This window comes from Xyrauchen texanus, chromosome 36, assembly GCF_025860055.1.
Source record: "Xyrauchen texanus isolate HMW12.3.18 chromosome 36, RBS_HiC_50CHRs, whole genome shotgun sequence".
Classification (NCBI taxonomy): Eukaryota; Metazoa; Chordata; class Actinopteri; order Cypriniformes; family Catostomidae; genus Xyrauchen; species Xyrauchen texanus.
Window position 1 is genome coordinate 24,202,342 of NC_068311.1, and position 576,716 is coordinate 24,779,057.

Consider the following 576,716-nt stretch of genomic DNA (forward strand, 5'->3'; position numbering starts at 1 on the left):
TCTAATGTTTCCTTTTGTTGTCTTATTTGTTCCTTTTGCAGGTTTAGCATTTGCTCTTTCTCCTCTAGTGCAGCATATCGTGTCTTTAGTGCCACTTGCTCTGCCTCCGCCACCATCAGGGCTGATGAGTATGAACTTCGTGAGCTCTCTTTTGACCTGCGAGACACTGTCAGCAGGAGTTACGTCATCAGAAATAGTATCTTTCATACCTATGGTATGCAACAGCCAAGTAGTAACACATGACATAATATCTTGAATTGCATCCATTTTTGGCTGATACCACTTCTCGTGATTTTGTTATGCTCATCTTCACTCAATAAATGCTGGAAAGACTTGTGTGCATCCTTAAATTCATCTAACATTTTCCTATATATCACAAGATTTTGTCGTACTTCTCCAATGGTCATTCCATCTTTCAACAGTTCTATGTGTTAGCTGCACCAATTTAATTTTTCTCTTTGCTCGTGTTTTATAATCTGATTTATAATTTCTTCCATGTTTTGTGGAGTATCTTCACAAGCCCCCAATCCTGATGCTCCATAACTTCTTTATTAGTTGTATTCTCATACATATTTAAATCAAATCTACACTTTAAAGTAAAAAACTATTGGTTTGTTAAATCAAAAAGCTGATATTGGCCGGATGCATTCATTCCAAAAACTTGCACAGCACGTGTAAAAAAATATTGTGCACACTTAATCTGCCAAATCCATTCCATTTGTGCTCCTAAATTCAGTTTAAACACATCTCAAACAAATGCCTTAAAATCCTTTTAGTTTCACCAAGCAGTTTGCTTAAAATTTATTTTTAAACTTTACATACCACTCCATGCAGTATGCTTCGGCCTGGTCAAATTCCATACTCTTTATTGTGCTCTGTCCAAGCTATTCCAAATTGTTCCAAATCCAATAGTTCATTCCTGAGCGGGTTTTTAGACATGTGTAGTGACTATAAGTATATGATCTGTTTTTAGTTATCTGTATTGCGATCACATTCAAAAGGCTTAACTTCATCTTGGGATAGAGCGGAGTTTAATCCCTCAGGAGCATCTCACCATGGAGGGGAGCGCCTAATCTGAGCCACTAGACAGGTACTTCTCTCTGTTTAAAACAGCAAGATTTGACTAACACACTCTCACAGTGAAATTGCCAGAATTCGTACGACTTTTCTAAATTTGGCTAATTTGCATGATATCACGCAACTGCACTCGTTGGAATTCCTACGAATTTCACTACAGGCAATGACATTGCTGGACATTGTTTCCATCTGATACGCGGCAATTACTTGCTTCTGTCACACACAACAACTTCATGTTTACACACTCTACTGATTGGTTAAGTTTAGATAAGGGGTTTGGGTAAGGGCATACTATTAATAAGAATGTCCTTAACACCTCGTGCATGGAACTCACACTTACATCTGCATCACACATCCGTGAATTTGCACGTGATGAAGTTGTACGAGTTTATGCAAACATAATCATGGGATATCACACGAAATAGCCACCTCGTAAATTACGTACGACTTTTCATGAGATCGGGTTGGATTTGACTGAAGAAGGACTGTATACTCTGTTATGTGAAGTTGAAGCTATTTTAAACAATCGCCCAATAACTAGTCTCTAATGACCCAGAGCCTCTCACTCCAAACCTCATTCTACTTTTTACATTTCAACCCACCTTTTCAGATGGATTATTTGGTAAAACAGACTTGTACATAAGGCGGTGCTGGAAACAGGTCCAATACATAGTTGATATATTTTGGAAATGCTGGATTCATGAATTTTTGCCTCTAATACAAGAAAGACAAAAATGGAACAAGAAGACAAAGAACTTTGCAGTTGGTGAAGTGGTATTGATTGTAGATTACACTGCCCCATGTGGATCTTAGATCCTTGGAAGAATTCAGGAAGTCATGCCTGATTGTAAAGGGTTGATTCGAACTGTCAAGGTAAAAACACAGACCAACATCAGAGAGACCTGTTACCAAAATGTGTCTACTGCTAGAAAATCCTCATCCCTCCAACATCAATACAAAGAGCTGAGTATTGAATTAAAATGTATATTTTGATTTATACAGAGGATATACTGTAGACTCCTTTTTGAAAAACTTTTGTAATTGTTTTAGTTATAATCCAAATACAATTAGGGGCCGGTTGCATAGGAGCCACCCCCGAATCTATGCCCCTGCCCTCAGCAGACCCAAGAAGTGACTAAAAGCAGGCAATTTACTGAAGTATAGTCACTGCATAAATTACTGAATTAATGCGGAGTTCATCTTTTGGCTTTCATAATATTCTTTTGAGTGCTTAAATATGAGGTGGTAAAACAGACAATAAATATCGTCGTGTTAAACAGTTGGCAAATTAAACTGTTCTGCTCTGAAGACCACAGGGGCGTTAATCGCCAGTTTCATCACGATACGATCTTTTATCGATTGTCTAAGTCAATTCAGTGGCTTGCGATATTACGATACAATGTGCCTATTTTACACAATCAATTATATTTATCTCATAAATGCAACCAAAATATAATTAGAAAATGTTATTGAGTTCTCTGAAAACTGCAAATCCAGTATACAAATTGGGACATCCACAACAAAATAAGGAAGGCTGCTTCAGTTTTTGAATAATAATAATAATAATAATAATAATAGGCCCTAATAATAGCAGAAAAAAATGATACAAAAAAAACGTCACATACATGACCATTGCCTTGTGGAATGAGATAAACACAACATAGGCAGTTTGTCTTCTCTACAACAGTCAAGCAAGTTTTTAAATCCAACAGGAGAGTATGCGCTATCTGTGTTTTTTTTTTTTTTTGGCTACAACTTCCACAGTTGTAGCCTATTGAAAAATTATGTTACGGTTTACTGTGAAAAATGTTAGTGTTCATGTTTATATGAAGATGTGAAAAGTCTTGTAATTGATACTGGTGCAGGGCAGGTAATAGCAGCAATAATTTGGGGGAAAGACAAGAAACGCTGCGTTTTTGCCTCTAGGTGACAGTATTTTGTGGCTGCTGCGACTTTGGATACGTTGTATCTTCCTCAGACTCTTAAACATCAGCGGGAAGATACAATTTGCATAAACGCTTGTTCGCACCAATGGGTTCGCTGAGGGGGCGGGGCTAGCGGGTGGAGCACCGGGAGGAGCGCAGTCAATGCGCCAGTGACTGCTGCTCAGTGAATAACAAGCGCAGAGATTACACAAAATCCGTCCGTTTCTTACGATTGTTTTCACAATTTACCACCATCGCAAGTGCTTTACTCCACGTGCATCCTAACGAGAGTGATCTTGTGCGCGAGCTATGCTGATGTAGAATAATAAGAAATATTCCCCCCCCATCTTTTCTTTGGATTACACAAAAGGAGGCACGGGCACTCATCGTAGTATCCTTCTGTTCGGTAAGTCTCTGTTGCAATCTTCGCTCCCAAACTGCATTTAACGTGAATTATTGATAGTGTTAGGATATCACTGGAAAAAGATGAAGTGGCTGGAGATTGCTTATCCATAGATATCTGATATCTGGTTTTATCGTGTCCATTTCTTTAATGGAACATGCATATGTTGATCAACTAACAAATAATTGAGTTATTCTATTGAAAATCCTTGGCATTATGATATGAGACATGAAGAAAGCACTAACTGGTGCATCAAGACTTGCTTTATTAAAGCTGACTACACAACACAAGCTTGTCAGAATCGTTTTAAAAACGTAGTAGCCTAACACATCACTCTTTAGATGAATGTTATTGATCCATAATGTTTAGGCCTTACAGTATTAGGAGTTTGTTAGTGTCTTCACTGAAATATGGTATATACTAGAGTGAAACAGAACAAATGCTTTTTGTGTATCATTATCAGCATCGAATTAGTCGAATAGAGAAATAAGTCTGTTGTGTTAAAATCATTATATATATATGTATGTGTGTGTGTGTGTGTGTGTATATATAATCTGTAAACTTGAAGATTTAATATATACACTGCCTGGCCAAAAAAAAAAAAAAAAAATGTACATACTCTAATATTTAGTTGGACAGCCTTTAGATTTGATTACTTCGTGCATTTTTACGCAACGTCACAATATTTATTTCCATCCAGAGTTGCATTCATATTTGGCTGAGATCTTGTATTGATGATGGGAGAGTCGAACCACTCAGTAAAGTCTTCTCCAGCATATCCCAAAGACTTTCAATGAGGTAAAAGTCAGGACTCTGTGGTGGCCAATTCATGTGTGGAAATGATTCCTCCCTGAACCACTCTTTCACAATCTGAGCCAGATGAATCTTGGCATTGTCGTCCTGGAATATGCCCGTGCCATCAGGGAAGAAAAAAATCTATTGATGGGATAACATGGTCATTCAGTTCATTCAGGTAGTCAGCTGACTTCATTTGATTGCTGCATAACATTGCTGAGCCTTGACCTGACCAACTGAATCAATCCCAGATCATAACACTGCCTTCAGAGTCGTGTACAGTTGGCACTATTCATAACGGGTGCACCGCTTCATGCGCTACCCTTCTTACCCTGATGCGTCCATCACTTTGGTATAGGGTAAATCTGGACCGACATTACCCTGTTCCATTGCTCCACAGTCCAATCTTTATGCTCCCTGGCAAATTAAATGAGTTTTTTACGATTAGCCTCACTAACAGGTGTCTTTCTTGTGGCAAAACAGCTGTTTAGTCCTGATCCTGTAAGATCTGATCACATTGTGGGTGGGGAAATACCCATAACTTATAAATACTTGAACTATTAAACATATCTGTGAGTTCTACTGTCAATTTGTTATGATGTGACTTTACCAAGCGCTTTAGTGATCTCTGATCACGATCACTCAAGATTTTTTTCCGACCACATTTCTTCCACAAAGCTGACAGTTAATGTGTTGGACAGTTCTTAACCTGTTTCCAGTGATTTCAGCAATATCCTTAGTTATTTTCTTTGCTTGATGCAGACCAATAATTTTCCCTTTCTGAAACAAACACGACATCTTTGACGACATCTTTTCCACAATCACGGGATACGTATTCCGACATGGTTGTTTAAGAAATGAGGAGCTACACACTGCATCAGATAGGGTTAAAAGAATTTTTGCAGCTGAAACATATTAATCACTGCAATAATGATCCAATCATAGGCTCTTAAGTATCTGCTTATTTCAATCCGACTGGTGACTTTTTTTGACCAGGCAATGTATATGTATGTTTGTGTGTGTGTGTGTGTGTGTGTGTGTATATAATATATATATATATATATATATATATATATATATATATATATATATATATTATCATTGTTATGGTAGTAATATATTAATTGAAACTGATCACATAAAATTCTTATATTTTATCTTAATATTCACATCTAGTTAAGTCTAGGTACAGTTATTGGGCTGGTGTGAAATTAATTTACACTTAAATCTGTGTGCAACCTTTCTGTGATGCACCGTTTAATCACCTGCCACACTGACTGTTTGTGTTGGACTGGATTCTGGATGTCCATAACAACTGAATAGTATTTTTTGGACTGTCCAGACTGGTCATACCATCTGTTCTTGTATCTGTGGTGTGTCTGCATTGTTATCCAGATGGACACAGCAGCTGAAATGACAATAGTATAGGGGCAAAGGGCAGTCTGGCGGCTGCCAGCTAAGCTATGGCACTGAAGAAGGATGTAATTTCCTTTGTAATAGTCAGGGTGTGACTTCTAAACAATGGACTACAATGCTAATCCATACAAACACTGCTTGAAAAGCCCTTTCCAGTTTTTGCTGAGCCATTCTTTAATTGAAATGTGTAAACTTGTCTTTTTCGGAAACTATGCATGTAGTAATTCCAGTGTAGAGGGATTTGTGTCTTTCTGTTTCTGTTCATTTAAGAATTACAAATATAAAACATTCTTTATACCTTGAGGCCATTTCACAAATGTTCAGATGTTGATCATGGGTAATAAAAATGCTTCTTGTGTGACATTAGAGGATATATAGTGCGAACGATTATTTTTAAAGTTGTGACAAAGGCCTAGATATACACTCATGAAGCATTAAGGAAATTACCGGTAAGCCAGACATGGCCTTTCTATCAACACTCTATTAATGTGTTGACTTTAATAGAGGTGTCTAAAGAGCCATAAAAATAAGAAGGTGCATAAATCAAACCTGTTTTCCTTCATGCTACTTTCCAAATATAATCTTTGATGTGTGACTTTTGTATAACAAACATCTCTCTTCAGTTTCATTCTTGGAAATTTGTGAATCGAAGTTCAAATCACAGTTTTGCATCATTTTGTCATATATTTTGTCATTCATTTTTTAACTGAACCTCTCAACTCATACAGGATATTGTGACACTTACAAAAAGTACAATGCTATTACTGGTTTTTTTTTGGACATGATAACCTGGCAATAATATGCTTGACAACACACAAAAAAGTGCTCTTTGTCTGTACTTTATTCAGTCGTGAATGGTGGTTACACTTGCTTGAAATTAGTTTCTTAACTTAAACTTGCTATGTAATCTCAACACTTTGTGTAGAAAGAACCTAGTTGAATTGGGTAAACCCAACAAAATTAGATGCTGGGTTTCCATCCCCATATTTTTAAGCACATTTTAGGATATTGCATAAAATCTGCCGGACGGAAACACCAAGATGCGAATAAGATCTCTAAAATGTGCATAAAAGCTTCTCGCTTGAGGTGGATACATTTTTTATCCGATAAGAAGAAATGTGCATAAACTATGATGGAAACACATATACCAAATAAACTCAAATGGAATTTATTAGGAATAAAATATGCACATAAAAAAAGTAATGTAACTGAGTAATTCATTCATAACTGGACTAACAAAAGGGCCAATCATTTTATCTGAAATGTTGCTCTGGTCATCCTGAAATAACGGTGTCCCGAAAATCTGAAGCCTGCAAAGTGTTTGCAGAGCAAAAATGTCGAATGCAAACATAAACGGTGACAAAGAGCAGGTTTATTGACACTTTTTGAATGGTAACCCCCAAAACACCAACAAAACAGAAACTCTTCTAAATCTCAACATAACAAAACATTAAATACCAACAAGTATCCCCCTTTATATTCATCTAGCAAAAAAAAAACCACAAAATATCACTTTTTTTGGAGGGAAATTGAAATCCTCTGCCCAATTTCATCAATGCTATATTAACGCCACAAAAAGTATGCATGTTTTCCCAATTCAAATGGATTAAGTAAACTTCCATTTTACAAGTTTAAATGGCTAGAACACAGTGAAAACAAGTTTGGACTAAATGCTCTAGAATTGTGTTGCTTTTGTTCATTTTAACTAAGTAAATGTAATGGTAAAACCAGGGTATTCTCTGAAGTAACTTGGAGTACCATGTAATTACAATAATTCAGTACCACTGTATTACCATCTGACCACTTTGAAAATATTCAAAAGCACTTTTAACTGACAAAATACCTCTTTCAGTTTGCTGTGAAAATCAAAGTAGTTTCACTCAGTTTCTAAGGGTTAGCCTTACACACCATGCACACATTTGAGTGCTTGTTTGTTCACCTCACATTAGATTCTGCATGAAGAATATCTTATAAAGTGCACTTATACATGACAGTTTACATTATGCATAACCACACTTTAAATGGACTTTACAGTAAAATCCCAAGTGACAGATTGATACAGCACTTTCCTCTCTGTGGAAACGTATTGTAAAAGTATTATTTAAAAGTAATAAATGTATTGAGTAGTGGTCGGCCGATATTTCGCCGGCGCTGATAAATTGGCAGATATTCCGAATTTTTTAATTATCGTCATTAGCCGATACATTTTCCCCTTTGGCTGATTTGTTTTTTGAGGGCTGCTTGCATGTGAAGTGACTGAGACATGTTAAGTTCCATCGTTTTACTACAGTAATAGACAAACTTGTGTACATCACTGTGTCATTTAAACAGTCTGCATATCAGAGCGGCAGACGCATTTGAGCTCATTATGTTAAAGTGCTCAACTGTTTCTTCTCCCTCTCTATCCTCAACAGTTCCCTGCAACTTTTAACTATCTTGTCTAATGATTAAAAGGCAAATCTCAATAAAAATAATTTTCTATGTGGATTGTGGACTGGTTTTGCACCGATATGAGTATGACTATGCAAAAGTACTCAGAAGGCTGCTTTCTTTAACAAATATGTTTTTCAAAGAATATTTGACATTATTATACATTGTCAACAAATTCTAGAAATGAACACTCAGAAAATAAAGAATAAATGAAAATACAATAAATAGCTTAATAAACATCAGTACTGTATGTTCAGTATCAGTCAGATGCTGACCATTTAAATAAAGAATAAATTACAATTATAGATAAATAAAAATCAGTACTGTTTAGTATCAGTCAAATGCTGACTATTTTAATACTGTCAGTCAATTAGGGGCAGGTTTATAAAACAAGAAGCATTTACATCTGTCGAATGAAGAGATAAGCAGCGGCAGCTGTGTTACACCGTATTCTGCTATTCAAGTTCAAGGGAAACTTTCAACAGTGGAAAACCAGACTTTTAAATGTAAAATTTTGTAAATGCAACGACTAGAATTGTTCGGTCAATGTGAATCCTGAACAAAACAGTTTGGTGAATACATGTTTACACATTAGCTTCCACTCAATTTACAAGGTATAAAAGTAGCTACATGGTTAGCTAGTTAGCTATAAGCTCGTTTTCATGGAGAGTAAAAGATGGACTTTGTTTATTTACTTTCCAACATTGCATCTCACCAACTAGGTAACAACATAGCATGAAATCAACACTCAACAAACACAATCCACCACTGCACAGTTGTCTGCTGAGCAGCAAAAAACTCAATCTGCTAGGTTACTGACTGCACTAACAAACTATAGCTGGCTAACATAGCAAAAAGATGTGATAAACATGACATGAGTGACATGGTTGTCAGGGACAGGGTTGATGTTATATCAGTTATCTTGAAAAGGAAAAATGATGGGGTCATTGTTTAACTTTCCAGTATGTATTTCACAAACTAGTTGGCAACTTACTGTGAAGACACCACTTATCTCTGCACTCTCTGCAGAACCACCATCAGCTCAGCTCTGTAAATGTCTGAGCGCACTCTGCTGGACAAACTACATTATGACACCAATTTATAAATCACCCCAAGCATTGTTTTGTGCATTATATATTCTGAAAAAAAAAGTCTTAATATCTGCTCATACTGTGGAACACTCATAAATCTTCCTCTAAAGCACATACAGTCTCTCCTTAACAGTTCCCTGTAACATTTCTAATGATAAAAGTCCAATATCAATAAAACTTCTATTATATAATGTCTGCAAATATGTAGATATCTAATTTAAAAAGATGTAATTCATGAACCTCATGAAAATCCAGCATTTTCTTCCCGTCGAGCATTCATCTAAAATCTTCCTCTGAAGCGTGTATTCCATCAGTCAGAATCAAAAACTTCAGTATCAGGATAAAAATTTCCTCTCATTCACAAATCATGACGGTCACTCCGTGACAGCAGGTGATCCAGGCAGCTTAAACTGTCAGCAGAAGATTGCTGCTCTCGCTGGATCCGCACGATCGTGTGAGTGCAACTTCAAAATAAAAGCGCTTCACTTGTAAATGTCTTATTCTCTATGCACTGTATGTGCAATTAGTTTGATTCTGTATTTTTTTAGAAAAAGCGATTGCTAATGTGGCCATGCCATCTGTGGCTGCTGGACTACTGTTTGTACTGTTATTTTCATCTTCCTAATGTTGTAACAATTTATTTATGTACAAATATATTTCTAAAATTTGATGACTAAACGGAAATCAGAAGAAACTGCTATCTATCATTTAAAATACAATGTCATTTTTTTTATTCTTTTTTACAAAGTTAAAGTTTTGTGTGAAATTGAGTAAATATAATGCTAAAAAATACTTGATTAATTTTTTTAGCAATTTTATGTTTATGTTCTTTACTATATTAAATTGTGTGATATATCAACATATCGGCCACCCTGCTTTCTCTATCAGCATCGATCATTAAAAAACATATATGTGTCACGATTCCCTTGTTGTCTGCCCTGGGTTTCACTTGTCAATGTTAAATGTACTACACTTCCCAGAATCCACCTGCCATCACCACTGCCATTTTGTTCATTGTTCTCACCTGTGTCTAATTCAGTCATCACTCCCTGCTTATTTAAGCCCTGCTTTTTGTTCACTCCTTGTCGTTCGTTGAATGTTGATGTTCGCTCCCATGCCCGTGTTTCCAGTATTCCAGCGTTTTTGTGTTTGTTTAATAAATAAAGAAGCCTGCATTTAGATCCTCTCTCCTCGCTGCCTCATTCCTAACAGAACGAACAACCAACTATGGATCTAGCAGGGTTCCTCATGGAGCTGACACAGGCGGACTTGACTGTCCGGGAGTTCTCCTACTTTTTCACCAACGTGGCCAGTTGCACCGGCTGGGATGACCACACTCTGAAGGTGGCGTTCCGGTTCGGTGTTCCCAAACACCGGTGGTGGGAACTCCCGGAGACCGGAGACTGCACCTGGTGGGAGTACGTGGGACTCATCTTGGAGGAGTTCGCTGCCGGGGAACCACCTCTCCAGATCCCAGCTCCCGCCTCTGGGCTTTCCTCTCCAGCCACGGTGAGTGAGCCAACCCCCACGCCTGCCGTGGTCAACGAACCAGCGCTGCTAACTTCATCCGCCCGGAGGAGGAGGAGAAGAAAGGCCTCTGCTCTCCAGCCTCCGCTAACCACGGCCAACCAGCCAATGCCTGCAGCCTCCCGAGCTTTCCAGAGCTCCGCCTCCCAAGCTTTCCAGAGCTCCGCCTTCCGAGCCTCCCGAGCTTTCCAGAGCTCCGCCTCCCGAGCTTTCCAGAGCTCTGCCTTCCGAGCCTCCCGAGCTTTCCAGAGCTTTGCCTCCCGAGCTTTCTACGGCTCCTCTCCCAGAGACTCCCGACCCTCCTGCGGCTCCGCCCCCAGAGCCTCCTGCGGCTCCGCCTCTCGAGCCTCCCAGGGCTCCGCCTCTCAAGCCTCTCGAGCCTTCCAGGGCTCCGCCTCTCGAGCCTTCCAGGGCTTCGCTTCTGGAGCGTCCTACGGTGCCACCTCCGTCGGCTCCGCTTCCAGAGCCTTCCTGGTCTCCGCCTCTAGAGCCTCCTATGGCGCCTACTTCCACGCCTCCGCCTGCAATGGCTTCACCTCCCACGGTTCGACCTCCTGAACCTGTCCTTGCCCTGTGGCCGCCTTCCAGGCCTCCTGAACCTGTCCTTGACCTGTGGCCAGCTCCCAGGCCTCCTGACCCTGTTCTTGCCCGGTGGCCAGCTCCCAGACCACCTGACCCTGTTCCCGTCCTGTGGCCTCGTCCCAGGTTCCCCAAACCTGTCCTTGCCCTGTGGCCAGCTCCCAGGCCTCCTGAACCTATCCTTGCCCGGTGGCCAGCTCCCAGACCACCTGAACCTGTCCTTACCCTTTGTGCCTCCTTGGACTTCCTGTCTGCCCCCTGTGCCTCCTTGGACTGCCTGTCTGCTCCCTGTGCCTCCTTGGACTGCCTGTCTGCCCTTTGTGCCCCTTGTGCTCCTCTGGTCTGTCTGTTTGGGGGCACAGAGACAGCCAATGCAGTGGTGTCTGAGGGATATTCTATGAAAATATTACAATATTTTATAGAGTTTATCAACTGAGTGCAGTTGGATATGAATGTTATAAGATGATCTGTTCATTTTGAATCATAATGAAGGTGTAGCCTAATATATATATATATATATATATATATATATATATATATATATATATATATACATTACATTTGTTTTCATATTCCTGTACATACAGATATCCAATTATGGGGGCATAGAAGCCCTTGTGACTGAGGAATGATACTGTATGGGGGTTCAGGGGTATCTCCAGAGAGAAACTTTAGAAAATGTTAAAGTCTGAATGGACCATTTTTCTATTTTCATTAAAGTGAGAAAGACTAAGCTATGAACTTGTAATTTTTTTGTCATTCATCCTTTCAGAGATGATGAAATCTGAATAATTTCACAAAATTAGAACGGAAATCTATTTGTTTATTATTAAAGGCTTGGAACATGCTGATTAATAAAACTAAATAAGGCGCTCTGGAAACACGCACCTCTTGTTTACTCGCATGTGGGGGAAAAAGGATGTGGGTGCGGCCTGGGGCAGGGCATCAGTGAAGCGTGTTTCAGTTCTAGAGAAAAATATTCAAGAATACGCAGAAAGATCAGATATGATGCGCTTCACTGTTGTTTTGTCGCACTGCTCACTAGAGATGATGAGATGGTGTAACCATCGTCATGATATCTTGCAGTCAAGATGGAATCAATCTGGGTTCCGGATCTGTAATGCGGTGACCTGTGTAGCGGGAGTAATAGCAAATTCATACAGTCTGAGGTTGCGTTTCCACTGACAAGGAAGAAATCTGCACAAAGCCACCCCCAACGCTAGGGAACCGCTTGCCCTGCGCTGCTGTGAATTTTACAATCCACCTCGCGAGCTTGACACTCGGCTTCCATAGGAAGGAATTGAAAGCGCTCGCTCACATTCGTTCACTAGTGCCAGTGGAGACATACGATAAGAAAGCCAAACTGCTAGTGTTTTTAGCAACATGCATGTCTAGATGTAGAACACAGGCTAAATATAAAAAATTACTTAAAAGCTTATCATCAATATCATGGAGTTTTTTTATCGCAATTAATATTGATATCGTTTTATTGCCCAGCCCTAATTGAGGCAAAAAGGTCTAAATTTGTAGGGCTTCATTCTTGTATGGAATGCTCACTTTTCAAGATCCAATCAGTTCCTGTTGCATAATGTCAAGTCCTGCCTTACACACACACACACACACACACACACACACATATATATATATATATATTATTTTATTTTTTTGTGTGTATTTGTGCACTACAGTATATCCTCCTTCACTCTGAATTATGTAACATTATAGATGTAAAATAGGTGACGAATGTCATTTCATGTTCATCTTAACCACTATGGTTCTATCAGCACAGCTGTTTATGGAAAGTTATCAGTTGTGTAATAACTAGGTCAAGACAGAATGTGTGGACATTTTCTGTCTTTATTTTTGGGGAAATCTGTGGAATGGATGGATTCAATTTGGTAAAATTTGTTAAACGGAGAGCACTACACTCAATATTGATTGCTGAAATCATTATCCAATTAGCCAAAACACTTAGGCTAATTTAATTGAGCTTTTCCGTGGAGTTCTGTGTACACTGATTCCGTCTTTCTTTTATGCAGTTATCTAAAAAGCAAGAAAATGGTGCTGGAGTGTTTAGGCAGGGGTTACAGGATGGGTGAAGGAAGGGGGTGGAATTGAGTGGTAACATGGTAAGAATAGAACAGCTTTTTCAGTCATAAAAAGAGCTGCAGCAGATGCTTTACATAAGCTTATGATCTGTGTATGAGTATGTCTGTGTGTTTCTGTTAGAGAAACAGAATGAGAGGGTGAGGGAACCAGAGATAGAGAAAATGAAGATCATGCGTTAAATTAGAATTTGGAAGGTGAGGGAACACTTGACCTAAAATGCTTACGGAGGGTTGGCAGCTTACCTCAAAACAGCTCCCAGAGCGGTGCCTAGGAAGAGCTTTGGACAGAGTAACTCCTTTCTCTACTTGCCAAATAATCAGCAGACTGTCTTTTCAGGATATGTTTTCTTTAAGTAATAATATTGAGAAATGCTCCAACAACTGGGCAAATCATTCTCTGTGGCTTTGGAGCTTTGGCTACAGTTCTGGGCTGTGGCACTGTTTCTCTTACCTGTGGCACTGCTGCTGTTCTGGGCTGTGGCACTGCTGCTCTGACCTGTGGCACTGTTGATGTTCTGGGCTGTGGCACTGCTGCTCTGACCTGTGGCACTGTTGATGTTTTGGGCTGTGGCACTGCTGCTCTGACCTGTGGCACTGTTGATGTTCTGGGCTGTGGCACTGATGCTCTGACCTGTGGCACTGTTGACGTTCTGGGCTGTGGCACTGATGCTCTGACCTGTGGCACTGTTGACGTTCTGGGCTGTGGCACTGATGCTCTGACCTGTGGCACTGTTGATGTTCTGGGCTGTGGCACTGATGCTCTGACCTGTGGCACTGTTGATGTTCTGGGCTGTGGCACTGATGCTCTGACCTGTGGCACTGTTGATGTTCTGGGCTGTGGCACTGCTGCTCTGACCAGTGGCACTGTCCCGACTCTTGCTTATCTTTAAAAAAAAAATAAAAATACAAATGCAGTACTGGCCTTTACTGTATCTTTGGTATATCTCTTAAAAAATGTTTACATGATTTTTATAAATTTATTTAATAACTATATATTATTATAAATAAATTGCACTGTTATTGTATATTACAAATCATGACGAAATACCCTTAAAAATAATCAGTCAGCAAATTCCACTTGGCTCCTCTTATGTCCATATCTTTAAAATACAGTAAGTTCAAGATCAATTAGTTGTTCTAAATTAGCTAGTGTGGTATTATACTGTTTGCAAGTTAAAGACAGGATTATCATGTTTATTATTAAAAGGTTCTGTTCAACTGTCTGAATTAAATTCACTAGCTTATGTAGGCTACAGCAATGGGCTTAATCACCAAGACACAAGCTAATGTTATGCCATGCAAACAAACTAGCTAGCTAGCTCCATTTGAACATAATTTGATAAACAAACTTGGACATTATTAGGGGTTAAATTGTACACAAGATTATCACATGTATTATAAAATGTTTGGTTAGGTGGACAATAAACTTACCTCGCATGCTCTGTTAAAATAAACCGTGTAGTGAATTTGTGTGTTCGTGTATGCATGCTATGCCTCTCGCCTTCATTGATGCTCGTGTTTCACACTGACCTTTCTCAACTATTACTGGTGGGCAATGACTTGGACATCCTCTAACGAAGCTGAAACATGATTGGGTCTTAAATTGACAGCGACGCAAACATGGTTCAGGCTTCAAGTAAAACTTAGCAAAGATGGGCGGTCAAATCATGTTCTATTTACATTTACATTTATGCATTTGGCAGACGCTTTTATCCAAAGCGACTTACAGTGCAATTATTACAGGGACAATCCCCCTGGAACAACCTGGAGTTAATTGCCTTGCTCAAGGACACAATGGTGGTGGCTGTGGGGTTAGAACCAACGACCATCTGATTAACAGCCCTGCGTTTTAGCCACTACGACACCACCACTCCAGTTAGTTTTTCCCCTCCTCTGACCTAGAGAGTGCCGGAACGCCGTTCCGGTCCGTTCCACTCCAATTTAACCCCTGACGAAGATGTATAAAGTTCTAGTTATGGCTTGGAGAGCTCCCCTGTGTGGCACAACTTCAAAGTCAGGGAAACAGTAATCACAAAATAAAATGAAATTTCCCCACTGATTGCAGTTTCTCAGACACACTTCAGAAATAAAGTAGCATCTCCTGTCTTCTGGAGATGCTACTTTAATGTAGGGCTTCTTTGTTCTTCGTAGCATCCACATTCATCATCGACAGCCTGAAACCATAGGGTTTCTGCACAGCTTGATTTTTAGCAGATGCATTGCTGTTCAGCCTTTGATTCTGTTCAAAACACTGAAGATAGAATCAAAACACTTTTCACACACACAAACAGTTAAGTTCATATTCATGCTGTTACTCTGCAGTGTTCTTGGATAAAAATCTTAAGGGGCCATTCACACTGAACAAGTTTTCATGTCCGTCTGCAGTTTTATTTTAAAAGTTCTATGTTTTGTAGGCCCAGATTTTCTCGTCAACACATGTCCATGCCATTGACTGTTCTGATGAGTATCACAAAGATGCCCATGCATCGAAAAAAAGAGTATACTTTGAAACAGGCAACAGGGTCTACTGGGCATGATCCGAGTGCAGAAAAATGGAGTGTACATGAGACCTTAGGCTACTTATATGTGTCTCTATGCATTAAGCTGTGAGAGGAGAAAGTGTGTTAGCATCAAAAGCAGCTTTAAGAAATCAAGATCACAGCAAAATATTGCACACACCTTAGATTTCACTTCATGCTCGCCACAAATACATGTCTAAAAAGGTTTTAGCTATCACATGTCTGTGACTGGGTTAAAGATGGAAGTGGTTTGTGCTTCTACAACCCTCAATGACAAGACTCATGCCGAAAGCTAACATAGACAATTATTGGAGGGTGTGGAAGCATTTATCTCTTTGCCTATCCTGACATTCCCCAGTTTCCATTCCTCCCCTTTTTTAAACATCTGTCTGAAGCCTACAGCTGTTGAGCAGATGTTGCAGCTCCTTTCATCTGTGAAAGAGGATCCCACTGGAATGGGTTGAAGGAGGAAGAGTTGGAGGAAACAAGTTTGTAGGATGAATATTATTAAGACCGTAAGCCAATCTCCCAGTTGTAGCGAAGGCTGTAATGCTCTACTGTTTCAGTAAAAGCCTTCAGGTTTAGAGCATATTTACTCGAATAAAGTTACAGAATATGTTTTTCTTTAGCTTTAACCACTGCCACCAACTACTTTCAATTGCGCAAAGGATTGGATGTTTGCTCATTGGACTAAAAGAAACCTTGTTTTGCCTCTTTGTAAAAAGTGGCAACCTGCAATTGTTACTATTAATCTGAAGTGTGTAACATTTTTGATGTTAAAATAGTTTCTCCTATCCCAACATAAGAAGCAAAGACAACTGTAAGTAAGTCATGTTAAGGTTGATTTCCTCGAAAACTGTAAACACTGTGCCTCTGTGGTGTTATAAAAAATATTGCTCTGTTTATTTCGCCGTTCCAACATTCGACAGAGCAACATTGACTTGAGATTTTGGGGCAGGATTATAAGCTTGTTTGATCAATAACAGAAGGGGGGGAGAGTATTTGGACAGCTGTTTGAAAACAATGTTTATTTTTGCAGTTCCTAGCTGGTGATGCTAGTGGTGCAGAAGTTACACATTTTAGCGTTAGGTTTCTATTTTACTTGATCTAACCCTTAAAATTGTATTTAGTAGGTGTAGCCTATTGTAGTCAGGTTGACAGTAAATCATAAAGCTGAACTATTTAATAAAAAAAATCGAATTGCAATTATTTGGAAAAATATTGTGATTTGAACTACGATGTGATTATTAACATCAATAGAAATACTGTTCAAGAAAGGGTTTTCAGACTGAAGTCCTCTGAAAAAAGTCTTCTTGGGGCAGCTGTGGCTCTGGCGGTAGAATGGGTTGTCCACTAATTGAAGGGTTGGTGGTTCAATTCCTGGCCCATATGACTCCACATGCCGAAGTGTCCTTGGGCAAGACATTGAACCCCAATTTGCTCCCAATGGCAGGCTAGTGCCTTGCATGGCAGATCTGCTGTCATTGTTGTGTGAATATGTGTGTGAATGGGTGAATGAGACGCAGTGTAAAGCGCTTTGAATACCGCTAAGGTTAAAAAGGCGCTATATAAGTGCAGACTAGAGGTCGACCGATTAATCGGCCGATTTTTGGCATTTTTTACATAATCGGCATCGGCCAATATCCACGCATATCAAGCCGATTATTAGGCAGGCGCATCTGTGGGCAGCCTAGTGTTGTTGTGGAACACGTGTTAGACGCACGCTGCCCCTAGAGTCATTTTCCAGCAGAGTGAACAGACCTCATCCAGTGCCAAAGTAAGGAGCTAAGTTCCTTGGAGAAAACAGTAAGGGTTAAATTTGTATAACTTCTTTAGATTTAATTAAAAACTTTTGATATGTTACTGCCAACTTCAAGAAAAAACGTGACAAACGCGATAGTTGACATGACGTTCGGCTACTTTGGATATTGATAGCGTAGTTGAAGTTGCATTATCACAGCAGAAGGGTTGCTATCATGTCACAATAAGGAAGCAAGAATTTTGCAATTACAGACAGTGAATCTGAGACTTTTATTTGTTCTGTTTGTGTGTCTTATATTTGAGAGGGTTGTCACTCAATGCAGATAAATAAGTAATAAAAATATACCTAAAAAAAACACCTTTCTGCCTAAAAAAAACCAATAGATTCTTATTACTTTTGAATGGACAGTAATTCTCAAAGTCACAAAGTCTACACACATTTCCGTCAATTACTACTTTGTTTTCTGTACAAACATTTGTAGAGACTGCCGAGCCGTTATTTGATGTATAAGTTTCATGGTTATTTATTTGCGTTACCTTACTGTGTGGCCATTTCACCTCAACAACACTTCCAGCTGCATTCACTGGGACAGTGTTTTAAATTTCAGAAAGCACAGACTGATTTCAACAGCAAAACGTTTGACATGCTGACATCAAATTCACTGTAATAAGTCTAATCTGATAGTCCTGCTACAGGAGCACCTTAGTGTAACAACTGCACATTTGTACTTTTTACAGTATATTTGAGACCCTATATGAAACAAAATGTCACATTGGCAAGAAATTAGAATTGCGTGCCCTGGAACATGTATCCTTCCAGTAATACTAACCATTTGACATTTAGCTGGAACTCGCCATGGCTTACTGGTGCTTTAATGACCACTGATAGCTTTTAGAACTGGAATGACATTTATGCTTTCTGTGGGCTCTTTTGTGTAATCATTGCCAGGCTGGCTGCCTGTTTGCCTAGACAAAGATTTTGCATCGTCTGACTCTCTGATTAGACAGTGGACCCATCTATTGAAAGAGTCTGTCTTGCAGGCCTGGCTTCATCTTACCAGCCTAATGACAATGGATCAATGAGTCTTATTTGCTGCACTATGTATATAAACTATCAGCCTTTTGCTTACAGAGCATGGTAATAGAGGTTACAAAATACTCAGAAAACAATGTTTTACTTTCTAGATTTAATTTTGTCTTCAGTTTATTTGCATGCTATTTGAACTTGCTTTTTATGCAACTTTTGGATGGGCAATCAAGAACATTCACATTTTATTCAGTAAATGTAAAAGTCTAGTTACAGTAATAATAGCAATAATTCTGTGTAATTTATAGAAGCTACACAAAATAATTACTGTATTTATAAATTGTTTAATGCATGTCCAGTTGTGTTACTCAGTACTTCTGTAAGTAATTACACTAACACAAACACTATAATTTCAAGGATGTGCTATTTGCACTGTTGTTGAGTTGTGTTTATTGTTGCTGTTCTAAGTTCAGTTTTAATATCCCTTTTCTTGTCACCAATGGACATTCCCCACAAACCATTGTCCAATGTCGTTTCCAGAGGAAGGAGTTTGTTAGTTTGAGAGCGGTTTGTTTGAATTTATATAAACTCAGAACATGTAAACCTCTCAAGAAAGAATTTTGTATTCAGAATTGGACACTGGTGTGCAGAATTGGAGTGTTTTTCTGCACTTATAGAAATCTAGAACACAGAAATAAAAAAATTCTAACAAAAATGACAATTCTGTCATCTCACCCTCATGTTTCAAACACTTCAAACCTTCTTTTTCATCTTTGGAACACAAAAGATGTTGGTATTGACCTCAATCAATACATCTTGCGTGGAGCCCATCTCATCTATTATTGCACCGCTTGCTCGCTATCTTGTGATCTCACTCACTCTCACTTTTTCATCAGTTGAAGTGAGGCTGCAAAATGAAGATATTACATTCCAGGAAGAATTTTCTACTTAAGAAGACTTGTCTATAGACACACTGCACTTATTAGGGTGCTTAAAAGTAGAATATCTGTGAATACATCTTCATCTGCAATATCTGAATGGATTTGGACAAATAAATTACTAATATTTCACAAAATCAAATTCAATTGATTTGTAGAAAATAGAAGGTACATGAATATACAGTAGTTTGAACTTGAAGCATTGCATATATTAGGCTACTGCCTACAAGCTGTAGACCACAGTCCAAGCAACCCAAGTGCAAGAGAGGGTGAAGTCAGTGGTGAAGAGTTTTTTTTTTTTTCCATTTGTTTTTGTAGTGTTGAATTGGTGCTTATTTTCCAAGTTTGACCTTGTCCTCCCTGAATTTTCCCACTAGCCTTTTGAAAAATTTGGAAATCTTAGTTCCTGTTTCACATATAAAATACAATATACACTCACTGAGCACTTTATTAGCAGTACTATGGATCCCAGGAGATCAGCAGTTACAGAAATACTCAAACCAGGCTGTCTGGCACCAAAAGACATGCCACAGTCAAAATCACTGAGATCACATTTTCCCCCATTCTGATGGTTGATGAATCTTTTGACATGTGTCTGAATGATTTTATGCAGTGTACTGCTGCCACATGATTGGCTGATTAGATAATTGCATGAATAAGTAGGTGTACAGATGTTCCAAATAAAGTGAGTGTATATGAGTATTGTTATTTTCCTTTATGGGCTATTGAATATGCATCATAATATGTTGTGCTGACTGCTTTTAGCTGTACCTCTCCTGAAATGGTTATCAATTTTCTAAGCTTGTAAACAACAGTAACCATGATTTCCAAACATAACCATTGTGAAATGGTGCTACACACTTTTATTGTAGAACCCTAAAAATGTGATGTAGAAGAGCTCTGCTGGAAATGTCATTTACATGTCATTTATATTTTTGAATAATACAGTGCCAGTCCACGGTTCCCTGCTGTCTTAAAAGACCCATTTTAAAGATTTGTATTAGGGTGTCTATATGGGCATCTACAATCTCTTTGTCACTGTGATGACTGAACTTCCATTATGGAATTATTTTAGGCCATAGGAAGACTCGTATGGATGTTAAGAGGGAAGTGGCTTTCAATACAACAAAGTCTTTCCTGAAAATGCCCTGCCTTTACAAGCAATGAGTGTAGCCATGGGTTTACGAGCAGACTGCTGGGGCATACATACAGGGATCAATAGTTTATCTTTGTAAATAATTCAACAGCTTTTAATGCTGAAATAAAAAGAAACATGTTTCTGGCCAATGCAGTGCCATATATTATGGATTAAGGCAGATGCTGTTGGAGTGAGGAAATGCAATGAATGGACTCAATAGTAGTCTTTTACTAGTTTTCGTTTATTCCATGCTCTGAGTGCTTTAGACGCATCATATACCAAACTTGTTCTCTCTCCATATTGTAATGTATATAGATTTCTTCATTTCCATCCTTACATAGCATTTAGATTTTGGCAGACTCTTTGTGGTTGACCGATATAGTCTTCGTAGTGGTGAAACCAATATCTAGAGAGCATTGTTCATTGGCAAAGGCAACACGGTTAACGGTCATTGCTGATAATCACAAAATGCCACATTTTGGGCATTAATATTAATTAACTATTATTTTATTTTTCCTGGTCGATATATTGGTCTATTAACAGTCGACTGATATCATTATTTAATGGTCGATGCCGATATGATAACTGGACAGCAGAATGGCTGATATAATGCTGAATGAACATTTATTTTACACATTAGCTGCACCCCGAATTGCATACTTCTGCACTATTCTGTCATCTTGTAGTGTAGTTTACATTGCTACAAAAAATATTGTATCGATTGTTCAACCTATTGTTGAAATACGATATTCAAAATATGTTTTGTTTTTTCTTTTTTCGCCTTTTTCTCCCAATTTGAAATGCCCAATTCCTAATTTAAGTCCTTGTGACGGAGGACAAATCTCAGCTGCCTCCGCATCTGAGACCAGCAACCCGCACATCTTATCACGTGGCTCGTTGAGCGTGTTACCACGGAGACATAGCGTGTGTGGAGGCTTCGCGCCATCCTCTGTGGCATCCATCCACAACTCACCACGTGGCCCACCGAGAGCAAACCACATTATAGCAATCACGAGGAGGTTACCCTGCGTGACTCTACCCTCCCTAGCAACTGGGCCAATTTGGTTGCTTTGGAGACCTGGCTGGAGTCACTCAGCACGCCCTGGGATTTGAACTCTTGAACTCTAGGGATGGTATTCAGTATCTTTACCACTGAGCTACCCAGGGCTCAGCTGATATACTGTATATCTCGATGATTATGTATTAAAGGAAATGGCTCAAAAGTTAAAATAATAATAATAATTTAATCAGAGGAACCATAATTTCATCCAAACAGCCAGGGGCGAAAATGTCATCAAAATATTGGGCGGGACAATAAACATAACAATTCTCAAGAGCAATTTTTGAAGGGTACACCGAGGTTTTTTTTGTTGTTGTCCCGTTTGCATTTATATTATTTTATTTCTTAAACAATTATTTTAAGAATATATCATTATATTATTTACAATACACATATTTTAATGATATTTTAGGGGGGGACAACCCTCAGATAGGGGGAGTCCTGACCCCCCCGACCCCCCCCCGCGATTTCCGCCTATGCAAACAGCAATTGTATCCAAGTAGATTCAATATTTTAAAGGCATTGAATAAAAATCTATTTAAAAACAATAAAGGCGTGTCCCACAGTTTATCACTAAATGATCACAAGGCAGAATGAGATTTAATAATTTTCCTTGATATGCATGTTTATATGTTATCTTCAATGATACAAAGTAGCTTAATATAAAGCATTATTTACCTTCATATATTTTTTAACTGTTTGAACCCAGATGAATTTCACATTATACTAAATTATTACTGTGGGACACATAGTTTATTATAATAATATGATACTGAATTATTATTTTGATTTGTATTATATAAAATATATTTCTGTCCTATTTACTTCCCCTTCCTATGGAGCTTTTATTTTAATACATAAAGGAAGTGTGTATTTGACAGTTTACAATGTTCCACATCTTGTGAAAGGCTGTCATCTCCTCCTTTTATTGTGCCTCATTTATATATTTGTATAATGACTTCTTGCAGTAATGTTTGGAATTACATGAATGCTTAAACCTGCAGTACTTTCACAATGCATGTGAACTGCTCTTAAAGTGCTAAAAACATGAGCCCCACACGTGCACAGAACAGCACGTCACCCAATTAATATGAAGCTCACACAGACCATGTTTATCTGTCTTAAATTGCAGCCTTTTGCAGTTTAATAATCAATTATGACCATATCGCCATTTTGATGTTATTTTAAATCATTGTGCAGCCCTGAAGTATCGGGAAATGACTCTACTGATGTGCTCTTATGAAATATAATGGACAAAAAAAGCACATTAAAGTCATCACAATATTTACAATATTTGTATTTGTATTGTCAGCAAAATAATCGCTAAAATATCGCCCAGCCAAAATTCACTCTGGAAAATGCAACGAAAAAAGAGTACTACAAGTACTTTGATGATGTACTGCTTCATTCGAAATAACAGTGTGAATTGTTGGACACTTAATGCCCTCAGAGGGGCAGGGTTACCTGGCCGCAATGCTGGCCTGACAAAACAAGTGTAATTAATGATAAATATGGCAACTAGCAAAACTGTGTAGACAGCACCTAAGTTGTGAGTTGAATGCTTTAACATTAAATAGGTTTATTATTTGAGATATAGGTATTGGACTGAGGTTGGCTATCATGCTAAAGCTAGCATCAACACATCAGGAGCGTTTGAAACAACACCTCCATCAACTGAAATGTGGCCAATGCTTCCATGTAGTAAACATTTTTTACTGTTCCATTTGAGACGATAGTACACTTGAAGATTCATATACTAGATGGCCGAGTACATAGTGTATTTTTTAAGACCACAGTGTCACTTAGATGTGAGATATGTAAGAGTTCTAAGAGTGGGGCATTGTGTGGACCCCTTCCCCAAACTCACTGAACCCTCCCAACTCCTTCCTTATACAGCTGGCTGTGTTTGTTCAGGGAGTAGTGCGGGTGGGAATTATGAGGTCAGTGGAAGCACTGCTGGTCTGACCTCCCTGCAACCAGCTGCCGTAACAAAGTCCCCCTGTCAGGCTTCTAGAAAGGTGGCCCATCTACCCATCTTTTTTTGCTTGTCCCATTTCTTTTCTGCCACTCCACCTCCCCCACGCTGACTTCAATGTATCCCTATAGATCTGTCCCAGCTGTTATGATCTTTTTCTGTTACTTTCTTTTGGAGTGACCCCACTTCCATTGAAATAACCCCATCCCGAAAGACCTAATTCACTTTTATTGTATGGAAAATAATGCCCAGGTTATTCTTCAAAAGTTCACATTTTGTGCTCAACAGAAGAAAGTTATACAGGTTTCAAAAGACATGATGAGGTGAACTATTCCTTTAAGGCCACAGGGTGTGGCAGAATGTGGGTTCTGAAGCTTTTTGAATAGATACCTTGAGGTTTGGCCTTGTGTCGGCCTGATGCCATACAGAACCCTTCCCTATTGTTCCAGCCATGACAAGTTGTGCGTGTCTTGCAATTCACAGCAGTTGTGGTGGTGGGAGGGAGTCTATGCTTTGGGCCTTTGTAGTCCTGCCATTGTTCCTGACACACGCTTGTGTTTGACAGAAGCACGTGCTGACAAAGAGAGCACAGCATACCTCTGCTAATTATTTGCTGGGACCCACTGAAAGATGAGATGTGCTGGCCATCTGTGATTCCTGCTTTTAATGCCTTCAAACCCTCCAAAAATGTGCCCCATTGAATCCATTGTAAGTGCCTCACTGTAACCTCGATTTGTGCTTTTTTAAATTTATTTATTTTAAAGAAAATGAGGGATGAGTCAAAATAATTTTTTGTGCTAATTAACATTATGCCACAAATGTGGTCGCTTAACTTGTATTGAACCCAGAATATTCCTCTACAGAAACCTAAAAGAATCCCTTCCATCCCATAGGAGAGAAATCACAATTGAGATCTCCTAGGCACCAATGAGGATAAAAAATAGCAATTGGAGATATACCTGCAGAAAAAACTGCTTAAATGATCTCAAGTCTCCGCTCATCTAAGCTGGTTTAAGATGGTTTCTCAGGCAGACCCTCAAAACCAGCAAACAGTCCAGTCTGGCCAGCCTGAGAGACCAGCTAAAACCAGGTAACCAGCTTAGGCTGGTTTTATCTTAGGTTTTGTTCCTGCAGGATTTGCTTAAATATCCTGCTTAAATTTCTTCTGATGATAAAACCTTTTAATCTCACACATCTCAAAAATATCTCAAACCAGATTTGCTAAGAAACCAAAGTCTAGAATCAAAAGTCAGACATTTCAATATGATCTCAAACATGCATCATCAAATTATTTCAAATCTAAATAATCTGAACTATTCTACCAACTTTAATTTTATTGCTCTGTAATCTTACTGTAAGAATGACATTTTCTCAATTTCTCAACAAAACTGATGATAACTCCCTAAAGGCTTATTTTTACTTACTGGAGGAACAGGCTTCACTTAGTTCACCTACAAAGACGTTTTCAATTTGCCCCATGACCCCAAGCAGCTGTCCTCAACATTACCATAACAAAGTGGTCCACCTCTGCTCCCTGTGTTGGATGCCACTAGCTGTCAAGGAGCAGCCATTTGGCATGTCCCAGCCCTGCTGTGGGCCATCTGTGGGCCTGTCCTTTTCTTCACTCACTATTGCTGTCTCACTCTTACCAGTGTGGCAGAAACCCAGAAAGAACATGCTTTAGTCATCGCACCAAGATTGAATACATCTGCATTGATTGTGCAAGTCTAATAATAATAGTTGGTATTTAAGGAAAGGTTCAATACATGGTAAGTTCTATTGACATCATCTTTTTTATTTGGGTTAGTGCCTCATTCGCTAAAGGAATTATGCAGATCAGGCACCGGTGCAAACATGGTCACAAAATCTGTGCTGAAAGCAGTTTGCGTGGCACAATTCTCATCTTGCCGGTCGGTTCTAAGGGCTAAATGCCTATACGCTCACTGAGCACTTTATTAGAAATACCTGTACACCTACTTATTCAGGCAATTATCTAATCAGCCAATCATGTGGCATCAGTGCAATGCATAATATCATGCAGATACAGGACAGGAGCTTCCGTTAATGTTCACATCAACCATTAGAATGGTGGAAAATGTGATTGTAATGATTTAGACTCAACATATGAACTCTGTATATAATTGGCGTTCTTGTCACGCTGACATTTGTCAGTCATTGGCCTTTCTCTTCCTGTCCCACTGTTGCATATTTCTTTTCTAGTTTATGCATACAGTGATGAACTTTGTACTCTGAAGTATTTCATTAAAAATGTTTTCAAGGAAATGCCATCTTTGTGAGAGTTCAAATATAAATAAAGTGTTTTTGTTGTTTTTATGAATATTATCATTATGTTTGTTAATGTATGAATAATTAAAAAGGAAGTATTCACCATCAAATGCCTGGAATGGAGTTCTATGCTGAATAAAACAGTTTACAATAGCCTAAACTGGTTTGCTGGTTTTAGCTGGACACTCAGTCTGGTTTGGCTGTTCTGTTGGTTGGCTTTAGAAGGGTAGGGGGGAGAATGGAGTGTAATAGAGCTCTATTTTATTGCTGCTTGTCTCTTATAGTCTCCTCTTACCATCAGGCATCGGTACTCACCCCATACACCCCTTGTAGGATTTATTGCCATGGGAGATAGTTGCCATGCAACCGAAAGAAGTGCATGGCAAATATAGTATATTTGATGATATACTATAAGAGTTAAGAACTATAAAATGTGAATATCGTAGCTCAAACATTTTTGATCAAAATAAAATAAAATAAACCTCAAGGAGTCACAAGTCAAGGAGGTCTATAATAAGATTCCATATCTTTGTGCTGCATTCGGCTATTATCAAATGCAAATATTTTATCTTATGTAAACACCCCCTTAAAAAACATGCCCGATTAGCTCAAGTGAACCCGAAACCAGCCTAATTACACAGGGCTTTTTGACGATTAGTCAACTAGTCATTCAGGGAATCCACTGACTAGTTAAGTTTGAAAATACTGTATGTAGTTTTGCACATTCCTAATGTCTACTGGTCTCAGTACTAGGCTGTGCTATATCAGTTCTTGAGTGTCAGATGGGCAGCTTGATCTGCCTTCAGGCTCTGAACACAGGCAGGCAGGGCCAGCGTGTTCGTATGAGCCTGGGGCTCCCCTCCATGGTGATGGGACTGAATGCAGGACAGCAGAGGAAAGTTGCGGCCTGGCCCTCTGTTAGGATTACCGGAAGCACTGCTGTGGAGATGTGCTCATGACATGGAAAACAATAACTGGAGGTTTTATTTAGATAGTCTAAGAAGATGGCTTCATACAAACACCAGCACTAGTACACTCAGCATGGTTTGAGAATGCTAAAGAATAGGGTTGGGTATCACCAACTGTGACACACATTATACATGCTACATAATTCAATACATTAAGAAATTCTTTGCATGGGGAAATGCGATTTATACTGTAGATGGCAATGGTCCTTGCACTTGCATTTTTTTGCCACATTTGAAGCAGCAAATACAGTATACCATGAAAAGTTTAACTAGACAAAAAGTTAACAGACATTTTATTAGTTTAGTCAGTAATATTTGGATTATGTTGCACATGCCGATATAGTAGCATTTGCAGAATAGTGCTGAAGCAGTATTTTTCAGCCACCAAGGCCATTGTAAAATGCTATCTACAATTAGCCATCGTTAGTTTATTCAATTAGCAAATGTTTCAGATAATAGGGGGGTTACTGAGATAAAATGATTATTATTTGGCTAGTCATTTTAACATTTTGGACAGTAATGAGCAAGCCCAGCTTCATTGAAATTAAACCAGGCTACTGATATGACTAAATAATATGTATTATATGTTTTGATATGATGTTTTAATGCGGTAGAATGAGGGATACAGTTTATCAGATTTCAGGGTTTACCAACTATACGTCGTCATGAAATTTGCGGCTAGTTTACTAGATTATTAGATTTTGTAAAAGAGAAAAGGTTAGTAAGTCATTTTCATGTTAACATGTATTATGTTTTGTCTTGTGGCTATACTTTTGTGTTTTTTAATGTTTCAGGACTGGCTTCCTTTCACTTTCATAGTAAGTGCCTTACTGTAACCGCTCTTTGTGCTTTTTCTTTATCGAGGGATTCAAAATATTTTTTTTTTGGTAATTATAGCTGGGTATTGATACAGAGTTTTTGATTTGATTCCTATTTAAATTTTATTCTATTTGATTTTATATAAATGTATATGGGTATGTTTCAGTTATAATGTCTATTTTGCTTACATATGAAAGAAAGTGTCTCTCAGCTAATGCTGTTAATTTTACAGAGGCCTTTTTAACTAGGCACATCACGGAGATTACAATTTTACGAATTATTTTTTATTTGTTTGTCATCATTTTGGGTCACATTTTAGCTTTTTAAAAATGTACAAATCAATGTATTCCATCAGTAAATATGATATGATTTGTTACGTTTATTGTTTAATGCTAGGGATTTATAAGTACTGATACAGAGTCCGATACCTGTTTTTTCTGAACTCAATATCAGGAGTGTATTTCAATTTTATCATCACAATTGTGTTTAAATAAATAAATTAATTAAAAATGTAATCAAACGAAAGTATAACAATTCAATTTTAACATGAAATTGTATTTTTTTTTATCCTAAATACAATATTGGAGTTATTTTTGTCAAATAAATTGCTGCATAATAGTGCATCACAGATGTGAGATATTTCTTAAATATAATACAGTTACTATTTATTTATTATTATGATTATAAGTAGTAGTAGTAGTATAACAGTGAATATTACGTGACTATATAGTATTGATCTATTTCTGGCATACTTTTTTTCATTTAAATTGAGCTTTTACTATGGCAGAGCTTTTATTATGAAGTGTTTCTGTGTTGTTAGACCAAGGAGCTCTGACGTAATGACGGCAGATCCCAATCTGGAAAAGCAGATCACTACGTGATTCACAGTAATTATTAAAAGGCTGCTATCTAAATAAATATTTTGTCTGTATATGACTCGTGCTAAAAAGTAAATTACCGCTCTGCCTGCTGTCATCTGCTACAAATAGAGCATACGATGCTCATAATAGTGTTTTCCGTGTATGAGTCAAGGATCTCTTAAAGGTATGATCACTTTCAAGTCAACTGAAGTCAAGTGAGCTTTATTGTCATTCCGCTATATGTAGAGACATACAAGGTAACGAAATGTCGTGCCTCACAGGACCACGGTGCTACATATATAAACATATTACACATAGACCTATCTATCTTATATACTTCTATGTCAGCACAACACCAGCTCCATTCATTCACAAGCACTCACATTTAAAACGCTACACATGCAAATGATCTATTTATCTCATTAAATCACATATTTTTCTGTTAAATAATCTCACTAGGACATGATGTGAGTTTAATTTGTGCGCTGAATGTTTATGTAATGACATTCCTACATGATTCCGGTGGTATTGGTTTTTAGTATTGGAGCATTTTTACAAGTACGAGTAGAAGTAAATGAGTGCGGTATCGGACCGATACCAGTATCGTATCAGTGCATCCCTATTTAATGCATAATTTATAGTATTTACAAATATTTAGAGTACATTAATTTGTATAACATTTGCTACAATTTGGCACTGTCTCTTTAAGAAAACTGGCAGTTCTGTGAAGAGCTTCTGTAAATTTGTGCATATTAACACAAATTGCTTCTTAACCCCATCTGTGCTTTTCTTTATTAGAATAATTTTTTTTTTTTTTTTTTTTTATCAACAATTAACTGTGAAGAACAGAAAGGATATTAAAAGAGACATTAATCAGTCTTTGGACACACATAACACGGAACTAGTCAAATCAAACTTTACGTCTAATCTTTAAGTCTCAACACACAGTGAAAGGATGCTGAACTTCTTCGCCAATGCTTCGTGCTACTTCACTGTTGAGTTAAATCTGAATATTTACCCGCCAGTGGCTACCACAGACAAGTTTAGTCACATAGCGCGTGAAATGTTAGAGAGTTGCGCATATAGTAAAAGATCGATCTTGGGATTTAAAAATCTATATCGATATTGAGACATTCAAATGAAGATCACCATGCATCAGAAAATCAATATTTATACCCAGTCCTAGTGGTAAACAACAGTATGCCACAAAAGCTTTAAATTTATCTTAAAATGTATTGAACCTAGAACATTCCTTTTAATCTAACTGATTGTTTTCTATGAGAACACATAAATAAATAAAATCAATCTATTCAATATTGTGAGATCACAATTCATCAATTAATAATTGTATCAGCAAAGCCAGACTAAATTCTTTAGTTGTGCAAATTAAAAATGCACAACTAAAGAAAGTTCCACACAACATTCACTGTGATGATTGGTTAATATGGATTTTTCCTGTAGAGGTACACATAAAACTCCACTAAAAGATTACCTTGTGTTGCATGTCCTCAGAAGACGCAGTAAATATATGCAGGCCTTTGTCATTTTGCCTCTCAGTGCAGGTAGAGGGCAATGTGCCACTGAAACATTGTACTGAAGCTCTGGGTCGCTCTCCAGTCCCATAGAGTCGAACCACATAAATCTGACCCCACTTTTCAAACATTGACCGACTTTGATTTAACAGAGATTTAATAGAACAGGGCAGCTAAAGCTTGTTTATTTTTTGACTTAAACCTGAAACTTACCTCAAATAAACCCAGCAAATGATTACTGTATGAGTGAATGTTATTAGGTCCTAAGGTATTCATAATTTCATTTCAGAGATTAGGCCTTATTCAACCTGTACATCTAGTAAGAGCATAGCACTACCCTGACAAAAACGTACCAAAAAGTACCATGAAACTACCATGGCTTAAACATGGTACAGTGGTATAACAATGTTTTTGTTTTTGGACATGTACCATGGTGGCACCTAGGGCTGGGACAACGATGACGTCGACGCAAAAAATATGTCGACGCAAAATATGCGCGTCGATTCGTCGGACCCAAAACAAAGATGGCGGCACCGGCGAGTAGTAGCAACACGAGTGGCTCCTCAGACTATTAGAAGTGCAAGGCGGCATGCCCTCGTTCCTCTAAAGTATGGGAATTCTTTAATTTAAAAGGAAACAATTCCGTGATATGTCGTCTTTGCAAAATGGAGATCGCCTTCCATTCTAGCACCACGGCAATGCACCAGCATCTGAAGAGGCGCCACCCGGTTGCAGCTGCAGATGACAGAGCACCGTAAGTTTTTTTTCAACTCCCCACTTTGCACTCGATGTTGGAGTAGGCTATAATACGTTGTCGACACCTAAAGTTTTCACTTATAGCTATTAATAATGCGCTTATAGCTATGAATGTCGTGAAAAATACATAGAGGACACTGACAACGCGCTGACAGACAGGACCAAGCAGGTAACATTTAATAAAGTCTCAACTTTCAAATTTGGTCATTCAAAGAAAATTAAACCATAAATAGGCCTACTATTTTGTGGCTCTTAAATGTGTCGTGACAGATTGCCTCAGTTAAAGCTGCTCGTGAACCGATCATCTTTTCCTTGGTTAATTTATAGCATCAAATAGGCTAAACATGAATGTAGCCTACATCAGGAGGACTGTTGTTTTAACAGCAGAATGATGTCAGTACAGTAGCCTACAATCCATTATTCAAATTGAAATCCACCGACGTTAATCTTCTCTCTCCTGACTACTTTGTCCGACAAAAATGGCCTATTATGATTGATTGATCAGATTGCCAGTCAATCAAACTCCCGGCAAATGTTTATTTTTTTTTTTTTTACATTTTATACACCCCCACCCCCGATGAAACCGGTATTACCGGTGTTGTCACAAATCGATTAATCGAATCGAAATCGAATCAGACTGAAAAAAAAATGAATCGTTAGATTAATCGATGCATCGAAAAAAATAAATCGCTAGATCGTTTAAAAAATAATCGTTTATCCCAGCCCTAGTGGCACCATATACTTGGAAGTACCTCGGAGTACTTGGAGTAAATTCATGTAACCACCATGTTACATGAATTTCATTAATATGTTATAGGTCTAAATACAGTTAATAAGACATTAGCATCTGATAGCATCACTCTACCATAGTACCAACACAGTACACCTTTTTAAGGGTAGCAGTGACATGGTCATGGGTTTGATTCCCAGGGAATGCATTGACTGGTAAAAATGTGTTCCCCAAATGTTGCTTGGGGTAAAAGTGGATGCCAAATAAATTAATTCATATGTACTAACAAATATGTTTAGGGGAGCAAAATGTACTTAAGAGGTAATCCATAAATTGGAAAGTTCTTGTGTTTATTAAAGGTGGGGTATGTGATTTGCAAAACGGCCGGCAGATTTTGAAAATACACAACTCTAAGGTCCTACCTTCTCTCCTCCAACGCTGGCCCTGACTCCACCCATTCGAAAAACATGGACGCGCAATCATGCACTGAGCTGAAAACTCAGATGCGCAGTGTTCTAGCAGTGTTCTAGACTCACTAGTCAAACAGTGCATTCACCTGTCAGACAATTTTTCAGAGCAAATTGTTGACACAGCAGGAGGAGGGGGTCGCATACCACTCTTGAAAGGTGTAGAGCTGATTTTCTCATAACTGTAAAAAAAAAGAACATCGCCAGCCCTGGCGTCTGTACAGCGGTCTTCTATTCAAAACAGGATTCATAGAAATGTGGAACAACCCCACTAGCACTATAAAAGCTCTATTCTCCATACATAAATACAATCGCTTCCTGTTACTGGGTCACGAGCTTTGAGTATGCGCATCGAACGGGACACGCCAGCCAGGGTGGTGGGGGAGGGGGGCATGGTACGACTCGCTTGATTGACACATTTTCTGTCCAATGATTCTAGATGGTCTTGAAAATGATTGGCTGGAGTTTTTCGAGTCCTGCCCATTCCACAGATGATTAAATTGCTTAATTTTCATTTCAGTGCTTCTAATTTACAGCCAGTAAGTGGGTTAGGAATAGGATTTCAAGTTATTTTGAAAAAATGGTCAAAAAAGAAAATCACATACCCCACCTTTAAGTTCTTGTGTTGCTTCATTAGGTGTAAGTTGTGTTAAATTACTAATAACTAAAATGCAGTATTTGTAATTCATTAAATTGGGTACAATTTTAAGAGCCTAAACATGTTTGGCTTTTTATGTATGTGCTGCTTCTGTCAAGTTCAAGACCCCTCTGTTTATTAAATTTGTAACATAGCAATACAGAATGCAGGACATGGAGAGCTGGTTAAATGTTTATGTGAATACACTGATCCAGCTCTGCTGGTGGACTCATTTGGGTCATGAGAATTTAGGACAAGTTCAATCAACTGAGCATAATCGATTCAGCACCAGAGGGAAGCTCAAACAGTCAGCCCGGCCAAGAAACTCCCCTATTCCTGTCTAGAAAAAGCTGCAGCAGCATGATTTGAAAGATAAGTGATGTTATTATTCAGTCAGCAAAAGACCGCTGTAAAAGAGTTACAGTAGAAATAAGGAACAGGAGTTATGCTGCGTTCAAATCTCCTGTGAAATTTCCATTTGCGAGTTTAAAAATTGTAATTATCATTCAAGAGATTTTGGTTTGCTGGGCAATGTTATTTATTTTTCTCTTTTCGACAAAAAAAAAGAAGGCTTTTTTACGCAACGCATAAGTAAATTAATTTAAACCGACTGATCTCAGTTCAGATGTCTCTGGGCTGTCAGTAAAGTGTTAAACTTTTGACATACCGAGTCGTGACAAAACAGCATGTTGCCTATTATAGCAGAGTTTGTCTTTTGGGAGAAACGGTAACAAAGCTACATTTGGTAAGAAACCTAATTAAGTTTGAAAGAGTCTCTAGTTTCATCCGAAATTAAAAAAAAAAAATAATAAAATAAATATTTGAGCGATTTATCGAAAAATGCAACGCTGCTAAACACAGTGTACACTAATGTGTACTTCAGCACATTTTTCCCTAGAAATCCTATATTTACTGTGCATTATCACATTGAGATTCAGTGGGTTCATCCAAATGCTGAACATTTTGCTTTCAGAGTTAGGATTAAAATAAGGTTGATTTTGAACTGTTCTGAGGCCAGTGCAGACAGACAGCACACTGAAGGTTAAAACATTCACTAACTAGGGAGCAAGGGAGCATCTCTGTGCAGTTAAGTGCATTCACTTATAAAATCTGACCAAAAGTTCAGTTTCAGGCTGCAGATTATGTTTGGATGACTCAACATGTTTGGCAGACATGGGACAATGGTAATCAGGACATAGATTATTATAATTTTATTTTAACATGGTTGACTGAGATTGGATTATGCTTGCCATTACTTTACATCAGAAATTAGCATAAATATTTCTGATTCAGTGTCTTTATTGTAAAAAAAGAAGATGAATAACCAACACTCCTGGAAATAAACAATTTGATCAAAAAAAAATACACACACACTGATCAGCCACAACATTAAAACTACCTGCCTAATATTGTGTAGGTCCCCATCGTGCCGCCAAAACAGCGCCAACCTCAGAATAGCATTCTGAGATTATATTCTTCTCACTACAATTGTACAGAGTGGTTATCTGAGTTACTGTAGACTTTCAGTTTGAACCAGTCTGGCCATTCTCTGTTGACCTCTCATCAACAAGGTTTCCATCCACAGAACTGCTGCTCACTGGATGTGTTTTGTAAATTCTAGAGACTGTTGTGTGTGAAAATCCCAAGGGATCATCAGTTACAGAAATACTCAAACCAGCCCATCTGGCACTAACAATCATCCATGAGATTATCTAATCAGCCAATCGTGTGGCAGCTGTGCATAAACTCATGCAGATACGGGTCAGGAGCTTCAGTTAATGTTCACATCAATCATCAGAATGAGGAAAAAAGGCTGGTTTGAGTATTTCTGTAACTGATGACGTGATAGCTTGTGATGTATTGAATCATAATATACATCACTGTGCATTTCTTATTGTGAAGAAACTTGGCAATACGCAGCTTTATTAAAAAGAGAGAGTTTGTTTTTTGTGAGTTAAAGATGGATTGAAGTGAACAGAAAGGTGAGAGAGGAAGTCTTCGCCACATTATACACTGCAACAAAATATTTTTTTTATTTGTTTTTGTTTAGGCTTGTTTTCCAATATAAAGATCTAAAACTCCATTAAAACAACATACATTTTCTTTAGCAGCTATACTGCAGATATATAATATTAAAAATACAAATATTTAAATAAAATATATTAAAAAAAAAAGATGCATATAAGATATTTAGACTTGCTTTTAGAGAACAGATCTTGAATATAAGTATATTTTGTCTTTACTGCACTCGCAGAAGTATAACCAAGTGAAAAAATACACTTCTTTACAAAATGCACATATAGTAAAGATTCTCTTAAAGCAAGTCTAAATAACTTATCTGCAAGTAAATGTATCTTGTTTTAAGGATTTTTAGACTATTTTTAAATTACAATAATCACCGAATAGTTGAATAATCGTTCTAATAATTGTTAATTAATCGATTATCAAAATAACTGTTAGTTGCAGCCCTACTCCCCACACGACAATCATCCCATATTTCCCATTACACAGGATGTTTAGTGAAGCGGCCATACAACAGAGGCAAATATTCTGGCCGATTGTCCATTACAGTAGAAAACACATTATACAGAATACATTATTATAGATTTCTGTAATACAGATGACAGATAGAGGGCTAGAGACAGGATGGATAAAGGTTATTTAATACTATATTATTCTTTGTGCAAAAACCTTTACTAATATTATAAGTGAAACTATTAAGTTAAAAAAATGCATGACATGACCCCTTTAAACTCATGGTTGGGTTTAGGGTTTGGGTACAGTATTACATATAATGGTTATGGTTGGGTTTAGGTTTAGGGTTTGGATTAGGGGTTACGTCAAAACACAGCTATTTTTCTTTCTTCCATGATATACAACAGTACAAGTCTGACTTTTTGTACAATCAAACTCATATGAATTATTACGAATTTGCCAGAAATGAAGTGCCTTCATGACTAATTCCAGTTAGTCTCAACCATGAATCTTTAAATTGCACACCCCTACTCAGCGAGTTTCCCATTTTTAATTACAACATTGTGTTGGCATCTCATCTTGTAAGCATTCCGGCATGACTTGGTGGCAGCATGTAGATGTATGTCCAAGCATAAATAGATTATTTCAAATTTCATTACCTTATGTAATGACATTTGAAATTTAAATGACTGAAATGACGTGCAGATATATGCAAGTTGTCTCCATTTACTGCATCAACAATTGTACATTTTGGAAGGCATTCTGCTACAAAAGAAAAAATCATAACTAGAGCATTAATAGGTGTGTTTCTAATCGACTGTTTGTTTACTCTAAGTGAATGCGCATTAGTTAGATCAGTCTGAAAAATATTTTTTGTTTTGTAATAATGAACTAAAGAAGCACCATTTATGATACCGTTGTTGTCAGATTATGTTCCTGATTTGAAATTTGAAATGATATTGGAACATATTTTGCAACTATAATTTTTGAAATTTCTGTCTTTCATCATTCAAGTAGAGTGGTGCTATACTTGCAGGACTGGAAATAACATAACCAATATGGCCACAGAGTGAACTGACTTGCCTACAAAGGTACAGATAAAGACCAAAGCAAGAGCACAAACACAACAACGCAGACAACTGCAGATGGGCGATTGAAAGTGTGTCATCACCATCCTAAGTCTAATCACCACCTCCCACGCTCCTCCTCTGTTACTCCCTCCCTCTCTCTCTCACTCTCTCTCTCTCTCTCTCTCTCCCTCCCTTCCTTCATCCTCCCCTCACTGTCCATTTTATGGAAAGAAAAAAAGTTGATTTGTTCCTCAGAGGCTTTAGCTTTGTAAATCCAGCCAAATTTTTTGCGTCTCTGTGCGTCAGTGCGTTTTCGTGTGCGAGGACACTTGTGGTGATGAGACTAAGCACATGTGTTGTTGTCACCTCCTCCAAGTTAATCTCTGAAGAGGAGGTGTGGTTGTCTTCTCTTTTGGATTTCTGTATTGAATATTTAGTGCCGTTTTGTCCCAAGCTCTTCATCGAATGACAGATTTGACGGTGAAGCTTCATCTGGTGATTTGATTTCTGTTCTCTAGCTGGTCTTGGTCTTTGGACATCTGTCTAAAAATGAGTTTTAGCAGTGACATGGATGATGCAGAAGATGTGAGGTGAGTTTGTTTTGTTGTTGTTGTTATTAAGACAAAGCACAATCCTCACACACAGAGGTTTAGGAATGTTTTGTGTTTTGTCAAAGGCTTGTTTGCAGTAGACAAATGTGTATTTCTTTGAACCCTCATGTGCAGTTGAGATTGACTATACATTCTTTATATGAATGCTCTGTTTCATATAACCTTTATGTTTCTCTGGCTAAATAACATTCATTAGATATTAGATAATCCATCTGTTGTATCATTAAGTAGGTATGCATCTAAATATAACTGGTATAGCGTTAAAGTAACATTGTTTCCATTTGGGGACAGTCTGGCTCAGGCAAATACACATTATTGAAAAACTAAAAAGTAATACAAATTAATCAAAATATCACAGAATGTGAGTAAATTTTCATTGCATGTACTGTATGTTATATATTTGGGCACTCTAACAATATTATTTTTGAGCTATTAAAATGGCCTTGAAGTCCCAGTAAATATGCCCTTATACCAGTGCTTCTCTCAGATTAGGTACCAAGCTTATTCTGAAGGCTTATGTTTGGCTAATAGCCTTACAGGAAGCAGGTGCATGATCCTTCAAGCCCATATGCCTCAGATTAATAGCTGAATTGATTACTTTATATTTATCTGTCTGTTTAATATTAGATTTAGTTTTTGTTGGCACTTTCTGCTGTTTACAGATAGATTGTATGATATTATTTTGATGATATGAAAACAAATTAATAGCTGATTAAATTGGAATTTCCTCTTCCAGAAGGGCATCATTACAGAGACTCAGTGGACTGAGAAGATCGTTGCCTCTCGGCCTATCAGTTTCTCTTACTTGTGGTCTAAAGGGCCAGTCACACGCATGATTTGCAGAAATCAAAAGAGGTCACTCATTATTCACATCATATTCACTGAAAATTCCTTTCCGTTGACTGATTTTGCCAAGTCTTGAGCAACTTTTGGAAAACGCTTGAAAACTATGTTGACAGAGTGCGTTTAGAAAATGACGTTTTCAAATGTATCCAGATTAATGTGAACCATAGGCGGAAATTGCGGGGGGGTTGTCCCCCTAAAATATCATTAAAATATGTGTATTGTAAATAATATAATGATATATTCTTAAAAAAATTGTTTAAGATATAAAATAATACAAATGCAAACGGGGCAATAACAAAAAACCCTTGGTGTCCCCTTCAAAAATTGCTCTTGAGAATTGTTATGTTTATTGTCCACCCCCAACATTTTGATAAAATTTTCCCCCTGATGTGAACGTATCCTAAAATAAGCAATAGACTTATAAAATTGGTTTGTTCTGAGTTTATATTTTGGTTGATGAGAAATTATTGAGTTTGTTGACTAATGCTTCTGTACATTTTGTCTACTCACACACTTGTTATGATTGGTTGTGAATTTATTCCCCAGAAATATTCATGAGAAAATGTGACAAGGTTTTGATTGTTAGTGTTAAATAAAATATTGCAATGCTTTGATATGTTGAATTTTTTATTTGACGCAATTGGCCCGAAGCTGTTGGTGTATATTTACTTTTTACGAAGAAATCGTGCAACTCCAACATAGTCATACAGGCTCATTGAAACTATTCAGAAAAGAACCCACATACGTTCTTCACTCTAAACCATAGATATTCCTTTAAAATAACTTTTATTAACATTAAAATATTTTATTTTATTTGATTATGCTTAAAAGATTATTTCAACTGCAGCGCAGCCTATTTCCACCATTGAAATCTGCTGCTTGTAAGAACCCAGAAACGTGGTTTCCTGCGGTGTAACATCAGAGTCATTTTATCTATAGCCAATGTTAACATGAGTGCGAAACTAACCAGACAGGCCGGTCTGCAAGAATGTTTCCAAAATGAAACCGGTCCATGGGGCAAAAAAGGTTGAAGACCCCTGGTTTAAATGGCACTGTATTGCACATCGGTCTATTATTGTAATTACACGATGGCACGTAACAAAAAAAATTAACCGTGACTGGTAGTTTACATCCTTCAGTCACTTCACATGCAAGCATGCGATTTTGGGCACCCTCAAGAAACAAATCGTCCAAACTGAAAATGTATCAGCTGATGCCGATAATGAAAAATGTGAGGGGGTCAGGGCCGGGGTTGGGCCCGGTGTGCTTGTACATTTTAAATGGTTCAGTGTAATAAGTGAATGTTTAAATACATGTATCTATCTCAATTACTATGAGTTTAAAAAAGTCGCATGCAACGTAAATATAAGTGACCAACAAGATGGCTTTAATATGATCTTTTAATCATTATTACGTCTGTCAGTGTCTGCGCATTCCTTATTAAGTCTGCTTTGTGTGCGCCTCTTATTGGAGAATGCCGTTGCTAATATTAAGCTCAATTTTCCATTATTGAGCGCAAGTGTGCCTCTCCCTTGTGATTGGTGCGTGTTAAGTATTTGATTGATAAACGGTGTTCATAAAGAGGACGTTGTGTTCGTTGTCTTCCCTGTAGACTATTTAATGCTTCTCTTGCATTTAGTTGCAAGAGAAGCAGTAGGATCAGCTCTGCAGCTTTGTTCTCTCTTTCCCAGTGAGTTGTGCATTTTATTCTTGCGCCTCAACCCAACAGTACCTTTTATAATCTGTATATATTATTAGGTTGAAGTCCATTGATGTGGTGAGCTTAGGGTATAAGAGCCTTTCTCGCTGAAGGTAAGGCATTTATTTGGGCTTTAATGGGGTGGTTTATAAAGGGTTCCAGTTTTAAGTGTATTCTTAAGAAATTTGTCATTGCAGAGTGCCCCTGTATGATGCTAGCTGCTGTTTCTTTATTCCTGTTTCTATAGCTACATCATTTTCTGCGTGCGGTTTCATCAGTCTTGTTGCACTACATTTGTCTTGCTTCTGCATTGTACAGTGCAAAACATTAAATAAATGACGATGGGAAGAAAACCCTCAATAACATAAGTGTGTTCTGTATGTTGTCAAGAAATGAAAACCCAATGATGTAGGCTATACATACAAAAATATTTTATAATGAATGTTTGCTAAATAAGAGCGTCTCTAATGAGCTGGGCTCAGGTGCATTTAGTAAGGCAGAAAATCAGATCCAGAACAGTTTTGTGATAATAATGTGGGAAATTGCACTATAAAAGTTAATTTACTCTAACAGCAAGAATAATCCACATTAAGTAGAACTAAAACTGGAGCTGGTACGTCCAAAGATGCAAAAGTAATGCTGAAACTTCTACCTTATCTCCTGAAGTTTTTGGCTCATTATTTGTTTGACATTTGGATTCTCCTACTCGCGCTCTGTTGTGCCAACCATTTTATGATGATATCATTAACACAATTAGTTTAAAGAATATATGACTATAGCATTCAGGCATAAAATATTGAACAAAAATGGTCAATGCGTGTTGTAGCTGGAGAATTATGCCTAAAAATGCCCCGATGGACTATCATTGACTTTCGCTTGCAAGGGACCGTCTGAAAATTCCACCCACAGCACTAAAATGTCGGAGGTGTCCAAGTATTCACTAATTCATTCAACTAAAGTGTCAGTTATACATACAAATTACAGCCTTTAGAATATGTAAACTATTTTGTTTTTTAAATAACAGTGTTTAAGTCAGAACATGCAAGGCAGTTGCTCTGAACACTTGGACACTATTGATGTTTTAGCACACTGTGTGGATTTTTTCAGATGATCTCTTATGAACCATAAGCAAATATTTAATAAATATTGAACTTAAATTACATTTGAACCCTCTAAATATTAGTATGCATTCATAATGCAATGATGTTTTAAATATTATTTGTTTGGTCTATGTTTTATGACGTGGTTTTAAAAGAATAGCATTCTGAGATGATATTCTTATCACCACACTTCTCACCTTGTTGTGAGAAGAATAAAATCTCAGAATGCTATTCTGAGATGTGGGTTGCACTGTTTTGGCGACATGAGGAGGACCTAATTAGGGAGGTGGTTTTAATGTAATGACTGATCTGTGTATATATATGCTGTATATTCATGTATACATACGATAGATGGATAGTTTTTTCCGGTATTCTTAATCCTGTGTTGATGCAATGAAATGAGCGTGCATCCCATCAAGAGCATCGTGATTTCCCCTGAATGCCTCCTTTTTTAGATTATTCTGCAAATTAATGACCGAAATTCCCAATTCATCAGCACTAAATAGATTTATTTGAATATGGCCAGGGAGCGCAGAGTGCAGGTGTAATTGGGCTGTTTCAGTTTGTGGAAAAGTTAACTGCATCTACAAGTTTACAATAATTAAAGTACCCTCGAGTTTCAGGGGATACCTTTTTATAAAGCTCAGTGTCAACATTATAATATTTGTAATATAACAATATTATATTATTCAAATACATAAACTCAATTGTAATTCAGGCGATACCTTTTTAAACTGTCTAATATATTGTTTTTAATGTGGATTGACAGCAGCAGCTATGCTTTTTGATAATTTGTCACTCTTAAGGATTCAGATGTCCTCAGAAAGACTTCAAAGCTGACATGGGTTTAGGAGCTACTTTAAGCATTAAAATGCTTCATGAATTACACACAATTTTATGAGTCCTAATATTAGGAGTGACACAGCCCTCATTTTTAGAGTTGCTCCTAATTTCCGCATTAAGAGCTTATAGCCCTACGATTTTTGTTAATACACGCCTAGACTGCTATTTTACAATTAAGGGATAGATAAATATTTTGGACTCTAAGAGAAAAGAACCTGTTGGTGATTACATTTAATAAACCTTTAACAACATGCACTGCAGGGGTCAAAATTATTAACTTTATGGACTTAATTGTAAAATGGTTATTACATATTAAATATTTTTCACTGAAACTACCCACATAGAGTTTACATGGGAAATATCCTTATGTTTGACACAAGCAAATAACAATTATGTGTTCTAAGTTGAGCTTGGTTCAGTGAGGGCTATGATGGTTTGAGGGAGAAGTAGTGTTGGGAAGCAAAATGAATGTTAATAATTTTAATTTAATAATGTAATTGAAAATAGAATATTTAAAAGTATATGTCTTAATTAAAATGAATTCATACCTTGTTTTCAGAGAAATCCAACAAAATGTTGTTTTTATGATGCACGTACTTAGTTTATGCAATATATACTTAATGGGCATATTAAGAATAAACTTATAGGGAAAACCTTATTTTTACTGGGATATTTACTACTAATTAAAAAAATACTGAAAAAACAATACAAAAGTACTGATTAAAAATGTTTTTGCACTGTATGTTTAGTGTGAACAGGTTTACAGTAGCTTATATCCTTCATGCATGTTGTATTCTGATCAAAAACTCTCAGGTGATTGAATCGACAGTATGTACTGCACAACAAATGACCCAAATTCACTCGGTGTAAAACAGTCACTGTGTCAGTGTCTTTTGGAAATGATGATATGAGCACATGCAGCTTCCTCATAGAATAAACATTTTGAGTGAACCCATTTCCCCCATGTCATCTGCTGTCCAAACATTCATAAACCATGACTACTCAAGTGTATCTTTAGTGTGTGTGTAACCTAATTCTGAACAGGTATAGGGTGTAGGTTGTTTTGACGAGCAACGGCAAATGGCTAGAGCAACCAGTTGACTTTGCTCCCTGGGTCGGACGATATTTACAAAAGGGGTCTATAAACTGGGTCACAGTCAGTTCGCTGTGTTTATCTGAGACCTCAAATGTGTGTACACTCCTCACTGCTCAGGGGTCTTATTTGATTCATTTGAAAAATTACAAATGCAGAAATTGACATTTTGTAGCAAATGGCGACTTTCAATGGTTCCTTTTTATGACATACTTTGCAATGCCCTGTATCATGATAAAATCTCTTTGGGATCCAACTGTAGGACTTAAAGTTAACACAAAAATGTTGTTCCAAACGTGTTTGAGTTCCTTTTGTGTTTCCTCCGAGGAAACACAAAAGGAAGATATTTAGAAAAATCTCCAAGTTGCTGTTTTCCATACAATGAAAGCATATTGTGACCAGGGTCTTCAAACTCCAAAAAGGAAATGCGTAGCTGTGAAATCTCATTTGCACATGCACATTTTCAAACTTGAAAATATCAAAATGTGTCATACCAATTTTAACGTCAATGAAACCAAATCCCGTTGGTTCTAAACATGATGCACCAAGTTCACCAAGCATGATGAACCTTCAAATGAGATTTAGGAGTTGGCAGAGGGTGAGATTTTCAGTGAATGAATATCAACTCACATTTTTGTCAATTCCTTGCACAAAGCTTTCATTTGGCTTTAGAGGTGCATGAGTCATATAGACCACTTTTATGGTACTTCAAGGTATTTTTTTTGTAATTTTGTATCTTGACTGCCCCTTGTCACAATATGCTGAGCATCTTGGAGGTTCTTCAAAATATCTCATTTTGTGTTCCACAGAAGAAAGAACTTTGGAATGACATGAGGTATTACAAAACTTTTCTTTTAATACCTTCTGAAATAAATTGTGAGTGACTATTTCCCCACCTCTTCTCCGTAGTGCCAATTTAGAGGCCTGAGCAAAGGCTACTGTCAGTGACTGGAGTGCCATTGTACAATTACTCCCTCCCTGAATGCATCCAAAAAGCCTCCATTAAACTGTCCACCCACAGTGACTCTGTAATGAGTGCAGGCAGCTCGATTGCATGCACTGAAAGCATTGATTTCAACAATGAGACAAAAGCTATATCTGCTCCACTGCCTCTCTACTGTAGTTAGTACTGTAGTCTTTGCTTTACAAGTACCACTACAGAGTGTAATTTTGTGCCACTAGCATCACCAAATGAAATTGCAAAAATAACAACTATTTTTAAAACAGCTTTTTCGAAAACTACCAATGGCCTGCATTGGTTGGACAAACAACCTAAAAGGGGTCATGACATACTCTTTATTTATTTATTTTTTATAATTGTATTATCTTCCCTGTGGTCCACTAATAATGTTATTAAAGTTTTTTGCACCTAAACAGTCATTTTTTCATATATGAACATTTTATTCAACTTACATATCACATTAAATCTCTATGTACAGATGTATTTTTTTCCCTGGGTCACAGACCCAGATTTTAATCCTAAAAAAATGCATCATGTATAAATTATTACACTTTTGTAATAAACCATATTACTGATGGTTACCCCTAGATTTCTGACCATTTTGGAAGCAATTTTTGTAGTTGAACCCAGCTGAAAAGCGATGTGTTCAACAGCAGGGTTGGCTGGAAAGACGAGGAGCTTTGTCTTTGCTAGGTTAAGTTGCAGGTGGTATTCCTTCCATTAAGGATAATTGGTGTAACAGCATGCATGTGAATGTGCTAATTGTCATGCGTTATTTCCAGTCTTAATTTGGTCAAATTATGAAAAAAGTGTTAAAAAAAACCACATCACATAAAAACATTGTGCGTAATTAAGATATATAAAGTGCTAGCTATGAAATGATCCTAAGCAAGGCAGAAGAGTCGGATATTTTACTCCAAAAATGTACCCCAACATGTGTAAACACTAGCTCTGTGTTGCTATCAAAACTGTTTGAGCATCATGACCAGGCCAAGCCCAACACTGCAACATTGTCTCCACCAATATTATGGGTTTAAAGGGGTCTTGATATGAGGAATCACATTTTTCTTGATCTTTTGACATATAAGAGGCCATTGTACTATAAAAACATATTGTAAGATTCAGAACTGAAATCATCCCCCTTTTTTAATCCCTTTTTCTCCAAATTTAGAATGCCTAATTCCCACTTCTTAATAGATCCTCGTGGTGGCATGGTTACTTACCTCAATCCTGGTGGCAGAGGACAAGTCTCAGTTGCCTCCACTTCTGAGATAGTCAATCCACGCATCTTATCACGTAGCTCGTTGCACAAGGCACCGTGGAGACTCACAGCATGTGGAGGCTCACCACGATCCACACACAACTTACCACATGCCCCATTGAGAGCGAGACCCACTAATCACGAGGAGGTTATCCCATGTGTCTCTACCCTCCCTAGCAACCGGGCCAATTTGGTTGCTTAGGAGACCTGGCTTGAGTCGCAAGAATTCAAACTTGCGACTCCAGGGGTGGTAGTCAGCGTCAATACTTACTACCCAGGCCCCCCCTGAAAACATCCTCCTTAAAATAAAAATAGCATTTATTTAAACCAGGCTACAAAAATGTATGGAATGGTATGGAATTTATGGAACTTGTGACGTCACAAGGAACAAATACCTCTGCATATGCCTACCTCATCAGCAAGACATCAACGCCTATTTTTCATCATTGCACCTTTGCCCCGCCCACTGTTGCTCAGTCAGTCACACAGGTGAAGAAGAGAGAGATGGGACTGTCAATGGAGATTCATCTATACCAATGTGGACTTACACAGGAAGTGCCTATCTGGATTTAAATGTTTTTCTAAATAAAACATTTAGAAATGTTTTGACCATTGTCATGCCTCCCGCACCGCTTTTAAAATACACAATATGAAGTTATAACTCTAAAAAGGATACCCCCATTCTGTTTCACCTTTCTGTTTGCTGTCAAGAAATGTGTTGGGTGTACATTATGTGTTAACCCTGAAATGTTGCTTTATAATGTTGTGCGGAGTTCTTTGGATTGAGTTTGAAATGTGGCTGCACTGGAAGGGCTGCATGATGTTAGCCAATCAAAACAGAGGGCCAGAGACAGTGGGAAATTATCATATATGACAAAATGACTGTTTTGGTGCAAAAAACTTTAATAACATTATTAGTGGACCACAGGGAAGATGATACAATTATAAAAAATAAATAAATAAAGAGTATGTCATGACCCCTTTTAGGTTGTTTGTCCAACCAATGTAGGCCATTGGTAGTTTTCGAAAAAGCTGTTTTAAAAATAGTTGTTATTTTTGCAATTTCATTTGGTGATGCTAGTGGCACAAAATTACACTCTGTAATTGGCAAATTAAGACTTGACTGGAAATAACGCATGACAATTAGCACATTCACATGCATGCTGTTACACCAATTATCCTTAATGGAAGGAATACCACCTGCAACTTAACCTAGCAAAGACAAAGCTCCTCGTCTTTCCAGCCAACCCTGCTGTTGAACACATCGCTTTTCAGCTGGGTTCAACTACAAAAATTGCTTCCAAAATGGTCAGAAATCTAGGGGTAACCATCAGTAACCAACTCGGTTTCACAGACCACATCACAAAAATGACACAATCATGTAGATTTACACTCTACAACATAAAGAAATAAGACCCTTCCTCTCTGAACATGCCACATAACTGCTTGTTCAGTCATTTGTCATAACTAGACTGGACGACTGTAACGCTCTCATTGCAGGCCTCTCTGCATGCTCAATTAGGCCCCTGCAAATGATCCAGAATGCAGCAGCACGTCTGGTCTTTAATGAACCAAATAGAGCACATGTTACACCACTTAATGTCTCTCTTCACTGGCTGCCGGTTGATGCACATATCAAATTCAAGGCTCTGATTCTGGCATACAGAACAGTCACTGGGTCTGCTCCAGCATACCTAAAATCATTCCTGCAGAGCTACGTTCCCACCAGAAGCCTGAGGTTGGCTAATGAGCGGCACCTTGTTGTACCAACCTAAAGAGGCACCAAAACACTTTCCCGGACCTTCAGTTTCACTACCTCGTTGGTGGTTTGACCTTCCCAACTCCATCCATGAAGCAGACTAACTTTCTGTCTTCAAAACATGACTAAAGACACACCTTTTCCATGAACACTTAACCTTATATATATATATATTCTTGTTGCACTCAAATTGCACTCTAATCTGTCTTGGATACTACTATTCTGATGCAAGTGAGACTTTGTAATGAAGCATTATTCGTACTGCTGTCTACTTAAGATGAATCACTTATGATGTGTTATTCCTCTTTTGTTAGTCGCTTTGGATAAAAGCTTCTGCCAAATTAATAAATGTAAATGTAAAAAGCAGACAACGTGTGTGGTCAAGTAAACGCTTTAAACGGCTCACATTGTCAGGGTAAGGGCATAAATAGTATAAGCATAAACCAAGCGGCACATAACTGTTTATATTTTTGTGATTTCAAATGTCATGTCATCCCAGATTTCTTGTGTTGTTGGATTTTTATGGATAAGCATATTGGTGTGCATGTGAGCATGCTCATTGCTGTTTTCATGGGCCTGTACCAATTGTTGTTTTAGAAGAATTTTAGGGCCCCTAAACAATTTGGCTGTGTGCCAGTGTAAGATATATATATATATCTTTTTAAGATTATTAACATATTATTTGAATGTACAGCTATGTTAAGTAATTCTCAGCATTTTATGTTCAAAAATCAAGTGTCAAATGTTTGAATCAAGCAATACATTACTAAAAGAAAAACACAACTTACTAACAAAATAAATTGTACATTTATAAATGTAGGAGTTGGTACTTGTTGGCAAAGTCACCATAATGTCTAAAAATATTATTAGGGCCACAAATGTTTGTCATGGTAGAAATGAAGCCACTACTCTAGTAATATATTACTATAATATATATATATATTACTATATAGATAGTAGTAATATATTATATACATAATTTTCACACAATAAATATTGAAATCTTTTGTGTTTTTCACGCTTTCTTTAGATTTTCATAAAAGTGTAATAATTTGTACATGATGCATTTTTTTAGGATTAAAATCTGGGTCTGTGACCCAGGGAAAAACATACATCTGTACATAGAGATTTAATGTGATATGCAAGTTGAATAAAATGTTTTAATAAAAATCAATCCCAATCAAAGAGTCATAGTTGAAGAAATACCCAGATTTTGATACCCTCTTTTTCTTTTTTTTTTTCTTTTTTGCTCTATGGCCCCTTGATTTGCTATTTGCATGTAAAGCTTTAAGCCTCATGCTCATTTAAGCATCCTAAGTAAGTTTTCATCTCCTCCACTGCTCTCTCTTTCTATTTCTTTCTTTTTCTTTAAACCTATTACCTAACTTTTTCCTGTATGTGTCTGTCCACATATTGGAATGGATTTTTCCTCTCTGAATGTAAAACATACACAGCCAATGTCCTGCGTTTTTTCAGCTGGCCCTAAATTGTATGCCAGGGAAAAAAATGCCATCATAATCTAGAGTCTCAAGACAGATGTATCAGCTATTGGACCTGTGATGTGTGTGTGTGTGTGTGTGTGTGTGTGTGTGTGTGTGTGTGTGTTGCGGGCAGGTTTAAGTGGTTTACAAGGACTTTTTTTTAGGTTACTAAAAAACTAACTTAGGTTACAAACTGGTAATTACAAGGTTATTATGCTATAAATGTGGTTTATGAGGACATTTCTAGTGTCCCCATAATGTCAAATCTCTTAAAAAATACTAAATTATGTTTTATTGATAATGTAAAAATGTTTTTTGTGATTTAGGATTGGGGAAAGAATCTATAGTTCGTACAGTATAAAAATCATTATGTCTATGGAGAGTCCTCATAATGATAGCTGCATCAGTGTGTGTGTGTGTGTGTGTGTGTGTGTGTGCGTGATGCGTGTGTGTGTGTGTGTGTGTGTGTGTGCATGCATGCTCGTGTGTGTGTGCTCATGTGTGCGTGAGAGAGAGAGAGGTAGAGAATAGGCAGATGGAATAATAGGGCCTGAGCTAAGAAGTGATGTGGAAATTTAGCCTTATAGTTTACAGTAATAGTAAACATAGACAGTCCTCAAATATTCTAGGCATGATTTTAGATATGGTATAATAGTAAATCATGGGGAGAGAGACAGGGATAACAGGATGGTAACGTGACATGGGCCAGACTCGAACCAGTGACCTCCCACGTGAGTGTAAAGGCTCAATATGTTGAAGCACATGCACAAACTAGCACCACAGTTAAAAAGCATGGAGTAAATGTAAAGTTTAAAATATGGAAACATCTGATTTTGAGCAACATTCTACATTTTCCAATCCTTGCATCATAAAAACTTTGGTTTAATTTTGTCAGGGAAATGGGTAACATATGGTGTGACTCAATATTATATGTAATAGCCAGTTATTTATACACCTATGAATTTTGTGAAGCAATCTTTTGCTTAACCATGATGAATTAATAACAAATCTGAAGCACATTAGAAGGTCAAGACGAGTGTATGGTCAGATTTAGTTATTTTATGAAATTGCCATGAGAATGAGCAATACAAATGTATTAATGTCATGTCTTGTTTGCAAAGATATTTTTCCTTGGCAAACAACTTAATGTATGCTTAAATGTCAACCAACCCTAATGTACATAGGTTGTTGTTGCTTGAATATGTGTTTGAGTCATAAAAGGACAGATTGTAAAAAGGCATCGTAATTTTCACGATTTCAACATGAATCTGGATGAATTTGGATTTGACAGGGTTCATGGTTGATGTTGCAATATTGTATTTAAATGATTAAATCACCCAAACATTTTAATTGCTTTCATCATTTACTCATTATCCCAGATGTGCATGATTTTCTTTCTTTTGCAGAACACAAACACAGATTTTTAAAGGAGTCTCAGCTCTGTAGGTCCATACAGTGTAAGTGAATGGTGACTAAAATATTGAAGTTCCAAAAAGCACATAATGGCATCATAAAAGTTATACATATGTCTTCAGTGTTTTAATCAATGTCTTCTGATGCTTTCTAATTGGTTTTGGGTGAGAACAGACCATAATATAACTTTTTCACTATAAATCTTGAACCAATTGGATCACTTCAAAAGCAACACATTCTCACACCCCAACTCGTGACGAGTCGGGGTGAGACTGTGTTGTCAAAAGACATTGAATAAACCACTGAAACCTTATTGATTACTTTTATGCTGCTTTTATGTGCTTTTGGAGCTTCAAAGTTTCAGCCACCATTCATTTGCATTGTATGGGCCTATAAATATGAGATATACTTTTAAAAAATCTTTGGTTTCAGTAGAAGAAGTCACACATCAGGGATGGCATGGTGGTGAGTAAATGATGAGAACATTTAAATGTTTGGGTGAACAATTTCTTGTGCTGTTTTCACTTATTTCACTTGTGCTGTCTTATTCTACTCATTTCGGTCCAGATGGTTTTCATTTTGGTGATGAAATAATTTCTGTGGAATGACTTGGGTGGCTCTTATGGTCATTGTGTGACTTTCCCATGCATGTTTTGGAAATTTCCCGTGAGCAGTGTTCCCAAAGTCTCATAAGAACGTTTGGAGAACAAGTAGGGAGGTTTTGTTGGTCTCATGTTTTATTTGTGGTATTTGTTGGTGGTTTATGGTAATGTAGTGGGTCAGTGCATCAGTCTGGACTCCAGAATTTGTGACTGGCACCACAGTGAAAATGGCACACATATCAACTGTGACCTCAATTAGATTCAATGAGGGTGTTTAATACCCCCCTCCTTTCTTCATCTCTCTCAAGCTTCCTCTGTCTTCTCCTTATAAAGTCTCTTCTCTCTTTCTCTCTTGCTTTTGGCCTGTTCTTTCTCTATCTCTGAATGTATTCTCCTCCCTCTCTGCTGTTTGGTATCTTTGGCAGGAGTTCAGCCATTAGATCAGCCTTTAAAGTGGAGCAGAATCTTGGAAGCACCTCCCATTCCCCTTCCTGCAAAAGCATTGGTTTTGTGCGGGAATGGTTCTGAACTTTTAGGGATGTGTCACAGTGGCTGAGTAGTTGACTAGTTGTCCAACAACTAATTAGTCGATCATTTTGTTTTTGTTTTTATAATTTAAGCAGCTTTGCTTTACTTAGTGTGCTGGTAGCATGCTGTGCCTTAGCTGTTAGACAGTTAGACAGTCTTTGAATTCATCCCATTGAAAGCTGAATTTTCCACGCCACTAGCATCACCAAACGGAATTATTGCAAAATAATGTTTAAACAGATTCCAGAAAATACCCCCTATCTTCCGTTGGTTGTACAAACAGATAGTTCCACACCAAACTACTTTTTTGTCGGGCTTGATGGGTCAAACAAACAAACAGAGGGATGTTTTGATAACGCCACAGAGACACATTGTTGAACTTATCCGCAATGTCAAGTTTAAGTAAGGAAAAATTGACGATGGACCGGTGAATTATTACAAAATAATGCACACCCGAGGTGGTAATGCATTCACGATGCGCAGCGGTCCTCAGGTGCAATATTAAAAGTTATTTCGGATAATAGATACTGTTGTATTGATCAAGTCACGGGGTACAGCTCTATTTGTTGGCTCAATGTGTGTGTGAGCGTAAGTGTGTGGGAGAGGGATGTAGGATATTATATACATTGTTTGACGTTCTTAACTGATTTACTTTATATGATTACTTTGCTGTGGTAGCATGTACACTCCATATGTACGGAGTGTAATTTCAATTGAAATTGAAATTAATTTAGGATACTATAGACATTGTTTGTCATTCTTAACCAATGTACTTAACCAATGTCTATGTTTAATACGTTATTTTGTTGTGGTGGCCTGTAGGGCTCTTTGAAATAACTTAAATAATTTGGGGATGTGATATGGAACCATTATGCAGTCAAGACCTGGAACTACTTCATAGCCATGCGTTTACTTGAAATATAATTGCACACCTTAGAACATCCGTCAACCAATCAGAATCAAGCATTCAACAGCTCTGTGGTATAAAATACTTTAACTTTATAAAATGCTTTGTGAAACTCCTGCATTCTGTTTCCTCCTGTTGCTGTGCTATTTTTAAACACAAAAACATGTCTTATGTAAACTCCCCCCTAATAAATGGCCAAAGTCGAAGCCAGCCTAATTATATGGGACTTCCTTTAGACTTTTATTCAACTGGTCACTCAGGATACCCACCAACATATTGATTTAAAATATATATGGTTTTGCACATCCTTACTTGTAACCAATGGATTGCTGGTTTCGATGCCCACAAGAAACGATCCATGAACCATTAGAGTAAGGCACTTAACCTCAGGTTGCACCAGTTGGACTCTCCAGGTTATAAGTGCACTGCAAATGACTATTCTTGCAATGAATGGGGTATTATCTCCATCAGACCCTGTTTATGAGACATTACTGACATTACTGTTGCTTCATTATAAAATACCATGTGGTTTATTCAGCTGCTCTGCCTGCTCCTGCCCCACAATCTGGGGGGTTCCAGGCGCACGGCAGGTGCACATATGCAGTGAGTGATTGCAGTGTCTCCCTTCTGACCTCAGCAACAGCCACGTGTCAGAGTTGGGTATGGTCTCCAGAGAGACCCAGATGCCAGGGTTATTTATATTAAAACATACTCACATAAACTCAGCAACATGTGGTCATTTAAATGTGGGGGTGTGTTCGTGTTATGGGTGTATGTTCTTGGGCTGCTGGCCAGACATGCATAGTGGTACCTCCGCCACCCCATGTCTGGCACCTGTTATCCGTAAAGCTTCAGGGCTTTGCGAATCGTGCACTTTTGGCCACTGAGTTAAAGCTTAAAAAGCAAAAGCAAAGAGAGGGTGTTGGGCATGAGGTCTGCTCTGCATTGGGGTAATGGTACAAAAGATGTTGTATAAAATTTTATAAAATCATCTCAACACTTCAAGAGATGAAATGCCAAACTATGTGAAATAATAGTAACAATAAACTTGTAGCTTGCAAATCTTTTTTTATCAGCGACTTTCTTATAACTGTATGGCTGTACTTCAATGTCTGAAAGTTTTAAAGAAAAATTTACCCCAAAAAAGAATCATAATTTACTCACCCTCATGTTGTTCCAAACCTGTATGATTTCCTTTTCTCTATGGAATACAAAAGATAATTTGCTAATGTCAAATGTGGAATGAAGCGACTTCATAGGACATATTTGGATGTGCACAAGTGTGAATGAAAGTGGACTATGGTTGAGTGAAAATATTTAGGATGAAAATTATTGGGATTTAAAAATGTCATCAACCTGAATTTCAATCTATTACTCACATAAAGCTATCATATGAATTAAGGATATATACACACACACTGGTGGCCAACCGTTTTGAATAATGTTCAGATTTTTCTCTTATGGAAAGAAATTGTTACTTTTAGTCACCAAATTGGCATTCAACTAATCACAATTTATAGTCAGGACATTAATGATGTGAAAAATGACTATTACAATTTGAAAATAAAATTCAGAACTACTTAAAATACTTCAAAGATTTCTCATCAAAAAATCCTCCATTTGCAGCAATGACAGCTTTGCAGATCCTTGACATTCTAGCTGTCAGTTTGTCCAGATACTTCCTGTAGCACTTGCCATAGATGTGTCTGTCTTGTCGAGCACTTCTCACGCACCTTACGGTCTAGCTGATCACACAAAATCTCAATGGGGTTAAGATCCATAACACTCTTTTCCAATTATCTGTTGTCCAAAGTCTGCCCACTCTAACCTTTTCTTTTTGTTTTTCTGTTTCATAAGTGGCTTTTTCTTTGCAATTCTTCCCATAATTCCTGCACCCCTGAGTCTTCTCTTTACTGTTGTACATGAAACTGGTGTTGAGTGGGTAGAATTCAATGAAGCTGTCAGCTGAGGACATGTGAGGCGTCTGTTTCTCAAACTAGAGACTCTGATGTACTTATCCTCTCGTTTGGGTCTGGGCCTTCCACATCTCATTCTGTCCTTGTTAGTTGTTCTTGGTCTTTGAAGACTGTAGTGTACACCTAGTGTACCCTTCATTCATCAAAACAATGATTAACTGACAAGTTTTGAGAGGAATCTTGTTTTTTTTTTTTTTTTTGCCATTTTTGACTTAATATGGACATTAAGACATGTCAGTCTATTGCATACTGTGGCAACTCAGAAACAAACACAAGCACAAAGACAATGTTAAGCTTCATTTAACGAACCAAATAGCTTTCAACTGTGTTTCATATAACGGAAAGTGATTTAATAGAACCAAATGAGCAATTTAGCATGATTACTCAAGGATAAGGTGTTGGAGTGATGGCTGCTGGAAATTGGGCCCCTCTAGATTTGATCAAAAATAACTTTTTTCAAATAGTGATGGTGCTGTTTTTTTACATCAGTAATGTCCTGACTATATTTTGTAATCAGTTGAATGCCACTTTGGTGAATTAAAGTTCAAATTTCCTTCCGAAATAGCAAAATCTGTATATTATTCTTCTGTTTTTGGAGCTGTTTTTGGAGCTATTTTGCTGTGATTCAGCCGCAGGATGAGTGCCGTAGGTAATTACAGCAATGCTGATGTAGGGACATATTGCACGGTTGCGAGTGTGATATTGCTTAAATACAACAGTAATTTTAACAGTAATTTAAAAACAAATTGGGAAAAAACCGAGTAAGGTCATAAAAACGCATTTGTGCATGGAACTACTTTATTACACTACAGATCAGAAACTGCCATTGCTGGTTCAAAATAAATGATGCGTCCAAACCACCGTTAGTAATTCAAAAAGTTCACTTCAGAAATAGTTCCACGACTTTTGCTGTTTCTAACAAGTTATTGGATAAACAAGAATGGATTGATGGGAGTGTGCGTGTGTTTGTGTGTGATAGAGAGAGAGAGAGAGAGAGGGAGAGACGCAGCTTTTGTGATCACCTGTTGTCACTCCCAAGCAGATATGTTGTCAGCGTTCTGTAGGTAAGCTTTCTCAGTGGAAAAATAGCATCCAAACAGGGTATTTATCCCTATTTCATGGTAGCCGCGCAAGAGTCGATCACTATAGAAACAGCAATGTCCTCCACCATTGGAAGCGCCTCGAGTTCTGTAATCAAACAGTCCATTGTGTCTCTCAGCTGCGATGAGCCTTAATCCTGAAATTGTTCATTTTAAGCCGTTTAAAACAATGTCCTAGCTTAAGTAATGTAGTACTATTGTAATGTTGTAATACAAGCGATCACGGAGCACTGTTCTGACTAACGGATTCACTTCACGTCACCAACTGGCTCATATTACACACAAAAATGATCTTTTGCCATCACCTGCTGGCTAACATATGTAATTTCAAAAATAAAGACAGTAACTCCTAACAGATGCACTGCTCTTACACCTTAGTTTAGAATGACACGAACACAAGCGTAGTGATACACACACAGTGAAGCGTCCGAGTGCTGATCCTGTCAGACCATCAGTGCTCATGGAATGTCTCTCGTCCAATCAGATTTGAGGACCATAACTAACTGTTGTGTGTGTGTGTGTGTGTGTGTGTGTGTGTGTGTGTGTGTGTGTGTGTATATATATATATATTGGGGTCCACTGAAGATATGTCCATGGAATAGTCTTTGAGGTTGAGTTAATGATAGCGGGATGTTCATTTTTGATAAAATATTGCTTGGTATGTATACTACAGTATATAGTCCTCATTGGAATATTTATGATGTGTATATTAAACCATATACACTCATCTAAAGGATTATTAGGAACACATGTGCAATTTCTCATTAATGCAATTATCTAATCAACCAATCACATGGCAGTTGCTTCAATGCATTTAGGGGTGTGGTCCTGGTCAAGACAATCTCCTGAACTCCAAACTGAATGTCAGAATGGGAAAGAAAGGTGATTTAAGCCATTTTGAGCATGGCATGGTTGTTGGTGCCAGACGGGCCGGTCTGAGTATTTCACAATCTGCTCAGTTACTGGGATTTTCACGCACAACCATTTCTAGGGTTTACAAAGAATGGTGTGAAAAGGGAAAAACATCCAGTATGCGGCAGTCCTGTGGGCGAAAATGCCTTGTTGATGCTAGAGGTCAGAGGAGAATGGGCCGACTGATTCAAGCTGATAGAAGAGCAACTTTGCCTGAAATAACCACTCGTTACAACCGAGGTATGCAGCAAAGCATTTGTGAAGCCACAACACGCACAACCTTGAGGCGGATGGGCTACAACAGCAGAAGACCCCACCGGGTATTACTCATCTCCACTACAAATAGGAAAAAGAGGCTACAATTTGCAAGAGCTCACCAAAATTGGACAGTTGAAGACTGGAAAAATGTTGCCTGGTCTGATGAGTCTCGATTTCTGTTGAGACATTCAGATGGTAGAGTCAGAATTTGGCGTAAACAGAATGAGAACATGGATCCATCATGCCTTGTTACCACTGTGCAGGCTGGTGGTGGTGGTGTAATGGTGTGGGGGATGTTTTCTTGGCACACTTTAGGCCCCTTAGTGCCAATTGGGCATCATTTAAATGCCACGGCCTACCTGAGCATTGTTTCTGACCATGTCCATCCCTTTATGGCCACCATGTACCCATCCTCTGATGGCTACTTCCAGCAGGATAATGCACCATGTCACAAAGCTCGAATCATTTCAAATTGGTTTCTTGAACATGACAATGAGTTCACTGTACTAAAATGGCCCCACAGTCACCAGATCTCAACCCAATACAGCATCTTTGGGATGTGGTGGAATGGGAGCTTCGTGCCCTGGATGTGCATCCCACAAATCTCCATCAACTGCAAGATGCTATCCTATCAATATGGGCCAACATTTCTAAAGAATGCTTTCAGCACCTTGTTGAATCAATGCCACGTAGAATTAAGGCAGTTCTGAAGGCGAAAGGGGGTCAAACACAGTATTAGTATGGTGTTCCTAATAATCCTTTAGGTGAGTGTATATATATGAGCTAACTGGCTCAAATATTTGCATTCCTTAGAGTAGCCTGGTTTTTTGGTTTTGTGCATTGTCAATGCAAATGAAGGGTACAATGAATGGTCTAATTATGTTGCATAAATAGGGCTCTTGAGAGCAAAGCAGTTTTTTTAAAGACAGTGGCAAAGGCTTTCCCTGTAATCTGTTTAATCAATGTCCTTTTAAATTAGGAATACATTTAACACTCATTTTATTCAGTGAATATAGCAAAGAACATGTTGTAATAGTTTGGGTTTAATTACCGGTGGCATTTTGATATCTAAATATGTGATTACATTCTGCCTGTCCAGCAATGTCAACACTGACAAGTGCATGTTATTATAGATCTGACTACAAGTTCAGAAGCACTTTATCTCTGACCCTAGTTAGTTGACTACTAATGGTATATGCTCTCCTGCTAACATTTCTTTTTTTCTGGTATTCTCAGCAATAGAGAGTTTGAGAGTGTGGAGATGAATAAGCTGCGTCAGAGCCTGTGCAGAAACAAGCCCACCTATATGCCGGAAGCCAGCCGCCCACACCAGTGGCAGGCAGATGAGGAGGCTGTACGAAAGGGCAAATGCAACTTTCCCGTCCGGGTAAGTGACACACACAAATGGAGTCAAAGTTAGTAATAAGTAATTTTTCCTCATTTACAAAATGTACCACTAAAGAAATTAGGAGTAATTTTAAAAATATATATCTTATATAATGTACTGCACACTCACATAAGATGAAGACTCCAGTTATATCATTAATTTATTTTACATGGAGCTGGGCTGCCTCGTGAGGGCTGCCATGTTGTGATCACATGACCAGTTGAATACTGCTTATTTGTTTCCAGCATCCTCCCTGTTATCGTACTGTTTCGCTCATAGAATAAATAAATCACGGCTGACTCGATAGTAATGACTAGAATAGAATGTTAATCAGTAAGCGAATCTATTGCTTTGGCATGAAGCTGCATACATGAAGTAGGGATGTGCACGAGTAATCGACTAATTAGTTCTGCATCAGCTAGTCAGCTATTCATAACTTTACTCGAGATAGTGAATAGATTTTTCTTTGCTCTTTTGCCTTCCATGAGCAGCGCTGATTTATACTACTTTCCCTCTGAATCTCTCACCAAATGTTGCAGTTACAATTGAGTCTACTGTGGGTTGCTGTGGATGTGTTTTTTGAGGTGTTAGATGAGAGAAAAATAGATGAGAGAAAAATATATAATAGAATCTGTGCTTTTGAAAGCAAAGCTCAGTGTAGCACTAGCAATACTTGTAACATTTTGATTCTTATTGAACTCTGCTCTGTTGATATTCGATTCTTGTTGGAGGCATGCAAACAAATTCAGACGAGGATATGCTTTTATGTTGGAAAGATACTGTGAAGCGGTACGAGAAACTCTGAAGCTTATCAGATGTGTATATGCATGAAATTTCTTAACAAGGGCTGAGCACATTTTATAAAAAGACAACTTTCACCACTTTTTTTCTGAATAATAATGTGAAATGATAAAAATGTGATGGCCTTTATGTAGACTTAGAGTTCATATGTGTGCATTACCCAAATGCCGTCAGCATTGTTTTCTATGTTTCTAAGCTCCAGGTGAGTGCAATTTATCCTTTATTTTTGGGGTATTTTCACACCTGGTTTGTTTGGAGCGTTTGTTTCGGAACATGGCACGTTTTCTCCCTTGGTTTGGTTCGTTTAGGCATTTATAGGGCTAGGCGATGTGGCCAAAATTGTTATCACGATAATCTTTTTCATATTGTTCGATATCGGTTTTATTTCAAAGTTGACGGAAGAAAAGAAGAACAAATTTATTCTAAACAGTCAAAATAGTCTCTACAAAACGGCACAAGGGGGTCCAGAGACGGCCAAAGCAGTGGGGTCTGTGGGATATTTTACCAATTTTACCATCTTTTACCGTTTATCAATTGAAAATGAATGTTAAAAGATCATCTGTTTGTTCTGAATCATAGTGACAGCAGTCCAGTATTTGTTAGAATATTGTTATATTAAAATGTCTTTAGATTCAGATACCCAAGTATGGGGCTTAGAATCCCTTGTGGCTGTGGAATGATGCTGAATGTGGGTTCAGGGGTGTCCCGAGAGAACATTTTGAAAATGTTTTAAAAATGTTTTTAAAAACATTTGTATATTTTCATTAAAGTGAGAGACTAGTCTACCAACTAGTCATTTTAGTCTTTCCTTATCCATTCCAGACATCTAATTAATTTTCACAAAATTAGAACAGAAATCGATTTGTTTATTCGATTTGTTTATTATTAAAGGCTTGTGACATGCTGATTAATAAAGATACATTTAGAAGGGAAAAACTTTATGGTCTAAAAGGTGCTTTGAAACCACGTTAACTCATGCGGCGCTTCATGTCTACACACATGCAGGGAAAGAGGCAACGTGTGCTGAGCGGGACAGGGCAGAAATTATGCATGTTTGTTGCTAGAGAACATTATTCAAGATTACAGCGCAGAAAGATCAGAGCTGTTGTCCACATCACTGTTGTTCTGTCGCACTCTTCACTAGAGATGATGAGAGGGCGCAACCGCTATCATGAAGTCTTGCCGTGTGGATGGAATCAATCCGGTGTCCGACGTAACCTAATTGTTAGCAAGGCAGCTAGCATTAGCAAGTTCATCCAGTCTGACCCTACGTTACCACTGGCGTATTGTAAGCGAAGCTGAGAGTGTTTTCAATTAATTCCTATGAAAGTCGAGCATCATGCTTATGCTCGCAAGGTGGATCGTAGGATTGGCAGCGGTGCGGAGCAAGCTCTCCCCTAGCGCTGTGAGCGCCTTTGAGCGGATTTCGTCCGCCCCATTGGAAACGCAGTCTGAGAAAGCCAAACTGCTTGTGTTTTAGTGACACACCGTAAATATTGAAAATTCCTCAAAAGCTTATCGTGGATTTTCTTTATCGTGATATATATCGATATCTGAACGAGGTGGTCTTGGGCCGATTGCAAACGAACTCTGGAATGGTTCACGTGTGGTGAGAATGCAAACCGAACTAACGGACCTACGAACCAAACAATATCCCTATAAAAACCATGGAGAAGTAATGCAAAGGCAACAAATGACAGATAAAATAACCATGACGGACAACATATCTAGCAAAACTCTAAAATTCTCTAAACATTTCTTATGGTTGACTAATATTTTACAGGCATATAATTTTAACCAGTATGGATGAGCTTAATCCTGGAACAGTGAACAAACAGAGTGACCAATAAGGGGACAGCTTGCTCACGTGACTTTTATTGACACTGAGTTTTGGCCTGTTTTGAAATGTTACCTTGTGAAAGCGAACCGAACCTAGAAGAAAATGCAGTATTGTAATCATTTAGTCCCTGTAGCAAATGGTCTACAGGTCTGAAAATGCCCTTAAATCTTTTTTGTTTATTAATGCATATTTAATGCATACATTTAATAGTTTTCCCCAAAAGAAACACATCGTTTGTTGAATTCACCTTATTTTGAAACCATTCTTGTTAACGTTTGTGAACAAAACTAAATATACATTTCCCATACGTGTCATTCTTTTTATTTGTAACTTATATTTAAAACTACGAGTAACTGATCACTTGTTTTTTTGTGGGTTACAGTACTTGATGTACAACATTTAAAAAAAATGCCCATCTCTAGTATATTGCCACATCCACACCAATACATTTTCAGTTGAGAATGCACTGAGTGTCGAAAACACTCTCTAGTACCATATGCTTTGGAAATTGATGACGTTATAAAGCGGAAAACATTTCAACCGAAATGTTAGTGTGGACGTGGCCAAGTCAAAGACAACTGCCATATCAACCAGTGCATTGTATACAAAAAATGACAGTGTGTGCCTTTAAAACTATTCCAACTGAAATAAGCAGATGTTTTCTGAAATCTTGATGGAAGGGTTTCCACATTCTTTCAGGGATATTTACAAATATTATTGCACTATATTATCTTGCCTTGCTAATTTACACAAAGTTGAGGATTATTACAGCCTTGTGTACATATTGTATTCTTTTTTTTACTGCCAAGCACCTACATGTTAAGTTAAGAGGGTTAATAAATACCAGAGTGCATGTGCAAATGTACAGTATATACATTAAGAGAATTTACTGTATTTCATCTAATACAGTATATTCAGCACATTTTACAGTTTACTAAGCATATCAAGCTTTTGCAAAAATGTGCTACTGTCGATTTTCAATGAGGAACCCAAACAGTAGAGGATATATTTAGTGGGAGCTCTGATGTGGGACATTTTGTCCAGCCTAAACCAATCAAAATTACTTCTCGCTGACACAATTCATAGTGATCAGGTCAGGCTTGTGTTATGTGATTATGGTGGCCGTGAGGACAGAGGCCATTGCAGGATTACATCTCTTTCTCACAGAAACTCCTGATGCCTCGGGCTGGGGAGCAAAATTAGGTTAAATTTAATTATGCAGGCTCCACTGAGATAGGTCCTCCACTTTATTTAATAAGACATATAAGACCCTCTAAGACTTCTTTAGTCTTAGAGTCTCTTTTAAAATGTAAAATGTCAAAACCAATCAAATATATGCCGATGTTTGCTCAAAGCTTGGAGTCTGTAAACATTGGCCCTCTGCCAGACACAGTAAGGGTGTTGGTGACTTTCAAAGCTTTCAAAAGACAATCTACATCTGGGCTGTTTCAGTCCACAGCTACTTTTAGCACCATTATACATTTTCTCTTTTGCACTCTTGTCCTAGTATTCCTTTTAAGTAAGTTTACATATTAGTGTGACTTTTTACCCAGCAATTACATGAGTGCTTATGCTTAAACCAGCTTATGTCTCTTGGAAAATGTTGAAAAGTGTGGAACACCATTAAACTGCACTCTACTTGCATTATGTAGTTTATGAGTTTGGCTTATGTTTCACATTAGTTGAAGTCACATTGAATTTCCCTGACAAATGCATTTCAATTTGGTGTTTTGACGTATTTTCTACTGAAACAGGAAGTTGGGACGGGAGATGTCGAACAGCTCGTCCCTTAAAACATTTTTTAAATAGCCAATAGGCTTTAGTATACAGCCACAGCCACATACACACACACATACCCCTTTCCACCATGCTGCAGCTCATTGCCGGGGAAACTGAGAACCGATCTCAGTATGCTTTTCCATTGACTTGAGAACCAAAAAATAATCTTAGTGACAAAATAAATACATAACCTGCCCACAATCGCACACAACTGGAGCTGTTGTGCAAATCCAAAGCTGATGAATAAGAAAAATCAGTAAAAGATCAACATATTTCAACAATACACTAAATACACTTTTGATACTTAAACCATAATGTTTTTTTTGTGTGTGTGTGTGTGTGTTACACTATTTATAAGAGGGAGGAAATTGAGGAATACAAAAGATTTGTTGGCACAACTCCAAAAAATGGATGAGGTACAAGGGGTGGAATGAAGACCCGGGTCACTAAAGAACTGAGGTATGCGTTGAAGAGTTAAGAGTACAAAAAAAGTAATACAAACTAAATTGCACAGTCAAAATCCACAAGTAGAACTGAATTATTTCCGCCATGATTGTTTAATTGACACTTCCCCAATTCAGAAATTGGGGCTCAAAGAAAATCCCACTCGTAATTACGCCTATTTGGTGCCGTTCATGTGCGCTTGAGTTGTAAATACGATGAACACGACATACTTAAATACCACATGACTTGAATGCACCATCTGTCATGTCTGACATTTTGATTAAAGATTATGAGGTCAAAAAATATAAAAAAAAAATTACAAATACATGCATGGATGAATCATTTACAATAAGACCAGTAAGATGCATTAAGTAAAAATCGTGTCAATTTTTATTTTATGCCGACTTAAAAGTCATCAAAAATGTGAATGGCCCTATTTACTTTCTTAATACACATTAATGTTCTTATTGGGAAAATGTTATTTTGAGACAAGATTGTGTGTGTTTGACCAGTGTCAGACCGGGGAGTATTCAGGAAAGCTGAACAATAATTATTTTTTCAGTTCCGTTTGGTGAGGCTTTACAAACATGAGCTATTTTTATAATTATAATGCGTAAAACAAAAAAGAACCTAACATCATCAAAGACACCAGACATACATTTAAAGTGGTTTGTCTCTTTAAATGCATGGCAACTTTATGGTGTGTTCACACTTGGCAGGTTTGGCTCGTTAAAACGAACTCTGGTGCGATTTATTTGAACAAGTGTGAACACTGTCACACGAACCTTGGTGCACTCCAAACAACTGGACCAAGACCACCTGAATAGTGGGTCTTGGTCCATTTCCAAATTATTATATTTCCAAATATCCCAATTGATATATGAACGCAACATGGACCAAATACGTCTAAACGGACCAAAAATAGGAAGTAATTTGCCTAATACTGACATCAAGCATACCTGGTTCTTCTTATCATAGGAGCTATGTTGCACATTACAGTTTGGTTCAGGCTGTCATTGCAGCATATCTTCATTTGTGTGTGCAACAGAGGAATTCCTGGTGCTGTTTTGACTCCTTTACACATTTTATTCGCTCTTCATTTGTTCTCAGCAGGTAAAAAATACCACCATATATACATAAATTAATCCAACGAGTGCATTTCGGCCAGCAGCCAGCATCGTTTTGGATGTTCGGCAAGTTCTGTCGCAAAACATATATAATAAAAGCTGCTTTGTCCAATCAGGTTGTGACCTTATCCTGATGCCTTTTGTTTTGTATCTTGAGGTGTTAAAAATGCCAGTGTGAACGCTAAGTGAACAAGGACTAAATGTATCATTTTCTTTTTTGGTCCGAACCAAGAAAACCTAACTTCAAGTGTGAACACACCCTTAAAGAGTTGTAGCATTGTCAGCGTCATTATACTGTACAGAAAATGTAAGATCCATCAGTATTGACTAGGGATGCACCGAAATGAAAATTCTGGGCCGAAACCGAAAATCCAGGATGCACTTGGCCGAAAACCGAAACCGAAATTTTTACCTATTTATAAAAAAAAAAAAAAATGTTGTGTATAATTGTATTAATTTTATACTTTTTCATTAATTTCATTAATTTAATTAATCTGAATTGAAAAACTACAAACCAATAAAATAAATCACACTTTTATTGAAAGTAACACACCAAAATTGGACAAAAAATATATTAAAACTATATTAAATATTATTCTTCTTTCAGTTCTGTAAAAATCAAATTTTACAGATTTTATTAACAATTATCCAAATAATGTAAAGTTTTAGAAAACTATTATATGCAAAACAAGAGTCAAGAAATGAACTTAGCTAACATCTTTCAAAAAGTTTAAATATGCAACAGTAATTTTAATTGAAACAAAAGGCAGAACACAGAATGGCAGAGGGCCTCTATTCCACTGATCTATATAAAACTATAATATATAATTATATATATAGATCAGTGCTCTATTCTGTTTATGTAAACGTATGTACACTTTAAGTGAAAATGATTGTGCAAAACAACAGTGCAAAACAGCAGTAATTGAACTAAATCCAACCTCAACTGTAAACGACAGATGTATCCTCAAGTGAAGAACGAGTGTAATGTAACTGCTATTCACATCATATTGGGCCGCTTTTTATTTAAGTACAAGTGACAGGTTTCTCTTCAAGAACAAAAGTTGCTAAACGTTCTGACAGTCTCTCCTGTCAGAAAGCTCATCAAGAACATGAGATGCTGCACTGAACAGTCTCTCACTCTCTGTGCTGGTGCTTGGGCAGATAAATACCTGTGTGCAATCCGCGCAAGCAAAGGAAAGCGGTCTTTGTTTATGCGACCGTAGTCAAGGGGATTGTCGCTTCTGGCGTAGTTCAGCTATACGTCTCAAGTTGTGGTGTAGCTGCACTAGTTGTGACATTTTCCTGTAGAATCTCTTGCTGTATTCTGTATATATATATATCTGGAAAGTTCTGCTGAATAAACACTGCAGAGCGCAAATTTGATGTCCTTATCAGAAACTTTGAAGAATTTCCACACCGCTGACATGATCGCCTTTGTTTGGTAGCGCTGTGATAAGGGCTAGATCGATCCAGATTGAAATCTGAGCACTGAGGGGCGGGGCGAGGAGGTATATATTTTCGGCTCATATTTTCGGCCTTTTTTTCTCTTTCGGCCGAAAACCGAAAGTGCCGAAAGTGCCATTTTCGGCCGAAAATTTTCGGCGGCCGAAATTTCGGTGCATCCCTAGTATTGACCTCTCTCTTACCATCTGTCTCTTTTTCTCTTTTCTCTTTTTTTTTCTTCTTCCTTGCAGTATCTCGGCCTGGTGGAGGTAGAGGAGTCCAGAGGGATGCATGTGTGTGAGGATGCAGTGAAGAAACTAAAATTGGTGCGTATTTTATTGCTTTCCATCTATGCGATGAAACAGTACTCGTGCTAAGAAAAGAAAATAGGCAGAAACAATGGTTTAAAATTAGACCCTTTTAGAGTAAGTAAGGGATAATGTAGTCAGCCAGAAATTGTTGCTATCACCCTGATGGGCTTTATTTCTGACTGTACTTAAAATTATCCCACTTAATACACTGCTTTTTACAGAGAGTACTCCACATGTCCTGCTTTCCTCATTGAGTCCATAGCAGTGGGGATTTCTTTAAGACTGCAAGGGAAGCTCAGCTTCCCCTATAATGTCAAAAAAATAATGGTCAAATATGTACTATTGTGTAAACAATTTATTGACTAAAAATGCGTTAGAACACGTTCATCTCGAAGACGAGTTCCTTCAGAATCAGCTACATTACATATAGCAGGTCGGCTGACTCGATTTACTTCTCATACATTCCCAGAAGCGCCAGTGCATTTCCCTGTTGAAGCCGAAGCGCCCATTGACTTCAATGGGGCTGCTCTGAACAGTTTTGTTCAGTGCTCCGAAAATAGACGGTCATTGGATAAATGCTGCGATTATGTCCCGCCCACGGACGCTCAGCGTCTCTGGGGGTGAATGAGGAGTGGGCTGGCCCGACTCCGGGCTTCGCGTGATGATTGGAGGATCTGTCGAAAGACTGCATCTCCTTTTGATTGACAGCTAATCTGTACTATAAGAAGTCACTGAAGCTATTTCACGCTCAGTCCCATCACGGATTTCTCAAGTGTAGTCGAAAGACAAACTGCTGCAACCTATTTCTTTATATTTGTTTGGCTGAAATTGGTAGTCAATTTGCATAATACATTTCACACAATTATACACCACATTCCTTGTTTCAGTTTTACCAAGTTTAATATATTTTGTTTTAGAGCGTTCGTTCGTTCGTTCGTTCATTCATTCATTCATACAGTAGGCTAGGCTAGCGTTGTACGGGTGAAACTGCGCACGATGGCAGACGGTGCTAATATTGTCGACCTGATTTTGGCGAAGCCATTTGAAAGTCTTCCTTACGAGGAAAAAATTAGAATTAAACAGCAGGGTAGATCAACACCTAAGATTGATTTAGTGCAAAAAATAGGGTAAATAAGTTTATAATGTAGGCCGAAAATGAGCTTCCCCTCTTTGAAAGACCAGCAGCCGCCACTGGTCCATAGGAACTGACTAAAGATTTTGTTTACCGTAAGCCTATGTGTCTCATTTGTTTTAAAAATCTATCTTTATTGCGATGGCTGCTCTGTCAATGGTTATTGACTTTATTATGTCTGCTTAGTCGATAGTTATTGTCTTAAGAATGACTGCTCTGTCAGTAGTTATATCCTAACCCTTCAAATCAAAGTACTGAATATTATTGTCAGAACAGAAATGTAGTATATGTAAAGGATAACGAACAGTCAGTCAGCCATTATCGCTAAATAAACCCCAACAGGTTGATCTGGACCCCAACGCAATCCAGAGGGATCTTCCATCAAAAAGACATTTATTTTGCAGTAATGACCGGCTGACTGCATATTATATTATAACACTGCTACTTAAAGGGATAGTTCACCCAAAAATGGAAATTCTCTCATCATTTTCTCGCCCTTATGACATCCCAGATGTGCATGACTTTTTTTCTTCTGCTGAGTATAAATGAAGATTTCTAGAAGAATATGTCAGCTCTGTAGGTCCATAAAATGCAAGTGAATGGTGACCAAAAAAGTGGAGATTTACAATAAAAAAGGACTTAAATATTGATCTGTTTCTCATCCACACCTATCATATTGCATTTGAAGATACCAATTTAACCACTTGAGTCTTATGGATTACTTTTATGCAGCCTTTATGTGCTTTTTGGAGATTCAAAGTTTTGGCCACCATTCACTTGCATTGTATGTACCTATAGAGCTGAAATATTCTTCTAAAAGTCTTCGTTTTTGTTCAGCAAAAAAAATGTCATACACATCTGGGATGGCATCAGGGTGAGTAAATGATGAGAGAATTTTAATAACATTAGTAATAAAACATTTTATAATTTGGATATTTATATGGTGAAACTTTCATATAAGTAAGCTCTCTGTATATATTTGTTGGTAACCATTTTTGATTTCTAAGATATAAATAAATATCAAAATGGTTACCAACTGCAACAACAATAATAATATACAAATACTCTTTAATCTAATATAATTGCATATATAATATTTTTTATTAAGGCAAGGATCTGTAGCTCTGTGGGGCAACACTGACTCTATGTGTTGCCCTGGTCTTTGGTCCCTCAATCTCTTCATGTGCTCTCTGCTCTTTCATCCTCATGTTAGTCGTTTCCTGCTGTGTGTGTCTATACACTCCTCACTTACTCTCTCTTCTGCCAAACCCCTAAAGACTTTATCTCATTCTCCTCTGAGCTTGTACTTATTCCTCCAGTCATTTCTCCTCTCTATCTCCTGTCACTGTAATTTCCTCATTGTACCGCTGTCTTGGCAAAATTGGAAAGTGCCTTCTGGGCTACCTGTTACATCAGTTGAATTGCTTTAGCTCCTCTTGAGTTTGCTCTTAGCTCTTCTTCCATTGCTTCTGAGCGGGTCTGCAGAGATAGGATTACCAACCAGTGTCTGGGACAACTTTGTACACTTTGCTGATGCAGAGTTTGCCATGTACACCTGAGTATATTGCAAAAAAAAATTACATTAAAAATGAAAGGGTGCGACTTCATTTTGGACATAATCTGGACAAACGTGCTTTTGAGTTTTTTACGGTGGGTCGTAACAGCTCGCCAGCACAAACTTTTAGGAAAACTTCTTACTGGCTGCTCAACATCTTCGTACTGCCATTGGTCCACGTCTTCGGTAGGTGTGACCTGGAGCTATACCTACTTTGATGCTGACCGCTAATTCTATTTACATTGTTCAGTAAGTTAAGATCAATCAACAACGTTTTTGTGTGAAATATATATATATCAGTGGCGGCTGCTGGTCTTTCAAAGAGGGGAAGCTCATTTTCGGCCTACATTATAAACTTATTTACCCTATTTTTTGCACTAAATCAATCTTAGGTGTTGATCTGCCCTGCTGTTTAATTCTGATTTTTTCCTCGTAAGGAAGACTTTCAAATGGCTTCACCAAAATCAGGTAGACAATATTAGCACTGTCTGCCATCGTGCGCAGTTTCACCCGTACGACGCTAGCCTAGCCTACTGTATGAACGAATGAACGAACGAACGAACGCTCTAAAACAAAATATATTAAACTTGGTAAAACTGAAACAAGGAATGTGGTGTATAATTGTGTGAAATGTATTATGCAAATTGACTAGCAATTTCGCCAAATAAATATAAAGAAATAGGTTGCAGCAGTTTGTCTTTCGACTACACTTGAGAAATCAGCGATGGGACTGAGCGCGAAATCGCTTCAGTGACTTCTTATAGTACAGATTCGCTGTCAATCAAAAGGAGATGCAGTCTTTCGACAGATCCTCCAATCATCACGCTGAAGCCCGGAGTCCGGCCAGCCCACTCCTCATTCACCCCCAGAGACGCTGAGCGTCCGTGGGCGGGACATAATCGCAGCATTTATCCAATGACCGCCTATTTTCGAGCACTGAAAAAACTGTTCAGAGCAGCCCCATTGAAGTCAATGAACGCTCGGCTTCAACAGGGAAATGCACTGACGCTACGGGAATGTATGAGAAGTAAATCGAGTCAGCCGACCTGCTATATGTAATGTAGCTGATTCTGAACGAACTCGTCTTCGAGATGAACGTGTTCTAACGCATTTTTAGTCAATAAATTGTTTACACAATAGTACATATTTGACCATTATTTTTTTGACATTATAGGGGAAGCTGAGCTTCCCTTGCAGTCTGAAAGAAATCCCCACTGCTATATATATAAGTAATATCACACGAGCAAGAGTGCTATATGGCCCTACATCAGCACTGCTGTGATTTGGCCGCAGGACGAGTGCCATAGGTAATTACAGCAGTGCTGATGTAGGGCCTTATTGCACGATTGCGAGTGAAAAAAACAAAAACTATAATTTATTTATTTTTTCAAAAAAAAAAAAAAATGTGTTTGTGCAATACATAAATCACTAAATAAAATTGCTGTAATAAATATACACTAAATATAAATAAATAAAATATTATAAATAATAAATAGAAGGACATAACAGCTCAAATCATGCTGGTCCAGCTAGTGCGAATGCACATTTTCGAGTAAATAGACAGACAATGTCTCTATCAAACAGTTGATTGGCTCTTCAACTGTAAATTGGGACTTGAATTTAAACAGCCGCCATATTCAGTATTACAATTTCTACCATTGATAAATATACCACTCACCGGTCTCATCCTATAATGTCTCTGGTTTGGCATTAGGTAGCTCTCTAGAAGGAAGCCAATTAGCTTAAAACAGAAAAAAAGTGAGCTGACAAAAGCTTTAAAGGTCACAGAAATGTGTTACGGCAAGAATGATGGTGCTGGAGTGGAACAAATGAACCATTGTGCCAAAAGACAAAATTGAGACTAATGTTGTTTCAATGTTTATATGCAGAGTGGAAAAAAAACTGTCAAGGCTGTGCTATGGGTGTCTGCCGATGGCCTAAGAGTAGTGGATGACAAAACCAAGGTAAGTCTGTTTGTGTGAAACATTTTGTTATACTGGATATTGATTTAATTCCATTAAAATACACAAAACCAGAGGTTCAAATGGTAAGAGTCTTTGGTTTTTTCACACTGCTCATAAATCCAGTATGTTTTTCAAATCTGATCTTTAGGACTGACTGTGCATCATTTTGCTAGTAATATGATCTGATTGGTTGAGTCAGACAGTGTAGTCAATATCCAGTATATCTAGGGACCTAAGAGTGTACCCATCATTGTGGAAAATGTTTTGCCTTTGATCATGTCCATGATGGCATCTGGTGGGCATTTTCCCCCAAAAATATTCACATGAAAAATGTAACTAAAACAACTAAATAGATTTAAGTTGGATTCGCCAAATAAATCATATTTTTATTTCTGCCTGCCTGAACAAACCCTTTGAAGCCCTGAAAGTCTCCCAAGCCATCAATTAGCCTGCACCAAAGCAAGTCCATCAGCTAGAGAGTAGGTAGGAAACTACACAAAATATGCGGTACTAGGTTGGCAGGCCCCCCCGAAAGACCTGTCACATGACCATCCCACATCATGACACATCAATTGAACCACCATCAATTTAACTTTTAAGGCCAAGGGTTCCATAGACCATGTTTGCTTACAGATTTTCTTTTTGAAGTTAAAGAGAGTAACGTAACGTCCTTCACATACACGCACACAAAATCCGGCAACTTAAAAGGTCAGAGGCCTTATATAATGAGTTAAATTATCCACTGTTCCTTTTCAATTCACAAAATAGAAGGAAGGAAGGCCACAAAGCTTTCTTGTTTTGTTTCCTGAAAGGGGCTCACACTCAGCCAGCCATCCATTGCCTCAATATGCCCTTCTTGTAATCCTCATGCATATGAGTCAGCACAGCCACCTAATCCTTCCTGCTTCTGTCCCACAAATGTCTCCAAATGCCACCGGTGTTCTCTGCCCCTCCTCCTTTCCTAGCTATTTTACACCGCTTAAATTGAAAGTTCACCCAAAAATGAAAATTCTCTCATGATTTACTTGCTATTCCGTTCCATTTGCTGCAATGTGTCTATGTTTTTTAAGTCATTATACACTAATCCACAATCGTACTTTCCACCATAGCTCACAAATCTCATTTGATCTTCCACATATTAAAATTTTGCAATGCGATTGGTAAAGCCCAAAGAATACTTCGGTCAGACATGATCGCTGAATGGACGTGTGATGCAAATCATCATCGTTATCAGCAGTGTTCTGGAGCACTGAACGTGCACAGCTGGATTTTTCTAACCATGCGTCTTTGAATGCGCATGCACATGGAGTTATTTGCACTAATTAGTGGGTCCACAAGGTGGCAACACTCACATTTTAGCTGTTGCTGGCACCAAGAAACGCTAGAAGAAGATGTAATCAGAGTTAAACGTAAGAAGATGAAGGTAAAAACAACAACAGTGGATGTTCAAATCAAGAGCTCCTTAAGAAAAATAGTCCAGTGTCTCATAGCAGTTGTAGCGCACATGCATCAATCGCCTGTTTATGCGCAGTTACATGAAATGCCAGTGAAAACCACTTGTTTTCAGCATTATTAACATCAAACCTAGTGCAGTGCATTTTCATGTGGGACAACTTAAATTTTTGTTTTTCACAAAAAGCAACCATATGGCTTCATATGACTTTGAATATAGCACAAAAGCTGTACTGACTAATTTATGGTCATTTTTGGAGCTGGGCAGTAACAATAACAGTCCATTTTCATAGTATGATGTTCACCAAAATAAAGAAAATCATATTGATAGAGTGAGTAAATGATGACAGAATTGTTTGTGTAAATTAACCCTTTAAGATGTGTTTTTAAGCTTAGTTTGGCAATGCTCATTATCTAGTGAAAGGGTTATTGATTAAAAGACCAGACTGCCCATTCCTGACAAGTGTGAGATGAGTCAGCAGTCTTGGTTTCTGTTCTTCCCGTCTGCCATAAACCCCCCGTTTCCCGCCCGGAACACATTCATCCATGACAAATCTTTTACAGCTGTAACTGGGCCCATTTAGCCAGTAATCATCTGACAATGAGTGTGCCCCTCACCTCTTTCTGTTGCTCTTGCACTCTTACTCTTTTAGAGAGAGCTTCACTGCAGCGTGTGACCCCTCACCTACCACTTCTACATTCTTCAGCTCATTTATTATGTATAAACTGTGACCCCCTGACAGGGAAACCGTAGCCACTGTTACAGTGGGAGGCCAAGGCTACAGAGAAACTTAAGTCAATTTAGAAAATCAAGGAGATGGGTAGAATGACAGTAAGAAGTAAACTGATAACAGTACAATGTAGTTGGGTCAATTACAAATAAGGATGTCAAAATTGAAAAGGAGAAATCTTATATATATATATATATATATATATATATATATATATATATATAAAACGTTTGTCTCAACTGAAAGACTTTGTGGCGCTGCACACTTCACCTCACTAGGTTGCGGTAATGCGCAATTAGCTGGATTGCCAATAAACATCACAAGAAGAAGTATTTTGTTGGCTTGCTTTTGCGCTGTAGATCATGAAAAACCTTTTAACTAATAGTACATATTACAATATGTACAACAAATAAACAGCAATGGTGTTGATGTTGTGTTCAGTTGATATCTGTATTGCATAGCATTGTAATATCATATTAGCTGGATAACAAGCTAGCGGCTACTGAGCCTCATTACCGGTTCCCATGACAGCAGGTCTATGTAGCCGCTAGCCAGCTAATACAGGCTACATAGACCTGCTGTCATGGGAACCGGTAATGAGGCTCAGTAGGTCTATGTAGCCGCTAGCCAGCTAATACAGGCTGATTTAATGACTGTTATACAGTTAGCTAGTTGTGTGTATAACTTTGCCGAACTGCTTGCGTTTTTAGCAAGATGTACCTAATCAGATCATCAAGATGTAGAATATCGGCTAAATATAAAAAAATACTCAAACGTTTATCTACGCTATCAACGTATATAGCAGGCACAACAACAACACTATAACATATTTGACCTTCATCTTGGTTGTTTTGGGTGGAATTGAGTTTCGGCTTTTTAAAATGTATCCACTTGGGAGAGTGTCTTTTAAAAGCTCAGTTTTCGCTGTCAAAAATGCCGTCTGAATGTGGACGGAAGACCAAACTGAAGAGAAAAGATGCATTTTCAAACACAAACATATTAGTGTGGACGTGACATTAATGACAATTTATATTTGTCACAAACTCCGGATGGTTATACCACATACAGTATTTCATAAAGTATTTTAATTAAGGTTTAAAGGTTACAAGTTTAAAAATATTAATCTTAGAAGACGTGTATAATATAAGTCACTGAATATTCTAGTATAAATAGGACATACAAGTACAAAGCACGTTTCAAAATACTTTTGTTCACTTTATATTTTATGTTATTCTTTCATTTAAATGTATAATTTATATAATAACCAGTAGCCATTGTTTTACGTGTAGGACCTCATTGTTGACCAGACCATTGAGAAGGTGTCCTTCTGCGCGCCTGACCGCAATTACGATAAGGCGTTCTCCTACATCTGCCGTGATGGAACGACTCGCCGCTGGATGTGCCACTGCTTCATGGCCCTGAAGGACTCGGTGAGGAGAACCCGACAGGGATTAATTCTTCAGCTTGCAATGTGGGATTAAGATAAGGATTATGGCAGGGTTATCTCAACCGGTATAACTGCTTAGGGACTGTTATCTGCACTTGAGGCACAGGGAAAAACACATTATGTACTGGAATTGAATGTGATGTTAAGATTTGGAACCCAATACTAGACTAGACAAATTTTCCTTTCAAAAAAATTTGAAGGCCATATAATATTTTTTCCTTGCAAAAGTGTCATTAACAATTGGCTAATGACCTAACAATATATAAACACCAATTTTGGAGAGTACTAAAACTTAAACAGGAAAACTTCAAAAGTGTTACTTTTCCAGTAACTTTTTCCTACAACCAGCAGTGTAGTGTGAAAAAAAACATAATTTTTTGTTTTATTGGTTTAGCTTTACTGCTGATTGAGCTGACAAAATAATTTGGGCTGTCGATTTAACACGTTAATTCAGTGCTGTAATTCTATAAAAAATAACTTGTTAAAAAAATGTATGCAATACATCCCCAGGGGGCAGTAAGCGAAACTCGCTGTATAGGAAACGCGCAATTTATACAGACAGAGAACAAACCACACCGAGAGCAGACAACACAAGATGAGAACACGTTCTTGTATACAAACATAGCTTGATGTAGCGCAAATCCGAAGGCAGGGATCAAAACTTGTTTTTCTAAGTTTCAAACTTCGTTTAACTTTGACCTGAAACGTTATGTTTTTGACGTTATTAAACTTGTTTTTCTAAGTTTCAAACTTCGTTTAACTTTGACCTGAAACGTTATGTTTTTGACGTTATTAAACTTGTTTTTCTAAGTTTCAAACTTCGTTTAACTTTGACCTAAAACGTTATGTTTTTGACACAATGCTACCAAGACGCTCCAAAAGTGTCCGTCTCAAGCAGGTGTATATTGACGTCCTTAAACAAGCCCTTTTAATAAATCTTAGACTGATTGATGAATTAAATTGCAAAATGGTTTGCTGTGAACTGTAGTCTAATGATAGGCTTATGCTCAATAATAGTATGTATTGCATTCTAAAGCCACTTTTTGTATTGTCTCTTTTAGTGCTTCACTTGTGTGCGAAAATAATTTAATGCATTTTAATTATCTGCATTATTTTTGTGTGTGTGTGTGTGTGTGTGTGTGTGTGTGTGTGTGTGTGTGTGTATGTGTGAGCATGTATTTATCACTTTGTGGGGACCAAATGTCCCCATAAGGATAGTAAAACCCGAAATTTTTGACCTTGTGGGGACATTTTGTCGGTCCCCATGAGGAAAACGGCTTATAAATCATACTAAATTATGTTTTTTGAAAATGTAAAAATGCAGAAAGTTTTCTGTGAGGGTTAGGTTTAGGGGTAGGGTTAGGTTTAGGGGATAGAATATAAAGTTTGTACAGTATAAAAACCATTATGTCTATGGAAAGTCCTCATAAAACATGGAAACACAACATGAGTGTGTGTGTGTGTGTGTGTGTGTGTGTGTGTGTGTGTGTGTGTGTGTGTGTGTGTGTGTGTGTGTGTATGTGTGAGCATGTATTTATCACTTTGTGGGGACCAAATGTCCCCATAAGGATAGTAAAACCCGAAATTTTTGACCTTGTGGGGACATTTTGTCGGTCCCCATGAGGAAAACGGCTTATAAATCATACTAAATTATGTTTTTTGAAAATGTAAAAATGCAGAAAGTTTTCTGTGAGGGTTAGGTTTAGGGGTAGGGTTAGGTTTAGGGGATAGAATATAAAGTTTGTACAGTATAAAAACCATTATGTCTATGGAAAGTCCCCATAAAACATGGAAACCAAACTCTGTGTGTGTGTGTGTGTGTGTGTGTGTGTGTGTGTGTGTGTGTGTGTGTGTGTGTGTGTGTGTGTGTGTGTATGTATGTATGTATGTATGTGTATATATATATATATATATAATTATTTAATCATTATATATTGAATTATTGTTATTTGAGGGGCTTTCTCAGCAAATATTTATGCACAAGGTTAATTGTGATTGACATAAAAATATTTAATCGATTGACAGCCCTAAAACGAATTAAACACACTCTCGTAACATAGCATTGGAAAGTCTGATTAATTTTAGTGAATCAGTTCGTTCATACAGTTAATGAATCATTTCAAACTGAAATGGTCCACTGATTTGAGTCTCTTTGATTTTTTTCTTTGACACTCTCTAATTAGTCTTTTTTTAATAGCAAAACATGAAATGACACTGCTGTTCGTCACTATGTTTTTGACCTGCGATTCACAAACTCAAATTTATTTTTGCCATATAGGTACTGCTCTCACTAAATTCTAAATAATATCATTAAATTAATTTCTAAATTCTGTGTAGCTAACTACTTTTTTCAAGAGTAACAAGTCTGTAGTTTAACTACTTTAATTCTACTAAAAACTTAAAAACTACTAAAGTTGCTTGTAGCTTGGTAAATCAAATTTACAGTAGTTCCCCCCAACACTGCTAAACAAACAGTTGAACTATAGCCATGATGCTAACATTAGATCCTCCTCACCACTAGGGAGAACGTCTGAGTCACGCAGTCGGATGCGCGTTTGCTGCTTGCCTTGAGCGTAAGCAGCGCAGAGAAAAGGAGTGCGGGGTCACGGCTTCCTTCGATGCAAGCCGCACATCATTTGTGAGGGAAGGCTCCTTCCGCATCTCCTCCTCAGGACAGCAGAGTGACCGGGGGGACATCATGAAACAGCTACAGGACAAAAAGAAAGGTGAGTGCTGATGCCATCCCTCCAAGTGTACCTCATCAACAGTGTGCCTTAGAAAAGGTATTGGCACCGATCATTAATTATTTAATGGATCATGTGATCCAAATTCAATACTGTGTGTTAGTCACGGTCATTACTGTCATGCCCCAGAAAGGATAAAATTGTTAATAAACAATCTTAAAAGTAGTCCATACGACTTGTGCGCTATATTCCAATATTCCTTCTGATGCTAAACAATAGCTTTAAGTGAGAAACAGACCAAATTTGTTATTAGTCACAAAATGTAATGGATTGGAATATTATTTATCCAATAGTGTCTTGAAATGGCCTTATAATTCACTTTGGCTTTTTGTAGAAGCATGTGGCATTTCTGCTATGCCACCTGGAAATGCTTCTCCACCAGAAGGAGCCGCATCACCTGTGGAGAGAGGGGAGCCAGGTGTGCCTCATGCCATCCCGCGGCGTCACGCTCCGATTGAGCAGCTGGTGCGGCAGGGCTCTTTCCGAGGCTTCCCTCAACTTAGCCAGAAGAACTCGCCGTTCAAACGGCAGCTCTCTCTACGTCTGAACGATCTCCCTTCTACCCTTCAGCGCAAGACAGATTTCCAGACTAAGAATCCAGGTCAGTATTTTGTCATTTCCCAATTATCTTTATCGTTATTACTGTTTACCCAAGGAATGTAAGCTACATCAGTGTGCAGTGTGTAGTTTACAATCAAGACATGAGAGAGGCTGCATTTTTACCATCTTTCAGACTGTGCCTGTGTACATGGGGGCATCTCTCATCTGATTTTATTCAATGTGCCAACAATGGTGATTTTGTTCGCCAAAAGATTGTTTGCCAGTTGCAACGAGGTGAAGAAATTGCTCGTCGTTACATTTCTTCCCTTTCCCATGAAAGGCTGGACCAGACGCACGACAACATTGTCCGATAACCGCTGACCATCCGGCCTACTGTCGTCTTTCCCTAGATATGGATGTGTTCAGCATGTATTTTGTTTCAACATCTGTTTCAACATCTTTGTTTCAATAATTTTATGCCAAATTTGTCCAGTTTATTGGCCATGTACTGTGTGAAATGACAGCGCGGCTTGGTAGGGAACAGTTGTTCATCAACTGTTATGTTCTATCCGGGCGTGTATGAAGCAATGCTGTTTTTCACACATTTGCCAAATATCTCAGATATAATGGCAAATCTATCTGTCACAAGGTGGGCTGCTCTCGTGTTCTTGTCATCATAGCGCAGCGCATTTCTGCCGCAACATTGTGCGACAAAGAGTATCCTAATTCATTTGACCAAAAGTCATCCAATCTCATGCTTTTGCCTCCCTTAACACATCTCAAATAAATGAGAACTACACAGTGAGCTTCAGGCAATCCGTGGCTACTTTATAGCTCTCAATACATTATAGATCATAATAGCGCCGCCCACTTATCAGCTTACTTGTCAATATTCCCTCAAATAATTTTCGATGCATCATTATATGTTGAATGGGTGAAATTTGCATTCATATTTATCACCTTAGCGTGTTTGCAAATGTATCTCGATTCATGGTTCATTATTATGCATTAATATATATATATATATATATATATATATATATATATATATATATATATATATATATACACTATAGGCATTTATAGGCCAACTTTTTTCTAATAAACACTAAATCTGTTCATTAACAAACTGGAAATAATTGCGCGCCACAAACAAATTATCATCATCGTTCTTATATCATAATAATAATATTAATAATAATGGCTTCTTAAATATTCTGAAATGGTAATGCAAACAGAATGCATCTGGATGTAAAGAATGAAATTTATTCAATGAAAATATATTTTTAAAGACTGAAAATACATTTTATTTGCAATTGATATTGAATTAATTGATAACAAAAATGTATGAATATTTACACAATATATTCACGATACTTGCGTTATTTTAAATATATAGACTATATGGCATTATATACACATGCATTCAAAATTATTGTAGGACTAAAAGTGAGCCCTTGCGCCATCTGTTGGGAGAAAAGAGAATCACAGCTTTGAGCGGCACAAATAAATATGACGTCAACGCGAGGCGGCTGTCAAGTCATAGAATTAGAAGCAAAATACCTTCAAACTAGCTTTTCCTGGTGCGATTTTGACAATTTAAGCGCACTGGGCGATAAAACTCAAATATCTAGGAAAATTCAAGAAAGTAGGGCCCTGGAATTTGATCGATTGCAAAGATGTATTTTTTCTTAAAGCACAACGGGCAAATGACCGCATGCTCGGCGCTTCTAGTGATAATTATAGATACTAAATTACCATCAGTTTTCAGAATGTACCCAGTTCATTGTAAGATTGAAGTGGCATTTGCATCTGAAAATCACAATGATTTCAGAAATAAATCAGTTAAACATTAAAGGGATATCGTTTACTTACCCTCATGCCATCTCAGAAAACGAATTTCTTCTGCTGAACACAAATCAAGATTTTTAGAATAATTTTGCAGCTCTGTTGGTCCATACAATGCAAGTGAATGGTGGCTAGAACTTTGAAGGTCCAAAAATCACATAAAGGCAGCATAAAAGTAATCTATATAATTTTGGCGGTTTAATATATGTCTTATGAAGCGATGTAATCGCTTTGAGTGAGAAACAAATCGATATTTAAATCCTTTTTTACTATAAATCTCCACTTTCACTTTCAGAATGTGAAAGCGAAAGTGGAGATTTATGGTAAAAAAGGACTTTTATTATTGATCTGTTTCTCATCCACACCTATCATTTAGAAGATGTAGATTTAAGCACTGGAGTCTTATGGATTACTTTTATGGTACCTTTATGTGATTTTTGGACCTTCAAAATTCTGGCCACCATTAACTTGCATTGTGTTGATCTACAGAGCTGGGCTAATCTTCTAGAAATCATTTTTGTGTTCTGCAGAAGAAATTAAGTCATGCACATCTGGGATAGCATGAGGGTGAGTAACTGATGAGGGATTGTTTATTTTTTAGACAACTATCCCTTTAAACCCACCATTTTGGGAAGTTTGTTCTCTTGTCTTGTTTTATGATCACAATAATTAATTTGTGATTTTAAAAGAAAAATGTGCTCATATGTTCTTTTGTCATTGGATTACACCAAATAAAGGTAATATGAACCAGTAACACTATTGACAGTAACTTGTTTGTCTTCCTACAATTAAATAAGGAGATTTGTCAAAGTAAATGTCTTAATATTCTATCTACTTAAGATATCTTAATATCACTTAATTATCAGTATTTAAAAAAATAAGTTTATTAACTGCCTAATCATTACTACACTGATAATTTCAAAAGTGTTTTTCCTAAATGTTGTCTGTTTTTATATAATTCTAACACCAATGACATTCAAAATTGTTTTGTTTTTGTTTTTTGTGTAAAGTACTAAATTCGAATAAACTGTCTAGTAGAGGTTGTTTTCAATTAACACCGCAATTGTAGAATGTCCCATCAGTGTTAAGCACAAATATATCCAAATATGTTATGCTCACATATACTGTAAATATGTCCAAAACCACATGTCACAGATCTCTATTTCCATTGAAACTTCAAGGCTTTACCAGACCATGAATGACAACATTTATTCTGTGATTTATACAGGGAACCTTTCCAATCAGTGTTTGAATTGAGTCCGAGCTCTTGGGAGATTTCCTTACACTGACTCACCAGTTTGATATATTGATTAAAATCAGTCATTTTTATATTTGAATGAGTTGTAAGACAAGAGTAAGATGTTAGGCTCAATAATAGACTATAATTTCTAGATTTTAAATAGTGGTCCCCGTAGCTGAGATGCATAGTGTATGGTAGAGTACAGTGGCATGCAATATTTTAGGCACTCCTGCTTAAAATTTCTATTGCTGTGAATATTTAAGTGAGAAGAAGATTAATTGATCTCCAAAAGGCATAAAGTTAAAGATGAAACATTATTAGTGTATTATTTTTGTTTTGTACCATTTTAGATTGAAAAAAGTAAAGGAGCACTATGCAAAAGTTTGGGCACCCCAAGAGATTTGAGTTCTCTGGTAACTTTTACCAAGGTCTCAGACCTTAGTTAGCTTGTTAGGGCCTATGGCTTGTTCACAATCATCATTTGAAAAGGCCAGGAGATGCAAATTTCGAAGCTTTACAAATACTCTGACTCCTCAAATCATGTCCCAACAATCAGCAGACATGGGCTTCTCTAAGCAGCTGCCTAGCATGCTGAAAATGTAAATAATTGATGCCCACAAAGCAGGAGAGGTTTATAAGAAGATGGCAAAGTGTTTTCAGGTAACCATTTCCTCAGTTCATAATGTATTTAAGAAATAGCAGTTAACCGGAACGGTGGAGGTCAAGTTGAGGTCTGGAAGACCACAAAACTGTTTGACTGCAATAGACCTTAAGGAAGATTTAGCAGACTCTGGAGCAGTGTTGCACTCTTCTACTGTGCAGCGACACCTTCACAAATATCAGCTTCATGGAAGAGTCATGAGAAGAGAACATTTCCTACGTCCATAAATTTGCAAATGAACATCTAAACAAGCCTGATGCATTTTGTAAACAAGTTCTACGGACTGATTAAGTTAAAATATAACTTTTTGGCCACAATAAGCAACGGTATATTTGGAGAAAAAAGGGTGCAGAATTTCATGAAAAGAACACCTCTCCAACTGTTAAGCACGGGGTGGATCGATCATGCTTTGAGCTTGTGTTGCAGCCAGTGGCACAGGGAAATATTTCACAGTTTGAAGGAAGAATGGATTTAATTTTGGATTTCATTGGTTATTAAATGCCAGCAAAGTCTGGAAGCAAACAGCACACCATCTGTAATAAAAGCTGAAGATGAAAAGAGGATGGCTTCTACTACAGTGTAACGATCCTAAACACACCTCAAAATCTACAATCAAGATACGCAAGCTGAAGGTTTTGCCATGACCCTCACAGTCTCCCGACCTAAACATCATAGAAAATCTGTGGATAGACCTCAAAAGAGCAGTGCATGCAAGACAGCCCAAGAATCTCACAGAACTAGAAGCCGTTGGAAGGAAGAATGGGCGAAAATCCCCCAAACAAGAATTGAAAGACTCATAGCTGGCCACGAAAAGTGTTTACAAGCTTGTGATATTTGCCAAACGGGGTGTTTCTAAATACTGACCATGCAGGGTGCCCAAACTTTTGCTTCAGGCATTTTTTGTTATTTTGAAATGGTAAAAGATAGAATTAAAAAGTAATATTGCTTAAAATATTAAAGACATTTGTCATCTTTAACTTAATGCCTTTTGTAAATCAGGCCATCTTTTGCTCGCTTAGCTATTCTTAGCAACAGACATTTTTATCAGGGGTGCCCAAACTTTTGCATGCCACTGTATAAATAAGACGTCTTATCATACAGTGTGCCTTTATGATTTATTTTCATGTTATCGTAACATTATCGTTTATTATCATGGCTTGCATATTTAAAGATATTGAGAGAGGGCCGCTCTCCTCGGGCACAGCATAATAAATGGACAAGATATTTCTCTACATAGCATCCATGTAATAACTTTACAACTGTTTAATAGTGAGCTAAAATGTTAGAATAATACAGAGAAAATGACGTGCATATTAAACAACCTCTTTTGATGGTTTAGTTCTAAGATAAAAGATGATTTAATGTTAGTAGTTTGAGTATCAACAGTCATAAATCAATGAAGAATTATATTTTACCATAATCTCATTTGGATTATTTATGAAAACTGGGACAGATTCATGGACAATATTACATTGTCACTGCAGTCATTTGTAAAAACATATAGTTTTATGTTTCTAGTATTCTAGTTTTTATAAAAACAACAGGGGACCCGTCAAGTGGGGGGGTCCCTTAACTCTTAAAGGGTGACCGGGGCCCTCCTAGCCCCTCCTCAATTCAAACACTGCTTCTAATGATCCTTTGTAGCAGACTACTCTATAATAACATGCTTTGTACAGAATTGTGCTGCAGTCTCTGATCTGTAGCTTAATCCCCTACACTAGTTACTAAAATGAGACTTATGCAGTGTTTTTAATAATGCCATATGACAAAAATATTTTTCTTCTTTATAAATTGTTGTTTTGTAGTTGTGCAAGCTATTGGTAATGGAGAGGTTTGTAGTAGCAGATAACAGATCATGAAAATTCAGGTTTGGATTTTACAGTTTCTAAACATCAATTGTTGTGCTTTTAAGTTGTTTTTTCAAGCTAAATTCAGTCACCTTATAACTAAGATCCAGATTGTTCAAACAAACATACGTCTGTAAAATGCATGCATGGTCCCATTAAAATGAGCCTCACAGGTGTGATTGACCCTCTCTATTGATCTGTTTCAGTTCCAGAGATGGACCTGTCCGTGGCGGGAGAGGCAGACAGCATAAATGCTCTCTGCAGCCAAATCAACAGCTCTTTCACCAAACCCTCTGAAGACCTGTGTGCCAAAGCCACCAGCAATTGCTTACCAGTGTGCAGTGCACCACCTGCCATTCCGCCACCACCTGCTCCCCAGCAAGGTAGCACAGACTGCATGATCTAAGTAGACATAGGGCTGCACAATATTGACAATATATCATAATTGTTGAATATATCCCCTGATATTGTTATTGCGATTATTAATTTTGATTAATATAATTTACATTAAAATACCCTTTTTTTTTTTAGCTTTATAGATGTTAATTACACGGTCTTGTACCCTAGTTGGTGATTTTCAAATACTTATCTAAGTCAAAGTTTGTAACGTTGAGACCAATCTCTCAGTGCTGTTTGATTTGGTTCATGTCTTACAACTCTGAAGAATTTTTTTGAAATCCCTGTGGGAATAATGAATAGGAAAATACTTCATGAAAAAGTGGGTGGACTTTGTTGAACTGTATTGTGGCAACTGTGATCTCGATTCTTTTTCGATTATAGGAATAGTTTTCCCAAAAATACAAATTCTCTCATTTACTCATCCTCATGCCATCGCAGGTGTGTATGACTTTTTCTTCAGCAGAACACAAACAAAGATTTTTAGAAGAATATCTCAGCTCTGTAGGTCCATACAATGTAAGTGAATGGAGACCAAAACTTTGACGGTCCAAAAAGCACATAAAGGCAGCATAAAAGTAATCCATAAAACTCCAGTGGTTTTATCTTTTGAAGTGATCCAATCTGTTTTGGGAAGAAAAAAACAAAATGTAACTCCTTTTTCACTGTACATATTGCCATTGCAGTCTCTAGGCATGATCATGATTTCAAGCTCAAATGCTCTTCCTTGTGCTTGACGTATGTGCAGAGCGCTAACCCCATCCAAAATCAATTGGATTGCTTCAGAAGACATGGATTAAACCACTGGAGTCTTATTGATTATTTTTATGCTGCCCTTGTACTTTTTGGAGCATTACAATTTTGGTCACCATTCACTTGCTTTATATGGACCTACAGAGCTGAGATATTCTTCTAAAACTCTTTTTGTTCTGCAGAAAAAAAAAGTCATACACATCTGGGATGGCACGAGCGTGATGAGATAATTTTCATTTTTGGGTGAACTATTCCAGAACTTGTGCAGCCCTAATTAGACTTAACATTTACATAAGATGTAAATTGGGAATGTAGCGGGCATATTTTAATAGTGTTGCCAATTTCTTCAGCTACCAACTCGTGGGTTCAGACAGAGTCTGCAGTCCATTCTCCTCCACCCGTGTCTCAGGGCGGCCACAAACGAACTCCATCCGAGGCAGAACGCTGGCTAGAAGAAGTGGCTAAAGCGGTGAAAGCCCAGCAGCAGACTCCACCTAATCTGCCTAAGACTACTCTACCCCCGCCACCCACTCAGCCACCTCCATCAGTTTCCTCCATGCATATCGCACAGGGGTCCCTACCCACCTCTGTACAGCCATTCCCCATGGCCTTTGATGTCACTCCTGTGCCCGTTGGCATGTTCATTCAGCAACCTCTTCAGCCAGCATTTGTACCTATGCAACCATACATGCCTACCCTGACCAACAGCATGACTTATCCCAATGCCAGTGTGCCCGTGGTGGGCATCACACCATCACAGATGGTGGCTAACGTTTTCTGCACTGCTGCCGGTACAGTGGGTGGAGCAATGATGGGGGTGGGAATGGGGTCCAAGATGGGTACACTTGGAGGTAGTCAACACTCAGCATTCCCCACCCTTCCTGGAGGCTTCCCCAACACCACATTCGCATCACCCCCAACTGTCAATGGCCACCCGCACAACTCCTTTCCCTTGACTACTACAACCACCAGTGTCATGCAGAACGGCACTGGTAGCATCGTAAAAGAAGGTACCAGTTGGCCAATGGAGAGTCTAAAACAGGCCAATCCCACATCCAGCTTGCAAGAAGCGGAGCATTTTGAGGCTAAATGGGCTGCTTTGGAATCCAAAACGCAACCCAATGCAGCCAACCCTTTTTCCAATGACTTACAAAAGACTTTCGAGATTGAGCTATAATTGGAAACGTGGAACAAGCCTTGAAGACTCTGAGATGAGGAGGAACTATTTCGTACCCATCCCCTTCGCTTTGTCTTTTAGACGGTTTCCTTATGCTCCTGGTCTGTTTGAGGGCATTGGTAAGAGATCATCTGGTTGTGCTTTGTTATCTGGAGAACTGCCATTCAGTCTCCAGATTTGGAGAACAGAAATTTCACAGAACTGAAAAAGAAGACCGTCACATGTTAGGCACTTATTGGACCGCTCAAACAAGTAATGACCCTTGTTTGGAAAGTGAATGATTTGACCTGAAGCAAATGCCATGACGGTAGTAAATAACTAATTAGGGGATGTCAAAATATGTATTTATTGTTTTTATTTAACTATATTGGTTATTTTTAATCAGATTTTAATTGTTCTGAAGAATTATTCTTGGTTTGTTTCCCTTATTTATTTTCACTGAACATGATGAAAGATTACAGGTGGAATAAATTGGCTACTTGAAAAAATTAGTCACCAATTAAGAGGTGGAATCTAATTTGAGATATATCAATAGAAGAATGAGTTTATTCTGTGTTCAGTAAAGGATTGTAAATAGTATGCTTTTAGTTTACTTTTATTTATTGCCCTTTGTGAGGCTGTTAGTTTTCAGTAATTCCCAAAAAAGTCAGTGCTGAATCATTTAAATGTCCTGCACCAAGCGGATACCAAAAGTACCAACAACAGGCACATTCCAATCCTGATTATACTGTTGAAAACCATAATACAAAGAGAAACCGAGATATATAAATGCTACAGCTCTGACTCTGACCTCTGAGCATTGGAAACAAGTACTTTGAGGAATTGCAAAACATTCAAAGGGTTGTTTTATTTTTATAATGTATTTAGCCAGACAAGTTGAGATTTGTGAATTCGGTTGACTGTGTACTGTACATTTGAAAACATATTTGGCACCATAAGGAGGTATTTAAAATGCATTCCCAAAGCATTCGAAAAAGACTCAACCATACGAGACCCAGATCACTCAGGAAATCGGGCATGCCTGTGCCAGTTTGTCTAAAGTAACACTTTCTTCTAAAAGTCTCATGGGGCTTCTCAATTATTCAGAATGTATTTAAAAAAACTGAAATGTGACCATTGTAGTGCACACAAAAAGAAAGTTGGTGGACAATTAAGCTGCTGTAAGGTAAAAAGGAGGAAAAGAAGATGAGAAGTGTTAGTATGGAGTACAAGGGTTGTTAAGAAAGTGTATTAGCAAGTGTTGGCACAAGGTGTTTGTTTGACTACCTAGAAGCTTAAAGGGACAGATCATTTGAATTGTTCATGCATGTTCAAAAGATCCCATATTACAGTAACAGTATGTTGAAACATTGAATATGCATATTAGTTTTGGCTTTCATTTCTTATCACTGCTGTTTTCACTCACTCTGGTATAAATGGGAAACAAATAATAGGAATAATTGCCTTTAATTGCGGGCGAACCCTATTGCAATCTCTAAATGATAAAATCTCATCTACTTGTTCTAAAAAACTATTTGAATCCCAAGGGAAACTCATTCCAGTGGTCACGGTGTGTTGAGGCACATACACAATGTTTAATAATGCTCAATTGTTGTATATTTTTATGTTGTTTTGAAATTTGACAGGCTTGAGTTTTCTCAAGCAGCTCAGTCATTGCTTCCAAGAGTACATATATGATCATTTGAGGGATCTTACTAGAGTGTGTGGATCCCTGCAAGTGTCAAACGCTAGATGATCAAAGCCAGACTGCACATTGTGCTCAGTGAGGTGTACTCCTTCCACTGGACAAAAACACTCTTCCTACAGACTCTTCAATAGCAGGATATACAAGGCAGGTATAATGTTTCTAACTGCTGGTTAAGAAGACCATTTCGACCATAATGTGTTATAAATCGACTTGGCCAACCCAAGTTCTTATCAACAGGGTCTAATCAACAGGGTCAAGCAGGTCTTTTCCAAAAGACATTGTATTTGCAATTTGGCCTAGCTATATGTATGAGGTGGACCCTATTTTATGGATGAATTTATAATAATAGACTATTGCCCTGGTCTTTTGTCCACAGTCCCTAAACAAAATATAGGTTTTTTCGAAACCAGGGAACTAAATTACCTCATGAACTTGATTGTAAAATTTAGTGTAGTGATAACAAACCAGTGGAGTTTATTTTTAATCTTTATTTACAGAATTTTGTATTTAAACCTACATATTTCTATTGTAATTACATTGTATAAAAGATAAATAAATAATATAATGTAAACAAAGACACATTTGTTGGAGGGTTGATTATTGTGTATCGTATATGCATGCTGTTGAGCCCAAGGTCATGACGAATAAATGCCAAAGGAAAAGAAATGGGTAAAAGGGTGAGTCCCACAAAACCTTCAAAGAATATATTTTAACCCAAAAGAAAAATAAATAAATTATATTATGCTTAAAGAAATTTTAAGCCAATTTCAGGACTGTGACGGTTAATTTATTTTCATGACAAATAAGCACATTTTCCACCCAGTTATTATTTATGGAATGCAACAAAATAAATTCATATTCTTTCTCATTACTGTAATGTGAAATATATATATATATACACACACACCGATCAGCCACAACATTAAAACCACCTTGTTAATATCGTGTTGGTCCCGCTCGTGGCACCAAAACAGCTCTGACCCGTCGAGGCATGCACTCCACAAGACCTCTGAAGGTGTCCTGTTATATCTGGCACCAAGACGTCAGCAGCAGTTCCTTTAAGTCCTGTAAGTTGTGAGGTGGGGCCTCTATGGATCGGACTTGTTGGTCCTACACATCCCATAGATGCTCAATCGAATTGAGATTTGGGCAATTTGGAGGCCAAGTCAACACCTTAAATGCCATCAGGGAATACGTTGCCATGAAGTTGTCTACGTATGTTCCCAGCAGAACATTTGCCAGAGCATCACACTGCCTCCGCCGGCCTGCCGTCTTCCCATAGTGCATCCTGCTGCCATCTTTTCCCCAGGTAAATGATGCACACGCACCCGACTGCCAACATGATATAAAAGAAAATGTGATTCATCAGACCAGGCCATCTTCTTCCATTGCACCATGGTCCAGTTCTGACACTCATGTGCCCATTGTAGGTGCTTCTGGCAGTGGACAAAGGTCAGCACTGGCACTCTGACTGGTCTGCGGCTACACAGCCCCATATGCAACAAGCTGCGTTGCACTGTGTGTTCTGACACATTTCTATCATGTCCAGCATTACGTTTTTCAGCAATTTGTGCTACAGTAGCTCTTCTGCGGGTTTGGACCAGACGACCTAACTTTCGCTCCCCACATCAATGAGCTTTGGGCACCCATGACCCAGTTGCTGGTTTACCGGTTGTCCTTCCTTGGACTACTTTTGGTGGGTACTAACCACTGCATACTGGAAACACCCCACAAGACCTGTCATTTTGGAGATGCATCAACCCAGGCATCTAGCCATCACAATTTGGCGCTTGTTTAAGTCACTCAGATCCTTACACTTGCCCATTTTTCCTGCTTCCAACACATCAAATTCAAGAACTGACTGTTCACTTGTTGTCTAATATATCCCACCCCTTGACAGGTGCCATTGTAACATGTTCTATCAATGCACATTATAATATAATGCACTTCACCTGGCAATGGTTTTAATGTTATGGCTGATGTATAATTTAAATTGTAAATGATTTATATCATGGTAGTATTTGTTGTACTCTCTTTACTTAATGTTGATTTAAATAAAAAAAGTTATTATAACATTATTTAAAAATATTCTAATACAATAATAAGAATCTTATGGGAATGACAATAATAACAGAATAATGGGAATTTAAAAGTAAATGTCAAGATGCATTATGGTAATGACAATTTCAGTGGAAAATGTACTTAACTGCATATACAATGCTTGGACAAATAAAAAAAGTAAAAAAGAAAAGTTGTGGTTTGGATTTAAATAAGCAGATACTTAAGAGATTATGACTGGATTATTATTGCAGTGATTACTATGTTTCATAATACTTTTAACCCTAAATGATGCACTGTGTAGCTTCTCATTTCTTAAACAACCATGTCGGAATATGTATCCCGTGATTGTGGAAAAGATGTCGTCAATTTGTTTCAGAAGGGGCAAATTATTGGTCTGCATCAAACAAAGAAAACAACTAAGGAGATTGCTGAAATCACTGCAATTGGGTTAAGAACTGTCCAACACATTATTAAAACCTGGAAGGATAGTGGAAAACTGTCAGCTTTGTAGAAGAAAAGTGGTCGGAAAAAAATCTTGAGTGATCGTGATCAGAGATCACTAAAGCGCTTGGTAAAGTCACATCATAACAAATTGACAGTAGAACTCACAGATATGTTTAATAGTTCAAGTATTTATAAGTTATGGGTATTTCCCCACCCACAATGTGATCAGATCTTACAGGATCAGGACTAAACAGCTGTGTTGCCACAAGAAAGACACCTGTTAGTGAGGCTAATCGTAAAAAACTCATTTAATTTGCCAGGGAGCATAAAGATTGGACTGTGGAGCAATGGAACAGGGTAATGTCGGTCCAGATTTACCCTATACCAAAGTGATGGACGCATCAGGGTAAGAAGGGTAGCGCATGAAGCGGTGCACCCGTTATGAATAGTGCCAACTGTACACGACTCTGAAGGCAGTGCTATGATCTGGGATTGATTCAGTTGGTCAGGTCAAGGCTCAGCAATGTTATGCAGCAATCAAATGAAGTCAGCTGACTACCTGAATGAACTGAATGACCATGTTATCCCATCAATAGATTTTTATTCTTCCCTGATGGCACGGGCATATTCCAGGATGACAATGCCAAGATTCATCTGGCTCAGATTGTGAAAGAGTGGTTCAGGGAGGAATCATTTTCACACATGAATTGGCCACCACAGAGTCCTGACTTTTACCTCATTGAAAGTCTTTGGGATGTGCTGGAGAAGACTTCCCAACATCAATACAAGATCTCAGCCAAAAATGAATGCAACTGTGGATGGAAAAAAATATTGTGACTTTGTGTAAGGTTGTCAAAACAATGCCACGACGCATGGCAGTCCAACAAAATATCAGAGTATGCAACATGTTTTTTTTTTTTTTGCCAGGCAGCGTATGAAAATAATGCAAAATTCATAGCCTATTTAAGGGCCATTAAGAATGTATTTTCATGACAAAAAAAGTAAATTTCTCGTCCAATTATCATTATCGTAATGTAAAAAACTAGGGCTGTCAATTTAATGCGTTAATTCAGTGCGATTAATTTGACAAAAAAAACGCGTTAAAAGATTTACGCAATTAATCGCACCATAATAAGGAAGATTCCTGATAAATGCAAGCTTGTAGTACCACCTGTTTACTCCAGAGGGCAGTAAGTGAAATTTCAGCTGTATGAGCAACGCACAGTTTATACAGTGAAGAATACACTTCAGTAGGCAGAACAACACAGACATACGTTACGTTCTTGCGTTCAAAACACTTGATGGAGAGCAAATCTGAACTAAGGGATCTCAAGATGTGTTTAAAGGGTAACTAAACCCTAAACCAACTTTTTTTAGTTAATGATCTGTAAGCATGGGGCTTTATTAGTACTGGTCATTGATTCAAGTAATTTTTTTGACATTTGTGTATAAAGTGTTTTAATTCTACAATATATGGTGTAAAAACGTCTGAGTACTGCCCTCTTCAGGTTGAACGGTGGCTACTGCAGTTGAATTTTCCTATTGGCTGTTGCGGTACTTCGTGACGTAAGCGGTGACAGCTGACGTAAGCAGGTTCCAGCTCACCACGCCAGATTCATGTACATGTCGTCTTACAACCGTGTGAGGAATAATAATAACATAGAGTCTGACAGCAGCTGTCAATTAATCCGTCACTACGAGTCTCAGGTGCCCCCCCTCCCGTGTAAATTGACGGAACCTTAAACAAGCCCTCATAATAAATCTCCAAATGATTGACAAGTTCACTTGTGAAATGGATTGCTGTGAAATGTGTGCCAATGATTGACTTATGAGTGCATACCATTTACTATTCTCTTCTGCCACAAGAATGTAATGCATTTTGATTATCTGAATATTTTTATTTTATATATATATATATATATATATATATATATATATATATATATATATATATATATATATATATATATATATATATATATATATATTTATTTATTTAAATATTTAAAGATAACTATGTGTAATTATATATTGATATAAGTATGTATAATCGGGACACCATGTAATTAATTCGATTAAAAATTTTAATCGATTGACAGCCAAAAAAAACTAACAAATAACAACAATTTATATATATAAAAGAGTAAAGTGTTTATATTATGATAGAATTTGTTGTACTTTAATTAATGTTGATTTAAATTAAATAAGTTATTACAGTAGAGTTTTTTTATTCTAATACAGTAAAAAAATATATATATATTACAGTAACAGGAATCTAATGGGAATGACCATATTAATGGAATAATGGAAATTCAAAAGTAAAACGTCTAGATACATTATGGTATGAGGAGCTTTGTGGAGAATGAAATAATGTCATAATGCAAAATCTTAATGGTGTAAATATAAGTTTCATAAATATATATTTTTATTCTTCTTTTGTGAAAACTGGGTATGTTTTAGGGAGGTCCACCCAAAAACAAATTTCTAATAGAAATAAGTAGAATTGACAACCATGTCAACCTTAATGTATTTAATTTGGTCTGATACTATGAATGACTGATGATTTTGAAGTGCTGACTCCTTATTAAATGGTTCCTCTTGTTCACACCAAACTGATAAAACACCTTTAATAAAAATGTATGAATGGACTTTTTGATATTAAATTCAACCACAGATGGACAGAGCTCACTATTATTGCCTCTTTGTGTCCCATTAAAAGCTGAGGATTGGAATTGATAAATGGACCTAAGGCACCATGTCTTAACCTGGAAAGCCTGAAAAAATTGTTTCCGGGGTGGTGACTCGCCCCTTATTGCCCTACACCCACTGTGTGAATGAGGGAGAAACCGGGACAGTGCAGGATGAGTTGCCATAGAAACAGAAACAAAACAGCCATTAATAAACATCCTAAAAGAGCCACAGTAAGCAGAAAAGCACTGGGCCTTGGTTATAAATGAAATGTACAAAGGCTCACTTTATGGGAGAAGACACTGATGGATGAAAAATATTCTACATTGATGCATCTGCAAGAGATTTTTGTGGTACCAAACATGCTTTTTTTTGGGATATGTATATGCAGGCCATATGTGATTTATGATCGTATATGTATTGTTCTTTAAATAGAACAATGGCCCAGATTAAGTTAAAACCAAACTGACAGAGGCGTTTAAAACAAAGGCCTGCTTGTCAATGCCGTTTCAGTTTAAATCATGTGTGTGAAATGGGGATTAAGGAATTACAATAATGCTTTCGGCTGAAATGGCCCATGCTATTCATTTTATTGCATGCTGCAGTTCACGCTCCAGACAAGTGCATCTGCAAGAGGAGATAAACACAAATTGCATGACAGCGTCCTGCAGTGGACTAAGCTCTGCATGCAAATTGCGTTATGCATTTGAAGGGGAGACTGATCACCATGCTGTCTTACAGTGTGCAGTCTAAAAGTGGCCCCAAAAATGGTTTGAAAGTTTTAGACTTCAAAATTTCTTTGAAAAGACAGCAGAAGCACACTTTTCAAGCAAAGCATTGAACAAAAAACAGTTAGGGTACACAACGCTGTTCAGAAGATATACTGGTTTCAACTTATGTCCATGGTTCATTGAATTGACCTGTATTTACTCTGATAGGACACCTCTGTAAACTTGAGGAGAACTGACTTCTGACAATCTCTAAAAATGACTTTGGGACCTGAAGGTTAAAAGTACCTACAGAAATGGCAAAGAAAAGTGAATTTAGTTCTGAGAAAGCATAATTTGCATAGTTTAATAGTAATAACTTGCATAATAAACCAGCACAATTTGTTTGCAGATGCGTTTTGGTTTATATTTTGTATCTTGTATTTCAGTTGTGTATGAGTTTCTTCTTCTGAACACAAACGAAGCAAGTTTTGCTTACTTGCTAATCTTTAACAGTATGACAACATTTAAATATCCTTTATAAATGCACAGCAAATTGACAAATAGTTCTGATCCATAAAATCTACAAACATGCAATAAAAATACCTTTTGCTCTGTATTCAAACATAACTTGAATTTTGGATTAAACCATGGAGTCGAGTTTGAAGCAGGGCTATTTATCTGTCATTTTACTCTTAGGTGATCCATAGCCAGATGTTGCAGAATGCTCGTTCTGTTTTATTCTAAAGACTTTAAATACTCCTGATTCAGTATATGAACTATAGGACAACCTGACAAATACATAATAAATGAATAGAACAGAAGATGTAATATAAGATGCTTTTAATGACACAATCCTAAAATTAGTGAAATGCTGAATCATCTTGGCTGGGTGACCCGAGGGGTCTCTTGATAGGAGTGGTGTTGCCTCCCTCTGGTGGTTACATTGTAGAGGTAATAATGGATGGAAAACTTTTTAACTTGATAAAGCCTTACACTGACTTGTAATGTTTATTGTTATTTGTGTTTTTTTTAATTTATTATTAAATTACTGAAGGTAATGTGCAATGAAAACATTTTTTAAATCATAAAAAGAAACTATGAAAAACTAGTATTTGAAATTTGACTGTGATAATGAATGTGCCTGTGTGGTGTTTGGTTAATAGAAGGAATTAATCAAAGGCTGAACTATTGGCCTGACTGATTTTTGGCCATTTTATTTATCTGCTTTGACCGATTGACAAAATATATCGTTCCCCCTTGTGTCAGTTCCAAAATCTATCAACACTCTTGCCAAAATGTGTTTATACACCTTGTTATAGACTATCTAGGAATCAGTATCTGCCACAGTTGACTTAAAGGGATAGTTCACCCAAAAATGAAAATTTCCTCATCATTTACTCACCCTTATGCCATCCCAGATGTGTATGACATTGCTCAGCAGAACACAAAGAAGAAACATTTTTAGAAGAAAATCTCTCATATAGGTCCGTACAATGCAAGTGAATGGTGATTACAATTTTGAAGCTCCAAAAATCACATTAGGCATCACAAAAGTAATCCATAAAACTCCAGTGGTTTAATCCATGTCTTCAGAAGTGACCAGATCGGTTTCAGTAAAAACGGACCAAAATATAACACCAGCAGTCTCTTTGCTGATCAAGATTTTAAGCTCGCACTGGCAAGATTTATATTAAAAGATTTGTTATATTTTGGTTTATTCTCACAGAAAATCCATTTGATCACTTGTTGATCGCTTTTTTGAGCTTCAACATTTTTCTTCACTTGCATTACATGGACCTACAGAGCGGAGATATTTTTCTAAAAATCTTTGTGTTCTGCAGAAGATGAAAGTCATTCATCTGGGATGGCACGAGGGTGAGTAAATGATGAGACAATTTACATTTTTGGGTGAACTATACCTTTAAGAATACCAGCCATTAAATATAAAGAGGATATAAGCCAGTATTTCTGTTATACTGTGGTCACAATTACTTTTTCCATTTTTGTGTGGTAACTGGGATTCGTGCAGAAGGCCTGTGTAATGTGTAATCATGTAAGTGCTGACATTATTATACAATCAATATACTGAACAGGACAGTTTCCTGTAGATGTGATGAGCCAGGGCTGTTTGCCAGACAGTGATGTTATAAATGGGAGGAAATGTGAGCACAACCTACACGGTTTAAATCAGATTTGAGTCTGTTTCATCTATTTACGGCTCTTGAACAGGAAATCTGGTTCACCACCTCCAGATGACCTCTGGTTTATTCACTTAGATAGATGTAGACTTTTATTTGATTTGTTCTATGTCTATAATCTTGTAGTGGCAATAAGAATCAAGAAGCAACAAAAGGGTATGCTGTCTTAAATAGCTTTAATGTTCTGAAAAGCCTTAGAAACAGTCCTGGCCAATCAAAATAAAATTACAGGATTGTCAAATGCAGATAATTTTACTAGAACAATGAAATATTCTATTCCAGATAAAAAAAAAAAATAATGAAAAACGTTACAAAGTATAGAAGTGGAATTGTGAAAATAAACCTTGTAGTTAAGAAATTCCTAGTGATTCTCTTAATCCAAATATGAATAAAGTGCCTTATGCAAGCCATTTTGGTGGCTGTACATATCAATGATATAATCGTGTTGTAACCACTCAACATTTCGTTTCCTGTGTTAAATCAGCATTAATTATCATACACACCCATATAGTGAAATCATGCGTCACGATTTCTCAAGTTTACACCACATACGTGAAGTTGAGATCCTTTAGGCACTCTAAATGCTGTTTAATAATTCAAGTTTCATACACTTTATATACAGCTGCACTTAATGTATAGTTTGCATCTTTTTGGATGAGATTTTATAGCTTTAAACTAAATAACATTAAGACCATCAATAAAGTTGAGATAAAGTGCAGCCGTAATTTCAGAAAAGGCACTTAAGTTAAACCGAGATTTTAAAATGCGATGCGGTATATTAGCTCACAGGATTAACACAATAAAGTACATTAACTGGGATGTAAATTCTAGATACATTCTTCAAATTTAATACATGTCCAGACAAGATCATTTTCATTGCTACTTTACAGCAATGAGAATTACCTTGTTTTTGCATTACGGTAATGAAAATTTGTTTGGAAAATGTGCTTAATTGTAATGAAATCATAAAATAGGCTTACTTTTCTTAAGCAATTATATTTATATATTTCAAATGACTTTGTGAGACTCAGCCTAATGCTCTGAAGAGCTTGAGTGTTTATCTATACAACTGCATGTATAGGTTTCATCTTCCCACTAGCCTGTAACTACACTGTTTAAAGGGATAGTTCACCCAAAAATGAATCTCATCCTTTTCTCACCATCATGCCATCCCAGATGTGTGTGACTTTCTGTCTTCTGTTGAACACAAACAAAGATTTTTAGAAGAATATCTCAGCTCTGTAGGTCCATACAATGCAATGCAGACAGTGAGCAGGGTCCAAACTTTTAAAGCTCCTAAAAGCAGATAAAGACAGCATTAAAGTAATCCATTTGGACTCCAGTGGTTTAATCCATGTCCTCTGAAGCAATCCAGTAGGTTTTAGGTGAGAACTAAATTTTCACTATAAATATTGACATCAGCAGTCTCCTTGGCGATCATGATATCAAACTCGATTACACTTCCTAGTGCCATCTAGCGCTCTGCGTCAAGCACTAGGAAGCGTAATCAAGATTAAAATCACGATCGTACCTAGAGACTGCAATGACAGATGACACAAAAAAAAAAATCGGTTGGTTTTAATCAAAATCGATTGGATCGCTTCAGAAGACATGGATTAAACCACTGCAGTCATATAGATTACATTTATGCTGCCTAAATATTCTTTTTAAAGATTATACTTCTAGATATACTTCTAAAAATCTTTCTTCGTGTTCTGCAGAAGAATGTCATTCACATCTGGGATGGCATAAGGGTAAGTAAATGACGAGAGAGTTTTCATTTTTGGGTGAACAATCCATATAAGGCCTGGAAACAATCTACAAACATCAAGGTCTCCAGCATGTAAAAGAGTCAAAGAGAATCCCCTCGGCTGGCACAGCTGTCACACACTCGCACTGGATGTTCCCAGCCGCGGGAGGGCACAGGCCTGGTCTTAGTGGAGCAGTTCCCGCAGACTCCCTTCCCACAAGCCCGGCAGTGATGCTTGGACATGCTGGGGGTAAAGGGCTTATTACAACAGTGACACTGGGTGATCTCATGATCCGGGACCCAATAGTCTGGTCTCACAACTCTCTTCACAAAACCTGTATAGGAGGACAAAAAAAGTCGAAAATGAAATACCTAATTAAGTGACTAAAGCGGTGTCACATTGTAAGAGGAAGTTGGATGTCTGTCACCTCACATCCTGTCTGAATCAGTGAGTGTGACATCCCTCAGACTGAACTGCGCAATAATTAATCAAAACGGCGGCAGTTGCGACAGTTGTTTAGAGTTAGCTAGTGGGACGCTGGTAAATGAGCTGTATTCTACTCAGCAATTCTGTGTTTTTACAGTTTAGCAAAGTCACTGTGCATAAATGAGAATAATAAAATATGGGAGCAGTTTTCCTTGTGTAAATTTAGGCACTTTGTGTTCAGTGTTTGCTTCCACTGTTTGTTTTAGTTACACTCACAGAGGGGGTAGTCCACTGCAGTGGAGACCATATCAAGAGTGGACTGAGCAACTTCCGTCACTCTCCGGGCGACAAGTGTTCGAGGTTCCGTCTGGGCAACTGCAGGGGAGAGAATGTATTGTCTCAGCTCAGCAAGCCAGTCAACATCCCACATTGGGACCATTAAAAAACTGTTATGGAAAATACAATACTCAGCCAACTGAAGAGTGAACTCAACAACCCTGGGAGAATATTAAAAACTCTTCTGACATGGGAAATATTATTTGACAAATGCTGATCTATTGAAATGGCACAAACTGACAAACAGTTATATAATATAAATTGCACGCACGCACGCACACACACACTCACACTTGGAATAATGTACAGATTTTGCACTTATGGAAATATATAATATTTTATTCACCAAAATGGCATTCAACTGATCACTAAGTATAGTCAAGACATTAGTAACGTGAAAAACAGCACATTACTATTTGCAAAGAGTAATTTTTGATCAAATCTAGACGGGCCCCATTTCCAGCAGCCATCACTCCCAACACCTTATCCTTGAGTAATCATGCTAAATTGCTAATTTGGTTCAAGAAAATCACTTGCCATTATATCAAACACAGTTGAAAGCTATTTGGTTTGTTAAAATCAGAATCAGAAATCGGAATCAGAAAAAGCTTTATTGCAAAGTATGTTTTTTACGCATACAAGGAATTTGTTTTGGTGTTGTAGGCGCGTGTCACACATTTTCTAAATATAAAAAACAAGTATTAAAATATAAGCAATATAAATGTGTCCACACAGTATATATTAAAAGTAAGAATAAAAATAAAAGAGCAGCAGAGTAAGTACAGTGGCATGTAGAGCCAGAGGTGCAGTGTGGAGTGTGTCAGGGTGGGTACCGGGCCTTGTTGATAAGGCAAGTGGCAGATGGGAAGAAACTGTTCTTGTGTAAAAGTATTTATTACTCCACTGCATCGTCTACAGACCTGTTGGCTCTGTATGCAAACTGCAGGGGATCCAGGAGGGGGTCGGTGATGTTTTTGAGGTGTGAAAGCACAAGGCACTCAAAGGACTTCATAACCACAGAGGTCAGGGCGACGGGTCTGAATTCGTTAAGTCCTGTGGTCCTTGACTTCTTGGGAACAGGGATGATAGTTGAGGACTTGAAGCAGGCTGGCACATGACATGTCTCCAGTGAGGTGTTGAAAATGTCTGTGAACACTGGAGACAGCTGATCAGCGCAGTGCTTCAAGCATGGGGAGACAGCATCCGGTCCAGCAACTTTCCGGGGGTTCTGTCTCCTGACGAGTTTGTTGACGTCCCTCTCATGGATGGAAAGAGTGGTCACTGAGGTGGGTGAGGGGTGGAGGGGGGTACCTTTAAGGTGGGCATTGGTGGGGGTGCCAAGGCCCCTGCTGAGGTGGGGGAGGTGGAGGTAATGCACTGTAGCTGGAGCTGTTGGAAGGTGTCGTGGGGGATGGTTTCAGGACTGGCCCTTTGTTGGGAGGTGTCGTCGGGAATGGTTATAGGACTGTCCCTTTGTCTTTCAAAGCGGCAGTAGAACTCATTCAGGTCATTGGCTAGGTGTCGGTCGTTGATGGCCCGGGGGGCTTTAGGCTTGTAGTTGGTGATCTGCCGGAGCCCTTTCCAGACAGACGCAGAGTCACTGGCTGAGAGCTGGTGTTGGAGCTTCTCAGAGTACCGTCGTTTATCCTCTTTCACCGCCTTGCTAAACTTGTACTTCGCCTCTTTAAATCTGTCTTTGTCCCTACTCCTGAAGGCCTCTTCCTTATCAAACCTTAACCTTCTGAGTTTGGCTGTAAACCAGGGTTTATCATTGTTATAACTCACCCTGGTGCGTGATGGAACACAGCAGTCCACACAGAAGCTGATATATGATGTCACAGCCTCTGTGTACTCATCCAGACTGTTTGTAGCAGTCCTGAACACGTCCCAGTCAGTAGAGTCAAAACATGTCTGGAGATCCTCCACAGCCTCACTGGTCCACTTCCTTGATGTCCACACTGCAGGTTTGCAGAGCTTTAGTTTCTGCCTGTATGCAGTAATCAGGTGGACCATGACGTGTGTCATGCCGTCCCCAGTGCAGCACGGGGACGGCATGAGAAGCATTCCTGACTGTGGTGTAACAGTGATCCAGAATGTTCTCCTCTCTGGTCGGGCATTTAATAAACTGTCTGAATTTAGGGAGTTCATGAGTGAGGTTTCCTTTGTTAAAGTCACCGAGGACAATAACTAAAGAGTCTGGGTTGGTCCGTTCCACACACAGTATCTGGTCGGCGAGCATGCGCTGTGCGCCCTGCACGTTGGCCCGCGGCGGGATGTAAACACCGACCAGAATGAATGAAGCAAACTCACGGGGTGAATAAAAAGGCTTACAGTTTATGATGAAAGATTCCAGGTCAGGAGAACAGTGCGGATGGATCACTGTCACATCGTTGCACCAACCGCTGTTGATGTAAAAACAGATTCCTCCACCTTTAGTTTTGCCGGAAAGTTCTGTGTCTCTGTCCGCTCTGTACATTTGGAAGTCTGCCAGCTGCAGCGCAGAGTCCGGTATTAATCCACAAAGCCACGTCTCCATGAAGCACAAAACAGTAGATGAAGAAAAGTCCCTGTTTTTCCCCAACAGCAGTTGTAATTCCTCCAGTTTGTTGGTCAGTGAACGCACGTTAGAGAGAAATATTCCCGGTAACGGTGTGTGTAATCCTCGCTGGCGAAGATGCACAAGCGCACCAGCCTGTTTCCCTGTATGAGCAAAGGTGAGCGCACCTTTGACCAGAATGCCCAAAATTTCCAGTGTAGGGAGAAGAAAAGTAGGAAATAATTCCTCTGGTGTTGTTCCCCTGATGTTCACAAGCTCATCTCTGGTGAAAGAGCTCCTGGTACCATAACAAAACAACGCGCGCATACACACACACTGAGGCGGCCGTCTGTGGCGCCATCATGTAATGACATGAAGCTTAACATCGTCTTTGTGTTTGTTTTTGAGTTGCCACAGTATGCAATATGGCATGTCTTAAGGTCAATATTGGGTCAAAAGAAGGCAAAAAAAGAAACAGCTTTCTTTAGAAACTCATCAGTCAATCATTGTTTTGAGGAATGAAGGCTATACAATGCTTGAAGAAAGGTATAGGTGACAGTGCTTGGCCGGGTCGTGATTCTGCACACCTGGTCCCTTATCAGGCTAATCAAGCCTCCGAGATGGATAAAGGCCGACTGCGGAATGTGGTGCTGGGGAGAGAGAGAGAGATTGTTTATGGTCAGCTGACCTGCATATTGTGTGGGGGGTTACGTCATGCCGGGGGTCCCCGGCCTGAGAGAACGAGGGAGGAATGTGACAGGCGGAGGGCGGGGCCCGGTGGTGATTCTACACCTGGTCCCTTATCAGGCTAATCAAGCCTCCGAGAGGGATAAAGGCCGACTGAGAAAGGTGGTGCAGGGGAGAGATGAGGGAGGGCAGGTCAGCTGATCAGCATGTTTGTGTCTGTGTCTTTTGTTTAAGTTTATCAATAAAATATTATTTATATTGCCAAGCCGGTTCTCACCTCCTCCTTTCCATTGAACTGCGTTACAGTGTACATTACAGTCTTCAAAGACAAAGGACAACTGGGCCTAACAAGGACAGAAACAGATGTAGAAGGCCCAGATCCAATTAAACAAGAGGATAAGTACATCAGAGTCTCTAGTTTGAAAAAATAGATGCCTCACATGTCCTCAGCTGACAGCTTCATTTAATTCTACCCACTCGACATCAGTTGTATGTACAACAGAGAAGACTCAGGGGTGCAGGAATTATGGGAAGAGTTGCAAAGAAAAAGCCACTTTTGAGACCGAAAAACAAAAAGAAAAGGTTTGAGTGGGCAAAAAAACACAGACCAATGTCTGTGTTATGGATCTTAACTCCATCAAGCTTTTGTGGGATCAGTTAGACTGTGAGGTGTGTGAGAAGTGCCCGACAAGACAGCCACATCTATGGCAAGTGCTACAGGAAGTGTGGTGTGAAATGTCACCCGAGTATCTGGACTGACAGCTAGAATGTCAAGGATCTGCAAAGCTGTCATTGCTGCACATGGAGGATTTTTTGATGAGAAATCTTTGACATAGTTTAAGAAGTCCTGAACATTTTTTTCAAATTGTAATAGTCATTTTTTCACATTATTAATGTCCTGACTACTCATTGTGATCAGTTGAATGCCACTTTGGTGAATAAAAGTAACAATTTTAAAAAGTAAAAATTAGCAAAATCGAAACATTATTCCAAACTTTTGGATGCCTGTGTATGTTGAAGTCAGATGTTTACATACTTAGCCAAATAGATTTCAACTACGTTTTTCACAGTTCCTGACATTTAATCATTCCCTGTTTTAGGTCAGTTAGGATCACTACTTTATTTTAAGAATGTGAAATGTCAGAATAATAGTAGAGAGAATGATTTATTTCAGCTTTTATTTCTTTCATTACATTCCCAGTGGGTCAGAAATGTACATACACTTTGTTAGTATTTGGTAGCATTGCCTTTAAATTGTTTAACTTGGGTGAAAAATGTGGGTAGCCTTCCACAAGCTTCTCACAATAAGGGATCATTCTTCCAGACAGAACTGGTGTAACTGAGTCAGCTTTGTAGGCCTCCTGGCTCGCACATGCATTTTTAGTTCTGCCCACAAATTTTCTATTGGATTGAGGTCAGAACTTTGTGATAGCCACTCCAATACCTTGACTTTGTTGTCCTAAAGCCATTTTGCCACAACTTTGGTGGTATGCTTGGAGTCATTGTCCATTAGGAAGACCCATTTGCAACCGAGCTTTAACTTCCTGGCTTATGTCTTGAGATGTTGCTACAATATAGCAACATAATTTTCCTTCCTCATGATGCCATCTCTTTTGTGAAGTGCACCAGTCCCTCCTGCAACAAAGCACCCCCACATCATGATGCTGCCACCCCCATGCTTCACAGTTGGGATGGTGTTCTTCGGCTTGCAAGCCTCACCCTTTTTCCTCCAAACATAATGATGGTCATTATGTCCAAACAGTTCAATTTGTGTTTCATTAGACCAGTGGACATTTCTCCAAAAAGTTATTTGTCCCCATGTGCACTTGCAAACTGCAGTCTGGCTTTATTTATGGCGGTTTTGGAGCAGTGGCTTCTGCCTTGCTGAGCAGTCTTTCAGTTATGTCAATATAGGACTCGTTTTACTGTGGATAAATATACTTGACTACCAGTTTCCTCCAGCATCTTCACAAGGTCCTTTGCTGTTCTGGTATTGATTTTCACTTTTCGCACCAAACTACATTAATCTCTAGGAGACAGAATGCGTCTCCTTCCTGAGCGGTATGATGGCTGTGTGGTCCCATGGTGTTTATACTTATGTGCTATTGTTTGTACAGATGAACGCGGTACCTTCAAGTGTTTGTAAATTGCTCCCAAGGATGAATCAGACTTGTGGAGGTCCACAGTTTGTTTTCTGATGTCTTGGCTGATTTATTTTGAAGGTAGGCCTTTAAAAGCATCCACAGGTACGCCTCCAATTGACTCCAATTAGCCTATCAGATGCTAATTGTCTAAAGGCTTGACATAATTTTCTGGAATTGTTCAAGCTGCTTAAAGGCATCGTTATCTTAGTGAATATAAACTTCTGGCCCACTGGAATTGTGATAGTCAATTAAAAATGAAACAATCGGTCTGTAAACAATTGTTGGAAAAATTACTCATGTCATGCAAGTAGATGTGTTCTGACTTCAACTATGTGTGTGTGTATGTATATATATATATATATATATATATATATGAGAAAAACAGAATTCCAACTAAAATCTCTCAAAATTATAAGGCAGACCACTATGAATAATTGAGTAGAGTGCGTTTTCAATATTTAAACGTATACACGTCAAACACCCCCTCTAGAAGCAAATCAGCAATGACAAGGTATGCATCTGTGTTTACTACTACTACTACTACTATAGTAGTAAACACAGATGCATACCCTGTAATTGCTGAATTCTGTACTTTTTCCAACTACATGCCAAGGATAACAATCATATTTTTGCAACATATTTTTCAATCTTTGTGAATGTGTATCTACAGTAACCACAGTCAATTTAGTTATTATTATTTAATGAATTGGACTACACTAGTTGTGCTGTATTACAAAACTACCATCTTCTGTTTTCACGGACAAAGAAAAATCATACAGATGACATGAGGGTGAAGATCCCTTCAAAGCTTTTTGAACAGCACCATCTGCTCACCCTGTCCAGTGTGTTGTGTTTCTACTTGCCGGTAACAGGCATCACACACTCGTACAGGGGTGCCACCCCAGCCCCTCTCAGGTACGGGCATGCTGTGGGTGGAACAGGCCTGACAGAAACCCTCTCCACATGCCCGACAGTGGTGTTTCCTTTCTGCTTCCTCAAACGCTCGCTTACAGCCTTGACATTCCTGAACAGATCAAGTGTTAAAAATTAGGTTTCTCCCCACATTCAACCATTTGTAATTTATTCTTTAAATATAGATTACACATATGCATGTCATATTTATGGTGGCTCCACTAAATAAATTCTCTCATCATTTACTCAGCCCAATGCGGTCACAGATGAGTATGACTTTCTTTCTTTTGCTGAACACAAAGACTTTTTAGAAGAAACTTTCAGCTCTGAAGGTCCATACAATGCAAGTGAATGGTGGCCAGAACTTTGATGGTCTAAAAAGCACATTAAGGCAGCGTAAAAGTAATCCCCATGACTCCAGTGGTTAAATCCATGTCTTCATAAGCGTTATGATAAGTGTGGGTGAGAAACAGATCAATATTTAAGTCCTTTTTTTACTATAAATTTTGTTTTTGGCAGGGAGGAGAATTTAAAGTAAAATAGGACTTAAATATTTATCTGTTCCTCACCCACATGAATCATATTGCTTCTGAAGATATGGATTTAACCACTGGAGTCATTTGGATTACTTTTATGCTGTCTGTATGTGAGTTTTGGAGCTTCAAAGTTCTGGCTACCATTCACTTACATTGTGAGGACCTACAGACCTGAGATATTCAACAAAAATAATTAGCATGTGTTCAGCAGAAGAAAGAAAGTCATACACATCTGAGGGTAGCATGAGGGTGAGTAAATGTTGCGAGAATGTTCATTTTCAGGTTAACCATCCCTTTAAGACACATTTAAAAATGTAGCAATTCTATTCCATTAGATAACAACATATTAAAATAAAGTGGTATTTATTTGAAAACAAGCACATTTTCAAGCAAAACATTTAACAAAAATAAGTTTATAGGCTTTTAAATGATAAAACAAATGGAAATACTGTTCAAAGTGCAGACAAATATTATTAGACAAAAATATATTAGTGGAACATGTCTATAGTCAATGTAATGAACTACACCTGCGGTTACTCTGCAAGGACACCTGTGGAAACTTTAAGTAACTGACTTCATAACATCCACTAAAAATGGACATGTGCTCAGTCAGTTAAAAGTAATTTCATACATGGCTAAGAAATGTGAAGTTAGCTCTGAGAAAATGTCACTTTTTGATATTTTCTTTCAAATGCATTTAAATTCATACTTCTTTTATGTGGCTTATGGGGCACATTTTGGGGACCTTGTATGTGTTTTTTGACATTATTTAATACTTTCTATAAGCCATATCAACTCACAAGGATTTCAACGTTGGGTTTCCAGTAGGGTGGCGCCACCTGGTCTGTGAGCCAGGTAGTGACAGCTTTGGTAGGGCCTGAGCTGTATTCAGTCACTGATTGAATTATATAAGTCACACCATCCAAAACCCGCTGAGCGGCATTCTGATGGTCTGTCTGGAAAGTATCAGTCTAGGAGCATAAAAAGATCATCAGCATCAAAGGAACTAGCACATTTAAACCAGAAGGAGAGGACAAAAAACAGCTCACCCCCTGCCAGACATGCTTGACCTCAGGCCGTACCACACTGCACTCTGGATCCTGGTTCCCCGTCCAGTACTGTCTACTCCGGTAGATAATGCCACAGCTGGCACACTCTAAAACATAGCTGCATAGAAAGGCCAGGTTTGAGTGTATGGAGTACTGGCTTAAGAACACAAGTTTAAGAAAACAACTCGCTCACCCGGACCATGCAAACTTTGCTAGTCCAAGCCATGAATTATCTGCAGAGGCAGATGTTTTGGGGATTACAATCACTTCCCTTCCACTCTTATAGCACCTCTGCAAAAGAAACAGAAATGGTTAATAAGGGTTATTAACTTTTTAAAGACAAATTAACCTTTGTCTTTAGTTTTTAATTGAGAAATCAAATCTATATTGGGCAGCATTTGCAGACAGATTCATTTAAAACCTCAATTAACGAAGACAATCAGAGGTGATTCCCCTTAAAAAGAATTACATCTAGGGACTAGGCAAATCAATCTCAATTTATTTTTAAATTTAGTGTGATTTATTGGCAATGAAAAAAATGGCACATTTGTATTGCCAAAGCGTTTGCAGCATAGCTGAGAAATTGTGCAACTAATCCAAATGGAGTAAACAAGCACTAAAAATGAAATAATACCAATAGAACACAACAAAAGACAAAGCAAATTATAAACAGACAGGGCAAAAGCTAAAAGTTAAGAAACAAAACAAAAATCAAAACAAATGGTGTACACAAGTAGTACAAATGAAAGTTTGTAGACAAACTTTGAGGTTGGCTTGAAAAAACAGGTTAGGATGGACGGACAGTCAGTCAGTGTTATGGACAGGCTGCCGAGTGAAAAGAACCCACTTCCACATCTCTACGAAATTCTGCTGCTGATATATGACTGTTGATCTATGTTAGGGTCTTCCATCTGGTTGCTAGGCAGGCAGTTGTTGAGGGTGTTACGGAAAGAATGCCGACCTGAGTCAAATTAATCCACATCTCTACAATTTTCTGCAGCCGAGATATAACTGTTGCTGGATGGTTGCTAGGGTGTTCCATTTGGTTGCTAATGCATGGCTAGGTAGATGGTAGTTGGAGTCAAAAAGAACCCGCTTCTACATCTCTACACCATTCTGCTGCTGAGATGTAACAGGTTGCTATACGGTTGCCAGGGTGTTCCATCTGGTTGATAGGATGTGGCTAGGCAATTGGTAGTGTGTTACGGAAAGGCTGCCATACAGAGACAAAAGAACCCACTTTCACGTCTCTATGATATTCTGCTGCTGATATATGACTTTTGCTGCACAGTTGCTAGGGTATTTATCAAGCTGCTAACACGCATACTCATATTTCCCCACTTGAAAGTGATTAACACATCAAGGAGATTTCAAACTGGATTTCACTCTTCTTTTATTTCAATAAAAGGTGACACAGGTGAAAAACTTTGAAAAGGTATGCTCTTGTAAATAAAATGCTTTTCAAACAGAATTACTGTTTTCAATACAGCTCTTCACAGTAGATGTAGATCATATAGGCTTAGTACAATGCTGACACGGATGTATAAAATGTTTAACATTCAGGCTTTATGGGCTAGCCCCTAGTGCACTCATAAATTCAACAATTAACATTTTGCTATGTTGTTAACCAATAAACATTTTAAAAATGCAAATGCTATGAAAAGTCAGCGCTTGAAACTATAGGCTATTAAATAGTTAACATGTCAAACTTAAACAGTTACGCCATGTCTATGAAAAGTAAGTCACGCTCTGAAACTAACTCGGCAACAAGTTTAAGTCTAGCACACTTTGTTCGTGATGGATGTCAAAGTTTTAATGGAGAGGTTTGTGTCAGATCTGCCAGACACACTGCTCTGATGTTTTTATTTTATTTTCATTTTAACGACGTTGTTCCGCGGAGCACTCTAATTGGTCGAGAAACCAGCTTTGTTTTGTATTCGATTTTAATAGTTCCGCATTGCTTGACCATGGCTTTTTAATATTGATAAACGATTATACTTTATATTTTAATGAATTCATTGATCAGGACTGTTCAGTTTGACTTCACAGTATTCCATCTGGTTGCCAGGGTATGGCTAGGCACTTGGTAGTGTGTAACAGAAAGGCTGTCGGCCCGAGTCAAAGGAACCCACATTCACATCTCTACGATCTTTTACTGCTGAGATATAAGTGTAGCTATATGGTTGCTAGGGTGTTCCATCTGGTTGCTAGGGTGTGGCTAGGTGATTCATAGGGTGTTACAGAATGGCTGACAGCCGTCTGGAGTCAAAAAACCCACTTCCATGTCTCTACAATATTCTGATGCTAAGACATGAGTGTTTCTATATGGTTGCTATGCAGTTGCTAGGGGGTTAAAGTGATGGAGTGATAGATAGGAAAGTATGAGTGGTGGAGTGACATGATGTAGCTTTAATCCTCTAAAGGAGTTATTACAGGAAAAAGTTTCCACACCTTTCAATGGAATTAAATCGGAATTTGGGGCTGATCGGAAGTCCGCTAAGGGAATTCTGTAATTCCGATCATATAGAAAAGATACAGCTACCAGAGTCAGACCAGCCTGAAGGTACTTTCAGAGTTTGTAGGTTGAAAGTTCTAGGAGGAGTTAAGAGTTTCTTTTTTTGGTTTCAGAATAATAAGTTTAAATTGTAGAACAGTAGGTTGGCTTTTTCAAGCCAACCTAATAAAACCAATAGAACAAAACAAATAACAAACCAAACAAAAAAAAAAAAAAAAACACATGGCAAGGAGGAAAACAAAAACTATTTTGAAACTATGCCATGTCAGTGAGTAGTTGTTACCTGGCAGATGAGAACTTTATTGTTGTAATGGTGGGCATACTGGCATAGACCATCAGCCATGTGAGGGGCCCCGTCTTTCTGGTGGTTCATGCCGTTCTTACATCGAACACTAAAATCATAATTTTTGGGAGAAATTAGCTATGATTTTACCCTACTCAATTCCCTAAGCATTTTTTAACTGCATTATTTTAAGTCACAAAGAAGCAAACATAGAAACAACATGATATCTAATCATACTCAAGTGAATCAAGAACTTCTGTGTGACTCATTTCCACATTAGTTTTACATGCTGAATAGACATCTCAGTTATTTAAATGTGTGGATCATCAAATTATAAAATAGCTCATTGTTGATGAAATTAGAGCCTGATGTGATACTGCAGCAAATTCATTCCTGATTCAGCAAACACGCAGCATCAGTGTGGAGAGTTAAACACAACCAGCAAAAAAAACCCCGTTCAATTTCTCTGAGCATAATGGCGATGTGAACTTACTTGCAGCTGAGACAGACTGAAGGGCAAGTGAAATATTCATCAGGAAAGAAGGAGCATATGCTGATTTTGTCATCTGAAATCTCTCCACAGAACCTGTTGCTCAAGGCCTGAGAGAGGACAGAAAAGTCCAACCAGTGAAGCTGCTCAGTGGAAAATAGTGGAGACACACATGCACATACACTGGCGCCAAACATTATTTTTTGGACACTTAAGACACACCTAATTATAAATTCACTGCAATATATCAGTAAATTATATACAAAACATTAAACTAAGTGGCAACTGCAAACAAATGATGCAAGAGCTTGTTTTCAGAACTTAAAGGAACATTCCGTGTTCAATACAAGTTAAGCTCAATCAACAACATTTATGGAATAATATTGATTGACTTTCCCCTTTTCTTTAAAAAAAAAAAAAAAGCTAAAATTTGGGTTCCAGTGAGGCACTTAGTGGAAGTCAATGGGGCCAATCTGTAAACGTTAAAATACTCACTGTTTCAAAATTATAGCCACAAGACAAACAATATGTGTGTAAACATGACTTTAGTGTGATAAAATCACTTACTAACTTTTCCTGTGTAAAGTTAGCCAATTTTACAACTTTGTTGCAGGGGTGGGGAACGTCAGGCCCTAGAGCCGCATAAGGCCTGCAAGACTATTTTACCCGGCCCGCGAGGCCATTTGAGGAATAATTTGAAAATAAATAAATACAATTAAAATAATTCTTAAAAACTTATTTTAAAAGATAATGCTAAATATTTTACAATTGACAGATATTTTTGTGCTTTTTCTAGGTGTGAGTGCACGCAACGGAATACATATGTTATTTCAACCCACAATCAGAAATTGCAAGCAATTGTATGGCACGCAAAATATTTTGTAAATACTCAAATGGCCCTTAATGGGAACAAGGTTCCCCGCCCCTGATGTAATGTAAACAAACCCCAAAACTACTATAAAAATGACGATTTACGCAACTTTTCAGCTCAAACAATACATACGTTTTAACAGAATAATTAATGTAAGTACTTTTATAAAATTATAAGCTTCACATTTCAGCCTTTAAACCCTTCAAAAATTGTCCCCTTTCAATTCCATTGCAATGCGTCACAGTAACTTCGATTTTTGCTTTTTATTTTAAGAAAAGGAGGGACAGGGGCCTGGGTAGTTCAGCAAGTAAAGACACTGACTACCATATCTGAAGTCGCAAGTTTGAATCCAGGGCAGGCTGAGTGACTCCAGTCAGGCTTCCCAAGCAACCAATTGGCCGGTCGCTAGCTTGGGTAGAGTCACATGGGGTAATCTCCTCGTGGTTGCTATAATGTGGTTCTCGCTCTCGGCTGGGCGTGTGGAGAGTTGTGTGTGGATGCCGCGGAGAATAATGTGACACGTCTCACACGTGCTAGGTCTCCATGGTAACACGCTCAACAAGCCACTTTATAAGACGCACGGATTGATGGTCTCAGACGTGGAGGCAACTGAGATTCGTCCTCCACCACCCGGATTGAGGCGATTCACTACACCATCATGAAGACTTAGAGCACATTGGGAATTAGGCATTCCAAATTGGGGAGAAATCAACATTACGCCACAAATGCTGTTGATGGAACTTTTTTTTTTTTTTTTTCATTTTAAAGGGCACCTATTATGGAATTTTGAAAATTACCTTTCATGTAGTGTGTAACATAGATTTAAGTGAACAAAAACATCCTGCAAAGTTTTATATATGAAAGTTCACTGTAAAAAAAGTTATTGTCTCTCAAAAGTAGGAGTCGACTGAGTCAATTTAATGAATCGTTTTTCCAATGAGTCATTTTCCTTTTCGTTGTGACGTCAAGACAAAAAATTATCAAATTGGCCGCGCCCATTCATTGCGCGTGCAGACACCAGGGAAAACTTGAACACATCATGTCGACAACAAGACGCTGTGTTCTGAAGTGCATATCAAAAGCGAACTTTTTTCACTGCCCAGGGACGAGCATGTGAAGAATCAGTGGCTAGAGTTTATATTTACAACTATACCACACAAGTATAGCCCGAACCTTGTGCTGTGTTCGCGTCATTTTAATGACGATTGCTTTATGAACATGAATGCTTTCAAGTGTGGATTCGTGAAGGAAGGTTTAGTACCAAGTTTATTTGTATCAGCTTCGTCCTCCGAATCACAACCTGTAAGTATTATTAATAATTGTTGCTTTTATGTGTTTTTTAGCATGCTCAATAAGTATTTGTGTGTGTTGTGTAAGTTATGCTCAGCGCAGCTTCTAGGTCTCCAATGTCAATTGTTTTGAAATATGTGAAATGTTTGTCGATGTTATTGGAGTTGTCATAAAGAATAGAGCAATAACTTGTTGTAATGCAGTGCTTTATCAATATGTTTATGCGTTGGGCTAACGCAAACAATAACTGATTGGGTGTTTACCACCGAACTTTGGGCTATGATCGCTAACATAAATCAACTCAAATTCCTTCTCTGATTTTGATTTTTTTACTACAAAGCGGTGATGGGCGTTCCGTTTCCGACAATCTCTGCACAGAGTATACCAATCACCACTGACTGGGTCATCTGACCAATCACCGCAGATTAGCGTCACGCAAAGGAGGGGTTTGGAAAAATGTGTCGTTGAACGAATCATTTGGGAGTCGGTGAGCAAATCAGGTAAACATAAATGCATATTATAAGACAACAAAAGTGTTTTTTGTCATTGCATGCATGTAAAACTGTTGTTGGGGACTCCCAAAACAATATTAGGAACATTTTAAATGCCATAATAGGTGCCCTTTAAAGTGAAGAGTGTGGTGTCTGCAAAACTAATGTCAGAAAACAGAATTGCAAAAATAATCACTATTTTTGTACAGATTCCAGAAAACTCCCCCATCTATAAAACAGATAGTCCCGTCCTAAACTCACTCAATTGTTCAGCAAATATCTGCATTTTGCACTTACACTTTTACGTCAAATCAATCATCAAATGATTTACTTATAGTTGACTCTGAATTAAGGATATGCCCGAAGCGTATACCTTCTTCGGAAATGCACGAATAATGACAAAAATAACGGATTCATAAATAACAAATATTTTATGACTGATTGTCAAAAATTCGCAAGGATAAAGCGACATTTTAAATAAACATATCCAAAATTACAATGAAGCAGCCAATGTTGAATGAATTTGTGCAGCCAATATTTCTAAGGTGTAAAACTTATGAATGAAAATGTGCATGGTGCGATTTCAGATCGGATGGCTGCGGTCTCAACTCCGTTTGCGTTCTCTGTTAATGGAGTACGTCTGGAGCTATTCAAGTGTAATATTAATATATGAAATCATATATATTTTCCACTTCTTTTTTTTCTCTCCCCTATTCCTCCCCAATTCCCAATGCGCTCCAAGTCCTCGTGGTGGCATAGTGACTTGCCTCGATCCGGGTGGCGGAGGACGAATTTCAGTTGCCTCCGCGTCAGAGACAGTAATCCGCACATCTTATCACGTGGCTTGTTGAGCGTGGATACCTAGCTAATGTGGAGGCCTCAAGCCATCCACCGCGGCATCCACACACAACTCACCATGTGCCCCACCGTGAGAGAACCACATTAAAGCAATCACGAGGAGGTTACTCCATGTGACTCTACCCTCCCTAGCAACCGGGCCAATTAGGTTGCTTAGGAGACCTGGCTGGAGTCACTCAGCACACCAAGGATTCAAACTCGCAAACTCCAGGTGTGGTAGTCAGCTTCAATACTCACTGAGCTACCCAGGCCCCCTACAATTTCCACTTCTTGAAATATCTGTTAATGTATCACACGATTCACAAGTGATGTATTCATTTATAGCCTGAGAACGATGTTAAATACCTGACCTGAACTGATTTCACATCGGAGCCCATCTATCCATCTCTTAAAGTTTATATCCACATCAGCGATTAAGATTATTAACTGGTTAAGACTTATTCAGAAAAAAGTTAAAATGCTCCATAAAGAATAAATACTCCATAGAGTATTCCTAATATTCCTAAATATTTCTCCTTATATAAAACAAATATTTTTTTCTTCTTGAAACTGTGCTAAAATTGAGAATGTTAACTCTGGTAAGTCGCTATATAAATGTAACATTATTATTAACTAAATAATGGGGTCCTATCTTAAAATTTCCTGATAGACTTACAGGACTTTCACCTGTTCGTAGGCTATTTTGATTTGATTTTAATGTTTGAATTTTTATTTATTATTCACTGCAAAACGTGTGCTTGACATTTTAAATTTTGCTTGACACCTCCTGCTATCAGAATATTGTTGTTATACATGAACAGTTTCAAGCAGATATTAATATCTGAAATACCAGGAGAAACCACAACATATTCCACAAGTCAATGTAGCCTACAAATTCAGCTTTATCTGGCAAGAAAAAAATATAATATATAACTGTTAGGAATATATCTTAGATCTAGTCACGCTCTCCAATTCCCCGGTCCCGTCTGTCTATGTTCGTGCCCAGTGAGGTGCAGTCGGTGAGTCTGAGTCTCTGAAGACTTCCTGAAGGAAGCAGAAGGAACGACAACACACAGTGTCTGTATTCATTCTACTCAACGTTTATTACAGCAAGCATGTTATTTATATTCTTCATGAGAAAGAACAGCCAATAGTAAAGTGACAAGGCTCTTATGACAGAGGAGGTGAAACTCTGTACACCGGAGTGATAAAGGAACATGACCATATACAGATGTCCCAGATGGTTTACTACTTATAGAGCTGACCCATTCAACTCAAGAAAATAAGCTTGCTCATTGAAATACGGAACATCAAAAAGAGGAATTAAGAGAAGAGGAACAGACCACAATAATTACCGGCCATGCACACCCTGAGGCGTGTGGCAAGCCTCAGGGGTCAACTGCACACACATACACAGGGCTCTACGGTGTGAGTATTTCACTCGCATTTGCCCCTAAAAATAGATATGTGCGAACTGGAAAAATGATTTACGAGCACAGTGTGCGATTAAAGATTACAAACGTAACCCCCCCCTTTTAAGATATTTGTTTAAAAATTACAAAACCCACATTCCACAAGTGGAGTTTTCTGTGATGACGCGGTCCAGTCAGAGAGAGAAAGGTGAACAATGGAGAAAAGTATAGGCGACATCGCATTTTATTTTTAGCGAAAAAGAGACGAGGAGAAAGAGGAATTTGGCGAGGGGGATTCGCAAGGTTCAACTAACGAAGTCTCTTCACAAGGATTACCGGAGACGGCTAACGTTAGGGATGCTGAGAGCAAAGCTACCATGACCACAGCTGTCACTTCAACGTCCACTGTAGCTGGTGGAGGGAGAACATATAGATTCTGTCTCAAAATGTTCCCAAAATCTTACCCTAGGATGGCACCAGAAAGTCCACCGGCTGCCCTTACTCGTTCGCTATACGTTATTCAAGGACCCGAAAACAGTTGCGGAACACAGACAATCGCTTCACGCTCATATCATGTGTAGGGCATCAATTTGGCCAGTGGTGGCCCTGTCTATTATGCTGTTCAGACTGTATTCATTTTGAATAGTTAGATTTAAATGCACTTTGTTTATATACAATAAGTTATACTTTAAATGCAAATGTTTAATAGTATTATTTTTCTTAACAAATCAATGCATTTTTAAATAAATTGTGGTTAAGGTAGAGTGTAATTACATTTAATAATTTAATTAGAATTGTTTAACACCAACTATGAAAAGAGCCAGAAAGCCCATCGCTAATCTGAAAAGAGATAGTGTAGCGAAACATCTCACGGCGGCATATCCAGTGCTCTGGATGAGACCGGAGAAACCATCAGGCTCTGTGTAAGCAACCTTGAGGAGGCAAGTGCTGCAGTCTGAGGAGGAGAAGAGGAAGCAGCTGAAAATAAAGATAAACATTGCATACTTCATTGTGAAAGAAGAAGAACCTTTCGTCAAATTTGGGCCGCTTATCAGACTCCACCACAAAAACGGAGTTTACATGAATCCCACATATGACAATGTGAGGAGATGATCGGTCAAATTGCTGACATAATGAGAGATCGCTGGCTGACCTCCAAGTATGCCAGACGGTCAACATACAAAAGCAGCTGGACAACTGATATCCTTTGATTCTAGTAGGCATGGGTCAATGTGTGATTTGGGTGGTATGTGCTGTTCCACAGATGTGTGTCCCTTAGTACACGCACACACACTCATACACGCAGTATAAATATGTAGGTAATAAATTGTTTGTTAATAAACTCCGTATTTAATTTTAACTGTGCTCCTATATTTCTTTGTGTGCTCCTAAATTTTTTCGTTTAGGAGCGCATGTACTCCTTGGGAAAAAAGTTAGCGTAGAGCCCTGATACATATAGAGCAAAAACACAAAAGCAGAACATCATGTATAATTTCATATTTTCTCATTTCTCACAATAACACTTAAAAATGGCTGTTTGATTTAGAAACTCCTCCTTTTTAAGCCCAGCCCATGCCCGATTCTATCCAAATACAGAGACAGATACAGATAGTTTTGTCATATGAACTGATACAAATACAGATAATGGCTTCACTGCACACCCCTGTGTTAAAGAACCTATAAAGTAGAAAAGTGTGAATACCTGTGAAAAACAATAGTCAATTGACTATTTAGTATAGACAGTATAGCTATAAATTGAGATATCTTTAAAATAATAAAATAAAGGGTGCCACTTGGTTTGATATTTTGTCTCATAGAAATGTATATAAATAATTAAGTGTGGTTTGTACACACACACACACGCGCACACACACGAGGAGATACCTGCAATGCACTGAACACAATAGCAGGCTGGCGTGGGGCTCGTGTGGCGGTGTTGTTCACTTGCTGAGTGACTATCTGCAGTAGCTGGGAGTAGTTTGTAGGGTGAGTGATGGTCTGCGTGCCCACATAATGAACTGAGTTGAAGGCGTCTGTGCACTGACCCAAGTCATGAAAACGCTTCTGCAGCATGATGTCTGCATACCCCGGGACATCGCCATCTGTAAAAGAAAACTGAAACAATCATTTCAATTCAGCTATTTAAACAGAATTGTTCTCAATTCAAAAAAACATTTTTAAAAACAGACATACAGGAATGTGTGCAATTTGTCATTTAGTGGGCTCCTTATATCCATAATTATTTACAGTATTCAGGGTCAGATGAGCAACATGGGATTAAGATCTGCTCAAGGGCATAATAGAAATGGAGCAGGATTTTTAGTAACTCTCCATCTGCCTCATCCTGCCTTGGGATTAAACTAGCAATCTGTGTGTTAAGGTAAAAATCTTTAACCATTACCCTCATATACAGCAAATTACTGTAGATGTATATGTGTGTGAGGGGTGTAGATTTGTATATTTTTCCTGAGAGGTGTAGGTCTTTCTGTGTTCATACTTTTTTTTTTTTTTTTACAGGCAGACTCCGTTTGATCACAGAGCATTTCTAGAGGAAAAATGTGCAGTCAGCACCTTCAGCACCTGGTGTTACGCTCAGTTTATTTTCAGACACAACTGCATGCGAATAAAATATAATAACAAATTCTAAAGTTTGGTTTTGGTAGTAAGACAAACTGTATATTTGTAATGATAATGTAATGTAATCTTGGGTTTGTCTCTCTCTGCCTGCCTCCAACCCCAACGGGGTGACAAACTTTACCTCAGGCACGACCCCTGACGCCCCGTGCACCTGTCTGAGGGAATGCTGCATTTCAGCAGAATGGAAATGGAATGTACAAGAAGTAATAAGACGATAATTAAAAAAAAAAGTTTATAGAGAAATAAAACAACTTGAATGTTATTGAAAGGATACATTTTTTTTTTTAAGTTTAAAGGATAATCATTTTTAAGTGTTGCTGGCCTACATCTTTAGTTGTTGCGTTGCATCTTGCTGCTTTTTCTTGCGTCGTGAGAGTTGCATTTATAAAATAGTGTGTAACGTTGAACGTGGTTGTCTCAAGACCCACGTGTTCACTATAGCGTTGCGATCCCTCTGGCTGTTTTGGGCATAGAAACACATCTAATGTGAATGGCCACACTGTTAAAATATTTTTTGGGAAGTATTGGGTGTGATGACTTCATGATTTTAATATGAAACCTGAACATTTTTATTTTCTTTCAGTGTTCACTTGATCCACCTGGCTGCAACTTCTTCAATCTGTAAACATTTTTATCCTTGTTACCTGTCAGCCTATACATGTTGTGTAATCTTTTACTTTAAGGGATAGTTCACCCAAAAATGAAAATTCTTTAATCATTTACCCCCTCATGCCAACCCTGATGTGTATGACTTTCTTTCTTCTGCAGAACACCAAATTAAGGTTTTTATAAAGATCTCTCCAATCTGTAGGTTCACACAATGCAAGTGAATGGTAGCCAGAACTTTGAAGTTCCAAAAAGCACAAAGGCAGCATAAAAGTAATCCATAAAACTCCAGTGGTCAAATCCATATCTTCTGAAGCAATATGATCTGTGTGGGTGAGAAACAGATCAATATTTAAGTCCTTTTTTTTTTACTATAAAACTCCACATTCATTTCCGCATTCATCTTTTTTTTGTTTTTTTGGCGATCCGCATTCTTTGAGCATATCACCACCTAAAGGATGGGGCTGGTAAAAGTGCATATGTATGTATGCATACATATATATATATATATATATATATATATATATATATATATATATATATATAAATAAATAAATAAATAATAGGGCTGTCGATTTAACGTGTTAATTCAGTGCGATTAATTTTAAAAAAAATAACGCGTTAAAAACATTAACTCAATTAATCGCAATGCCCCCCCACCACACCATAATAAGGAAGATTCCTTGAGAAATGCAAGCTTGTAGTACCACCTGTTTACTCCAGAGGGCAGTAAGTGAAATTTCATCTGTATGAGCAACACACAGTTTATACAGTGAAGAAAACACTTCAGTAGGCAGAACAACACAAAAGGAGTGCAAATCCAAACTTGGGGATCTCAAGATGTGTTTAAAGATTTGAGTATTAAACTATATTTAACTTGACACAGTGACCTAAACATTTTATGTTTATGACGCAAATCACCCGAGACACTACACAAGCATGTCTGATGCAGGTGTAAATTGATGGGCTCTTAAACAAGCCCTCATAATAAATCTCCAACTGATTTACAAATTCACTTGTGAAATGGATTTTTGTGAACTGTGTACCTTATCTGTGTGACTTATGATCAATAATATAGTAGTAAACAATGCATTGTATTCTAAAGCCACTTTTCATTACAAAGAATGTAATGAATTTTAAATTATCTTAATATTTTTTATTGTATATCTTTATGTATAATTATATATTGATATAAATATGTTTAATCATTATATATTGAATTATTGTTATATGAGGGGCTTTCTCAGCAAATATTTGTATATAATTGTGATTAATTAATCGGGACACCATGTCAATTTATTCAATTAAAAATTGTAATCGATTGACAGCCCTAATATATACACATACATATAAATATATACACATGTGGCGAAAATGCAAATGTCGGTCTGTCTGGGTCCACAAAATCCCCGCGATCTCAGATACACCTTTCCATGCAATATTTTTCTTAAAAATGTCCTTGTACGTGGGAAGAGACCTATCATAGAGTACTGGAAAATTGCTAAAAGCAAGAATTAGCCTTTCATCCATCTTTCCGTTACTGCAGGAGCTGAGAGAGAGAGAGAGAGAGAGAGAGAAGGATCACGTGAGCTCTCCCGTCTTCTCTCCTATTGGCTGTCGCTTCCGTAAGTCGCTCTTCATTTGAATAAAGTTGAACTTGTCTCAACATGTCGCGTGCGATGTCGCTGGCAGTGTGTACGCACCTTTAGGTCTAACAGTGTAGCCGCATGAACCTCAGGAAATCAGATCACATCTCTCCATGTTTGACAGCGGCAGAACAAACACTCCAGTAAAGTTTACCAATATTCGAGACATTTTAGTATTGTCATATTTTATGAAAACATTGCTGTAGTTTCAAAGTTCTCTAAATGTGAATGCCCTTGTTTTCTCCTATTTAAAAATAACCTACATATCACAATTCAGATCGGCCAAATTTTATTACTCAATTTCCAAAGCCCTTTTTGCACATAAAGTCTGTTTAAATAGACACATTATATCTAACAATCACAAAGTACTGATATTTAGATTAATAGACCAGTATTTTATTAGGATAAATATGTATTTGTCATTCAAATGTGGATTGGGCTGTCGACCATCCCCCCCAACATCACTGTCTTTACAACCAATTATATTTCCTTGCTTACAGCATATTCAGTTATAATGCACTTTATTTGAATTTCTAATGTCATTTACACAAATTACACAAGAATACTATGGCTATTCAAAAGCAAAACACAAAAGCCACAAATAGCATCGCAATTAGGGCTGCAACTGATGATTATTTTAATGATTATTGACTGTTTGTTGATTATTGTAGCAATTAATCATTAGCTCTTAACCGATTATTCAGCTTGTGCCCCGATTTAAAAGGTTGTATTAAACGTGCTTACTAACAATAAAAAAGAAAAAAAAGCATCCTTTAAAAATCTCTCTAAATGACATTCACTGAATTAAAGGGAAAAATAATTTTATTAAAGTTTAATAATAATTTTTTCACTGCAAAAAATCCTATTGTTATCAAGTGTTCTCTCATGTTTTCTATTTAAAATTGTCTAAAAATTACAGATGCACCGATTGCAATTTTCTTGGCCGATTTCGATTTCTGATTTTTTGCAAGTGTGACCTGCCGATGCCGATTTTTTCCGATTCTCTTTCTAAGAACTATTATTGACCACATATACAAACAAAATCTACCTTTCTTCAATGCTAAATTGTATTTTCATAATAAAATAAATTATTAAACATTATAATTTCCCCCAAACTGCACTAAGTTACAGGATGTTCTCTCACGTAAACAACTCTCAAAATAAAGTGCTCTGTGACTGGAAAGAGGTAGAAATAACAATTAACTCCAAATAAGTTGCTTTATATAACAAATGTCATTTCCCACTATTTTTATAAATTTACCTTTTTCTCTTTATTACTCATCTGAAAAACTGAAGTGTCCAATACGCTCAGCTTACGTTAGATGTCCAAATATCAGTCATAAACGGAGTACTGCTTCGGGAACGGTCTGTCAACACTCCCGGTTTTCCCGGGAGTCTCCCGTTTTGTTATTTCTCCCAAAAAAACTCCCGTAATTTGTATGGCCCAAACCACGTTATATGAATAATCACATCAATATATTATTCCAAGGTGGTCCAGTTGCCAGATCTTGAATGAAACGCATCCTACTCACATAATCGACACATCATACAAATTACAAATCATTTATGACCTCAATTTGGCAACCAAAACCCATTTGCGCTGTTGATATCTGCGCAGGCAGTAGACGTGGGATGTTAAATCAAGCATCACTGGTAGAGGCGAGGAGAAGTCTCAGCTGGTGCTCCGGTGAAAAAAACAAAATATACATGTACATTTAACAACAGCTGGATGGAAGAATTTAATTTCATATCCCGAAGCCATATCGACAATGCCCATGCCTTTTGCAATGTGTGTCACACCGATTTTAATATCGGACACAGTGGGAAAAATTACGTTACTCAGCACATTAAATCACAACGGCACAATTTCTATAGTATTTAGCCTGCCTCTGCCATCCAGCACCCCACTTCCCCTCTCCTGGATTTGTGTACCCAAATGTTGACAGATAACAGGCTGCGTGACACGAGATTAAACAACTCTGGGAACGCGACGTCGGAAAGTACCTCCTACTCTGTATCGAGGAAATGTATCAGATTTCTGAACCCTCTGTCCTCAACTATGGAGAACAGCTGGTCATCCAGGGCCATGAATTCCATAATTTTCCTCGTAATTGCTTTGGTATTTTCGCTGCTCATACCAAGGAATGATAGGAGAGGCTGCTGACTTGTGGCTGGCACTGAGCTCTGGCTAGCTTTAGCCGCCTTCACTTTTTAGCTTCTTTTTTAAAATGGGCATTTTCAGCTGGGTGATGGTGTTTTAAATGTCTAATTAGGATTGTTGTTCTGAAAGTTATTGTGGTGGTTCCCCCACGGTTTACTTTGGCCTTACAATTATTACACATTTCGAACTTTATGTATTCTTCACTCACAGTGAAGATCTTCCACGCCAATGACATGTTTACGTGCGGCTGTGACGTTATTGCCTGCACCGCTGGCAACAAAACAGACCGGCTTGGAATCGGAAAGACGTGAGGCTGACCGGCCAGATGGAAAATCGGCTAATTCCGGTCCCTGGCCGGTCGATCGGTGAATCTCTAATTTTTTGATATTTTAAAATATTTTCATTTTAATATTATATTCAACATTCTCAGACATTTATTTTTATTCTGCAGTACAGCTGCTAAATGTTGTTTTAAAAGGAGTTTTAGATATTTATATTGGAAAACAAGCCAAAACAAAAAAAAAAAAAATGTATTTTGTTGCAGTGTATAATGGGGTGAAAACTTCCTCTCTCACCTTTCTGTTCACTTCAATCCATCTTTAACTCACAAAAAACAAACTCTCTCTTATTAATAAAGCTACATATTGCCAATTTTCTTCATGATAAGAAAATGACAGTGATGTATATTATGATTCAATAAGTTGCGAGTCATCACGTTATAATCTAGCTGCTGTGTGTGAGCTCGAGGGACGAGTGTCCCCACCCCAGAGTGCGGATCAACCGGGTTCAGTTTCAATCTCTCCCCCTTTGATCGGGACATTTGCGCAACTCATAGAAGAGGCGCTGACCACACAGAGAAATGCCAGTTTCAGAGTTTTTAGTTTTATACATGATCTGCTTCTGTATATATAACTGCATTAAAGATGTAACGTCGGGGTGTTTCATTTAAAGATGCTCGACGTGCAAGTTTTGCTTTAGCGGAGCGGCAGCTCCAGCTCCACTTATTCCACAACGAGAGTGCTTCTGTATTTACTTACTTTGTATTTTGGCATTATCCCCTCATACTTTGCGATCTACATCACCTGAAGCTGTTTGTAAAGGTTTGAATGCATCTGGACTGTGATCTATTTTCTTCCTCAGTCAGGCGTGAGCTGCAGTCATGATTGGAGTTTAATGTGATCTCATGTTACATTAAATGAGATCAAACGACTATTCAACAAATAACATTTTTGTTGACAATTTTGTTGATAACATCAACTAATAATTTCAGCCCTAATTGTAAATTTAGAGAAAAGCCGAATTACTGTACCTGGATATAATGCCACTAATGCAAACTATTATTGCTGAATGTTAAGTTCTGTTCGCTTGTATGTGGTGTTTGTAAAGTAAATATTTTTGGCTTGATTGATTTATGTTGCCATCAAATGGATCAATTCAATTAAGAATTCAAAGATCAGAAACAGCTTTATGTACATTACTTGGATCAACATATTTCTATTCCTTAATTAACCCTTGTGTTTTCCAAATTATGATTAAGAAGGCCTAAACTATACATCTACTTGATCACTCCATACTATGTTTTGTTTTTAACTCATCATTTGCCATGTTGAAATGGTTTCTGTTTTCTGTGTGCTATGTATATTGCTGACTCAAATAAACAAAAAACTAAAAGATTTGTTCCTTTGACTTCATATTGAAATTTGGGATGAATATGGAGTTGAATTTCAAAAATGTTAAGTGTAGAAAAATAAGAGCAAGAATGATAAACAGCTTGAAATGCTGCCTTTGGTTTCACTGACAACTTGCATGAGCAAGTTTCCCTGTGACACTCTTCACCAGCACTAAAACCCAAACATCTTTCAAAGTCTCCCTGGCTATATGTATGGGCCCCATGAGAGCCTGCAAAGCCATGTTTAAGAAATATGCATTTTGCATTAGGCCAGTCAAACAACAGTGCTGCCTTTATATTGCACTAAAAACAGTGTCAGTATCAACTGTGTTCACTCACCCTGGCCCAGCAGCTGAGTACGCAAGGTCTCCTGGAAAACTATAACAGCAGGTCCAAGGCTGGAGAGAGGCACGTCCAGACCACAGCGGCTGGAGAGGGCCCGTAGCTCAGGGGTGAAGTGCTTGAGGTAAGCAGCTGACGCACTGCCAAGGAATTGAAACATATTGTTGTGCAGCCTCTCTGCCCGCGTGTGGTACACAGCCACGTCTGATACGGCCAGAACTTTCAGCAGCAGACGCATGCGGCGGTTCTGCTGACTGGCAGCACCGAGCAGACCTTCCGTATCCAGCACTATCAGCTTCAATTGCGGGTCGTAAGCAGCCCATACGCCCACTGTGCAGGATGTCGGAGAAGGAGATGTGGCAAAAACCTCCTCGCCATCAAACAGCACGTGGTTGAGAGTGTGGGATTTGCCATCACCCGTATTGCCGAAAATTGAAAGAACTTTGACTCCTTGCGCGGCGCTGCATCCTAACTTTTGGCAAAAATGGGCCTCGTTCTTAACCTGGGAGAGAGAAAGAGTATGACAGAATAAGGTTCAACAATATGGTTAGCGACAGTAAAAGAGTTTCAGGCCTCATAGAACTGTCACTACATCTGAAAGGAATATTCCGGGTTCAACACAAGTGAAGCTCAATCGAGAGCATTTATGGCATAATTTTGATTATCACTAAACAAAATGTATTTGGAATTGCTCCTCCTTTTCTAAAAAAAACAAAAAAAGAGAAGAAAGCAAACATCCGGGTTCCAGTGAGGCACTTACAATGGAAGTGAATGGGCCAATCTGTAAACATTAAAATACTCACTTTTTAAAATTATAGCCACAAGACATAAACAATATGCCTGTTAACATGATTTTAGTGTGATAAAATCTCTGACTAACCTTTTCTGTGTAAAGTTATAGCAAATTTTACAACTTTGTTGCCATGATGATGTAGTCAACAAAACCTAAAATGGCAATAAACAACTTTACAGCTCAAATAAAACACAAGTTTTAACAGAAGTATTAATGTAAGTGCTTTTATCAAATTATAAGCTTCACATTTACCTCTTTAAACCCTCCAAAAATTAGCCCCATTCACTTCCATTCTAAGTGTAACCTTGATTTTTGCTTTTTAAGAAAAGGACAGACAAGTGTAAATGAATTTTAGTGGTAATCAACATGATGCCACAAATGCCATTTATTCAGCTGAATTTGTATTGAACCTGGAATATTCCTTTAAGATTGTTGATCATGAAGGCCCTACATAATTTTTTTATTGTAAGCAACATTGTTGTTTACTCGACTAATTTAAACATGTCGCTTAAGTTAGGAATCTCAAAAATACAGGTACTTAGGTACCAAGTCGATACTAAAATATAAAAAAAATGTCATGATACCAGTTTTTGAACCAACAGAATTCGATACCCGCACAATTAATCAAATTAAAATCTTCGTCCTAGTGTGATTATTTAACTGCAAACAACTGCAATATTACTCTGCATGAGATGCATGCTTTAAAGTATATATGCTTAAGAATTAATGAGAATACATATGGGAATAACATTTGTGAATCAGAATAGGACAGATAGTGTCACATGGCTGTACTGACACACACACACACACACACACACACACACACACACACACACACACACACACACACACACACACACACACACACACACAACAAACGCGTGTGAGGACATCTCATGGACTTTCATTGATTTTATAGCAGGCTAAATATATATTATATCCCCTATCCCTAAACATCATAGAAACCTGTGCCCTTCATTACATTTAAAGTTAAACATAATTTAGGTGATTGATGAGCCTTTATTTTTATTTTTTTTACAAGTGAGGACCAGCTAAAATGTACTCACAAATGGGTTCCCTAGCACCTTTACTAACTTGAGGACATTTTAAAATATTTGCCACTCACAAGTATTGCAAAACCCGTACACACACACACACACACACATTATGACAAGTGACAAAAAACCAGCTGAGATCAAGTGGATTACTAGACTAAAAATCGATCAGTAAAAGTCAGAGGAAGTCAGAGGTGATATGACATATTATTTATATTACGCATTTTACACATTTTATTAGCAGCCACGGGGATTAACAAGTACGCATTCTTACTAAACGAACACAACAAAGTGCACAAAACATGAACTGTTTACCTGATAACTTGATAGCTAACAAACAAACCTGCAAGCTTTCGTTTTCGTCCACCAGCAGAAGACTTTGTCCGTTTTCCTTCTCCTCGTCAACTTTAATCGGCCGGCGAGAAACTTTCTCCATCTCTTTCAGCTGCATATCAGAAACTGTGAAAGATTTAAAACCATCACAACTATCTGGATAGCTGGTTGGATGACTTTCTGTCCCATGTGTACTGCTGCTGCAGAAACTAGTGGAGTGTGTTCGGAATGAACACAAGATGGGGCTGTTGCTGCTCTATAAGCAGTCTGGGTTCCGGAAGTATTTTCCCAATTCATTTGTTCCATAGGCGTTTAATAAAATACTTCACAAAAGACTTCTAAGTCATAAAACAAACCAACCAGCTCCAATGTTATGTGAATCATAACATTACAAAATTTTATTTGTACCAAAAAGTATTTGAAAATCGGACAAAAAGACAAAGGTACAAGACTGTGTACTTATGTGTCTTTCATGAGGGCACAAACTACAATCCCATATAGAATTGCGAATGACGTAATTGACGAAAAAACAATGGAAATATATAAAACTATTGATTATAGTTTGATGATTTAGTGTATTGAAACAATGTAATTTAAGTTTACTTCAAAATATTCTGATATAAACAAATATATAAGTAGTTTAAGGGTGTAGGGAGACCGACGGGATTATTTGGTGGGCTTTGTTGGCTGCAGTTCTCTGATTGGTGGATCTGTCCTTGCTGGATCGTGGGTAGTGTAGTTATTCACCAGGAAATCTACTATTAGACACAATTTTTAAACAATGATGTTGAAACAACAGGGTCTGGTGTCTTCAAAAAAGGCATATACCATTGACGAACAACTTTGGAGTTCATGGTAGGTGTGTTTTTTAAGGTTTATACTTGTAGGTGTCATTTACGTGGGGGATGGGTGGGACATGTCCCTACCACTTTTTGCCTTTGCAATTTTTTTTAAAATAAACTTTCATCAAGTGTCTAATGCAGCATAAAAATATCCAGATCATGACCAGAAGTTTCCATTTCTATGTGTGTTTTATAATAAGTGCCAATCCAGTACTGGAGTTTGTTAGAATGAGTCGTTGCATTGAGTGACAGCAGGCGACGATGTTCTCTTGTGCACCTAGATGCGCACATATTCATTTGACCTTTTTTACAGACTTTTAATTTTGCGCTACATAGCGCATTGTTAAGGCACCGGGTTATTTCATAACACAAGTTACACATAGCGAGCAATTTGTTCAAGTTACATTTACATTTATGCATTTGGCAGATGCTTTTATCCAAAGCGACTTACAGTGAACTTACAGGGACAATCCCCCCGGAGCAACCTGGAGATAAGTGCCTTGCTCAAGGACACAATGGTGGTGGCTGTGGGGATCAAACCAATGACCTTCTGATTAACAGTTGTGTGCATTAGCCCACTACGCCACCACCAGTTCAGCTGTGCATTCACAACTCCCGATTATAAATTATCGTTGAAAATCAATTAATCTATGAAAAAAAACGAATGTGATTTTTACTTCCTGAATCAATTTGACGCCCTCTTATGGCCGTTCTGATTAACTCTCTTCAAGCGTTATAAGCAGAGTGCTTTCAAGTCAAGTCAGTCCACTTGGCAGCCATCTTGGGAACGCTCTCAGGTGTACAGCTCCTATCTACTTGAATGAGAAAAGACAGAAATCTCGAAAACGGTTGGTCAAGATGGAATTCAAAGAACATAATTTACACCATAAGTCAATTCTGACAACAGCGGTGTTATAATTTGTGCTTCTTTAGCTCAGTTAAAGGAAGAAAATTATATTTCCCCAGCTGATCCAGCTTAAGTGCATGAATGTTCTCAAGTTAACTGACAGACAATGTCTGTATCTTCGTATCTTATACCTGTAAGATGGGTCTTCCTTTTCTACCTCCACCATATAGGGTGTTTCAATTCCTCCCATTTAATTATTACAAGTGCTTTGTCTCGGGGCTAAACAGTCTCTGTTCTGAGAGTGCAAAATACAGAAGATAAGTTTGACAAAAATGTAAATTGTCATCATATGCTCACCCCTCAAGTTGTTATAAAACTGTACAATGATCTTTATTCTGTGGAGTACAAAAGATGATGTTAGGCAGAATGTTAGCCTCAGTCACTATTCACTTTCATTGTATGAAAAAAAATGATGAAAGTGAATGGTGACTGAGACTAACAGCTTGCCTAACATCTCCTTTTGTGTTCCACAGAAGAAAAAGCATCATATAGGTTTGGAACAACATGAGGGTGTGTACATGATGACAGAATGTATATTTTTGGGTGAACTATCCCTTTAAAACTCTAGCAATCAGGTCAATAAATAGCCAGTCTCCATAAAATCAGCTTTCACATGAGCTTATTTTTATTATTATTAATATAATTTATTTTATCCCCCCAATTTGGAATGCCCAATTCCCAATGCACTCGAAGTCCTCATGGTGGTGTAGTGATTTGCCTCAATCTGGGTGGCGGAGGACAAATCTCAGTTGCCTCCGCGTCTGAGAAGTCAATCCACGCATCTTATCACGTGGCTTGTTGAGCGCATTACCGCGGAGACATAGTACGTGTGGAAGCTTCACGCTTTTCTCGCGGCATCTATGCAGAACTCACCACACGCCCCGCCGAGAGCGAGAACCACACATTATAGCGACCACGAGGAGGTTACCCCATGTGACTCTACCCTCCCTAGCAATTTGGTCATGCTAAGATTGGGACATCTCGCCATTGGTTGTTGCAGCAGCATATTTGCATGTATTTGCATAGGTTACGTAGTGGGGTGGCGCTACGTGATCCACAGCAGAGCCTCATATCTCTCGCTGTTGATGACTGAGCAACATTGAACCACTGTATTTACCAGCCTTTGGTTGTTTGTCCCAGGTCCAATAAAAGAGGAAGCCTTGAGTGACCATCCACCTGCTCTCAGAGTGATTTCTTACACACAGGCCCAGTCACATTGGTGGCGTGACCCGGTTGGGAGTGAGGTTTAGGGGGGTGAGTGTAACAGGAGCCAGCTGATAGATAGCTGTGCAGTGTGTAAACCTCACTCTCCTGACCACAAGAGGTGCACTAGCGACTGACTGGCTGTAGCCTTTAGCCTCCTTGTTAGAGCACCCGCCTCCCATGCCGGAGATCTAGGTTCGAGTCCCGTACGTAGCGGGTAGAACAAGAATGTCACATATATATTATATATATAGATAGACAGCTGTGCAGTGTATAAACCTCACTCTACTGACCTCAAGAGGTGCACTAGCGACTGACGCTAGAGGCTGTTGCCTTTAGCCTCCTTGTTATATATATATATATATATATATATATATATATATATATATATATATATATACGTATCAGTTTTTGAAAAATGTACATATTTCCTCTACTGTAGAAATCCCAAATCAACTGGAAATTTACTCATCAGAGGCATTCCATAGAGCCTGCTAAGGTTCATTAAATATTTGTTAGCAGCGATCTATAAATATCACATGTCACTGAATGGCTTCAAAGTGGTGCCATTGCAGTTAACTGGACTGGAGAGCCCTTTAAAGTCACTTCCCTTTCTTTAGAGGTCAGTCTGGCCTCTTGTCACAGGATTTAAATTATCTCACTGTATAGAAGAATATCAACAAAAGAGAATTACTTTGATCTTATTGTCCATAAGTAGGCTACATCAGCTCCTATTATAATGGTCTTTGCCTCTGTACTATCATGTTTTAAGGGCAGATTGTATGTTTTTCACCTGTGAAAGCTCTATATTAAAGCTCAGCTGTCTTCTCAATCACATTCAGGTGATGCCACAGAATCCAGCTACTCATAAGGAAGCAGTATGTGTGGGAGTGTAAAGCTGCTTTGTATACTGAGCAATGCCTACATTTGTTAAGATTATCTGATCTCTAATTAAATATTAGAAGAATAACAGATATGACGGAGCATGTCTTATTAGAGAGCTTTTGCCCTCATATTTCCTTTTCTCTACGAGTCAAAGGAGCTACCAACATGAGAGCAAAAATACTGACTGACAGTCCAGCAATCCAACCTTGAATTTACAGTAGATGTTTTGGCTTATCCATACAAATTCAGGGCGGGACTAGTATACACTTAACACCAATGCATTGTGGTAGTTGTAGTACAAGCACTACCGTATCTTGAAGAAATCATCGCATTAAAAACTACATTTCCCAAAACTTACCACCCGAAAGTCTAGCTCCTATTGGCTGGCTTCTCCAGCCGCAGCCCCAGAGAATGAATGAAATTGAAATTGCTGGTATATTACATGTACAATACCGGGGATCTGCAGTCTTACATTGTATCAGTCTATATCAAAATGGCCACAGCGGTCCAAAATCCTCTGAAATCGTAAGTAATTTTTTTAAATATATATATATATTTGAATGCTTATCGGGATAAATGTCATGCAACAACGAGCGCTCGTTTCAATTCACAAATTTGCAAACATCTTTAAAAGTATAAATTACCGGCGAAGTTTAAAATACGAAAAGCATGTTGCATTTTAATAAATTATAATGCACGTGATGACATTTTGGCATCTGCAGAAATATGGCATGTTATAAAGTGTGGACTCCCAGGCATCATTTCTGCATATGCACAGTGATATGGAGGAATGTCGAAAGAGAATTGACGTGACCCGGAATCCCTGGTCAATATCGATAACTGGGAACTTAGAGTTGCTGGTATTGAAAACGGAAGATTCACTAGTTACTGAAATAAACTATGATACTTGAACACATTGGCTTATGATTGACGTGTGCATTAAATTATGTCAAAACATAATTACGCTTTCTGAAATACTGCCCGTACTGGAAAATAAAATGTTTCAATTTATCAAATTGAACATGTTTTCAATGTTTCCATTCCACGCGCCGACCGTAATTTGATTGCCTTAAGTATATATTAATCGTCAGTTGGAATTATTGTGCTTTTCTGTGCCAAATTCATATGTTTAAACATGGCATTTTCAGTGTCAAGAGAGTAGAAATGTAACATTTTGATATTTCCCATGTGCCGTTTCTATGAAGTTTCCATTTCCATTCCTTTGTGCAGACTGGCACAATTTTTCGGCGTGCGGCGCGCAGACGTCGCGCGGGCTCATTGCCAAACGAACTGCTTTACATTTGTCTGATTTGGAGACGCTAGACCTTCCGCAGGGCAGACGCATGTTTGTATTTCCCATGGATATGACTGTAGGTTTTATATCTGTTAAAATGTACAGCTTTTAACCTGAGAGGTTGTATCTCCCCCGTAACTGCTCCGAAAGCCTACCTGGTCAGCAATAGCAATGCTTGAATGTAGCCGCTGTTGTCAGCATGTAGGTTTTTCCTAGAGAACGGCGACATTTCATGAAATTCTCGGAATGAATAGCCTACGCACCTGTCCAAGTACGTGCTTAGCATGGTCCCTCCAAATGCACGATGGAAGCCATTTGTGCAACTAATACTGGGAGAGTTACTACTTTGCACAGGCATTAAATATCACTTTAGTGTCCTTAACTTATCTATTAAGCTACAGCTCATGAAGCAATGTGACAAGTTGAGTGTATACTCAGCTAAAGTGGTTTGTTTTTCATGTTTCAGAAAGAATAACAAAAAAGTACCCCAGTATTACCTTGTGTTTGGGCATGCAAAATGTGAACACCATTGTATTCTTCGTAGTAACTTAAGAGTTCAATTGTACATGAACATGGTAACTCTAGGACTATGGTGGTACATCACCCAGACATCTACACTCACTGAGCACTTCATTATTGGAACACTACAGTCCTAATAAAGTGTCCAACTTGGTCTTCTGCTTTTGTAGCCCATCCACCTCAAGGTTTGACATGTTGTGCATTCTGAGATGCTATTCTGCTCACCGCAATGGTACAGAGTGGTTAACTGAGTTAGCGTAACCTTTCTGTATGCTCGAAGCAGTCTCGCCATTCTCTGTTGACCTCTCTCATCAACAAGGTGAGAACCGCAGAACTGCTGCTCACTGGATGTTTTTTGTTTTTGGAGTAAATTCTAGATACTGTTGTGAGTGAAAATCTCAGGAGATCAGCAGTTACAGAAACACTCAAACCAGCCCGTTTGGCACCAACAATCATGCCACAGTCCAAATCACTGAGATCACATTTTCCCCCCATTCTGATGGTTGATGTAAACATTAACTGAAGCTCATGACCCGTATCTGCATGATTTTACATACCCGATTGGCTGAATAGACAATCGCATGAATAATTAGGTGTACATGGCTTCCTAATAAAGTGCTCAGTGAGTGTATTTGATGTGTGTGTTTGCATCTGGAAGATGTATTTTTAGGTTGTTTGCTCTTCTGCAATACATATGTAAGACGTTTCCTCTCGGATGTCAGCAGATGTCTTTGAGACATTTATGATTGAGAATGTATGCAATTCAGATCTTCTTAAGATGTTAACGAGATGTTAATTAGAATTTGATGCTTTCCAGATGAAACACTCTTAAACAAACATCTCAGAGATGTACATGTGCTATCTTGGATGGTGTTACCACCTGATACCTTCACACAGTACTTTTTGGTAAAGAAATGAAAGAAAATATTTTATGTCGGTGCATTAAGTTGTAGCACATAAAGAATGAGTCATCTACGTTAATAGGAAGCTAAGCCCACCACAAACGAGAGACCTGCACCTTGCTCACCAAAGCTGAAGGTAAACTTAGCTAAAGTGGTTCATTCTTAAGGAGCCAAAGAGACTTGTTTTGGCAATGGACAACAGTAACAAAAAGTACCAAAAGATGGTACTACCATGGTATTTTGAACATGGTACCATGGTAAAACCATGGTTTATGGTCATATATTGAGGTGGCATTTTTTTGAAGTACCATGGATTATCTAATTTAGTACTTACAGAGTAATCATTCAGTACCATATTACCATCTGATTAAATTATTGCACCATGAGACTAGCACATTACATTTTTGTAATGGATCAAAACTGATGGAATGTCAGTTACTCATTCTTAGACATGAAATTCCTGGAGTATCTCTACTTGGTTCTCTACTTAATCTTTGGTTCAATCAATGTCCTTGAGCTGTGGACTTGAAGATGTTTTAAGGCATATGTGAGGTCAGGTGTGCGTCTTAGTTCTTTTGAAATATTTGCATGAGAAACATGAATGAGCAGAAAGAGGAGCTGCAATCAGCATCTGAATTACTCTAATGTTACACTTTTCAATAAGCCTCTTCAAAGATCCTAGTTAAAATGCAGTACTTCAGGAGCCATGAGGAGATATCGGTTGAGGAGCCAATGTAATTTCCATTGCTGGCTTTTATAAATCACTCATTTTTGAGAGATGGTGATTAAATTATGCCTGCCTTGATTGCTGATTATCTGCTAAATGGCATGCCTTCTTCAAAATGATGGCATTTCATTGGAAATATTTGAGCCATTCAAGGGTATAGCATCGGCAAGGGACGTGGGGGACATGTCCCCCCCACTTTTAAAAAGGTGATTACTGTATGTCCCCTACAGTGTTTTTGGAACTCCCCCATCCCCAGTTGCAAACTACATCCATACCTGAAAGAGATTTTTACACGGATCGCAAGAAACGTTATAGTTGCCCCTCGCTGTGCATAAACTTGTCATTTGCATCGTTTTCATGGTAACCAACTCGCTCGCACCCAAGCTGGAACTGGTGATCATTACAGATCAAAGAGGCAATGATTTATCCTTTGTTACATCAAGTGATGTAAGTTGCCATGTATCTTAATTGGGTTTCTGTGATATTTAAATCATTATTAATAATTTAAAAGGCCTTCTTAATTTATTTTGAACTTTTATATCTTTGTATCATTTGGCGATTACATTAAGACAAGAACAAGCTTAGATTGTTTAACAGTTTTTTTCACTAATATGCTATACAAAACAAATGTTGATGATGTTAAGATTTTCAACAGCTGTCTGGAATATTCTACAATGTCTGTCTGTTAAAGTAGAGTAGCTTAAAGGCTTTTTCCCATTAAGATCTACATATTATTTTATCATAAATAGTTAAGAATATTTTTGTAAAACTGTAGTTATTTTGGAAATATGTGTCAGCTGATTCTCACCAAACCTGTCATGAAATTGTCAAGGCAGCCAAGACACAAAGTGTAAAATTTATACCTCGGGTGTGCATTGTTTTTCAATAATTCAGCAGACCAGAGCCAATTATTCCGCTTATACCACAGTTACCACACCTCAAAACATATTTCAGGGCTTTATCTCAAGACATTTCCAGGTTTTCTTCCCTAAAACAATCTTGTGAATAGAACAAATTTCTTATGCAATGGATTCGGCGTCTTGGTTTGATACAGATTTTGTTGCTAGTTCGAAAGTTAAACTAAAATGCGAAAGCTTGTATCATTTGCTTAATATCGTAAAGTTGTTAGTTTAACTACACTTCTCAGCAGCAAGGTGGTGGCATCGCCATTCTTGTATGGTGCTCTTCAGTTGCTAAACTGTTTTATTAAGTTGTGGGGGTGTGTTGACATCGAGGCTCGGTGTTCCCGCAAGTGTAAATGAAGTGATGAAGGTAAATCAGTAGCACAACTCAAGAGCTTATAGATTTAATTTTGAGAACTTGTAAAATAAATATTTGTATTCATAAGTTGAAATGTACTCTCGCAGTCCCCATGTGAAAACTGGTCAAATAAAAATCTGAAGGTGAATGTTGCAATCTGCACTCAATGACAATATACTAAAACCTGTTTTTTGTAAAGTTGCAGAGAAATAGTCACAAATGTGTAAAATGACAGACATAAACCATATTTACTTGTGTACTTTAATTCACTTTCGCAGTGCAACCACAATTTGCCACTTACAACCTCTCAAATCTGCCACTGCAACTTCAAATCTTCACTCCTTGACTTTTGCAACTACTTCAGTGGAAAAACAGAAGCAAAACTCACTTGTGCGCTTGTTCACTAGTGTTTCTCTTACAGTAATTACAATACACTTATCTAAGCAAATATGGCTTCTTTAGATTTAACCTTTGCTTTCCAAATTGCAACAATATCAGTTTCAGCATCAAAGTGCTTAACTTGTTTTGCTTAAAAAGAATGGCGCCGTTGCTTGAAGACGTTGCATTCTAAGCTGATCTGTTTTGATTGGTCCTGCATCAGTTGTTCCAGCTCTTGTGATTGGTCATGATTTCATTGGCCCCGCCCAACACTGACAGCCTGCTCTCTCACATCTAGATTTACAAGTGAGATTTGCTTCTGTTTTTCCACTAAAGTAGTTGCAAAAGTCAAGGAGTGAAGAGTTGAAGTTGCAGTGGCAGATTTGAGAGGTTGTAAGAGGTAATTTGTGGTTGCACTTCGAAAGGTAATTAAAGTACAAAAGTAAATATGGTTTGTGTCTGTCATTTGTCATTTTACACATTTGTGACTATTTGTCTGCAACGTTGAATTTAAAACACAGATTTTGCAATATTGTCTGTGAGTGCTGATTGCAACATTCAACAACAGATTTTTATTTTACAAGTTTTCACTTCGGGGCTGCGAGTGTAAATTTCAACTTACAAATACAAATATTTAATGTACAAGTTCTCAAAATCAACTCTACAAGCTTTGCTACTGATTTACCTTCAGTGTGTGTGTGTGTGTGTGTGTGAGTGAGTGGATGAGAGCGAAAGAGAGAGAGAGAGGGAGAGAACGAGGGAGCGCAGGGGTGCTTTTCACATATTTAAAATACATTTAGGATATTATAGAGATAGCTTGAACCAAACCCAAGTTTGTTTCCTCCTGTTCCCGCTGGTTCTGTTCACATTATGTTATTTGGTCCGAACCACGGTCTGATTTCGTCATTAATGTGAGTACAAACGGCAGTTGTTTACAACTGTAACCACGTTCAACTCAAGAAGAAATCAGCTTCATTATGTTATTTAAGTATTAATCCCTTTGGATTGTTTTATTTGTTTTCTTTTGCAGTGGTAGCCTGTACGACTCTTTGAAATGACTGTTATGCGGTCAAGACCTGGAACGACTTCATAGTCATGTGTTTACTAAAAAATTATTGCAAACATTTGGACGACCGTCAACCAGTTAGAATCCAGATATAATATGGTATAATATGTGGTATAATATGTTTTAATGTGTCCTTAACACTTTTCAAATCGTTCCTGGCCCCCTGACTAGATTGATTTCACACCGTACTCTTCCCTTATGACCATTTCTCTTGCTCCATTGGTCCTAGCCATTCCTTACATCTCTCTGGTAATTACTCAGGTTCACTTACTGTCTCCATTTTTCCACAATCTTCCAACATCTCCCTCTGTCTTCTAAAGTGATGGTGTCTTGCCTCTCCCTATCATTTCGCAGGATGCAAAATACAGACATCTTAGAGTTATTCTGCTTTGCCTCACTGATCTGAGAAATCGTGATGGGTTAGAGTCCACCTTAGTCGAGTCAGAGTCTTTAAACAATCAAGTACGAGTTGAGTCAGAGTCAAAAAAGGGTCCGAGTTGAGACCGAATTAATCTGTTCATGAATCTGAATTAAAATTGTATCCGTAAACTCAACATCAATATTTTAAGCTTATTTTAAACTTCACCATTAAGAAAAACAGTTAGTCAATATAAATGTTACAAAAACACCTCTGTTGCATTTCATATATATGTTTTATGATTAGTGTCCTGCTAAACAGACTTCAAAGTGGTTTCAGAATGAAAGCATATGCTTTAGGTGTACGAAGACAAAACTGTCCTTCAACACAATTCTTATTGTGTTCTGTTGACATTTATTTATTGATTTTTTTCCCCTCAACTCAAACATACACCAAAGAAAGTGAAAGCTGCGTTTGTCATTACAACCAGAATTATTATTATTTCAAATTTTTATTTACTTTTTATTTGTACTTCATTTTCAATTTGTCCTTTCAGTTTATTTGAATTTAAAATGATCCCTATCTAAAGAAACAATAGTCTATACTGACAAATCTTTCTGAATCTTTTTTTCTCTATCTGTCGATTGATTTTGGAAAATACAGTACATACAAATGAGTACCACAGTAGTAATTAGCACTCGCTGAGAAGTTACGCCTCACGATTTGACTGCAAATGCTACATCCAAAAACACTGGAAAAGCCCACTGCTAATATTAGGGCCATGATTTTCTAGTTAATTTGAGCTAAACCGCACAATGCAGGGCAGTTCTGTGTGCTGCTCGTGTACCTAAATCCCTGATGCATCCGTGAGCGTCTCGCAGCAGCTGCTGCAGAAGATAAAAAAATCATAATAAATTATATTTGCTTGTGCGGCAGCCGCGTTGGTCTGTATTCAGTCTAAAATCTTTAAATACCAACCGAAGAAAATTTCATTGAGATCTTCTTTAACCGAAAAACATGGAGAATAATAATTCTGAGTGATAAATTTAACAGAATTGTCCTTCAAAACTGTCAGAGATGTTGGCAAAAAAAAAAAAAGACTTAAAAACACACAAGTTACCTGGTGGTTTAAAATACATTTTTTAAATAAAAAAAATGTCATAACCAAATAATTCATCATTGAATAATACATTTATTTTATAGTCTATAATTAAATTATAAACAAAACATTTCACTGCCCAAAATATCCTAATATTTTATTGTGCATGGTTGAATGTTTTGAATGGTGGACAAATGCTGTAAAAGAATGTATTTTAAGCAGCTCACCCATGCTTTGAAAATAGGCAATCAATAATAAAAAGGTGCTGTTTATCTGTTTAGAGTTGCTGTCTGCTTTAGCAATAATGCTATTTTCCCCCCGACTATTTAAAAATCTATTATGGACCAGTTCAAGCTGACAACATTGCATGGACTACAGACTACATAATCCTACATGTATAGATACATTATGCCTAAAAATACTTAATATCCAATATTAATACTATTTTTATGGATTTTTATTTCAATATGCTGTTTTTAGTAAATTGTGAGAGACATGATGTGGGCGACTTGACTCAATGAAATTCTTGATTTTAAGTTTTTAACCATGGTGAAACCGCAATACGAGCACTATCTTGGCTGCACAAATGCCATACGCAATTATACCAGTTGTCAGGTCCCGTGTCATGTGAAAATGCCTTGTTTCTATTACATACCTGTCTTTATGTTTTTGTAGTGCCAGCCACCTCAGTAGTCAACGTTATACAGTAGTCTCTGTAGTAATATTCAAGCGTATTGGTTGACTGATGAGTGTGCCTGTGTGTGTGTGTGTGTGTGTGTGTGTGTGTGTGTGTGTGTGTGTGTGTGTGTGTGTGTGTGTGTGTGTGATTGCTTAAACACAGTGAAGCAACTCTGTTACATCTATGACTTCAGGGGCTAATATAGCTCTGTTCATTAACAGGGTTGGGAGTGTTAATTTTGAAATGTATTACACTGCAGATTACAGAATACTTGCTGTAAAAGGTAATTTGTAACGTATTTCGTTAGATTACTCAAGGTCTGTAACGTATTCTAAATACTTTGGATTACTTCTTCAGGACTGGTCTATTTTTTCACTTGTTTTGACTATAAAAACTCTGCCAGTACAGTAAGACGAAATACACATGTTAAAAATACATTCTCTGAAAAACCTAAATATCTTATATCTTATCTAAAACAAGATAAATTGATCTAAACAAATTGATCTTGTTTTAAGAATTTTTACAGGAAAACAATAAAAAAATTATTATCAAGAATATGATTTTTGCCCTAATATCAAAGCTCTTACTAGAAAAAAAGAAATTATAATCCAACATGGATTATTATCTTGATAACAAAATGTGAAATGTGTCATGTGCATGTAAAATGGCTAGAAATAGTATTTTAGCTTAGCATAAAGCTGACAATTTATACAAGGTTTATTTCTATTTCTTCTGCTCCAAACTGACTTCAGATGTACTTCTCTGTCTGCTCGTATGAATGTAACACATCATAAGAAAGTGTTTCACCGCTGTTCAAATGCACGTTGGATCGCATCATTTATATGTATAAATGTTTTCCATCTGAAAGGACTAAATATTAAATTAAACAATTGACAATAAAATGCAAAGTAATCTCTTCAGTGATCAAAATACTTTTTGAAAGTAACTGTATTCTATATTTAAATTGTAACTGTAGTGGAATACAGTTACTTATATTTTTTATTTTAAATATGTACTCCTGTTACATGTAATCCATTACTAACCAACCCTGTTCATTAATTTCTGTTTTGTTATTTATTTATTTATTTAATTGTATCAGAAATGTCATGGACATTTCCCAAAGGCTCGAGTCCGAGTAAAAATGCATCCGAGTCCTTGACAAGTCCAAGTCCATTCAAATTGGACTCGTGACTTGGACTCGAGTCCCAACTCGATTACCCCAAATCTACTGCGAAAAAATAATTTGCTATAATTCTTCACACTGTCGCTCTTTAAGCTGAAGACTGTCACTCTGTCCTAGATCATTCCTTCCCATCCTTATACTCTGTCTCTTTTAATGTTTGATTGCATATGTGGCTGCAATTCTATAAGGACATTTATCTTCCGAGACTGGTGGGCTGTTCTCCTCATTTCACTCACTCACTTTATTTTCCAGAGGGACTCTCTTTGTCTTCATGTGGAGAGAGAGACACACAGATAGGTATTTTTATCTCTATGACCTATTTCTCCAAAGCTACCTAACTCTGTGTCAGCCATCGCACTGTTGCTCAGGCATTGTAAAGTGTGCAACTGGCATCTATAGACTATATGTGGGTATGTATAAATGTTTTGTATAATGAGGAGTTGCACTTGAACTTAGTGATTGTCTAGATGGATGGAGAAGCATGGTGTGTAAACTTTCACTCTGCTTCAGGGAGGTGAGACACCTTGTGGGAAGATCATCAGATGGTGGACTGAGGAGAGAGCGAGAGCAACACAGAGGGAGGGTGTCACTTCCTGGTGATTCAGGCTTGTCAGTGTGAACATCTGAGTTAAGTAGTTTGAAATGAGTCCTGGCAATGCAAAACTAAAACTAAACGTAAAAAAAATATATATTTTATTTTTAAAACATGAGTGGTTCTTGACCATGTGAGACAAGTTGCAGTTGCTAAGGTGTTCTTTAGCACATTGCAATTGTGTTTCTAGAGCGATCTGGGTGGTTTCAAGTTCCTAGATGTGGCATGGTCTCCTTCGACATAATTCAATGGGATTTTTTTCTTCTTTTCTGTTTTATCGTCTGCCTGGTGAAAATTGTAGCCCAAGTCTGATCGTTTAAAAAGTAATATCACACCCCTCCTTAAACTGGATGACGTGAGGTATAATTTTGTTGCACAAATGATGTGAGATGCCTCATGCACAGAGGCTTAATGCTTAGGGTTGGGGTTTTGAGCTGGTGGCCTGATTGGTTTACTGCATAACACAATCAGATACTGGCCTGAACTGCAATTGCCCATAGGCCTTTAGAAAAAATAGTTGTGTCTCATACTGCCTCAAACAGATTACAATGTTATAGTACTATATAGCCTAACAAGAAATGTCCATTGCTCCCTTATATGTATATGTTGCAGTGACTATTCCCTGGGTGTGGGAATGTTTGCATGCTGTCGATCCATGCAATTATTATATATGTTGGAGAAAACGTTTAAAAGGGATACCGGTAGTTAAACAAAAAAATTTATTTCAGTCATTTTGTTACTCACGCTCATGTTGTTCCAAACCTGTATGACTTTCTTTCTTCCTTCCATGGAACACAAAAGGAGATGTTAGCCTCAGTCACCATTCACTTGCATTTTATGGAAAAAAAATCATTCTGCCTAAGATCTCCTTTTGGTTCCACAGAGGAACGAATGTCAGATACAGATTTAAAACCACATGAGGAGGGTGAGTAAATAATATCATTTTCATTTATGGTTTAACTATTCCTTTAAAACTTCATGGTCTACATCTTTTGCTTTTTTTGTGCATCTTTTGAGATTGTGTGCATGGTGTTCTGAGTAAATAAGGCCATACATTTTAGAGCAGAACTGCATGGCGTGGTCCATTGCTAAATGTGGGTCCATCAAATGAGATTTATAGCTCTCCCTCTTTCACTGTTATTAGGTGGATAGATCCTTTCCCAACATCTCAGATATTATTAAAGTGCAAAGGGGAAGAAAAATTCATCTCTCTCCCAGACAAACTGTCCCACTAGCCATTTTTATTGGAGATCCATAAGAATACTCGTTTTGAGGAATCCACTATGGTCCAAGAGGGAAACATAAAGGCTTAAATATGATGTGAAAGGCATCACACAAGAAAAGACAAGGTGTAGGGTAAGTTATGAAGTGAGTAGGTGCTCAAAAATCAGTGCATGAGTTCCAAATCAGACTGATTGCACTGTGACTTTGGCTAATCAGTCTGTTAACCAAATTTGAATTACTGCCTCCCAGTGGCCGAGGCTGGAAGTGTTGTTGAAAGTATGGGCACGTGCAAGCTCCTGCTTCCAGTGAAATGTCCACAGAGTGGCGCCGAAAGTGAGTTGTATTTTTAGTATCTGGACTTTTTTTCAATTTAGTTGTAAGATATCAGCTCACTTTTCATTTATACAATTAATTTTTGGAACCCATTCAACTTAAATATTATTATAATTTGTAAACAAATGGTAATAATAATAATATATTATAATAGTAATATATCTCAAACGTGTACCTTTAACTTTTAAACCCTCGCTCTTTTATTTTGACATTCTGATCTCTCCAGGAATTCCTGTATGTGTCTGTTTTTAGGCAAGTTCACAGTTTAATTCACTTCTTATTCAAGTTCTGGTAAAAAAATAAAAGCACCTCCAGTGCCATTCTAAATTTATATTGTAAGTGAACCGAACTATTGAGCATCTATATCTGAGATGTTGTTCGTGTGTAACACTCAAATATTGTGCACCACGTGAAGGCCAAAAATATTTGCGCGTGAGTGTGTGTGTGTGTGTGTGTGTGTAAACAGAGCAGCGCCATTCACTGACGCACTGGAGCTGTGCGTCCATTTGATATATTTACTTATTAAACAGCCTTTTGTGATTCATAGAGCTATCGCACGCCTTCAAGTGGCTTTGAATAAAATGTACGCGTCATATGAACTACTTTGTGTTTTTATGGTTCTTTTATATAAATTTTTGTGCTTGACAGTAACGAACATTACTAATACACAGTATCGGATTTGGACCGGGCTCACCGGACCGATACTCGATCTGTTTAAAAACTTCAATATAGGAACTGATACCAATCCAGGTATCGGATCAGTTCATCCTTAACCCCAACCCTAAACCTAACTGTCAGTGTAGTCAAAATAAAATTTTAGAGAGAAATGCAACCTCAGAATAACACTCACTATTGCTTATATGAACGTGATTACTTCCATGGGACCAGCACCTGTGATTGGAAGCAACATGTTGATTTCTTTTTTTGATGATCATGTTGCCCAAATATATATTTTATAGAAACGGTATTGAAGGAGGAGATAAGCCACTTACACAAAATTAACCCTAACTTCAATATGGTGTCCGCAGAAATGGAAGTACCCCCTATCAATCTTTTTTGATACATATGCATTAAATGGACCAGCCTGAAAAATACAGTTTTTAGTACTTATATGTTATTGAAAATTAAAATGCACTCAATCATTTTTTGCTAGTGGATAAACTTTTAAACTTAAAGACAGTAGTATATCTTGTATTTTTGAAAAATATGTTTAAAATGATTTACACTCGTATGAGATGACGACTCTAGTCACATCAAAAGCTGCTTTATTCTACATATGGTGCTGGGCGCACATTCATGAGTGCCGCCATGCTGAGATCATATGACCTGCATAATATTGCTAATTTTATCTAAAAAATCCCCTGAATTGGACGCTTTCATTAGCGGAATTAATCACGCCTGACTGCGAATTGCGCATATTTACATTGACATGAGTAACTTCTGTTTTTGCGGTATTCAAAACCACTAGGTGTCACCGCAACATAAACAACAATATAATTAAGTGCAAAATTAATTTTGACAAACAGTTTTGGAGATTTCAGTCGTTCCCCATTCAAGTAGGTAGAAGCTGTTCTTGAATTCGAAATTAGCTACATAGAAAATAGCTGCACGGGGGCTTTAACAAGATGTGAATTGCCTTACTGGGATTTTCTACATTGTAATGGTAATTAACAAAATACTGAGAATAAAGTCTTGGGACAATAAGTATTAAGATTTACCATAGTAAGAGAACAGTCCAAGTGCAGGTGAAAGCTTTTGTTTTGGACAAAGGCTAGATAGCGTCCCTGTCTGCCCTGCATTCATTTCAAGCCGTGGAACATGCGGCAGGACATCAGGTCCATGTTACACCACAGGCAACGATTTATGTGAACACACAGCCTGTGCCAGCAAACACAGCAGGGCAATTCAATATAGTCGACAAATGCCTCTGAGGATAGATGGTTCACTCCTACAGCTAGAGATCCTGTGTATTCCATACGAATGTGAATGTTTGTGATTGCGGTCCATGGTGAACGCAGGTTTTTTAAGAAGATAATCTCTAAAAATCCATCGTGCATCTTCAACATTAACACTTTTGGAGAATACGTTTCAAAAAGCTCATTTGACTCTGCATACAAATAAGATGTTTTGACACTTTTTGAAACCTAAACTCCTTTTCCAAGGTGATGCTGATGAATATGGAACTAATTTCACGCTGATTGACCTTGGCTTTGTGCTTGCTGAACCAGGGTAAAATTTTCTCTTATAGAGGTTGAGGGTAAAATCTAAGACTCTCAAGTTAACGGTTTTCATAGTCTAATTCAAATGAGCCAGTATCTCTAATCAACTAATCTAATAATCAAAATGTACAGCATTTTGTGAAATTTAAAGGAATAGTTCACCCGAAAATGAAAATACTCACCCGAATGCCGTCCCAGATGTGTTTGCCGTTCGTTCTTCAGCAAAACACAAACAAAGATTTTGTTTCGCAGCTCTGTAGGTCCATACAATGCAAGTGAATGGTGAACAAAACTTTGAAGCTCTGAAATGCACATAAAGGCAGCATAAAATTAATACATAAAAATCCAGTAGTTTAATCCAAGTCTTCAGAAGTGATCCAGTCGGTTCTGGGTGAGAACAGAGCAAAATATTTTATTTGTATTTTAATTTTTTTTATATATTTAAAACTTGACATCTGCAGTATCTTGGGCGATCATGATTTCAAGCTCGATTGCACTTCTTATAGCGCCATCTGTGCTCTGCCCATACGTCAAGCACAAGAAAGTGTAATCGAGCTTGAAATCATGATCATGCTTAGAGACTGCTATGGCAAGATGTACAGTGAAAAAATACGTTATATTTGGTCTGTCCTCAACCAAAAGTGATTGGATCGCTTTTGAAAATATGGATTAATCCACTGGAGTCTTATGGACTACTGTATGCTGACTTTATTTGCTTTCTGGATCTTCAAAGTTTTGATCACCGTTCACTTGCGTTGTATGGGCCTACAGAGCTGAAATATTCTTCTAAAAATCTTTGTTTGTGTTCTGCAGAAGAAAGAAAGACACATACATCTGGGATGACACAAGGGTGAGTAAATGATGAGAGAATTAAAATGTTTGGTTGAACTATCTCTTTAATGAGAAATATAAGAAGTTGAAATAGTCCTGTTTTGTTTTTTCACAAAAGTGTAACTTGTATAATAATGTCATATACTTTTCTTTCAAATCAAGCATCCCTTAATTTAGCATTCTTATTTTTAATGGGCACCTTATAAAATAAAAAAATAAATAAATTTCAATTTTCTGGTTACCCTTAAAGAAAAATATTGAGGTGTAAGGATGACACAGTGATAGTACTTTGATATACCACGGTAATATATTACCCCAAGGTTCTTCGAAGAATACTGTGGTTTTGCTATGGTACATGCCACTATACATGTCCAGAACAATATCACAATGCCTTGGCACCATGTCCAAAAAACATAGTAATAGCATGCATTTAGCATGCAGTAATGGTGCATTTATGTTAGTGAATATTTAAACAATTACCCTTATCCTTTCCCCTCAAATTACACAGCTCTTCTCTTATTGGTAGAATCATTGTTTATATTACTTCTCATTTCACGTTATATTGGTACTTTGTTGTTTACTTTAAGCTTTAGTCTTAATATTAATCTGCATACTTATAGCTACCCACTGAATAATCAGGCCGAACACATTAAATGCACTTTGTTTTAACTCGATAATATAACATCTGCCAAAAACATAAGTGTAACATTTGACCTCACTAATGCTGTTTTTACTCCATATATTCTGCAGTTCTTCCAGTCCTCAGTAAGCTAGCTGCCTTCAGTGGGCTGCACCAGCACATCTGTAGAGGGAGATACAGAAAGAAATGAGATAAATCATTTGACTGGGTAGTGTAGTGAAAAAGAGAGGGAGGGGTGGTTGCGCGGAGGATGACGAACAGTGCACAGTGTAATCAGTGTAATCTACAGTGATACTGATGGGGGATGGGCATGCCAATATTCTCTCTGAACAGACCAGAGCAGATGGAAACACTGTGGACCACTTTAACATAGTTGTCCAACAGTGGCACCAACTTCAGCATATCAGCATGGTTAAAAGTTATTTAAATCCAGGTGTGATGCTGACACCAGCAAAAAAGTACCATGATACTCCATATGTTTTTTGGACATGGTACATCATAGTAAAAATGTTTTTTTTGACATTTACCATGCTGATATTCTTTGAATATCTTAGAATACTATGACAATACCATGGTGTATGAATAAGGTTATCATTTAGTGCCATGGTATACTTCATAACACCATTGTATAACCATCTAATACAATTACTGTACAGTGGTATTGCCACAGTATTTTTTTTGTAAGGGAAAATCTACTAACATAAATATATTTTCTATTTTTTTCTTTCTTTTTTAACAAAATTCATGGCCAGTAACTTGGAGAATCATGCCCTCAAAAATAAATAAATATAAAATAATTAAATATAAAATAAATAAATAAATAATTACAATTATTTACAGCAACACAATTCTGGATCATTTTGTCACAACTTGATTTCATTGCATTATATCTAGATACTGCGCTCATGTACTTGTCCCCATGCTCCTAAAAATGCTTTGATTCCAAAAAAACGATATCATCTGACATATGAAATTCATAATGAAAACATTCAGCGCACTAATTCAAATCATGTCCTAGTGTGATTATTTAACTGCAAAAGCTAATATTTAATGAAATAAATATATTTTGCATGTGCTTCGTGCTTCTTGTGTGGATCCGGTGTTGTACTGACATAAAGTCACTAAGTGCTCATACCTTAAAAAGCTCCACCATGACACATACACTGAAAAAAACAAAACAATACCTCAATGGCAACACATGCTCTGTTTGTAGCAGATGACCGCGAGCAGAGAGCTAATTCACTTTGTAGCACGAAGCATATACAGACTACATATTGAATTAAATTGTAGGCTTTTGTGGTTTAATAGCGACCAGCTTTTCTGGATTGAGAAGCTAAATCTCATAGTAACACAGAAACACTTCAAAATAAAAGCTATGCCAAAATAAATGCTCAATTTAAATATATAAAATATATGACAGAAATAGATCACTACTGTATAGTGTATACTGTATGTTATACAATATTCACTTTAGTACTTCTGCTTATAATAATATTGAATAAATAGTCATTATATTTGAGAAATATCTCACATTTTTGATGATCTGTTATGCGGCACTTTATTTGACAAACATAACTCCAATGTTGTATTTTGAATTGTGCTGTGTTTCTCTATAAAATAATGTAATTTTAATGAAGAAAACAAAATACAATCTTATGTTGAAAATGAATTGTTATATTTTCTTTTGCTGAAAAAGTTTGAATGAATTCATTTATTTAAATACCACTGTTGATACAATTTTTATAAACTGTTGGTATTGAATTTCACAATAAATAAAACAAAAGAGTGGAGTGAAGCTTGAGCTAACGATGAGGACAGGTAGATGTCACACATGAAATTGATTGTTCGCTACTTTGAGCATTTGCTGTTCTTACCATAGCATTAATTAATAAACTACACTATGTAGTGCTTCCCAGGGCTGTCAATTGGGCAGAGAAACTATATTACATTTTTACCTTAAATTTGAATTAAATTTGAATTTTAAATTCAGAGGATTTCAACAAAAGTGACAACCATACAGCACCGTATTATATTATTGCAAAAAACATTCCTAGCTGTTAAAAAAATCTCAGCAAGTATTGACGCTGACTACCACCCCTGGAGTCGCAAGTTTGAATCCAGGGCGTGCTGAGTGACTCCAGCCAGGTCTCCTAAGCAACCAAATTGGCCCGGTTGCTAGGGAGGGTAGAGTCACATGGGGTAACCTCCTCGTGGTCGCTCTCAATGGGGCACGTGGTAAATTGTGCATGGATCGTGGAGAATAGCATGAGCCTCCACATGCGGAGTCTCCGCGGTCTCATGCACAACGTGCCACATGATAAAATGTGCAGTTTGGCGGTCTCAGAAGCGAAAGCAACTGAGACTTGTCCTCCACACCCGGATTGTGGTCAGTAACCGCACCACCATGAGGACCTAATAAGTATTGGGATTTAGGCATTCCGAATTGGGAGAAGAGGGGTAAAAAAGCATTCCTTTTTCAACTAATGTGCATAACATAAATAAATCGTTTCAGTATGTCCATATTCCCAAATGTTATGTCAAAAGTAAAACGAGGGGGGAAAACACTTCGATAGACAGTAAAGATGGTGTTACACTGGCAGTGATGCCACAGTATACTACCCCAGACTCAAGCTAAACATAATAACAGCCAAATACCACATTGTTTTTTTTTCATTACTGTTATATTTCCAGAGAGTGGTGGTATTCGGCTGAACTCGGTGGTGAAGTGGCTCAGAATATGAGCACAGACCAGGGGTTGTTCAAACAGATGGATCACAACGGATTTGAACCGAATGCGAGGCTCTCGAGACACACATATCCAAGTTGAACTTCCTTCCTGACAATGCGTTGTAAAAACTCATTGATTAATTTGAGAAAACACTTATGCGATCGATCTGAAGTCATTGTCAGTGCTTGGCACACATCCAAAATTCGAATGCACAGTTTAAGCATTCAAATGTAAATTGTTTTCTTAAATTCAACAAATATTCAAATTTCGAATTTTTATTTGACAGCCCTAGTGCTTCCAACCAGCATGTATTTAGCATGCTAACATTCACTTTTACCAGTTAGTGCATAATGAAATATAAGAGATGTATTTGAGTTACATAGACACATCTCATTTTTTTGGGTTTGCACAATTCAACTATGTACTTCTAAACAAAGCTTTTGTGTTGAGATTACACAGTTATTTTAAGTTAAGAAAACATGTGGAACCACTTCCTACAACTTTTTGTTTTGATTGTGTAAATAACATGGAATAGTGTATGAATATGGTAATAATCATACCTTATACATACTTCACCTTGTTTAAAGATGGCATATTCAGATCATTAGATACATTCTTTAAAATCCCAAAATACATTATCAGCTTATTTTTAGTATGATGTTGTTCAACTTTCTGCTGTGTGCTGAAAATTCCAAGAGATTATTATTATAATTTTTTATCCTATCTTTTTGTCAGTGAATGAAGGCTATATTGCAGAAGATCAAGGAATAGTTGGATGGTTAGTTCATTATGTTATTTTATCAATGGTACATTTTACATTATTCAAACTTGTGAGCTCTCTGTCTGTACATTGTTTTGAACTAACTGACACAGTGCAGCCTCTAGAGGGAGCTCTCTGTTTCTTTTAAAAAGGAAAACTGCTAATTGAGACTAATTGGCATCGAATGGGGAGCTGTTTGGTGGTGTAGTGTGCATAATAAGGAAACCACAAATGAGTTGTGAGACAGTTTCGACACCGTCTCCCTCTGCCACCTTGCTGCCTTAAATTAAATAGTCTAGAGAAGAAGAGCTAATTTTGGAGATTGCTCTATTTTTGAGAGTCACAGTCAAGCTTTGCACGGGAGTGACAGTGTGGATGCTCGAAGCTATTTGCTCCTCTCGAATCATTTCTTTTTCTCTCATTTTTTGGTTTGCGGATCAGGCACCATTAACTTGAGTTTTCTGCTTTTCCTTTGTTTAGCAAGAGTGTGCTTGTGTTGGTCTGGGTTTTCTTTGTGTGAATTGTGTGAGAGTGCTTAATACATGTACACGTTCATATTTTAACAAGCACAGAGTACATTATCAATGTTGAACACATTTTATTTTAGGATTTTACATGTTGACAATTCTCTTGAAAGGCTTTAGCAGCAAAGAAAGCACCCTTTAAGTGGGCAGCATCTGCCAGAAATAGCTCTCAGATTATAATTTGGACGGTCTTCTTTCATTAGCTTTTGCACAAAGCCACCTTGATATGTGCTGCCAATATAACAACACTTGTGTGTTCTGTGATTTTGAATTACGGGGTGCACCAAACTCAAATGTAATGAAAAACACAAGAGTAATCGCCTCAGATGTGTTTGATTAGATCAGTGCTACATTTTTCAGTGAAGCTGGCCTAAAAGGTGTCTTCCAAACTCTTATTCACAGTAAAAATACAATTAAAAAAGTGGTAACCTGCAATTATTAGGCTTCCTTAAAGGAACAGTTCACCTAAAAATGAAAATTCTCTCATTATTCACTTACCCCGATGCCATCCCAGATGTGTATGACTGTCTTTCTTCAGCAGAACACAAATGAATATATTTAGAAGAAGATAGATCTCTGTCAGGTCCTTCTAGTGTAACTTTAACGGTCCAAAAGTCACATTTAGGCAGCATAAAAGTAATCCATGCGACTCAATGAATGTCTTCTGAAGCGTATCGATAGGTTTATGTAAGAAACAAGTCAATAATCGTCCTTCAATCCAGGGATCTGATGCTGTTGAAATGGCCGAACTCTCAAGTGACGTTCGTTCTTCTATTGTAAATGAGCGCCGCTTCTGAATTCTCACGTGATCTCATGTCAGCTGCTGGCAAGAAGCGCTTTTTAAAAGTTAATAACGTTTGAATTATTGATTTATTTTTACAAAAACTTATCAATGTGCTTCAGAAGACATTCATTGTTCGACTGGAGTCGCATGGTTTACTTTTATGCTACCTAAAAGTGACTTTTGGAGCATCAAAGATCTGGCACCTGTGTGCTTCCATCATAAAGAGCTTCTTAAAAAAACTTAATTTGTGTTATGCTGAAGAAAGACACTCATACACATCTGGGATGGCATCAGGGTATGTGAATAATGAGAGAATTTTCATTTTTGGTTGAACTATTCCTTAAGTATCTATTTCTACTTGATCTAACCCATATAAATGACTTTCGTTTGTGTAACCTAATTGGTCAGTTTAATTAGCAATTCATTTAGCTGTTACTACATGAAGCACATTTTTTTGTTTTTATAGTGCAAGTAATGATTGGAACAACATGCGTGAGAGTAAATGATGAAGAATTGTAATTTTTTTGTGAACCGACCCTTTCTATTGTGAAGTCTTGATCAAATGCATTATAGTTCACTGAATTCGTCCTACTTTCCCTCGTCTTCCAGCAAGACATGTTTCAGTTTTTTCAAGGCCACCGCCACAGTATAACATAATGAGATTGCATTAAAAAAGGCAAACAAACTGAGAGCGGCCATTTTCTACAGCTGTCAACTTATTACTGAAAGCCAGACTTGTTCCTCTACACACAGAAGTGAGGTGATGGAATGGAGAAGGGGGCTTGACGGATCTGTGCTCAGACTAGAAAGAGGCAGAGGGGGGAGGGGGCATTTGGATGAACCTCAGGGGCGAGTTGCTTTGCATTTGTGTCTTTTTCACTATCCATTACCTTTTAGACTTTCAAGTCTGTGCCTAAATCCACATCACAGTCAGTTACTTTTATTTCCAATTATTTGAAAACATTTGTGTGCAATCTCTCTCTCTCTCTCTCTCTCTCTCTCTCTCTCTGTGTGTGTGTGAGTTTATGCTGTATTAACCAATGAATACAGTATCAGCAGATTCAGCACATTGTGGCTTTGCAAGATAGTAGCTGGTATTAGGGGCGATTCAAGGATTTTAATCTTAGACATACCATATACAGTATTATCGTAATTATCATCTGTCAATTTATTGGCAACACTGTTTATTACCATTTATGTTCCTAATCATTCCATTTATTAAGTAAGGGATAATGTACAACCAGAGTCTGACTGTACATTATGATTTACATTGAAATTATGTAATTATGTAAAAAGAAATAAATTGCCGAACAGCTGAAATCCACCTCCGGTTTGCATCGGAGTTCTGTTGGTGTTTATTTTGTAAGTAATGACCGTCTGACTCCTGATTATCCAGCCTTTTACAAAACTACTTGCCAAATAAATTAAACATGAAATATTAATTTGAGTTTAAATTATTATATTAGCTTACTTGTAGAGATCGCACAGTGATCCGAGAAGCAGGAAAGATGACTCGCCTATGCGGATGACTCTACAAAATCCCTGGATGTGCGGTTGTTACTCAGAGATATCAGATCGCTAGATGGCACAATTGAGCAATCAGAATCGAGGATTCCAGAGCGCCGTGTTATAAAATTATAGAACAAAAATCAATAATTTCGCAACTTCTAAAGATTAATGTTATATCAAACCACAAAAACCTATTATTTCAATAAATGTTTCATTTATTGGTAGCTTTGTCATTATTTAGCGGAGTGAATCAACTCCAGATGAAGTTTCTCTGTCTGTTATTAGCTCATGACTCAAGTCTTCTGAATCTGCTCAAAGATTAATTCAGTTAATTTCAGCATGACAACAAATGAATGTCTTTTATGTGCTTTGAGTGAGCTAGTCATTATTAAGCCACTTATAAAGCACAGAGTCGCTCACCACTAAAACACGTCTAATTAAACATTATTAAAATGTGCATTTCTACAAATCTACTATGAGACTTCAGCAGAGTGTTTAAGCATCATAAGCATTTTCCCACGATGACAACAAAGCATATCTGTCATTTTGTGAACTGCTGTACATGCCTATCAAGCTAGACAAAAAATATTATAAGTTTTAATTACGTCCTGATGTCATTGTAATGTCATCATCTGTCGCTTTTACTCATAATTCATCCAAGGTGAATCCCAACATTATTTACAAACTTTGATTTGAAGCAAAAAAGACAAAGGTAAAAGACTGTGAACTTGCTATCTTTAACGAGGACACAAACTATATTCCCATGAAGCATTGCGAATGACTTATAATCAACAACCTATTCTTATATATTCAGACTCAGTTGTGTCATGGAAATTGGTGGTCACTAATTAACTTGTTTGGTGGCCGCAGTTCTCTGATTGGTAGATCTTTCTCTGCTGGATCATGGGTAGTTTAGTTATTCACCAGGAATTCCACTATTAAACATGATATTTAAACAAAGAAGTTGAAATAATGCAGACTGATGGTTTTAAGGGGCGGCTGTGGCTCAGGTGGTAGAGCGGGTCGGCTGCCAATCACAGGGTTGATTCCCGGCCCACACGACTCCACATGCCGAAGTGTCCTTGGGCAAGACACTGAACCCCAAGCTCCCAATGGTAGGCTAGCACCTTGCATGGCAGCTCTGCTGCCATTAGTGTATGAGTGTGTGTGTGAATGGGTGATTGGGACACAGTGTAAAGCGCTTTGGTAACCTCTAAGGTTAAAAAAGCACTATATAAGTGCAGACTATTTACCATTTAACCAAGAGCATATACCATTGATGAACAATTTTGGCATTCACTATAGATCTGTCTTTAAATGTTTATAAGATATTGTTGAAAATCAATTAGTCTATGGAGAAAATTAATGGGATTATTACTTCCAGAACCAGACTGTTGCAATTGATAACAGATTTGTGTGCTTATTGCAATTTCACATATTTTAGGTGGGCTCAGATGAAACATAAAGGGGCTGAAGCCATCCTAAATTGGGTGTAACAATGCCTAAGGCTGGTACCCTTACAAAACGGTTCAATGACTGTACCATGGTACAGTAAAAGTAAAAGATGTTAAATACCATGGTACTTTGATATATATCATGGTACTATGTGACTGGCATATTCATGTTCATTGTTTTTTCAAAACATACCATGGTAAATACATGTCCGAATAACCATGGTATATCATGATATCATGTCCAAAAAACATTGTTGTCCCAAGGTAGTGTATAAATCTGAAATACCTGCTGAAAAACACCCTAAACCATCCTAAGCAGCTTTGTTGGTCTCAGCTGGTTTAGCTAGTCTAGCAGATGATTTCTCAGCCTGACCAGTTGACAAGTGCCCAAAACCTCTCTAAAACCTGCAAATGGACCAGCCTGACCAGGCTGGGAGACCAGCTAAAACATATGTGGCAGCGGGGCGTGGTCAAGCGCCCGTCCGGGAGAGAAAAGCGGTAAGGACGCTTACACCTGAGATAAATTATGTCTAACACCTGTCTCTAATTTCAGTGAGCACGGGGAGAGTGGCATAAAAGGGCAGCGAGTGGGCCTCTAGGGGAGGAAGATGACAGACTAACCCAGTGCGCTGTTATTGTGTTGTGTGTGTAAAGTTATAGTGTAAAGAGCAACGTGAATTAAAAAGCTTACCTTGTGGGGAAGACGTGTTTCCTGTCGTCCTTCATGTGAAGAGTGCTACAACATATTAGGCAACACTCTGAAGGCTATATTTGAATTCTCATATACAGTTGCATGCATAAACACACATATTTTCTGACCTTTCACTCCCTCTAAGCACACAAATAGGTGCCTTTCCTCATGGCACACTGGCATGCACACTTTCCACCACAGATACCATTGCTGGCCAGCTCTCCTCGCACACAAGCCAAACTCTGATTGGTTTGCTTCAGGCTTTTGCTTCCTCTTATTGATTTTTCTTATATTACACAACCTTGCCCGTTTCTCCACTCTGTCAGCTTTCCTCCAAGATACATAATATGTTTTTTGTTTAGTTTTTTTGAGCTCTTGTACTGCTTAAATTCTAAGACTTGCAGTCATAATGCATTTCCCTGTAATATAGTTAAAGTCATGTTGATCATGAAAACACATTCAAGGTATATAGGTATTAAATTCAGATCTTCTTAAAGGGATAGCTTAATGAAAAATTAAAAGGTTTTCATACTTTTCTCACTCCTTAACGTCCCTCCAAAGCTGTATGACTTTATTTCTTATGTGGAACAAATATATATGTTTAAATGAATATGGAATCTTCCTTCTCAATACAATGGCAGTGGATAGTGCCTTACTCTAAGTTGTCCATGCAAGTTATGCATCATTTCCAAAGATTTTTATGTCAACATCTGTTGATCCTTCATGAGTGCAATGGATGTCTATATTTTCACTCAGTATTTTTTTGAGGTGATTTTTCTGTCAATTTATTTTGTCCATAAACTAATAGATTGCCTGAACACCAGCCTTTTCCCCCATTCACTTATGTCTTTCTTTGTCTCTTTCATTTATTCCTAGGCAATCAAGTGGAACCGTCATAAAGAACAGGTATGCTTCCTCTTCCTCATTGCTGCATAGTCATAGCATAGATCACTTAGTGTGATCACTTAACCCTCCTGCCTGGAATTTTGAGGCAGCATACACTTACTTGAGATACAGTTAAGTGCAGAAACACACTCTAAAGTTGGCCAGCTAGATATTAACATTTTCACATTTTAAATATCTCGCTTAGCAAGATTCTCTCCAAACTGTTTCTTTGCCATTACAGTAACTGACCTGAAAGAGAAAACTGACCGTAGAAGAAGACTAATGTCTGTTTTAGCACCTCTTGTGGCATTGCTATATACATTATGCAATGTGCACTAGCATTGTGTTATGAATTACATTCTGAATGACATGACACATGAAATCAAGCTTGAGTAGAAGCATTTGCATTCAGGTACTTGCATAGAGTATGTTTTGGGGCTAAAGTTTGCTTTTTAATTGTGCTCATTGGATATTTAGTGAAGCTGTCAAAATTAATGCGTTAACACATGCGATTCATTTAAAATGTTTAAAGGTGCTGTAAGCGACTTTTAACCATTCTGGAATTTCCACAAGCTGAGCCATTGGATTAGCTATGCCCCCTCTTTCCAAAACTCTGCATTCTAAAGATACTAAATGAGCTTGATTGACACCGACATGTAAACGTGCCCCCCAATTCATATCTTGTTAATAATAAACCATATACCTCATATGGTGTGTATATATATATATATATATATATATATATATATATATGTATATTACACACACGCACAAAACGCTTCATCTGGTGAATGTATAGGCTATAAAAGGCTTACTTTGGTAAATACTTAAATATGGAGCATTGTAACGGAGCCAAATCTACGTAATTTAAAAAAAAGGCTCCCCGGTGTGTTTTACGGTTGTTTATATTTAAAAGTCACATGTTTTTTCTGGTTATTATTGGGATTTGGGGTGGACTATAGGCTGTATCTGGTGTTTTGCTCATTTTAGACTCTTGTAGAGTCTATTTCTGTGCACGTCAATGTAAGGAAAGACTACGATTAAAAAAAAAAAAAAACATATCGTTATCAGCCTTTTCCACCACCTTAGTTATTGGAATCGGCAAAATCCACTATCGGTCGACCTCTAATTATTATTCTGACACACACACACGCGCAAACACACAGCGATAACATATCAGTGATCAAATGATGGGGAAAGGACCTCTTAATGCTATTTATTGTACAAAACATACCCAGATGGGACTAGTGACAAAAACAATCAAGCACTTTGCAGCCTCTGTAGGGTGCAATTTAATTACCACAGAACGCGACAAGTCTTAACAATCACCAAAATGCCAATTCGGATGAAGTGTCATTACGTGGACAGTGTCAACACAAAAGCAGGACAAGTTCAAAGTGGTGCTTAACAATGGCATTGATGCTCTGATGTGAATCATGAATGCGGCTTCAAGATTGCCATATCTAAGAGGATAGCCACAGTCTGCCGCCTGCTTAATATTGTGGAGGATGAGAGTTTAAGAGATTTAATGTGTGTTGTAATGAATACACAACCTATGGGGACTAGTTCTTTCAATTAGTAAAATTCCCACTTTGACTTTATGAAATGTTTCATGTTACTTAAATGTGTGCTGTTTTGGTGCATTTCTGTCTTTATACTGTGGAAGGCTTTGCTTGGAAAATGCTAATAAAGCATTGTTACATAATGTTTTTATTTTCTTTCCAAGTATGAAATAAATGCATTTTGACAGGAATGAAGTATATAGAGTCAACTCTCTTGAACTTTTATTGAACAATTTGTTTGATCCCAAGCACATGGTTCAATGAAGACAGGACCATTAAAAAGTATTCTGTTTAAAACAAATCCAATTAGAAAGCCTTTCAGATAACAGAGACCTGAAAACCAAGATGTCTTAAAACACCATGAGAAAAGTCTTTCAAGTACAATCTCCCATGTAATCACAGAGAATCAAAACTTTGTTGTTTTGCGCACACTGACCTTTAAATATTGCTGGTTCATTGTGTAGGACAGACTGCAGGCTGAGTATATTTGCTGAGTGTAGAGGTGTTTTAATGGAGCCTGCAGCACTTTACCACAGAACCCAATATTTACCCTCAGGTGCACCTGAGCAGATGACATTCCATGCTCTGTAATTTACTCCCCCTTCACACTTAGTGGTTTTTCAACCCACATATTGAGGATAAATTTCAACCAGCACTGAAATACCAGGATGTAACTAACGCCCCATTGTAGATTGCATTTCCTTGTTTTATTCAAATATGGACGAAATTAGACATTGAAAATGACATGTGTTAAACATATTTGTGACAGAATTGTTATTTGGTCTGGTTTTGGTTTGGTCGACACCATTTTGTTTGGAGAAATGAGGATTATTTATGTCAGACTTCCCAAGTTATTTGGCCTGAGGCACATGACTCTTCATCATTGCCCGGCAGGGAGAAATGGATGAGTTCACCAATCACAATGGTTTTAAAGTTACATCATCAACATCACCTCAAGTCTCTGTCCATTTGTTACCCGGGCTTGTTTCAAGGATACAGTCATTGTTGCATAATGCAATTTTGCCCGATTCCACACTCTTGTGAAATAAATGATTGACACATCAGCAGAAACCAATATTGCCTATATTCCATAGCTCTCTTTTGTTTCCCTGGTCTTCTTTTCCCTTAGTGGGATCACCAATAGTTAGATTAGGGCTAATTCCTACAATTCTCTCCTCTTCTCTGAAACTATCAAAATGAAATCAAAATCATGGCGCATAAAAGAATCACAGTCATTTATTTAGCCTGTTGCACAAATAAAGTAAAAAAGAAAAAGCAATTGAGGGAAAGCAAGGTTGATGAGATTTTTGTCTGGACTCTTTAAGCATCTTACAATTTCTGTACTTTTGATCTCCTTGTATTAACAATGGGAAAAAAGCTGTGTGAAGTTCAAAGCTGAATAAACTATAGCTGAAACAAAAGATAATATCTACACTAAATTTGGTAACAATTTATTTAGTTAGTTAGTAAGTTAGTTGGTTACACTTTACAATACATTTCTATTTGTTGACATTAGTTAACACAATATTTGAGATGAACTAACAATGAACAATATTTTCTACCATGTTCATTAATCTTGGTTATGTTCATTAATGAAAGTACAATTGTTTTTTTTATATTAGTTCATAATGCATTGACTAAAGTTAGCATTTACAACTTTGAATTTTAAAAATACATTAAATGTATTGTATATCTATTAATAACTGCTGTAAAATATTTTTTCATTGTTAGTTCATGTAACTAATGTAACAAATACAAACTTGCAAATACTGTATTTACATATGCACACACACACACACACACACACACACACACACACACACACACACACATACATATATATATATATATATATATATATATATATATATATATATATATATATATATATACATACCTAATATATACTGATTAGCCAAAAACATTATGAAACACCACCTGCCTAATATGCTGATGGTACTCCGCGCGCCGCTTAAACAGCGCCAAACCCGCTGAAGCATGGACTCTACAAGACCCCTGAAGGTGTCCTGTGGTATCTGACGCCAAGACATTAGCAGCGGATCCTTCAATTCCTGTAAGTTACGAGGTAGAGCCACAGTGGATCGGACTTGTTGGTCCAACACATCCCACAGATGCTCAATCGGATTGAGATCTGGGGAATTTGGAGGACAGGGCAACACTCTTCATCATGTTCCTCAAACCATTCCTGAACAATGTGTGCAGTGTGGCAGGGTGCATTATATTGCTGAAAGAGGCCACTGCCTTCAGGGAATACCATTGCCATAAAAGGGTGTACCTGGTCTGCAACGATGTTTAGGTAGGTGGCACTTGTTAAATTGACGTTCACATGAATGGACGGACCTAGGGTTTCCCAGTAGAATGTTGCCCAGAGCATCGCACTCCCTCCACCGGCTTGTTGTCTTCACATAGTGCATCCTGGTGCCATCACTACCCCAGGTAAATGGCACAAGCCGTCCACATGATGTAAAAGAAAATGGGACTCATCGTACCAGGTGACCTTCTTCCAATACTCCATGGTCCAGTTCCAATGCTCGTGTGCCTATTGTAGGCACTAGTGTTGTCAAAAGTACTGGTACTTCGGTACCAAGTCGGTACTGAAATAAAAAAGATGTAACGATACCAGGGATTCTACAGTACTGGTAGTACAGTGGATAGACTTAATTTGGTACCCGTACACTGTCTGACACATGACTGCTTTCAAATGCTCACACACTTATTTGAGCATGTGGTTTGTTAATCTTTTACACTGAAATGCACATCTAATCAAATTAAAATCGTGATATGTCCTAGTGTGATAAATAAACCGCAAAATGCTGCAATCTTAGTCTGTATGAGCAGATGTGTAGATGACCGCTCATACACTGGAAAGTCCACAGACTATGATAATCATTCACGTTGAATGAGAGATGACAGAGCAGAGCACTAATCCACTCTGAAGTGTTATTTTTATATAATTCATATAATTAAATCACAGCATTTGCACTTTAATGATCATAATGTGCCATGTAGCGAACTGTTTATCCGGAGAAGTTAAACTTCTGTTAAAAATACACCTCAAAATAAAAGCACGATTCATAATATACACTAGTAGGCACTTCGACGGTGGACAGGGGTCATCATGGGCATTCTGACCGGTCTGCGGTTGCGCAGCCCTGAACACAGCAGGGTGTGAAGCACTGTGTGTTGTGACACATTCCTCACGTAACACTCATTAAAATGTTCGGTGACTTGTGCCACAGAAGACCATCTGACAGTTCAGACCAGATGGGATATCCTTCGTTGCCCTCACGCATCGATGAGCCTTGGGCGCCCAATATATACATAACATATACATATTGTTTATGACATGTGGCTATACTTTTGAAATAGTGAGTATTTTAAAATTTAAGGATTGGCTGCATTCACTTTCATTATAAGTGCCTCACTAGAACTAATCTATTTGCTTCTTTTAAAAGAAAATGAGGGACAGGGCCTGGGTAGCTCAGCAAGTAAAGACGCTGACTACCACACCTGGAGTCGCGAGTTGAATCCAGGGCGTGTTGAGTGACTCTAGCCAGGTCCCCTAAGCAACCAAATTGGTACAGTTGCTAGGGAGAGTAGAGACACATCACATGGGTAACCTCCTCATGGTTGCTATAATGTGGTTCTCACTCTCAGTGGGGCGTGTGATGAGTTGTGCGTGGATGCCGCGGTGAATAGTGTGGGTCTCCACACTCTCTTACTATATCTCTGTGGTAACCTCCCCAACAAGCCAAGTGATAAGTGTGCGGATTGACGGTCTCGAGGCAACTGAGATTCGTCCTCCGCCACCCGGATTGAGGCGTGTCACTATGCCACCATGAGGACTTAGTGCACATTGGGAATTAGGCATTCCAAATTGGGGAGAAAAAATGAAAAAGAAAATGAGGGACGAATCGAAATGAATGTTTGTGGTAATCAACATAATGCCACAAATGCTGTTGATTGAGCTTAACTTGTATCGAACCCGGAATATTTCTTTGAATTATAAAATGTGGACTAACTAGATCATTAGTTAATACATCCACATAGCTAGAATTCTCAATTAACTTTTATTCATTTATTCATATTTAAATCATCTACTGATCTGTAAAGCATTATAAAACATCGTTATTGACTTAAAGGTGGGGTATGTGATTTGCAAAACGGCCGGCAGATTTTGAAAATACACAACTCATAAGGTCCTACCTTCTCTCCTCCAACGCTGGCCCTGACTCCACCCATTCGAAAAACATGGACGCGCAATCATGCACGAGCGAAAACTCAGATGCGCAGTGTTCTAGCAGTGTTCTAGACTCACTAGTCAAACAGTGCATTCACCTGTCAGACAATTTTTCAGAGCAAATTGTTGACACAGCAGGAGGAGGGGGTCGCATACCACTCTTGAAAGGTGTAGAGCTGATTTTCTCATAACTGTAAAAAAAGAACATAGCCAGCCCTGGCGTCTGTACAGCGGTCTTCTATTCAAAACAGGATTCATAGAAATGTGGAACAACCCCACTAGCACTATAAAAGCTCTATTCTCCATACATAAATACAATCGCTTCCTGTTACTGGGTCACGAGCTTTGAGTATGCGCACGAACGGGACACGCGCGCCAGGGTGGTGGGGGAGGGGGCATGGTACGACCGTTTGATTGACACATTTTCTGTCCAATGATTCTAGATGGTCTTGAAAATGATTGGCTGGAGTTTTTCGAGTCCTGCCCGTTCCACAGATGATTAAATTGCTTAATTTTCATTTCAGTGCTTCTAATTTACAGCCAGTAAGTGGGTTAGGAATAGGATTTCAAGTTATTTTGAAAAAATGGTCAAAAAAGAAAATCACATACCCCACCTTTAATAATGAGAGTTATGTAAAGTGTCATCCGAATCTTAGAAGAGTTTTCTGAGCAGGGTACCACACTGCCATTTCAGCCTTAAAATCACTGTTCGGTACTTTTGTCCTGCCAGTTTTAAGCATGCAATGGTTGACTATGCTTTTTCACATGAACAATGAATGCTCACCAATGTTCTCACTGTGCTGTGTTTTTAAACATCACTTTCTGAAAGTAGAGTTTTAAATTGTAAAACATTTATTCAAATAAACTGTAGTAAATTGTTACGTTAATGAGCTATTTCTATCTGATCTGACCATTAAAAATGACTTTTATTGGTGTAACCTAATGAACTTAGGTTGTCAATCATCAGTCATATTAAAAAATATTATTAAACTTGAATTAAACCAGTTCGTTTAATGTATAATTCCACATGAAGCACATTTTTAGATTACTTGACAAAATATTTTCTTACTGTGTAGCCCTGATTATCCAAATGTCAAATGAGAATTTAATTCATCTTCATATCCTTCTGTTTCCTGCAAACTGACTTCTCGTGTATATTATTCTGTCATGAATTTCTAATAATAGTATTATCCACACAATTTAGAGCGTTGAACTTGATTGGAAATATGACTTTTTCCTCCCATTTAGATGCCAGCCAAGAATCCAATTCACTCTTCATTTACTTACCGCACTGTAATTATAATTCACTTAAATTTGAGGACAGATTTCTCTGCTTACTGCACCAAAAGCCTGACATTTAAAAAAAAAATCTTCATTTTTGAGCGGCAAAATCAAACCAATGTTTATTCATTCTTGTTTGTGAATATAGCATGTTCTCGTCTTTTGTATTGTTTTCAGCCTAGGTGAGGAGTTCTACCGCGAGGCCATAGAGCACTGCCGCAGTTATAATGCTCGACTTTGCGCTGAACGCTCCATGCGTCTGCCATTCCTTGACTCCCAAACAGGCGTAGCACAGAGTAACTGTTACATATGGATGGAGAAGACCCACCGTGGGCCAGGTGGGGTGTGTGTGTGTGTGTGTGTGTGTGTGTGTGTGTGTGTGTGTTTATGGTACTGCACATGTGAATTTGGATGTAAGTTGGTGGTATAAGCTTAAGCTAGAGACAATATTCATGCTGTGTTACATATCTGCCTCTGGTTCTGTTTGATTTCTGAAGCATAATTGTCTGTAAAGCTGCTTTGAAATGATTTGTGTTGTGAAAACACAAAAATGTTATATTTCGCTATACACATAAAAATGACTTGACTTTACTTAACCCAGGTGTGGCTCCAGGGCAGCTTTATACCTATCCTGCACGTTGTTGGAGAAAGAAGAGACGGTTAAACATCTTAGAGGATCCACGTCTTGGACCAATCGAGTTTAAGATTGGTGAGAGCCCATTCTGTCATAATTTATTCGCCCTCATGTTGTTCCAAATCCGTATGACTTTCTTTTTTAAGCAAAACACAAAAAGATGTTTTAATCGATATCACAGCAAATCTTTTCCATACAATGCAAGGGATTGTGCCTCACTTTCAAGCTTAAAAAAAGGGCACAAAAGGATCATAGAAGTAGTGCATGTGACCCGTGCATCCTATTCAAAGACTTCTGAAGGCATACGATAGGTCAACACAGAAACAATTCAAATTTTAAGAGCTTTAGGGTGAACTGTTCCTTTAACTTAACAGTTTGAAACGTTTTTGTTAATGTTGAGAATTTATTTATTTATTTTTTTTGGCCATTGACGGCATATAAACATATACATTTACACCCTTTCTTTCATATTTCTTTCTTTGGTATAGCATCATCTAATCAAAGTGATTCATATTAAAGGAAAAGCACACCCAAAAATGAAAATTCTGTCAAAAAACAGGTTTTGATGAGAAATTTAAAGGAATAGTTCACCAACATTTTTTAATCATCTCATCATTTCCTCACACTCCAAGATGTGTATGACTTTGTTGTTCTTCAGAACACAAACAAAGGTATATAGAAGAAAATTTCAGCTCTGTAGGTCCAAACAATGCAAGTGCATGGTTGCCAGAACTTTGAAGGTTCAACAAGCACATAAAGGCAGCATAAAAGTAATCCATATGACTCCATTGGCTAAATCTGTCTTCTGAAGTGATCCAATCGGTTTTGGGTGAGAACAGACCAAAACATAACTTCATCAGCAGTCTCCGTGGTGATCATGATTTCAAGCTCGATTACATTTCCTAGTGCTATCTAGTGCTTTGTGCTTAAGTCAAACACTAGGAACTGTAATCAAGCTTGAAATCATCACATGCATCTAAATGCAAGTTGTATAGTGAAAAAGGAGTTTCATTTTGGTCTTTTATCACCCCAAATCTATTAGATCACTTCTAAAGACATGGATTAAACCACTTGAGTCATATGGATTACTTTTATGCTGCCTTTACGTGCTTTTTTTGAGCTTCAAAGTTTTGGTAACCATTCACTGAAATGGAATTGAAATATTCTTCTAAAAATCTTTGTGTTCAGCAGAAGAAACAAAGTCATTCTCATCTGGGATGGCATGAGGGTGAACAATTCCTTGAACTCTGTTTATGTTAACTTAATCTACTTGTTTCATTATTGAGAAAAGTGTTGAGGCCTAAGTAGCTGTGTATGGCGTGTTTGTGTGTGTGTTCAGACTATGAGGCAGCCCTAAAGAAGGAAGGGGGTGTTCCTGATGGTCCCGTGTTGGAGTCACTTCTCAGTGGAGAACTGCTTGATAAGAAGGTTGAGACAAAGGAAGAGGAACCCATGAGCGAGTGCCAGGTAAAAAGTATCCTAAACTTTCCTTTTTCTCTCCAGTCAAGAAGATCAAGAGTTTTTTCTCTTTTCTTTACCAAACTCTAACCTGAAGTACACACTCAGACGCAAATGCTCTTGCCACAACTCCATTTTGTGTTGCTGTCTACTTTCAACGACAGTCTTTTTGTCTTTTACTCTTTTTCCCTGCCTCATTCTCACTCTTCTCTTCCTTTGCGATTTTCTCTGTTGTATTTGTATCTATTTTTTGGCAGTGACACAAATCCCTGCAGGGCTGACACACCCCTTCTGGCAGAGTTTTTTGTTAAACTTGTCTGCTTGTTGTGTGTTTAAGTGTATGTGTGTAACCACGTATGTGTCTGTGTATGTGAGTAGTCCTACGTTTGACAAAGCTGCAGAATTGATTTTGCGTAGAGGTTGCATATTTGTAATATCTTGGGGTTTACAGTTATGTATGTTTGACCGTGTGTTGGCATGTGAATGCACATAGACCCTAATGAACCAGTCCATCAGCTGATAGAGCTGTCACTGGTCTCTACACTCTCTCTGTTTTGCACATAATATGACAGCCATCCCAGGGGTGGACAGTTCACCAATTAGCACTTTAATTAAAAGTGACTCTTTAGAGAGCTTCGTCCCCTGGGAGGGGACCTGTGATCCTGCTGCTTGCATCGCCTCGGGCCCATGCAGGAGCAGGGAAAATCTCTTTAGAAAACCTCTGTTCTACACAAGTACAGTTGCATTGTTTTTCTAGCTAAGGCAAGCATTTTTATTCTAATTGCTCATACTTAGATTTGAACAAATCCCCCTAATCCCACATTATTTGCTTTGGCGCTTAGGCGCATAACTCACCTCCCACCATTTGTGCTACAGACATTAATTATACTTAAAATCATGTGACTTGTTGGGGAAAAGTTCGCTATTCCTTTTCTATATGATCAGACTTATGATTTTTGACTAGTGGACAATAAAACGGACACAAATATTCCATTGACTTACATTGAAAGAATTAACCCAAACCATAACTTTGAACCAGAATATCATATATCCTTGGTATGGGCTCTTTTGACATGAGCCAGTAAGAAACCACCTAACAATACCAACCTGGTCTCATGAAAAGTCTTAATAATTAGTACAAGAAGTTGACTTGTTAAAAAACACACATCTTTTTTTGCCCATAAAGTAAATTTGTATTTTTCCTAAGTTTAACCCCTTACCCAAACCCTAAACATAATCATGATTTTAATGGAAAAATCACTGTTGCGTACCACGGAAGAAAGAGAAACATCACGGATTTAAATAAGTGTTCTTACAATTTTTCCTAAGTTAAACTCCCAAACCTAACCATAAAGTCTAACCCCTTACCCAAACCCTAAACCAAACATTGATTTTAAAGTGGTCATGACATGAAGAATCAAATGTCCCTTGATCTTTTGACATATAAGAGGTACTATAAAACACACTGTAAGTTTCAGAACTGCAAAAAGAGCATTTGTTGAAACCAATCTGCCGAAAGGTCTCGTTCTCTACTTCCTCCACATTGTGATGTAACACCATGGTAGACATTTGCATCTGACCACCACCACAACAACACATCAACGCCTACTTTACCTTCAATCACTTCCATAGCCCGCCCAGTAGTGGTGAGCAGTGAGATGGCAAGTAGAGAGAGCAGGTCAGTCAAGAGCAGAGAGCCAATCAGAACAAAGGGACATTTACTGTAAATTTTTAAAGGAGAAGCAGCACAAAAAGTGAGTGTTTCTGACAGAGGGTCAGAATGAGGGTGTAAAATCATCATGTTTTACCAATATATGGCTTTACTTTACTAATAATATAAGTGAACCACACTGAAAATATTCAAATAATAATAGAAAAATTCATGTCATGACCCCTTTAATAGGAAAATAACTTGAAGGGAACATCAGGGTTTGGAACGAGACGAGGGAAGCATATTACAAGTTACTGACACACATCGGTCGTATTGCCTATATGAATAAGGCATGAGGAACAAAATTTGTTCACAGACATTTCCTTTCTTAAAATAAAGCTAGGATAGGAGGCTAGCTATAAGGAATCCATGTATTATTAGGCTGCATTACGTCCATGTTACCCAATCAGATGCATTTCCTAGGGATAAATGGATGCTAAACACAGCTCTTTAACAGGGTAGCTAACTGATATTCAACCAATAAATAGGCTAAATAACTTTAATCCCACAAAACTATTTAAGAAAGAAAAGGAAGACACATGAAAAGTGGCAATACAGAGCGGTACAAAACCATTTATGCGCATCCCGGATGCAAAATTACATGCTTCAATGTAACGGATCACTTGAGGTCAAAAGGTTATCCTCGCTCTGCATTCAGAAGTGCACAGCTGTTAGATTATAAATATTGTCGGGGCGCAACATGTAGTTCACAGCATCCAACAGTTTGATGAGCCTTTTTACTGCTAAACTATTCATTAAGGAAGTGTAAGGCATCTCCAGAATACTCTCCACAACACCTCACACATAAACCTGTGGATTATGCATAATAACAGGAACATTAGGAACATTAGAAGAGGATTTGATGTCCGACAGTGAATGAAGCGGTGCATTAGAGGACTAAACATAAAGAATTAAAGAGACTAAACTTCACAGAGAGAAAACCTGTTTGTGTAGAACTTGGCACAAATACAGCTTTCTATATTTGTCTATCAATCATTGTATTAGCATTAAGTTATTGTAATTTTTTTGGATTAAAATAAAAATAGATTTTTCATCAGGGAGATGATTTTAAAATAATTTTTCTCAATTGTTTTTCCCCACCCCTAGTAAGCACAAATACAATTTTAGCTTATAATACAAGGTGAGAAATTCACACTATGCAATATTGTGCACCCATAGTACAAAAAAGTATTTTTATTTCACTCATGCACCAACTGTACAATAGCATTTTATACAGTTTTCCTCCTTAAAGCTCTGGTCATTTCATGGTTAAACTACTGTAACACACTCCTTACCTACCTACCTGTTTTTTCCACACATCCCCTTGAGTGCACCAAAATCCTGCCACTAGACCAGTATTTTACAAGTCCTCTGCAAATTCTCTCATGTTCCGCCTTTGCTCGGATTGGCTACGCCTCTGCTCCAACACTAACTGCTAGAATTAAACTCAAAACACTGCCAGTGGCGTGGCGCCCCACTGCCTTCAGTCCTCCACAAATTTGTACACCCATTCTTTTTGGACAAGCTACCATGATAATAATACCATGTTTTTTGGACATGTACCATGGTAGTACCTCTTTCACGTACATTGGAGTTAAAATTAAATAAGATGGTATATGAAATAGATAGTCATTCAGTAACATGGTGTAAATATTCTTTTCTTTATTACCACCTGATACTATCACAGTACCACCATAATCAGGGACGCCTGTATGATTTCAACATCGTGTAGGCAAAATCAGCACCATTTGAGAATGGCTAAAACCATTTCTAAAAAACAGTAACATGGTAGATATTTTTTTAAGAAAGCAGCTGACCTCGAGGGAACATTTCCTATATATTTGTATATATTTTTCATGATTTCTACAAACTGTAAAATATAAAATAAATGCAATGTTCCCTCACAATAGTTTGTGTTCCTCACAATAGTTTGACGTTCCCTCACAATAAGTTTTGCGTTCCCTCGCAATAGTTTGTGTTCCCTCGCAATAAGTTTGGCGTTCCCTCGCAATAGTTTGTGTTCCCTCACAATAAGTTTGGCGTTCCCTCACAATAGTTTGTGTTCCCTCGCAATAAGTTTGGCGTTCCCTCGCAATAGTTTGTGTTCCCTCACAATAAGTTTGGCGTTCCCTCACAATAGTTTGTGTTCCCTCGCAATGAGTTTGGCGTTCCCTCGTTATAGTTTGTGTTCCCTCACAATAGTTTTGCATTCTCTCACAATAGTTTGTGTTCCCTCCCTCGCAATAAGTTTTGCGTTCCCTCACAATAGTTTGTGTTCTTTTGCAATATGTTTTACGTGCCTTCATAAAAGTTTGTGTTCCCTAGCAATAAGTTTTGCATTCCCTCAAAATGGGTTTGTGTTCCCTCACAATAAATTTTGCGTTCCCTCGCAATAGTTTGTGTTCTCTTGCAATAAGTTTTGCGTTCCCTCACAATAGTTTGTGTTCTCTTGCAATAAGTTTTGCGTTCCCTCACAATAGTTTGTGTTCCCTCACAATAAGTTTTGCGTTCCCTCGCAATAGTTTGTGTTCCCTCGCAATAAGTTTTGCATTCCCTCACAATAGTTTGTGTTCCCTCACAATAGTTTGTGTTCCCTCACAATACGTTTTGCGTTCCCTCAGAATAGTTTGTGTTCCCTCGCAATAAGTTTTGCATTCCCTCACAATAGTTTGTGTTCCCTCACAATACGTTTTGCGTTCCCTCACAATAGTTTGTGTTCTCTTGCAATAAGTTTTGCGTTCCCTCACAATAGTTTGTGTTTCCTCACAATAACTTTGCTTTCCCTCACAATAGTTTGTGTTCCCTCGCAATAAGTTTTGTGTTCCCTCACAATAGTTTGTGTTCCATTGCAATAAGTTTTGCATTCCCTCACAATAGTTTGTGTTCCCTCACAATACGTTTTGCGTTCCCTCACAATAGTTTGTGTTCTCTTGCAATAAGTTTTGTGTTCCCTCACAATAGTTTGTGTTCTCTTGCAATATTATTTGCGTGCCTTCGCAATAGTTTGTGTTCCCTCACAATAAGTTTTGTGTTCCCTCACAATAGTTTGCGTTCCCTCGCAATAAGTTTTGCGTTCCCTCGCAATAGTTTGGCGTTCCCTCACAATACGTTTTGTGTTACCTAACAATAGTTTGCGTTCTCTTGCAGTACGTTTTGTGTTCCCTCACAATAGTTTGCGTTCCCTCGCAATAAGTTTTGCGTTCCCTCGCAATAGTTTGGCGTTCCCTCACAATAGTTTGTGTTCTCTTGCAACATTTTTTGCGTGCCTTCGCAATAGTTTGGCGTTCCCTCACAATAAGTTTTGTGTCTCTTCACAATAGTTTGCGTTCCCTCGCAATAAGTTTTGTGTTACCTCACAATAGTTTGTGTTCTCTTGCAACATTTTTTGCGTGCCTTCGCAATAGTTTGTGTTCCTCACAATAGTTTGTGTTCCCTCACAATAAGTTTTGCGTTCCCTCCCAATAAGTTTCGCGTTCCCTCCCAATAAGTTTCGCGTTCCCTCACAATAAGTTTGGCGTTCCTCACAATAGTTTGTGTTCCCTCACAATAAGTTTTGCGTTCCCTCACAATAGTTTGTGTTCCCTCGCAATAAGTTTTGCATTCCCTCACAATAGTTTGTGTTCCCTCGCAATAAGTTTTGCGTTCCCTCACAATAGTTTGTGTTCCCTCACAATAAGTTTTGCGTTCTCTCACAATAGTTTGTGTTCTCTTGCAACATTTTTTGCGTGCCTTCGTAATAGTTTGTGTTCCCTCGCAATAAGTTTTGCATTCCCTCACAATAGTTTGTGTTCCCTCACAATACGTTTTGCGTTCCCTCACAATAGTTTGTGTTCTGTTGCAATAAGTTTTGCGTTCCCTCACAATAGTTTGTGTTCTCTTGCAATAAGTTTTGCGTTCCCTCACAATAGTTTGTGTTCCCTCACAATAACTTTGCTTTCCCTCACAATAGTTTGTGTTCCCTCGCAATAAGTTTTGTGTTCCCTCACAATAGTTTGTATTCCCTCACAATAGTTTGTGTTCCATCGCAATAAGTTTTGCATTCCCTCACAATAGTTTGTGTTCCCTCACAATACGTTTTGCGTTCCCTCACAATAGTTTGTGTTCTCTTGCAATAAGTTTTGTGTTCCCTCACAATAGTTTGTGTTCCCTCACAATAGTTTGTGTTCTCTTGCAATATTTTTTGCGTGCCTTCGCAATAGTTTGTGTTCCCTCACAATAAGTTTTGTGTTCCCTCACAATAGTTTGCGTTCCCTCGCAATAAGTTTTGCGTTCCCTCGCAATAGTTTGGCGTTCCCTCACAATACGTTTTGTGTCTCCTCACAATAGTTTGCGTTCCCTCGCAATAAGTTTTGTGTTACCTAACAATAGTTTGTGTTCTCTTGCAGTACGTTTTGTGTTCCCTCACAATAGTTTGCGTTCCCTCGCAATAAGTTTTGCGTTCCCTCGCAATAGTTTGGCGTTCCCTCACAATAGTTTGTGTTCTCTTGCAACATTTTTTGCGTGCCTTCGCAATAGTTTGGCGTTCCCTCACAATAAGTTTTGTGTCTCTTCACAATAGTTTGCGTTCCCTCGCAATAAGTTTTGTGTTACCTCACAATAGTTTGTGTTCTCTTGCAACATTTTTTGCGTGCCTTCGCAATAGTTTGTGTTCCTCACAATAGTTTGTGTTCCCTCACAATAAGTTTTGCGTTCCCTCCCAATAAGTTTTGCGTTCCCTCGCAAAAGTTTGCGTTCCCTCACAATAAGTTTGGCGTTCCTCACAATAGTTTGTGTTCCCTCACAATAAGTTTTGCGTTCCCTCACAATAGTTTGTGTTTCCTCGCAATAAGTTTTGCATTCCCTCACAATAGTTTGTGTTCCCTCACAATACGTTTTGCATTCCCTCACAATAGTTTGTTCCCTCACAATAAGTTTGGCGTTCCTCACAATAGTTTGTGTTCCCTCACAATAAGTTTTGCGTTCCCTCACAATAGTTTGTGTTCCCTCGCAATAAGTTTTGCATTCCCTCACAATAGTTTGTGTTCCCTCACAATACGTTTTGCGTTCCCTCACAATAGTTTGTGTTTTCTTGCAATAAGTTTTGTGTTTCCTCACAATAGTTTGTGTTCCCTCACAATAGTTTGTGTTCTCTTGCAATATTTTTTGCTTGCCTTCGCAATAGTTTGTGTTCCCTCACAATAAGTTTTGTGTTCCCTCACAATAGTTTGCGTTCCCTCACAATAAGTTTTGCGTTCCCTCGCAATAGTTTGGCGTTCCCTCACAATACGTTTTGTGTCTCCTCACAATAGTTTGCGTTCCCTCGCAATAAGTTTTGTGTTACCTAACAATAGTTTGTGTTCTCTTGCAGTACGTTTTGTGTTCCCTCACAATAGTTTGCGTTCCCTCGCAATAAGTTTTGCGTTCCCTCGCAATAGTTTGGCGTTCCCTCACAATAGTTTGTGTTCTCTTGCAACATTTTTTGCGTGCCTTCGCAATAGTTTAGCGTTCCCTCACAATAAGTTTTGTGTCTCCTCACAATAGTTTGCGTTCCCTCGCAATAAGTTTTGTGTTACCTCACAATAGTTTGTGTTCTCTTGCAACATTTTTTGCGTGCCTTCGCAATAGTTTGTGTTCCTCACAATAGTTTGTGTTCCCTCACAATAAGTTTTGCGTTCCCTCCCAATAAGTTTTGCGTTCCCTCGCAATAGTTTGCATTCCCTCACAATTAGTTTGGCGTTCCTCACAATAGTTTGTGTTCCCTCACAATAAGTTTTGCGTTCCCTCACAATAGTTTGTGTTTTCTTGCAATAAGTTTTGTGTTTCCTCACAATAAGTTTTGTGTCTCCTCACAATAGTTTGCGTTCCCTCGCAATAAGTTTTGTGTTACCTCACAATAGTTTGTGTTCTCTTGCAACATTTTTTGCGTGCCTTCGCAATAGTTTGTGTTCCTCACAATAGTTTGTGTTCCCTCACAATAAGTTTTGCGTTCCCTCGCAATAAGTTTTGCGTTCCCTCGCAATAGTTTGGCGTTCCCTCACAATACGTTTTGTGTCTCCTCACAATAGTTTGCGTTCCCTCGCAATAAGTTTTGTGTTACCTAACAATAGTTTGTGTTCTCTTGCAGTACGTTTTGTGTTCCCTCACAATAGTTTGCGTTCCCTCGCAATAAGTTTTGCGTTCCCTCGCAATAGTTTGGCGTTCCCTCACAATAGTTTGTGTTCTCTTGCAACATTTTTTGCGTGCCTTCGCAATAGTTTAGCGTTCCCTCACAATAAGTTTTGTGTCTCCTCACAATAGTTTGTGTTCCTCGCAATAAGTTTTGTGTTACCTCACAATAGTTTGTGTTCTCTTGCAACATTTTTTGCGTGCCTTCGCAATAGTTTGTATTCCTCACAATAGTTTGTGTTCCCTCACAATAAGTTTTGCGTTCCCTCCCAATAAGTTTTGCGTTCCCTCGCAATAGTTTGCATTCCCTCACAATTAGTTTGGCGTTCCTCACAATAGTTTGTGTTCCCTCACAATACGTTTTGCGTTCCCTCACAATAGTTTGTGTTTTCTTGCAATAAGTTTTGTGTTTCCTCACAATAGTTTGTGTTCCCTCACAATAGTTTGTGTTCTCTTGCAATATTTTTTGCTTGCCTTCGCAATAGTTTGTGTTCCCTCACAATAAGTTTTGTGTTCCCTCACAATAGTTTGCGTTCCCTCGCAATAAGTTTTGCGTTCACTCGCAATAGTTTGGCGTTCCCTCACAATACGTTTTGTGTCTCCTCACAATAGTTTGCGTTCCCTCGCAATAAGTTTTGTGTTACCTAACAATAGTTTGTGTTCTCTTGCAGTACGTTTTGTGTTCCCTCACAATAGTTTGCGTTCCCTCGCAATAAGTTTTGCGTTCCCTCGCAATAGTTTGGCGTTCCCTCACAATAGTTTGTGTTCTCTTGCAACATTTTTTGTGTGCCTTCGCAATAGTTTAGCGTTCCCTCACAATAAGTTTTGTGTCTCCTCACAATAGTTTGCGTTCCCTCGCAATAAGTTTTGTGTTACCTCACAATAGTTTGTGTTCTCTTGCAACATTTTTTGCGTGCCTTCGCAATAGTTTGTGTTCCTCACAATAGTTTGTGTTCCCTCACAATAAGTTTTGCGTTCCCTCCCAATAAGTTTTGCGTTCCCTCGCAATAGTTTGCATTCCCTCACAATTAGTTTGGCGTTCCTCACAATAGTTTGTGTTCCCTCACAATAAGTTTTGCGTTCCCTCACAGTAGTTTGTGTTCCCTCGCAATAAGTTTTGCATTCCCTCACAATAGTTTGTGATCCCTCACAATACGTTTTGCATTCCCTCACAATAGTTTGTTCCCTCACAATAAGTTTGGCGTTCCTCACAATAAGTTTTGCGTTCCCTCACAATAGTTTGTGTTCCCTCGCAATAAGTTTTGCGTTCCCTCACAATAGTTTGTGTTCCCTCACAATAAGTTTTGTGTTCCCTCACAATAGTTTGTGTTCCCTCACAATAAGATTGGCGTTCCTCACAATAGTTTGTGTTCCCTCACAATTAGTTTTGCGTTCCTTCGTTATAGTTTGTGTTCCCTCACAATAGTTTGTGTTCCCTCACAATACTTTTGCATTCTCTCACAATAGTTTGTGTTCCCTCGCTCGCAATAAGTTTTGCGTTCCCTCACAATAGTTTGTGTTCTCTTGCAATGTTTTACGTGCCTTCATAAAAGTTTGTGTTCCCTAGCAATAAGTTTTGCATTCCCTCAAAATGGGTTTGTGTTCCCTCACAATAAATTTTGCGTTCCCTCGCAATAGTTTGTGTTCTCTTGCAATAAGTTTTGCGTTCCTTCACAATAGTTTGTGTTCTCTTGCAATAAGTTTTGCGTTCCCTCACAATAGTTTGTGTTCCCTCACAATAAGTTTTGCGTTCCCTCGCAATAAGTTTTGCATTCCCTCACAATAGTTTGTGTTCCCTCAAAATAGTTTGTGTTCCCTCACAATACGTTTTGCGTTCCCTCACAATAGTTTGTGTTCCCTCGCAATAAGTTTTGCATTCCCTCACAATAGTTTGTGTTCCCTCACAATACGTTTTGCGTTCCCTCACAATAGTTTGTGTTCTCTTGCAATAAGTTTTGCGTTCCCTCACAATAGTTTGTGTTCTCTTGCAATAAGTTTTGCGTTCCCTCACAATAACTTTGCCGTTCCTCACAATAGTTTGTGTTCCCTCGCAATAAGTTGTGCTTTCCCTCACAATAGTTTGTGTTCCCTCGCAATAAGTTTTGTGTTCCCTCACATTAGTTTGTGTTCCCTCACAATAGTTTGTGTTCCCTCGCAATAAGTTTTGCATTCCCTCACAATAGTTTGTGTTCCCTCACAATACGTTTTGCGTTCCCTCACAATAGTTTGTGTTCTCTTGCAATAAGTTTTGTGTTCCCTCACAATAGTTTGTGTTCCCTCACAATAGTTTGTGTTCTCTTGCAATATTTTTTGCGTGCCTTCGCAATAGTTTATGTTCCCTCACAATAAGTTTTGTGTTCCCTCACAATAGTTTGCGTTCCCTCGTAATAAGTTTTGCGTTCCCTCGCAATAGTTTGGCGTTCCCTCACAATACGTTTTGTGTCTCCTCACAATAGTTTGCGTTCCCTCGCAATACGTTTTGAGTTCCTTCACAATAGTTTGCGTTCCCTCGCAATAAGTTTTGCGTTCCCTCGCAATAGTTTGGCGTTCCCTCACAATAGTTTGTGTTCTCTTGCAACATTTTTTGCGTGCCTTCGCAATAGTTTGGCGTTCCCTCACAATAAGTTTTGTGTCTCCTCACAATAGTTTGCGTTCCCTCGCAATAAGTTTTGTGTTACCTCACAATAGTTTGTGTTCTCTTGCAACATTTTTTGCGTGCCCTCGCAATAGTTTGGCGTTCCCTCACAATACGTTTTGTGTCTCCTCACAATAGTTTGCTTTCCCTCGCAATAAGTTTTGTGTTACCTAACAATAGTTTGTGTTCTCTTGCAATACGTTTTGTGTTCCCTCACAATAGTTTGCGTTCCCTCGCAATAAGTTTTGCGTTCCCTCGCAATAGTTTGGCGTTCCCTCACAATAGTTTGTGTTCTCTTGCAACATTTTTTGCGTGCCTTCGCAATAGTTTGGCATTCCCTCACAATAAGTTTTGTGTCTCCTCAAAATGGTTTGCGTTCCCTCGCAATAAGCTTTGTGTTACCTCACAATAGTTTGTGTTCTCTTGCAACATTTTTTGCGTGCCTTCGCAATAGTTTGTGTTCCTCACAATAGTTTGTGTTCCCTCACAATAAGTTTTGCGTTCCCTCGCAATAGTTTGCGTTCCCTCACAATAAGTTTGGCGTTCCTCACAATAGTTTGTGTTCCCTCACAATAAGTTTTGCGTTCCCTCACAATAGTTTGTGTTCCTCACTAATAAGTTTTGCATTCCCTCACAATAGTTTGTGTTCCCTCACAATACGTTTTGCGTTCCCTCACAGTAGTTTGTTCGCTCACAATAAGTTTGGCGTTCCTCACAATAGTTTGTGTTCCCTCGCAATAAGTTTTGCGTTCCCTCACAATAGTTTGTGTTCCCTCGCAATAAGTTTTGCGTTCCCTCACAATAGTTTGTGTTCCCTCACAATAAGTTTTGCGTTCCCTCACAATAGTTTGTGTTCCCTCACAATAAGATTGGCGTTCCTCACAATAGTTTGTGTTCCCTCACAATTAGTTTTGCGTTCCTTCGTTATAGTTTGTGTTCCCTCACAATAGTTTGTGTTCCCTCACAATAGTTTTGCATTCTCTCACAATAGTTTGTGTTCCCTCACAATAAGTTTTGCTTTCCCTCACAATAGTTTGTGTTCTCTTGCAAAGTTTTACGTGCCTTCATAAAAGTTTGTGTTCCCTAGCAATAAGTTTTGCATTCCCTCACAATAGTTTGTGTTCCCTCACAATAAGTTTTGCGTTCCCTCGCAATAGTTTGTGTTCCCTCGCAATAAGTTTTGCATTCCCTCACAATAGTTTGTGTTCCCTCACAATAAGTTTTGTGTTCTCTCACAATAGTTTGTGTTCTCTTGCAACATTTTTTGCGTGCCCTCGCAATAGTTTGGCGTTCCCTCACAATACGTTTTGTGTCTCCTCACAATAGTTTGCTTTCCCTCGCAATAAGTTTTGTGTTACCTAACAATAGTTTGTGTTCTCTTGCAATACGTTTTGTGTTCCCTCACAATAGTTTGCGTTCCCTCGCAATAAGTTTTGCGTTCCCTCGCAATAGTTTGGCGTTCCCTCACAATAGTTTGTGTTCTCTTGCAACATTTTTTGCGTGCCTTCGCAATAGTTTGGCATTCCCTCACAATAAGTTTTGTGTCTCCTCAAAATGGTTTGCGTTCCCTCGCAATAAGCTTTGTGTTACCTCACAATAGTTTGTGTTCTCTTGCAACATTTTTTGCTTGCCTTCGCAATAGTTTGTGTTCCTCACAATAGTTTGTGTTCCCTCACAATAAGTTTTGCGTTCCCTCGCAATAGTTTGCGTTCCCTCACAATAAGTTTGGCGTTCCTCACAATAGTTTGTGTTCCCTCACAATAAGTTTTGCGTTCCCTCACAATAGTTTGTGTTCCCTCGCAATAAGTTTTGCATTCCCTCACAATAGTTTGTGTTCCCTCACAATACGTTTTGCGTTCCCTCACAGTAGTTTGTTCGCTCACAATAAGTTTGGCGTTCCTCACAATAGTTTGTGTTCCCTCGCAATAAGTTTTGCGTTCCCTCACAATAGTTTGTGTTCCCTCGCAATAAGTTTTGCGTTCCCTCACAATAGTTTGTGTTCCCTCACAATAAGTTTTGCGTTCCCTCACAATAGTTTGTGTTCCCTCACAATAAGATTGGCGTTCCTCACAATAGTTTGTATTCCCTCACAATTAGTTTTGCGTTCCTTCGTTATAGTTTGTGTTCCCTCACAATAGTTTGTGTTCCCTCACAATAGTTTTGCATTCTCTCACAATAGTTTGTGTTCCCTCGCTCGCAATAAGTTTTGCTTTCCCTCACAATAGTTTATGTTCTCTTGCAATGTTTTACGTGCCTTCATAAAAGTTTGTGTTCCCTAGCAATAAGTTTTGCATTCCCTCACAATAGTTTGTGTTCCCTCACAATAAGTTTTGCGTTCCCTCGCAATAGTTTGTGTTCCCTCGCAATAAGTTTTGCATTCCCTCACAATAGTTTGTGTTCCCTCACAATAAGTTTTGTGTTCTCTCACAATAGTTTGTGTTCTCTCACAATAAGTTTTGCATTCCCTCACAATAGTTTGTGTTCCCTCACAATAGTTTGTGTTCCCTCACAATACGTTTTGCGTTCCCTCACAATAGTTTGTGTTCCCTCGCAATAAGTTTTGCATTCCCTCACAATAGTTTGTGTTCCCTCACAATACGTTTTGCGTTCCCTCACAATAGTTTGTGTTCTCTTGCAATAAGTTTTGCGTTCCCTCACAATAGTTTGTGTTCTCTTGCAATAAGTTTTGCGTTCCCTCACAATAGTTTGTGTTCCCTCACAATAACTTTGCCGTTCCTCACAATAGTTTGTGTTCCCTCGCAATAAGTTTTGCTTTCCCTCACATTAGTTTGTGTTCCTCGCAATAAGTTTTGTGTTCCCTCACAATAGTTTGTGTTTCCTCACAATAGTTTGTGTTCCCTTGCAATAAGTTTTGCATTCCCTCACAATAGTTTGTGTTCCCTCACAATACGTTTTGCGTTCCCTCACAATAGTTTGTGTTCTCTTGCAATATTTTTTGCGTGCCTTCGCAATAGTTTATGTTCCCTCACAATAAGTTTTGTGTTCCCTCACAATAGTTTGCGTTCCCTCGCAATAAGTTTTGCATTCCCTCGCAATAGTTTGGTGTTCCCTCACAATACGTTTTGTGTCTCCTCACAATAGTTTGCGTTCCCTCGCAATACGTTTTGCGTTCCCTCACAATAGTTTGCGTTCCCTCGCAATAGTTTGGCGTTCCCTCACAATAGTTTGTGTTCTCTTGCAACATTTTTTGCGTGCCTTCGCAATAGTTTGGCGTTCCCTCACAATAAGTTTTGTGTCTCCTCACAATAGTTTGCGTTCCCTCGCAGTAAGTTTTGTGTTACCTCACAATAGTTTGTGTTCTCTTGCAACATTTTTTGCGTGCCTTCGCAATAGTTTGTGTTCCTCACAATAGTTTGTGTTCCCTCCCAATAAGTTTTGCGTTCCCTCCCAATAAGTTTTGCGTTCCCTCGCAATAGTTTGCGTTCCCTCACAATAAGTTTGGCGTTCCTCACAATAGTTTGTGTTCCCTCACAATAAGTTTTGCGTTCCCTCACAATAGTTTGTGTTCCCTCGCAATAAGTTTTGCATTCCCTCACAATAGTTTGTGTTCCCTCACAATACGTTTTGCGTTCCCTCACAATAGTTTGTTCCCTCACAATAAGTTTGGCGTTCCTCACAATAGTTTGTGTTCCCTCACAATAAGTTTTGCGTTCCCTCACAATAGTTTGTGTTCCCTAGCAATAAGTTTTGCGTTCCCTCACAATAAGTTTTGCATTCCCTAACAATAGTTTGTGTTCCCTCACAATAAGTTTGGCGTTCCCTCACAATAAGTTTGGTGTTCCCTCGCAATAGTTTGTGTTCTCTTGCAATATGTTTTGTGTTCCTCACAATAAGTTTTGCGTTCCCTCGCAATAGTTTGCGTTCCCTCACAATAAGTTTGGCGTTCCCTCACAATAATTTTGGCATTCCCTCGCAATAGTTTGTGTTCCCTCGCAATAAGTTTGGCATTCCTCGCAATAGTTTGCGTTCCCTTACAATAAGTTTTGCGTTCCCTCGCAATAGTTTGCGTTCCCTCGCAATAGTTTGTGTTCCCTCGCAATAAGTTTGGTGTTCCCTCACAATACGTTTTGCGTTCCCTCGCAATATATAGTTTTTGTTCTCTTGCAATATGTTATTCGTGCCTTCTCAATAGTTTGTGTTCCCTCGCAATACGTTTTGCGTTCCCTGACTATAGTTTGTGTTCTCTTGCAATATGTTTTGCGTGCCTTCAATAAGATTGGCGTTCCCTCGCAATAGTTTGTGTTCCCTCGCAATAAGTTTGGCGTTCCCTCACAATAGTTTGTGTTCTCTTGCAATAAGTTTTGCGTTCCCTCACTATAGTTTGTGTTCCCTCACAATAAGTTTGGCGTTCCTCACAATAGTTTGTTTTCCCTCACAATAGTTTGTGTTCCCTCGCAATAAGTTTTGCGTTCCCTCACTATAGTTTGTGTTCTCTTGCAATATGTTTTTCGTGCCTTCGCAATAGTTTTTGTTCCCTCACAATAGTTTGTGTTCTCTTGCAATATGTTTTGCTTGCCTTCGCAATAGTTTGTTCCCTCACAATAAGTTTTGCGTTTCCTCACAATAGTTTGTGTTCCCTCACAATAGTTTGTGTTCCCTCACAATAAGTTTGTGATCCCACACAATAAGTTTTGCGTTCCCTCACAATAGTTTGTGTTCCCTCACAATAGTTTGTTCCCTCACAATAAGTTTGTGTTCCCTCACAATAAGTTTGTGTTCCCTCACAATAGTTTGTGTTCCCTCACAATAGTTTGTGTTCCATCACAATAAGTTTTGCGTTTCCTCACAATAGTTTGTGTTCCCTCACAATAGTTTGTGTTCCCTCACAATAAGTTTGTGTTCCCTCACAATAAGTTTGTGTTCCCTCACAATAAGTTTTGTGTTCCCTCACAATAGTTTGTGTTCCCTCACAATAGTTTGTGTTCCGTCACAATAAGTTTGCGTTTCCTCACAATAGTTTGTGTTCCCTCACAATAGTTTGTGTTCCCTCACAATAAGTTTGTGTTCCCTCACAATAGTTTGTGTTCCCTCACAATAAGTTTGCGTTTCCTCACAATAGTTTGTGTTCCCTCACAATAGTTTGTGTTCCCTCACAATAAGTTTGTGTTCCCTCACAATAGTTTATGGTCCCTCACAATAGTTTGTGTTTTCTTGCAACATGTTTTGCTTGCCTTCGCAATAGTTTGTGTTCCCTTCGCGATAAGTTTTGCGTTCCCTCACTATAGTTTGTGTTCTCTTGCAATATGTTTTTCATGCCTTCGCAATAGTTTTTGTTCCCTCACAATAAGTTTTGCGTTCCCTCACTGTAGTTTTTGTTCTCTTGCAATATGTTTTTCGTGCCTTCGCATAGTTTGTGTTCCCTCGCAATAAGTTTTGCGTTCCCTGACTATAGTTTGTGTTCTCTTGCAATATTTTTTTTTGTGCCTTCGCAATAGTTTGTGTTCCCTCACAATAAGTTTGGCGTTCCTTACGATAGTTTGTGTTCCCTCGCAATAAGTTTGGCGTTCCCTCGCAATAGTTTGCGTTCCCGCGCAATAAGTTTGCCTTTCCCTCGCAATAGTTTGTGTTCCCTCGCAATAAGTTTTGCGTTCCCTCACAATAGTTTGTGTTCTCGCAATATGTTTTGAGTGCACTTGCAATAGTTTGCGTTCCCTCACAATAAGTTTGGCGTTCCCTTTCAATAGTTTGTGTTCTCTTGCAATATGTTTTGCGTGCCTTCGTAAAAGTTTGTGTTCCCTCACAATAAGTTTTGCGTTCACTCACAATAGTTTGTGTTCCCTCACAATAAGTTTTGCGTTCCCTCACAATAGTTTGTGTTCTCTTGCAATAAGTTTTGCGTTCCCTCACAATAGTTTGTGTTCTCTTGCAATAAGTTTTGCATTCCTTCGCAATATTTTGTGTTCCCTCACAATACGTTTTGCGTTCCCTCACAATAGATTGTGTTCCCTCACAATAGTTTGTGTTCCTTCGCAATAAGTTTTGCGTTCCCTCACTATAGTTTGTGTTCTCTTGCAATATGTTTTTCGTGCCTTCGCAATAGTTTTTGTTCCCTCACAGTAGTTTGTGTTCTCTTGCAATATGTTTTGCTTTTCTTCGCAATAGTTTGTTCCCTCACAATAAGTTTTGCGTTTCCTCACAATAGTTTGTGTTCCCTCACAATAGTTTGTGTTCTCTCACAATAAGTTTGTGTTCTCTTGCAACATGTTTTGCTTGCCTTCGCAATAGTTTGTGTTCCCTTCGCAATAAGTTTTGCATTCCCTCACTATAGTTTGTGTTCTCTTGCAATACGTTTTTCGTGCCTTCTCAATAGTTTTTGTTCCCTCGCAATAGGTTTTGCGTTCCCTCACTATAGTATTTGTTCTCTTGCAATATGTTATTCGTGCCTTCGCAATAGTTTGTGTTCCCTCGCAATAAGTTTTGCTTTCCCTGACTATAGTTTGTGTTCTCTTGCAATATGTTTTTCGTGCCTTCGCAATAGTTTTTGTTCCCTCACAATAGTTTGTGTTTTCTTGCAATATGTTTTGCTTGCCTTCACAATAGTTTGTTCCCTCACAATAAGTTTTGCGTTTCCTCACAATAGTTTGTGTTCCCTCACAATAAGTTTTGCGTTCCCTCACAATATTTTGGATTCCCTCGCAATAAGTTTTGCGTTCCCTCACAATAGTTTGTGTTCTCTTGCAACATGTTTTGCTTGCCTTTGGAATAGTTTGTGTTCCCTCGCAATAAGTTTTGCGTTCCCTCACTATAGTTTTTGTTCTCTTCCAATATGTTTTTCGTGCCTTCGCAATAGTTTTTGTTCCCTCGCAATAAGTTTTGCATTCCCTCACAATAGTTTGTGTTCTCGCAATATGTTTTGAGTGCACTTGCAATAGTTTGCGTTCCCTCACAATAAGTTTGGCATTCCCTTTCAATAGTTTGTGTTCTCTTGCAATATGTTTTGCGTGCCTTCGTAAAAGTTTGTGTTCCCTCACAATAAGTTTGGCGTTCCTTACGATAGTTTGTGTTCCCTCGCAATATGTTTGGCGTTCCCTCGGAATAGTTTGCGTTCCCGCGCAATAAGTTTGCCTTTCCCTCGCAATAGTTTGTGTTCCCTCGCAATAAGTTTTGCGTTCCCTCACAATAGTTTGTGTTCTCGCAATAAGTTTTGCGTTCCCTCACAATAGTTTGTGTTCTCTTGCAACATGTTTTGCTTGCCTTCAGAATAGTTTGTGTTCCCTCGCAATAAGTTTTGCGTTCCCTCACTATAGTTTTTGTTCTCTTCCAATATGTTTTTCGTGCCTTCGCAATAGTTTTTGTTCCCTCGCAATAAGTTTTGCATTCCCTCACTATAGTTTTTGTTCTCTTGCAATAAGTTTGCCATTCCCTCTCAATAGTTTGTGTTCCCTCACAATAAGTTTTGCGTTTTCTCACAATAGTTTGTTTTCCCTCGCAATACGTTTTGTGTGCTTTCGTAATAGTTTGTGTTCCCTCGCAATAAGTTTGCGTTCCCTCACAATGAGTTTTGGGTTCCCTCTTGTATTTTTTTAACTCTGATTTTCTTATTACAAAGGAACACAAACTATTGCGAGGGCATGCAAAACTATTTCAGAAAAAAATTCTCACCCTGTCCTCTAAGGTGCCCTGTACCTATTGTTTCAACTGATTGTAGGTTAATTTCAGCTTTATCCAGCAATCTGTTTGGTCTCTGTTTTCTTACGTATCCCGACACTGTTTACTGAGTGAGAAACCACCTCAGAGGATTCAGTGAGAGAGCGGTTTGAACAAATTGGAGTGAATAACAAGTCGATTCAGACCAATTTGCTAACCTGTTTGGCCAATTCACTGAAAAGGACTGACTCAATAGAATAATTTATTTCAGAATAAGGCATCGCTAGTTCAGGGGCCTGGGTAGCTCAGTGAGTAAAGATGTTGACTACCACCCCTGGAGTCGTGAGTTCGAATCCAGGGCGTGCTGAGTGACTCCAGCCAGGTTTCCTAAGCAACCAAATTGCCCCACTTGCAAGGAGGGTAGAGTGGGGTAACCTCCTCGTGGTTGCTATAATGTGGTTCTCGCTCTTGGTGGGGAACGCGGTGTGTTGTGCATCGATGCTGCAGAGAAAAGTGTGAAGCCTCTACATGCGCTATGTCTCCGCGGTAACACACTCAACAAGCTACGTGGTAAAATGCGTGGATTGGCGGTCTCAGATGCGGAGGCAACTGAGATTCGTCTTTCACCACCCGCATTGACATGAGTCACAACGCCATCACAAGGAGTGCATTGAAAATTTGGCATTCCAAATTGGGGAGATAAGGAGAGGAAAAAAAAGCATAGATATTTCTGCTTCCACACAACTGGCAGAAATACAGGATGCAAGATGCAAGAAACAAGATTGCTGAAATATTGTCAGCAAATTGTTTCTCAGATAAGTCAGAGTACTCATGGATTGGTACCATGCAAAAATTGTATGTTCAGTCACTTAAAGGAAAAATTTAAGTGAGGATTTGTTAAAACCTAACTTTGTGAGCAATAATAATAGGGATTATGTAAACTAAGTATATAATAATTCTCCAAAAAAAAAAAAAAAAAAGGACTAACAATCATTTGGTTGATTTTGGTTCCCTTCTCTCTTAAGTTTTGGCTGATTGTCAGTTGAGTGTCTTTAAGAATGGCTCTTAAAATAGTCTTGTTTTTGCAATTTACTTTATTAATGTGACAAATTGCTGTCTTCTATGTGGTGTTGTCATCTAGGCTCTTAAGTTTCTTAGGCACTGGGTCTCCTGTGTGTTTATTCAAGCAACTCTAATCCGCTGTCCGCTGGGTAAACCTGGCATGCATTGCTTAGTTCTATTACAAACGGCGAACAGTCTAAGGCGAACAGATATAAAACATGTTTTCCCTCTAATATTGATGGGGTTTTTTCATCCCACTTGTCTCACCAGCTCATTTGACATTCAAGTGTAGTGTAATATTAACTGTGTTTTTTTCATATGTGCTGTTCTTTACTTGTGGTCACAGAAGCTGTTGGTGGGTGATTTTCCTCATGAGCTGGATGTGGAGGAGATGGAGGAAGACGTTCCCAAACGCAAGAACCGCACCAAAGGACGGGTAAAATACTTTTTGCTTGGACCTGCAGTCGCTAATTTAATGTGAAACCAATAGTTTTTTCATTTAAATGTTCACTCATATAGGTGTGGTGCTCGGGTGTCCACACATTTTTGTACAGTTTCGCTTTAGAAATTGTGAGCTGGCTGATATCCAACAAGTGCTCTAGGGAGTGATTAGGCCCACAATCCAAATCTGATGGTTATTTATTATTAGCATTGCGTTTATGTCAGACTTGTAGATCTGCATTCAGCCCCATGGGTCTTTGTTTAATCGAGTATTCCTGTTTCTTCAAGGCTAGAGTCAAAGCAGGCCATTGTATCTCATGAGCCATTGATCTATCATATCTGTTTGGCACATCTCTCGGTTTGATCATTGCGTATCTTTCATTATTGCATCCCCACTGGCTTTGTGTTGATGTTCAAAGCTGCTCCTTCCCTACAACCATGAAAACTTCCTTTAATTCCACTTTAAAGACATCACCTGATAGCATGATAGCTCACAGAAAACATGACTAAGCTGATCTTTAATTGTAATCCCACACACATGAAAGTCTCAAATCAAATGTGACATGGTTCTGTGCAGAAATGCATGCAAGTTGCAGTAGCCTTGCCAGGAATGATCACAACCTGAAAAAGGATAACTGTTCAAATTTTGGCTTTATAGTTGGTATACAAGGTGTTTAAATGAAATGAGCCTTTTTTTACTCCGGTTATATATTAAAAAATGTTATATGTGGAATTTCTCAGCTTAAAGGTTATATAAAGGTGAGCATAAACCAGCATAAACACTTATTGAAGTAGGTTGGAACCTTTGCGATGTTTCCACCCAGACACTGATGCACACACGTCAAGTGATGCCCTCACGCAAATCGTAAACACGGCTTCATGATTGTTGTAACAAAGTGGATAGCCACAGTCTGCCGGCCGATTAAAATTTTGGAGGATGAGAGTTTAAGAGATTTCATGCCCATTACAATGAATGTGCAACCTATGGGGGACTCGTTCTTTCAGTTAGTCAAACTCCATCTTAGACTTTAGGAAATGTTTCATGTTACTTAAATTTGTGCTGTTTTAGTGCATTTCTATCTTTATACTGTGGAAGGATTTGTTTGAAAAAATTTAATAAAGCACTATTGTTACATATTGTTTTGCTTTCTTAGAAGGAAATAAATGCCTTTTGACAGGAAAAGAAGTATATATAGAGTCAAATTTCAGTACTTTCAAAATTGGAGATTAATCACGATTAATTACAAAAAATATGTGATTATTCATGATTAACTGTGAACATTTATGCAATTAAACACGATTTAAAATTGTCATTGGCTGAGAGCACTAGACACATTTTTATTTACATTATTTATTTTAACTAATTACAGTATGTCTATTTATTCCCTGAAATGGATAACACATCAACTGAATAGATATTTAGACATAATAATCACAGCCATCAAAAAATATTTGAATTTAGCCTTGCAGACCCATAAAACTTTATAATAATAAATACTGACATCAATTTTCATCAAATTAGAAAATTCTGGGAATAGAAGTGTTCCTCCACCATGGTCGAAAAAAATATAATAATGTTTGTATGTTTATATATATATATATATATATATATATATATATATATATATATATATATATATATACACAGATGTATGTATGTATGTATGTATGTATGTATGTATGTATATTAGGGCTGTCGATTTAACTCGTTAATTCAGTGCAATTAATTTGATAAAAAATAACGTGTTTATTAACGGAATTAATCGTATGCCCCCGTATAAGGAAGATTCATGAGAAATGCAAGCTTGTAGTACCACCTGTTTACTCCAGAGGGCAGTAAGTGAAATTTCAGCTGTATGAAAATGTGCAGTTTATACAGTGAAGAAAACAAACTTCAGCAGCAACAACACAAACATGCGTTACGTTCTTGAGTTCAAAACACTCGAAGGAGCGCAAATGCGATCGTAGGGATTTCAAGATGTGTTTAAAGATTGAGTATTAAACTATATTTAACTTGACACAGTGACCTAAACATTTTATGCTTATGATGTGACGCACCCGAGACGCTACACGAGCATGTCTGATGCAGATGTAAATTGACGGGTTCTTAAACAAGCCCTCATAATAAATCTCCAACTGATTTACAAATTCACTTGTGAAATGGATTGCTGTGAACTGTGTGCCAATGATTGACTTATGATCAATAATATGGTAGTAAACAATACATTGTATTCTAAAGCTGCTTTTTGTATTGTCTTATCAATGATGAACTCTTCTGCTACAAGAATGTAATGCATTTTAATTATCTATCTATCTATCTATATATATATATATATATATATATATATATATATATATATATATATATATTTAACAATTATATATTATATATATAATTGTTAAATATTTAAAGATAACTATGTATAATTTTTTCATCATTATAATTGAATTATTGTTATATGAGGGCTTTCTCACCAAATATTTGTATATGCGATTAATCATGATTAATTAATCGGGACACCATGTAATTAATTCATATATATATATATATATATATATATATATATATATATATATATATATATATATATATATATATATATACACCGATCAGCCACAACATTAAAGTCACCTGCCTTATATTGTGTAGGTCCCCCTCGTGCCGCCAAAACAGTGCCAACCCACTCTCAGATTCTTCTTACCACAATTGTACTGAACGGTAATCTGAGATACTGTAGACTTTGTCAGTTCTAACCAGTCTGGCTATTTGTCCACAGAACTGCCTCTCACTAAATGTTATTGGCACCATTTGGAGTAAACTCTAGAGACTGTTGTGTGTGAAAATCCCAGGAGCTCAGCATTTACAGAAATACTCAAACCAGCCCGTCTGGCTCCAACAATCATGCCACGGTTTAAATCACTGATATCACATTTTTTTTCTCCATTCTCATGGTTGATGTGAACATTAACTAAAGCTCCTCACCCATATCTATATACATGTGCATATATATATATATGTGTGTGTGTGTGTGTGTGTATATATATATATATATATATGTATGTATATATATATATATATATATATATATATATACAGAAATGCATGGCAGAAATGCATGGAAGGAGAACAAACAGAACTTTGCCTGTAGAAGTCTTAGATAACTCTAGTCACTAAATTCTCCCACCTTCTGTGTTGTTAATTGGGGCACATTACTTCCTCTAAGATCTCACATACCCACATACTGTAGTTATCAGGCAGTGTGTAGAAGAGATGCTGTGATAACTGTGTGAGGTGTAATTAATGCTGTGTAAGAGGATTTGTTTGAAGCTTGAAGGAAGTGCGGTGGGGGCACTAAAAGCCAAAATAGCGATGATTCTCTAAGAACACCTGTGTACATGAGACAGTTTGCCAACTGCAAATTGATCTGTGTGTGTGTTTATTTGTCCTGGTTTGATTTGTCCAGGCATGTGGTGTTGGAGGGATGAGGAAGAGGCAGGAACCAGCATCCCTAGAGGACAGAGACAAGCCATATGTGTGTGACAGTGAGTATCACTGTCTGCATACAGTTTGTGTATAACACAGTAGAACTCTATATTCATAATCAAACCCATTAGAGAATAATATACAAACATTCAGACATACTGACATTTATATAGGTAGGGAATGTCTATAAAATAACATGTCTTTTTTCATTATCAAGATTTCAAGTTAAAATGTGTATGAATTTACACTGATGAGGCAAAAGATTATGACCACCTGCCTAATATGCTATTGGTCCTCCACGTGTTGCCACAACAGTGCCGACCTACCGAGGCATGGACTCTAGAAGATCCCTGAAGGTGTACTGTGGTATCTGGCACCAAGACATTTTCAGCAAATCCTTCAGGTCCAGTAAGTTGTGAGGTGGAGCTGCCATGGATCGGACTTGTTGGTCCAGCACATCCCACAGTTGCTCAATTGGATTGAGATCTGGGGAATTTGGAGGCCAGGGCAACACCTTGAACTCTTCATCATGTTCCTCAAACCATTCCTGAACAATGTGTGCATTGTGGCAGGGCACATTATCCTGTTGAAAGAGGCCACTGCCATCAGTGAATACCATTGCCATGAAGGGGTTTACCTTGTCTGCAGCAATGTTTAGGTAGGTGGCAAGTGTCAAATTGACGTCCACATGAATGGACCCAGGGTTTCCCAGCAGAACGTTGCCCAGAGCATCACACTCCCTCCATCGGCTTGTTGTCTTCACACAGTGCATCATAGTGCTATCACTTCCCCAGGTAAACGGCAAACACGTACACGTCCGTTCACGTGATGAAAAAGGAAACTGGACTCATCAGACCAGGCGACCTACTTCCACTGCTCCAAGGTTCAATTCTGACGCTCGCATGTCCATTGTAGGTGCTTTCTACAGCACTCTGTGGCTATACAGCCTCATACGCATCAGGGTGTGAAGCACTGTGTGTTGTGACACATTCCTCACCGAAATCATTACAATTTTCTTCTGTCGGTTCGGACCAGACGGGATAGCCTTCATTGCCTTCACACATCGATGAGCCTTGGGTGCCCAACACTCTGTCGCCTGTTTGTGGTGTGTCCCTCCTCGGACCTCTGTCAGTAGGTACTCATCGCTGCTGACCAAAAGCATCCCACAAGCCTTGCCATTACAGAGATGCTCTGAACCAGTCATCTGGCCACAACAATTTGGCCCTTGTCACTCAGGTCTTTACTCCTGCACATTTCTCCTGCATTCAACATGTTGACTACGTAGAACTGATTGTTCGCTGAAATGTTGCTGTAACGCAGTTCAATGGAAAGGAGGAGGTGAGAACCGGCTTGACGACATAAATAATATTTTAATGATAAACTTAAACAAAAGACAAACTCCGTAAACTATCTCTCTCTCCCGCACCATCCTCCGCAGTCGGCCTTTATCCTTCTCGGAGGCTTGAATAGCCTGATAAGGGACCGGGTGTGTAGAATCACGACCTGGCCCGCCCTCCGCCCCTGCCACATTCCTCGCTCGTTCTCTCAGGCTGGGGAGCCCCCGGCATGACGTACATCCACCCCCCTCTTTCCCTGGGAAGGGGCGTGCCTTTCGCCCCATCTGCCAGCAGGTCATCCCCGTCTACCTGGATGAGGGAGGGGACAAGGGGAGGGAAACAGAAATAATACAAATGGGGGAGTACTTCCTGTAACAGTGTAGTACCCCCCCAAAAAACACTGTAAAATTTAAACGAGAGGGAAAAGGCCAAAGTGGAGCGGCAGTTAGAAAGAGAGAGGAGAGAGAGGCAGTCCTCCAATCCCTGGCGGACGGAACACACCGCCACGTTCTCGGGGAACAGAAGGGGTCTCCCCCGCCCCTGGCAGCGGTTCTCCTGCTCCAGGCGGTCGGTTAGGAGCCCCTTCTCGTCCCCCGGCAGATGGCCGCGGCTGCTCCATTGGGGTGGACGGTAGTGGCGAGAACTCTACTACGGCATATCGGCACAGGTGTAACGCAGTTCAATGGAAAGGAGGAGGCGAGAACCGGCTTGACGACATATATCATAAATATTTTAATGATTAACTTAAACAAAAGACAAACACACACACATGACGGACATGTCCGTAAACTATCTCTCTCTCCCGCACCATCCTCCACAGTCGGCCTTTATCCCTCTCGGAGGCTTGATTAGGGACCAGGTGTGTAGAGTCATGACCTGGCCCCACCCTCCGCCCTGCCACAGTGGCCTTGTTTGGAGATGATCAACATTATTCGCCTCACCTGTGATTGGTCATAATGTTTTGGCTCATCAGTATCTAAAGGAATGTGTATATCTTTTGTCCTTTAACTGGTCACCATTTTATTTCCTTTTTTTTGCCTTAACTAGTTCATTTTAAACGGCCCTTTGGTGCAACAAATACATTTGTAAAAGTACAAATATTCCATGTCTCTAAATTAACATGAGAGCATAAATGCTGCTTACACAATAATTATAAAGGTAGCTAATTGTTGTTTAAAATAGATTTGGTTTTGGCATGTCACACAGCAGGACATGTCAACGTCCCAAAAGTATTCCATATCAACTTCCCATGTGCAACTGTATACACATATGATGTTTTGAAATGTAAAGTCACACTTTATAGTCTCCATATTACAGTGGCATTTACTTGTTATTAACATGTAATTAATGTATTAGTTTGTGGAACTCCTTGTAATAAAAGAAAATAGTTAATATTATTATTTTTATTTCTTGTATGATTACTGTTACTAATAAGTCCAGTAATAATGTCATGTGACTGTCTCTTTGTTTCCTTGTGTGTCTGTTCATATTTAGTTTGTGGGAAGCGCTACAAGAACCGCCCAGGTTTGAGTTACCACTACACTCACACACACCTGGCAGACGAGGAGGGTGAGGAAGACTCCGAACGGCACACACTGCCCTTTCAGCGCAAGAACAACCACAAACGTGAGCCGAGCATCAGTTGCGTACTATGCACTTATAACACAACCCATAGAGTACCACTATTCTAGCATTATTTTTCCACTCTCATACCCCTTTTCCACTGACATGGTGCTGATGCCCAATCTGGCACAGTTCCACGCATTTCCACTGTCTTGACCAGATAATTTGGCTCCACATTGGCCCCTTAAACCTGCTTGGGGTGGGATAATGTCCTCACAACATAAAGATCTCAAAACACCAACAACTATTTAAAGTGATGAGGCAAAACTAAATTCCTCCCATTATAATCAAGAAAGCCGTCCAGACTGGAAGTGCCTGATGCAGCGTGTTGCAACCTGACGCACTATCAGTTTACTTTTTTTTTTTTTTTCTAGCCACTTTATTTTCCACATCTGTCTAAAATAAAATGCTTTTATTTACAAATATCATATGTGTGATTTGATTGCTTTATATTATATTGGTTATATATTGAATTAACTGCTGACAGTAACATCAAAGCCAGCTCATCATGGCATTAAGACACTGAATTAAATTACTTTGGATGTTAAAATATGTTTTCAAAAGTAGGAGTAATGCTGATTTCACATGATGCTGGAATTACCATAATGACTAGTTTCTAATTTGTTAAAACTGTTCATTTCCTTGGTGGGGATCTCAGAATTTTAGGAAAGCTATGATTCCTCTTACTACACTTTTATGATGGCAAGTAAAAAGAACCAAAATGGCAACGTCTGCACCATTTTGGTGGAAAAGGGGTTTAACTATCTTACACAGTTACATGCTGAAGACATGTGACACAATCAGTTTAAGATCAAACTTCCCTTGTTTATGGCTTTGCAGTGTACAGTCTGCTGCCTTTTGTCTGACAAAGACAAGGTAACAGTGACCTCATTGCAGTGTCCTTGTGGAATCATGCCCATTTGCCTCCTAGAGTTATCTGACTGAGTGCTTAGGTGAACTGGCCTGCCCATCGTTCTGTGTACCCTTACAGCCACTGGCTTTTCTTTTAGAAAACAAAAGATAAGAAAAGAGCAGAGCAGAATAGTATGGCTGTGTTAAAATGTGGATTTTCAGACAGAGCACAAGCGATAGCGTCTGCAAGATGATTCGTTTCCCCCTTCCCTCCCATTTTCTCATTTCACACACACCCCACATTCCCATATTACACCATGAGCAATATTATTAATATGAGGGGTTTTAATGAAACATAGACGCATACATTATTCATGCAATATTTAGACCAAAAGAGAAAGATCTAGACGTAGGCACGATAACTAGAGACTCTAGATGAAGAAGAAAGAATTGGAGCCAGACCAAATCCAAAATTCCTATCCTCTCGATTTATTTAGTTTTTCTGGTGCGCTACCTCTCTCCTCATTTCTGTCTTTGCTATCATTTTGATAAATGACAGATTATTCTGGCAAGAGATGAGATTTCACCTCACCTATTCTCTCTTCCTCAGCTCTTTCTTTTTCTGTTGTTCTAGTCAAGGAAATTTTTACTTTGCTTTGTCCAGCGTGATCTCATTAGTATTCGTAGGTATTTGTACATAAAGTGTAGATCTAACACACTTTCATTTTCGGACATTTTCATAGGTAAAGCTACACTACGTTACAATGTGCTCTCAAGTGACATCTGTGGTTGAAAATTGGACTAACCTTAAAAATGCAATCAATTTGCAGAAGAATACATTACATCAGTCATGTTTTGGCACTGCTCTTCTGGCGGATTAGTCTCCCAATTTGAGTTTAACTGGATATAGACTGTGTGTGATCATGACTGGTGGTGGAGTCATTATGAGCTATTTTCATGTTGATATTATGTTATACGATTAAACATTGAAATGGAAATATTACTTGCTTGGTGAAGATAAACAACACTCTTATTTACATATTTGAATGAATTTTACACTTAGAGAACAAAGGACTCTCCTCAGCCACCACCAGTATACGTATCATGGCAGGTGGTCATATGTATCTTTTAACCTTTTCTCCCCAATTTGGAATGCCTAATTCCCAGTGAGCTCCTCTTGGTGGCGTAGTGACTCAACTCAATCCAGGTGGTAGAGGACGAATCTCAGTTGCCTTCGCGTCTGAGACCGTCAATCCGCACATCTTTTCACGTGGCTTGTTGAGCGTGTTACCGCGGAGACCTAGCGCGTGTGGAGGCTTCACGTTTTTCTCCACAGCATCCATGCACAACTTACCATGCACACCACAGAGAGCGAACCACTTTATAGTGATCACGAGGAGGTTACCCCATGTGAATACCCTCCGTAGCAACCGGGCCAATTTGGTTGCCTTGGAGACCTGGCTGGAGTCACTCAGCACGCCCTGGATTCAAACTTGTGACTCCAGGTGTGGTAGTCAACGTCTTTACTCACTGAGCTACCCAGGCCCCTAGTATACATATCTTAATATGATTATTCAAGTGTTTTATCTACTATTAATGTTTGAATTGTACTACAGTTTTGAATTTAAGTGGTTAAACTCGTGATATGGCTGATACAAGTTCAATAGAACACTTTATTAATTTTATACTATATTGCCCAGCCTCAGTTACTACAATAGCATGTGTATGCAATGCACACAATAACACCGTAAACTAAAAACATAAAACGAGGATTCAATAATGATGGGGATAAAATATACTGTATTAAATGTAAAAATAATAAGCTTCAATATGCAATAGAACAATTACAAGAAGTCAATTTCTGAAGTCATATGTATTAAACATGTCACAGTAACTTCACTTCGCGATCAGTTAACACACAAGGATTGTTCGATCATAAAAGCGTGACAAGCAATAGCTTCAACAACCCTACCAGAAAACATATCCAAGCATTACAGCAGGTAAACAGATAACAGAGAAACATCCATCTGGACTGAGTGTTACTGAATTGAGATGAACAGCGTAGTTACTTTCTCCAGCCGGAATATGAGACAGCGGTACTTCTTTCCTGTGTGTGCGGACATGACATAATGACGCAAAGATGAATGTCATCCAAATTGGACCCGACAGCTCAAAATACAGTTCATTTTTATAGGCTTACCGTAGTGAATTGGGGTAAGGTAAGGACATTGTTTTGAACATTGATTGTATATGTATGCAATCAATAATGGCAATTTGTTCATTTTTAACCTCAAAATATTACATACTGCAGCTTTAAACCAATTTTGGTATGTTAAAGAGATGATTCAGATGTCTGGATTACAGTAGTGGCAGACTGATCTCAAAATGAAATCGGGAAAAGTAGGTTGACTTTTCTTTAGCTAACATTGGTCTGTGCTTACTGAAATTCAAAACACTGATCTTACTAATATTCAAGTATTCTCATGTAAAATGTTGTTCTAACATATTTAATTTTGTACATTTTGATAGACACTGAAATGTGCAATATAAATGTAAGACCAACAATAGTAGGTCTGGGTGGTGTACGTATATGATATTGATATCAATATTTTCAGCCTTTTGGAATTTTGATGTTTATGTATTTGTTTTGAAATGATTGTGGCTTTGGAAATGACTGTGGCTAGGAGATTGAAAATGCTAGGTTTTGATAACAATTCAAAGTAATAAGAAAAAAAAATTACCTACATATATTTTTATTAAAGTTTTTGTATATGTAAAATGCCATGGTGAGACTTCCATAAACAATCATGAGTAATGACCCAAATAAATATTCCTTAAAACTAATTAAAAAAATCCAATGCCAAATCCAATGCCAATTTTTCTACTGTTAAATCAGAGATGCTATTAAAATGTACAGTTACTCTCTTATACTAATAAATCAAAAGCATGAGCACAAAACAAATCTGATGACAGTCTTTAGGAAACTTAATGGGCACATCAAAAGTGCATTAAAATCATCAAAATACTCACAGGGGTGAATTCACTTAACAGTTGCGACACTTTTGCACGTGGTATTTTAGTGCAAAAATCTGCGTCTTACAGTAGTCACTAACCATCCGCAATCTAGTTTAAGCAGGCGCTATCAAAGCTGAAATAGCACTGCCTCTGGTGTATTTAAATAATTATATACACTGATGAGCCAAAACATTATTACCACTCACAGGTGAAGACAAACCACAAACCTGCGACAGGGTAATGGGCACCCAAGGCTCAGTGATGAGCGAGGGCAATGAAGCCTATCCTGTCTGGTCCGAACCGACAGAAGGTCTACTTTGGCACAAGTCACAGAACATTAATGATGGTTACGAGAGGAATGTGTCACAACACACCGTGCATCGCAGCCTGCTGTGTAGACGCAGACTGGTCAGAGTGCCCATGGTGACCCATGTCCACTGTCGAAAGCACCTACAATGGGCACGCGAGGGTCGGAACTGGACCTTGGAGCAGTGGAATAAGGTTGCCTGGTCCAATAAGTTAAGTTTTCTTTTACATCACATTTACGGCCATGTCCGTGTGCGCCGTTTACCTGGGGAAGTGATGGCACCAGGCTGCACTGTGGGAAGATGACAAGCCGGTGGAGGGAGTGTGACACGGCCATTCATGTGTATGTCAGTTTGACACTTGCCTTCCTAAACATTGTTGCAGACCAGGTACACCCCTTCATGGCAATGGTTTTCCCTGATGGCAGTGGCACACTGCACACATTGTTTAGGAATTGTTTGAGGAACATGATGAAGAGTTCAATTTGATGCCCTGGCCTCCAAATCAAAAGATGGAGAAGAGCATTATAACCTGGTATATATATATATCCAGATACCTGTTGTAGTCAAGCCACTTTCGGCATGTTAAAGAGATGAATCAGGTGTCTGGATTACAATAATGGCAGACTGATCTAACAGTGAAATCGGAAACAGTAGGTTGACTTTTCCTTATCCAAAATTGGTCCGTGCTTACCAACAATCGAAACACTGCCTTCAGTGGCCAAAGCGGTAAGTGTTTTTGGGTCGTATAGGCACATGTGAGCTTAATTTTCCTGGTGAAATGTCCATAGAGGGGCGCCAAAAGTGAGTTGGAAACTCTACAGGATGTAATAAAATGAAGAGGAATGCATATTTTAAAAACTGAACCCCCAACCCAAATTAGAAATGTAATGTTAGGGGGAAAATGCAACCTTGAATCAAGCTCGTCACTGATTATGCAAATGTGATTACTTCCTATTTTCAATGTGGGATGCAAACCCAGGTCTTCCAAGCTGCTGAAGCAACGTGCTTTCTGTTGTGCCACAAGGTAAGGTAAGCATGCTTGAAACAATGCAAAAATGTCTGATGGGACATGTCAGTGATTCTGTATAATGTGGCTGATCTAAGGGTACTAGAACGTTTTCAAACAACATGCTGACTTCCCGTGTTGCCATGTTGGTAGTGGAGTGATGCTTTACAGTCCAGACAGAATGTGCCATATATTGGTTGTCTGCTGCAGTCTCCAGTATATAGTGCTTAGAACCATTTAGAATTGTGTTGTGCAAATTTAATTCAGCACAGATTTTGTGGTCGTGTTTAGCACCGTTTCCTGATCTGCATAAATCCTTTAGTGAATTGGGCACTAAACCAGTTCAGACAGTGGATAGTGCATTCAAATGGATAGTGCTTCATTCTTAGTGAATTCTCCTTACAATGTTTCTTAATTTTATATCGGAAGGAAAATTATAACGACTATATCATAAATGTACAATATATCACCCATCCCTAATTGACAGCATCTAAAAGTAAACCTTTTTTTGAAATACGAACAACTTAAGAGATGCACTTTTGATGTGCTTTTTCACACAGTCATCTCATCCCTTTCTCTGTTGTTCTGTTTTCCATCACCCGTGTCTTTCCATCTCTGTCTTTTACACTCTCTCCTCTTTCTCTTTCCATTTGATTTAAGATTCATCTATCAGTCCTCTGTATTTTTTCCATTCTTTATTTATTTCCACTGCAGAAGTCAGCATGCTTTGCAGAGATGAGCGACTGCATTAAAATTCATGCCTGCTCATATTCTTTTTAATATAGTGTTGTGGTGGTGGTGGTGCTAGGCGGGTGGAAGTGGGAGGGTTTTGGGGGCCATCCAGCGAGATCTGGGGGGAGGGGTACTGTCTGTGCACTGGTGTCAGTGTGGAGGGTGAAGGGTAGATGGGGTGGGGGGTCGGTCGGTCTGTGTTTGCGTTTGAGGTCAACCCTCTAGACGAGCACCTGAAAATTGGATTTTGTGATTCAGGAGTTCTAGTTAAAATTCGCTCCCACATGTATACACACACACACACACACACACACACACACACACACACACACATACACTGTGCACCCATATCTGGCACTGGAGTGTAGATTGAGATTCAGACTCAGGTTTATGGAGACAGACGGTCAGCAGGCAGACAGTTGGAGGGGTGCCGGGTTTTTTTTTGTAGTGGTGGTGAAGGTGGGGGTTTGATGTTGTTTATTGTGATGAAGGTCAGATTTCATCTGTCTTTCTAGCTGTTTGTTTGCTCTCAATATTCCATTGTCAATTACTTTAAGACTGCGAAGCTTCCCCAAAAATTTCATAAAAAATATGGCAATGACATGATATGTGTAAAGATAACCTATATATTATATACCACTATTGGTGCATTTAAATTTCTTTAGCAAATAAAAGTGTAAAATATCACACAGCACTATCACGCTTGTTCGATCAGTTAATGCAATCTGCTTTAAACTACCAGGGCTTTCACAGCCATGGAAATCCTAGGAATATCAGGACATTTTGAAATAGTGACTTTTCCAGGCTCACAAAAGTTATATAAATGATCAAATCTAAAAAGTAATGGAAACCTCATGGAAATCTCAATAGTTAATATGGGTCAATGACAGCTAAGTCTGTCCGAGGTTTTTAAAATAAAAAATATTTTAAAAAAAATCTAGTTTAAAACACATTTGTTAAGTTTGTTGAAAAATAATATTTGTGACACAGTTGGTTTCATAAATATAAAATAAATAATAATAAAATGTAAAATGACAAGTGGAGTACCATCATATAAAAGGTATTAAAATAAATTTCTATGCACATTAATTTAATCAATAATAATAAAAAAAAAAGTAAAAAATACAGTAAAAATAACAAGCTAAAATTTATGAATATTTGAGTCCCTGATATCAATACATTATCTTAGGGTTACTCCATTTGACCTGAACAGAATTTTCCTTTTCATAAAAATGCCAAAATATATATTTTTTCTTTTTTACAGCATCAGAATTATACGACTGCAGAATGGTGCCATGGGGAAAAAATTATCGAAGATTTCGCGAATAAAGTCACAATATTTTGAGAATAAAATCGAAATTACGAGAATAAAGTCATAGCATTATGAGATTAATGTCGTAATATTTTAGAATAAAGTCAAAATGACGAGAATAAAGTCAATATTTTGAGAATAAAGTCACAATGACCAGAAACAGTGTGTCATTATCACAATAATAGCCTGCAGCTTCATCAAGGCAAGAAATGGATGTGGATGCGTTCATTCCGTCCAGCTCATGTGGGTGGTGCTTGGGTTGAGTTTCCAGAAGCTCTAAATTCAACATTAGTAGCACTTAAATTGTACTTACAAGCATTGTTAAGTAGCATGTAAAAATGTTTGTAAATTAACTGGAGCTATTACCACTCTTAAACCCAAAATTACTACATGTATTTTTCTTGCATCTTTCACAGTTTATCTGAGACAAAGGGACATTTAATAAATTATATTAATATATTTTGAGAATTGGAAAGCCATTGTACATGGTTTCAGAGGATTAAAAAAAAGAGTTGAAAAAACACATTAAAGTCTGCAGTCTGTTCATGTGATGCGAAAGGTTTAAATTAGGTCTAAAGATAGATCTCAATTTACATGACACTTATTTTTCAGAAAAAAAAAAAAAAAAAAATATATATATATATATATATATATATATATATATATATATATATATATATATATATATATATATATATCCACCAACAAATGCTGCAAAAGTGTCAAACTTATCCATATGAGTTTACCTGTCTCTTGTCTACGCTCCACTAGGCCTCAGTTGCTACCTGTCACAGTTGCACTCCTGTCTGCTCTGCAACAAAGCAGGAAGAGCAGTGGTCGTTGCCTAGTGATGGTGTTGCCATGGAGACTGGCCAGCCAGACTCCCTGTATAAAGAATAGGTTGTTATATGTACATCGAGTGCAGGAAAGAGTGGGGAGGAGGCAATGGAGATTGGAGTTTCTCTAGGTTTGAGGATAGAGGGGTGGGGAGGTTCATTAAATCTGAAAGAGAGAGAGAGAGTGACTTGTGAATTCTCTGTATGATTTTGCATATAATGTATATGAGACGAGACATAGCAGAGAGTTGGTTGAGGGATACTGTGTTCTGCCTCATTTGCTATTCTGTATTAAGAATGGGGCCGAGGGCTGTTTGGCTTCACTGGGTCCTTAAGGTAATTAAGACTGCATCAGGATAACCTCAATACCCCCTCTTTTGCTCTCAATTTTTCTACATTACACACTCATACTGTTTGAAACATCTAGTACCAGAGAATAAAAAAACGAAATGAGTGTTTTCTACTGATGCTATAATTTTTGGTTTATGAATTTCTAAAAACAACTTGCTTATGTTGCATTCACAGCTTTACAGAAAACAAGCTAATATACAGTTACATATCTCATATACAGTGCATTCAGAAACTTTTCAGACCCCTACATGTTTTCACATTTTATGTTGCAGCCTTATGCTAAAATGCTTTAAATAATTCATTCTCACATCAATCTACACTCCGTATACCCCATAAGGACAAAGCAAAAACAGATTTTTGATAACTTGCAAATGTATTAAAATTTCCTTCAACCCTGACCAGTCCCCCAGTCCGTGCTGCTGAAAAACACCCCACAGCATGATGATACAACCACCATGCTTCACCATTGGGATGGTATTGCGCAGGTGATGAGCGGTGCCTGGTTTCCTCCAGACATGACACTAGGAATTGAGGCCAAACAGTTCAATCTTCATTCCATCAGACTAGAGAATCATGTTTCTCACAGTCTGAGAGTCCTTTAGGTGCTTTTTTGTGTCTTGCACTGAGGAGAGGCTTCCGTCTGGCTACTCCACCATAAAGCCCAGATTGATGGTTGTCCTTCTGCAAGTTTCTCTCATCTCCACACATGATCTCTGGAGCTCAACCAGAGTGACCATTGGGTTCTTGGTCACCTCTCTTACCAAGGCCCTTCTCCCCCGATTGCTCGGTTTGGCTGGGAGGCCAACTCTAAGAAGAGTCCTGGTTGTTCCAAACTTGTTCCATTTAAGAATTATGGAAGCCACTGTGCTCTTGGGAACCTTCAATGCAGCAAAAAATATTCTAGAGCAAATATTTTTCCTAGAAATTGATGTCCATATATGTGGACAGTGGGGCTTAATTGTAACATCTTAAATAATACAAGCTATATATAACGTCAGATTTTTTTCATCAAACTTTTTTAATGTGTTTCCAGGAGTGTTGGTTATTCATGTTTTTGAGACGTTACAGACATTAGCATAATTAATTCTGATTCAAAGAAATGGCTAGCATCACCCAATCATTGCCAACCATGTTAAAATAAAATGATCATTCTGAATCTGTGTACTGATTACCATTGTTCCATGTCTGCCAAACATTTTGAGTGGTCCAAACATCATCTTCAGCCTGAAAATGAACTTTTAGTCAGATTTTTGGATGAATGCACTTAGCTGTGTAAAGAGTTATTGGATGCTCCCTTGCTTCCTAGTTAATGAATGACTTAACCTCCTGTGTGCTGTCTGGCTGCACTGATCTCAGAAAAGCTTGAAAACAGTTCCATATAAAGCCTCTGAAAGTAAAATTGTTCAGCTTTTTTATTAACCCATTAATCCTCAATGTAATAATGCACAGTAAATATTGGAATGCATTTACTAATGTTAATGAATAGAACCGTATTGTGTAGTGATAACAAGATAAAATATAATAAAATGTATATTAAAATGAAGCAAAATGACCCACAGATGTGTTAATGTTGAAAGTTATTCAATCAGTTTAAATGAATTTAAATGATGTGTTTTTGCAAAACTAAAACACGATGTCCACGTATGTGGATGCGGAGTCACATGAGGTTAAAGGTGAATTGTGTCATTTCTGTATAACTAGTGTCAGAAAATGGAATTGGAAAAATAATGTCTGTTTTCAAACAAGATTCCCCAAAACTCTCTCTGTCTTCTATTGGTTGGCAAAAAGATAGTCCCGCCCAAACGCATGCCATGAGTCAATAGAGCACAACTCACTTTTTCAGCCGTCTTAGTTTCCAAAGTGTTTTTCCCATTCATTTTTTTTTCCATTGGGATTACATAAAATCCTTCATTAAAGAGTTCTATGCCATGAACCAAACCAACCAGCTGCGGGTCAATCACAACATTACAAACTTTGATTTTAAGCAGAATAGTATTTGAAAATTGGACAACACAATGGAGGTACAAGACTGTGTACTTAACATATTTTAGGAATCAACTAAAGTCACAGGAAGTATTGTGATTTCAGTAAACAAAGGGATGGAAAAATATAAAACTATTGATTAAAATCGGTTGATTATAAGTATCGAAACAATACATTTTACGTTAACTACAAAATGTTCAGATATCTACACATTTATTTGTAGTTTAAGAGTCTAGGGACTCCATTACATCATTTACAGTGTGTCATGGAATTGAGGGGTCATTGCTAAGCTTTTTACAGTGCATCCGGAAAGTATTCACAGCGCTTCACTTTTTCCACATTTTGTTAGGTTAGGGCCTTATTCCAAAATAGATTAAATTCATTATTTTCCTAAAAATTCTACATAATGACAATGTGAAAGAAGTTTGTTTGAAATCTTTGCAAATTTATAAAAAGAAAAAAAGAAAAGAATTACATGTAGGCCTACATAAGTATTCACAGCCTTTGCCATGACACTCAAAATTGAGCTCAGGTGCATCCTGTTTCCACTGATCATCCTTGAGATGTTTCTACTACTTGATTGGAGTCCACCTGTGGTAAATTCAGTTGATTGGACATGATTTGGAAAGGCACACGCCTGTCTATATAAGGTCCTACAGTTAACAGTGCACGTCAGAGCACAGGATTGTATCGAGGCACAGATTGGGGGAAGGGTACAGAAACATTTCTGAAGCATTGAATTTCCCAATGAGCACAGAGAACCTTCCAGAAGAACAACCATCTCTGCAGCACTCCACCAATCAGAACTGTATGGTAGAGTGGCCTGACGGAAGCCACTCATCAGTAAAAGGCACATGACAGCCCGCCTGGAGTTTGCCAAAAGGCACCTGAAGGACTCTCGGACCATGAGAAACAAAATTCTCTGGTCTGATGAAACAAAGATTGAACTCTTTGGCCTGAATGCCAAGCATCATGTCTGGAGGAAACCAGGCACCGCTCATCACCTGGGCAAAACCATCCATGGTGGTGGCAGCATCACGCTCTGGGGATGTTTTTCAGCGGCAGGAACTGGGAGACTAGTCAGGATCGAGGGAAAGATGAATGCCGCAATGTACAGAGACATCTGGACCTCAGACTGGGGCGAAGGTTCATCTTCCAACAGTACAATGACCCTAAGCACACAGCCAAGATAACAAAGGAGTGGCTACAGGACAACTCTGTGAACTTCCTTGAGTGGCCCAGCCAGAGCCCAGACTTGAACCTGATTGAACATCTCTGGAGAGATCTGAAAATGGCTGTATGCCGATGCTCCCAATCCAACCTGATGGAGCTTGAGAGGTCCTGCAAAGAAGAATGGGAGAAACTGCCCAAAAATAGGTGGGCCAAGCTTGTAGCATCATACATGAAAAGACTTTGCTATAATTGGTGCCAAAGGTGCTTCAACAAAGTATGGAGCAAAGGCTGTGAATACTTATGTACATGTGATTTTTTTTATTTTTTTTTTTATTTTTTTTAATTTTTTTATTTGTAATAAATTTGCAAAGATTTCAAACAAACTTCTTTAACGTTGTCATTATGGGGTATTGTTTGAAGAATTTTGAGGAAAATTTAATTTAATCAATTTTGGAATAAGGCTGTAACATAACAAAATGTGGAAAAAGTGAAGCGCTGTGAATACTTTCCGGATGCATAGTAGGCACGCCACAATTTTCTGATTGGTGAATCTTTTCCTGCAGGATCGTAGGTAGTGTAGTTTACCACAATTTCAGCTATTGAATGTGTTTTATTTGTTTATTTTTATGATGTTTAAATAATGCAGACTGATAACTTCAACAGGAGCACATCGACTAACAACCTTGGAGGTCATTCTAGGTCTGTCTTTAAAGTTTGATAATTTATCTTTAAAAATCAATACACCTATGCAAAAAAATATTTTTACTTCCAGAACCAGAAGTTTGCACTCAGTGTTGCTATGTTGGGCTGGTCCTGATGCTTAAACAAATAGAGGAATGTTTTGGTGCACAGAGCCATTTTTTAAATACTTTTCAGGTAAAAAAATCAACCTACACAGTCTTGCTGGAATAGGAAAATGTTATTTAAAGGAATACTTTAGGTTCAATACAAGTTAAGCTCAATTGACAGCATTTGTGGCATAATGTAGATTACCACAAACATTTATTTTGACTTTTCTTTAAAAGAAAAAGCAAAAATCGAGGTTTCAACAAGGCACTTACAATGGAAGTGAATGGGGCTGTAAACGTTAAAATACTCACCATTTCAAAAGTATAGGCACAAGATATAAACAATATGTGTGGGGCCTGGGTAGCTCAGCGTGTAAAGACACTGACTACCACCACTGCAGTCGTGAGTTTGAATCCAGGGCATGCTGAGTGACTCCAGCCAGGTCTCCTAAGCAACCAAATTGGCCCGGTTGCTAGGGAGGTTAGGGTCACATGGGGTAACCTCCTTGTGGTCGCTATAATGTGGTTCTTTCTCTCGGTCTCTGTGGTAATGCACTCGAAAAGTCATGTGATAGATGCGTGGTTTGACGGTCTCAGTCCTGGAGGCAAATGAGATTCGTCCTCCGCCACCTGGAGTCACTATTCCACCATGATGACTTGGGCGTTGGGAATTGGGCATTCCAAATTGGGGAGGAAAAGGGGAGAAAGAAAAAAAAACAATATGTGTGTTAATATGATTTTAAAGGTATTGCCAATTTTACAACTTTGTTGCCATGGTGACGTTACACCGTAAACCCTAAACGACTGTCAAAAGGACGATTTAAACAACTTAAGAGCTCAAATAAAACACAAGATTTAACAGAAGATTTAAAGTACGTGCTTTCATAAAATTATAAGCTTCACATTTCTGTCTTTAAACCATAGAATGTAAAAAAAGATGGACGACGCACCTTCGCTGTTTTCCATTGGTGAGAACTGAAGCCGCCAGTGTCCCGATATGGCGCTGACATCTTGGGACTTGAGTCTGCGCAGTTGCGATGTCGGGACCAGACCTGCGCAGTAGTGAGCAGGAAGTAAAGCCGCGAAATCAAGGCCCCGCCCTCACTCTCGCTGAATCAAACGCAAGCACACGCCCCTGCACTTTTGACTTATGATGGTGTGAAATAATTAATTATAGAAATTTAGATATTAAATTTAAAGCTCCAATCTCCTCAGTCCTTCGAAGATCCTGAAAAAAAGTCAGTTGGTGCTTCAGTGACTACGCTCAGAGAACCTGTCAATCACAGCTGTCAATCATGATGTCACAGCACCGTTTTTATAGCATCAAATAACTAACTAAAAACAAACTTATTTTGAAAACAAACACTTGAAATTACATCAACGTGATAGAAACTACAGTAAATGACAGAAACTATCTTTGGAAAAAAGATATGTGAAGTGTAATTTAATTGTTTAGTTGGACTCACTTCCCGTTGAATAACATGGGGAGGCGGGTTTATGACCTATACTAGGACCAGTCACCGGGGGGCGATCGAGACGTTTTGGCTTCACTTTTGAGGGCTTGTGCGGCACACTTGCTTTAAACCCTCCAAAATTGGCCCTATTCATTTCCATTGTAAGTGCCGCACTGTAACCCAGATTTAGCTTTTTTTAAAGAAAAGGAGAGACAGGTCGGAAATATTTTTTGTGGTAACCAACACTATGCCACAAATGCTGTCAATTGAGCTAAACTTGTTTTGAACCCGGAATATACCTTTAACATCAAACAATTACACACTATACCTTTAAAGGGTAACTAAACCCTAAACCAACTTTTTTTAGTTAATGATCTGTAAGCATGGGGCTTTATTAGTACTGGTCATTGATTCAAGTAATTTTTTTGACATTTGTGTATAAAGTGTTTTAATTCTACAATATATGGTGTAAAAACATCTGAGTGCTGCCCTCTTCCGGTTGAACGGTGGCTATTGCAGTTGAATTTTCCTATTGGCTGTTGCGGTACTTCGTGACGTAAGCGGTGACAGCTGACGTAAGCAGGTTCCAGCTCACCACGCCAGATTCATGTACATGTTGTCTTGCGACCACTTTTCCTGCATTTTCAAATATTTCTAGTGGGTGGAGTCAGACTCTGAGCAGGTGTTTAGTTACCCTTTAAAGACAGAATATAAATTTCCTTCAGGTATTATAAATTGTATAAATCACATGAGGTGTTTTTGCATCCATAATCTCAGGGTTCTCCGGCGAGAATAATAATTTAAAATGTATACAGTTCTATCTTTTCTCTCCCCAGTATCCATCTTTTCTCTGAAAGCCCACTGGTATGTGGAAAACCACACTGTTATTTTTCCCTGTTATTTTGCATTTGAATGCTTTTTCTGAAAGCTTGAAGTGGGTTTGGGCTGTATGATCTTATGCTCTTGGGCTGTTTGTCAGCTATGGTTTGTGTGCATGTTTGTGTTTTTGTGCAGGTCGAACTGACTGCACTGCAACCATAGATCAGGTTGTATTATGCACCAAATGCTCGTCCTCTTCTCCCTTTGCAATGTCATTCTGTTATGCAATCCAGCCTGCGAGTTGAGCAACTGAGGCCCATATAATACTGCAACGCATTTTCTTTCCACATTTGAGTGTTTTACCATTTTGATTATGGGAAGAAATTTGGTGATATTTGATGATTGGTGAGTGGTTGACAATACCTGATGTTTTTCTTTAACTGGTGCAGATCTAGAGAACAGGCAAGATTTCAATATTTCATAATATTTTATAGAAAATTAGCCAAATCAATTGACAAATCTGTTGGTAGATTTATAAGTTAGCACACTTAATAATAAGACAAGCAGGCATCATAATCTCAATGTGGCCAAATATTGTTTTTTTAATATGACTGGCCAATATATCCAGGGATGGATAAAATCACATTAGAACCACATTATAGTAACCACGATGAGGTTAACCCAACATGACTCTACCCACCCTAGCAACCGGGCCAATTGGTTGCTTAGGAAGCCTGACTGGAGTCACTAAGTGCACCCTGGATTATATTAAAGTTATTTTAATCTTAAAGGAACGGTCCTGCGTGGTGTGCTGAAAAAAGTGAGTTGTGGCACAACGATCAAAGACATCCGTCCAGTGCGTGTTTACATAGCCTAGAAAAACTATTGAAAAACAGCGTAGATGCACATGTGAACAGCCCATAACTCACCCTATAGCCTACTTGGAAAAACTGACCCGAACCTGTCCCAAAACCTGTAGTTTTGTCGGGTACCGTCGGACTCCGATTGGGTTTAAAACCTCTGAACGCATGCAAAATAACATTTAGTGATTTTTATATTTGAATACTATGCACATCCCTATTAATAACAGATGATTTTGGAACGATTCATAATTCAAAAGTAGGCTACATATAATTGGCCGTAAGACATTGCTCCAAACATTTCTTTTGTCCGTTTGAAAAATCCATCCAAATCTATCAAGCGTCCTGTACCACATAAATGTGAAAGTAGTCACGTCATAGAGGGGCCATGGTGTACCGGCTCATGGGCCTCTCAGTTCATAATCCATTCTTGGATATATCAGTCTAGTACTATCTGTTAACTAGTAGTTATCTGTTTGTTTGTTTTTCTAAACCAACAGTGCAAATGCTATTTGTTTATGTGTAACCGTACATGGACATGTGTGTATGTGTCTGTGGTAGCATGATTAAGGGGGTTATTAAAAGCAAGAGTTTGCCTCATTTATCATGGTCAGGAACTGGGGTGCAGTATGCAGACAACCTCAAAAAAACTGAGGAGGCAAATATGTACAGTACCGGTTATAAAGCTGAGTTCTGGGGGGGGGTTTGTATGTTTGTTCTCTCATGTGTTATTTGTTTGTGTAGAATTCGTCCATCCACACCACAGCAAAACTTAGAGGTCCCTCACACTACATTGTATTTTAAAGTGAGTATGCTTCAGGGCAGGGGTATGCCTAGGACCACCAAATTTTTTCAATTTTCCGTGGACCCCCTTGCGGCCCCCTGGGGGTCCCAGGATGCCAGTTTGAAAACCCCTGCTTTATGAGACACTGATATTTGAGATTTTCTGCAAAATAAGTCAGAGCATATCAGCATCTGTGACATGCTGTCGATTACCACAGAAAGTAATATTGATTTGTTCTGCTTGTAAAACAAGCAAAAATGTGTGTACAGTATAATGCACCGACAACAGACGTTTGTGGGGCTATCATACATCGTTTCAAAATTGCCGTAATCCTTAAACAGTATACATGTTTGCATTAGACTGTTAGTAATAGAATGGCTGTCAAGGTCCTGTCACTCTGTCTGGGTTTTTGTCTGACAGGACCGTGGCATTATCGTCCCATGTCCCACTCTGTCTTGTGTTTTGTTGTCTGTCTTTGTGTGAGCACACGGTTTCGGTTGTATTCCCTGCTGTGCGCTCTTCAGTCTGTCTTGTTTCATTTCTGGAGTATGGATTCTGACTTCCTGTCTGGTTTGTGATTTTGGGTTTGTGTGTGGCCGAACTCTCGCGCAGGTGTCCATTGCATCACGTTTGCCTCGCAATGTACCCTCAGGTTTCGTTTAGTGTGAGAATGTGTGGCATCTCTTTGTTTGGTGTTGCTACACATTCTCTCGTCTTGTTTGTCGGTTTGCATGAGCATATATTGCCTTATTGTCTTGGTGATGTGCGCTCATGCCATTCAAGTGTTTTGTTGTCTTGTGAGAGCATGTGGCTTTGTTTTGTTTTTGTATCGCGCGTGTCTCACTGTCTTACGTCATACCCCGTCTCCTTGTTTGCCCATTTATTAGTTTATTAGTCACACCTGCCCTGCCTTGTTAACCTGTTGATTTCTCTCCCTATTTAGTCTTCTTGTATTTGCTGTCCAGTGCGTGTTCGTCTTGTTTCCAGTCTTGTGTGTCTTTTCGGTCTGTTTGTTGGTTGGTTCATGTTGGTCCTGTTTTTGATGCTCTCCCTCTGCCCCTTCCTGGATTATCTTTTGCCCCTACGGGGTAGTTTATGTTTGTTTTTCCTCCTTGTGGGAGTTTGTGTTGGTTTTTGCCTTTGCACTAATAATTCTCACTGAATGTACTCACTGAGTACATTATTAGGAGCACTGTGGTCCAAATAAAGTGGTCTTTTGCTGTTTTAGCCCATCCAGCACAGGATATCAGCAGTTACAGAAATTCTCAATCCAGCCCATCTGGCACCAACAATCATGCCACAGTCAAACTGAAATCACATTTTCCCCCATTCTGATGGTTGATGTGTACATTAACTGAAGCTCCTGACCCCTATCTGCGTGATTTTATGCTGCCACATGATTGGCTGATTAGATAATCGCATATGTTGTTGAGCATATGGGTACGTGTGAGGACGTTTCTCAGGTGAAATATCCACATAGTGGCGCCAAAAGCAAGTTGTATTTTTAGTTGTAAATAATGTAATGCAGTCAACAGGAATTTGTATTTTTTTAACCCTACACGCTAACCAGACCTAACTGTCATTCGAGTAAAAATTACAATTTTGAGCGAAAATGCAACATACGAATCGTGCTCACCATTGTTTGTGCGAACATGATTACTTCCTGGTTTTCACCAAACCAGAATCTTTGTCTTGGAGATGTGTAATGTGCTATCAATTGCACCAAAGGGAAAGGTAAACACATTTTGAATTCATGCAAAAATGTCTGATTGGGCATGACACTTTTGGGGTCGATTTCAGGTGTGAATCTACAGTGTGGCTCAGATGCTGTCGATTGAGCTTTACTTGCATTTAACTTGGAATATTCCTTTAAGCTGTACAAGCAGAAGACTCTCTATCGGTGACTCACTCACAGTTTGACTTCTCTGTTTTACTATTTTAAGTATCTATCTCTACAGCTTTAATTTAACCCTTATTTCACAGTCACAGTGACACGTCAGACCTGGCATGTGGTGGGTCTCTTATGGTTTTTGAGGTGAATCGTCTTTATTAGTTTTAGGGATGCTGCGAAATACCTTTGCATTATTTTAGTTTGATGGCCTCGTGAAGGCTATACACGTTTTACGGAGTGCTGGGTATGGTAACAGGTGCTTATGAGTTCTTCCAGTGTTACTTCGGTGAGGCAGGTGAGGCAGGTGATGCTCTCTCTTCCTACCAATTTTTGTCCTAATTAGAGATGTGTGATCTAGCCGAAACAGAATCTTGTCACTATAGAATCGTTTGGAATAGGTGCATAGAGAGCGAGAGCAGCATGTTTCTCAGATAGAGGGCGAGAGAGAGGGAGAGAGAGAGAGATGATAAGGGAAGAGGGGTACTTGAGCATTCCTCATCCTATCTCTGTCTTTCAATTCCCATGGGGCTGCAGACACACTTGAAAGCTGTGAAGTGTGCTGTTCTGCCTGTATTCTCCCAGTAATTGGACAAATGCTGCATTGGGAAAGAGGTAGGGTGGTCCTGTAGGAAGGCATTTGAAGGAAACTCTTATGTATGTCTCTGGAACTCTCCTTCTATGTTTTTTTCTTTTGGCTTGTCTCAAACTTGTTCTTTCCTCCTGTTTTCCTTTTATTTCTTCTTTTTTTAAAATATGGCTCTGTTCAAAAACCTAGTGAGCTGTATTGCTGCCTACTGCCGACATAGGCTTCTGCTTCCTAAGGCCATGTCCACACTTGTCTGTTTTCAGTTTTGTCATCGTTTTCCAAAGTATACAGTTATGGACAGCATTTCCGAAAGTGTGTGTATATATATATATATATATATATATATATATATATATATATATACACTCACCTAAAGGATTATTAAGAACACCATACTAAAACTGTGTTTGACCCCCTTTCGCCTTCAGAACTGCCTTAATTCTACGTGGCATTGATTCAACAAGGTGCTGAAAGAGTTCAGGAGATTGTCTTGACCAGGACCACACCCCTAAATGCATTGAAGCAACTGCCATGTGATTGGTTGATTAGATAATTGCATTAATGAGAAATTGAACAGGTGTTCCTAATAATCCTTTAGGTGAGTGTATATATGATAAGGAAATATTCCTTGTCAAAGAATCTGCCACAAATGGCCTCCACAGGACTGAGCATCAGTGATCAAAATCCTGTAAGGTCTATCTTCACCACCAAACCTGACATTGTATGTGCTCACTTTTTTAAATATTAAGTTGCTTTGACTTAAATGGTGTAAAAGCTGACATTATTAATTGTTTTAAATAATCTAAACCTTTTCTTTTTAAAATTGGTCTTATCTGACAAAATTGTAGTTGGATTTTTTTTACAGTGTAGTTCAAATGCTAATTCTAACACTAGTGAAAGTGCAAATGTTTGATATCAGTAATTATATTTTCACTAGTAAAAAATATAATTCTTGATTTTTTAAATTCCGTCATTACTCGCAAAATTACCTTACTTATACCAGAAATTACATTTTTAACTAGTAAAAACATTATTATTATTATTATATTATATGTGAAATTCTACTAGTAAATATGAAGTTACAAATTATCTGTAATTTCATATTTAGTAGTAGAATTTCACATGTAATATGTCACTACTCATTTTCAAAACTGATATCTATTGTTAATTTCTTACTATTTGAAATTCCAGTTTCACAAATCAGTGAAAACTTACTGGTGAAAAAAAAGTTTTTTAAACCAATAATTACGCTGTTACTATAGTGCAAACGTCCAACCCTGACATCATCAGTTGAGTTACAACTAGTAAAAATGCTCATTTTTGGTATAGGTAATTTGGTTTTAGTGACAATGTTAATTTCAGATATCTATAATGTGATTGTAACTACTCTAGTTAGAAAACCTTTTAACCATTTAAGCTTGGATGTCCGTGCCCACGTTAAAAAATATATAATTGTCAAAATATTAATAACTACAGTCTTGACCAACACAAAATAGGTTTCGTTTGAAAGCTTGGAAGCTCTAACAATACATATAGGCATTATGACCAAAGCTGAACAAGTACTTTGAAAGTCAGACTCATCAAGTAGCCATGTGCCATATGTTGCTGAAAAGCTCTCAAATAGTAGAATACAACATGCCTATTTGTTTTACTCAGATACATATATCTAGCGAGTAATAGCTAAGTATATGGCTTTGACAATTATGTTGATAATGCTTATATGCCGCATTATTGCTCATAACTTTATGGAATATAAACAGAACATAAAATATCATATAACATTACTTAGAGGAGGCGATTATCTTTCAAACGAGCCCATGCACAAGATAACCGGATGCATAGATCATTTGATAATCCACACAAAGCACAATGTTATATATGGCCACCAGGAGATGGTGCCATGCAAATGACTCGATGCAGACTCATTGAGTCAAAAGACAAAAGACAGAGTCAAAAGACATTCATTCTGTGAAATCTCATTACTAAAATCATGTCTCCATGCAATGCATACCTTTAGTTATTGTTGTGTTTGCATGTGTAATAAGTTTGTATGTGCAATTATTATGCTGTTTGTGTTTGGAGAGCCTTATAGACACATGGAGAAGTTTTTGGACACTATGATAAATTATATTTGTAATGCTATAACTTTTGATTGCTTTTTCATATCAGCACAACATTTTTCTCAGATAGAGTTGATATGATTGGGAACAAAACAAAAGCAGTCTTTCTATGGCACCTTATTCACACCCAGAGATATACAATGTAAAATCAAGGAAAACAAAAACAAAGTACAATTTTGGCTAAAAAAAAACATTCCAGCAGTTTCTTAGGCTGAGAGTCTCAGAATGTATCAATATATATATATATATATATTTTTTTTTCATATATATATATATATATATATATATATATATATATATATATAATTACATTTTTAAAAAGGTTTCCTTTACAATGATACCAAACACTTGTCCCTCATTGTTTTATTTAGGTGTGTGTGTGTGTGTGTGTGTGTGTGTGTGTGTGTGTGTGTGCGTGTGTGCGTGCGTGTGTGTGTAAGCCTTTATTTTTGGGTATGCCAAAGCTGTAAATCTTTAAAAACACCTTCAGAGCTTAAAGAGTTAAGATATTTAAAATGTAGCATATGTGAAATTGGAGTGAATGACAGATCATTGTGAAATTTGTACTAGTGAAAAAGCTGTTACAAGTGTCAGTAATTATGTTTTTTACTAGTTAACCTTTTAGAATGGGTATTTCCACAATAATGTAAGACGTCATTTTTGTATAGTATTTTCACTCTCCAGAGAGCACACGTACATCTCCCAGTCTGTTTTAGACCTTTTTATCTGGAAAGCATCACATTCTAATTAACATCTTGTAAACATCTTAAAAAGATCAGATTTACAAGCATTCTAAATAAAAATCTCAAAGACATCTGCTGAATGTCTTATTGACATCCGAGAGGAAATGTACTAAAGACGTATTGCAAACAACCAAATAACTACAGTACATCTTCTAAGTGTAAACACAAACACGCCAAATATACATCTGGGTTATGTACGTGTACTATAAGGGTAGTAGTAATTCCACTGCTGATGTCAAGAATGATCATTTTAACTAGCGACCGTATTAGTGTGAACATGGCCTAAGTTAGCTAAATGGAACCTTTTAAGTGACCGATTTGTGACATACAAACATACCTGTACAAAGAACGCTTCGCTTGGGAGACTCGACTCTCAATTAATTTCAGTGAAATTTGACAACAGCATGTTACTAAGCTAACACTGTGATACTATCCATGTAAACATACTGTACATACTGTAGCACACTAAAATAATCAATTTTAATCACACTCCATGCTAAAAATACATTTTAAACCAGGTTAAGCTGCTGTGGGTGCATTTCCCATACAATGACATAACTCACTGCTTAACCACGATTGTGCAATCAGACAATTCTTAAGAAAGGCCTCACTTCTCATCTCACTATGAAAAAAATAAAAAACTGCACGAAAGCAGCCTATTTTAAAATCAAAAACCCATTAACAGATGAATACAATAATTTGATAATCAAATTAAGCTGTGCCCTATTACTGTCACAAATCATTGATGAATCACTCACATTTATCTAGTTAATTTACATGATTATTATCCACCAAGACTTTTCTATCCATTCCTCATGTGCATCAGTAGCAGGTGTATTATTGATTCTCCTAATAAATACAGTATATCTATGTGTGTTTCAAATGCTCAACAATGGCAACTTTACAAAGAATCCCACAGCTTGAGCATATAAGGCGACGCAGAAGTCAGATAGAGATAATAAATGCCTACATAATGACAAATTTCTTCACACTTCCCTTTCTATCTGTTGACGACATCATAAGATAATTCCGGGTTCCAAGGACCAAGATCCTTGAATTGCTGCAGGTTGTGAATCCACACCTTCAGAGGGCCACAAGAAGAAACTATGCCTTAAGTCCAGCAGTGCAGTTCTTAGTGCATGGTGAAGTCTTTGAAAGCAATAGGGCATAGGGGTGATAACTCTGAACAGAACACACCCCAGATGCGGTCAAATCAATGAAGTCAACGCCACAAACTAACAAGAAATTATGCTTCTAACCACAGGTGGAGAGCTGTAGTTCCAAATACGCAACTTTGCGACGCTGTTTGCAAATGTTCGTTGGAACTACGGTTTCGAGAAATGCCAAATCGTTGAAATATGTTGGTAACGATGACACTTGCGACCATAGTTCGCTAACGAGGCTTTTGGGAAATGCACCCCTGAATGGTCTCCAGCCTGGCCAAGCTGGAGTTCAGATGGTTTAGGTGGTCGCCCAGCTGACAAGGTACCAAAACCTCTGTAAAACCAGCAAACCAGACCAACCTGACCAGTCTGGGAGACCAGCAAAGACCAGCAAACCTGCTTGCTCTCCCTGCAGCGACAACGTTCTACAGAAGGTTTAGCGTAGAGTAGAGCATCTGTCTCCCTTTCTTTTTCACCTCCCATTTTCCTTTTTGTGTGCACATATTTGTGAGTGTGTATGAGAAGTCAGGATTGATTGCCTGTGGCTAACATCAGAACAGTACACCTTAAAAACGACTGCAGGCTTTTAATCATTGATAGGCTTTTTCTTGAGTCAGGCGGGCTGCAGAGCAGTCACATTCACAACCATGTTACAAACTGCTGATTCACTCTCAAGGGTTTTAAGCCTTTTTGTAAACATACATGTTGTGTTTTTTTCTTTGTATGTGTGCATGTGATACAGAAGGAACTGTTCGAGTGCTTGTGCTTAGAGACTGTTTGTGTGTTCATGTATGAGCATGTGTGTGTGTTGTGTGTGCACTGATAGAGTGGTGGTGGTGTAGTGGTCTAAGCACATAACTGGTAATCTGGTAATCAGAAGAACACTGGTTCAAACCCCACAGCCACCACCATTGTGTCCTTGAGCAAGGCACTTAACTCCAGGTTGCTCCGGGGGGATTGTCCCTGTAATAAGGGCTCTGTAAGTCGCTTTGAATAAAAGCGTCTGCCAAATGCATAAATGTAAATGTAAATGTGTGTTGACGCTCCTGAGGGACTAAAGAGCACAGTCTGCTTTTGAGAGAACAGATTTTTTGCCTTTTGTTTTCTATATGCAAACTGTTGGAAAATGGTCTAGATTAGTCCTTACTATCATTTCTTAATCCATATGTTACTTACTTGCATTTTTCAGTACCTTAGTGTACTTGCCGCAGCTATATTAAGCATTCAATGATGTATTTAATCAAATTAAAGGTTTAGTGTGTCATTTCTGTTCCACTAGCATCACCAAAAGGAATTACAATAATGATGTTGGTTGGTTGGTCAGACAAAGAGATATTTCTTCCCCCAAACTCACACTATTGGTTGAGCCAATGTTGCTATGTCCTGCTGGGATGGTCAAACAAACAGAGCAAAAAGAGAAAAATCAACCTACTTTACTTACACTGCATATTATGCTGAGACAAATGAATGTATTCTGCAGCAAAGATAGCTCTCCTTTAAATCTGCAGTTCACCCTTTCACCAGTTTTTATGCTCTAATTATGCAGTGAAATGATAAAAGCAATTTCTGAAGAAACAAATACATTTTCTGGTGCTTCAATGACATTTTCAGCTCATGTGTCGACTTGCATGCTCTTCAGCACTAGTAACCAGGTACTTTGCATCGCAAGCGCAACTCTCGATCTGTTGAGCTGCCGGTAATTTTGATCTCGCTCGAACAAGCTTGTAAATATTGTTGTTATGTAATGCAAACGTTAAAAAGTATCAACTTACAGGTCATGCACTATATTAAAAGCACTGTGAGAGGAACAGGGTGAAAAGTATGTGTTTATGAATTGATAATCTGACGTTTTACTCGTGATTTGTGTGAAAGGGAATACAAGTCATTGGTATTGTAGCACTTCTAGTGTTCATTGGAACAGGAAAGTGATACGATATGTTCAATAAGCCACATAAAAATCATTTTGCAAAAATGTAAGTGATGTTTTTATGACACCAGGTTGGTCCCTAAACGTCACAAAAACACATCTCATCCTGGCTAAGTGGACTGTTCATGGCCAGAATAAACTGCAAATTACATCAGAATTTGTAGTCAATATAATCGAGTAAACTTGCAGCTGTGTAGAGTAGACAAATATACTGCAGCATGTTTAAGGACCATGGACAGCATCAGAGCACACTGCCCCTAATGCCTGCTACTGATATACACTGCTGCAGATGCATGCAACATGATCCAGCTTCTGATAGACACAGAGTGGCATGATTGTACCACACAGTCTATGTTTTTATGCAGTCTTGAACTTCCGTCCAGTTCTTCTGTTCCCCTTTAGAGCTCTAGCTGAGTTATTTTGTCTTCCTCACTCAACCTTCACATTTGTAATTCATGCCTATTTATTTTTGCATTGATGCAGGATGCAGGGGTTGGGGCAGTGACCACTGGTTCATCTGCACTGGAATTTTTAATTCGTCCTCTTTTCTTGTCCCGATCAGGGGCTTTCTCTCTCTCTCTCTCTCTCTAGAGATTAGAGAATAAAACAGAACAGCCCCCCCCCCCTCCCCAACTCTCTTACACACACACACACACACACACATACACACACACCTCCCCCACTCTGGAGGATGGAGTGGATTAATGACCTCGCTGGAGAGGGCCAGAGCTCTCCGAAATCACCCAGCAGAGTTTCATACCCTGCTCCTGATTATGTGTGTGTGTGTGTGTTGTGTTGTATGGTTGCTTATCCACTTATTTTGACTATTTACTATGCAGTGTGGTCCTGAGACCATTTATAAATCGCCTTTATTTGACATTATTTGGATTTAATACAAAATCTTTTATAACAAATTATATTAAAGGGATAGTTCACCTGAAAATGAAAATTCTCTACTCATTTACTCACCCTCATGCCATCCCAGATGCATTTGACTTTCTTTCTTCTGCTGAGCACGGAGATTCTTAGAAGAATATTTCACAAATTTGAAGCTTTAAAAAGCATACAAGTAATCATTTGACTCTAGAGGTTAAATCCATGTCTTCAGAAGTGATATGATAGGTGTGGGTGAGAAACAGATCAATATTTAATCTTCACATTCTTCTTCTTTTGTTTTTGGTAAAATCACATTCTTTGTGCATGTCACCACCTACTGGGCAGGTAGAGAATTTATAGGAAAAAAGGGTTTTAATATTGATCTGTTTCTCACCCACACCTACCGCATCACTTCTTAAAACATGGATTAAACCACTGGAGTATTACAGGGTACTTTTATGCTGCCTTTATTTGGTTTTGGAGCTTTAAAACCATTCAACACCATTCACTTGCATTATATGGACCTACAAGCATACAGACCTACAGATATTCTTCTAAAAACCTTTGCTTGTGTTCAGCAGACAAGTCATGCACATCTGGAATGGCATAGTGGCGAGTAAATGAGGTTAGTATTGTCTTTTTTGAGTGAACTGTCCCATTAAGGATAGGAATTTAAATGCATTTCTCACTATTTGGTATTTCAGCATTTCTTAGTATTTGGTATGTCTTCATTTTGCTTTAATGACAGAATGCACAAGTTTGTGCAAAAACAATATTGATTCATCATCCTGTGCAATTTCAGAATGATCCAAAGAGCATATTGTGTGCTTCAATGGAAGCAAGGAAGTCTATCCGTTTGTACCAAGGAGTTAACATTGTCAAGGTCGTAAATTTGTCTTCCGTTTAATTAGGGACCTAGAAATAGTGCACAATTCTAGCATTTTACATCTTAACATTTTGATAACAAATTGATAAGGATTCTAAAATGTACTGTTTGTTTCCAGATGTAAATCAGATTTTGAATCCCAAAATTTCAATGTGATCTCAGACTTCTGAACCCCCCCTGTACATTCACTCAAACCATCATTCTGTGCACTCAAATTCCTCTTCTCTAAATCTCGCCATTCGGTATTTAATTCATCCCTCTGACAGACAGAATAATTCAGCCGTGAATACAGACTGATCTGAGAGCTGTGTTGTAACTGGGCAATCTGGAGACATCCTTGTCTTACTTGTTAATTATATACACCAGTCTCCTGCTGTGTATTTGTCTCTCATCGCACAGCAGTTCCCCTCTCTTCCTGTGACAATATTTAACAGACCTCCAGTTCTCCAAGTGGAGAGCACATGTCCCCCACTTCACTCCATGCTGCATTCTCCACCTGCATGCTTCAGCAGGCTCATTTTCCACTGTGAAAGGAAACATATGGACAGAAAACCCTCTACACAATCCTGCAGGGATCCTATAAGCAGTTCTACTTAGTGGTGCTTGCCAAGGCAAGCATCACTATTACTATTGCTCATACTTACGGTTAGGGTTTTGAACAAACTCCTAAGTACTAAACTCATATATTTCTTTTTTTTAAGCTTTGCATTTCTTTGTCTCGTTGCAGCCAAAAAAGCAGCCGATGGTTCCGTCATCCCCAACGGCTACTGTGACTTCTGTCTAGGAGGCTCTAAGAAAACCGGTTGTCCGGAAGATCTCATTTCCTGTGCGGACTGTGGCCGATCAGGTGCGACCAAACCCTTTCTTAGCTCTCCTCAGCTTTGGAATGGGTTTTATTAATTTTTTTTTTTTTTGCAGGGCATCCGTCGTGCCTGCAGTTCACTGTCAACATGACGGCAGCAGTGCGGACATACCGCTGGCAGTGCATTGAGTGCAAATCGTGCAGTTTGTGTGGTACATCAGAGAATGACGTAAGTATCCCCTACAAAAAAACTTTCCTTTCCAATGCATTTCTTTATTGTGTTTCTGAGTTATGTAATCCATACCCCAGATCTGGCATTTGGGGAAATATGCATACAAGGATCAGCTTGCATTATCTTTGCAGGATCAGCTTTTATTTTGTGACGATTGTGACAGAGGGTATCATATGTATTGTCTAAGTCCCCCCATGGCGGAGCCTCCGGAGGGTATGTGCTATTTGTTTTACCTTTAGGTGTTGATTTTAATGCACTTTCTTGCCCAGCGATTGATTTTTATTCAAACTAACAGATTTCAACTTTTTTATCTGTGTTATATGAAGGTCACACACATTAAAACTGACTTAGAAACTTTTTACCAGGACTTCATCATTTATTTTTTGGTACTTTACAAATGCCTTTTATGTATGATTTTATTGTTTTATCCTTGTCTCACACCCAGACTTTCAATATTAAACTATGAAAATCCACTATAAAAATAAACATGATTGCATTTAAAACTATGATAGTCTAAACAAAGAGTGAAATAAGCATAAACCATTTTAATATTTATTGTCTGAAAATGAATGTACATTAATGCTAAAAGAAAAATGCACAGTTGTGGCATAATTTCCTTCACACCAAACAAGTTTTTTCAAAAGTTAGCTTTGCTTCTTAACCAAGTCGACAAAAGTACCAGTGAAGAGCATGCTTGAAATGAAATATAAGACAATTGAAGAAAACTAAGAAAAATCGAGGTAAATAACAGAGCAGAATATTTCCAGTCAAGCTGTACTTTTGCCAAATAATGCAAAAAGCATGACATTTTTTTTATCTAGAATACATAAAATGTTAGTTATGAAATTAGCCTTAGCAAGACAAATGAGTCTGTCATTTTAACTCAAACACCTTAAAGGGATAATTAACCAGATTAATTCTCTGATCATTTACTCACCATCATGCCATCCCAGATGTGTAGGACTTTCTTTCTTCTGCTGAACACAAACGAAGATTTTTAGAAGAATATTTCAGCTCTGAAGGTCCATACAATGCAAGTGAATGGTGACCAGAACTTTGAAGATACAAAAAGCATGTAAAGAAAGCATGAAAGTAATCCATTTTGACTCCAGTGGTTAAATTAATATCTTCAGAAGCGTTATGATAAGTGTGGGTGAGAAATAGATAAATATTTAAGACCTTTTATTACTATAAATTCTCCTCCCTGCACAGTAGGTGGTGACATGCACAAAGAATGTGAATTGGCAAAAACAAAAGAATAATGTGAAAATGGACAGTTATAGTAAAAAAGGACTTAAATATCGATCTGTTTCTCACCCACACCTATCATATCGCTTCTGAAGATAAAGATTTAACCACTGGAGTCTTATGGATTACTTTTATACTGCTTTTACGTGCTTTTTGAAGCTTCAAAGTTCTGGCCACGATTCACTTGCATTTTATGGACCTACAGATCTGAAATATTCTCCTACAATTCTTCATTTGTGATCTGCAAAAGATATAAAGTCATACACATCTGGGATGGCATGAGGATGAGTAAATTATGAGATACATTTTGGGTGAACTATCCCTTTAAAAATGAATTTTTAAACAATACGGAATTCTGTTAAACACAATACAGAATTTGAGATGTGCTTGAAATTACACTGTGGTCAGAATTTTCATGATTTTCAGAAAACAATGACAAAAATCTCCTCCAATGCATGAATAGTAAACATACTGTTGGACATTGTTAGTAAACAAATTAAACTAAAGTGAGTGTGATATTTTTTTAATGAGACTTTACTTTCTATATGTCCACAGTGCTTAAAGTGCTCGAAGTTGAAGGAACACATTTATACTATTTATTTTGAGTACAAGAACTGCTACTTAAAGGTGAAGTGTGTTATTTATGAGCCACAAGCATCATCAAACAGAATCCTAAACTCTCCCCCATCTTGTACTGTATTTGTGGCCAAACAGACCCCTCCCCCCCAAACTCAGTCAATGTTGCTCTGTCAGGCTGGTCAGGATGCCCCGAAAAAAGAGCAATATATTGATAGCGCCACAGTGATTATAATTTTCAGGTAAATTAGAACTTACGAATGGCTTTCATTCTCAAAAAAATAAGACACTTCATCTTTAAATAGTGTTTTTAACTTTGGCCAAATATACATTGAACGCCTCGTTCTGCTTTATAATATTTGAGGATTTTGTTTTGCAGGAAGCTGGAGTTGCCATCTGTGTCTCCGCCAGCTAAAGGAAAAAGCGTCCGCCTACATCACGCTAACCTAATCTCTGTGCCCTACTTCACCCTACCAGTCTCATCCTTCTCTATCCCATCATCACGGATCCAAAGAGACTCCCCCAACATCAACCAGAAAATATATTTTTTTCCATCTGCCCACTGCTAGGTGTGGTTCAACCTGGAACCCCTTGTCAGTCCCTCCAAAGAGCTCATTCCAGTATGGACCTGAGGGTATTTCTTCTTGCCTAACTCTTTCAGCTGTGGTTAGACAAGTTGTGCCAAATGGTTTGTGAGGAGACATTTTGAATGGGGCACTTCAGTGGGAGGAGTCTCTATGACATCATTATACTGTATGACGCACCAACTGCAAGTGAGATGATTGCCACATGATCTCACCACAGTTTTTGATTTGTTTAGCTATGATGAGAGAAAGTGGTATCAACGTGCCATTGATTTTTTTGTGATATTCTTCGGGAGCAGACACCAGCATGTAATGTGATCATGTTTAGTCACTGAATTTGCCCTTATTCTTGACTAATATAATTAGACTAATGTTGAAAGGATGAATTCTTCAATGGTTAAATACACTTAAGGGTATAACTTTTAGTTACCTCCACAAACTTTATATCAAATTAACTACAGTTTTGCAACCTGGTGTCATTGAATCACGTTATTATACCTATGTTTTCTTTTATTATTATTATTTATATGTGCCTTGTAAATCTGGCACTTTCCTGGTGAAATGAACACTAGTGTGGCTAAAACAACAATGACTTGTATTTCTTTTAACATAAATCATGAGAAAAACTTCAGATTATCTGTTCATCAACAGTTACTTTTTGCTCTGTTCCTCACACAATGTTGTCTTAAGACAACATTTTTATGTTTGCATTACATAACCAACTACATTTACAAGCTTGTTCAAATGTGATGAAATTCCGCTGTAGCTCAACTATGGTTCCACTGAGACAGAGCAAAAATGGGCGTTTCCCAATCAATGGATGTTTTCAAACAGAGATGGGTGTTTTTCAACCGCGTTACACGATTTGTCTGTTTCATTGGATAGTTGAGAAATGGCCATCCTAGCTTGGAAAGCCCAATTATTACTACACTGAGATTCACTTTGTTCATTGGATAGTTGAGAAACACCCATCCTAGTGTGGAAATGTCCAATGATTACTGCAGTGAAATTCCATACTTTCACTGGATAGTTGAGAAACTCCCATCCTAGTTTGGAAACACCCAATGATTACTACACTGAGATTACATACTTTCACTGGATAGTTGAGAAACTCCCATCCTAGTATGGAAATGCCCAATGATTACTACAATGAAATTCTATACTTTCGTTGGATAGTTGAGAACACACATCCTATTTTGAAACATCCAATGATTACTACACTGAGATTCTGTACTTTCATTGGATAGTTGAAAAACGACCATCCCGATTTGAAATCAGCCACAGATTGGGAAATGCCCAGTATTGTTCTGCAGAGACCAGTGCTTCATTGCACTTGCGATGCAAAGGACCAGGGGTACGAATCCAGAAGGGCATGCAAGTCGACAAGTGAGCCAATAGTGCCATAGCAACACCACAAAATTATGTGATTAGTTCAGCAATTGCGTTTTTCATGTCACATTGGCTTTTTCTGACACTATCAGGTAGGTTTTGTTGATTTAAAACTCGATAGAGCATTACTCTTAAAACCTTCATCTTTTTGGGGGAAAATTTGACTCCCTTTTAGTGCCACACAGTGGGCATTTTACCTCGGAAATGCAGCGATACATGTTAGGAACCACGTGAAATCAATTTGCAAAAATGTCGCCAAAGATACATAATTTTCATGATATGAGACTGACAATTTTACACATTAATCTAAATTGAAAGACAAAGACTTTTGACCAAGGGAAGTATTATTGCTGCAACATATTGCTGTTTTTGTGCATAGATATCCCTTTATTAAGAAGGTTTGAGGTGCATGCCATGCCATCATCCAGAGTCAAACTTGCTCCTAAAAATAATTGAAAAGAAAGAAAAGTGGATTTAAAAAATCTTCTGGTTTCTTCTGTAATTCCAACACGCTCTCCACAACCTCTTCATATTTATTCAGAAAAGCCGACATAAAATTCCCTCTCAGTCAGGGTGCGTTTGTAAGAGTGTATATTTATCGGGCAATGTCTGTCCTTGTTTTAAAAACAGGGCGTTAAATGTTCAATTATTCTCTTTTTTTATGATGACTTGCTTGCATGTTGTAATAGTATCGTTTTTAAAGAAATAATTTAAGGACAAAAAATCTGAAAGAAAGAAAGCACACTTAATCTGCAATAACATTTTTGTGTCTGTGACCCTCTCTGGGGAAGTTGCGTCTGTATGTACTGTATGTGTGCTTTAAAGCTCTTGTGGATCTTTGAAACTGTAAACAACAGACTGTAGTGGACGGAGTGTTACAAGGGGGAGGAGTTCATGGAATTTTTCTGATGTTTCTGATGATGCCACTCTTATTCTCAAGTTTTGATTTCTTGGACAAACTGGAGACCAGCTTTGAGACTGCTTTTCCTGGTCTCTTTGGAGGGGCATTTTTCCTTTTTTGGCACAAGAAAATTGTGCGCCTCTTTTGTAGAATGAGCTATCTGTAAGTCTGCTTTGTGTTCAGAGACTTGCTACTGAAGCCTGCTTAAAAGAAGAAAAAATGTCAAACTAAATCCAGAGAAGTGTTTTGGGGACGGCAGCAATCTGACGTCAGATTGTGCTGAGGTGACTGTTTTGAACTCAAAGTTCCCTCTTATCCGTGGCCTAAAGACTGCCTGCCATATTCTCTACTCCGAGTCCTTGAGCTTTAAGTTGCAAGACATTTGCTGTAAATAGATAATTGCGCTGTCTTTTCAGAATCAGTCCATGTTATAGACTCAAGTGAAATGTTCAGTGTGCATTAATGCATCAAAATGTGAAAACAGCCTTTTCTACGCAGTTAAGTGAAATATTAATCCATGTTATTGGGTTATTTCTATTTTTGTATAATTTTGAAATTTATGGTTTTAACGAGCACTACACCATTGTTAACTATGATGCCAGATATGTAAATTAGGCAATATTTTAAATTCTTTTTAAAAGAGTTGTAGAAGTGTTTCGTCTTCAGTAGAAATAGTCTTGATTTCACATTTTGATTTATTGTTTTTTCTCTTAAGCCAACTAGAGTTGTTTTCACAGATCTCTTTCTTGTATTCACAACTATTTTGCACAGTTTGTGTGATTGTTTGGATGAGGGCACTCTTAGAGCATTTTGATAATGAAATATAAGCAATTACATCAGAGATGAAATTGTAGACACATTTTGCATGTGCTGATGTCGACACACAATAATTATACATGGAATGTGTTGATTTTGTTCCTCTCAGCTAAACCACAAACAGAGAACGTTAAAGTGTGTATTTTTTATGTTAAAATACTTCCTCCTATTCCCATTTAATGTGCAGAAAGAACTGCAAGAAAGCCATTTGTATGTTGACTTTCCTGGTGAAATGAACACTAGAGGCGCTACAACAATAATGACTTTTATTCCCTTTCACAAGAACAATGGAAGAAAATAATTTCACAGCCCTTTTTAAGAGGGGATACGTCTGCCTTGGTGAGATTTTTCGTTAGAAACTAACCTTCACGTTCTGTAGTATTTTCTAGAAATTCATATGATTGTCATGCTGTCTTCCATGCCCCCTTTGAGAGAGGGGCTGTAATTGGTGTGTATGAAAATAAGTGTTATAGTCCACTGGCCTTTATTGACAAGGGGTGGAGTCATAAATGATGTGATTGTATTCTTAGTAATGTGAGAATATGAATGATGTTATGGGTAAAGGGGAAGCATGGGTACACAAACATGCAGTGCAGTGTCAGAAATTTCACATTCATTTAATTTTGAAATGGTAATCCTCCATATTTCCATTTCAACTAGGACCACTTTAGAGTCCCTCGTCCAGCCTCAGTTGAGATCTGTGCTCTCTTTGTCCTTCTATCGGTCTCTCTCTTTGTCTCACTGATTTCGCAGGGTCTTCTCTACCTTTATATTGTTGTGCTGTGATTTGTGCTTGCAGTTTTTTCCTTTTTTATTTTCCCCACTAACACACAAAAAGATACTCTAGTGTGAGAGGATGCGTGATTGTTTTCCTTTCTTGTAACTGTCCACTGAAAAATAAAACCGATTTATGGAGAAAAGAAGAGTGTTCTGACTCAGGACTGAGTTGTACAGTTGTTTTGTTTGAACTTGAAATGGGTGCTTTTACATGGAACTGAGCGGCTGTGAGGGCTGCTGCTCAGTGATCCATTTTAAAGAATGTCCTTTGTTTTATTTCTGTCCATTTTGACAAGCAGGAAATAAAAAAAGTACCATTATCAGATTTAGTCTTCTGTGATGTTTTCTGTGAAGCAGCCCCAAAATACCTTGGTGAATCTCACAAAAAGGATGTGAAATTAGGAATATGGGACATATTTCACCCCTGAATGAAAATAAAAAATTACACCCAACACTGAAAATAACATATATGCATATAAAATATAAGTAAATAATTTGATTTGTGACATGAGTTGATTTGTAAAGTACCATTCTAAGTACACATCATGGTGGTATGTTTTGAACTACATTTTATTTACGCTGATTTTAATAAAATTCAAACCATATATACTGTATACACCAATGAGACAAAACATTATGACCACTCACAGTTGAAGCGAATAATTTATATCATCTAACAAGGCCACATTTCAAGGTCTAGGTAGATTAGATTATAAGCAAACAATCAGTTATCATAGTCAACTTGTTGAATGCAGGAGTAAGACCAGAGCGACTTTCACAAGGGCCAAATTGTTATGGCCAGATGACTGGGTCAGAGCATCTCTAAAAACAGCAAGGCTTGTGGGGAGCTTGATCAGCAGTGGTGAGTACCTACTGACAGTGGTCCACGGTGACAGGGTGTCGGGCGCCCATGGTTCATCGATGCGCGAGGGCAACGAAGGCAATCCCGTCTGATCAGAACCGGCAGAAGGTCTACTGTGGCACAAGTCACAGAAAATTTGATTGATGGTTATGGTGGGTAAGTGTCACAACACACAGTGCATTTCACCCTGATGCGTATGGGGCTGCATGGCCACAGACAGGTCAGAGTGTCCACGATGACCCCTGTCCACCGTCGAAAGTGTCTACAATGGGCATGCGAGCATTGGAACTGGACCTTGGAGCAGTGGAATAAGGTTGCCTGGTTTACCTGGGGAAGTGATGCACTGTGGGAAGACGACAAGCCAGTGGAGGGAGTGTGATGCTCTGGGCAATGTTCTGCTGGGACACACTGGGTTCGTCCATTCATGTGGATGACGATTTGACACTTGCCAACTTCCTAAACATCGTAGCAGACCAGATACACCCTTTCATGGCAATGGTATTCCCTTATGGCAGTGGCCTCTTTCAGCAGGATAATGCACCCTGCCACACTGCACACATTGTTCAGGAATGGTTTGAGGATCATGATGAAGAGTTCAAAGTGTTGCCCTAGCCTCCAAATTCCCAAATGGTATGTGCTGGACCAACAAATCAGATCCAATGCGGCTCCACCTCGCAACTTACTGGACTTGAAGGATCTGCTACTACTGTCTTGATGCCGCATACCACAGGAAACCTTCAGGGGTCCATGCCTTGGTGGGTCGGTGCTGTTTTGGTGGCACGTGGAATACCAACAGCAAATTAGACTGGTCATAATGTTTTGGCTAACCAGTGTATACATGACCCACACATTTCTGAGAATTACCAACCCTAGCTACACTCAAGCAGTATACAGTGTTTCACTGTTTTTCAGTTTAGTTATGATAATGTAAGATCAATTTTTGGTCTCTGTTTAATAGCGACTAACGAATCGGTCAACAGATGTTTTCAACAGATGTTAGAATGCATAGATTTACTGGATCTCTGTTTCAAAACCATGCTGTACTGTTTGTAAGATTAAATAATTCTCTCCTTCATCTAGAGCATTACTTCTTGATAAATGACATGGAATCTAGAGTACACATTGTACTGTAAAGCTGTGTTTTTAATTGTAAGGGTGAATTGTAAGAAATATATTTGCATCTTCTGCCTGCCTGTTGTGAAGAAACTCAATTAAAGTAACCATTTTCTAGTTTTCCTAGTTTGTTTATTTATTCATTTTATCACTGCATAGTCTTAATACATCGATATTATTCAAATATCAACATTGTTTATAATAAAATATGTTCATAAATACTCCCATTTCTGTTTGTGTGTGCATGAATGCTCATTTTCCTTCTGTTAAAGAGATATGTCACCCTCATTTTGTTCCAAATCTTGCAACTTTCTTTGTTCTGAAATGCTGAATTTTAGCCTCAGCCACCGTTCACTTTCATTGTATGGTAAAAAGTTGCAATGGAAGTGAATGGTGACTGAGGCTAACATTCCACCTCCTTTTGATTTTATGGAAGAAAGAATGTAATTTTGGTTTGGAACAACATGAGGTAGAATATATAATAACATAATTTACATTTTTGGGTGAACAGTTCCTTTAACACAAATTGAAACCTGAATTTCAATTTTTTTCTAGCAAACCAACCACAATAAATCAGCCCTTTCAATACCAGCTTTACATTTACCAAAGCACTAAAATCAAAACCCTTTTGCAAGCAATACAATCACAATATTGGCCATAACATTGAAGTATTAACAGAAATATATGTGTTTTGTGCATTCATTTCTTGTGTCAAATTATTATTTGTGTGTCGGTGTGATTTCGCGCATATGTGTTTTGAGTTTGTGTGTGTTTTTTGGAAGGTGGAATGTAGGAGGGGGTGATTGGAGACTCCAAGCCAATTACCACATCCACCAGACAGCCTCAGACTGCCTGAGCCTTCTTTCCAATAAGAACACGGCTGCAAAGAGCTGAGGCCTGAGGTGGTTGCCATGGCAACTCATGGGCTGCTTGCATGGCGGATGATGCTGGGGTGATGGATTACAGTAATGGGATGGGGTGTGCAGGGAGGGGGTAGTGGAGAGAACTCATGCATAAATATATTGGAAATGTATGAATAAATCTGAAATGCATAGACTTAAAGAACATAGTGGGGGAGAGTGGCAAGAGGATCTTCGAATTTGGCCTGTTCCTCACTTTTGCACTGCCACAGTGAAGATGTTAACGAGGATAACGAACTGTGAAAATCACAGTTGTGTAGCTTTTAGAGAGCACAGATTTCCGTATGAAACTCTATGAACCAACTTGCGTGATGTAGGTACTATTTTTTCACTGTTCAAATAAGCTCAGAACATCTATGTACGCAATCCTTAGTGCTTTACTGAAGCATATTTTAAGCTTAAATGTTTATATGGGAATTACAGATTTGCACATAGCTTTACTCCAAGTAAAGAACTGAGCCGGTTTCATCATTGCACTCAGATAGCAATCTTTTTTTCTAGATTTCAGCAAAAAAAAAAAAATAAATAAATAAATAAATAAATAAATAAATATATATATATATATATATATATATATATATATATATATATATATATATATATATATATATATATATATATATATATATATATATATTGACACGTTATATGGTAAGGATAAGTATCTAAATACTTGTCAGACCTGTTTTTAGTATCATTTCACCACTAGTTTATGATGAGAACAATAGGTCAAAATTATTTTAATAGCATGGTTCTTCCAATATTTCTAGCTTTTTATATATTTTATGTGAATCTGAGGAAAAAACAGTGAGCATTCCTGTTGCATATCAAAGGTGTAATGCCATATGTATTCTGTCACTATTCTGCCATCTAGTGTAAGCTATGTGTTATCAGCCTGACAAAAGATAATGAAGGCACAATACACATACCAAGAACTTCCAAGCACCTGATGTGTTCCCTTACTGTAGATTAAGAGATCAAATCTTGCTTTTGCGAGTATTAATACAATTTCACATGCTTTAATGATCATCTCAGTCTTGTACTCTCATGATGACATTACGAGAACTTAGAGGGAAAGTTTACCCAAAAATGAAAATTAAAAAAAAATGGTACTTTCAAACCATCACAGATGTATACAACTTTCTTTCTTTTACTGAACACAAACTAAGATTATTAGAAGAATATCTCAGATCTGTAGGTCCATACAATGCAAGTGAATGGTGGCTAGAACTTTGAAGCTCCAAAAATCACTTAAAGGCAGCATAAAAGTAATCCACATGACTCCAGTGGTTAAATCCATGTCTTCAGAAGCAATATGATTTGTGTAGGTGAGAAACAGAACAATATTTAAGTCCTTTTATCTAAAAAAAGATTTACAGTAAAAAGTATTTTTCCTGATCTGTTTCTCACACACACCCATCATATTCCTTCTGAAGACATGGATTTAGCCACTGGATTACTTTTCTGCTGCCATTATCTGTATCTGTATCAAATTATCTGTTCTGTCTGTGCATCTGTATTTGGATGTGGGCCATATATAAATATATTTCATATAGCAAATATGCCTTGTATATATTAAAACAATTATGTTTTTATTTTGTATTATTGTTATTTATTCTTTTATTTGTTCATTTTTTGCATGCAGTAGAGCATGTTGTTCACTCTGAAGTGCACATAGACCATGTATCTAGGCTATTAAATTAATTTAATCACAGCCTTTTGTGGTTTAATAATCACATATATGACTACATCATGATATTGATGTTATTTTGATTAATTTTGCAGCCCTGAAGGATTGTGAAAGTAGTCTAACGATGTGCTCTTTAGGAAATGAAATGGCCAAATAAAAAGCACAATTAAACTCATTGCAGAATTCAAAATATTGCGATGGTATTCCAGCCCTATTTGCAGGGGACTTGCGTTCACTTTGTTTTAGAAAGAAATCACTTCACGCCTCCCTCACCTCACACACTGCATGCTCGCCTGCTTAAGCAGCGAGTGAAACACAGATGCTTGTTCTTGTATATGTCATTCGAAAGGTTTTAAATGTTAACAGAGACATTTTTAAAAAAAAAGTATAATACTGCAATGCGGCCATCTGATTTAAACTTGAGAACACACCTTGCATATTTTAATTCCTAAAATGTATAGTTATATTGGCTTAACAGACTCAACATTGCATTGTAATTTTAGACACTGCATGTTTATTTTAAATTGCTCTATCCCTGTGCTTGTTGTTGGATAATCAGTCTAACATTTTTTTTCCTATTTAATTGGTAAAATTCATTATTCGCTTTGAAGTCATTTTTATTCGGCTTGGGCGCATCCCTAATGGCTTTGCAGGTCCACCTGGTACAGTAGATAAGCACTAACCAGAATAAACCAGAAATTCATGCTGGTTTAAGCTTGTTGTTTAAGCAGGGTTAATGTTTTATTTTTGCACTTTATGGAAGCATGCAGTCATTATGAATAAGTGATCACCTGCTTATTAGCAGGTTTACTAGAAATTAGGATTGGGAGTTGATTCCAAACATAATTGATTCTTTGATTTCGAGGTGTTGGGAATCAAAAGTCAACTGGTTCTGCTCAGGGGAGTGACACAATCTTTTGTTATTCATACCATCAATCATAAATAGTGTGAAGTATGCTTTGTATTGCAGTGTTTATTGTAAGATTTCACTTTGCTTCATGATTTTTCTTAAGAATTGAGAAAATTAATCTGGGATCGACTCTTGGAATTGATTCCATCGATTCTGAAAATCTGGAATCGATTACAAAAATGTGGCGTCGAACTGCCCTACCAGAAAGGTATGTTTGAATATTTTCATGTTTGAATATACAGTAGTGACATTTAAAATTAATTCCAATTAAAAAAAACTCTTTAAAAAACAAAAAAAACTTGACTATAAAAAATCATGTTCCCCATAATGGGGGCCACAGATATACAACATAAAAGAGAGTACGGTAATATCTAACATATTATTATGTAAAAGTTGTATTTTTATGTACTTTGCTAGATATTAAACATGCTAAGCAAATACGTTTATTATTTGAATTTGATCTTGAGGGCAAACACAACACAAACCGGAGGGCACCAGTTTTAATAATTATTTTTCAAAGAAAATTTCTGTTGATCAAAGCCTTTGTGTTCTAAGGTCACGGCAAGGTCAGACACCTGGGTTGTTCCCATAGGGTGTGTGTTGTGTCATGAAAAACAATCATGTATGTGACACAAACAAAACTTTTGCAGCATTGAAAAGCAAGTTTGACAGTTTTTGTCAGTTGTCATTTTGCCAGTATTATAGCAACAAACTAGTTGCATTAAAGCTAATGTGCAACTTTAAACAAGCTCACAAATGGTTTAATTATGACATTATCAACTACTAGTACTGTATCTGTTTGATTTGATTTGACCACCAAAAGTTGCTAAACCAGGAACTAGTTGGTAATCTTACTTATCACTAATGCTGACAATGATGGGGAGTAAAAATGGAGAGGACCAGGGCCGGACTAGGACACAATTTCAGGCCGGGAAATCCTACACCCATCCAGGCCATCCTATGCACCCAAATAAAATTTAGAAACACGGACAACCTTGTCCCCCCCTAAATTACATTTATTTCACAGTATGACCATAACATAAAAACATAAACAACCAACCTAGAAGTAAAGCAGTCCTAATATCAAATGGGTCTGCACATAACGCCCTGTGCACTGCAATTACAACTGCAATAAATAATGTTATGAGATTGATGTTTTAAATAAATGTTTGAATATAAAGAAAATGCAATACTTAAACATTAAACTAAACCGCCAATAGGTGGCGGCAAGTGACCGTCTTAATTAGTGAGTCATTCATACAAAAGATTCGTTCAAAACGCTGAATCATTCAGTAACAAAACACTGCTGTAACTTTCCTTTGGAACTATTTTAGTCGGTGAAATAGAAAAAAAAAACAGTTAATATGGTTTGTGTCTAAAATGTAAGTAACTTAATAATAAATATTAACTACGCTACTTGTTTATTGAACAATAAATTCAATGTAACATTTTCAATCGTGATAATAGCCTATTCAGCAAAACAGCTCCCTTAGTTGTGTTATGTTAAACTAAATCATATGTTATAAATAAAAAAAATAACAATTAGAATTTTTTCCTCAGTACATTGCTTTGTGAGTTTTCTGTGTGCAGTCATTTGTTTTGATTTCTCCACGAATGTAACGTTAGACGGGTGCTGCTCGCATTTTCTGTTTAACCGTTTGTCTGAGGCGTAAAGTCGAATCGTAGCCTTGCCAGTCAAGACTAACAACAGATTCATGATTTTTTTTTTTTTAATTGTTATTAATATTAATAATAATTTTATTGAATGACGAATTCAAAAATGATCACTGGTAAAGGTAGTAATATAAAATAATAATAATAATAATAATAATAATAATAATAAATAAAAATAAACGCTGGCTGGCAGCAGGCCAAAGCTGGGACCGAGATGGGTCTTGTGCATGTTGCCCACTTAGGTCCCACCGAGTACCAAGTGCAATCCTACATGAAATTCATCTGGGCAATTAATATGGGGCCATTATATAACCCGTGGACAATCCCATACAGAGCCCATTTTTCAGCCCATTTCAATCCCACAGGGGCCCCACATACAAATGTCGACTGGGTTAAAGCTGGGACTGAGATGGGTCTTGTGCATGTTGCCCACTTAGGTCCCACCGAGTACCAAGTGCAATCCTACATGAAATTCATCTGGGTAATTAACATGGGGCCATTACGTAACCCGCGGACAATCCTACATGGGGCCCATTTTTCAGCCCATTTCATACCCATATGGGCCCCACATACAAATGTTGGCTGGGAACTTAGTCGCCAGGCCAGCGGGAATTGTCCCGGTGCTCCCGATGGCCAGTCCGGGCCTGGAGAGGACTGATAAAGGTGAGGTATGTTATAAGACATCTACTTCTAGCATGGTTGGAGTTCAGCAGTATTCAGTCTGTTGCACCATGACAATTTTTGTCATTCTGTGTCATTATTGGTATGTTCCTGGTCCCAGAAGGGCGAGTCCCCTGAGTGAATAAAGTTCTTCTACAAAGAGAAGGTCCCAGAGTTGGGAGCTACCTTGCCAGACGTGGTCCCCTTGTGTCAACGCTTCCTAAACAAAAATCATTGCCACATTGTACAATGCATACTACCATACAGCTGTCTATTCTGCATTGCTTTTTGAGCCAAGCCAAGGTGGAGCCAAAGAGACACACTGATTTGTAGAACCACAGGTGAGTTAAACATTTTTTTTTTTTATCCATCTACAGTGCCTTCACAAATTGTTAAACACCTCATGATTATTGTTGCATTTGGTAAATTTTACTATTCCATTGAGGTTTCAGATCGATCAATATGCAGTCCTTTTTATCTTGAGACATTTGGTTTCATGTGATAATAGTTAATGTTTTGAATCTTAATAGACAGTCAGTGAAAATGAGATTGCTACATAAGGCTGGATTACAACACATGACCTTAACACTGATTTTAGCTTTGATTATCAGTCAGGCAGAATTGGTGCTACTTGGCCTTTTTTGGCTAATCAGCTTGTCTGCAGATTGGGAAAATCGGAGTCAGAGATAATCACGTAGTTAATGATGGGTATCGACTAACCCTCCTTTCTTACCCTCCAACTACCATGCTGAAAAGACCAGCAGTCACGAGCTTCCTGGCTTACTGTATGTTGTGTTTTTGGGTGCTGGTCCCCAAGAATGGGTGTGCTGGTGATTCTACCAGGCTTTTAAACTTGCTTTACCAGTTTCATAAGCATACCGTGCTGGCCAACCAGCTTCACCAACTAGGTTTTGCTTGTGAAAAGAATGGCTATGCTGGTCCACTAGCTAGACCAGCACCAACCAGCATAAACCAGCCTAGACCAGTACCAACCAGCATAAACCAGCATGGGAACTGCATGCTGGTTAAGCTGGTCTGTTCAGATTTAAAAAGTTGTGTAGCGTAATCCAGCATTAAGATATACCACACAAACACACACACATATTTAATATATACAGAGCTCAATGTTGTTGTGGAATGCACACTAGAGGACATGGTTGCTTTCTCCAGCAATACTCTTGTGCACCAGTGGGGGAGCTGTTCAGTGTCCAGTGCAGACCTTAGGTGGAAAAATCATTTTAATAATCAAGCAACAGGAAATAATAATGTTTGGCTCCTCATTACATTGCTGAACTTCATCAGTATCAGTCTTCTAGAGTAGGCCTTTCAGGTTATCAAAGTCTACTCTTAAGCATACCCGAGTCCTGTCTAAAATCTAAAGGGGACCGTGCTTCTCTGTAGAGGCACCTTGCTTTTGGAAAAGTTTGACACTTCATATTAGGTCTTGCGCCACAATTGATGTTTTTAAATCTCATTTGAAGACTCATCTTTTCTCCCTTGCCTAGTTTGCGTAACCACAGTTAGTCTTGTTATTGTATTTATTTATTTATTTATTTTCCTTGTGTAAAGCACTTCGGTCAACAGGTGTTGTTTTTAAACGTTCTATAGAAATAAACATGTTTGATTGATTGATTGATTGATTGATTGATTGATTGATATGTAGCGTTGTAGACATGTCCCATCTGTAATGATAAAATGTGTATGTCTGCTTGAATTGAGCCTAAAACAATAATGTCAAGTCACAGCAATTCCTACAGACATTCATACAACTAAGACAGATGTTTAAGAATATAAATTGTATTGTGACTGCAAGTGTTTTTTTAGCATGCTTTCAAGTCTTTTGTCTCATTCTGAATTGTTTTAATTAAATTAGCATTTTATTCTTCACTTTAATATGAATCAATTACTCATCTATAAGCTTATTAAATGAAACTAGAAACGTTTAATACATTTATATTATTTGACCCTACAAGTAAGCATATCTCAACTTTAATACTTAACCTTAGACATAAATTACATAAAAATTCACACTATAATTATTTTTTTAAGTTTTCTCAGATGTTCTTATGCATACTGGCCCATAGGATGGTCACTCCACTCTGGGAGATGAGAGATCTTCTCTTCAGTGCTGGGCTGGATGGGCCAACCCCAAGCTTTGAAGAAGCAGGACAGATTCATGTTGACCACTTTGGAGAAGGTCTCAGCATATAGATTCATCTTGCCTGCATTGTCATTTGGCACTCCACTCATATCATGGTAGGATGAAAAAACTTTCTTGAAAGCATCCCAGCCAAATTTGTCTTGAAGCTTACAGTGTATACAAATATTAGGGTAAAACATAGAAATAACAGAGTGTATATATCTTTAACATTTCTCAATAGCTTCATTAATAATAATAATAATAATAATAATAATTTCCCTCCATAATAACTTTAAAGAGAGTTTACTGGTGCTCACCAATGGAGCATTATTGCTTAGAACTTTGTCTTAAAAAATTATACTGTTACATTATCAAAGTGTACAAATTAAACAACATGTTTAACTTTTAAAACCAACATTGTAGCATTGTAACATCTTTTCATACCTGCATATAAGTCTACAGTGATGTCCAAATCTTTGCCACCTTTGGCATAATCCGAGCACGACCCTGGCGATTTTCTATGACCATATGGTCTATGGAATTTTATTTCCCAAACTGGAGAATAACATTCAGAGATTTACCGTTCTTTCAATTAAATCACAGTTTAATATAACATTCAAACCTGCAGTTCATGTATTTATCACTGGCAAAAATTATTTTGTGTGCCCTCTAGTGTAGAAACACCAGAATGTGTTGTGTCATGAATGTCTGAAAAATATAAAATCTTTTGCTGTTAAAAAAATGCATTTACTCATGCGTCGTGCACAAGTATCTTTTTTCACCAGCCCAGTCCAGCACTAGGTGAAGTAGGTAAGTGCTAGCAAGTAAAATACTCCACTGTTGACCAGACTCGCACATGTCAGTCATCCACAGTTTTTTTGGTTTTGCAGTTTAAAACGCAATTTGTATTTAAGGTAGATGCATAGAGAGACTTGATACTGATGGTATAAGTTCAAAGCTTTGATGACAGTTGTCAGACATTCAGCGGCACAAAATAATTTTCCACATTCACACACAATAAGTATCAATCACATTTGCTTGCATGGTAGAGACCTGTTTTTACATTGTTGCATTATGTTTTTTCAGCAAATGAGCTCAACCTCAACCTTGCTAACACTGTCAAATGTGACATAAAAAAGCACCTTGAGTTGACATAAAAAATTGCACAGATACTTAACCGCAATGCTCGAATTCAGCCGGCAATGCCGTACCTGCAGTGATGTGCAGTTCCAGGCACAGAACCGATTGCTGTTATTACGTACCATGACATGATGAGGGGGGAGTTTTGAAGTTATGCAGTTATATCATACCTAACATTCCCATCTCAATCGATAAGACATTTATTCAGTATGTGTATGATTAATATAACATGTACAAAACATGTAAAAATATAACCTGTTTAATATAAGGGAGTTGGAGGGAGTTAAATACGTAATCGTATTACATGTAATCCATTACTCCCCAACCCTTTGCATAGAGTATGTTTCTGGCCTTAGTGTTACTATCATGTTTTAATAATGGTGGTTCTATACCCTAACAAAGACACTGTAAGTATTCAATAGTACCGCATACCGCAAGAGATCTGAACATTTGCAACAAATCGCTCCTTGCGGGGGAAATTTTCAGGCTTTGCCGCCAGGTCAGCTACGCCTCTCATTATGGAATCCCAAAGTGAAGCCACCTCATCGGGGCGGTCCAGATTCCTTATCACTGCTGATTCCAACGTGATGATGATGTTCTCAAACTCAAGCTCCGCCCAGGGGACTGGTGCCTGACGGATCCCACCCACCCAGTTAGCAACACTGGTCTCTCCTAAGGGACGAGCAAGTTCAGATTCCAAATTTTACCACACACCTTCATGACTTTTGGTGCAATATTGCTTAAATGTATCATATTAATACAAACAGTATTAATGTGTCTTAAAAAGGCAAAGTCATTCAAATGTACTCACTGAATATTCATTCAGCTTTCTTACCAGATTTGAAGTATGGGGCCTGAACTGCGGTCTGCACGACAATTTCTACCCCCTCCACTTTGCATTTGGGAGGTGAAATTAGGTAGATGAGACCTCCCCACAGATTCCAGAGCTGGACCATTTCTGTGTTCAAGGGGAATCGCTCACAAACCACAGGTGCCCGTTTCAGAACATTTGCACCACTAATGTTATCTGTCTGGCAACCAATCTGCACCTGCATAGAGTGATACTTCATTTAATGGCATGTGCTCCCAGACCTTTACATGTGCAATGAAGTTGTAGGATGAGTATATCTAAATAAGAGGCCTTGATTTTTCTGATTGGAAACATGTTTGAATTAATGATCTAAAATATAATAATAAAATAATAATGATATTAATAATAAAGTAGAATATTATAGTATAATCTATTCTGATCACCTTCCAATTTTTCCCAAATGATCTCTGGAGGTAGTGCAATGTATGTCTTCATACCAGGAGAAAGATATAACCCTGTGCTTATCCATTCTTCACAACCTGAAACAAGTAATTTAATGTTTAAGAGAAAATTTACATTTTGTATTAAAAATGTAAATGGTTGTTATACTACTCAACTGGCGTTTCACTCTTTATTGTTAACAGAGAATGATTCTAAAACCTGAGTAAACATAATCCTACTGTAGATTATCTTGTTCTATGCTTGACACTGTTCATACTTTAATTGGTTAGTAATAATTACCCTGGGTTAGTATTTTATTTGCATATTGCTGTTCAGTGTCTGATTAGTTTTCTGTTGCTAAACAACTGGCTGTTAAGGGGCTTTCACATGACTGGCGTCGGGTGTCAACACACTGCTCAACACCAGTGTCAAGTGCCACTTTGTTCTCCACAAGAATACACCTAGTTTTGATTTTGGTGCACACGTAGTAATACGTTATTGAACTGTCTGGTAATGATTGGCTAAAGCTTCGAAAGAGAAAAAAGGCAGAAAATATTGGTCAAAAATTGGAACAGAAATGCTTACTTTTAAATCTGTTCATAGAAACAAGCATTGTTTTTGTTGCACATTAAAGTCCACATCCCCAGAGGTCAAGTGATCGCTCTCTTGGTCATTAGTGCATTAATAAAAAAGTTTTCCAGTGCTCTGGTATTGTGTGTTATTGTGTGTCATAGCTGGTACTGTCAAGCTTCAATATGACATTAAAGAAGCATAAAAGCACCTTTCAAGTAGTCCATATGACTTGTGCATTAAACGCAAAGTCTCTGGAAGACATACAGTAATTTTGTGAATCAGGATGCATTTAATAAGTGAATATATAGTCTGTAGGCACAGCACGCTTCAGTGAATGAGCATTGCTCTGACGTTGACACACTAACATAGCAGCATGCGACACTCAAAGTTCCACCAAAATAAAAGCCAGAGGTTTTTTGGGTGTATTTAAATATTTAAAATGACTGAGTAAATTAATATCCTATCACAACAAAAAATCACAATATGATGGTTTTAAAGGGGACCTATTATGCAAAATTCACTTTTACATGGTGTTTGAACATAAATGTGTTTTGGCAGTGTTTGTGTACAACCACCCTAAAATGATAAAAATCCACCCAGTTCTTTTTTTTTTAATCCCCATTTATCATAAGCACTGTCTCAGAACAAGCCGTTTGCAGATTTTTACCATTCGTGGGCAGGGCCTGAACAAAGTGATGTCACTTTGTACAGGCTCTGCCCACAGCTGTTGACAGACACTGCCAACGGACATGTTTGTTTGTGTGTTTTTTTGTTATAGCGCATAACGAACATTGTAACAGCATTTGTGTGTGTGTGTGTTGCTCATCCATCTTTGCAAAACTGCTGAAAATCTACAACAAATAAATAAATGTATCAAATAACCATTCGGAAACTTCCTGGTTCATTCTAAAAGTTGTTACTTCTGACGGTGTCTCTCATTCATCAGAGTCTGACTCCGGTTCAAACATATAGGGCTGAACATCACTATTTTCACTGTCAGTCATATTGCTTATGATGTCTAGTTATCCGAAGCAGAGATATCAAAACTCCGCCCTATTCTGGATACGGGGCGGGGAGCACCAGCTCATTTGCATTTAAAGACACACGCACACAAAAACAGCTCGTTTTTATTCCCATCCAAACATTGCCATTTTCAACAAGGTATAATAGTACCAATATAATATTGCAATATTTTGTTTACATTAGCTATAGTTTAATCGCAGTAACTAGGATGTTGTATGTTAGACATTAGTTATTCAGTGTTTCAGTGAAAAAGATTAACAATAAAGAGGTCAGAGATTTAAAACCCATGAAAAGTTACCAAAATGTAAAATGTTTTTATCTGTTTAACAACATTAACTTACAACAGTCAAAGAGGACTTCTTTGTTTCTCACGTCATGTCTCAGGTAGATTGCCTGGCTGGCTTTTGGGATAATTATTTTTAATTATGTTGTCTGTGTTCACTCACGTTGATTGTGACGTGAACTTTAACCAATGGGATTAGAGCTTTTGAGTTAGTTCTAACCACTGCAGCAACCAGTTGGCAAAGGCTTCTGCTTGGCCTTAAAGGCTTGGTTTTAGGCAAACTTTGGTCAACAATAAAGGGTTTCCCAACAGGATACACATTTTTTATGTAATTCTTTTCTGTCTATGCTATTTTATAATGAAATTTGTAGTTATAGAAAAAGATGCATCCCTAAAATTTTAATTTAGAATAAAAGAATTCCTAACAATGTCTTATTTAAAATTTTAAGTTTCAGCCTAAATGTTTTTTTTTTTTTTTTCATTTCCTCTGAAATCTCACAATTCTGGAGTAAATAAAATCCATGCTGACTTTACAAAACATTACAAAAAAAAAAGAAAAAAAGAAAAGGTGAATGATTTATTTACTGCTGAGTATTCTGTTCTGTAATCACAGGTGGGCTGGGACATGAAAAGTGATACATAGCCTAAGATAATTTGTATCAAAATATCTCGCTTAAATCACAGAAGATGTCATTTATATGACATAGGCTTACTATCTCGTTATTACGAGAAAAGATGCCATTTTTGCGCCATAATATCTCGTTATTTGGCTACAAGAAAAGATGCTGTTTTAATGACATAATACATTTTTTGCACTGAAATGCCACGTGCAACAGTGTGCAAATTTGCCCCACATTGTTTACAGTTTTAAAGGAAATCAACCTATGACTGGCTTACTTATAATTTTCTCTGCATATTACATTGGGACAGGAAAAAGTATTTTAACATAGAAAAAAGTTAAACACTTAAGCTTTAATATATGCAAACATTTGAGCATACAATTCTAGGAACAGAAATGTGCCTAAATATTAAGGAATTATGGCTACAACAGTTTGTAATTCTAAAAATGCTCTTATTTGAAGTATAGAAGTGGTTTTGGCCCCAAACTATTATAACATTAAATCTAAAAAAAAAATAAAAAAAAAAATAATAAAATTAAAAAAACCTTAAGTAAATATATCTGTAAGGTATGCGATAGAACATAACACAAGCAAGCACTCTGCATGATATTTGAGGCTGCTCAACTCTTTAATGAACTTGTGTGATGAAAATCACATTCTATCATACTATTACATATACAGCCACAAGGGAACAGACTTGTCTTTCACCAGAGAAAACAGCTTGTTAACCAAATGTACATACAGTACATTATTATTCCTCCCCTTAGAAAAAACTATACTAGAGAAAATGTAAATGCACAAGAACAGTATGTATTCACACATTTTATCACAACATGAATAAGAAGTTGTCAAGAAGTTGTGTAGCAGTGAAATGTTGTCATTGTCATTGATTTCATTGTTTTTTTTAAAGTCTGTACAAATCTTTCTCCCAAGCCATTGGTGGCAGGATAGTATGGAGCAGAAGTAATGTGTCTGATGCTGGCATCTGCTGTCAGTGCAGATTTGTTCTGGCAAACATTTCCTGGAAAATATTGTCCTCAATACAGAGGCATTCTTTTCTGAAGTTGATGTTTTCATTGGAGGAAATCCAGAGCCATTTAGAGTATGCATCGATGAAAATTAGGAACATAGTCTTTAGTCCAGAAAAAGCATGGGAGCTAATGGTGGTGAGTTCTGAACCTTCTGACATCACAGGCAAGCCTTTGTTAGATCCTCAATCTGTTTGTGGATTCCTGGCCATGTAACTACAGGGAAGGCTCTTCATCTTTAAAGTGCCTAAATGTCCTTCATGTAGTGTGTCTAGCACTCTGCTGCACAGTTTGGGGGAAATGTCAATTCTAAATAAAATATATAAATAAATATGCTGTAAAGAAAATGCGTAAAAGATCATTTTTATTAACTTGATAGGTTTAACTTAATAGGTTTGATTAAGGTTCTTATTTTATATCAACTAAAATGGGTAATACTTAATAATTGTAATGATTAAAACACACATAATAGGCCTACGTTATAAATTGTTAAGCATTGTAGGCTATAGCTAATATAAGTGTAGTAATGTTCACTTTAACAAGTTATCTTATATTACCACATAAGAATTATGTATATGATATGAGAAAAAAGTAACCCCTGACAAAGGCAGAAAAAAATGACATTTGATATAAAACGCTACGGGACAAACCAGTTAACTGGTCCAGCACCTGGGAACAGCATTTAAAACTAGCACGAGTGCATCGACACGCAGTATTTTTACGTTTAGCAGGCTATAAGTAAAGTAAATATACAGCGCAAATAATGGTGACTCCAGCATTTTCAGAATGGACCCATTTCACAGACCTGTTGTGACGTATTTCCGCCTTCTTTAACGTAAATGTAGCAAACGTTTTTATATTTCCTATTTTTTGTGTCAAATGTAAACATTTAAGTGTAAAATTATAACATTGAACTTTGTATTATATTACCCTGGAATACGTTTTTAAAAAATCAGTTACCATAGATGTGATGTGGCTTCTAACACAGCTGGTGAGGGAGTGACAACAATGTGATCTGTCTCACCTTACTGCTGTTATCCAGCGCTGTATATTTTAGTTATCTTCTTTTTCAAAGCGTTGATTTTTCATTGGGTGTTGGAGCAAACGGGTGGGCAAAAGTATAATTTGCTGTTTCCCGCAACTTACTGAAACAGAAAATATGATTTATTAGCAAATATTTAATCGTGACTTAAACTAACGTTTTGATTGGTTGGTCAGCTGTCTACCTGTCTATTTTGCCAGTGCACTCCCGCCTCCTGCTGCTCCGTGCGCATTTAGAGAATATCTGTACAATTATTAAAAACACACACACAATTCACTCAATGGTACTGTGGAATCAACTCTAGATTAAAAAGTTACAGGTCAAAAGCCTACCTGTTGCTCTGGCAACCATAAATATCATAATTTTAGGTGAGCATACACAAAATCCATAGAAAGTTAAGTGGGCATAGGGCACATGCCTGTGAATGCCCTAGACTACTACTGACCTTGCCCATAAATACACCTTCTCCAGTTTGTTTATTCTGAAACCCCTTTAAACCACTCACTATGCAGCAGTGGAGAATGTTCTATGCTACAAACACGTATTTAGTACTTTTCATGTTACTCATAAGAAGGATCAAACTTTGCCAATTTTTATAGCCTTCTCTAACATTTTCTTCTTGACAACATCATCTTAATCCACGGGCATCATCTTCAGTTCCATGGGCAGCTCCTTGGTCTTCATGACTGCAGTACTTTTCTGATCTGCTGTTGTAAGACCTCATAAAGTCACAAAAGCAACTTTATTTTCTGTACAATTAAATAATTGAACACAGTTCTGAATTAACAAAGGGGATCCTATGTTTATGTGCAATACATCTAGATTATTAAATAGTCCACCAAGTTATAAGTAACTCTTAGATTCGTATTTTTGTGTTAAGTCAGCAAACAAGAAAAAAAAAAAACATGTTTTGAATTTTGCAGGTTGGTGGACCCTTCATGGTCTGGTGAAATGATAGATGGGTATAAGCTTTCACAGCAGAATCCTGATATCTATCTGGGCAAGAAACAGGCTGTACACAAACTCTGCCCGTGAACACCTGAACCCTAACGGACATCATGCAGGTACTGCTATATAAAAAAAACTTGCCTTCACTCCCTCTGGCCATTTTTAGGGACTGAGTTCAAAGTTTCAAATCAATCAGTTATCATTAGTTTTTAACTTGAGACCTTTGGTTTCTTGTGACAAAAGTTAATGTTCTAAATCTTAGTAGACAGTAAGTGAAAACAAGCAATTGCTACTTAAGACTAGATTACACCACACAACTTTAACAATGATTTTAGCTACGAGTTTCAGTCAGGCCGAATTTGTACTCCAGTCTGCCAATTTTGGTAAAGTCAGAGTCAGAGTTAATCGCTTAGTATATGATTGGTACCAACTCTGATTTCTTACCCTCCGACTACCTTTCCCGAAAAGACCAGCATTGCTGGTCACCAGCTTACCGTATGTTGTGTTTTGGGTGCTGGTGTGTTGGTGATTCTACCAGGCTTTAAAACTAGCTTTACCAGCTTCATAATTCAGGCCATGCTGGTCATCCAGCTTCACCAGCTAGGTTTTGCTGGTGAAAAGAATAGCTATGGTGGTCAACCAGCTGGACCAGCACCAACAAACATAAACCAGCCTAGACCAGCATGGGAATTGCAGCATGGGCTGCTCTTCTGGCCGTCCTGTTAGCCGGTGGAATTGCAGAACTGCAGCATGGGCTGCTCTTCCGGCCGTCCTGTCGGCCGGTGGTCCACCCTGCCTCCTGGGAACGTGGGGGAGAGACGAGGGGAGGCGTGGGGAGAGGGAAAGGGCGAGCGGGAGACAAAGAGAGAGAAAAACTTGCTTCACGAACATGCAGTCTTTCCTCCCCTCTGGCAGATGACAGCTGGTTCCTCCCCTGGTGGACGGCAGAGACCCCTCCGACCCCTTGCAGATGGAACCCCTCCATCTCCAGGTAGACGGCAGCGGTGAGGACTCCCTCCTCCTTCCTGGGTTTCTGCACCAATGTAACAGTTCAAGGATGGGCAAGGAGGAGTTGGGAACTGACTGAACAGTAAACATAAAATCTTGATGCCGGCAGACAAAATGTGCTTCTGAGACAGCATCTTGAACGGGATGAACCAACTGAATGTCTGTGCAACACTCGGTTCAGAACTCGCAGGTCCAGGATTGGGCGCAACCCACTGCCCTTCTTGGGAACAATGAAATAGGGGCTTTAAAAGCCGCTCTTCACCTCGGCTGGAGGGGCAGGCTCTATTGTGCCCTCCCGAAGAAGGACGGCGATCTCCGGCTGCAGAACGGCGGCTTTCTCATTCTTCACCGACATAAAGAGAACGCTGTGGAACCGGGAGGACACCTGGTGAATTGAATCAGATTGGATGAGTCGGATAGTCTAACCAAGCTCTGGGTGAGGGGCACTAAGGGGAGGATCGCATCCGACATTCCTGAGGGTGGGGCCTCACGGCGTGGAGAAGCAAGGGAAGCCGCGTCGGGGAGCAGGGCTACAACAGGAGTGCTGAGGGGGACCTCCAAGCACCAACCTTGCTCCGTGTGTCCGGCGTTAGGCGAGTCGGTGACCGAGGAGGAAGGCCTCTCGGGACGTCCTCGAGACTCGTCACCAGCGGCCGGCTGGAGACATGGGTGTAGTGCAGCTGGGCATGAGAAGGCGGGGGGGCCGAGTTTGTAATGCCGGAGCTGTAAACACCCGCCGTTCGGTGGCCGCGGGGGTGGTGACCGACAACGTCGGCGATCTAACCTTTTCCACTCAAGTCCAACACTCGCGGTGGCCCGGGAAAGCATGGCAGTGAGTTCAGCGTCTGCCTCAGTCCAGGCTGCCACACCCAAAGGCGGCAGTCCGGTCGTGTCTTCCGCATCCGACACCGCCAGGACGCCTTCCGATGCAGTGATCGACATCTTGTCCGGGTCTCAAGCTCCGGGAAAGACATTAGGTTGGCACTGAAGTGAGCTGCCTGTCACATCCCATCCCAGAGGTGGACGGAAGCCAGCGAGCGCGCTACGGTAGAGCCCGAAGCCATTTGTTTTGAGAATAATGGCTGGCTGATGAAGTTATTGGCTGGCTAGCCGGCTCAGCCAAAACCTAAATGGCTGCTGCAGCCGCCAAACTTTTCATAGCTGCAAATGGCTGAAGCTGCCACTTCATGTCTACAGATGTCTATGTTATACTGATTTACTAGATCTCAATATTTCCAAGCAATGCATGGCTTACACCATATTTCTACAAAATGCAATACAATGTAATAAAGAAAACACCAGATTTTACTTTCACAACGTATGTACATATTTGCTATAGTGCTAGGCGCATTCAATAGCCACTGTAACGTTAGTGAATAATGTCCCTGATGCTGTGTAAGAATGCACACTTGGCAAACTTCACGGAGTAACGTTATGCATATATTTATGACATGTACAGTAATTCGCTGTTCAACTTTATAGTTAAGGCGAGACACTACGGGTGAATAGGGTAAAATGTTTAACTAGCAGATATCACTATGAAACTTTCCCAGTTGATTAGTTACATTAAGATGAGAAAAAAATGTATTACAAGTTTTCTTTAATTTAATGTTTAAATATGCAAATTAGGCAATATCTAATTAAATATGTGCTAATTTGCATATATTTTAAAAAACGAAATCTGAGTATTGGATAAAGCCAGGTTAAAAATATTTTTTTCATTGTGTTCACATATTAGATGGGAAAGAAATTACAGAGGGATTTATGGATATCTACTTTTGTTATCCTGTAAATCAGAATATAATGATTTTCGCCATGTTTTAGGAATAATATATTTACAAATCCCTCTGTAAATGTCTTCATAATATAACTAGGTACTACTGAAGTGGAGATTTCGGACTTGGAGTATGAGAGAGAGGTTATTTTGAGAAAACGGGCTTTAAAGATTTATCATCAGCCAATGAGATCGCGCATTCAGTCTTTTTACTTTCATGATTGGTTGCTGATAAAAAGGAAATGACCATATTTGGATCCAACAGGATTGTACAGAAGAGAAAGAGTTTCCTAACGGTGCATGTGATGAGAGGGTGAGTGACGGCAGAGATCGCGGAGAAGTAGGCTATGTTGATTAAGAACGCAAACATTTGTTGAATTTATGAGAAATCTACAGACGCAAACAGATGAAGTGTAATAAATGTGTATTTCGGACTTTTTTTCACCACAAGTCTGAAAGAAGACATGTTATTGAAGACAAATATCCAAAAATCTCAAAATTGACCAGTAAAAAAAAAAACCGATGTTTTTGCCTGCCGTGTCTCGCCTTAATATAAACACACACTGCTATCAGTATTATTTTGGACAAAGTTTTGCACATTTCACTTCAATGTACACTGAAGCATGCGTCGTGAATTAGCAATGTGGAAACGGTGGTTTGTTACTGCAGTAATATCACGTTCAGTGCTATAAATCTCTCCGTTCCAGAATATTTGGTTCATAACATCAATATTTGATTCAGGTGTTTGTGCAACCGTGCCCTGAAGATTTAACAAAAGTCTGGGTAGGCCTAAGTTAAAAAAAAGTAAGTAGGAATTAGGAAAGTATGTGAGAAGTGAGATCAAAATTACCTTGCTTGCTTCTTTCCGCCATTTCACCTCAGTGCGAGAAAAAAATGCATCGCTTCTTCTGTACGGAAAACGAGCAATTTTAATTGGTCGTCAATTCACTGTGAGTCTGTGTATCATAGCAACGAGCACAAGACTGTGCTGTTATGAATCCAGTGGGAAAACAGATCTCGTGTATTGTTTATATATTTCGTGTGTGTATGTCTCTATGTGATAGAATTATTATTTGATGCAAATAATTCTAGCCGGCTCAGCCAAACTTTATCAGATGGCGGCTCAATTTGGCTTACGAAATTATTGGCTGGCGGCGGCTGAAATTCTAAATGCCGCAAATGATGGCGCCTGGCGGCGGCTTCGGGGTCTACGCTACGGGGTGGGCTTCCCGTGGTGAATTACCTAGCGGGACAGTACCCAGTGAAGACCATGTAATGCCCTGAGCATCAACCACATCAGCGCCGTGTCTTTAAAAAGACATTCAACGTCACTGTTCACACTTTTGTAGAGAAATTATACTCTTTCAAAAGCACTGTCGAAACGCCCAGGGGTGTAATCTGCAGCGGAGTGCAGAAGGAGAGAGACCGCTGGAAAGCGCCGTAAATCCAACAGCAAACGCTTGAAGGAGAGAAGGTGGTGATGAGCGAGACGACTTAGCAAGCTGTAGTGCCACCGCTCGGCTCCGAAAAAAAGTCTGAATTAATTTTCTGCCGTCCTTCCCTTTATAACCGTATGTCATTGTAGTGTTATGCAAATTCAACTTGCCAATTCTCATTGACCTTTTATCAAAGATCTGAAGGTGTGTCGGGCTCTCAAGATCGACCCCTAGTGTCACTACATCGACACAACGTCGAGTGAGTGACAGAAGGAGAACTACCTCCAATACCAATCTTCTGCAGCTGTAATAGAAGACCCTCTTTCCACATCATGTCATAGGCCTTTTCAGTATCAAAGTGTACTGCCACCAGTACCTCTTTCATTACTAAGGCCTTCTTTACATTCGTCCTCCAAAGTAGATTGGCCTGGAAAATATCTATACTGATAGGATGCTGTTAAGCCTCCACACAATATCTAATATAGATGGTTTACTATAAGCACCCCCCCCCCCCCCCATCCCCAATCTTTTTCTCAGTCCTAGGCAACTGTCATTCTAACCACACTTTATTAAAAAGATCCAGTACTGCTTTAAGCACCACTTCATCTACATGTTTTATAACAAATCCTATCTCCAGGGGCACTTTGTTTAACCCTCTTCAGTACTTTTTTAGTTCCCTCATTTCAAAAGTGGCATCTAAAGCAGTCTGACCACTTGGTTTTCGATTATATAGCTCTTGATGTTGCTCTAAAATTTTCTTTATTTTTTCTATACTCTTCATCTAAATTATTTGAACTATGAGCCCTTTGAAACATGCAGACTAGCAGTTCTGCTTTTTCTTCTTCAGTTACCGCCACTCTCCCTTCTCCTTTTAATACTAGGATATTGATAGATCGGTAAACTCCACACTTCTCCAAGTTGTGTCTCCCTTCCTGTTGTAGAGCAAAATATTTGCCAATATTTATTTTAAGCTTGTTTAATAACATTTGTGGCCTGTGCTCTTTTCCTTTGAAAAATGTGTAGGGTAACACCCTCATTTCTGTCTTTAACTGCTTTAGAACATTCATCATTCCACCAAGGAATTACTTTCCTCCAACACTTGCCCTTTGATTAAGGAATGGACTCTTCTGCTGCACTTATTATTATTGAACTTAATCAATCTGCACATATATCTATCTCATCATCCACATCAAATCTCACAAATCTTTTAGATTAATCAAATGACCAACAATTTATATACAGTATATCAAATTTATTGAATAGTCTACTTGGATCATTCTTATACTGTTGAAATTAAATTCTTTAGCTGGTGCCCTGAGGATGGAGGGAGGCATATTTGAAATTCATAAACACACATATACCTTAGGTGACGTGTGATCAAAAATCACACCACATTATTTGGTGTCTTATGTAAGGCCCAGTTTATTTCAGTTGGTGCCTGATTATCACTACAGTAATTAGTACAAGGGTCCCACCAGGTCCTAGTAACACGTCTATAGGGCCCCCCACCCACACCTCTCTCCCATAGTGAAAAGCCCTTTAAACTATGTCAAGGGAAAATATAGTTACATTATGTTACGTATATTATTACAAATTAGGAAAGTTGTGTTTTGGTTGGCCAACATTAGATGGCTGAAAAATGTAACCTAGGATGTGAGAGTTCTTCTCTTGCTACATATTTACTTTTCTGACCAAGCTATCATATTTAAGAAGGCTCACCAGCGCCTCTTCTTCCTGAGACGGCTGAGGAAGTTTGGAATGAACCAACACATCCTCACACGGTTCTACACCAGCACTGTAGAGGGCATCCTGACTGGCTGCATCACCGCCTGGTATGGCAATAGCACCGCGCACAACTGCAAAGCCCTGCAAAGGGTGGTGCGAACTGCCAGGAACATCATCGGAGGTGAGCTTCCCTCCCTCCAGGACATACCAGGCAGTGTGTGAAAAAAGCTCAGAGGATCATCAGAGACTCCAGTCACCCGAGTCATGGGCTGTTCTCACTGCTACCATCAGGCAGGCAGTATCGCAGCATCAGGACCCGCACCAGCCGAATACATGATAGCTTTTTCCCCCAAGCAATCAGACTGTTGAACACTTGATCTATCAGGATCAATAATTAGCACTGCACTTTATTCATCTACAATCTCACACTGGACTGTCAACATATTCTCCTCAATATACTACTTCATATATATATATATTTCATATACTCCTTACTTATTGTATTGCATATTGTGTATTCTATATTGTATTCTATATTGTGTGTACTGTATATAATTATCGTGTTGTGTAAGTATGTGTACATTTGATATGTAAATTGTGTTGTGTAAGTATGTTGTTTATTGTAATTGGTATATGTCTCGTCACTGTCATGACTGCTATGTTGCTCGGAACTGCACACAAGAATTTCACCTACTGTTGCACTTGTGTACATGGTAGGGTGACAATAAAGTGATTTGATTTGATTTGATTTGATCATAAATGCACTAAAGGGGCCCAGATGAATGCTTTATGGTGAATCATCACAGGGCCCTAGCAAACAGCTTGTACTTTTTTCACTGATAGGCCAGGGACTCTTGTGATCAGCTTTTGCTTTATTTGCCAAAGGCCTCTAGATATTTATTGTCATTGTCACCAGTACAACGAAATGTAAAGTGCTCACCAGTCAGTACATCATTCATAAATTCATAAAATAAAATAGAAATATTGTATATAAAAACTGCCCAAGTATACCCACATAAAAGTACATTTCATCATTGCACACCCCTTTTTTACAGTCAATTGTAAACAGTATTACTTCATAATTAATTATCAGTATTGAGTATGGTAATTGCTGTAGGTGTTTGAATCTGTTTGTCCTTGTTTTGACTGATCTGAATCATCTGCCTGAATGGCAACAACTCAAACAGAGAGTGTCCAGGGTGTGAAGAGTCCTTTATAATGTTCTGTGCTTTTTTGATGCAACTGGAGCTGTGTAGTTCTTCCAGTGTGGGGAGAGGGCAGCCGGCGATTTTTTGGACCATGTTGATGACCCTCTGCAGCTCTTTCCTCTGAGCCACTGTGCAGCTGGTGTACCATGCAGAGATGCAGTATGTAAGAATTCTCTCGATGGAGGCTCGGTAGAAGGACATCAGCATTTTCTGTGTGATATTATTCTTCCTGAGTATTCTCAGAAAGTAAAGTCTCTGCTGGGCCTTTTTTAGTAGCTCAGAGGTGTTGGTGCTCCAGGTCAGGCCCTCCCCAATGTAGACTCCCAGGAAGCAGAAGTCTGCCACCCTCTCCTCACAGTCCCCGTTGATGATTAGTGGTGGAGTGTCCATTTTATTTCCTATTATGAGCTCCTTGGTCTTTGTGGTGTTAAGGAGCAGGTTGTTGCCCCTGCACCATGCTGTCAGCCACTCCACCTCGTCCCTGTAGGCAGACTCACCCCCCCCCCCCCCAGAGATGAGCCCCACCACTGTGGTGTCATCAGCAAACTTCACAATGGTGTTGCTATGGTGGATAGGGGCACAGTCATGTGTGTAGAGGGACTAGAGTAGGGAGCTCAGTACACAGCCCTGGGGTTAGCCAGTGCTGAGGCTCAGGGCTGTGGATGTATGACGGCCCACTCTGACCCTCTGTCTGCAGCCCGAGAGGAAGCTATGTATCCACATGTAGGTGGAATGTGGAATCCCCAGGTCGCCCAGTTTTACCACCAGTTTGTGTGGGAGGATGGTGTTGAACGCAGAACTGTAATCCACGAAGAGCATCCGCACATAGCTCCCCTGCTGCTCCAGGTGTGACAGTGCAGCATGTAGTGCTGTGGCCATGGCATCCTTCGTGGATCGGTTCGCTCTGTAGGCTTCGTGGCAATGTTGCGACTCCGGACGAGTTTTTAAAAGCACTTCATCACCACTGGTGTCAGTGCTACTGGCCGATAGTCGTTGAGGCTCGAAATGTGGGGTCCATAGCGATGAGCTCACACTATGGCTCCAGGGGCCCTAGTGCTCAACTTGCTCTGTATTAGCCAAAGACTATGGTGTTCACCTTCATTTTGCAGTCATGAGTCTTTGGGAGCCCCTGGTAGAAAGAGGCCCTGGGTCACTTGCCGCACTTTTGATTTTGATCAGAACCATAGTAATGGTATTAGATGGTAATACTGTAGCACTTTGAAAAGTACTATGGTATTCAATAACAATCACCATCAAATACCACAGAATTTTCAAGGTACAAGCATATCATCCATCTATCCATCTATCTATTGGTCTGTCTGTCTATTGAAAATGTAAATTGTGGTTTATGCCAAGGTTCGCACTCATTAATATTAACTGTATATATCAGTGTTCGCACTACACTTTTAAAAGCCATTTGTGCACGCAAGACAGATTACTCATGCACAGTTGCCCGCGCGAAGTCAATGGTTGTTCGTCTAAATGGCGCTTCAATCAAACATCACTTCAACATGTATGAATAAAGGCCGATCATCTACTATGAGATTTCCTCTGAAGTTGTGGATTGTCAGCTCTAACATGTCAACATTTTGAAATACCTTATCCTCAGAATAGATGGAATCATACCCTGCTACCAGATTAACTAGCATGAAACTAGGCTGTTTTATGCTTGTTGGTGCTGGTTTAGCTGTCTGAAGCCCATTTGACACACGCACATGGATGGCAGAGCGCAATTTGGCTTCACAGACCCTGCCCACATGAAAAGCATATTTAGCGCTCATAAAGTGAAATGAATGTAATAAGGTTGCATAATCACCTGACGGAAATGTGTACAGACTTGGCTGACAACAAGAGTATTAAATTAAAGGTGCATCTTAAACAAATTTCTATATCAATATTTACACGTTTTATTGTTAACATTGGATCATTGGTTATTGGATCGATGCAGCGATCCATATCGATGGATCGTTACACCCCTAATATATATATATATATATATACATATAGTGTACTCATAAAGTATTCAGACCCCTTAATATTTTTATTTAACATTTTGTTATGTTGCAGCCTTACGCTAATTATTTTCCCACATCAGTCTACACTCCATAACCCAGATTTTTGATAACTTTGCACATTTATTAAAAACTAAAAACTGAAATATCACACTGAAATAAGTATTCAGACCCTTAATGATGCGACAAGCTTTGCACACCTGGATTTGGGGATTTTTCTCTGCAGATCCTCTCAAGCTCTGTCAGGTTGGATGGCCATCAGTGGACAGCCATGTTCACATCTCTCCTGAGATGTTTGATTGGGTTCAAGTCTGGCCTCTAGCTGGGTCACTAAAGGGCATTCACAGTGTTGTCCATAAGCCACTTTTGTGTTGTCTTGGCTGTGTGCCTAGGGTCTTTGTCCTGTTGGAAGGTGAACCTTCTGCCCAGTCTGAGGTCCAAAGCGCTCTGGACCAGGTTTTCATTAAGGATATCTCTGTATTTTGCTGTGTTCAGCTTTCCTTCAACCCTGCTACTAAAAAACACCCCCACAGCATGATGCTACCACCACCATGCTTCACCGTTGGGATGGTATTGCACAGGTGATGAGCAGTATCTGGTTTCCTCCAAACATAACTCTTGGAATTGAGGCCAAACAGTTTAATCTTCGTTCCATCAGATCTGCAGACCAGAGAATCCTTTAAGTGCTTTTTGTGTGTCTTGTACTGAGGAGAGGCTTCCGTCTGGCCACTCTGCCATAAAGCCCATATCGGTGGAGTGTTGCAGTTATGGTTGTCCATCTAAAAGTTTCTCCAATCTCTACACATGATCTATGGATCTCAACCAGAGTGACCATTGGGTTCTTGGTCACCTCTCTTACCAAAGCCCTTCTCCCCCGATTGCTCAGTTTGGCTGGGTGGCCAGTTCTAGGAAGAGTCCTGGTTGTCCCAAACTTCTTCCATTCTATAATTATGGAGGCCACTGTGCTCTTGGGAACCTTCAATGCAGCAAACATTTTTTTTGTAAGCTTTCCCAGATTTGTGCCTTGACACAATCCTGTCTCTGATCTCTACAGGCAGTTTCGTTGACTTCATGGCTTGGTTTTTGCTCTGATATGCATTTTCAGCTGTGAAACATTATATAGACAGGTGTGTGCCTTTCCAAATCTTATCCAATCAATTGAATTGGCCACAGGTGGCCTCCAATCAAAGTGTAAAACACCTCAAAGATAATCTAGAGAAATGGGATGCACCTGAGCTAAATTTCAAGCGTCAAAGCAAACACTAAATACTTATGACAATGTGATTTTTCAGTTTTTTCTTTTTAATACATTTGCAAAATTAAAAAAATCATTTTTTTGCTTTGTCATAATGGGGTATGTAAAAGATTGATGTGAAAAAAACAACAATTTAAAGCATTTTAGCATAAGGCCGCATCAAAATAAAATTAAGGGGTCTGAATAATATATGAATGCCTATGAGGCTGGCCCTCCTAAAATGGATTCAAAATTAACATTATTTTAATCGGTTTACCTACTAAAATACACAACTCAGATGCCTTTAATGGAAAATGTATGTTATTTTTCATTCATGCATGGTAGACAGAAATTACTGTGTAAATCTATATGATAGCTAGAGGAGGCTGATGACATAAAGCCTCCTCACATTGATAAACAGGCCAATCAAAATGGATATTCAAATGGTGCAACTTCATCTGCTTTTGTTTAAAAAGTGTCCAGAAAAGGCCAAACGGAGGCAAAATGAAATTGCCTCCTTCCATATTCATAGCATATACGTATTCCATTCATCATTGTCAGTGATAACTACTCAAGCGAATCAGCTTTCAGTATCACGTTTACACTTCAAGCCTGCTGTGTCTATGTTTTGTAGAACACAGAGTAGCAGCAACAACAACAAAAACAACAACAACAACAACAACAACCAGTTCCCATATCCATGTTTGTTTATATCTGTCTTGCGATTCCTAGAATGGGAGGGGAAGTTTGTGACTGGATCCTCCAGTCGGGGAGGATGTGATGCCCAGTCATTTGGTTTGTGATGCCCAGTTTTTGTCCGTATAGATGTTGCCTAGTGTTTTAAAATCTGTTCAGATTTTAAAAGTTGTGTAGTGAAATCCAGCATTTAGAGATATTAGATAAAAAATAAGTCTTCCTGGAGGAAAACATTCTCCTAAAAAGATCAATTCAGACAAATTTTATTCAATTCTCTCTCTTTTATCATTTGTTTCCTGTTAGTTCCAAGTTGCGATTCCACCTTTACTCTGACTCATGTGGTGCCCCAAAAACCAACACTAAACTAAAACAACAGAAATGACAGACTTGTTTAAAGAAAACTGTCATTGCGCTTATGTACTGGATGCATTTATGGGGGCATTTTAACGAGGTCTGATTTTCATTTAGATAGATTTCCCCAATATTCAGTGTCAACAGTCTTAACATAGATATACATTATTTCATACATAGATATACATTATACAGTCATAAGAAGTCTCTCAGAGAGTAGATTCAATGCTCTCGATTTCAGTACTATTAATATAATTGTTTTAATAATTTGGTTAAAACATTGCTTGGCTCAGGAGAACACGATGGCTTTATATCCCCAATCTGACTTTTGAAAAGTGTGGTGGGTTAAAATGTTTGCTTTGTGTGATTTCAAATGTAGTAAACTTCCCATTAAACTAGCACATTTTTATAAACAAGCACTGGACGCATGGAAAATAGCTTTCAAACACAATTTCTTGCCGCAATCATGTATATTTCGGAATAATCAACATTGACTGGCTAAAAAAGGGAATTATTTTTGTTTCAGGTTTATACTAACAAGCAATTGATCTCTTTTTCAGGGATTTTATCTTCATTTAGAGAATATTTAAAGAATAAAGTGCTTCATCTTGTGAAATCACAATTCAGGTACAGTTCTGTAGTTCTGCAGTTTCCAACAGTTTGTATTGGTGGTATTAACATCTTAGATAAGAAATGTAGTAATTTTCATATCACAAGATTTGAGATGTTCCCCAAAAGCACTTGTAAAATGGAAACAAAAATGTCCTATGCTTTCCACAGATAAGATTTGGTGAGGTAAATACATTTTTACTGCCCAATAAGGTAAAGTAAATTCCTTTTAAAGTGTTGCATAGATACAATCCCTGCAACGCTTTCCTTAATACATTTAAGGTAGACATCTCACCACAATGTTCTTTTGTAATCTTGATTTGGAAACTTTGATACATTTACTTTGCACCTGTAACCACTCTAAAGACTTCTGGATTCAGGTATCTATGCTAATAGTTTATGCATTTCATAAACAAATCGCAATAGAGGACACTATGATCCTGTTCTTGGTCTGTAACACTGGCTCTCTAATAATTGATGACACTGTAAAATTAATAACTCTTCTTGGGAAATTGTATTTGCACAAAGCTAAGGTAATGTCTATTAAGTCCTGTTTTAAGATAGATTATATATATATATTTATATATATATATATATATATATATATATATATATATATATATATATATATATATATATATTAAAATGTTTTATGACACCAATGCATTGACAAGTAATAAGAAATCAACTAAAACATCTCTTCAATTTAAAAAGTTTTTTTTTATTACATTTCTTGACATGTGTAAATTGCAAAATAAAAAATGTTTTTGTAAAAATAATAATTGTATACATAATGTGAAGATCTGTTTTAGCATGCAAGTCTTTTGTCTTAATTCTGAATATTTTAAATTAAAGTCACATTTTATTCCTCACTTTGATACAAATTAATTACCATCTATAAGCTTACTAAATTAAAAGAGAAACGCTTAATACATTTATTTTATTTGACCCTCCAAGTAAGCATCAACTTTTATACATTGCCTTCCACCTCAATTACTTCACAAATCAGACTATATATATAATTTTTAAAGCTTTCTCAGATGTTCTTATGCATACTGGCACATAGGATGGTCACTCCACTCTGGGAGATGAGAGATCTTCTCTTCAGTGCTGGGCTGGATGGGCCAACCCCAAGCTTTGAAGAAGCAGGACAGATTCATGTTGACCACTTTGGAGAAGGTCTCAGCATATAGATTCATCTTGCCTGCATTGTCATTTGGCACTCCACTCATATCATGGTAGGCTGAAAAAACTTTCTTGAAAGCATCCCAGCCAAATTTGTCTTGAAGCTTAGGGTGTATAAAAATATTAGGGTAAGACATAGAAATAGAGTGTATATATTATTAACATTTCACAATAGCTTCATCAAATTATGTAATTTCCCTCCATCATTTAACAACTTTGAAGAAAGTTTATTAGTGCTCACCAATGGAGCATTATTGCTTTGAACTTTGTCTTAAAATTATACTGTTTCATTATCAAAATGTAAAAATTAAAACATTTAAATGTTGAAAAACATGTGTTTAACTTTAATTTTAAAAAAATCATTATAAACAATCTGTTTATACCTGCATATAAGTCTCCAGTGATGTCCACACACTCCAGTTTTTTAAATCTTTGCCACGTTTGGCATAATCTCGAGCACGACCCTGTCGCTTTTCTAGGGTCATGTCTGGATGTGCATTAGCCCTGTTCAAACCCAGCACTTCCTCATGTATGTACACTGACCACAGGTTGCAGGTACACTCAGTTGTATGTGGAGGGAACTCCCAAACTCCACGCTGCTGGTTATGACCCAACTCATGAATGGGCCCCCAGAGACCACTTTTACGCGCTGCCTCTGGGTTCATTAATTCTGGGGCAGAGATGGAGTGCATCATGATGGGATATCCAGAATGCATAAAGCCTGAAAGAGAAAAGGGGAGTTTGGTGTTTAATATGGTTACTAGGATCACCCTGACAACGGCTGCACTGAGGTGGTGAACTGCCACCAGCGGTGATGTGCAGCTAAAGGCATCAACTTATAAGACCTTTCAAAAACTTGAAATAAATCAAATAATAGCATATTTTGAGTATAGTAAAGAATTAAAGCCTTTTTTACAGTGTTTTCAATTCTTCATGCTAGAGACGTATTTGGTTGCCACTTTTCAATTTGAAAACTATTGTCATAGGCGGAGCAGCAGTTTGAAGTGAATATTGCTGAGAAAGTTAGATTTTATAAAACAAGTTAACTTCTAGATACTACACGTCCAGTTTAAAAGCACTGTCATATAAACACAATTATATTAAATACTGAGTAGAACTGTGAACCCCCTTAAATACTAAAATCTGTTACCACCACAATAAAGCAAGAACAGATGTGAAGTATGCACAACAGAACCACACGTCTTGCAATAAATTGGCCAAGCACTCACATCTGTATAGTTATACAGTCTGTTTCTGGCCTTAGCGTTATAATCATGTTGGTCGCTCTTTACCCAAACAAAGACACTGTAAGTATTCAATAGTACCACATACCGCAAGAGATCTGAACATCTGCAACAAATCGCTCCTTGCGGGGGAACTTGGCAGGCTTTGCCGCCAGGTCAGCTACGCCTCTCATTATGGAATCCCAAAGTGAAGCCACCTTATCGGGATGGTCCAGATTCCTTATCACTGCTGATTCCAATGTGATGATGATGTTCTCAAACTCAAGCTCCGCCCAGGGCGCTGGTGCCTGACGAATCCCACCCACCCAGTTTGCAACACTGGTCTCTCCTAAGTGACGAGCAAGTTCAGATTCCAAATTTTACCACACACCTTCATGACTTTTGATGCAACAATGTTTAAATTAAGCATATATATACACATATTATAAATATAAATAAATTTTTTTTAAAACTGATTCATTTCAAGGTCATTCAAATGGTGCTCACTGAATATTCATTCAGCTTTCTTACCAGATTTGAAGTATGGGGCCTGAACTGCGGTCTGCACGACAATTTCTACCCCCTCCACTTTGCATTTGGGAGGTGCAATTAGGTAGATGAGCCCTCCCCACAGATTCCAGAGCTGGACCATTTCTGTGTTCAAGGGGAAGTGCTCACAAACCACAGGTGCCCGTTTCAGAACATTTGCATCACCAATGTTATCTGTCTGGCAACCAATCTGCACCTGCATGGAGTGATACTTAATTTAATCGCACGCGCTCTCAGACCTTTTCATGTGCAGTGAGGTTGTAGGATGAGTATATCTATACAAGAGATACATTGCTTGATTTCTGATGGAAACGTGTTAGAATGAATGCACTATAGTGTATAAACGTTTCTGATCACCTTCCAATTTTTCCCAACGATCTCTGGAGGTAGTGCAATGTATGTCTTCATACCAGGAGAAAGATACAGGCCTGTGCTTATCCATTCTTCACAACCTGAAACAAGTAATTTAACATTTAAGAGACAATTAACAACTTGTATAAAACAAATGAATGGTTGTTAAACTAAACTGGGCTTTTTAGTGTTCAAATTGTTAACCCAGGGTCATTCTAAACCCTGGGTAAACACAATCCTAGATTATCTTGTTCCGTTTTGTTTACATACTTTACCGTATGTTAGTATTTATTATTATTATTATTATTAGTTTTTCCCCCTGTGTTAGCGTTTTATTTGCATATTGCTATTCAGTTTCTGATTAGTTGTATTTTGCTAAACAGCTAGCTGTTAAGGGGCTTTTAAATGACTTGCGTCAGGAGTCAACGTACTGCTCAACACCAGTGTCAAGTGCCACTTTGATCTCTACATGAAAAGCGCTGCAGAAAACATCCTTTTTTTAATTTTAGCACCCACATTTTGATTAGTTATTGAAAATGTGTAGTAATTATTGGCTGAAGCTTCAAATCGTCACCTTCCTAAACTAATGTCCTAAGTATTTTTTTTGCCTAAATTTTCTTAGAAACTTGAAAAAATTACTTAGGACATAATTTTAGGAAGGTGAAAAATGTATAACAATGCTTGACAACGTTTTTGGGTGTAACCCCATATTGTGGTGCCAAAGGTGTATGCTCTGAAGTAGGGTTTCATAACCCAGGGTTAAAAGAGGTGCTATCCCTCTTTCAAAATTGCTTTTGTGAAACACTGCATAACCCAGGGTTGAAAGTTTCTTTAACCTGTGGTAAAATATTATGCTAACCCAGGATTTAGCTCAGTGAGAAAATACCTAATACTTGCTACTTTAAAAAAGGAATAAGCATTCCCCCTTAATTTGGCAGGAAAACATTCGTACCTGCAGCGTCTGCACTGATGCGAACTCTTGCACTGGACACAGTGGGTAGGTTGGGTCTGTCCTTTATGATGTAGGGCAGGAGGGAATCAGGGTCAGGTGAGACTTTGTAGACTTCGTTCCCAAAATGGAGCATCAGATAGTCCTTGGCACTTTCAACAGGACAGGTACTACACACCTGCGGAACACCTACCTTTTTCACCATTTCAGAAAGAAGTGCTACCATTGAGGTATAGGCAGCAGAGTCATGAGCCTGCATGCGGAGGTAACTCGCACAGTCGCTGCCAAGTTGCTTCAAGCAGCTCTGCTCTTGAGCAGTCAGTTCCTGCCCCTGGGTTACATGTTTGGCAAAACGTTGCAGCATGTTGCGAAAGTGGTACCCCTCTCTACAGATAAGCTCTACCTCTGGTGCTTTGTACAGTCCTCCACTCAAGGTGTTGGCCAAGATACACAACCCCATCTTATTAAGAATGTGATTTCCAGGGTATTCGGTCATCACATTGGAGTCACGGTGGGTCTGGGCCCAATACCAGGCATGACCCCCAATGAGAAGACCACCACCTTCAGCAACAAAATCTTGGATCTGTTCACACTGAGCATCACTGTAGGAAGTGCAGACATAGACGCTAAGATCTTCTCTGAAGCCAGTCAACTGACAATCTAGACCCGATTTGCTCAGTACATTCTTGGCTGCTGTAAGGCTGGGTAGGACCCCGATAACACCCTTACGACCTTCATCAAGCCACTTGATAGCATTGACCATGAAAGTGGACAGAGATTCATGGCCCAGGTAGCTTTCATGGGTTGCCACAATTACTCGCCCTTGGCCATAGTAGGCACCAGCAATGAATGCTTTTCCAGCTTGGGTGACTCCAATAGGAAATGCTAATGGTCCATGCACCATCACTTCAGATGGCAAAGCCTCACCTTGGATGTCAAACTCAGGCACACCTTGTAGCAGAAATTCTAGGTCACACTTAAACTATTTCACTATTTCACCTTCACTATTCTGAAAAATAACAATAAAACACCATTAGAGAAACATTTTAAAACATTTGTATGTTTAGAAAAATAATGGGTAAAAGACTAAAATGTATGCAGAACTTACGATACTGCTAGCCAACAAGAAGGGATATTTCTAGGCACAGGAAATGTGCCAAGTTCCCCGGGGCATTCCGAGAAGTAAATTCCTGCAACGCTGCACACCTTGTTTCCAGGAAAGTTTAGCAAAGTGTTATCTTGTGGATGTGCATAAGCCCAACTCCAGGCTTGGCCCGCAATTAGCAAACCACCCCCAGCTTTTAGGAAAGCAATCAAATCCTTTGCACAGGTCTCAACACTGTAAGCATCAGAGACATATATAGCTAACCCATTCCGAAAGTCTCCAATCTCTGTCTTCATTTGGGAGTAGACCAAGTTGTCAGCTACGCAACAGAATTTCTTCTGAATCCCTACAATGCAGTCTTCACTGTTACATGGCATGAGCCACTTTACGGCATTTCCTACCAGGCCAGGGAAGCGTGTTAGGTATTCCTCATGTCCCAACACCACCACACGTCCCTGACCATAACGAGATGCAGCCATCAGGACCTGACCTCTTGGATTCATGGCAAGTGGAAAGGCATGGTCACCGTTTAGCACAAGATCACTGGGCACTGCATTCCCTTCTAAATCAAGCTCCTCGAGTCCAGACATGAGAGCATTATAGTCCTCTTCGCATGCCATGGTGCTTTAGTTATGCTTAGTTAATCAGTATAAAAAATGCTTTTTAGCTCTCAAATTACAGTAACTTTTACTGGGTATCACAGTTGGGTGTGTTCCACCAGAGCTTATGCATATATAGTGACACTGACTAGGTATCAGCCCTACACAAGACAGAAAAGTGTACATATTGTATTTAGAAACTACTAAAATAAAGCATAACAGCAGTGTTCATTAGCTCTTTCATTGCTTAAAGCTTACATTTGTAAAGGTCATTATCCTCCTGATGCCCAGCAATTCATTTTTGTGTAGAAAAGTATTTTTTTAAGTTTTTCTGAGCCCATAAATGCTACAGTGATAAATCTTTGAGTATTATCAGAGGACTCCCTGATATCAAATGATACCAAAGATATACATTTAAAAAAAGATATACAAATATATTTCAGAGATACCAAATTTTTAAGAATTTGGCTATGACAACTTCCTCTCCTTTGTCTATAAATATGGATTGAAACGTCTTACAGTTCAATACAGCACATCAAATAAAATATGAATAAACTTTTCTTTTTCAATAAACAATTTATAGCATATGTATTTAATGCACCAAACTCTACTGACATTTTAAAAAGAGAAATTGTAAAACATTTATCAAAATGCTGGGTCACTGGGTCATCATTACATCATTGTTTTAAGTAGAAGAGTTATTGGTGACTCTGGAGTGAGCAGTCAAACAAAGGAAGAACATCTAGGTTACGAATGTAATCTCCGTTCCCCGATGGAGGGAACGAGACGTTGTGTCAGAGATGTGACACTAGGGGTCTCTCTTGAGCACCGAATATACCTCTGATCTATGAAAAATGGCCAATGAGAAGTTGACAGCTAGTATTTGCATACCCCGCCCCTGGACATACGGTACAAAGGCGAGGCAAATACTAGAGTTCATTCAGGATTTTTCTGAGGAGCCAGAAATGGTCCGGCCACTACAGCGGCTCAGCTCAGCGACGTGGCCGGGAAGGACACAACGTCTCGTTCCCTCCATCGGGGAACGGAGGTTACATTCGTAACCTAGACGTTCCCCTTCTGTCGCTCTCTCCACGTTGTGTCGGAGAAGTGACACTAGGGGTCCAATTTAAATCATGCCATGCGATACGTGGTCTGACACAGGAGGTACGGTGGTAGATCCAGCCTCAGCGAGGGGGGAGTTGCTACACACCGCGACCGGTGGGCAGCCGAAACTTACCAAGGAAAACGCGGGTCCGCTCGTAAGGGGACCGTATCGCGGAAAATACACACAGGGGGAGTCCGCGTAGGAGTCCTCACCCTGTGGAGCACCTATTCCAGTACAGGGTAGATTTGAGTACCCACAGTGGATTGGGTCGGCAAGTTCCTCTGCCGAACTGCAAACCCATGAGGGCTATGGAGGAATCGACCAGGGATTTGAGTTGCGTGGAATCTCCTAGGAAAAAAGACGCACAATTTTACCTCAAGCGAGGGAAAGGGCGCTATATGCAAGCGATTCACCCGGCCAGCCCATCTGTGTGTTACCGAGTTCTACTGGCTCGGATCTGAGAAAACATGGGATGAAACTGACTCAACCCTGAGATTGTAGTATAGGGAGTGGTAGGCACCTTGGGCACGTAGCCCGGTCGCGGTCTTAGGATCACCTGAGTGTCTGCCGGTCCGAACTCCAGGCAAGTGTCGCTGACAGAGAATGCTTGCAGGTCCCCGACCCTCTGATGGAGGTGAGCGCGATCAGCAGGGCAGTCTTAAGAGAGAGGGCCCTGAGTCCAACTGATTCTAGCAGCTCGAAGGGAGGTCTCTGGAGGTCCATGAGGACTACCGAGAGGTCCCAGGAGGGGAACAGGCTTGGATTTAACCTCCAGGTGCCTCTTTGGAACCTGATGATTAAGTCGTGCTTACCAAGGGACTTGCCGTCTACTGCGTCGTGGTGGGCCGCGAAAGCAGCAACATACACCTTCAAGGTGGATGGGGACAGCCTCCCCTCCAACCTCTCCTGCAGGAATAGGAGCACTGACCTAACTGCGCACCTCTGTGTGTCTTCAGCCCGGGAAGAACACCAATTTGCGAACAAGTCCCACTTCAGGGTGTAGAGCTGCCTGGTGGAAGGGGCTCTGGCTTGGTTGATCGTGTCTATGACAGTAGGTGGTAGGCCAGCTAGATCTTCCGCGTACCGTCCAGGGACCAGACATGGAGTTTCCAGAGGTCTGGATGCGGATGCCAGAGCGTGCCCTGCCCCTGAGAAAGAAGGTCCTTCCTCCTCGCCAGGGAGGGCTGTCGTGAGGAGTATGAGGTCCGAGAACCAGGCCCGGGTGGGCCAGTATGGAGCCACTAGTGTGACTTGCTCCTCGTCCTCCCTGACCTTGCAGAGCACCTGTGCTGAAGCGGTCTCATATGCATCAACCCCAGCGGCATGTCTGCGGCGGAGGAAGCTATATGCCCCAGGAGCCTCTGGAAGAGTTTTAGAGGGACCGTTGTGCCTGGCTTGAACTTTGCGAGGCATTTGGTTGAGACGTGCAGACATTGAGACTGAGTCTAACTCCATGCCGAGAAAGGAGATGCTCTGAACCAGTGTGAGCTTGCTCTTTTCTCGGTTGACCTGAAGCCCCAAGCGGCTGAGGTGTTTATGCACCTGGTCTCTGTGAGCGCATAGTAACTCTCGGGAGTGGGCCAGTATGAGGCAGTCGTCGAGGTAGTTGAGTATGCGGATGCCGGCTTCTCGGAGCGGGGCAAGGGCTGCCTCTGCGACTTTCGTGAAGACGCGAGGGGACAGAGACATACCCAAGGGGAGGACTTTGTACTGAAACTCCTGGCCGTCGAATGCGAACCGTAGGAAGGGTTGGTGTTGTGGCAGAATTGAGACGTGGAAGTACGCGTCCTTCAGGTCCACCGCTGCAAACCAATCTAGATGCCGGACACATGTTAAGATATACTTTTGCGTGAGCATTTTGAACAGGAGTTTGAGCAGTGCTCGGTTGAAAAACTCGCAAGTCCAAGATTGGTCGTAAGCCGCAGCCTTTCTTGGGTACAACTGTAGAGACCCTTCTCCATTTCGGTTGGGGGACAGGCCCTATCACGTCTTTGTGCAAGGATTTGGCATGTTTGCCATCTACTGCGGAAATGGACGCCCACGAAGGGGGCCTGGCAAACTGAATTGCGTAACCAAGTCGAATGGTCCGGTACAGCCAGCGTGACGGGTTGGGCAGTGAAAGCCATGCCTCCAAACTCCGTGCTGGGGGTACCAAGGGGACGAGTATTTTGGACGTACCCGGAGGGGGCTTCGCAGCGGTGCGAAGCAGGTAGTGTGGCGTCGGGAGGCAAGGGTGCGTCCCGATGCTTTGGTGCGGAGAACAAACTCAAAGCACTTACCTTGCTCCGTGCCCGGCAGGGGTGGGTTCATGACTGGAGGAGGAGGTCCGGTTGCAGGCGTCCTCTAGACTCGTCAGAACCGGCCGGCCGGGGGACAGTCGTGGGGCTGAAGGCGGACTGTGGCCGCATCCAGCATGCCGGGACTGTTGAGGCCTGGCGGCAGAGTGCCGTGAGAATGGCATTTGCAGGCCAGGTGACTCAGAGACAAAAAAGGAAATAGCTCTATTATTGAGAATGTGAGTACCGCAGTAGTAGTACGGAGTAGTCTTACCAGCTCCGGAGCTAGTAATCTCAGGAGCGCCTGGGAGCCTTCCGGGTCCTCGAGGGGGTCCGTGAAATGAGGGGGCGTCCATCTTCTGCGGGGAGCTTGACGCCAGAGCTGAGAGCTGGGCCCATACTTGTTGAGGCGGAGCACCGCTTTTCTTTCTTTCTTGAAAGCCGCAGGAGGATGCCCTCTGCGAGCAGACAGGGCATGGCCCCTGGCGGCAGGTTTGCGGCAGGGCAGGATGTGTGAAATAGCCTCTGTCTGTTTCTTCACCACTGAGGACTGCTGGGTGGAGTCGTCATGTGGTGTTGCCGAATGGATGGAGCTGGGAGACGGGAGCGTTTGAGAAAGCGTGCTTTGTCTACCTCCTCTACTGCGACCAGGTCCAGTCCATGTGTTGTGTTTCCGGACCACGAGGGTGGTCATCGCCTGTTCGAGTGCAGTTCCTGTGGCACGTCAAGAACAGGACACCCAAGGGCAAATTTTGGAGTGCCTTGGCCCGGTGGACTTGCAGGAGAGGGCCATGGCGTGCAGGGGGGGAGTGGTCTGGGACCGCTCCACCGCCGAGGGTACTGAGAGCGGAGGAGCGAGGAAGCTTGGCTTGCTCAGCTCGTCATGCACGTCCAGGAAGAAAGGAACCGGAAGGGGGTGCGTGGCTGTGTGCAGTGCACATGCCCGTGGAACCAATCAAATAGCCATGAGGGGAGGGGATTTTCCGGTCCAACCTCACGCTCGCGAAGCGGGCCGCACTCATCCCGAGCTCAGAGGGGAGCAAGCAAGCGTGCCAGGGAGGCGGGTGGTTCACGGAGATTTACCTGGCGAACACAGCCTGTCATTTTCCCCAAATCGCTTCCATCGCCCACGGCGCCTGCCTCAATCCCGTGGGAAAGAGGCGAGGCGCGGGGGCGGCTGAAGTGGCTTTCTCTCATGACAAAAGAACTGCACTGAGAACATAACCCATTGGAGAGAAATCGCTCATCCCGAGCTCGGACAGAAGCCAGCAAGCGTGCCGGGCAGGTGGGTGGTTCGCGGGGATTTATCCGGCGAACACAGCCCGTCATTTTCCACAAATCGCCTCCATCGCCCGCGGCGTCTGCTTCAATCCCGAGGGAAGGAGGCGAGGCGCGGGGTGCGGCTGAAGTGGCTTTCTCTCATGACAAAAGAAACCCTACGACCACAATGCTGTTATGGCTGTTCTCGCCCTGAAAACATAGACCATTCATAAAAACGCTGCCTGTGTGTATTCGCAGTCCAGGTACGCCAGGCAGCTTTTATGACCGTCGGAGGTGGGGAGAAATCAACCGCATCCAGAAACTACACAGAGGCAGAAACACGTCTTTAAAAAGACTAGTCCTGAAAAGGACGTTCAACGCCGCTGTGTATTGCTCTTTTTAGAGAAAATCACTCTTTTAAACAACTCTCTTAGAGTTTGGGTTTCTGCACTGTCGAAGCGCCCAGGGGCAATTGCACTGCCGTGCAAGAAGGAGAATTCGCTGCTGTATTGCGCCATCAATCCAACAGCATGCAGAGCATCAGAGGAATACTGGAACTGGTGTGATCTCACACGAACAGCATGCACAACCATCGGCTCCGAAGAAAATTTCTGAATGAACTCTAGCATTTGCCTCGCCTTTGTACCTGTATGTCCGGGGGCGGGGTATGCAAATACTAGCTGCCAACTTCTCATTTTCCTTTTGTCATAGATCAGAGGTATATTCGGTGCTCAAGAGAGACCCCTAGTGTCGCTTTTCTGACACAACGTAGAGAGAGCGACAGAAGGGGAAGTAAAGTTTCAGCTCAAATTTTGACAGAGGAAATTGGACTGTGCCATTAAGAAGGGGGATCCGTTCATTCAAATAATTCATTTCATTTATCTGTTTGTCTATTTAGGTGATTTAGGATTTACTGTATTATATTAATTAGGATTCAGTTTGTAAGTTGATGGAAATATGATTGTTATTTTTTAGGGTTATTTGAGTAAATTATTATTTGATACTTACCTTTATTTTGTGTTTGGTAGAGACCAAGTTAAATGTAATAAACTTAAGTGCCAGAGAAACTAGCGCACAGCCATCTTGAACATTTTGTCTTTGAACTTCCAGTCTATCTTTTTCTATATAGATTTCTATGGTGTTGATATCAACATGTAATTAGATAGAGAAGTGTATTTACAGATGACAGAGTTATCAAAAGTTATCACAAGTATTTTAAAGTGTTCAGTGGATGTCAGAGGAGAGAGATTTTAAAACAGACGTCGTGGATGTGGATTTGCCTCTTTGCTCATAAAACTTCAAGAGTTTTAATGACTTCACAAAGTCATTAAAAATATCTCTGCACAACACCACTAACCATCTTCTCATGTCATTTACCCATTGCATTATTGTTCAGGTGAGAAGACAAGGAAAAGCTGCCACTATATTTATACACACACAAAACACACACACATTGTTGAAAATCAACTTTTTTGAACTCGTCGCCTAAATGTAATTCACATAATTTTGATAAACCATACCGTTTTCATTTTGAGTGATTGGAATGAAATCACCCTGAGATGACCGCAGCTTTTTGGCACACTGCCCTCTACTGGTCAGGATATAGCTAAAGCAGATTTGTTTGGCTTATAACTCTTGAGATCTCTTTAGATCAAGTTCTACATACTGAGTTAAACAATACCACATTTTCCTATATCAGCCATTTTTGATGTCGGACATTTTAAATTTAGTCATAAAATTTAGTCATTTAGTCATAGTCATAAATTTAGCTCAAAAGCTTCAGGACAGCACCACCTTGTAGTCAAAAATTATAATGCTATTTCTAAAAACGCTAATAGCTATTGACCCCTTTCGCCTACTGTCATGAGACTTGATAGATTCCGTGGTTCATGCCGAGAACAATGATACCAATTATGTCATGATCAAAAAGTTGCCCATAACGTTTTCGAATGGTGCTTCAACGAATAAGACGAAGAGCACTGCATAATGGACGTGAGGGTATATCTCTGTAACGCTTTAGTGATTTCATATCAAACTTAATACTTATCATAGGAACAATGACTCGAGGGTGCCTACTCAATTTCAGAACAGTGCCACCTTGTGGTCACGAGATATGTAAAAAGCACAGTTTTGCTTATAACTTCTGAACAGTTTGTCATAAAATCATCAAATTGATCTCATTAGATTCAATGGGCTATATCGGATCCAACGATATGAAAAATTACTATGTTGGCCATTTTGGATATCGGCCATTTTGAATTTAGTCATAAAATGCTGTATTTTACAAAGATTTGGCGTATCATTACGAAACTCGGTATGTGTCTTTGGCACCATGCTCTGAAGGGACTCAAAAAGTTTCGGGACAGCACCACCTTGTGATCAAAAATTATAACGCTATTTCTAAAAAAAACAAATAGCTATTGACTCCTTTCCTGTCATGAGACTAGTCTTGATAGATTCCGTGGTTCATGCTGAGAACAATGATACCAATTATGTCATGATCAAAAAGTTGCACAAATACGACGAAGAGCACTCGATAATGGACGTGAGGGTATATCTCTGTAATGCTTTAGCGTATTCATGCCAAAGTTATTTCTTGTCATAGGAACCATGACTCGAGGGTGCCTGCTCAGTTTCGGAATAGTGCCACCTAGTGGTCATGAGATATGACAATAGCACAATTTTGCTTATAAATTTTGAACAGTTTTTCATGAAATCATCAAATTGTTCTCATTAGATTCAGTGGGGTATAGTGACCCCAACTACATGAAAAATTCCTATGTCGGACATTTTGGACGTCAGCGTTTTTGAATTTAGTCATAAAATGCTGTATTTTACGAAAGACTTGGCATATTGTTACGAAACTTGGTATGTGGGACAGCACCATCTTGTCGTCAAAAATTATAATGCTATTTATAAAAATGCTTATTGCTATTGACTCCTTTTGCCTACTGTCATGAGACTGGTCTTGACAGATCCTGTCTGCCATTTTTAAATGTTTTGAAAACCTACTTTTTCGAACTGCTCTTAGACTGTTTGTCCGATTTGCATGAAAATTGGCCTGCATCATCAAAAAGTTATTCACAGGATTTTGATAAACCATTGGGATTGGGAAGAAACTTGGTACGTGTCATCACCACTAGACCCTGAGATTACCTGCAGTTTTTGGTACACTGGTCAGGAGATAGAAACATTTATATTTTGGCTTGTAACTCTTGAACGCTTTCCTGCATGATAACCATCATGTATAGATGCTACCTGACCAGCTTTAGAACAGTGCTACATACTGGACAAATTTCTAAGAAGTAGCTATTTTTTTATTTTTAAAATTAAAGTTTTGTTTTTTATTAATAGTTTTTTTTTTCTAACTCCTCATACACTGTTGATCGGACTCTAACCAAAAACATGTCACAAAGCTTCTTTTGCTGCTCATGGTGCCAATAATTGGCTTGACCCCGGTATCGCTGTTTGCAGCTATATATATATTATTATTCATATCAAGGATGTTGAGTTAGGCTTCATGCCACCCATGAATGAGTCTGTGCCTCAAATGTGCCATCATCAAAAAAGTCTGGACATGCCACTGCAAGGCGTGATATAATGACGTGATTGTATGTCCCAATACTTGCACTTTTTTGATACACACTAAAAATTAGATTCCCATTCCAAATATAGTGAACACTTTAAGAGTAGAAGAGCAGAAGAGAGTCAAATTTCTGTTCAGCTGAGCTCACCAAGGTTTACTGTTAGCCTTTTACCATCATGTGCTACTGACAATATTTTAGTTAAGTTTATTTTGTTGCCTAATTTAAATAACTAATTGCTATAGTTATTTTTTAAGGCCTGGTTAATTTTGTATAATTTTATTCCCCATTACTAATTAAAACTCCTCATTAACTCAACTTTTGTATAGACTATTTTTATATATAAATATTTTATATATAAAACTCACTGGATGTTTTTTGTTTTTGGCACCATTCGGAGTAAATTCTAGAGACTTGTGTGTGAAAATCTCAAGAGATGAGCAGTGCTGTCTGGCACCAACAATCATCCATGCGATTATCTAATCAGCCAATCATGAGTCAGCAGTGCAGTGCATAAAATCATGCAGATACGGGTTAGAAGCTTCAGTTAATGTTCACATAAACCATCAGAAAAGGGAAAAAGTGTGATCTCAGTGATTTGGAGCATGGCATGATTGTTGGTGCCAGATCATTCTGAGTAGCAGGCTCTGGCTCTGTTTTGGCGGCACGAGGTTGACCTACACAATATAGGCAGGTGGTTTTAATGTTGCATCTGATCAGAGTGTATTTTATATATATATATATATATACTAGGGGTGTAACGGTTCTTGGTAAAAAAAAAAAAAAGAAAAAAGGAACTGAATTGTTCGGGAAGCTATGGCACCGCGGTCGGTTCTCACACACACACACACACACACACACACACACACACACATACACATACACATACACACTCTTATGACTGCCCTTGGATGTTTTTTTTTTTTTGTTTTTGTTATTATTTGTTGTCCTACCTATTTTTTCTGCCACAACCATCACAGCCTGTTTTCCTTAAGGAATAATAGCACAATGTTAATTGGGCAAATAGTGCATCGATTTCTAAATAAAACACATTAATATAACGAGCCTAATTTCCATAGAAAAGAGGCATGTTTGAACAGAAAAGAATAACAAAGACTTATTTTAAATACTACAGACGCAGCACTTCAGTGTTGATTTCTCATGCTTAAATTAGATTGCGGATGATTAGTGAATAAGAAGCAGTTTTTTTTTGTGCTGAAATAACACGGGCAACAGTGTGAATGAATTTGCCCCACAGTGTTTAAAGTTTTTAAGGAAATCAACCTATGACTGGCTTACTTATAGTTTATCTGCATATTAAGTTGAGATAGGAGAAAGTATTTTAACATCGAAAAAAGTTAAATACTTCAGCTTTAATAAATTCAAACATTTGAGTGTACAATATTATAATATGTCAATATAATATTAAATCCATCAAATGTATATTAAGTGTTCAGCAGATTAAATCTAATTACTGCATTCATCCCTCAAGCACAGACTTACCTACAGCAGAACGTGCAAATAAAAACAGATGGCATTTCCTTTAGCTCTGTGTAACTGTGAGACAGTTGGTGGATATTGTGCCTCACCCATAAATGCACCACAACATTCAACCACTTCTGCTTCAGCAGTGGAAAATATAAATGCCAGTTCTTTTTCATACAGACTCTATGAGATAAACATGTTATATATAACAACAGTGGACTGACTTCCTAGAGAGACTTTGATACCGTATAAAGCATATCATTCAAACAATAGCATCAGTACACAAAAAAATAATAATTGCCTATTTTTAAGATACACATTTCAATTTCATAACAAAATTCCATCAAAATAAATAGTTTTTACAAACATTAGTTTTTAATTTTTTTTTTACCAAAATTAAATAAAACAAAATGCGTTTGATTCTCCTCCTTTCATAGTGTGCATATAAAAAAGGGCTTGTGTATGCAGGGTTGGTGAGTAACGGAATACATGTAACAGGATTACATATTTAAAATACTAAATATAAGTAACTGTATTCCACTACATTTACAATTTAATTAATTGGTAATTAGAATAAGTTACATTCAAAAAGTATTTTGATCACTGAAGAGATTACTTTGCATTTTATTGTCATTTGCTTCATTTAATATTTAGTCCTTTCAGATGGAAAACATTGATTCATATAAATGATGCGATCCAACGTGCATTTGAACAGCGGTGAAACACTTTCTTATGATGTGTTACATTCATACGAGCAGACAGAGAAGTAAATTTGAAGTAAGTATGGAGCAGAAGAAATAGAAATAAACCTTGCGTAAACTGTCATCTTTATGCTAAGCTAAAATGCTATTTCTAGCCATTTTACATGCGCATGTTACCAGGCGCGAATTCTGAAACCACACTCAACCACTTCTGCTGCATCAGTGGAAAGCAGTGTTTCCTTTTCCTACAGACTGTTTGAGGTAAACATGTTTGTTCCAGCATGCTTGTTGGCTTGAGACAAAACCCAATTACAAATTTGAATGGTGGGAACAGCATTATGCAGAGTCAACTGTGCAATAATTATCATATTTATCATGTCACACAATTAGCAGGATATCCTGTCACAGAACGCCCAGCGGAGAGTAGAGGCTCCACCCCCAGGTGGTCCAGCTGATTTGGGAATGGTATGGAAAAGCACAGGTAGATCTGTTCGCTTGCCAGGAACCGCCCACTGCCCGCTCTGGTACTCTCTAGTGGAGGCTCCCCTCGGGACAGACGCTCTGGCACACAGCTGGCCCCGGGGGCTGTGCAACTATGCATTTCCGCCAGTGAGCCTACTTGCACAAGTGCTTTGCAAGGTCAGGAAGGATGAGGAACAAGTCACTCTGGTGGCCCCTTATTGGCCCACCCTTACGATCCTCGCGACAGCACCTCTCTGGCAGATCCCCCTGAGGAAGGATCTTCTTTCTCAGGAACGGGGCACACTCTGGCATGCCTTTTCACGCCATGCCTGTTCCCCTCATGGGATCTGTCCGTGGCCTCCAGAGACCCCCCTTCGAGCCACTAGAATCAGTCAAGCTCAGAGCTCTCTCCTTGAAGACAGTCCTCCTGATCGCGCTCGCTACCATTAAGAGGGTTGGGGACCTGCAAGTGTTCTCTGTCAATGAAACTTGCCTGGAGTTCGGTCCAGCAGATGCTCATGCCATCCTACATGCCCAAGGTTCCTGCTGCTCCAGGAGGAGGCAGACCCTGCCTTTTTGTTGCTGTGTCCGGTATGTTCTTTGCATACCTATGTGGACCGCACGCAGAGCTTTAGACGTTCTGAGCAGCTCTTTGCCTGCTTTGGCGGACAGCGGAAAGGGAACGCTGTCTCCAAATAGAGGCTTGCCCACTGGGTTGTTGACGCCATTGTTTTGGCCTATCACACCCAGGCCGTGCCCGTCCCCTAGCGGGTTTGAGCACACTCAATGAGAAGTGTGGCATCCTCATGGGCAATGGCCAACAGCACCTCCCTAGCAGACATCTGCTGAGCAGCGGGCTGGGGAACACCCAATACCTTTGTGAGATTCTACAATCTCAGGGTTGAGTCGGTCCCGTGTTCTCTCAGGTACGAACACGTAGAACTACGGAACAGCTGACCGGGTGTTCTGCTTGCACCTAGCGCCCTTCACCAAAGTGAACCAGTGTGCTCTTTCTACCAGGTTAGCCACTAAGCTTACGCTCCCTGGATGTTCTTCCTCCCTAGCCCTTTGGAATTCATGACCAGACTCACTACGAGTTCTAATGACTCTGTACTGGGAGAGGTATTCCACAGGGGTCAGTTTTCACGGTAAACCCCTGTGATGTATTTTTCCACAGTATGTGTAGTATATTTTTATCAAGTTAACCAGGTGTAATCAATGAAAACATTGTTGATTTGTACCACAGTTATGTCTGACGCGCAAACATGCAGTACTGTGTGTGTGTAAAGGCCTGTGGACGTGATGGAATGTGTGCTCAACATATGTGTGACTATTTGACGGTGTGTGCAGAAACAGAAATAGTTTTTACATGTGTGCTCTCATGACTGCTGAGAAAATATATGGTGAGGCTTTTTACTTCTCAAAATAAGCTGACCAGGGCTAAAGCACAGGAATAGCCCCACCTTGTTAGATGACTGTATATAATGAACCAAACCTAAAGATGCGTGAGTTGTTGTTGTGGTTTTACTGCAGGCAACTCGGCTTTATGGTATAATAATAAAGTCTATTCTTCTGAAATCAAAACCCCAAAGATGTTGAGTGATTTTTCACAAAATTGGCAGAAACTACTCCATATGGCCCCCCTCCCTCACTTGGTGGGCCTTCGTCTCCCTTGGGCAGTCCCCACTGCCCCACGGTCGCTATGTTTGTAGTAACTCCTACCTCGCTATGTAGGATCTACCACCGCGCCACTTCCACGTGTGGCTTGAAAACCCATGTGACGTATTTGCCACATTTACCTCCCCCCAGCTTGGGCAGGATGTGGTCTCTGCAGGGTCTTTTCCCCCTGAAAAAAAATAGGAAACCTCACCGATTGCATATTATAGCGTTAAGATGGCCTCAGCCGCTTTTACACTCTATGTGAGAAACATAGAGGAAGAGAAAAGGCAGCGGCTGGTGCGGCCTGCTCCCATGCTTGACACGTCGCTTGTTCCCCCTTAACGGGTGCGGGAACCTAAAGAGTTTTATGCCGAAATGTATATGGGGCCATGGGGAAGGGAACGTGCAGTCTGATGCAGCTTGCTACTCTAGCATGCAACTGCCTGCCTGCACCTGCATCAGCATCTCACGTAACATGGTTCAGCATCATGGCGTTATTGGAAAAAGATATTGTTGGCTAGGGTTGCCACTTTGGCCCTGTAAAATTCCTAGACAACTTATCAATGACCGAAAAACATATTGTTGGCCATCATACAAGAAATAAAACATATTATGATTGTTTACTCCTTATTTTATATATAAATTACTGCATATATACAGAGATTATTAAGCAGAGATGGGCCACTTCTATTAAAATTAATGGAAGAAATTGGAAAGCACAACGGCAGCCAACCGTCAACAGATGTAGAAATGAAGTCCCGCCATTTGCGTTTTTTGTGTAATCTGAGGTAAAGAAGCACAATTTATGATACGAGTATTGTCAAATTTTACTGCTGATTTGAAATATGTCCTTTGATTGTAATCCTGACCAACCGTTTAGGAGATTTCTGTCTTTTCTTATTCAAGTAGAGAGGACCTGCACTGGCATGACTGGAAATAGCCTCCAGAGAGCGTTCCCAAGATGGCCAACAGTGTTCTGACTTGCTAGAAAGACTTTGGTACTGTATAAAGCATATAATTCAAATAGCATCAGCACATTTAAAAAAAAAAATTATAATAATAATTTAGCCTATTTTTAAGATACACATTTCAATTTCATAACAAAATTCCATCAATTAAATAGTTAAATTTTTACCAAATATAATAAAACTAAATATTTCATTTTTATTTTAAATAGTAAAAAATTACTCAATTAAATTTTATGGAATTTTGTTAACATTTTGTGTTTTGTGTGTGTGGTTAAACATATTTACATTTTCTGGGCCTAAGCAGTTTTATTGAGTTTATGGTTCACATTTAAAGGACATCCAATAAATAAACATTTACTCGGATTGAAAAATTTAGGAAATGGTTTTCGAGTCTGGGAACGGATTGCAAAATTGAGGGTAAGGTTTACAAATCTGGGGACAGATTGCAAAATTGAGAGAAAGGTTTACAAATCTGGGGATGAATTGCAAAATTGAGAGAAAGGTTTACAAATCTGGGGACGGATTCCAAAATTGAGGTAGCAGTTTCTGAATCTGTGGGAACGGATTGCAAAATGGTTTGGAATACGATTAAAATCTGATTTTTGTTAATGTATCTGTCTGACCTGTCAGATAATTTTTCATGTGCTTTTTTGTCATTTATTGTGCGATTGATTTTAACATCAGATGTTGAAACAAGATATGTCATATGTCATTCAATATGCCAACCTTTCCCATTTTTTATGCTGTTGTCTGTGACAAATGTGTTCAGATGTGGATACCAGCATGTGGATGAGATGTTCCCCAAAAGCACTTGTAAAATGGAAACAAATATGTCCTATGCTTTCCACAGATAAGATTTGGTCTGAGATAAATACATTTTTACTGCCCAATAAGGTAAAGTAAATTCCTTTTAAAGTGTTGCATAGATACAATCCCTGCAACGCTTTCCTTAATACATTTAAGGTAGACATCTCACCACAATGTTCTTTTGTAATCTTGATTTGGAAACTTTGATACATTTATTTTGCACCTGTAACCACTCTAAAGACTTCTGGATCCAGGTATCTATGCTAATATTTTATGCATTTCATAAACAAATCGCAATAGAGGACACTATGATCCTGTTCTTGGTCTGTAACACTGGCTCTCTAATAATTGATGACACTCTAAAATTAGTAACTCTTCTTGGGAAAATTAATGTTTTGACACTGTATGACAAAGAAAATGTGTTTTTGAAAAATATTTTTGTCAAACTAATATTTGTATGCATTTTGTGAAGATCTGTTTTGATCCCTGAGTATGTCTATGCATTTTTGTGAAACCGATAGAAATCAATGCTTTATGGTTATGTTGACAGTCTTTCAATTTCAGTATGTTGTAGAACATGTAGTTGGTAGAGTTTCTGAAGTGTTGTAGACATGTTCCATCTATAATGATAACATTTTTATTTCTGCTTGAATTTAGCCTTAAAAAATTATAATTTCAAGGCAATTTGTTACAGACATCCTTACAACTAAAACTGTTTAAGAATATAAATGATTTTGTGTTATTTTTAAGTGTTGAAATGTTATTTTAGCATGCAAGATTTTGTCTTAATCCTGAATATTTAAGTCACATTTTATTCCTCTCTTTGATACAAATCAATTACCATCTATAAGCTTACTATATTAAAAAGAAACGCTTAATATGTTTATTTTATTTGACCTTCCAAGCATCAACTTTTATTGGTAACCTTACACCTCAATTACATCAAAATTCACACTGTAATTATTTTAAGTTTTCTTGGATGTTCTTATGCATACTGGCACATAGGATGGTCACTCCACTCTGGGAGATGAGAGATCTTCTCTTCAGTGCTGGGCTGGATGGGCCAACCCCAAGCTTTGAAGAAGCAGGACAGATTCATGTTGACCACTTTGGAGAAGGTCTCAGCATATAGATTCATCTTGCCTGCATTGTCATTTGGCACTCCACTCATATCATGGTAGGCTGAAAAAACTTTCTTGAAAGCATCCCAGCCAAATTTGTCTTGAAGCTTAGGGTGTATAAAAATATTAGGGTAAGACATAGAAATAACAGAGTGGATATATCTTTAACATTTCACAATAGCTTCATCAAAACTATTTAATTTCCCAAACAAATTTGAAGAGTTAATTAATGTATCATTATAGATTTTAACTTTGTCTTAAATTATACAGATGTTAACATTAAAAACAAATAACGTTGAAAAAAATATATGTTTAACTTTTACAACCAACATTATAAGCAATCTGTTTATACCTGCATATAAGTCTCCAGTGATGTCCACACACTCCAGTTTTTTAAATCTTTGCCACCTTTGGCATAATCTCGAGCACGACCCTGTCGCTTTTCTAGGGTCATGGCTGGATGTGCATTAGCCCTGTTCAAACCCAGCACTTCCTCATGTATGTACACTGACCACAGGTTGCAGGAACACTCAGTTGTATGTGGAGGGAACTCCCAAACTCCACGCTGCTGGTTATGACCCAGCTCATGAATAAATCCCCATAGACCACTTTTAAGGGCTGCCTCTACATTCATTAGTTCTGGGGCAGAGATGGAGTGCATCATGATGGGATATCCAGAATGCATAAAGCCTGAAAGGGAAAAGGGGAGTTTGGTGATTAATATGGCTGCTAGGATCACCCTGACAAAGGCTGCACTGAGGTGGTGAACTGACACCAGCAGTGATGTGCAGCTAAAAGCGTCAACTTCTAAGACCTTTCAAAAACCTGAAATAAATAAATTAAATAATAGCATATCATGAGTATAGTAAAGAATTGGAGCCTTTGTTACGGTGTTGTCAATTTTTCATGCTAGAGACTGTTTAATTTATAGTTTTTGGAGACTTTAGGATTTTGCGCAATATTACGGCACTGGCCTATTCACAACTCAAGTTACGCATAACACACAATTTGTTCAAGTCCAATTATGCCCTCGCATTGTCTGTGCGGATACGTGCAATAGGCTTTATATAGAACGTGTCGAAGAAAATGTCTTTGTCAAGACCAATAAAGTACCAGAAGCGGGATAATCCTAAAAGTGATTTCTGCTGTGAACCTCAATGAAGGCATCTTGAATAAAATAGCGCCATATTCAACGTAGCACATACAGAGGACCTGAACCGGAAGCAAAGTGACCTGTTTAACAGAATACAAAGATTGATGCATACAACTCGTATTCAGCAAAAGTTCAGATGTGCATTTGCTTCATTGTCTGTTTAGATGTTGTCGATGTATGTTATGATCCGAGAGCGGCGTTTTGTTTGTATCTTTTCTCCACTTTCACTCTCTCCTGTCAAAACTCTCAGGTCTCGCGAGTGGTTGATTATCACGTCATCAGTCAACTTTACGTCACTACCCGAAGATCACGTCACCACCGTATAATGACCCGGAAATGGTGAAAGGAGGAAGTTCAGCTATTTATTTCACTCATGCTCGCTCTTTGATTGTGCCTTGCTGAAGGACACAATGGTGGTAGCTGTGGGGATCGAACCAGTGACCTTCTAATTTCCATTTATGTGCTTTAGCCCACTACGCCACAAACACCATTTCAGTTATATCGCTAGCGTAGCTTAGTTAGAGCGTGAGAATTTTAGAAAAACAAGAATTTTCTACTTCTAACAAAATTTTTTATTTCTCATCATATATTCATCAACAAAATCTTTTAAGTAGAATTATTTAATTATCCTAATGATGTGCATTTTTCCCTCATCTTTGTTAACGGAATCAAAAAACACCTCAATCCTTTCTGCAGTAATTTCGTTATGCAAAAATGTTTCAGTGGGAAAACCAGACAATGTTTTTTTCCCCCTTTACTCAAAACACCTGACAATTGAAAAGCTTTTCAGCCAAGGACTGAACCACCATTTAATTATTGTCCATCCGTTTGCAGATATTTAGTAGTTCTGAATATTTGCTGTATTGACAGATTTTGACAATCTGGAATCGTTTTTATCCGTTGATGTTTACATATTACTGTTGTATAAGATATTTTAAAACCAATGCAAACTATTTATTATTTTTTTGTATTTTGTAATATATTGCAAAGGGTTTAATTTCTATTCCGCTTTCAATTATGCACTTTTTAGGAGTTTGATCCACGGTAAACTCATGATTTGCACGTAATTTTCGGTGGCCACTTTTCAATTTGAAAACTACTGTCATAGGCGGAGCAGCAGTTTGAAGTAAGTCTTGCTGAGAAAGTTAGCTCTTATAAACTAGTTCATTGCTAGCTACTACACATCCAGTTTAATAGCACTGTCATTTAAAGGTAATTCTATTAAGTACCAAGTAGAACTGAGAACCCCCTTAAATACCAAGATCGGTTTCCACCACAGTACAGCAAGAACAGATGTGAAGTATGCACAACAGAACCACACGTCTTGCAATAAATTGGCCAAGCACTCACATCTGTGTAGTTGTACATTCTGTTTCTGGCCTTAGCGTTATAATCATGTTGGTGGCTCTTTACCCTAACAAAGACACTGCAAGTATTCAATAGTACCACATACCGCAAGAGATCTGAACATCTGTAACAAATCGCTCCTTGCGGGGGAACTTGGCAGGCTTTGCCGCCAGATCAGCTACGCCTCTCATTATGGAATCCCAAAGTGAAGCCACCTCATCGGGGCGGTCCAGATTCCTTATCACTGCTGATTCCAACGTGATGATGATGTTCTCAAACTCAAGCTCCGCCCAGGGGGCTGGTGCCTGACGGATCCCACCCACCCAGTTAGCAACACTGGTCTCTCCTAAGGGACGAGCAAGTTCAGATTCCAAATTTTACCACACACCTTCATGACTTTTAATGCGACAATTTTTAAATGAATCATTTATACACAAATAATAAATGTAAATTACAAAATGTATTACTTCAAGGTCATTCAAATGTACTCACTAAATATTCATTCAACTTTCTTACCAGACTTGAAGTATGGGGCCTGAACTGCGGTCTGCACGACAATTTCTACCCGCTCCACTTTGCAATTGGGAGGTGCTATTAGGTAGATGAGCCCTCCCCACAGATTCCAGAGCTGGACCTTTTCTGTATTCAAGGGGAATCGCTCACAAACAACAGGTGCCCGTTTCAGAACATTTGCATCACCAATGTTATCTGTCTGGCAACCAATCTGCACCTGCATAGAGTGATACTTCATTTAATGGCATGTGCTCCCAGACCTTTTCATGTGCAATGAGGTTGTAGGATGAGTATATCTATACAAGAGATACATTGCTTGATTTCTGATGGAAACGTGTTAAAATTAATGCACTATAGTTTATAAACGTTTCTGATTACCTTCCAATTTTTCCCAATGATCTCTGGAGGTAGTGCAATGTATGTCTTCATACCAGGAGAAAGATATAACCCTGTGCTTATCCATTCTTCACAACCTGAAACAAGTAATTTAATGTTTAAGATACAATTAACAACTTGTATAAAACAAATTAATGATTGTTAAACTAAACTTCAGATTGTTAACCCAGGGTCATTCTAAACCCTGGGTAAACATAATCCTATGTTATCTTGTTCCGATTTGTTTCCATACTTTACCATAGGTTAGTAATTAGTTTTTTATCCTGGGTTAGCGTTTTATTTGCATATTGCTATTCAGTTTCTGATTAGTTGTTTTTTGCTAAACAGCTAGCTGTTAAGTGGCTTTTACATGACTTGCGTCAGGAGTCAACGTACTGCTCAACACCAGTGTCAAGTGGCACTTTGATCTAAACATGAAAAGCGCTGCAGAATACATTTTGTTTTAATTTTAGTTATTGAAAATGTCTAGTAATTATTGGCTGAAGCTTCAAATGGACTTTTAGCACTGCGTTACAATGCTTGACAACCATTTTTGGGTGTAACCCCATATTGTGGTGCCAAGGGTGTACAGCGTTAATAGAGGTGCCAACCCTCTTTCAAAATTTATTTTGTGAAATGCTGCTTAACCCAGGACAAAACATTATGCTAACACAGGGTTTAGCTCCGTGCGAAAAGCCCTAACACTTGCTACTTTAAAAAAAAAAAAAGGAATAAACTCTCCCCCTTAATTTGGCAGGAAAACTTTCATACCTGCAGTGTCGGCACTGATGCGAACTCTTTCCTTGGACACAGTGGGTAGGTTGGGTCTGTCCTTGATTATGTAGGGCAGGAGGGCATCAGGGTCAGGTGAGACTTTGTAGACTTCGTTCCCAACTTGGAGCATCAGATAGTCCTTGGCACTTTCAACAGGACAGGTACTACACACCTGCGGAACACCTACCTTTTTCACCATTTCAGAAAGAAGTGCTACCATTGAGGTATAGGCAGCACAGTCATGAGCTTGCATGCGGAGGTAACTCGCACAGTCACTACCAAGTTGCTTCAAGCAGCTCTGTTCTTGAGCAGTCAGTTCCTGCCCCTGGGTTACATGTTCAGCAAAACGCTGCAGCATGTTGCGAAATTGGTACCACTCTCTACAGCTAAGCTCTACATCTGGTGCCTTGTATAGTCCTCCACTCAAGGTGTTGCCCAAGATACACAACCCCATCTTATTAAGAATGTGATTTCCAGGGTATTCGGTCATCACATTGGAGCCACAGTGGGTCTGGGCCCAATACCAGGCATGACCCCCAATGAGGAGACCACCACCTTCAGCAACAAAATCTTGGATCTGATCACACTGGGCATCACTGTAGGAAGTGCAGACATAGACACTAAGATCTTCTCTGAAGCCAGTCAACTGACAATCTAGACCAGATTTGCTCAGTACATTCTTGGCTGCTGTAAGGCTGGGTAGGACTCCGATAACACCCTTACGACCTTCATCAAGCCACTTGATAGCATTGACCAAGAAAGTGGACAGAGCTTCACGGCCCAGGTAGCTTTCATGGGTTGCCACAATTACTCGTCCTTGCCCATAGTAGGCACCAGCAATGAATGCTTTTCCAGCTTGGGTGACTCCAATAGGAAATGCTAATGGTCCATGCACCATCACTTCAGATGGCAAAGTCACACCATGGATGTCAAACTCAGGCACACCTTGCAGTAGGAATTCTAGGTCACACTTAAAATCCTTCCCCATTCTGGAAAATAACAATAAAACACAATTAGGGAAACATTTTAAAACATTTGCATGTTTAGAAAAATAATGGGTAAAAGACTAAAATGTATGCAGAACTTACGATACAGCTAGACTACATGAAGGGATATTTCTAGGCACAGAAAATGTGCCAAGTTCCCCGGGGCGTTCCGAGAGGTAAATTCCTGCAACGCTGCACACCTTGTTTCCAGGAAAGTTTAGCAAAGTGTTATCTTGTGGATGTGCCATAGCCCAACTCCAGGCTTGGCCAGCAATTAGCAAACCACCCCCAGCTTTTAGGAAAGCAATCAAATCCTTTGCACAGGTCTCAACACTGTAAGCATCAGAGACATATATAGCTAACCCATTTCTAAAGTCTCCAATCTCTGTCTTGATTTGGGAGTAGACCAAGTTGTCAGCTACTGAACGGAATTTCTCCTGAATCCCTACAATGCAGTCTTCACTCTTACATGGCATGAGCCACTTTACAGCATTTCCTACCAGGCCAGGGAAGTGTGTTAGGTATTCCTCATGTCCCAACACCACCACACGTCCCTGACCATAACGAGATGCAGCCATCAGGACCTGACCTCTTGGATTCATGGCAAGTGGAAAGGCATGGTCACCGATTAGCACAAGATCACTGGGCACTGCTTTCCCTTCTAAATCAAGCTCCTCCAGTCCAGACATGAGAGCGTTGTAGTCCTCTTCACGTGCCATTGTGCTTTATTTATGCTTAGTTAATCAGTATAAAAAAAGTATTTTTCACTCTCAAATTACAGTAACTTTTACTGGGTATCACAGTTGGGTTTGTTCCACCAGAGCTTATGCATGCAGGAGTGACCTCGACTGGATTTCAGCCCTACACAAAAACAGAAAAAATTACACAGTGTATTTAGAAACTGCTAAAATAAAGCATATCAGCAGTGTCCATTCGCTTTTTCATTGCTTAAAGCTTTCATTTGTAAAGGTCATTATCCTCCTGATGCCCAGCAATTATAATTTTGTGTAGGAAATTTGTAAAATTTTTCTGAGCCCATACATGCTACAGTGATAGATCTTTGGGTATTATTAGAGGACTCCCTGGGCTTTTCAGAGTACCAAATGTTTAAGAGTTTGGCCCTGACAACTTGCTCTCCGTGGTCTATAAATATGGATTTATAATGTCACTTTTACTTTATTAAAATAAGCTGTAATTTAGGCAAGGTAAGTTTATTTATATAGCACATTTCATACAAAATGGATTTTCAAAGTGCTTTCCATAAAAATTACATACAAATTATATAAAATTCATAAACATTTTAAAATCAATGAAGAACAAGAAATAAGAGCAAAAAGTAATAGGATACATTTAAAAAGTACAAATTATTAAAATGAATAAATAAGAATACAGAAATACAGTGCTCAGTGAATAAATGCACTTCTAAACAGACGTGTTTTCAAACTAGATTTGAATGTGGCTACTTGTTGGAGCACACCTGACATCTTCTGGAAGCTGGTTCCAGCTCAGGTGGCATAACAGTGAAACGCAGTCTCACCTTGTTTTGAGTGAATCCTTGGTATTTCTAACTGACTTGATTCTAATGATCTGAGAGGTCTGATAGGTTCATATTAAACAAGCATATCTGCAATGTATTTAAGATCTAGGCCATTGAGTAATTTTTAAATGAGTAATACTACTTTAAAAATCAATTCTAAATGTAACTGGAAGCCAGTGTAAAGACATGAAGACTGGAGTAAATGAGACATCGAGAAAAAAATCTTTAAAAGATATGATGCCACATTGCCACGACAGACATTGTAAACTTTGGCAGGTTCTTTATCAATCATATTTTGGAGTTGAAAAAAACAATTATTAGACTTATACATTTTTGAATTTGCATCTTCATATAGCCTTTATTTCCTTCAATTATAGAATGCATATAGTCTTAATTCATAGTACAACACTTTTTGGAGATCAGGAAAACCGTTTTAATATCAAATTAAGTTGTTTATAAAGCACTGTTTCATTAAATATTCAGATTAACTGAATTAATCGCAAAAACTGTATTTTAAGGTTCTGGTTCAGAAGTTCTGCAGCTTTCTTTCCAAAAGGTTACCGGTTAGAACAAAATAATTAGGGTATAATGCATCATATCGAACAAATTCAGTGAAGACTTGAAAACAACTGAGAAATTAACTTTTTACCTCTAATAATGTTTTCCTTGTACCCGGATTAGCTGTGCAGTATGAAGTAATTATACAAAGTTGTTAAGTTCTTCATTTAGAGAATGCAACATCCACAACGGGCAATTAGAACTGTTTGCAAACATTGCTCGTTGGTAATATATACTGGTAATATATGTCAATAATGTGCAAGTCCTTCCTGTTTCCTCACGTGGCTGTAATCTATCACGAGAGTCAATAATGCGCTTTGATTAATGGCATAAAGATGCCGTTATAGTAATACATTGTTACATGATTAACAAGGACTGCACATACACCCTTCCATTTTTAAACAGGCACTCAGTGCTAATTCGGACAGACATCAAACAATAACTAAAGCACTTGGGGTGTTCATGAGGGATTTCCATGTATGATTAAAATACTCAAGCAGCATTATCACAACATCCCTTCTTGTATGCATTCTGATAGCAAACGGAGGCAACTGATTCTCCACCACCCGGATTGAGGTGAGTAAACGCGCCACCATGAGGACCTACTAAGTAGTGGGAATTCGGCATTCCCCAGCAAGGTTATTCCTTTTATAGTAATGTACAGCTTCCGATTATTGAATATGTTGAGATGAGTATGAAGAGCACTTTATGTTGATGCATGTAGTGTATTAGTGCAGGTATTAAGTTAAAATGTTGATTTAGTAATTAGAGAAAATGTTTTGTTTATTTTTTTAGTTAAGGACCCTGACAAAATTAACCATGGTTTTACTATAGTAATATTGTAGAAACCATGACTACTGTCACTATGGTTTTCCAATTAGAAATCATGGTTTTGATACAATTAACCATGGATTTATAACATTAATACTGTAGTTTCTATATAGTAACAAAGATTTAACTATATATTTTAACCATGACAGTAAGCATGTTTCTATTGTGGTTAATATGATTTTACTACAAATTCCATGTTTAAACTATGATTACTGTTGTAAAACAATGATTGTTATTTAAGGGCAAACCTGTTGAAGTGTTTATCAAATTGATTATTCTTTGGATTTGGCAGTAATATAAATATTTTTTTAACATAGCAAATATTGAACCGTACCAAAACCGTGATACAAACCAAACGTTGAGAAATGTGAACCGTTACACCCCTAATACCTGCACGCATGCACACATTTTCTTATGACTGCCCTTGGATGTTTTTTCTTTTTTGTTATTGTCCCATTTGTTGTCCTACCTATTTTTTCTGTCACAACCATCACAGCCTGTTTTCCTTAGGGAATAATAGCACAATATTTTCCATTTTGTTTGTTTATTCTGAATCCACACTCAACCAATCCCACTGCTGCAGTGGAAAATATATAAACTAAAAACACCAATTTGTTCCATTTCATACAGATGTAAACATGTTTGTTCCAGCATGCTTGTTGACTCATGTCATTCATAAAATGAAATGTACATTTTAATATCATATATTTTTAAAATGTGTATTTTGTCTTAATGTACTAGCTGATTTTTATAGCCAAAACAAGTGAGAAAATCTACCACTTCTGAAGAAGTAATCCAAAGTATTTAGAATATGTTACTAACCTTGAGTAATCTAATGAAATATGTTACAAATGACATTTTACAGCATGTATTCTATAATCTGTAGTGGAATACATTTCAAAAGTAACCCTTCCAACCCTGTGTTTATGTGTAAGAACATATGAGTGAATGTGTCAGGAAAATATTAAAATTACAGGGCATTTTGCGTCACGGAATGGAATTAAAATTTTTGCAGGACAGATCAAAAACCCGGACGAAAATCTTGGTAGGGCGGCAACTGTATATGTTGGCTCTTGCTGACAAATTGTTTGCTAATTTCCCTCATTAGCACTCCAAGTCACTTTAGATAAAGGAGTCTGCTAAATGATTCAATGTAATGTACAGAATGCACGTCGCTAGGTCAAAACAATCAGGGCTCGAGCCCCATGAAGGTGATTGGCTCTTTTTACCGTTTAACTGCCTTTCTACATTTGTTGACCATTGGGCGCTCAATGCTCCTTGGTTGAGCGTTCCAATTTCTCCCATTCATTTTAATAGAAGTGGCCCATCTCTGATAAATAATATCTTGCTGTGTCCCAAATGACACACTATACACTTACAAAATATACTATGCCCTCAGCCATATAGTGTATGAATTTTCAAAGTGTAGTATCATCCCAAATGGAACACTTAATGTTTTTTTACTACACAGAAGCGTTCGCCGTTTAATAGCTGATGTTTCAAACCAAAATGTTGTGTTACCACAAGCTTTATTGTGCTATTAACCCTAAGTTCAGAACTTCTATCTCAATAATATACATATTCACGCAGCATGGTATGATACTAAAGCATTTAACTCACTTTTGTAAGGTGCTGTCTTCACAGAAGTTTCACCAGTTGTCATATTCTCCATTATTTACAATTGTTTTGCTAGATCACCATCACTGCAGGTAACGCCGCCCCTTCCGCTATGTATGGCAAGCCACGTGCGCTGAGTGCATGAAGTATCCAACATTCCTTACTCCGTTTTGACGGTTAAAAAAAGTGCATCATCCGGGTTCTCGTAGTACACTTCTTTTTGTTGCATTTTCAATGTAAACATACTACTCACACTACAAAATGAAGTAAAATAGTGCAGAAGTGTGCGGTTTGGGATGCACCTTCTGATTCTACTCAGAATTGTCTAGTTTAAAATGCTGTAGATGGAGGAAATCAAACATCTGAAACTGTTAAACAGCACTGATGAGGTTAAGACTAACCTTACCAAAGTAATAAGGAGTTATCCATGGTCTTACCTATGCTAAAGCACAGGGCTGTTAATCAGAAGGTCGTTGGTTCGAACCCCACGGCCACCACCATTGTGCCCTTGAGCAAGGGGGGGGGGGGACTGTCCCTGTAATCATTGCACTGTAAGTCGCTTTGGATAAAAGCGTCTGCCAAATGCATAAATGTAAATGTAAATGTACTACAAAGAATACCATGGTACATTTCCAAAAGTCATGGTAATAACATGGTACATTTTAGGTAATGTTGTTACTACTATAAAACCAACTGATCCAAAACCTGTTTTAAACAGCGCAGGAAGCCTTAAGAATATGATTGTCATTATTCTTTCTTTATTTATGACAATGCTGACTAATACCCGATGAATGTGGTATTTTGGCTAAACAATATGGCTACTGTAGTAAACTTCAGTAAAAGATAGATGAGGTATGGGTCCAAACGACGTGGGAACCAAACTATGGACACCGTTTCACGTCTGAAATATTTACGTGCCGCACACGAGAAGCTTGTCCAAATCAAAGTCTTTTTCAAACTGCTCAGTCACACCAAGTTAAAGGAATATTTCACCCAAAAAATGTAAATGTTCTGATAATTTTAATAAGAGTTTTTTTCTTAATCAAAACTTTAAGACTTTTAGGATTTCAAATGTTCATTTCCGTGCATCTCTGTAACGTGCGTCATGAGAGGGATGATGTAAGATTGTTGGTAAGGTCACGCTTCAGGTGGAGGAGGAGGCATGTTCAAAGAATCTTTAGCTTACGGGGAATTACCTGCAACTCTTAAACAGGGTCTTATTACAATTATTCCGAAGCCTAATAAGGATACATTTTATATTGACATCTGGAGACCAATTACCCTTCTGAATAATGATGCAAAGTTGTTTGCTCTGATTTTTGCAAGAACACTAAAGAAAAGTCTGGAAGAAATTATTGATGAAGAATAATCAGGGTTTATGACTAGGAGGCATATCAGTAATAATATTAGGTTCATTTTAGATATGATTGATTAAAGTTGTTACATACCAAATTATTCATTCATTCATTTTATTTTTTACAAAGCCTTTGATACCGTGAGTCATGCGTTTATGTTTAGATGTATTGAATACTTTGGTTTTGGAGAATACTTCCAAAAAGCTATTAAAACTATTTACAATGGATGTAATAGTTCAGTCAAATTAACAACCGGTACAACTAGTAGATTTGAGATTAATCAAGGTATACAGCAGTGAAGCCCATTATCTCCATTCTTGTTTTTATTAGTTCCTCAAATGATGGCCCTACACAAAAAAAAGAGCAGAATTTGAAGGGATTAGCGTATTAGGAAGAGTATTTAAATTGTGCCAATTGGTAGATGATACTACTAATTTTCTTAAAAATGACTTCGAAGTAATAAAGGCGGTTAATTGTATTAAAGAGTTTTCTTCAGTATCAGGTCTAAAAATGAATATTTATAAATCTGTGCTATTTTCACTTAAAACATGTGATTTAACAGAATTAAAATGGTATTCCCAGTAAGTTACATATTTAGGAGTTATCATATATAAAGATGAGAATGAACGCAGTGTGCTTAACTTCAGACCTTTAATTAACTAAATTAAAAGGAGATTTAATGTTTGGCTTCAAAGAGATTTATCCCTTAATGGAGTCTTACTGTCTAAAGCAGAAGGGATATAAAGATCTGTTTATGTGTCTTTAGCCTTAATTATGCCATCTACTATATACAAGGAATTAGACCAAATGTTATTTAATTTGTTATGGAGAAACAGACAACATTATTTGAGAAAGGACTTTTTTTTTAAGCAAAAGAGTGAAAGGTGGGTTATCTGTGCTTACCTTTGAAACCTTGAATAATGCATTTAAGGTTAATTGGTTAATTAAATTCATGAAAGAAAAGGACAGCATATGGTACACATTTCCAAAGTATGTGTTTGATATTTTGGGTGGCATAGGTCTTTTGTTGAGATATTGAGAATAAAATACTGAGATATTGATATCCTTAAACACCATTGTAAAAATAAACTTATTAGAAATATATAATATTAGAAATATTATAATAGGTGAAACAGCTACTCATAAAAGTTAATTGTGGAACAATGATTTTAGAAATATAAACTGGACTAAAGCTTGGAATATTTGTGAAAAACATTGTTTAAATAATAAAGTAAAAGATACATTCAAAGTTTTACATGGTATATATCCAGCTAAAGGTGTATTAGAGAGATTTCATTTGGATATTGATTATTCCTGTGATTTTTGTTCAACAGAAAAATAATCTATTGTCCATCTTTCTTTGTAATTTTGTATACTCTAAAATATTTAGGTGGATTTGGAACATTTTATCATAAAGGAAAACCAAAATTATATTCAAGCTAAATAATTTTGATATATGTATATATTATTCCAATGAAAATAATTAAATTTTTCTTGTACACATTTGTATTATTTTGGGAAAGTTCCACATACATAAAAAGAAATGTTCAGGGTTCAAGGCAAATTTCATTCATTTTCTCCAGGAGATCAAGAAAACTACTGCACCTGTTTGGAGAATATTGTCAACAAAAAAGCCTTGTAGCTTTTTTGTTTGGCTACTTTTTTGATACAGGAATTAAAGTTCTGTACACTCTGGCTTATTTCTGTTTACTGTTGTATATTATGTTCTGTTAATAATAAAAAAAGGTGGAGGAGGAGGCAGGAAGCACATCATTGTTTAAAATTGCACAGATATTCCTAAACAATTTCAAAACGATATTTAAAAATCAAATAATTTCCAAAGAATAATATTTAAAAAAAAAACAATGTAAACAATGACACCCTTCCTAACTCCTCCTCCACGTGACACCTGACCTTACCAACAAGTTTACCTCATCCATCTCATGAGCACATGTCACAGAGATGTAGGGTAGTGAACATTTGTAGTTAAATAGCATACGAGTATTGTTTTGTTTCTCAAAATAATCAATCATTTGCCTTCAGAAGAACTTGTCAACTGGGGTCGTGTGGATTATTTTGATGCACCCTAAATATGCATTTTGGACCATCAAAAAATGGAGTGCATTCACTTGCATTGTTTAAAAGAGGCCTGAAATGAAATCCTAAAAAATCTTAAATTCTGTTTTGATGAAGAAAGAAACATACATTTTGGATGGCCTGAGGGTGAGTAAATTATCAGAAAATTTACATTTCTGGGTGAACTATTCCTTTAAATGTCAAGTTTTCTGGATATCGGTAAGTGATACTTGACTTTTATAGATGCATTAGTAAAGTCTTCGTGTCCTGCAATACACAGTCTTAACATATCAATCGCCCGACTTAATACTTTTGTTCTGTTGGTTTGTTAAAATATCCCTGATAAGCCCTAGATAGACACCGCAGATTGGTTATTTAACATTAAATCTTTCCTGGAGTTCATCAGTTCTTACCTGTGAATGGAGATGCAGTGCGCTGTAGTAGGTGTCAATGGAGCTCGGGTGGAGCTGTCGGATGGTCGAGCATTTATAGTTGGACGAGGTCCTGATTCCAGAGTTGAAAAGTGCTCAAGGCATCAGGGTGAGTTTTTGTATTACACCAATACCACTTATGCAAAATGTCATATGTGCATATTGTGTGTCTATTCATGGAGTTTAACGAAAGTACGTCTCTTGATTGTTCAGGGAAAATTGTGGCCGACTATGCCAAACAGGAAGTTCTGGTTACACAGGTAATAATGCTCTGCATGCTACAGTTGAATAGAATAGGATATAAGATAATCTTATTTTTTATTTATAAGTAAAGCATAAAGGATACCAGTTCAAAGCATACTGTTTTTCCACAGCTCGGGCCCAACCCATGTTCAATAGATTGCCAGTCTATGGCAAGCCGTTTTAGCGTTTATTCATTCCAAGGATATACATTTTTGATTTCAACAATTAACTTTTTACTAGTTAATGTTAATTCTTCATATCAAAAATGATATAGTGTTCTCACTCAATTGTTGATATCAAAAATTACATTTCTATTAGTAAAAATACTCATTTGTGATATCAGAAATTATGCCATCACTCGTGGAAATGAACATTCTTGATATCAAAAATAGAAATTCAACTAGTAAAAAGGATAATTCTTGATATCTGAAATGCCATTTTGACTAGTAAGAATTGACAATTGACACCTTCAAAAACAATTACAGATATCTAAAATTAATTTCTTGTTGAAATTTCAGACACATATCAACAATGTACTTCTTACTAGTAAAAGTGCAACTTTACCCAGTGACGGAATGAAAGAAATTGGAGGAAACTGGATTTGGTGATTGGATTTAAGTTTTGGAAAATGTTTGGAAATAATAATTAAGAGTTCAAACAATTTTTTTTATTTTTATAGTTAGCCCAGTGAATGACACAGGAGGGCACATAATCTCCCAAATTCAGCATAATTGGAATTTAAACAATTAATTTGTCAAGGCTTCAGTGCCAGAGGTTATTGACATAACAGATCCTGCAAATCAGGAGCTTGGTGATCTTACAACATAACATCTTAAAGTAACATCTTAAACATCACTGTGGTATCCAAGAGTACACCTTCATTTTAATACAATATAGAAAGTATTTTCCATACAGATTCTTTAAGGACATATAGAGTGCATTTAGAAAGTATTCAGACTCCTTCACATTTCACATTGTGTTATGTATTTTTCTCATCAATCTACATTCAGTACCCTCTAATTAAGGGTGTTTAATTGATTGCAATCACAATATTGCAAAATGAGCATTGAATGAGCAAGTTAATTTAGGACAAGGCTGCAACTGTCATGCCCTCATTGGACTCAATGACAACAGCCATCCTCTGCTCCAACTCTCCTACATTGGAATCATTCACACCTGCCGTCAATTGTCCCTCAGTCAAGGATGCCATATCTGTCCTCCTTTTCTAGATTATATTGTGTAGTCTCAACCAGGGCTTAACAGACTGCCCTTTTCACTGTTGTTTTCTTGCAAAGGTTTTGGTTAGGGTTTTGTTTGATTACTCGTCTGTCTTGCCTAGCAGCAACAAAATGTGAAAAGGTGAAGGGGTTTGGATGTTTCCTGAATGTGTTGTATTTTGTTCAACAATTTCTGTATGATTTGTTTATACCGTTTCACAAATGGGCCTTCCAGGAATGGCGCAATTTGAGGCAGCAAGAGAATGAGGAATTCAACCAGTCATTAATGGCAGACAGATAAAAAGTAGGTTAATGTTTTGTCTTTTAGTGTTTCCTCTTAAGTGTAAGACTAATATCATTAAGTGAAATTATGGGACTTTGAAATTGACATTTGGGTCTTGTTGGAGAGTACATTGTCTGAGCGATGGGCAAAGTTACCGATAACAAAGTTAACTGTTTGCACTTACTGTAAATGGGAACTAATTAAAAAAAATTAAGTGGATTTAGTTCAGATTCTATAGAATTATAATTTTTTTTTTTTTTAAGTTTTCCCCACTGTCTGTTTGGTACTTGAGTGGTTTATACCTGTTAATTGGAAAAATTATTGCGGTGTGCATATTACATGGTGGAGTTGGCCCTTGATTCTTTTCTGATCGTCTATTTATGCAACTTTGTGGAAAATCTTCACCTCCTGCATCCCTGGGGGAAAAGGCAGACAAGTCTTTAAAAGGAAAAACAGTCAAAAATCTGTTTTTGGTAGATCATTTCAGCAACAATTAATCTATGCATTATTTTAAACTAATGTCGTTTTATGGTTTGATTTTATCCATGCTTTCCTTGTAGATTAAAGTAGCAGATACCATACAAGAGGCAAATGCTGCAATCACAGATGCGGAAGATGGCCTGAATTAGGGTTGGGCGATGTCCCCTAAATTGGCAGTTGACGATGTTGACAGTAAAACATCGCGATGGACGATGATATCGTCGGCGGCGGGGGGGCGTATATAATTTCATATAATTTTCAAAAATGATATGACAAATTATAATTTCGTTATTTTACTAACCCAACTAATGACTCGTCGGCGCTTTATCAGTAGGTTGCACGACACGTGAAGCATTTTTTTTTAGCTTTCACTTAAGAAGAGTTGTGCACTTTTTATTTTAATATATCTCTTTACATAAATACTATTTTCCACTTAAAAACTATAATTTCGTTATTTTACTATCCCAACTGACGCATCCGCGCTTTCCAATAGGTTGCACGTAAGGGGGAAAAATATTTCTTCCACTTAAGAAGAGTTGTGCACTTAAGCACTTTTTATTTTAATATATCTCTTTACATAGATATTTTTTTTTTTACTGAAAAACTATAATTTCGTTATTTTACTAGCCCAACTAATTAGTAGCCTACTCATCCGGGCTTTTTAATATATTGCGCCTAGGAAAAAAAAGCCGTCTTTGGGCAGCCTTCTTGCGAAGAGAGCAGCCACAGTCACGCTCACTGATGAGCAAAAGGTCGAGGCAGAAATGACCATGTACCTGCAGGAAATGGCCATTGATGGGGAAGAGGACGACAAAATGTTTCCGTTCATGGCAAGATTAGCACGGAAATATCTGCGCATATGTGCTACTAGTACTCCATCAGAGCGGGTCTTCAGCACAGCGGGTAGTGTAGTTACTCCAATCCGCAGCTTATTAAAACCAGATAAAGTGAATATGTTGGTATTTCTGGCCAGAAACATCGAAATTTAAACATGGTCTATGGTGAAAGATATTAGAATTCTTTACGCATTTTTCGCCCTCCGTTGCGGAGCTATTCGATTTTGCATATTATTTTTTTAAACGTTCATATGACCACTTTACAATATTTCAATAACATAATTTATTTTGTAGCCTGTGCTGAAGTTAATTGTGCTGATAATTATAAGTGAAATGTTAATGCCGAGTTTCGGTATGAGTGTTGTTCCCGTTTTCTTGTTCTTTATTTGTTGTTGTTCTATGTTTTAATAAATGTGTGTTATTCATATTCACATTGTTTCTTTCATTTGATTTGACATTATGGATTTATGGCCAAGGAAATTTTTCTTTAAAAGTATTAACCAGACGAAAGTTATTTGACGTTCGCTGGTCTGGGTTTATCTTAAACTGCCACTTCAGTGTATACAAGAGCTATGTGACAATGAGCAAGATTTTCTGAGACACTACAACTACTAATAATTAATAAAGGCTTAAAATAAAATATTTTAATCTAAATGTATAGTGTAAGACATGTAAAAAAATTACAAGAAGCTAACAATGTCAAGATCAATATTTGTGTAGCCTGCCTGACACGGTATTTTCACAGACTAACACGTCACGTCTCTGGCATATACTTAAAATAGCATATATGCATTAGTTATATTCTCAATTTAATTTACAGAGCAATCCCTGCAAAGTTTTTAGGTTAACTATAGAAGAGACTAGGATTAGTGAGTCACACTAGCAAGACTCGCAAAAGGGGGCGTGGCATCACGATGGTGGCTCTACATCGTGATGTTGGTCAGCCATCACGATGGACGATGATATCGTCCATCGGCACAACCCTAGCCTGAATATGATGGGTGCAATTAGATGTCTTATCTCTGGAAGATTGGGATGCCTTGGTCCAGTCTGCAGCAGATTACTTTGTGCAAACAAATGTGCCTTTTTTTGACCGTAAGTGTACACCAAGGTCACCACTGAAGTACAATTTATCGCTCCCTAAATGCTTTGTGTTTTGTAGTGGTTACATTTATCTTACACTTTGTATTCTAATATCTTGTCTGGTAAAGAGTCAGATCTAGCCTAAATAGTAAGCCTTTACATAATCCTTGTGAGGCAATCTCGACACCTATTTTATTGGTAATGTTTGATTTTCTTGTATTAGGCTGAGTAGTCATTCGGTGGCTCGCCAATGTATTGGGTTTCTTCTAACACATAAAAAGGTATGCTAGACCAAAGTTCTTGTGGGGAGAAGAATTTATTGAATTTATGAAGGTAGCAGTGTAGCACCGTTCCTCAGCACCGACGTTAAAGTTTCTGCCTTCTAAGAATCTTAATCCAAAAGTTCTGTCTGTGGGACAAACCTTTTGTACCTTAAGACAAATAATGGATTCAATAGAAACCCATACAGCTGTACTGTTAGGACCAACCAATGGTTTCCCTCCAAACTGTCCCTTTGTTATTCCGATTAATGATCTTTGTGATGAGGTGACTCTGAGGGTGACCTATGACCCTTGGATCACATTGTCCCTTTTGTTGTTCTGTATACCATGTATTACCATTACAGACACAGTTTCAATTGATTGCATCTGAGGCACAGTCAATATGTAAATATCTCTGACTAAAGATTAAAAATACACAATCTATCAGTAACAAACTCTTAGAAGGTATATGCAAAGGTAAAATAACAGTAACTGTGAAAAGAATAGAGAAACAAATGCGTAAAATGACAACTATGCAATATGAGCAGTATTGAAGATTCTTTGAGCACCATTTGGTTAATAGTTGCTGCAGGCCTTGCACAATTGACCAATTGTGGTGTGCGAGAGGCGGGATTTAAAGCGAGGGGTTAAGCAATGCAAAGAAGTTCACAATGTATGATTACAAAATGAAGCCCATCATTATGAAACTAAACAAATCTCGTGGACCCCTTGGCTAAGTGCTGTGAACTCCAGTTTGAGAACAGTTGTCCTAGGCTGACACCTCCTTTTTTGTTTTCCCAAAATTGCTATAAAACCTGTTAAACATCTCTACACTGAAAAGTAATAACTGCAGATTCCATTTTTAAAGAACATATGAGAAATAATTTTATTTCAATACACAAACGATTTATTCAGTAAGTACGAATTTAAAGCAAGAAAATTCATAGTAACCATATATTGTAGGCAATGCGTAGTAGATGTTATGGAGTTCCTTTTGACTTGTAAATGCTCCATTTCAGATTTGAAGAGGGTTTCACAACTCTTGGCCTAAGACCTAAAGAATCATCCTGAAGTCTTTTGAGGATCTCTTTGTAAATGCTGTGAGACCACTGGAGGCAAAAGATCTTTCCTCTCTCTTCAAGGTTAAGTTCTCAACCCCTGGAAGCAACAAAAGGCATTTGGAAAATAAGTCCATTTGATTCTTGAGGGACTGGTTAATAGATGTGGTAAGAGTTTGTTTTCTGTCTTACAATTTCTTTGTCGCATCCAGAGTTGTTTCAGATATAATATAACCACAACAAGGTTAACTAGTAAACACTCTTCAGTTTTTAAATGTAATTGTTTTTATTTTAAGTAAAACAGTTGTCCAACACCCATAGGCGGAAATCGTGGGTTGGGGGTCAGGACCCCCCCCATCTGAGGGTTGCCCCCCCCCCCCCCCCAAAGTATCATTAAAATATGTGTATTGTAAATAATATATTGATATATTCTTTAAATAATTGTTTAAGAAATAAAATACAAATGCATAAGGGGCAACAACAAAAAAAACCCTTGGTGTCCCCTTTTAAAAATTGCTCTTGAGAATTGTTATGGTTATTGTCCCCCCAACATTTTGATGAAATTTTCGCCCCTGCCAACACCTAAGGATTTTCCTCCCTAAACTGGTAGTGCCACCTTCAGTTGCAATAAATGCATTGGTTGACAAACGCTAATAACTTGAGATGAATGTTTTATACTACTGGAGTGGAATATTGGCCTGGTGTTCTTTGCAGAACTGCTTCATTTCAGCTAAATTGGGAATGTTTAAAGCAAGAACTGCTCATTTAATGTCCTGCCATGTAGGTGTGATCGGCTGCGGTTGGCTTTAACCGATCTGCGAGATTTGTCGTGGGGAAGAGTTGAAAATGAAGCCCTCAATTCGGATGCTTCCTGATCTGTGTCCACAATGGTGAACCTATGAATGCTGACAATCATGACCGATCACGCAGTGTTTGCATTAAGATTAAAAGTTTCTTAGTATATTTAGATATTAAGATAAAATGTATATATTTTTATTAAATACTGATTTGTATAATAAGTGGAACATGTGTCAGAATAAACATGAAACATGTGATCGTTGACCTGGGTTAGTCTGGCCAATCGTGTAATCGCTGTGTCATCCGCATTGGTGTAGCCACTCTGGAGAACCTAAGCCGACTGAGGCAACTGGCTCTCGCTGTACTTTTGATGGTATGTGTCACAGCGCCGTGTCAAGTCGTACAAAAATTCTAACCAGCATGCATCGCTTTAAGTCAGATGCTGATTGATCTGCGCAGTACTGCATTAAGTCGAACTCACTGTTGCTTTGACTAGGCCACTTCAATTTGTTTATTTTAAGCCATTCAGAGGTGGAAGTACTCGTATGCTCTGGATCTTTGTCTTGCTGTTATAACCCAGTTGCTTTTGAGCTTCAAATCATGGACTGACCAAACGTCCTTCAGGATTTTTGGAACAAAGCTAAAAAAAAAGAGTTTCCCACAATTATAGTATATGCAGGTGACTCGGCATATGTATTTTCTTCAAAAATTTAACAAGTATGGAGTGGTGGTGTAGTGGTCTAAGCACCATAACTGGTAATCTGGTAATCAGAAGGATGCTGGTTCGAGCCCCACAGCCACCACCATTGTGTCCTTGAGCAAGGCACTTAACTCCAGGTTGCTCCAGGGGGATTGTCCCTGTAATAAGGGCTCTGTAAGTTGCTTTGGATAAAAGCGTCTGCCAAATGCATAAATGTAAGTCAAAGTATACATTGTTTTTTGTTTTTTTTAACTAGTTGTTTGCATTGTGATCATGTCTTATGTAATCTGTTTTTAGAAGGTGAGTGCAACCCTTTAACATTAGAAATGGTGCTGGAGTTTGCATCTGGAGTCTCATCTGTACCCCTGTTCAGGGATGGATTACCGACTGGGCCGATTACCAGAGGGCTTTAATGTTTTGCAATCGTGTGGGTGGGTTTTTTTTTTTTTTTTTTTTCCCCCCGATGGAACTTGTCAAGTATGAAAATAATTTTGCTGTTACAGGTACCATTTATACATTTTGCTTATTGTTTCAGATTGTCAGGGTACTGGTTTGAAGTGCTGTAAGATTAATGTTTTGACAAATTTATTGCGCAAGTAGTTTTGATATGTTTATTGCACTTATCAGCATTAACAATCGTAATGCTTATTAAATGATTTATACACACAAAATGGTTTTTATTTGGAAACTGCTTACATGGTAAAATAAACTGTTTTATTTTTGTGGACCCTTTGTTCATCTTTGACTTTAGTAATCCAGATGAAGATTCAAAAGCTTTCTAAAATTCTTTGGGAATATCCCTTTTGATGAAAACCACTAATGACCAAAGTACATAAACAATTTCTGAAGCAATGAATGTAATGGAAAAATAAACTTGAACCTGTTAACTGTCAGTCTACTTTGAGTGTGGGCCAGAAAATGGAATATCCCAACTTAAATGGCTGTAATTCATGAATGCTTTGAGTATAGACCTAATTATGGTCTTGTTTGAAAGAAGACACTTGGCAGATCATTGTGGAAGTGAAGAAAAATGTTAAACCATACAATGTAGTATCATGCCAACTTACATTCATTAACAAAAATTACAAACCTCAACAATCCTGTAATGTGTTGGCAATTTCATTGCAACATGTTTGATACTTAATAGTAACATCTGAGATGGTCTGTTGCCTGCATAATGTTATACTGCTGCTGGTGGTGTAGACTGATTCTGGGTTGATCCAGAGTTGCTGCTGGGAAATGTTCGTCATCATCAGTCACAGGAAAGTTGTTAATGCCATGTTGTGCCAAAGTGTCTTCCAAGCTCTGTGTGCTGCAAGGATCTTCACCAAACACATTGTTGATGGCTCTGCAGTCAGTTCCTACGTTGGACAGTATACCTGCTATCCAGATTTGGACTGGTGTTTGATTTGTTCTCTTTTCATATTTTGTGGTGGATCCATGTGTTCCTAAAGAGATCCAGTCTCTTTTGAATGTCTGCAAATAGACAATTTGCAGGACCAATTTGTGGATCTCATTTTGGGGATCAAGGAGCTCTGAATCCTTCAGTTTTTAGAATAAGTTGAAGTACATGCAGAAAAACATCTCTCCAAATCTGCTCTATGGACAGATTCTCCGGTTATGTGACTTCTCTGTTCCAAACCTTGAACAAGATTCATGAAGAGGGCGATTTTTAATTTTTCACCACCATGGGCAGATTGCCCTCATGCAATCAGGAAGGCCATAAAGACACGTTGCCTTCACAAACTGGGTCAGCACAGTGGAGGCACTGTTATTAGTGTTGCAGTTCATGTAGTTTATACGGTGAGATTTCCCAGCAATAGCTCCATTTACATTTATGCATTTGGCAGACGCTTTTATCCAAAGCGACTTGCAGTGCAAGACCCTTATTTCAGGGACAATCCCCCTGGAGCAACCCGGAGTTAAGTGCCTTGCTCAAGGATGCAATGGTGGTGGCTGTGGGGATCGAACCGACAACCTTCTGCTTACCAGTTCAGTGCTTTAGCCCACTACACCACCGCCACTCCATGTACAACAAAACCCCACCTTGCATTAAATCACAGAGGTATAACTAAATTAACAAAGAAATCACAAATGTTCATCCAAAATGATTTAAAACCATTTAACATATTACCTATATAGTCACATATTTCCATCTATGTGCCATAAACATTTGGGATGAGGAACCTGGTAAACACTTCTGGCAATGGCACCACTCCATCTACATGCAGCCACAGCTGGATTAATTAGTGTCAGAGCTTCTCGGACTCTATGCTGCTGGACAAATGGCCCTTCAGCCTGTAGAAATACCATCATGATTAAGAAAAAAATAAAGAATTTATACATTAATTTAATATTACTCTATGAATACAGATTAATGAATTTAAAATTGCCTTTGCCTTACACACACCTCACTTCCTGAATTAGTTGCTGCATGAGCTCCTCATCAGGCAGTTGCATTTGTCGGTTACGTATAGGAATTCCAAACAACTTTGTTTTCCTATATGAAAAAGAAGAGAAGCATTTTAATCACGGGCATGGCTCTGTACCAGATCAATCCATTTGTAATTTAGTATAATCTCAGTAACACAAAGACATCAGTCAGGGGCATTGATTTTTAAATGGGACAAATCCAAACCTAAGGTTGGGTCTTTGACTGCTATGGCGTGAGAAAGAGAGAGTTGATGTTAAAACTAGGCCACAGGCTTCTCTATATGGATTTTTTTTCTGACACTGCATTCTGACTGCAAGAATAAGAAGAAAAAACAGAAGGCAATATAACAATGTTTTTACTCACCTGAATGAACTCGAGCAGCAGAGTAGGCCTCGTCTTGCTCTTCATTTTGCGTTAGCAAAATCCCCTTTAGGGTGATGAGAGTCTTTAAATTCAACCGCCGTCTTGGATCTTAACCAGGGCAGGACTGGTAGTCTGGCATTTCTCTTCCCAGTCCAGCCCTGGTCTTAACTGATTGTTAACTCTAGATAGATTAGTGACACACGCGTCTAATTGCATTTAGATGCCTTTGCTCACAGATACCCTGATGGTGAGCCCTTTCTGTGGCATGACATTGCCTTTCAATTCGCCTGAAAACCTGAGCTGCCATTTTACTCTCATCAGTTGACTGGTTATCAAGCTTTTAGTTTTAGACAGCTATTTGAATATTCATAGGGTACATAAGCACTACTCATTAGTAAGCACATATCCAAAAAGCAATTGCTGATATCAGAAATTAACCATTTTACTAGTAAAAATAAAATGTCAACATGTTTTACTAGTTGAATTTCTATTTTTGATATCAAGAATGTTCATTTCTGCAAGTGAAAATTACATTTTTGGATATCAACACACAAAAAAATTTTGGTTCTTTAGCGGTTCTTTGGGGTGGTTGAGGTGCTATATAGCACCACTGCCATATAAAGAACCAGTTCAGCCCAGTATGGTTCTTTAGTGGTTCTTCAGTGGTTCTTTGTATAGTTGAGGTGCTATATAGAACTGTATGGTTCTTTAAAGGTTTTATAAATTATGTCTTCTCTTATTTTAGAAAACAATTTAGAAATAATTGAATACAATAAAACAATGTATTTCCTGAGGATAACATATTAAAGCAGTGGTTTTCAACCTTTTTGCTCCCAAGCTTCCCCAACATGTATAAAGATATATTCCAGGGCCCCCACGGAGACTTTTTGACCTCAGAAAAGCATGCAAGTGATTTGAAACAGCTTTTGCCATTGTTGAAAATTAATCCCTGTTAAACATGTAAGAGTGGAGTAACATATTTAAAATATATGGAGAATTGGGTGGCCAGAAGAATGCAATAAGACAGGGTACTGAAAGCTGTCAGTTGCAGTTTAAATTATGCAGGAGGAGGAATAGAATTGGGGGATGAGAGAAATACAGGTCCTTCTCAAAAAATTAGCATATCATGAAAAGGGTCTCTAAACGAGCTATTAACCTAATCATCTGAATCAACTAATTAACTCTAAACACCTGCAAAAGATTCCTGAGGCTTTTAAAAACTCCCAGCCTGTTTCATTACTCAAAACCGCAATCATGGGTAAGACTGCCGACCTGACTGCTGTCCAGAAGGCCATCATTGACACCCTCAAGCAAGAGGGTAAGACACAGAAAGAAATTTCTGAACAAATAGGCTGTTCCCAGAGTGCTGTATCAAGGCACCTCAGTGGGAAGTCTGTGGGAAGGAAAAAGTGTGGCAAAAAACGCTGCACAACGAGAAGAGGTGACCGGACCCTGAGGAAGATTGTGGAGAAGGACCGATTCCAGATCTTGGGGGACCTGCAGAAGCAGTGGACTGAGTCTGGAGTAGAAACATCCAGAGCCACTGTGCACAGACACCAGAAACAGCGGCAGAAGCGCCTGACCTGGGCTACAGAGAAGCAGCACTGGACTGTTGCTCAGTGGTCCAAAGTACTTTTTTCGGATGAAAGCAAATTTTGCATGTCATTCGGAAATCAAGGTGCCAGAGTCTGGAGGAAGGAAATGCCAAAATGCCTGAAGTCCAGTGTCAAGAACCCACAGTCAGTGATGGTCTTGGGTGCCATGTCAGCTGCTGGTGTTGGTCCACTGTGTTTTATCAAGGGCAGGGTCAATGCAGCTAGCTATCAGGAGATTTTGGAGCATTTCATGCTTCCATCTGCTGAAAAGCTTTATGGAGATGAAGATTTCATTTTTCAGCACGACCTGGCACCTGCTCACATTGCCAAAACCACTGGTAAATGGTTTACTGACCATGGTATTGCTGTGCTCAATTGGCCTGCGAACTCTCCTGACCTGAACCCCATAGAGAATCTGTGGGATATTGTGAAGAGAAAGTTGAGAGACGCAAGACCCAACACTCTGTATGAGCTTAAGGCCGCTATCGAAGCATCCTGGGCCTCCATAACACCTCAGCAGTGCCACAGGCTGATTGCCTCCATGCCACGCCGCATTGAAGCAGTCATTTCTGCAAAAGGATTCCCGACCAAGTATTGAGTGCATAACTGAACATAATTATTTGAAGGTTGACTTTTTTTTGGTATTAAAAACACTTCTTTTATTGGTCGGATGAAATATGCTAATTTTTTGAGATAGGAATTTTGAGTTTTCATGAGCTGTATGCCAAAATCATCAGTATTAAAACAATAAAAGACCTGAAATATTTCAGTTGGTGTGCAATGAATCTAAAATATATGAAAGTTTAATTTTTATCATTACATTATGGTGAAGGGTGAGGGTCAAAATCCCTTGGCTCTTCAGATATATCAATACATATATATATCCTTTTATATCAATATCTATCTATATTCAGTTGCTTAACTTCTTTAATAAAGTGATGAATTAACTATATGCATGATCACATAATCAATTCTATTTTCTTATGCATAACTGAAATATACTTTGAATCATGTGTGTTGGAATGTTAACTAGTGTCTTTTAAGGAACATTCCAGAGTCTCTCTCTCTGTCCTGCCCGTAGTCTGAAGGTCCTTTGGGGATAAGCTTAGCTGTGATGAGAGGGGGCAGGGAGAATGTTAAACATATGTTCTGCGTTTGATCGTTACTTTTCTATGATTAAGTATATGGTTTAAAGTCCTATGCAATACTACCTGAATAGTAGAAGTGTGATTTTCTCTTATTATTTCTTTAGGGAAGAAAGGTATGTTATTTCTACCCTCTCCTCTGCCTGAGGAGTGAAAATTTTATCTCTCTTGTTTTGGCTTAAATGACCTGATAATGTGTGCTCTGGCTCTCCTGTGCCCAGAGAAAAACTGTTGTTCGTCAGTGTTTTGTGTGTGCGTTTGACCTTCTACCTAGGTTTTGCACCCAGGGAGGCACTCCAGGCCGACTCGAAGACGCCCGCGATCATCTGCGAGGTCACTTCAGACGTAAATCTCGGGTCCCAGGACGACAATTGCGCTGATTAATGTTGATAGGGCATAGCAATCTATATGTTGTGACTATGTTCTTGTAACCAATCAGGAGTGAAATAATAGAATGTACTCCTTGCAAATGGTATAATTGATGTAAAATTTTGTGTAAGGTATGATTTGGCTTTCGATCTCCTCGTGAGACTTTGCCTCTGGCTGTACCAATTTCACTGCAAACTATTCTTCAGTAAATTTTGGATTCTTTAATTGAACTTCTTGACTCCTGGTTTTCTTTCTCCATATCTGGTCTGGGTTATAACTATTATACCCCTAACAATGGAAAATAATGACCTTTATCACAATATGCTAATTTTTTGAGAAGGACCTGTATAAGACACTGATTGGCTGTGTAATGAACGTAAAATGGGGTTTCAAAGGTATGGAGGTGTTTAGGAAGTCAGCTGAATACAGAAATTATGTCAATAAGGCTATATGCATATACTAAACGCTATGTGTCATTTCAAATAATTTGGCCATATCTTGATGTTTTGTGACTGTAGCGTTCTGTAAGTAGAGGTTTCAATAATTTACTATCATATCATAAAAAAACCCTGTGAACCTATACCTTTCTGTTGAGGACTGCATTCAAGAATTAAGTAGGCTACTAATTTCCAATGTGGCATAAAAATATTAATTTACTATCAAAGGCATTCTTAATATCCTGAAAAGTCTCATCACTAACCATAATACATTTAAGGAAATAAATATGGGACCTGCCCAAAATTCAGATTAAAACACAACAGGCATGTATGCCTATCAGTGTATGCATTTCACTCATATAGAGCTGGTCTACACCAGAGCCTTCTCTTTGTCATATTAAGAGATCCAGCAATTCCACAATGAGCACTTGTCATTAAAATGTGTTTTTGACACGGAACTACATTTGACCAGAGCACGTAGGTCCGGTGCGCCCTGACAGTGCGCGAGCGCGAGAGCGGCGGGAAAAATTTGGAAACAACTGCGACGTTGGACTCGAAAACTAGGAGGAACCGGCTTCAGAGTGTCAATACGCAGATATTTTTTGAGGTGAGTGTCTTAGCGACAGCTGCCAGAGAAACAGGCTATTAACGTTACTTGCTTGTCAGGTATATTTATGTTATGCTCCCTTTAAATCTTTTTTATATCGCTGATAGTGGTGACAGGGAGTAGATGGCGGTGGGCTAACAGCTGACAGTAAAATGGCGGTGGGCTAACGGCTGAACCGCTTGTTAGCCAGTAGAATCCAAGTAGGGATGTCTGATCCCGCAGTGACAGGATTTATAGCTGCATGTGTAGCAAAGTACTAAATATGAACAATTTAAGAATATCAAAGTAACACATATGTACACCTTACAACTAAAAAAAAATGACTGACAAAATTAAATATTAATGTTATTACAAGAATTAACTAATAGTAACCATTTAAAGCTCAAATGATGTATTAATGTAACGTTACCATGCAAGAGGCATATGTTACATTAGCCAGTGTAACCTAATGTAAAACACTTCTTTGCAAGTGTACTAGAATGGAAACAAACAATAATGCTAAGTTAAATGTTGGCTGAATTTAGGCTATTTATCATTATTTATTGACGTAAACCTATATCTTGTCGTGAATATTTTAATGAATCATGTTTATTTTATCCAGTTAACAATTTAACATTACTGTTACTGTAGCTACTGTTCTTTTTATCTAGTATTTCTGTTTGTTATAAGTTAAGTTAGCAGATATGAGTCATTCATGTTTCCATGAGGCCTAATGTTTGTCATCACTATGTTGCAGATAGAGCTAAATGCTAACATTCATCCTAGTTTTGTAATTTTATTTTTTTTTCTCTCTATCTTCAGGTTATGACGGACTTAACATGTTGGACTTATGTCCAAGTTTGTCAATGGTTGAGAGATATTGACTTGGGGGAATTCTGTGAAACATTTGCGGGTGAGCTTCAAGTATTTTGTGATCGATGCACCAGTGCCCTAACAGCCATGTAAGAACAGTCTCTTACAACAGATACCTCAAACACCTGCAGTATTTCCATGAGAATGGGCCAAATTTCGTTGTTTTATGTGGACACAATGGCTGCCAATAAAAGTACAAAAGAGTGAGTTCTTTACGTGTCCATGTTTTTCGGACTCACAAAATCTTGAGAAACGCAGGGGACTCTGAGAAAAATCAGGAGGCTCCAGGCACCTTAACTACCTTGATCGATTTGGAGAAGACTTTTGATTCTGAAGAACCAAGTATCTCTTTTGCTGAAAAAATATATGGTTTCAGATCGCTAATTGAGAGACATTTTGCATTGTTTTGTTTAAAACTTCAAGAAAAGTTGTCGCAGTTCTGTCTCTTGGATCCGCGACACGGGACGGTCGCGATTTCGGTCTCTGTTTCAGAACCATTACAGACATAATTTCAATGCAGACATTAGGTTTTTGTTTGTTGCTCTCCACAAACTATGCTGTCAAAGAAAATTACATTTATTTTCAGTTAATGGCCAAAAGTATTTGAGCAGTTGTATTACGGTAGTTAAATTAATTTGTTTACTCATAAGGTTTGCCTTCAAATAAATGTGAGAGAAGATGGTTAATGCTAGTGTCCTCTCTTCCCCAGGGCCATGCTCAGACCAGCACTCCTGGCATCTCAACACCTAAGATGGTGCTTAAAGGCTGCAGGGAAGGTCATCCTATGCAGTATGACCACATTGTGCTCACTATGGATGGCCAGGTAATCACAGAAGAGAGCGAGGACATCTCGATGGCATTGGGCCTCCTCCTGTGTGTTTATTTTGTGTTTGGAATCCAGTATCCTAAAGGACTCAAGAAGACACTGAACTTTTTGGAGTGTGTTATGTTGAAACTGAAAGATGCAGCCGGACTTCCTGTCACAATAAAAAGAGTCTACAACTCAATCTCTGAGTAGACTGTAGGACTCAATAATCTCTTTCTGGATGGCCAGTTCAAGAGAACAAGGACTTTTACACTGGGCCTCTTCTAGTTCTAGTTCTATTTCCACTTTCTTTTGTTTTTGAAATCCTTATAAACATCTTATTGTGCTGTTGACTGAACAATACTTGAGGACGTCAACTGTTTTAGTCAGTTTCACTTCTTTCATTAACTCGCTAATTTAATGTTAAAGAAATATAGATTTTACAAATAATATATATATATAGTTAAGAAGTAGGCTTATGCCTGAATAGGCCACAAAGAGATCAGCTTAATGGGCTACAGTAAAAGGTTGTTGTTGTTTTTTTTACATATTTTAAAATGTACATATTATAGCTTGTTGGATTATTTTGTGTCTATAAAAGGGAAGTATATTGTGATTATTTTTATATATAGATAGATATAATGTTTGTATATATATATATATATATATATGTTTATATATATATATATATATATATATATATATATATATGTTTGTATATGTATATAAATGTTTTTTCTCTGACTTGTCAGCTTTGAATTTACTTGCTGTGGAAAAAATTAATTAAAAGGTTTTGTAAGGGTAATGCATCTTGTTTCTTAATAAGTATTTAGTACATGGTTTAGATTTTTTTGAGCCACTGTGTGGTAACAAATGACTATCATTCACTTTTTAAGTAATTGTAGTTGCCATTTAGAAGCATATTAACTTGTCTATGGTAGGATCTGCCATGAATTAAGAGTCCTACTAGGGCAAAATGCAAAAACAATATATGGCACGTAATGGTTCTATATAGTCCCATTTGAAAAAGCTCTTTAAAAATAGAGTTCCCATAACAAGTTCCCATATGATTACGAACCAAAGAACCACTGTTGGGTACTGTTAAGCACCATTTTTGTTGAAGCAATATAGTGCTAAATGGCACCTAATAGTTCTATATAGCACCTGTAAAGATGGGTGCTATATAGCACCAAAACTGGTTCCCCTATGATTACGAGCCAATGAACCACTTTTAGTGCTGTTTAGCACCATTTTTGTTTAGAGTAATTCTTAAGAATTAGCCTTTTGACTAGTAAAAATGTAATTGTTGATATCAAAAATTCATATCCTTGGAATGAATATAAGCTAAAATGGCTTGCCATACCAGTCTTTAGGTCATGGTCAGTTTGCATGTCTGACTTCTGGATGCACACTCTACCTGGTTGATCAGTCCCATCCATTCACAGTGGAATTTCATGGAATTTCAAATGAAAACTATTCCTCTCCTCAGAAGGAGAAAAGAAAAGTAGCAAATGAAAGCAAAGACAGTCAAAGCAGCTCAAAGGATGAGACCCAGAAGTCAGCTCCCAAGAGGAACATGAAGGATTACTTTGCTTCATCACCAAAAAAGATAGATCTTCCAGGTCTGTGTATCTGTTTGGGAATATACGATCAAATCTTGATGTTGCAAAGTATAAACTTTATTTATTAAAGAAATAGTTGCCCAAAAATGAAAATTCTCATCATTTACTCACCCTCATGCCATTCCAGATATTTCTTCTGCTGAACACAAACAAATATTTTTTAGAAGAATGTCTCTGCTCTGTAGGTCCATACAACTTTGAAGCTCCAAAAGCATATAAAGACAGCATATAAGTAATCCATAAAACTCCAGTGGTTTAATCCATGTGATATGATAAGTGTGGCTGAGGAACAGATCAACATTTAAATCCTTTTTTACTATAAATCTCCATTTAACTGCAGTATAAAGCACATTACTCTCCTAAATGTTCTTCTTTTGATTCGTATTCTTTGTGCATATCGCCACCTACTGGGCAAGGAGGAGAATTGATAGTAAAATAAAGACTTAAATATTGATCAGCATCTCACCAACACATATCATGTCGCTTTTGAAAACTACTGGAGTTTTATGGATTACTTTTATGCTGTCTTGGTGATTTTTGGAGCTTCAAAGTTTTGCCCAACATTCACATTGTATGGACCTACAGAGCTGAGATATTCTCGGAAGATAAAATCTCTGTTTATGTTCTGCTGAAGAAAGAAAGACATACACATCTGGGATGGCATGAGGGTGAGTAAATTATTAGATAATTTGTATTTTTTGGTGAACTATCCCTTTAAGCCAGTTATAATGTACATTGTCTCACTGAGACTTCCGCACATGTTTTGCACCCTGTTACATAGGCAATAAAACGACCGCACAGCCCACAAGATGAAGTCCCTGATATGAAACGAGGACGTGGCAATGAGGATGATGATGAGACCTCATCTGAGGAGAAGCTCAGGCACTTGCGAGAATTTGCACAGAAAGAAAGTGATGACACCCTGGACTCGCCGTCAGCAAAACCCAATGCTGCTCCTTCCACTTGCTCTCAGAGTCACTGGCAACAAACAGGCAGCCTGATGCTCAACACTGCTGCAGGGGTTTCTGAAAGCTCCAAAGTAAGACTAGATCTTTTTAGCAGGAAATCTATTTCTATATTTAACAGACTATTCATTTCTGTGTAATCCATATGTAAATCCATACGTATGTAATTTGTGTAATTTTTGTTTCGTATGTTTAATTTACCAAAAACCTGCATCCTTCTGTTCTATACGACCATGGCTTTATTGTGTAATTCAGATTGCAGGGTTTGACACTGACGGCTGTATTATCACTACAAAGTCAGGGAAAGTTTTCCCCTTAAGTCCAGATGACTGGAGGTGAGTTTGGCTTATAAACCTGGTATAAACAGAAGTTGTCTTTCTCTGCAGTCTCACATGTGCTGTTTTACTGTGTGCTCTTGTGTAGAATTCTTTACCCAGAGATACAGCCCAGACTAGCCAGTCTGTTAAAGAAAGGATTCAAGGTGCTGCTTAATTAACTTTCAGTCTTTTTTTTTTTTTGTCGATATAGTTAAAATAAAGCTGAAGTGTCAAAAGTTTGTTTGAACTTTCCATTTTTTTGTCTTTGCTTTAATAAACCACCATGTGTGTCTCTGTTGTAGGTGGTAGTTTTTACCAATCAGATGGGCATTTCTCGTGGCAAACTCAGACCAGAGGTGTTCAAATCAAAAGTTGAGGATATTCTAGAGACACTGCAGTTGTCTGTCCAGGTTTGTAATGCTACGTTCACTCTTCTGCATTATATCCTATTGAGAGTGTCACTTATTAATCGTGTAAGCATAATATTTCATAATATTTCAGTATGAATTATTAATTTAACACATGGAATAATTTGTCCTTTTGCAGGTGTTTGTTTCCACAGCTCCAGGTATTTACAGAAAGCCTGTGATGGGAATGTGGGACCATTTGTGTGAGAAGGTGAATTGCTAAATGTGTGTGTGTGTCTCTCATTAGAATAATTAGAATTAATTATTTATTTTACATTACATACATTGAGCACCAAGTTCAGTTCAGTCAACCTGCAAATGTTATATGTGACACTGTTGTGTTTTCACAGGCAAATGGTGGAATGACTGTTGACAAATCACAGAGTTTCTATGTTGGAGGTGAGCTAAAACAGAAAACCCAAATTTCCATTTCATGTGTGATCATATCTGTATAAAGTGATGATAAATGTTTGGTGTTGGTTGTCTCAAATGGTTGTGATATGTTCTAGAGACACATCGATCCGATACCTGGATAATGACGATCAGGTATCAGTAGTAATGGTTTTTACCACCAAGCTAAAAATTACATTTAAGAATTACAAAAGCATCATTAGAGTAGTCCATGTGACTCTTGCATTTTATTCAAAACTCTTGAAGACATAAGATAGTTTTGAAAATTGAAAAAGACTGTGTTTAATAAATATATAGACTGCATGCCCTGAACCCCTCACTGAATGAGCGCTGTCCTTTGATACACACACACACACACACACACACACACACACACACACACACACACACACACACACACACACACACACACACACACACACTCACTCACGCACACGTTGTGTTTCCATGTTTTATGGGGACTTTCTATAGACATAATGGTTTTTATACTCCACAAACTAAATATTATATCCCCTAACCCTCACAGAAATGTTCTGCATTTTTAAATTTTCCATAACATTTAGTATCATTTATAAGCTGTTTTCCTCATGTGGAACGTGTGAAATGTCCATTTGATCCCCACAAAGTGATAAATACTCGCTCACACACACAGTATGCTTTGGGCTCGTGATATGCTGCAAGTTTATTTTTTAGCTCTATGTGAGCGCTAAACACAAACATCATCTCAGATGTAGATGCTTTAATTAGGTTCACTTATAACATCCATTGAGAACGCACTGGAGGAGCATTTGACCAGATTTTGATTAAAAAAACAACAACAACTAATGAAACTACCTTGAACTAGCCTACAAACAAACACTCAAAAGTATTTGAACATTCTGCCAAATTAAAGACAGAGGGTTTTAAATTAAGACATTATGAATGAAATATTTTGTTTTTGTATAATAAAATTAGAATATTTTGTAATATTAATAAAATAAATATTGTTATGATTAGATCTAAAGTCCAGTTTAAATGTGCAAAGAGATCTGTCTTGTTTTCGTTGTTCATGGTCAAATGGCAGAATTTGACCATCATTCTTCGCTACACCACAGGCACAATAGTTTTATTGTGTTTCTGTTGTTGATGGTAATAAAGACATTAATGCCAAACACTGTACAACAGTGTGTTTATATCAGCTTCAATAAATTGCAGGTGCATTTTCATCAATATTTTGATGATAAAAAACTTATATTTTATTTGTGAAATGTGGCAATTCTCTGACATGGTTTTGCAGCATGTACTGTACAATGACCCAACAGCACAGCAGATTATATGTATAATGTTGATTTCCCATCATTTACAGATGCAGCAGGTCGTCCTGCTAACTGGGCCCCCGGGAAAAAGAAGAAAGACTTTTCCTGCAGTGACAGACTGGTAACGGCCTATAAGTCTTCTTCACAACCAGCAGATTGAATTAGTTCCTGCTAGTTAGTTTAAAAGAGTGACTGCATTTTACTTGGGCACTGTTTGGTTTTAATATTTTAACTGTTTCGGCCACAAGAGGGAGCTGTACTGTTATTTTTCCTTTCCCTCCTCTAGTAGAACCAAAAAGGAAAGTTTCAAGTCATGGATCTATTCACAGTAGTTCATCTTAAAATTTTGATGAAATTGACAACAAGGCTGTGAGGGATAGACAGTTTCTTTAATTGGTTGTGGTGTTATTAAAAGTTCTCTTACGAGAGGTTCTCTCGTATTGCGTAAGCTAGCTTACGCTACGGGAAAGATTAATCTTTTCTGAGATATTGAAGCCAAAAAATTATCCTTAATTTTGTATCATTTGTCAACGCAGTGCAGCAACTGCAGACCTTGAGCGGGCTAGCTAGCGAGCTCATTGGTTGCTCTGCGGCAACTGCTGCAGCCTATAGACGAACTTGGGCGAACTTGCGTCCAATGAGAGGTGTCCGCACGCTTACTGCATCAAAGCCCGCCAAAATGGGCGTGGCTAGAGTGCATATAAGCGTAGTTCGTAGGCTGGAACCCTGATTTTCATCTCTTCAGCGAAGCTCTTCGCATCTCTGAACTGGAAGCCGCGTCGCCGTTCGAGGGGCATCTAGCAAGCTTGGACAGCGCTCGAAGAAGCCGGCCGTCTCCGCCACCTTCAGCCATCCTGCGAGCTACGCCATCCGGCGACGTATCCTTTTTTAAGGCAAGCTAGTTCTTAAGAACTTCACAAAAGAGTAACGAGCGTCTTTTTTAAGATGCCTCGCACCGGAGACCGCCACATCATCTGCGCTCTCTGCCTGGGACTGGGGCATGCAGAGCTCGCCCTCGCTGAAGGCGGATGCGACCTCTGTGAGGAGCTTCCGATGTCGACCCTTCGGGCTCGACTCGAAGCGCTCAGAACCGAAGCCACCATGCCGCCTTCCGTTCCGCCGCGCAGGAAAAAGCGCCGCTCCCAAAGGCTGCCAGAACCAGTGATAGAAGCGACTGCCTCGCCGGAGCTTCTCCCTCGAGCATCGCTCTCACCCTCCCCGCCCCCCCGGGACGCGCAGTTGCCGCCCAGCAGCCGCACTGCGGCCATCTTGGAGGACGAAGCGGAGGATAAGGGCTGTTCCATCATGGCTTCGGACAGCGAGGAGTGGTCAGGCTCCCACGCCTCCTCCTCGGCCCAGGAATCCAGCAGGACCCGCGCCGGAGTCGAAGGGGAACTAACACGCCTCCTCACACAGGCCGTCGACCGCCTCGGGCTCGAGTGGTCACCACCCCTGAGCAGGCTCCCAACAGACTCGATGGCTGCTTTCTTCAGAGCCGTCGCCGCGCAACACCCGCGGCCCGGGCCGCTCCCTTCCTGCCGGAATACAACACTGAGCTTGCAAAGTCGTGGAACGCGCCTTTCTCGGCCAGGATCCGTTCCCACGTCTCCACCCCTCTCGCTTCGGTGGACGGCGCCACCGAGAAGGGCTACTCCTCCATCTCCGGTCGAGGATTCGGTATCAGCACACCTTTGCCCGCCCTCCACGAGATGGCGGTCTAAGCCAGTGCTCCCGTCTAAGGCCTGCAGAGCGACTTCCGCCTATGTTGGCCGCGCCTATTCCGCCGCCGGCCAAGCCGCATCTGCTCTGCACTCCATGGCCGTCTTACAGATCCTCCAAGCGGACCTTCTTCGGGAGTGGGATGAGAAAGGCAGGCACCCAGAGGCTGTTACAGATCTAAGAAGCGCGACAGACCTCGCCCTTCGCGCCACCAAGCTGCAGCCCAAGCTCTAGGGAAGTGCATGGCCTCGCTGACTGTGACTGAGAGACACCTGTGGCTAACGCTAGCCGACATGGGAGAAGCAGAGCGCTCCACGTTCCTCAATGCACCGCTCTCTCCGACCGGTCTCTTCGGCTCTGTGGTGAGTGGCATTGTTGACCGCTTTTCAGAAGTCCAGAAAGCCACCCAAGCCATGAACCTCTTCCTGCCGCGTCGCGCTAGCTCCTCTGCAGGCCGCCCACGTGACCAGCCTCCTGCACGAGCCTCGTCACAGCGCCCAGCTCAACAAAGTCAGACTTCTCAGCGTCGACAGGGCGGACGCCCTCGATCGCGCTCAGACAGCCGCCGCAGACCGCCGCCCCCCCGCGGGCCTCGGTCTAAGGTTGCGCTGAAACCTGAGCAACCGAAGTCCTCCTAGCCTTGTTGAAAAAACGACGGCTCAGTCCCGCTGCGGCCGGACCACCGTCAAAGCTTCGCCCCCTGTCAGTCCCCCTCTCTCAGGCTACTACAGTGGTGGATTCAGCAGCCAACAAGCCGGTGATACTGCCCGCTTGCCTGCACTCAAACGCCATTTTCACGGCGACCCAAAGAAATCTTGTAAAGAGCAAACATGCCTTATGTGTAGAAAATGTGCCCACAATCCAGTGTTCACCTCTACACACAAGCATTACACTTCCCGTGTCCTGATCAGAGCCCACTCACATAAAGCGGACACAGCCCGCTCGAGTGTTAGAGTCAATAAACGTGCTCACGAATACGTGCGCGTGCCCATTCTCTGCCCGCTCTGTCACACGGCCAGCAAACACTTCTCTGTATGTAAGTCCCGTGCCCGTGACTATGCTCGCGCATCACTTAACAGATGTGACTCTTTCCCCATTCACCTCAATCGGGAAGTCACTCACAGAACAGCCTGTCCCTGCTGTCTGCGAGCAGTCATGCATAAGCACAGTAAGCGCGCTCACACATTCTGTTCAGCGCGCTGTGTGCAGCAATCAGGGCGATTTGGCCATTCACCCTCTAGCGTTACGCTTCAAAGCGTGGGAAGCTATCCCAGGGATATCCAAATGGGTGTTAAGCACAATAAAACAGGGCTATTTGCTACAGTTCGATCGCCGCCCTCCCTGCTTCAGAGCGCGGCTCGAAACTATGGTGAACACGGAAGCTGCCTGCATGCTTCGTTCAGAAATAGCAACCTTCTGTGCAAAAGGGCCATAGAGAAAGTGCCGCCTTCGCTGAGCGAGTCGGGGTTTTACAGCCGTTATTTTCTTGTTCCCAAGAAAGATGGCGGCCTCAGACCAATATTAGATCTCAAGGGTTTGAACAAGGTGCTTGCAAAAAGACCGTTCAAAATGCTTACAATCAGGAAACTCCTCGCGCATACGCACCGGGGGGACTGGTTTATCTCTCTCGATCTGAAAGATGCCTACTTTCAGATTCAGATAAATCCCCGTCACAGGCCATTCTTGAGATTCGCCTTCGACGGCCAGGTTTATCAATACACCGTCCTTCCGTTCGGCCTGTCTTTAGCACCCCGTACTTTCACGAAGTGCATGGATGTGGCGCTCGCACCCCTGCAGAGTCAGGGCTTGCGAATTCTGAACTATTTGGACGACTGGCTGATTATGGCACAGTCACATACGGAGCTTCTGTCTCACAGAACAGTTCTCCTCAGCCATCTGAACAGTTTGGGTCTTGCAGTCAATTGGACAAAGAGCTCACTACAGCCCAGTCAGGCAATCTCCTTCCTTGGAATAGAACTAGACTCCGTGGCAATGACGGCTCGCTTATCTACACAGCGTGCGCGCCGTGTTCAGCGACTAGCCGCGTCCTTTCAGATGAACAGCCTCATGCCTCTGAAAAAAATTCAGAGAGTGCTAGGTTACATGGCCTCAGCCGCAGCAGTACTTCAGCTGGGTTTACTGCGCATGCGCCCGCTTCAGCATTGGCTAAACACCGGCGCGTCTCCCTGGGCTTGGGCCACAGGCCGCCAGCCGATCAAGGTGACTCAGACCTGTATTTCAGCTCTGCAGCCCGGGACAGTGGCCGAATGGTATCAGCGGGGAGTGACGATGGGAGCTGTATCTCGCCAAAAAGTCATCTCGACAGACGCGTCCAACACGGGTTGGGGCGCGGTCTGCGAGGGCTCTCCGGTTTTTGGCCTATGGTCAGTTCAGGAAAAGCTCCTTCACATAAATTGTCTGGAAATGATAGCGGTCGAGTACGCGCTTGTGCGCTTTCTCCCGGTCATTCAGGGTCACCACGTCCTGGTCCGGTCGGACAACAGATCTGTGGTATCCTACCTAAACCATCAGGGCGGTGTCAGATCCAGGAACCTCTTCCATCTGACGAAACGCATACTGAGTTGGTCCCAGTGCCACCTGCGCTCGCTGAGGTCGACGCACGTGCCAGGCCACATGAACGATGGCCCAGACAGACTGTCCAGAGACAATATTCCTCCAGGAGAATGGTCCCTGCACGCTCAAACAGTCCAGAAGTTATGGCGCATATTCGGCAGAGCAGAGATAGACCTCTTTGCGTCAGAAGAGAACTCTCACTGCCCAATATTTTTCTCGAAAAGCGAGGACACGCTGGCCCAGGACTGGCCCAACCGCCCTCTTTACGCCTTCCCTCCCGTCTCGCTATTGCCACAGGCAATGCAGAGGATCAGGGAGACGCGTCACTCGGTGCTCCTCATAGCCCCACGTTGGGAGAATCAGACATGGTTCCCGGAGCTTACGCAGCTGTCACTGACAGCGCCGTGGCCCATCCCAGTGAGAGCAGATCTCCTCTCTCAAGCTCGCGGCACGATCTGGCATCCCCACCCAGAGTGCCGGGCGCTGCACGCGTGGGTGATCAACGACTACCCGTCGCTCTGCCAGAAGGGGTAATAAACCCCATCATACACGCTAGAGCCCCTTCCACGAGAAGAATCTATGCGTCAAAATGGTCTGTGTTTTCAAAATGGTGCACCGACAGAGACCTGGACCCACGGACATGTGGGGTGTCGTCGCTGGATAAGGGCAGATCCCCATCCACGCTCAAAGTGTATGTGGCGGCCGTCGCGGCGTTCGCTGAACCCCTGCACGGCCAGTCACTGGGAAAAAACGAGCTGGTCATCCGCTTCCTCAAGGGAGCTAGAAGGATGAACCCCCCGCGCCCCCCATCGGTTCCTATCTGGGATCTTTCTATAGTTCTCGAAACTATGAAAGCCCCCCCTTTCGAACCGCTTCAATCCGTGGATTTGAAATACCTTTCACTCAAAACCGTTTTTCTGACTGCCCTGTCATCAGTCAAACGTGTGGGAGACCTTCACGCGCTGTCTGTCAGCGCTGCGTGTCTTGAGTTCGGACCAAGTGACTCCAAGGTCATTTTAAAGCCTAGACACGGCTATGTTCCCAAGGTGATTGGTACTCCTTTCAGAGCACAGGTCATTTCCCTATCGGCGCTGCCAGCATCCGATAGCGAACGCGACGCCAGTCTCCTTTGCCCAGTCAGAGCACTGAGATTGTATACTGCGCGCTCTGCCTCTTTCAGACGCTCTGAGCAGCTTTTCGTTTCGTTCGGAGGGCGCACCAAAGGTCTCGCCGCCTCGAAACAGACACTGTCTAGATGGATATTGGACGCTATTGCTGCCGCATACGCGCCAAAAGACCTGCCATGCCCGTTGGGCATTAGGGCTCACTCCACTAGAGGCATGGCCTCATCGTGGGCATGGTCCAGCGGGATTTCCATTCACGACATATGTGTGGCAGCGGGCTGGGCTTCCCCCTCCACCTTTGTCAGATTTTACAATCTGGAAGTGCCCGCCCTGCAGGCAAAACTACTAGCGGTTTAATATGCTACAGCTCCCCTGGTGAGCTACACTGATGGGACTCATTCCACACAGACCGGCACCGCCGCTCTGTCGTTCCCTTCCCACTATGTGCTTATGTATTACACACACACTGGCCCGCACTCTTGCCGGCCAAATATTATTTCCCCACTCACAAGGGCTCCCCCGGGTCCCCCCACCCCCGGGGCTCATGCAGTGGATGCTTGGCGCGCACGGCGTTGACAATGGGTTCCTGTAGCGTAAGCTAGCTTACGCATTACGAGAGAACCTCTCGTAAGAGAAAGAATCGGTTACCTAATGTAACCTCGGTTCTCTCTAGATGAGGGAACAAGTATTGCGTAGCCGGCCGTGCTCGCACCACGAGCGACTTTCGCTTCATTCAATGAAAACCAGGGTTCCAGCCTACGAACTACGCTTATATGCACTCTAGCCACACCCATTTTGGCGGGCTTTGATGCAGTAAGCGCGCGGACGCCTCTCATTGGACGCGAGTTCGCCCAAGTTCGATCTATAGGCTGCAGCAGTTGCGCAGCCAATGAGCTAAGCCAACTCAAGGTCTGCAGTTGCTGCACTGCGTTGACAAATGATACAAAATTAAGGATAATTTTTTGGCTTCAATATCTCAGAAAAGATGAATCTTTCCCGTAGCGTAAGCTAGCTTACGCAATACTCATTCCCTCATCTAGAGAGAACCGAGGTTACGTTAGGTAACCGATTCGTTTTTTGGATCATTCTGCTGACGAAACATTGAAATGAAAACAAATGTTAATAGACAGAAAACATGTGATCTAGGAGCTTTACATTGGATACCATTAAAGAGAATACCATCAATCCCTCACAGCCTTGTTTTAATTCACATCAAAAATAGCTCGACTGTGAATAAGGTCTATTTGATCGACTTTTAACAAAATACAGCTGCACCATTTTGGATTTTCTCTCTTATGCCCATAGTTTGCTCTCAACATTGGTCTTCAGTTTCACACTCCCGAGGAATTCTTCTTGGGCTGGAAGTCGGCTCAGTTCAGCATGCCAACCTTTGACCCTGTAAAGTATTTGTCTTTTTCTGTTTCTATTATGAATTAATCGTATTGTTTTATTTATGAATATTTGCTTAAACATGAATCCAGGTTAGTTGAGTTTTGAAGTGACATTTATACTTCCAAAGTGTATTTTTGTTTTTCAATTCAAATTTCTAGAGAAATTTAGACACTAAAATGCGTCTTTACGATCCTCCTGATGCCACCCTCACATCTACCAAACAGGAAGTCATTGTTGCAGTGGGATTCCCTGCATGTAAGCCCTCTTTTGTGATCTGTATCGGTGTTTTTCTTCATGTTTCTTCCAGATGAAGTGTTGATTCAACCCTTTTTTCTCCTTTTGCAGCGGGCAAATCTACCTTTTTCCAGACACACATCATTCCAAAAGGCTATGCATATGTGAACAGGGTGAGCTCAAGCTCTGCTGTATTTATTCACTTTCTGTTTGTGAAATGTTAGAGGATCATATCCATAGTTAATTTGATGAACAACACCATTTTGAACTTTCTAAACTTCATGAAAGACTTCAGACATCCACTAAAATTCTGCCTATTTTAGTTTGTAAAACCGTGGGTACAAATTGTGAAATCATGGGTACTGTTTACGGATCTGTGGAAACGGATTGGAAAATTGAGGGAACGGTTTACGAATCTGTGGGATTCATTATATAAATTATAATTTTTTTATGTTGACAGTCTTTCAATTGCAGTATGTTGTAGAACATGTAGTTTGTAGAGTTTCTGAAGTGTTGTAGACATGTTTCGTCTATAATGATAACATTTTTATTTCTGCTTGAATTTAGCCTTAAATAATTATAATTTCAAGGCAATTTGTTACAGACATCCTTACAACTAAAACTGTTTAAGCATATAAATTATTTTGTAAAGTGTTTTTTTTTTAGCATGCAAGTTTTTGTCTTAATCCTGAATATTTAAAAGTCATTTTATTCCTCTCTTTGATACAAATCAATTACCATCTATAAGCTTAACAAATTAAAATAGAAACGCTTAATATGTTTATGTTATTTGACCTTCCAAGCATCAACTTTTATAGTTAACCTTACACCTCAATTCCATCAAAATTCACACTGTAATTCTTTTTTAAGTTTTCTTAGATGTTCTTATGCATACTGGCACATAGGATGGTCACTCCACTCTGGGAGATGAGAGATCTTCTCTTCAGTGCTGGGCTGGATGGGCCAACCCCAAGCTTTGAAGAAGCAGGACAGATTCATGTTGACCACTTTGGAGAAGGTCTCAGCATATAGATTCATCTTGCCTGCATTGTCATTTGGCACTCCACTCATATCATGGTAGGCTGAAAAAACTTTCTTGAAAGCATCCCAGCCAAATTTGTCTTGAAGCTTACGGTGTATAAACATATTAGGGTAAAACATAGAAATGACAGAGTGGATATATCTTTAACATTTCACAATGGCTTCATCAAAACTATTTAATTTCCCTACATAATTTTTTAAAACAAATTTGAGGAGTTAATTAAAGTAGCATTATAGATTTGAACTTTGTCTTAAATTATACGGTTAAATTATAAAAATTTTAACATTAAAACTATTCATGTTGAAAAAACATGTTAAACTTTTACAACCAACATTATAAGCAATCTGTTTATACCTGCATATAAGTCTCCAGTGATGTCCACACACTCCAGTTTTTTAAATCTTTACCACCTTTGGCATAATCTCGAGCACGACCCTGTCGCTTTTCTAGGGTCATGGCTGGATGTGCATTAGCCCTGTTCAAACCCAGCACTTCCTCATGTATGTACACTGACCACAGGTTGCAGGTACACTCAGTGGTATGTGGCGGGAACTCCCAAACTTCACACTGCTGGTTATGACCCAACTCATGAATGGGCCCCCAGAGACCGCTTTTACGGGCTGCCTCTGGGTTCATTAGTTCTGGGGCAGACCTGGAGTGCATCATGATGGGATATCCAGAATGCATAAAGCCTGAAAGGGAAAAGGGGAGTTTGGTGATTAATATGGCTGCTAGGATCACCCTGACAACGGCTGCACCGGGGTGGATAACTGTCATCAGTGGTGATGTGCAGCTAAAAGCATCAACTTATAAGACCTTTCAAAAACCTGAAATAAATAATAGCATATAGTAAAGAATTAGAGCCTTTGTTACAGTGTTGTTGATTCTTCATGCTAGATTTCATGTTTAATTTATAGTTTTTGGAGACTTTTTTATTTTGCGCAAATAGCACATTGTTATGGCACTGGCCTATTCACAACTCAAGTTACGCATAACACACAATTTGTTCAAGTCCAATTGTGCACTTATTATATATCCAAGTGCTTCAGTTTATCAGTGTTCAGCTTTATCATCTCCCGCAGTTCAGATGGTGCGGTCCTCAAAATACCATGACTGGATCATTGGTTTTATTAAAACAAGAATTTTCTACTTCTAACAAAAAAATGTATTTCTCATCATATATTCATCAACAAAATCTTTTAAGTAGAATTATTTAATTATCCTAATGATGTGTATTTTTCCCTCATCTTTGTTAACGGAATCAAAAAACACCTCAATCCTTTCTGCAGTAATTTTGTTTTGCAAAAATGTTTCAGTGGGAAAACCAGACAATGTTTTTTTCCACTTTACTCAAAACACCTGACAATTGAAAAGCTTTTCAGCCAAGGACTGAACCACCATTTAATTATTGTCCATCCGTTTGCAGATATTTAGTAGTTCTGAATATTTGAGTTTTGCTGTATTGACAGATTTTGACAATCTGGAATAGTTTTTATCCGTTGATGTTTACATTTTACTGTTGTATAAGACATTTTAAAACCAATGCAAACTATTTATTATTTTACATTTTTTTTTGTATTTTGGAATAGAAATTAAACCCTTTGCAATATATAACATTTTCAATTATGCACTTTTTAGGAGTTTGATCCACAGTAAACACATGATTTGCACATAATTTTCGGTGGCCACTTTTCAATTTGAAAACTACTGTCATAGGCGGAGCAGCAGTTTGAAGTAAGTTTTGCTGAGAAAGTTAGATCTTATAAACTAGTTCATTGCTAGCTACTACACGTCCAGTTTAATAGCACTGTCATTTAAAGGTAATTCTATTAAGTACGAAGTAAAACTGTGAACCCCCTTAAATACCAAGATCTGTTTCCACCACAGTACAGCAAGAACAGATGTGAAGTATGCACAACAGAACCACACGTCTTGCAATAAATTGGCCAAATACTCACATCTGTATAGTTATACAGTCTGTTTCTGGCCTTAGCATTATAATCATGTTGGTGGCTCTTTACCCTAACAAAGACACTGTAAGTATTCAATAGTACCACATACCGCAAGAGATCTGAACATCTGCAACAAATCGCTCCTTGCGGGGGAACTTGGCAGGCTTTACCGCCAGGTCAGCTATGCCTCTCATTATGGAATCCCAAAGTGAAGCCACCTCATCGGGGCGGTCCAGATTCCTTATCACTGCTGATTCCAACATGATGATGATGTTCTCAAACTCAAGCTCCGCCCAGGGGGCTGGTGCCTGACGGATCCCACCCACCCACCCAGTTAGCAACACTAGTCTCTCCTAAGTGACGAGCAAGTTCAGATTCCAAATATTACCACACACCTTCATGACTTTTGATGTGACAATTTTTAAATGAATCATATTTATACACACATAATAAATGTAAATAAATTTTTTTTTCAAATGTACTCACTGAATATTCATTCAGCTTTCTTACCAGATTTGAAGTATGGGGCCTGAACTGCGGTCTGTACGACAATTTCTACTCCCTCCACTTTGCATTTGGGAGGTACTATTAGGTAGATGAGCCCTCCCCACAGATTCCAGAGCTGGACCTTTTCTGTATTCAAGGGGAATCGCTCACAAACCACAGGTGCCCGTTTCAGAACATTTGCACCACTAATGTTATCTGCCTGGCAACCAATCTGCACCTGCATAGAGTGATACTTCATTTAATGGCATGCGCTCTCAGACCTTTTCATGTGCAATGAGGTTGTAGGATGAGTATATTTATACAAGAGATACATTGCTTGATTTCTGATGGAAATACATTTTTGAATTAATGCACTATAGTGTATAAACGTTTCTGATCACCTTCCAATTTTTCCCAATGATCTCTGGAGGTAGTGCAATGTATGTCTTCATACCAGGAGAAAGATATAACCCTGTGCTTATCCATTCTTCACAACCTGAAACAAGTAATGTAACATTTAAGAGATGATTAACAACTTGTATAAAACAAATGAATGGTTGTTAAACTAAACTGGGCCTTTTAGTCTTCAAACCCTGCGTAAACATTATCCTAGATTATCGTGTTCCATTTTGTTTCCATACTTTACCATAGGTTAGTAATTCGTTTTTTATCCTTCGTTAGTGTTTTATTTGCATATTACTATTCAGTTTCTGATAAGTTGTCTTTTGCTAAACAGCTAGCTGTTAAGGGGCTTTCACATGACTTGTGTCAGGAGTCAACGTACCGCTCAACATCAGTGTCAAGTGGCACTTTGATCTAAACATGAAAAGTGCTGCAGAAAACATTTTGTTTTAATTTTAGTTATTGAAAATATCTAGTAATTAATGGCTGGAGCTTCAAATTGACATTTAGCACTGTGTTACAATGCTTGACAACAGTTTTTGTGTGTAACCCCATATTATGGTGCCAAGGGTGTACAGAGGTATGCTCTGAAGTAGGGTTTCATAACCCAGGGTTAAAAGAGGTGCTACCCCTCTTTCAAAATGTATTTTGTGATACGCTGCTTAACCCAGGGTTGAAAGTGTCTTTAACCCGGGGTGAAATTACGCTAACAAAGGGTTTAGCTCAGTGCAAAAAGCCCTAACACTTGCTACTTTAAAAAAAGGAAAATTTTCGCACCTGCAGTGTCGGCACTGATGCGAACTCTTGCATTGGACATACTGGGTAGGTTGGGTCTGTCCTTGATGAGGTAGGGCAGGAGGGCATCAGGGTCAGGTGAGACTTTGTAGAGTTCGTTCCCAACATGGAGCATCAGATAGTCCTTGGCACTTTCAACAGGACAGGTACTACACACCTGCGGAACACCTACCTTTTTCACCATGTCTGAAAGAAGTGCTACTATTGAGGTATAGGCAGCACAGTCATAAGCCTGCATGCGGAGGTAACTCGCACAGTCACTACCAAGTTGCTTCAAGCAGCTCTGTTCTTGAGCAGTCAGTTCTTGCCCCTGGGTTACATGTTTGGCAAAACGCTGCAGCATGTTGCGAAAGTGGTACCCCTCTCTACAGATAAGCTCTACCTCTGGTGCTTTGTATAGTCCTCCACGCAAGGTGTTGCCCAAGATACACAACCCCATCTTATTAAGAATGTGATTTCCAGGGTATTCGGTCATCACATTTGAGTCACAGTGTATGGCGTTATTTCCCTGTCAAATGTCGAGAGCGCATTATTGTAGCGCGAAAGTACATTAATGTTATGCGCGAGCGCGAATACCTCTGCTCGCGCGCGGAATATAATGCGCCGAGCGCGAATCCCTCTGCTCGCGCGCGGGAACTGGGCGCGCGCTCTCAGATACACGCTGCTCTTGAAAGAATTTTCTCTGCGCTCGCTCAGAGAATATGCCTGCACTTAAAACGTATTCATTGCAATCGCGAATCTCTCCTCTTCGCTTAAAGTAAGCGTGTTTGTGCTTAGACTGTGTCCCGTGCGTTCGCGCATGCCCAAGTACTCCTCTCTTCGATTTCTTTCTCTTTGCTCTTGGCATAAACGCTGTCAAAACGGCAACAACCAATCAGAAAAGGCTTCAACGACTGACCAATGAAAACGCGACATCGTACATAGAATCTTATTGGTTGATATTGAACCGCACATGTTCATGTGTTCAATCAAGACGATTCAATTCAATCAAGACGAGCCGAGATGGATCCGCAGAATCGACGATCTCAGGTAAACAGTTTTATTTGTTTTGATGTTAAATATGTCAAATGTATCTTAGAAATGTCTGGGAAGAGGGCGATTGGATTATTTTACATATAAATGACCTAGACTGTCAACCACGTTCATACTACAGGTGCTATGCCCATTGTAGTGAGATTTTTGAGCCAAATAGATTTGAAAGCCGATTCCAAAAGGCAAAAATAATATTTTACGTCTGATAATTAACACATTGTCTCGTGCAATCACACCAGTGATTAAACATTAAGTACGTAGCGAGATCAACTGCTAAATTAAAATCTGAAAAAAGACTTGGGGGTTTGGGAAAGATAAGGTGGCAACATGCCCCGTAAAATTATGCTAGTCCTATATCTATTATGGCTGTCACGAATGAAGTGATGTGAAATGAAAAGTGTCATCTGCAATAGATTTTCTTTATTGCGGATTGCAGCGTTGAGTGTTATAACGTTAATCAATCACCCACTTTCTGTTGAGCTTAATTAATGCAGTTTGGCCAATCAGAGGCATTTTGATTAAAGGACAAGTTCGGTATTTTACACTTAAAGCCCTGTTTTAAGATCGTTTCTGATGAAATAGAACGGTTAAGATTGAAAGATTGGTTAGGGTTAGACCACTAGGAGGTGCCTTCTGGCCCATATATATCTGCGTCTCATATTGACGCTAAAGGGTGCCATGTGCGTTGGTTTTATGACGCCTTGGTCCAAATTTTAATCTTAACCGTTCTATTTCATCAGAAACGATCTTAAAACAGGGCTTTAAGTGTAAAATACTGAACTTGTCCTTTAATCAAAATGCCTCTGATTGGCCAAACTGCATTAATTAAGCTCAACAGAAAGTGGGTGATTGATTAACGTTATAACACTCAACGCTGCAATCCGCGATAAAGAAAATCTATTGCAGATGACACTTTTCATTTCACATCACTTCATTCGTGACAGCCATAATAGATATAGGACTAGCATAATTTTACGGGGCATGTTGCCACCTTATCTTCCCAACCCCCAAGTCTTTTTTCAGATTTTAATTTAGCAGTTGATCTCGCTACGTACTTAATGTTTAATCACTGGTGTGATTGCACGAGACAATGTGTTAATTATCAGACGTAAAATATTATTTTTGCCTTTTGGAATCGGCTTTCAAATCTATTTGGCTCAAAAATCTCACTACAATGGGCATAGCACCTGTAGTATGAACGTGGTTGACAGTCTAGGTCATTTATATGTAAAATAATCCAGTCAGCCCTCTTCCCAGACATTTCTAAGATACATTTGACATATTTAACATCAAAACAAATAAAACTGTTTACCTGAGATCGTCGATTCTGCGGATCCATCTCGGCTCGTCTTGATTGAATTGAATCGTCTTGATTGAACACATGAACATGTGCGGTTCAATATCAACCAATAAGATTCCATGTACGATGTCGCGTTTTCATTGGTCAGTCGTTGAAGCCTTTTCTGATTGGTTGTTGCCGTTTTGACAGCGTTTATGCCAAGAGCAAAGAGAAAGAAATCGAAGAGAGGAGTACTTGGGCATGCGCGAACGCACGGGACACAGTCTAAGCACAAACACGCTTACTTTAAGCTGAAGAGGAGAGATTCGCGATTGCAATGAACACGTTTTAAGTGCAGGCATTCTCTGAGCGGCGCAGAGAAAATTCTTTCAAGAGCAGCGTGTATCTGAGAGCGCGCCCAGTTCCAGCGAGCAGAGGGATTCAGCTCGGTGCATTATATTCACGGCGAGCAGAGGGATTCGGCTCGCGCATAACATTAATGTACTTCGGCTACAATAATGCGCTCTCGACATTTGACAGGGAAATAACGCCATAACAGTGGGTCTGGGCCCAATACCAGGCATGACCCCCAATGAGAAGACCACCACCTTCAGCAACAAAATCTTGGATCTGTTCACACTGAGCATCACTGTAGGAAGTGCAGACATAGACACTAAGATCTTCTCTGAAGCCAGTCAACTGACAATCTAGACCGGATTTGCTCAGTACATTCTTGGCTGCTGTAAGGCTGGGTAGGACTCCGATAACACCCTTACGACCTTCATCAAGCCACTTGATAGCATTGACCAAGAAAGTGGACAGAGCTTCACGGCCCAGGTAGCCTTCATGGGTTGCCACAATTACTCGCCCTTGGCCATAGTAGAAACCAGCAATGAATGCTTTTCCAGCTTGGGTGACTCCAATAGGAAATGCTAATGGTCCATGCACCATCACTTCAGATGCCAAAGCCCCACCTTGGATGTCAAACTCAGGCACACCTTGCAGCAGAAATTCTAGGTCACACTTAAAATCCTTCCCTATTCTGAAAAATAACAATAGAACACCATTAGAGAAACATTTAAAAACATTTGTATGTTTAGAAAAATAATGGGTAAAAGACTAAAAGGTATACAGAACTTACGATACTGCTAGCCAACAAAAAGGGATATTTCTAGGCACAGGAAATGTGCCAAGTTCCCCGGGGTGTTCCGAGAAGTAAATTCCAGAAACACTGCACACCTTGTTTCCAGGAAAGTTTAGCAAAGTGTTATCTTGTGGATGTGCATAAGCCCAGCTCCAGGCTTGGCCAGCAATTAGCAAACCACCCCCAGCTTTTAGGAAAGCAATCAAATCCTTTGCACGGGTCTCAACACTGTAAGCATCAGAGACATATATAGCTAACCCATTCCTAAAGTCTCCAATCTCTGTCTTGATTTGGGAGTAGACCAAGTTGTCAGCTACTGAACGGAATTTCTTCTGAATCCCTGCAATGCGGTCTTCACTCTTACATGGCATGAGCCACTTTAAGGCATTTCCTACCAGGCCAGGGAAGCGTGTTAGGTATTCCTCATGTCCCAACACCACCACACGTCCCTGACATAACGAGATGCAGCCATCAGGACCTGACCTTTTGGATTCATGGCAAGTGGAAAGGCATGGTCACCGATTAGCTCAAGATCACTGGGCACTGCTTTCCATTCTAAATTAAGCTCCTCCAGTCCAGACATGACAGCGTAGTAGTCCTCTTCACGTGCCATTGTGCTTTATTTATGCTTAGTTAATCAGTATAAAAAAAGGCTTTTTCGCTCTCAAATTACAGTAACTTTTACTGGGTATCACAGCTGGGTTTGTTCCACCAGAGCTTATGCATGTAGTAGTGACACAGACTGGATTTCAGCCCTACACAATAACAGAAAAAGTTACATCGTGTATTTAGAAACGGCTAAAATAAAGCATATCAGCAGTGTCCATTTGCTTTTTCATTGCTTAAAGCTTTCATTTGTAAAGGTCATTATCCTCCTGATGCCCAGCAATTATACGTTTTTCTGAGCCCATACATGCTACAGTGATAAATCTTTGGGCATTATTAGAGGACTCCATGGGATTTTCAAAGTACCAAATTCAGTAAATTAATATTCCAAATTTTAACCAACCAAAAGTTTCTTATATTCAGAAAATATTCATTTTACAAAATATCAGTGACAATATAATAATTAATGTCACTTTTACTTAATTAAAATAAGCTGTAATTTAGTCAAGGCAAGTTTATTTATATAGCACATTTCATACAAAATGGCTTTTCAAAGTGCTTTACATAAAACTTATATAAAATTTATAAACATTTTAAAATCAATGAAGAACAAGAAATAAGAGCAAAAAGTAATAGGATATATTTAAAAAGTACAAATGATTAAAATGAATAAATAAGAATACAGAAATACAGTGCTCAGTGAATAAATGCACTTCTAAACAGACGTGTTTAAACTAGATTTGAATGTGGCTACTTGTTGGAGCACACCGGACATCTTCTGGAAGCTGGTTCCAGCTCAGGTGGCATAACAGTGAAACAATGTATTTAGGATCTAGGCCATTGAGTAATTTTTAAATGAGTAATACTACTTTAAAATAAATTCTAAATGTAACTGGAAGCCAGTGTAAAGACATAAGGACTGGAGTATAGGCTCAGGTGTTTTGGTTCAGGCAAGAATCTGAAAGCAGCATTTTGAATGAGCTACAGCTGTCTAATGGTCTTTTTGGGAACATTAGTGAGAAGTCCCCTGCAGAAATCACCCTACTGGTGATTAATGCATTATCAAGTTTCTCTAAGTCTTGACTGGATATAAAACATCTAATTCTCTCTATATTTTTAGATGATAATAGGGTAATTTATTTATTTGAGGTGACTGCTGAAACTAAGGTCTGACTCAAAAATGACACCAAGATTCCTTGATTTTTTGTCTTAAGACCCCTGGAGTCAAGGTATGTGTTCACCTTTGGAATTTTGCCTTTGTTGCCAAATACAATGACCTCTGACCTCTTGTTGTTGTTTACCTGAAGGAAATTTCAGCACATCCAACTGTTAATTTCATCAATGCACATGCACTGAGAGTCTATAGGGCTGTAGACATTTGGTGATAGGACTAGGTAAATCTGGGTGTCATCTGCATAGCTATGGTATGCAATTTGGTTATTTTTGATCATATGTTCAAGTGGTAGAATATACAGGTTATACAGGATAGGTTCAAGAATTGAGCCTTGTGGGACTCCACAAGTCATGAATGTCATAATTCCCTATGTTCACATAGTAGCCCCTCCCTTCTAAATATGACCTGAACCAGCTGAGGACCATCCCAGAGATCCCAACCCAGTTTTCCCATATGTCTAGGAGAATGTTGTGGTCAACAGTGTCAAGCACTGAGATCTAGTAATACCAACATTGATAGTCTTCTGATTCAGGCAAAATATCATTAAGTATTTTTAGGTGCCGTCTCTGTGATGTGGTCAGAAACCAGACTGGAAATTGTCCAAGCAGCCATGAGTTTAAAAATGTGTTCAGCTGATTAAAAAAATAAAAAACTTTTCAATTGTCTTGCCTATGAAAGGGAAATTTGAGATTGGTCTTTAGTTGTTTAAAATAGAGTTAGAGATTGCTCTTTTTTAGAAGGGGCTTGACAACTGCAGTTTTCAGGGACTCTGGAAACGTGCCTGACTCTTATGTTATCCTAAAATAAGTCACTATTCACACAAGTCTTCCGCCATTTTAAATAGATCAGAATGAACACAAACCACTATTTTCACAAAAAACCACTAGCTGGTGCCATAAACATGTGAAACTTACATATAACATTACTTATATGTTGTTTGGATTCACAGCTTGAAAAGAGAGTGAAACAGGAGCCATCAAACATTGTGTATCATATTTAATACACACAGCGTTATAGGGTTAATGTCAAGGATACATAAGAGTTCACACTTCTGGCAATTTACTGCTGTTTTCAAGTAGAAGAGTTATAGGTGACTCTGGAGCATGGAGCGAGCAGTCAAACAAAGTAGTAAAGTTTCAGCTCAAAGTTTGCCAGAGGAAATTGGACTGTGCCATTATAAAGGGGGATCCGTTCATTCAAATAATTCATTTCATTTATCTGTTTGTCTATTTAGGTGATTTAGGATTTACTGTGTATGTGTAATTAGTTAGTGAAGTGTATTTACAGGTGATAGAGATATCCAAGTTTATCCATAGCATTTGGTGCAGCTATCATTATGAGGACTCTCCATAAGCATAATGGTTTTTATACTGTATGAACTATAGATTCTATCCCCAACCCTAAACTTAAACCTAACCCTCACAAAAAACTTTCTGTATTTTTACATTTTCAATAAAACATTGTTTAAGTATGTTTTTAAGTGATTTGAATAATGGGGACTCAAATAGAAATGTCCTCATAAACCACATTTATAGCATAATACCCTTGTAATTACCAGTTTGTAACCTAAAAAAAAAGTCCTCGTAAACCACTTAAACTTGCACACACACACAGTACATGTGAAAGTGTGCATTTTATTTTATATTCTGTTTACAACCGTTTGAATCGCATAATGGTTGTAAATGATGTTTTCCTTGTAAAAATTCCTTTATGTATTTACTATATTAACATAATGTCCAACAAAACAACAATGTTGAGGAGTATGATGACTCTCACGAGCCGTACATTGAGAAACAGCAACAGTTTAAAGAAATCTTTAAAAGATATGATGCCACAACAGACATTGTAAACTTTGGCAGGTTCTTTATCATAATCACATTTTATTTCAGAGTTGAAATAAAAAATTAATAGACTTAAAAAAAAACATTTATTTGCATCTTCATATAGCCTTTATTTCCTTCAATTATAGAATGCATTTAGTCTTAATTGAATAGTAGAACCTTAACTCCTTTTGGAGATCAGGAAATCCGTTTTAATATCAAATTAAGTTGTTTATAAAGCACTGTTTCATTAAATATTCAGATTATCTTTGGCAGTCTCAATCAGGGTCTAAAAATGAAATGATCTTCATTTTGGTTCATTCGGCGCAAAAACAGTATTTTATGGTTCTGGTTCAGAAGTTCTGCAGCCTTCTTCCCAAAAGGTTACAAAATAAAAGAATGGTTAATAATGTTGTTTTAAAATGACAGTAATCTGTGCTAAGGGGTGGGTATTAATGCATCATATCGAACAAAAATTCAGAGAGGACTTGGAAACAACTGAGAAATTTACTTTTTACCTCTAATAATGTTTTCCTTGTACCCGGATTAGCTGTGCAGTATATTAATTAATTATACAAAGTTGTTAAAAGGTTATTTATTTAGAGAATGTGACATCCACAACAGCAGTAAACACAACAGCAAAGAAATGTGTGATGCGGCAGTTTCCATAGCTGTGCAGATGACACCAATGTTTAATTTTTTGGGGCAATATGAAGTGGTTTAGTTTAAAAAAATATACTGAGGTAAACCCGTTGGCCTTTAGTTTCATGAAAAAATTATCAAAACAATATTATCTGGTTATAACCGGTTTCCAACATTTTAAATAAAGTTTTCACTCCAGAACAATTGAATAACTTTGTTCCGGTTATATTCTGCTAAAAATTGTGTTCGTGTTTTGTTCCAAAGAAATTTTTTAGTCCCTGGTCTAATATAATATATGGCTAACTTGAGTACACAAAACTTAAATTCATGCACATTCTTTATGTGTAGCAGTTGTTCCTCTGCGTTGTGTTATTTTTTTCTATGATATTGTTAATAAACAATTTTCCACACAAAGCTGGTCATGCCGAAGGCGATTTAATTATAGTACCTGTATGGTAAAACACAAACAGACAGGCACTGTTATCCGCAACATGTTCTCTCTTGTCTCTCTGCTCTAAAAGCATTACCGGAAAGAGAGCACACGCACGCGCGCGCGTACAATATATGTAATGATAGTATAAAAAATTTTAATAATAAATTAACAAACATCTCATTCTCATATACAAATAATTCAAAACTGCATTACAGTGTTCCTTAGATGCCAATTAACATACCTGTATGGTAAAACAAATAGACATTTTCTCTCTTGCCTGTTAAACCTGATTACACCAGGAAGTCAATTACAAAACACACAATGAATGCATTATATTAATAAACTAGATTATATCTTTAGCTTTCTTACAAAATACACACACACACACACACACACACACACACACACACATATATATATACACATGTACATACATACATACATACATATATATACATAAATATACACGTATATATATATATACACACACACACACACACACACACACATATATATATACACACACACACATATACATACATACATATACACATTGTCACGATGCCAACAGTACTTCATTGTTCTCACCTGTGTGTCATTTAATCATTATCCTTTGTGTATTTAAACCCTATTGTTTTATCATTTGTGGTCAGTTGTTGAATGTATGTTCTTGAATGTGTTTCTGCCCGTGCCCTTCGTGGATGTTTTCTCTATGTCCCGATTCACTGTTGTCTGCCCTGTGTTTCTCCCTTGTTATCTGTCCCAGACTAAACTTCCCATAATCCCCTGCCCTCATCACTGCCAGCAGTTCTTCATTGTTCTCACCTGTGTGTCATTTAAACATTATCCTTTGTGTTTAAACCCTATTGTTTTATCATTCGTTGTCAGTTGTTGAAGGTATGTTCTTGAATGTGTTTCTGCCCGTGCCCTTTGTGGATGTTTTCTCTTGTTTATATTTTGGTTTCCCATCGTGACTGTTTTATTTGTTCCCTGAGTTTTGTTATACACGGAGCTACCTGGTTTATCTTGTGGCGGAGGATGTTAACAAATTTATTGGGACAGCCAGTCCTGAGGAGGACATCCCACAAGCTCTCTTTGCACAGTGTCAAAAGCTTTGGAGAGGTCGACAAATGCCATAAACAGGTCCTGATGTTGCTCCTGGCACTTTTCCTGAAGCTGCCGGACTGTGAAAATCATGTCGACCGTACTCCTGTTCCTCCAAAATCCACACTGCGATTCAGGCAGCATTGACTCTGTGATGTTACTGATGAGTCTCTGATGCAACACCCTAGCCAGAACCTTACCAGCAACAGAAAGAAGGGAATGGACAGCTGATAGGACCTCCTGGAAGGTTGGTGTTAGACAGAGGTCATGAATGGGAGGATGTATAGGCAATTTGTCAAGGATGGTGGAGTCTGCATCAGAGACCTGATTAAGCAGGGTGTCAAAGTGTTCAGCCCACCTTAATAGGATACTATCCTTATCCTTCATGAGCTTTAGACCATCAGCTGTCTTCAGGGACATGATGCAGCGATTTCTTGGGCCGTATATTGTTTTGACAGCATTATAAAAATGATGCATGTCATTTTTATCAGCAAAGGCCTGGATTTCATGTGCCTCTTCAGTCCACCACTTATTCTGGATGGCCCGTGTTGTTTTTTGCACTAATCTCCGAGCTTCCTGCCAATGCTGCCTGGTGCTGGTGGATGAAGGGTAATCTAAAGTTGCCCGATGTGCTTTATGCATATCCTTAAGCAAGTTATGGATGGTGTCTGAGTTATCATCAAACCATTCTTGGTGGTTCCTGCTCTTATGGCCAATGGATTGGGCTGCTGCATCGTAGAGCGCCGAGCTGATATAGGTCCACTGTTGTTCCATGGTGTTTTCTGGGTTCAGACAGGGTTCCAGCTCACTTAGTTTCTCAGCTAAGAGGCGTCGGAACTCACTTCTGGCTTCTTTGCTTCCCAAGCGGTTGCAATTTAGCTTCTTTTTATTAGGCTTTTGCAGTCGCATAGGTGGATGCACTTTCATATTATGCTTGGCCACAATCATACGATGGTCAGTCCAGCACTCTGCACCCCTCATGGCATGGGTGATATGAACATCCTTGATGTCACTACGCCTCAAAATGATGAAGTCAATCATGTGCCAATGTTTAGAGTGAGGGTGCATCCACGAAGTCTTATACTTGGCCTTCTGCTGGAAGATGGTGTTGGTTATGGCAAGGTTATGCTCAGAACAAAGAGTAAGTAGCCTCATGCCATTTGCATTCACCCTACCTATACCATGCCTACCTAGTACCCCACCCCATATCCTGTTGTTCTGTCCGACCCTAGCATTAAAGTCCCCAAGCAAGAGAATCTTGTCACTCTTAGGGATCCCGCAAAGAGCTTCATCCAGTGTCTGATAAAAGCGTTCCTTGGCCTCGTTCTCAGATGGCAAAGTTGGAGCGTAGGCACTAAGAAGTGTGGCATAACGCTTCTTTGCCAGGGGGATACGGAGGATCATTAGCCTTTCATTAATACCAACAGGTGTTTCTGTGAGACTTGGTAGAAGGGTGTTCTTGATCGCAGTCCTACTCCATGGAGATGTTGTCCACCTGTGGGGAAACCTTTCCAGAAGAAGGTGTAACCCATCCCTTCCTCTGTTAGAGAGCCTTCATCCAGGAGCCTGGTCTCACTCAGGGCAGCAATGTCAATGTTGTAACGCCTTAGCTCAGCAGCAATCAGAGCTGTTCTCCGGTGATTCCTTTCAGAGATGCCATACGAGTCTAGGAGTGTCCTTACATTCCATGTTGCTAATTTTAGGTTATATTGTTTCTTATTTCGACCACAGTAGTGGAATGACCCGATAGTAGTGGAATGCATGGTAACCTATCCAGGTGCGATTGAGTGGGCAATTTTGTATATATATATATATATATATATATATATATATATATATATATATATATATATATATACACACACACACATATATATATATATATATATATATATATATATATATATATGTGTGTGTGTGTATATATATATATATATATATATATATATATATATATATATATATGAGTGTGTGTATATGTATATATATATATATATATATATATATGTGTGTGTGTATATATATATATATATATATATATATATATATATATATATATATATATATATATATGTGTATATGTGTGTGTGTGTGTATATATATATATACACTCACCTAAAGGATTATTAGGAACACCTGTTCAATTTCTCATTAATGCAATTATCTAATCAACCAATCACATGGCAGTTGCTTCAATGCATTTAGGGGTGTGGTCCTGGTCAAGACAATCTCCTGAACTCCAAACTGAATGTCAGAATGGGAAAGAAAGGTGATTTAAGCAATTTTGAGCATGGCATGGTTATTGGTGCCAGACGGGCCGGTCTGAGTATTTCACAAACTGCTCAGTTACTGGGATTTTCACGCACAACCATTTCTAGGGTTTACAAAGAATGGTGTGAAAAGGGAAAAACATCCAGTATGCGGCAGTCCTATGGGCGAAAATGCCTTGTTGATGCAAGAGGTCAGAGGAGAATGGGCCGACTGATTCAAGCTGATAGAAGAGCAACTTTGACTGAAATAACCACTCATTACAACCGAGGTATGCAGCAAAGCATTTGAGTATATATGTATATATATATATATATACACTCACCTAAAGGATTATTAGGAACACCATACTAATACGGTGTTTGACCCCTTTCAGCCTTCAGAACTGCCTTAATTCTATGTGGCATTGATTCAACAAGGTGCTGAAAGCATTCTTTAGAAATGTTGGCCCATATTGATAGGATAGCATCTTGCAGTTGATGGAGATTTGTGGGATGCACATCCAGGGCACGAAGCTCCCGTTCCACCACATCCCAAAGATGCTCTATTGGGTTGAGATCTGGTGGTGACTGTGGGGGCCATATTAGTACAGTTAACTCATTGTCATGTTCAAGAAACTAATTTGAAATGATTCGAGCTTTGTGACATGGTGCATTATCCTGCTGGAAGTAACCATCAGAGGATGGGTACATGGCGGCCATAAAGGGATGGACATGGTCAGAAACAATGCTCAGGTAGGCCGTGGCATTTAAATGATGCCCAATTGGCACTAAGGGGCCTAAAGTGTGCCAAGAAAACATCCCCCACACCATTACACCACCACCACCAGCCTGCACAGTGGTAACAAGGCATGATGGATCCACGTTCTCATTCTGTTTACGCCAAATTCTGACTCTACCATCTGAATGTCTCAACAGAAATCGAGACTCATCAGACCAGGTGTATTGGAATGAGGGCCAGTTGAATATGTTCGTACTACCATCTAGTGGCAATGTAAACATATAACATCCTTATTAGGATTTTTGATTAGGCAGTCAGTTGCTTACCCATTATATGCTAAGGACCCAGTAGTTATGCTGCAATTCTGTTGTACCTCATGTGCCATTGCTCTTGATACTGTGGATAATCCCAGTTCATCAAAGATGTTCTTTGCTAATGTTGTTAATTGGTACCATGTGTGCGTGCATCAAATAGTAAGTTACGTTTTCTCTTTGATATTTGTTACATTTATAGCCTTTATACATATATAATTAAGATTTGTCTTAATTATACTCATTGCACATGCTGTAGCATATGCTATGTATATGTTGTTATCTGTTAGCTAATTCTATATAGTTATAAAAGTATTGTTATACTAAATATTGTTTGTGTATTAAGACTTTAATGACAATACAGCATTTCTTCTTTGTAATATATCATATGTGTAATACTCATACAGTATTATTGTTTCTTTATATAGAACCACACACATATCTACATACCTTGAAACTACTCCACTGAATCTGTACACATAAACATCAACGTGTGAAGAATAAAGAAGGTTCATTTTTCTACAAAGAGAGGTCTGTGAGTGGTGCATTGATGTATCTCCTCTTCAATTGGACATAAATAAATAGTTCTAACCGGACATTCTCTGGTGGTTGCAAAATGATATTAATCAGCACCTAAGTGCCTTTATAGTATAGCTCAAACGCTACACTCTTTCACACCAGGCAACATTTTTCCAGTCTTCAACTGTCCAATTTTGGTGAGCTCTTGGAAATTGTAGCCTCTTTTTCCTATTTGTAGTGGAGATGAGTGGTACCCGGTGGGGTCTTCTGCTGTTGTAGCCCATCTGCCTCAAGGTTGTGCATGTTGTGGCTTCACAAATGCTTTGCTGCATACCTCGGTTGTAACGAGTGGTTATTTCAGTCAAAGTTGCTCTTCTATTCAGTCGGCCCATTCTCCTCTGACCTCTAGCATCAACAAGGCATTTTCGCCCACAGGACTGCCGCATACTGGATGTTTTTCCCTTTTCACACCATTCTTTGTAAACCCTAGAAATGGTTGTGCATGAAAATCCCAGTAACTGAGCAGATTGTGAAATACTCAGACCGGCCCGTCTGGCACCAACAACCATGCCACGCTCAAAATTGCTTAAATCACCTTTCTTTCCCATTCTGACATTCAGTTTGGAGTTCAGGAGATTGTCTTGACCAGGACCATGCCCCTAAATGCATTGAAGCAACTGACATGTGATTGGTTGATTAGATAATTGCATTAATGAGAAATTGAACAGGTGTTCCTAATAATCCTTTAGGTGAGTGTATGTGTGTGTGTATATGTATATACAGCCTACGAACTGCTGCTTTCCTCAAGTGGCCTCTCAGTCCAACATTTGTCAATAAGTTCCACACAGATTGGGCTGGGAACCCTCGACACCCAACCTCCACCGTCATCAGTCATGTTGTCCACCCCTTGTCCCGGCAGTCTTGGACAAGTTGCTGGTATTTGGCCTTTGTTCTCTCTGCAGCTTACTCGCAGCCCTCCTCCCACCGCACTGTTAACTCCACCAGGATGATTTTCTTTCCCACTGGAGACCACATGATGATGTCGGGCCTTAGAGTTGTGGCCAGTATCACCTCGGGGAAGTGGAGTTTCCTCCTGAGGTCAACCTCCATTTCCCATCCCTGGGCTGTCTGCAGAAGATTCTGCCTGGCTTGGCTGTGGACAACAGGTCTTTGGACCTCTTTCACAAAGGCGATGGTACTCAACAGTGGTCTTGCTTTGACTGGTTGTTTCTTCCTTCTTTCATGCTCCAGGATGTCTGCAAGCTCTGCCAACACCCTGTCATGGCGCCACCTGTATCTCCCCTGTGTCAATGCGATCTTACACCCTGACAGAATGTGCGCCATCATTCCTTTCCCCCCACGCAGCTTGTGCAAATTGACTGGGGTTGGCAAGGTGTCATACACTGCTCGGAGCAGAAAGGATATACTGGAAGGGCTCCAGCCGCCACAGTTCACTCCATGTGATTGTTCTCTTCGGGAGGTTCCACCTCATCCAGGCGCCTTGAGTTGCAAGCTCGATGGATTTTGCTCTTCTCCCTTCTTCCTCAAGGTTTCAGACTTCATCCTGGATCCTAGTTCTCTTCTCCCTAGGGGTGGACTTTGACCACTGCTGGAAACGTGCTGTTCCAAGACCCTGTTTTCCAGTGCAAGGGTTTCCGATGATGTCTTTGGTCCTGAGAGAACATTCTGCCTGGTTAATTGCTGTACTGGCAGCCCACTTACGGCCAGATCTTGTTCTAACTCCAGCTTCCCTGATGAGTTTGTCTTGAGAGTCCCTATATATCAGGGACAGCCTACATTTGGCTACTTTAAACTCCTCCACCACTGATGACAGGGGAAGCTGGAGCTGGCCCGACCTTATGTAGAGCCCCAAGGATGTAAAGCTCGGGGGTATTCCCAACCATCTTCTAAGGTGCTTGTTGAACTTCCTCTCCATTACTTCAACCGTTGATAGGAGCACCTCATATACGGTGAGAAGCCACATGAGTCTCGGGAGCAGGCCATGTTGGTAGATCCAGCACTTGTATTTCCCAGGCAGGCCAGACTTGTCAATCTTCTTCAACCATTCTTCAACTTGTTTTCCGGTGCTAGAGATGCTGTTCTTGTCTGACAGGGAATCATCATAAGGCATCTAATTGGGTTCCCCTGGATGTTAGTGATCTCTTCCCCTTGAACAAGTAGCTTGAACCTTACAGTTGTTTTCCCTTTTTGGATCACCAGGCTCCTTGATTTCTTGGGCTTAAAGTGGCCCAAGTGGCCATGCGATCTTTGCCCAAGTGGCCATGCGATCCAGTTCTGCCAGGACCCATCTTGCCTGCACGTGAGTTGGTGTTATCACGGTCAGGTCATCCATGAATGCCCTGATTGCTGGCTGTTGCCCTCCTGCTGCGGTCTTTGGCCCTCTTGACTTTGTACTCGCTGCAGAGATTATCAGGTTCATTCCCATGATGAACAAGATGGGAGAGATTGTGCATCCTGTCACTATCCCCTTCTCGAATGGCTGCCACTTTGTTGTAAATTTGGCGGACTGGAATCGTAGCTTGATGTCTCTCAGGTAACTGGTGATCATGCTTTGGATGTTATATGGGATGTGGTAATAGTCCAAAGCGACCTGAATATACATATACACACATATATACATATATACACATATATACACACACATATATATATATATATATATATATATATATATATATATATATATATATATATATATATACAGTGGGTACGGAAAGTATTCAGACCCCCTTAAATTTTCACTCTTTGTTATATTGCAGCCATTTGCTAAAATCATTTAAGTTCATTTTTTTTCCTCATTATTGTACACACAGCACCCCATATTGACAGAAAAACACAGAATTGTTGACATTTTTGCACATTAATTAAAAAAGAAAAACTGAAATATCACATGGTCCTAAGTATTCAGACCCTTTGTTCAGTATTTAGTAGAAGCACCCTTTTGATCTAATACAGCCATGAGTCTTTTTGGGAAAGATGCAACAAGTTTTTCACATCTGGATTTGGGTATCCTCTGCCATTCCTCCTTGCAGATCCTCTCCAGTTCTGTCAAGTTGGATGGTAAACGTTGGTGGACAGCCATTTTCAGGTCTCTCCAGAGATGCTCAATTGGGTTTAAGTCAGGGCTATGGCTGGGCCATTCAAGAACAGTCACGGAGTTGTTGTGAAGCCACTCCTTCGTTATTTTAGCGGTGTGCTTAGGGTCATTGTCTTGGTGGAAGGTGAACCTTCGGCCCAGTCTGAGGTCCAGAGCACTCTGGAGAAGGTTTCCGTCCAGGATATCCCTGTACTTGGCCGCATTCATCTTTCCCTCGATTGCAACCAGTCGTCCTGTCCCTGCAGCTGAAAAACAACCCCACAGCATGATGCTGCCACCACCATGCTTCACTGTTGAGACTGTATTGGACAGGTGATGAGCAGTGCCTGGTTTTCTCCACACATACCGCTTAGAATTAAGGCCAAAAAGTTCTATCTTGGTCTCATCAGACCTGAGAATCTTATTTATCACCATCTTGGAGTCCTTCAGGTGTTTTTTAGCAAACTCCATGCGGGCTTTCATGTGTCTTGCACTGAGGAGAGGCTTCCGTCGGGCCACTCTGCCATAAAGCCCCGACTGGTGGATGGCTGCAGTGATGGTTGACTTACTACAACTGTCTCCCATCTCCCGACTGCATCTCTGGAGCTCAGCCACAGTGATCTTTGGGTTCTTCTTTACCTCTCTCACCAAGGCTCTTCTCCCCCGATAGCTCAGTTTGGCCGGACGGCCAGCTCTAGGAAGGGTTCTGGTCATCCCAAACGTCTTCCATTTAAGGATTATGGAGGCCACTGTGCTCTTATGAACCTTAAGGGCAGCAGAAAATCTGTGCCTTGCCCCAATTCTGTCTCTGAGCTCTTCAGGCAGTTCCTTTGACCTCATGATTCTCATTTGCTCTGACATGCACTGTGAGCTGTAAGGTCTTATATAGACAGGTGTGTGGCTTTCCTAATCAAGTCCAATCAGTATAATCAAACACAGCTGGACTCAATTGAAGGTGTAGAACCATCTCAAGGATGATCAGAAGAAATGGACAGCACCTGAGTTAAATATATGAGTGTCACAGCAAAGGGTCTGAATACTTAGGACCATGTGATAGTTCAGTTTTTCTTTTTTAATAAATGTGCAAAAATGTCAACAATTCTGTGTTTTTCTGTCAATATGGGGTGCTGTGTGTACAATAATGAGGAAAAAAAATGAACTTAAATGATTTTAGCAAATGGCTGCAATATAACAAAGAGTGAAAAATTTAAGGGGGTCTGAATACTTTTCGTACCCACTGTATATAATAATAATTAAGCCTATTTTTAAGATACACATTTCAATTTCATAACAAAATTCCATCAATATGAATTGTTTAATTTTTACCAAAATTAAATAAAACTAAATATTTCGTTTTTTTATTTAATTAGTAAAAAGATGACTTAATTAAATGTTATGGAATTTTGGTATGAATTTGAAATGTATATATATAAAAAAATGTTTAGTGTTATGTGTGTGTGTGTGTGTGTGTGTGTGTGTGTGTACAGGTTAATAAGTTTATGATGAGTTTTCTTGAGTTTGTGGTTCACATTTAAACCACATTAAAAGGATATCCAATAAATAAACATTTACTCAATTAAATTTGATGGAAATCTTGAAAATATTTTTGAGTAGTCTTTAACAAAATGAGGGGAAAAGAAATCTTATATATTTTAAGTTTTACTAATTTAATTTAGTTAAAAATCATAAAACTCCTGACCCAGTCCCTGTCCTGTGGCCACCTCCCAGGCCTCATGACCCAGTCTTGTGGACCCCTTGGACTGCCTGTTTACCTTTTGTGCCCCCTTGGACTGCCTGTCTGCCCCTTGTGCACCCCGTGAACTGCCTGTTTGTCCGTTGTGCCCCTTGGACTGTCTCTTTGCCCCTTGTGCCCCCCTTGGACTGTCTGTTTACCCCTTGTGCCCTCCTTGGTCTGCCTGCCCCCCCCCTTCACTCCTTGGACGATTTTGTTTTTTGTTTTTGTGGTTTTTTTTTTTCATTTTTTTTAGGAGCGTCTGGAATCCACTCCTTTGAGGGGGGGGTTATGTCACGAACTGCCCTCATCACTGCCAGTGTCATTGTTCTCACCTGAATGTAATTTAATCATCTTCCCAGTGTATTTAAGCCTGTTGTTTGTTCATTCGTTGTCGGTCGTTGTATGTTATGTTGTCTTTGACTGTGTTCCTGCCTTCCCCTCCGTGGTTGTTTCTAGTGTTTACATTTTTGTTATCCCCTCGTGGATGTTTTGTTTGTTCCCTGTGTTTTGATTTATTCTGTGTTTTCTTGTTTATTTAATAATGAGCTGCACTTAGATCCTCACTCCTCGTCTGCCCTCGTCTGAAGCCTAACACATATGATTCATATGAGAATGCATTTGTTTCTCCTCCTTGCATAGTGTGTATATAAACAAGGGCTCATGTATATGCAGGGTTGGGGAGTAACGGAATACATGTAACAGGATTACGTATTTAAAATACAAGTAAATGTATTCCACTACAGTTACAATTTAATTAATTGGTAATTAGAATATAGTTACATTCAAAAAGTATTTTGATCACTGAAGAGATTACTTTGCATTTTATTGTCAATTGTTTAATTTAATATTTAGTCATTTCAGATGGAAAACATTTATTCATATAAATTATGCGATCCAAAGTGCATTTGAACAGCAGTGAAACACTTTCTTATGATGTGTTACATTCATACGAGCAGACAGAGAAGTAAGTTTGAAGATTGGAGCAGAAGAAATAGAAATAAACTTGTCAGCTTTACACTAAGCTAAAATGCTATTTCTATCCATTTTACATGCACATCTCGTTAAATCATAATTACTTTTTTCTAGTACGATCTTTGATATCAGGGCAAAAATGTTGATGTAGTGACACTAGGGGTCGATCTTGAGAGCCCCGATCACCTCGGATCTTTGAGAAAAGGCCAATTAAAATTGGCGAGTGGAATTTGCATGTCATTCCCCAAGGACATCTGGGTATAAAAGGGAGCCGGAATGCGGATTTATTCAAGTTTTTTGCTTTGGAGCCAAGACACGTTCCCAGCCATTTCAGCAGCTAGTATAGCATTGTGGCAAGAGGGACACAATGTCTCGTTCCCTCCATTAAGGAACGGAGGTTACGACAGTAAACAAGACGTTCCCCTTCTGTCACTCACTGAAAGTTGTGTCGATGTAGTGACACTAGGGGTCCCGATGGAAAAAGCCACAACAGCTGAACCGTGTTATGTTAACTGCCAATGCAGGTGCAAGCAAGCTGCTGCGTGCATAATAGCAGGTGCATCAGACTGAACGTAACCTCCCCCAATGCTCCAAAAGATGTCATGTAGTTCCCCACATCCCTGAGGGGGGGAAGTGACGTAACTAGCATGGGAGCAGCCCGCGACACCCGACCAGCTGTTCCATATTACCGAACTCTACCTGTTCGTACCTGAAAGAACACGTGATAAAACCGGCTCAACCCAGAGATTGTAATATCTCATGAAGGTATTGGGTGTTGCCCAGACCGCTGCTCTGCAGATGTCTGCTAGAGAGGTGCCATTGGCCAGTGCCCATGAGGACGCCAAACTCCTTGTAAACTCCTACCATACCAAGATGGCCTGGGTCTAGTAGGCCAATGCAATGGCGTCCACGATCCAGTGGGCAAGCCTCTGTTTGGAGATGGCATTCCCTTTCTGCTGCCCACCAAAGCAGACAAAGAGCTGCTCAGAGCATCTAAAGCTCTGTGTGCGATCCAAGTAGGTGCACAAAGCATGCACCAGACATAGGAACAACAGGGCTGGGTCTGCCTCCTCCTGGGGCAACACTTGCAGGTTCACCACCTGATCCCTGAAGGTCCAGGAGGACCACGGAGAGGTCCCATGAGGGGAAGAGGCATGGACTGGGAGATTTCCCTCTCAGGAACATGATGATCAGATTGTGTTTCCCTAGGGACTTACCGTCCACTACGTTGTGGTGTGTGGCTATAGTGGCTACATATCCCTTCAAGGGGGACAGCCGACCTTCCAACCTCTCCAGCAGGAAGGAAAGCACTGACCCGACTGCGCATCTCTGGGGGGTCTTCGCCTCGGGAAGAACACCAGTTCACAAACAGGTGCCACTTCATGGCATAAAGCTGCCTCGTAGAGGGAACTCTGGCTTGAGTGATCATGTCTACCACTGCTGGTGGTAGGCCACTTAGGTCTTACACATCCCATCCAAGGGCCAGACGTGGGTGCCAGATTGTGCCCCATCGCTGAGAAAGAAGGTTCTTCCTCAGAGGAATCTTCCAGGGAGGTGCTGTCGTGAGGAGCGTGAGGTCCGAGAACCAAGTCTACCAGAGCATCTGTCCCAAGGGGGGAGCCTGTCAGGGAATACCTGAGCGGGCAGTGGGAGGATTCCTGGGGAGTGTACAAGTGTACCTGTGCTTTGCCGTATCGACTCCAATTCAGCTGGACCACCTGGGGAGTGGAGTCTCCACTCTCTGCTGAGCATTGCCTGCCGTGACAGCACGTCCACTGTGGAGTTGAGGCTGCCTGGAATATGAGTGGCCTGCAGTGACCTCAGCTGCTGCTGACTCCAGAGGAGGAGATGGTGGGCGAAACTGATACTCGCGGTGGCCCGGAGAAGCATGTCGGTCAGCTCTGCATCGGCCTCAGACTGGGCGGGCAGACTCGAAGGTGGCAGCCCAGTGGAGTCCTAAGCATCCAACATCACCAGTACGCTCTCCGATGCAGCAATCGTAGACTCATCCAGCTCACGGGCCCCGAAAGAGACATGGGCTGGTCTCATTTCGGAACCGGACGGGGCAAACGTGCATGCTGGGGAAAGGGAGGTCCGCAGGGAATTACCCAGCGAAACCGTGCCCATTGAACTCCCCAAATCGCCTCCAGCACCAGCCGGGATGGCCTCATATCCGAGGGTAGAAGGCACAGCGCAGGGGGTGGCTGGATTATGATAATGAGGTTTTTCAGAAAATTTATTTTTAACATGTGTATTTTGTCTTACTGTACTGGCAGCAGACATGGGGACTTGTGACTTGGTGACTTGGACTCGAGTCGACTCGAGTCGCTATTTTTATGACTTGTGACTTGACTTGACAAAAAATAAAATACTTGAGACTTGACTCGGACTTGGAAGTTAAAGACTCGGGACTTGACTTGACTTGAGACACAAAGACTTGAATGTTAATCACATCATGTTTTCAGTTTGAATATAAAATATATAAATTATTTAAAAAAATAAAGTTGATCCAGCTGGAGCGCAGGCTGAGAATAGTTTTGTCATGACTGGATCACGACACTATAGGCTATCATCAGCCATGCCCTCTCGTACCTTACGCACACCACGCCCACTTAGATCAGATAACACATTAACATGTCAGCCGGAGGGGTAACGTTACCGAGGGTCATCGCTTTCGGCTTCAAAAATTATTATCAAGATGGCAAAAGACGAACAGCGCTTTGCAAGACATGCAATGTTAAGATCGCGGACAGCCAGACGACAACCTCCAATTTCGTCCGCCATTTGAAGAGCCATTCTGCCCAGTAAGTGCTTGTCAATTTGTTAATTTTATCTGGTTAGTTGGTAGTTAGCTAATGTAATAATAGCAGGGTTCCCACGGGTCCTTGAAATCCTTGAAAGTTTGTGAATCTGAAAAATAAAATTCAAGGCCCTGGAAAGTTCTTGAAAATAAACATACATAGATACAGGTCCTTGAAAGTGCTTGAATTTATTTTGTGCAAGACGTTTTCTGGAAAAAAAAAATCTGTCAATTAATTTTTTATTTCGCCAACACTTCGTGGCTTATGCTGCATACTAGCCTGCTTGATTTACGTTAGTTACGCGCATTTACGTTAAGTGTTTCCCGCGCGAGGTACTTTGTTTTGTACGTTGCCATGACGTTCACGCGCGCTGGTACCTCAACGTTTCCCACTCACAGACATTGCAAAAATAGGCTTATGGATATACTCTGTGTGAGTGAGTGAGTGAGTGTGGGTGTGGGAGTGTGAGAGCACGAGAGTGAGTGTGTGTGTGTGAGCGCGAGAGTGAGTGAGTGAGTGAGTGTGGGTGTGTGGGAGAGAGAGTGAGTGTGGGAGTGTGTGTGAGAGAGTGTGTGTGTGAGAGAGTGTGTGTGTGTGTGAGAGAGAGTGTGTGTGTGTGAGAGAGAGTGTGTGTGTGTGTGAGAGAGAGTGTGTGTGAGAGAGAGAGTGTGTGTGAGAGAGAGAGAGTGTGTGTGAGAGAGAGAGGAGAAATGTAACAAAGTTTAATGTACATAACTGTGTTTGAGAGAGAGAGAGGGAGGTGTTCAGAGAGGAGTCTGTTGGATGTTAAGCTGTTATTTGTTTTATGGACTCAATGTTGAAAATTTAAAACATTTCAAACACTGTTGGCAGAAGTGAAAAATAAATAATTTTATGAAGTTACAATTTTGTTTGATTCCATGATGTATTTTACTGAACATGAGTATTGTAATTTACTGACAGTTACTTATGTCTTGTCTTTTCACTTTATTATGATCAGGTTCTGCAGGTAAAATTACAATAATAAGGTGACTTGACTTGGGCTTGACTTGACATAGCCTGTGACTTGACTTGGACTTGACTTGACATAGCCTGTGACTTGACTTGACTTGACTTGCCCAAGAAAAAAATACTTGGGACTTACTTGAGACTTGAAGGTTAAGACTTGAGACTTACTTGAGACTTGCACATGTGTGACTTGGTCCCATCTCTGACTGGCAGAGCTTTTATAGTCAAAACAAGTGAAAAAAATATCTAACAGTGCTGAAGAAATAATCCAAAGTATTTAGAATACATTACTGACCTTGAGTAATCTAATGAAATATGTTACAAATGACATTTTACAGCATGTATTCTATAATCTGTAGTGGAATACATTTCAAAAGTAACCCTCCCAACCCTGTGTATATGTGTAAGAACATATGAGTGAATGCGTCAGGAAAATAGTAAAATCCTGGGACATTTTGCATCACAGAATGGAATTGAATTTTTCCAGGCCAGAACAAAAACTATATATTTTTCTGTAACAAATATTTTTCCTCATTAGCACTCCAAGTCACTTTAGATAAAGGAGTCTGCTAAATGATTCAATGTAATGTACAGAATGCGCGTTGCTATGTCTAAACATTCAGGGCTCGAGCCTCGAAACGATTTTGGACCAGCCCTGAATGTTTTTGTCCATAATTGTAGGTTTTTGAGTTGAACTGAAGTGGGAGTTAAGTATGTGTTGGTTATTGAAGTGGCTTTCCTGCAAACTTAAAGATAATCATCTGCCGTTTGGAGCTTTATACATGCTAAGTATGCTTCTTCATCTGAAATACGTTTTTCAGGCCTTGCACTAGTGTTGTGCGAGCCATCACAATACCACTCACATGAAGCTGCAGTTATACATAGTTCTCTTACGAGAGGTTCTCTCGTATTGCGTAAGCTAGCTTACGCTACGAGAAAGATTCATCTTTTCTGAGATATTGAAGCCAAAAAATTATCCTTAATTTTGTATCATTTGTCAACGCAGTGCAGCAACTGCAGACCTTGAGCGGGCTAGCTAGCGAGCTCATTGGTTGCTCTGCGGCAACTGCTGCTGCCTATAGACGAACTTGGGCGAACTCGCGTCCAATGAGAGGCGTCCGCGCGCTTACTGCATCAAAGCCCGCCAAAATGGGCGTGGCTAGAGTGCATATAAGCGTAGTTCGTAGGCTGGAACCCTGATTTTCATCTCTTCAGCGAAGCTCTTCGCATCTCTGAACTGGAAGCCGCGTCACCGTTCGAGGGGCATCTAGCAAGCTTGGACAGCGCTCGAAGAAGCCGGCCGTCTTCGCCACCTTCAGCCATCCTGCGAGCTACGCCATCCGGCGACGTATCCTTTTTTAGAGCAAGCTAAGTTCCTCAGCGAACTTCACAAAAAGAGTATCGAGCGTCTTTTTAAAGATGCCTCGCACTTCCTGCGGCTCATGCCGCGCTCCTCTCAGCACCGGAGACCGCCACCTCATCTGCGCTTTCTGCCTGGGACGGGAACATGCAGAGCTCGCCCTCGCTGACGGCGGATGCGACCCTGCGGGCTCGACTCGAAGCATGCAAAACCGAAGCCGCCGCGCCGCCTTTCGTTTCGCCGCGCAATAAGAAGCGCCGCTCCCAAAGGCTGCCGGAACCGGTGTTAGAAGCGACTGCCTCGCCGGAGCCTCTCCCTCGAGTCTCGCTTTCACCCTCCCCGCCCCCCCGGGACGCGCAGTTGCCGCCGAGCGGCCGCACTGCTGCCATCTGGGATGACGAGGCGGAGGATAAGGGTTGCTGTTCCATCATGGCTTCGGACAGCGAGGAGTGGTCAGGCTCCCAAGCCTCCTCCTCGGCCCAGGAATCCAGAGGATTCGGTAGCAGCACACCTTTGCCCGCCCTCCGCGAGATGGCGGTCTAAACCGGTGCTCCGTCTAGGCCTGCAGAACTACTTCCGCCTGTGTTGGCCGCGCCTATGCCGCCGCCGGCCAAGCCGCATCTGCTCTGCATTCCATGGCCGTCTTACAGATCCTCCAAGCGGACCTCCTTCGAGAATGGGATGAGAAAGGCGGACACCCAGAGGCTGTTTCAGATCTAAGGAGCGCGACGGACAACGCGCCGCTCTCTCCGTCCGGTCTCTTCGGTTCCGCGGTGAGTGGCATTGTTGACCGTTTCACGGAAGTCCAGAAAGCCACCTAAGCCATGAATCTCTTCCTGCCTCGTCGCGCTAGCTCCTCTGCAGGCCGCCCACGTGACCAGCCTCCTGCACGAGCCTCTTCACAGCGCCCAGCTCAGCAAAGCCAGACTTTTCAGCGTCGACAGGGCGGCCGCCCTAGGTCGTGCTCAGACAGCCGCCGCAGACCGCCGCCCCCCCGCGGGCCTCTGCCTAAGATTGCGTTGAAACCTGAGCAACCGAAGTCCTCCTAGCTTTGTTGAGAAAACGACGGCTCAGTCCCGCCGCAGCCGGACAGCCGTCAAAGCTTCGCCCTCTGTCAGTCCCCTTCTCTCAGGCTACTGCAGTGGATTCAGCAGCCAACAAGCCGGTGATACTGCCCGCTTGCCTGCACTCAAATGCCGTTTTCACGGTGACCCAAAGAAATCTTGTAAAGAGCCAGGGTTTTACAGACGTTATTTTCTTGTTCCCAAGAAAGACGGCGGCCTCAGACCAATATTAGATCTCAGGGTTTTGAACAAGGTGCTTGCAAAAAGACCGTTCAAAATGCTTACAATCAGGAAACTCCTCGCGCATACGCGCCAGGGGGACTGGTTTATCTCTCTCGATCTGAAAGATGCCTATTTTCAGATTCAGATTAATCCCCGTCACAGGCCATTCTTGAGATTCACCTTCGACGGCCAGGTTTATCAATACACCGTCCTTCCATTCGGCCTGTCTTTAGCACCCCGTACTTTCACGAAGTGCATGGATGCGGCGCTCGCACCCCTGCGGAGTCAGGGCTTGCGAATTCTGAACTATTTGGACGACTGGCTGATTATGGCACAGTCATATACGGAGCTTCTGTCTCACAGAACAGTTCTCCTCAGCCATCTGAACAGTTTGGGTCTTGCAGTCAATTGGACCAAGAGCTCACTACAGCCCAGTCAGGCAATTTCCTTCCTTGGAATAGAACTAGACTCCGTGGCAATGACGGCTCGCTTATCTACACAGCGCGCGCGCCGTGTTCAGCGACTAGCCGCGTCCTTTCAGATGAACAGCCTCACGCCTCTGAAAAAATTTGGCCTCAGCCGCAGCAGTACTTCAGCTGGGTTTACTGTGCATGCGCCCGCTTCAGCATTGGCTAAACACCCGCGCGTCTCGCCGGGCTTGGGCCACAGGCCGCCAGCCGATCAAGGTGACTCAGACCTGTATTTCAGCTCTGCAGCCCTGGACAGTGGCCGAATGGTATCAGCGGGGAGTGACGATGGGAGCTGTATCTCGCCGAAAAGTCATCTCGACAGACGCGTCCAACACGGGTTGGGGCGCGGTCTGCGAGGGCTCTCCGGTTTTTTGGCCTATGGTCAGTTCAGGAAAAGCTCCTTCACATAAATTGTCTGGAAATGATAGCGGTCGAGTACGCGCTTGTGCGCTTTCTCCCGGTCATTCAGGGTCACCACGTCCTGGTCCGTTCGGACAACAGATCTGTGGTATCCTACCTAAACCGTCAGGGCGGTGTCAGATCCAGGAACCTCTTCCATCTGACGAAACGCATACTGAGTTGGTCCCAGTGCCACCTGCGCTCGCTGAGGGTGATGCACGTGCCAGGCCACCTGAACGACGGCCCAGACAGACTGTCCAGAGACAATATTCCCCCAGGGGAATGGTCCCTGCATGCTCAAACAGTCCAGAAGTTATGGTGCATATTCGGCAGAGCAGAGATAGACCTCTTTGCGTCAGAAGAGAACTCTCACTGCCCAATATTTTTCTCGAAAAGCGAGGACACGCTGGCCCAGGACTGGCCCAACCGCCCGCTTTACGCCTTCCCTCCCGTCTCGCTATTGCCACAGGTAATGCAGAGGATCAGGGAAACGCGTCACTCGGTGCTCCTCATAGCCCCGCGTTGGGAGAATCAGACATGGTTCCCGGAGCTTACGCAGCTGTCACTGACAGCGCCGTGGCCCATCCCAGTGAGAGCAGATCTCCTCTCTCAAGCTCGCGGCACGATCTGGCATCCCCACCCAGAGCGCTGGGCGCTGCACGCGTGGGTGATCAACGACTACCCATCGCTCTGCCAGAAGGGGTAATAAACACCATCATACACGCTAGAGCCCCTTCCACGAGAAGACTCTATGCGTCAAAATGGTCTGTGTTTTCAAAATGGTGCACCGACAGAGACCTGGACCCACGGACATGTGGGGTGTCGTCGCTGCTCATGTTTTTACAAAGAGCTGCTGGATAAGGGCAGATCCCCATCCACGCTCAAAGTGTATGTGGCGGCCGTCGCGGCGTTCGCTGAACCCCTGCACGGCCAGTCACTGGGAAAAAACGAGCTGGTCATCCGCTTCCTCAGGGGAGCTAGAAGGATGAACCCCCCGCGCCCCCCATCGGTTCCTATCTGGGATCTTTCTATAGTTCTCGAAACTATGAAAGCCCCCCCTTTCGAACCACTTCAATCCGTGGATTTGAAATACCTTTCACTCAAAACCATTTTTCTGACTGCCCTGTCATCAGTCAAACGTGTGGGAGACCTGTCAGCGCTGCGTGTCTTGAGTTTGGACCAAGTGACTCCAAGGTCATTTTAAAGCCTAGACACGGCTATGTTCCCAAGGTGATCGGTACTCCTTTCAGAGCACAGGTCATTTCCCTATCGGCGCTGCCAGCATCCGATAGCGAACGCGACGCCAATCTCCTTTGCCCAGTCAGAGCACTGAGATTGTATACTGCGCGCTCCGCCTCTTTCAGACGCTCTGAGCAGCTTTTCGTTTCGTTCGGAGGGCGCACCAAAGGTCTCGCCGCCTCGAAACAGACACTGTCTAGATGGATAGTGGACGCTATTGCTGCCGCATACGCGTCAAAAGACCTGCCATGCCCGTTGGGCATTAGGGCTCACTCCACTAGAGGCATGGCCTCATCGTGAGCATGGTCCAGCGGGATTTCCATTCACGACATATGTGTGGCAGCTGGCTGGGCTTCCCCCTCCACCTTTGTCAGATTTTACAATCTGGAAGTGCCCGCCCTGCAGGCAAAACTACTAGCGGTTTAATACGCTACAGCTCCCCTGGTGAGCTGCACTGATGGGACTCATTCCACACAGACCGGCACCGCTGCTCTGTCGTTCCCTTCCCACAATGTGCTTATGTATTACACACACACTGGCCCGCACTCTTGCCGGCCAAATATTATTTCCCCACTCACAAGGGCTCCCCCGGGTCCCCCCACCCCCGGGGCTCATGCAGTGGATGCTTGGCGCGCACGGCGTTGACAATGGGTTCCCGTAGTGTAAGCTAGCTTACGCAATACGAGAGAACCTCTCGTAAGAGAACGAATCGGTTACCTAACGTAACCTCGGTTCTCTCTAGACGAGGGAACGAGTATTGCGTAGCCGGCCGTGCTCGCGCCACGAGCGACTTTCGCTTCATTCAATGAAAACCAGGGTTCCAGCCTACGAACTACGCTTATATGCACTCTAGCCATGCCCATTTTGGCGGGCTTTGATGCAGTAAGCGCGCGGACGCCTCTCATTGGACGCGAGTTCGCCCAAGTTCGTCTATAGGCTGCAGCAGTTGCCGCAGAGCAACCAATGAGCTCGCTAGCTAGCCCGCTCAAGGTCTGCAGTTGCTGCACTGCGTTGACAAATGATACAAAATTAAGGATAATTTTTTGGCTTCAATATCTCAGAAAAGATGAATCTTTCCCGTAGCGTAAGCTAGCTTACGCAATACTCGTTCCCTCGTCTAGAGAGAACCGAGGTTACGTTAGGTAACCGATTCGTTTTTCTGAGCAACCACAGGGTGGCACCATGATGATTCTAATTGCCTGTTTTGTATTTCTGGTCTAGAGATGGCAAGTAAAATCTGCCAAAAGGAGTGATCCAGAGAAGAACAACAAACATTTAAGTGTTACTTGGTGTACAAATTTATCTCAGGCTCAACTTGTACCATTGTTGGCTGTCATAACAACTCTTTATTAATAATTAACAGAATAATTAGTAATTAACAAAATAATTAATGATATCAGGGTAACTAACCTGTGTCCATCGTTTCATGTCATCTACACAAGTAAGACACTGTCTATAAAATAAACGGTCATCTTGACTGTGAAGTATCTGTATGTTTCTTTGACAATTCTTACAAATGTAATACCTTAAACATTACATTACCCGCTAACAATAAACGCCGTTGCAAGTGAAAAATTGAAAACCGTTGAATCGTGGAAAACTTCGTTCAGGATAAAGGGGGATTATTTTACCGGGCACCGCAGCGCAACATGCACGTGCAGCTCTCTGCAATTTTTCCGGCTTGTATAGCTCATGTGCATACGCATTCTAGAGTTTATTGACAGTTGATGTCTGTCTCTAAAAGGTGATTGGCTCTTTTAACTGTTTAACTTCCTTTCTACATCTCTTGACCATTGGGCGCTCAATGCTCCACGGTTGAGCATTCTAATTTAAATAATCTCTTGCTGTGTCCCAAAAGACACACTATACACTTACAAAATATACTATGCCCTCAGCCATGTTGTGTATGAATTTTCAAACTGTAGTATCGTCCCAAATGGAACACTTAATGTTTTTTTAATACACGGAAGTGTTCGCTGTTTAACGGCTGACGGAATGACGTTTCAAATCCAAGCGTTGTGTTAACGCTAGCTTGTGCTATTCGCCCTCAGTTCAGCACTTATATCTCAATAATATACAGGTTTGGGACGCACCTTCTGATTCTACTCAGAATTGTCTAGTTCAAAACACTATAGATGGAGGAAATTGAACATCTGAAACTGTTAAACAGCACTGATGAGGTTAAGACTAACCTTACTAACCTTTTTATGAATGATGTTAAATAAATAAAATGGTTCTTGTTTTACTTCAGATATTCCTACAGATTACTTAAATCATTAAGAGCAAGAAAGGAAATAATATCTGGTATGGGGGGAAAAAACATAAGATTTGACTAGCACAGTCCAATTTAGTAAAGTGGTCTTTACTAAAATGTGTGCAGTCAGAAAATGATTCCAGTCCTGTAACTTATCAAATATAAATAAAGTGTTACTTAATTTAGTTTAATTTCATATAGCACCTTAAATTAAAATAAAAAATCTGTCAAATTCAAAATGTTACAGATGCTTAGATTATGGAAAATAAGTCAGAGTACTAAAATCCTCCAGATACTTTAGAGTATAATTTAAATAACATAGTTTACATAAAAATATCATAGTACTGTCACTGTTTTTTTTTTTTTAAGGTGATTGTGAGAAACTTCAGCTAGTGAGATGTATACTTTAAGTCTAGAGATGCATCGTATAATTTACATTCAAGCTACACAAGAAAATGCAGAAATCCTGCTCCAAACTCATTAAGATCACATGTTTTGGTGCTGTTCTTTTAAAAACAAATTCTCAGGGGCCCTAAATATTCATAGGTGATTCATGAACGGCTAGAAGTCTAGATACGCCCCTCCTATGTGTAAAACAAAATATTTCGTATAGAAGTGTGAGCCAATGGTTCTTCTGCGAGTGCAGTAAAAAGACAAAATAAACTATATATTCGAGATCTATTCGCTAAAACAAGTCTAAATATATTATATGCTGCTGCTCTTGAATGCATCTTTTTAAAGGATTTTTAGATATTTTAAAATATTTGTGTTTTTAATATTATATTTAACATTCTCAGAAAAAAAAAAAAATCTTCTAAAATAAATGTACATTGTTTTAAAGGAGTTTTAGATATTTATATTGGAAAACAAGCCAAAACAAAAATAAATCAAAAATGTATTTTGTTGCAGTGTATAATGGGGGAAAACTTCCTCTCTCACCTTTCTGTTCACTTCAATCCATCTTTAACTCACAAAAAACAAACTCTCTCTTATTAATAAAGCTGCGTATTGCCAACTTTCTTCATGATAAGAAATGACAGTCATGTTTATTATGATTCAATAAGTTGCGAGTCATCACGTTATAATCAAGCTGCATTAAGTGCGTGAGCTCGAGAGATGAGCGTCCCCACCCCAGAGTGCGGATCAACCGGGTTCAGTTTCAATCTCTCAATTTTGATGAAATTGACAAGGTTGTGAGGGATAGACAGTTTCTTTAATTGGTTGTGGTGTTGTTTAAAGTTTTTTGGATCATTCTGCTGACGAAACATTGAAAACAAATGAAAACAAATGTTAGTAGACAGAAAACATGTGATCTAGGATCTTTACATTGGATACCATTAAAGAGAATACCATCAATCCCTCACAGGCTTGTTTTAATTCAACATCAAAAATAGCTCGACTGTGAATAAGGTCTATTTGATCGACTTTTAACAAAATACAGCTGCACCATTTTGGATTTTCTCTCTTATGCCCATAGTTTGCTCTCAACATTGGTCTTCAGTTTCACACTCCCGAGGAATTCTTCTTGGGCTGGAAGTCGGCTCAGTTCAGCATGCCAACCTTTGACCCTGTAAAGTATTTGTCTTTTTCTGTTTCTATTATGAATTAATCGTATTGTTTTATTTATGAATATTTGCTTAAACATGAATCCAGGTTAGTTGAGTTTTGAAGTGACATTTATACTTCCAAAGTGTATTTTTTTTTCATTCCAATTTCTAGAGAAATTTAGACACTAAAATGCGTCTTTACGATCCTCCTGATGCCACCCTCACATCTACCAAACAGGAAGTCATTGTTGCGGTGGGATTCCCTGCATGTAAGCCCTCTTTTGTGATCTGTATCGGTGTTTTTCTTCATGTTTCTTCCAGATGAAGTGTTGATTCAACCCTTTTTTCTCCTTTTGCAGCGGGCAAGTCTACCTTTTTCCAGACACACATCATTCCAAAAGGCTATGCATATGTGAACAGGGTGAGCTCAAGCTCTGCTCGAACACAACTTCCTGTACATTAAGCGAGCTCAGAGACAGGCAGTAGATTTCTTAGAGCCGGATTGATCACCACTAGTAGAGAGATATTATCACAACATTAGTCAAATGTGGGTGAAAGGTTGATTTCCTGAAACTTATGCCACAACTACAATGCATCAGTGTCATTGCAACAGATCACAAAATATCATAAAATATTTGTTTTAAAAAAAAATGTCAAAGCACATTTTTCAAGCAGTACATTTAACAAAAAAAAAAATTTAATTCTGGAATGATTGACAAACTTAAAAATGAAGAATAAAATGTATTTATTTACTTTCTGTTTGTCAAATGTTAGAGGATCATATCCATAGTTAATTTGATGAACAACACCATTTTGAACTTTCTAAACTTCATGAAAGATTTCAGACATCCACTAAAATTCTGCCTATTTTAGTTTGTAAAACCAATTACGAATTGTGAAATCATGGGTACTGTTTACGGATCTGTGGGAACGGATTGCAAAATTGAGGGAACGGTTTACGAATCTGTGGGATTCATTATATAAATTATATTTTTTATGTTGTCTTTCAGTTGCAGTATGTTGTAGAACATGTAGTTTGTAGAGTTTCTGAAGTGTTGTAGACATGTTCCGTCTATAATGATAACATTTTTATTTCTGCTTTAATTTAGCCTTATTTGTTACAGACATCCTTACAACTAAAACAGTTTAAGAATATAAATGGTTTTGTAAAGTGTTTTTGTCTTAATCCTGAATATTTAAATCACATTTTATTCCTCTCTTTTATACAAATCAATTACCATCTATAAGCTTAACAAATTAAAATAGAAACGCTTAATATGTTTATGTTATTTGACCTTCCAAGCATCAACTTTTATAGTTAATCTTACACCTGAATTACATCAAAATTCACACTGTAATTCTTTTTAATTTACTAATTAAACTTTTAATTCTAATTTAAAGTTTTCTCAGATGTTCTTATGCATACTGGCACATAGGATGGTCACTCCACTCTGGGAGATGAGAGATCTTCTCTTCAGTGCTAGGCTGGATGGGCCAACCCCAAGCTTTGAAGAAGCAGGACAGATTCATGTTGACCACTTTGGAGAAGGTCTCAGCATATAGATTCATCTTGCCTGCATTGTCATTTGGCACTCCACTCATATCATGGTAGGCTGAAAAAACTTTCTTGAAAGCATCCCAGCCAAATTTGTCTTGCAGCTTAGGGTGTATAAAAATATTAGGGTAAAACATAGAAATAACAGAGTGGATATATCTTTAACATTTCACAATAGCTTCATTAAAATTATTTAATTTCCCTACATAATTTTTTAAAACAAATTTGAAGAGAGTTAATGTAGTAGATTTGAATTTAAAAATGTTAACATTAAAAGTAGCATTATAGATTTGAACTTTGTCTTAAATTATACGGTTAAATTATAAAAATTTTAACATTAAAACAATTAATGTTGAAAAAATATATGTTAAACTTTTACAACCAACATTATAAGCAATCTGTTTATACCTGCATATAAGTCTCCAGTGATGTCCACACACTCCAGTTTTTTAAATCTTTGCCAGCTTTGGCATAATCTCGAGCACGACCCTGACGCTTTTCTAGGGTCATGGCTGGATGTGCATTAGCCCTGTTCAAACCCAGCACTTCCTCATGTATGTACACTGACCACAGGTTGCAGGTACACTCAGTGGTATGTGGCGGGAACTCCCAAACTCCACGCTGCTGGTTATGACCCAACTCATGAATGGGCCCCCAGAGACCTCTTTTACGGGCTGCCTCTGGGTTCATTAGTTCTGGGGCAGACCTGGAGTGCATCATGATGGGATATCCAGAATGCATAAAGCCTGAAAGGGAAAAGGGGAGTTTGGTGTTTAATATGGCTGCTAGGATCACCCTGACAATGGCTGCACTGAGGTAGTGAACTGCCATCAGCGGTGATGTGCAGCTAAAGGCATCAACTTATAAGACCTTTCAAAAACCTGAAATAAATAATAGCATATAGTAAAGAATTAGAGCCTTTGTTACGGTGTTGTTGATTCTTCATGCTAGATTTCATGTTTAATTTATAGTTTTTTGGAGACTTTAGGATTTTGCGCAAATAGCACATTGTTACGGCACTGGCCTATTCACAACTCAAGTTACACATAACACACAATATGTTCAAGTCCAATTATGCCCTCGCATTGTCTGTGCAGATACGTGCAGTAGGCTTTATATAGAACGTCACATGACCAAATTGGAAATCTGGTCTCATCACATCCACTTGTCGGAGAAAGCAGTAACATCAGTTTGAACTGACGGCGATAGCTATGGACTTTAAGGTAATCAGCTAACCTAGCTAGTGCAGGAGCGGGATAATCCTAAAAGTGATTTTTGCTGTGAACCTCAATGAAGGCATCTTGAGTAAAATAGCGACATATTCAACGTAGCACATACAGAGGACCTGAACCGGAAGCAAAGTGATCTGTTTTACAGAATACAAAGATTGATGCATACAACTCGTATTCAGCAAAAGTTCAGATGTGCATTTGCTTCATTGTCTGTTTAGATGTTGTTGATGTATGTTACGACCCGAGAGTGGTGTTTTGTTTGTATCTTTTCTCCACTTTCACTCTCTCCTGTCAAAACTCTCAGGTCTCGCGAGTGGTTGATTATCACGTCATCAGTCAACTTTACGTCACCAACCGAAGATCACGTCACCACCGTATAAAGACCCGGAAATGGCGAAAGGAGGAAGTTCAGCTATTTATTTCGCTCATGCTGGCTCTTTGATTGTTTTTGTTATTATTGATATTAACTTGAGATTTACCTCATTCGTGTTCTTTAATGAATGTTTAAACGTTTCTATTGTTCTCTCACTACGTTTTGCTTCCTTACATTCATTTTGTTTGTTTGTTTCTTTGTACGGTGACATTGTCTCTATGTCCACAAGAACTGACACTCTGCGGTTTAACAGACCAGCGAGGAGTGCATAGGGTGGTATGACACACATCGTACAACCCGTAGAGTTTGAGATTGTATAGACACATCAGGTAAGGATGAGAAATAGCTGATGTTTTGGTTTTGTTCATTTCTTTGATTTGGCACCGCTCATTATCCATCTATCTCTATTGATCATTATAAATTGTTAATTTTGATTCTTGTTTTTGTAAATATTGGCAATTTACCTTTATTATTTCAATACAAAACTTGAACAAAACTTGAACTTTCTTCAGTCCCCTATTTCATTTCAACAAATGTCCAGTAGTGGTGATCTAACACTCCTTTATTTATTGCTTTATTTTTTTATTTTTAACTTTATAGTTTTGATGTTGTGTTCCCTAATACCACAAGACATTCAAAGGGGGATGTAACAATATAGTAGATTAATGTCATATAGGATGCGTTTAAAAAAAAAATGATTAGCTCTCCAAGCGCTTCAGTTTATCAGTGTTCAGCTTTATCATCTCCCGCAGTTCAGATGGTGCGGTCCTCAAAATACCATGACTGGATCATTGGTTTTATTAAAACAAGAATTTTCTACTTCTAACAAAAATTTGTATTTCTCATCATATATTCATCAACAATATATTTTAAGTAGAATTATTTAATTATCCTAATGATGTGTATTTTTCCCTCATCTTTGTTAACGGAATCAAAAAACACCTCAATCCTTTCTGCAGTAATTTCGTTATGCAAAAATGTTTCAGTGGGAAAACCAGACAATGTTTTTTCCACTTTACTCAAAACACCTGACAATTGAAAAGCTTTTCAGCTAAGGACTGAACCACCATTTTAATTATTGTCCATCCGTTTGCAGATATTTAGTAGTTCTGAATATTTGAGATTTGCTGTATTGACAGATTTTGACAATCTGGAATAGTTTTTATCCGTTGATGTTTACATGTTACTCTTGTAGAAGACATTTTAAAACCAATGCAAACTATTTATTATTTTTTATTTTTTTGTATTTTGGAATAGAAATTAAACCCTTTGCAATATATAACATTTTCAATTATGCACTTTTTAGGAGTTTGATCCACGGTAAACACATGATTTGCACATAATTTTCGGTGGCCACTTTTCAATTTGAAAACTACTGTCATAGGCGGAGCAGCAGTTTGAAGTAAGTTTTGCTGAGAAAGTTAGATCTTATGAACTAGTTCATTGCTAGCTACTACACGTCCAGTTTAATAGCACTGTCATTTAAAGGTAATTCTATTAAGTTCTAAGTAAAACTGTGAACCCCCTTAAATACCAAGATCTGTAACCACCACAATACAGCAAGAACAGATGTGAAGTATGCAGAACAGAACCACACACCTTGCAATAAATTGGCCAAGCACTCACATCTGTATAATTATACAGTCTGTTTCTGGCCTTAGCGTTATAATCATGTTGGTGGCTCTTTACCCTAACAAAGACACTGTAAGTATTCAATAGTACCGCATACCACAAGAGATCTGAACATCTGCAACAAATCGCTCCTTGCGGGGGAACTTGGCAGGCTTTGCCGCCAGGTCAGCTACGCCTCTCATTATGGAATCCCAAAGTGAAGCCACCTCATCGGGACGGTCCAGATTCCTTATCACTGCTGATTCCAACGTGATGATGATGTTCTCAAACTCAAGCTCCGCCCAGGGGGCTGGTGCCTGACGGATCCCACCCACCCAGTTAGCAACACTGGTCTCTCCTAAGGGACGAGCATGTTCACATTCCAAATTTTACCACACACCTTCATGACTTTTGATGCGACAATTTTTAAATGAATCATATTTATACAAACATAATAAATGTAACTCAAATTAAAATTTCAAGGTCATTCAAATGGTGCTCACTGAATATTCATTCAGCTTTCTTACCAGACTTGAAGTATGGGGCCTGAACTGCGGTCTGCACGACAATTTCTACCCCTTCCACTTTGCAATTGGGAGGCGCTAATAGGTAGATGAGCCCTCCCCACAGATTCCAGAGCTGGACCATTTCTGTGTTCAAGGGGAAGCGCTCACAAACCACAGGTGCCCGTTTCAGAACATTTGCACCACTAATGTTATCTGTCTGGCAACCAATCTGCACCTGCATGGAGTGATACTTAATTTAATGGCATGCGCTCTCAGACCTTATCATGTGCAATGAGGTTGTAGGATGAGTATATCTTTACAAGAGATACATTGCTTGATTTCTGATGGAAACGTGTTAAAATTAATGCACTATAGTGTATAAACGTTTCTGATCACCTTCCAATTTTTCCCAATGATCTCTGGAGGTAGTGCAATGTATGTCTTCATACCAGGAGAAAGATATAACCCTGTGCTTATCCATTCTTCACAACCTGAAACAAGTAATTTAACATTTAAGATACAATTAACAACTTGCATAAAACAAATTAATGGTTGTTAAGCTAAACTGGGCCTTTTAGTCTTCAAACCCTGAGTAAACATTATCCTAGATTATCTTGTTCCATTTTGTTTCCATACTTTAGTGTTTTATTTGCATATTGCTATTCAGTTTCTGATAAGTTGTCTTTTGCTAAACAGATAGCTGTTAAGGGGCTTTTACATGACTTGCGTCAGGAGTCAACGTACCGCTCAACACCAGTGTCAAGTGGCACTTTGATCTCCACATGAAAAGTGCTGCAGAAAACATTTTGTTTTAATTTTAGTTATTGAAAATGTCTAGTAATTATTGGCTGAAGCTTCAAATTGACATTTAGCACTGTGTTACAATGCTTGACAACTGTTTTTGGGTGTAACCCCATATTGTGGTGCCAAGGGTGTACAGAGGTATGCTCTGAAGTAGGGTTTCATAACCCAGGGTTAAAAAAGGTGCTACCCCTCTTTCAAAATGTATTTTGTGATACGCTGCTTAACCCAGGGCTGAAAGTGTCTTTATCCCAGGGTAAATATTACGCTAACAAAGGGTTTAGCTCAGTGCAAAAAGCCCTAACACTTGCTACTTTAAAAAAAGAGTCAACTTTCGCACCTGCAGTGTCGGCACTGATGCGAACTCTTGTATTGGACACAGTGGGTAGGTTGGTTCTGTCCTTGATGATGTAGGGCAGGAGGGCATCAGGGTCAGGTGAGACTTTGTAGACTTCGTTCCCAACATGGAGCATCAGATAGTCCTTGGCACTTTCAACAGGACAGTTACTACACACCTGCGGAACACCTACCTTTTTCACCATTTCAGAAAGAAGTGCTACCATTGAGGTATAGGCAGCACAGTCATAAGCCTGCATGCGGAGGTAACTCGCACAGTCACTACCAAGTTGCTTCAAGCGGCTCTGTTCTTGAGCAGTCAGTTCCTGCCCCTGGGTTACATGTTCAGCAAAACGCTGCAGCATGTTGCGAAAGTGGTACCCCTCTCTACAGATAAGCTCTACCTCTGGTGCTTTGTATAGTCCTCCACGCAAGGTGTTGCCCAAGATACACAACCCCATCTTATTAAGAATGTGATTTCCAGGGTATTCGGTCATCACATTGGAGCCACAGTGGGTCTGTGCCCAATACCAGGCATGACCCCCAATGAGAAGACCACCACCTTCAGCAACAAAATCTTGGATCTGTTCACACTGAGCATCACTGTAGGATGTGCAGACATAGACACTAAGATCTTCTCTGAAGCCAGTCAACTGACAATCTAGACCGGATTTGCTCAGTACATTCTTGGCTGCTTTAAGTCTGGGTAGGACTCCGACAACACCCTTACGACCTTCATCAAGCCACTGGATAGCATTGACCAAGAAAGTGGACAGAGCTTCACGGCCCAGGTAGCCTTCATGGGTTACCACAATTACTCGCCCTTGGCCATAGTAGGCACCAGCAATGAATGCTTTTCCAGCTTGGGTGACTCCAATAGGAAATGCTAATGGTCCATGCACCATCACTTCAGATGGCAAAGCCCCACCTTGGATGTCAAACTCAGGCACACCTTGTAGCAGAAATTCTAGGTCACACTTAAAATCCTTCCCTATACTGAAAAATTACAATAACCCACCATTAGAGAAACATTTTAAAACATTTGTATGTTTAGAAAAATAATGGGTAAAAGACTAAAAGGTATATAGAACTTACGATACTGCTAGCCAACAAGAAGGGATATTTCTAGGCACAGGAAATGTGCCCAGTTCCCCGGGGTGTTCCGAGAAGTAAATTCCAGAAACACTGCACACCTTGTTTCCAGGAAAGTTTAGCAAAGTGTTATCTTGTGGATGTGCATAAGCCCAACTCCAGGCTTGGCCAGCAATTAGCAAACCACCCCCAGCTTTTAGAAAAGAAATCAAATCCTTTGCACAGATCTCAACACTGTAAGCATCAGAGACATATATAGCTAACCCATTCCGAAAGTCTCCAATCTCTGTCTTGATTTGGGAGTAGACGAAGTTGTCAGCTACTGAACGGAATTTCTCCTGAATCCCTACAATGCGGTCTTCACTCTTACATGGCATGAGCCACTTTAGGGAATTTTCTACCAGGCCAGGGAAGCGTGTTAGGTATTCCTCATGTCCCAACACCACCACACGTCCCTGACCATAACGAGATGCAGCCATCAGGACCTGACCTCTTGGATTCATGGCAAGTGGAAAGGCATGGTCACCGATTAGCACAAGATCACTGGGCACGGCTTTCCCTTCTAAATTAAGCTCCTCCAGTCCAGAAATGAGAGTGTAGTAGTCCTCTTCATGTGCCATTGTGCTTTAGTTATGCTTAGTTAATCAGTATAAAAAAGTATTTTTCACTCTCAAATTACAGTAACTTTTACTGGGTATCACAGTTGGGTTTGTTCCACCAGAGCTTATGCATGTAGTAGTGACCTCGACTGGATTTCAGCCCTACACAATGACAGAAAAAGTTACATCGTGTATTTAGATACGGCTAAAGTGTCCATTTGCTTTTTCATTGCTTAAAGCTTACATTTGTAAAGGTCATTATCCTCTTGATGCCCAGCAATTATAATTTCTTCTGAGCCCATACATGCTGCAGTGATAAATCTTTGGGTATTATTAGAGGACTCCATGGGCTTTTCACAGTACCAAATTCAGTAAAATAATATTCTAAATTTTAACCAACCAAATGTTTCTTATATTCAGAAAATACTCATTTTACTAAATATCAGTGACAATATAATAATTAATGTCACTTTTACTTTATTAAAATAAGCTGTAATTTAGGCAAGGCAAGTTTATTTATATAGCACATTTCATACAAAATGGCTTTTCAAAGTGCTTTACATAAAAATTATATAAACTTTATAAACATTTTAAAATCAATGAAGAACAAGAAATAAGAGCAAAAAGTAATAGGATATATTTTTAAAAAGTACAAATTATTAAAATGAATAAATAAGAATACAGAAATACAGTGCTCAGTGAATAAATGCACTTCTAAACAGACGTGTTTAAACTAGATTTGAATGTGGCTACTTGTTGGAGCACACCGGACATCTTCTGGAAGCTGGTTCCAGCTCAGGTGGCATAACAGTGAAACAATGTATTTAGGATCTAGGCCATTGAGTGATTTTTAAATGAGTAATACTACTTTAAAATCAATTCTAAATGTAACTGGAAGCCAGTGTAAAGACATAAGGACTGGAGTATAGGCTCAGGTTTTTTGGTTCAGGCAAGAATCTGAAAGCAGCATTTTGAATGAGCTACAGCTGTCTAATGGTCTTTTTGGGAACATTAGTGAGAAGTCCCCTGCAGAAATCCACCCTACTGGTGATTAATGCATTATCAAGTTTCTCTAAGTCTTGACTGGATATAAAACATCTAATTCTCTCTATATTTTTAGATGATAATAGGGTAATTTATTTATTTGAGGTGACTGCTGAAACTAAGGTCTGACTCCAAAATGACACCAAGATTCCTTACTTGATTTTTTTGTCTTAAGACACCTGGAGTCAAGGTATGTGTTCACCTTTGGAATTTTGCCTTTGTTGCCAAATACAATGACCTCTGACCTCTTGTTGTTGTTTACCTGAAGGAAATTTCAGCACATCCAACTGTTAATTTCATCAATGCACATGCACTGAGAGTCTATAGGGCTGTAGTCATTTGGTGATAGGACTAGGTAAATCTGGGTGTCATCTACATAGCTATGGTATGCAATTTGGTTATTTTTGATAATTTGGCCAAGTGGTAGAATATACAGGTTATACAGGATAGGTTCAAGAATTGAGCCTTGTGGGACCCCACAAGTCATGAATGTCATAATTCCCTATGTTCACATAGTAGCCCCTCCCTTCTAAATATATCCTGAACCAGCACCATCCCAGAGATCCCAACCCAGTTTTCCCATCTGTCTAGGAGAATGTTGTGGTCAACAGTGTCAAAAGGCAGCACTGAGATCTAGTAATACCAACATTGATAGTCTTCTGATTCAGGCAAAATACAATTAAGTATTTTTAGGTGCCGTCTCTGTGATGTGGTCAGAAACCAGACTGGAAATTGTCCAAGCAGCCATGATTTTAAAAATGTGTTCAGCTGATTAAAAAAATAAAAAACTTTTCAATTGTCTTGCCTATGAAAGGGAAATTTGAGATTGGTCTTTAGTTGTTTAAAATAGAGTTAGAGATTGCTCTTTTTTTAGAAGGGGCTTGACAACTGCAGTTTTCAGGGACTCTGGAAACGTGCCTGACTCTTATGTTATCCTAACATAAGTCACTTTTTGCACAAGTTTGCCGCCATTTTAAATAGATCAGAATGAACACAACCACTATTTTCACAAAAAACCACTAGATGGTGCCATAAACATGTGAAACTTACATATAACATTACTTATATGTTGTTTGGATTCACAGCTTGAACAGAGTGAAACAGGAGCCATCAAACATTGTGTATCATATTTAATACACACAGCGTTATAGGGTTAATGTCAAGGATACATACAGGTGAAACTTGAAAAATTAGAATATCGTGCAAAAGTTCATTCATTTCAGTAATTCAACTTAAAAGGTGAAACTAATATATTATATAGACTCATTACAAACAAAGTAAGATATTTCAAGCCTTTATTTGATATAATTTTGATGATTATGGCTTACAGCTTATGAAAACCCCAAATTCAGAATCTCAGAAAATTAGAATATTACATGAAATCAATAAAAAAAAAGGATTTTAAATACAGAAATGCCGGCCCTCTGAAAAGTATAATCATGCATATGTACTCAGTACTTGGTTTGGGCCCTTTTTGCATTTATTACTGCCTCAATGCGGCGTGGCATGGATGTTATCAGCCTGTGGCACTGCTGAGGTGTTATGGAAGACCAAGATGCTTCAATAGCGGCCTTCAGCTCTTCTGCATTGTTTGGTCTCATGTCTCTCATCTTTCTCTTGGCAATGCCCCATAGATTTTCTATGGGGTTCAGGTCAGGCGAGTTTGCTGGCCAATCAAGCACAGTAATACCATGGTCATTGAACCAGGTTTTGGTACTTTTGGCAGTGTGGGCAGGTGCCAAGTCCTGCTGGAAAATGAAGTCAGCATCTCCATAAAGCTTGTCTGCTTAAGGAAGCATGAAGTGCTCTAAAATGTCCCGGTAGACGGCTGCGTTGACTCTGGACTTAATAAAGCACAGTGGACCAACACCAGCCGATGACATGGCTCCCCAAACCAACACAGACTGTGGAAACTTCACACTGGACTTCAAGCATCTTGGATTGTGTGCCTCTCCATTCTTCCTCCAGACTCTGGGACCTTGGTTTCCAAATGAGATGCAAAATTTGCTCTTTTTTTTTCTTTAGCCCAGGTAAGACGTTTGACATTTGAAGCCCATGTCCAGGACCCGTCTGTGTGTGGTGGCTCTTGATGCAGTAACTCCAGCCTCAGTCCACTCCTTGTGAAGCTCCCCCACACATTTGAATGGCCTTTTCCTGACAATCCTCTCCAGGCTACGGTCATCCCTGCTGCTTGTGCACCTTTTTCTTCCACACCTTTCCCTTCCACTTAACTTTCTATTAATGTGCTTTGATACAGCACTTTGAGAACATACAACTTCTTTTGCAATTACCTTTTGAGGCTTTCCCTCCTTGTGGAGGGTGTCAATGATGGTTTTCTGCACAACTGTCAGGTCAGCAGTCTTCCCCATGATTGTGAATTCAACTGAACCAGACTGAGAGACCATTTAAAGGCTCAGGAACCCTTTGCAGGTGTTTAGCTGATTAGAGTGTGACACTTTGAGCCTACGATACTGAACCTTTTCACAATATTCTAATTTTCTGAGATTCTGAATTTGGGGTTTTCATAAGCTGTAAGCCATAATCATCAAAATTATATCAAATAAAGGCTTGAAATATCTTACTTTGCTTGTAATGAGTCTATATAATATATTAGTTTCACCTTTTAAGTTGAATTACTGAAATTAATGAACTTTTGCACAATATTCTAATTTTTCGAGTTTCACCTGTAAGAGTTCACACTTCTGGCAAATTACTGCTGTTTTCAAGTAGAAGAGTTATAGGTGACTCTGGAGCATGGAGTGAGCAGTCAAATAAAGTAGTAAAGTTTCAGCTCAAATTTTGCCAGAGGAAATTGGACTGTGCCATTATGAAGGGGGATACGTTCATTCAAATAATTCATTTCATTTATCTGTTTGTCTATTTAGGTGATTTAGGATTTACTGTATTATATTAATTAGGATTCAGTTTGTAAGTTGATGGAAATATGATTGTTATTTGAGTAAATTGTTATTTGATACATCTTTATTTTGTGTTTGGTAGAGACCAAGTTAAATGTAATAACCTTAAGTGCCAGAGAAACTAGCGCACAGCCATCTTGAAAATTTTGTCCCTTTATTTATAGAGCACATTTAAAAACAACAAAAATTGACCGAAAGTGCTTTACAAAGCAAACATCAAAATATATAAAAACTGATTAAAAATTAAATATAAAACATAATAAAATAAGTAAAATCATTTAAATACAACATCATGCATTAATCCACTTCAACCTATTCAAAAGCCACAGAATAAAAATAAGCTTTTAAAGAAGATTTAAAAAAGGCTAGTGATGAAGCTGACCTCACATGGAAAGGGAAACGATTCCAGAGATTAGGGCCCATCACAAAAAAGGCATGGTCACCCTTAGATCTATAGCGGCAACGAGGAACCTTCAATAGAAGTTGATCAGAGGACCTGAGCGCTCTGGTGGTGGAGTAAGGGTGTCACTGATATATTGGGGCACGAGACCATATAGTCCCGACTCCCTTGTAGACAAAAATCTAAATTTTAAAATCGACCCTGAATTTCACTGGAAGCAAGTGTAGAGATGCTAAAACCAGAGAAATGTGATCCCTATTTCTTGACCCTGTTAAAAGCCTAGCTGCTGCATTTTGAACAAGCTCAAGGTGGGATAACGCAGTTTGGGGCAGACCAATGTACAATGAGTTACAACAGTCTAACCTTGATGTGATAAGAGAGTGGATCACAATTTCCAAGTCTTTATAGGAAAGAAAGTGTTTTATTTTAGCGATTGATCCAATGACAACAGCAGTGATCTGCTTGTTGAAAAGTAACAATGAGTCTAAAATCACTCCAAGACTCCTCACACGATCTTGTACATTTGACGACAAAGGACCTAACTGGGCAACCAGGCCAGGTAAGTAGGACATAGAGGAACCTAAAATCAGAACTTTGGTTTTGCTTTCATTTAATTGTAAGAAATTGTTTGCCAGCCAATGTTTAATATCTTTGAAGCAATTTAGGGCGTTTTCAGATGAACAGTTCTCATCTACACTCACTGGGAAATAAAATTGGGAATCGTCAGCATAACAGTGATAAGATATGCTGTACTTATTATTAAAAATAGATCAATGTGTAATTAGTTAGTGAAGTGTATTTCACAGGTGATAGAGACATCCAAGTTTATCAAGAGCATTTGGTGCAGCTATCATTATGAGGACTCTCCATAGGCATAATGGTTTTTATACTGTATGAACTATAGATTCTATCCCCAACCCGAAACTTAAACCTAACCCTCACAAAAAACTTTCTGTATTTTTACATTTTCAATAAAACATTGTTTAAGTATGTTTTTAAGTGATTTGAATAATGGGGACTCAAATAGAAATGTCCTTATAAACCACATTTATAGCATAATACCCTTGCTTGTAACCTAAAAAAAAAAGTCCTCATAAACCACTTAAACTTGCACACACACACACTACATGTGAAAGTGTGCATTTTATTTTATATTCTGTTTACAACCATTTAATTGCATAATGGTTGTAAGTGATGTTTTCCTTGTACCTGGCCCACTCTTGCATTTGATTGGCCATTTCCTAAGTTGGAGCGGAGCTACAATAAAACCAGGCAGAACGGGAAGCAAGTAGGGTCATGAATTTATAGTTATTTGAGAGGACTCAGGGAAAACACTGTATACAACCATCCTAATAAAATATGGCTGGAATGTGCACTGTAGATTACGCTGCATATCACATCATCCGCAAGATCAGTAACAGCATTATTATCATCAACACACCAGTGAGGTTTTGCAGGACTAGTTACATGTTAAAATAACAATGTTTGTAAACATTTTTTTCCTTTATGTATTTACTATATTAAAATAATGTCCAACAAAACAACAATGTTGAGGAGTATGATGACGCACATTGAGAAAGAGCAAAAGTTTAAAGAAATCTTTAAAAGATATGATGCCACGATAGACATTGTAAACTTTGGCAGGTTCTTTATCATAATCACATTTTATTTCAGAGTTGAAATAAAAAATTAATAGACTTAAAAAAAAAATTATTTACATCTTCATATAGCCATTATTTCCTTCAATTATAGAATGCATTTAGTCTTAATTGAATAGTACAACTCCTTTTGGAGATCAGGAAAACCGTTTTAATGTCAAATTAAGTTGTTTATAAAGCACTGTTTCATTACATATTCAGATTATCTTTGGCAGTCTCAGTCAGGGTCTAAAAATGAAATGATCTTCATTTTGATTCATTCGGCGCAAAAACTGTATTTTAAGGTTCTGGTTCAGAAGTTCTGCAGCCTTCTTTCCAAAAGGTTACAAAATAAAAGAATGGTTAATAATGTTGTTTTTAAAATGACAGTAATCTGTGCTAAGGGGTGGGTATTAATGCATCATATCGAACAAAAATTCAGAGAGGACTTGGAAACAACTGAGAAATTTACTTTTTACCTCTAATAATGTTTTCCTTGTACCCGGATTAGCTGTGCAGTATATTAATTAATTATACAAAGTTGTTAAAAAGTTCTTCATTTAGAGAATGCGACATCCACAACAGCAGTAAAAACAACAGCAAAGAAATGTGTGATGCGGCAGTTTCCATAGCTGTGCAGATTAGTGTTGTCAAAAGTACCGACTTCGGTACCAAAATTTTAAAAATGTGACGCTTTGAGCGCTGTTGAGCGGAATCGTAAACAGCTCTGATTGGCCATTGTGTTCTCGCGCTCATCGGATATGTCTGTGATTGGCTACAAGGATCAACGCACGGGAGCGTTTGAGAGTACACGGAAGTGTTTGATAGTTTTTTTTTAAAACGGGAGTGGGAGCTCCCGTGTGTATCTGTGCAAGCGCTGTGTGAAGAGCGCCATTGATGTATATTTACAACATGTTTTGAAGCGTTGATCATTGTAGCCAATCACAGACATATCCGATGATCGCGAGAGTACAATGGCCAATCAGAAGTGTTTACGATTCCGCTCAACAGCGCTCAAAGCGTCACATTTTTAAAATTTCAGTACCGACTTGGTACCGAAGTCGGTACTTTAGAAAACACTAGTGCAGATGACACCAATGTTGAATTTTTTGGGGTAATATGATGTGGTTTAGTTTAAAAATATATATATATATATATTGAGATAAACCCGTTGGCCCGTTATCAAAACAATATTATCTGGTTATAACCGGTTTCCAACATTTTATATAAAGTTTTCACTCCAAACCAATTGAAAATAACTTTGTTCCGGTTGGTTATATTCTACTAAAAATTGTGTTCGTTTTCGGTTTTTGTTCCAAAAAACATTTTCAATCCCTGGTCTAATATAATTGAGGCTAACTTAAATTCATTCTTTATGTGCATGTGTAGCAGTTGTTCCTCTGCGTTATGTTATTTTTTCTATGATATTGTTAATAAACAATTTTCCACACAAAGCTGGTCATGCCGAAGGCGATTTAATTATAGTAGGCCTACCTGTATGGTAAAACACAAACAGACAGGCACTGTTATCTGCAACATTTTCTCTCTTGCCTCTCTGCTAGCATTACTGGAAAGAGAGCGCAACACACACGCGCGCGCGCGCGTACTATGATAATATAAAAAAAAAACAGCATTACAGTGTTTCTTAGATGCCAATTAACATACCTGTATGGTAAACCACATAGACATTTTCGCTCTTGCCTGTTAAACACACAATACATTTTGATTACATTTTGAAGTCAATTACAAAACACACAATGAATGCAATGAACATTATATTAATAAACTAGATTATATCTTTAGCTTTCTTACAAAATATACATATACACACACATAAAAATATATCTATTATTTATCAATTTATATTAATCTGTACACATCTATTAATTAACCTAAATGTTAGCCGCTATAGCCACAAACACGTCTCACACACACCATGCAGTCATCTCACGCAGTACACTATTCACTCAAATAAACTTTGTTTAACAAATTGATAACACAAACTAACGGTTAAATACAACATCACATGGAATACTTTTTCACATTTGATCATTTAAACATGAAATGAACGACTATAAACAATTTAACATGCGATGAAGAGAGCTCATGAAATCGTACCTCTAATAGCATTACCGGAAAGAAGACGGACTTTGATTTCGCTGCTATTTTAATCTCTCACCTGTATGACGTCAGCCGAAGTGCATACAGAGATCGTACCTTTCAGAAGAGCATTCTTTATTCCAGAGTGATGTCATCAGCTCCCCCAGTGTTGTTCCCTATTGGTCTAATTTTTTTGACAACTTGAATTGGGGATATATATGGAATTTACCTTACAAATACCTGCTTACGAATAAAGTAAGAGAAATCTCCTTTATAATTTTACATAGATATTATCCTGCTAAGCAATATCTCCTTAGGTTTAAACTTGGCATATGTGTTAACTGCTCTTTATGTGGTGTATGCCCAGAAACAATGGCACACCTGTTCTGGCAATGTCCCTACACTTTTTGGAAAGATTTGTCCCGATACATTGCTGGTAAGCTTTTCGCGAATTTCTCTCTGTTATGGAGGGATGTGCTGTTTGGTCTCCATGCTAACAAAGGTAAAAATCAGGAAGAAGTATACCTAATGAACTTATTGATCATTTTGGGGAAATATCATATTCATAAAGTAATTCTAAACATTTTTTTTTTTTGTTGCTTTTGGTAAAGAGACACAACAGTACCTTAGATCCATCTATGACTCTAAAAATAAGAAGGCCGCCAGATAGCAAAATTGTTGTGGCCCAGATCCGGCCCACAATTGACATTTTCATCTGGCCCACATACCGCGTGGAATGATGGCACTTGGGCGGTCCGCTACTGTTTACCAGATTTGGGCCACAATCAAGCCGTAGCAATGCCGCATATCAGCCATGAACAAAACAAATGAAGCAGAACTGGCCCACATCTGGGCAACAGGTTATTTTAATTCTGGCCCAGATCCGGCCCAGACCTAAAACCTTGCTCTGGCCCACATACCGCATGGACTGATGGCACTTGAGCAGCCCACTCCTGTTTGCCAGATACGGGCCACAATCGAGCCATAGCAATGCTGCATTTCAGCCATAAACAAAACAAATGAAGCAGAACTGGCCCACATCTGGCACAGACACCAAAATTGTTGTGGCCCAGATCCAGCCCACACTTGACACTTTCATCTGGCCCACATACCCCGTGGAATGATGGTACTTGGGCGGTCCGCTCCTGTTTGCCAGATTTGGGCCACAATTAAGCCATAGCAATACCACATGTCAGTCATAAACAAAACAAATGAAGCAGAACTGGCCCACACTTGACACTTCACAGGGTTTGCCAGATGAAAGTGTCAAGTGTGGGCCGGATCTGGGCCACAGTAATTTTTCTGTCTGGGCCAGATGTGGGCCAGCTCTGCTTCATTTGTTTTGTTTATGGCTGACATGTGGCATTGCTATGGCTTAATTGTGGCCCATATCTGGCAAACAGGAGCGGACCGCCCAAGTGCCATCGTTCCACGCGGTATGTGGGCCAGATGAGAATGATGGCACTTGGGTGGTCCGCTCCTGTTTGCCAGATTTGGGCCACAATTAAGCCATAGCAATGCCACATGTCAGCCGAGAACAAAACAAATAAGGTAGAACTGGCCCAAATCTGTGCCACAGTTCATTTCAATTTCAGTTCATTTCAACATTTGCATAATTTCTTAATATTGCCAAAGAACAACCCACTGCAAGTTTACATTTTCAAAACTGGAAACCAATAAAATAAAAAAAAAACAATAATTAACAAACACAAAATGTGCATAGAAAGCATTGTAGAAACTAAATAAAAACAAAACATATTTCCAGTAGCTTTGGTCATCCAAAAAAACAAAAAACAAACAGACAACGCAGAAGTGAACACACTACAAAACCTTGGCAAATGGAACCATCCAAAATTATAGAATTTGACTTTCTTGACTGGGCCCATCTGCGTCATGGCAATCTTGCAAGCCTTTATTGGATACACAAATGAAAAAAAACGTTGACTCAGTAACAGAACGCTGATTATACAATAGTGTTTAAGTACAAAACACACACACACACACACACACACACACACACACACACACACACACACACACACACACACATACATACACACACACACACACACAACTATTTAGAAGCCAAATTAAATAAAAAACCCTAAACAAAATATTATTTAAAAAATAAATAAATAACACAAAACAAAAAAAGCTAGGCAGTGTAGTGAGAGATGCGTTCAGGAATTACCTGCGTCTGTGCACCGTCTTTTTACTAATAGTGAAGCTGCAAGTTTTAAAAACTTTAAAAACAGCTGTCTCTGTGCTTTAATGAAAGCAGCACATATTGAATGGTGAATAAATGGACTGGAACTATCAGTGCATTAAACGGTTTGACTACAAGGTACTTATTTGTTAACATTAGTTTTATTAACCAGTAAATGAACTACATTATTTATTAAGCTTTTTAATGTTACAGTAGGGCAGGGACGGTATGGATTGGGTAAACATCCCACCCCCCCCACCCCACATACTTTCGAACACACACCAGCGCACACACCAAAGGTCGTTTTTGCTAGACAGGCTTTGTTAAATATTGTTACCTACATCCGGAAAAAAACGAGCACACTTTGAAATAGTCAAATTTTCATCAGGCAGTAATTTGGCATGGACCAATCACCGAATAGATTTCCTTATTTAAGAATATTCTCAGATACATTCGCATTGAATGTTAAATTCCTAAGAGTTACATTCAGTATACATTTGACAATCCATAATTTTCAGGAGAATACATTATGATATTCACATTGGAAATGAAAGATAAACACCTTTTCCAACATGTCTTAATTACTAAAATTATATTCCATATTTATGTTTACATAATATGTTGTTATTTTTTAATTTAATCTATGCTGATTATATGAAAAGTGAACAGCATGAGTAAGATAGGATCATAAGATGATCAGACATGATTTTGACCACTTTATTAAGTTTTGTTTTGTAGAAAGCCTTTCTTTAAATTGAATTTCATTTTGTATAAATTATATCTTAATTTTAATCACTGTTTCATCAACCAATTGCCTAGAATTAATAAATAAGAAGCAAATACAGCAGATATAATCAAGACATGGAGGCGCCAGTGCGATCTCTTGCATTGCTCGTGAACTGGAGCTCGTCTCATAAATGAACCGAAACTCAGCGTATAGGTTACTTTCCCCACAGACATGAGAAATAAATAGAAATCTTTGTTCATCTTTGGAAGAGCTCTCGACACTGAGTGCTGATAAACAGGTAGTGCACAGAATCATTTTCATAGTTGTTTTAATTGCAAAGCCTGCTATGTACCCCACCACAGCCTCTTTGAACATGGACAAGCTGGGAAGACATACAGTGATGTTTTTCTCTGTGTCTTCTGTTTCAGGCTGAACGTCACTGCCTGAAATGCCAGCATATCAGAAGATGTTGCCTCCAGTGTCACTGTGCTATCCAGTGGAGAACTGTTGCCACTAGCTCTGATGGCTTGTCTTGCTAACATTCTTTTGAAAGCTGAATAATGTGGGATTGTTGTTAAATCCATTAGCAGATTTGTTCCCACATATCTGCAAATTTTTATTGTATTGTTCAGTTTAAGTCAATTTTTGTATGTACTTGGAAGCTTTTGTTATTGAACAAATAAATATGTATGATTTCCTTGAGTGTGCATATGTCAATAAACCTATTTCTGATTATGATTTAAAAGATCAGGGGATTGTTGAAATAATTAAATGCTCACAAGCTGGTATGTACATATTCCAGAAATTAATGCAAATGGATAATTCCATTAAGTAAAGTTAAATGTATGTGTGTGTGTGTGTGTGTATATACACACACACACACACACACACACATACTACATATGAACTTGTGTGTAATCTATGCTACATTTTTATATTTGGTTCTGGATTTATTCTAAGAGGTACTGTCTAGTTACAATATCAACACAAAGCTAGTCGTTTTTATTAACAAATTTTTAAAATTTGTTGATGTGCACCCCCCCCCCAAAATTAGTTTACATTTACTATATAATCTAGTCAAAAATGGTTAATAATGTTGGCAAATTATGCAGATGAATAATTTGTCAACATTATGAACAATGAGCATCAACAGATTTAAACTATGAAGGCAGAAAAACATTGCATCCTGTAACAATCTGCAGATGGATAACTTTGCTTTAAAAAGGGGTATTAATACACTTTGGTGTTGTTTTTTACTGTTGATATTAAAGATTATGATCGTTATGCCCACTCTACATGGGGATAACGACTAATGTGTGCTTAATATGTACATAGTCATAAATTACAACCTGTGGGCACTTTAGCCACATTCTTAAGTGAGTGTTGTTTCGCGGTTAAACGCTGCACATGCCGCGATGCCCTCTGTCGGTAGTGAATAGTAAGATGGCCGCCAGAGCACTTCCGGTAGCTTCACCTACTGCTGGCAGTTTAGAATTCTATGAGCAATCCAGTTATATATATAGATCAGTGATTCAGACACACCATGGTATTAAACACATATAGTAAAAACACAATGTAACTGACTTACAGGTGTCTTGGACCCTTCTCTGTTTCTCTCTTTCTCTTCTCCCTCCGTCTCGGTCACTTGAAAGATGAAGCCATTTTTTAATAAATTATTCGATCTCTTGATCGGTGGCCTCAGCTGGCAGTCTGTTGTTTCTGACAGTTCCTAAAAAAAATATAATATTGTAAATGCAAGGATGGATTACACAACTTTTAAAATCTTAGGACCCAGTTAGGGAACACAAGCATTAGCAAAGTGCATAGTTTGCCAGCGCCAATGTAAAGAACATTTTGGCTACAGCCAAAGACACTGCTTCCAGATGCCCAAAAGGAACAAGTTTGACGCCTGCTAGGAAGATCGGACTGCGTCAAAAAATGGAAATCACATTATGAAATAAATGTTTTTTCTCCAAAACACGTTGGCCACAATTATTGGCACCCCTAGATTTTTTTATGAGTAAAATATCTCTGAAGTATATTCCCATTAATATTTACCTTTTTTAGCACACCATGGTGACTAGGAACATGAAATTATATGACTTTTTGTTTCACAGGAGTTTAAATATTAGGAAACTCAAAGGCCAAATTCCCTTAATCATCCATCACAATGAGTAAAACCAAAGAATATACACTCACCTAAAGGATTATTAGGAACACCTGTTCAATTTCTCATTAATGCAATTATCTAATCAACCAATCACATGGCAGTTGCTTCAATGCATTTAGGGGTGTGGTCCTGGTAAAGACAATCTCCTGAACTCCAAACTGAATGTCAGAATGGGAAAGAAAGGTGATTTAAGCAATTTTGAGCGTGGCATGGTTGTTGGTGCCAGACGGGCCGGTCTGAGTATTTCACAATCTGCTCAGTTACTGGGATTTTCACGCACAACCATTTCTAGGGTTTACAAAGAATGGTGTGAAAAGGAAAAACATCCAGTATCGCGGCAGTCCTGTGGGCGAAAATGCCTTGTTGATGCTAGAGGTCAGAGGAGAATGGGCCAACTGATTCAAGCTGATAGAAGAGCAACTTTGACTGAAATAACCACTCGTTACAACCGAGGTATGCAGCAAAGCATTTGTGAAGCCACAACACGCACAACCTTGAGGCGGATGGGCTACAACAGCAGAAGACCCCACCGGGTACCCATCCTCTGATGGCTACTTCCAGCAGGATAATGCACCATGTCACAAAGCTCGAATCATTTCAAATTGGTTTCTTGAACATGACAATGAGTTCACTGTACTAAAATGGCCCCCACAATCACCAGATCTCAACCCAATAGAGCATCTTTGGGATGTGGTGGAACGGGAGCTTCGTGCCCTGGATGTGCATCCCACAAATCTCCATCAACTGCAAGATCAATATCCTATCCTATCAATATGGGCCAACATTTCTAAAGAATGCTTTCAGCACCTTGTTGAATCAATGCCACGTAGAATTAAGGCAGTTCTGAAGGCGAAAGGGGGTCAAACACAGTATTAGTATGGTGTTCCTAATAATCCTTTAGGTGAGTGTAGTTCTGATGTGCATCAAAAGATTGTTGAGCATTACAAAATAGAAAGTGGCAAGAAAATAGCTAAAGAATTGAAAGATGTTGAAAGATCAACTAAAGATGTTACGAATCTGCCAGGAAGCGGACGTGTGTCTATATTGTCTTAATGCACGAGGAAAGTTTGAGTGGCCAAAAGACTCTCCAAGGATCACAGATGAAGAATTGCAGAGATTACTTGAGTCTTGGGGACAGAAAGAATAAACATATATATCAATCAACCCCTACATCACCACATGTTGTTTGGGAGGGTTTCAAGAAAAATCCTCCTTGCTCCTCCAAAAACAAACTCCAGCATATTCAGTTGTCAGACATGACTGGAACTTCAAAAGGGACCAGATTCTATAATCAGATGAAACAAAAAAATGGCTTTTTGGCAGCAAACCCACCAGAAGTGTTTGGTGCAAACAGGGATTTCACGAGTTCACACTTACATAAAATTAGAGGGAGTAAGTTTAATGCGTATTTGGGGTGCTGTCCGGGGGAGGGCTCCGAGCTCCGAGTTCAGCCCGAACCCAGAGTACCAACATGAACTTGTGAATCTGAAGGATCTGGAGAGATTCCTTTATGGAGGAACGGTCTCTGATCTCTTGTCAGTTGTTCTCCAAAATCATCAGGCATTATAGAAGAAAACTCAGAGCTGTTCTCTTGGCAAAAAAATAGTTATGACCGTTAATATAGAAAAGCATTTATTGTAGTCAGGCCAATCACATCGTGTATAGAGTTGGTGGGCGGGCTTAACATAATGACTGCAGAGTTGTGACGGTTCCGCGTGAATTCCCTGCTACTTGAAAACAAAGAAGATGAGCGCTGCTGCTGGCGAACAGCGTCTTTCGAATGGGCTTTGGCCGCGACTGGAGGACTTGGAGTTAAGCTTTTCTTTGAGAAAAGAACAAAGAACGCCACTGAAGTCATTCTTAAAAAAGGAAGATGTGTTCAGAGATTTGCCGACTGGATACGGCAAAACTTTAATATATCAACTAGCTCCGCTGGTGGGAAAACGCATGGTACTCACTCAGCCACAACCGTTTGTTGCTCTGGTTGGTTGTAGCGCTATCCTACTGTGTGCAGAGGGAATTTGAAAGACAACCGTTTATCCCACCCCTCAGATTGAGGCATGCCAATGGTGAGTTCCCAGACCTAACATCTTGATGTGGGTCTGGTTTGCCAGGCTAGATTTACCCCCACTTTCAATTATTTGACTTATATGAAAGGTTAGATTTTTGTGATTTTTTTATTTTTATGAAAGATCAAAAGATTTATTTTTTAAAGCCATTTTTTATCATATTTACCAGGGGTGCCGTTAAGTCTGACCACAACTGTACTTGAACATTACTTGAGAATACTTCATAAAATAAACTTAAAGTATATATTTATACTTGAAGTATACTTCATTTTTGTAAGGGATGCAACATGTAATATGGATATATCCATTGCCTGTTGCATCAGTTTCTCATTGTATGAGAGCTCCATATGTGTGGGGATGGACAGCTATGTTTGGGATTGTTTCCACGATGAAGCTTTTAGTGATAAACTGCTGGCTGTCATACCCTTGCAAGGGCAGAGTACAAGTGCTTCACTGTTTACTTTTTTTAAAATCAACCTTTTTTAATAATTATGTCATTTGAGCATTAATGCATCAAGCATACAAGATATAGAGAATGGACTTATTTGACTGAAGATGTAACAGATGTAAGTGCAATGTAACACTTACCAGTAATGACATTTTTCAGCTGCAGTCTGTGGAAAGCTGTTTTGCCATTGATGCCACGCCAGTTGAGTTGTTTGCCAAGGGAGTTGGTAATACAGTGCCCCATAGGCCGCCAAACGCTATCCTTAATGTCAACTCCTCCAATGACGCTCAATGCAGTAATCTAAAAAAGATAATTTAAAAGTCATGGATACATGTTTTCTATTAACACTACTCACAGTTACCCAGTTCAGAATAAAATAAAAAATACATTATGCCACTTCACGCTTAGTTGGCATTTAGGAAAGTCTCATTGCTGGATACTTGCTTTCTTAACCTGTTTTCTACTGTAGGACTGCCTGCCACTCTATCACTGATGCAGTTCCATATTCAACTGACAAGTAGAAGTAGCAGTGTCCTTGAGGTTTAAACACAAGATGTTTCTCTACAGTAAATAAATGCTGCAAGTTTAATACCTCAATGATCCCCAGTTTAAAATATCAATTTTAGTTTTCCATGGAGTGGAATATAGTGCTATTTAGTTCAATAAAGATGAATATTAATATACTGTATGATGAAAGTGTAGTCAAATTGAATGTATACCGGTGTAGTTTATGCAATATGCTGGTAAGGCAAAGTGTTATTTACCATTTGTTTTTTGAGGTCAGGCTCTTCCCTCAGATGTTTTTCCAGAGCCAGCAGGGAGGTAGGATCTTTTAGAGGCAGTAAATCTCTCTCGATGGGATCCATGCCCACGAGCAGGTTCACCCGTTTTCTGAACAGTCATCAGAATAACTTTGAGTTGATCCATCATCATTACTTGATTAGTAAGAAGTCTATGCAGAAGAGCTAAAAAATAAAGACAAACATGTGATTTCCGTCATTTTTACAGATAATTAATTGTATTTACCTGTGAAAACAAACCTATAAAGAGACATGAGGATTTATTTAATAAATCACTTACGATATATTCACTTTCCCCATCACTTTCTGATCCACAGGTTGGTGGCGAAACAAAGCTTGAAGTAACTACTTCATGTTCAACGCTATGCTCTTCATTAGTACAATCCATAACACTACTGTCCTCATCATTCAAAGATTTAATAAACTGGGTGACTCTTTTAACAGCCCATTTCCTTAAATTGCTGTGAGTGATATTCCACTTTTCTCTCTCCATGACAGTAATTACACCTACAATTACATGCAGTACAGTCAATAACCAGGTGAGCTGTGGGAAAAAAAGAACAAACATTTTACATTGATACTTTTTTATTTTGTACCACAGCATGAAATGTATTAGCAGCTTACCTTAATGGTGACACTGAATTTTAAACTGTAGGCTATTTTATTCCCACCAGCAGTTTTCTGTAGCAAATCACATTGACACATGTTATTAAGGTGAAAAACATCCTGACTCAAAACAGTACATGACAACAAAAACAAAAAACATAGGCTAATGCATGCTTAAATAATTTTATAATTCCTGTATAATAAAAATGTGAAACAGAATAATCCCTGAACAAACTTGCTACAAATAAAAAATCTATTATTGTTATTTTGTAATCATCTCAAAAGCTTTTATTGTAAGTGTAACACAGACTCAGGTAAGTTGGGATCCATCAGCAGTTTCTTTATCGAACTCACAGAGATAAACAGGCAATGGTCAAGCAGTGGGTAAGCAGTGAGGCAGGCAGAACGTCAGGGCAGGCAGCAAGTGACAATACGAAGAGGCAGGCAAGAGTTTCAGGTAGGTAGGTAGCAGTCAATCGTAGTCAGAGGGGTAAGCAAGGTCAGTAGGCAGAGAATGAATCAGGTTTAGTAGGTAGAACGCTCAGTAGTGTAGCCGGAACAAACAAGACTTCGCAATGTGAAGGCCACTGCGCGTTGCTTATGTAGAGGGAGTTGAATGGGGAACAGCTGTACCTTAATCAGGCCCCGGTATGTGGGTAAGGAGGAGATTAGAACTCAGGTGAACCCGATCTCCGGTGGCCGATCGTGACAGAGCCCCCCTCCTGTGAGCGGTTCTGAAGCGAGAACCTGATCGACGTCGGGGTCGGCCTCGAGGTCGGGGTGCCGGCCTCTCCGGATGGGTGAAATTCAGAGATGAGGTTGGGGTTGAGTATGTCCTCTGCTCCGACCCAGGACCTCTCCTCAGGGCCGTACCCCTCCCAAACCACCAGGTATTGAATACGACCCCGTAGACGTCTGGAGTCTAGCAGTGTTCGCACCAGGAAAGCTTCTTCACCGCCCACGGTGATGGGAGGGGGGCCGGGGTTCGGTTCCCTCTCCTCCGACCTCGGGCCACCGGCGGGTTTGAGCAGTGAGACATGGAAGGTGGGAGATATGCGGTAGTTAGTGGGGATTTGAAGACGGTAGGACACAGCGTTGATTTGTTTGAGAATTTTGAAGTGGCCCACATACCTGGGGTTGAGTTTCTTGCAGGGGAGGTGTAGACGTAGGTCCCTGGTAGAGAGCCAGACCCACTGACCCGGCGAGTAGGTAGGGCCTGGGCGGCGGCGACGATCCGCCTGTCTCTTGGTTCGGTTCACGGCCCGCTGGAGGTGGATGTGAGCTTGATCCCATACCGCCTCACTGCGTTGGAGCCAGTCGTTGACCGCGGGGACCTCTGATGGCTTGCCGGACCAGGGGAACAGAGGAGGTTGGTACCCTAGGACGCATTGGAAGGGGGTTAGGTTAGTTGAGGATTTCAGGATGGAGTTCTGGGCATACTCGGCCCAGGGGAGGAAGCGGCTCCAATCGGATTGATTGTGGTGGCAGTAGGTGTGGAGGAACTTGGCAATCTCCTGGTTTAACCACTCCGTCTGCCCAATGGACCGAGGATGGTACCCTGAGGTGAGGCTGACGGTGATGTCCAGCAGTCAGAAGAAGGCTCGCCACACCCTGGAGGTAAACTGGGGGCCACGGTCCGATACGATGTCTTCGGGCAGACCATAGTAGCGGAACACACTGTGAAGGAGATGCTCAGCAGTTTCGAGGGCTGTGGGGAGCTTGGACAGGGGAATTAGGCGACATGCCTTGGAGAAGCGATCCACAACGGTCAGTATGGTGGTATGACCTCGGGAGACCGGTAGGTCGGTGATGAAGTCGACGGCAATATGAGACCAGGGGCGTTGGGGTATCGGAAGAGGTTGCAGGAGCCCCGCTGGAGGTTGCCTCGGGGTCTTGGTTGTGTTGCAGGTGGGGCAGCCGTTCACGAAGTCGGTGGCATCCTCCTGCAGGGTTCCCCACCAGAAACGATTCTGCAGGAGACGTATGGTGGTGAAGATGCCAGGGTGCCCGGAGTTTGCGGCGTCGTGGACCCAGTGGAGCACCCTCTCTCGGAGGCCAGGTGGAACGAACGTCCGGTTGGGCGGACAGTCGGGTGGAGGAGGATCGGCCGTTTGGGCTTGTGCGATCTCTGCCATGATGTCCCATTGAATGGGGGCCAGGATTAAAGTGGGAGGGATGATAGGCTCGGCGATGGAACTCGAAGGGATGGCATCATGTTGACGGGAAAGTGAATCTGCCTTGACGTTTTTGGTTCCCGGGAGGTAAGAGATGGTGAAGTGAAAATGGGCAAAAAACAGCGCCCAGCGGGCCTGTCGGGGATTGAGCCTCTTGGCGGAGCGCAAGTACTCCAAGTTGCGGTGGTCAGTGAGAACCTGGAATGGATGTCGAGCTCCTTCCAACCAATGTCGCCACTCCTCCAGTGCAGCTTTCATAATTCTGCTCCGCCGGCGAGAGTTTGCAGGAGTAGAACGCACAGGGAAATAATTTGGGGGATCGCCCTGGCGTTGGGAGAGTATGGCACCAATACCTGAGCCGGATGCATCCACTTCCACAATGAAGGGGAGGTCTGGGTTAGGATGATGCAGGATGGGAGCAGAAGTGAATCATTCCTTGAGCTGGCGGAACGCCCGGAGTGCGTCGGGGGACCAGTGCAGTTTGGTTTGCCCCCCCTTTACCATGGCGGTGAGAGGCAAGGCGACGGTACTGATGTTCCTGGTAAAACGTTGATAGAAGTTCGAGAAACCCAGGAATCTTTGGAGCTCCTTCACGGAGTTAGGTTGTGGCCAGTTTAGGACAGCTCGCACCTTGCTTTTGTCCATAGCTACCCCCTCAGGGCTGATGATGTAGCCGAGGAAGGCGACGGTGGTCAAGTGGAATTCGCATTTCTCGGCCTTGGCATACAGTTGATGTTCCACTAGGCGCTTAAGGACTGCTCTGACCTGTGTAATGTGTTCTTCTAGGGAGTTGGAGTAAATTAGGATGTCGTCGATGTAGACTATGATGCACCGGTTAAGCATGTCCCGGAAGATGTCGTTGATGTATGACTGGAAAACGGAGGGGCTGTTGGACAGGCCGAACGGCATCACCAAATATTCATAGTGGCCGTTCGTGGTGGAAAAGGCCGTCTTCCACTCGTCCCCCTCTCATATGCGGATGAGGTTGTAGGCGCAGCGTAAGTCCAGTTTGGTATACAACTTGGCGGACCATAGTTGTTCAAGGGCCGCAGGGATTAAGGGAAGCGGATAGCGGAACTTCACAGTGACATCATTGAGGCCACGATAGTCGATACAGGGGCGTACGGTTCCATCCTTCTTTCCCACGAAGAAGAACCCGGCTGCTGCTGGGGAAGTGGATGGTCGACTGAACCCTTTGGCGAGCTCCTCCTCTATGTACGACTTCATGGCTTGAGATTCGGGGTCCGACAGAGGGAAGATTCGGCCTCTAGGTGGTGAGGTGCCAGGAATGAGTTCAATCGCGCAGTCGTGCGCGTGGTGTGGCGGAAGTTGTGCTGCCTTGGTCTTGCTGAATGCTACGCTTAGATCAGCGTATTCAGAAGGTATCAGAGGAGAGTTGTGCGGTGCAGACGAGACTCGGGTTGATCCTACCATGGTAGGTGTGATGGCTCTTAGGCACCTCGCTGGGCAGTCGGCGCCCCACTGTGTGATTTGGTGTTCCCGCCAGAAGATTCGTGGGTTGTGTTCCTGTAGCCAGGGATGGCCGAGGATAACTGGATGATGGGGTGAGGAGATAACAAAGAAGCGAGTGGTCTCAGTGTGTAGTGCCCCCACCTGCAGGATCATGTCGGTGGTGGTGTAGTACACGCAACCGGTCCCCAGGGGGCGTCCGTCTAGCGCCGCCACTGCCAAGGGAGAAGCACAAGAGATCAAGGGAATGTTGACACGTCTGCATAGTGACTCATCAATAAAATTGCCTGCTGCACCCAAATCAACCATAGCGCGGGTGGTGAAATTCATGGAGGCGTGAGCGTGATGGGTACTTCGAGACAAGAGACAGTGAGGGTAGAGGTAGATGGTTGACTCACCCCGGATTGTGATGGGCGTGTTGGACAGTTAGCGTGTTGGTGCCCTGGTTGACCACAGTAGAGGCAGAGGTGACGTGAAATGCGGCGTTCTCTTTCCTCCTGGGTGATATGTGTCCGTCCGACCTGCATGGGCTCGAGCTCCTCTTGAAACTGGCGAGTTTGAGGTGCTGGTGCTGACCACCGGTTTGGGCGTCTGGAGCGAATGAGATTGTCGCCAGGGTGACGAATTGGTCGAGGGAGATTCCTTCGTCGCGTCAAGCCAGTTCGGACTGCAGTTTGGCATTCAGACCCTGTCAGAAGTGGAGCTTGAGGGGGCTTTCTGGCCAGCCGGTCTGTGTGGCGAGGGTGCGGAAGGAAAGCGCGTAGTCCGCTGCCGTGCGATTTCCCTGACGCAGGGCTATCAGCTGTTCGCCTGGGCTTTTACCGCTCTCGGGGTGATCGAAGACGGTGTTCAGGTTACTCATGAAGGATTCGAAAGTCGTCTGAGCGAAACCTTGGTTGGTCCAGATCGCGTTAGCCCAATCAAGAGCTCTGCCCGTGAGCACTGAACATACGAAGAGGATCTTACTTCGTCGGTGGGGTAAAGTGCCGGTTGTTGAGAGAGGAAGACCGAGCACTGCATGTAGAAGCCTTTGCACTTCGAGGGCGTACCATCAAACTTCTCGGGGTGTGCGAGCCGTGGGCTGGCAATCGGCTGATAGTCAGGAACGGCGGCGGCCGCTTGACTGGCGTGGGGCACGGCGGGCGCCGGTGCGGGCTGTTGTAGCGCTTGTACTGACCGCATCATCTCTTCCATGGCAGACGTGAGGCGCCCGAGCTGTTGGTGTTGTACTGACAGCTGACTCGCTTGGGCGGTGAGTTCTTCGGCCATGCGTGAGATCACCGCTGGATCGATGTTTGGCGAAGTCTTCTGTAACACAGACTCAGGTAAGTTGGGATCCATCAGCAGTTTCTTTATTGAACTCACAGAGATAAACAGGCAATGGTCAAGCAGTGGGTAAGCAGGGCAGTCGTAGACAGGCTAAGTGCATAGTGAGGCAGGCAGAACGTCAGGGCAGGCAGCAAGTGGCAATACGAAGAGGCAGGCAAGAGTTTCAGGTAGGTAGGTAGCAGTCAATCGTAGTCAGAGGGGTAAGCAAAGTCGGTAGGCAGAGAATGAATCAGGTTTAGTAGGTAGAATGCTCAGTAGTGTAGCCGGAACAAACAAGACTTCGCAATGTGAATGCCACTGCGCGTTGCTTATGTAGAGGGAGTTGAATGGGGAACAGCTGTACCTTAATCAGGCTCCGGTATGTTGGTAAGGAGGAGATTAGAACTCAGGTGAACCCGATCTCCGGTGGCCGATCGGGACAGTAAGAAAAAGCATGTAGTAATTTGTGCATTATTGCTAGGGTTAATGAAACATTGCTGTTACAAAGTAAAACAAGTAGTTCAGTATTATGGCCAATGTATAAACATGAATGTCAAATTACAGTACACTATATTATATTTACTTTTTCATTGTTGTGCCAAAATAAGACATGAGTTAAATGATTTCACCATGCAGAACTGACTGAAGGTTGGGAGACAAGAGTTCTAGGGAGCAACATGAGCAAATCTAAATGTAGCCTAATGGCGCGCAGCTCAATCGATACTTGTTCATTTCAGCATTCGTGACAACATAGATCTAGCTTAGAGTTGAACTGCCAAAATAATGTAACTTCAAATATAAATTATTCTATCAACTCTATATATCACACAGCATGCGGACTCCAACTAGATATAACGAAGCAATCGCTAACAAAAAGAAACATTTATCGATTATATCTTACCTTGACTTTATGCAGTATCCGTCCTCCCTCCAACTGACAATCTTCTGACGTTTTGGTTTTGAGCGCCTTTTTCGTGCTTTCCGGCTACGTTTAAATTTAAAGTGCGCGAACAGGAAAATCGTCAGTTTTATTTTTTTTCACAGACAACTACAAATGCAGTAAATATTTTATTTAAACAAAATAGAGATCTTATCTCGAATAAAGTAGTAAGCTGAAGAAGAAAAAGTGGAAAATTTTGTCATGAATGCAGAGGGTTGAAAAAGTTCATATCAAAATAATAATATTTTCTCATAGCAGCTTCTGCTGATTTGTCGTACATTTACTCTATTAGTATTATATTTTTTTAATCTAAGAAAGATTATTTATAGCCTAAAGATGACAGTTGTATAAATGTAAATTATATTTAGCCAGAAATGTAAGAAAAATGAAAGGTTTATTTATTTATTTAAAATAAAATATTTTTTTTATTTTAAAATATAATTTTTTTTTATATTTAAAATATTTAAATATTTTAAGGGGGTTTAAAATATTACCCTTTGTGGGGTCACTTGACACACTAGGAACAGTGAATCGCAACCTTTTTGACTTCAATGTCCCCTTATATTTTCCACAACAAATCCTGTACATTTGTTATAAAAATAGCCAAATAAAAAGAAACATCTTGATTTTTGGTGGTTTTAGTTTTGTCATCATTTTAAGTCATCCTGAGGCCTCATTGGAAGTTTGTCCGGGTCTGCTATAGAAGGTAGATGACACAGCAAGCAAGCAAGGTTTCACGGCTACATGTTCCTGGCTCAACATCTTTGTTGATCCTGGAACAGCATTCAAATCGACCAATTAGATTTGAAGTTTGCAGTTAAACCATGTTTCTAGATCAGATCATTTCCCTCTTATTGTAGGTTTAGGGGTAGGGTTAGGGTTAGGGTTAGGGCTATTTTTATGGACAGGAATGTTGTTCCAAGATCAACAACATATGTTGATACAGGAACATGTACTTGGAATAATCACTGTGCCCCAAGCTTTGCACAAACAGCAACTACATTATCTTCTTGCACATCCCAAAACCATAAACACTTTTCATAAGTTTAGACAATTTAACTTTTCTAGAAATTACAGAAAATATTTCAGCAATAGCATAGCCTATAGATGTAAGTACATGTAGCCTCACATCCAGCCTAAGTGTCTGCTGCATCCATACCAAAATGTATTGTTAAATGTTTAAAAAAAAAATTCTTCAAAAATATTGAGGCTATTACAGTTTCAAACTCTGTCCTTTTTAAGCTTAGCCATTGTCAGAAGTGTTGCATCCAAGCCAGAAATGGACTTACCCCATAGGTTTTAATTTTTTGGGGGCATTTGCCACGTCGAATGTGGGCCAAGTTAGGCTTACACCCTGATTAGCCATGCTGACTGTGCCGTATATTTCCCAAACGTGGCCCAAATTGTTATGAATTAGGGCCATATTTGCCATGTCATAGTCAAGTCAAGTCACCTTTATTCATATAGCGCTTTTTACAATACAAATTGTTTCAAAGCAGCTTTACAGAGATGACAGGAAAATAATGTTGTAATAGTATTGTTAAATTCAAAATTAAATGTCCTCAATGGGGGCCACTTTCGGCTCACACCTAGATGAGCCAGTGCTTTGCCAAAAGTGGCCCAGATACGTTTTAAGATAACTGGGCCACATTTGCAGCATTATATGTGGGCCACTTTTGGCTCATATTGAGATGAGCCAGTGCTGACTGAGCCATATCTTTGCCAAAACTGGCCCAGATATGTTTTAAGATAACTGGGCCACATTTGCAGCATTATATGTGGGCCGCTTTTGGCTCACATCAAGATGAGCCAGTGCGACTGTACCATATCTTTGCCAAAACTAGCCTAGATATGTTTTAAGATAACTGGGCCACATTTGCTGCAACATATGTGAGCCATATTTGGTTTACATTCAGATTAGTCATTGTCGATTGTGCCACGTTTTTGCCATAGGTGGTTTGTGACATTTGGGCCATATTCTTTATCTATCATATGGGCCACTTTAGGCTCACATTCAGATTACACATTGCCATGAGTGCCGCATCTTTGCCTAAAAAGGCCCACATGTGATTTAAAATATTTGGGCCATATTTGCCATTTTACATATGGGCCACTTCAGGCTCAGATACATTTGGTCCGGGCCATAAGAAGGCCTGCAGTGCTGTATCATTGCCTGAAGTGGCCCACATCCGTCTGCTATCTGGCTCTTTGTTTGTTTAATATGCTGTATTTCTGTATTAATGACGTTTTTGTATGTTCTTACTATTTCTTTTGTTAAACATCAATAAAGGAAAAAAAAACTTTTCATAAGAGCACGCAAACTTCTTTCAAAATAAAGTGCCCCAAGGCAAATAATAATAATTAAAAAGAATAACAAAATAAAATAACAAAAATTATTTATAATCTGGTGTAACAACATATCCCTGCTACCTATTGCATGTTGGATTACCTGTGTTTGGGCTCTCGTCAGCAGAAACATTGCTTCAAATTGCCAAGATGTAAAGTTAAGTATACTTCTCAGTGTCACCATTCTTGCATATAATGTGAGAGGGGGAGGCGGAGCACGATAGTTCTTTCTACAGATATTACATGTTGTTTCAGATCATAAAGAAACTGTTGTATTGACAGCTTACACCAAGGCTCTCTTAGTTGGAAGCGACTCGAGTCTCTATATGCGTGTGTGTGTGTGAGACGATATGAGAGAGAGACTTAATAAACTAAAACCCAGAAAGGCATGTGGTTTAGACAACATTAGAACAGAAATGCTGGTGCTACTGTCAGCTACTGCACAAGGGATACAGCAGCACCTGGACCTGCTGCAGAACTACTGTCAGAACTTGGCCCTGACAGTCAATCTGAAAAAAACTAAAATTATGATTTTCCAGAAAAAAGCCAGATTACAGGACACCAATACACATTCACTCTGGGGAACACTGCAATAGAACACACCCGACACTATGACTACCTCAGTCTAAAAATAAGTGCTTTAGGGGGTTTTGGTCTGGCGGTGAATGCACTAAAAGAGAAAGCTAGAAGAGCATTCTATGCTATTAAGGGCAAATTTACCCAAGTTGACATTCCTGGAACAATCTGGTGTAAGATCTTTGATAGTATTATAATGCCTATTGCTCTGTATGGATGTGAGGTTTGAGGTCCATTTTGTCTGACAGATTACTCGAGATGGGACAAACACCCCATAGAATCCCTGCATGCAGAATTCTGTGGAAACATTCTAAGAGTTCAGAGAAGAACACCTACTAATGCATGCCGGGCCGAACTAGGCAGAAACCCCCTTATTATACGTATTGAAAAATGATCCCTCAAATTTTGGACACACCTAAATTCAAGTTCCCCTAACACACTGCAACATGAAGCCCTTAAAACCCAAGAGCTGAAGCCTAAAACCAGTCCCCTTTGTCAGCTGGCTCTGAAACTCACAAACCCACTAACAACTAACAAACACCAGTTTCAGACCAGCACTGCTGAACAAAACCAGATCAGAATAAACCAAATCATAAAAGAAAGCAAAAATTTAAATTTGCACCACTGGGAAAATGAAAGTAAAAACCAAAGCAAATTGGAATGTTATCGAGCCCTAAACAGAACATATAATCTGGCAGAATATCTGCACACTGTAAGAGATCCAAAACAGAGACGGATCCTCACACGTGTGAGGCTGAGACAGAAACACACTTTCTCCTTCACTGTGAGAAATTTACAGAGGTGAGAGAGAAATACCTCCACAAACTCTCAAACCTCATGCCACAGTTTTCCAGTTCAGCAGATACAGATCAGATTCTGGTGTTACTGGGGGAGATCAGATCAGATGCTGGTTTTACTGGGGGAGATCAGATCAGATTCTGGTGTTACTAGGGGAGATCAGATCAGATGCTGGTTTTACTGGGGGAGATCAAATCAGATGCTGGTGTTACTGGGGGAGATCAGATCAGATGCTGGTGTTACTGGGGAGATAAGATCAGATGCTGGTGTTGCTGGGGGAGATAAGATCAGATGCTGGTTTTACTGGGGAGATAAGATCAGATGCTGGTGTTACTGGGGGAGATCAGATCAGATGCTGGTGTTACTGGGGAGATAAGATCAGATGCTGGTGTTGCTGGGGAAGATAAGATCAGATGCTGGTGTTACTGGGGAGATAAGATCAGATGCTGGTGTTGCTGGGGGAGATCAGATCAGATGCTGGTGTTACTGGGGGAGATCAGATCAGATGCTGGTGTTACTGGGGGAGATCAGATCAGATGCTGGTGTTACTGGGGGAGATCAGATCAGATGCTGGTGTTACTGGGGGAGATAAGATCAGATGCTGGTGTTACTGGGGAGATCAGATCAGATGCTGGTGTTACTGGGGGAGGACCATCATGTATCAGTTGCAGCTAAATTCATTTTTGAGCTGCACCTCCTCAGAAACCAATTACTGCCATAATGTACTTCATTCACAGTACTTTTATTCTCTTATGTTCATAATGTAAAATGCTTATTTTATTTTTATATTGTATAGTGTATATTGCTATTATAGTTTTTATTTTATTTGATTCATTACCTGGCATCTTATTTTAATTCTATCTTTATTGCTATTTGTTACTATTTTATCATTATTATTTGTCTTGTCATTATATTTAAACACAATCATGACAATAAAGTACTTCTAAATTTAAATTGAAAATTGAGAGAGAGAGAGAGAGAGAGAGAGAGCACTGTTTGTTGGTCATGAATTGAGTCTCTGTGCATGTGTGTCAGCATGTGTGTGTGTGTGTGTCACATGAGATGAGAGCAAAAGACAGAAAGACACTGTTCAACTGAAACTGAAACAAATTTAGGACATTGTTTGTCATTCTTATCTGATGCACTACTTAGCCATTGTCTATGTTTAATGTGGTTATTTTGCTGTGGTACCCTGTACAGCTATTTGAAAAAACTCAAATAATTTGGCAAAGTGATATGGAAATGTTATGTGGTCAAGACATTGAGCTTCTTCATAGCCATTAGTTTACTGAAAAATAACTGCATACCTTAGAACATTTGTCAACCAATCAGAATCAAGCATTCAACAGCCCTGAGGTATAATAAAAATGAATCAATTAAATAACATTTGCCTATTACAAATTGCTGAAAATGTACAAATCATCATTATTATTTTTATTCATATCAGGGATGTTGAGTTATTCTTCATACCACCCATGAATGAGTCTGTGCCCCACATGGGCCATCGTCAAAAAGTCTGGACACGCCACTGAAGGTGTGATATAATGATGTGATTGTATGTCCAAATACTTGCACTTTTTTGATACACATTAAAAATTAGACACTTTTCCATTCCAAAAATAGACTTTGAAGATTCCACTTTAAGGGCAGAAGAGAGTCAAATTTCTGTTCAGCTGAGCTCAGCAAAGTTTACTGTTAGCCTTTTACCATCATGTGCTACTGACAATATTTTAGCTATGTTTCTTTGTTGCTTCTTTGTTAAACAGGGCTATAGTTATTTTTGAGTACATTTTTAATTTTTTTCATTACTAATTAAAACTCCTCATTGCCTCAACATTTGTATGGACTTCTTATATATATTTATCTATACACACACACACACACACACACACACATCGATCAGCCACAATTAAAAACACCTGCCTAATTTTGTGTAGGTCCCCCTCGTATCGCCAAAACAGCATCAACCCGCATCTCAGAATACATTCTGTGATGATATTCTTCTCACCACAATCGTACAGTGCGGTTATTTTAGTTACCGTAGACTCTGACATTCTCTGTTGATCTCTCTCATCAACAAGGCATTTCCATCCACAGAACTGCCGCTCACTGGATGTTTTTTGTACTATTAGGAGTAAATTCTAGAGGCTGTTGTGTGTGAAAATCCAAGGAGATCAACAGTTACAGAAATACTCAAACCAACCCATCTGGCACAATTACAACAGCGAAGGTAAAAAGACACGAACAAAACAGGCACTGTTTGCAGACATCGCTCGACACAAGTGAAGTATACTGGTAATATGTGTCAATAATGTGCAAGTTCTTCCTGTTTCCTCACGTGGCTGTAATCTATCACGAGTGTCAATAATGCGCTTTGATTAATGGCATTAAGATGCCGTTATAGTAATACATTGCTACATGATTAATCATTTACGCCGACATCACCCAGGGAAAGAGCCACAGGTGAGCCGAAACTGCACATACACCCTTACATTTTTAAGCAGGCACTCAGTGCTAATTCGGACAGACATGAAACAATAACAAAAGCGCTTGGGGTGTTCATGTGGGATTTCCATGTATGATTAAAATACTCAAGCAGCGTTATCACAACATCCCTTCTTGTATGCATTCTGATAGAAAGGTTATTCCTTTTATAGTGATGTAAAGCTTCCGATTATTGAATATGTTGAGATGAGTATGAAGAGCACTTTATGTTGATGCATGTAGTGTATTAGTGCAGGTATTAAGTTAAAATGTTGATTTAGTAATTAGAGATTTATTTTTTTAGTTAAGGACCCTGACAAAATTAACCATGGTTTTACTATAGTAATATTTTATTAATCATGACTGCTGTCACTATGGTTTTCCAATTAGAAATCTTGGTTTTGATACAATTAACCATGGATTTATAACATTAATACTGTAGTTTCTATATAGTATCAAAGATTTAACTACATTGTAACCATGACAGTAAGCATGTTTCTATTGTGGTTAATATGATTTTACTACAAATTCCATGTTTAAACTATGATTACTGTTGTAAAACAATGATTGTTATTCAAGGGCAAACCTGTTGAAGTGTTTATCAAATTGATTATTCTTTGGATTTGGCAGTAATATATATATTTTTTTTAACAAAGCAAATATTGAACCGTACCAAAACCATGATACAAACCGAACCTAGACAAACGTGAACCGTTACACCCCTGTTACACACACACACACACACACACACACACACACACACACACACACACACACACACACACACACACACACACACACACACACACACACACACACATGTTGTGTTTCCATGTTTTATGGGGACTTTCCATAGACATAATGGTTTTTATACTGTACAAACTTTATATTCTATCCCCTAAACCTAACCCTACCCCTAAACCTAACCCTCACAGAAAACCTTCTGCATTTTTACATTTTCAAAAAACATAATTTAGTATGATTTATAAGCTGTTTTCCTCATGGGGACCGACAAAATGTCCCCACAAGGTCAAAAATTTCGGGTTTTACTATCCTTATGGGGACATTTGGTCCCCACAAAGTGATAAATACACGCTACACACACACACACACACACACACACACACACACATTTTCTTATGACTGCCCTTGGATGTTTTTTCTTTTTTTGTTATTATTTGTTGTCCTACCTATTTTTTCTGCCACAACCATCACAGCCTGTTTTCCTTAAGGAATAATAGCACAATGTTAATTGGGCAAATAGTGCATCGATTTCTGAATAAAACACATTAATATAACGAGCCTAATTTCCATAGAAAAGAGGCATGTTTGAACAAAGAATAACAAAGACTTATTTTAAATACTACAGACGCAGCGCTTCAGTGCTGATTTCTCATGCTTAAATTAGATTGCGGATGATTAGTGAATAAGAAGCTGAAATAACACGGCAACAGTGTGAATGAATTTGCCCCACAGTGTTTAAAGTTTTTAAGGAAATCAACCTATGACTGGCTTACTTATAGTTTATCTGCATATTAAGTTGAGATAGGAGAAAATATTTTAACATCGAAAAAAGTTAAACACTTCAGCTTTAATAAATTCAAACATTTGAGTGTACAATATTATAATATGTCAATATAATATCAAATCCATCAAATGTATATTAAGTGTTCAGCAGATTAAATCTAATTACTGCATTCATCCCTCAAGCACAGACTTACCTACAGCAGAACGTGCAAATAAAAACAGATGGCATTTCCTTTAGCTCTGTGTAACTGTGAGACAGTTGGTGGATATTGTGCCTCACCCATAAATACACCTTTTCCATTTTGTTTGTTTATTCTGAACCCACACTCAACCAATCCCACTGCTGCAGTGGAAAATGTATAAAACACCAATTTGTTCCATTTCATACAGACTGTTTGAGGCAAACATGTTTGTCCCAGCATGCTTGTTGACTCATGTCATTCATAAAATGAAAGTTTATATATATATATATATATATATCTTACATGACATTAGTTTTGAGACAAATTTGAATAGTGTAAAAGAATATAATGGAGATATAACTAATTTTGAAACCATTTTTTAGTTTACCTGTGTTAACAATAAGATTATGTGGTTTGTACAATCAATTAACACTGCTTTTGTCATTTTTTACAGGACTGACAAAATTTGTAACCAAAAAAAGTCATTCGGTTTAACCAGGAATATATTTAAAATTATTAATTTGCAGATAATTATTCATGAACAGACCTGATTAGACATTGATGTTGAGATAGTATATAGTGTGTAGCATGGAAGAAATATCAATTAAAAATTTCACTGATCTTGTAAATGTAGTAATTTTATTGGACTACTCTAAACCCTCCAACATATTCAAGTAAAACATTGCACAGGGAAAGGAGAAAAGGGGAAATATAGAAAAAAAAAAGCCTTATCTGCTTTATATTTGTATTATTGTAGTTCTTTTAGTTATTAAAAACAATATTATTCAATTGAAATATTTACTATATTGGTTTTACCGAATGACCAAGGCCAGTTATACCGAATGACTACGTCTGCTGCCCTTGACATTATGCATATTTAAGACAATAAAGAGACACAAATAGCTTCAAAAACACATTTTATTGTTAATATAATAGGCTATTAATGTAAAAAGTACTTCAAACATTAAAACATTTTATTGATATTGGAATGAACATATTTACACTCGTATTGCAAATTATATTAATTAAAACATTTAAGTATTTAATTGTGTTTAAATTGTTAATCGATGAGCTGCTAGGCTATATATTCATGAAAAAGAATGTCAAACATTAAGACATTTCATTGTTATTGGAACAAACATTACATACAACTCGTATTATTAATTATATTAAAGTCATTAAAACATTGAATCATTTAATGGTTCTTGGAACAAGTGCTACAACGATGAGCTACTATGCATTCATGAAAGCCATCTCTGGAGCATAATCTAGAGGACCGTGAATTTAGAGGTTCTGGCTCACTAATTGTTGCATGCAAGTCTTCTTTGAAGTAGAAGATTTTGTCAGGTTTGGCTGGCCAGATGAAGACATTTCTCTCCCCTGACTGCTGCATGCAGTTGACCTCAAGCTCATCTTCAATCACCTACAGGACCTGGCCTACAAAGGGATGGTCATCATAAGAAACAATGACAAACTTTCCTCTCAGTTCACCAAGGCAGTCCTTTTGCTAGGGTGCTCTAAATGGTTGCTAGGGTGTGGCTTAATAGCTTCATGATGATCTTTAAAGACTGATTGATTGCCTGAGTAAAATGAGCCCACCCCCTTGTCTCTATGATACTGTGCTGCAGAGTCATGTTCAATACAAAATCCCTATTCAATTTACCATAGTTGGATAAACATGCACAATCCAGGTTTTATGGACATTCCCTTCACCATAGTATGTCTATAAATAATAAAAACAAATGATACCTTTCTCTTCTTTTGGCGAGCAACTGCTCTTTTTTAACAGGATCAGCATTGATCCTTGCCCAGTAGTGAGCTGCTTTTTCTTTATTTGATAAAGGCATCTGCAAAGGTAAAATTCAGTCAAAATGATGTAATAATACACTATGCACATTTCCTATTAATAGAATGTTGTATTTATTAATTGCAAATATGTACAAATATGACCAACATACAGTGCTGTCATTCAGTACAACCAGTAGGTCATTCGGTATAACCAAAATTTCGGTTTAACCGAATGACACTTTTGGTTAAACCGAATGACAAAATCTTCACTCAGTGCTAACAGGCTGATATCTACCTATCTAGCTAGTTAGTTAGCTAGCTATCTAGCAAAAGGACAATCAAACATTTATATTTAGTACAAGTTTTTAAAATATTAAAACATTATCCATGTTTTATAGCGGTTGTACCGAATGACCTGATATTTCGGGAGATGCGTATGAGCAAGTGAAAACATGAATTTTTATAATAGTTAAGAGAGAGTTACTTACTTTGCTTCACAACCGTGTGGTCATTGCAGGTGTCTGAATGATGTCACATCCTGTCACATGATATTGAACACATGACTTGATCCAAAATGGTGCCTTTATATTGGTTTCTCCGAATGACATCAATGAAAATCATTTTTCCGGACATTCTTTCTCATAACAAAGCAACGACTTCTACACATAATTTGAATACCATTTTGCACAATGTTGATATATGATGTTATAAAATCATGCCAGAATAAAAATTATATAAATTTATTACATTTTAAGATATTTTAATCACAAATGAAATGGCTGTATTGGCCTTCGGACGGTTAAACCGAATGACATTTTGACACTTCAAAATCTTTAAAATACCTTTATATGTAGTAAAATATAATTAAAATCTTTTGGATTCAATAAAAGAGATCAAGTTGTACTATCTTACATACTTTGGATGTCATATCTTTGTTTTTTATTATTATTAAGGCCTTTGGACAAAAAAATGACCCGTCATGTCATTGACCCTCTTATGTAAATGAAGGTTTGTCATCTAACAGGCGTAAACACTGCAGAGAACACAGCCTGAATAGTCTCATTCTGAGTATTGTATTGTCTTTAAACTACTGATTTTCAGTTTCTGTACAAACAAAGCATTAAATGCCTTGCCTCTGACAAAAAAGCATTCTGAAAAACACGTTGTGATGCATTAAGAGTATTTTATGTTATAAGTTATTTTTAAATTTAAGCTTATTTTTATTTTTATGGTGCTGTTATAAAAGTATTGCTAAAACAAAAGTTATGTTGCAGTCCCAAAGTACAGTGATGATATCAGAAATACCATAGTACATAGTAGTACCCCAAAGAATACCAAAGAATAGTATTGCCAGTATGTCCAAAACACCATTGTTATACCATGGTACTTTTTGTTTATTTACCATAGTTTCTCAAAAAAGCCATGGTACTATGGCAGAAACATGCTACAGTAATGGTATCAGATAGTAATAAATACCATAGTACTGAATGAAAACCAATGATTCTGTTCTAGTTTCTATACTACTGTAGCTTACTCTTGAAATGGGGCATTTCAATTTTGTAAATATTGCTGGCTAGGGTTGCCACCTTGGCCCTGTAAAATTCCTAGATACCTGATCAATGACCGAAAAACTTATTGCTTGCCATCATACAAGAAATAAATCATTTTATGATTGTTTACTCATTATTTTATATGGAAATTATTGCATATATACAGAGATTATTAAGCAGAGATGGGCCACTTCTATTAAAATTAATGGGAGAAATTGGAATGCCCAACGGCTGCCAATGGTCAACAGATGTAGAAATGAAGTCCCGCCATCACAGGCCCCGAAAGAGATGTCAAGCTGGACATAAGGCAGGCTGGTCTCATTTCGGAACTGGACAGGGGCAAACAAGCATGTTGGGGAACGGGAGGTCCGCAGGGAATTACCCAGCGAAACCGTGCCCATTGAACTCCCCAAATCGTCTCCAGCGCCAGCCGGGATGGCCTCATATCCGAGGGTAGAAGACACAGCGCAGGGTGTGGCTGGGTTGGCTTTCCCCCATTTGAAGAAGAAAAGCCACGAACGCAATGTTCCCATGGTCATATTCTCGCAATGAAAACATGAGCATCCACAAACGCTGCCTCAGTGTGATCACTGCCCAGACACGTGAGGCAGCGCCCGTGGCCATCGGAGGTGGAGAGATAATGATCGCACCCAGGAATCACACAAGGACAGAAAGGCATCTTTAAAAAGACTTGTCTTTAAAAAGACATTCAACGTCAATGTGTGTGGTCTTTAAGAAATATATTCTTTTAGCAGAAAATATACTCTTTAGTAGTGCCGTCAAAGCACCCAGGTGCGAATCTGCAGTTGCCGTGCAGAAGGAGAGAAAGCCGCTGGAATGCGCCGTATATCCACCAGCATACGCTTCTGTAGAGGTGAATGGAACAGCAGTAGTATTCAATTCCACTCACCAATTTTCATTGGCCTTTTCTCAAATATTCGAGGTGATTGGGGCTCTCAAGTTTGACCCCTAGTGTCACTACATCAACACAATGTCAAGTGAGAGATAGAAGGGGAAATCATTTTATTAATAATAATTTTTGTATCATTTTCCTGTAAAAATATCTAAAAATCCTTAAAACATGTTGTTTAAATGTGAAACAACATTGCAAATGATAATGAGGTTTTTCATTTATTTTTAACATGTGTATTTTGTCTTACGGTACTGGAAGAGCTTTTATAGTCAAAACAAGTGAAAAAAAAATCTAACAGTGCTGAAGAAATAATCCAAAGTATTTAGAATACATTACTGGCCTTGAGTAATCTAATGAAATATGTGAAATATGTCTAACAGTGCTGAAGAAATAATCCAAAGTATTTAGAATACATTACTGGCCTTGAGTAATCATGTTACAAATGACATTTTACAGCATTCTGTAATCTGTAGTGGAATACATTTCAAAAGTAACCCTCCCAACCCTGTGTATATGTGTAAGAACATATGAGTGAATGCGTCAGGAAAATATAAAAATTCCGGGACATTTTGCATCACAGAATGGAATTTATTTTTTCCAGACCAGATCAAAAACCCAGATGATCCCGGAAAATCTTGGTAGGGCGGCAACTGTATGTGTTGGCTCTCGTATGACAAATTATTTGCTAATTTTCCTCATTAGCACTCCAAGTCACTTTAGATAAAGGAGTCTGCTAAATGATTCAATGTAATGTACAGAATGCGCGTTGCTATGTCTAAACATTCAGGGCTCGAGCCCCAAACGATTTTGGACCAGCCCTGAATGTTTTTGTTTTTGTCCATTGTAGGTTTTTCAGTTGAACTGAAGTGGGAGTTAAGTATGTGTTGGTTATTGAAGTGGCTTTCCTGCAAACTTAAAGATAATCATCTGCCGTTTGGAGCTTTATACACGCTAAGTATGCTTCTTCATCTGAAATAAGTTTTTCAGGCCTGGTTTTTGAGCTAGTGTTGCACGAGCCATCACAATACCACTCACATGAACCTGCAGTTATACATCGTTTTTCTGAGCAACCACTGGGCGGCACCATGATGATTCTAATTGCCTGTTTTGTATTTCTGGTCTAGAGATGGCAAGTAAAATCTGCCAAAAGGAGTCATCCAGAGAAGAACAACAAACATTTAAGTGTTACTTGGTGTAAAAATGTATCTCAGGCTCAACTTGTACCATTGTTGGCAGTCATAACAACTCTTTATTAATAATTAACAGAATAATTAGTAATTAACAGAATAATTAATGTGTAACTAACCTGTGTCCATCGTTTCATGTCATCTACACAATCAGGTAAGGAACTGTCTATAAAATAAACGGTCATCTTGACTGTGAAGTATCTGTTTCTTAGACAATTCTTACAAATGTAATACCTTAAACATTACATTACCCGCTAACAATATACGCTGATGCAAGTGAAAAATTTAAAACCGTTGAATCGTGGAAAACTTAGTTCAGGACAAAGGTGGATAATTTTATCTGGCACCGCAGCGCGACATGCACGTGCAGCTCTCGGCAATTTTTCCGGCTTGTATAGCTAATATGCATACGCATTCTAGAGTTTATTGACAGTTGATGTCTGTCTCTTATGGAATGATATGCCAGACATTATTCAAAAGGAATATTTTTAATACAATTGTAATTGTATTTGCAATTGCGTTTTCAATTTGTGGACGCATAAAATGTGACATAATCCAAACACAATTGCAAATCGCGCATTACGGTTTGCATTTTCATTTAAGCGAACGCACAGTTACTGCCAAGTTTCAAATGGAAAAGCAAAGTCCGTTTGCAACTGTGTTTCCCATATCTTACGAGTTTTGGCCCTGTCATATTTAAATAGCAATTTCAATTAGGCCTACCACGTCTGCTTTTTCACTTTCTCAGCGTCGCGTATGTAGCCAGCCAAAACTCAAATGGAATACTAATTCCCTTAGTATTTCCATTTCCGATGCCTTACACGGAAACCTGTCAATCAGGGTCAAGGGTGGGATTATGCTGGGCGTGTTTGTCTTGGGAAGTGGCATTAGTCTTTACTAAAATGTGTGCAGTCAGAAAATGATTCCAGTCCTGTATCAAATATACATAGGCCTAAGGTGTTACTTAATTTAGTTTAATTTCATATAGCACCTTAAATTAAAATAAAAAATCTGTCAAATTCAAAATGTTACAGATGCTTAGATTATTGAAAATAAGTCAGAGTACTAAAATCCTCCAGATACTTTAGAGTATAATTTAAATAACATAGTTTACATAAAAATATCATGGTACTGTCACTGTTTTTTTTTTTTTTAAGGTGATTGTGAGAAACTTCAGCTAGTGAGATGTATACTTTAAGTCTAGAGATGCATCGTATAACATATTTACATTCAAGCTACACAAGAAAATGCAGAAATCCTGCTCCAAACTCATTAAGATCACATGTTTTGGTGCTGTTCTTTTAAAAACAAATTCTCAGGGGCCCTAAATATTCATAGGTGATTCATGAACGGCTAGAAGTCTAGATATGCCCCTCCGTGTAAAACAGAATATTTTGTATAGAAGTGTGAGCCAATGGTTCTTCTGCGAGTGCAGTAAAGACAAAATAAACTATATATTCGAGATCTATTCACTAAAAGTAAGTCTAAATATCTTAAATCCAGCAGGTGAATGCATCTTTTTAAAGGACTTTTAGATATTTTAAAATATTTGTGTTTTTATTATTATATTTAACATTCTCAGAAAAAAAAAAAAATCTTCTAAAATAAATGTACATTGTTTTAAAGGAGTTTTAGATATTTATATTGGAAAACAAGCCAAAACAAAAATAAATCAAAAATGTATTTTGTTGCAGTGTATAATGGGGTGAAAACTTCCTCTCTCACCTTTCTGTTCACTTCAATCCATCTTTAACTCACAAAAAACAAACTCTCTCTTATTAATAAAGCTGCGTATTGCCAATTTTCTTCACGATAAGAAAATGACAGTGATGTTTATTATGATTCAATAAGTTGCGAGTCATCACGTTATAATCAAGCTGCATTAAGTGCGTGAGCTCGAGGGACGAGTGTCCCATCATCCGGGTTCAGTTTCAATCTCTCCCCCTTTGATCGGGACATTTGCACATCTCAATTCAAGCTTCGAATGCATCTGGACTGTGTGCTCCAGGCGTGAGCTGCAGTCATCATTAGACTTTATTGTGATCTCATGTTACGTTAAATGAAATCAAATGACTATTTGACAATTAACATTTTTGTTGACAATTTTTTATTGTTGTCGATAATGTCAACTAATCATTTCAGCCCTACTGAACACAAACAAATATTTTTTAGAAGAATGTCTCTGCTCTGTAGGTCCATACAGCTTTGAAGCTCCAAAAGCATATAAAGACAGCATATAATGTAACGTATTCAATGGAAAGGAGGAGGCGAGAACCGGCTTTTCAATATAAATAATAGTTTTAATATAAAACTTAAACAGACACAAACACACATGACGGACATGTCCGTAAACTATCTCTCTCTCCCGCACTATCATCCGCAGTCGGCCTTTATGCCTCTCGGAGGCTTGATTAGCCTGATAAGGGACCGGGTGTGTATGATCACGACCCAGCCTCACCCTCCGCCCTGTCACAATAAGTAATCCATAAAACTTTTATGGATTAATTTTATGCTGTTTTGGTGATTTTTGGAGCTTCAAAGTTTTGCCCAACATTCACATTGTATGGACCTACAGAGCTGAGATATTCTCTGAAGATAAAATCTCTGTTTATGTTCTGCTGAAGAAAGAAACACTCATACACATCTGGGATGGCATGAGGGTGAGTAAATTATTAGATAATTTGTATTTTTTGGTGAACTATCCCTTTAAGCCAGTTATAATGTACATTGTCTCACTGGGACTTCCGCACATGTTTTGCACCCTGTTACATAGGCAATAAAACGACCGCACAGCCCACAAGATGAAGTCCCTGATATGAAACGAGGACGTGGCAATGAGGATGATGAGGAGACCTCATCTGAGGAGAAGCTCAGGCACTTGCGAGAATTTGCACAGAAAGAAAGTGATGACACCCTGGACTCGCCGTCAGCAAAACCCAATGCTCCTTCTTCCACTTGCTCTCAGAGTCACTGGCAACAAACAGGCAGCCTGATGCTCTACACTGCTGCAGGGGTTTCTGAAAGCTCCAAAGTAAGACTAGATCTTCTTAGCATGAAATATATATTTTTATGTATTTAATCTGACTTCATGAAATTTCTCTGTAAATCATCCATATGTACATCCATTCGTATGTAATTGTAAAATTCAATGGAACAATTCCCATACAATTACACACAAATCTAAGGTCTATTGTGTCGCATAAATTGCTTAAACTGATAAAAGTTAGCCAGTTACCTTGAGATTTCTGTTTAAGTTAGCAAAAACCTGCATCCTTCTGTTCTATAGGACCATGGCTTTATTGTGTAATTCAGATTGCAGGGTTTGACATTGACGGCTGTATTATCACTACAAAGTCAGGGAAAGTTTTCCCCACAAGTCCAGATGACTGGAGGTGAGTTTGGCTTATAAACCTGGTATAAACAGAAGTTGTCTTTCTCTGCAGTCTCACATGTGCTGTTTTACTGTGTGCTCTTGTGTAGAATTCTTTACCCAGAGATACAGCCCAGACTGGCCAGTCTGTTAAAGAAAGGATTCAAGGTGCTGCTTAATCAACTTTCAGTCTTTTTTCATTTCTTTTCGATATAGTTAAAATAAAGCTGAAGTGTCAAAAGTTTGTTTGAATTTTCCATTTTTTTCTCTTTGCTTTAATAAACCACCATGTGTGTCTCTGTTGTAGGTGGTATTTTTTACCAATCAGATGGGCATTTCTCGTGGCAAACTCAGACCAGAGGTGTTCAAATCAAAAGTTGAGGATATTCTAGAGACACTGCAGTTGTCTGTCCAGGTTTGTAATGCTACGTTCACTCTTCTGCATTATATCCTATTGAGAGTGTCACTTATTAATTGTGTAAGCATAATATTTCATAATATTTCAGTATGAATTATTAATTTAACACATGGAATAATTTGTCCTTTTGCAGGTGTTTGTTTCCACAGCTCCAGGAATTTACAGAAAGCCTGTGATGGGAATGTGGGAACATTTGTGTGAGAAGGTGAATCGCTAAATGTGTGTGTGTGTCTCTCATTAGAATAATTGCATTAATGATTTAATGATTTATTTTACATTACATACATGGAGCACCAAGTTCAGTTCAGTCAACCTGCAAATGTTATATGTGACACTGTTGTGTTTTCACAGGCAAATGGTGGAATGACTGTTGACAAATCACAGAGTTTCTATGTTGGAGGTGAGCTAAAACAGAAAACCCAAATTTCCATTTCGTGTGTGATCATATCTGTATAAAGTGATGATAAATGTTTGGTGTTGGTTGTCTCAAATGATTGTGATATGTTTTAGGGACACATCGATCTGATACCTGGATAATGACTGTTTTAACTATCAGCAGTAGTAATGGTTTTAATGACATTAAAGATTCACAAAAGCATCATTACAGTAGTCCTTGTGACTCTTGCATTTTATTCAAAACTCTTGAAGACATATGATAGTTTTGTAAATTGAAAAAGACTGTTTAATAAATATATAGACTGAATGAGTGCTGTCCTTTTGACACACACACACTCACGCAGACGTTGTGTTTCCATGTTTTATGGGGACTTTCCATAGACATAATGGTTTTTATACTCCACAAACTAAATATTCTATCCCCTAACCCTCACAGAAATGTTCTGCATTTTTACATTTTCAAAAAACCTCATTTAGTATGATTTATAAGCTGTTTTCCTCAAACATTTTGGGTTTTACTATCCTTATGGGGACCTTTGATCCCCACAAAGTGATAAATACACGCTCACACACACAGTATGCTTTGGGCTCGTGATGTGCTGCGAGTTTATTTTTTAGCTCTATGTGAGCGCTAAACAAACATCATCTCAGATGTAGATGCTCTAATTAGGTTCACTTATAACATACATTGAGAACGCACCGGAGGAGCATTTGACCAGATTTTGATAAAAAAATTATCAAACTACCTTGAACCAGCCTACAAACAAACACTCAAATGTATTTGAGCATTCTGCCAAATTAAAAATCAGAGGGTTTTTATTTAAGACATTATGACTGAAATATTTTGTTTCGGTAAATGAAATGATCCTCCTGATGCCACCCTCACATCTACCAAACAGGAAGTCATTGTTGCGGTGGGATTCCCTGCATGTAAGCCCTCTTTTGTGATCTGTATCAGTGTTTTTCTTCATGTTTCTTCCAGGTGAAGAGTTGATTCAACCCTTTTTTCTCCTTTTGCAGCGGGCAAATCTACCTTTTTCCAGACACACATCATTCCAAAAGGCTATGCATATGTGAACAGGGTGAGCTCAAGCTCTGCTCGAACACAACTTCCTGTACATTAAGCGAGCTCAGAGACCGGCAGTAGATTTCTTAGAGCCGGATTGATCACCACTAGTAGAGAGATATTATCACAACATTAGTCCAATGTGGGTGAAAGGTTGATTCCTGAAACTTACGCCACAACTACAATGCATCAGTGTCATTGCAACATATCCCAAAATATCAAACTGTTTGGCATTTGTTTTAAAAAATGATGTGAAAGCACATTTTTCAAAAAAAAAAAAATTAAATTCTGGAATGATTGACAAACTTAAAAATGAAGAATAAAATGTATTTATTTACTTTCTGTTTGTCAAATGTTAGAGGATCATATCCATAGTTAATTTGATGAACAACACCATTTTGAACTTTCTAAACTTCATGAAAGATTTCAGACATCCACTAAAATTCTGCCTATTTTAGTTTGTAAAACCAATTACGAATTGTGAAATCATGGGTACTGTTTACGGATCTGTGGGAACGGATTGCAAAATTGAGGGAAAGGTTTACAAATCTGTGGGATTCATTATATAAATTATATTTTATTATGTTGACAGTCTTTCAATTTCAGTATGTTGTAGAACATGTTCCATCTATAATGATAAAATTGCCTTGAAATTATAATTTTTTAAGGCTAAATTCAAGCCGAAATAAAATTTTGCCTTAAAAAATTTTAATTTCAAGGCAATTTGTTACAGACTTCCTTACAACTAAAACTGTTTAAGAATATAAATGATTTTGTAAAGTGTTTTTTTTAGCATGCAAGTTTTAGTCTTAATCCTGAATATTTAAGTCACATTTTATTCCTCTCTTTGATACAAATCAATTACCATCTATAAGATTACTATATTAAAAAAGAAACGCTTAATATGTTTATTTTATTTGACCTTCCAAGCATCAACTTTTATAGTTAACCTTACACCTCAATTACATCAAAATTCACACTATAATTCTTTTTGTAAGTTTTCTCGGATGTTCTTATGCATACTGGCACATAGGATGGTCACTCCACTCCGGGAGATGAGAGATCTTCTCTTCAGTGCTAGGCTGGATGGGCCAACCCCAAGCTTTGAAGAAGCAGGACAGATTCATGTTGACCACTTTGGAGAAGGTCTCAGCATATAGATTCATCTTGCCTGCATTGTCATTTGGCACTCCACTCATATCATGGTAGGCTGAAAAAACTTTCTTGAAAGCATCCCAGCCAAATTTGTCTTGAAGCTTAGGGTGTATAAAAATATTAGGGTAAAACATAGAAATAACAGAGTGGATATATCTTTAACATTTCACAATAGCTTCATTAAAATTATTTAATTTCCCTACAGAATTTTTTTAAATACATTTGAAGAGTTTATTAATGTAGCATTATAGATTTGAACTTTGTCTTAAATTATACTGTTACATTATACAAATGTTAACATTAAAACAATTCATGTTGAAAAAACACATGTTAAACTTTTACAACCAACATTATAAGCAATCTGTTTATACCTGCATATAAGTCTCCAGTGATGTCCACATACTCCAGTTTTTTAAATCTTTGCCGCCTTTGGCATAATCTCGAGCACGGCATTGTCGATTTCCAAGGGACATGTTTTCATGTGCATTAGCTCTGTTCAAACCCAGCACTTCCTCATGTATGTACACTGACCACAGGTTGCAGGTACACTCAGTTGTATGTGGCGGGAACTCCCAAACTCCACGCTGCTGGTTATGACCCAACTCATGAATGGGCCCCCAGAGACCTCTTTTACGGGCTGCCTCTGGGTTCATTAGTTCTGGGGCAGAGCTGGAGTGCATCATGATGGGATATCCAGAATGCATAAAGCCTGAAAGGGAAAAGGGGAGTTTGGTGTTTAATATGGCTGCTAGGATCACCCTGACAACGGCTGCACCGGGGTGGATAAATGTCATCAGCGGTGATGTGCAGCTAAAAGCATCAACTTCTAAGACCTTTCAAAAACCTGAAATAAATAATAGCATATAGTAAAGAATTAGAGCCTTTGTTACGGTGTTGTTAATTCTTCATGCTAGATTTCATGTTTAATTTATAGTTTTTGGAGACTTTAGGATTTTGCGCAAATAGCACATTGTTACGGCACTGGCCTATTCACAACTCAAGTTACGCATAACACACAATTTGTTCAAGTCCAATTATGCCCTCGCATTGTCTGTGCAGATACGTGCAATATACTTTATATCATATTTCACATGACCAAATTAGAAATCTGGTCTCATCACATCCACTTGTCGGAGAAAGCAGTAACATCAGTTTGAACTGACGGCGATAGCTATGGACTTTAAGGTAATCAGCTAACCTAGCTAGTGCTTTTTATTGTTGGTGTTTTATTCTATTTTAATATCTGAATATTAATGAGAAGAAGAAAATGTCTTTGTCAAGACCAATAAAGTACCAGAAGCGGGATAATCCTAAAAGTGATTTCTGCTGTGAACCTCAATGAAGGCATCTTGAATAAAATAGCGCCATATTCAACGTAGCACATACAGAGGACCTGAACTGGAAGCAATGTGACCTGTTTTACAGAATACAAAGATTGAGGCGTACAACTCGTATTCAGCAAAAGTTCAGATGTGCATTTGCTTCATTGTCTGTTTAGATGTTGTTGATGTATGTTACGACCCGAGAGCGGCGTTTTGTTTGTATCTTTTCTCCACTTTCACTCTCTCCTGTCAAAACTCTCAGGTCTCGCGAGTGGTTGATTATCACGTCATCAGTCAACTTTACGTCACTACAAGAAGATCACGTCACCACCGTATAAAGACCCGGAAATGGCGAAAGGAGGAAGTTCAACTATTTATTTAGCTCACGCTCGCTCTTTGATTGTTTTTGTTATTATTGATATTAACTTGAGATTTACCTCATTCGTGTTCTTTAATGAATGTTTAAACGTTTCTATTGTTCTCTCGCTACGTTTTGCTTCCATACATTCATTTTGTTTGTTTGTTTCTTTGTACGGTGACATTGTCTCTACGTCCACAAGAACTGACCCTCTGATGTTTACCAGACCAGCGAGGAGTGCATAGGGTGGTATGACACACATCGTACAACCCGTAGAGTTTGAGATTGTATAGACACATCAGGTAAGGATGAGAAATATCTGATGTTTTGGTTTTGTTCATTTCTGTGATTTGGCAGATGCTCATTATCCATCTATCTCTATTGATCATTGTAAATTGTTTATTTTGATACTTGTTTTTGTAAAAATTGGCAATTTACCTTTATTATTTCAATACAAAACTTTAACTTTCTTCAGTCCCCTATTTCATTTCAACAAATGTCCAGTAGTGGTGATCTAACACTCCTTTATTTATTGCTTTATTTTTTTATTTTTAACTTTATTGTTTTGATGTTGTGTTTCCTAATACCACAAGACATTCAAAGGGGGATGTAACACTATAGTAGATTAATGTCATATAGGATGCGTTTGAAAAAAAATGTATTAGCTCTCCAAGCGCTTCAGTTTATCAGTTTTCAGCTTTATCATCTCCCGACTGGATCATTGGTTTTATTAAAACAAGAATTTTCTACTTCTAACAAAAAATTTTATTTCTCATCATATATTCATCAACAAAATCTTTTAAGTAGAATTATTTAATTATCCTAATGATGTGTATTTTTCCCTCATCTTTGTTAACGGAATCAAAAAACACCTCAATCCTTTCTGCAGTAATTTCGTTATACAAAAATGTTTCAGTGGGAAAACCAGACAATGTTTTTTTCCACTTTACTCAAAACACCTGACAATTGAAAAGCTTTTCAGCCAAGGACTGAACCACCATTTAATTATTGTCCATCCGTTTGCAGATATTTAGTAGTTCTGAATATTTGCTGTATTGACAGATTTTGACAATCTGGAATCGTTTTTATCCGTTGATGTTTACATGCTACTGTTGTATAAGACATTTTAAAACCAATGCAAACTATTTATTATTTTACATTTTTTTGTATTTTGAAATATATTACAAAAGGGTTTAATTTCTATTCCATTTTCAATTATGCACTTTTTAGGAGTTTGATCCACGGTAAACACATGATTTGCACATAATTTTCGGTGGCCACTTTTCAGTTTGAAAACTACTGTCATAGGCGGAGCAGCAGTTTGAAGTAAGTTTTGCTGAGAAAGTTAGCTCTTATAAACTAGTTCATTGCTAGCTACTACACATCCAGTTTAATAGCACTGTCGTTTAAAGGTAATTCTATTAAGTACTAAGTAAAACTGTGAACCCCCTTAAATAACAAGATCTGTTTCCACCACAGTACAGCAAGAACAGATGTGAAGTATGCACAACAGAACCACACGTCTTGCAATAAATTGGCCAAATACTCACATCTGTATAGTTATACAGTCTGTTTCTGGCCTTAGTGTTATAATCATGTTGGTCACTCTTTACCCTAACAAAGACACTGTAAGTATTCAATAGTACCACATACCGCAAGAGATCTGAACATCTGCAACAAATCGCTCCTTGCGGAGGAACTTGGCAGGCTTTGCCGCCAGGTCAGCTACGCCTCTCATTATGGAATCCCAAAGTGAAGCCACCTCATCGGGGCGGTCCAGATTCCTTATCACTGCTGATTCCAAAGTGATGATGATGTTCTCAAACTCAAGCTCTGCCCAGGGGGCTGGTGCCTGACGGATCCCACCCACCCAGTTAGCAACACTGGTCTCTCCTAAGGGACGAGCAAATTTTACCCTCATGACCTTTGATGCGACAATTATTAAATTAATCATATTTATACACACATAATAAATGTAAATTACAAAATGTATTACTTCAAGGTCATTCAAATGGTGCTCACTGAATATTCATTCAGCTTTCTTACCAGACTTGAAGTATGGGGCCTGAACTGCGGTCTGCACGACAATTTCTACCCCCTCCACTTTGCAATTGGGAGGTGCTATTAGGTAAATGAGCCCTCCCCACAGATTCCAGAGCTGGACCATTTCTGTGTTCAAGGGGAATCGCTCACAAACAACAGGTGCCCGTTTCAGAACATTTGCACCACTAATGTTATCTGTCTGGCAACCAATCTGCACCTGCATGGAGTGATACTTCATTTAATGGCATGCGCTCTCAGACCTTTTCATGTGCAATGAGGTTGTAGGATTAGTAGATCTATACAAGAGATACATTGCTTGATTTCTGATGGAAATACATTTTTGAATTAATGCACTATAGTGTATAAACGTTTCTGTTCACCTTCCAATTTTTCCCAACGATCTCTGGAGGTAGTGCAATGTATGTCTTCATACCAGGAGAAAGATATAACCCTGTGCTTATCCATTCTTCACAACCTGAAACAAGTAATTTAACAGTTATAAGATATAATTAACAACTTGCATAAAACAAATGAATGGTTGTTAAGCTAAACTGGGCTTTTTAGTCTTCAAACCCTGAGTAAACATTATCCTAGATTATCTTGTTCCATTTTGTTTCCATACTTTACCATAGGATAGTAATTCATTTTTTATCCTTGGTTAGTGTTTTATTTGCATATTACTATTCAGTTTCTGATTAGTTGTCTTTTGCTAAACAGCTAGCAGTTAAGGGGCTTTCACATGACTTGTGTCAGGAGTCAACGTACCGCTCAGCACCAGTGTCAAGTGGCACTTTGATCTCCACATGAAAAGTGTTGCAGAAAACCTTTTGTTTTCATTTTAGTTATTGAAAATGTGTAGTAATTATTGGCTGAAGCTTCAAATTGACATTTAGCACCGTGTTACTATGCTTGACAATAGTTTTTGTGTGTAACCCCATATTGTGGTGCCAAGGGTGTACAGAGGTATGCTCTGAAGTAGGGTTTCATAACCCAGGGTTAAAGAGGTGCTACCCCTCTTTAAAAATGTATTTTGTGATACACTGCTTAACCCAGGGTTGAAATTGTCTTTATCCCAGGGTAAATATTACACTAACAAAGAGTTTAGCTCAGTGCAAAAAGCCCTAACACTTGCTACTTTAAAAAAAGGAAAACGTTCGTACCTGCCGTGTCGGCACTGATGCGAACTCTTGCATTGGACACAGTGGGTAGGTTGGTTCTGTCCTTGATGAGGTAGGGCAGGAGGGCATCAGGGTCAGGTGAGACTTTGTAGACTTCGTTCCCAACATGGAGCATCAGATAGTCCTTGGCACTTTCAACAGGACAGTTACTACACACCTGCGGAACACCTACCTTTTTCACCATGTCAGAAAGAAGTGCTACCATTGAGGTATAGGCAGCACAGTCATGAGCCTGCATGCGGAGGTAACTCGCACAGTCACTACCAAGTTGCTTCAAGCAGCTCTGTTCTTGAGCAGTCAGTTCCTGCCCCTGGGTTACATGTTCAGCAAAACGCTGCAGCATGTTGCGAAAGTGGTACCCCTCTCTACAGATAAGCTCTGCCTCTGGTGCTTTGTATAGTCCTCCACTCAAGGTGTTGCCCAAGATACACAACCCCATCTTATTAAGAATGTGATTTCCAGGGTATTCGGTCATCACATTGGAGCCACAGTGGGTCTGGGCCCAATACCAAGCATGACCCCCAATGAGAAGACCACCACCTTCAGCAACAAAATCTTGGATCTGTTCACACTGAGCATCACTGTAGGAAGTGCAGACATAGACACTAAGATCTTCTCTGAAGCCAGTCAACTGACAATCTAGACCGGATTTGCTCAGTACATTCTTGGCTGCTGTAAGGCTGGGTAGGACCCCGATAACACCCTTACGACCTTCATCAAGCCACTGGATAGCATTGACCAAGAAAGTGGACAGAGCTTCACGGCCCAGGTAGCCTTCATGGGTTGCCACAATTACTCGCCCTTGGCCATAGTAGGCACCAGCAATGAATGCTTTTCCAGCTTGGGTGACTCCAATAGGAAATGCTAATGGTCCATGCACCATCACTTCAGATGGCAAAGCCCCACCTTGGATGTCAAACTCAGGCACACCTTGTAGCAGAAATTCTAGGTCACACTTAAAATCCTTCCCAATTCTGAAAAATTACAATAACCCACCATTAGAGAAACATTTTAAAACATTTGTATGTTTAGAAAAATAATGGGTAAAAGACTAAAATGTATGCAGAACTTACGATACTGCTAGCCAACAAGAAGGGATATTTCTAGGCACAGGAAATGTGCCAAGTTCCCCGGGGTGTTCCGAGAAGTAAATTCCAGAAACACTGCACACCTTGTTTCCAGGAAAGTTTAGCAAAGTGTTATCTTGTGGATGTGCATAAGCCCAGCTCCAGGCTTGGCCAGCAATTAGCAAACCACCCCCAGCTTTTAGGAAAGCAATCAAATCCTTTGCACAGGTCTCAACACTGTAAGCATCAGAGACATATATAGCTAACCCATTCCGAAAGTCTCCAATCTCTGTCTTGATTTGGGAGTAGACCAAGTTGTCAGCTACTGAACGGAATTTCTCCTGAATCCCTACAATGCGGTCTTCATTCTTACATGGCATGAGCCACTTTAGGGAATTTTCTACCAGGCCAGGGAAGCGCGTTAGGTATTCCTCATGTCCCAACACCACCACACGTCCCTGACCATAACGAGATGCAGCCATCAGGACCTGACCTCTTGGATTCATGGCAAGTGGAAAGGCATGGTCACCGATTAGCACAAGATCACTGGGCACTGCTTTCCCTTCTAAATCAAGCTCCTCCAGTCCAGACATGAGAGCATAGTAGTCCTCTTCACGTGCCATTGTGCTTTAGTTATGCTTAGTTAATCAGTATAAAAAAGTATTTTTCACTCTCAAATTACAGTAACTTTTACTGGGTATCACAGTTGGGTTTGTTCCACCAGAGCTTATGCATGCACGAGTGACCTCGACTGGATTTCAGCCCTACACAATGACAGAAAAAGTTACATAGTGTATTTAGAAACTGCTAAAATAAAGCATATCAGCAGTGTCCATTTGCTTTTTCATTGCTTAAAGCTTACATTTGTAAAGGTCATTATCCTCCTGATGCCCAGCAATTATACGTTTTTCTGAGCCCATACATGCTACACAGTGGGGATTTCTTTAAGACTGCAAGGGAAGCTCAGCTTCCCCTATAATGTCAAAAAAATAATGGTCAAATATGTACTATTGTGTAAACAATTTATTGACTAAAAATGCGTTAGAACACGTTCATCTCGAAGACGAGTTCGTTCAGAATCAGCTACATTACATATAGCAGGTCGGCTGACTCGATTTACTTCTCATACATTCCCGTAGCGTCAGTGCATTTCCCTGTTGAAGCCGAGCGTCCATTGACTTCAATGGGGCTGCTCTGAACAGTTTTTTTCAGTGCTCGAAAATAGACGGTCATTGGATAAATGCTGCGATTATGTCCCGCCCACGGACGCTCAGCGTCTCTGGGGGTGAATGAGGAGTGGGCTGGCCCGGACTCCGGGCTTCCGCGTGATGATTGCGTGAGGATCTGTCGAAAGACTGCATCTCCTTTTGATTGACAGCGAATCTGTACTATAAGAAGTCACTGAAGCTATTTCGCGCTCAGTCCCATCGCGGATTTCTCAAGTGTAGTCGAAAGACAAACTGCTGCAACCTATTTCTTTATATTTGTTTGGCGAAATTGCTAGTCAACTTGCATAATACATTTCACACAATTATACACCACATTCCTTGTTTCAGTTTTACCAAGTTTAATATATTTTGTTTTAGAGTGTTCGTTCGTTCGTTCGTTCATTCATTCATTCATACAGTAGGCTAGGCTAGCGTCGTACGGGTGAAACTGCGCACGATGGCAGACGGTGCTAATATTGTCGACCTGATTTTGGCGAAGCCATTTGAAAGTCTTCCTTACGAGGAAAAAATTTGAATTAAACAGCAGGGCAGATCAACACCTAAGATTGATTTAGTGCAAAAAATAGGGTAAATAAGTTTATAATGTAGGCCGAAAATGAGCTTCCCCTCTTTGAAAGACCAGCAGCCGCCACTGATGCTACAGTGATAAATCTTTGGGCATTATTAGAGGACTCCATGGGCTTTTCAAAGTACCAAATTCAGTAAAATAATATTCTAAATTTTAACCAACCAAAAGTTTCTTATATTCAGAAAATACTCATTTTACAAAATATCAGTGACAATATAATAATAAATGCCACTTTTAATTTATTAAAATAAGCTGTAATTTAGACAAGGCAAGTTTATTTATATAGCACTTATATTTCATACAAAATGAACATAAAATCAATGAAGAACAATAAATAAGAGCAAAAAGTAATAGGATACATTTAAAAAGTAAAAATTATTAAAATGAATAAATAAGAATACAGAAATACAGTGCTCAGTGAATAAATGCACTTCTAAACAGACGTGTTTTCAAACTAGATTTGAATGTGGCTACTTGTTGGAGCACACCGGACATCTTCTGGAAGCTGGTTCCAGCTCAGGTGGCATAACAGTGAAACAATGTATTTAGGATCTAGGCCATTGAGTAATTTTTAAATGAGTAATACTACTTTAAAATCAATTCTAAATGTAACTGGAAGCCAGTGTAAAGACATGAGGACTGGAGTAATTGGCTCAGGTTTTTTGGTTCAGGTAAGAATCTGAAAGCAGCATTTTGAATGAGCTACAGCTGTCTAATGGTCTTTTTGGGAACATTAGTGAGAAGTCCCCTGCAGAAATCCACCCTACTGGTGATGAATGCATTATCAAGTTTCTCTAAGACTTGACTGGATATAAAACATCTAATTCTCTCTATATTTTTAGATGATAATAGGATAATTAATTTATTTGAAGTGACTGCTGAAACTAAGGTCTGACTCCAAAATGACACCAAGATTCCTTACTTGATTTTTTTGTCTTAAAACCCCAGGAGTCAAGGTATGTGTTCACCTTTGGAATTGTGCCTTTGTTGCCAAATACAATGACCTCTGACCTCTTGTTGTTGTTTACCTGATGGAAATTTCAGCACATCCAACTGTTAATTTCATCAATGCACATGCAATGAGAGTCTATAGGGCTGTAGTCATTTGGTGATAGGACTAGGTAAATCTGGGTGTCATCTACATAGCTATGGTATGCAATTTGGTTATTTTTGATCATTTGGCCAAGTGGTAGAATATACAGGTTATACAGGATAGGTTCAAGAATTGAGCCTTGTGGGACTCCACAAGTCATGAATGTCATAATTCCTTATGTTCACATAGTAGCCCCTCCCTTCTAAATATGACCTGAACCAGCTGAGGACCATCCCAGAGATCCCAACCCAGTTTAGGTTTTTTTGTTGCCATCTCTGTGCTGTGATGTGGTCAGAAACCAGACTGGAAATTGTCCAAGCAGCCATGAGTTTAAAAATGTGTTCAGCTGATTGAAAAAATAAAAAAACTTTTCAATTGTCTTGCCTTTGAAAGGGAAATTTGAGATTGGTCTTTAGTTGTTTAAAATAGAGTTAGAGATTGCTCTTTTTTAGAAGGGGCTTGACAACTGCATTTTTCAGGGACTCTGGAAACGTGCCTGACTCTTATGTTATCCTAACATAAGTCACTTTTTGCACAAGTTTGCCGCCATTTTAAATAGATCAGAATGAACACAAACCACTATTTTCACAAAAAACCACTAGATGGTGCCATAAACATGTGAAACTTACATATAACATTACTTATATGTTGTTTGGATTCACAGCTTGAACAGAAAGTGAAACAGGAGCCATCAAACATTGTGTATCATATTTAATACACACAGCGTTATAGGGTTAATGTCAAGGATACATAAGAGTTCACACTTCTGGCAATTTACTGCTGTTTTCAAGTAGAAGAGTTATAGGTGACTCTGGAGCATGGAGCGAGCAGTCAAACAAAGTAGTAAAGTTTCAGCTCAAATTTTGCCAGAGGAAATTGAACTGTGCCATTATGAAGGGGGATCCATTCATTCAAATAATCTGTTTGTCTATTTAGGTGATTTAGGATTTACTGTATTATATTAATTAGGATTCAGTTTGTAAGCTGATGGAAATACGATTGTTATTTTTTTAACGTTATTTGAGTAAATTGTTATTTGATACATCTTTATTTTTTGTTTGGTACAGACCAAGTTAAATGTAATAACCTTAAGTGCACAGCCATCTTGAAAATGTTGTCTTTGAATTTCTGGTCTAGCTTTTTCTATATAGATTTCTATGGTGTTGATATCAAGTCAAGTCATGTCAGCCTTTATTTATAGAGCACATTTAAAAACAACAGAAATTGACCGAAAGTGCTTTACAAAGCAAACAAACAAAATGTATAAAAACTGATTTAAAATTAAATATAAAACATAATAAAATAAGTAAAATAATTGTGGGTGTAGAAGGTCACTGATATATTGGGGCACGAGACCATATAGTCCCTTGTAGACAAAAATCTAAATTTTAAAATCGACCCTGAATTTCACTGGAAGCAAGTGTAGAGATGCTAAAACCAGAAAAATGTGATCCCTATTTCTTGACCCTGTTAAAAGCCTAGCTGCTGCATTTTGAACAAGCTGAAGGCGGGATAACGCAGTTTGAGGCAGACCAATGTACAATGAGTTACAATAGTCTAACCTTGATGTGATAAGTGAGTGGATCACAATTTCCAAGTCTTTATAGGAAAGAAAGTGTTTTATTTTAGCGATTGATCTCAGGTGGAAAAAGTTACCAGTTACCAATGACAACAGCAGTGATCTGCTTGTTGAAAAGTAACAATGAGTCTAAAATCACTCCAAGACTCCTCACATGATCTTGTACATTTGACGACTGTGGCAGCGGGGGCGTGGTCAAGCGCCCGTCCGGGAGAGAAAAGCGGTAAGGGTGCTTACACCTGAGCTAAATTATGTCTAACACCTGTGTCTAATTTTAGTAAGCATGGGGAGAGCGGCATAAAAGAGCAGCAGCGACAGAGCCTGAGGGAGACGAGCTTGGGCGAACTCGCATCCAATGAGAGGCGTCCGCGCGCTCACTGCATCAACACTCTATTCTAGAGTGCATATAAGCGTAGTTCGTAGGCTGGAACCCTGATTTTCATCTCTTCAGCGAAGCTCTTCGCATCGCTGACCTGGAAGCCGCGTCGCCGTTCGAGGGGCATCAAGCAAGCGTGGACAGCGCTAGAAGAAGCCGGCCGTCTCAGCCACCTTCAGCCATCCTGCGAGCTACGCCATCCGACGACGTATCCTTTTTAAAGCAAGCTAGTTCTCACGAACTATTCACAAAAGAGTACGAGCATCTTTTTCAAGATGCCTCGCTCCACTTGCGCCTCATGTCGCGCCCTTCTCAGCACAGGAGACCGCCACATCATCTGCGCTCTCTGCCTGGGACTGGGGCACGCAGAGCTCGCCCTCACTGAGGGCGGATGCGATTTCTGCGAGGAGCTACCGATGTCGACCCTGCGGGCTCGACTCGAAGCGCTCAAAGCAGAAACCTCCGCGCCGCCTTAACTTCAGCCGCGCAGGAAGAAGCGCCGCTCACAAAGGCTGCCGGAAACTGTGGTTGAAGCGACTGCCTCGCCGAGCCTCTCCTCGAAGCATCGCTCACCCTCCCCGCCTCGGACGCCGCAGTTGCCACCGAGCGGCCGCGACTGCTGCCATCTCGGATGACGAGGCGGAGGATAAGGGCCGCTGTTCCATCATGGCTTCGGACAGCGAGGAGTGGTCAGGCTCCCAAGCCTCCTCCTCGGCCCAGGAATCCAGCAGGACCCGCGCCGGAGTCAAAGGGGAGTTAACACGCCTCCTCACACAGGCCGCCGACCGCCTCGGGCTCGAGTGGTCACCGCCCCTGAGCAGGCACCCAACAGACTCGACGGCTGTTTTCTTCAAAGCCATCGCCGCTCTACACCCGCTGCCCGGGCCGCCCCTTCCTGCCGGAATTACATACGGAGCTTGCAAAGTCGTGGAACGCTCCTCTTTCAGCCAGGACCCGTTCCCACGTCTCCACCTCTCTCGCGTCGGTGGACGGCGCCACTGAGAGAGGCTACTCCTCCATCCCCCGGTCGAGGACTCGGTAGCAGCACACCTTTGTCCGCCCTCGCGAGATGGCGCTCCAAGCCTGTGCTCCCGTCTAAGGCCTGCAGAGCGACTTCCGCCTATGTTGGCCGCGCCTATTCCGCCGCCGGCCAAGCCGCATCTGCTCTGCACTCAATGGCCGCTTTTACAGATCCTACAAGCAGACCTTCTTCGGGAGTGGGATGAGAAAGGCAGGCACCCAGAGGCTGTTACTGATCTACTGAGCGCGACAGACCTCGCCCTTCGCGCTACCAAAGCTGCAGCCCAAGCTCTAGGGAAGTGCATGGCATCGCTGACTGTGACCGAGAGACACTTATGGCTAACACTAGCCGACATGGGAGAAGCAGAGCGCTCCACGTTCCTCAACGCACCGCTCTCTCCGACCGGTCTCTTCGGCTCCGCGGTGAGTGGCATTGTTGACCGCTTCTCAGAAGTCCAGAAAGCCACCCAAGCCATGAACCTCTTCCTGCCGCGTCGCGCTAGCTCCTCTGCAGGCCGCTCACGTGATCAGCCTCCTGCACGAGCCTCTTCACAGCGCCCAGTTCAACAAACTCAGACTTCTCAGCGTCGACAGGGCGGCCACCTCGATCACGCTCAGACAGCCGCCGCAGACCGCCGCCTCGCGGGCCTCGATTTAAGGTAACGCTGAAACCAGAGCAACCGAAGTCTTCCTAACTTTGTTGAACAAACGACGGCTCAGTCCCGCCGCGGCGGACCACCGTCAAAGATTTGCCCCTGTCAGTCCCCTTCTCTCAGGCTACTACAGTGGTGAATTTAGCAGCCAACAAGCCGGTGACACTGCCCGCTTGCTCAGCACTCAAACGCCGTTTTCACGGCGACCCAAATAAATCTTGTAAAGAGCAAACATGTCTTATGTGTAGAAAAAGTGCCCACAACTCAGTGTTCGCCCCTACACACAAGCATAACACATCCCGTGCCCCTATCAGAACACGCCTCATAAAGCGGTTACTGAACCGCTCGAAGCGCCAGAGTCAATGAAGGCGCCCACAAATGCGTGCGTGCGCCCATTCTCTGCCCGCTCTGTCACACGACCAGCCCTATGTGTAGAAAATGTGCCCACAATCCAGTGTTCACTTCTGCACACAAGCACTGCATGTCTCGTGTCCCCACCAGAGCACGCCACATAAAGCGGTTACGTAACCGCCGAGCGCCAGAGTCAATGAAGGCGCCCACAAATGCGTGCGCGCGCTCCATTCTCTGCCCGCTCTGTTACACGGCCAGCAAACATTCCTCTGTGTGTAAGTCCCGTGTCCATGACTATGCTTGCGCGATCACGTAACAGATGTGACTCTTTCCCCATTCATTCCAATCGGAAGTCACTCACAAAACAGCCTGTTCATGCTGTCTGCGAGCAATCATGCATGAACACACTAAACGCGCCACACATTTTGTTCAGCTCTGTGTGCGGCAATCAGAGCTGAATTGGCCATTCACCCTCTAGCTGCTACGCTTCAAAGCGTGGGAAGCTATTCCAGGGATATCCAAGTGGGTGTTAAGCACAATACAACAGGGCTATTTGCTACAGTTCGATCGCCACCCTCCTCGCCTCAGAGCTGCTCGAAACCACTGTGAACACGGAAGCAGCGTGCATGCTTCGCTCAGAAATAGCAAGCCTTCTGTGCAAAAGGGCCATAGAAAAAGTGCCACCCTCTCTGAGCTGAAGTCGGGCTTTACAGCCGCTATTTTCTTGTTCCCAAGAAAGACGGCGGCCTCAGACCCATATTAGATCTCAGGGTTTTGAACAAGGTGCTTGCAAAAAGACCGCTCAAAATGCTTACAATCAGGAAACTCCTCGCGCATGTGCGCCAGGGGACTGGTTTATTTCTCTCGATCTGAAAGATGCATACTTTCAGATTCAGATAAATCCCCGCCACAGGCCATTCTTGAGATTCGCCGACGGCCAGGTTTATCAATACACCGTCCTTCCGCTCGGCCTGTCCTTAGCACCTCGCACTGTCACGAGCGCATGGATGCGGCGCCGCACTCCCTGCGGAGTCAGGGTTTGCGAATTCTGAACTATTTGGACGACTGGCTGATTATGGCTCAGTCACATATGGAGCTTCTGTCTCACAGAGCAGTTCTCCTCAGCCATCTGAACAGTTTGGGTCTTGCAGTCAATTGGACCAAGAGTTCACTACAGCCCAGTCAGACCATTTCCTTCCTGGGAATAGAACTAGACTCCGTGGCAATGACGGCTCGCTTATCTACACAGCCGCGACGCCGTGTTCAGCTGACTAGCCGCGATCTTTTCAGATGAACAGCCTCACGCCTCTGAAGAAATTCCAGAGAGTGCTAGGTTACATGGCCTCAGCCGCAGCAGTACTTCAGCTGGGTTTACTGCACATCGCCCGCTTCAGCATTGGCTAAACACCCGCTGCCTCGCCGGCTTGGGCCACAGGCCGCCAGCCCATCAAGGTGACTCAGACCTGTATATCAGCTCTGCAGCCCTGGACAGTGGCCGAATGGTATCAGCGGGAGTGACAATGGGAGCTGTATCTCGCCGAAAAGTCATCTCGACAGACGCCGCCCAACACGGGTTGGGGCGCGGTCCGCGAGGGCTCTCCGGTTTTCGCCTATGGTCAGTTCAGGAAAAGCTCCTTCACATAAATTGTCTGGAAATGATAGCGGTCGAGTACGCACTGCGGCGCTTTCTCCCGGTCATTCAGGGTCACCACGCCCTGGTCCGCTCGACAACAGATCTGTGGTATCCTACCTAAACCGCCAGGGCGGTGTCAGATCCAGGAACCTCTTCCATCTGACTAAACGCATACTGAGTTGGTCCCAGTGCCACCTGCGCCGCTGAGGGCGACGCACGTGCCAGGCCACCTGAACGACGGCCCGACAGACTGTCCAGAGACAATATTCCCCTAGGGGAATGGTCCCTGCACGCCAAACAGTCCAGACGCTATGGCACCTATTCGGCAGAGCAGAGATAGACCTCTTTGCGCCCAAAGAGAACTCTCACTGCCCAATATTTTTCTCGAAGCGAGGACGCGCTGGCCCAGGACTGGCCCAGACGCCCGCTTTACGCCTTCCCTCCCGCCTCGCTATTGCCACAGGTAATGCAGAGGATCAGGGAACGCGCCACCGGTGCTCCTCATAGCCCCGCTGGGAGAATCAGACATGGTTCCCGGAGCTTACGCAGCTGTCACTGACAGCCGCGGGCCCATCCCAGTGAGAGCAGATCTCCTCTCTCAAGCTCACGGCACAATCTGGCATCCCCACCCAGAGCGCTGGGCTGCATGCGTGGGTGATCAACGACTACCCGTCGCTCTGCCAGAAGGAGTAATAAACACCATCATACACGCTAGAGCCCCTTCCACGAGAAGACTCTATGCGCCAAAATGGTCTGTGTTCTCAAAATGGTGCACCGACAGAGACCTGGACCCGCGGACATGTGGGGTGTCGTCGCTGCTCAGTATTTCTACAAGAGCTGCTGGATAAGGGCAGATCCCCATCCACGCCAAAGTGTATGTGGCGGCCGCTGCGGCGCTCGCTGAACCCCTGTACGGCCAGTCATGGGGTAAAAACGAGCTGGTCATCCGCTTCCTCAGGGAGCTAGAAGGATGAACCCCCGCGCCTCCATCGGTTCCTATCTGGGATCTTTCTATAGTTCTCGAAACTATGAAAGCCCCCTTTCGAACCACTTCAATCCGTGGATTTGAAATACCTTTCACTCAAAACCGCTTTTCTGACTGCCCTGTCATCAGTCAAACGTGTGGGAGACCTTCACGCGCTGTCTGTCAGCCATGCGTGTCTTGAGTTTGGACCAAGTGACTCCAAGGTCATTTTAAAGCCTAGACACGGCTATGTTCCCAAGGTGATCGGTACTCCTTTCAGAGCACAGGTCATTTCCCTATCGGCGCTGCCAGCACCGATAGCGAACGCGACGCCAATCTCCTTTGCCCGGTCAGAGCACTGAGATTGTATACTGCACGCTCCGCCGCTTTCAGACGCTCTGAGCAGCTTTTTGTTTCGCTCGAGGGCGCACCAAAGGTCTCGCCTCGAAACAGACACTATCTAGATGGATGGTGGACGCTATTGCTGCTGCATACGCGTCAAAAGACCTGCCATGCCCGTTGGGCATTAGGGCTCACTCCACTAGAGGCATGGCATCCTCGTGGGCATGGTCCAGCGGGATTTCCATTCACGACATATGTGTGGCAGCGGATGGACTTCCCTCCACCTTTGTCAGATTTTACAATATGGAAGTGCCCGCTCTGCAGGCAAAACTACTAGCGGTTTAATACGCTACAGCTCCCCTGGTGAGCTGCACTGATGGGTCACATTCCACACAGACCGGCACCGCCGCTCTGTCGCTCCCTTCCCACTATGTGCTTATGTATTACACAATCAATGACCCGCATTCTTGCCGGCCAAATATTATTTCCCCACTCATAAGGGCTCCCCGGTCCCCCTTAATTCCCTGGGGCTCATACAGTGGATGCTTGAGCGCGACGGCGTTGACAATGGGTTCCCGTGAGCGTAAGCTAGCTTACGTAATACGAGAGAACCTCTCGTAAGAGAACGTATCGGTTACCTAACGTAACCTCGGTTCTCTCTAGATGAGGGAACGAGTATTGCGTAGCCGGCCGTGCTCGCGCCACCAGCTGACTTTTCGCTTCAGTCAATGAAAACCAGGGTTCCAGCCTACGAACTACGCTTATATGCACTCTAGTCACACCCATTTTGGCGGCCTTTGATGCAGTGAGCGCCAGGACGCCTCTCATTGGATGCGAGTTCGCCCAAGCTCGTCTATAGGCTGCAGCAGTTGCCGCAGAGCAACCTATGAGCTCGCTAGATAGCCCGCTCAAGGTCTGCAGCTGCCGCACTGCGTTGACAATGGATACAAAAATTAAGGATAATTTTTTGGCTTCAATATCTCAGAAAAGATGAATCTTTCCCGTAGCGTAAGCTAGCTTACGCAATACTCGTTCCCTCATCTAGAGAGAACCGAGGTTACGTTAGGTAACCGATACGTTTTCCAGTGTTTTCTTGCCAGTGGTAGCTCAGCGGTTAAGGCTTTGGGTTACTGACCAAAAGGTTGGGGGTTCAAGCCCCAGCACCATCAAGATAGCACTGTTGGGCACTTGAGCAAGGCCCTTGACCCTGTCTGCTCCAGGGGCGCTGTTTCATGGCTGACCCTGCGCTCTGACCCCAGCTTAGTCAGAGCTAGGGTCTTTCATTGGCTCTGTACCTGTACTCTGCACAATGACAATAAAGTTGAATCTTAATCTTAAATAGGATATAGAGGAACCTAAAATCAGAACTTTGGTTTTGCTTTCATTTAATTGTAAGAAATTGTTTGCAAGCCAATGTTTAATATCTTTGAAGCAATTTAGGGCGTTTTCAGATGAACAGTTCTCATCTACACTCACTGGGATATAAAATTGGGAATCGTCAGCATAACAGTGATAAGATATGCTGTACTTATTATTAAAAATAGATCAATGTGTAATTAGCGAAGTGTATTTACAGGTGATAGAGACATCCAAGTTTATCAAGAGCATTTGGTGCAGCTATCATTAAGAGGACTCTCCATAGGCATATTGGTTTTTATACTGTATGAACTATAGATTCTATCCCCAACCCGAAACTTAAACCTAACCCTCACAAAAATGTTCTGCATTTTTACATTTTCAATAAAACATTGTTTAGTATGTTAAGCGATTTGAATAATGGGGACTCGTATAGAAATGTCCTCATAAACCACATTTATAGCATAATACCCTTGTAATTACCAGTTTTTAACCTAAAAAAAAAAGGTCCTCATAAACCACATGAACTTGCACACACACACACTACATGTGAAAGTGTGCATTTTATTTTATATTCTGTTTACAACCATTTTAAATCGCATAATGGTTGTAAATTATGTTTTCCTTGTACCTGGACCTCTCTTGCATTTGATTGGCCATTTTCCAAGTTGGAGCAGAGCTTCAATAAAACCAGGCAGAACGGGAAGCAAGTAGGGTCATGAATTTATAGTTATTTGAGAGGACTCAGGGAAAACACTGTATACAACCATCCTAATAAAATATGGCTGGAATGTGCACTGTAGATTACGCTGCATATCACATCATCCGCAAGATCAGTAACAGCATTATTATCATCAACACACCAGTGAGGTTTTGCAGGACTAGTTACATGTTAAAATAACAATGTTTGTAAACAATTTTTTCCTTTATGTATTTACTATATTAAAATAATGTCCAACAAAACAACAATGTTGAGGAGTATGATGACGCACATTGAGAAACAGCAAAAGTTAAAAAAAATCTTTAAAAGATATGATGCCACATTGCCACGACAGACATTGTAAACTTTGGCAGGTTCTTTATCATAATCATATGTTGGAGTTGAAAAAAATAATAATAGACTTAAACATATTTGAATTTGCAGCTTCATATAGCCTTTATTTCCTTCAATTATAGAATGCATATAGTCTTAATTCATAGTACAACTCTTTTTGGAGATCAGGAAAACCGTTTTAATATCAAATTAAGTTGTTTATAAAGCACTGTTTCATTAAATATTCAGATTATCTTTGGCAGTCTCAATCAGGGTCTAAAAATGAAACGTTCTTCATTTTGATTCATTCGGCGCAAAAACTGTATTTTAAGGTTCTGGTTCAGAAGTTCTGCAGCCTTCTTCCCAAAAGGTTACAAAATAAAAGAATGGTTAATAATGTTGTTTTAAAATGACAGTAATCTGTGCTAAGGGGTGGGTATTAATGCATCATATCGAACAAAAATTCAGTGAGGACTTGGAAACAACTGAGAAATTTACTTTTTACCTCTAATAATGTTTTCCTTGTACCCGGATTAGCTGTGCAGTATATTAATTAATTATACAAAGTTGTTAAAAGGTTATTTATTTAGAGAATGCGACATCCACAACAGCAGTAAACACAACAGCAAAGAAATGTGTGATGCGGCAGTTTCCATAGCTGTGCAGATGACACCAATTTTACATTTTTTGGGGCAATATGAAGTGGTTTAGTTTAAAAAAATATATACTGAGATAAACCCGTTGGCCCTTATCAAAACAATATTCTAACCGGTTTCCAACATTTTAAATAAAGTTTTCACTCCAGAACAATTGAAAATAACTTTGTTCTGGTTTTCGGTTACATTCTGCTAAAAACTGTGTTCGTGTTTTGTTCCAAAAAACAATTTAGTCCCTGGTCGCAATATAATATATGGCTAACCTGAGTACACAAAACATACATTCTTTATGTGCATGTGTAGCAGTTGTTCCTCTGCGTTATGTTATTTTTTTTCTATGATATTGTTAATAAACAATTTTCCACACAAAGCTGGTCATGCCGAAGGCGATTTAATTATAGTACCTGTATGGTAAAACACAAACAGACAGGCACTGTTATCCGCAACATGTTCTCTCTTGCCTCTCTGCTCTAATAGCATTACCAGAAAGAGAGCACACACACACACACACACACACACACACACACACACACACACACACACACACACTATATGTAATAGTATAAAAAAAAAACTCATTAGTGTTTCTTAGATGCCAATTAACATACCTGTATGATAAAACAGACATTTTCTCTCTTGCCTGTTAAACACACAATACATTTTGATTACACCAGGAAGTCAATTACAGAACACCCAATGAATGCAATGAACATTATATTAATAAAATAGATTATATTTTTAGAAATATTATATATTTAGCTTTCTTACAATATATTAATAAAATAGATTATATTTATAGAAATATTATATATTTAGCTTTCTTACAAATATATATATATATATATATATATATATATATATACATACATATATATATATATATATATATATATATATATATATACACACACACACACACACACACATAAAAATATATCTATTATTTATCCATTTATATTAATCTGTACACATCTATTAATTAACCGAAATGTTAGCCGCTTATAGCCACAAACACGTCTCACACACACCATGCAGTCATCTCACGCAGTACACTATTCACTCAAATAAACTTTGTTTAACAAATTGATAACACAAACTAACGGTTAAATACAACATCACATAGAATACTTTTTCACATTTGATCATTTAAACATGAAATGAACGACTATAAACAATTTAACATGCGATGAAGGGAGATCATGAAATCGTACCTCTAATAGCATTACCGGAAAGAAGACGGACTTTGATTTCGCTGCTATTTTAATCTCTCACCTGTATGACGTCAGCCGACGTGCATACAGAGATCGTACCTTTCATAAGAGCATGCAGACTTCTTTCAAAATAAAGTGTCCCCAAGATAAATAATAATAATTAAAATAATAATAATAATAACAAAAATTATTTATAATCTGGTGTAACAACATATCCCTGCTACATCGCATGTTGGATTACCTGTGTTTGGGCTTTCGTCAGCAGAAACATTGCTTCAAATTGCCAAGATGTAAAGTTAAGTATACTTCTCAGTGTCACCATTCTTGCATATAATGTGAGAGGGGAAGGCGGAGCACGATAGTTACAGATATTATAAGTTGTTTCAGATCGTAAAGAAACTGTTGTATTGACAGTTTACACCAAGGCTCTCTTAGTTGGAAGCGACTCGAGTCTCTATATGCGTGTGTGTGTGTGCGTGTGTGTGCGTATGACAGTGTGTGTGAGTGTGGGTGAGACGATATGAGAGAGAGACTTAATAAACTAAAATCCAGAAAGGCATGTGGTTTAGACAACATTAGAACAGAAATGCTGGTGCTACTGTCAGATATTGCACAAGGGCTACAGCAGCACCTGGACCTGCTGCAGAACTACTGTCAGAACTTGGCCCTGACAGTCAATCTGAAAAAAACTAAAATTATGATTTTCCAGAAAAAAGCCAGATTACAGGACACCAGATACACATTCACTCTGGGGAACACTGCAATAGAACACACCCGACATGTCGACTACCTCGGTCTAAAAATTTGTGCTTCAGGGGGTTTTGGTCTGGCAGTGAATGCACTAAAAGAGAAAGCTAGAAGAGCATTCTATGCTATTAGGGACAAATTTACCCAAGTTGACATTCCTGTAACAATCTGGTGTAAGAGCTTTGATGGTATTATAATGCCTATTGCTCTGCATGGATGTGAGTTTTGGGGTCCACTCTGTCTGGCAGATTACTCGAGATGGGACAAACACCCCATAGAATCCCTGCATGCAGAATTCTGTAGAAACATTCTAACCGTGCATTCACACCAGAAGCGGCGAGAGCATCACAATTTGCTCTGGCTGCCTTGCCTTCAACGCTCGAGGACGCTCGTGGACGCTCTGACATAGTTGAAATAGGCGGCAACGTTTGTTCAGAATGCTTTGTTTTGTGAACTATATTTAAAGGGGCCGCAATTTAAACATCCAGACATGTCGAACATTTACTTTTTGCCGACCTATCACAAGTAGCGTATATCCTCATGAACTCTTTAAAATCGATCGATGGCAGAAAGTAATTCAAATTATAGTTGTTTGTTATCAAAATAAAATACATTTGTAATAATAACCATGGTCTTGGTTGCGCCGCTTCTCGCCACCGAGAGACGCTGGCTGTCATTGAAAATGAATGAATACCGGTCGATTTTACGCTCTCGCTGCCTCTGGTGTGAACGCACAGTCAGAGTTCAGAGAAGAACACCTACTAATGCATGCCGGGCTGAACTAGGCAGATACCCCCTATTGAAAAACGATCCCTCAAATTTTGGACACACCTAAATTCAAGTTCCCCTAACACACTGCAACATGAAGCCCTTAAAACCCAAGAGCTGAAGCCTAAAACCAGTCCCCTTTCTCAGCTGGCTCTGAAACTAACAAACATCAGTTTTAGACCAGCACTGCTGAACAAAACCAGATCAGAATAAACCAAATCATAAAAGAAACCAAAAATTCATATTTGGACCATTGGGAAAATGAAAGTAAAAACCAAAGCAAATTGGACTGTTATCGGCCCTAAACAGAACATATAATCTGGCAGAATATCTGCACACTGTAAGAGATCCAAAACAGAGACGGATCCTCACACGTGTGAGGCTGAGACAGAAACACACTTTCTCCTTCACTGTGAGAAATTTACAGAGGTGAGAGAGAAATACCTCCACAAACTCTCAAACATCATGCCACAGTTTACCAGTTCAGCAGATACAGATCAGATTCTGGTGTTACTGGGGGAGATCAGATCAGATGCTGGTTTTACTGGGGGAGATCAGATCAGATGCTGGTGTTACTGGGAGAGATCAGATCAGATGCTGGTGTTACTGGGGGAGATCAGATCAGATGCTGGTGTTACTGGGGGAGATCAGATCAGATGCTGGTGTTACTGGGGGAGATCAGATCAGATGCTGGTGTTACTGGGGAGATCAGATCAGATGCTGGTGTTACTGGGGGAGATCAGATCAGATGCTGGTTTTACTGGGGGAGATCAGATCAGATGCTGGTGTTACTGGGGGAGATCAGATCAGATGCTGGTGTTACTGGGAGAGATCAGATCAGATGCTGGTGTTACTGGGGGAGATCAGATCAGATGCTGGTGTTACTGGGGAGATCAGATCAGATGCTGGTGTTACTAGGGGAGATCAGATCAGATGCCGGTGTTACTGGGGGAGGACCATCATGAATCAGTTGCAGCTAAATTCATTTTTGAGCTGCACCTCCTCAGAAACCAATTACTGCCTTAATGTACTTCATTTACAGTACTTTTATTCTCTTATGTTCATAATGTCCTTTTAAATGCATATTTTATTTTATATTGTATAGTGTATATTGTTATTATAGTTTTTATTTTATTTGATTCATTACCTGGCACCTTATTTTAATTCTATCTTTATTGCTATTTGTTACTATTTTATTATTATTATTTGTCTTGTCATTATCTGTTTTGTGTATTAATGCTTTGGCAATATTGTATGTAAACACAATCACGCCAATAAAGTACTTTAAACTTGAAACTGAAAATTGAGAGAGAGAGAGAGAGAGAGAGAGAGAGAGAGAGAGAGAGAGAGAGCACTGTTTGTTGGTCATGAATTGAGTCTCTATGCATGTGTGTCATCGTGTGTGTGTGTCACTATGAGATGAGAGAGAAAGACACTGTTCAACTGAAACTGAAATAAATTTAGGACATTGTTTGTCATTCTTATCTGATGCACTACTTAGCCAGTGTCTTTGTTTAATGTGGTTATTTTGCTGTGATACTCTGTACAGCTATTTGAAAAAACTCAAATAATTTGGCAAAGTGATATCACCAACCCACATCTCAGAATAGCATTCAGAGATCATATTCTTCTCACCACAATCGTACAGTGCGGTTATTTTAGTTACCGTAGACTCTTCTGATCTCTCTCATCAACAAGGCATTTCCATCCACAGAACTGCCGCTCACTGGATGTTTTTTGCACCATTAGGAGTAAATTCTAGAGGCTGTTGTGTGTGAAAATCCCAGGAGATCAACAGTTACAGAAATACTCAAACCAGCCCATCTGGCACAATTACAACAGCGAAGGTAAAAACACATGAACAAAACAGGCACTGCAGACATCTCTTGACACGAGTGAAGTATACTGGTATTATATTAAGTATAAGTTCTTCCTGTTTCCTCGCGTGGCTGTAATCTATCACGAGAATCAATAATGTGCTTTGATTAATGGCATTAAGATGCCGTTATAGTAATAAATTGCTACATGATTGTGACAGTATTCGTCCCAAGGATGACACGTGAGGCCAGGCTCAAGGTGAGGCTTTTTAATATATATTTTGATTTGACACTATAAACAGATATGCCACTGAAGCACACAGCACGCTTCTAGCGCCAGACTTTCTCTCTCTCCCTCTGGAGGCCCTCTGGCTACCTTTTATGCGGCTCTCCCCGTGCTCACTGAAATTAGACACAGGTGTTAGACATAATTTAGCTCAGGTGTAGGCGCCCTTACCGCTTTTCTCTTACGGACGGGCGCTTGACCACGCCCCCGCTGCCACAATGATTAATCATTTACGCCGACATCACCCATGGAAAGAGCCACAGGTGAGCCGAAACTGCACACACCCTTCCATTTTTAAGCAGGCACTCAGTGCTAATTCGGACAGACATGAAACAATAACTAAAGCACTTGGGGTGTTCATGAGGGATTTCCATGTATGATTAAAATACTAAAGCAGCATTATCACAACATCCCTTCTTGTATGCATTCTGATAGAAAGGTTATTCCTTTTATATTGATGTAAAGCTTCCGATTATTCAATATGTTCAGATGAGTATGAAGAGCACTTTATGTTGATGCATGTAGTGTATTAGTGCAGGTATTAAGTTAAAATGTTGATTTAGTAATTAGAGAAAATGTTTTGTTTATTTTTGTAGTTAAGGTTGTTGTATTGTAGTAACCATGACTACTGTCACTATGGTTTTCCAATTAGAAATCTTGGTTTTGATACAATTAACCATGGATTTATAACATTAATACTGTAGTTTCTATATAGTAACAAAGATTTAACTACATTGTAACCATGACAGTAAGCATGTTTCTATTGTGGTTAATATGATTTTACTACAAATTCCATTTTTAAACTATGATTACTGTTGTAAAACAATGATTGTTATTTAAGGGCAAACCTGTTTAAGTGTTTATCAAATTGATTATTCTTTGGATTTGGCAGTAATATAATTTTTTTTTAACAAAGAAAATATTGAACCGTACCAAAACCGTGATACAAACCGAACCTAGACAAACGTGAACCGTTACACCCGTTACAAACACACACACACACACATTTTCTTATGACTGCCCTTGGATGTTTTTTCCTTTTTTAATTATTTGTTGTCCTACCTATTTTTTCTGCCAAAACCATCACAGCCTGTTTTCTTTAGGGAATAATAGCACAATGTTAATTGGGCAAATAGTGCATCGATTTCTGAATAAAACACATTAATATAACGAGTCTAATTTCCATAGAAAAGAGGCATGTTTGAACAAAGAATAACAAAGACTTATTTTAAATACTACAGACGCAGCGCTTCAGTGTTGATTTCTCGTGCTTAAATTAGATTGCGGATGATTAGTGAATAAGAAGCAGTTTTTTTTTGTGCTGAAATAACACGGGCAACAGTGTGAATGAATTTGCCCCACAGTGTTCACAGTTTTTAAGGAAATCAACCTATGACTGGCTTACTTATAGTTTATCTGCATATTAAGTTGAGATAGGAGAAAATATTTTAACATCGAAAAAAGTTAAACACTTCAGCTTTAATAAATGCAAACATTTGAGTGTACAATATTATAATATGTCAATATAATATTAAATCCATCAAATGTATATTAAGTGTTCAGCAGATTAAATCTAATTACTGCATTCATCCCTCAAGCACAGACTTACCTACAGCAGAACGTGCAAATAAAAACAGATGGCATTTCCTTTAGCTCTGTGTAACTGTGAGACAGTTGGTGGATATTGTGCCTCACCCATAAATACACCTTTTCCATTTTGTTTGTTTATTCTGAACCCACACTCAACCAATCCCACTGCTGCAGTGGAAAATGTATAAAACACCAATTTGTTCCATTTCATACAGACTGTTTGAGGCAAACATGTTTGTTCCAGCATGCTTGTTGACTCATGTCATTCGAAAAAAAAAATTTGAATTGTGGGAACAGCATTATACAGAGTCAACTGTGCAATAAATCATATTTATCATGCTACATAATTAGCAGGACATCCTATCGCATTTTATAATTACGTAAATGAAGGTTTGTCATCTAACAGGCGTAAACACTGCAGAGAACACAGCCTGAATAGTCTCATTCTGAGTATCGTATTGTCTTTAAACTACTGATTTTCAGTTTCTGTACAAACAAAGCATTAAATGCCTTGCCTCGAACAAAAAAGCATTCTGAAAAACACGTTGTAATGCATTAAGACTATTTTATAAGTTATAAGTTATTTTTAAATTTAAGCTTATTTTTATTTTTATGGTGCTGTTATAGAAGTATTGCTAAAACAAAAATTCTGTTGCATTCCCACAGTACAGTGATGATATCAGAAATACCATAGTACATATTAGTACCCCAAGGAATACCAAAGAATAGTATTGCCAGTATGTCCAAAACACCATTGTTATACCATGGTACTTTTTGTTTATTTACCATAGTTTCTCAAAAAAGCCATGGTACTATGGCAGAGACATGCTACAGTAATGGTATCAGATGGTAATAAATACCATGGTACTGAATGAAAACCAATGATTCTGTTCTAGTTTCTATACTACTGTAGCTCACTCTTGAAATGTGGCATTTCAATTTTGTAAATATTGTTGGCTTGGGTTGACACCTTGGCCCTGTAAAATTCTTAGACACCTGATCAATGACCGAAAAATTTATTGCTGGCCATCATACAAGAAATAAAACATATTATGATTGTTTACTCCTTATTTTATATGGAAATTACTGCATATATACAGAGATTATTAAGCAGAGATGGGCCACTTCTATTAAAATTAATGGAAGAAATTGGAAAGCACAACGGCAGCCAACCGTCAACAGATGTAGAAATGAAGTCCCGCCATTTGCGTTTTTCTTTGTGTAATCTGAGGTAAAGAAGCACAATTTATGATACGAGTATTGTCAAATTTTACTGCCGATTTGAAATATGTCCTTTGATTATAATCCTGACCAATCGTTTAGGAGATTTCTGTCTTTTCTTCTTCAAGTAGAGAGGACCTGCACCGGCATGACTGGAAATAGTCTCCAGAGAGCATTCCAAAGATGATCAACAGTGTTCTGACTTGCTAGAAAGACTTTGGTACTGCATAAAGCATATAATTCAAACAATAGCATCAGCACACACACAAAAAAATAACTATATAATAATAATTAAGCCTATTTTTAAGATACACATTTTAATTTCATAACAAAATTCCATCAATATGAATTGTTTAATTTTTACCAAATATAATAAAACTAAATATTTCGTTTTTTATTTTAATTAGTAAAAGTTGACTTAATTAAATTTTATGGAATTTTGGTATGAATTTGAAATGTATAAAAAAAAAAGTTTTTAGTGTTTTGTTTGTGTATGTGTGTGTGTGTGTGTGTGTGTGTGTGTGTGTGTGTACAGGTTAATAAGTTTATGATGAGTTTTCTGGAGTTTATAGTTCACATTTAAACCACATTAAAAGGATATCTAATAAATAAACATTTACTCAATTCAACTTGATGGGAATCTTGAAAATATTTCTATAGTAGTCTTTAACAAAATTAGGGGAAAATAAATCTTATATATTTTAAGTTTTACTAATTTAATTTAGTTAAACATCACAAAACTCAATTTGATGGAATTTTGTTATGAAATTTAAATCTTATCTTTTTTTGTATGTGTGTTGGGCATTATGAACCGAAGATATCTTACAGTAAATGAAAGACATTCCTTTTTGGAGATGCTTTCCAGAACATTAAATCATTATAGTAAGAAAACTAAAGTTTAAAGAATTGTTCAAACAGAAGTGAAAAATGTCACTAAAACTAATCAGGCAGTCATATGATTAATATGAGAATGCATTTGATTCTACTCCTTGCATAGTGTGCATATAAACAAGAGTTCATTTATATGCAGGGTTGGGGAGTAACGGAATACATGTAACAGGATTACGTATTTAAAATTATTAAGTTTTAAAATATAAAAAGTAAATGTATTCCACTACAGTTACAATTTAAATAATTGGTAATTAGAATATAGTTACATTCAAAAAGTATTTGGATCACTGAAGAGATTACTTTGCATTTTGTCAATTGTTTCATTTAATATTTAGTCCTTTCAGATGGAAAACATTTATTCATATAAATTATGCGATCCAAAGTGCATTTGAACAGCAGTGAAACACTTTCTTATGATGTGTTACATTCATACAGAGAAGTAAGTTTGAAGTAAGATTGGAGCAGAAGAAATAGAAATAAACTTTGTGTAAATTGTCAGCTTTACACTAAGCTAAAATGCTATTTCTATCCATTTTCCATGCACATGTTACCAGGCACGATCATATTGTTTTATAAAAAAAAAGAAATTCACGTTATATCATAATTTCTTTTTTCTAGTAAGATCTTTGATATTAGGGATGACATAAAATGTTGACGTAGTGACACTAGGGGTCGATCTTGAGAGCCCCGATCACCTCGGATCTTTGAGAAAAGGCCACTGAAAATTGGCGAGTGGAATTTGCACGTCACTCCCCAAGGACATCTGGGTATAAAAGGGAGCCGGAATGCGGATTCATTCACGTTTTGTGCTTTGGAGCCAAGACACGGTCCCAGCCATTTCAGCAGCTAGTATAGCATTGTGGCAAGAGGGACACAATGTCTCGTTCCCTCCATTAGGGAACGGAGATTACGACATTAAACAAGACGTTCCCCTTCTGTCACTCACTCAACGTTGTGTCGATGTAGTGACACTAGGGGTCCCTATGGAAAAAGCCACAACAGGAGTGGTGATGGTGTAGTGGGCTAAAGCGCTGAACTGGTAATCAGAAGTTCGCTGGTTCGATCCCCACAGCACCACCATTGTGTACTTGAGCAAGGCACTTAACTCCAGGTTGCTCCGGGGGGATTGTCCCTGTAATAAGTGCAATGTATGTCGCTTTGGATAAAATTTTGGATAAATGTAAATGTAGCTGAACCGTGTTATGTGAACTGCCAATGCAGGTGCAAGCAAGCTGCAAGCAAGCTGCTACGTGCGTAATAGCAGGTGCATCAGACTGCACGTAACCTCCCCCAACGCTCCAAAAGATGTCATGTAGTTCCCCACATCCCTGAGGGTGGGAAGTGACGTAACTAGCATGGGAGCAGCCCGCGCCACCCGACCAGCTGTTCCATATTACCGAACTCTACCTGTTTGTACCTGAAAGAACACAGGACAAAAACGGCTCAACCCGGAGATTGTAAAATCTCATGAAGGTATTGGGTGTTGCCCAGCTAGAGAGGTGCCATTGGCCAGTGCCCATGAGGATGCCACACTCCTTGTAAACTCCTACCATACCAAGATCTGGGTCTAGTAGGCCAATGCAATGGAGTCCACGATCCAGTGGGCAAGCCTCTGTTTGGAGATGGCATTCCCTTTCTGCTGCCCACCAAAGCAGACAAAGAGCTTCTCAGAGCATCTAAAGCTATGTGTGCGATCCAAGTAGGTACACAAAGCATGCACCGGACATAGCAACAACAGGGCTGGGTCTGCCTACTCCTGGTGCAGCGCTTGCAGGTTCACCACCTGATCCCCGAAGGCCCAGGAGGACCACAGAGAGATCCCATGAGGGGAAGAGGCATGGTCTGGGAGAGTTCCCCCTCAAGAACATGATGATCAGATTGCGTTTCCCTAGGGACTTACCGTCCACTACGTTGTGGTGTGTGGCTATAGCGGCTACATATCCCTTCAAGGGGGACAGCCGACCCTCCAACCTCTCCTGCAGGAAGGAAAGCACTGACCCGACTGCGCATCTTCTGGGGGGGGTCTTCGCCTCGGGAAGAACACCAGTTCGTGAACAGGTGCCACTTCATGGCATAAAGCTGCCTCGTAGAGGGAGCTCTGGCTTGAATGATCGTGTCTACCACTGCTGGTGGTAGGCCACTTAGGTCTTACGCATCCAAGGGCCAGACGTGGGTGCCAGATTGTGCCCCATCCCTGAGAAAGAAGGTTCTTCCTCAGAGGAATCTGCCAGGAAGGTGCTGTCGTGAGGAGCGTGAGGTCCGAGAACCAAGTCTGCCAGAGCATCTGTCCCAAGGGCAGATGGAATACCAGAGCGGGCAGTGGGAGGAATCTTGGGGAGTGTACAAGTCTACCTGTGCTTTGCCGTATCGACTCCAATTCAGCTGGACCACCTGGGGGTGGAGTCTCCACTCTCTGCTGAGCATTGCCTGCCATGACAGCACATCCACTGTGGCATTGAGGCTGCCCAGAATATGAGTGGCCTGCAGTGACCTCAGCTGCTGCTGACTCCAGAGGAGGAGATGGTGGGCGAAACTGATACTCGCGGCGGCCCGGAGAAGCATGTCGGTCAGCTCTGCATCGGCCTCAGACTGGGCGGGCAGACTCAAAGGTGGCAGCCCAGTGGAGTCCTCAGCATCCAACATCATCTCCGATGCAACAATCGAAGACTCATCCAGCTCACGTGCCCCGAAAGACACGTCAAGCTGGACGTGAGGTGGGCTGGTCTCATTTCGGAACCGGACGGGGGCAAACGAGCATGCTGGGCAACGGAAGGTCCGCAGGGTATTACCCAGCGAAACCGTGCCCATTGAACTCCCCAAATCGCCTCCAGTGCCAGCTGGGATGGCCTCATATCTGAGGGTAAAAAATCTAACAGTGCTGAAGAAGTAATCCTGGAGTGGTGGTGGTGTAGTGGGCTAAAGCACATAACTGTTAATCAGAAGGTTGCTGGCTCGAGCCCCACAGCCACCACCATTGTGTCCCTGAGCAAGTCACTTAACTCCAGGTTGCTCCGGGGGGATTGTCCCTGTAATAAGTGCACTGTAAGTCGCTTTGGATAAAAGCGTCTGCCAAATGCATAAATGTAATGTAATGTAATCCAAAGTATTTAGAATACATTACTGACCTTGAGTAATCTAACAGAATATGTTACAAATGACATTTTACAGCATGAATTCTGTAATCTGTAGTGGAATACATTTCAAAAGTAACCCTCCCAACCCTGTATATATGTGTAAGAACATATGAGTGAATGCGTCAGGAAAATATTAAAATTCCGGGACATTTTGCATCACAGAATGGAATAGAATTTTTCCAGACCAGATCAAAAACCCAGATGATCCTGGAAAATCTTGGTATGGCAGCAACTGTATGTGTTGGCTCTTGTATGACAAATTGTTTGCTAATTTTCCTCATTAGCACTCCAAGTCACTTTAGATTAAGGAGTCTGCTAAATGATTCAATGTAATGTACAGAATGCGCGTTGCTATGTCTAAACATTCAGGGCTCGAGCTCCAAACGATTTTGGACCAGCCCTGAATGTGTTTGTTTTTGTCCATTGTAGGTTTTTGAGTTGAACTGAAGTGGGAGTTAAGTATGCGTTGGTTATTGAAGTGGCTTTCCTGCAAACTTAAAGATAATCATCTGCCGTTTGGAGCTTTATACACGCTAAGTATGCTTCTTCATCTGAAATAAGTTTTTCAGGCCTGGTTTTTGCGCTAGTGTTGCGCGAGCCATCACAATACCACTCACATGAACCTGCAGTTATACATCGTTTTTCTGAGCAACCACTGGGCGGCACCATGATGATTCCAATTGCCTGTTTTGTATTTCTGGTCTAGAGATGGCAAGTAAAAACTGCCAAAACGAGTGATCCAGAGAAGAACAACAAACATTGAAGTGTTACTTGGTGTAATGGCTCAACTTGTGCCATTGTTGGCTGTCATAACAACAGCCAACAGTGGCATTGGCACTTGCACTTTATTAATAATTAACAGAATAATTAGTAATTAACAGAATAATTAATGATATCAGTGTAACTAACCTGTGTCCATCGTTTCATGTCATCTACACAATCAGGTAAGGCACTGTCTATAAAATAAACGGTCATCTTGACTATGAAGTATCTGTATGTTTCTTTGACAATTCTTACAAATGTAATACCTTAAACATTACATTACCCGCGAACAATATACGCCGATGCGAGTGAAAAATTTAAAACCGTTGAATCGTGGAACACTTCGTTCAGGACAAAAGTGGATAATTTTATCTGGCACCGCAGCGCGACATGCACGTGCAGCTCGCGGCAATTTTTCCGGCTTGTATAGCTAATATGCATACGCATTCTAGAGTTTATTGACAGTTGATGTCTGTCTCTAAAAGATGATTGGCTCTTTTAACTGTTTAACTCCCTTTCTACATCTCTTGACCATTGGGCGCTCAATGCTCCTTGGTTGAGCATTCTAATTTAAATAATCTCTTGCTGTGTCCCAAATGACACACTATACACTTACAAAATATACTATGCCCTCAGCCATGTTGTGTATGAATTTTCAAACTGTAGTATCGTCCCAAATGGAACACTTAATGGTTTTTTTAATACACGGAAGCGTTCGCCGTTTAACGGCTGACGGAAGAGACGTTTCAAATCCAAGCGTTGTGTTAATGCTAGCTTGTGCTATTCGCCCTCAGTTCAACACTTATATCTCAATAATATACAGGTTTGGGACGCACCTTCTGATTCTACTCAGAATTGTCTAGTTCAAAACACTATAGATGGAGGAAATTGAACATCTGAAACTGTTAAACAGCACTGATGAGGTTAAGACTAACCTTACTAACCTTTTTATGAATGATGTTAAATAAATAAAATGGTCTTGTTTTACTTCAGATATTCCTACAGAGTACTTAAATCATTAAGAGCAATAAAGGAAATAATGCTATTGAGTAGAAAAAAAGAAAAAAAAGATTTGACTAGCACAGTCCCAATTTAGTAAAGTGGTCTTTACTAAAATGTGTGCAGTCAGAAAATTATTCCAGTCCTGTAACTTAACAAATATAAATAAGGTGTTACTTAAATAAGTTTAATTTCATATAGCACCTTAAACTGAAATAAAAAATCTGTCAAATTCAAAATGTTACAGATGCTTAGATTATTGAAAATAAGTCAGAGTACTAAAATCCTCCAGATACCTTAGAGTATAATTTAAATAACATAGTTTACATAAAAATATCATGGTACTGTAACTGTTTTTTTTTTTTTAAAAGGTGATTGTGAGAAACTTCAGCTAGTGAGATCTGCATCGTATAACATATTTACATTCAAGCTACACAAGAAAATGCAGAAATCCTGCTCCAAACTCATTAAGATCACATGTTTTGGTGCTGTTCTTTTAAAAACTAATTCTCAGGGGCCCTAAATATTCATAGGTGATTCATGAACGGCTAGAAGTCTAGATATGCCCCTCCGTGTAAAACAAAATAGACATACATAATTATGTGCATTCACAGCTTATTACTTACTGATGTTTTCAAATCCTAGAGATGCCCCAGACAGTGGTCACGTAATATGGTGTATGATACTCAAATGTACTACAAATTATACCATGGTGCATGACCAAAATCATGGTATTTCCATGGTACATTTCCAAAAGTCATGGTAATAACACGGTACATTTTAGGTAGGCTAATGTTGTTACTACTATAAAACCAACTGAACCAAAACCTGTTTTAAACAGCGCAGAAAGCATTAAGAATATGATTATCATTATTCTTTCTTTAGTTATGACAATGCTGACTAATACCCGATGAATGTGGTATTTTGGCAAAACAATATGGCTACCATAGTAAACTTCAGTAAAAGATAGATGAGGTATGGGTCCAAACGACGTAGGAACCAAACTATGGACGCCGTTTCGCATCGGAAATATATACGTGCCGCACACGAGAAGCTTGTCCAAATCAAAGTCTTTTACAAACTGCTCAGTCACACCAAGTTAATGTAAAGTTTTCTGGTTATCGGTAAGTGATACTTTTATCGATGCACAAATAGTCTTAACATATCAATCGTCTGACTCAATACTTTTGTTCTGTTGGTAGGTTAAAAATATCCCTGATAAGCCCTAGATATACACTGCAGATTGGTTATTTAACATTAAATCTTTCCTGGAGTTCATCAGTTCTTACCTGTTGAATGGAGATGCAGTGCGCTTTAGTAGGTGTCAATGGAGCTCGGGTGGAGCTGTCGGATGGTCGAGCATTTATAGTTGGACGAGGTCCTGATTCCAGAGTTGCAGATAAAAAGTGCTCAAGGCATCAGGGTGAGTTCTTATATTACACCAATACCACTTGTGCAAAATGTCATATGTGCATATTGTGTGTCTATTCATGGAGTTTAACGAAAGTACGTCTCTTGATTGTTCAGTGAAACTTGTGGCCGACTATGCCAAACAGGAAGTTCTGGTTACACAGGTAATAATGTTCTGCATGCTACAGTTGAATAGAATAGATTATATAATCTTTTAAGCATAAAGGATACCAGTTCAAAGCATCCTGTTTTACCACAGCTGGGGCCCAACCCATGCTCAGTAGATGGCCAGTCTTTAGGTCGTGGTCAGTCTGCATGTCTGACTTCTGGATGCACACTCTACCTGGTTGATCAGTCCCATCCATTCACAGTGGAATTTTCTGGTATTTCAAATGAAAACTATTCCTCTCCTCAAAAGGAGAAAACAAAAGCAAATGAAAGCAAAGACAGTCAAAGCAGCTCAAAGGATGAGACTCAGAAGTCATCTTCCAAGAGGAACATGAAGGATTACTTTGCTTCATCACCAAAAAAGGTAGATCTTCCGGGACTGTAGAGCTGTTTGGGAATATATGATCAAATCTTTGTTGCAAAGATTAATACACTTTATTTATTAAAGAAATAGTTGCCCAAAAATGGAAATTCTCATCATTTACTCACCCTCATGCCATTCCAGATATTTCTTTCTTCTGCTGAACACTAGGGCTGCAACTTACGATTATTTTGATAATCGATTAATCTAATGATTATTAGAACGATTATTAGACTATTCCTCAATTTTTGCAAAGATTAATCATTAGCTCTTAACCGATTATTCAGCTTATGGCCTGACTTAAAAGGTTGTATTAAACGTGCTTTCTAACAATAAAAAAGAAAAAAAAAGCATATTTTAAAAATACCTCTAAATGACATTCACTGAATTAAAGTGAAAAATAATTTTATTAAAGTTTAATTCAGTAAAGAAATTCACTGCAAAAAATCCTATTGTTATCAAGTGTTTTATCATGTGTTCCATTTAAAATTGTCTAAAAATCCTTAAAACAAGATAAATTTACTTGAGAAGTCAACATATGAGATATTTAGACTTTAAATATAAGTGTATTTTTACAATTGGTTATACTTCTGCGAGTGCAATAAAGACAAAATAAACTATATATTCGAGATCTATTCGCTAAAAGCAAGTCTAAATATATTATATGCTGCTGCTCTTGAATGCATCTTTTTAAAGGATTTTTAGATATTTTTATAAATATTTGTGTTTTTATTATTATATATTATCATTCTCAGAAAAAAAAAAAATCTTCTAAAATAAATGTACATTGTTTTAAAGGAGTTTTAGATATTTATATTGGAAAACAAGCCAAAACAAAAATAAATCAAAAATGTATTTTGTTGCAGTGTATAATGGGGGAAAACTTCCTCTCTCACCTTTCTGTTCACTTCAATCCATCTTTAACTCACAAAAAACAAACTCTGTCTTATGAATAAAGCTACATATTGCCAATTTTCTTCATGATAAGAAATGACAGTCATGTATATTATGATTCAATAAGTTGCGAGTCATCACGTTGCATTAAGTGCGTGAGCTCGAGGGACGAGTGTCCCATCATCCGGGTTCAGTTTCAATCTCTCCCCCTTTGATCGGGACATTTGCACATCTCAATTCAAGCTTCGAATGCATCTGGACTGTGAGCTCCAGGCGTGAGCTGCAGTCATCATTAGACTTTATTGTGATGTCATGTTACGTTAAATGAAATCAAATGACTATTTGACAATTAACATTTTTGTTGACAATTTTTTATTGTTGTCGATAATGTCAACTAATCATTTCAGCCCTACTGAACACAAACAATGATTTTTAGAAGAATGTCTCTGCTCTGTAGGTCCATACAGCTTTGAAGCTCCAAAAGCATATAAAGACAGCATATAATGTAACGTATTCAATGGAAAGGAGGAGGCGAGAACCGGCTTTTCAATATAAATAATAGTTTTAATATAAATCCGTAAACCATCTCTCTCTCCCGCACTATCATCCGCAGTCGGCCTTTATGCCTCTCGGAGGCTTGATTAGCCTGATAAGGGACCGGGTGTGTATGATCACGACCCAGCCCCGCCCTCCGCCCTGTCACAATAAGTAATCCATAAAACTTTTATGGATTACTTTTATGCTGTCTTGGTGATTTTTGGAGCTTCAAAGTTTTGCCCAACATTCACATTGTATGGACCTACAGAGCTGAGATATTCTCGGAAGATAAAATCTCTGTTTATGTTCTGCTGAAGAAAGAAAGACATACACATCTGGGATGGCATGAGGGTGAGTAAATTATTAGATAATTTGTATTTTTTGGTGAACTATCCCTTTAAGCCAGTTATAATGTACATTGTCTCACTGAGACTTCCGCACATGTTTTGCACCCTGTTACATAGGCAATAAAACGACCGCACAGCCCACAAGATGAAGTCCCTGATATGAAACGAGGACGTGGCAATGAGGATGATGAGGAGACCTCATCTGAGGAGAAGCTCAGGCACTTGCGCGAATTTGCACAGAAAGAAAGTGATGACACCCTGGACTCGCCATCAGCAAAACCCAATGCTGCTCCTTCCACTTGCTCTCAGAGTCACTGGCAACAAACAGGCAGCCTGATGCTCTACACTGCTGCAGGGGTTTCTGAAAGCTCCAAAGTAAGACTAGATCTTTTTAGCAGGAAATCTATTTCTATATTTAACAGACTATTCATTTCTGTGTAATCCATATGTACATCCATTCGTATGTAATTTGTGTAATTTTTGTTTCGTATGTTTAATTTACCAAAACCCTGCATCCTTCTGTTCTATACGACCATGGCTTTATTGTGTAATTCAGATTGCAGGGTTTGACATTGACGGCTGTATTATCACTACAAAGTCAGGGAAAGTTTTCCCCACAAGTCCAGATGACTGGAGGTGAGTTTGGCTTATAAACCTGGTATAAACAGAAGTTGTCTTTCTCTGCAGTCTCACATGTGCTGTTTTACTGTGTGCTCTTGTGTAGAATTCTTTACCCAGAGATACAGCCCAGACTGGCCAGTCTGTTAAAGAAAGGATTCAAGGTGCTGCTTAATTAACTTTCAGTCTTTTTTTTTTTTTTGTCGATATAGTTAAAATAAAGCTGAAGTGTCAAAAGTTTGTTTGAATTTTCCATTTTTTCTCTTTGCTTTAATAAACCACCATGTGTGTCTCTGTTGTAGGTGGTATTTTTTACCAATCAGATGGGCATTTCTCGTGGCAAACTCAGACCAGAGGTGTTCAAATCAAAAGTTGAGGATATTCTAGAGACACTGCAGTTGTCTGTCCAGGTTTGTAATGCTGCGTTCACTCTTCTGCATTATATCCTATTGAGAGTGTCACTTATTAATTGTGTAAGCATAATATTTCAGTATAAATTATTAATTTAACACATGGAATAATTTTTCCTTTTGCAGGTGTTTGTTTCCACAGCTCCAGGAATTTACAGAAAGCCTGTGATGGGAATGTGGGAACATTTGTGTGAGAAGGTGAATCGCTAAATGTGTGTGTGTGTGTGTGTGTCTCTCATTAGAATAATTGCATTAATGATTTATTTTACATTACATACATTGAGCACCAAGTTCAGTTCAGTCAACCTGCAAATGTTATATGTGACACTGTTGTGTTTTCACAGGCAAATGGTGGAATGACTGTTGACAAATCACAGAGTTTCTATGTTGGAGGTGAGCTAAAACAGAAAACTGTACTCAAATTTCCATTTCATGTGTGATCATATCTGTATAAAGTGATGATAAATGTTTGGTGTTGGTTGTCTCAAATGGTTGTGATATGTTCTAGGGACACATCGATCCGATACCTGGATAATGACGATCGGGTATCAGTAGTAATGGTTTTTACCATCAAGCTAAAAAAAATTATTTTAAAGAATCACAAAAGCATCATTACAGTAGTCCTTGTGACTCTTGCATTTTATTCAAAACTCTTGAAGACATAAGATAGTTTTGTAAATTGAAAAAGACTGTGTTTAATAAATATATAGACTGCATGCCCTGAACCCCTCACTGAATGAGCGCTGTCCTTTTGACACACACACTCACGCACACACACACACACACACACACACACACACACACACACACACACACACACACACACGTTGTGTTTCCATGTTTTATGGGGACTTTCCATAGACATAATGTTTTTTATACTCCACAAACTAAATATTCTATCCCCTAACCCTCACAGAAATGTTCTGCATTTTTACATTTTCAAAAAACCTAATTTAGTGTGATTTATAAGATGTTTTCCTCATGGGGACCGACAAAATGTCCCCACAAGGTCAAACATTTTGGGTTTTACTATCCTTATGGGGACCTTTGATCCCCACAAAGTGATAAATACACGCTCACACACACAGTATGCTTTGGGCTCGTGATGTGCTTCGAGTTTATTTTTTAGCTCTATGTGAGCGCTAAACACAAACATCATCTCAGATGTAGATGCTGTAATTAGGTTCACTTATAACATCCATTGAGATCGCACTGGAGGAGCATTTGACCAGATTTTGATTAAAAAAACAACAACAACTAATTAAACTACCTTGAACTAGCCTACAAACAAACACTCAAAAGTATTTGAACATTCTGCCAAATTAAAGACAGAGGGTTTTAAATTAAGACATTATGAATGAAATATTTTGTTTTTGTATAATAAAATTAGAATATATTGTAATAATAATAAAATAATTATTGTTACGATTAGATCTAAAGTCCAGTCTAAATGTGCAAAGAGATCTGTCTTGTTTTCGTTGTTCATGGTCAAATGGCAGAATTTGACCATCATTCTTCGCTACACCACAGGTACAATAGTTTTATTGTGTTTCTGTTGTTGATGGTAATAAAGACATTAATGCCAAACACTGTACAACAGTGTGTTTATATCAGCTTCAATAAATTGCAGGTGCATTTTCATCAATATTTTGATGATAAAAAACGTATATTTTATTTGTGAAATGTGGCAATTCTCTGACATGGTTTTGCAGCATGTACTGTACAATGACCCAACAGCACAGCAGATTATATGTATAATGTTGATTTCCCATCATTTACAGATGCAGCAGGTCGTCCTGCTAACTGGGCCCCCGGGAAAAAGAAGAAAGACTTTTCCTGCAGTGACAGACTGGTAACGGCCTATAAGTCTTCTTCACAACCAGCAGATTGAATTAGTTACTGCTAGTTAGTTTAAAAGAGTGACTGCATTTTACTTGGGCACTGTTTGGTTTTAATATTTAAACTGTTTCAGCCACAAGAGGGAGCTGTACTGTTATTTTTCCTTTCCCTCCTCTTGTAGAACCAAAAAGGAATGTTTCAAGTCATGGATCTATTCACAGTAGTTCATCTTAAAATTGATGAAATTGACAACAAGGCTGTGAGGGATAGACAGTTTCTTTAATTGGTTGTGGTGTTGTTTAAAGTTTTTTGGATCATTCTACTGACGAAACATTGAAAACAAATGAAAACAAATGTTAGTAGACAGAAAACATGTGATCTAGGAGCTTTATACATCTTTACATTGGATGCCATTAAAGAGATGGTATGTCAATCCCTCACAGGCTTGTTTTAATTCACATCAAAAATCAAATATAGCTCGACTGTGAATAAGGTCTATTTGATCGACTTTTAACAAAATACAGCTGCACCATTTTGGATTTTCTCTCTTATGCCCATAGTTTGCTCTCAACATTGGTCTTCAGTTTCACACTCCCGAGGAATTCTTCTTGGGCTGGAAGTCGGCTCAGTTCAGCATGCCAACCTTTGACCCTGTAAAGTATTTGTCTTTTTCTGTTTCTATTATGAATTAATCGTATTGTTTTATTTATGAATATTTGCTTAAACATGAATCCAGGTTAGTTGAGTTTTGAAGTGACATTTATACTTCCAAAGTATGCATGATTATAATTTTATAATTATAAATTTATAAAATATAATTTTTCATTCCAATTTCTAGAGACATTTAGACACTAAAATGTGTCTTTACGATCCTCCTGATGCCACCCTCACATCTACCAAACAGGAAGTCATTGTTGCGGTGGGATTCCCTGCATGTAAGCCCTCTTTTGTGATCTGTATCAGTGTTTTTCTTCCAGGTGAAGAGTTGATTCAACCCTTTTTTCTCCTTTTGCAGCGGGCAAATCTACCTTTTTCCAGACACACATCATTCCAAAAGGCTATGCATATGTGAACAGGGTGAGCTCAAGCTCTGCTCGAACACAACTTCCTGTACATTAAGTGAGCTCAGAGCCGGATTGATCACCACTAGTAGAGAGATATTATCACAACATTAGTCCAATGTGGGTGAAATGTTGATTCCTGAAACTTACGCCACAGTTACAATGCATCAGTGTCATTGCAACATATCACAAAATATCAAACTTTTTGGCATTTGTTTTAAAAAAGATGTCAAAGCACATTTGTCAAGCAGTATATTTAACAAAAAAAAAAAAAAATAATTCTGGAACAATTGACAAACTAAAGAATAAAACGTATTTATTCACTTTCTGTTTGTCAAATTTTAGAGGATCATATCCATAGTTAATTTGATGAACAACACCATTTTGAACTTTCTAAACTTCTTGAAAGTCTTCAGACATCCACTAAACATCACATGAAAAAACACATAAAATACAAATTTCACAAGCCCAATCCAAACCTCTGCAGCCTGGGAAGTCACCTGTAAGAGGGGAAAAAATAAACCATAAAATCCATGCAAACAATTTTGCAATCCATACCCTTCATTTATAAACTGTGGACATGATTTGTAAACCATTCCCTCGTTTTAACAAATCATGTCCATGGTTTTATGAAACCGTGCCCTCAATTTACTAATACGTACTCTCAGATTTGAAAACCATACCCAAGATTTCACAATCCGTACCCACAATTTAACAAACTGTACTAATTTGTAGAATTTCCCTCATTTTTTAAATCTGTGCAGACTCCTAACAAGCACAAGCTCCCAGGTATTCAGTTAACAAATCTTCTTGTAAATTGTTTTATTGTGGATAGGTATTACATTTAATACTGCAAATTGTTTTAGCTGCAGCTGAGATGCCATAGACAACGATTTGATGCAAAATTGAGGTAACGATTTACAAAACTGTGGGAACAGTTTGCAAAATCGAGGGAATGGTTTACAAATCTGTGGGAACGGATTGTAAAATTGAGGGAACGGTTTAAGAATCTGTGGGAACATATTGCAAAATTGAGGGTATGGATTATGAATCTATGGGAACGGATTGCAGAATTGAGGGAACTGTTTACAAATCTGACAATATAGATTAGTAAATTGACTACACTGTTTATAAAACCATGGACACGATTTGTTTGAACGATGGAATGGATTTAAATCTGTGGGAACGGATTGCAAAATTGACAGAACGGTTAACGAATCTGTCGTAACGATTGCAAAATTGATGGAACTGTTTACGAATGTGTAGGAAGGGATTGCAAAATTGAGGGTATGGTTTAAGAATCTGTGGGAACGGATTGCAAAATTGAGGGAAAGGTTTACCAATCTGTGGGAACGGATTGCAAAATTGAGCGTCCGGTTTACAAATCTGTGGGAATGGATTGCAAAATTGAGCGTCCGGTTTACGAATCTGTGGGAACGGATTGCAAAATTGAGCGTCCGGTTTACGAATCTGTGGGAACGGATTGCAAAATTGAGCGTCTGGTTTACTAATCTGTGGGAACGGATTGCAAAATTGATGGAACGGTTTACGAATCTGTCAGAACGGATTGCAAAATTGAGGGAACGGTTTACGAATCTGTAGGAACGGATTGCAAAATTGAGGGTTTGGTTTAAGAATATGTGGGAACCAATTGCAAAATTGAGGGAAAGGTTTACCAATCTGTGGGAACAGTTTACAAATCTGTGGGAATGGATTGCAAAATTGAGGGAACTGTTTAAGAATCTGTGGGAACAGATTGCAAAATTGAGGGTATGGATTAAGAATCTGTGGGAACGGATTGCAAAAACGAAGGAATGGTTTACAAATCTGTGGGAATGGATTGCAAAATTGAGGGTATGGATTAAGAATCTGTGGGAACGGATTGCAAAAACGAAGGAATGGTTTACAAATCTGTGGGAACAGATTGCAAAATTGAGGGTACGGTTTAAGAATCGGTCGGAATGGATTGCAAAATTGAGGGAGCGGTTTACAAATCTGACAATATACAGGTCCTTCTCAAAAAATTAGCATATTGTGATAAAGTTCATTATTTTCCATAATGTAATGATAAAAATTAAACTTTCATATATTTTAGATTCATTGCACACCAACTGAAATATTTCAGGTCTTTTATTGTTTTAATACTGATGATTTTGGCATACAGCTCATAAAAACCCAAAATTCCTATCTCAAAAAATTAGCATATCATGAAAAGGGTCTCTAAACGAGCTATTAACCTAATCATCTGAATCAACTAATTAACTCTAAACACCTGCAAAAGATTCCTGAGGCTTTTAAAAACTCCCAGCCTGTTTCATTACTCAAAACCGCAATCATGGGTAAGACTGCCGACCTGACTGCTGTCCAGAAGGCCATCATTGACACCCTCAAGCAAGAGGGTAAGACACAGAAAGAAATTTCTGAACAAATAGGCTGTTCCCAGAGTGCTGTATCAAGGCATCTCAGTGGGAAGTCTGTGGGAAGGAAAAAGTGTGGCAAAAAACGCTGCACAACGACAAGAGGTGACCGGACCCTGAGGAAGATTGTGGAGAAGGACCGATTCCAGACCTTGGGGGTCCTGTAGAAGCAGTGGACTGAGTCTGGAGTAGAAACATCCAGAGCCACTGTGCACAGACACCAGAAACAGCGGCAGAAGCGCCTGACCTGGGCTACAGAGAAGCAGCACTGGACTGTTGCTCAGTGGTCCAAAGTACTTTTTTCGGATGAAAGCAAATTTTGCATGTCATTCGGAAATCAAGGTGCCAGAGTCTGGAGGAAGACTGGGGAGAAGGAAATGTCAAAATGCCTGAAGTCCAGTGTCAAGTACCCACAGTCAGTGATGGTCTGGGGTGCCATGTCAGCTGCTGGTGTTGGTCCACTGTGTTTTATCAAGGGCAGGGTCAATGCAGCTAGCTATCAGGAGATTTTGGAGCACTTCATGCTTCCATCTGCTGAAAAGCTTTATGGAGATGAAGATTTCATTTTTCAGCATGACCTGGCACCTGCTCACAGTGCCAAAACCACTGGTAAATGTTTACTGACCATGGTATTACTGTGCTCAATTGGCCTGCCAACTCTCCTGACCTGAACCCCATAGAGAATCTGTGGGATATTGTGAAGAGAAAGTTGAGAGACGCAAGACCCAACACTCTGGATGAGCTTAAGGCCGCTATCGAAGCATCCTGGGCCTCCATAACACCTCAGCAGTGCCACAGGCTGATTGCCTCCATGCCACGCCGCATTGAAGCAGTCATTTCTGCAAAAGGATTCCCGACCAAGTATTGAGTGCATAACTGAACATAATTATTTGAAGGTTGACTTTTTTGTATTAAAAACACTTCTTTTATTGGTCGGATGAAATATGCTAATTTTTTGAGATAGGAATTTTGGGTTTTCATGAGCTGTATGCCAAAATCATCAGTATTAAAAACAATAAAATACCTGAAATATTTCAGTTGGTGTGCAATGAATCTAAAATATATGAAAGTTTAATTTTTATCATTACATTATGGAAAATAATGAACTTTATCACAATATGCTAATTTTTTGAGAAGGACCTGTAGATTAGTAAAATGACAACACTGTTTATAAAATCCTGGACACTTTGTTTGAATGAGAAAACAGTTTACAAATCTGTGAGCATGGTTTATAAATAAGGGTACGAATAGCAAAATTGTGGGCACGGATTTGCAGTAAAAAAAAATTATTCCTTTTACAGGTGACTTCCCGGGCTCCATACAAACCACTTCCATTAGTGGTTTGGAATAATATTAAGATCTGACTTTTGTTAATGCATCTGTCTGAACTGTCAGATAATTTTTCATGTGCTTATTCATCATGTATTGTGCGATTGATTTTAACATCAGATGTTGAAACAAGATGTGTCATATGTCATTCAATATGCCAACCTTTCCCATTTTTTATGCTGTTGTCTGTGACAAATGTGTTCAGATGTGGATACCAGCCTCATGAAGAACATAATTAATGGTTAAACATTAATTTGTAAACTGCTGCAAGTTTGTTTTGTTACTATGACAACCAGCAGAAGCAACTACAGTCTGAACAGAAAGGCAGTTAGTCTAAAAAAATCAGATGCCATCTGCAGTTTAAACAAAGCCTTTGAAAAGTTATTTCATATATATATATATATATATAGTTAGTTAAAGGAATAGTTCACCCAAAAATGAAATTCTCATCATTTACTCACCCTCATGCTATCCCAGATGTGTAGGACTTTCTACTGCAGAACACACATTTTTTTTTTTTAAAGAATATCTAGGTCCATATTAGAGGTCTTCATGGGTCCAAAAATTTGTGCCCGAACACAAAGAGACCCGGAAATGTACTACCCGGTCCAGAACCAGACCTGTCTATTATTTGAAATCTTGGACCTGAACTCATGTAGAACCGAGAAATGCCGGACCCATCTATTATTTGAAAGCTGGGACCCAGACCTGGCCGGGAGACACAGACCCAATCGATACCAATTTTACAGCTGATTGCTATTAACAAGTAAAGTTGTGAAAACAAAACTTTGTATCCTACCTTATGTAACGTTGGTAGCCTTTTCCCCTTTGCCTGGCCATGACACAAAGTCTTTTCTCCTTGCCAATAAAGTTGGTAAAATACATCCAGGTTTTCTGTGATTCCTCTCTTGCTGATTGAAACCTCATAGTCCACTTGCTGTCACGGTGATGGATGACAACCACGAATTGTTTAGAATCAGCTTTGCAGTTTTTTTGTGTCTCGCATAACTTAACTTCGACTGTTTGCCCATTTGAACTATAATAATGATTGTTTATTCATTGCCACAGCTGCTAACGTTAGCATTGCTAATATGCTATCGTGTGCCTTAACTCCGCTCTGCGTCTGACGTCACTCAGCTCGTTGTGGCTCTGCTCCCTTTTTCACCTTATTTCCTGGTCCGTACTTTCTCATCCTAATTTTACAATGATGCAATTTACAACACACACACAGCACCATCAACATCATCTGTCTGATCACGGCCAGGTCTTCTCAGATCGACCCAGGTAATATACATAATGTTAAACAGACCCGGGATCCACAGCAATAGAATGGGTCATGACATGGACACGGCTGACAGGATAAAACGTGGATCCAGACTCGTAGCGGGTCCCAGGTCCTGGGGTTAGGGTTGGTCCATACAATGCAAGTGAACGGTGGAAGTTTGAAGGTCCAACAAGCATATAAAGCCAGAATAAAATAGAGCGATATGATTTAAGTTCTTTTTTAGTATAAATTCTTCTCCCTGCCCATTAGGTGGTGATATGCACAAAGAATGTGAATCGCCAAAATCAAAAGAAGAAGAATGTGAAAGTGGAGATATATTGTAAAAAAGGACTTAAATACTGATCTGTTTCTATCACTTCTGAAGACATGGTTTATACCACTGGAGTCATATGGATTACTTTTATGCTGCCTTTATTTGCTTTTTTTTACCTTCAAAGTTCTCTTGCATTGAATAGAGCTACACAGCTGAAATATTCTTCTTAAACTTTTTGTTTGTGTACAGCAGAAGAAAGTCATACACATCTGGGATGGGATGAGATTGATTAAAAAATGAGAGAATTTAAATTTTTTTATGAACTATCCCTTTAAGCTGGGATAGGAGAATGTAATTTAACTTAACAAAAAATTACAAATGTACCATTAAAGCAATTAAATCAGTGAATACAATTTTGGTGAACTATGTCTTTAATCAGAATTCACTAACAAAAGTTTTGTTTAAAGATGCCACAAATGTTTGTATTTGTTTTTTTCTAATGCAATGAGATTCATGTGTTTTTAATTGTGACTTAAGTGAAGGCGCACTTTATATGAATAGCTTCTGTTTACTTTTAGTCTTTGATTTTTTGTTGACTTTTGATCCCTGCATATAAACTATAGGACACGCTTGGCTCCTGGCAGCAGTGTGTGACCGCATGTGAACGCGCTCTAAAGGAAGGCCGAAGCGTTGCAGTGGACAACACTAATCCTGACTCTGAGTCTAGAAAAAGGTACTTATACCCCCATTTCCACAACAGATGCTAATTTGTTATCTTCACTGTCAGTCTCTTCAGCTAAATGGGCTCCAAATGTCCTATTTCCGATCATTCTTTCCACAGATATGTAGACGTCAGTCGAGACGCTGGAGTTCCATGCAGATGTTTCAACTTCACGGCAACTTTGGAACAAGCAAAGCATAACAAACGGGTAGCTGTCTTTACCATCGTTTATTTTGCTGGAATATTTATAGCGATAGTTCACCCAAAATGACATTTTTTATTCTGCTTATATGACTACTTGAAAAATGAATGGAATAGGAAATATTGATTTGAGTTATTGATCAAGAGACAAGAGGCCTGTTGCACAAAGATAGTTGAACAAAGTCAGAGTTTTGGAGTAAGTTTCAGGTTGACAAAACCAGATAGATCTAAACCACTTTGGTGATCTCAAGATGCTAACTATAAATGTTTTCTGTCAAGTCAAATTTTGATCCTGAGTTCGTGCTTAGCCTAATATGTAGGTCTACTATATTAAATCATAATGCATACATTTAAATTAATTTAATATGTAAATTTCCCTGTGAAGCGCATGCTTTAATTTGGAGCAAGAGACTCGATTTGATGGGGGATTGATTTTATTGTGTTAGAGATGTCCCTTTATTCACAGCTGATTGGTTCAGCATCAGTTTGCAATCAGTAACCCAGAATAAAACCTGAGCTGGAGCAGATTAGTCATGTAGTGTGGTTGATATGGCGGTAAACACCAGTAAATACTGACCTGTCTTTTTGAGACCGAAAATCCAGTGTTTGCTCAAACTAAACTCAAACTTACCAGGGAAGCCACTGAAACCGGCTTCGTGCAACAGGCCTCTGAAACTAGCACAGTGTAGGAGACTGGTTGCTTGGGACAACTGTCAATTTTATAGTTTAGGGGTCATCGCACCACAATATTTAACCTCAAAATGCCAGGATTGACCAGTCAGAATCAGGTACTGTGTTCCAAAAGGTTGTCTAATAAAAACATGTCAATGTATGCACTGTCACTGATTGTAAACAATTGACTGTCTTCAGTTCCGTGACATGGTTCCTTCTGCCTCCAAGCACGTCCCAGTAAATGACATGATCTTCAACAGCTACAAGTGAGTGAACAGCTACAAGCTTTGCTTATTAAATGTTATCACTTTTCTGGATATAGCTCACCATAACCATTTTCAATAGTTAACTCAACCCATTGGTTTCTCACTGTCTTTCTTGACTCAATAGGAAGAAGTTTGTTGCTCCCAGTTTGTCGGAGGGCTTCTCTGAAATCCTGCAGATTCATTTTGTGCCTAGTTTTAGTGACAAGAGATCTGAGTTTCTCTTCAGGCAGTTCTCTGAGGGCTGAGCATTACGTTAAAAACTTGGACTTTTGTCCAAGAAAAGAAAAGAAAAGGTTTACAGGTGAATAAGAAACCCTTCATTTAAGAATCAGGGATTTATTGAAATACAGTCCTAATTGAAATGTTGTCATATTGTCTTGTCCAAATACATTTCAGTAATATCATCTTTTAAAAGTTCTGACTTTCACTTTAATTTGTTACTTACAAATTTTTTTTTTTATTTAGTCATAGCTGCTGAAATTTCCCTGATTTGTAGATTTTACTATAATAAAGAAAAATATAACTTTCTGGTAAGTTTTGGTTGACAAATCTTAGTTGTTTAATTTTGTGTCACAATGATGTAACAGAATTAATAGTATTCTTAAATATATTCTAGCTTTTGGGTATGATTTAAGTTTTTCTCTTTTCAAATTAGGGTTACTCACTGTAATTATTGCACTTCATTTACAATGTTAATAAATGTAAATGGTAACTGCGCCGAAAACACCACCACAACTGTCAGTCTCTGGCATTAGGCAAAATAAGAGAACAACTAAAAATATTTTTCTTTGCCATGTTACTGATACAACGTCATAACAACAACCCAACCAAGAGGCCTTGTCTATTAAACAAGACATTGCTAATAGGTGAGATTATTGTTTTTTTATTCGTAAGTGTATTTTTGAATGTGCAATTAGTCATGTTTTTCCTCATTAAAAACTTTTACTCCAAACAAATGAATAGTAAAATTTAAACATATGTAAATCCATTCATCAATAAACATAAAGCTGTTTAATTTAAAACTTGTTGCTGTTTTATTCTACATGGAGTGGGTACCCTCATAGGGGCTGCCATGTTAGGATCACATGACCTACCAAATACTACTTGCTTAATCTCAGTAACCACCCTGTTTTGGGACACTTTCACTCCTGGATTCAAGTAATCATGGCTGATTTAATAGTGAATTTCGTCATTGACAACGGTAATTATTGCATTTATACGATGATGCCTCCAAGTCCAAGACTACTGCTATATTGAACGGTACAACAGTACACCAATGAAGCTTGTGAACGGCATTCTGGTTGTATCACGTCAGTCCTTGCGTGAACATGCCAACGTGGTTTTTCACATCACGCAAGAGGCAGAGGGAACAGAGTCCCATTGTGGACAGGCATCGGAGAGTGACTGGAAGTAAACAATTACAGTGAAAATGACTTCAATATTGATGTGATTCTCACCCAAAGCAATCATATGGCTTTAGAAGACATTAATTTAACCACTGGCGTTGCTTTTACTATGATTATCTGTGCTTTTTGGAGCTTTTAAGTGCTAATCACAGTCCACTTGCATTGTATGGACCTCCAGAGCTGAAATAATCTTCTAAAAATCTTCGTTTGTGTTCAGCAGAAGAAAGTCATACACATCTGGGATGGCATAAGGATGAGTAAATGATGAGAGAATTTTCATTTTTGGATGAACTATCCCTTTAAGATGTGTTTTTTGGTGATTTGTTTGAAACAGGAGTCGAAAACATCAAAGACGTGGTCCAAAGCATTTTGAGATTTGTCCACTTAAACCACATTTTTGGTGGTCGTATGTAGTCGAAAATGCATGTGACCACATTGGGCCTGTAGTGCAAATGCTCATCCGTTCAAACTAAGGATGTGCTAAACTACCAATTTTCATCATTGACTAGTTGGTCAGTTGTTTAACGGCTTGTCAGTGTCAAGGATAATAATGTAAAATTAGGCTCTGTTATGTTCACATGACCCTGATCAGAAGTATTTCAGAGGAATATATGGACACTAAGTGCAGCACTTCAACATTGTGACTAATGGAGATTACACTGATAAATAGGCTAAATAACAACATCTTATTGCACAAAACTATCAAAGAAAGAAATAAGGAATGATCCAGAACAGAGCTGCAAAAAACTGCTGATGCGCTTCCTGAACACAGAATGTCTCACTTCAATATAACCGTTCCTAGCTGCGTATTCAAAAGCGCAGAACTGCAAGATAATATTGGGGGTACACATCAAGTTTATGAAATCAAGCAGTTTAAACCTTTATATACAGCAACTATTTATTTATACCGTGTCAGACAGAATCAGCAGAATACTTTAATCTCTCCACAAAGCCTCATTAATAAAGGAACATAACTCATAGCAGAGGATTTAACATCTGATAGTGATCATCTTATAATGTTGATAAGTTGCTTTGATGTAATAGCAGTGCATAAAAAGACTAAACCTAAAGCATTAAAGACATTTAGCAGATTGTTTTACTGGGCTGACTGTTATCAAAGTACCTTTCAAGGCAAGTCAATCCACCAAAATTTTACCTGGCAGCTATTTTCTATGGATACAAGCACAGAAGTACAGCTCCTATATACTTGAATGCGGAAAGACCGAGATCTACAAAAGGATTGGTTGAGATTATGATCAAATCAATTATTTTGAATCAGCAGTAACATCTGATTACAGTGGCATCATAAATCATGCTTCTTTAGCTCAGATCACACAAAAAAGCTATTTATCAGGTTGATCCAGCTAATGCACATGCTTGAGTATACTGACAGGAGATGTCTATATCTGAAATGTGCAACTTCCTGTGTCTGCATCCAATATATTGGGTGTTTTAATTTCTCATATTCATTTTTAATACAAGTGTTCCATCTCAGGCTAGTATCTGCAGTTATTCACTGTTTAAGCACCGTAAGCTCTCATCACACAAAAACGCACTCCAAGTTGTGTCCCTCAATTCATTTTAGAATTGCCATTATGGTCAGTGGTATGTCCATCAGACCATATGCCAAGGTTCCCAGCATGATGCATTTTTTCGGTGCTTAGCATGAAGCAGTGGTTTTCAAACTACAGTTGTGTGGAAATGTTGCAAGGCAAGCATTAGCACATTGTAGCAAGTGATAAGTCCTTATCATCTTAACCTTAGCTGCAATATTTCTTAACATTTCTTGAGAAACTGTAGCTCAACTGCATCAAACATGACTTGACATAATGTGGTGCAACTAGGAATGTGGTGTAACAGTGCAATTCATTATCAACCACACACTTGATTTCATAATAATAATGAAAAGTTCAAAACCACTGATGAAAACAGGTCAACTTAAAGCTAACAGGTTTGGTAGCTACATAAATAAAGAGTAAAATACAGATTATTAAGGTGCAATACAATAAAAAATATATATTTATATAATAATTGCAAAACTCTCAGATGCAATGGAAGCAAATGCACTGCCCAGTTCACCACAATAGATCAAAAGACAATGTTCAAAATGTAAATTATGGGAGGTTTGGGAAACCCATACTAAACACCTTTTCATTTGAGTCATGCTATCTGTATATGTATCCTGTGCCTATACGTGCACTTTTCCCTGTGTAGATTGTTTATTGTATGCTACAACTTTTATATTGTTTATTAATTTGTATTTGTTTTACTTGCTGTACACATATACACTATGGTTGTTTGGGTAATCTTCAACCATCTTTTTTCCAATCTTTAGCTAATTAAGTATGAGTTGAAGATGATGCCTGGCAAAAGTAATCAAATTTTGAGTTTTGTAATGTATTTGTATTTTTATATTTCAAGTGACATGCTAGCAGACTGCACTCTCAGCAACAGTTTGGTGTGTTGGCACCAAACTTAATATATAACATTATATATAGTATGTGTCTTTGGCAACATTGCAGTAGTGAGGAAAATGTATGTGAACCCTTTGGATTTACCTGCATTTATGTACACAGATGAGCCAAAACATTATGACCACTCACAGGAGAAGCAAATAACACTGATCATCTCCTAACAAGGCCACATGTCAAGGTCTGGGTAGATTAGATGGTAAAGGAACAATCAGTTCTCATAGTCAACATTTTGAATGCAGGAGTAAAGACTTGACTTGAGCGACTGGAGTCAGAATTGGTGAGTACCCAAACATAGTTGTAGACCAGGTACACCCCTTCATGTCAATGGTATTCCAGGGAGTTTCTATTTAATCTTTATGACTGTAATTGTGTGGAATCATTGCTCTCTCTTCAAACTAAATATGATTATTTGCCTAATTTAATATTTTACAGCTGAACCAAAAGTGTCTCTGGCAGAAAGCACAATAACAGTGAATGATAATCTAATGACACTGGAATGGCCTGTTAAACAATGCCATGACTCAATCCAAATGGTCCTTATCATTTTAACAAGAGTAAAAATTATGATATAATTCATTATGACCATTTAGGGGATCGCAGAGGCAAAAGGGCCCTGATGTGACCAATTTTGTGTGGGCTATTTATTTATTTTTGGTAACTGACCTAGAGCAATGATTCTCATGGCAGTGTTAAGATGTTGCATGACAACTAAACACAACATGGTAAGTGATATGCACTTAATGGCATAACCCTCACAACTTTCATAATCTTTTATTGAGCAACTATGGATCCACAACTTCAAACATGACTTGTCATCAAGTTGAACGTGGCAGTTCATGGTAAGAAAAATGAAGTTCAAAACACTTACGAATACATGTGAATTCATAATAAATAAGTACATAAATATAAAAATGGATTATTGACTGTGCATTAATTAATTTCCAATTAATTAATGAAACAGCATCCAAAATGGATTGAGGAAGAATGCAATCATCACAACAGACACTTTGTTAAACATATATGTTTAATACATTCTTATTTATGGATTTAAATCTTGAAAGGTGAACCAAATAATGCTATGGTATTTGGAATCAACAAACATATGCGTCATAAAGAAGGTATAATCAGATTTTGGATGCAGAAAAAAAAGAATGCACAACAATGTTTGGTTACACTTTATATTAGGTGTTTTTAACTACTATGTACTAACATTAAAATACATACAATACAATGTATTTAGTGTGTAACTACATGTTGTTCTGCAAAATTCTCACAAGATTCACATTTGCTGCTACTGAAGTAAAGGTACGAGTAGGTTTAAGGTTGGGGTTTAGATTAGGGTTAGGTGTAGGTTTAACAGTGTTACTACAGATGTAATTAAATGTAGGTACTGTAAATGTAAGTACAATGCAATAATACGTATGTGCATTTTAAGTACATTGTATGAAATGCTTAAGTAAATTGTAGTTAAAGACACTTAATATAAAGAGGGTCCAAATGTAATTTATTTCAGGTTTGACAAATGGTTACAGACTTTGTTTAGATAAACGTGTATACATTTTACACATTTATACTCAGATTAATTTACTGAAATTGTATTAAAATGTATATAATTTGTATTTAAAATTCATTTTATAGTAGATAAGAAGTCAAATTTATAATAAATCTTCAAAAAGGTAACAAAACTGTTTTCAATTTTCAAAAGGCATAATGATAATGACATTTTCAAGATTTGTTTGTATCAAATGTTAATATCATATAGTTTAAGAATCAGTAAGTTTCCTTTGCTTCACTGCCCATATAGTTAAAGCAACAATAACAATAATCACAATTGCCAAACTAACAGAAATGGCAATAACCATCCAGATTAGGAATGTATTTGGTGTTTCTAGGGGCTTTGAGAGGATCTTTGATGCTTGAGCAATGTTGGATATGTCAGATTTCGCTGCTTCTTTGTCATTACTTTGAATAGCAAAGAAAAGTATGATGTTTTCATATTGAGCATGAATGTATTGGGTATTGGGTATGAATGAATGCTGTTCAGTTGATCCAGCATTCTGGGGTGAGACAGCAGATGTGTTAACTAGATGAGCATTGCTGAAGTTGAATCGAAGCATCTCAAGGTCATCACTCCATCTGATCTCATAAGAATTAGCTTAACAGAAAATAAACACATTGTGTTACTGCAACAATGTAGAAACACGACAATAAATGTTGCATTATTTGTAACCTTGTATCTCAAATATTGGTATACTGTATAGTCAAATGTAATTTGTTTTACCTGTCCCCTGGTCAAGGTCTGCACCAGGAGCCGTCCAGGTGAGAAGCACAGTGTCCTTTTGAATTTCAGCACTTAGATCTGTGATTTTATTTGGAGGAAAATTTGGAAGAGTGCCTTTAATAGCCACTTCAAAACTCTCTCCAGTGGCTGTTCTGGTAAAGCGTCCTACCAAATTAAGTTCCACAGTAACTGGAGGCTTTGGAGGGTTCAGCTTCACTACACCTGGAAATAGAGTGAACTTCAAAAACTGCATGATTTTGTCAGTGATTTTAAAAGGAAACAACTTTTTGTACATGTCCCAATGTAACTTCTTTCTAGTTTGTCTCCAAGTCACTGGTTTTCAATGTAATGTTAATGTTTAATCAGTTTACTTTAAGATATAAGTCTTGATGTCATGGTTTACCATTCACTTCATATCCAGGTACGTATAGGGCACCACCCCTTTTTTTGTTAGAAAATTTGGCTTGCCCATCTTGATTCTTCACCCTTACTTTCAAGCTGCTTCTTCCATTTTGTAACTTTGTGAAATATCTGGAATAGACACCATCATCTTTTGAAACATCAGCTCCTGTAAAAAATACATCCTTGATTGATTTAGGCACAGTTTGGTGATAAAGTAGCATACAGTTTATTTGTTTACATTTATATGAAACGAAGTGCACACTTGAATATGGATTTATAGTAGGGATGTCCTGATACCATTTTATGTATTTTTTTGACTAAATACAAGTACCATAACTGTACCATTTTTTTTTTTTTGGTACTCGCCAATACTGAGTCCGATACGTGTTTTTTTTTTATTTTTATTTTTTTATTTCAAGTTTATTTAAATTGTATCATCAAAATGGTCTTTAAATAAATAAAAACATGAATCAATTTAAAGTATAAAAATACACTCACCTAAAGGATTATTAGGAACACCATACTAATGCTGTGTTTGACTCCCTTTCGCCTTCAGAACTGCCTTAATTCTACGTGGCATTGATTCACAAGGTGCTGAAAGCATTCTTTAGAAATGTTGGCCCATATTGATAGGATAGCATCTTGCAATTGATGGAGATTTGTGGGATGCACATCCAGGGCACGAAGCTCCCATTCCACCACATCCCAAAGATGCTCTATTGGGTTGAGATCTGGTGACTGTGGGGCCATTTTAGTACAGTGAACTCATTATCATGTTCAAGAAACCAATTTGAAATGATTCGAGCTTTGTGACATGGTGCATTATCCTGCTGGAAGTAGCCATCAGAGGATGGGTACATGGTGGCCATAAAGGGATGGACATGGTCAGAAACAATGCTCAGGTAGGCCGTAGCATTTAAACGATGCCCAATTGGCACTAAGGGGCCTAAAGTGTGCCAAGAAAACATCCCCCACACCATTACACCACCACCACCAGCCTGCACAGTGGTAACAAGGCATGATGGATCCATGTTCTCATTCTGTTTACGCCAAATTCTGACTCTACCATCTGAATGTCTCAACAGAAATCGAGACTCATCAGACCAGGCAACATTTTTCCAGTCTTCAACTGTCCAATTTTGGTGAGCTCTTGCAAATTGTAGCTTCTTTTTCCTATTTGTAGTGGATATGAGTGGTACCCGGTGGGGTCTTCTGCTGTTGTAGCCCATCCGCCTCAAGGTTGTGCGTGTTGTGGCTTCACAAATGCTTTGCTGCATACCTCGGTTGTAACGAGTGGTTATTTCAGGCAAAGTTGCTCTTCTATCAGCTTGAATCAGTCGGCCCATTCTCCTCTGACCTCTAGCATCAACAAGGCATTTTCGCCCACAGGACTGCCTCATACTGGATGTTTTTCCCTTTTCACACCATTCTTTGTAAACCCTAGAAATGGTTGTGCGTGAAAATCCCAGTAACTGAGCAGACTGTGAAATACTCAGACCGCCCGTCTGGCACCAACAACCATGCCACGCTCAAAATTGCTTAAATCACCTTTCATTCCCATTCTGACATTCAGTTTGGAGTTCAGGAGATTGTCTTGACCAGGACCACGCCCCTAAATGCATTGAAGCAACTGCCATGTGATTGGTTGATTAGATAATTGCATTAATGAGAAATTGAACAGGTGTTCCTAATAATCCTTTAGGTGAGTGTAAATGTTCAATATTACATTATTTTATATATATATATATATATATATATATATATATATATATATATATATATATACATCATAACATTATATATCTGAATAAAAGCACTTTATTTGACAAATATAGTACAATAGTATTATATTTGTCAAATAACGTGCTTTTATTCAGAATCTCACAGCACAATCTAAAATACATTTGAGTTATATTTCATCAAATAAAGTGCTGCACTACAGAGCATCACAGATGTAAGATATTGCCTAAATATAATACAATTACTATTGATTTATTATTATTATTTTTGTAATGATTTGTTGTAGTATTAGTATAAAAGCGAATATTAAATATATGTCATATTTTATTTTATTTAAATTGAGTTTTAATTTTGGTGGAGCTTTTATTTTGAAGTGTTTCTGTGTTGTCAAGACCAAATCGCTCTGACATCATGACGAGCTTCCCACTCCAGAAAGCAGGTCGCTACATGACTAAAAGTGATTATTACACTGTAAAGGCTAATACTTAATTAAATAAGTATGTACTCTGTTTGCGCCTCACACTATAAAGTGAATTTGGACTCTGTTTGATGGAATCTGCTTCAAATAGTGTGCTCGATGCACAAGATGGTGTTCCCTGTATTAGCAATGGAGGATTAAAAGGTACTGCACATAATCACTGGAAACATGTAAATGCCCCCAATTTTCAAGGCAAGTCTATGCCCTTGCGTAATGACATCCGTAAGTCAGATGGTATCGTTTTTTGCTATCGAAGCATTTTTCCGAGTACTAGTACATGAGCATGGTATCTAGACATCCCTAATTTATAGGTCATTTACCTGCTCCATTATCCAGGAGTTGTAATGTTTCAGTGGCCCCAGATTCAGACTTCAGTGTCGCCCACACTTCAGTATTGATTACTGGCCTGTAATTCTGACTAACCTCAGCATACACCATCATGGGTTTACTGCCGTCGCTGAACTGCAGGTTCATGTGGGCTTTGACAATGACCGGAGGAACATCAGCACGAGCTGCATGACTTGATACTGTCATAGTCAAGGACTGAAGTGTTCCACTTAAAATACTGTACTTCCAGTCTCCAGGCTATTGAAAACAAGATAGAAAAAGCTAATAAATACATTTTGTACATGACACAATGTTTTATGAAGTAATATGCAGTAGCTAACTACATTGATGATACTTAAGGAGGCAATACACTTTAAAATATAAAACAGTACATTAACGTAATTTATAATTTAATATAATTTTTACACCAGAGTTGCATAATTCAGGCAAAAATTTTTTTTTAATAAATCTCAATTTGCAGTATTAAAGTTTGATAAATTGATATACATTAAATGCTAAAAAAACTAAAAATATACTGCATTTCATAGTCATTTATGTAACTTGAGTTGAAAATATTGTGATAAACAGCAGAATTTAGATAAACTAAATCGGCTGCAATTAAAAAAAAAAAACATTTCAGAAAATATGCTAAAGTTCATGTAACTGAACATTGTGGATTGTTTGGTTGCAATTGGAGACCACTTCAGTTCTTTTTAAAAAAATGTGAACATTAATAAACAGACAATGAAGATCCAAACTTTTGTCTATTTACACACTCACACTCTGTTTATCAGTTCATGCGTGCACCCGTGCAGCCTCATTCACCACGAGACATGAGTGGTCTTTACAGCATGTGCAGACATACACGTGTGTTTGAAAGCAGCCGGCTGGTCAAATGCATGTGTATGGAATTGAGTCGGTACTCGTTTCTACCGTTAATGTAGAAAGAAACTAAATTAATTGTTGACAGTGAGTGTCGCAGCACCCAGTTTAGAAACCACTGCTATAAATAATTGTAACAATAGTTAATTTACTTTCTTTACCCTAGAGCCGCTAAAACATTCAGGGCTATCCAGAAAAGATTAGGGGCTACAACCTCAGCCCAAGTCTGTTGACACCCCTTATATAGCATACATATATATATTGAATTCTGAATGAAGCAAAATCTGAAGTACAAGTAGGAAGTAAACATTTTGGGGGAAAAAGTAATGAACTATTTATACTCACAGTAGTTATTTTACACCACTTCATTACACCTATACTTCTTGGGAAAAGTGGCCTGTAACTAGTAAAGCTAATTTATTTAGAAAATAGCTGAACTTCTGTACTTAAGTTAATAGCATCATTTTTTTGTTGGTTAATGCTGAACACTGTAACTTAGTGTAACCAGTTCATTAAATCTTGTAAAATTTGTCATACCTCTGCAGTTCCTGTAACTTTTAAAGTTAAAGTCTTTGTCTGTACATCTTGATGCATCTGCATTTGATTGTAGATTGTACCACTCGGTGACTCCACATAAACAGTAGGTAAACTTTTTTCATAGTTTATTGTAAAGCTGGTTTTGGTACCAACAGTCTGATCCACAGATATTGTTCCATTAAACCAACCAGCTGTTTGTATTCCAATGCTCTCTAGCTGCAAGGAGTCATGATAATGACAATTACTGTAAAATACTCCTACTGTAATATTGGTGACACACTCAAAGTAATATAATGTATTATGAGCAACCACTTCCCAAACCTGAACTGGTTCTTTTGTGTAATCTCCACTTGATATGGTTAGTGAAGAAAATGCATCCACTAGCTGATTAGAAAGAAGATCATCACTGGCTATGATAAATTTCCCCCCTAATTCCAACACAGAACATTAGAGAAATATGCATCTGATGTTCAGCCTGCAGGGGTATAATATGATTTATTCAGAGGCTTGTAGATAAGTCAATCATGCACATGCTACTTACCAGTACTATCTGCCATTACCCTTAGTGCCTTGTCTGCCTTGTCACCAAATGCTATTGTATGTATGATGGCACCACTTTGTATTGCTGACGGAACACAATCATTAATGTTGTCTGATGCCTCACCATCTGTCAGAAAAATTATTTCATCTCCTACTACATTCCCATTATCTTCTTCAAGTACCTAACATATTTAAAGAGAAATAAAGAGAATTGGCACAGAAAATAAAGTATATACTGATGAGCCAAAACATTATGACCACTAACAGTTGAAGCGAATAACATTGATCATCTCCTAACAAGGCCACATGTCAAGGTCTGGGTAGATTATATAGTAAAAGAAAAATCAGTTCTCGTAGTCAACTTGTTGATTGCAGGAGTACAGACAAATTGTTATGGCCAGATGACTGGGTCAGAGCATCTCTGAAACCGACAGTGGTCCGAGGAGCGACAAACCAGTGACAGAGTTTTGGGAGCCCGAGGCTCATCAATGTGTGAGGGTAACAAAGGCTATGCTGTCTTTCCGAACTGACAGAATGTCTACTGTGGCACAAGACATAGAACAAGTTAATGATGGTTACGGGAAGAATGTGTGACAACACACAGTGCATCACACCCTGGTGCATATGGGGCTGGGTATCCGCATATGATGACACTTGTCCATCGTCGAAAGCACCTACAATGCAGAGCCATATAGAGAGAGAGTTGCGACAACTCCATTGACTCCAATGGAACGTTTTTTTTTACAGCAATGGCGGCTCGTGGAGCCTCTCAATAGTTCCCGGAAGTAGCAGCAAACACATGCCGCGCCGTAGAGATGCAGCAGAGCAAACCGTTTGCGACGCACTTTTAAAAGGTGAGACGTTTAAAGAATAATATTATCTTATTCTGTATATTATCAGTACATCTAAATAAAAATAACTTGTAAATTAAAACCTTATAGTTGAGTATTACTCATTAAATTAGGAGATAAGGGATGTTATCGGATAACTAACAGATTAGGCAAGGATTGGAGCTGGATAAAGTTAGTAACGAACACCCTATTAATTGTAACATCTGTTCTCTTGATTCAGTTTCATCCATCGTTTAAAAAAAGTAATATCAGTAATATATTATTACAATTTAAAATAACTGTTTTCTATTTTAATGTATTTTAAAATGTAATTTACTCCTGTGATGCCAAGCTGAATTTTCAGCCTCATTACTTTTGAACGGCAGTTTATATACGAGTATGCTTAAATTGTTTTAAAGCTGAATATATTGTGTATATGAATAAGTATTGTAAGAATTATATATTAGATATATAATATTTATAATACATAAATAATTATATTACTATATATAGAATTGTAAGAATTGTAAACAATAAGCTTAATTTCACTAAATTTTACATTTACGTAACTGCTGCTAATAGTTAATAGTTCATTGACCCATTGTGCGGTGCGAGCTGGAAATCACCTGTCACCAGCCTGTCTCTGTACTATCTGAAAAGTCATAAATATGACATTAGTTACCATGAGATTAGTGAAAACAATGAACATGAGGTAACATAAAAAGGCAACAGAAACCCTAGCCTGAAATAAGTTGAGGCAAATAACGATAAGCGAACACTAATCCTCAAATATTAGCTGATTTGATCTTTAAAAAAACAACATCGCTGTAACAACATACTCATGCTACATACATATGTCAGTGTGTTACATAAATATATAAAATAAATGACTACTAATTGCCAGAAATAGCAGATCTGTCACTCTACTCTAACAGTTTGAAATGCCCGCCAAAGCACTTCCTGGAACTATCTGAAGTCTACGTGAATCACGTGATGATCAAGCATTTAGAACTTCCGTTGTCGCAACTCTCTCTCTATATGGCTCTGCTACAATGGGAACACAAGTGTCAGAACTGGACCTTGAAGCAATGGAAGAAGGTCACTGGGTCCACACTGGTCCCTGCCACACTGCACACATTGTTCAGGAATAGTTTGAGGAACATGTTGAAGAGTTCAAGGTGTTGCCCTGGCCTCAAAATTCCCCAGATCTCCAACAGCATTTTATGCAGGTGGTCATAATGTTTTGGCTCATCGGTGTATGTCATTTACACATCACAAGCATAGAACTTAACAACACTTGAACAATTAAAGTGGCACCTTTAAACCTTGTTTGAGGCCTTTACAGATGTATGTGCCACCATCTGCAGTACTAGGCAACTTTTTGATGAGATTCTCTCTTTTGGTCTCACTGTCAATAAGATTCAAGCTGCTAAGAGTATTAGCATTAGAACTAAAGGTCACAATTCCCACACTAGCTTGATCCTCAATGATGTGCTGCAGGAAATATGTGGCAGCTTGCTGCTGTCGAAGAATTCTAGGGCCCTTGAAAATGGGTGAAAAAAGCGATCAAATTAAATTTCATGTGTTCTTTGGAACAAACTCATTTCAGAGCATAGGTATACAACGAAAATCATCAAGGCATCCTTGTCGACAAATTAATGTATATTTTTGCATACTTGCATGCTTCCGGAGACATCAAGCACAAGACAAACAACCCGATGCTTTCTCTGCACAACTTTGAAAGATGGAGCTGGTGGAGGGGTTTGCAGGGGTTTTAGAGAACGAAGGGCGCCGCTGTCCACAGAATCCTCAAATATTACCGTCCATGTCGCTTTGTTGCCACATTTTTTATTTTGCATGTTTGGGGCAAAAATATTGTGCTCATGTTCTTTACAAAATGCACTCACCTGAAACCAAATATTTCTGCTTAATATCAGTTTCAAATGTTGTCAAACACCTTGACCAGGAATCAAATCTGTTGTCAACACATGGTTAGTTACTGTATGTCTGTTATCAGATTTCATTTCACCATCCAGATAGTATGAAGATACATTTTATGCTTTATTACAAGTACAGTACACCTCAAAGGCATTGTGAGTGTGGAAATTTGTACTTACAGATTGCAGACTTGGTAAGAACATTATGGAGCTATTTGTGTATTGCTGTTTGTTAGGAAAAAACTGGCACCCCTTTGTAGGTAGTCGAGTTTGTGGATCAATACTGCACTTTTGAAGGGATCCTGTAGTGATGTCCATAAACTGGCCTGCAATGTTTTTGCTACACCTAAATATAAGGAGGAAAGCAATGGTGGTAATAATTTCCAAGGAGATTTTTAGAGCATGATTTATTTTATGTTAATAGTTCTTAATTTTGTTTTTTTACAACCTTGTAGCTTCGAAGTGGCCAGCAGAATGGTAAAATGGATTTTCTTCACTGTATTCATCATACACTCCCCACCTCAAATGAGCCCATTCATGCACCAAGACCCTTCCTGCAAACATTATACATTTTTAACTCATCTGATATATTATTGAAAGTAGGCAGAAGTTACTGCATTTGGACTAAGTGTAAGTGGCAGATACTATGTGTACCCCAGTGTAAATTCTAACATACTGTATACAGTAACACAAAATCACAGATATCACACTCTATTTTCTGTCACTTCTCGAACATATAACTATAATAATAATAATAATAATATCTTATATTGTAGAATTAGTGGTTATATTCAAGAAAGAATAGTGAATTTTACCTCTTGTACCATATGGCTCAATGAGTTTGTCGTTTATGAGGAAGTTTGGAGTGAAATGAATGTACTGACTCTCAGATCCACATTCTCCATACTGATTAGTGTAGGGATCATCACCATATGCTGGATTCTGTTGATCAATTCTTATTTTGGCCTGCGTTTTATATAAAAATAATTCAAGCAACATGTGACACTACATTTTATATATATATATATATTATTTTGTATAGTGGCATTATGATCTGTACCTTTTCATAGGATTCTGTTCTCGATTTGCTATAATCCTTACTATTCCATTGGAGAGGAACTAGTATTGTAGCTTCCTTGAAATATACTTTTTTATCCAGTGCATGAAAAAGATATTCTGAACCTTCAGTAACCATGTCCTGTCAGAATGAGAGTTAAAAGATAAAAACAGAGAAACTGTGAATGTATGTATACACAGTATATTGTTATGACAGCCAATGCTTTAATTTGCTCTCTACTGATTCAATATCAAACACAAACCAGCATATTTACCTTTATTTTATCAATGAGTGTCTTGTCCTCTGGTACTGCTGAACCAATTGCAATGACAATATCAACGTATCCATTCCCATCTAGTTTGATTCCAGTGGAGGTGGACGACAGCAACATCCATACTGAGAGAAACACAGCTCTTGAGTCCATAGCTGCAGAGTAATGAACAGCAACTCCAGGACTTAGTTTAGAAGAAGTTACAAATGAACTTTAAGGGGCAGGTCGCAGATAAGAGGGAGTTACCTTTACTATTTGCTATTTAAAAGCTTGGCGAAAAAACAATAGAAGTAAAGCGTGAACATAAACTATTGCAAAAGATGATTTTCAATGCTGTTCATGGAGTATCTTTACCCTGTAGATGTGTGTAATTGTGTATTTATCCTCTTGGGATCCCTTTTCATAGAAAGTATACAGTATGTCCAAATGCAGCTTTCAGTTAGTAAAGGATTTGTTCAATAAAAACAGACTGTTCTGTCGCTACTTTCTTATTTTAGTGTACGAGAACCCTAGAAAACACTTGGTGACAGAATTACATTCACACATCATATAAATCACCAATTAATCCTATGAAGAAAGCTAATGATACATGGCGATTAACGCAAGAGTTGGAAAAATTAATGCCATTTTCACCAGTGGTGCCGGATGTGTGCACTACTATTAACTAAATTCCAGCAGACCACACTCATTTTATTATTATTAATTTGTTTTCTGCATTCTTCGGTGTTAGTCATGGCTGATACGCAGCCGCTGTTCGCATTCACATATGGAGGCCAATAGTAACAGAATTTAGAGACTCGCCTGCTGTGTTCTCTGCTGTAGTGCACGCTACTTTGAAGGACACCAAGCTGCCACCTGTCTATTGCAATATGCTGACAACATTCTGCTTTCCGGCCCAGACATCAAGTCATGCACAACCGCTTCAATTATTGTGTGCAATGTATTAGCGAAGGCTGGCTTCAAGACATCAAATGAAAAGATGCAATGGGTGAAACTGAACTATCAATCTGGGTCATGAACTACAGAAAGGAACAGTACGTCTCTCCACAGACAGAGTGAAGATGATTATTACCTTCCAACACCCTAAAACAAAGGCTCAAATGCAAAGCTTCTTGGGTTTAGTGAAATTTTGTCGAGCATGGGTGCCAAACTGCTCGTTATATGACAAAATCCTGAGAGAAGCAACACTCTCAAGGGCTGAAGAATCTATCAAGTGGACTGCTGAAATGGACATTGCTACCAAATCATGATGAACCCTTTCATCTGTACGTGCACGAGGCGGCAGGCACAGCAGCAGCGATCCTCGCTCAGTCCCATTGCGGAACATATAGACCAGTGGCGTACTTGTCAAAATGTTTAGAGGCAGTCGCTGAAGGCCTCCCTGCATGTTTGTGAGCAGTGACTGCTGCGGCGTTGATGGTAAAACATGCAGAATGTATTGTTCTCTCACATCCATTAGTTGTGCACACCTCTCACCAGGTAGGAACAATCATGCACAACATTACCACATGACAGCACAACATTGATCGGAATATGAAGTAATTTTATTGGTTACTGCTAATCTGACCATTAAACCAACCTCCGATATACATGCCCCGACTTTATCATTACAAATTACTAACTAAAGGTGAATTTTACAATGATTCACATGATTGCATCGATCGCCTAAAAACATGTACTTTATGCAGGCCGGATGTTTCATCATCCGCCCTGGAGGAGGAGAACCATTGGTACATTGATGGGTCCTGTTCCAAGCCAAATGATTCTGTATACTGGTTTGGTTATGCTGTAACGGAACTCCCGAATATAATTATTGAAGCTTATTCACCCATATAAATCTGTACGCCATTTGGCTAAAGGTAAATCAATAGATATATACACAGACGTACAATGTATACACATACAAGTGTACTGATGAGGTAGCAAAGTGGGCTGCAAGGGAAGTTATGGTAAACCCAGAGCTGAATCAAGCTGAAGAGACTTTTTCCATGATACAATCAACACTGGTAGAAGACAATGACATTAAATTGTTACAGGCAAATCCATCTGAATCTGACAACATTGGGCCTCAAATTAAGTGAAATCAAACTTATTGCATAAATGGGGTACAAAATGCAGTAAAATGTATGTCTTATGTCTAATATGCGCACAGAACAACAGACACAATCCTACGAAGCACGATTCATTACCACACTCGGAACTGCCATTCTAAACGGACAGAAGCTTTCCTGTGTGTGAGGTAAAATTATAAAATGGTGAAAATTTGGCTAAATAAATAATACAGAGATTCGGCTGACTGAGCTCAGAATGTCACCATCCTCTGTTGTTAATCTCTCCATTTGAAATACTAATGGGTAAGCCTTTCCCGACCCCTTGGGTCAAAGGCCGCGCTGGCTTTCTCTCCACAGGTGACAAGGAGGTGGTGATTGCAGAATATGTGGATTCCTTCATTAAAATATTAAATGGCATAAATGGTGATATCTCTCTCTCCCTCTGCCTGCAGAAAGCCCTACTCATTTGTTCCAAATCAGCAGGTTCTGGAGAAGTGTCTGAAACCAACAAAGTTAGGTGAACCAAAGTGGGCCCAACTACTGTACTGCCAGTGACTAGAACGGGGGTGCTAACTGACCTTCAACCACAGCGGATCCACGCAAGCCGATTGAAGCTTGCTCCAGAGGAGGGCCTTACTGATTCAAGGTGAACGGTGAAAGCACTGGAGGAGCTGAACATGCAGCGCCAGTGCCCAACCGGGAATCTGCGAATTAGGGGGACCTGAGGAGGGACCCGGAACAGTCAACATGAAGACATTCCTACTGACACTCTGCATATGGCAGGCAGTCGTTCTTGCCTATGCCCATTCAGCATCAACACAACAGCAAGGAGTCACAAGTGTAACTCCAATTCCTAGAAATAATGTATGATGGTCAGTGGCGGATCTAGAAAATTTTACATGGGGGGGCAAAGGGGTGGCATGAGGTCTTGGCAGGGTGGCAAAGACGGTACATGGGAATCACTATGTGTGAATTGCTTTAGCAAAACAAACACAAAAACACAGTAGTTATAGTTTAATCATGACCGTACACACTACAAAGGTTTTTAACACAACATGAATAAGCCCAGTGCAGTGTTCAAACACAACAAAAATGCATCTTTTAAAAATTAAAAGTATAACAAGAAAAATTAAAATATAAAAAGAAAAGTACAAGATGCAGTGGACTACAAGTAAAGAACAGTGGGCAATACTAAAGTTATAATTATAATTAAAAACGTATAATTATAGTCCACAAATGACCCATGATCACCTATCTTTTTAGTAAAGCTTAAGGCGACGGTTGTTGTGCTTTGCAGCAAAACGCTTCACAAACAAATCTAAATCTAGTGCTTTTGCACGCTGTTTCTCGATACTGAGAACAGCCAGATTTCTCAGACGGTCATCTGCCATGGTTGAGCGCAGGTGAGTTTTTACAAGCTTTAAAGCTGAAAAGCTTCGCTCACACCCAGCAGTACTCACTGGCAAAACAATAGCGATCTTGCACAGGCTGAAAAAGCTCAAAGAAAACCTCTTTAAAAGGCACCAAGAACGTCACAAACTCAGTCAAACTGGACGGGTTTACTTTGCCATTTGCTCTGTTTCTTTCAAGAAGTCTTTTTGCCTAGTGTATCTCAGTTTTCAAGTCTTGCAAGTCAGAGCCATATTCCTCAGCCACTAACAAAACCAATTCTTCCTTTAAGAAGTCATTGTTTGATGGGTTTAAAGCTTGTATACCCCTCATTATCTTGCTGCTAGAGTTTGAAAAGCGCCTGTTCACTTCACTGATCATTGAGTCTATATGCACACCTATTTTTTACAGTCTATGATGCACACACGTTATGTTTAGATTACTTGTATATTTGTTATTTCCCAACCCAGTTGTAACCTGGTTTCATTGCTGTGATATCTGAGAAGGAATTGGATTTATATGATTTATACTATAGGACTGCTTAGCTAATCAACTGATCGATCTCCTAACTGTATTGTGTGCTGTTGTGTGGACGTAACGGCGACCATCAGTAAACGTTATGAATACAAACAATTTATATTCTTTATTAAGCTGTTATTGTCTTTACTAAAATCAAAATTAGGCTAATCAAAGGGAAGAGTGCTCTTATAAATCACGAGGGAGCGATTTGACCGCTGATAATGGCTAACGTAATAGCCTCGCTGTTTTGATGATGTAGTATCCTATTTACCATACAGAATACATTCATTACAAATGTAACTTCAAGTTCAAGTTAAACGTGTGTTTAAACTACGCCTTTGGAAACTCACTTCACCTGTTCAGAGGCTCTGAGTGGGGCAGCAGCTCAGTCTCTCCAGTCCAGTCGGGTTGCAGGGACACTGCAGCAGAGCAGACTCGCTGTGTGAGTGAGCCAGACTGCGAGCGAACGTGCTTGTCGCGCTCTGTACGTTTGAATCAGTGAGAGGCAGGGGGAGGGGCTGACGATACATTTAAAATTAAAAATTAAATTGTTCACTTTTGGTAAATGTATTGTTTAGTTCACTGTTTTGAGAAGCTTGTGGACATAATAGCGGGTTGTTTTTACAAGTACAGATTTTGGATCATCAAAGTTAGGGGGGCAGCTGGGGGGGCAAGGCTCTAGAGTGGGGGGGCACCTGCCCCCCCGTAGATCCGCCCCTGATGATGGTTTATGTTTTATGGTAATGTTAAAGGAAGAGGTTTCTACGTACGGGTACATGCAGGTACGGGTAAACACCCGGGAAAGTAGGTACCTAGAAGGTGATGCCTCAAGTGACCCTGAAGTATATTTAGACAGTGTTGGACAGCCAAGAGGTATTACATTTTGGATTACCTCTTGGCTAAAGATGGAGGAGGAGTATGTAAAATATTTGGTGACAAATGCTATACATACATCCTGGGTCACATTGATGATGATGATGGTGAATTCATGAAGGTATGAAAGGAAATGGATAAGTTGAATAAAGAATTAGCTGATAACATCAAGGAATATGGGGACATTTTTCAATGTGTTTGGGTGGTTCGCACCCTGGATGTCTTCCATTATATCGATTGGTGTATGCATTATACTTATGTTATTATTTGGCCCATGTTTGCTACAATTTCTAATGCAAAAGATGAATGTGATGATAAACAGGCATAATATCGCCATGCTCCATTATATGCATGTACCTAATACTGAAGTTGGTTGAGAAGGCTACATGATCCTTTCAGGATCAAAGTGGGCAATGTGAAATAACGAATGCTTCTCAACAACTTCTCTGGTGATGTAATGTGGAATAATGAAGGCCTGTTTTAAACTTCTTTTGTTGGGTAGCTGCAGCTGCTCCTAACGCTGTTCTAAAGATGTTCTTTAGGAATCTGTTTCTTGTCTCACGTTTCACACGTAGCTCAAACATGTATGTCACCGCCATATAAGGTAAAGAACTATTTCATTGGTGGGGGTCCAGTGGAATGTGGTTTTTCTGGGCCATATAACAGAATGTTGAACAAATAAACTTGGAAGAAGGATTTGATACCATTGGGTGTCTGTGTCATTTCTTTCTTCCCTCAGCTGAGCCGTATCAAGATGGGAATTGCAGATCAACAAAATAAATTAAATACATTGGATTACAAAATTATCTAACAATTACCATGGATTACAATCAATGTTTGTGATGATTTTTGGCTGAGTGTGTTCGCTGATGTAACTGTTTAGATCAGAACATTTGACGTCTTGTCAGTTCTTCAGTAAAAGAAGCACATTGGTCACTTGAATAGACCACAAGTGTCTGCCCAAGAGACTGAAATTTTGTCAAGGGATAAATGACCTTCCACTGGCAGACACTAATCCAAAAATGTGTCGGTGGTGCCACTTAAGAAACCATAACTAAGAAAGCAAAGCTTTCCACAAGCAAATGCTTGTGGATATCTGCTTTACTTGCTACTATGTGCCTCAAACAAAACTGAATATTTGAAGATTCAATATCACTAACATGGCAAATTTAGGCAAATCCAGTGATTATTTAATACTTATTAAAATCTGATTAGGATTGACTAATTTAAGAAAGCGTTTTCCAGTTTTGTGTGCAATATGCATCAGATGGTTAGTGCATGGTTGCAGAAAGTCTGTGGGTGGCAGTGTAATTCTGAGACTTCGCTCTAGCCATTTTCAACTCCTGTATCATGGCCCCTTACCACATCCCCCACAGTTTTAGCAATAAATGCATTGATTTAAAAATAACAAAAACTGTATACAATTTTTATGCTAAAATTAGAATTTTCTTGACCCATCACTTATATAAAAAACCCTAAAACATCTTTCATATACATATGTATACACTGGAGGCCAAACCTTTGGAATAATGTACAGATGTATCCCTTATGGAAAGAAATTGGTACTTTTTCTTTATCAAAGTGGCATTCAACTGATCACAATGTGTAGTCAGGACATTAATAAAGTGAAAAATTACTATTACAATTTGAATTTTTTTTCCAGAACTTCTTAAACTACTTAAAAGAGTTCTCATAAAAAAATCTTCCACATGCAGCAATGACAGCTTTGCAGATGCTTCACATTCTAGCTGTCTGTTTGGTCAGATACTCCTGTAGCACTTGCCATTGATGTGGCTGTCTTGTCGGTCACTTCTCATGCACCTTACAGTCTAGCAGATCCCACAAACTCAATGGGGTTAAGATCCATAACACTCTTTTCCAATTATCTGTTGTCCAATGTCTGTGTTTCTTTGCCCACTCCAACATTTTCTTTTTGTTTTTCTGTTTCAAAAGTGGCTTTTTCTTTGCAATTCTTCCCATAATTCCTGCACCCCTGAGTCTTCTCTTTACTGTTGTACATGAAACTGGTGTTGAGCAGGTAGAATTCAATGAAGCTGTCAGCTGTGGACATGTGAGGCATCTATTTCTCAAACTGGAGACGTTGATGTACTTATCCTCTTGTTTAAGTGGATCTGGACCTTCCACATCTCATTCTGTCCTTGTTAGAGCCAATTGTCCTTTGTCTTTGAAGAATGTAGTGTACGCCTTTGTATGAAACCTTCAGTTTTTGGCAATTTAAAACATTGCATAGCCTTCATTCCTCAAAACAATTATTTAATGATTAGTTTCTAGAGAAAGATTTCATATTGACCTTAAAACATGCCAGTCTATTTCATACTGTAGCAACTCAAAAACAAACATAAACACAAACACAATGTTAAGTTTCATTTAACGAACCAAATAGCTTTCAGCTGTGTTTGATATAATGGCAAGTGATTTTCTAGTACCAAATTAGCAATTTAGCATGATTACTCAAGGATAAGGGGTTGGAGTGATGGCTGCTGGAAATGGAGCCTGTCTAGATTTGATTATAAATTACTTTTTTTCAAATAGTGATGGTGCTGTTTTTTAAAGTACCAATTTATATTATTATATTATTCCACACACACACACACACACACACACACACACACGCACTTTATATTTTAGCATCTTCATATAAATGTATATGATTATTTATTTTTATCTTATTCATCTGTTCTTCTTGTCTTTATGACTCAGTGATTGTATACATCCATTGTTTGATCTGTGTAATTTTGTACATCTTATTGAACCTTTATATACACAGTTTTAGCACAGTGTGTGGACTTTTCAGATGGTCCATTACCCACCGTAGAAAAAATGTCCTACTTATTTCAATGTTAATTTAGCTATTTGGAACGATTTCACTGTGACACCATCTGACCAGTTTAAATATGGGACAAATCGTGTCCCTTATTGATAACGGTTTTAAACTTGTATTAGTGATTTTTTGAATGTTTGTAGCATATAAAAATAAAGATATTGTGATACTGAAAAGACTATTTGAGCAGCTGGTTCGTTATGACAACGGCTTCTGTCCCTCTTGTGCTGGTAAACAGCAGCACGACTGCAGATCTCACCGGTTTGATTGTACGCCTCTGAGCCCAGCCTATTTTAATCAAACCGTTTTGGTTTAATGAGCTATATGGTTAATACACCCTAAAAATGTGAGATGAAAATACAGAGGTGTATTTGCATAACAAATTCCCGCCTTCAGCCCAGACACATGGAAGCCTAGGAGTGCCAATTTCAAAAGAAAGAAGGAATACATTATCTATTAATTTGAAAATATTTATTTTTTGAAATTTTAAACCAATTTAAAAATGGACAAATAAATAGACACATTTAAATGTGTTTATTTAATTCATATTTTAATATGTACTTATATTTAGCAATAAAACAGCACATTAATAAGATTTTTAAGTGCACATTTTAAATGGTGTTTTAAAAAGCATTTGGCTATTGCTTTTCTTCATCCATTTGCCAGTTGCTTTTCTTTATTGTTTGACTTTTGTTTTTCTTTTACCATTTGTCAATCCATACCAGCTGAAGCCCAGGAGTGCCAATTAAAAAAGAATAAAGGAATAAATTATCAATCTATTAATTTGAAAATAACAACTTGAATAAATCAATACATTTATAAATGGACAAATAAAAAGACACATTTAAATGTTTTATTTAATTCATGTTTAAAAATGTCATTATATTTCACAATAAAATTGTGCATTAATAAATCATATTTATTTCAAGTTTAAAATGTAATTAACTGTATAAATTAGCACATTAATTAGTCTTTTATATGCACTTTTTAATGCACTTAAAAGCACCTTAAAAGCATTTTAAAAAGGTATTTGGCCATTTCTTTTCTTAATTCATTTGCCAGTGGCTTTTCTTTTTCAATTTTCTTTTCCTTTTCTTTCTCCAACTGAGAATTAAGTAAAAAAAAAAATGCCATTGGACTGTTGAATTGTGAGAGCAACCAATGAACATTTGATACAGTTATAAGACTGTAAAGAGATTAATGGAAAGGAGGAGGCTAGAACCGGCTTGACAATATAAATAATAGTTTAATAATAAACTGAAACAAAAAGACACAAACATGTACAGTGTTATGAATGCAGACGAGGGCAGACAAGGAGTGGGATCTAAGTGCGGGTTCTTTATTTTAATCAAAGTGAAAACAAACAAGCAGGAACAAAAGAAACATCCACAGGGGGAAAACTGAAACTAAGACACGAACACATCGGAGGAACACGGAACTGGGAAAACACGGCAGGATGAACATGGCTGGACGGGTAACGGAGTAAACATGGGAACATCAAAAAACATCCAAACAGCGAAACATTAAACACATAAGAAACATTCAACGATCGACAAAGGAATGGAGAAACAAACAGGGTTTAAATACACAGACACAGGATGATCACAAATGACAATCGGGTGCAAACAATGACACAGGGCTGGCAGTGATGATGGCCGGGAATTGTGGGAAGTGTAGTTTTTTTTTACAAAGGACATGAGAAACACGGGGCAGACAACCAGGGATCGTAACATACAGGTGTTGGGCAGCTGCCCATAAATCTCTCTCTCTGACACTCTGCCGTCTTGGGTCGGCCTTTATCCCTCTTGGAGGCTTGATTAGCCTGATTAGGGACCGGGTGTGTAGCCCTGCCACAAAGACACACCTCCTCTCCCAATTGCCACTTGAATAGGATGTAAGTACGGATGATGGTACGAGCAGTTTATGTGATATTGTTGAATCTGCACATAAGAAACTGATGCAAAACATATCAGAAGTTAATGGTTGCTCATTCACTGTTGCTGTGAAATGTTAAACGAGGCCCTACCTGAGCATGCATAGTGATATGTGTCCAGGATGGGAGTTGGTAATCATGATGCTGTCAACAGAACCAGCCTCCCGACCCATGGCCCGAACTGAAACACATGCAGCATCAGCCATTTGCCTCAACGTACTTCACCGCTTGAGATACCGAACCAATGAAGAATATGCCAGATCCTGTACTAAAGCACCTCCGTGAAGTTTGCACCCCATACAATTAAATCTTTACCAACTCTATACCATTAAAAATGAACGTTTGTGCTGGTTCGGCGTTTGAGATATTAGACATCATTTCTTTGGGCTGTGTGACATCAATTTCCACCCCATGAGGTCCAAATAGCTCTGAACCTTTGCCGTTTGTTTGTGCTTGATTTGTGCCATTAAAAGACACATCATGACATTTTCCTTTCTTTGTATTAACAAGATAGCTTTTGGGAGCCTTAAATTGCATAAGCTAAACCCCATGTCAATCACTCTCACCTGACTCCATTATTTGTGCTCGCTTCTGGTTTGTGCCGTGTTTTGTATCGAAGCATACATTTTTGGGCAAAGATTTAATCTTTCAGCCCATCAAACTCAAACACATCTCTCTTTCTTTGTCACGAAATATCAGATTTGGCTGAAAACTTTCAGGGATGAAAACTACTCACCTTTCAGCTAAAGTCACCTTTTCTGAAGCTAATTTGCTTAAACAGGATTATATCTATAGCTGTAGTCTACACAACCAGTCCAAAAGGACACTGGCTAAGTTTTTTTTTACTTTTTAGGCTTCTGGTCAAATGCTTGGAAATGCTTTGCCTAATTATAGATGTCTATACAAACCTTTTAGTTATATGTTTTATTTATTTAATAGATGCCATGTCAATGTGGCAGGTGGAATACGAATAACAGGGGTTTAGCAGACTACGCCACGATGGGATTTACACCCAAAGAATTAGTTAGTTTATTCTAACAAGGCACTCAAGTTCGTTGATTGATTAGCCAGAGACAGTGGTCCAGTACAAAAATAGAATTGTATTTCTTTTTAAAATCAAAAGCACACACACACTACTTTGCTCCAACAAGTGTTTGGTCTTCACTGCAAACCTATAAGCTAATTTAATCCCAGTAAACAAAATACACTATACACAAAATCAACAACAAAACACACACACATCAAAAAAGGGAAAGGGATAGTGCGGAATCTTACCAGTGGGAGGCTAGTGGCTCCAGCAATGAGCATCCGAAGAAAACACCCCAATCACACGTGCTAAGTTCACACACACACATAAAGGAAATGACCACACTCGGTGAACACACGGCCACTGCACACACCAAGGGACCCACCACCGCCAGAGGCACTGCTCCCACTGACCGTTCTTCGCACCTAGACAGAGGAAAGACAGATGAAAAGTTAACTGCACATTTTCATGCACACAAATTACAATAGCCCGGTGGCTAATAAACCAAGATTGAACTAGGGCTAACAATATGAATGAGACAAGCAAAACACCATAACTCAAAATGAACAATCAAACATAAACAGAACAAAATAAACCATACACAATAATAAACAAAATGACAAAAATGCCACACTGAGGATCAGCAACTTCCAAGGTCTCCCTCAATGTGAACAAATCAACAAACAAAAAGAATCAAAACAGAGAAATCACAACAAATAGGTCCATCACTTTGGGTATCAACAGCAGAAGAAATACAAGGGTTCAAGAAATAAACACCGCAAAACAACTTAACCAATGCAAGTTGCCCGTTTAACTTGAACTAACCACGGACCGGTGATATTGGTCCCGTGGAAAAGAGCAGCCGAATACGACGCAGAAACCGTGGGCTGGCGTAACAACAAAAACATACGGCAAAGCAAAGCAGCAGATGTTCGGCGTAGAGGCAGCCAACCAGCGGCCGCCGACTAAATAGCACTCCCTGAAATACACAGAATGTCTACTTACAAACATATCCCACCGTAATCATTCACTTATCACTCAGTGTAGCCACATACATTACCTATGATTAACAGCGTTGAGTCACGAGCCCCAAGCTCTGATTGCCAATAGCAGGGTGCACACTCAGCTGGTGAAAGGGCTGCTACAGCACCGGAGATTCTAAAACAAAACATTCCCTATAAGCCCAACTTATAAAGTCAAACAAGTGGAAGGAGGAACGGAGCTAGTCATACCTGCGGCGCTACGATGAAACCGATAACAAAGGCAGGCGTCAGATCACTAGGCAGGTAAACAAGGCAACAGTCGCTTGCCGGTGACGTCACTTGTCAAACGAAAAGTCCCGATTTATAAAGGGGCTTGGCTATTGCGATTGGCTCGCAGTTGACTGCCCAGAGCCACTCACAGCACAGCAAATTAAGTAACACTTGGGGAAGCATGAGCCAGAAAGCTGCATTCTGCTACATCAAGTTAAAAAAGAACCTGGTAACACTTTATTTTAAGGACCCACAATAATGCACTAGTTAATCATAAACAAGGCCATAATTAATAATGAACTGAATGTTTATTAAGGTTATCCAAGCCATAGTTTACAACTTACTAAATGTTGTAAGACCCCACAATAATGCACTTGTTAAACATGAATAAAGCAGTAATTATGAACTTACTGCATGCTTAGTAAGACGATCAAAGCCATAATCTACAACTTATTAAACATTCTATTTCTGTGTAAAGACTTGTAGTTAATGCTCTATTTAAACCCTCACTATACCCACTGCAGTTCACGTATCGTCCAAACCGTTCAACAGACGACGCCATCTCCACCACCCTCCATCTGGCCCTCACCCACCTAGATAAAAAGGACTCATACGTTCGAATGCTGTTCATAGACTCTAGCTCAGCATTCAACACAATAATTCCTCAGCACCTGATTGGAAAGCTGAACCTTCTGGGCCTGGACACCTCCCCCTTGATCAACTGGATCCTGGACTTCCTGACTGGGAGACCTCAGTCAGTCCTGATTTGGAACAGCATCTCCACCACCACCACACTGAGCACCCAAGGGCTGTGTGCTCAGTCCACTGCTGTTCACTCTGGTGACTCACGACTGTGCAGCAATGCACCGCTCGAACCACATCATTAAGTTCGCTGATGACACGACCGTGGTGGGTCTCATCAGCAAGAATGACGAATCAGCATACAGAGAGGAGGTGCAGTGGCTAACGGACTGGTGTAGAGCCAACAATCTGTCTCTGAATGCGGACAAAACAAAAGAGATGGTTGTTGACTTTAGGAGAGCACAAAGTGACCGCTCTACGCTGAACATCGACGGCTCCCCTGTGGAGATCGTCAAGAGCACCAAATTCCTTGGTGTTCACCTGGTGGAGAACCTCACCTGGTCCCTCAACACCAGCTATATTACCAAGAAAGCCCAGCAGCGTCTCTACTTTCTTCGAAGGCTGAGAAAAGCACATCTCCCACCCCCCATCCTCACTATATTCTATAGAGGGACTATTGAGAGCATCCTGAGCAGCTGCATCACTGCCTGGTTTGGGACTTGCACCGTTTCGGACCGCAAAGTCCTGCAGAGGATAGTGAGGACAGCTGAGAAGATCATCGGGGTCTCTCTTCCCTCCATCAAAGACATTTACAAAAAACACTGTATCCGCAAAGCAACCAGTATTGTGGACGACCCCACACATCCCTCTCACAAACTCTTTACCCTCCTGCCGTCTGGCAAGAGGTACTGAAGCATTCGGGCCCTCACGGCCAGACTGTGTAACAGCTTCTTCCCCCAAGCCATCAGACTCCTCAGTACTCAGAGACTGGTTTGACACACGCACACATGTCCTGAGTTGCACTTTAATTATTGTCACTTTATACCTGGCAGCTACCTCAATAACTGCTATGTGCATAGAACACTATCTCATAGTATGTTATGTTTACATTTGGCATTTTTAGAAATTGTCATCTTTTTGCACTACTGTGTACTGGTCGGCGCTGCACTGTCTCACACTGTGCCTATTGTCCTGTTAATTTTTAGTCATTTATTGTACTGTCCCGTACTTTTTGCACATGTTTGCATGTGCACTTTAAATAGGTATGTTATTTAGTCTGTGTAGTCTCATGTGGTTCTGTGTTTGTCCTTTGTTGTTTTATGTAGCACCATGGTCCTGGAGGAACGTTGTCTCGTTTCACTGTGTACTGTACTGACTGTATATGGTTGAATGACCACTTGATAAATAAAAACCACTTGACTTGACTTGACTATTTCTGAGAACCATCAAAGATCAAGTTTATAAACCAGTTTTAAGCCAGTAATTCATGCTAATTAGTACTGGTTTTACAAAGTTGTTACTTATTAATTGAAAATATCTTGTAATAAATACCATTTGACCACCTGTTCTAAAGTGAAAAATGTACCTACTCAAATTATTGCTTTGTTTTGCATTTATTAGGTAGTATTCAAGTATGTTACTAAGTTGTTACTAATGAATGGCAGGTTAAACTTTTACTTACACAAGTTATTGATTTGATTGACACTTTCAAAGGATTATATCACTTTAACCAACAATAAACTGCAATCGTTTAATCATTCATCAAGCATTTAACTTCTATTTTGTTTGCCTTGGGACACAAATAGAGTTTTCAGAATATACAATAAAAAAATAAATCACAAAAGCACCATTAAACAGTCATAAAATTAATCCAATTTAGTTGTGCACTGTAATCCACGTCGTAGCACAGTTTGAGGAATAGACCCAAGTGTTTTATTCAATGATCTCCATCTTCATCAGCCCATAACATAACAGATGTGTAACAGTCATGATCAATTGAGTCCGCCTGGTAAATCGAGTCCACATGGGGGTAACCGTTTGTAATTCCTGAGCAAACACCTTATCTTGTCACCATGATAGCATGTCACTGAATTCTAGGCTTAGAAAAACACAAACAACGACACATCTTTAATTTCACAATCTATAACTTGAGTTATATATTATTATGTGTAACATATGATTCAAAAGATATTAAATGTTATATTTACATAGCTAAAACTGCATATACCATAAAGTGAATTTGTAATATTTTTATTCAGGCACTGAATAGAGTACCCTTTAATATGGAGCCAGAAATATGACAAAACAATTTGAATTGTGTAAATTTGAATTACAGACTTTTGAATTTGAATTATAAGTGTGATGTTGCCAAATTTAATATTACGTTGCATTTTAAAAAAGTTTGAATTTAAAATGTTTAAACTCCAATCCTGGACATTTCATATTTAATCAAACTGAATTGGTATTTTATGGCACAATTTTATAAATATTTATTTATTTATTTATTTATTTATTTATAATTTGTTTCGAACAATACGGCATACATATAGCATGCCATCTAACAATGGTAGTAAGAAGCATTTGATTTTTAACAACATGATCAGTCAAATGTTCGAAAAGGAATGGGAAGAAGTCGAACTTAAAATATGTATTTTAAAACAGCACATTTTTGGTTCTGAATTCATACACTATAATTGTCCCATTTTAAAAAATACAGCTTCAAGTTTTCAAGATGAAGAAGAAATTCAGAACACCAAATTCAGTATTCTAAAATACAGAAAGTGGGTCAGAGATCAAACTTCCGTGTTCCACAGGGAAGAGTTGAGGGTCTCGGAAAAGTCGAGCGGAACATTTTGGCCAAGGTGCAATAATTCTCTGGTGCGAGCATGATTGAAAAGGTTGCCATTCTGACCATGAAGTGGTTCTTAAACTTTTATGATTTATATTTTTATGGTTAGCACATTAGCACATTGTCAGCACATGAGATATTTGTCTAAGCGGTCTCTGGTATTTGTTTTAGTATAAAGTATAGTTAGTGATTAGTATGCGTAAGAGAAAGCATCCCATAAAACTCAATAATAATTAATGGAATTAATTCCAGTAAAAGTTATGTTAAGTGATTGTTTCATTTCACACAGTTCTAACAGTGAAAAGGTAAAACACTTGTTGGTTATTGCTTTTTCTCTCTGAAAATATCTGGCCTAAATCTTGGACATTTGACCTCAAATATCTTTGACATGTTAATTGCAATTATCTGTGTCAATTAAATTTAGCCTATAACATAATCGATTCAGGTACTGTAACAAGGAAGGACACCGGGAACTGGACTCTTCAAACACAGGAGGGAACTTTTAATTGACCACTTCTCTGGTTTACAGCTTCACAATAACTCATCAGCTTCACAGTAAAGTTCTCGACCCAGTCTCTCTCTCTCTCTTGATCTGGTGCTGGCATGGTCCTTTTATGCCGCTCTCCCCAACCTCACTACAATTAGAGACAGGTGTTAGTCATAATTTCTGCACCCTTACCGCTCTCTCTTTTGACGGACACTCGACCCCCCACTGTCACACCGCCCAACTCAGGTCGGGGGACATCCTATTCTTAAGGTTTTATTAAATTGCTCCACCAGGCCATCTGTCTGTGGATAGTAAACGCTGGTGCAAATTGTCTTAATGCACAATAATTCGTAAAGCTCACGTAGTGTCCGTGACATAAAGGTTGTCCCCTGATCTGTGAGGATTTCTTTTGGAATCCTCACCCGGGAGATTATTTTGAAGAGTGCCTCCACAACACTGTGTGCTGAGATGTTGCACAGGGTCACTGCTTCCGGATATCGCGTTGGATAGTCCACAAGGACCAATACAAAACAATGTCTGCATGCTGACCGCTCTAATGTCCCGACGAGGTCCATGCCAGCATGCTGCACACCACCTGCGAACATAGCCGCCAATCCCCGGCCAATAAGTATGGGCTCTTAGTCAGTTTAGTGTTTTTCTCTCCCCTAGATGCCCTGCCATGGGATTATAATGAGCCTCCTGGAACACCTTTTCCAGGGGCTCCACAGTATTAAGAGCTGGGATCTTCCTTCGTTTGAGCATCCTGCATCACTCTATACAACCGCTCGTTTATAATTGGGAAATAGGGATATGAAAGTGCGACATTCGGCTGGAGTTGTTGACCATCGATCACTCTCACTTGGTCGAAGGCGTGCTTGAGGGTTTCGTCTCATGACTGCTCCAAAGGGAAATCCCCTTTGGGAAATCCCCCAAGGATGGGAGGGGCTGCAGCCTCTCCCCTGATGTCATCCTGACGTGGAGCTGACGAAGATGGCCCCAGCTCCGCCTCCCCTGCCAGAGCATCGCACATTACACATCTCTCGCTTTTGTGCAGGACCCTGTTAAATAACAGGTATATTGAGTGTCTTTTTCATCATATTTATTTTAATTTTAAAGCAACAGAGATTTTATTATATCCATTTTATCAGCAAGAGTGCATGAACGTGAATTCCATGATATCTGCCTTTGATCTCAAAGGTTTCTAATCCTCTACGAGAAGTGAAAAATGTCCGACTTGACAGAACGTATTTCACTCCTCCCCTGACTGCAGCCATCTGCTTTCATAGCGACATGTTTTGCATCTCAAACGAGCCTCCTATTGATTCGAAAGTTCATTGGTTGCTCTTACGAGTCAACAGTCCAATGGCATTTTTTTTTTATCTCTATTCTAAATTGGCGAAAGAAAAGGAAAAGTAAAATGAAAAAGAAAAGCCATTAGAAGATGGATGAGGAAAAGCAATTGGCAAATTAATTAAGAAAAGGAATTGCCAAATACCATTAAAAGTGCATTTAAAAGACTCATTATTGTACTTATTTATTGCTAAATGTATTGACATTTTAAACAAGAAGTAAATATACATTTTTGGGGCTTCGTTCAGGAGCAGGTTTATATAGCAATTATATAGACAGTATAGCAGTCTCAACATAGGATTGTTCTCTTAGGAAATTCAATGTCCAGAGAACATCGACATTCAAAATGGGAACAATGATGGCTTGATTTCGAGCACTGACATCCCCTGCCAGCCCTTGGCATGGGTGCATGCAGAACAATACCAAAACACTTCCCTTTAAAGTATAACAAAGGTTATTGATGCAGTAATATCAATTAATAAACAATACAATGCAGTCGATAAACTTCCAACTTCCAACTACAAACTAAAAAGTAACATGATTATATATGGTAACAGATAAGCCTATAATACTTGAAAGGAGGGTAGAGGTGTGTGTGGGTGTATGTGTGTGTGTGTGTGTGTGTGTGCAAGGAGAGGAGTAGTGCACAAAATGGCAGGCAGGGCTCTCGTGGAGAGTTTGTCACACAAGGTTTCCAGCCAGAGAATGTGGCCGTGAACGTGGGCGGAGAGACTGGTTAATGGCGTCTGCCCGCTTAACACGTATGTCCACTGGTATGAAAACCTGGGGACAAAGCTGGGCTCTATCAACAAATTATATGTTTACCAAATGAGTGTGCTGGGATGCTTGTCAGGGATCATGTGTGAATGTGTGGTTAGTACAAGAGAGAGAGAACAGGGTGGTGGCACTGAAGCTGGTTTAGTGATCATGGGAGGGATGGCAACTGTTCGTTTTATCACTCAGACGCAGTGAACGGCTCATAATCCATCCGCCACGGTTGTTGGTTCTTTAATGGATAAACTCAGTGTTCCACCCGCCATGGTGAAAATGCACAAACAGCCCAACGTGTTAACAGTAATTACAGTAATATTTTAAGTATTATAAGCAGCAATGAGCGGACTCTGCAGTCCATAAATTGTACAAGCAATTAACTTGATACACAAGAATAACACACTATAATAATCTATCTCTGCCCAGACATAAACCTCTTACTTGAGTCGCATGTGTGTTCGTTCGTCGTTTGACTTCGGTTCCTCGAAGCTTGGATGTTGACCGGATGCCTTTTCCTCACACTGTCGGTGGGTGGTACGGCAGCTGATTCTCAGCAGTGTAGAGTATGAAGGAGAATCATGGACTCATTGATTCTGAATGCAATGCACACATTCTTGCGAAGGGTCATAAAACCCCCACTCATGTGACTCGCCTCACACCCCCTCCTTAGATGAGGAAGGAATGTGAAAAGTTGAGAGACACACAGGTTTCTACCATTTAAAGCCCAGAAGGGCTTATGTTTAAGGAAAGATGTTTTTATCCCCGTATGCTTTGGTATTTCTGCTGTATATCAAACTAGTTAAGACTGTTTAGTTGTGTAGTTAAACTCTGAGGATATATATATAGAGTCTAAGAGTGTATATTCACTTTTAAGTGTACCAAATACACGTTTCTTGGTATCAAATTAAACCTTTCGACTTGCCCTATCTGAATATAAATATAAGGTTACGTTAAAATGTATGTCGCTATGGTTTTTCCATTTTTTGAGTGCTTCAAGCCACGATCCTGACCCGGTCGTAAATTATGCAAATGACGAGCCTTGACAAGACAAAGGCAACCATCTCGCGCCCAAAACGGAGGAGTCTCATTGGGGCATTCCTCCCGGAGGCGTCTCATTGGAGCATTCCTCCCAAAGGAGGTGTGACCTCCCTACTTTAAAAGGCAGGATCGAGGATTGAATCTCTCTCTTCCCTCTTATCTCTCTTCCCTCTTCTCTTGTGCTCTTGGTCCTGCTCTCTTCAAGCTCTTCAAGCTCTCTTTTTCTTTCTTTACTTTTCTTTTGTGTTACTCTCGTCCAACATGTCTTTTATTTTATTTGGCGTTTATCTCAGTCTTTTATTTGTCTTCGGACAAAGCTCAACACTTTACGTTTCTGGAGCAGTCCGATACCCTCCGGGTGAAAGGACTCTCTCTCAGCAACAACAACAGCCACTCCTAAGATCCACGCTCGGGAAACACCAAGAGAAATCCTCCATCTCACGGACGCAACGAGGGCACAATAAACACGCAGTCTTGTTCAGCGACACAAAGGTCCATTGTGCAAGTATTATTTCATCTAAATTCAAATGTGTTAAAGTGTGTAACTTCCTGGATGGCTCTTAAGGTTTAACTGTTGTAACAAGTTTGCTCCCGGTAATCTCTTTATTTTTCCTTACTGTTTTCACTCTGTTTGTTTTATGTTTGTTCTATGTTAAATGTTTGTTTGTTAAGTGTTGTGATATATCCTAGTTCCTTGTATTAAACCCAATTATACGCTTGATTGTCTGTGTTTGTTGGTCATAAAACAAAGCCTCTTCAATGTGCGATCTAAAGCTACGAGCTGATATTATCAAAGTAAGTTAACGTGCTTTGATGAGTAAGCTTATAACTAAGAATAAACCTTCTGGAGAATTGATCAAGAGTATTTAGCAAAGCGGTTCGCTGGACGAACTGGTTAGTTGCGATACGGGTCAATTCCCTTAAGGTGTTCTGAAAATTAATATAGCCTGTCTGCATATGATGTATATTCCTAATTAATTATAATTCGTTGTGTTTAATTATCTATATATATTTGAAGCAGACTCTTGGACTATATAAGCCCTTTTTTGGGCAATTTGGTATGTATTGTTATCTAGTTCAAACCGTATGATTAATCATTGATTACGATCATTAAAATTAATTGTACATTCCCCAAACCTGAACCTAGATACCCTACAGCAGATTGGTGGAGATATCAGCGTAGTTGACTTGGTTGAAGAAGGAAGAGAAATCTTTCTTCAATTCTGCAGGCAAAAGGGTGAGACACTGGTTGCTCAGTGGTCTCCTTTGGATCCGTTAGCTTGTTTGGTGGAACACGGAGAATCTCAGCTCATCCATCGAGATGGAGACTGTATGGCCAAAGTTCAGGTACTGTCGTGTCAGATTCCCCAAAACAGCATTTGAAGCACAACCGAGTCAAAGATTTCTCGGAGGCGCAAAGTTCTGATTCCAAAAATAGAATTTTCTTACAAAGTAACAAAGCCGAGGTGTTCCATGGATCATCTGAAATCACAATTCAGAATCATGCATTTTTTTATACAGTTTCTGTTCCCCCTTATCTCTTTGAGTGATGGCCTCTTCATCCAATAAAATCATCTTATCCCCGCTAGTCTACTTCTAGCTGGTCATCCTGATCAAGCTTGCTTCAATAATGGCAAAAGCATGACTATTTCATTTCATATGCATAAAACACACTGTAATCACTTCATTTGGTTACATATTTTATATGAACTAATAATCATTACTTTCTGCATTAATTTGATTAGTATATTAATTGATTTCCCTTATTACAGTCGTTGGTTACACACATTCCTGTAAGATGGGAAATGTGTACACACCCACATACATTTGTTTCATCTCATTTATAGCACTAATTAACGCACATGTATCCTCTGTCTCTTTCAAGCAGGTACCAGACAGTGCCTGGCTTTGTTCTAATTAAATCATCCCTTGGGACACACGTTTTTTTTGTGGGACATTCACAGAAAAGGTCATACACAGAGATACATAGAGAGGCTAAAATTCTCCACAGAGAAGTCAAGCTGCATTTTTCTATTGATTTGCATTTTGATTATTAAACTAAATGATATGATGTCCAAGATTTTCAAGTAAATGATAATTAAATGAATAAATAAATGATTAAATATCTAACATATTGCAAAACTGGACTACAACTCCCATCATGCATTGCCTGCCGCCATTTCTACCAATGGTTCTACCATTCAGTGCGACGTCTTGCCAGTTCTCTCTATGTCTGCAATTCTAAGCATTTATCCTGTTTTTGCCCGTTTGGATTTTGACCTTTGCCTGATTAACGTGTGTATTGCCTCAGTGTACCCTCTGTTGGATTTGTCTGCCTTGCTATACTGTTTTCTGGATTTTTGACCCTCTGCCTGCTTGACTACTCTATTAAATCTGCATATGGATCCTACATCTGCCTCTCAGTCTGGTCTGTCACAGGCCCAATGACGCATCCAATAGCATGGCAGAAGGGTACCTGCGCGTCTCAGTCTTTTTAAACGCTGTAAATAATACTTTGATCATTTGATTTGAGTTCCATGTTTTATTAATCTTATCATTAATTATTTTCCTAATGTCATCTAACTCAAATTATGAAAAACCTCGTTGATGTATCTATGCTCTGAATTTAAGTTTTGTATCTTATTATTTTTAGTAATTCTCTCTTCTAGACTGCATTTGTTATTTCAATGTTATTTGGGTCCTGTGCCAGCCGGACACAGGCCCTTTAACTACAAATTCATCAGTTTCATATATTAGTACGTTTTAGACTAATTCCTTTTAGGTTCTCGGCTTTATCCATTTAGTCTTATTTGGCAAAGTTCAGTATAGATTATGGACTCACAGTTTAGCCCCAGTCAATTAAGTTCTGTTTTACAGATTCTCGGTCCTACTCCTACTTAGTATTCTCGTTTATTTCTACTTGGCTAAGTTCTATTATAGATTCTCGGTTCGCCGTTTAGACTTTTAGTACATTATTAACTAATGGGTTGCTTCTGAAGAAGCTTAGTTAAGCCAACTCTGACTATAGATTTGTAGTTAATAAGAAATATACTAGAAAACAGAATGAATCATAATAGCTCAAAGCTATCAGTGAACCACGCATAATAATATAATTAAAGTTGCATTCCATTCATACATTTACCAAACATAGGAAATTCAAATTGTATACCTGGTTGTCACGATTCCCTGTTGTCTGCCCTGTGTTTCTCCCTTGCCATTTCTCCCGGACTACACTTCCCACAATTCCCTGCCATCATCACTGCCAGTTTGATTGTTCTCACCTGTTAATCATTATCCCTGTGTATTTAAGCCCTGTTGTTTGTTCAGTCTTGGTCGGTTGTTAAATGTTAGGTAATGTTTGTTCCTGAATGTGTTACTGCCCATACCCTTCGTGGATGTTCCTCTTGTTTATAATTGGTTCCTCTTGTTTATATTTTGGTTTCCCATCGTGGATGTTTTGTTTGTTCCTGTGTTTACCAGTTGTTTGTCCTTATTAATTTTCAATAAACTGCATGTAGATCCTCACTCCTCGTCTGATTCGTAACACTGGTAGAGGACTTCTGGCTACAGAGACACTGATTCTGTTGTCATCTCTCCTTAAATACCAAATTATTCTTTAGTTATTTTAGATGTGAGCTTTGATGTTATTTCAGGATTTGGTTTACAATTTAGGGGTTTGAATGTAGACCTTTAAAACTTGTGATTGAGCAGGTAACAAAGAATGTACCCATCATTTGCACTACAGCATCTGGTCCCTGTAAGAGACTTGAGAGGGCCATGTTTTATTACAGTAGCATAACAGAACATTGGATATAACAGCATAAAGATCTAAAGTATATCATTAAATATATCAAAGACAACAAAAATAGTAGAAATATCTCAACACTAAAAAGTTAGTTTTCTTTCAAAGATCCAGTTGACAAAAGATCTTCGACCCAGTTACTTTGCATTATGTAGAGGGCCACCACTCTCCCCAGTTAGGCTAGCACTTACATCCCAGGGCATGGCTAATCATTCATCTCCTCATATTTCCTCCCATTTTGATCTTTCTGTCCATCCAGGAGAGTTGTCATTGTTGTGCAGTGGACCATTCACATTTATTAATTTACATTTACATTTATTCATTTGGCAGACACTTCTATCCAAAGTGGCTTACAAAAGAGGAAAACATAATCATCTTAAGGAGACAGTGGTATGAAAGGTGCCATACTACAAAGTTTCACTAGCATCAGAATAGTATTAAAAACAGATTTACCATTTTTTTTTGTGACTGGTTAAGTGCTCTTGGAAAAGATGTGTTTTTAGACATTTTTTGAAGACAGAGATTGAGTCAGCTTCACGGATGGAGTTGGGAATGTAAGACTGGCTCCAAATTGTCTGCATCACCTCCGTGATGACAAAGAACTCTGCAAGAACCAACATAAAAAAACACCTACACCGATGAGCATCTCCACCTGCGTCAACACATCCTGCTGAGCAAGGACCATAAAATGCAAATTTCTGCACTCTACCCATCCTATTTCCCTTCAGCTCATGACACCTCAAACTCACCTGATCTGCATGTAACAAAATATAATATCTGATGTATACAAATAATGTGACTAGACATGTTTGATATAATTTAAAATGTCTCAGTACGCCTGGTATAGTGTTCTTTTTCCCAGGTTTGTAAAACTTAATGACAACAAAGTTATAAGGTCTTTTCCAAATACTGAATAATTTGGAGGTATATCCCCCTCATTGAAGGTGAAACCCCAGGAGGCCAAGAACCCATTCATCCCCAAATTCTCATTGTTCAAAGGATAATACCATTTGGTACACAATGTGTATTCTGTCTGGATATTTAAGGAAGGCTGGCCTAGAACGTCTCGGGTTACATGTGTAACCCTTGTTCCCTGAAAAAGGCGGAACGAGATGTTGCGCTGCTAAGCGCTACGGGGAACAGCTTTCGCTGTGAGCCGAGCTGAATAATGTGTGGAACACGTCAATGAACATTGACCGGAATTTATAGCCTCGGCTGATGTAATCATTAGATGCACCTGAGGCCAGGCTATAAATGGATACGTCACCAGGTGTCGTCAGATACTTCTTTTTGAAGAGCAGTCCTGGGACGTCCCAGTGCGGCAAAGCAGCGCAACATCTCATTCCGCCTTTTCAGGGAACAAGGGTTACACATGTAACCCGAGGCGTTCCTTTACAAAAGGCTTCACTACGATGTTGCGCTGCTAAGCGCTACGAGGAACGTAATACCCACGCCGCCGCGACTTGGGGCTGTCCGGACCCCTACGGTTGTGCAGTGTACTCACAAAACGCGAGAGGTCTCAGACATGAGCTTGAGATGTCGACTCAAGGGCATAAGAGCCCAGAGTAGCAAAGCATCTAACCCACAAAGTTCGATGAATGTGTGCTAAGAGAACCCTATCGCAACACAAACTTGTCATAAAAACTGATGAATGTGAGCGGAGAGGACCAGTCTGCCGCATCACAAACTTGTTCAGGCATGAGCTGAGATGTCGACTCAAGGGCATAAGAGCCCAGAGTAGCAAAGCATCTAACCCACAAAGTTCGATGAATGTGTGCGAAGAGAACCCTATCGCAACACAAACTTGTCATAAAAACTGATGAATGTGAGCGGAGAGGACCAGCCTGCCGCATCACAGACTTGTTCAGGCATGAGCTGAGATGTCGACTCAAGGGCATAAGAGCCCAGAGTAGCAAAGCATCTAACCCATAAAGTTCGATGAATGAGTGCGAAGAGAACCTTATCGCAACACAAACTTGTCATAAAAACTGATGAATGTGAGCGGAGAGGACCAGCCTGCCGCATCACAAACTTGTTCAGGCATGAGCCGAGATGTCGATTCAAGGGCATAAGAGCCCAGAGTAGCAAAGCATCTAACCCATAAAGTTCGATGAATGTGTGCGAAGAGAACCCTATCACAACACAAACTTGTCATAAAAACTGATGAATGTGAGCGGAGAAGACCAGCCTGCCGCATCACAAACTTGTTCAGGCATGAGTCGAGATGTCGACTCAAGGGCATAAGAGCCCAGAGTAGCAAAGCATCTAACCCATAAAGTTCGATGAATGTGTGCGAAGAGAACCCTATCGCAACAAAAACTTGTCATAAAAACTGATGAATGTGAGCGGAGAAGACCAGCCTGCTGCATCACAAACTTGTTTAGGCATGGGCTGAGATGTCGACTCAAGGACATAAGAGTCCGGAGTAGCAAAGCATCTAAACCATAAAATGTGATTAGTGTGTGCGGAGAGTGCCAACCTGCTGCACCACAAACTTGTTCGGTGTCAACTCAAGGGCGTAAGAGCCAAGAGTGGCAAGAACATCCAAACTATAAAAGTTTAATGAATGTGCGTGAGAGGACCAACCTGCCGCACCACAAACTTGCTGCAGAGGGAGACCTCTAGCCAAGGCTTTAGAGGAGGAGAGCCCTCTGGAATAGTGCGCCCTAAAACCTACTGGCTGAAGCTTGAACGCGCACTCAGTAGGCCCGGGCAGTAAGGTCCCTCAACCAAAGTGACAACCCGGTCACGGCTTCAAAGTGAAGAACTGCTGCCCTGACTTTACGCCACTAGCAAATGCGGTGGACATAATTCTGAAGGGCACAGACTGGACAAAGTCTGAGTAGTCTTTAGCTGCTCTGGCATTACAAACGGCAGGGAGCAGAAGGCTTAGAGAATGACTGGCCAAGGGTCGAGAAAGGCACCTTGGGCAGGTAGTCAGGGTGAGGGTGCAAAGAATGCTCTTGGTCCTACCTGGGGCAACTCAAAACAGGCCGGCAAAAGAGACAGAGCCTGTAGGTACCCAAGTCTCCTTAGAGACGTATTGCCATATGAAAACCATCTTGAGAGTCAGAAGTCTACCAAACGCTGACTCTAGAGGTTTTAAAAAGGGGGGTCTTACCCTATGAAGAGGTCCTAGCAAGGATGCCTCTTAGAGGGCACCCCGCCCACCAAGGCGTGGCAAACCGAAGTGGAAGCCACATAGAACCTGGCAGTGGCGAGGCAAGTGCCCGCTGACAGTTCTTTCCACAGAAAATCCAGAACTGAAGCAAACTGGCAGTTAGCTGGTTCTGTAATTTGAACTTATTAGAAGGAAACGCATGCAGGCGCATTTGTGCCATGTATGCGCCACCACGATCAGCACCCCTGAGGGGGGGGGACTGGGTGACTCGGGGAGAAGTAGAGGAGGCATTACGCTATCAACAGAGGTGAAGAGGTCCTCTTCTGCCCTGTAAAATCTACCCAGATCAGTTCCAAGGGAGGGAGCCCTAGCGCTTGCAATGGTCTCGATACCTTCAGGAGAAAGCCCTGTGAACCTCAGTTGGTACCCTACAGGGGCCAAGCATGAAAGGTTTCACACTCGGGCCGGGATGAATATGCCCCCTGAGCCTGAGAAAGAAGGTCCTACCTGTTCGAATCGCCTAAGGCGAGCCGCCGAGGAGAGATATTAACTCCGAGAACCATATCCTGTTTAGCCAGCGCAGCCATTAATAGGAGGCAAGACCCTTGCTGGTGAACATTGCCAAGACTCCCGGAGCAGAGAAACCGGGAAAGAAACGCATACAGACGCATTCTGGGTCATGTATGTGTTTTAACGCCCAGACCCAAGGGGCTGGGTGATTTCAGGGAGAAGTAGAGGAGACATTGCGCTATTCATAGAGGCTGAAGAGGTCCTCTTCTGCCCTAAGATCTCACCCAAACTTGTTCCAAGTGGAAAAAGCCTGGCATTTAAAAGGTCTCGATAACCTCAGGAGAGAGCCCTGTGTCCCTCAGTTGGTACCCTTAGGGGCCAAACATGAAAGATTCCACAATTTGGGGCAGGGATGAAATATTGCCCTGTGCCTGAGACAGAAGATCCTTCCTGTTCGGCATCGCCAAAGGCGAGCCGTCGAGGGAAGAGATTAGCTCCGAGAACCAAGCCCTGTTCGGCCAGCTGGTGCTATCAGTAAGAGGCAAAAACCCTTGCTGGCGAACTCTGGGCAACTACTAACTTAGGGTGGAGTTCTTAACTCCCCCGTTGGTATGGACCGTAAATCTGCTCCCATATACAGGCATCCAGGGATATAACTGACCTGAGTGACAGGAGCTTGCCCTGGGCCCTAAGGAGAACCCAACGTGTCAGAAATACAGCTGACAAGAACGTGGGTCTCCTTGATGATTTATGTAAGAGGCTACCGCTGCATTGTCCACCCGCACCAAGACATGGCAGCCTCAGGAGGAGGTATTTCAGGGCCAGAAATACAGCCATCAACCTGAGACAGAGACTGTGACAACCGAGCTGATGACCCTCCTATCCCCTTAAGCTGGACGGCCACTTAAGGCCGCTACCCCGCCCATCAGGGAGGCATCTGTCGTTAGCAGCCTGCGACAACAAGACGCACCTAGAGTGGGACCCAAGGCAGAAAACCGGGGTCTGAACCACATAGAAAGGGAACGAAGCCTGAGGCGCAGTAACCCTATTTAGCCTAGGGGTTTTGGCCCTTGGAAGAAATCCCCTGGCTTTTGGCCACAACAAAAACGGTCTCATGAGCAGAAGGTCCAGAGGGATCACTGTGGACGCATTCGCCCTGAGACCTGGAAATCATTGATACTGATAACAGTGCAACCTTGACCTAGCCTGACTTTGCTCAGGGTGATCTAAATGGACTCAATCCTAGCGGGAGACAGTTGTGCCATGAGATTGAACTCCATACGATGCCCCGATAGACAGTGTTCTGAGTGGGAGAGAGGACGCTTCTCTTGGCGTTGAGCCTCAACCCCAGAGAAACAGATGAGCTAAGACGATGTCCCTGTGCTGAACTGCCAGTTCCTGGAACTGCGCTAGGATCAGCCAGTCGTCTACATAATTCAGAATGCAGATGCCCCAGAGTCGCAAGGAGCCAGCGCTACATCATGCATTGTGAATGTGCGGGTAAAAAGGGCTAGGCTGAGTGAAAGAACCTGACCCTGGAAGACTTCGCCTCGAAGTGAACCTCAGGAACTTTCCATGTTGTGGCAGAACTTCTAAATGAAGTATAGAAGTGCATCATAAGATCGATGGTGACCAGCCAAACGAGTTGTAGGGCTTGAGACACGACCATCTTGACAGGCATCATCTTGGACTTGAACACCCACGGGTAGTTCAAGCTTTAAGATCTAAGCCAGACGCCACCCCTCACCCTCCATGGGAAACGGGAAGTATTTAGTGTAATAACCTAACTCTCTCTCTGGAAGGGGAACACATACCATGGCCCCTTTAACCAGGAGATTGAGTTATATATATTTTTTTTTACATAAAAAGAAATCCGGTCCATGGTAGTGAGAACATGCCGTTGAAACACGGAAAAGCGGCGAGTGAATTAAATCCTGACGCCCTTATAAGACCCACAGAAAATAATATATCCGGCAGAAGTTCCCACGCTGCCAGGATCTCTGAGATGGGTATTATATTTTAACACTTCCTGTTGAGGGGTTGTCGAGTGTTTCGAGTCCTGAATAAAATGCAGGAACAGCGAAAACACCCAACTGGGAGGAACAGCATAGTGTGCAGAGCAGCATAGTGTGCTGAGCAGCACCAGCCTGACCTGCTGCTTGATAAGCCCTTCCCACTAAAGTGGAGGTTGTCCTACAAGGCTTTGAGGGGAGAGAGGGCTCTTAAGTGACGATGCCGAGCCCGGCGAGAGATAGCTCATAAGCGTCTCTTCGACCGGGCGGCATCACTGAATACCGCCGTGCCTCAGCACCCATGACAGTCGAATATAATGACGCCGAGGGTATGTGAACACGGGAAGAAAATATATATATATATATATATATATATATATATATATATATATATTTTTTTTTTTTAGGGGTTCTCCATGAGCTGAAAAAGCTCTTAATGGAGGTTTATCAAAGAAGGAAGGAACCCATGAGGCGTTCCCTTTCTTAGACTGGAAGATACAATTTATCCCCTAATTTGGAGCGTTTGGGTGTCTTTTTTCGCGTGGCCAGACCAATCTGGCAACCGCGACGAGTAACAACATCGAGCAATTCCTCCGTAGATTTTTTATCGCGGACGGAAAGCTCGGAGGCGGAAGAGAATAGCGATCCACCTCATGATCCGAGAAGCGCCGAGAACATGTGAAGAAACAGCTGGGTTTGGGGAGAGAGAGAAAGGGATCAACCCGCCTCTTGCTCCTCAGCCAAAACCATGCAAGAGCCCCACGAACGATCTTCTTTTCGAGAGTGCTGACTCCGAAGCAAGCGAGGCGAGCACGACGCACTCTGCCTGTTAAAGCAAATCGCAGTGCTCGCGACCCACCCTGCTGCAACGCAGAGCAGCGTGCTCCCAAACAAACAGCAAAAACTGATGTGTGTCGTCTTCAGCTATAGAGCGAGAAGAGGGGAACACGCACCGTTTGCGGCTTTCAGTCTTTCTCTTTTTTTGTTTTAGAAATATATATATATAATATTTTCAAAACAGAAGAGAACAGAGAACAAAGAACAAAGTTCACTGCACACTGTCTAACTGATTCTAACTCCTAACAGAGGAAAGAAAGTTTTGACAGGGTGTGTGAAACACACAGAAACAGAATCGCTGTGAAAAAGAGTTTCTGACGACTACCTGGTGACGTATCCATTTATAGCCTGGCCTCAGGTGCATCTAATGATTACATCAGCCGAGGCTATAAATTCCGGTCAATGTTCATTGACGTGTTCCACACATTATTCAGCTCGGCTCACAGCGAAAGCTGTTCCCCGTAGCGCTTAGCAGCGCAACATCGTAGTGAAGCCTTTTGTAAAGGGAACTCGGGGTTCTCTGTAGTCAGATGATCCCACACCTCAATGTGTGTAACTTTAATAATAGGAATCTGCATTCAGATCTCCCATGCTTTGCAATTATATGTAGTTTTCTCAACTGCCAGGTATGTTCTTTGACTTGTTTCTGTAACTTATGTTTTAAATCTTACCTGGCAAATAAATTGTTACTTTTTTATTTATTCTGTATTCCTCCAAAATCATTTATATCAATACTGGGTCTATAAATTAGTATAAACTGCTCTTCAGGAACCAAGCAGGAGAATATCATTTTAAGAATAATTTATATCATAACTGAAGCTTTAATGTTGGAGGAAGCCACGTAAAGACTAAAAGTTTGAATCTCATTAGAAACTGATCAAAAGGTAAATGAATAGAAGAGGATTCAGAGTAATCAATAACTTAAAAGATTAAAAATAAAAGAATGAGCAGAAAGTAATTAGTCAGATAAAATTAATAACGGAATGAATGTGTAAAGTGCAAATTATTAACAATAATTGCTTTACTTCAGCGCTCAGAAACGACAGAAGAATGCAGAGACCTTCAAAGGGCAATCTATTCTATTCAAAGTGCTCCACTCCGGACCGATAGGTTTATGAGTGTGCCCTTCTTTTGCCTGCCATTTTACAGGAAGGTCATTCCACCAAACTGAGTCCAGGAAAGTGTTTTGGTGGAGTTTAGTTCAGCAGAAATTATTTTAGGTATGCAGGAGCAGACCCAGTGACTAGTTTGTATGCCAGCATCAGATCCTTGATCACATACACCTCCTTTATCTGCTAATATCCAATTTAATGCCTGTCGATTATGCATTGTCATTCTACTTGTTGCATCTACCAATGAGGATAAAGCAATATCAGTATAATTGATAAACCTCTGTTGATTGTAGTAAATATAATTGGCCCATTTGGTGTTATCCAAACAAATATTGACTCAAATCCTACCTTTATTTAATTTCTAGCCTTATATTCATTAAGTAAACATCTAGGCTGACCTATAGAGTCTATATATACTCTAGGGTCAGGTTTATAAGATTTAGAAGATCTTTCAGTGCTACAATTCTTCTAATTTTCCTTAATAATTCCACTATGTTGACCTCCTGAACAATCCGTACTCTAGCACATATTCCTTTCTATTCTCACGGTTAGGAGGACATAAGTTTCTTTTTTCCACAGACCCAAAAGAAATCTGCTACAACTTCTGTCTGATCTATATACAACTCCAGTGAAGGTAACGCTATACTGTAGTTTGATTTTCAAACTGTTCTGGGGTTATTTCCATTCCCTTGTTTACTCCTGGAGTTAGCTTAACTGGAGCTCTGAGCAGCACACCTGAATTCCAAGGAGTATCTTTATCAAAATACCAAACAATAGCACACCTTCCATTGCATTTTCCCAAATCATAACAACCAACATTCTTTTTTATTGCATTCATATTCTTGCCTATAATCAATCTTGTACCATTCTGGGATTTCCACCTCCTCTTCTGCTATTTCAATGTGTTTAGTAATGTCCCAATTTCTACACCATTCTCCCCAACCTGGCCTATAAAAGTGACTATTGAAAGTCTGACTGGCTAAACAAGCTAGACACTCAGCTGGACATGAGGGTCTCACATCCTTACTTAGATGACAAAGGTTTCTGTTAAATTTAGCACAATCTCGATAGTCATGTGGATTAGGGACTACTAACACTTTATTTGTGGGTGACGGTGCACACAATAGACAATTTTCCTTCCCTGCCTCTTTTGCTGCATACCTTACCCATTCATACAAAAGTTTGTTTTGTGCTAGTTCCCACAATGCGTTGGGGTTACTCAGACTACTAATTGAATATCTTTAATTGGCATGACATGGCGTAATTATCCAGATCATAAGACCCAAAATAACTATATTTTACACATATTCCCCATATAAAAAAAATATATAAAAATAAATAAACTGATAAACATTATTTATAATCATAAGATTATAAGGAGACCAGAGCAGATCAGGTGGATGGCCATAAGACCAGAGATACCAGAGCAGAACAGGTGTATGGCCATGGGACCCAGGAGACCACCTCAGAGTAGGGACTGGATTAAGAGGCTTGGTTGGCATCCACAGGGCCGAGACAGGTAGTCTCATATTTAGACTAATGACTCTTTCTCTTCCCAACCCCGTTCTGTTTGTGTTACCTTGAGATCATTCTTGAAACCAGTCCAGATATGTGAAGTTGATTCTATCGAATTCTGGTTCTCCTGGTTCTTAGGGGTCGGTGAGGCTTGGACCTTCGGTGTCTGTTGTAGCATGTAGGTTGTCCCCAGTATCAGGCACATTATCAGACTCATCTTCCATCTCCTGATGATATGTCTGACTTTTACCCTCTCCACATGGCCTTCTTCACCTTGTACATTTCTTTCATGCAGCCCTTCTCCTGGTGTTTTTTATCTTCAGTATTGCTTCATTTAAATTCCTCTTCAGGCCTTTCTCTCACTCTGGGTACCCTGGTGCAATGATTTAGATTGTACCATGTGGTACTTCCTTCCTTTTGGACTGCTGCTGGCATTGCTCTTACCACTTTATAGTGTCCCTCTCTCCTGGGCTCGTTCCACTTTCTCCTGAATACTCGCAGATACACCTGATCACCTGAACAGGGTATTTCTGTATCATTAGGCTCCATACTTTTTTCCTGTAAATAGATAGATTTGTGTATTGCAGTTAGTTGTTGCATATACGCTTTCAGTTCTATTTGCGATTGCTCAAGCGAGGGTTGAGCCTTTATAAGGACCTCTCTAGTTTGGCACAGGCAAGGGTCGACCTGTAAACATTTCATGCAGGAATAGATGCGTATTATGTTATTTTGCATAAGATAGCTCATTAAAGAAAGAGGCAAAGCATCAATCCTATTGAGCTTAATGCTTGCACATATTTTGTTAACTTTGGCCTTGATGGTACCAATTACCATTTCTACCATTCCCTGTGATTGTTGATGATAAGCACACCCTAGTCTCTGTTTTATTCTTAGTTGTTGCAATACCAGTGGTGGGCCATGCATTAAAAGTGTAGGCCTTCAGGGTTATTCAAGCAATTAAGAAAACACAGTTTCACAATGAATAAGACACCATATATATGGAATAAGACACGTCACAAGGTGACGTTGGGCATGATACATTATGTTGCAGCTAACTAATAATACCAATTGACATTTTAAAAACACATCCATGCAAGAAAGCCAGATCTTGAAACAACACTTGTTGCTCAAGAAAGCCTAATTTTAACTTCAGCATGACTGTTTTGTGAAATGAAAGTCTCCTGAACAGACATTCAAAAATCATAATTTTTTCATACAAATCTACCAAGGAGGTCTATAATTCCTGGAAAAATCTATCTAATAATATTTGCAATTTAATTGTTGCTTGCAATAAATTTAATTTAGTCAGGGTACACGGTTATGCTGTGTTCCATTCAAGTTGGATGTGGGATATTCCTACTTGATATCTCCAACCATAAGTGCATTCCATTCCCCGATATTTGGAAGATGACATTTAAGAAAACAAAACTGCAATGCTCCCGTTAGCTTAGCAGGGTTTTGACTCTCATTAGAGTTGTCTCCTAGCAACCCAACCGATAAATAATGCTGCAACACTAGCATTTGTGCTTCAGGTGTACGATTATCAGATAGCTCTGCCACCTGAGCCAGTCCCTGTCCTGTGGCCACCTCCCTGGCTTCCTGAACCTGTCTCGAACCTACGGCCGCCTCCCAGACCTCCTGAGCCTGTCTCGGCCCTACAGCCACCTCCCAGACCTCCTGACCCTGTCTCGGCCCTGTGGATGCCAACCAAGCCTCTTGATCCAGTCCCTACTCTGAGGTGGTCTCCTGGGTCCCATTGCCATCCACCTGATCTGCTTTGGTATCTCTGGTCTTATGGCCATCTGCCTGATCTGGTCTGGTCTCCTTATAATCTTATGATTATAAATAATGTTTATCAGTTTATTTATTTTTATTTATTTTTTTTATATGGGGAATATGTGTAAAATATAGTTATAGTGGGTCTTATGATCTGAGGTCACAAAAGACCTTGTCTCTTGGTGAAGACTAAACATCAGAACAAATCAAAATGCAGGGTCGCCTCTGTCAAGCTTCTAAGATGCTTAATTTAAATCATCACTTTAATTTAATAAATTCTAGGTAGTTTTAGAACCTACATTTATTCTTCCAGATGTACATTCAACCAAATCTCTTATCTTTAGTATGAACACTTCACTTCAAATTGCCCTCTGAATATCTAAAATCTTTAATCATGATGAGGAAAGCTGTTTGAACCTTTCCTTAATATTACTGTATCTAACATTATTGCCAAATCACAAATTTCTTCCATATAAAAGAAAATAAAATCAAAAGAAAATAAAACAATTTAGAGGTATGGTTTTAGCCCACTTAAAAACTTAAACTGAGAGCGAGAGGGAAAGAATTTGGAGAGCGATTGCACTACTTCACACTGTTGTTACAGTTATTCCTTTTTTTTTTATTTAGAAAATCACACTAACACATTTATGTAACAGTGAGAATAGTGATAGATGTAATTTAATGAAATAGTATAATCAAATATATTTCATTATATTATCTGCTTTCAACCTTTGCCATTTTAAACCATCTTCAAGAAAACTTCTAGAATTTCTACTTCTCTTATCCCTTCCCTCCTCGCGCAATGAAAATAATGCGCATTTGTATTCAGACCATTGAGAAATGTATGTTTTTTGTTTTTAAACAAATAAACTTTCTTATGATTACTTTCTCCCTTTTCTTACTTTTTCTCAGGAGAAGGAACTTTCATTATGTCAAATAAACCAACATGACTCACCTTTTTAAATTAACAAAAAAGAAATTAAAGATTTTAAACAAAATAAAATAGTAAAGTGGCACAATGGAGGTTCAGACAAATGTTTTGTGTTTTGCAATAATTGATCAGTAAAATGCGTTAAATCCTTTGAATTTCTTACAAGTCTCATTTTTTTATATCCTAACGTTATCATCATTTAATAATATGATTTTTCAGTTATTATCCTCTTTTACTTATCAGCATTTCATGATCAATTATTCAGTTAAATAGCAGAGACAGATGTCACTGTGCATAAACTGTATACCTCTAAAATGGTATTTTCATGGATGTAACTCAAAATAGAAATAGCTTACTAGAAATATACACTTAATTAACCGCTTGTAGTACTCATAAATCTTTTTCTTGAAAGTGAGGGTAGTCTTTGGAACATTTAGGAGAGTAAACAATCCAATATGTAACTCTTACGTTGCCATTAAGTTTTAATATTTCACCTTCACATCAACAAATTAGCAATTAGATGCTGGATTTAAATTTACACCCATTGTTTAGAACAATTTTGACATGGATATTGAACCCATGGATGGCAGTTGGAGAATCAAACATCCAATTAGACATATATGACTGAAATCAACGTATCAAGAGAAATTTTAATCCACAATTGAAATGTCAATTCAGTAATGATTACCAGCATTCATGATATTAGGAGGGCCAATCATATAAAAGCCCACATACTGTATTTATCAGTCTTTTTTCTTTTCTCCGGACTTTCTCCTGCAATATAAGCTTCTTCAATAAATCAACTGGCCCAGCAATCTGCAATGGTGAGAGACTGGTTCCAGAATGAGTTATTGAAATGAATTACACAATGCTGACAACAGAGAGAGTAAAACATAGTTAGCATCAATTTCACACAGAATAGACACATGAACATGAAATTATTTATGATATTCAATTGTATCTTAATGTTTCTCCATGGAGTTTCACCTAGTACCAATTACCAGTTATTCCTTAACATTATCAATATTTTTTCAATCAAATACACCACATATTGGGACTTATTTCAATTTTATCTGGCATGACTGGTCACAGAACAAACCCAAGAAAAAACTTCTCTAAGCAAATTTGAAAAGTAGAGAACATAAAATGATCTAAATCATTCTTAAATTAATTTGATTTAATTCTAGTCTCAGTGACAGCTTTCAGTGTACCCATGATCAACCAATGCCTACACTGTATATATATATATATATATATAAAACAAGAAATAAAAGAAAAATATCTAATCTTAAAATAATCTTCTAACTATCTTTCCTAAATTTCGGGCGCCCCTCTGTTTGAGTGAAGACATCAAGAGAGACACCGGGTTTAACCTCTCTGTTTCTATTAAGAGCACTATCAGGTCTCACTCAATCTCTCCAGTCAGACATTCCCTAGCAAAAATAATAAACACTATCTGTCTTATTTTTGTTGGTTGATCAAGTTTACACCAATAAAGTTGCACACACATGTACATTGTTCTCCAGACATATTTAAACACATCAAAAATAAAACATATAATCATGGGTTTTTACATGTATATATCAGGACATTATAGTTTAATTTAATATTGTTAAAAATGTTATTCTCTCATATTGGACTAGACAGAACATAAAACAGACACATGAATGTGAAATTTTCACATTTAAGATTTACTTTTCATATTCCAATTTCAAAATCCTTCTTTTTAATCTCCCTTTCCCATTTTCTGTGGCTTTGATGACTACTAGCCTCACTAAGAGAAATACCATCCACATTCTATCTAAAGTATTTGGAGCTGACCTTTGGGAGCTGACCTTTGGGGTCACATAGGGAGGTATTTTTAAAAAGGACCCAGTCATTTTACCCTCCTCTGCATCCCTCAGTTTTTCTGGCCTGCCTCATATTTCTCAGTGAATATTAAACTTGCTGGACATAGCTCTTACTTTATTCTTTTTACTTTTCCTGTTTTTAGTTTTTACTCTTATCTTTTTATTTATTTATTTTTTAACCTTTTAATCTAAATGTCTTTCGAAATCAATTTCCTTATCTTCTTCTAATATATGAATTATTATACCCCATACATGAATACATTTCCTATATGTTTGTCAATTTACTTTTTAGGATCAGTCCTCATCTAGATCTTAGTTTTTATTTCTTCACTGGTTCTTTCTTAATTTTTTCTTGGCATATAAAAATGAAAAATTATTTTAGCACCATTAATTTAGATAAATCAATACATTTAGAGAATAAATGAATCTCTTATTTTTTACATTTATTTCCTTCTACACTAATCTTCAATGGCAATATTTTTTAAAAACAATTCCAATTTCTTTCACTTTTACTTTTTAATACACAATGTTCATTCACGTCACTTTATTATTTATTTATTTATTTTGCTTTCTCATTTCTTTGAGATTTTACACAGTGGACTTCTAGATTTTAGTATTTCCACTGGAGTTTTACCTTATGTAATATAACAACACTTATCTTAACTACAACCTTTGTTTAAATTGCAATTACTTTGTTGACTTCAGTTTAATGCAATACAATGGACTCAAAGCTGTATTATTTGTCCAGATAATGTGATTTCCCAAATGGACTTAAGTCACTTTACAGTTAAATAAAAATTTATATTTTAAATATTCTTACTCGTCACTTTGATATAAACATTTTCTCTAAGCACAGTTATACCTCTTGAATGTATAGATTCTCTGTATGAAGTCCATTACTTTTATGTTACAGACTACACAGTAAATTTGAAATCCGGAAAACAACACCAATAGAGTTATTTTCAACACTTTAAAAGTGTATATATGGGAACCACCCACAAAGTGTTAGTTCAACACTTTCAAAAGTGTTGCCTCTCGCAACACCGACACAGTGTTACAATATGAACAGTAAGAGAGTAAAATATTAACACCAATGCAGATAAAAGCAACACTGTTACAGAGCTGGGTGCAGCTTTTTAGCAAACACTGGCAGAGTTAAAATTCTACACTGTTCTGGTGTTGACCTAACATTTCCAAAAAATGGAAATCACAATCTTCTCAACGTTATTGGAGTCAAATACACCATCCTGGTGTTGATAGAACACCTTTTTACAAATAAAAAACAACACTAAAGGAGTTACCGGTTTTTCTTTTTAGGGTTACCTACTTTAAAGAACTGTAAAATAAACTGACAATTATTTAATCTGAAAAGAATAAATTCACTTTGAAATAAACACATCACTCTATATTATCTTTCAAAACTTTATTCCAGCACAGAACACCAATCCATCTAGACAGTGCTTTAAATTACATGAATCCATTATTTTTATTTTTTTTACAAATAGCAGTCCAAAACGACGTAAAATAGACTGTCATTGCCATAAGACATTTGTAAATCAAACGGCTTGTGGTAAAACAATTCGTCAGGTTTTTTGAGTACAAGACTGTTCTCTTGTGCAACAACACTGAAAGCATGAAGATGTTCAACAAACTCTGATTCCATACATGATGCCAAAAAAAAAATTCCATCCTTAATAACAATTTTAACAATTTTTCCAAAGACCGGTGCATCATCAACCAAATCTAAGCACACAACAAGACCACTACGATACTCCGTACCATGACACTTAACCCACGGTGTGACCGTTACTTCACTTGAGAGATCAATGTGGAGCTGCTCAGAAATAAAATCACCATTTTCAAGGTCGGTCAAAAATTCTTTTGAAACAGGGCCAGACTCAATACCTTTGATAGCACAGTGCTCCCAGTGATAGGCAATGGGGAGCTGATGTTTTTTTGCAAGTGATTTGGTCAGGTTTTTGAATTTTTTTTTATTTTTCTTTAAAAACCTGTGTTTTGCTTCATACCTCATAGTCCATACATGAATTAATGGGCCAATTTGCCTGATGCATTCAGGGTAGTGAATCATAAGGTGGTGCTTTGGAATCAGATTCCTAGAAGGATACAACTCCTTGAACAGTCGATGATGCTCCACTATCAGATGCTGTCATTCCTTGAGAGATGCAAGCAGAAAATATAATGTTAACAATATGTAAGAGGAGCAACATCAAATGCCAGTGCTTATCTCCCTCTGGGAGATATATATCTCCAAATATGAGAGGGATGTTCCTAATTAGACACAATGTCTGACTTGCGTTGAGTCCAATGCTGTTTCCTGCTTGTTGAAGGTTGACCCTGGTTGGGCGATTATTTTTGTCCAAATAGCCATAATTGAAGGCGTACAATCTTTGAGGAATGGAATCGCCAGAAATTAGATTGCAACTCATGTATTCAAAAAGCAGTTTCACTTCATAATGTGCAACTCCCTCCAGGATATCATGCATAATATCCAGCACAAAGTTCTCTGATACATTAAAGTAAGTCAAGGTATTGAGTAAAGAATTTCTTTTAATACCATAACGTTTGGTTACGTACGTAACAGTGGCGGCTGCTGGTCTTTCAAAGAGGGGAAGCTCATTTTCGGCCTACATTATAAACTTATTTACCCTATTTTTTGCACTAAATCAATCTTAGGTGTTGATCTGCCCTGCTGTTTAATTCTAATTTTTTCCTCGTAAGGAAGACTTTCAAATGGCTTTGCCAAAATCAGGTCGACAATATTAGCACCGTCTGCCATCGTGCGCAGTTTCACCCGTCATGACGCTAGCCTAGCCTACTGTATGAATGAATGAATGAACGAACGAACGAACGAACGCTCTAAAACAAAATATATTAAACTTGGTAAAACTGAAACAAGGAATGTGGTGTATAATTGTGTGAAATGTATTATGCAAATTGACTAGCAATTTCGCCAAACAAATATAAAGAAATAGGTTGCAGCAGTTTGTCTTTCGACTACACTTGAGAAATCCGCTGATGGGACTGAGCGTGAAATAGCTTCAGTGACTTCTTATAGTACAGATTCGCTGTCAATCAAAAGGAGATGCAGTCTTTCGACAGATCCTCCAATCATCACGCTGAAGCCCGGAGTCGGGCCAGCCCACTCCTCATTCACCCCCAGAGACGCTGAGCGTTCGTGGGCGGGACATAATCGCAGCATTTATCCAATGACCGTCTATTTTCGGAGCACTGAAAAAACTGTTCAGAGCAGCCCCATTGAAGTCAATGGACGCTCGGCTTCAACAGGGAAATGCACTGACGCTACGGGAATGTATGAGAAGTAAATCGAGTCAGCCGACCTGCTATATGTAATGTAGCTGATTCTGAACGAACTCGTCTTCGAGATGAACGTGTTCTAACGCATTTTTAGTCAATAAATTGTTTACACAATAGTACATATTTGACCATTATTTTTTTGACATTATAGGGGAAGCTGAGCTTCCCTTGCAGTCTTAAAGAAATACCCACTGCTATGTAACGGAAGTTTAGTCAGGATTTTTCTGAGGAGCCGGAATGGTCCGACCACAACAGTGGCTTGGTTCAGTGACATGGCGGAGGAAAGACACAACGTTTCATTCCCTCCCTCGGGGAACGGAGGTTACATACGTAACCAAACGTTCCCCTTCTGTCGCTCTCTCCACGTTGTGTCGGAGAAGCGACACTAGGGGACCCATTCCAATCTTGCCATGTGCTGAACCATGTACGTGAACCGCCGATACAGAGGCGGGCAGGGATTTCATCCAGTGCCGCGCATCGTCTGTACCTGGCTGCACGTACCCTTCCCCAATGCCCCATAAGAACATCGGAGTCCTTCTAGTTACCCTGGGAGGGGAACAAGGCGATGTTTGCCAACATGGGAACGGGCAAGCCTGGCTGGGCCTCTTTTCTCTCTATGTTTCTCGCATAGAGCAATCACGGCCGGGGCCCTTACACGCATATAGGGAAGGGGGTCTTACCCAGACCCTGCGGAGACCACACCTGCCCTTTTTCTTGGGGAGGAAAAGTGGTAGACACGTCACACGGCCGTCTTAGGGCTTGTGTGGAAAGTATGGTGCGGTGGTAGATCCAGCCTCGAAAGGGGGGAGTTGCTACAGCACGGCGACCGAGGCAGCTGTAACTGCCTAAGGGAGACACGGGGGTCCGCTTGTAAGGGGACAGAACCGTGGAATTACACACAGGGGGAGTCCGAGCAGGAGGCCTTACCTGTGGAGCACCTATACCAGTACAGGGTAGCCATCAGGGTACCCGCAGTGGCTTGGGTCAGCGAGATCCTCCACTGAACTGCGGACCCGGAGGGCTGGGGAGGAATCTGGGGGCCCGACTCGGAGTGGGGCGCCCTGGGAAGAAGGTGCACTACTTTACCTTGACGTCAGGAAAAGGGTGCTGGGCGCAAGTGATCCACCCGGCCGGTCGGTTTACGTGTTACCGAGTTCTACGGGCTCGGACCTGACAAAACACGAGACGCAACCGACTCAACGCGGAGGTTGTAAAACCTCGCAAAGGTGTTGGGTGTTGCCCAACCCGCGGCTCTACAGATGTCTGCTAGGGAGGTGCCCTTGGCCAGTGCCCACGAGGACGCAACACCCCTTGTTGAGTGAGCTCGGACCCGCAAGGGTAGGGGCACGGCCTGGGTGTGATAAGCCAGTGTGATGGCGTCAACAACCCAGTGGGCGAGCCTCTGTTTGGAGACGGCATTCCCTTTCTGCCGTCCCCCAAAGCAGACAAAGAGCTGCTCAGAGCGTCTGGTGCTCTGTGTGCGGTCCAGGTAAATGCTAGGGCGCGCACTGGACACAGCAACGAAAGGGCTGGGTCTGCCTCCTCCCGGGGCAGCGCTTGCAGGTCCACTACCTGATCTCGGAATGGTGTGGTAGGAACCTTGGGCACATAGCCCAGTTGCGGTCTTAGGATCACAGACGTATCTGCCGGACCGAACTCCAGGCAAGTGTCGCTGACAGAGAACGCTTGCAGGTCCCCGACCCTCTTGATGGAGGCAAGCGCGATCAGCAGGGCCGTCTTAAGAGAGAGGGCCCTGAGTCCAACTGATTCGAGCGGCTCGAAGGGAGGTCTCTGGAGTCCTGCCAAGACTACCGAGAGATCCCAGGAGGGAACTAGGCCTGGCCGGGAGGGATTCAACCTCTGGGCGCCTCTCAGGAACCTGAGGATCAGGTTGTGCTTACCCAAAGACTTGCCGTCTACAGGATCGTGGTGGGCGGCGATAGCGGCAACATACACCTTGAGGGTGGACGGGGACAGCCTCCTGTCCAGCCTCTCCTGTAGGAACAGAAGCACTGACCTAATCGCACATCTCTGCAGGTCTTCAGCTCGGGAAGAACACCAATCTGCGAACAAGCGCCACTTTAGGGCGTAAAGGTGCCTGGTAGAGGGGGCTCTGGCTTGGTTGATTGTATTCACAACGGTCGCCGGTAAGCCGGCTAGCTCTTCCGCGTCCCGTCCAGGGACCAGACGTGGAGGTTCCAGAGGTCTGGGCGCGGGTGCCAGAGCGTGCCCCGTCCCTGAGAGAGGAGGTCCTTTCTCAGGGGAATCCGCCAGGGAGGAGCTGTCGCGAGGAGCCTGAGTTCCGAGAACCAAGTCCGAGTGGGCCAGTAGGGGGCCACCAACGTGACTTGCTCCTCGTCCTCCCTGACCTTGCACAGCACCGGTGCAAGAAGGCTCACTGGAGGAAATGCGTACTTGCGCAGCCCCGAGGGCCAGCTGTGTGCCAGCGCGTCTGTCCCGAGGGGAGCCTCTGTTAGGGCGTACCAGAGCGGGCAGTGGGAGGTTTCCTGGGTGGCGAACAGGTCTACCTGGGCCTTGCCAAACCGTTCCCAAATCAGCTGGACCGATTTATGTACACCACCACCGTGGTGCTGTCCGATCTCACAAGGACGTGTTTGTCCCGAACTAATGGGAGGAACTTCCTGAGAGCAAGAAGGACAGTCAACAACTCCAGGCAATTGATGTGCCAACGCAGCGGGGCCCCTTTCCAACGGGCCGCTGCTGCGTGCCCGCTGCACACGGCACCCTACCAGAACGCGTCGGGACACCTGCTGCAGGGGCACTCCTGCTCATAGAAAGCAGAGGTCTGTCCAGGGTCGGAGTGTTTTGAGGCAGGTGGGGGTGATCCTTACCCGATGCGTGCCGTGGTGCCATGCTTGTCTCGGGACTCGAGTCTGGAGCCAGTGCTGGAGTGGTCTCATATGCATCAACCCCAACGGCGCGACCGCCGCGGAGGACGCCATATGCCCCAGGAGCCTCTGGAAAAGTTTTAAAGGGACCACTGTGCCTGGCTTGAAGGAAACGAGGCAGTCCAGCACCGACTGAGCACGCTCGCTCGTGAGGCGTGCTGTCATTGAGACTGAGTTGAGACTCCAACCCGAGAAAAGAGATGCTCTGAACCGGAGTGAGCTTGCTCTTTTCCCAGTTGACCTGAAGCCCCAAGCGGCTGAGGTGCCGGAGCACCTGGTCTCTGTGTGTGCATAGTAACTCTCGAGAGTGTGCTAGGATGAGCCAGTCGTCGAGGTAGTTGAGAATGCGGATGCCGGCTACTCTTAGCGGGGCAAGGGCCGCCTCTGCGACTTTCGTGAAGACGCGAGGGGACAGAGACAGGCCGAAGGGGAGGACTTTGTACTGAAACGCCTGGCCGTCGAACGCGAACCGTAAGAAGGGTCGGTGTCGTGGCAGAATTGAGACGTGGAAGTACTTCAGGTCTACCGCTGCGAACCAATCTAGATGCTGAACGCCAGCCAGAATATTTCTCTGCGTGAGCATTTTGAATGGGAGTTTTAACAAGGCCCGATTGAAAACTCGCAAGTCCAGGATTGGTCGTAAGCCGCCGCCTTTCTTGGGTACAATGAAGTAAGGGCTGTAGAAACCCTTCCTCATTTCGGTTGGCTAAGAGGGTCGCGATTTCTGTGCGCAGGGAACTGGCATGCTCGCCGTGTACTGCGGAAAAGCGGACGCCCCTGAAGGGGGCGGAGCCGGGCAAACTGAATTGCGTAACCGAAGTCGAATGGTCCGGTGCAGCCAGCGTGATGCGTTGGGAAGCGAAAGCCACACTTCCCAGCTCTGCGCTAGGGGCACCAAAGGGACGAGTATTTTGGACGTACCGGCGGGCCTCGCAGCGGGCGGAACAGGTAATGCAGCGTCGGGCGGCTTCGTTGCGGCCTGAGGCTGAGGTGCTGAGAATAGACTCAAAGCACTTACCTTGCTCCGCGCCCGGCAGGGGGTGGGTTCTTGACTGAGGAGGAGGTCTGATGTTGGCGTCCTCTGGACTCATCTGAACCGGCCGGCCGGAGGACAGTCGTGGGCAGGCGGAAGGCGGGATCGCCGCGTCCGGTGTACCGGGACTGTTGTGATCTGAAAGCACATTGCTGTGAAAACGGCATTTGCGGGCCAGGTGACTCAGAGGCAAAGGAAATAGCTCTTTTATTGAGAATGTGGGTACCACAGCCCCCGTCAGGGGGTGTGGCAAATGAAAAAACAAAGGATTCTCCTCCCGGCCCTCCACCGGGGGACGGAGCGGTCTTACCACCTCCGGAGCTAACGTCTTCGGCTCTGGGTCGGCTGTCTCAGGAACGCTTGGGAGCCTTCCGGGTCCTGGAGGGGGTTCGTGAGACATGCGGAGTGCTCGACGATGGGGCTGAGAGCTGGGCCCGGGTTGAGGCGGAGCAGGAGCTGGTTTCCTCGCAGGGGGACGCCCTCGGCGGGCAGGTCTGCGGCGGGGCATGATGTGCAAAATGGCCTCCGTCTGCTTCTTCACCGCGGAGAACTGTTGGGCAGAAGTCCTCGACGGTGTCACCGAAAAGGCCAATCTGGGAGACAGGTGCGTCCAGGAAGTGGTTCTTGTCAGCCTCACGCATCTCGACCAGGTTGAGCCAAAGATGGCGTTCCTGGACCACTAGGGTGGCCATCGTCTGTCCGAGTGCCTGCGCTGTGGCCTTTGTCGCTCTCAGGGCGAGGTCGGTCGCTGAGCGCAGTTCCTGCAGCACATCGGGATCAGGTCCACCCCCATGCATGTTTCTGAGAGCTTTGGCCTGGTGGACTTGCAGGAGGGCCATCGCATGCAGGGCGGAGGCAGCGCGTCCAGCCGTATTGTAGGCCTTCGCGTTGAGCGAGGATGTTGTCCTACAGGGCTTGGATGGGAGTACAGGGCGACCCCGCCAGGAGGTAGGGCTACCGAAGCATAGATGGTGCGCAACTGCCCTATCGACCTGGGGAATCGCGTCGTACCCGTGGCGCTCTCCGCCGTCGAGGGTGGAGAGAGTGGAGCGGGTGGCACCTAGACGAGCGGAGAGCGGGGATCTCCACGTAGACGTCAGCTCATCATGCACCTCCGGGAAGAAAGGGACCGGGGGATGCGAGGCTGCGAACGGCGCGCTGCCCCCAGGAACCAATCATCCAACCGAGAAGGCTGTGGGGAGGATGGAGGGTTCCAATCCAACCCCACGCTCAAGGCGGCCCAGGCAAGCATGTCGGACATCTGAGCGTCGGCTCAGCCTGGGCCTGCTGGCCCGGCGGCAGTCCAGGGAGTCCTCGGCATCAGACACTGCACTCTCCGATGCAGCGGCGAGCTCATCTGCTTCGGACTCGGGAGGATAGACAGCCAGGCTGTGAGGCGAGCTGCTATCGCCATGAGCGTGGACGGAGACCAGCGAGCGTGTCGGGAACGGGAGGTTCGAGGGGGTTACCTGGCGAAACTGCACCGCTGCCGCCCCAAATCGCCCCCAGCGCCAACCGCACCGTCCTCAATCCCGTGGGAAGAAGGAGCAATGCGGGTGCAGCTGGGGTGGCTTGCTTTCTGTTGAAAGCAAGCCGCGATCGCTAACGTGGTCATGGTCATGTTCTCGCAGTGAGAACATGAACCATCCACAAACGCCGCCTCGGTGTGATCGCGGCCCAAACACACGAGACAGCGCCTGTGGCCATCTGAAGCGGAGAGCACTCTACCGCATCCAGGAACGAAACAGGGGCGGAAAGGCATCTTGAAAAAGACGCGTCCTTAAAAGGACGTTCAACGCCGCTGTGTTTGCTCTTTTAGAGGAAATTACTCTTTTAGTAAAAACTCTTTTAATACACAGTGTGTGTGTGTATGTGTCTGCGCTGTCGAAGCGCTCAGGGGCAACAATGCACGGCGTGCAATGAGAAGGAGAAAGCCGCTGTTGTGCGCCGTCAAGATCCAACAGCATGCAGATCGTCAGAGGAAAACAGGAACGTTTGAGTGGTGTGCAAACTGCAGACAGACCATCGGCTCCGAAGAAACTTTTCTGACTAAACTTCCGTATTTGCCCCGCTTAAATACCCGTATGTCCGGGGCCGGGGTATGCAAATACTGACTGCCAACTCCCATTGGCCCTTTTCAATAGGTCAGAGGTGAATATCGGCGCCAAGAGAGACTCCTAGTGTCGCTTCTCCGACACAACGTGGAGAGAGCGACAGAAGGGGAACAGGAGTTTTCATTAGGGTTGTCAGCAAGATACTTATAATGTTCCTCATTTAAATTTCTGTTACGCAATATCACCCGCAGATCATCCTCACTAAATACTTCCTGTGCTAACACCTTGTCAGTGAGGCACAGTCTGCAGTAATGTTTCGCAGAAAAAGATTCAACATAACCAAGAATACCATTTAGACCTAGGTTATCGCCAGTAAATTGCGCAATAGTACCAAAGATGGGCTCCTGAGGGATCACGTGACCTATCGACAGCGATGCCAGCATAGTTTTCAGCTCTGCTCGCATAATCTTATTTTTTCAATTATCCTATCACATACTTTAAATACTTCGACACCTATCTCATCATGAATCCTTCCCCAACCAAAGAAGCACGGAAAAGGGAAAATGAACAATCGCCTATGAAGAAAAAATTCCTCCCATCCTGTCGAAGCGCTCAGGGGCAACAATGCACGCCGTGCAATGAGAAGGAGAAAGCCGCTGTTGTGCGCCGTCAAGATCCAACAGCATGCAGATCGTCAGAGGAAAACAGGAACGTTTGAGTGGTGTGCAAACTGCAGACAGACCATTGGCTCCGAAGAAACTTTTCTGACTAAACTTCCGTATTTGCCCCGCTTAAATACCCGTATGTCCGGGGGCGGGGTATGCAAATACTGACTGCCAACTCCCATTGGCCCTTTTCAATAGGTCAGAGGTGAATATCGGCGCTCAAGAGAGACCCCTAGTGTCGCTTCTCCGACACAACGTGGAGAGAGCGACAGAAGGGGAACAGGAGTTTTCATTAGGGTTGTCAGCAAGATACTTATAATGTTCCTCATTTAAATTTCTGTTACGCAATATCACCCGCAGATCATCCTCACTAAATACTTCCTGTGCTAACACCTTGTCAGTGAGGCACAGTCTGCAGTAATGTTTCGCAGAAAAAGATTCAACATAACCAAGAATACCATTTAGACCTAGGTTATCGCCAGTAAATTGCGCAATAGTACCAAAGATGGGCTCCTGAGGGATCACGTGACCTATCGACAGCGATGCCAGCATAGTTTTCAGCTCTGCTCGCATAATCGTATTTTTTCAATTATCCTATCACATACTTTAAATACTTCGACACCTATCTCATCATGAATCCTTCCCCAATCAAAGAAGCACGGAAAAGGGAAAATGAACAATCGCCTATGAAGAAAAAATTTAAGGATTCTGCCATTTCCAAGGAAGAACTCGATGCAGCTATTGCTAATGGCATAAAGCTAGCCCTCCAAGAACAACAACGTGGTCTAGATGTGGTCGTAGCTTCCGCTGTCAGGAAGCTGTGGACTCTATCCTGGTCCCAGCACTACGTGATTTACTGAACCGAAATCCAAAAGACTAATGAAACCGTGATAGGAGATCAGCAGTGAACTTGAGAATGTAGCCAAATCCACTAAACGGATTCAAGACCGAGTGGACTCTGTTCAGACGGCTGCACGAGAGGACAGGCGATCGGTTATCGAACTAAAGACCCAGCTGGACCAGCTCACCACAAAGTTGACAGACCTGGAGGACAGGGGACGAAGGAATAATGTAAGGCTAGTTGGCTTACCAGAAGCTTTGGAGGGTTCGGATGCAATCGGCTACCTGAAAGAAAATCTTCCCAGGTGGATCCCCTCATTGGTGGGCCGAGACATTGACATCGAACGGGCACATCGTGTGTATGATGGAGGAGAGGCTAAATCCAACAAGCCGCGCACCCTTATCTTCAGATTACTGCATTGGCAAGACAGAACGGCTATCCTGAACGGTGCACGTCAAGTTTATCCAGTGAAATACGCAGCCAATGGAGCCACTCGCTCACGCGCATCCGTTCACCTGCTCACGCCTCCTGCTCATACTTCGGCGTCAACAGCCGGCACTATTCTGTTCTTTCCCGACTACAGTCCAGCGACAACAGCAAAGAGAAAGAGCTTCAGTTCTACCATGAAGAAGGCTAAAGACATGGGCCTGGAGCCATTCCTCATTTATCCTGCGCGGATTAAACTGCGGTATAAAGGCGAGAGGAAGATGTTCGACTTCCCCAGGCGCCGAAGATTTTATCAACTCTCTTCCACGGAGGTCCACTTCTACACCGATGCGGCGCGACAGTGGTGTTACTGACGCAGCCTCAAACCTGACCAAAGAAAAGAACGATGGGGATCCTCCTCGCGCTAGAGAAGGCAATTTAGTGGACATGGAGGAATGAACTCAGATCACCTAACAAGTTATCTTGCATGGTCAATCTTAGGATCCTCACCTCAAGGCATTTTGGAATGTAAGTGTAGTTAGACTACGTCTTCTGACAATATTGTTTTTTAGAAATGATCTAAAGTTAGTATGCTAATTTAACCTTGCTTTACCAGTTCGAGAGGTGACGAATGTATTCATTTAATGTGTTACGATTGTGTGGGTTTATCTGATACTATAGCGTTGGGCTGGATTGGTCACGTATCAGACAATGTTTATGTTCTTACAGACCTACGGCTTTTTGCCCGTGCGGTCTGTGTTTGTTTTTGTATATAGTTCCCCACCCCCACAGACATATTCCTACTCTTTGACAGAACATCAGCAGTGGGACATCTGTACGATAATTGGCAGGATGTTTACACGCTTCTGTTATATACTAACACGCTCATATTTTAAGACAGATCTTAGCGATATAATATGTCGATGCAGTCATTGAATGTATTATCACTCAATGTGAATGGCCTAAACTCCCCTATCAAACGCACTCGTGTTCTTGAGTATCTATATCGTAAAAGGTAGACATCAGCCCTTATTCAAGAAACACACCTAAAACAATGTGACGTGGCACGATTTCAAAATAAACATTATAGATTAATTGCATCATCGTATGCCCTAAATAAAACCAAGGGAGTATGCATCCTTCTTAACCGGAAAATATCATGCAATGTAAATGTTACTGGAAATGATGAGAATGGAAGACTTGCTTTTGCCCGGGTCTGTATACTCAATCATAAATTAGCTTTCACGTCCATATACTGCCCAAATGAGCCTGACAGAGTTTTTTTTTCTTACATAGGAAACACATTGTTAGAACAAAATGATTGTTCTTTAGTGGTGGGAGGTGACTTCAATGCAGTCCTTAATCCGTCTCTTGATAAATCTAATTCAGATGTAATGGCCAATCCTTCATCTACCTTATTGAATACACTTCTCAAAGATTTAAATCTTGTAGATGTTTGGCGTATACAGAACATTACTTCTAGAGATTACACATTTTTCTCCAATAGACATAAATCATTTTCCCGGATAGATTATATTTTTCTTAGCCCAACCCTAATTGCAGGACATACGTCCATTACTATTTTACCAATTCTATCTAAAATTCTATCTGTATTTCATTCTCCTCAACTTTAGCTAAAACAAAAGTTTCTCAGATCACAAATCTTGAAAACAAAATAGAATCATTAGATAATTTGCAAAAACATAGCTTCTCAGATGATCAGTCTAAATTGCTGGCATCTTTGAAAGATGAATACAAGACACTGGCCGTATCAAAGGCGGAATTTATCTTGCATAGAACCAGACAAAAGTACTATTTTGAAGCAGAGAGGCCCAGTCACCTACTCGCTCTTATGCTTAAGGAATGTGAAACAAAAGCTCACATCCCAGCAATAAATACACCTGAGGGCAAAATTACTACCAATCCGCAAGCCATTAATAATACATTCTTAAAATTTTATGAAAACTTAGACAAATCAGAGATTTCTTATGACGATGCTACCAGTAAACATTTTCTTGACAAACTAGAGTTTCCCTGCCTCAAGCAAACTGATCATGATGATCTGGAAGCTGTATTAGAGCTGGACGAACTACATAAAGCTGCGAAATGTCTCAACAAAGGCAAATCGCCTGGCTTGGATGGCCTCCCTCCAGAGCTTTATTTAGAACTATGGGACATGGTGGCAACACTCATGCTGGATTCGTTTAATTTTGCAATCCAAAGTGGGACCTTCCATAGAGACCAAAAAACAGCACTCATCACCTTACTCTTGAAAAAGGGAAAAGATCCTTTTGAGTGTTCTAGCTTTAGACCAATATTTTTACTTAAAAGTGATCTGAAGATATATGCCAAAGTACTCGCTCTGCGCCTGGAAAAAGTTATTCAATCTCTAGTCAATGAAGACCAAACAGGCTTTATCAAGGGACGCTATGCATCTGATAACATGAGAAGGCTGCTACACATTATAGAGGTGGCAGAGACACACCCAAATCCTTGTGCTGTGTTTTCATTGGACCTAGAGAAAGCCTTCGATAGGATAGAGTGGAAATATATGTGGGCAGTCCTACAACGTTTCGGTTTCAGGAATAATTTCATAGCAATGATCAAGGCGCTATACCACTCACCTTTAGCAAGTGTTCTAACAGGTGACATAATCTCTTCTCCTTTTACCCTGCAGCGTGGTACAAGACAGGGGTGTCCACTCTCGCCACTTTTATTTTGTCTTTCTCTTGAACCTCTAGCACAAGCCATCAGGCAATCTACAGCTTCCCCCATGGAAACTGGTCATCATAATCATATTATATCTCTGTACGCGGATGATATAATTTTGTTCTTAGATAACTTTGACACCTCTATTCACCCAGTTATTAAAGAATTTGATAATTTTAGCAGCCTGTCAGGCTACAAAATTAATTGGACAAAATCAGCACTCATGCCTCTAAATAATATACACACAAGTGTTCCTATTCCCAGCTATATTCAGACCAAAAGCTCTTTTACATATCTGGGCATTACGATCTATAAAAACATACAATAAATTACCAGAGATAGCTTCAACACTATGTTAAGCAAAATAAAATCAGACATTCATAGATGGAGGAATCTAAAAACGTCTCTTCAAGGTAGAATTAATACAGTCAAAATGAACATATTGCCACGTTTTAATTTCCTTTTCTTTATGTTACCACTCTGCCCCCCTCCAAATTACTTTAAAGACTTTCACTCTATGATTTCCAGTTTTATTTGGGATGGTAGAAGGCCCAGGGTTCGTTTGAATACACTGCAACGACCCAAACTGCTGGGTGGTCTGGCAGTACCAAACGTTGAACTTTATTATTGGTCATTTCAGATCAGAGCACTCAGCTCATGGGTAGACCCACAGTCTACCACGGCATGGAGATTGATTGAATCTGCTAAAATATTACCACACAAACTGCAAGACATCCTATTCTCTAGTGTAACAAACAAAACAATAAAAGAGAATTTTGGGCCCATCATTGCTAACTCTATACAAGTGTGGAAGAAAGCAGAACGGTGGATGGGCGGCCCACCTAAATTCTGTCGGAACACGCCACTATGGCATAACCAGAGATTATTATGTGGCAACAAACCATTTAATCAGCCATCTTGGTCATCCCTTGGGGTGAATACATTAGGTGATATATATGATACTCAAGGTCTCTGCTCCATTCAAGATTTAAGATCACGCTTTTATCTTCCTGGGTCCTCTTATTTTGTTTACTTTCAGCTAAGATCAGCATTAAAAATGTATGGAGTTCCCTGGAATTCTCCTCTCCCCTCACATCCCATGTTGCAATGGATTGCACCATTACTGGGCAGACCTTCTGTCTCTTTAATATATAGTGCACTGATTCAGCATAGTGCCAAGTCTTTACCAATTGAGTCCATATGGAACAGGGAGTTGGGGAGTTTAAATATAAACCTAGATTGGGAGAGAATATGGTACAATCTAAGTAGGACCTCTAAGAACTTAGCTCACCAACTAATTCATTTCAAAACAATACATAGAGCCTACATCACACCTTATAAGAGATTCCAGATGAAATTACAACCTACTCACAATTGTCATATATGTAACACTGCTTCACCTGGAACGTTTTTACACATGTTTTGGGATTGTCCAGTTATCTCTAAGTTCTGGTTGCATGTAAACTCATCTTTAGCGGGTATACTTGACATTTTTTATGTGCCTAATCCTGGTTTCTGTCTCCTTAATGATAATTCTGATATAAATCTTAAGCAAATTCAGTTCAAAATGTTATTCGTAGGGTTTACCTCTGCAAAGAAAACAATTTCGAAAAACTGGTTCTTTCCGGATATGTGTATGGAATCATTCTGGATCCATAGCCTTGTCAACATTGTCAACCTTGAATATACAACTGCACGACTCAATAAGGCGCGACCAGCGACTGTACAAGCTTGGAACTCTTTCTCATCTAGGATAATCTCTTGGTCCAGGGACAACAGCTAGGCAATCTTTGTTGTGAACTATACCTGCCGTACATATTTCTGTTGTTTTATGTATTGTCTTATCATAATGTATTGTCTCATTCATCCATTCATTACCACTGTGATGTTTTTCTTTTTCTTTTCTTATCCTTTAGTTATTTATTTATTTATTTTTTCTCCTTATATAGTCACATATGATTTTGGAGATGTCTGTAACCCCCCCCAGAAAACAATAAACATGTTGATCACAAAGATGGGCTCTTCAGAAAATTACACCTTCATTCCCTCCTGCTCAAGTATTTTCACATCATCAACCAATGGGCCAAGTATTTTGTCAATGCCATACTTTTTTCCATCTTCAGAATGAAACAAAGAAATTAGATGTATGTTCATTAAGGAAGAATTTATGTATGCTGGCAGGTTACGAAGCACAAAATATAAACAGCCAAGTTTATGAATCTCATGTTTAGATCCTAATGGGTTTGCCGTTTCGAAATCATCGTAGTAAATTTGGATCTGAAGTACATTGCTATTTATGGAGTACAAAGGATGGCTTTTGTAATACTGTCCGTCACAAATATCTCGATACATGTCACTTTGCCGTTTCTCTTGAAAAAGATTACACACTTCTTTATTCCTAAAAATGAATTCAAGAGTCTTCAGAAGAGGGATATATATGAAAGTGTCATTAACTGGAATCTTTTCATACATTCCAGAGATCGTATTCTTTCTTGTATCGTATCTGACACCTAAGTGTATTTCAGTAGGTTCAACAACCCCCCATTTCTCACTGAAATATTTTCTCCATTTTGTATCAGTATTAAAATCGGAGAATGGATTATGAAAACTATTAAAAACATCTTCAACTGAACTTCTACTTGTGCTTTCAACAGGCACAACGTTTAAAATGTTTTCCCTTAAACTTGTATGGAAATCAGTAACAAAATCCTCCATGCTTTCAACAACTGACATAATAACACTGTTTGCAACACCGTTACCCTGCAATTTAGCTATTATGGATGCACACATTTCCCTGGAACAATCCCTTGAAACAGAAGAACATTCATGCAAACTTGCATCATTACCTGAACTTTGCTCTGTGTCAGACACAACAAGTGATGCTGCTTCACTGGGATTTGGAGCTTGTAGATTTTGTAGAGATACATTCTCACTGCTTGATGTTACACCCCTACAGTGAAATCTAATTAAATGTTTTCTAAACCCTGCATAACTTTTAAATTGCAAGGAACAACAAACCATGAACAAGTTTAAGGTGCCGAATTAATTTTACTGTTGTAGCAAGCAGCGTTTTACAGATGTAGCATCTAAACATCATTCAATAACTTAGCTCTGAGCTCCTTTACCCTTGGGCTCTCACTTGTGGTGCCAACATCAATTCTGTAGACTGTAGTCTGGAGAAAAGTGTACATATTTTTGAGTCGAAGATCATAACTGATGCTGAAAACAAAATGGACCTTGAAGAGTTCATCAATTGCTGCAAGTGAAGAGGATTCTTGACAGGGGATGAGCTTTTTATCAACCACAATGAAGAACTGACTGATGGCTTCCTTGCTGCTCCCGAAGGCAAGAATGTATGGTTGACGATTCTCTTCCGCCTCAAGATGTTCCTGTATACTCCGGCATGCCTGAAAACAAAAAACAAAAAACACAAATTGGATTAATAGTAAATGACAAACAAGTACAGCTTTATTAGTTAATTTTAGTCTTTTTAAATTGATTGAACATCGTAAAGAACAGGAGACACTCCAGAAGAAAACAGTATATACACCATCTGGCTGTTACGGGACTTGTGAACATCTCTGGTTTAGATCATTTACATTTAGATAACTTATATTAACCCCCGTTATACAGTTCATCTAATAGTGAATTATCAGCTGGAAAAATTAAAGGGATAGTTCACCCAAAAATGAAAATTCTTACGAGGCTTACGGGGTTGGAACAACATTGAGGGCGAGTAATTACTGACAGAACTTTCATTTTTGGGTGAACTATCCCTTTAGCGGAGCAAATCTAAGTATAACGCTTATAGCCCTTGTATTTTGTCACCAATTACCTACTTTTTGAAATACCACCACGTGGTCAACAGCCTGAGAAATACTGATCCTGTGGGTTTTCTTTCTTCCTGAAGCCTGGGGTGACAAGAGATGCAGAAGTAGAAGGAAGGATGATATGTCACTGTCCCATTCTGAAAAACAAATAACATATGTTAAATGTCTACACTATAACTAAGTTAAGCAGATTTTAACTGCAAAGCCTTTGCAAGTTAGTTCTGTAAAACTCTACCTGGGGAATCCTGTTCCTCTCTGTTCTCTTTGACAGATGACAGTAATCTTTTCAGCAGGGGAGTGGAAGTCAAGGTTTCTGCTAGCCTGATAACCTTTGCTTTGAATACAGTTGGCCACTTTTCAAAAAGTCTGGAAGCAGTTTCTGACCCAAAGGAGGAGCGTGAAGTCCTGATGAATCTGAAGCAGTTTGCAGAAAACATGTAAAGAAATGACCATAAAATATAAATATATGAACAAGCTAAATGTGTTTTCAACAAAGCAGCCTATTTGACAATTCTCTGAAACTAGCATTTCAATTTGGTTAACAAAAAGCAAAGATAAAATCCATACCAATCCTTTAGTATCCAGGAATCGAGGAAAAACTGAGAGAATGGTGGTGGATCTCTCTGGATCATGGATAAGGCGCTGTCTGTATTCAAACGTGGCCCTCATCTTCTGCATGATGACCTCACGGACACTTGTATGATTCATCAAGGAGATAGCCTCTACACTTTGGTCATTATCTAGCTGATCTTCATGGTGACACAGCTGTTTGTCAAGCAAAGGGCCTCCATTTTCCTTTGTTTTTGGATCATCCCTATTTGCAGAAGGTTTTGTCCCCCTTTGTACTGTCTTGAGGCGCCATGACAAGAATCCAGTGTTTTTTTGGGCATCATAAAAATGTTCCTGATGAAATGACACAAATTAAAACTCAAAATTGTAACTAGGGCTGTCACTTTTGTGAAAAAATCTTTTTGATTTTTGAGACATAAGTGTTCATTGAATCGATTGTAAAATAGATTTTCCATGTCTAAAGACGTTTCCATTTTCAACGCCAAATATAGGCCAATCCACGGACAACTAACAGGCATTAGGACGACTGGAAAGAATAGTCAGCAATATTTCTGATGATTAATTGCTGTGAAGTTTCGTGCACAATGACAAACAGGAGAGCAACATTCTTGAAAAACAATAAGCAGAGTGGACTGCCATAACATCAATGAAAAACATTGCTGCGGGCTTCAACATGGCTGAGTTTAGCCTACGATTAGAAATGTTTAACAAATTTCGCCTACGTAGGTATTTTAGCCAGTAGCCCGAATCTGTATGCATGAGACTGTCTGAATACCGGCAGAATTAACTTTTTTTGTAAAAAGAGACACATTATACAGAAGTAGGTTATGTGTGTGTCAGAACCTGCAGTTGCTGTGTGACACGCGTTCGCTGCGGGCGTATCGTGACGCGCTCCGAGAGAACGCCGTTAAAATCGATTCCGTTTTCGAAACTTGTGTTGGTTCGACCGATCGATTGTGCAATCGATTTTCGAACGTAAAGTGACAGCCCTAATTGTAACCCTCCATCGAAAATGACAACTTCTTTAAGACATTTCTAAATGATCACAAAAATATTGAATGTTCTGATCTCACATAATGACTTACATATCCAGTCCTCCCTTGGGGATCTCTGAGTGAGGGAAACAAGGTGATAATTCCCAAACCATACTTCTGTTTAGTAAGTCGATGTGGGACTCTCCTGAAAAATGGAAACACTCAATGTTACTTTACATTGATGAGAATTGTTTAAAAATATATAATTAAACTACTCTTACTTTCAGAACAATCAACAGCTTATTACTTAATTAAATTTGTAGCACCCAACTAATATACTTCACAATTTATATACTATCATAATCACTAACAAATTAAATAACCCAAGACTATTATATTTTGATAATTACCCTTCTGTCTCAATCATGTGTGCAACCAAGATGTTCACCATCAGTTTTCTCATGTCATCGCTAATTGTCCCTGTATCTTCAAACTCCTTAAGCACATTTGCTCCACCTGGTCTTGTCTGTAGAATTTCTTTTATCAACTATAAAAAGAGGAATATTAACCAATTATGCAAGGGATAACATACATCCAGCCAGTTGTTATAGCAGAATAAACTCCGACAGGCTGATCAGGACATGAAGCGGAGGGTTCTTGCATTAGACTGAAACGGTTTATTCTGCGATAACAACCGGCTGGATGTACATTATTCAGCTTATTACACGGTTTCTTGCCACATAAGTTAATAATTAGACATGAAATACTGATCAGAGATATATTGATTTGAGATTGAACTTTTAAAGTCCCCATGAACCGGAAGTTGCAACCTATTTTAATTCAGTTTTGTGATGTAATTCCAAGTGATACACAAAATTTAAAATACTTTTACTTTTACATCTCTCAATTACCACGAAAAAATGTAATACAAATCTGAAATTTACATTTCAACAAAGGCTCCTGGGGCATATGGCATCCTCCGCGGCGGCCGCGCCGCTAGGGTAGATGCATATGAGACCACCTCAGCACTGGCTTCAGACTCGAGTCCCGAGACAAGCATGGCGCCATGGCATGCACTGTGTGAGAATCACCACCGCCTGCCACCAAACCTTCAAACCCTGGACAGACCTCTGCCTTCTACGGGCAGGAGTACCCTTGCAGCAGGTGTCCCAACGCGTCCTGGTCACAACCGATGCCTCCAAACCGGGTTAGGGTGCCGTGTGCAACGGGCACGCAGCCGCAGGCCGTCGGAACCGGGCCCCGCTGCGTTGGCACATCAACTGCCTAGAGCTGCTGACTGTTTTCTTTGCCCTGAGGAAGTTTCTCCCGTTAATTCGAGACAAACATGCCCATGTCAGGTCAGAGCCTACATAAATCGCCAAGGCGGAGTACGCTCCCACCACATGTCACAGCTCGCCCGTCGTCTTCTCCTTTGGAGCCAGCAGTGACTCAAGTCACTGCGCACCACTCACATCCCCGGCAACCTCAATGTGATAGCGGACGCGCTGTCACGACAACGCTTGCCCAGCGGGGAGTGGAGGCTCCACCCCCAGTCGGTCCAGCTGATCTGGGACCAGTTCGGCAAGGCCTAGGTAGACCTGTTTGCCTCCCAAGAAACCTCCCACTGTCCGCTCTGGCATGCCCGGAAAGAGGCTCCCCTTGGGGCAGATGCTTTGGCACTCAGCTGGCCCGTGGGGCTGCACAAGTACGCATTTCCCCCAGTGAGCCTTCTTGCACAGGTGCTGTTCAAGGTCAGGGAGGACGAAGAGCAAGTCATTCTGGTGGCCCCCTACTGGCCCACCCGGACTTCCGGACCTCACGCTCCTCGCGACAGCCACTCCCTGGTGAATTCCCCTGAGGAAGGACCTTCTTTGTCAGGGACGGGGCACGCTCTGGCACCTACATCCAGACCTCTGGAACCTCCAGGTCTGGCCCCTGGACGGGATGCGGACGATCTAGCCGGTCTACCATCGACCGTCATAGATACTATCAACCAAGCCAGAGCCCCCTCTACCAGGCATCTTTACGCCCTAAAGTGCCGCTTGTTCGCAAATTGGTGTTCTTTCCAGCCTGAAGACCCACAAAAGTGCGCAGTTAGGTCAGTGCTCGTGTTTCTACAGGAGAGGCTGGAGAGGAGGCTGTCCCCCTCCACCCTGAAGGTGTATGTCGCCGCCATCGCGGCTCACCACGACACGATAGACGGCAAGTCTCTAGGTAAGCACAACATAATTATCAGGTTCCTAAAAGGTGCCCGGAGGCTAACTCCCTCCTGGCCTAACCTGTTTCCCTCCTGGGATCTCTCGATCGTCCTCACAGGCCTCCAGAGACCCCCCTTTGAGCCGCTAGATTCAGCTGGACTCAGGGCCCTCTCTCTCAAGACCACCCTGCTGATCGCGCGCGCCTCCATCAAGAGGGTCGGGGACCTGCAAGCATTCTCTGTTAGCGACACTTGCCTGGAGTTCGGTCCGGCAGACACATACGTGATCCTAAGACAGCGACCGGGCAATGTGCCCAAGGTTCCTACCACGCCCTTCGGAGACCAGGTAGTGAACCTGCAAGCGCTGCCCCAGGAGGAGGCAGACCCAGCCCTTTTGTTGCTGTGTCCGGTACGTGCTTTGCATATCTATTTGGACCGGACGCAGAGCTCTAGATGTTCTGAGCAGCTCTTTGTCTGCTTTGGGGGACAGCAGAAAAGGAACGCTGTCTCCAAACAGAGGCTCGCCCACTGGGTTGTCGACATCATCTCACTGCCTTATCACACCCAGGCTGTGCCCCCCCTTTGCAGGTCCGATCTCACTCAACCAGGAGTGTTGCGTCCTCAAGGGTACAGGCCAGGGGCACCTCTCTAGCAGACATCTGCAGAGCAGCAGGATGGGCAACAACCAACACTTTCGTGAGATTCTACAATCTCCGAATTGAGTCAGTATCGTCCCGTGTTTTCTCAGGTCCGAGCCCGTAGAACTCGGTAACACGCTGACGTTCTGGCCGGGTGAATCGCTTGCGCCTGGCGCCCTTTCCCTCAGCCGAGGTAAAATAGTGGAGACCAGGAGACCCCATCTTCAGGTCCCTGGTTGATTCCTCTCTAACCCTTTTGGGTCCGCAGTTCAGCGGAGGAACTCGCCGACCCAAGCCACTACGGGTACTCAATCTACCCTGTACTGGAGTAGGTGCTCCACAGGTTAAGTCCTCCTGTTCGGACTCCCCCTGTGTGTAATTCCGCGGTACTGTCCCCTCACGAGCGGACTCCCGTGTCTCCCTTAGGCAGTTACAGCTGCCTCGGTTGCCGTGCTGCAAGCTTCCCCCCTCTACGAGGCTGGATCTACCACCGCACCAACTTTCCCACATAGGCCTAAGCGCCATGTGATGTATTCACCACTCTTTGCCTCCCCTGCAGGGTAGGTGTGGTCTCCGCAGGGTCTTCTCCCCCTGAAAGAATAGGAAACGGGGTAAGACCCCCTTCCCTTAATGCATGTAAGGGCCCCGGCCGTAGTTGCTCTATGCGAGAAACATCGAGAGAAAAGAGGCCCAGCCAGGCTTGGCCCGTTCCCAGGTTGGCAAGCATCATCTTGTTCCCCCCTCCAGGGTAAACTGAAGGATTCTGATGGCTTTATTGGGGTATTGGGGAAGGGTACGTGCAGTCTGATACAGCTGGTCGCCTTTGCACGTAAGAATACCTGCCCGCTCCTGTATCAGCAGTTCACGTACACGGCTCAGCGCGTGGCACGTTTAAAAGTGGACCCCTAGTGTCGCTTCTCTGACACAACGTGGAGCGAGCGACAGAAGGGGAACGTCTAGGTTACGTATGTAACCTCCGTTCCCCGATGGAGGGAACGAGACATTGTGTTTTCCCCGCCACGTCGCTGACACTGTTGTGGCCGGACCATTTCCGGCTCCTCAGAAAAATCCTGAATGAACTCCCGTATTCGCCCCGCTTAAATGCCCGTATGTCCGGGGCGGATATGCAAATACCGTCTGCCAACTTCTCATTGGCCTTTTTTATAGAACAGAGGTATATATCGGCGCTCAAGAGAGACCCATAGTGTCGCTTCTCTGACACAACGTCTCGTTCCCTCCATCGGGGGTTACATACGTAACCTAGACGTTTTTGAAACAATCAACTTGAATATTAGGGATGCACCAATCAGGATTTTAACATCCGATACCGATCTCGAGTTTTCTTTTCATCTCATCAACCGATGCTGATCATTTAACTTTTATCAGTAGCTCTGTCAAAACTAGTTATATGTAAGCTTTTTGCTCAATGTCACTGTTAACTACATTTCCCTGTTGGTAAAACCATAGCTGTTGCCTAGTTTTTGCTGTCAAAAATAATGTTGGTTGATTGAATAATTCAGTATACACAAAATATAATTTTAAAATATAAATGGTACTCTTTAATCTTGGCCTTAAAAACTAGTAGGCTTATACAAACTATTCTTTACTGTATATAAGATAGTCCTAAAGAATGAGGTTTAATGTCAAACTCAAGTTGAATTGATAACCCATTGGTGCGATTTAAATTTAAAGTGAAAACTTTGCATAGTTTATCACCATTTACTTAAATTTTTTTTATTCATTATTTTATTATATTTAATTTAGCAATGCATTATATTATAGTACCTAAATATTTGATATAGATTTATTGTATGTATGTTCCTTCCTTTTCATTTTGTTGTATGTTGGTAACTAACTAGTTGTATGTATTAGTTCCTCTTTCACTTGTTTGCGGGGAGTGTAATAAGGGCGACACGCTCTGTCGTGTATGGAACGCCAGTCAGTTCAAATATACGCAACTTTTAACACGTAGACAACGCGTAGACAACACGTCAACAACATGTTGTTTGCACGTTCTTAACGTGTTGTCTACGCGTTGTTTACGTGTTAATTTTTCACGCGTTGTTTACGTGTTGTTAACAACGCGTTGATTTCATGTGATTCTGAGCCATTTGGCCACTTGTCCAGTTTGAAGGGGTGACAACATGTGTTGCACTTTTCCATTGGCTGCCGAGTAGTAGGGTTAAACCATTTCTGTAAGCCTGGGGGGTTTGCCTGCCACTATTTAACATACTAAGGATCCTCTAATTTCTTGGTCCTTTTCTTCCTTTTGTGTGTAGCCTATACAAATGTAATATTTGGATTGCAGTTTTAAGACTTAAAATAAATTGTAAAGTTATAAACTATTTTCATAAAGATAAATTGCCTCCTTTTGCTCCACTACTGCCTCTTTCAATAAAATTAAAAAAAAAAAAAAAAAACACATTAGTGGACATTCTTTTTACACCATTCATCAATCTTTAGTTTTATATCATTACATCAACAATTGTGTGGCTGCAAAGTTACAACAGTGGTACTTAATAAATGTTGGTTTAGGATACAGACCATTGTAATAAATATGTATTTGGAAAACAGGAAACTACTTTGAACATTTTTATTGAATGTAGGTTATGACCAGCAGGGGGCCATACTAGACTAGCCTATACCCTTAATCCCGATGAAATGTTAAAATAATGACAATGTCCTGATTTTAACCAGGTGCTTGGGGTGGGAAACCTGGTTAACAATTTAATATCGACCAAGTCTTAATTGATAGATCATAAAGCAACACGCAAGCACAGTGTGAATACTGCTGAAGCTGCCTACTTAGCCATTTCATAAACAGAAAAGGTTACAATCTGCATCTGACTCAACATCAAAAACACCCACAGAGCTAGACAATCATGAGAAAAGTTTTTTATATTTCGTAAACATAACATTTTAAAGATACCCCATCAATTACCCATCACCCAGTCATTGGCCCATGGGTTTATAATGCAATCCAATAAAACACCACCAGAATAAATAACCAGAGATCAATCGAGATCTCCCTGACAAAATCTCAACAAAAATATATTATATCCTTCATAAACGTAACATTTATTTCAGGGCAATATTGTGTTCATATTGTTAGGTCCAGACCCTGTAAATGCCAAGAGTGAAAGTAACCCCTACAGCCATCCCATATGTTGCAGGATTAGCACATTTTCTGATGTGTAAAGAGGATATGGTATGATATAAAGTCTGGCATTTCCCCACGATAGCGTATTGCAGCAGTGCATTTCAAGAAAGATGGAGTTGCGAGAGGTGAAAGTAGAGAAGACATGGGCTTGAACTCAACAGACTGTTAGGACATCTGTATGGGTAACTGTTTACATGGTGCAGAAAGGCATTAAATAAATTAAACAAATACAAAGAAATATCAGACTGAGATTATTATGACTGCAACAGATAGCAAAGAGAACATGACAAGGGCTTTGTCTTCTTGGCCTTTTTGATGTAGGCGAGGAGAACCAAGGGATGACAGGTAGGTGTCTCAGAAGGACGAGCTCTCCTGTTTGCGGCATCCATGGAGAGGGTGGATATTCTGATGGGGTCTGGCTGCTGCTGTCTTCTCCGTTTAAACTCTTCCTACACACTGGACATGACATGCTGTGTGGCCATAGAACAGAATATAGATTACATTAGCTTTGGGCAGTTTTCTCACAAGACTTTTAACAAGTGGACTCCTTATTTTAGTCCTATTTCACACGATGCTCAGGCTGTTCTTTGACCATTGTCTGGCAAGTCAAATATAGCTCAGCAAAATCCCCCACTGCTAATGTTAAATGACTGATATAGTAGGGCAACTTCAGCATGGGTGATTAATTCTGCATTTAGCATCTAATATAATGTATAGTTGATTGTAATTTGACATTCTTTTAAGGCAATTCTAAAAGGTAAAGCTGGCAAAATTCTATACAAGAGCTTATTGTTCTGTGCTATTAACCTCCAAAAACTATTAAGAACACATTAATTAGCCACATATTTGCACTGGGCAACACGGTTCCTTCATTACAATAAACAATAGGAAATGTTTATTTTGAGTCGACCCCACGTAAATGGTAGCCAAATGGTACCAGGTAGCCAAAGCATGTTCTAAATTCCTTTAGGTCCTAATACCTGAATGAGCACTGTGAATATCATATAAAGTACTAAATGTTATTAAGGATCTGTTTTGTGAGTTTATTTTACAAAAGCTCAACTTTGTTATGACTCACCATTTCCAGCCATGGTACTATACATTCTGAATGAAAGTGGTTACAGGGTTGCTGTCTGACTGGCTCTCCCACTGCAAAGTTCTCTCGGTGCACTGGACATTTCATACAGCAGTCTACAGGAGAAAAATAAATGTTTATCAATACCCCTGTGGTTAGTAGGGGTGGGGGGGAAATAAGTAAATAAATCAATACTTGGATGCATTGCGATGCGGAAGTGGATGATTCTGAATCGATTCACAAATCGATTTCCTAAATGTTAATTGGTAACTTAATGTCGACAGAACAAAAGAGGCAGAACTCGGAAGTGCGGCAGTGCAGCGCCAGACAGTTGGTGGTGTGCACATAAAACCAGTGATTCATGATACTAACATTAACCATTCAACTTCGGATTGATTCACTAATCTTCTCTGCATGGAAAAGCCGGCAACAATCTTTCCTCCAGCGCATGATCATGTTTTGATCCAGACTGCACAAAGAGGGGCTGTTTACAGACGGGCAGGCGGTTTATAGACAGGTGAGTGTTCCATAGAAGTGCTGAGCGCGCACGCACGCCTAACATGTCCTAACATGCATCTGTGCTTGTTTATTCTGATGTCATCATAGTTAATCCGATCCACAAGTCATGCACACCAGTACGGCAAAAACAAATTCATGTTTGAATGCAGAATATTCACTCATAAAAGTGAGTGAAATGCGTGCACTGTAGAGCCCTGTAAATTATTCTGTTAGTTGAGTGTTTAGTCTCACTGTAACTAATTTATCATCGGCATATACCTGATGAACTTGTGGTTCTATCTATGTGCCATAGCGAAACACTACAACGCATATGTAATTAAATATACCTTTTTGTGGGTGGAATGTTTCCATATCAGGATGGAGGAGAAGACCAACTCTGAAAGTTGCAAGTCTTGTTTGCTCCCTTCGCCTTGGTCCTCTAATGGGAGTATTTTGTCTGAACATCCTCAGCCTGAAAAAGTGACAGAAAATGTGAGACCGTGAAATGCAAAGCCAAAAGCCTAGATCAGCGTTTCTCAACGGGTGGTACCGCCCCCTAGGGGGCGTTTGGACAGTGTTGGGGGGCGGTGTGAACGAGGCAGCAGAGAGGGGGTGCTCAGGCACAAATGGGGGCGTTACTCAGAGGTACTCAACAGGCGGCCTGCGCAAAAATCTTTTCAGCTCTTCTCCTTAGCCTATGTCTTCGTCTTGCTCGGATTACTGCTGCCACTTCACCAGGAGGATATGCCAGGAGAGCCGCTTCCTAAGTTACACATGCTTTTAAGAGGCGGAGAATTTTCAGCGCAAAATAGAGGCGCTTTCACCGGCTTTTTCTGTACATAACGCGGAATACATAATTAGGCGCATAATTAGTGCTCAGGGCTCACACTAATGACCGTAATTAATAAAAAAAAAGTGGCTGTTTTTGACGTCGTTTTTTCTTCGGTTCAGTTCAGGTGGCCGAGCTGTTGTCGTCTTTGTTCGTCATTTGAAATCAAATGCCCGTTTGTAGGCTATTCAAATTTGAAGCCTAGTATATATTGCCTAATTGAGTGCTGTGAACGACCGCTGCTTTTTCATTGGCCATTTAGGTTAGTTACGTTATTGTTCACGTGATTGGTTCATCTTAAACAAAATTGTGTGTGAGCCTGAATTTGTTTGAATTTCTAAATACATTTGCAATACCTTTCAAACAATCCATGTGTTTTTGCATTTTTTTCATAACACAATATTACTCAACTTGAGGCTTTTACATGTAGTTTAAATACAATAAGAAACTTCTGTTTCAGTTTTTTTTTTTACCAAAAACTCAGGCTTCAGGTATCAGTGTTGCAATTGTTTGGCTGTAATAGTATTTCTGAAGTGTTTTTGTTGTTTTTTGTTCCTCCCGTTAAGAGGATCATGAAGAGGTCAGGGGGGCGTTTGTTCAAAAAAGGTTGAGAACCACTGTCCTAGATAGACAATGTCTCCGGAAAAAATACATAAAATATCCATAACTAATGGCAAGTGGTTAATTAATGTTAAGATAGGCCTATAAAATATTATACACGCAAGGTGGCAACTTTAGGACATCCTCGGCTGCTTGAACCAGAAGATGTACCATGTTAAACTTAGATGGTGCTTGTCTGCAGTGAGGCAGAGTCCCAGCCTAATAAAGCGCTATTAATCCATCACGGTGTGCTACAACCAAACTGAAAGGAAACCATTTTGGCTGAATACAAAAGTCTGTAAAGCATCTCATAAATCTGATTTATATGGAAAATCCAGCTCCTTGCCCCACAAATGGCTGCCTGACAAAGGACAACTAAACCGGTCAACTGACATCTAAACATGATACAACATCTCACAAAATTGACCAAACAGATCTACAACTTATGGGTGACAAACGACAGAATGACCACCATATAGCTACAGTCGGTGTCTGTTCACAGTTGGGGGCCTGGCCAGGGGGGGAAGCGATCCTTTCCCAAAGCATGGAATTAGTTGAATAGTGCAGTTTTAAACTCACGTGGTGATGTCAACAAGATGTCATGTCTTATACAGAGATCTTGCTGTCACTTGACAAAGAATGCTACATTCAAAAATTAAACAATCAATAATAAGGTTACTCGAAGGCAGGATGAAAGTTAGATCACATTACTGCCAGACCATAATTCCACTGCCACCAAGGGCGGATCTACCGGGGTGGCATAGGGTGGCATATTTGCCACCCTAAAAGAATACCTTGCCACACCTGCTGCCACCCCAGTTGGCAGCAAAGAATTAAAAGTTATTGCCAATTTGACAATTTACGAGCGTGAATCTCCAATGTCCGACTGCACTGAATGCAGCACTAGATGGCGCCAGAGCGGCAAGAGACTGATCAGTTTGGCGAAGGAGACACAGGAGGAAAGAGGTTAAAACGGATTAACTATCTATCTATCAAGAAATGAAATTATAATGAAAGCATGGTGCTAGCATACTTGCAATGCTGATTTTGAGATGATAAAAATCAGGTTGAAGAATGTTATTTCGCTAACTATACATATAATGTTAGTTAGCTAGCTAGGTCTGACGTTTGTTCTGTGTAAAGTAGGCTACAAAAGGTAATATTGATTCAAAGTCAGTCAAGGAATACATTGTAATGTTAATTTGAATCTTACAGAAATGAAGAGGAAATGTAGCATAAGTAGATTTTTCTCACCAAAAGAAAGAAAGGCGAGAGAAATAGAAAATGAACAACTGAGCAAGATAGACGGAGAAGATGAGCTGGAAGGAGAGAGAAAAGAGGTGGAAGGAGAGAGAGAGAAGACGAAAACGAGGTGGAGAGAAAAGGGCAACAGAAACGTGACAGCAGATAGAATACAAGGCCAAGGCGACCAGGGACAGGAGGAGGTGGGAGAACACCACAGCAGTGACGATATGGAGGGAGAACATCACATAGATGAGGTGGGAGAAAGCTAGAGACAAGATAATGTGCAGGGCTCAGACCGTGAAAGGGAAAGGAGAGTGTCTGGGCCATCACCAACGATCTCCAGTCAAGCTGGTCCACATGGTATGGACATTGTTGCTAAATAGCATACTAAGTTACATATGAGTAAGAATAACAAATGACAAAGACGGACATTTTGCTATAATTTTTAAGAGACATTGCTTAGACTTCAAATAAATATAAAAATTCATGTTTGCTTAAATATGAATAATTAGGGAAAGTTATCAGTGTGAAAGTGTGATGAGATGGGGAGACTAATTTTTATATTTTGTGTAGAATGTATTTTAGATCTATTGCTCAGATTATATAAAAAAATTAAACAAATGAACCTAAAAATACTCTCCCAGGCTAAAATATTTGTGTGTATTAACACATTCTGATGGTTATAACGAATCAATAACAAATTGATTATGTTTTTACTAGGGCTGTCGATTTAACGCGTTAATAACGTGCGATTAATTTTACAAAAATTAACGCGTTAAAAAAAATTACGAACTTTAAATCGCAATGCTTAACTGAGAAATTCAAGCTTGTAGTACCGTTTACTCCAGAGGGCAGTAATTGAAATTTCAGCTGTGTGAGTAACGTATCGGTTACCTAACGTAACCTCGGTTCTCTCTAGATGAGGGAACGAGTATTGCGTAAGCTAGCTTACGCTACGGGAAAGATTCATCTTTTCTGAGATATTGAAGCCAAAAAATGATCCTTAATTTTTGTATCCATTGTCAACGCAGTGTGGCAGCTGCAGACCTTGAGCGGGCTAGCTAGCGAGCTCATAGGTTGCTCTGCGGCAACTGCTGCAGCCTATAGACGAGCTTGGGCTAACTCAAGCATCCAATGAGAGGCGCCCGCGCCACTGCATCAAAGCCCGCCAAAATGGGCGTGACTAGAGTGCATATAAGCGTAGTTCGTGAGGCTGGAACCCTGGTTTTCATTGACTGAAGCTTAAAAGTCGCCGTGGCGCTGAAAGCACGGCCGGCTACGCAATACTCGCTCCTCATCTAGAGAGAACCGAGGTTACGCTAGGTAACCGACACGCTCTCTTACGAGAGGTTCTCTCAGTATTGCGTAAGCTAGCTTACGCTACGGAACCCATTGTCAACGCCGCGCGCCAAGCATCCACTGTATGAGCCCCAGGGAATTAAGGGGGACCCGGGGAGCCCTTATGAGTGGGGAAATAATATTTGGCCAGCAAGAATGCGGGTCATTGATTGTGTAATACATAAGCACATAGTGGGAAGGGAACGACAGAGCGGCGGTGCCGGGTCTGTGTGGAATGTGTCCCATCAGTGCAGCTCACCAGGGGAGCTGTAGCGTATTAAACCGCTAGTAGTTTTGCCTGCAGAGCGGGCACTTCCATATTGTAAAATCTGACAAAGGTGGAGGGGAAGTCCATCCCGCTGCCACACATATGTCGTGAATGGAAATCCCGCTGGACCATGCCCACGAGGATGCCATGCCTCTAGTGGAGTGAGCCCTAATGCCCAACGGGCATGGCAGGTCTTTTGACGCCGTATGCAGCAGCAATAGCGCCCACTATCCATCTAGATAGTGTCTGTTTCGAGGCGGCGAGACCTTTGGTGCGCCCCGAACTAAACGAAAAGCTGCTCAGAGCGCCTGAAAGCAGCGGAGCGCGCAGTATACAATCTCAGTGCTCTGACCGGGCAAAGGAGATTGGCGCCGCTCAGCTATCGGATGCTGGCAGCCCGATAGGGAAATGACCTGTGCTCTGAAAGGAGTACCGATCACCTTGGGAACATAGCCGTGTCTAGGCTTTAAAATGACCTTGGAGTCACTTGGTCCAAACTCAAGACACGCAGCGCTGACAGACAGCTGCGGAAGGTCTCCCACACGCTTGACTGATGACAGGGCAGTCAGAAAAACGGTTTTGAGTGAAAGGTATTTCAAATCCACGGATTGAAGTGGTTCGAAAGGGGGGCTTTCATAGTTTCGAGAACTATAGAAAGATCCCAGATAGGAACCGATGGGGGCGCTGGGGTTCATCCTTCTAGCTCCCTGAGGAAGCCGGATGACCAGCTCGCTTTTACCCCATGACTGGCCGTGCAGGGGTTCAGCTAACGCCGCAACGGCCGCCACATACACTTTGAGCGTGGATGGGGATCTGCCCTTATCCAGCAGCTCTTGTAGAAATACGAGCAGCTTACTTACACCCCACATGTCCGCGGGTCCAGGTCTCTGTCGGTGCACCATTTTGAGAACACAGACCATTTTGACGATAGAGTCTTCTCGTGGAAGGGGCTCTAGCGTGTATGATGGTGTTTATTACTCCTTCTGGCAGAGCGACGGGTAGTCGCTGATCACCCACGCATGCAGCCCCAGCTCTGGGTGGGGATGCCAGATTGTGCCGCGAGCTTGAGAGAGGAGATCTGTCTCACTGGATGGGCCACGGCGCTGTCAGTGACAGCTGCGTAAGCTCCGGAACCATGTCTGATTCTCCCAACGCCGGGCTATGAGGAGCACCGAAGTGACGCTGCTTCCTGATCCTCTGCATTACCTGTGGCAATAGCGCAGACGGAGGGAAGGCGTAAGCCGGGCGCCTGGGCCAGTCCTGGGCCAGCTGCCCTCGCTGAGAAAAATATTGGGCAGTGAGAGTTCTCTTGGACGCAAAGAGGTCTATCTCTGCTCTGCCGAATAGGTGCCATAACGCCTGGACTGTTTGAGCATGCAGGACCATTCCCCTGGGGGAATATTGTCTCTGGACAGTCTGTCCGGGCCGCCGCTCAGGTGGCCTGGCACGCGCGCCGCCTCAGCGAGCGCAGGTGGCACTGGGACCAACTCAGTATGCGCTTGGCCAGATGGAAGAGGTTCCTGGATCTGACACCGCCCTGACGGTTTAGGTAGGATACCACAGATCTGTTGTCCGAACGGACCAGGACGCGGTGACCCTGAATGACCGGAGAAAGACGCAGCGCCGCATCGACCGCTATCATTTCCAGACAATTTATGTGAAGGAGCTTTTCCTGAACTGACCATAGGCCTAAAACCGAGAGCTCTTCGCGAGACCGCTTCCAACCCGGTTGGACGCTGCCTGTCGAGATGACTTTTCGGCGCAGATACAGCTCCCATTGTCACTCCCCGCTGATACCATTCGCCACTGTCCAGGGCTGCAGAGCTGATATACAGGTCTGAGTCACCTTGATGGGCTGGCGCCTGTGGCCCAAGCCCGGCGAGACGCCGCTGGTGTTTAGCCAATGCTGAAGCGGGCGATGTGCAGTAAACCCAGCTGAAGTACTGCTGCGGCTGAGGCCATGTAACCTAGCACTCTCTGGAATTTCTTCAGAGGCGTGAGGCTGTTCATCTGAAAAGATGCGCTAGTCGCTGAACACGGCGCGCGCGCTGTGTAGATAAGCTGAGCCGCCATTGCCACGGAGTCTAGTTCTATTCCCAGGAAGGAAATGGTCTGACTGGGCTGTAGTGAGCTCTTGGTCCAATTGACTGCAAGACCCAAACTGTTCAGATGGCTGAGGAGAACTGACTCTGTGAGACAGAAGCTCCATATGTGACTGAGCCATAATCAGCCAGTCGCCCAAATAGTTCAGAATTCGCAAACCCTGACTCCGCAGGGGTGCGAAGCCACGATCCATGCACTTCGTGAAAGTACGGGTGCTAAGGACAGGCCGAACGGAAGGACGGTGTATTGATAAACCTGGCCGCCAGGCTAATCTCAAGAATGGCCTGTGACGGGATTTATCTGAATCTGAAAGTATGCATCTTTCAGATCGAGAGAAATAAACCAGTCCTCTGGCGCACATGCGCCGAGGAGTTTCCTGATTGTAAGCATTTTGAACGGCCTTTTGCAAGCACCTTGTTCAAAACCCTGAGATCTAATATGGGTCTGAGGCCGCCGTCTTTCTTGGGAACAAGAAAATAACGGCTGTAAAGCCCCGACTCGCTCAGAGAGGGTGGCACTTTTTCTATGGCCCTTTGCACAGAAGGCTTGTTATTTCTGAACGAAGCATGCACGCTAAGCTTCCGTGTTCACAGTGGTTTCGAGCCAGCCTGAAGCGTAGGAGGGCGGCGATCGAACTGTAGCAAATAGCCCTGTTGTATTGTGCTTAACACCCACTTGGATATCCCTGGAATAGCTTCCCACGCTTTGAAGCGTAACGCTAGAGGGTGAATGGCCAATTCGGCTCTGATTGCCGCACACAGAGCTGAACAAAATGTGTGAGCGCTGCTTAGTGTGTTCATGCATGATTGCTCGCAGACAGCATGAACAGGCTGTTTTGTGAGTGACTTCCGATTGGAATGAATGGGGAAAGAGTCACATCTGTTACGTGATGCGCAAGCATAGTCATGGGCACGGACTTACACACAGAGGAATGTTTGCTGGCCGGTAACAGAGCGGGCAGAGAATGGGCGCCACGACGCATTTGTGGGCGCTTTCATTGACTCTGACGCCGAGCGGTTCATGAATCGCTTTATGTGAGCGTGCTCTGGTGGGGACACGAGACATGCAGTGCTTGTGTGCAGAAGTGAACACTGGATTGTGGGCACATTTTCTACACATAGGGCTGGTCGTGGTGACAGAGCCGGCAGAGAATGGGCGCACAAGACGCATTTGTGGGCTCTTCATTGACTCTGACGCCGAGCTGTTCGTGAATCGCTTTATGAGAGCGTGCTCTGATAGGGGCACGGATGTGTTATGCTTGTGTGTAGGGGCTAACACTGGGTTGTGGGCACTTTTTCTACACATAAGACATGTTTGCTCTTTACAAGATTTATTTGGGTCGCCGTGAAAACGGCGCTTGAGTGCAGGCAAGCCGGCAGTGTCACCGCTTGTTGGCTGCTAAATTCACCACTGTAGTAGCCTGAGAGAAGGGGACTGACAGGGGCAAAGCTTTGACGGTGGTCCGCCAGCGGCGGACTGAGCCGCCGCTTGTTCAACAAAGTTAGGAAGACTTCGTTGCTCTGGTTTCAGCGCTACCTTAAATCGAGGCCCGCTGGGGCGGCGGTCTGCGGCGGCTGTCTGAGCGCTGACGAGGGCGGCCGCTCTGTCGACGCTGAGAAGTCTGGAGTTTGTTGAACTGGGCGCCGTGAAGAGGCTCGGCAGGAGGCTGATCACGCGAGCTGCCTGCAGAGGAGCTTAGCGACGCCGCAGGAAGAGGTTCATGGCTTGGGTGGCTTTCTGACTTCTGAGAAGCGGTCAACAATGCCACTCACCGCGGAGCCGAAGAGACCGGGTCGGAGAGAGCGGTGCGTTGAGGAACGTGGAGCTTCTGCTTCTCCCATGTCGGCTAGTGTTAGCCATAAGTGTCTCTCGGTCACAGTCAGCGCAGGCCATGCACTTCCCTAGAGCTTGGGCTGCAGCTTTGGTAGCGCGAAGGGCGCAGGTCTGTCGCGCCAGAGATCAGTAACAGCCTCTGGGTGCCTGCCTTCTCATCCCACTCCCGAAGAAGGTCTGCTTGTAGGATCTGTAAACGCCATTGAGTGCAGAGCAGATGCGCTTGGCCGGGCGGCGGAATAGGCGCGCCAACATAGGGCGGAAGTCGCTCTGCAGGCCTTAGACGGAGCACAGGCTTGGAACGCCATCTCGCGGAGGGCGGACAAAGGTGTGCTGCTACCGAAGTCCTCGACCGGGGATGGAGGAGTAGCCTCTTCAGTGGCGCCGGCCCACCGACGCGAGAGAGGTGGAGACGGGAACGGGTCCTGGCTGAAAAAGGAGCTGCCCACGCACTTTGCAAGCTCTGTATGTAATTCCGCAGGAAGGGAGCGCCCGGCCGCGGGTGTAGAGCGGCGATGGCTTTGAAGAAAGCAGCCGCCGAGTCTGTTGGGTGCCTGCTCAGGGGCGGTGACCACTGAGCCCGAGGCGGTCGACGGCCTGTGTGAGGAGGCGCAGTTAACTCCCCTTCGACCGGCGCTGGTCCTGCTGGATTCCTGGGCCGAGGAGGAGGCTTGGGAGCCTGACCACCTCGCTGTCCGGGCCATGATGGAACAGCTGCCCTTATCCTCCGCCGCCATCCGGAGATGGCAGCAGTGCGGCCGCCGGCGGCAACTGCGCTGCCCCGGGGGCGGGAGGGTGAAAGCGATGCTCGAGGGAGAGGCTCCGGCGAGGCAGTCGCCTCAACCACAGTTTCCGCAGCCTTTGTGAGCGGGCGCTTCTTCCTGCGCTGCTGAAGGTAGGCGGCGCGGCGGTTTCTGCTTTGAGCGCTCGAAGTCGAGCCCGCGAGGGTCGACATCGGTAGCTCCTCACAGAATCGTGATCCGCCTCAGTGAGGGCGAAGCTCTGCGTGCCCCAGTCCCAGGCAGAGAGCGCAGATGATGTGGCAGTCTCCTGTGCTGAGAAGGGCGCGACATGAGGCGCAAGTGGAGCGCAGGCATCTTGAAAAGACGCCAGACTTTTTGTGAATAGTTCGTGAGAACTAGCTTGCTGAATAAAAGGATACGCCGCCGGATGGCGAGCTCGCAGGATGGCTGAAGGTGGCTGAGACGGCCGGCTTCTTCTAGCTGTCCACGCTTGCTTGATGCCCCTCGAACGACGACGCTGCTTCCAGGTCAGCGATGCGAAGAGCTTCGCTGAAGAGATGAAAATCAGGGTTCCAGCCTACTAACCACGCTTTATATGCACTCTAGTCACGCCCATTTTGGCGGGCTTTGATGCAGTGAGCGCCGGACGCTTCTCATTGGATGCGAAGTTCGCCCAAGCTCGTCTATAGGCTGCAGCAGTTGCCGCAGAGCAACCTATGAGCTCGCTAGCTAGCCCGCCAAGGTCTGTAGCTGCCACGACTGCGCTGATAATGGATACAAAAATTAAGGATAATTTTTTGGCTTCAATATCTCAGAAAAGATGAATCTTTCCCGTAGCGTAAGCTAGCTTACGCAATACGAGAGAACCTCTCGTAAGAGAACACACAGTTTATACAGTGAAGAAAACAATTTATTGCGTTCAAAACACTTGGAGCGCAAATGCGATCTTTAAGGGATCTTAATATGGAATAAAATTATCTTAAGATGTGTTTAAAGATTGAGTATTAAACTATATTTAACTCGACACAGTGACCTAAACATTTTATTTTTATGACGCAACACACCCGAGACGCGACAAGCATGTCTGACGCAGGTCGTACGGTCTTTACCTCATAATTACCAACGAGGTTAAGGTGGTGTCCTTTAAACTGTTGACCTTTAAGATTGACACCGTTTTTACCCAGTCAATCGTTATTTAAGAAACATGCTCCCTGAAATAGATCCACTTCTTCTGTAATGCTGTAGATGAAAAGTTTGTTTGTATGTACGTACCTCTATTTTAACTAGTTTTTCTTTGCTTTATAAAGATGCTTTATTTGGTTTTCACAGATTTGATAACTTAAGTTAATATTTTCTGAATAATCTATTTATTTTTCTTGCCAAGTTTTTAATACATAATTGTTAATTTATGTCTAAAAAGCCCCTATTTGCACTTTCTTGTAAAGACTTGAAATATTATTTAAATACTCTTTGTACCTCCAACAACTCCAAAGCATTGAAAAGCATTGCACTATGTAATGAATATAATGGCATTATTGTAAAATATATCTGTAGTATTGTGTACTATGTGGCTCGTTTCTAAAAAAAAAAAAAATGTCTGACGCAGGTGTAAATTGACGGGTCCCTAAACAAACTCTCATAATAAATCTCCAACTGATTGACAAATTCACTTGTGAAATGGATTGTTGTGAACTGTGTGTCATTGATTGACTTATGATCAATAATATGGTAGTACATTGTATTCTAAAGACACTTTTATATTGTTTTATTAATGATGAACTCTTCTGCTACAAGAATTTAATGCATTTTAATTATCTGAATATTTGTTTATATATATATATATATAGTGTATATTAATTAACTATTTTGATCATTTTCTTAAACCGTCTGTTCAGAGGCTTCCATCATATATTAAAGATTGATTTATTCAACAAGATATCAACATTAAAAAAGTTACCCAATGATGTTATTCTGGCCACCTTAGATGTGGCCAGAATAACTACACAAATATATTCTTTGTAAGAGGTTTTGAGGCTCTTGAGTATTATTTAAGACTGCACTGAGGAAGCACTACCACCGTACATATATTTGTGAGCTGATTTGGTCCTTAAACTGAACTACTTCTCCTTCATTGAAGTTTTCTTCCTACAATGTAAAGGAACATTGATGGGTTCTACTTTTGCACTGGAATATGTTAGTTTATATGTTTTTGTTTTTGAGTCATTCTACCAAACGGGTACCATTTCCACTTTGACCTTTTCAAATTTTTCATGAAGAACAAACTATGAAAGATATGTTAATCCTCCAAAAATAAAATTTCCCACCTCAGGCACAAAATCCTTATTAATATTATCCTTTTTATTTAGGCAAGGGAGCCTTTCTTGTACCACCCCATTACGGAAAATATGTATGCCATTAGAGTAATAAAACAAGAAATAGATCTTTAAAATCTAATGTATAGTAAAATGTCCCTTTTTTTTGGAAACCATCAATAGAAAGTCTGTAATTTAATAAAAAAAAAATTATTCTTACATTTTTAATCTTGAAATATGAATTCAACATTTCAATTGCCTCATTATTTGTACTGAAAAAACAAATTCACTTAAAAAATACAAATAAAGTTACATTTATCTGATTAGTCTACACAACAAGAACATCATTCAACATTCATTTATGTAACATTTCATTTCCTTTCCATAACATTTTAACAAAATGACCCTGTGACGGGGTGGTAACTAATGTGGCGGGGTGGTTCACTGTTACAGGGTGGTATGGACAAAGTATTTCTCTATATAATCTGCTGGTTTTAACCTTTATAAAACTGGGGGATGGGAAACATTAAAATTGGAGATGTAATGGAAAACTTTGGTCATGCTCTGAATACCTGAAAAGAGCATCATAACGGTGTATGGGAGAGTCACATCCACACATTCCTCTAAACTACAAAAAAAGCTGCTCAAAGAGTACCCAAAGAGTAAAAAGAGTAAATGAACATTTAAATGGAAAAAGATATTAATTAGATATTAATAGAGAACATTGCTATTACATTCAGAAAGGGGGATGCAAACTTTAGAACCAATGATATTTTGAACATTTTACAATAAAATTATTAACAAACAATTTTTAAACATTTTATTCCTTGTAATAATGAAAGAAAATTATCTAGACTTTGATCATATACGTCACAATACCTTTTGCATTCAACTGTATAAAGGAAGTTGTACAGTAAATAAAAAATATAAATGATGAGTGAGTGAAAGAGATAGTGAGAGAGTGAGTGACTGACTTACTGAAAGATATAGTGAGTGAGTGAGTGACTGAAAGATATAGTGAGTGAGTGAGTGACTGAAAGATATAGTGAGAGAGTGAGTGACTGAAAGATATAGTGAGTGAGTGACTGAAAGATATAGTGAGTGAGTGAGTGACTGACTGAAAGATATAGTGAGTGAGTGAGTGACTGACTGAAAGATATAGTGAGTGAATGAGTGAGTGACTGACTGAAAGATATAGTGAGTGAATGAGTGAATGAGTGACTGACCTGAAGAGAATGTGAGTGAGTGACTGAAAGATATAGTGAGTGACTGAGTGAATGAGTGAGTGACTGACTGACTGAAAAAGATAGTGAGTGAGTGAGTGAGTGAGTGAGTGAGTGAGTGAGTGACTGAAAGAGATAGTAAGTGATGAGTGAGTGAGTGAGTGAACCAAACAGGGTTAAGTTAACAGAAAATAAATTGATTAGCCTATATTGGAATCCTTGATTTCACAAATCCTCACATTCAAACGGGAAGCAGAACCACCCCATCACATCCCTTACCACCACGTCACAATAAAACATGTGATGGGGTGGTAAATTTCATCCCAAAATGGCTGCAGATCTCACATGTGGTCAAGTTCCTCACATAGCATAAATGCATTCAATCTGAAATATAATTTTCTTTGCATTAATAATGTAAAAAATGTAATAAAAAACCGTTTTCCCTATCTATTTTGCATGACGGGGTGGTTGGTGTGAGCTTGACGGACACTGCCTAACATGAAAAAGCAACAAATAAACAAAGTAAAAGAATGTCAGTACTTGGCTGCTTTTGTTTGTGGTGGCTACAAGGCTCAAATTATGTCATTTCCACTTTGTGATGTCATTTAAAGCAACAGTGTATTATTTATAGATAACACAAGTTAGTGTGACGGGGTGGTAAGTCAAACTGAGGGACGCACACAAATCATAAAATATTTACCAAAAAATATGATTTATTTTAAATAAATATATCGTATATATACAGGGACATAAAATCCTGAAAATAATAAATGTTTTGAAAAAAATGTATAAATTATTTGGTGATATTTTAGATGCAAGTGGGTCAACTCGGACATGTGAAATTGGCTATGTACTAATGAAAAATTATTAAAAATAGTATGTTAATCTTTAAGAATAGTATTTTTATCATATATCATGTTAACAAGAACACATCATTTAATAACTTTAAGCTTTGGAAACACACTTTGGGACATTTTTTGTGCCTTATGCATCTCATCAAACATTGCAGACACAAATGGCAGCAGTTTCATAGAATAACTATTTTACACAGTTATGTTTTTAACACTAACAGACACCTCCTGACCTTACGTTCTCAGTTGAATATGATCATAAACGTTTGTCTTTTTTGGATATGTGGATCGAATTATGCAGTGGCAGCCTTATATCAGCCTTAAATCTGCCTAGCCAGCAGTGCTCATCGAGCTCTGGAATATGGTTTACCCAAGAGCTCAGATGTCATTCTAATGAGTAACTAATTGATAAAGCTGCTGCAATGAAAAAAAAAAAAGCTTTCGGGACAGAGCCTACTCTTTACAGTGTGTTGATGAGGCTTACCAAGGTGCATTTCAATTCTAGTTTGATCTTTTACAAAAAAGTGTCAAATAGGGTAAAAGTTGCTCTGTCAGAATAGTATTATTAAACACTGGCCTATTTTGGCCTCTGATCTGGCATAAGCATTAGCATACACAGCATTTTAATGATCTTCCCCTCTTTGTCTATAGAAGAGGTCCTAACTTATGAAACAAGCTGGTGCAGGGCTAACATTAAGGCAGGTTCTAAACAGAATATTTTAGCTCCTCTAAAAGATGGGAATAATAAACTGGCTAAACACTTCTCAGGTTTTAGGCTTTAATAAGAATTTTAAGGATGACCTAGGAGTTTGGCACAGTAGTGTACATCTGCTGTCAGGAAAGTCAAATCAGTTACTATCTGACCTAATTACAAATTTTAATTCTAATCCTGACAGTCTTTGGAAGGCTGTACATTTCATCAAAATGGGTAATATCACCTGTGTACATATGTCTGAGTGCTTAATGTCTAAACAAAAAGAGGTACGTTTAGGTTTTAACAAGCCCCATAATTAGTCACAACGTGCCCTCTGCTGGTCAAAGCCCTACATTAAATTAAAATGCTGAAAAAGGTTCATGTTGTTTTCCAAAGACATATACAGTATTTATTACAATGGTCTGTATCCTACACAAACATTTAATGAGTACCACTGCTGTTAGTTTTTCCCCGCACATATGTTAATGTTTTTTAAGATATAAAACTAAAGTTGATGAATGGTGTAAAAAGCATGAATTCCCACTAATGTGTTTGTTTACCAAAATAGGCAGTAAAGGAGCAAAAGGGGGCAATTTATCTTGATGAAAATAATAATAATTTATTTTAAGTCATAAAACTGCAATCCAAATATTACATTTGTATAGGCTACACACAAAAGGAAGAAAAGGACCAAGGAATTAGAGGATCCTTAGTATGTTATATAGTGGCAGGCAACCCCCCCCAGGCTTACAGAAATGGTTTATCCCTACTACTCAGCAGCCAATGGAAAAGTGCAACACTCACCCCTTCAAACTGGACAAGTGGCCAAATGGCTCAGAATCACATGAAATCAACACGTAAACAACGCGTGAAAAGTTAACACGTAGACAACACGTTAACAACGTGCAAACAACATGTTGTTGACGTGTTGTCTACGCATTGTCTACGTGTTAAAATTCGCGTATATTTGGACTGCCTGGCTTTCCATAGTGATGTAAACAAATGACGGGAGCGCGTGTTACTGTTAATGCTGTTGTCCCCACCTCTGACCCAGGAAATAACAGTCCTAATTCCTAAACCAAACAAGGACAAATTATTTTTAGTTAATTGGCGCCCAATGTGTTTACTTAACAACGATTATAAAATCTTAGCTCTCTTATTGGCTAGAAGATTACGGTCTGTTCTGGACTCCATCATAGACGAAACACAATCAGGCTTCATGAACAAAAGGCATATAGGAAATAACATTAGGCTCATTTTAGATATTTTAGATTACCCAGAAATGGTAGAGGAGGGTGGGCTCATGCTGTTTGTAGATTTTTACAAAGCATTTGACACCGTTGAACATCCATTTATTTTACAGTCCCTTAAAAAATTCGGTTTTGGTGAGTTTTTTTCCTCAGCTATTATAAGTCTATATAACAATAGTAATAGCTCAATTAGACTAACAGGTGGTATGTCTCCCAGGTTCAATGACTCTAGAGGCATCCGACAAGGGTGCCCGGCTTCGCCTTACCTCTTCCTATTGGTAGCCCAGCTTTTGTCTGATCATATTAAATCAAGTGAGATAAACAGCATCAATATATTAGGTAGAGAGCTTATTATCTCAACTGGTGGACGACACCACTCTCTTTCTTAGAGATGAATATCAAGTCTCTGTTGCAATAACTACCATAGAAAATTTTTCCATGGCCTCTGGCTTAAGGCTGAATATCAATAAATGTGAAATCATGTCTATTAAGGACTGCATGAAATCTTCCATTTGCAGTATCCCAGTCAAAAGTGAACTTGTTCACTTAGGTATCACAATTACCAAGGACCAACAAAAAAGGACTTTATTGAACTTCAACCCTATTATTCAAAGAACCAGAAAAAAGCTGACCCAGTGGCTGTTACGGGATCTCTCCCTCAGAGGCAGAACCCTACTGTCTAAGGCAGAAGGTTTATCACGGTTAACATATCCAGTTCTATCTCTGTATGTGGACAAAAAAACATATTACTGAGATTGACAAGCTTCTTTTTAACTTCTTATGGAAAAATAGAACTCATCATGTGAAGAAGTCTGTTCTAACAAATAACTATGAAAAGGGTGGATTAAACTTTAAAAATATTATTAAGAGTACAGAAATCGATAAAGTAAATTGGTTGAAACATTTCTTTAAAAACCCTAATTCTATTTGGAATGTCATACCATGTCATATCCGGTCAAAACTGGGTGGGTTGAGCTATTTCTTAACCTGTAATTATAATATTGATAAAGTCCCGATAAAAATGTCAGCCTTTCACCACCAGGCCTTCCTTTCATGGTCTCTTATTTTCAAACACAACTTTTCACCCAACAAATATTACATATGGAACAACAAAGACATATTGTTTAAACACAAATCTTTATTTATTGATTACTGGATTAATAATAACATTATTTTTGTTGACCAATTATTTATCAGGGATGGTTGTCTTTACTCTTATAATGAGTTTTTAGAAGAATACAAAATTCCTGTGTCTCCTGGAGATTATGCCAAAGTCTTTGGAGCAATTTCTTCTGGTGTTTGCATGTTATATAGAACTCAACCAAGATTGGACACACACCAACTAACTTTGTTATCGCTGACTAACACTTCAGTTGGTAAGATTTGTTTTTCTTGTAACAATGGTAAGAACAATAAACTAATTAGATCCCTGTTCAAAACAGATATTATCACAGTCCCATATGTGGTTCCATACTGGAATAAATTTGTGCAAAACATTGACTGGAAGAAGGTCTGGCTCTTACCCAACCGATATTTGCTGACCAACAAAATTAGAGAAATATCGTTTAAAATAATTCATAAGTTTTACCCATCTAATGATCATACTGTTAAAAAATTAAAAAAAGACATTGATGTAATGTGCACTTTCTGCTCTATGAGTACTGAAACAGTTACCCATTTGTTTTGGCACTGCCCTTTTGTCCAAAGTTTCTGGTCTGATATTTGTAATTTTATTGCAGAAAAAATTGAAAAAGATTTGAAGTTGTTTTGGAAGGATGTTCTTTTTGGCCTTTATGACCTCAACAGAACTAAGACTAGGCCTAATGAAACTTTCATTATTAATCTCATTATTCTCTTGGCAAAATGTAACATTCATAAATGTAAGTTTGTGCATTCCAAAACATCTTTTATTGCTTTTAACAATGAGGTAAAGCAATATGTCAACACGCTTAAGTATTCTCTTAATCAAAAGGCAACAAAAACTGTGAATGTGTGTAAGCAATTTGATATCTTTTTGTAAATCCGTACTTCCCCTGGCAAAATGTGATGATGCGAGTCTTTTGTTTATGTTTTGTTTATGTTAAAACACCCGCAATGTTGGAAACTGCACAATGTATTATTTTTATAATGGAGATGAACGGACTGTAAACTGTGCAATTGTTGAATAAAAAAAAAAAAAAAAAACTGTTAATGCTGTTGCTCATACAAGATGGGGTATAATTAAAAAAAAAATTATTAAATGATTGCTACCGCGTTATTATCATACCCGTTTCTTGCGGAGACTGACGCTTCACGCAGGACACGCCAGTTTAGTGCACGTAAGCAAACGGAACGGAACTCTGATCACTTTCTGTTACTCTTAAGCCTGAGAGGGAGTTGTGGAGCACAAACCCGCTCTGAAAACACTGTTGCTCTAACTTAAATATAGACTGGACAGAGCAGCGCAAATAAACTTTGATAGGAGCAGACTATTTATTCATTTAATTAAATCGCAGCCATTTGCAATTTAATAATCGCACAAAAGTGAATATCGGTGTTTCGATTTTATTTTGATTCATTGTGCAGCCCTACAGTCCATGTTGCTTTGTTGCCACATTTTTTATTTTTTATGTTTGTGGCTGCACTATTGTGCTAATTTTTTTTTTCTTCATTTTTTTGTCATTTCATTGGGAAGTGAAAATAGCAGACGAGACAATTATCCTTGCATCAACGGAAAGTCACGTGACACGTACTTGCAGATACCGCTGTCATGTCAAAACGAAAATAGTCGGCTGTAGCGGAGTGTTCCCTAAACTGATTAAAGAATGCAACGCAGTGTCTCGCACAGCTCACATTATGTGAGCTGTGCGAGACACTGCGTTGCGTTATCCCAAAAGAGTCCTGCAAAGGTGGGATGCTTCTGGCTACAGAAGAATAGTTGATAAAATAGATTTGATAAAAGGTGAGACTGAATTACTGAAAGCTAAAAGGTATTCTTTATTATTTTATGTATGCATTGCAGTACAGGTGTTGTATCAACAGTTGAGTCAACTGAACTGATAATGGAAATATTTTTCTATTAATTACAGTTAGTGGTGAGAACCCAAGTCCATTTCAGAGAATGCATACACACTAATATAGTATATTATATAATATAATTTAGTGTACACTACAAATGGATCTCCACCGTTTCAGAGGTTGCACAAGAAGCCACAAAGTACTATAGGTTATATTTCAACAGTTCACACCCAGATACAGGAAAACACACACACACAGAGAAAATAAATATGTTGTCAGCCAAACTTATTTCTCAAGTGTTTTTTTTTTACCTCGGTATCCTGGTTACCGCCAGGATAAAAAAATCCTGGTTACGGCCTTGACAACAGCAAAATCCATACTGAGAGAAACACAGCTCTTGAGTCCATATAGCTGCAGAGTAATGAACAGCAACTCAAGAACCCCGTTTTAAACAATGTCAAGTCACAAATTAACTTGAAGCACCTGATCATAGATGTGACTTTTGCTGTCATGTACTGGAAATGCAATTATGGTGCTATTTCAATAAATCTAATTGGCCCACAGTAAAATGTTGATTGTAGTGAAACACATAACCATCATGCCATGCGGCAACATTGGAGGCAAGTGCTGCTTAATCTATGATTCAGTAATCCTAAACTGTATTTTAATGTGGTAATCTTTTTTGTTTCAAGGAAGTTGCTATTGACACAATTGGACCACTTTCAAAGACCTCAAATAACTCCAACCTAGTCTCATAGAATGAACGTTACTATAACACAATTTTTCAAACTACGTTTTATGTGCCGCTTTTTGTTTTGACGTGGTTTCTGGTGAAATTAACACTAGAGGTGCTACATCAACAGTGCCATTTATTCACTTACTCCTTGGATGTCTTTTGTGTTTTTGTTTTGTTTTACCCATCGTGGATGTTTTATTTGTTCCAGTCTTGTTTGTCTAGTTATTTTGTCAATAAAACCGCATTTAGATCCTTACCCCTCATCTGCCTTCACCTGCCTTCGTAACAAAAGTGAAGTGAAAGTGTCATAGAAGCGACACAACATGATGTGGTTTCTTCAGTTAATGTGCTTTTCAGGTTGCGTTTGCTTTTGAAACACTATCGGTTAGGGTAAAGATGTCTGTTTTATTGATCTTTTAGGACACTATTGGAAAGGGCTGACTGCACACCACTGTGTTTAGTACTTGTATGCTATTACTGTAATCTCTGTGCACAACACAATTATGTACATAACAATACAACAATAAAATGCTGGGAAAGTCCAAGGTAGAAGAACACTTTTGATATATAATAAAAAATCTTTTATTATTATACATATGTAACTTTAAAATCAATATTGAGAAATGTAACAAATATTTTGGATTGATATGATATTTAGGAATATAAGGGAAAAATAGAAAAACAATTATGTCACAACGAAATAGGTATTATAAAAGTCATAACATGAATTTATGAAGACATTGACTAGACTTTGACTGTATGCATCAATCACTATGTAAAAGAGTGAACATCAAACTAGTCTATTCTTCTCCCTCAGTTTCATTCACATAATACTGCCATATTAAATGAGCAACAATAACATTACAAACCTCCAGACACCTAAACTCTTCCTAGCACAGACAGTTTTGTTGTTAATTAAAAATAAGTGAAATTTCAACTTTTATTAATATTATAACATTTAAAACTGTGTTTTTTGTTTCAACTATTGATTTCACTAGAATGGATCTTAAAATTTCATGAAACTCTGACATGAGACATGCATTATCATTTCCCGGCTCTTTCTTTTTATTTGAACTTTACTGTTTCCTTTGGATAAATTGTTATAAATGCTAAGCATTATAAATATGATCAATAAACAGTTTGATTTTTGCCCTTAATACACTTGATACTTATGTTGTTGCCCTATAATTGAATAATTTCACAGAAATGCCCGTGATTTGCATTTCCTGTAAGTGTTCAATATAAAGAAACTTTTCAAAAAATTTTTAAAGAAAATTAAGAAACTTTGCTGATCAGAATGTTTAAAAGTTGTTGGATGTATATAGTAATTTACAAATTAGGCAAAAATATTATTTATAGAATTTGTTTTAATCTTAAATATTGGTTGTTGTATAAAAATTGTAATGTCTTCTTCGTCTTCCTGCCCGTGTGGTTACAGCAACAATAACACATACTGCCATAGTTACAACACAAACAGAGATGACAATAGCTGTCACATTCAGGCCTGGGTTTGACGTTTTTGCGGGCTCAGGAATTGGACTAAGGATAATCTTTGACGCTTGAGCAATGTTAGATATTTCAGATTTTGTTGCTTCATCCTCAGACTGTACAGCAAAGAAGAGTATTGTGCCATTTTGGAGTGTAATATTGTGTATGAATGAATGCTGTTCAACTGATCCAGCCTCATGTGGCAACACAGCAGATGTGTTGACTAAATAAGCAGTACTGAAGTTTAATCGAAGCATGTCAAGGTCATCGCTCCATCTGATCTCATACGATTTCACTTAAAGGAAAGGAAACATGCTTTTTAAGAATTCATGAACATCATTTCTTGCAAACAACAAGACATTTGGTTTTGTTAGTAAAGAAGAAAGAAAATGTAAAATCTTGTATCTTAAATATTTGAAAAGTAATATTCAATGTTTTACCTGTTCCCTGGTCAAGATCCGCACCAGGAGCCGTCCAGTTGAGAAACACAGTGTTCTCTTGGATTTCAGCAATCAGATCTGTGATTTTGTTTGGAGGGAAATTTGGTGGGGTTGTTCCTGTAGGAATAGACACCTCAAAACTCTCTCCAGTGGCTGTTCTGGTGAAGCTTCCTACTGTAACTGTTGGCTCAGTAATTGGAGGCTTTGGAGGGTTCAGCTCCACTACACCTGAAAATAGAAGAACCACGTGAATCTAAATTAATCTGACAGTGATTTCAAAAGGAAACAATTTGAACATCAAGCACTTGTATAACAATTTCTGCATATATATCTCTTTTGTCTGTTCTCTATCCAAGCAGTTAAAAAGGTGATCGGCTATTGTAAAGATTCTAAATCACATAAAATAAAGATGGCAACAAAATACTAAGACGTTATAATCAGCAGCAGATATGGTGCATGCTGATAAGTTATTTGAACTTGTTATCTATTAGCCAATCTGCTTGCTTACATGCACAATTTAAATGGTTTAAGTTTGTAAATCGTTTTACTGCAGCGCACTGCAAGCGTTTTCTCTGAAACCCTCTACCTCCCCAGCTTCACTTGTTTAGATCAGTTACATGGGGATTGTATACTTTATGTATGTCTAATTGTGTAGCATCCATGTCCACATGCATAACTCAGTATGTATGTGTATGTTCTAGCAGTAGCAAGTCTCCATTCTTTCTAGCAGCAGCAGCATAGCAGATCTAACCGCCAAGACCAATATCCTATCAATATTTAATACACAGATTAACATACTAAATCTTTCTGAAAGTTGTCATAACTGAAATACTGTTATAGATGCATAAAACTAAAGTTACTACAAAGGGTTAATTGTTTATTGTAAGTCCTGATTGATGTCATGGTTTACCATTCACTACATATCCTGGCACATACAGAGCACCACCCTTTCTTTGGAGAGAAAATCTGGCTTGCACATCTTCATTCTTCGCTCTTACTTTCAAGCTGGTCTTCCCATTTTGTAACTGTAAAAACATTTTGTAACTGTAACTGTGAAATATCTGGAATATATGCCATCATCTTTGAAAGCATCAGCTCCTGTAAAATATAAATTCTTGTTTGATTTGAGCACACAATTGTGGTCTAAGAGATCAGGCATCTATATATACGGTGTAGTAATGCATGCACTTTAATAATGCAATGATGTCTGAGGCACCATTTGGGGTTCCTCACAAGTCACATCAGAAGAACCCTCTGGAGATACTCTAGGCATTCAATGAGCCACAAATATCCTATTTATGTACTCGAGGAACTTAAAGATATATTTTAAGTACCTCAAAAAGCCTTTAATTTATGATCCAGGTTTTGTACCAAGATATTGAGAGTGTGCTCAAAATCAATGGTGGGTTGAGTGCATCTTTTTAAAATGTATAATTTGGTTGTGCTCTATCAGGGATGTTATATGCCTTGTCTATTGAACCATTGCAGGCTAGAATTCAATCAAATATTGAGGGGTGGTCTTTACCACAGTACAGAGTAAAAATAAAATAAAAATAAATAATGCTGATGACATAATTGTATTAATGAAAAGTTAATAAGTAGATATTTTACAATCATTATAGAATTTGGTGCTATTTCTTCTGTAAATGTTAACTGGTTAAAAAGTGAAAAGGTGTTCTAAAAAGTTAAAGGATGATTGGAGAAATGGAAATGGCTGTTGTAAAACATTTCTCACAGAGGATACTCTGTAATATGAAAAGATAATTTCTCACAGAGGACAGGTTATACTTTATGTGCCAGAGAAACTAGCACTCAGCCATCTGGATAATAAAAAGTCTTTGATCTTACGGCCTAGCGTATTTTATATAGATGTCTATGGTGTTGATGTGTAAGTGTAATTGGCTAGTGAAGTGGATTTACAGGTTGTAGATAGGGATGCACCGTTACCACTTTTTCTCTTCCGATGTCTGAAATCTCAGTATCGGCCGATCCGATAATGTTGTCTTTTGCATAATCAGTTTAGAATATCTTTACATTATAGTGTGGAACTAATTGGGGGAACTCTGTAATATGAAAAGAAACGTCATGGTTACTGTCATAACCTCCGTTACCTGAGGGAGGGAACAAGACGTGTCGAATGAAGTGACACAAGGGGTCTTCTTGGGACGCCAAACGTACCTCTGAACTTAAGAAAAGGCCAATGTAGAATTGGCAGACTGAATTTGCATGCCCCGCCCCGGACATATGGGTATAAAGGGAAGCGGGGCAGCGTCTGTCAGTCAGGATTTTGCACTGAGGAGATGAGAATAAGGCACGGCCGTTTACAGTGGTAGGTGTAGTGCTGTGGCAGGAGGGACACAACGTCTCGTTCCCTCCCTCAGGGAACGGAGGTTACGACAGTAACCATGACATTCCCCTTCTGTCTTAATGGCTGGGGCTATCTTAACGCTATGAAATGTGTCGGGGAATGCGGTCTTTCCCGGTCCTATTCTTTCAAGGGGAAAAAACCCTGCGGAGGCCACATCCTGTTCAATCTAGTTGGAGGTAAAATGTGGCAAATACACCACGAGGGTTGTGAAGCCGTATATGTGAGTGGCGCGGTGGTTGGTCCAGCCTAATGAGGGGGGAGCCCTACAAGCACAATGACTGGGGCAGCGCCCCAAGGAAAACGTGGGTCCGCCGACATGGGGACCGTACCATGGGAAATACGTCACGGGGAGTTTGCCTGAGAAGGGAACTAAGCCCGTGGAGCCCGACCCCAGTACAGAGAACCTGTGAATCGTAGTGGGTCTGGACGCGAATTACTCCGCTGAATTCACAGGCCAGAAGGCAAGGGAGGAGAACATCGAGGGAGCGAAGCTTAGTGGCTAACCTGGGATAGAAGGTGCACTGGATCAACTTGGTGAAGGGCGCTGTATGCAAGCGTAACACCCGGTCAGTTGTGCTACGTTACCTAGTTCTAATGGCTCAGACCTGACAAAACACGGGACGAGAACGATTCAACCCTGAGATTGTAAAATCTTGCAAAGGTAATGGGCGTTGCCCAGCCCGCTGCTCTGCAGATGTCTGCTAGGGAGGTGCCGTTGGCCAGTGTCCACGAGTGCGGGGCTGAATAAGGTGAATAGTCATTAATAATTTGGTGGCTTCAACACTTTGGCATCGGCTGACTTTTGTTGACCCGCCCAGTGGACTACTTGGAAAATTGCAAGCCATAATTGTGGCCTTTTTATAAATAAGCCCCATTGGGTGCTACAGAGTGTACTGTTTCTCCCCCAAGATGTGGGAGGACGAGGACTGATCAATCAGGCCAGTAGGGGAGCAACATTTCATCTGCAGTTTATACAAAGATACTTAACAGCACCAAATAATCTTGTATGTATATCATTCTACGACAAGCTGGAGGACTACATCTGTATTTTGTACTTTACTTAATGGACTCCAGCAAGTTGCAAATTAATGGATTCACTTTTTTTTTTTTAGAAAGATCTTTTTACAGTGTGGAGTTTATACAATAAATAAATAAAACTGAAATTAAATATTCTCTGTATTGATTGCATGAAGAACCTTCAGTTTTAACAAATGTTCTGTGTAACATAAAAATAGTAACATTTTATCAGTTAGAAATTTATGTGGACCAGAGTTAAAAAATTCACAAATGGTTGCTTAGATCTTGGAATTAAGTCAGTAAGATTTGTGGAAAGAGTTTTGGGCCAATTAAAACAAAAATTAACTGGGAAGGAGAAAACCTTGCTTACAGATTTTTGTAATGAACATTACAAAGGACACTGATTATTTTCAAGAAATTTGTATCACCCCTAATTTGAAGGGGACGAGTGGACCATTGTTGGACTTAAAAGGTTTAGAAGATTTAAATGTAAGAGAAACAAATAGTAAAGTTTTGTATAAGTGTTGTTTAAAGGTTTAAAACTAAAAGAAAGAGTTGATATAGTTTGGAGGGATAAATTGGATATAGAGCACAATTTAAACCCTGTGTGGAGAATTCTATATAAACCACCTTTAAACAAAAGAGCAGGAGATCTTCAGTGGAGGATTTTGCACGGCACAGTTGCTGTAAATGCTTTTGTGAATGTGATCAATCCAGTTGTTATTAATGCGTTTTATACCTTTTTTTGATTTGAGAGAATCAATCTTTTACTGTTTATTGGAATGTACAAGGCTTTTTGATTTATTTGTCGTTCTTAAAAATTGTGGGTGGTTTTCAAGGAAACTTTTTAGGTTACAAACTGGTAATTACAAGGGTATTATATTATAAATGTGGTTTATGAGGACATTTCTAGTGTTCCCATAATTCAAATAGCTAAAAAAAACTACTAAAATATGTTTTATTGAAAATGTAAAAAAAAGTTTTTTGTGAGGGTGAGGTTTAGGGGATAGAATAGTTCATACAGTATAAAATCATTATGTCTATGGAGAGTCTTTATAAGGATTGCACACCAACATATGCATACATTTTGACATCTCACATTATTTACAGTGGGGTTCAAATGTCACTGCATTATTAAAATTCTTCACTTGTGCATTCGATAATCCATGTTATCCCAGCATGATTTGAGAATATACTTAGTTTTTAGTTTTAGAATAGTTACCTAGAAATAGTACAGCATTTTAAATATTTCTTATTCATGTCACAACATATCTTTAACATTTAATATTTCAAAATACAACTTTTTTTATTTCCAGATTTAAATTAGATTTAAATATCAGATTTTCAATGCAAACCTCACGATACATCTGAGGTCAAGTACATGCATGAAAACAGATTTAAAGGTAATTTACCTGCTCCATTATCCAGGAGTTGTAATGTTTCAGTGGCCCCAGATTCAGACTTCAGTGTCGCCCACACTTCAGTATTGATTACAGGCCTGTAATTCTGACTAACCTCAGCAAACACCATCATGGGTTTACTGCCGTCGCTGAACTGCAGGTTCATGTGGGCTTTGACAATGACTGGAGGAACATCATCACGAGCTGCATGACTTGATACTGTCATAGTCAAGGACTGAAGTGTTCCACTTAACATACTGTACTTCCAGTCTCCAGGCTATTGAAAACAAGATAGAAAAAGCTAAATCAATACATTTTGTACATGACACAATGTTTTAGCTTTATCTATTTCTGAATATCCTCAGCCATGCTACCATAAAAAGTTATAACTACACCAAGATACTAATAAAATATGCAGTAGCTAACATTGATGATACTTAAGGGTGCAATACACTTTAAAATATAAAACAGTACATTAATGTAATTTATAATTTTATATAATTTTTACACCAGTGTTGCATAATTCAGGCACATTTTTTTTTTTTATTATAATATTTGCAGTATTAAAGTTTGATACATTTATATACATTAAATACTAAAAAACAAAAAACATACTGCATTTCATAGTCATTTATATAACTTGAGTTGAAAATATTGTGATAAACTAAATCGGCTGCAATAAAAAAACAAAAAACATTTCAGAAAATATGCTAAAGTTCATGTAACTTAACATTGTGGATTGTTTGGCTGCAATTGGAGACCACTTCAGTTCCTTTTAAAAAAATGTGAACATTAATAAACAGACAACGAAGATCCAAACTTTTGTCTATTTACACTCACACACTCTGTTTAACAGTTCATGCGTGCACCCGTGCAGCCTCATTCACCACGAGACATGAGTGGTCTTTACAGCATGTGCAGACATACACATGTGTGTTTGAAAGCAGCCGGCTGGTCAAATGCATGTGTATGGAATTGAGTCGGTACTCGTTTCTACCGTTAATGTAGAAAGAAACTAAATTAATTGTTGACAGTGAGTGTCGCAGCACCCAGTTTAGAAACCACTGCTATAAATAATTGTAACAATAGTTAATTTACTTTCTTTACCCTAGAGCCGCTAAAACATTCAGGGCTATCCAGAAAAGATTAGGGGCTACAACCTCAGCCCAAGTCTGTTGACACCCCTTATATAGCATACATATATACACTCACCTAAAGGATTATTAGGAACACCTGTTCAATTTCTCATTAATGCAATTATCTAATCAACCAATCACATGGCAGTTGCTTCAATGCATTTAGGGGTGTGGTCCTGGTAAAGACAATCTCCTGAACTCCAAACTGAATGTCAGAATGGGAAAGAAAGGTGATTTTAAGCAATTTTGAGCGTGGCATGGTTGTTGGTGCCAGACGGGCCGGTCTGAGTATTTCACAATCTGCTCAGTTACTGGGATTTTCACGCACAACCATTTCTAGGGTTTACAAAGAATGGTGTGAAAAGGGAAAAACATCCAGTATGCGGCAGTCCTGTGGGCGAAAATGCCTTGTTGATGCTAGAGGTCAGAGGAGAATGGGCCGACTGATTCAAGCTGATAGAAGAGCAACTTTGCCTGAAATAACCACTCGTTACAACCGAGGTATGCAGCAAAGCATTTGTGAAGCCACAACACATTGAGGCGGATGGGCTACAACAGCAGAAGACCCCACCGGGTACCACTCATCTCCACTACAAATAGGATAAAGAGGCTACAATTTGCAAGAGCTCACCAAAATTGGACAGTTGAAGACTGGAAAAATGTTGCCTGGTCTGATGAGTCTCGATTTCTGTTGAGACATTCAGATGGTAGAGTCAGAATTTGGCGTAAACAGAACGAGAACATGGATCCATCATGCTCGTTACCACTGTGCAGGCTGGTGGTGGTGGTGGTGTAATGGTGTGGGGGATGTTTTCTTGGCACACTTTAGGCCCCTTAGTGCCAATTGGGAATCGTTTAAATGCCACGGCCTACCTGAGCATTGTTTCTGACCATGTCCATCCCTTTATGGCCACCATGTACCCATCCTCTGATGGCTACTTCCAACAGGATAATGCACCATGTCACAAAGCTTGAATCATTTCAAATTGGTTTCTTGAACATGACAATGAGTTCACTGTACTAAAATGGCCCCCACAGTCACCAGATCTCAACCCAATAGAGCATCTTTTGGATGTGGTGGAACGGGAGCTTCGTGCCCTGGATGTGCATCCCACAAATCTCCATCAACTGCAAGATGCTATCCTATCAATATGGGCCAACATTTCTAAAGAATGCTTTCAACACCTTGTTGAATCAATGCCACGTAGAATTAAGGCAGTTCTGAAGGCGAAAGGGGGTCAAACACAGTATTAGGATGGTGTTCCTAATAATCCTTTAGGTGAGTGTATATTGAATACTGAATGAAGCAAAATCTGAAGTACAAGTAGGAAGTCAAAATTTTGTGGGAAAAAAGTAATGAACTATTTATACTCACAGTAGTTATTTTACACCACTTCATTACACCTATACTTCTTGGGAAAAATTGGCCTGTAACTAGTAAAGCTAATTTATTTAGAAAATAGCTGAACTTCTGTTAGCCAACTGAAAAATGTACTCAAGTTAATAGCATAATTTTTTTGTTGGTTAATGCTGAACACTGTAACTTACAGTGTAACCAGTTCATTAAATCTTGTAAAAATTGTCATACCTCTGCAGTTCCTGTAACTTTTAAAGTTAAAGTCTTTGCCTGTACATCTTGATGCATCTGTATTTGATTGTAGATTGTACCACTCGGTGACTCCACATAAACAGTAGGTAAACTTTTTTCATAGATTATTGTAAAGCTTGTTTTGGTACCAACAGTCTGATCCACAGATATTGTTCCATTAAACCAACCAGCTGTTTGTATTCCAATGCTCTCTAGCTGCAAGGAGTCATGATAATGACAATTACTGTAAAATACTCCTACTGTAATATTGGTGACACACTCAAAGTAATATAATGTATTATGAGCAACCACTTCCCAAACCTGAACTGGTTCTTTTGTGTAATCTCCACTTGATATGGTTAGTGAAGAAAATGCATCCACTAGCTGATTAGAAAGAAGATCATCACTGGCTATGATAAATTTCCCCCCTAATTCCAACACAGAACATTAGAGAAATATGCATCTGATGTTCAGCCTGCAGGGGTATAATATGATTTATTCAGAGGCTTGTAGATAAGTCAATCATGCACATGCTACTTACCAGTACTATCTGCCATTACCCTTAGTGCCTTGTCTGCCTCGTTACCAAATGCTATTGTATGTATGATGGCACCACTTTGTATTGCTGACGGAACACAATCATTAATGTTGTCTGATGCCTCACCATCTGTCAGAAAAATGATTTCATCTCCTACAACATTCCCATTATCTTCTTCAAGCACCTAACATATTTAATGAGAAATAAAGAGCATTGGCACAGAACATACAGTATATACTTATGAGCCAAAACATTATGACCACTCACAGTTGAAGCGAATAACATTGATCATCTCCTAACAAGGCCACGTGTCAAGGTCTGGGTAGATTAGATAGTAAAAGAACAATCAGTTCTCGTAGTCAACTTGTTGATTGCAGGAGAAATGGGCAGGAGTACAGACAAATTGTTATGGCCAGATGACTGGGTCAGAGCATTTCTGAAACCAACAGTGGTCCGAGGAGGGACAAACCAGTGACAGAGTGTTGGGAGCCTGAGGCTCATCGATGTGCAAGGGTAACAAAAGCAATGCTGTCTTTCCGAACCGACAGAATGTCTACTGTAGCACAAGGAGGGACAAACCGACAGAATGTCTACTGTGGTCCGAGGAGGGACAAACCAGTGACAGAGTTTTGGGAGCCCGAGGCGCATCGATGTGCAAGGGTAACAAAAGCTATGCTGTCTTTCCGAACCGACAGAATGTCTACTGTAGCACAAGACATAGACCGTGTTAATGATGGTTACGGGAAGAATGTGTGACAACACACAGTGCATCGCACCCTGGTGCATATGGGGCTGCGTATCCGCATATGATGACACTTGTCCACCATTGAAAGTGCCTACAATGGGAACACAAGTGTCAGAACTGGACCTTGAATCAATGGAAGGAGGTCACTGGGTCCACACTGGTCCCTGCCACACTGCACACATTGTTCAGGAATAGTTTGAGGAACATGTTGAAGAGTTCAAGGTGTTGCCCTGGCCTCAAAATTCCCCAGATCTCCAACAGCATTTTATGCAGGTGGTCATAATGTTTTGGCTCATCATTGTATGTCATTTACACATCACAAACATAGAACTTAACAACACTTGAACAATTAAAGTGGCACCTTTAAACCTTGTTCGAGGCCTTCACAGATGTATGTGCCACCATTTGCAGTGCTAGGCAACTTTTTGATGAGATTCTCTCTTTTGGGATCACTCTCAATAAGATTCAAGCTGCTAAGAGTATTAGCATCAGAACTAAAGGTCACAATTCCCACACTAGCTTGATCCTCAATGATGTGCTGCAGGAAATATGTGGCAGCTTGCTGCTGTCGAAGAATTCTAGGGCCCTTGAAAATGGGTGAAAAAAGCGATCAAATTAAATTTCATGTGTCCTTTGGAACAAACTCATTTCAGAGCATAGGTATACAACGAAAATCATCAAGGCATCATTGTTGACAAATTAATGTATGTTTTTGCATACTTGCATGCTTCCGGAGACATCAAGCACAAGACAAACAACCCGATGCTTTCTCTGCACAACTTTGAAAGATGGAGCTGGTGGAGGGGTTTGCAGGGGTTTTAGAGAACGAAGGGCGCCGCTGTCCACAGAATCCTCAAATATTACAGTCCATGTCGCTTTGTTGCCACATTTTTTATTTTGCATGTTTGGGGCAAAAATATTGTGCTCATGTTCTTTACAAAATGCATTCACCTGAAACCAAATATTTCTGCTTAATATCAGTTTCAAATGTTGTCAAACACCTTGACCAGGAATCAAATCTGTTGTCAACACATGGTTGGTTACTGTATGTCTGTTATCAGATTTCATTTCACCATCCAGATAGTATGAAGATACTTTTATGCTTTATTACAAGTACAGTACACCTCAAAGGCATTGTGAGTGTTGAAATTTGTACTTACAGATTGCAGACTTGGTAAGAACATTATGGAGCTATTTGTGTATTGCTGTTTGTTAGGAAAAAACTGGCACCCCTTTGTAGGTAGTCGAGTTTGTGGATCAATACTGCACTTTTGAAGGGATCCTGCAGTGATGAACCTAAACTGGCCTGCAATGTTTTTGCTACACCTAAATATAAGGAGGAAAGCAATGGTGGTAATAATTTCCAAGGAGATTTTTAGAGCATGATTTATTTTATGTTAATAGTTCTTAATTTTGTTAATTTAAATTAGTTGAATTTGTTCATTTACAACCTTGTAGCTTCGAAGTGCCCGGCCGAATGGTAGAATGGATTTTCTTCACTGTATTCATCATACACTCCCCACCTCAAATGAGCCCATTCATGCACCAAGACCCTTCCTGCAAACATTATACATTTTTAACTTTTACAAAACTCATCTGATATATTATTGAAAGAAGGCAGAAGTTACTGCATTTGGACTAAGTGTAAGTGGCAGATACTATGTGTACCCCAGTGTTAATTCTAATATACTGTATACAGTAACACAAAATCACAGATATCACTATTTTCTGTCACTTCTCAAACATATAACTATAATAATAATAATAATAATAATAATAATAATAATAACCTCTTATATTGTAGAATTAGTGGTTATATTCAAGAAAGAATAGTGAATTTTACCTCTTGTACCATATGGCTCAATGAGTTTGTCGTTCATGAGGAAGTTTGGAGTGAAATGAATGTACTGACTCTCAGATCCACATTCTCCATACTGATTAGTGTAGGGATCATCACCATATGCTGGATTCTGTTGATCAATTCTTATTTTGGCCTGTGTTTTACATAAAAATAATGCAAGCAACATGTGAATTACATTTTATATATTATATATATATATATTATTTTGTATAGTGACATTATGATCTGTACCTTTTCATAGGATTCTGTTCTCGATTTGATATAATCCGTACCATTCCACTGGAGAGGAACTAGTATTGTAGCTTCCTTGAAATAGACTTTTTTATCCAATGCATGAAAAAGATATTCTGAACCTTCAGTAACCATGTCCTGTCAGAATGAGAGTTAAAAGATAAAGAGAGAAACAGTGAATGTATGTATACACAGTATATAGTTATGACAGCCAATGCTTTAATTTGGTCTCTACTGATTCAATATCAAACACAAACCAGCATATTTACCTTTATTTTGTCAATGAGTGTCTTGTCCTCTGGTACTGCTGAACCGATTGCAATGACAATATCAACGTATCCATTCCCATCTAGTTTGATTCCAGTGGAGGTGGACGACAGCAACATCCATACTGAGAGAAACACAGCTCTTGAGTCCATAGCTGCAGAGTAATGAACAGCAACTCCAGAACTTAGTTTAGAAGTTACAAATGAACTTTAAGGGGCAGGTCGCAGATAAGAGGGAGTAACCTTTACTATTTGCCATTTAAAAGTTTGGCGAAAAAAAAAACAATAGAAGTAAAGCATGAACATAAACTATTACAAAAGATGATTTTAAATGCTGTTCATGGAGTATATTTACCCTGTGGATGTGTGTGATTGTGTATTGATCCTCTTGGGATCCCTTGTCATAGAAAGTATACAGTATGTCCAAATGCAGCTTTCAGTTAGTAAAGGATTTGTTCAACAAAAACAGACTGTTCTGTCGCTACTTTCTTATTTTAGTGTATGAGAACCCTAGAAAACGCTTGGTGACAGAATTACCATGGATTACAATCAATGTTTGTGATGATTTGTGGCTGATGTAAGTGTTTAGATTAGAACATTTCACATCTTGTCAGTTCTTCAGTAAAAGCACATTGGTCACTTGAATAGACCAATAGACTGAAATTTTGTCAAGGGATAAATGACCTTCCACTGGCAGACACTAATCCAAAAATGTGTCTAGTGTATCGCTGGTGCCACTTAAGAAACCATAGCTAAGAAAGCAAAGCAGAATTTGCAGTAATGCTTGTGGATATCTGCTTTACTTGCTACTATGTGCCTCAAACAAAACTGAATATTGTAAGATTCAATATCACTAACATGGCAAATTTAGGCAAATCCAGTGATTATTTAATCCTTATTAAAATCTGATTGGGATTTACTAATTTAAGAAAGTGTTTTCCAGTTTTGTGTGCAATATGCATCAGATGGTTAGTGCATGGTTGCAGGAAGTCTGTGGGTGGCAGTCTAATTCTGAGACTTCGCTCTAGCCATTTTCAACTCCTGTATCATGGCCCCTTACCACATCCCCCACAGTTTTAGCAATACATGCATTGATTTATAAATAACAAAAACTTTATACCATTTTTATATGCTAAAATTTGAATTTTCTTGACCAATCACTTAAAAAAAAAACATTATATACATACACTCACCTAAAGGATTATTAGGAACACCATCCTAATACTGTGTTTGACCCCCTTTCGCCTTCAGAACTGCCTTAATTATACGTGGCATTGATTCAACAAGGTGCTGAAAGCATTCTTTAGAAATGTTGGCCCATATTGATAGGATAGCATCTTGCAGTTGATGGAGATTTGTGGGATGCACATCCAGGGCACGAAGCTCCCGTTCCACCACATCCAAAAGATGCTCTATTGGGTTGAGATCTGGTGACTGTGGGGGCCATTTTAGTACAGTGAACTCATTGTCATGTTCAAGAAACCAATTTGAAATGATTCGAGCTTTGTGACATGGTGCATTATCCTGCTGGAAGTAGCCATCAGAGGATGGGTACATGGTGGCCATAAAGGGATGGACATGGTCAGAAACAATGCTCAGGTAGGCTGTGGCATTTAAACGATGCCCAATTGGCACTAAGGACAAGGGGCCTAAAGTGTGCCAAGAAAACATCCCCCACACCATTACACCACCACCACCAGCCTGCACAGTGGTAACAAGGCATGATGGATCCATGTTCTCGTTCTGTTTACGCCAAATTCTGACTCTACCATCTGAATGTCTCAACAGAAATCGAGACTCATCAGACCAGGCAACATTTTTCCAGTCTTCAACTGTCCAATTTTGGTGAGCTCTTGCCAATTGTAGCCTCTTTTTCCTATTTGTAGTGGAGATGAGTGGTACCCGGTGGGGTCTTCTGCTGTTGTAGCCCATCCGCCTCAATGTGTTGTGGCTTCACAAATGCTTTGCTGCATACCTCGGTTGTAACGAGTGGTTATTTCAGGCAAAGTTGCTCTTCTATCAGCTTGAATCAGTCGGCCCATTCTCCTCTGACCTCTAGCATCAACAAGGCATTTTTGCCCACAGGACGAATACTGGATGTTTTTCCCTTTTCACACCATTCTTTGTAAACCATAGAAATGGTTGTGCGTGGTTGTCCCAGTAACTGAGCAGATTGTGAAATACTCAGACCGGCCCGTCTGGCACCAACAACCATGCCACGCTCAAAATTGCTTAAAATCACCTTTCTTTCCCATTCTGACATTCAGTTTGGAGTTCAGGAGATTGTCTTTACCAGGACCACACCCCTAAATGCATTGAAGCAACTGCCATGTGATTGGTTGATTAGATAATTGCATTAATGAGAAATTGAACAGGTGTTCCTAATAATCCTTTAGGTGAGTATATGTATACACTGGTGGCCAAACATTTGGAATAATGTGCAGATTTATCCCTTATGGAAAGAAATTGGTACTTTTTTTTTTACCAAAGTGGCATTCAACTGATCACAATGTGTAGTCAGGACATTAATAACGTGAATTTATTTTTTTTTTTTCAGAACTTCTTCAGAGTTCTCATAAAAAAAATCTTCCACATGCAGCAATGACAGCTTTGCAGATCCTTTTTATTCTAGCTGTCTGCTTGGTTAGATACTCAGGTGAAATTTCACCCCACACTTCCTGTAGCACTTGCCATAGATGTGGCTGTCTTGTCGGTCACTTCTCATGCACCTTACAGACTAGCTGATCCCACAAAAGCTCAATTGGGTTAAGATCCATATGTGGTGAAGCGAGCGGATCAAGGGAGTAGAAAAACAAATAAACCGAGAGAGTTCTCAGATGATACCCCTCTCAGGAGGTTTACCTCTACAGCAAGTAGGGACTATGCCACCCTGGTCTAATTATCCAGGGAAATACCCAATAAGGGCACACAGGTTCAGTTTCTCTCACATAGACAATGAGACGTGGATGTGTTTATGAAAACTATATTTATTCGATCACAGTAAAATAATTAAAAACACAGAATAAAAAAAGGCATTCAATACGATATAACAAAGTGCCAATATAAAAGGCAAGCAGCACAAAGCTGCTGTAATAGAACGTCACAATACAAATTTACAACAATACTCTGGAGCTTACCAGTAGCAAGGCTAGATACAGGGCTTTAATAATGCCTGCAATAATAAATACCCACACGTGCACCAGATCACACCACACCACACACACACCTCAGTGAAAGGAGAAACACCACCAAATGGGGACGACTAGCCTGCCCACTCCAGATACCCAGCTCCTGGAAAGACACAAATTAAGCTTGAAAGCCAACAGGAACAAAACAAAACCCTGAAACCAAAAACAGTTATGCAAAACAATTAATCGAAGCAAAAGCAAAGCTAAGCAAAGCAAAGGCAATTTAAACAAAACCCCTAGCATTCATGCTTCAAGCCATGCAGCAACAGAGCAGGAAGAGATATGCGAATGGGCTGATTTATTCACCTAAAATGGAAGTAAACGTTGAAAAATTATCCACATACCTTTAAAGGTGGCCATAGAGACATGAGTGGGTTTTACATACCAACATGCGGAGCCCATACCATCTATCCAGCAGCAGATACTTTCATGTTCACTAAATGGGAAATGAATAGGCTACACAGATCATGCACCTAAATAACCTGCACCACATACTGAACACGCCCATAGTAAATGGAGGATACACTTACCGAGCAGGAGAGCAGTCACCGAACGACACACAGCATAAGAGCATTCATTGCGGAACGATCAGACGCAATGAGTAGCGATCAGCTGCACTATATGGCACAGCAAGCACCCAAGCAGACACCAGATTTCCCAGCTAATTAAACATTACAATTAGCTATATACGCAAGTATGGAATGATATTCCGGACATTATTCAAAAGGAATTGCAAATTGTATTTGCAATTGCGTTTTCAATTTGTGGACGCATAAAATGTGACATAATCCAAACGCAATTGCAAATCGCGCATTACCGTTTGCATTTTCGTTTAAGCGAACGCACAGTGACTGCCAGATTTCAAATGGAAAAGCAAAGTCCGTTTGCAACTGTGTTTCCCATATCTTACGAGTTTTGGCCCTGTCATATTTAAATAGCAATTTCAATTACCACGTCTGCTTTTTCACTTTCTCAGCGTCGCGTATGTAGCCAGCCAAAACTCAAGTGGAATACTAATTCCCTTAGTATTTCCATTGATGCCTTACACGAAAACCTGTCAATCAGGGTCAAGGGTGGGATTATGCTATGGGGCGTGTTTGTCTTGGGAAGTGACATCACTCACAGTCTATCAGGATCAATAATTAGCACTGCACTTTATTCATCTATAATCTCACACTGGACTGTCAACATATTCTCCTCAATATACTAATTCATACATATATATTTCATATACTCCTACTTATTGTATTGTATATTGTGTGTATTGTTTACTGTACATTGTATATAATTATTGTGTTGTGTAAGTATGTGTACATTTGATTTGTAAATTGTTTTGTGTATGTATGTTGTTTACTGTAATTGGTATATGTCTCGTCACTGTCATGACTGCTATGTTGCTCGGAACTGCACACAAGAATTTCACCTACTGTTGCACTTGTGTACATGGTAGTGTGACAATAAAGCGATTTGATTTGATTTGATAAACCGGCGTCTGTTCAGGGCATCACCTCTTGACCGTCGACTGTGAGTGACGTCACTTCCCAAGACAAACACGCCCCATAGCATAATCCCACCCTTGACCCTGATTGACAGGTTTCTGTGTAAGGCATCGGAAATGGAAATACTAAGGGAATTAGTATTCCATTTGAGTATTAGAAAATCAGTTATTTTGAATTCTTATAATAAAGGTGGCTTAAATTTCATTGATTTTGATTCTCTTAACAATACCTTGAAAATTAATTGGCTTAAACGTTTCCTTCACAATCAATCTTCTATTTGGAGTATAATCCCAAGATATATGTTTCTCAATTAGGAGGTATACATTTTCTTTTAATGTGCAATTATTCAATTAGTAAACGTCCTGTCAAACTTTCCAATTATCATCAGCAGATGCTTATGGCTTGGAAACTTATTTACAAGCATAATTTCTCGCCACACAATTTTTTAATTTGGAACAACTGTAATATTCTTCATAAGAGGAAATCTTTATTTCTTGAAAACTGGTTCAATAATGGGGTGATATTAGTAAACCAGCTATTTGATAGTGAAGGTAATTTATTTAATTATTCCGATTTTGTTTCAGGATACCAATTCCCAGTATCTAGTAAAGAATTTAATATAGTTTTCAAGGCCATCTCTTTGGAAATCTGTATGCTGTTTAGAAACAATAATAGTGCTACAGTGACTTCTGTTTCTCCCCTAGCCCTGAATCTACTGTGGTTGGTTCTATTTGTTTTTCAATACATAAATCCAATTATAAAATTAGGTCATTATTTTTGGACCCTGTTACTTCAATTCCTTCCTCCATTTCTTATTGGAATAACCTTTTTGATGATATTAAATGGTCATATGTTTGGTCACTTCCTCAGAAATTCTTTCTAACTAATAAAGTTAAAGAAATATCCTATAAAATTATTCATAGATTTTATCCAGTTAAATACTTTTTAAAGAAATTTAGAAATGATATTGATAATTCCTGCTCTTTTTGTGAAGCCTCCTCTGAAACTGTTGATCATTTGTTTTGGGAATGTCTTTTTACTTGGTCTTTCTGGAACAATATTGATGCTCTGATTGTCCAAAAGGTTTTATGTAACTTTTCTTTATCATATAGACACATTCTTTTTGGATTTTATGTTAAAGACAAGAATCTAATTAATGCATGTTTTTGTATAAACATTCTTTTATATATTGGAAAGTTTCATATCCATAAATGTAAATATATGAAAAGTAAACCCCACTTTAGCTTTTTCAAAGAAGAATTGAAGATGTATTTAAATACAATTTCAACTTCTGTTAACAAGAAAGCAATGAAAACATCCAGAATTAGTGCCATGTTTAATATTCTCTCTTAATGTTTTTTTCTTTTGTGCCCTCTTCTTCTTTTTTTTTTTTCTTTCACTCTCTTTTCTTTTTAGACTATTGTTGAATATATTTAAATTTCTTTCACATTTCCTCTCTTAATGTATTCTGAACCATAATTTCTCTTTTGTTTTGAAAGATTGTTTATATTTCTTGTATGTATCGTCTTGTTCTGTTTGTTAATATTGCAATAAAAAAAATAAAAAATAGTATTCCACTTGAGTTTTGGCTGGCTACATACGCGACGCTGAGAAAGTGAAAAAGCAGACGTGGTAATTTAAATTGCTATTTAAATATGACAGGGCCAAAACTCGTAAGATATGGGAAACACAGTTGCAAACGGACTTTGCTTTTCCATTTGAAATCTGGCAGTCACTGTGCGTTCACTTAAACGAAAATGCAAACGGTAATGCGCGATTTGCAATTGCGTTTGGATTATGTCACAATTTATGCGTCCACAAATTGAAAACGCAATTGCAAATACAATTTGCAATTCCTTTTGACTAATGTCCGGAATATCATTCCATACCGCAACAGTACAAACACGCAAAAACACATACCTCTGAAACGAAACAGATAAGCCGCACATGCAGCACAGCAAAACCAGCTCTAACACAGAGCAGCAGAAATCCGGAAACAGCGATCAGCTGAACAAATGACGCACCCTCTAGCACTAGCAGACCTTGTGACGCCTTTTTTTTAATCCTAAATCCGGCTCAATAATAGTGGGCATCAAACAGCCTAAAGATAGAGGCAAATAACTACATTTCACCACACATAACACTATTTTCCAATTATCTGTTTTCCAATGTCTGTGTTTGTTTGCCCACTCCAAAATTTTTGTTTTTTTGTTTTTCTGTTTCAAAAGTGGCTTTTTCTTTGTAATTCTTCCCATAATTCCTGCACCCCTGAGTCTTCTCTTTATGTTGTACATGAAACTGGTGTTGAGTGGGTTGAGTTCAATGAAGCTGTCAGCTGTGGACATGTGAGGCATCTATTTCTCAAACTGACTCTGATGTACTTATTCTCTTGTTTAAGTGGATCTGGCCTTCCGCATCTCTTTCTGTCCTTGTTAGAGCCAGTTGTCCTTTGTCTTTGAAGACTGTAGTGTACACCTTTGTATGAAATCTTCAGTTTTTGGCAATTTAAAACATTGCATAGCCTTCATTCCTCAAAACAATTATTTAATGATTAGTTTCTAGAGAAAGTTTTCATATTGACCTTAAAACATGGCAGTCTATTTCATACTGTAGCAACTCAAAAACAAACACAAACACAATGTTAAAACACAAATATTTTTCAGCTGTGTTTGATATAATGGCAAGTGATTTTCTAGTACCAAATTAGCAATGTAGCATGATTGCTCAAGGATAAGGTGTTGGAGTGATGGCTGCTGGAAATGGAGCCTGTCTAGATTTGATTAAAAATAACTTTTTTCAAATAGTGATGGTGCTGTTTTTTTAAAAAAACAATTTCCTTCCGAAAATCTGTATATTATTCCACACACACACACACACACACACACACACACACACACTTTATATTTTAGCATCTTCATATAAATGTATACGATTATTTATCTTTATCTTATTCATCTGTTCTACTTGTCTTTATGACTCAGTGATTGTATACATCCATTGTTTGATCTGTGTAATTTTGTACATCTTATTGAACCTTTATATACACAGTTTTAGCACAATGTGTGGACTTTTCAGATGGTCCCTTACCCACCGTAGAAAAAATTTCCTACTTATTTCAATGTTAAATTAACTATTTGGAACGATTTCACTGTGACACCATCTGACCAGTTTAAATATGGGACAAATCGTGTCCCTTATTGATAACGGTTTTAAACTTGTATTAGTGATTGTTTGTAGCATATAAAAATAAAGATATTGTGATACTGAAAAGACTATTTGAGCAGCTGGTTCGTTATGACAACGGCTTCTGTCCCTCTTGTGCTGGTAAACAGCAGCACGACTGCAGATCTCACCGGTTTGATTGTATGCCTCTGAGCCCAGCCTATTTTAATCAAACCGTTTTGGTTTAATGAGCTATATGGTTAATACACCCTAAAAATGTGAGATGAAAATACAGAGGTGTATTTGCATAAAAAATTCCCGCCATTAGCCCAGACACATGGAAGCCTAGGAGTACTAATTTCAAAACAAAGAAGAAATACATTATCTATTAATTTGAAAATAAAAAATTTGAATTTTAAACCAATTTAAAATTGCATTTAAATGTGTTTATTTTATTCATATTTTAAAATGTATTTATATTTAGCAATAAAACAGCACATTAATACGATTTTTAAGTGCATCTTTTAAATTGTGTTTTAAAAAGCATTTGGCTATTGCTTTTCTTCATCCATTTGCCAGTTGCTTTTCTTTATTGTTTGACTTTTGTTTTCTTTTACCATTTGTCAATCCATACCAGCTGAAGCCCAGGAGTGCCAATTAAAAAAGAATAAAGGAATAAATGATCAATCTATTAATTTGAATGTTACAACTTCAATAAATCAATACATTTATAAATGGACAAATAAAAAGACACATTTAAATGTTTTATTTAATTCATGTTTAAAAATGACATTATATTTAACAATAAAATTGTGCATTAATAAATCATATTTATTTTTAGTTTAAAATGTCATTAACTGAGTGGTGGTGGTGTAGTGGGCTAAAGCACATAACTGGTAATCTGGTAATCAGAAGGATGTTGGTTCGAGCCCCACAGCCACCACCACTGTGTCCTTGAGGAAGGCACTTAACTCAAGGTTGCTCCAGGGGGGCATTGTCCCTGTAATAAGTGCACTGTAAGTCTTTGGATAAAAGCGTCTGCCAAATGCATAAATGTAAATAAATGAGTGTGTTGATATGCAATGAATCAACTGTAATACCTAATGTGACCAGCAGAGGCAATGGTCTAGTGAGATGACCAGGGGTAGAGCAGAGACCAGCAAGAAGAGCTAGAAGTTAGTTTTGTGTTGATTATGTTGGTTCATATACATTAAAGTTTGAGCACAAGCTCATTGTGAAAAAGACCAAGTCTGATCTTCACATCACAAACAACACAATTAGCTCATTAATTAGTCTTTTATATGCACATTTTAATGCACTTAAAAGCACCTTTTAAATTGCATTTTAAAAAGGTATTTGGCAATTTCTTAATTCATTTGCCAGTGGCTTTTCTTTTTAAATTTTCTTTTCCTTTTCTTTCTCCAATTGAGAATCAAGTAAAAAAAAAAAAATGCCATTGGACTGTTGAATTGTGAGAGCAACCAATGGACATTTGATGCAGTTATAAGACTGTAAAGGGATTAATGGAAAGGAGGAGGCTAGAACCGGCTTGACAATATAAATAATAGTTTAATAATAAACTGAAACAAAAAGACATAAACACGTACAGGTGTTGGGCAGCTGCCCATAAATCTCTCTCTCTGACACTCTGCCGTCTCCGGTCGGCCTTTATCCCTCTCGGAGGCTTGATTAGCCTGATTAGGGGCCGGTGTGTAGCCCTGCCACAAAGACACACCTCCTCTCCCAATTGCCACTTGAAGAGCATGTAAGTACGGATGATGGTACGAGCAGTTTATGTGATATTGTTGAATCTGCACATGAGAAACTGATGCAAAACATATCAGAAGTTAACGGTTGCTCATTCACTGTTGCTGTGAAATGTTAAACGAGGCCCTACCTGAGCATGCATAGTGATATGTGTCCAGGATGGGAGTTGGTAATCATGATGCTGTCAACAGAACCAGCCTCCCGACCCATGGCCTGAACTGAAACACATGCAGCATCAGCCATTTGCCTCAACGTACTTCACCGCTTGAGATACCGAACCAATGAAGAATATGCCAGATCCTGTACTAAAGCACCTCCGTGAAGTTTGCACCCCATACAATTAAATCTTTTCCAAATCTATAACATTAAAAATGAACGTTTGTGCTGGTTCAGCATTTGAGATATTAGAAATAATTTTTTTGGGCTGTGTGACATCAATTTCCACCCCATGAGGTCCAAATAGCTCTGAACCATTGCCGTTCGTTTGTGCTTGATTTGTGCCATTAAAAGAAACATCATGACATTTTTCTTTCTTTGTATTAACAAGATAGCTTTTGGGAGCCTTAAATTTCATAAGCTAAACCCCATGTCAATCACTCTCACCTGACTCCATTATTTGTGCTCGCTTCTGGTTTGTGTCGTGTTTTGTATCGAAGCATACATTTTTGGGCAAAGATTTAATCTTTCAACCCATCAAACTCAAACACATCTCTCTTTCTTTGTCACGAAATATCAGAAAACTACTCACCTTTCAGCTAAAGTCATCTTTTCTGAAGCTAATATGCTTAAACAGGATTATATCTATAGTAGTAGCAGTAGTCTACACAAACAGTCCAAAAGGACACTGACTAAGTTTTTTTGACTTTTGTGTGCTCAGTCCTCTGCTGTTCACTTGTGCAGCAATGCACCGCTCGAACCACATCATTAAGTTTGCGATGACATGACCATGGTGGGTCTCATCAGCAAGAATGACGAGTCAGCATACAGAGAGGAGGTGCAGCGGCTAACAGACTGGTGTAGAGCCAACAACCTGTCTCTGAATGTGGACAAAACAAAAGAGATGGTTGTTGACTTTAGGAGAGCACAGAGTGACCGCTCTCAGCTGAACATCGACGGCTCCCCTGTGGAGATCGTCAAGAGCACCAAATTCCTTGGTGTTCACCTGGCAGAGAACCTCACCTGGTCCCTCAACACCAGCTCTATAACCAAGAAAGCCCAGCAGCGTCTCTACTTTCTTTGAAGTCTGAGGAAAGCACATCTCCCACCCCCCATCCTCACTACATTCTATAGAGGGACTATTGAGAGCATCCTGAGCAGCTGCATCACTGCCTGGTTTGGGACTTGCACCGTTTCGGACCGCAGAGGATAGTGAGGACAGCTGAGAAGATCATCGGGGTCTCTCTTCCCTCCATCAAAGACATTTACAAAAACATTGCATCCGCAAAGCAACCAGCATTGTGGATGGCCCCACATATCCCTCACACAAACTCTTCACCCTCCTGCCGTCTGGCAAGAGGTACCAAAGCATTCGGGCCCTCACGGCCAGACTGTGTAACAGCTTCTTCCCCCAAGCCATCAGACTCCTCAATACTCAGAGACTGGTTTGACACACGCACACATGTCCTGAGTTGCACTTTAATTATTGTCACTTTATACCTGGCTGCTACCTCAATAACTGCTATGTGCATATGTAACGGAAGCCAGCTGGTAGATAGCTGTGCAGTGTGCAAACCTCACTCTCCTAACCTCAAGAGGCTGTATCCTTTAGCCTCCTTGTTAGAGCACCCGCCTCCCACGCCGGAGATGTCTGTTCGAGTCCCGTTCGGAGCGGGGCGACTAGGATCCGGTTACACATAGAACACTATCTTATAGTATGTTATGTTTACATTTGGCATTTTTAGAAACTGTCATCTTTTTGCACTACTGTGTACTGGTCAGCGCTGCACTGTCTCTCACTGTGACTATTGTCCTGTTCATTTTTAGTCATTTATTGTACTGTCCCGTACTTTTTGCACACGTTTGCACATGCACTTTAAATAGGTATGTTATTTAGTCTGTGTAGTCTCATGTGGTTCTGTGTTTGTCCTTTGTTGTTTTATGTAGCACCATGGTCCTGGAGGAACGTTGTCTCGTTTCACTGTGTACTGTACTGACTGCATATGGTTGAATGACCACTTGATAAATAAAAACCACTTAACTTGACTTGACTATTTCTGAGACCCATCAAAGATCAAGTTTATAAACCAGTTTTAATCCAGTAATTCATGCTAATTAGTAGCCTACTGGTTTTACAAAGCTGTTACTTATTAATTGAAAATATCTTGTAATAAATACCATTTGACCACCTGTTCTAAAGTGAAAAATGTACCTACTCAAATTATTGCTTTGTTTTGCATTTATTAGGTAGTATTCAAGTATGTTACTAAGTTGTTACTAATGAATGGCTAAAATATTAAAACGAAGACAGTGTGGCTTCCAGTTCCAAGGTTAAACATTTACTTACACAAGTTATTAATTTGATTGACACTTTCAAAGGATTATATCACTTTAACCAACAATAAACTGCAATCGCTTAATCATTCATCAAGCGTTTAATTTTTATTTTGTTTGCCTTGGGACACAAACAGAGGTTTCAGAATATACAATAAAAAAATAAATCACAAACGCACCATTAAACAGTCATAAAAGTAATCCAATTTAGTTGTGCACTGTAATCCACATCATAGCACAGTTTGAGGAATAGACCCAAGTGTTTTATTCAATGATCTCCGTCTTCATCAGCCCATAACATAACAGATGTGTAACAGTCATGATCAATTGAGTCCGCCTGGTAAATCGAGTCCCCATGGGGGTAACCGTTTGTAATGCCTGAGCAAACACCTTATCTTGCCACCATGATAGCATGTCACTGAATTCTAGGCTTAGAATTAAAACACAAACAACGACACATCTTTAATTTCACAATCAATAACTTCAGTTATATATTATTAACATATGATTTAAAAGATATTAAATGTCATATTTACATATCTACAACTGCATATACCATAAAGTGAATTTGTAATATTTTTATTCAGGCACTGAATAGAGTAGGCCTACCTATTAATATGGAGCCAGAAATATGACAAAACAATTTAAATTTGATTTGTGTAAATTTGAATTATAGACTTTTGAATTTGAATTATAAGTGTGATTTTGCCAAATTTAATATTACGTTGCATTTTAAATAAGTTTGAATTTGAATTTTTTAAACTCCAATCCTAGACATTTCATATTTAACCAAATTGAATTGGTTTTTTTTATGACACAATTTTATAAATATGTATTTTCAAACAGCAAATATTTGGTTCTGAATTCATACACTGTAAATATCCCGTTAAAAAAATTACAGCTTCAAGTTTTCAAGATGAAGAAATTCAGAACACCAAATTCAATAATCTAAAATTCAAACCGCAGAAATTCAGATCTACAGAGAGTGGGTCAGAGATCAAACTTCCGTGTTCCACAGGGAAGAGTTGAGGGTCTCGGAAAAGTCGAACGGAGCATTTTGGCCAATTAAAGGTCGAGGTGCAATAATTCTCTGGCGTGAGCATGATTCAAAAGGTCGCCATTCTGACCATGAAGTGGTTCTTAAACTTTTATGATTTATATTTTTATGGTTAGCACATTAGCACATTCTCAGCACATGAGACATTTGTCTAAGCAGTCTCTGGTATTTGTTTTAGTATAAAGTATATTTAGTACGAAAGTGATTAGTATGCGTAAGAGAAAGCATTACATAAAACTCAATAATTAATGTAATTAATTCCAGTAAAAGTTATGTTAAGTGACCAACACTTGTTGGTTATTGCTTTTTCTCTCTGAAAATGTCTGGCCTAAATCTTGGACATTTGACCTCAAAAATCTTTGACATGTTAATTGCAATTATCTGTGTCAATTAGATTTAGCCTATAACATAATCGATTCAGGTCCTGTAACAAGTAAGGACACCGGGAACTGGATTCTTCAAACAAAGGTAGGGAACTTTTAATTGACCACTTCTCTGGTTTACAGCTTCACAATAACTCATCAGCTTCACAGTAAAGTTCTCGATCCAGTCTCTCTCTCTCTCTCTCTCTTGATCTGGTGCTGGCATGGTACTTTTATGCCGCTCTCCCCAACCTCACTACAATTAGAGACAGGTGTTAGTCATAATTTCTGCACCCTTACCGCTCTCGACCGACACTCGACCCCCACTGCCACACCGCCCAACTCAGGCTGGGGGACACCCCCCCCCCCACAATTTCTGGACAGGAAGTCAGTGACAGCCATCTGTGCTCCCGGTCTGTGGACCACCTTGAATTTGAAGGGCTGTGATCTGTGCGTTGGTATCCTTCAAGCGGTGGAGCCATTGGAGTGGGGCCAGATCTGAGCAGAGAGGGAAGGTCCGCCCCATCGGGTTGTAAAGGAGAGTGATGACTGCCCTCTTGATGGTCAGACAGTCCTGTTTTACAGTGCTGTACTTTGTTTCCCTCAAGGAGAGCTTGCAGCTGATGTACAGCACCGGGCGCTCCTCCAACTCCACCACCTGTGAGAGTACGGCCCCCAGCCTCCTGTCTGAAGCTTCCATCTGCAATACAAAAGGGAGAGAGAAATTAGGTGCATGTAAAAGCAGCTTTAACCTGCGTAAATGCCTGTTGGCACTGCTCCGTCCACTGGAACGGGTCTGAAGATCCCTTTTTAATGAGATCAGTCAGCGGGCTGGTGACAAATCTCCTATAATAGCCAGCCAGCCCCAGGAACTGTCTCACCCCCTTTTTGGTCTTTTGGTCTCAGGCAGGTTGCAATCGTTGTATCTTGTCAATTTGGGGTCTCACTTGCCCCTCAGATGCTGCATATGCCGCTGACAATCATTGCTATAAATGATGATGTCATCCAAATAGGAGCCCCAAACAAACCGAAAGGAAGTGTCCCAAATTGATGTAATCCGAACGGAGTGGAGAAAGGCATTTTTTCACTGGAAATTGGTGTCAAGGGCATATGCCAAATCCAGTGTTGAGTAAAAACGAGCAGTGCCCAACCGATCGAGCAACTCATCAATACGAGGCATTGGGTAGGCATAAAATTTAGACACCGCGTTGACTTTTCTATAATACACACTGTATTTTAGTTGCACTTAGGCACCAGAACAACCAGGCTGGACCAGTCACTGTGGGATTCCTCTATTACTCCCATATTGAGTATTACATCTAATTCTTCCCAAACAATTTTTTAATGTTCCTGCAATTGGTAGGGATGAGTACGTTCCACTACCCAGTTTAGTCTCGATGTGGTGTTGGATGAGGTTTGTGTGACTAGAGGGGAAAACACATCTGCAAATTCTTGTTGTAGTTTGGCAACCTCTGTGAGTTGGTACGGTGCGAGGTGGTCTCCTCAAGTGGGGAGTAATTGTGTTTTGTGTTTACCACTGGTCCAAGCTCCACCCTTTCCAGAACTACCGAAGCCAACGTCACAGTTGCCTCCCTCCACAATTTCAGTAGGTTAAGGTGATAAATTTGACGTGTGCCCCCTCTATCGGTTTGCTTAACCTCATAAAAGAGATCCCCCACTCGTCGTGTGACTTCAAAGGGTCCTTGCCACTTGGCGCGTAATTTGGAGCTCGATGTGGGGAGTAATATGAGTACCTTATCTCCCGGTGCAAATTCCCTTAGCCAAGTTCCCCTGTTATACAGTCGTTCTTGAGCTTGGAGCAAATTCTCCTGTGTTAGTTGCCCCAAGGTGTGAAGTTTTGCTCTAAGATCAAGAACGTATTGAATTTCATTATTACTGTTGAAGGTCCCTCCTCCCAAGCTTCGCATATGACATCAAGCACGCAGGGCGGGTGCAGCCCATATAGGAGCTTGAATGGGGAAAACCCAGTGAAGTCTTGCGGGACCTCTTGTACTGCAAATAACAGGGGATCAAGCCATTTGTCCCAATTCCTAGCATGCTCGTGCACAAATTTAAGAATCATATTCTTAAGGTTTTATTAAATTGCTCCACCAGGCCATCTGCGGATAGTAAACGCTGGTGCAAATTGTCTTAATACCCAATAATTAATGCTCACATAGTGTCTGTGACATAAAGGTTGTGCCCTGATCGGTGAGGATTTCTTTCAGAATCCCCACCCGAGAGATTATTTTGAAGAGTGCCTCCGCAATACTGTGTGCTGACGCAACGCAGGGTCACTGCTTCCGGATATCGTGTTGGATAGTCCACAAGGACCAATACAAAATGATGTCTGCATACTGACCGCTCTAATGGCCCGACGAGGTCCATGCCAGTTCTCTCGAAGGGGACCTCGATCAGCAGAAGGGGGCACAATGGCACTTTTGGGGTGGCGGTAGGTTCACCAGCTGACATTCACAGCATGCTGCACACCACCTGCGAACATCGCCGCCAATCCCCGGCCAATAAGAATGGGCTATTAGTCAGTTCAGTGTTTTTCTCTCCCCTAGGTGCCCTGCCATGGGATTATAATGAGCCTCCTGGAACACCTTTTCCAGTGGCTCCGCAGTATTAAGAGCTAGGATCTTCCTTCGTTTGAGCATCCTGCATCACTCTATACAACCGCTCGTTTATAATTGGGAAATAGGGATATGAAAGTGCGACATTCGGCTGGAGTTGTTGACCATTGATCACTCTCACTTGGTCGAAGGCGTGCTTGAGGGTTTCGTCTCGTGACTGCTCCAAAGGGAAATCCCCTTTGGGAAATCCCCAGAGGATAGGAGGGGCTGCAGCCTCTCCCCTCATGTCATCCTGACGTGGAGCTGACGAAGATGGCCCCGGCTCTGCCTCCCCTGCCAGAGCATCGCACATTTCACATCTCTTCGCTTTTGTGCAGGACCCTGTTAAATAACAGGTATATTGAGTGTCTTTTTCATCATATTTATTTTCATTTTAAAGCAACAGCAATTTTATTATATCCACTTTATCAGCAAGAGTGCATGAAAGTGAATCCCATGATATCTGCCTTTGATCTCAAAGGTTTCTAATCCTCTACGAGAAGTGAGAAATGTCCGACTTGACAGAACGTATTTCACTCCTCCCCTGACTGCAGCCGTCTGCTTTCAAAGCGAAAGCCTATTGAATCGAAAGTTCATTGGTTGCTCTTATGAGTCAACAGTCCAATGGCATTTTTTAAACTCTATTCTAAATTGGCGAAAGAAAAGGAAAAGTAAAATGAAAAAGAAAAGCCATTAGCAAATGGATGAGGAAAAGCAATTGGCAAATTAATTAAGAAAAGAAATTGCCAAATACCATTAAAAAGTGCATTTAAAAGACTCATTATTGTACTTATTTATTGCTAAATGTATTGACATTTTAAACAAGAAGTAAATATAAATTGTTGGGGCTTCATTCAGGAGTAGGTTTATATAGCAGTTATATAGACAGTATAGCAGTCTCAACATAGGATTGTTCTCTTAGGAAAGTCGATGTCCAGAGAACATCGACATTCAAAAAGCGAACAATGATGGCTTGATTTCGAGCACTGACATTCCCTTGGCATGGGTGCATGCAGAACAATACCAAAACACTTCTCTTTAAAGTATAACAAAGGTTACTGATGCAGTAATATAAATTAATAATCAATACAATGCAGTCAATAAACTTCCGACTTCCAACTACAAACTAAACAGTAACATGACTATATATGGTAACAGATAAGCCTATAATACATGAGAGGAGGGTAGAAGTGTGTGTGAGTGTGTGTATGTGTAAGGAGAGGAGTAGTGCACAAAATGGCAGGCTGGGCTCTCGTGGAGAGTTTGTCACACAAGGTTTCCAGCCAGAGAATGTGGCCGTGAATGTGGGCGGAGAGACTGGTTAACACGTATCTCCACTGGTATGATAACTTGGGGACAAAGCTGGGCTCTATCAACAAATTATCTGTTTACCAAATTAGTGTGCTGGGATGCTTGTGAGGGATCATGTGTGAATGTCTGGTTAGTACAAGAGAGAGAGAACAGGGTGGCGGCACTGAAGCTGGTTTAGTGATCATGGAAGGGACGGCAACCGTTAGTTTCATCACTCAGAGACGCAGTGAACGGCTCATAATCCATCCGCCATGGTTGTTGGTTCTTTAATGGATAAACTCAGTGTGCCAGTCTCACTCGCCATGGTGGAAATGCACAAACAGCCCAACGTGGTAACAGTAATTACACTAATACTTTAAGTATTATTAGGGCAGTGGTGGCTCAGCGGTTAAGGCAGGTGAGCCACCACTGGGTTACTAACCAGAAGGTCAGGGGTTCAAGCCCCAACACCACCAAGACACCACTGTTGGGCCCTTGAGCAAGGCCCTTATAAATAAAATAGACTTTTCTTACAAAGTAACAAAGCCGAGGTGTTCCATGGATCATCTGAAATTACAATTCAGATTCATGCATTTTTTTAAACAGTTTCTGTTCCCCCTTATCTCTTTGAGTGATGGCCTCTTCATCCAATAAAATCATCTTATCCCTCGCTAGATTTGTCATCACCGTCTACAATGGCAAAAGTATGACTATTTCATTTCATATGCATAAAACACACTGTAATCACTTCATTTGGTTACATATTTTATATTAACTAATAATCATTACTTTCTGCATTAATTTGATTAGTATATTAATTGATTTCCCTTATTACAGTCGTTGGTTACACACATTCCTGTAAGATGGGAAATGTGTACACACCCACATACATTCGTTTCATCTAATTTCTTGCACTAATTAATGCACATGTATCCTCTGTCTCTTTCA

General features: G+C 39.5%; 8 protein-coding genes and 3 pseudogenes across 16 annotated transcripts in view; 4 read left to right on the plus strand and 7 right to left on the minus strand.

The window, feature by feature from the left end:
* The first annotated feature begins 3,192 nt into the window (after window positions 1-3,192).
* On the plus strand, window positions 3,193-86,658 carry LOC127629809 (numb-like protein). Of its 3 annotated transcripts, XM_052107061.1 has the most exons (10): window positions 36,718-36,763; window positions 36,888-36,959; window positions 56,956-57,106; window positions 64,795-64,869; window positions 69,431-69,505; window positions 72,978-73,118; window positions 75,657-75,861; window positions 76,214-76,480; window positions 82,222-82,398; window positions 83,515-86,658. In XM_052107061.1, exons 2-10 carry the CDS (start codon window positions 36,919-36,921, stop codon window positions 84,339-84,341), a joined length of 1,959 nt encoding a protein of 652 aa, XP_051963021.1. In that variant the 5' UTR covers window positions 36,718-36,763; window positions 36,888-36,918; the 3' UTR covers window positions 84,342-86,658. The 3 variants fall into 3 exon arrangements, with proteins under 3 accessions (XP_051963022.1, XP_051963020.1, XP_051963021.1); XM_052107062.1 differs by lacking the exons at window positions 36,718-36,763; window positions 36,888-36,959 and adding an exon at window positions 3,193-3,408; XM_052107060.1 differs by having other exon boundaries at window positions 36,640-36,959.
* A 7,637-nt stretch (window positions 86,659-94,295) lies between these two features.
* Window positions 94,296-124,149, minus strand: LOC127629810 (zinc finger FYVE domain-containing protein 1-like). 2 transcript variants are annotated; one of them, XM_052107063.1, is made up of 11 exons: window positions 123,948-124,149; window positions 121,754-122,258; window positions 114,580-114,797; window positions 107,798-107,904; window positions 107,305-107,413; window positions 104,700-104,797; window positions 104,507-104,624; window positions 104,258-104,428; window positions 102,844-103,033; window positions 96,583-96,681; window positions 94,296-96,214 (listed from the first exon to the last, which is right to left on the minus strand). In XM_052107063.1, exons 1-11 carry the CDS (start codon window positions 124,053-124,055, stop codon window positions 95,982-95,984), a joined length of 1,956 nt encoding a protein of 651 aa, XP_051963023.1. In that variant the 5' UTR covers window positions 124,056-124,149; the 3' UTR covers window positions 94,296-95,981. The 2 variants fall into 2 exon arrangements, with proteins under 2 accessions (XP_051963023.1, XP_051963024.1); XM_052107064.1 differs by having other exon boundaries at window positions 96,075-96,214; window positions 102,873-103,033.
* Window positions 124,150-128,189: 4,040 nt separating this feature from the next.
* LOC127629814 (zinc finger protein neuro-d4-like) lies at window positions 128,190-221,762 on the plus strand. 2 transcript variants are annotated; one of them, XM_052107069.1, is made up of 12 exons: window positions 128,190-128,299; window positions 152,405-152,434; window positions 159,695-159,855; window positions 160,119-160,226; window positions 161,491-161,618; window positions 181,116-181,205; window positions 184,675-184,753; window positions 187,526-187,657; window positions 214,847-214,966; window positions 215,038-215,150; window positions 215,285-215,366; window positions 217,357-221,762. In XM_052107069.1, exons 1-12 carry the CDS (start codon window positions 128,190-128,192, stop codon window positions 217,425-217,427), a joined length of 1,224 nt encoding a protein of 407 aa, XP_051963029.1. In that variant the 3' UTR covers window positions 217,428-221,762. The 2 variants fall into 2 exon arrangements, with proteins under 2 accessions (XP_051963029.1, XP_051963030.1); XM_052107070.1 differs by having other exon boundaries at window positions 128,233-128,299; window positions 187,526-187,672.
* Window positions 221,763-252,197: 30,435 nt separating this feature from the next.
* On the minus strand, window positions 252,198-267,115 carry LOC127629816 (TRPM8 channel-associated factor homolog; annotated as a pseudogene).
* A 5,512-nt stretch (window positions 267,116-272,627) lies between these two features.
* On the minus strand, window positions 272,628-286,410 carry LOC127629804 (TRPM8 channel-associated factor homolog). Its single transcript, XM_052107054.1, has 8 exons — window positions 286,300-286,410; window positions 278,015-278,773; window positions 276,924-277,915; window positions 276,156-276,250; window positions 275,781-275,994; window positions 275,371-275,610; window positions 273,117-273,454; window positions 272,628-272,871 (listed from the first exon to the last, which is right to left on the minus strand). The coding sequence occupies exons 2-8, from the start codon at window positions 278,629-278,631 to the stop codon at window positions 272,629-272,631; spliced, it is 2,739 nt and encodes a 912-aa protein (XP_051963014.1). The 5' UTR covers window positions 278,632-278,773; window positions 286,300-286,410; the 3' UTR covers window position 272,628.
* Window positions 286,276-448,736, plus strand: pnkp (polynucleotide kinase 3'-phosphatase). Of its 2 annotated transcripts, XM_052107066.1 has the most exons (18): window positions 286,276-286,330; window positions 434,265-434,366; window positions 434,471-434,517; window positions 434,613-434,885; window positions 436,778-437,035; window positions 437,217-437,296; window positions 437,385-437,442; window positions 437,581-437,688; window positions 437,815-437,886; window positions 438,033-438,081; window positions 439,470-439,540; window positions 440,088-440,180; window positions 440,366-440,462; window positions 440,543-440,604; window positions 446,496-446,605; window positions 446,714-446,801; window positions 447,665-447,732; window positions 447,857-448,736. In XM_052107066.1, exons 1-18 carry the CDS (start codon window positions 286,306-286,308, stop codon window positions 447,975-447,977), a joined length of 1,782 nt encoding a protein of 593 aa, XP_051963026.1. In that variant the 5' UTR covers window positions 286,276-286,305; the 3' UTR covers window positions 447,978-448,736. The 2 variants fall into 2 exon arrangements, with proteins under 2 accessions (XP_051963026.1, XP_051963025.1); XM_052107065.1 differs by lacking the exon at window positions 286,276-286,330 and having other exon boundaries at window positions 434,226-434,366.
* LOC127629801 (TRPM8 channel-associated factor homolog) lies at window positions 314,662-322,687 on the minus strand (annotated as a pseudogene).
* LOC127629800 (TRPM8 channel-associated factor homolog) lies at window positions 350,577-434,378 on the minus strand. Of its 4 annotated transcripts, XM_052107049.1 has the most exons (11): window positions 420,970-421,070; window positions 420,729-420,827; window positions 420,126-420,157; window positions 407,128-407,428; window positions 357,328-357,814; window positions 356,237-357,228; window positions 355,492-355,586; window positions 355,117-355,330; window positions 354,708-354,947; window positions 351,782-352,119; window positions 350,577-351,477 (listed from the first exon to the last, which is right to left on the minus strand). In XM_052107049.1, the coding sequence occupies exons 4-11, from the start codon at window positions 407,285-407,287 to the stop codon at window positions 351,235-351,237; spliced, it is 2,769 nt and encodes a 922-aa protein (XP_051963009.1). In that variant the 5' UTR covers window positions 407,288-407,428; window positions 420,126-420,157; window positions 420,729-420,827; window positions 420,970-421,070; the 3' UTR covers window positions 350,577-351,234. The 4 variants fall into 4 exon arrangements, with proteins under 4 accessions (XP_051963009.1, XP_051963011.1, XP_051963012.1 ...); XM_052107051.1 differs by lacking the exons at window positions 407,128-407,428; window positions 420,126-420,157; window positions 420,729-420,827; window positions 420,970-421,070 and adding an exon at window positions 365,588-365,625 and having other exon boundaries at window positions 357,328-358,085; XM_052107052.1 differs by lacking the exons at window positions 407,128-407,428; window positions 420,126-420,157; window positions 420,729-420,827; window positions 420,970-421,070 and adding an exon at window positions 365,417-365,483 and having other exon boundaries at window positions 357,328-358,085.
* Window positions 448,737-452,627: 3,891 nt separating the features above from the next.
* LOC127629803 (calcium-activated chloride channel regulator 3A-1-like) lies at window positions 452,628-474,851 on the minus strand. The gene is made up of 17 exons (XM_052107053.1): window positions 474,761-474,851; window positions 474,589-474,686; window positions 473,777-473,953; window positions 462,898-463,049; window positions 462,627-462,764; window positions 462,382-462,532; window positions 462,015-462,120; window positions 461,747-461,912; window positions 461,306-461,536; window positions 460,947-461,171; window positions 458,801-458,981; window positions 458,581-458,687; window positions 458,260-458,475; window positions 456,834-457,098; window positions 454,297-454,461; window positions 453,894-454,115; window positions 452,628-453,767 (listed from the first exon to the last, which is right to left on the minus strand). The coding sequence occupies exons 4-17, from the start codon at window positions 463,045-463,047 to the stop codon at window positions 453,376-453,378; spliced, it is 2,715 nt and encodes a 904-aa protein (XP_051963013.1). The 5' UTR covers window positions 463,048-463,049; window positions 473,777-473,953; window positions 474,589-474,686; window positions 474,761-474,851; the 3' UTR covers window positions 452,628-453,375.
* A 71,054-nt stretch (window positions 474,852-545,905) lies between these two features.
* LOC127629817 (calcium-activated chloride channel regulator 4A-like) lies at window positions 545,906-558,756 on the minus strand (annotated as a pseudogene).
* A 16,020-nt stretch (window positions 558,757-574,776) lies between these two features.
* LOC127629815 (uncharacterized) overlaps window positions 574,777-576,716 on the plus strand; it is a 148,473-nt gene continuing 146,533 nt past the window's right edge. The window contains exon 1 of the mRNA XM_052107071.1: window positions 574,777-574,834. The gene's annotated coding sequence lies outside the window, so the exon portion shown is untranslated. The remainder of the gene's footprint in view (window positions 574,835-576,716) is intronic.

Coding starts and splice junctions, on each gene's coding strand:
- LOC127629809 (XM_052107060.1), top strand. CDS start 36,919: ATGAGTTTTAGCAGTGACATGGATGATGCAGAAGATGTGAG. Junction 75,862..76,213: donor GCTACAGGACAAAAAGAAAG/GTGAGTGCTGAT, acceptor GGCTTTTTGTAG/AAGCATGTGGCATTTCTGCT. Junction 76,481..82,221: donor TTTCCAGACTAAGAATCCAG/GTCAGTATTTTG, acceptor GATCTGTTTCAG/TTCCAGAGATGGACCTGTCC.
- LOC127629810 (XM_052107063.1), bottom strand. CDS start 124,055: ATGCAGCTGAAAGAGATGGAGAAAGTTTCTCGCCGGCCGATTAAAGTT. Junction 107,905..114,579: donor TTGTGTTCAGTGCATTGCAG/GTATCTCCTCGT, acceptor GTCCTCTCTCAG/GCCTTGAGCAACAGGTTCTG. Junction 104,625..104,699: donor GCAAAGTTTGCATGGTCCGG/GTGAGCGAGTTG, acceptor CTTTCTATGCAG/CTATGTTTTAGAGTGTGCCA.
- LOC127629814 (XM_052107069.1), top strand. CDS start 128,190: ATGAAATTGAAATTGCTGGTATATTACATGTACAATACCGGGGATCTG. Junction 181,206..184,674: donor AGAACCGCACCAAAGGACGG/GTAAAATACTTT, acceptor TGATTTGTCCAG/GCATGTGGTGTTGGAGGGAT. Junction 184,754..187,525: donor CAAGCCATATGTGTGTGACA/GTGAGTATCACT, acceptor GTTCATATTTAG/TTTGTGGGAAGCGCTACAAG.
- LOC127629804 (XM_052107054.1), bottom strand. CDS start 278,631: ATGGCACGTGAAGAGGACTACAACGCTCTCATGTCTGGACTGGAGGAG. Junction 275,995..276,155: donor TCATTGGGAAAAATTGGAAG/GTAATCAGAAAC, acceptor CACTCTATGCAG/GTGCAGATTGGTTGCCAGAC. Junction 272,872..273,116: donor CACTGGAGACTTATATGCAG/GTATAAACAGAT, acceptor ATACACCCTAAG/CTTCAAGACAAATTTGGCTG.
- pnkp (XM_052107066.1), top strand. CDS start 286,306: ATGGAGATGCAGTGCGCTGTAGTAG. Junction 439,541..440,087: donor TTTCCTGCAGTGACAGACTG/GTAACGGCCTAT, acceptor TTATGCCCATAG/TTTGCTCTCAACATTGGTCT. Junction 440,463..440,542: donor TGCGGTGGGATTCCCTGCAT/GTAAGCCCTCTT, acceptor CTCCTTTTGCAG/CGGGCAAATCTACCTTTTTC.
- LOC127629800 (XM_052107049.1), bottom strand. CDS start 407,287: ATGGCACGTGAAGAGGACTACTATGCTCTCATGTCTGGACTGGAGGAG. Junction 355,587..356,236: donor CATCAGTGCCGACACTGCAG/GTGCGAAAGTTG, acceptor TACTTGTTTCAG/GTTGTGAAGAATGGATAAGC. Junction 352,120..354,707: donor AGATGTTCAGATCTCTTGTG/GTATGCGGTACT, acceptor TTTCCCTTTCAG/GCTTTATGCATTCTGGATAT.
- LOC127629803 (XM_052107053.1), bottom strand. CDS start 463,047: ATGGACTCAAGAGCTGTGTTTCTCTCAGTATGGATGTTGCTGTCGTCC. Junction 458,688..458,800: donor GGTAATGGCAGATAGTACTG/GTAAGTAGCATG, acceptor TGTTGGAATTAG/GGGGGAAATTTATCATAGCC. Junction 454,462..456,833: donor ACTCCTGGATAATGGAGCAG/GTAAATGACCTA, acceptor TATTTTTTACAG/GAGCTGATGTTTCAAAAGAT.